Here is a 576,716-nt window from a genome sequence, read left to right on the forward strand (position 1 = left end):
TATTTTTCTTTTTTCTTTTTTTTAATTTTATCCCCTTCATTCTCTTCTCATTCTTTTCGAAGACTGTGGAACTTTAGTCCCTCTCATTTATGTATAGACTTATTCTCTCTAAACCTGTCCTGAGTGTTTCTCGAGTTTCCATAGCTCCTGTATCTCTTTCTAACAAGAACATGAGCTTTATCATATTAAGTCTTAGCCATTATATTTAAGTGCTTCTCATGAGTTCTAATGTTCTAAAAGTGAGTAGATTATGGAATAATTTTTACCAATGCCTTTCATGATTTTATAGACTGTCATGTTCTATTCAAACATAGATTTTCAAATTGAAGTGTTCTATTTTTTGTAGTGTACCTGTATATAATAAGTAAACTTTATTATTTTATTTTCCTCTTTTATATAAAAAATATATTTATTATGGCATTTTAAACCTTTTTTGATGGTACTTAAAAATGTTGGGCATGTATATAGCTGGACATTTGGCTGATGTAGTAACTATATCAGATGTGGTTACTATTTATGAAACACTTAGTAGCAGAAACGGTGTTCAGTGATGTATTATGAATTCATTTAATGTCCTCACCTTCCTTAAATATTAATTTGACTACTTTTTAGATGAGGGGACTAAAGCTTAAAGGGGTCAGGTGATAGGGATAGCTTGAAATCCAGCTGTCTCCCAAGTCCATTTCTTTAGGCAATAGACTGTATTTCCCAAGTAATAACTTGTTTTCATGAATATTTATTTTTATTTTTCTATAATTTTTATTGTATGTCCTTTTATACCGTTCCTACAGAATATTACCAACCTAGTTTCATTTAACATATTATTTAGCATCAAATTCCTTGTCATTTAAGCATAAGATAGACTGTTTTTTAAAAATAAAGATCAACTGAACAGAGATCAACTATTTCTTTAGGCATTTTAAGTTCTAAATGACTTTCTGTAAGAATTTCCTTAACTTTTTTGTGTGTGTGTTTCGTACGTGGTTTCTGTCGCTGATTCAAGATGACTTTAGAGGTGGAAAAATTAACATAGAAAAAACTTATAAATTACTTGAAAAATTAAATATTCGAAGTAATTATACTCACGTGAAACATATTTTTAAGGTGAGATACGATGTGCCCCCTGCCTCTCCATCCTGGAAAGAACTTAACCCAATTGTAGGGAAAGGTCAACAGCTACTTGGATGCTTTTTTTTGCAGAAAATTCCTATGAAAAATTAGTTTCTTAAGAATTAAAGCAATTAATTATGCTAAATATATTTATAAGTAAGATAGAATTTAAGTAGGAAGTAAAACAAGGTGTCAAAAGAATTTGAAGTAATACCAGGTTATCAGTTTAGAACAATCTGTTTACATTAGATTAGGATCAGTCATATGATTAGATTAAAATTAGATACATGATATAATATAATTGAATCCAGTGATTGATAGAAAAGTAGGTATTCTTGAGAGAAATTGTATCTTACCTCAAAATAGGCAATTATGCCAGAAGTTTTTCTTGTGTTACTTTATTTGCAAACTAACCAGATAGTCTGGTATAGTTTCATGGACGCTGGCAGAAGCAGGTTTCCTGTTCAGAGAAAAAAGACAGCTTGTTACTCAGAAAAATAACATTTTCAGAGTATCAGCATTTTGGTGCCATTTTTCAAAGCCCCAATTCCCAAAGTGTGATGTTGTGAGGAGGGTCAGGTCAACTGTGCAATGAATGCAATGGGTTGCATTACAGGGAGTAACCTCAAGCTTAAGGAACCCAGATCTTTTATTTTGGACAGTAAACCTGTCTGACCTTTGTCTAGGAGGGTGTCATTAGCACTATCATTGCAGACAGTAAACAAACTAGTTTATTCTTCTGGAGGGAGATCCCATCTCTTTATTATCCTTGAAAAGCTAGTCATGAACAGAGGATATTGATGTCTTTGCTCAGAAAATATGCAGAAACTAAAGAGCTATGGAGAACTACCTCCCAAAAAGCACTTCTCTCACTAAGATGTAGTCCCAATACTTACAAACCACAAAGAGGAGCTTTGTATAAATGAGAAAAACTGTACTTGTCAGGAGACTGTAGTAAAAGACATAAGTTTCATAGTTGTTTCAATGAATCCATGTAGTTTGTGCTACAATAAGCCATCAGAATTTTAATCAATTCATTGCTAATAACATATCTGAAGAACACACATTTTTGTGAAAGGCCTTTACACATAAAAAATTTCCCCTAGTGATATTGTCCAAAGTAAGAAACAGCTACATATTTTCAGGTTTGATAGAATTCACATTCAACACAATATAGAGGTAGTAATTAAATTTCTATCAAATGTGAAATACTGGAAATCTTATTCAGTGATTATCAGGTTGCTTTGAATTATCTGCAAGATAGATATATTTGTTTGAAATGTCCTAGAGCAGTGGTCAGCAAACTCATTAGTCAACAGAGCCAAAAATCAACAGTACAACGATTAAAATTTCTTTTGAGAGCCAAATTTTTTAAACTTAAACTATATAGGTAGGTACATTCCTTATTGAGGTAGTGCCTGCATGTGGTATGTTGTGGAAGAGCCACACTCAAGGGGCCAAAGAGCTGCATGTGGCTCGTGAGCCGTGGTTTGCCGACCAGGGCTCTAGACTAAAATGCATGTCATATTCAAAAGCATTATGTAGAATGCTCAGCAGGTACAATAAATAAAGAAATAGCTTATTAATTGAAATTTATTATTCTGATATGGCAGAGTTGAAGATCTATTTTGTTTAGCAAAACTATTTTTAGAGTAGCTATGAAAACAATGTTAACTATAAAAATTAGAGGCACAGATTGCCTATAATACTTCAAAAGCCTCTTTAAAGTGACCCCAAATACTTTAGAACAGGGGTCGTCCCCAAACTATGGCCTGTGGGCCGCATGCGGCCCCGAGGCCATTTATCCGGCCTCCGCCGCACTTCCGGAAGGGGCACCTCTTTCATTGGTGGTCAGCGAGAGGAGCACATTGACCATCTCATTAGCCAAAAGCAGGCCCATAGTTCCCATTGAAATACTGGTCAGTTTATTGACTTAAATTTACTTGTTCTTTATTTTAAATATTGTATTTGTTTCCGTTTTGTTTTTTTACTTTAAAATAAGATATGTGCAGTGTGCATAGGGATTTGTCCATAGTTTTTTTTTTTATAGTCCGGCTCTCCAACGGTCTGAGGGACAGTGAACTGGCCCCCTGTGTAAAAAGTTTGGGGACCCCTGCTTTAGAAGCATAAATTACATATGAACAAAGTTGATGATCAGGACAAACCATTCTTACTTATTAAAATAATTGCCCTAGGCCTTCTAATAAATAATACTTGTTTCCTTAAACTAAACTGCCATGTAGTTATTAACATGTTGAAATAGAATGCTTAGGGAAGGTGTATTGGCTAACTGAATATAGATTCAGCTTCTTAAACATCTCATTCTTCTGCTTCAACTATTGTTGATAATCTTTTCTTACATATGGGTATACCTTTTAGCCAGAGTAAACAAAATGAATCATAACAAATCTCATTCTGGTGACCCAAATCTTCCAGTGTCTTGGGGCTACTGTTATTGGCAAACTCAGTGGGCATGGAGATTCCTCACACTGTTAGATTCTAGCTGTGTGGTACTTGGCAAGTCAGCAGACTCTCTGAGCAAATGTCTTAATCTGCAGAATGGGGATACTAATATAATTATCCTGCAGGATTGTTCTGAATATTAAATAAGGTATTATTTGTGAATGTACCTAGTGCCAAGCTTGGCAAAAACTAGGTACTCAGTAAATGAGTTGAAAGTATGTCCATCAAGATTATTCTGAAAAAGAGAAAAATTGGTATTACATTTAGTGATTTCCTAAGAAGCAGACATAAATTCTGACATGAATTTTTTTCCTTACAATGTGGATTTTTATCATATAATTTGACTAAAGAACATACAAAGGTGAGCAAAAATGGGTTCAATTACCAGCTATCATTACCTAAAAGATAAATATAGGTAAGATAATGAAATAATAACAATAATAGTAAGATAAATAATGCAAATAAATAATACAATAATTATCAAATAAATAATAATACAAGAATAAACTGTGTTGGCATACTTACAACTGTAAACCTACTTTTGTCTACCCCTGTATAATATTATGACCCTAGAAAAATATTCTAAACATTTTGTATTTGAGCATGAGAGGGTAAAGAGAAAGAGACAGGGACAGACAGGAAAGGAGAGAGAAATGAGAAGCATCAACTCACAGTTGTGGCACCTTAGTGGTTTATTGATTGCTTTCTTATATGTGCCTTGATGGGAGGGGGGGGGTGTCTCCAGCTGAGCCAATGACTCCTTGCTCAAACCAGCGACCTTGGGCTTCAAGCCAGTGACCTTTGGGCTCAAGCCATCTGCCTTGGGTTTTAAGCCAGCGACCTTTTGGCTCAAGCCAGTGACCATGGGATCAAGTCTATGATTCCACACTCAAGCTGGTGACCTGCTTTCAAGCTAGATGAGCCAGTGCTCAAGCCAACAACCTTGGGGTCTCGAACCAGGGTCCTCAGAGCCTCAGACTGATGTTCTAGCCAATGTGCCATCACCTGGTCAAGCTCTAAACTTCTTTACAAAATTATTTGTTGTGTCATGGCTTGAGCTGCAATTCCCCAAGTTGTTATTTATCTCTTTATTATCCAAAAAATCTTGCTTTTATCATTATCTTTAACTTATAGCATGTAATATATTTTACAGGATATATGATACATATGTTACTTCTATGTACTTAACCAATCTTAGATTATATTTTTAATTGTTGGTTAAGTATAAAATAGTTTCCTCTTAATTTCAAATTCTCTAATGAGTTAACAACCATTATTAAATCTATAGTATGTACATTCCAATCTGTAGAAACTTAGAAACTCTAAACAATGATAAAGTGTTATCTCTTTCATAAGGAGGAAAAAAAATTGCAGAGATTACTATTTTACAAGTAGATTACAATAAATCTCATAGGTAATACTATCAGGGAATTTGAGAAGACAGAGACTCTAACTTGGACTTTTATAAAAGATACCATGGTAAAGGAGGCCTTCTTCTTGGACCTTGAAAAATGAGAAGCAATATGTGTAAAATATAGTGTAAGAAATGCTTGGGGAATTAAAGGTAATCAAATATGAATCGAGTATAGGATGCATGAAGGGGAGTAGCTAATAAGAAATAGCTACAAACGCCAGTTCTGGCCAGATTCTGAATGGTAGACCGTGGAATTTGGATTTATTTTTGTAGGCAGTGGGTGGCCACTGAAATGTTTGAGTAGGGAAATAGTGAGTATTTTAGGATAAATATGGGCTGCACTGTAGGATGGATTGGACGATGGATGGCAGAGAGACGAGTATTCCTTTGCTACCTCTGCCCTGCTAATCCGCAACTTGAGTCATCTCAGTCACTTATATTTTTGTTTGGTTCCACTTCAAGTTTATGATTTGCTATTTTAGTCCAACCAAGCTTATTTTTAATCTTCTCTGAAAAATATGTAGCAACTTATCCTCTTTTAATTGTTACATTCTTTTTAATAGAGAAACTAAAAGAATCCTTTACATTTCTTTCTCCATTTCTTCAATGATCCATTGCAATAAACTTTGCCAACACACTTACTTATTTTGGAAATCTATCTCTAAAATGCTAAATCCAATAGTGAGGCCTCTCTGTGTGTTTTATTTATCTCTCTTAAACTTCTCCTTATTCCGAGGTTTGTGACTTCATTCTCACCTAGTTTTTACTTAAAATGTATCATTATTCCTGTTGCCATCATACCTTCTGCTCTCCTCTTAAAATTGAGTTCTTAATTTTCTTTCATTTTACTTTTCAATTCCTCTTGAACAATTTTACTGATTCTCTCTCCCCCCAGTTTTATTGAGATATAATTGACATAACATTGTGTTAGTTTTAAGTGTACAGCATGATGACTTGATATATGTTTGTATTGTGAAATGATCACTACAATAAGTTTAGTAAACATGCATTACCTCATATAGTTACACATTTTTGTGTATGTGTGAGGAGAACTTTTAAAATTACACTCTTAGCAACTTTTAAGTATATATGATACAATATTGTTGACTTCAGTCACCAGGCTGTACATTACATCAAAGAACTTACTTATCTCATAACTGGAGGTTTATACCTAATGATTACCTTCAACCGCCCTTCTCATCTCTGCTTCTGGCAACCATCAATCTGTTCTCTGTATCTGTGAGTTCATTATTTTTAGATCCACATATGAGAGAGATTATACAGCATTTGTCTTTCTCTTTCTGACTTATTTTACATTACATGATGCCTGCAAGGCATCATTAGTGACATCCAAAATGTCACGAATTACAGAATTTTCTTCCTTTTTATGGCTGATAGATATATATCACATTTTCTTCATCTATTTATCTGTTGGTGAACACTTTGTTTGTTTCTGTGTCTTGGCTATTGTAAATAATGCTGCAATAAACATAGAGATGCAGATACCTTTTCAAGATAGTGATTTTATTTTCTTTGGATAAATACCAAAAAGTGAAAATTTCTGGACATATGATAGCTCTATTTTTAATTTTTTGAGGGAACTCCATTATATTTATGACCATTATTTGAACTCATTTATCTCAGATAAATCACTTATCTCTGTTTCATTAAAGTCTGTTTCTGAGGTCTCCTCTTGTTCTTCGGTTTGGAACATATTTCTTTGTTTCTTCATTTTCTTTTGTGCACTGTGTTGGTGTCTGTGCCTTATTGTAGAGCATCCACCTCTGCCAGTCTTGAAGAAGCTGTCTCATGTAGGAGATAACTATATTGTTCAACCTTATCTTAGCTCTTCTGTTTTCAGCCTTTGTGATTTTCCAAAAAGCCTCCTTTATTTTTGGTGGTTTCTAGTCCTTGAGGGCGTCTCAAGGGAGGATTGTAGCTCCGAGATGCAGGCTTATTGGAAGGTGGAGCCTCAGACAAAGTATGCAAATAGACCTCTTTCAGGGAAAGACCAGAAGATGGCTGGGGACCACCGTTCACTTCCCTTTGTTCTGAGCCCCAGGGAAATAGCCATCAAACAGGACTCCAGAATTGAGACAGTGGCTGCCTACTTGGGAGCATTTCAGGATTTACTCTTTTTCTACCAAAGTTACAGGGGACAACACAGCATATCTGGAAAACAGCAGTTGTGTTAAACCTGTTTTTTTTTTTTAATTGATTTTTCTGAAGCTGGAAACGGGGAGAGACAGTCAGACAGACTCCCACATGCGCCCGACTGGGATCCACCCGGCACGCCCACCAGGGGCGATGCTTTGCCCACCAGGGGGCGATGTTCTGCCCCTCTGGGGCGTCACTCTGCCGCGACCAGAGCCACTCTAGTGCCTGGGGCAGAGGCCAAGGAGCCATCCCCAGCACCCAGGCCATCTTTGCTCCAAGGGAGCCTTGGCTGTGGGAGGGGAAGAGAGAGAGAGGAAGGAGGAGGGGGGATGGAGAAGCAAATGGGCGCTTCTCCTATGTGCCCTGGCCGGGAATCGAACCCGAGTCCCCCGCACGCCAGGCCAACGCTCTACCGCTGAGCCAACCGGCCAGGGCCAACCTGTTGTTGTTAAACCTGGCCTCCTTCAGAGGTAGACTGGGGGCCTCTGACTCTGGCTTTGTGCTGAGCCCTGCGGGAATAGCCTGTCAAGAACTCTTTCTTTGTTTGTTACAGTTCTATGGCAGTGGTCCCCAACCTTTTTTGGGCCACAGAACAGTTTAATGTCAGAAAATATTTTCATGGACCGGCCTTTAGGGTGGGACAGATAAATGTATCACGTGACCGAGACAAGCGTCAAGAGTGCGTCTTAGATGGATGTAACAGAGGGAATCTGGTCATTTTTAAAAAATAAAACATCGTTCAGACTTAACTATAAATAAAACGGAAATAATGTAAGTTATTTATTCTTTGTCTGCAGACCAGTACCAAGTGGCCCACGTACCGGTACCGGTCTGTGGCCCGGGGGTTGGGGACCACTGTTCTATGGGATCTGTAAATGGAAGTCCCACCAGAGCCAGGCAACCAAGGAGCTCATCACCCAAGTACAACTGTAAGAGGTGGGGTGGCAGATGTGTGCACAAGCTTCTTTTAGGGAAACACTGGTGATCAGAGTGAAGCAGAGCAACGGCATGGAGATGGTACCCACTGCCTTCCTGGTCTCTGGGGAAGGTCTCAGTTGGCCCTTTGATGTGTATTAGATTAGAAACATGACTTTCAGGTTACAGCTTTTAAGAGATCCAAATAGGCTTCTTGCAGGGGAAAAACAGGTGCTTTAGTCTTCTGCCTGTGTGCCAAGTCCTGGGGGGACAGCCACGAGTCTTCATGAACCATGGAGAGTTGTTTACTATGGTCTTGTGGGTATTGTGGATGCAAACCCCAGTTGGTTGTTAGAGCTAGGTGTTTTGGGGGCCTGTATCTCAAGTGGAAATCTTAAAAATTGTGCCATTAAATATTGGGTTCAAACTCTTCACTCTTTGAGGGGGGGCAGAAACTGAGAGTTGAAGTTCTCTCCTGATTATATTAATATGTCATTCTGCTGGGGTTAGAGATTATGGAGAGACTGTGACTCACTCTCTGCTACTCTTCTTGATATATATATTTTTTCTCATTTGCCCATGTGTAGGATTTGCTCAACTAGTGTTTGAATTCTTTCTGAGAAATTTGTACCATATGCAGCTGTAGATTTGGTGTGTCTGTGGGAGAAGATGAATTCCAAAGCCTCTATGCACCACATTACTGACTTTCAATGGCGTCCATTACTATTTTAATGGAAACAAAATTTAAGTTTTCTATCATAAATAACAAAGCCACATACATGATAAAATCTGTTCATCTGCCATATTCTAGGTGCCATATTAGGTTTTTGCACACATTATTTTAACAAAAATCCAAGGAAACTATTATTAGCCTCTTGTGATACACAAGGATATTGAGGATAAAAACATTGATATAATCTGTTCATTACTCATAGAACTCTGGAAACTCCTGTCTGGGATGTCTGGCTTAACCCTTGTCATGCTTTCTCCTGTAACATGCAAATCCCTCCTCACCATCCCAACCAAGTGCCTGTTGGCTGTCTCTGCTTGGATGCCCAGAAACTTTAATGTTTAAAATGAAACTTACTTTTCCCTGCAAAGCTTCATATTTGATCCCCCGCTCAGATTCCTTCTTGGATTCCTCCTATCAAACTCTGGTAATCACCATTGAACTTTTCCTCATGAAACAAAGAGATACTTTCCAACAGGTTTGTCCCTTACTATATTCTAGGGGTTCACTGTATAGGCAAAATTTTCAAAAGATGAGATACTAAGGTGGATGAGGTGAGGGAAGCAGTCATAGATAACAATACATTGAAATCCAGAACTCCCATATGTTGTACATCTCCCATCTGCATAGCAACCAGATGATGTAAGCAGTGCTCTCTATCCCCATTTTGCAGATGAAAATATGAAGCTTAGAGTTGAATTCATATGTCCAAAGTCCCATTTCCTTTAGAGCTATAAATAAATCGGCTCCATTTTGTCGACCAATTGTCAACTTTTCACCAAAATACAATAGCCCTTCATCTCCTGCCTTTGTATTCAGATTGTTTACAATATAGCAAGAAAGTTAAAATATAAATGCATAGTCTCTTTTGAAATGAAATATCCAAGGTGCACTTCCTGTGCCTTAGTTTTTTATTTGTGATTCTTAATTCTACTAGTTATTCTAACTCTCTCCTACTCCGGACATTTTGATTTCTCTTCCTTATGTGTCAAAAATTTTAATGTGTTGTGTCCTTTGGACTTTTTCTTTCATAATTTTACCGACATCTTTTCTTTAGTTTCTTCTTACCACTTCTCACCTGGATTGTATCCATTTTTTTTTTTTTAATTTTTTTAATTTTTATATAATTTTATTTTTTTAATGGGGTGACATCAATAAATCAGGATACATATATTCAAAGATAACAAGTCCAGGTTATCTTGTCATTCAATTATGTTGCATACCCACCACCCAAAGTCAGATTGTCCTCTGTCACCTTCTATCTTGTTTTCTTTGTGCCCCTCCCCACCCCCTATCCCTCTCCCATTCCCCCCTTCCCCCCGTAACCACCACACTCTTATAAATGTCTCTTAGTTTCACTATTATGTCCCACCTACGTATGGAATAATACAGTTCCTGTTTTTTTCTGATTTACTTATTTTGCTTCGTATCATGTTATCAAGATCCCACCATTTTGCTGTAAATGTTCCGATGTCATCATTTCTTATGGCTGAGTAGTATTCCATAGTGTATATGTGCCACATCTTCTTTATCCAGTCATCTATTGATGGGCTTTTTGGTTGTTTCCATGTCCTGGCCACTGTGAACAATGCTGCAATAAACATGGGGCTGCATGTGTCTTTACGTATCAATGTTTCTGAGTTTTTGGGATATATACCCAGTAGAGGGATTGCTGGGTCATAAGGTAGTTCTATTTGCAGTTTTTTGAGGAACCACCATACTTTCTTCCATAATGGTTGTACTACTTTACATTCCCACCAACAGTGTATGAGGGTTCCTTTTTCTCCACAGCCTCTCCAACATTTGCTGTTACCTGACTTGCTAATAACAGCTAATCGAACAGGTGTGAGGTGGTATCTCATTGCCGTTTTGATTTGCATTTCTCTAATAGCTAAAGAAGATGAGCATCTTTTCATATATCTGTTGGCCATTTGTATTTCTTCCTGGGAGAAGTGTCTATTCATATCCTCTTCCCATTTTTTTATTGGATTGTTTGTTTGTTTGTTGTTGAGTTTTATGAGTTCTTTGTATATTTTGGATATTAGGCCCTTATCTGAGCTGTCGTTTGAAAATATCATTTCCCATTTAGTTGGCTTTCTGTTTATTTTGTTATCAGTTTCTCTTGCTGAGCAAAAACTTCTTAGTCTGATGTAGTCCCATTCACTAATTTTTGCCTTCACTTCTCTTGCCATTGGAGTCAAATTCATAAAATGCTCTTTAAAACCCAGGTCCATGAGTTGAGTACCTATGTCTTCTTCTATGTACTTAATTGTTTCAGGTCTTATGTTTAGATCTTTGATCCATTTTGAGTTAATTTTTGTACAGGGGGAGAGACTGTAGTCCAGTTTCATTCTTTTGCATGTGGCTTTCCAGTTTTCCCAGCACCATTTATTGAAGAGGCTTTCTTTTCTCCATTGTGTGTTCTTGGCCCCTTTATCAAAAATTATTTGACTATATATATGTGGTTTTATTTCTGGACTTTCTATTCTGTTCCATTGGTCTGAGTGTCTATTTTTCTGCCAATACCATGCTGTTTTGATTGTCGTGGCCCTATAATATAGTTTGAAGTCAGGTATTGAAATGCCCCCCGCTTCATTCTTTTTCTTTAGGATTGCTTTGGCTATTCGGGGTTTTTTATAGTTCCATATAAATCTGATGATTTTTTGCTCTATTTCTTTAAAAAATGTCATTGGAAGTTTGATGGGAATTGCATTAAATTTGTATATTGCTTTGGGTAATATAGCCATCTTGATTATATTTATTCTTCCTAGCCAAGAACAAGGTATATTCTTCCATCTCATTATATCTTTTTCGATTTCCCTTAACAATGGTTTATAGTTTTCATTATATAAGTCCTTTACATTCTTTGTTATGTTTATTCCTAAGTATTTTATTTTTTTTGTTGCAATCGTGAAGGGGATTGTTCTTTTGAGTTCCTTCTCAGTTGTTTCATTGTTGGCATATAGAAAGGCTATTGACTTCTGTATGTTAATTTTGTATCCTGCGACCTTACTGTATTGGCTTATTGTTTCTAGTAGTCTTTTTGTGGATTCTTTGGGGTTTTCGATGTATAGTATCATATCATCTGCAAAAAGTGATACCTTTACTTCTTCTTTTCCGATATGGATGCCTTTTATTTCTTTGTCTTGTCTGATTGCTCTGGCTAGAACCTCTAGTACCACATTAAATAAGAGTGGAGAGAGTGGACAACCCTGTCTTGTTCCTGATTTAAGGGGGAAAGCCTTCAGTTTAGTGCCATTTAATATGATGTTAGCTGAATGTTTATCATATATGGCCTTTATCATGTTGAGATATTTTCCTTCTATACCCATCTTGTTGAGAGTCTTAAACATAAAATTGTGTTGTATTTTATCGAAAGCCTTTTCTGCGTCTATTGATAAGATCATGTGGTTTTTGTTCTTTGTTTTGTTGATATGGTGTATTACATTAACCGTTTTACGTATGTTGAACCATCCTTGAGATTCTGGGATGAATCCCACTTGATCATGATGTATTATTTTTTAAATATGTTGTTGTATTCGATTTGCTAGTATTTTGTTTAGTATTTTAGCATCTGTATTCATTAGAGATATAGGTCTGTAGTTTTCTTTTTTTGTGCCATCCTTGCCTGGTTTTGGTATGAGGGTTATGTTGGCTTCGTAAAATGTGTTTGGAAGTATTGCTTCTTCTTCAATTTTTTGGAAGACTTTGAGTAGAATAGGAACCAAGTCTTCTTTGAATGTTTGATAAAATTCGCTGGTATAGCCGTCAGGGCCTGGACTTTTATTTTTGGGGAGGTTTTTAATGGTTTTTTCTATTTCTTCTCTACTGATAGGTCTGTTTAGGCTTTCTGCTTCTTCTTGACTCAGTCTAGGAAGGTTGTATTGTTCTAGGAATTTATCCATTTCTTCTAGGTTGTTGAATTTAGTGGCATAAAGTTTTTCATAGTATTCTACAATAATTCTTTGTATATCTACGGTGTCCGTGGTGATTTCTCCTCTTTCATTTTGGATTTTGTTTATATGAGTTCTTTCTCTTTTTTCCTTGGTAAGTCTTGCCAAGGGTTTGTCAATTTTGTTGATCTTTTCAAAGAACCAGCTCCTTGTTCTATTAATTTTTCTATAGTTTTTCTGTTCTCTAATTCATTTATTTCTGCTCTGATTTTTATTATCTCCTTTCTTCGGCTGGTTTTGGGTTGTCTTTGTTCTTCTTTTTCTAGTTCCTTAAGGTGTGAAGTTAAGTGGTTCACTTGGGCTCTCTCTTGTTTGTTCATATATGCCTGAAGTGATATGAACTTCCCTCTTATCACTGCTTTTGCTGCATCCCATAGATTCTGATATGTCGTATTGTCATTTTCATTAGTCTGTATATATCTTTTGATCTCTGCACTTATTTCTTCTTTGACCCATTCATTTTTTAAAAGTATGTTGTTTAGTTTCCACATTTTTGTGGGATTTTTTTCCTCTTTTTTGCAGTTGAATTCTAGTTTCAAGGCTTTATGATCAGAAAATATGCTTGGTACAACTTCAATTTTTCTGAATTTGCTGATGTTGTTTTTGTGGCCCAACATATGGTCAATTCTTGAGAATGATCCATGTACACTGGAGAAAAATGTATACTCAGTCACTTTGGGATGAAATGTCCTGTAGATGTCTATCATATCCAGGTGCTCTAGTGTTTTGTTTAAGGCCACTATGTCTTTGTTGATTCTCTGTTTGGATGACCGATCTAGAGCCGTCAGCGGTGTGTTGAGGTCTCCAAGTATGATTGTATTTTTGTCAGTTTTTGTTTTAAGATCAATAAGTAGCTGTCTTATATATTTTGGTGCTCCTTGGTTTGGTGCATATATATTAAGAATTGTTATGTCTTCTTGATTCAGTGTCCCCTTAGCCATTATGAAATGGCCATTTTTGTCTCTGAGTACTTTTCCTGTCTTGTAGTCAGCATTATCCGATATGAGTATTGCTACACCTGCTTTTTTTTGGATGTTATTTGCTTGGAGTATTGTTTTCCAGCCTTTCACTTTGAATTTGTTTTTATCCTTGTTACTTAGATGAGTTTCCTGTAGGCAGCATACAGTTGGATTTTCTTTTTTAATCCATTCTGCTACTCTGTGCCTTTTTATTGGTGAGTTTAATCCGTTTACATTTAGTGTAATTATTGATACTTGTGGGTTCCCTATTGCCATTTTATATCTTGCTTTCTGTTAGTTTTGTGTCTTGTTTGATCCTTCTCTTTTGTTTTTCTATCTTTTGTTTTTATTTGGTTGTATTCCATACATCTTTCCACTATTGCTATCTTTTTTATCTCATGTGCTTCTGTGGTGGTTTTTTCAATGGTGGTTACCTTTGAATAATGAAAAGGGTCCCTACCCTGTTCATTGTAGCGAACTATTTTGTGAGTACTTTTGCACTCCATCGTCCTTTGCTACTGTTAATCTCCATCTTCTCCCCCTCTTTCTTTTTGTTGTTGTCACAGTTTAAATTTGGTTTTATTGTGTTCTTCTTGGAGCTTTTACTTGTGGCTCTGTTTTTTTTTGTTCTTTGTATCTGATTGGAGAACCCCCTTTAGTAATTCCTGGAGTGGGGGTTTTCTGATGATAAATTCCCTCATCTTTTCTGTATCTGTGAATGTTTTTATTTCTCCTTCATATTTGAAGGATAGCTTTGATGGGTATAGTATTCGTGGCTGAAAGTTCCTCTCTTTCAGGACTTTAAATATTGGGGTCCATTCTCTTCTAGCTTGTAGAGTTTCTGCTGAGAAATCTGATGATAATCTAATGGGCCTTCCTTTATATGTTGTATTCTTCTTTTCCCTGGCTGCCTTGAGAATTTTTTCTTTGCTGTTGGTTTGTGTCAATTTCATTATGATATGCCTTGGAGTAGGTTTGTTGGGGTTAAGAAAACTCGGAGTTCTGTTTGCTTCTTGAACTTGAGGCTTTAGTTCTTTCCACAGGCTTGGGAAGTTCTCATCTATTATTTGTTTGAGTATGTTCTCCATTCCATTTTCTCTCTCTTCTCCCTCTGATATACCTATTATTCTTATGTTATTCTTTTTGATGGAGTCAGATAATTCTTGTAGGGCTATCTCATTTTTTTTAATTTTTGAGTCTCTTTCTTCTTCTCTCTGTTGTGCCTCAAGTTGCTTGTCTTCTATTTCACTAATCCTCTCTTCTATCTGACCTGTTCTATTAGCTAAGCTTGTTACTTCGTTTTTCAGCTCGTGAATTGAGTTTTTCATCTCTGTTTGATTTGTTTTTATAGTTTCAATTTCCTTGGACATATATTCTTTGTGTTCATTGAGTTGTTTTCTGAGCTCCCTAAATTGCCTTTCTGTGTTTTCTTGTATATCTCGGAGGATTTTTAGGATTTCTATCTTGAATTCTCTGTCATTTAGCTCTAAGGTTTCCAATATATTAAATTTTTTCTCCATAGATTTTTCCTCATCTAGCTGTGTTACCTCTCTTTCTTTTGTATCCATGATATTCGATTTTCTCTTCCTTAATGGCATCTGAGGGTGGTTTTGTTGATAGTATTAATGAGATTTAATAAAGAATAAAAAGTTTAAAAAAATAATAAAAAAAAAATTGAAAAAAGTTGTTTTTTTTAAAAAAAAATTAATAATGAAATAAAGAAAAATAAAATAAAATAAAAATTAAAAGAAAAAAAAAAAAAAAAAGGAAATTATTCCCCCCCTCCTTTTTTTCCTCTCCTCTCCTCTCCCCTCTTTCTTGATAAAATCTTGTGGTGGACTGTGAATTATAACAAATAATGCCTGTGATGGAGGGCCTGAATTGGGGAAAAGTAATAAAGGGGCAAGCAAAAAAAAAAAAAAAAAAAAAAAAGAAAAAGCGTATGGACCCACAAAAAGCAAATAAGGAAAAAATTTGGGTCAAGAATAAAATGATTTGCTTTTAGGTGTTGGTTCTCTAAGAGTTATGATGAGAGGATTAAGAGGAAAACGGAAAAATGGGGGGACAAATTAAAAAATTACTATTGTATTTAGTGGAACAAGAACTAGATAATATGGAGAGCCAGGGATGGGAGCACTGCTAGTGAGTTAAAAAGGTGAAGTAAAAACCCCCCAGAATGCCACAAACATAAGTTTGAGTCCCAGATAAGATAATTTGTTTGTTATTGAGGTTTGAGTGAGAGGAGATGTAAAGGAGAAAGGAAGAAACTAATATAGAGGGAGAAAAGAAAGAGAGAGAGAGAAAAAAAAGAGGGAACCACTAAAAGAAGAAAAAAGAAAGGAGAGAGAGAAAGAGAGTTAAGGGTTTTGGAGTGCAACCCTCATAGAGAGAAAGGAAGAGAAGAGAAAAGATAATGGGAGATGTAACACTTATGGGTAGTGTAGTTCAAGGAGAGGAGAGAGTAAGACCGGTAGAGAGTTAATCGGCCAAATTGGAGGAGGAAAAAAAAAGTATCAAGAATGAAGATAAGAGAAACAAACAAACAAATATAATAAAATGGGATAGGTTATAAAGTCTGCAGATTATTCTTGATTTTGAGAGGTTATCTTCTTGCTTTTTCTTTTCTCTCCCTCTTCCTGGTCGGTGACTCTGTACCCCGGGTTTTGCCCCTTTGCCACGCTCAGGTGGAGGTTTGCAGTTGATAAGTCTCTATGGCAATGTCATGTATTGTGCTTTAGTCTCGTTGGCAGTCTAGGCTATTAGCATTTATAGGCTCCGACAGTGAGAGAGTCCGTGTTCCTAGAGCCTTTCTCCTAGTCTTTCCTTCCTCAATTAGTAGCCTGATAATCCAGCTATGGGGTTGCTGCTGCCTCTGCCTGGATAGTAAGAGGCTCAAAGAGCTGGCAACTCCCCATTCTATTTCCACTCAGCACAGGGCTCTGGGTAAGGCTCAGTCAGTCAGAGCTGCTAGCATAATCAGGCGGGCTTTCCGGCCATTCAAAGACCTCTGGCTCTGCCACTGTGTCCGGTAACACAAGCGGGTGCCCACTTTCGGGGCGCTTGGAGGAAACTCTCACTCACAGGCTGCGCGCGCAGACCAGGATATCCGGCCAGCAGTCTCACGCTCTGAGTGAAACCCCCAACCACAGGGAAAAGTTGCAGCGTTGGAATTGAGTCTCGCTCCGTCCCCGTGCGCGGCTTTTGCAAGGCGCTGGGGCGGCCCGAGATTCCGCTTTGGCCCACACAAAGGCCCCTGACTCTGCTCCTGTATGCGATAACACGGGCGCGCACTGCGGAGGCACTCGGAGGAATCGCTCACTCCTTATCTGCGCGCGCAAACCAGGATATGAGGCCGGCCGCTTTCCCTCTGAGTGAAACACCCTCCGGCACGGAAAATCTCCACCGTTGGAATTAGTTCTCACTCCCTCCCGTGCGTGGCTTTCCCAGGGCGCTGGGGCTGCCCAGAGACTCTGCCCTCAGCCCACAGAAAGGCCTCTGACCCTGCCTCTCCGTGAGGCAACACTGGCACTGACTCCCGGGGCCTAGGAAGAAATCTCTCGCCCACTAACTGCTCACCAGCCAGGAGACCGGGTAAAATGGCCGCGCTGCTTGTCTTTCTTTGTTTGGGTTTGGCGCGAGTGTTAGCTTGTATTGCCCGGGTTGCCACAGGATCAGATTTTCCTCGGCTTGGATCTCCGTGCCACAGCCTGGTTCGGCCGTTTGTTTCGCGGCCTGGATGTATTCACCCCCTTTGCCCGCCTCAGTTTCTATATTCACAGTTACCAGAGAAAGCCGCCCTGTTTAGGTTAGTGAGGAAGGCGGAGCATTTCTTACTCCCTATTTCCTTCGGGGTTTGGTTATATATTTAGCCAATTTTTCACTCAATCATACCTTTGGGTGTATTGCAAAGCATCTGGAAGCTCCAAGTATAGGTTTTTCTGTTTCTGGTTGAAGATCTTGTTGAGTTTTGGGGGAGATTTATCGGTATCGCTTCCTACCCTGCCATTACTCTGACGTCATCTCCATGAGTGTGATTGTATCCATTTTTTCCCCTTAGACTCATATTCCATCTTCCAATTGTTAATGCACATTTAATAGTACTAAACTTTTTCTTTTGCTAGTCATTTCTTACTGAGAATCTCAAGGTGTTTCTGTTGCTTTTAATAACCGGACCCAACCCAACTTCTTGTTTCTTAGCTCATAAAGTTCAAACATGAAATTTCCAGAACACCCTGGTGGATCCAGTTGAATCTATTTTTTCTTATTGAAACCTACCTTGTTTGTCACTGCCCCCAATCCTTCAGTAATGATGCAGATTCTACTTTCTTAAAGTACTTCCTAACTACTGCTGCTTCTGTAGTTTATGGTGATCTTGCATGCTTTTTTGACTTTTATAGTGCAAGCTGCATATTGGTAGCGTGGGATTACATATCATTTAGCATGGTTTTAAGAAGGCACTAAAATAGAGTGCAACAGAAAAGGGGAAATGTACAATTCAAAGTCAAGCTAGAATACTCATCTTCTCCCAAATCTTACTCTATTCACAATAGATTTTAACTGGTGATGATACACTAATCTTTTTTTTCCAACTTTGGCATCACTTCTTGCAGGGGTATATATTTTATTTGAGATAATACTCCAATGTAAGATTCATCTTCCTTCAAGTATAAGTTGCTATGTATGCTACACAAATACTCTAATTTATTCAGTTTGTGTATTTTTTATATTCAGAATATGAGTACACGAGTCATTTTTTTTTTGTAGGCTAATGACAGGCTGAAGCAAGGAAAAATCACCATAGAAGAATTTAGAGCAATTTATCGAATCATTGTACACAGAGAAGAAATTATTGAGATTTTCAACACGTATTCTGAAGACCGGAAATTTCTATTTGAAAAAGATCTAGCTGACTTTTTGACACAAGAGCAGTGTATGTTTACCATGACTAGAACCATTGCTTTTGAGATCATTCAAAAATATGAGCCTATTGAAGAAGGTATGCTTGCATTTCAAAGTTTTATTAAATATTTACATTCAAGGTATTTTTTATGAATTAAAGTTATTGAATTCAAATTTCTGGATGGATCAGATTCTTCCTAATGTCAAATATTGGAAGTTTTATTTTTGCATTTTATAGAATATATATATACCCTTTAGAAGGCTACATTGTGTAATCATGGCATTCTTTCTTATATCGTTCTCCAGCTTTCTTTTAACTGCTTTTGTATATCTGTCAAGTGTTCCGAGATAAGCTTAGGAGTAAAAAGCAATATGAGGATTCTGTTACATGTACTATAATAGAAAAAAGCATTTAAATGTTCATTAATAAGATAAAAACCCAGTTATAGAGAGTCTTCTATTTTTATAAATTATACTGTTGAAAATATGTATGAATATTAAATTAGCTAAATGAAAATGATCCTAGAAAAGAGATAAAATATTACAACAATCACTAATTTCTCCATGTCATTCACTTAATCTATTATAATATTATCTGGTTTAAATTAAATAACCAATTACGCTAATGACTTGTCATATTATTTTTTGTTTTTGCCTCATTTGTCAATGAATAAAAAAACTTCAAAATTTTTATTTATCTTCTTCTTTAAATAAAATAATGAAGACATAATTTAATAAAATATTTATGTAATTATCTAAGTAGCTATTAAGTTAAAGCATGGTGTTTAATTCTACAAAAACTAATTGGTAGCGCAAAATATTTCTTTAACTAGGGAGGTATGAAAGTCCAAGTTCTGCCTTTGAAAGTTTGTTTATGGCTACCAATGTATAACATATGATATAATAGGGGTTTTAACAAAACCAAACTTATTCTTTCATTTTGTCACGCATTCATAATTTATTCAAATATTTATTTCAGGCAACCAAGTATGTTTTTAGGTGCTGAAAATACAGTGGAAAGTGAGGCAAACCAAATGTTATATTTCTGAAGGGGGTTGAAGGAATTTTGACAATAAAGAATTAGACATATAAAAGGATAATTTCAGAGAATGCTATGTACTGTGAAAAAAACAAAACAGAGAAAGTCAGAAGGAGGAAACAACCCAAGAGTTCTAGTTTAGGTTGGGTGTTTAGGAGAGTCCTTTATGAGAATGTGACATTTGAGCTAAGACCTAAATAATGAGAAATAGCTAATGATGTAACAAAATGGGAGAAGTGTCTGAGTTGAGAGAAGAAAAATGTTGAACTTGAGTTGGAGATTTAAAGAAACGGGAAAAGCGTGTTTGGAATTTGGAGAATGAGGGTGAGATGAGTTTAGAGAGATAGGCAGGGATCAAATCATGTCACTCTCAATAGGCTATAATTAAGACTTTGGCTTTGTAACTCAGTTCTACTTAAAGATTTTGGAAGATTTTAGGCACTGCCTAGCAGAACTAAATGCAGTGCCAGAAAGAGTTTGGTCAGATCACCAACAAAACTTTTGCAGGCTTGCAATAAGATAGAGAGTTTGCACCAGAATGTAAAACAACTAAATTACTAAGCACACCTGATGAACTTAGCCGACTTTTTTTTTTTTAATAGCAAAGACATTCTCTAAGTAAGTAAGGAATTGATTTATGTTCTAGCTCAAACTCTTTATATCACTGATGACTGGAAATAGCCAATTCATTGATAAGCATTTTCAGTATTACTGATTTAGTGAATATTAAAAAAAAATTCTTTGGCACTGTTACCTGCAGGTGGTAAAAGATACAACAGGGTAATGGAATGGTGACAATGACATCTAAGAATTATGTTTGCATTTTAACTATAATATTATTCTGTTCACTCATTTTATCTTTTGAAACTTCCTCTGCTTCACACACTTTCATACACAGACAGCCTTTGCATTTCATTTACATGCTTATTGATCACTTTAGAGATTTACTAAGGCCAATTTTAATTGTGATTTTATAGTCCCAAATGCTGCCAACCTCTTTAATCTCATCTCATTTTGGTATGGGACGTGGATCAAGTGAGGTTTTTAAAAATTCATGAGATTAATTCTAATTTCAATCTAGTATCTTTTAAAACACAAGATGAGTTTGTTTTCTATTTATGACAAAAGAAATTTGCTTAATTATTTGAATGTTCAAAAGGGCTAGAAGACCTGACCAGGTGGTGGTGCAGTGGATAGTGCATGGAACTGAGACTCAGAGGACCCAGGTTCAAAAACCACAAGGTCACCGGCTTGTGTGTGGGCTCACCAGCTTGAGCACAGGATCATAGACATGACTCCATGATTGCTGGCTTGAACAAGGGGTCACTTGCTGTGCTGGAGCCCTCTCCCTCCCGCCCCAGTAAGGGCACATTTGAGAAAGCAGTCAATGGACAACTAAGATGCTGCAACAAAGAATTAATGCTTATCTCTCTCCCTTCCTGTCTGTCCCTATCTGTCCCTCTCTCTATCTTTCATCTCTGTCACACACACACAAAAAAGCTATAAGCCAATCACTGCTAATTGCACTGGGAAAAAGAATCAATTTATGCAAATCATTGCTATTACAATATATGATGCATTTGCTCCGCAAGTTGCCATAAATTTGCATTACTTTGAAATAGAAAGTTTGCACGCCTATAAATATTCTATGTATTTATTCTTCTAGCTTTCATTTTTTAACCAAAATTTTAATAGCATTTCTGAATGCTGGCTTTCTTTTACTGTTATGATATCATAAACAGTTACCTAGGTCATTATATATTTTTCTGATACATTATTTTTAAAGGCTTCTTAGTATTATATCATACTTTGAGCTTTAATTTGTTTCCTTCTCTTATTAAGCTTTTATAAATAATGCCAGTGTGATCATTCTTATACATCAATCTTTGAGTTCCTATCTCTATGTTATAAATTCTTGGAAATAAACTTATTTGCTAAGGATCACACTCTAGTCTAAAGTGAACACTCACACTAGCTCTTATTTTGAGACAAACTGAATCATCAACAACAAAAATATCAGCAACTAACTTAGAGCTAATACATGAGATAAGTACTATTATTACCATCATTCCAAATATAGGAAGAGGTTAACTAACATGCTCATTATATAACAAATAAATGGACTTAATCCAAGCTCTCTGATTGCAGAGCAGTGTTCTGCTTAAATAGATAATTTTGGTATAAATTATACTGTGTATAAAAGTTTATAGAGACAATTTAAAGATATTTAAAAATAAATAGGCATGCACCCAATAGAAATGTGCATATTTGTACCAAGAGCCATTTACTGATTGTTTACAGCAACACTCTTTGTAAATTATCTAAAGGCTCATCAAAAAATAGAATCGATAAATTGTGGTGTACTCACTCAATGTAATACTGTACAGTATGGTAACAAACAATGTCTAACTATATGCAACTGCAAAAATTAATCTTAGAAGCAATGTTGAACAAAATAAACCAGTCACAAAAAGACAGACTGTATGAGATCATCCATATAAAGCACAAAAACAAGAGAAAACTAATGTGTGCTATTAAAAGCCAGACCTTTGAATACCCTTGGATGGGTGGAGGGAGAGACTGAAAATTAACAGAAGACAGGCTTTCGGGGTGCTGTAATGTTCTGATTTGTGACTTGGGTGCTGGTTACCCAGTTGTTTGGCTCATGGAAATTTATTGATCTATGACATTTGTATTTTTCTTGCATATATTTTTAAAACATTAAAAAATCAGTAATAATTAAAAGATACATTCTCTACTTGAATGTTGCTATAGAAGAATTAAGGGTATTGATTAGAAAAAATTGTTTCCAAAGAAAAATTAAAAATAGTATTAATGTTATTCTAAATGAATATTTTAGAAACACACTTTATTACCGAATAAGTTTTAAAGTGAGATATAATTTTTATACTGCTAATGATATTAATAGATCCCTTTTACTTATTTTTTATAGTTAAGCTATTACGCCAGATGTCATTTGAAGGTTTTACAAGATACATGTGTTCATCTGAATGTCTCCTATTTAATAATGAATTTAAAAAAGTTTATCAAGATATGCATCATCCATTACAAGATTATTTTATTTCAAGTTCACATAATACATACTTGGTATCTGATCAATTAGTGGGACCAAGTGACATTTGGGGCTATGAAAGGTATTTATATTGATTTTTAAATTTATTACATTTTAAAATACTTGGAAGTTCTTGCTGGTGCCTACTTCTATGGGTAGTAATTCACAGTTAAAGCAGGTTATGCATGTTTGTCAAACACATAGGAAGAGTAGTTTTGTTTTGTGCATATCTTGGAGATCTGACCTTTGGGTGATGATGTACAGTAACTTATTCAGTGTATTAGTATCATAAAGCCTCCTTCTAATTCTGTCTGCTGATTCCTTTCTACAGTTACTAGCCCTCTTGTTTTCTAAATAATTTTAATACCTCTTTGAGGAAACCATGTTCAGTTAATTATAACATCCTAGATTTAAATATATATAGTTAAAATGAATTCTCAGATATCAGGACACAATACTATGAATAAAGCCAATACATAGGGTAAATGGTATAATTTGGCATTCATAGAGTATAATATAGAGAGATTTATATGGAAAATTATTTACACAGTTTAAGCTACATCTCTAATTTTGCATTCTACAATGTGTTATACTGTTAATACCAGACTTCAGTTTAACCAGTCAGCTGAGAATGTAGTGGTGAGCAAGATATTCAAAGCTGCCAACTTCTTCTGTTCATGGAAATAGGCAGATAATAAACAAATATGGTGATATTTTCAGGGACTGATGAGTCATACAGGGAAGATAACCTAGGGTACTGTGATAGAAAATAACTGGGGTGGAGGGTACAACTTTACTTGAATTTTTAGGAAAAGCTTCTCAAGAGGTGACATAGTTGTGGTCTGAGTGATGATAGAGAGGAAGTCTCAGAAAAGTCTGGTCAAAAGGGTAAGGAGAGAATGGACTCTATTCTAGTTGCACTGGGAAGCCATTGGAGGGGTTTCCTTATGATAATGTCATATTGACTTACTTTTTATTTCTGTGGAGGAAAGACTGATGGTGCAAGAGCGGAGGTGGAAGGTGATGTGAGAAGATGTTGTGGTTATCCAGGTGGTGATAGTTACTTAGATGGTGAGTTCATGAGGCTGCAATTGAGATAAGTGGTTCAGTTTGAGATACTTTAAAGAGGCAGGGTCAACAAGATTTACTGGATAATTTGAAGAGAGGTCTGAGGGAAAGGCAGTATCAAGATTTTTGGCTCAGTGACCCAGAGTATGATGATACAGTTGACAGAGATGATGAGGTCTGAGAGAGGAGGCCACTGTAGAATGTGAGGCAAAAATAAGAGTTCAATGGTTCTGACATTCAGTTGAAGATACCAATGAAATAGCAAAGAGCCATGTCAGATATTTATGTATGAGTCAGGTGGATGAGTCTGGGGTTGAGAAAAAATATCCAGACTGGAAAGAAAGAATTGGAAGTAATCAACATATAGGTGATAGTAAAACCTATGTGATTGGATGATATTAATTTAGGAAAATCATAGAGAAGGTACCTTATAATACCATGATAATATCAAATTTACAAATATTATTTATCTAATTTAAAAATCTAAGTAAACACGTAACTTCACAAACTCAGAAGTGCATCCACTTAGAATTCTTAAGGATAGCCCACTCATAGCTATACTTTCATTATATAAATTTCTAGTCATCCCTTGCCAGATAGCTTGGTGGGTTAAAGCATCATTTCAAAGTGCAGAGGTTGCAGGATCAATTCCGGTCAGGGCACGTACAGGAGCAGCTTGATGTGCCTGTCTCTCCTTCTCTCTCTCTCTCTCTCTCTCTCTCTCTCTCTTCCCCTCCTTCCCTCCCTCCCTCTCTTGCTATATCAATAAATAAAAATTAAAAAAACAAAATTTCTGTTAATACTTTATTATTTTAATTTTTTTTTTTTGTATTTTTCTAAAGTTGGAAATGGGGAGACAGTCAGACTCCCGCATGCGCCTGACCAGGATCCACCTGGCATGCCCACCAGGGGGCGATGCTCTGCCCATCTGGGGCATTGCTCTGCCGCAACCAGGGCCATTCTAGCACCTGAGGCAGAGGCCATAGAGCCATCCTCAGCGCCGGGGCCAACTCTGCTCCAATGGAACCTTGGCTGCGGGAGGGGAAGAGAGAGACAGAGAGGAAGGAGAGGGGGAGGGGTGGAGAAGCAGATGGGCGCTTCTCCTGTGTGCCCTGGCCAAGAATCGAACCCGGGACTTCCACATGCCAGGCCGACGCTCTACCACTGAGCCAACCGGCCAGGGCTTATTAGATATTTTAATTTTTTTAAAAGAGAAAATATACTTTTTAAACAAGTTGATTTAGTACTACAGACAATTACTTTTGAATTCCAAGAAAATGTTCCACCCAACTGAATATTTAAATTTAATTGTATTACATCTGTTTCTCTACCCACTTGTGGAATATACACTATTAGAAGGCAAGTCTTCTAAATTTCTCTACTCATGAGAGTCGGTATAATATAATGTTTATCTATTAATGTTTAAGTTTCTGGTGATGATCTTTTCTTGTTTTTCCTCATTTGTTTAATATGTGACAAATATAACCTGCTTGTGCCTCAATTTCCTCATCTTTAAAAGAGGAAAACTAACATTAACTGTCCTAATACTATTAAATATTTTAATTCATATAAAGTCCCTTAAACTTACCTAAGTGGAAGATATTTTTACTGAAAAAGAAATTGTCATTGTGCATTCCCCAAAGGGGCTTCACTAATAGGAAATGGCTTCACTCCTGGGGGTGACACACCTTTCTCTCACATACCTCTGAATAACTCAGATCATTTTCTACTAGGAACCATATCGTGTTGTCAATAGAAGCAGTTTCTAAGAATAAAATCAAAACTAGCTAGAGAAATAGCAAGAATCAGGATTGTGTGGGTTATCCTTCATGAAAAGTTTTCTTCCACATCTGAGTTTTTAGTAGTTTTCTGTCTTTTGTTTTCCCAGCAAAGAGTTCAAGATTATTCTCTGGTAGCATCCCAGAGAACTGCTATTCTACATTGATAAAAAGGGCAAGACAAATGTACTTTGACAATGAACCTAGAGGAGAGTAAAGCCAACATTCTTGCATGACAATTCAACTTTACAAATAGATACTGATTATTCTCCAGTTTTTACAGCTCTGAATTTTACATTATAGGGCATATTTACATTCCTGAATGAAGCAATGTGCACTTAAAAAGTAGGACAACAGGGTCTTAAAAAAACCCAACCCCCAAGAAACCTCAAAAAAAGAATATTAACCATTTAGCTTTATATTGTTTTAGTGAAGCCTCCAGTATAGATGAAATTCATTAATTGCCTTGCCCTTTAATGCCCTACACCTCAGGTCCCTTCCATCTTTTACCTATATTATTTCTGAGAGAATATAAGACCCTTTTATGTTTTTATTTTTTTAATTCAGCACCTTGACTTCATGTCATAATTGCTTTATCTTTTCTCATTTACACTCCTACTTAAATAATGTTTGAGTCATCACCCTAAAAAGTTATCTAAAATGATCCCTAAAGAAGTTTTAGACCTACAAATTCTATTGTTGCATAAGGTTTATTTGGTACTCTGTATTTCTCTTTGAAAGAATCCCTGATTCTACGGCAAATATTTGGTGCTGGAACCACCCTCTCTTCTCCAAGTTGTTATAGCTCAGGGCAGGGAAAAATGTCTCCATAAATGGCAGGGGCCCTTTTTACCTTCTCCCAGATACATGAGTCTAAATTTTAAAATCCTGGTGTTTCAAGTCAGCCTATTTCATTCATTTCTCTCTCTTCCAAGCTTGTGTTTAGGAGATCACTTCTGTCTGCCTTCCACTTTCTTCCTGCATCCCTATAGCTCTCATTCTTTTTCTAATATGAACACAGTAAATATTTATTTTAGTGAGCTGTATATCAAACATGTTTTCAATGAGAGTTAGAGAACTGAGAGCATAAGGAATCGGTAGAAATTGCAGTATTCAGAGTCCACAGCCCTCCCTGCCCGTTGCACCCTCCTGGCGGTGCTTGAATTGTTCGTGTCAGGCCACGCTCACGGAAAATAAGAAAAGCGTGCTCAGTTTAACACAACCTTATCATAGATTCATTTAAGAATTTATTGCAAAATGACAAAGAGTCTTTAATATTTTGACATTTTTAATGATCCAGGAATGACAACTGATTTTATTTAAATTTTGCTAGTGCCCTCGTGAAAGGATGCCGTTGTCTGGAAATTGATTGCTGGGATGGCTCACAAAATGAACCCGTTGTATACCATGGTTATACTCTCACCAGCAAGCTTCTCTTTAAAACTGTCATCCAAGCGATACACAAATATGCATTCATAGTACGTGCTTATCTTTATTTAATTGTAGTTATTTAAACATAATATAATTTAAATGTTTTGAAATTCTATGATTCTTGGCCCTACTTTAGATTAATGATATTTCAAATTGTGAGTTATGCTCCATTCGTAGGCAGTGAAATTCATGTAGTATGTATATAGTTAATGATAGATTTATCAAGGTTAATCTCAGGTAGTAAGCTACATGTTATTTCATGGACCTTTATGTATAATTATATAATATGTATACTTATTGCATCATAATACAAAATATATTATATATATTATTTTATAATATATATATAAAATAAAAAAATATATATACAGTGTGTCCGTAAAGTCATGGTGCACTTTAACTGGTCACAGGAAAGCAACAAAAGACGATAGAAATGTGAAATCTGCACCAAATAAAAAAAGAACTCTCCCAGTTTCATACCTATTCAGTGCAGTTTAATGTGGGCCCACACACAGATTTTTTAGGGCTCCTTATGTAGCTATCCCGTATAGCCTCTACAGACTTGTCACTGACTGATGGCCTACCAGAACGGGGTTTTTCCACCAAACTGCCGGTTTCCTTCAACTGCTTATCCCACCGAGTAATGTTATTCCTATGTGGTGGCACTTCGTTATAAACATGCCGATATTCTCATTGCACTTTGGTCACTGATTTGAATTTAGCGAGCCACAGAACACACTGAAGTTTCCTCTTTACCGTCCACATCTTGACTGGCATGGCCGTGGGCTGTTCCGCTGTATACACGATGTTACATCATCATCTGCGCATGCGCACATGCTGCCACATCATCCTACAGAAACTGGGAGGGTTTTCCTTTTATTTGGTGCAGATTTCACATTTCTATCCTCTTTTGTTGCTTTCCTGTGACGGGTCAAAAGTGCACCATGACTTTACGGACACACTGTATAGTATGTATATTTTTTGGTATTTTTCTGAAGTTAGAACCGGGGAGGCAGTCGGACAGACTGCTGAATGCGCCCGGCCAAGATCCACCTGGCGAGTGATACTCTGCCCACTGGGGTTGCTCTGTTGCAGCCGGAGCCATTATAGCACCTGAGGCATAGGCCATGGAGCTGTCCTCAGCGCCCGGGCCAACTTTGTTCCAATGGAGCCTTGGCTGCAGGAGGGGAAGAGAGAGATAGAGAGGAAGGAGAGGGGGAGGGTGGAGAAGCAGATAGTTGCTTCTTCTGTGTGCCCTGGCCAGAAATCGAACCCAGGACTTTAACATGCCAGGCCGATGCTCTACCACTGAGCCAACTGGCCAGGGCCATAAAATATATTTCTTAATGTGAGCATGATCAAAAAAGTTTGGGAAATACTGTTCTATATAATAGTAAGTATTTTGTCAATATTAAACTATTTTACTTTCAAGACAAAAATAAAATGTGTCAAAAGTATATTATCTCAATTGCTGGTCTTTTTTTGGTGACAGAGACAAAGAGAGACAGAGAGAGGGACAGATAAGGACAGACAGACAGGAAGGGAGAGATATGAGAAACACCAGATCCCCACTGGGCACCTTAGTTGCTTATTGATTGCTTTCTCATATGTGCCTTGACCAGGGGGCTACTGCAGACCTAGTGACCTCTTGCTCAAGCCAGCAACCTTGGGCTCAGGTTGGTGAGCTTTGTTCAAACCAGATGAGCCTGTGCTCAAGCTGGCGACCTTAGGGTTTCTGACCTGGGTCCTCTGCATCTTAGTCTGATGCTCTAACCACTGTGCAACTGCCTGGTCAGGCTTGTTAGCATTTTTAAATCACTATGAGAGCAGCTATTTATACAGCAAAAATGTCTAGAAGTTAAACTTTGGATTTAAATTACTATTCAATCATTAAAACTACAGACTCAACGATCTATTTCCTTCTAGAGTTTCTAAAGTCAGCTTATAAACCCTAGTATATAAATTAACCAGGTTTTAGCAATCACCTAATTTTGAATAATACTTGATCCCATTTATAAACTTGGCTAATTAAGCATCTTTAGATATTTTAAAGTGCTTTACTTAGTATATTTGATTTTTTAAAAATATTTCAGTAGTAGTAAAATTGAGGAGATTTAACATAATGTTACTGAGTACTTAGGGTTAGGGTATATCTAATAAATTAATGCATATCTAACAAGTTAAACTTCTCTTAAATAGGTTAGTACATTATCTATAAACATAAACAAAACTTAAAATCACAAATTAAAATTAATTTACTATTTATTTGAAAAAGATTATAAAATACTAAATATTCACAAAATATAAATTATGGAAAATTTCTTTTATAATTTAAAGTATTGATGTATGTATGGCATTCATTCTCTTGAACATATATCTAATGATTCTAAATTTCTATTTTTACACAAACTTCTCCCTTGAACTCTACACCAATACAGACAACTACAGACATTCTACTTGCATATTTAACAGGCATATTTAATATAATGTGTTTAGAACTGAGCTCCAGTTACTTTTTTTCTGCCAGTCCTGTTCTTCTTATAGTCTTCCCAATTTCACTGAATGGTAACTTATATGTGTTCAAGCCTAAAATAAATAATTTTTTGTCAACTTTAACCCTCCTCTCCTTCTCTCCAACCTCTCAATAAGTTCTCTACCAAATCCTCTTGGCTTTCCTGTCAAAATATATACAAAATATTAAATATATATTTAATCCCTTCTTCCTATCCTCATTGTCACTGTCCTGATGAAACACCATAACTCCTCACATGGATTGTTATAATGGCTTCTTATCCGATGTTCCTGCTTCTTTTCTTCCTCCCCTGCAGTTTCATCTCAATGTATCAGCCAGAGTGACTTTGGTAAGTCAGATCATGTCATTCTCCTTCTCAAAACTTTCAATCCCACTCAAAATAAAAGCTAAAATCTATACCATGACTCCCCAAACACTACAGTTCCAGTTTTCTGTTACCTCTTTAATTTTTTCTCTTTTCTCCCTTGTCTGTTTGTCCATTCTGGCCTCCTTCCACTTTCTCAGATACATTTCAAAGCCTTTGCACTTGCAATATTAACCCTTAATCTGCAATATGTTTTCCAAATATTTGTATAGCAAACTCTCTCACTTTATTTAGGGTGGGTAACCAAGGAAATGAAAGGAAATAGAGATAATCTAAAAATTCAAAGGACTTGCAAGATTGTAAACCTCTATAGCCTTTAAGATTCTAAAGAGATGGAGACAGAATGAAAAGGAAGCTTTGAGTAACAAAGACTCACTGAGCTTTCTCAATTGAACAAAGTAACAATTTTGCAGTTAAGATTAGATTGAAGGTTCAAATTTCTACCATTAATTTGAAAAGGAAAGATCAATGAATGTAGACTCGGTAAGTATAATTAGGAAAGAACTTTGGGTATAGGTAATGGGACATATAACTTACTAGAAGCAAACCTATAAGGAAGCAAAGTTTTTAAGGTAGTTATATTGCTAAACCCAAAATAAAACACAGATACAACTCTTAGGCAAGACTTAAAACAACCCTATGTCAGAAAGTGAGCTGCAAGGAAATCAAACTCCTCAATACCTACTTTAGATGTAGTCAAAGAGATAAAAGACAAGAGAACCTTTCTAGAGGTTGGAGCCAAAGACCATAACAGAAGCAAAAAGAGATGAAAGAAAGAAAGAAAGAAAGAAAGAAAGAAAGAAAGAAAGAAAGAAAGAAAGAAAGAGAAAAAAATAAAGAAAGAAGAAAGAAAAAGGGAAGGAGGGAGGGAGGAAAAGAAAGAAAGAAAGAAGAAAAGAAAGAAAAAAAGGAAAGAAAAAAAGGAAAGAAAGAAAGATAGATAGAAAGAAAAAAAATAGAAGAGCTCTCCTCAGTGAGAGAAGTCAAAGCCTAATCAAGAACTCCATCCGCTGCTAGACCATCAATTTGCCATCTTAAAATCACTTCTTATTTTGGGGTACATATGAGAATGTATATTGTAATAGGCTGAATAAAGGCCCCTGAACAAATTAGGTTGTCATTTCTGGAAACTGTGAATATCACTCTATTTGGAAGAGGGTCTTTGCTGATGTGATAAAGATAAAAAATTTGAGATGAGAATTTTTTATCCTAGATCACACTGGGGAACAAAATTTTTGTTGCATCCACAAAAACACTTGTTCTTACCTAACTCGAGTGTGCTGATCTCAAATCTGACATTAACTTTTCTCTGTAAGTTACAGTTTTTTTGCAATTCAAAATTTTAGGTTTTCATCTTATGGTAAAATTTTCAACATTTAGTTTAACATAATGAAGTAGAATGTCTTCTTGGGCATCATCTTTGTGAAAATATAATAATTCATATAAATGCAGTAAATATACTAATACACTAAAAGATATGATTGCATCAGAATTTGTCTACAATTTCAAAATAGAACATATTAAAACACTTATTTTAATCATAAAATTTGTGCAAAACTTATTTAAATTCTATTCAGGCAAAAATTTGCATTTGTAGCTCTTGTGTTTGTGTACTTGTTGAGGACAATCTCATTTGATGCTCCAGCAGTAGTCTGCTCATCACTAACAGCTCCAAGATTTTTGGGAAACTTATCAAGGAGACTGTTCAGGAAGTGAATCTTAATGTTCATGCTACATCCACTGTCGCGGAAAGCCAACAGCATCCTTTGAACCAGAAGTTCATAGTTTTCTGCTTTTTTGTTTCCAAGGAAGTTCTTTGTAACTGCCACAAAAGACTGTCATGCTGCTTTCTCCTCCATATTCATTTTCCTGGAAAATTCTTCATCATGTATGAGGGTTTGAATTTGAGGTCTGTCGAATACACTTGCTTTTATCTTCTCGAAAGATAAGGCAGGAAAAGCAGAAATAATAATTTGAAAGCATTCACTTTCTCTGTTCAAAGCCTGAACAAACTGCTTCATTAAGTCAAGTTTGATGTGAAGTGGGGAAAAAATGATCCTGTCTTGATTAACTACAGGTTCATTCACAATATTTTGCTTTCCTACTTCCAGAGCTTCACGTTTCGGCCACTCCTTCTGTGTCCATTGTTTCTCCCAAGCTCAGCTGTCCCACAAACACAGAAAGCAAGGATACTTCGTGAAACCTCTCTGTTGTCCTAGCAGGAAATTTACCATTTTAAGATCCACATAAATGATCCAGTTATGCTCCTCAAACTTCAGAAAGTTGAGGACAATTTTAATGTCATTCTTACTAAGTCATTCAATTCGAGTTGGCTAAACTGCTGAGGGGTTAATGACTGCTTGGCATCAGAAGAAGACCCTTCAGATTCTACAACCATTTCCTCATGCATCTTATCAAATACACTTGATCACCATGTTCACTTTCTTCATCTTTAGAAGAAATAAAACCATTGAAAACTGGAACTAGGAGTGTTCCAGAGTGTGGGATACACTATACTGCTGAAGGAATTTTAGGATATGTGATCATATGCCGTTTTTTTCTTGCCAATGCCCTTTGTATGGATCAGACAGAAATAACAGTCACTGCTGTGGTTCTTAGGTTCATGCCAAACCATGGGAATACCAAAAGGCATTTTTTTGCATTTTCTTTTTGTCCAGTCATGAAGCATTTCCTCACAATTATGACATATAATATGAGGAGCCCAATTCTTGTCTTGATTGCCTAGGGGAACTTGAAAATAGGCAATATATGCACATGTCACGAATGATGAAATATTGTGCCTTTGACATTGAAGTGTGTAACAGCCACATATATAACAAAGGTCAGGACTATTCTTACATTTATGCCTACTCAAAGAAGCCATGATTCAATCTTAAAATAAGAGGGTGTTTTTATCAGATAATAATTTTTTACATTTAAAAGCAACTACAATTATGTCAAAGTGATGTTTGTAAAACATTAATTGCCTTGTAGTTATGTTCAATCCAAGAGTCATTGCCCTTTAACTCCAATTTAAAAACCAATGCATGCCATTAACTGTAACAAAAAAAATTAAAATTTCATAAAAACTAGAGCATGCACCAAAAAATGGATTTCAGATTTGGAATCAGCGATGCAGACATATATAGAAACAGTTCTAAAACCTCATGCAACAGAAATGAAAAAAAAAATTGTTCCCTGGTGTTATCTGTGTGGATCCTAAAGACCATCATATGTATCCTTGTAAGAGGGAAATAGAAGAAGAGTTTGTGCACACAGAAGAAGAGACAATGTGAAGATGAGGGGAGAGATTGGAGTGATATGGCTGCAAGCCAAGGAGTTTGGGCAACTATCAGAAGCTGAAAGAAATAAAGAACAGATCTGCCCCAGAGCCTCTTGATACTATGAAGTAATTTTTTTTGCTAGTGAAACAGATTTAAAATTTTTGGCCTCCAGAATTGAGAGATACATTTCTGTTGTTTCAGCAACCAACTTGTTATTAATTTGTTACAGCACCCACAAGAAACTAAGATACTCACATATTGAAGAAATATAATATCTCCCATTCAAATATCTGGAATAATGCAGTGGACTGTGTAATTCCCTGGCTTGTCTATAAGTTGCTAAATTTGTGTCCTGATGATCATACATGGAAACAAAATAAAATAATTATGAATAAGATCCAAAATGAGTGTTTTATATGGCAAATTTTAAATTGGCAATAGTGAGTATGGGCAGAAAATATCTTTGTAGAGTCACCCTTATTTAATATATATTTTATATTATTAAAAACTGGAAATATCTTTGTTTTTAGTTATAAAGCAATGAGCTTTGATTTTAGAATTTAAAACTGAAAATATAGAAAATGAACATTTTCCTTAATTTGTCAGTTTTAAAGTTTTCCTCACATTGACAACCATCTAAATAAACATACATATATATTTATTTGAAAAGGTTAATATATGATTTGAAAAAATAAAAATGTAGAGTCTCATTTTTTGGCAACATGCTTTTCTTTATATGACTAAGCAATACACAAGTTTCTATAGCAATATACATAACTGCACCTTCTTCTTAACAGACCAATACCATTCTTTTAAATGGATATGCCAGAATAGATTTAAACATGTACCCACTATTGGGTGCTTTAATTGTTTCTGAAACTTCTGATGCAAATAGTAATAATTTTTCTTTTTATATTGATTTAATGTTCCTTCTTTTGTCAAACTTGAAAGTACTTTCAGTTGAAATAATAATTATTTTACAAAGGTACTGAACATTAGAAGTAAGTATTAAAATAGATTAAGTGCTTCTGCTAATTGCATTAAAGTTATTGAGGAGTTCTGAGAAATAACTGTAGTGATGGTTAATTTTTAGACATCTGAATACCCAGTGGTGCTCTCTCTAGAAAATCACTGCTCCCCTTCTCAACAAGAAGTGATGGCCGACGACCTGCAGTCTATTTTGGGAGATGCCTTGCTTTCTGATATGCTTGATGATTTTCCAGACAAACTACCTTCACCAGAGGTAACATTTTGTCTGAGAAGCTCAGGTTAAGAACGATAACAAAAAAAGCGTGTCATTATTATACTGGCCTGTGAAACTGGGCTAGAAATCTATGAAAATGCTTAGATTTGGTTATTTATAGAGGTGTATCTTTGCATTGTATTGCTTGGAAAATGTTTCTGTGAACATTTAGGTGACTATATTTTGAAAAAGATGATATATAGATATATGTACACAAACCTTTTTTTTACTGTGTGTCATAATGCTATGATTCTAAAATTTCAAAGTCAATTAATATTAGCCCACAGGAATTTGGTATGTTTTATAAGCAAATGGCTAAGAAAGAAACAAAGATCTATAAAATAGAGTCCAAGCCTAATCAATACCTTAGAACCTGGGTAGCAGGCCCCCCCTTTTAAATATGCTTTTTTCAATTTAACTGTGTCTATGGACCTCTTTTCAACTTCAGTTAAGCATACTTAATTATTCGGTCTAAAAACACTACCCCTCCCCGACCATCGGGATGTCAGTTTGCTCTCCAGCTGTCTCTTTATTTTATCATTCCTTGTCTCAACCCAGATTTCCATTTCTGCATCTCCTCACGCACGACCTACCTAATCAGCTTTGCTCCTGCTCCAACTCCGTAATAAATATCTCACTGTGGTAATCAAAGACTTTCCTACTGATAAATTCTAATGGACCTATTTCAGTCTTTATCTGACTTGTTCCTTCGACAACAATCAATACTGTGGGGGCGTCGTTCCTCCCTTAAAACTTTCTCTTCTGTCACACCACATTCCTGAGGCTTTCCTGATTCTTCTCTGGTTCTTCTTTCTTAGTTTCCTCTGCTGGATCCAATTTTTATCTGGTGATAGATAAACCTTTTTTTTTTTCATGATAGTATTGTCTAACAACAAATTATTTAGTTTTGACATGTTATCATTTTGGTGCAGAGCAGTATTTGAATATTCCCCTTTATATTTTTTCTTGTTTAATTTAAATGAGTGAAGAATTTACAGGTGGAGGTGTTTTGACAGTAATAAAAGGAAGTATATTGGGCTCCTAATAAAACTGAGATGGACAAAATAAATTGCACATATGGAGAAACTTTCACCTCACAGGAATGATCACAGACTAAATTTGTTCAGTTGTGATAGAAAATAAATATTAAATAACTTGTGTAAAGTGCTAGAGATATCAGGAAAGATTTAATCTAAGAATCAGATTCTCATTCATTAAATTATAATAATTTTTAGTTTTCTAGGGATAGAACCCCTATTCTTATTATTTATATATACATCTGTTTTTAACATTTGAATATATAGTTTTCATTAAAGTTTTTGCTTCCATACTTAATACTTTCTAATGAGTAGATGAGGAATTAGAGATAAAGTCATTTTCTCAAGCTGTACTGTCTTCAGTGTACAAAAGAATGCCTGGATGCTTGTTAAAGAGGCATCATTCCAGTCCCACAACTCAGAGTCTCATTCTGTAATTTTGAAGTAGATCCCAGAAATCCACACAAACTCCCTAGGTGATCCTTTTGATACACACAGTTGCTGAGTACACTTTGGTAAACTGCATTAGAGAGTAATTTAAAGGCCCCGGTGAAAAAGAGAAGGCCCAAGATGATGGAGTAATTTGAGTGGGTACCTGAGGATGACAAAGGGAAGGGACAAAGATCCATGAGGAACTTCGTAGTCTAGATTTTTGCAGCATTGTATACAACATAGCAGACTCTTAATAAGTATATTTGTTATTTAATGAATATTTAAAAAGGGAGGAAATAATGAAGTGACAGATGGGAACCAGAGTGTTTGTATTTAGAATGAGTGGCCCTGATTTTGAATTGTTATGTCCCTAGTTTTGATGGATGGGAAATATTAAGTTGATGATGTTTGTTTGTGATACAATTAAAATGTGAAGAACATTTATACATCTTCAATTTAAATTTAGTTTATAATGGATGCCAGACACTACAGTAGATATATTTATATACCAATCTCTTTAAAATACTTTTTATTGTTAGATAAAAGAATAATGACCTGAAGTATTTACTACCAGAAGTTGCAACATTGCAAATATTTTAACATATTGTACAAAATATATATAACATATATTTTAACATATACACACACATATGCATCATGTATTTCAAGTTTATCAAATACAGCACTTTGTAGAATATAAAAGAACAAAAGCTACAGCAAATCTTAATTATAACAGGCTGATATTTTGGTGAATTTTGGTCAATACCATAATATCACTGGTGTCGATTAGGGTATTTGTAGAGATATGGAAAAAGATGGAGCTCTATGGACCTTACTACTGTGAGCTAGTTGAAAATACGATAAAAGATTTTTTAATGTCTGTTGCAAATACAAACTTACTGGTAAATGTGTAATTGTATTTGTCTTTTCTGTAGGCATTAAAATTCAAAATATTAGTTAAAAACAAGAAAATAGGAACCTTAACAGAAACCCATGCAAGAAGAGGTTCTGATAAGCATGGTCAGGTAGAGGAACTTGAAGAATATGAAGAGATAGATCAAGAAGAGGAAGAGGACAAAGTCAAAGAATCAGTATCAGTGCATGCTTTAAAATACATTCCAGAAAAGGAAACTGAGTCAAGGAGTAGAGTTAAATTACCACGTTTCAAGAAAAAAAAGGTGAATTCATGATTTGATGAAAATTTCCAAGTGATTGAAAAGTTACCTTATTTTCTTATTGGTGGAGAATTAAATTTTTTCTTGGAGCCAAAAATCTTTTTCTTCTTGTAGAACCTTTAGTCTATCATTTAAATTATTTTGAAAACAGTTAGCAGTGGAAAAGAATTTTTAAAAGTTATCCCTTCCTGTTTGTTTTTACATTTTTCTATATAGTGGCAAATATGTTTTGTGTGTGTGTGTGTGTTTGTGTGTGTTTCTGTGACAGAGACAGAAAGAGAGACAGAGGGACAGCTAAGGGACAGACAGACAAGAAAGAAAGAGATGAGAAGCATTAGTTCTTTGTTGTAGCTCCTTAGTCTTCTTAGTTGTTCATTGATTGCTCTTTCATATGTGCCTTGGCTGGGGAGGGGGTAATCACAGAGCAAGTGACCCCTTGCTCAAACCAGTGACCTTTGTGCTTAAGTCAGTGACCATGAGGTCATGTCTGTGATTCCACACTGAAGTCAGAGACCCCAGGCTCAAGCTGGTCAAGTTGGTGAACCCAGGCACAAGCTGGTGACCTTGGGGTTTTGAACCTGTGTCCTTTGCGTCCCAGTCAGATGCTTTATCCACTGTGCTACTACCTGGTCAGGCTGTTATGTGTTCTTATGTACTATGCATTGTGCAGTGCATAAAAGATACGAACAACTTAATGTCTCTGCTCTCAAGGAGTTCATGTTGTCAGAAACACGAAAATTACTTTTTATAATATACAGTATTATAAGTATACAAATGAACATGACATAAAGTATATTAAGTTGCAAGTGACACAAAACTAATTTCTCTGGTTTTAGTAAAGTTAATTAATTTTTGTCCCAATTAATTAATTGGACTACATAAATAAAAGGTTTAGCAAAAGAAATTCTACTCTCAGGAATGACTTGGTATAGGATCTCAAGCAAAGCCCACAGGAGTTTCTTTCTCCAACTTCAGCCTCACTTTCTCTATATTGGTGTAAGTCGTGGCAAAGCTGTGTATGCTCTCAGGTTAAAATCAGTGAAAAACTTACCTCTCAGCTGACCAAGCGAATTCTTCTTGTACAATAGCTATGACCCACTTATATGCACATCCCTGAACTAATTACTGTTGCTGAGGGAAGGCAAAGCTTTGCTTAGTCAGGCCACATTCATATTATTGATATGTAAGCACATAGATTGAGCATGAGCAAGAAATGTTTTCCAAAAACAAAACTTGGGAAGGTGCTAATAGAAGTGTAGAGGATATAGACTCAGGGTTGTAAAAGGGCCAATGTACACCACACAATAGAAATTGCTCCAAAATGTTAGAGCATCTTGGAAATACAACTTACTCATGACAAAAATTCCTAAATTTGTACAATTCATGAGAACAAACTGAGGTCTTTGGGGGAAAAAGGAAATAATGATAAATGCCATCTTCAATACTTGGAATATATTAATTTGTAATTTTCGGTGTGAGTTGTTTCATATTAACATTCAATACTACTGTTACATAAAAAAATATCACACTGACCCCATCCAAATAGTTTTTTAGGAGATAATCTTATGGAAAGGCAAAAATCATTGATATGAGAGCATATTTTCTTTGTTGGAGAAGAAAAATTTCAAACTATTAGTGCAAAAATGTGAAATCACTGCATTTTACTTTTATCCACAAAGGTAAAATTGGCCATGGCCTTATCTGATCTTGTCATTTATACTAAAGCTGAGAAGTTCAGAAACTTTGACCATTCAAAACTGTATCAACAATTTAATGAAACTAATTCTATTGGAGAGACAACAGCTCGAAGACTTTCCAAGCTGAAAGGTAAATTCTTATGATTCAAACAGATGGAAGTGTTTAAATAAGTTATATTCACTGCTAAGGCGCAAAGATGGGTCAATGATACTTATAAAAAGTACATTCTTATAAAATTTCAACATATTTAACATAATTTTAAAAAGGTTATATGCCTCGGGTTATATTAAGTTTTATTTCACAGAGCTCAATCGATAATCACCTTCTTTAAATCACAAAATTTTGATTGAGAATTTCTAGTGTGGACACTTTTGTGGGCAGGGCTGTGATGAGTAGTTTATATGGGAGAACAGAGAGTGACAAGGCTGCAGAAGAAGGAAGAGCCTATTTACAAGTAACCTGAACTTCGTCTTGGAATCAAATACGAGCAGGAGAAGACTGAAATCTCAGGAATTACGTGATCTCAAGTGTGTTTCTGAATGATGCTCCTGACAGCAAGCATAAGGATGAGGATGCCTGTGGGGAAAAGATGAATGTTTATGGCAATGATATTGGAGCCAGGGTGAACTCTGGACTTAGTAGCATATAAGAGCTGCTGAGTTCAGTAAACTTGGAGGCTGTGTGTCTGAGGAGAAGGACAGGGAGAAGATGGCACCCAGGGCAGACTACTGTGTATTTCTGTAGAGAGTGCACTACCACGGTATACCTGCAGAGGACATCTGTCTATACATCTTCTTTTACTTATCTTTGGATTCTAAATTTGAGGTGGATTATTCTGTTTGGTCAAGCCAAGATGCAACAAAGCCCAGGAAAGAATTTGGGAAGCAGACCCTACCCTCTTCTTTGACTTACATGGCACGGAATATCCTCACCTTAAAAAGGAAGGGGTCATTAACTCAATAGTAAGGTTACTCTTCAAATCCTTCCAAATAATTGCAGTCTACCATCTTGTATAAAAACCCCACTGGCATGAAAATCAGCACTTACAATTGACTTGAGAGAAGCTGTCGGCTGTTTAGAAATGTGGATTCTAATTTATCTGTTGGTTAATCTCATTTGGCTGTCCACCAGTACCCAAGGGTTTAGAGGTATACTTTAGCTCATCTCCTTAAATTACCTTTCAGAGAAACCCTAGATATTTTAGAGCCTTTTTATTTTTGTTTTTAAACTTCAGATTGTGACCAAAAATCAGTTCAGCAAGTATGGACCACAGTTAAAATAATGAAATGGGATGGAATAGATTGTTTTGTATGTAGTCAGAATAAAATTTATTTATAAATAAAACAATACTTGAGTTGTGATATAAAGTACATTTTACTGTGAAGTCTTGTCAATAGAATATGAATTTGAATGACTTACTTTATTAGTCTTTGTCCCGTCAAACTATTGAATATGTTCTGTTGTTCATGGCCATGGGAACTTTGGATGCAGCAAAAGTACTAATAATTCTCTCCCTCTCATTATATTAAACACTTGCTTAAATTCTGGCAAGGGACTGTTAATTATGAGTAGAGTTATAAAGTGTAAGATCACCATCTCTTTGGAAAGTGTATAGTGTATTTTTCTTGAATCCAAAGTCAATAGTAAATAATTAATAATGTGGGCAAAGGTGTGCTGCAAAGATATTCATCATATTAAAAACCATAATAAACATTGTTTATAGTAAGAAAAAATAAGAAACAGAAATTTTTATATATACAAATATGTTTTAGTCATTAAAATAATGTTGTAAGAGAATACAGTCATCTCTCGTCACATCGTGGTTCACTTTTCGTGGTCTCACTGTATTGCAGATTTTGAAAGTGTATATATTTAATTTTGTATTGTGGATTTTTTGCTATATTGCAGGATTTTGTGGTTTATGTGTTTTTATATATTTATTATTTTTAATTATTTTTGTGGTAAAATAAGCAAAATAAATGTGCAAAAGGTTAATAAGAATTAATAACAATGTGGGAAAGGTTTATAAGAGTGTGAGGAGGGTTTATAAAGCCTTAAAAATATATAACTAATAAAATAAATATAAGGTTTCTACTTTGTGGATTTTCACCTATCATGGGGGGTTCTGGAACCTAACCCCACGAGGGACTATTGTATTATTGAAGTAAAATGATTTTCATATTATTTTAATAAGTAAAAAAAAGTTTATAAAATGAAATAAACAATATGATTGCATTAAAAATAAATATATACATATAATAAAATAATGGAAAGAGTTATACCAAGAAGTTATCGGTGGTTACTGAGTGAAGAGATTATATGTGGCTTAATTTATTATTTTTTAAATTTCATTTTATCACTTACTTAAAATAAACATTAAATGCATTTGTAATACCATAGGTTGTTTTAATTTCTAAATGTTAATCAGAAGTAACAAAACATCACTTTTATGTTAAAAGTTTTTAGTGATTATTCATGTTTATCACTTTGTAGATGAGGAAAATTAAAACCCAGAAAAGTACATGTTTTACCTAAAGATAAACACCTAATTTAAGACTGGACAAGGGATCACAAGACTAGTATACACATGGTGCATTTATACATGAGTATCTTCAAAATACACTTTGTCTCAAGGAATGCATAACTTCTAAAAATGAGAACTGAGGAAGTTAACAGTAATTAACGTTAACTTCAGTAACTAATGTTTTCCTTGATAATATATACTTTGAAAGAGTAGTACTCAGGACGAGCGTGGCAATGATCTGTTCTAGTTTGACTATCAAATATATGGTGGGTCATAGGTATTAATTATTTATCCCCTGATTGGTCACCATATTAGCAGGAATGGTTGTGAGAACAGAAACTGCCTAGTGAAAGAATAAAAACCTTAGAGAGACAAAATTTGTGTGCAGAAGTTTGAAGGGGTGTTCAATGGTAAAGGGTATAAATTAGTTTTGCATCTCAAGTGATTTAAATAGAATTATAAAGGTGAAGGGATTAAGAAGTACAAATTGGTTGTTATGCGTTAGTCATGAGGATATAAAGTACAACATCAAGAATATAGCCAATAAAATTCTAATACCTATGTATGGTGTCAGATGTGTATGATATTTATTGGTACGATCCCTTCATAAATTATACAAAGTCTAATCACTGGGGTATATATTGTACTTGAAACTAATGTAATATTGGATGTCAAGTAATTGAAAATTATAAAATGATTTAAATAAAAAAATAAAAAAATAAAGTGTCAAAAATAAAAGTAGAAACATAAAGAATATATAAGAATATATAGAAACTATATATATCATATATATATATATCTCAAATAGACTCCATGTGTGTACACTACAAGTATAAACCTTATCTCAGTAAGAAAAACATTGGAAATAGGTAATCAGAAGTATTGGGATGTAGCCAGTTCTCTTTCAATGGAAGGATGCAAACAAAGATTGAATGTGTTTAGGGGGCATATGTAGTTGTTAGGGTTGGCAGCTGAATTGTATAACTTTAATTTCAACCCAGAGAACCCATTAAATATTTGGTTGATTAATTTCTATGGCATCATATAGCTTTATATGACTTATATAATTCTGTCCTAGTGTGGAAACCAAAGAAAAGGCAAAATGTGAAATCATACTACTTTTATTTTTTAAAAATGGATGCATATTATTTTGGAATTTTTTATATATTTATGTCAAAGTGAAATTAATTTAGATGTAAAAAACCCCAAATATATTATCTAATCACTTTTCTTAACTGAATGATTAGTGTGCATAAAATTTTGTAATAAATTATCTTCTCAATAACAGTGAATAACACTGCCAGACACAAAAGCATGAATTTATTTTGATTTATATGAATTGCAAATATTTTTGCCAAGACAGTATACATACAAATTGTTGAAACTACTGTATAATTATATAATATATATAGACAAAGAAGTTTATATAATTTGTTTAAAAATTTTCAGTGTGTTAATAATTTATTTTTAGCCCGTGAGTTTATTCTTCACACCAAGAAGTTTATTACCAGAATATATCCCAAAGCAACAAGAACAGGCTCTTCTAATTTTAATCCTCAAGAATTTTGGAATGTAGGTTGTCAAATGGGTATGTTATATATAAGATATTGAATTTTTGTAAAGATAAGATAAAGTAAATTTTATAAATTAATGAAAGATTCTTGAAAAGAGCTTATTATGAAGATTTTTTTGGCTCTGAGTGTTTTGTAGTCAGCAATAATGATAAGTCATTGGTTTCAAGAGTTGAAGTCATTCCTAAACGTGTTAGAGGGGGTAAATCTAGGTGAAAGTTGGGAGCATGGAGTACATTTATGAAAAGTTAGCGTGGGAAGTGTAAAAAGGGAGAAAGGAACTCAAAATGGATTTAAGACAGGAGGTCAAGTCCTTTGCTTGAAAGATTTGCTGAGGGCCTTTTCAAACTAAGTCACCTCTGCCTTTTGTACTTTACACCAATTTCTGCATTCAGAGTTGAAAAGTGAATGAGATTACATGGCTTTATTTGTCCTTACTAAACTCTCCCTGTGTCAAACTGATCAGCTTATAGCACTGGCACTAACCAGTCAGAAAGTGCCAAGTGTTTACCATCCTGCTACTGGATTGTGCCAAAGCCTGTGGTTTTGCAGAGAGGGGGAGAGCAGGGTCAGGATGGTGGGGGCGTGTTGGAGGGTGGAGAGTGGTATTGCATGTAATAGCTATTTACCAACTTATATGGAAGTATTTCTATATTTTAACAATATTATTGCTCTGCCTTTTTCTCACTTTTTCCTCAAGTGATAACTCTTTGGACCTGATAGTTTATGATATAGTTGGTGTCTTCCCTTCCTGCATTTAATGTACTGATTTTCTTTATTCTCATATCTACTGGATGCTATCTGACATGTACAATGTTATTCTATAATCCACACTGTATGTCATTTTGATTTTTTGACTCAAAACTGTAAAATAATTTATAGATTAAACTTTAAAACTCACCTTCATAATATAGACATGGCAGGAGGAAATATTATTTGACTAATGAGGTTTGCTCTTAAAATGTTTGAAGATATAAAACCTGTGGTTTCATTAAGTCTATTAACATGTTTTTTTAGCTTTTCCCTCCATTTCCTGACAATGTCACAATACTTTTCCTTACAGTGGCCTTAAATTTTCAGACCCCTGGTCTGCCTATGGACATTCAAAATGGGAAATTTTTGGATAATGGTGGTTCTGGATATATTTTGAAGCCACAGTTCCTACGAGGCAATAAATCAGAGTTTCATCCATATGAAGCACTAGAAGGCAGCAATCCACTTACACTTATGATAAGGGTAAGATTAATAACTTTTCATTTTTGGTTATTATATGTTAGAGAGTACACATTAATATTTTGAGTTCCATTGATTTCCTGCAATGCTTTTTAAGTTTCTGTTAATCTTTTTTTAGGCATTATAGGTGGCTGTTATTTTAGCATCCTTCTGTTTTCAAAAAAATATCTTTCAGTTGATGTTTTGCCTGATTATCAACCTGTGACTAGAAATATTGAGGCTAAAACCGTTTCCTCTCTAAAGATTATTTATGTTATTTCATTGTCTATAGACATTTAATATTGTGATAGAGAAGTCTGAGTTAAGCACACTCATTATGTTGGGGATATGCTGCCTTTTTTTCCTCCTCTATAACTTCAAGAAATTTGACCAGGAAGTTCTAAGAACTACTTGCTTTTCATTAGCCTCAGAATTAGACCTTTATCCTTCAAGACTTTCCCCCGTTATGTCTCTGAATATTCCTGATTACTTAGAGACTAAACATATTCATATGCTTTCCTTGAATGTCTTCTCTTCATGTTACTAATTTGTGTCAAATTGATCACTTTCTTGTTCCCTCTGCATTTGATTATCCTCTGAATTTGATTTTATTTTTTACTGCTTCGAATGTAGATGTGAATTTCTCACCTGCATTATTAGTTTTCCCTATATTGTTTTACCTCATATTGCTTGCTTTTTATTTCTACCCTTCTCCTGATTACTATCTTCTTATTCCATCTTTGATCTTTTGTTTTATTGCATCCTGTGTAATTTCATAGAGAGCAAAAATAATTGTCTAAAATGCATAGTTTTCTATAGTCTTTTCAAAAGCTTTTTTATTCTTCCATAAGTGTTGTGTTTGTTTTCTTTTTTTCTTTTAATTTCACCATATCTTGAAAATCCTCACCTTTATTTCTCCTCTTAATTTTGAGCAATTCTATTTTAGATTGTATTTGTACCTGTAGTTTGCAAAAAAAAAAAAAAAAAAAAGGATGAGTGTGGTCTCCTTGGTTCCTCTCTATGTTTAACTAGTTGCTCCTAGAACCGTATGAACCATCTCAGATTCTATTCTGGAATTGTGGTACTTATATTGCTGTCCCTGGTCAAATTTATTGTGTTTCATGTTATGACTGCAGCACCCTGCTGGCAGAGGAGAAAGCTCTCCCACCACTGTTACCTGGATGTCGGGGGTGGAACGGGTTGGGGACTGGGGGGGTGGGGGGTGAGGGGTAAGAGTGCGGAGGAAACCCGAGAACCTCCAGATAGCACTTCTCTGCAACTTTTCCCATCTTAGCTGCTTCCTCTACTGACATAAAGTTACAGGAGTTAGGGGACTGCTTTCATCCAATTTAGGCCCAAGCCATTTTGTCCCAGCTGAGAATGGGAGAGAGTTTAAGAGTTGTTTTCTAGAGATTAATGTGGGAAGACAATAAAGCAAAGATGAATGGAATGAAAATGATTCTGGTCACTGCAGGAAGTAGTGCCAATGAACTATGTAGCTGACTATTCTTCTGGTAGTTAGGGGTTTTGTGACTGTAAAATAGGAGTATCTAATGGATAGGTAGAAATTGCCTACAGCACTGAGTACATCCCCAAATGGATTAAGTGATACTCTTACTAGAATGTGGCAAGGTATTGTCCATTAAACTTTCTTTACAATGTTATTATAAGTTTAGTATTCCTTTTTTAATTTTAATTCAAAAATTATAAAGATTAATGTTGGGCAAATAAGTTTGTAAAATGTGATTTTTATGCTCACTTTGTTAAAAATGGTGCTGCCCACGTGAATAACACTGCCCAGGTGAAACTGCTAATTACCTTCCTGCTTGGGAAGGACCATTGTTATGTTAATGTGTGCTGGAGAAGGCTGTTTTTGTGGTACCAGATAGTTTTTTAGAAGAAGAAGAAGGAGGAGGAGGAAGGAGGAAGTCATGTTTTTGCAGAGTTTGTGCAGAGAGAAGGAGATGGGGAACTAGAGGGAACTGAGGCTGGTGGGGGGCCTTTGATTCTAGGAAAACTTGGAGAAGATTCTTCTGGTTGTGGAACTAGAAAATGTGTGAATGGCTTTTGAAGCCCTGTGTGTTTGTGTTTACTTGCTGGCCCGGTCTGAGGCTAGAATAAAGAATGGCCCACCAGTTTTTGGCTCTGCAGTTTTTTTTACCATCTGACTAAATCTAACGGGAACCTGCATGTGGAATGGCCATGATGGTGGTGGCCACTGGCCTTACAATTAATAACTTTTTCTTTTCCTTGTTTTGGTTATTGTCTAAACTAAGTAGTATATATTACTATTTCGAGTTTCATTGAATTCTTTAAATACATTTTAAATTTCTGTTAATCTTTTTAGGTAGTATAGATGGGTGCTATTTCTGCATCCTTCCATATCTGCGAAGTCTTGCTGTTGCCTTTTTGTGTCTTGCCCTGACTGGATGGCTCTGTGGTAGAGCATCAACCCAGCATGTGGAAGTCCTGAGTTTGATTCCCAGTCAGGGGACACAGGAGAAGTGACCATCTGCTTCTCTACCCATTCCCCTTCTTTCTCTCTCTCTTCTCCTCCCGCAGCCATGGCTTAATTAATTTGAGGACGTTAGCCAAGGGTGCTGAGGATGGCTCCATCATGCCTCCACCTCAGGCACTAAAAATAGCTCAGTTGTGAACATGGCCCCAGATGGGCAAAGCATCAGCCCCAGATAGGAGTTGCCAAATGGATCCTGTTTGGGGTGCATGTGGGAATCTGTCTCTCTATCTCCCCTACTCTCATTTTTTAAAAAGCAATTAGTCTATTGTTCTCTTTATTTTAGTGAAAAGAAAAAATGAATCAGCCACCCTTTAAGATTCCTTACTGCACACAAATCTTGCTGGTTGTCTGGGGCTTTCTGTATTCTTTTTCCCCTACGTCCAAAACAATTCTTTCCCATTTTCATTTGCAGGTTCCTCTTCCTCTATCTACACTAAAATATTTTTATGTTGCCTAAGGCTTTTTCTTAATTCTCATCTCAAACTAAATATTCTACTTGTGTCATGGTTTCAACCACCAATAATGCTCAAGTCTTTAATCTAGTCCCACTTTGGGAATATAAAAGTATAGCCTGACCAGGTGGTGGTGCAGTGAATAGAGCATCAGACTGGTATGCAGAGGACCCAGGTTCGAGACCCCAAGGTTGCCAGCTTGAGCGCGGGCTCATCTGGTTTGAACAAAAGCTCACCAGCTTGGACCCAAGGTCACTGGCTCGAGCAAGGGGTTACTCAGTCTGCTGAAGGCCCACGGTCAAGGCACATATGAGAAAGCAAGCAATGAACAACTAAGGTCTCGCAACGAAAAACTAATGATTGATGCTTCTCATCTCTCTCCGTTCCTGTCTGTCTGTCCCTGTCTATCCCTCTCTCTGACTCTCTCTCTGTCCCTGTAAAAACAAAAAACAAAAAACAGACAAACAAAAAAGTATATTTTTAGTAGCCTACTTAGCATTCCTACTTAATCACTGTTCTGTCAAACTTAAAGTATTAAGGCTTGAACATTCCTTCTAGTCAAATATACTTTTATTTTATTTAAATGTCATGAGTTAACTTGAATTAATTGATTCAGTTATCTCAGGTTAAAAATTGGGAGACATTCTTCTCTTTCACATCTTCTTCACTTTCCATGTCCAATCCATCCCTAAAGTCTATGCAACTTATTCTTAAATGTCTTCCTTATTTATTTTCTTGGTCTGAAATCATTTGCTGCTATCCTATTTTAGGAATTTGTTACCTGTCATCACATCTTTTCTTTTTGCTTCTAAGGAGTGTTCAGGTAACCTGCCTTAGTCCTCCTGCCATCTTTACAAGTTGACCAGACAGATTTTGCTACAATATTAACATTTTTGTGCCTACTTAACATTATATGTGTCTCTTGATTGCTTTCCTAGTCAGGTCTTGGCTTACTTCTCTGGCCCATCTCTCACCACTTCCAGCCTTTCATCTTATTCTGTAATGATAAGGAAGCTTTCTTTGTCCATGATGATACCTCCACGTATTGCTATTTTCTTTCACTGGAGTATTCTTCCATCTTTCACCTGCCTATTGTGTTCTGACTCATTTTTTAAAACTTGAGTCTCTTCTTTTTTTTTTTTTTTTTTTTTTGTATTTTTCTGAAGCTGGAAACGGGGAGGCAGTCAGACAGACTCCCACATGCGCCCGACCGGGATCCACCCAGCACGCCCACCAGGGGGAGATGCTCTGTCCATCCGGGGCATCGCTCTGTTGCAACCAGAGCCATTCTAGCACCTGAGGCAGAGGCCATGGAGCCATCCTCAGTGCCCAGGCCAACTTTGCTCCAATGGAGCCTTGGCTGCGGGAAGGGAAGAGAGAGACAGAGAGGAAGGAGACGGGGAGGGGTGGAGAAGCAGATGGGCGCTTGTCCCGTGTGCCCTGGCCAGGAATCGAACCCAGGATTCCTGTACGCCAGGCTGACGCTCTGCCACTGAGCCAACCAGCCAGGGCCTGAGTCACTTCTTTTATGGAAGTTTATTCCTACACTTACTTGTACTTCATTTTCATTTTTCAGTTTCCTCCTGGTTTTTCATAACACCTTATCCCTGCATATATTAGGTATTTATTACACTATATTATAATTGTTAATTTACCTGTAGTACTTGTCATTCTCCCTCACTTGACTGAGGATCTTTTAAGGATAACGACTGTCTTTTGTTCAATTCTTATCCACAGTGCCTGACAGAAAATGTATGTTCAATACGAGTAGGTTAATTGAATGGGCTGTTTCTTTTTCATGTTGAGAATAATAAAGAGAACATACACACTCTTTTATTGAGAAAGCAGAGATAGAAGATAGCTAGTATACACAGATGTTTACAAATGCCATCTGTTTGTATTATAAGGGGTGTCATGTAAGGGTGTAAGTGACATGGTGTGATACAGACAGAGTTAATAATTTTTCCAGAAAGCTGTTGCCCTAGCCATGTGGGTCTTCCCTTCTGCTTTGATCATCCTAGGGAGCAATGTGACTCATTACATTATGACTTGCACAAATTGTAGAGGACATGACATGGGAATCAAGAGCTTTTTTTTTTTTTTAAGCTTTTTTATGGCCTTGATGATGTCATTCAGCATATTTCATTTATTTTTTGTCATCAGCAAACTAAGAGTTTTGAACTAGGCAAGTTCATTTCAAGCTTATATAAACTATGAAGCCTTTTTTTTTTTTAAAGAAGTTCCAGATCTCATAAATAAGCCCAAAAAATAAAAGCAGAGCTACTCTGATTGACCACTGAAGGTTTTTTGTTTGACATCTCACCTTTGTAGTTGTCCCTTGAAGGGATTTGTGAGTCAGATATATAAATTATTTGAACAATATTCTAAATTCCTTTTCATTTTTCATATTCAGTTATTATTTATTTAGTTAGACAATTCTCTAACTAGATAACATGTGGTATACCAATAGAGAACCTTTTCCGTATTGGCAAGGTCTTATTATCTGCAGAACTTATATTCAACTGGTAGGTTTTGGTATTGGTGTACTAGTTGTTTATAATTACCATAGTGTTTATGCTGATTAATTGATGCCTATTCCATACTGGTTGTTAAATATTTGTGGTCACCCTGGTTTTTAAGCTAATGCCTTAATTTATAGCTGTAGAAAAGAAAAAATTACTTTTCTTCTTTCTTTTCCTTTTCAAGCTTAATTATTTGTTTCTTTATTATTATAATATTCAAAAATTAAAATTATGCCTCATTTTTTACATTAGTACATTTTATAAATTAAATATACTTCAAATATTGATTTTTGTTCAAGCTTTGTTTCCTAAAATAAAATAAATCTTTGCTCCCACAATTAGCTTGACTAATAAGAGGCTAAGTAAAACAATAACTAGTTACTTTGTTAAGCATTTTTTCTGATACCCAGTCCCTACTATACACATGAAATAATGGATTTGTCAGATACAGGTTATCTATGATAATATAGACAACAACAGATAATGTGAACTTTGTGATAAATTATCTAAATATATAAATTATACTATCATAAAATGCTATCTAGGAAATTGAAGTTGTATTTCTATTGCTTCTAATTTTTGCTGTATATATACAATATGAACATAAAAATAGTTCATGTTACTAGAGTAACTCAGCTTGATTACAGTAAAAGATGATCATAACAATGCTTTTAGGCACTGCTTTTTAATAATGATAACAAATACTTTAAAAATAAAAAACAGCCCTGGCCGGTTTGCTCAGTAGTAGAGTGGAAGTCTCAGATTCGATTCCTGGCCAGGACACACAGGAGAAGTGCCATCTGCTTCTTCACCTTTCCCTTTCTCCTTTATTTCTCTATCTCTCTCTTACCCTCCCTCAGCCAAGGCTCCATTGAAGCAAAGTTGGCTCGGGTGCTGAAGATGTCTTCCTGCCTCTGCCTCAGGTGCTAGAATGGCTCCCATTGCAATAGAGCAACACTCAAGATGGGAAGAGCATCACTTCCTAGTGGGCTTGCTGGGTGGATTCTGGTCGGGTGCATGCAGGAATCTGTCTTTCTGCCTCCCTGCTTATCACTTCAGAAAAATACAAAAATAAATAAATAAATAAAAAACACATGTTGAAACATAAACCTTGGGCAATGTGGATCCTATTAAAATCACAAATTAGTAACTTGACCAGGTGGTGGTGCAGTGAATAGAGCATCGACCTGAGATGCTAAGGACCCAGGTTTGAAATTCTGAGATTGCCAGCTAGAGCATGGGATCATAGACATGACCCCATGGTTGCTGGCTTGAGCTCAGAGTTCACTGGTTTGAAGCCCAAGGTTACCAACTTGAGCCCAAGGTCACTGGGTTCAGCAAGGGATCGCTGGCTCAGCTGGAGCCTCCGCCCCCCCAGCCCCCACCCCCCACCCCCACCCCCCACCCCCATCAAGGCACATATAAGAAAGCAATCACTGAACAACTAAGGTGCCACAACAAAGAATTAATGCTTCTTATCTTTCTCCCTTGCTGTCTGTCTGTTCCTGTCTGTCCCCCTTTCTCTCTCTAAAACAAAAAACAAAACAAAACAAAAACCCAATGGAATAATTTAGACATGTTCCAGATATTCATATGAGGATAAAATGTTAACTTTTAAATTTTGCTTTATTTTGTACTTTCACATTATTAAAGGGAAACTGACTTAGAATCTGTCAAGTGTTTACAATTCACTTTTATTTTGAAATTAAATGTTGATGCAGTTTGAGATTCTGTTAAACTCTTGTATTTAAATATTTTTGCACAGCTTATCAGTGGTATGCAGTTGCCTCCCAGTAGTTATTCATCATCTAACAAAGCTAACGCATTAGTGAGTATAGAAATTTTTGGTGTTCCAAATGATGAAGGTAAACGGCAGACTTGTGTAATTCAAAAAAATGGTGAGCTCCTAATATATCTTATTGAATTTCTCTTAGATTCTTTGTTGGAAAGCTTAAAAATTATATATTGATAGAGTTTTGATACATGTTTATTACTCATAAGGCAAAAGTTTTGCATTATGTTCACGATGATGAAAGTGTTATATGAAGCAAAAACAATTTGATAATAATTTAATGTGTTATTTAGATGTATTTTCAGATTACAGATACAAAAGTTTATCTGACCTGAAAAATTACTACTTTTTCCACTTTTATCCCAATATAACTGAAATAAGAGAGACTTTTTAAAAAAAATAAGTGAGACTGGGGGAGACAGAGAGACAGACTCCCTCATGCATCTGACTGGGATTCACTGGCTAGCCCCTTACTGAGCTATGCTCTGTCCATCTGGGGCCCTCCTCTATTTTTGGCAACTGAACTATTTTTAATGCCTTAGGCAGAGGCATCAAGGAGCAATTCTCTGTGCCTGGGGTGTCAACTCCATTGAACCAATTGATTCATGGCTGAGGGAGGAGAAGAGAGAGAAAAAGAGAGAAAGAAAGAGAAGGGGGGTGGGGAGAGGTGGAAAAGCAGATGGTCACTTCTCCTGTTTGCTCTGACCAGGAATCAAACCTGGCTGATGCTTTACCACTGAGCCAACCAGCCAGGGCCATGAGAGACATTTTGATAGCTGAAAAATCTATTTAGCTTCTTTGTAAAATAAATAAAATATGATTATTCTGATACAGCATGTTATGTATTTTTACTTCACTGTTTGAATTATTTTAGATAAAATTCTGTAACTCTGACTTGATCAGGTGGTATTGCATTGCATAGAGTGTCGACCTGGGGCACTGAAGACCCAGGTTCAAAACCCGGAAGTCGCCGGCTTGAGCACTGGGCTCATCTGGCTTGAGCGTGGGATCATAGACATGACCCCATGATCACTGGCTTGAGTCTAAAATTCATTGGGTTGAAGCCCGAGGTGTCTGGCTTGAGCAAGTGGTCACTGGTTCTGCTGGAGCCCCCAGTCAAAGCATGTATGAGAAGCAATCAGTGAACAACTAAAGTGTGCAAATATGAATTGATGCTTCTCATCTCTCTCCCTTTCTGTGTGCCTCTGCCTCTGTCTCTATCTCTCTCTCTCTTGCTAAAAAGAAAAAGAAAAAAGGTTCTGTGGTTCTGATTTAGACTGAGGATGCCATAGAAACCTACTTTAGCATGATCTCTAGTGAAAAAGGCATGGAAAAAAAAGATTTGGGAACTTCTGCTACCTTGTCCTATGTTATCAATGGGAAAAGATATTGATTATAACTTACTGCTTAATTGGTATCCTTTACAGTTGAAGGCACATTACAATGACAGTTTCTGCTAATGGTGACTGCTAATAGTAGGAAGCTTTTAGTTACGTGTCTTTTGTTCCTATTACTTGACTCTTCATTGCAAAATATACTAAACATTTATCTATTCATTGCACCTTACAATACTATGATATTCTTTGGATTTTATGGGGATACTCCTGCAGAAGTTCAATTTGGTTCTTCAGATATTACTGAGGCCATTATGTCAAAAGTCTGGTGCTAATGTCAAGAAACTTAAAACTTTGCTTTATTAAGTGTACTGTTATATATGTCCCAACTAACTCTATTATAAATAGTTTATAGTTTAGTGTGGGAACTGAGATACAAGTAAAGCTATTATGGTAAAGAATTATTAGTGCTTTAAAGAAAATACAAATAATTGTAGTGGAAGGGGCAAATTTGGAGATAATTCTTAGAGAATGGTAAAAATATTTTTACAGAGCTTGAGGATAAGAATATGGAAAGCAAAGGAAATAATAATCAGTATTAAAACATGGAGAAGACAAAGTTCAACATGTTGAGGAAAAGTAATGAAATTCGTGATAAGTGGAATACAGGTTACTTAAGAAAGATTAGTGTGAGATAAAAGAAAATATTTTTATTGGGGATGGTCATGGAAAATCATGCAAGCCATGAAAAGGTGTTAGGAACTTTCTTTTCTAGAGAGAATGAATAAGATTAAAAATTTTAAGAAGAGATATAACACTAACAGAGTTGAGCTTTGGGAAGATTGTTTCTGAAAATTAGATAGGAAGAAGTGTATGAGAAGAAAATGAGAAATACAAAATAGAGTCAAGATATGATCTCACAGTTAGAGGATGTAGAAGTCAGGTCATAAAGAAGGAGGGCGACATCAGAAAATGAATGGAGGATGTATGTGAGGGAGACTAACAGAAGTCAAAGTTTAGATTGCTGGACAAGAGGGATTCTTAGAAAGCTTAGCTACTAAGGCAATGACAATGTAATGAAAGACTTGAGAGTCTGGGAAGAAAAGGATTATGTTTGGTTAAGGTGTGGAAGTAATTATTTTGAGTCATGCTGGGGAAAACTATATTCATAATTATCAAATTTGGTATTCCATTTTACTTTTTTTGACAACTAAAAAGACTTGCTTATATATTATAGTATATATGTTGTGTGAGTATGTGTGAGAGAAAGAGAGAGTGTGTTTATAGTGAAGTGGGGTTGGAAGAAGTAGAATAAATCAGTATAAGAATTTTGTGCATTTTGCAGTGTCTACAAAAAATGAACTCTTAAACCTGCTCCTTTATAGTATTATTTCTCTTCTTAGGACAAGGTAATACATTCATTATCTCAGCATGAGTCAATTTTGTTCAATATTTTTTATGGGCACGAACTGCACCTTGGATTACTGTTTAGTAAATGTGCACTTGTGACTACAGATGCACCATTGAGAACATAAAGTATAATTTTTCAGTGCTTCTGAAGATGTAACTCAAAGAGCAAAAGCTACTGCCATCATTGACATAACATTGCCTTTGTCCATAAAAAACAAAACATGTTATTTTTCTCCAAACCTCTGAATATTTATTAAGTGCATTATATTTGTGAATTTATTGATTTCATTAAATTATGCTTAAATATTGGATGATTTAGGTCACATTGAGACAATTTAGATTTCTTGTTTGACAAGAGATTGGTATTTGGGATGATCTATTTTGTTAGAGACCTAAATTACTCATCAACTTTGGATGTTAAAAATGAGAACTTAGTCAAATGAAAGATCAAGAGATGGCTTAGAGTACTTACTATCTAGCCTTTAGTCCAGGGGTCTCAAACTCAACTCAGCATGTGGGCCGCAGGGCAAGATCACAGCCATTCGGCTGGCCGCACTAGGTCTATAAAAGGCAACTGTTATGCAACACTTTTCTCACTGCAGTTGAAAAAAAAAAATCAGTACAACAAGCACAATCGTACATGCAGTTTACTCAGTGTCACAAAATGACCAGAAACTGTAGTTCGCATCACAACTGCTGTTAACTAAGCTAATATCTAGCTAGGATGCTAGAGAAATGAAAAATACAAGTAAGCCCCAAGGCTTACTTAATTTTATCCAAAATATTTTGAACTTCGTGGATTAGTCTGTGGGCCGCACAAAATTGTTCGGTGGGCCGCATGCGGCCCGCGGGCCGCGAGTTTGAGACCCCTGCTTTAGTCCAACAACTATCCATGGAGCTCTGCCTATAATAGGACCTGGCATAGAAAAATGATGTTACTTCTTTATGTCTCAACCTCTTTGTTAATGCAGTGCTTAACCACAGCAGTTATATTATGTAATGATTAAACAGTTCTGCTCTGAAATCAGACTCCATTTATCTGCATTCTTATTCTTACCTGCCATTCATGGCTACGCATATGAATCCCTTAGGAAGTTATATAACATCTTTCTGCCTCAGGTTTTTTCATCTATGAATGTGGATAGTAATAACCCTGATGCAATTGTTATGAGGATCAAATGAGATTATCTAATCAAAGTTTTTAGAATACTGCCCAGCAATAGTAAATACCCAATAATTATTGTTATTGTTATTGTCTCGGTGGGTGAGTTAAAAATTGAAGTGCTTTGAAACACAAGCTATTGTTATTAAAGTGTTGAAAATAAATATTTTAGAGGACAGAAGTTATGAATTTTTCCCTAGAAACTGTGTCTACGATTCTTTGATTCTGTTTATTTCTTATTGTTTCAGCTTTTAATCCAAGATGGAATGAAACATTCACATTTGTTATTCAGGTGCCTGAACTGGCATTGATACGTTTTGTTGTAGAAAATCAAAATGTAATAGCAGAAAATGAATTTCTTGGGCAATATACTTTACCTGTGTTATGCATGAACAAAGGTAATATTCCTAAAAGTAAGATGATTGTGCTGACAGTAAATTATAACTTGAGTTTACCAAAAGACTGACTTTGATATAACAAATAGCTTATCCATGTCAGCCAGATGTAATATATACATGTGTTTATATACTCACACATGTTTTCTCTTGGTGGAATTACAGAAATATGTTCTCATAAGGAATGTAGAATTGGGGTACAGGATCTCCAGGAAGACTAATTGGACAAATTAAGCATATACGAGCATTTCTTTACATAGATCATAGCTTTTTTGTTTCAGTTAGGAATAGTCATGACTACCATAAAGAAGGAAGGATGGGAATCAAATCGAAGGAAGAAGCAGTGACTCATTTTTCTCATCCGAGGAGAAGAGACTAGGAGCCCAAGATGATCCTTTCTTGACTTTTTCAAGGCTTCCTGTATGTTGCAGTCACCTTGTGGGTTGATTTACATTTCCTCCCAATTACCTCGTCTCAATATGATAACTTTTCTAACAGCATCTGAAATGTACCTAGGAAACAGAGTCTGAAGCAGAAGTGTGATGGCTAATTTTGGGGACACTGTACTTTGAAGGAGGAGAAGTGTGAGCTGTGTCCTTAGTGTTACTCAGTGGGGAGCCAAAATAGTAACTTAAAATGTTTTACTTTTTTGGAGAATTAATATACAAGAAGAATATGAGCCAAAATAGTAACTTAAAATGTTTTACTTTTTTGGAGAATTAATATACAAGAAGAATATAACTATACAGTCAGAGTTTTTCTGGTATGTTTAGTAAAGATATGTTCATTATCAGTAGGGCTATTGGAGCCATTGCCAGGTAATTTCTTTTTATTGCTCTAATTAGATTTGATTCTTTTTGCAGGTTACCGTCACGTTCCTCTGTTTTCCAAAACTGGTGAAAGTCTTGATCCTGCTTCACTATTTATTTATGTTTGGTATGCCAGATAGCAACTTACAGTACGTGACATATTGTTAACTATACATCACAATAAAATGGCCAAAATAAATGTCCATATATTTTATTTCCTTTCTAAACACAGAGCAAAATAGTCATTTACAAAATTTGAAATAGTGAGCACATTCACTTATAAATATGTAACATAGTTTGGCTCAGTGGTAGAGCTTCGGCCTGGCGTGCAGAAGTCCCGGGTTCGATTTCTGGCCAGGGCACACAGGAGAAGCACCCATCTGCTTCTTCACCCCTCCCCCTCTCCTTCCTCTCTGTCTCTCTCTTCCCCTCCCGCAGCCGAGGCTCCATTGGAGCAAAGATGGCCCGAGCGCTGGGGATGGCTCCTTGGCCTCTGCCCCAGGCGCTAGAGTGGCTCTGGTCGCAACAGAGTGACGCCCCCTGGTGGGCAGAGCGTCGCCCCCTGGTAGGCGTGCCGGGTGGATCCCAGTGGGGCGCATGTGGGAGTCTGTCTGACTGTCTCTCCCCATTTCCAGCTTCGGAAAAATACCAAAAACAAACAAACAAACAAACAAACAAAAAAATGCAACATAGAGTAGTGGGAAAAGCAAATTGAGGCTCCTGACTCAGTGTGGCATTCTTGTCAGCCATTTCTCTTGCCTCTGCCTCTGCTGCTCAGGCTGCTCTTGCAACTGGCTTGTAACATTTTTTAATTAGTAGAGTTTACAACTTTTAAAACTACATCTGATTGCATGTTTTGGCATATATTTGGCAGTATAAAAGAAATATGAAAGCTAAGAGTTCCTTAACTTCTAGACGTCCACTACTACATATTGTGCTGGGAAGGAATTAAATTTCCAGGTATTTTGTGTCCTTTTAGAACAATTAGCCCCTACATTTGTAGGCTAGTTTATTCTTGCCCCCATTAAAGTAGTTTATAATAATAAAAGGAAACAACTTGTAACTTTAGTAACAGGAGATTAGTGTAGACATTCATTCAACAGTTCATTTTGCACACATACCATTCTTTTGGGGATACAGCAGTAAATTTTAAAACTTTGTTCTCCTGGAGGAAGGACACATTTCAGTGGGGGAAGGATACTATTTTATTTTATTTATTTTTTAAGTTGAATTTATTGGGATGACATTGGTTTGCAAAACCCTACTGATTTCAAGTGTGTAACTCCATCTAACACAATCTGCACACTGCATTGTGGACCCTCTGCTCCAAACAATGTCTGTTTCAGTCCCCATTCCCCTCCCCCTTTGCCCACCTCCAGCTGCCCCCAGCCCCCTCCCTCTGTCTATTGCCACCCTGTTGTCTATGTCTATGTTTTATGTATACATGTTTTTGGCTAATCTCTTCACCTTCTTTCTAGTTTTTAAATGCTCTGCACTGGATTTGGTACCCTGTAATTATACAGTTTTATCTATATTCAGACCCCATATCAATATAAGAGTTCTAATATGTTTATTTACATGATAGGATCTCTGAGTGAGTTTCCATTAACCAAGAATGTATACTGAAGTTACTTTGAAGACTGGTTCTTGAGCACAGATAAGGCTCCTTCCTGTGTTGTTTCATATGCTGAATTTATCACCGTCAGCAGGACTTCGCATTACCACATGTCGTATGTAGAAGGATATGGATCCTTATTAATTGTTCTTCAAAAGACCAGGCTTATTACCACTTATTTTATCACATTGTTGCATGGTAGTGAGGTGAAAGCACTCAGCACAATTTTTGGCAAATTATGGCACCTTAAAAGGTATTTGCTGATTTTAAATATAAATTTATAACAAATTCAAAATAGACTATTTGAGATGTAATGCCAGAAAAATACAAAAATCAGCCATCCGTCATGTTTCATTATTACTATAGTTTACTTTGGAATTAAATCTTCAAAGTAAAAATGTCATTTAGAATTCAAATATGCAGACCATAAGTAGTAAGAAATGTCCCAGTGTTACTCAGTGCATAATTATCCAGAGCCTCTCTAATGGGCTTTCCATGTCTAAGATCAAGGCACACTCCTCCCATTAGAAAAGCATAGCCAGTTCTCAGAGAAGTGCTTCCATTTTGCCAGATTATGGAAAAACTTTATTTACATTTATTTATGTTATTTGTTAGGACGTTCACCCCATTGACCCAAGGGTTTAATTTTCTCCAACCCCCTAAAGTCTTTTGAACATAAAGAATTATATGAGATGTAAAGATTTTGATCAAATGAGTTTTGTAGGAGAGTTTATTAATTCCGTAACACGATAAACTTTTTATTTATAACAAGATTCGAAATGAGAAAAAAAGGATATATTTTTTTTCTCACTTTTTCTTCAGATATCAATAAAACTCAGTTCACTAACTTTGAAGACCAAATCTTTCATCTTTGAATATTCCACTCTACATAAAATAAAAACACTTTTGAACAGAAACAGATTATTTTATTTCCTGTTTAATAATCTGTGATGTCTGTAAATATCTCTGGTTCTCTTTCCGTATGCATTATTATTATCATTATTTTTAGTCAAATATTTTTAGTAAAGTGTTTTTAGTGAAACAGGGTTTGTTTATTTATTTTGCATTCTTTTGATAAATAACTTTTTAAAAATTTTTATTAATTTTAATTTATTGTGTTTACATGAATTCAAGTGTCCCACTGAATATAACTCCCACACCCCCCCACCCGAGTCCCTTTTTATACCCCTTTTGCCCCCCTACCCATAACTCCCTCCTTCCTTCCCTCTAGGATTTGCTGTCCTGTTATCTATATCTCTGTGTTATGTATATATAATTTCACTAATCCCTTTACTTTCTCTGATCCCATCCCTTCAACCTCTTCCCTCTGACTTCTGTCCCTCTGGTCCCTGTGACTCCGCTTCTGCCTCTATTCTGTTCCTCAGTTCACTTTGTTCATTAGATTCCACATATAAGTGAGATCATATGATATTTTTCTTTCTCTGCCTGGCTTATTTCACTTATAGCATAATAATCTCCAGGTCCATTCATGCTGTCACAAAAAGTGAGATTTCCCCTTTTTTTAATGGCTGCATAGTATTCCATTGTGTATATGTACCACACTTTTTTAAATCTACTCATCTACTGACAGACACTTGGGCTGTTTCCAGATCTTGGCTATTGTAAACAATGCTGCAATAAACATGGACGTATATATCTTCTTTTGAACCAGTGATCTGGTACTCTCAGGATATATTTCTAAAAGTGGAATAGCTGGGTCAAAAGGCAGTTTCATTTTTAATTTTTTGAGGAATCCTCATACAGTTCTCCACATTGGCTGCACAAGTCCACATTCCCACCAGCAGTGCAGGAGAGTTCCCTTTTTTCCACATCCATGCCAGCACTTATTGTGTGTTAATGAACACCATTCTGACTGGTGTGAGGTGATATCTCATTGTGGTTTTAATTTGCATTTCTCTGATGATTAGTGACATTGAACATTTTTTCATATGCCTATAGACAATCTGTATGTCCTCTTTGGAGAAGTGTCTATTCAGCTCTTTAGCCCATTTTTAAATTGGATTGTTTACCTTCCTGGTGTTGAGTTTTAGAAGTTCTTTATAAATTTTGGTTATTAACCCCTTATCAGACATATTGGCGAACATGTTCTCCCATTGTGTGAGTTGTCTTTTTATTTTGTTCACGGTGTCTTTTGCTGTGCAAAAGCTTTTAGTTGGATATAATCCCATTTGTTTATTTTGTCATTTATTTCACTTGCCCATGGAGAGAAATCAGCAAAAATATTGCTACAAGAGATATCGGAGAGTTTACTGCCTATGTTTTCTTCCAAGATGTTTATGGTTTCATTACTTACATTTAATTCTCTTATCCATTTTGAGTTTATTTTTGTGAATGGTGTAAGTTGATGGTCTAGTTTCATTTTTCTGCATGTACCTATTCAGTTTTCCCAACACTATTTGTTAAAGAGGCTGTCCTGACTCCATTGTATGCTCTTACCTCCTTTGTCAAATATCAATGGACCATAAAGGTGTGGGGTTATTTCTGGATTCTTTGTCCTGTTCCATTGATTTGTATGCCTATTCTTATGCCAGTATCAAATTGTTTTGAGTGCAATGGCCTTGTAGTATAATTTCATATTAAGAAGTGTGATACCTCTCACTTCCTGATTTTCCAGATTGCTGAGGCTATTTGGGATCTTTCTTGGTTCCATAAAAATTTTTGGAATATTCTATATCTTTGAAGTATGCCATTGGTATTTTAATAAAAATTGCATTGAATTTATAGATTGCTTTGGGTAATATAGACATTTTAATGATGTTTATTCTTCCTATCTATGAACATGATATATACTTTCACTTGTGTGTATCTTCCTTGGTGTCTTTTATCAATGTTTTTAATTTTGCGAGTACAAGTTTTTTACCTCCTTTGTTAAATTTACTCCTAGGTACTTTTACCATTTTTTTGTTGCAATAGTGAAGGGGATTGTTTCCTTAATTTTTCTTTTCAACAGTTTATTGTTGGTATATAAAAATACCACCAATTTCTAAATATTAAATTTATATCCTGCCACCTTGCTAAATTCATTGATCAGGTCTAGTATTTTTTGACTGAGACTTTAGGGCAGGGGTCAGGAGACTTTTTGCCTGAGAGAGCCATGAACGCCACATATTTTAAAATGTAATTTCATGAAAGCCATACAACCACCCATGTACGTTATGCATCATCCAATAAAAATTTGGTGTTGTCCCAGAGGACAGCTGTGATTGGCTCCAGCCACCCGCAACCATGAACATGAGTGGTAGGAAACGAATGGATTGTAATACATGAGAATGTTTTATATTTTCATCGTTATTATTTTTTTATTAAAGATTTGTCTGCAAGCCAGATGCAGCCATCAAAAGAGTCACATCTGGCTCATGAGCCATAGGTTCCCGACCCCTGCTTTAGGGTTTCTACGTACCATATTATGTTATCAGCAAATAATGATAACTTTATTTCTTCTTTTCCAATTTGGATGCTTTTTATTTTTTCTTATTGTCTGATGGCTGTGGCTAGGACTTCCAGAACTATGTTGAATAAGAGTGGTGAAAGGGGGCACCCCTGCCTTGTTCCTGATCTTAAGGGAATTGCTTTCAATTTTTGTACATTGAGTATGATATTGGCCATATGTTTGTCATAGATAGTCTTTATCATGTTGAGGTATGTTCCCTGTATTCCCACTTTGCTGAGAGTTTTGATCATAAATGGGTACTGGATTTTATCAAATGTTTTTCTGCATCTATTGATATTATCATGTGATTTTTCTCCTTCCTTTTGTTTATGTAATGGATCACATTTATTGATTTGCAAATATTGTACCAGCCTTGCCTCCCCAGAATAAACCCCACTTGATCATGATGTATGAGTTTTTTCATATATTGTTGGATCCAGTTTGCCAATATTCTGTTGAGAATTTTAGCATCTAAGTTCTTCAGGGAGATTGGCCTATAGTTTTCTTTCTTTGTAGTGTTCTTACCTGGTTTTTGGAGTGAGGATTATGCTTGCCTCATAAAAGGAGCTTGAAAATCTTCCCTCCTCTTGAATTTTTGAAATAGCTTGAGAAGGATAGGTGTTAGTTCTTCTTTAAATATTTGGTAGAATTTGCCTGTGAAGCCATCTCGTCCAGGACTTTTGTTTGCTGGGAGTTTTTTGATAACTATTTCAATTTAATTTGTTGTAATCTGTCTGTTTAGGTTTTATGATTCTTCCAGATCGAGTTTTGAAAGATAATGTTTTTAGGACTTTATTCATTTCACCTAGGTTGTCCAAATCTCATAGTATTTTCTTACAATCCTTTGTATTTCGGCTGTGTCATATGTTACATCTCCACTTTCATTTCTAATTTTATTTATTTGAGTCCTCTCTCTTTTTTTTTGATGAGTCTGGTTAAAGGTTTATCAGTCTTGTTAACCTTTACAAAGAACCAGCTCTTGGTTTCATTGATCTTCTGTATTTTTTTTTTAGCCTCTATGTCATTTATTTCTGCTCTGATCTTTATTATTTTCTTCCTTCTACTTTCTCTGAGCTTTGTTGTTCTTTTTCTAGTTTTTTAGATGCAGGGTTAAGTTGTTTATTTGAACTTTTTCTTGCTTCTGAAGGTATGCCTGTAATGCTATGAACTTCCCTCTCAGGACTGCTTTTGCTGTGTCCCATAAATTTTGAGTTATTGTATGTTCATTTTCATTTGTTTCAAGGAAATTTTGATTTCTTTCTTGCTCTCATTTTTAACCCATTCATTATTTAATAACATGCTATTTATCCTCCAATTGTTTTAATGTATTTCACGTTTTATATTGTAGTTGATTTCTAGTTTTATGCCATTGTCATCAGAGAAGATACTTGATATGATTTCAATCTTCTTAAATTTATTGAGACTCATTTTGTGTCCTAACATGTAGTCTATCCTAGAGATGTACCATGAGCACTTGAACAGAATGTATATTCTGCTGCTTTGGGGTGAAGTTCTGAAGACATCTATTAAATCTCATCGATCTAGTGTGTTGTTTAAGGCTGCTGTTTCTTTGTTAATTTTCTGTCTGGAGGATTTGTCCACTGATGTTAGTTGGGTATTAAAATCTCCTACTATTATAGTATTGCTGTTGATCTCACCCTTTATGTTCATCAAAATCTGATTTATATATTTAGGTGCTCCTATATTAAGCACATAGATATTTATAAAAGTTATATCCTCTTGTTGTATTGCTCATGTTATCATTATGTAGTGACCTTCTTTATCCCTTACTATATAGCCTTTGTTCTAAAGGCTATTTTGTCAGATATAAGTATTGTTACCCTAGCTTTTTTTTTTTAATTTCCATTTGTGTTAAATACTTTTTTCCATCTCTTCACTTTCAGTCTATGTGTATCTTTTGTGCTGAGGTGGGTCTCTTATAGACAGCATATGTAATGGTCCTGTATTCTTATCCATGCAGCTACCCTATGTCTTTTGATTGGAGCATTTAATCCATTTACATTTAAGGTTATTATTGATATGTAGTTGTTTATTGCCATTTTATTCTTTAAATCTACAATTCTCTTTTTCTAGATTTTTTTTTTTTTGCTCTTTTTATAGCAGGCTCCTTAATATTTCTTGCAGTACTAGTTTGGTTGTAATGAGTTCTTTGATTTTTTTTTTTTTGTCTGGGAAACTTTTTATTTCTCATTCAATTTTAAATGATAGCCTTTTGGATAAAGAAATTGGATAAGAAAATTATTGTTTTAAAGTCTGCATCTGGTAGTTTGGTTACTTCCATCTCATTCATTTCTTTTTCTAGGGATTTCTGTTATTGATTCAATTGGGTTGCATTTCTGTGTCTTCTCATTTTGTTTGTGTATTAAGTAGTGCTGTCTGATTTTGAAATTTTTGTGAGGTCTTTATGAAGAAGATGGGCTCAGTGGTACTGACTGCCAGGCCACATCTTTTCCTTGTTCTAGGAATGCTTCTTGAAGGTACTATTTTCCCTCTTGTTGTATGTGAGTATTAGATGCAGTTGGTCCTTTCATGGGTATGGTTATTCCTTCAGGCTGGCTGGCTCTAAGGGTCAACCTTGATCATATGTATTACACAGTGTGCAATGTCTCTCTTGTTGAGGAAATTTATTTTCCAGAGTGTCTGGTGCCTGCTAGACTCCACCTTTGGGTGTGCTACTTGTGCAGGTAGGTTAGTCTAGGTTTGGTGCTGTCTTCCCCTCACTACCGGTAGTGTTGGTTCTAGTCCTTTTTGGGTTGGTGTCACCTGTTGTTTGTAACCTGCTCTGGGCTACCAGTCTGCAGCTACTGTACTTTTTGCTGTTTGTGTCTGCTTTTTCTTTGCCTGGATACTGTGGGAGGGGCCAACCTATGTATAATGATCAGTATCTTTTTGCTTAGAGATGACAGCAGCTCCATAAAAATCCCAAGCTCTGTAAGATTTGTCTCCACTTTTCAACTCCTACTCCTCCTCTTGCAGCTTCCTAGTCTTCCCACAGAGTCTTCGTCTTCTGTAATAAGACTGTAGTATGAGCTTAGATTGGCCTTACCCAACCAACCCTTCTATAGGTTGCATGCTTGGTGGTTAGGGCAGCTTAGTTTGTGAATACAACATTTGTGGGACCCCCTACTTCAGGGGTTTCTTGGTCAGGAGCTCAGTATGAGGAATGTGGCCCCTACTACAGAGCTTGATCCCTCAGTCACTGCTGGATCCTCAAATTTTATTTTTCTCCGACAAGGTGAGCAGCAGGTTCAGACCGAGTGTAGCCAACAGTTCCCTCTGCAGAAGTTCTTTCAGCTGGTGAGACATTGGTCTCAGAGAGGAAGACTGAGAGGGTCCTCTTCTGGGGCTTACTGTGCCCCTCTTGAAGGTAGCTAAGCCCCTTGACCAGATCCAACAATAGACTCACAGGGACTCACACTTTCAATGTCTATGCCCCAAGCCTCTTTCCATTCCCCTTGTGGAATCTAGCTTAGCAGGACAGAATATCCAGCGCCCAGGCTAGCTGACTGTGAAGCTCTACCCTATCCAATGTACATGAGCTGCTGTGCTGTTGCTGATCACAGAGAGTGGAACTTGTCTCAGCTGGTCCTGGTGTGAGGAGCTTTTACTTAGGATACCACTCTAGCAAGGGTTGTTAAGTCCTGAATTGATGCTTTCCATAGCTGGCCCCTCGATGTGCCAGCCTTAGGCCTCCCTAACAGGAACTTAGTGCAAACCAGTGGGAGACACTGTGACGGGCCCCCAGCCACCTTCCTGGAGCTACAAGCAGTGTAGAGTTTGTGGCTGCCTCTGCTGGGCCCAGGTATACATGGAAATACCAAGCTGCACTCCTATGTTGGCTGTTACCCTCACTGGGCCTGAGGAAAGATATGCTCAAATGACCACGTTTCCCTGGGTGCTGCCTCCTGCAGCCTCTGTCTGATGGCTGCTTGTTGGGCTCACCCACTGAAAAACCTCTGCTAGAGTCTAGCAACTGCAGCAGTTCAGGGATTAGGGAGGGTGATGAGTGTGGCTCTGCCCCTTGGCCCCAGGTGTCAGTCTGTCCAGACTTTTTTCACAAACCTCACCCTAGGAGTCTGTGGTGTGACCTCTGAGACCCAGAAGTGTGGTCTTCCCTCTCTCCAGACAGTTTTAATTGAGCCTTCCATGAGGGGAAATCACCAGTCATAGACTGGGGAGAGTGTGGGGGGAGCTCTGGTCTCAACACCAGAAAACTGAGTCAATGATGTGCCTCCTGCCTTCTGGCCTCTCAGAATGACCCGTTACCATCCCTGGGGTAGGAGAGACTCCCGTGGGCAGAGCAGCTGCTTTTCCTCAGGCTGATGCCCCTCAGAGGGGATTGCTCCACCCACAAAAGATGGCGACTGCAGTACTAGAGAATGACTCAGCTCAGGGGTTCTGGTGGCCATCCCCCGGTGTCTCTCCCTGGGCCTGCAACTTTCAACCCTCCTCATGCAACTTTAGTCCTTTCAGCTCTCCCTTCACTGGAGCCCTGTGTAAGTGTCTGAGAATGAGATTTTCTGTGTGGGCCCTTCAAGGCAAAGTCTGCGTCCAAGAGCTCTGTCTCTTTCTCACAGACAGAAATCTGGCTTTTTTCCACTGTCTAAAGCTTTGTGGGTGCCTCTTCTAGGCTCTGGGGCTCTAGGATGGGGCTCTGGGCCTGGAGCTGAGCACCCACATCTCTCAGGGTGCTGATCCCGACAGTGAGAGGACCTTTAGCCGCTCGCTTCTGGGAGCAGGGCAGCCTTTTCCATATCTCCGCCCTTCCTACCAGTCTCAGTGTGGCTTCTTGGTGATCCTTGGTTATAGACTCCTCTTAGTTTAGTCCAAAGTTGGTTTTTCAATGTAGTTGTTCTTAAATTAAGTTGTAATCCAATTTGGTCCTGGGAGGTGGCAGTTGGAATGTCTGCCTACTCCATCGCCATCCTCAACATTCTCCTGTATGCATTATTGATCATTGACTTTGCCCTTTAAATTGAATAGGCACCATCATCATCATCATCATCATCACCATCATTGTCATTATTTTCTCACAAGAACTTTTAACAGATACTCTCATAGAAATTCCACAATCATGGAATGTTCTTACATTAGAGGAGATTTGGAATGGTGTAAGAATTTAGCTTTTATTTGTGCTTTCTATGCACAATTCAATTCACTTATAGAAAAAAATAGTATTGGTGAGTGGAGAAAAAACAGAAAAAAGGCAAAATGAACCACTCAGCTATGGCAAGAGAAGACCTTTTTAACTTTTAAACTCTCAGTTTAAATGTCAGTTCCTCAGGGAAGCCATTATGATATCCTGGGTTAGGTTATATTATTTAGTTTGTGTTTTTATATAACTGATAAAAATGACAGGAACTGATTTTGCAGCATCAGGGAAGCCTTGGTGGTGTTGTTAGGAGCTGGCCCCACACTCATAGTTAGGTCATGTTGTTCTCCTGTTCAACACAAACATTAAACCAAAGATCAACACCAGACAAGACTACTCTTTAACCACGATAAATTAAGAAAAAATGCAAAACCACATTGTATTCATGGTTGAATATATGAAGTTGTTCAAGTTGATAAAATACAAACCCTAAAAAATAGTACACTCTCAACTCTCTTTTGAGAATTCAGACCAGTAACTTGCATCAGTGGGACATGAATGAATTTTAGTTGATTTAGATATGACAATATGTGTTTTAACACCAGGATTAGCCAAACTTCTCATCAGTTTTGGTGACAGGAACCTCTGTAAATTGAAAGACACAGATGAGTGGAGTGCGAGGCTTAAAAGTGCTATTCTAGACTATGTGGGCTTCTCAACTTGCTAGATAATTTTATGTAATTGCTCGTACAATATTTGTGGTCAAACCACATATCCTGACCACCATTCATTTAACCCAGGGGTCCCCAAACTACGGCCCGCGGGCCGCATGCAGCCCCCTGAGGCCATTTATCCAGCCCCCCGCCGCACTTCTGGAAGGGGCACCTCTTTCATTGGTGGTCAGTGAGAGGAGCATAGTTCCCATTGAAATACTGGTCAGTTTGTTGATTTAAATTTATTTGTTCTTTATTTTAAATTTTGTATTTGTTCCCATTTTGTTTTTTTATTTTAAAATAAGATATGTGCAGTGTGCATAGGGATTTGTTCATAGTTTTTTTATAGTCCGGCCCTTCAACGGTCTGAGGGACAGTGAACTGGCCCCCTGTGTAAAAAGTTTGGGGACCCCTGATTTAACCAATGAAAACTATTTCTAATATCCCTTATGCTAATTCACTTACTCCCTGGTGTAGATACTGGCACAAATATTTAAGGCCCTGATAATAACCACCACTGGAATATGAGTTCTTGATTAGAGTTAAAAAATGTTAACTAATTTCTCTGGAAGATTGGTTAAAAGTGATTTATGCACCCCACCCACCCACACACATGCTCATGCAAATATATTACATGTTTTATTTTAAAGTCATTAAATTACAGATATTTAACCAAAACAAAGGATAGATTTGTGCTTGAATTTTTTAGATTTATCTATTTAAAATACTCAAATAATAATTATTATTTTTAAATCTAGATCAGTGGTTCTCAAATTTATCTGCACACTGGAGTCATCTAGAACTCTGGTCAACAAACCATGGCTCGCAAGCCACATGCGGCTCTTTGGCCCCTTGAGCATGGCTCTTCCACAAAATACCATGTGCAGACACTATCTTGATAAGGAATGTACCTACCTATATAGTTTAAGTTTAAAAAATTTGGCTTGCAAAAGAAATTTCAATTGTTGTACTGTTGATATTTGGCTCTGTTGACTAATAATTTTGCTGACCACTGATCTAGAACATACAAAAATTTTTTCTTTTTCAGACATTCTGATGAAATTAGTGCGGCATGCTTGGGTACTGTGATTTTAAAAAGTTCTTCAGATTATTCAAATGCAGTGTTCTCTAAGTATGGTCCTCATATCAGTAGAAACAGCATAATCTGGGGACTTTTTAGACATGCAGAGATGGGGAGAAGCCCAGCAGAGGATTGAAGGGAGGGAAGAGAATCCGTGTAAGCTATCTATTCACTGAGTTCCTCCCAATGAAGTCACCTTTGAGTGGTCATGTTCCTCAATTTCACTTGCTTCCTAACTGGATTTTGGTCAATAAGTAAGTCTGAGTCAGAAAAGAAAATATCAAATATTGAAAACAAAAATTCTGATTTTATTGTATAGTCCTTTAATTATAATGAATAGTGGGGATAGAAATTAGCCACCAGCATATGGAATTTTAGAAGTATATTAAGTGGTACAAATTTATTTTTTACGTAGTGACGTGCTCAAGATTTATATTTGTTTTCTCTTTTCAAGTTATTTGACTTTACTTCCAAACTCTATATTGAAATTTACATAATCAAAGATAACACATTAAATGACCTAGTAAGGAATGAGGTAGCTAGCACAATATATGAATATAAGTAAAGAAACAATCAAAAGCCTAACTCAGTAAAATGTTTGGCTGGATGAGCAATGAAGATTGAACCTGGAGAGTAAAGACCAACTTGTTGCAGAAGAGACAGAGTTACGGAGAATTAAGTTGGAGTGAGGAGACAATTGTGTTTTCTCATTAAAAAACATTAGCAAAACAGTTTTCTGAAGCAATATACGTTAATTCTGCAACCTGAGAAGTATCAAAAACTATATAGTTATAAATCATGTTCAGTTATAAAATAAAATAATCTCAGTTCTTTTATTTTTTTGAAAAGAATTTATCCTCTTTCCTTCATCATTTCTTAGCACTGTGTATACCATAGAATTATATGCAATGGTGGAATTATTCTATAACTTCTCTGTGGAATAGGGTAGCCACTAGCTACATGTAATTATTCACCACATGTGATGTGACTAGTGTGTCCTTGGGATGTCACTAAGGAACTGAATTTTAAGTTCCTACACTCTGGGTGGTATAGCTCTGGAGTGCTGGCTTCCCTTACGCTCTTATCTGTTTCAAGCTTTGTCCATTATGCTGACTCATTCACACACCATCTCTTATTGTATACAGATGCCATGATTACATTCTACTTTTCTGACATGCATCCATTTCTTCTCAAGCCTTCCCATTCTTATGGATTTGATCCAATAAAATATATAGTATCTTATTTGTTTAACATTTAGCAGTTTATAAAATATTTTTATGCACATTATTTACTTTCTCATAATAAATATGACTATAAATGTCTGTTTTTCTTAAGTGATTTTTCCCAAAAGAAAGCTTCCTAACTGATGTGATCAAGTTAAGGAGCTCATTTAAAAGACTCTGAAAATATAAACATTGGAGATTCTGGTTATTGCTTAGAAAAATATTCTTAAGTCAGAGTAATAAATGTGAAAAGAACACTTAATTGGGCATCAGGAGACCTCTGTCTGCCACTGATGACAATAATGACAAACATAATAGTAACAAAGTCATGTGTTATTCACAAACCATATTCCAACCATAGTGCTGAGTACTTTGTACACACAAACTAGTTTAACCATCATCAATCCCAGAGAATTTGCAGAGGAAGACACTAAAGCAGGGGTCCCCAAACTTTTTACACAGGGGGCCAGTTCACTGTACCTCAGACTGCTAGAGGGCCGGACTATAAAAAAAAACTATGAACAAATCCCTATGCACACTGCACATATCTTATTTTAAAGTGAAAAAACAAACAAACAAACAAAAAAAAACCCCGGGAACAAATACAGTATTTAAAATAAAGAACAAGTAAATTTAAATCAACAAAATGACCAGTATTTCAATGGGAACTATGGGCCTGCTTTTGGCTAATGAGATGGTCAATGTCCGGTTCCATATTTGTCACTGCTAGCCATAACAAGTGATATGACGTGCTTCAGGAGCCGTGACGCATGCGTCCCACATCACCGGAAGTAGTACTGTATGGGAGTGATGCCGCATTTTGCGGTGCCACCACATACAGTACTCCAGGAGCACAGGGGCGGATGCATCCTGTGCTCCTCTCACTGACCACCAATGAAAGAGGTGGCCCTTCTGGAAGTGCAGCAGGGGCCAGATAAATGGCCTCAGGGGGCTGCATGTGGCCCACGGGCCATAGTTTGGAGACCCCTGCACTAAAAATTAAAGGGCTAAGTAATTTGTTCAAAATCATATATATGGGCCCTTCACTTCTTATTACTCAGTTAATCCTTTTCATAAGTGAGACTTCTGACTTAGATGATATATAAGTTCACTTCCAATTCTCTGTAACACGGACAACTGGGATATCTAAATAATAATCTGATTTTTACCACTGTCCATTCTGATAGTGATGTGTGTGGTTTTTGTGATTGTGGGAAGATGTTGCAATCAGAGATAGAAGAATTTATGAAAATTTTATTTCCTAAAAACTTTGTTTTTATATTAATCTTGTTTCAAAGTAGCATATTTCTATTTTATTTTTTGATATCTGTTATGGACTGCCTGTTTGTGTGCCTCTCAAATTCTTATTTGAAAGCCCTAACCCCTAAGGAGATTGTATTAGGAGATGGGTCTTAGGAGCTAATTCAGTTTAGAGGGGGTCATGAAGATGGAGCTTCCAGGGTGGGCTTAGTACTTTTATAGGGAGAAGAGGAGACACCAGACTGTCTTCTCTTTGCCATGTGAAGGTGCAGTGAGAAGGCGGCCCTCTGCAAGGTCATTTGCATAAGCAAAAAAGATGTCCATAAGTATAACTGAAAGAAAATTTATACCAGTGATTAAGAGAATGGATTCTGGCACTTGATGTCCCAGGCTCATATTCTATGCTACCTACTAGGTGTGAAACCTCGGGCAAAATTCTCATCTTTTTTTTCAGTTTTCACATCAAGGGAATCAAAAGAGTAATCACTGTAACAAGGATTAAATTTTACAGATGTACACAAATGATTTGGAACAGTGCCTGAAATACGAATCTTGTATACGTATTAGCTATTATCACTATTATCATCATCCTTCTTTTTTTTTGCATTTGATTTTTCAATGGGGGAAACTACCCTGAAAACTCACCTGGAGCTTCTCTTATTTTTTTCTCACATGTCAACTGATATTTTTTTATTTCTGCTCACAGATATCATTGGAAGTGTAAATAGCTCAATCAGAATGTGTGGCTGGATGAGTTCCATCTGCGTCAGTGGGCAGACATGCATCAGAGAGCGGGTAGGCCCTGTCGCATGTCTGCAGGCACGTCCCTGGACAATAAGTGTGGCAGGAGGTTTGTGCACTTCTATGCAGAGAGTAATAAATGTTTTCTCGTGGGCTGGTGATGAGTTGGCTGGAGGTGAGCAGCCCCTTGCAGAAGGAAGCGAGTTACACCGAGGTTGGTGAACTCCCCTGGATGGTGGTCCTATCGTCCATGTGTTAGAAGATGATTGTGCAGCAGGCACAGTCTCCTTGGGGAGGGGCGGGGACAGCAGGGCAGCAGTGCTGGTGCTTTGGTTGGAATCGATGGCGGAATGTTAATACTGCTTTCAGTCCCTGTCTCACCTGAGGAATTTTGATGCTGCATGTGTAGGTGGCATTCTATCTGATTTTCAATAGATAAGTAAGGTTTCCTTTCAAAAATATTCTTTGTTCAAACACCTCTGCAGCTAAGAATTTTCTTTTTTTTTGTGGCAGAGACAGAGAGAGAGAGAGAGACAGAGAGAAGGACAGATAAAGACAGACAGGAAGGGAGAGAGATGAGAAGCATCAATTTTTTGTTGCGGCACCTTAGTTGTTCAATGATTGCTTTCTCATATGTGCCTTGACCAGGGGACTACAGCAGACCGAGTGACCCCTTGCTCAAGCCAGCAACCTTGGGCTCAAGTCTGTAACCCTGGGCTTCAAGCCAGTGACCTTTGGGCTCAAGACAGTGACCATGGGGTCATGTCTATGATCCCATACTTAAACCAGTGACCCTGAGCTCAAGCTGGTGAGCCCACACTCAAGCTGACATCCTCAAGCTTTTGAACCTGGGTCCTCTGTGTTCCAGTATGACACTCTATCCACTGTGCCACTGCCTGGTCAGGCTGGAGTTAAGAATTTTAAATTACCACTTCACTAGAGGTTATAGCAGATTTTAAATTCAGCCACTACAATTTTTGACCTAGTGGTTTGAGAAATTTATTAAAGAAAGCAGCCAATGTTCTTTTGTCACCCAATTCTCAAAAAACTTATTTAAGAAAATTAAAAAGTTTTGTTTTTTCCTTAAAGCCTGTTTTGTTTCAAAGACTAAATTGTATGTAACCAGTACTCACAAATGTCTAAGGTTTAATGCACATCCTTTTAATGATAGAAACCAGTTATTTGGTGCAATATAGGCCATTACAAACTACCAAGGTTAATAAATCCACATGGCCATGCTTACTGAAGCCTAAAGTCTATGGCATGTGTCTTGGCTCACTGAAATTTTTGTTTGTTATATTGGCCCTATAACATTCTTTCTGAAAATGAAGCTTTGATTAGGTCTAATCAGTTTATCTAAAATATATTGAATGCATAGAGGATCCTGTGCTAAGAAATAAAATATATCTTAATTTGTGACAGTTGTGTTACAATATGAGGGTTGTTGGGTGATTGCTTTAAGCAGTAGAATTTCTCCGATGTGCTATCAAGTCTTCATTTCTGGCCCAGCCAAGTCATGAGTCCTCAATAATCTATTTCCTTTGGGGATCAAGTCTGGACCTTGAAACATTTGTTGGCAAGTGGACCGTGTATGATATGGGTAGCTATGTTGTATCTGTGATCCTCAGTTTCTTTTAGCTGGTGTTTTTTGAGATGTCTTACTTTTCCGTGGAAGTTTCCCAGGGATTTTGAAGATAAAAATGGATGGTGGGGATATGTGGAGGTGTCCAATTGTTTAATGCTTTAAGCTCTTTATGTTCACTTAAAAATACTTCTCTCTCTCTCTCTCTCTCTATATATATATATATATATTATATATATAATAATATATATATATCAATATATGCTGCTATGAGACATTCAAAAGTTATTACCGTGGAATCTAATGAACAAAGTGAACTGAGAAATGGAATAGAGGCAGAGGCGGGGTCACAGGGAACAGAGGTACAGCTGTCAGAGGGGAGGGGGATGAGGGGATGGGATCAGAGAAGGTGAAGGAATTAGTGAAATTATATATACATAACACAGAGATACAGATAACAGGACAACAAATCACAAAGGGAAGGGGGAAGGGGGAAGGCACTTAGGGGGAGAGGGGCAAAAGGGGTTTAATGGGCAGCAAGATGGTGGGGGGAAGGAGTTATATTGAGTGGACACTTGAATTCATGTTAACACAATAAATTAAAATTAATAAAAATTTAAAAATATATGTTATTACTCTCTAAATACTCAGTAATTCCTCCCTTTATCACTTCAATAGACTTCTTGTAGGGCATAAATAAAATACAGGTTTAAGAGGCTAAAGGAACTTCAAAATATTATATGAATGAGCATTAATATTAGGGACCTTGTTATTCTTGTTCTCTGGTGTGTTATTGAATCATTTGTTTAGGCATTAATTCACAAATACTTATTGAGCATCAACTAATAGATATTCGTGGGATTGGAACAAGAAACAAATGAAGACCCAATGTATTAGTTAGCTAAGGCTGCCAGAACTACGTACCACAAACTGAGTGACTTAAATAATGGAAAGTTTTTGTCTCATGATTTTGGAGACTAGAAGTTCGAGATCAAAAGGTAGCCAAGGGTGTTTCCTCCTGAAGGCTGTGGGGTAACGTTCTGCTCCATGGCTCTCTCCCAGTTTTGGCAATTTGATGCTAATCTTTGGTGTTTCTTGGCCTGTGGATGTGTCACCCCAATCTCTACCTTTATGTTCACATAGTTATTTTATCCCTGCCTGCAGGTCTGCATTCAATTTTCCCCCTTTTAAAAGGACACTAGTTATAATGAAGTGTGTGGGAGGGCTCACCCTACTCCAGTTGACTTCATCTTAACTAATTACATCCATAATGACCTTGTTTACAAATAACTTTATATGCTGAGATTGCTTGGAGTTAAGATTTTAACATACGATTTTTTAGGGCACATGATTTAATCTATAACACCCACATAGTATCTGCTTAATTTTATAAGTTACTAATAAAGCTAACAAGTTGTTAAATACAATATGTTTTATTCTCTAACTGTGACAAATACACCTTCACGAATACCTGGAAGAACAGGTTCTCGTTGAGACTTCTTAGACTTCTCGGAGAAGAATCGTTGGATTCCGGTAGCCTGGGAAGGGCTGGCTCCTGAGCCCTCTGTATGCTCTGCTTTCTTGTCCTGCCCCGGGCTCCCCTGCACTGTGGTGACCTCATGCACATTTGCAGACACTCCAGCTGGCACATTCAAACTGCAGTCACATGGTTTTGGCCACAACAAGGGCCTGGGCATAGCTCATACTGGTGGCAATGTCTGATTTCAGATGAACGAACCCTTCGAAAGAGCCTGCAAAGGTCATTCAGACAGAGAGTTCTGGGGTCCTGGCTACTCAGAATGTGCTCTAAAATGAAGGCCCTGGGTGTGGCTAAGAGTCACAACTGGAGGAGGCTGGATGCTCTTTGGAGAGGGCGCCGAGGCTGGGATCTTCCGCACTAGATATGAGGCTGTACTGTCAGTGAACAAAATCATAATATATGGTCTAGTGAAAAGACACAAAACTTAAATAAATGAGTAAATTTATAGAAGGTTCCAACTTTTTAAGTGCATTAAAAAAAGGGAGAACTGAGTGGGAAGGATCTGGTGTGTATCAGAGCACAGGGCAGGTTACAGTATTATGCAAACTGGTCAGGGTAGGCCTGGCACTGATAGACATAGTTAATCAAAACTGGAAAGAAGCAAAATAGTTTGGCAAGCGGACATATGGGACAAAAGTATATTTTTTAAAAGAAATGGTTGTCTGATAAAGATGCCAAGGATGAAGCATGCCTAGAGCATGCAGGGAACAGAAAAGAGGCCAGTGCTGCTTGAGTATTATAAACACAGGAGGATATAATGGGAGTTAAAATCAGAGAGATAGCAGATGGGAGGCCAGATCACATAGGACATTTTAGGTTATTTTAAAGGTTTGGGATTTTACTTTGAGATTAGAAGCTCCTGCGGAGTTTTGAGCAGAAGAAGGACATGATCATTCCAGTCGCTGTGTTAAGAATAGAACATGAGGGAGGCAGGGTGAACATAGAAACAGGAAACTGTGCTGAAGAAGGCAATAATGGTAATCCCAGACAGAGGTGATACAGACAGTTAATATGGAGAATGATAGGTGGTTGCATTTGGGATATATTTTGAAGGTAGAGCCAACAAAACCTCATGATGGTCTGAATTATACTAAACAGGGTGGAGGGAGTCGAAGGTGACTAAGTTTTTTGCTCCTGAAACAGGAAAAGATTAAGAGTTTGGTTTTGGCCATTCTGAGTTTCAGATATTAGATTCCAGGGAGCTACTGAGTAGACAACAGAACTCATAAATTTAGAAGGAATTCTGGGCCCTGGCCGGTTGGCTCAGTGGTAGAGCGTCGGACTGGCGTGCAGAAGTCCCGGGTTCTATTCCCGGCCAGGGCAAACAGGAGAAGCACCCATCTGCTTCTCCACCCCTCTCCCTCTTCTTCCTCTCTGTCTCTCTCTTCCCCTCCCGCAGCCGAGGCTCCATTGGAGCAAAGATGGCCTGGGCGCTGGGGATGGCTCCTTGGCCTCTGCCTCAGGCGCTAGAGTGGCTCTGGTCCTGACAGAGCGACGCCCCGGAGGGGCAGAGCATCGCCCCCTGGTGAGCGTGCCGGGTGGATTCTGGTCGGGCACATATGGGAGTCTGTCTGACTGTCTCTCCCCGTTTCCAGCTTCGGAAAAATACAAAAGAAAAAAAAAATAGAAGGAATTCTGGATCTCGAAAATTTGGAAGGAGTTTTAAGGTGGAAATCATCAGCATATAGATAGTACTTAAGGCCATGTGAACCCTTGAGATCATTAGGGAGTGACGGTGGAAGGGGAAGAGGATCAAGGCGTGAGCCCTGGGACACTCCAACATTGGAAGCTGTGGAGCAGAGGATGCTTCTGCAGAGACTGAGGAGGGACCAATGTTCTAAAAGGAACACACAGAGGGTGTGCTGTCCTTGAAGCCAGGCGAAGAGCATGTATTGAAGAAGATACAGTTAATGATTGTATCAAATATTGTTGTACAGTAAGGTCAGATTAGGGCTGAAAATTGATCTTTGGATTTAGCTACCTGGATGTCCATAAGGGCCTTGACAAAAGCAATTTCACTGATATGAACAGCCCCAGCAGCTACCAATAAAATCTTTGGTGGATGGGCAGCATGGTTACAAGATTATATGATGGAGAGGGCTGAAGGAGAGGACCCTCAAAACCCGCTGTTCCAGCTTAAATAGGGGGAAAGCTGTGGGAGCCATCTAACAGGGATGGGCAGGGACCTGAGGCCACATGTGGACCTGGGTATTCACTAGTCTCCTTCTAATGTACAATGGGTGTTGGCCTTGGTGGGTACAGGTGCAGAATGTTCTCTTCTTTATGGGAACTCAGAATGCTTTGCTGGGACCCCAGTGGCCACTGACAGGTAAGGGGGCCAAACTGTTTAAGTGAAGCCAATAACTATTCCATTGGGGACAGGAAGATTGTCTCCTAAGTCATATAAGGTATATATATCTCCTATTCCTGAATTTATTTTGGGGATAGATGTCTTACAAGGACTGTGGTTGGAAACTACAGCTGGGGAGTTTCGCCTGTGAGTCTGGGTCGTGAAAACAGTGTTGCAGGGAAATGCAGTACATTCCCCTTGCAATTACTCATTCCCTGGCATGTGACTAGCACAAAGCAGTACCGCCTGCCAGGCAACTATGAAGAAATCACTGTGACAGTCCTCAAACTAGAAAAGGTGGGAATTATTTGGCTGGCACATAGCCCTTACAATTCCCCAGTGTGGCCTGCATGCAAGCCAGATAGAACCTGGAGAATGACAGTAGATTACAGGGAACTTAATAAAGTTGTTCCCCCTTTGCACGCTGCTATTCCCTCAATAGCTAACCTGATGGATCTGCTAAACCAGTGGTCCCCAACCTTTTTTGGGCCACAGACCGGTTTAATGTCAGAAAATATTTTCACGGAACAGCCTTTAGTGTGGGACGGATAAATGTATCATGTGACCGATACAAGCGTCTAGAGTGAGTCTTAGACAGATGTAACAGGGAATCTGGTGATTTTTAAAAAAATAAAACATCAGGCCCTGGCTGGTTGGCTCAGCGGTAGAGCGTCGGCCTGGCGTGCGGGGGACCCGGGTTCGATTCCCGGCCAGGGCACATAGGAGAAGCGCCCATTTGCTTCTCCACCCCCCCTTCCTCTCTGTCTCTCTCTTCCCCTCCCACAGCCAAGGCTCCATTGGAGCAAAGATGGCCCGGGCGCTGGGGATGGCTCCTTGGCCTCTGCCCCAGGCGCTAGAGTGGCTCTGGTCATGGCAGAGTGACACCCCGGAGGGGCAGAGCATCGCCCCATGGTGGGCAGAGCGTCGCCCCTGGTGGGCATGCCGGGTGGATCCCGGTCGGGTGCATGCGGGAGTCTGTCTGACTGTCTCTCCCCGTTTCCAGCTTCAGAAAAAAAAAAAAAAATACAAAAAAAAAAATAAAACATCATTCAGACTTAAATATAAATAAAACAGAAATAATGTAAGTTATTTATTGTCTCTGCAGACCGGTACCAAATGGCCCACAGACCGGTACCCGGTCTGTGGCCCGGGGGTTGGGGAACCACTGTGCTAAACAATGAGTTGGGGACATACCACTTTGTGGCAGATTTGGCTAATGCCTTTTTCTCTATTGATATAGCTGCAGAGAGTCAAGACCAATTTGCCTTCAGTTGGGAAGGGTGGAAATTTACCTTTACAGTGTTACCCCAGGGCTATTTGCATAGCCCCACCTTGTGTCATGGGCTGCTGGCTGCTGACCTGGCTAAATGGAAACAGCCAGAGGCAGTTCGCATGTATCATTATATCAATGACATTATGCTAACTAGTGACTCTTTTCCAGAATTGGAGCAAGCAGTCCCTACCCTGCTATCCCATATGAAAGTGTGTGGCTGGGCAGTCAATGAGGGCAAATTACAGGGACCTGGGTTATCTGCTAAGTTCTTGGGAGTTGTCTGGTCGGGTAAGACAAAAGTTATCCCTGACGCAGTTATAGATAAGATCCAAGCATACCCCGTGCCCACTACGATAAAGCAGTTACAGGAATTCCTAGGTCTGTTGGAGTATTGGTGAGCATTCATACCCTATTTAGCTCAGTTACTGTGTCCTTTATATCACCTTATTTGGAAGGAGGTTCATTGAGATTGGACTGAGCAGGCACAGTGTATTTGCAGCAACTAAGAGAGCTGTCAAGGTAGCACAGGCCTTGAATTTGTTTGATCCTGCCAGGCCCTGTGTGCTTGATGTCCATGTAACACCTGAAGGGTTTGGATGGGGCTTGTGTCAGTGGACAGAGCACCTATAGCAACCTATTGGGTTTTGGTCCCCATTGTGGAAAGGCACTGAAGTCCATTACTCATTAGTAGAGAAACAGTTGGTAGCTGTGTATACTGTTTTCCTAGCCACTGAAAGTGTTATGACCACAACTCCAGTTATGGTCAAGACCATATACCCTATGGCAGGATGGGTGATAGATTGGGCAACAAAACCTTGTAGTGATATGGCCCAAACCACCACCCTGGCCAAGTGTGTTGCCTACCTGCAACAACGTTGTGCTCTTAGCATCAGCCCATTGAGAGCAGAACTGCAGAAAGTGTTGGGTCCAGTCACCTATTCGACCTCAGAGTCAGGTGCAGCTTGGAGCTCAGGAGACAGAACCTGATGTCAGTCCCTACCAGGTGGGGTGAATGCCCATCCCCGAGGATGCCTGGTACACTGATGGTTCTAGCAGGAGCCAACTGACCCAGTGGACAGCCAAGCCTTCCATCCGGCCACTGAGACTATTTGGATGGACACAGGTACAGACCAAAGCAGCCAATGGGCGGGATTAAGCAATGTGTGGATAATTTCTCATAATGAACCTTCACCTCTGGTGATCTGCACTGATAGCTGGGCTGTGGACTATTGTGGACTAACCCTTTGGATTGCTACTTGGCAATTAACCAGTGGATGGTAATACACCATCTGCTATGGGGTCAGGCCATGTGGCAGGACTTATGGGAAATAGGACACCAGAAACAGGTGACAGTATACCATGTCACAGGGCATGCCCAGACTTTTTCAGGCGGGCAGGGTGCCTCACCCAGCCATTTAGGCTAACATCCCAGAGAAGAAAAAATACAAAAGCACTAGGGGGAGGGGCATGCAGGCAGCTTGCAGACCGTCTCTGGAGCAAATCTGCAGATCCAATTGCTGAAATTAGCTTAACCCACAGTCTGCCCACCCCCCAAATGGCTTATGTGGCTCTAGTTGACAAGGTCTCTCTCAGATCAGCAATCTAAGACAAGAGACATGATATTTTTTAGTGCCTCTTGTTCTGCACGTAAGGGTGGGGGCAACTTTCGGTCAGCTGATACAAGGTAAAAACACATTCCTACAGAACAAACCTCAGAGAACACTGCAGAAGTTAGACAGGATAGGCTTTTTAACAAGGAAGAAGCCTGCAGGAAACAGTCCCACGGAACGCTAAGGCAAATTTAACTAGATATACCTGGGGACTGAACAGAAGTCAACACGCCCCCCTACCTGCTTAAGCTGGTGGCTCTAATTGGCAGAGCTTTCATACTCAGAGCTGTACATTACAAAGAGGGTCTTTGCAGCTTTTAAGACCTCCTGTTCTGCAGGCAGCGACTAGGGCATCTTCTTCCCAGCCAAATAAGATTACAAAGTACAAATAGCCTGAGGAGAGTGGTCCCACAGAGTGCTGAGGCATACTGGAAATGCCTAGAGGCTCATAGAAAGGCACCTTGAGAGCAATTGGCTCCCAGCCCTGCCTGATTACACTGGCGGCTCTGACTGACAGAGCCTTACCCAGAGCCCTGCGCTGAGTGGGGATCGAGTGGGGATTTGCCAGCTCTTTGAGCCTCTTACTCTCCAGACAGAGGCAGTGGCAACCTCATAGCTGGATCAACAGGCTGCTAATTCAGGAGGAGAGACTAGGAGAGAGGCTCCAGGAAAATGGACTCTCCCATTGTTGGAGCCTGCAAATGCTAACAAGCCCCAAATACCAACAAGACTGAGGCCTACTATATGACATCGCCATAGAGACACATCAACTGCAAATCTCTACCTAAGCGTGCCACAGGGGCAGAGCCTAGAGTACAGAGTAACCAATCAGGAAGATGGAGAGGAAAGAAAAAGGAAGAAGATAACCTCTCAAAATCAAGAAAAATCCACAGACTTTATAACTTTTTCCACTTTTTTTTGTTTCTTTCATCTTCTCTGCCCATCTTATTCTTTTCATATTCTTTTTTTTCTGAAGTTGGAAACGAGAAGGCAGTCAGACAGACTGCCACATGCACCTGACCAGGATCCACCCAGCATGCCCACCAGGGGGCGATGCTCTGCCCATCTGGGGTGTTACTCTGTTGCAACAAGAGGCATTCTACACCTGAGGCAGAGGCCATAGAGCCATCCTCAGCACCCGGGCCAACTTTGCTCCAATGGAGCCTTGGCTGTAGGAGAGGAAAAGAGAGACAGAGAGGAAGGAGAAGGGGAGGGGTGGAGAAGCAGATGGGTGCTTCTCCTGTGTGCCCTGGCCAGGAATCAAACCCAGGACTCCTACATGCCAGGCCAACACTCCACCACTGAGCAATCCGGCCAGGGCTCTTTTCTTTTCTTGAACTACATTACCCATAAGTGTTACATTTCCCATTTTTTTCTTTTCTTCTTCCTTTTCCTTTATGAGGGTTACACTCCAAAACCCTTAACTCTTTCTCTCTTTTTTTTTCTTTCTTTTTTCCTTTTTCTTCTTTTCTTTTTTCCCTTTTTCTTTTTTTCCCTTCTCTATTAGTTTTCTCTTTTCTCCTTTACTTTTCCTCTCATTTGTTCCTCAATCACAAACAAATTATTTTATTTGGGACTCAAATTTTTTCTTTGTAGCATTTTGGGTGCTTCTTACTTCACTTTTTACCTCATTAGCATTCCCTCCAACCTCGGATCTCCATTCTATCTAGTTTTTGTTGCACTTAATATGATAGTATTTTTTTATTTTTCTTGTTTCTCTCTTATCCCGTTCATTATATCTCTCAGTCGACCATCATTTACAAGCAAATCATTTTATTTTTGATCCAAATTTTTTCCTTTTTTGCATTTTATGAGCCCTACCTCCTTTTTTGCCCCTTTATGACTTCTCCCAATTCAGGATCTCTGTTATAGGTAGTTTTTGTTCCATTTAACACAATACAATTTACAGTTCTTCATGGTATTTTCTCAAGGAGAAAAGGAAAAGAGGGAAAAATAATAATAAATATGTTCTTTCTCCAATTTTTCTTTTTTACTTTTTATTCTTTATTAATTCTCATTAGTGCTATTAACAAAACCACTCTCAGATGCCATTAAAGTAAAGGAAATCGAATATCATGGATACAAAAGACAGAGATGTAGCACAGATAGATGAGAAAAAATATACGGAGAAAAAATTTAATATATTGGAAACCTTGGAGCTAAATGACAGAGAATTTATAATAGAAATCCTAAAAATACTCAGAGATATACAAGAAAACACAGAAAGGCAATTTAGGGAGCTCAAAAAACAACTCAACGAGCATAAAGAATATATTACCAAGGAAATTGAAACTATGAAAACAAATCAAACAGAGATGAAAAACTCAATACATGAACTGAAAGATGAGGTAACAAGCTTAGCTAATAGAACAGGCCAGATAGAAGAGAGGAATTGTGACATAGATGACAGGCAACTTGAGACACAACAGAGAGAAGAAGAGAGAGAATCACAAATTAAAAAAAAACAAACCCTACAGGAATTGTCTGACTCCATCAAAAAGACTAACATAAGAATAATAGTTATGTCAGAAGGAGAAGAGAGAGAAAATGGAATGGAGAACATATTCAAACAAATAATAGACAAGAACTTCCCAAGCCTATGGAAAGAACTAAAGCCACAAATTCAAGAAGCAAACAGAACACCAAGTTTTCTTAACCCCAACAAACCTACTCCAAGGCACATCATAATAAAATTGGCACAAACAAACAATAAAGAAAAAATTCTCAAGGCAGCCAGGGAAAAGAAGAATATAACAAATAAAGGAAGGCCTATTAGATTATCTTCGGATTTCTCAGCAGAAACTCTACAAGCTATAAGAGAGTGGACCCCAATATTTAAACTTCTGAAAAAGAGAAACTTTCAGCCAAGAATACTATACCCATCTAAGCTATCTTTCAAATACGAAGGAGAAATAAAAACATTCATAGATACAAAAAAGATGACGGAATTTATCATCAGGAAACCCCCACTCCAGGAAATACTAAAGGGGGTTTTCCAACCAGATACAAAGAACAAAACAAAACCACAAGTAAAAGCTCCACCAAGAACACAATAAAACCAAATTTAAATTATGACAACAAAAACAAAAAAAGGGGGGGGTGAGAGGGCGGAGATTAACAGTAGCAAAGAACGATGGAGTGTAGAAGCACTCATAAGATAGTGTATTACAATGAACATGGTAGGTACCTTTTTCATTACTTAATGGTAACCACCCCTGAAAAAAACCACCACAGAACCACATGTCTTAAAAAAGGTAGTAACAGAGGAAAGAAGTATGGATTACAACCAAACAAAAACAAATGATAGAAAAACAAAAGAGAAAAATCAAACAAGATACAAAACTAATAGAAAGCAATTTATAAAATGGCAATAGGGAGCCCACAAGTGTCAATAATTACACTAAATGTAAAAAGATTAAACTCACCAATAAAAAGACACAGAATGGATTAAAAAAGAAAATCCAACTGTATGCTACCTACAAGAAACATATCTAAGTTACAAGGATAAAAACAAATTCAAAGTGAAAGGCTGAAAAACAATACTCCAAGCAAATTACAAGCAAAAAAGAGCAGGTGTAGTAATACTCATATCTAATAATGCTGACTACAAGACAGCAAAAGTAATCAGAGACAAAAATGGTCATTTCATAATAATTAAGGGGACACTGAATCCAGAAGACATAACAATTCTTAATATATATGCACCAAACCAAGGAGCACCAAAATATATAAGACAGCTACTGATTGACCTAAAAACAAAAATTGACAAAAATACAATCATACTTGGAGACCTCAATACACTGCTGATGGCTCTAGATTGTATGTCCAAACAGAAAATCAATAAAGATATATTGGCCTTAAAGAAAACACAAGAGCAATTGGATATGATAGACAGCTACAAGACATTTCATCCCAAAGCGACAGAGTATACATTTTTCTCTAGTGTACATGGAACATTCTCAAGAATTGACCATATGTTGGGCCACAAAAATAACATCAGCAAATTCAGAAAAATAGAAATTATACCAAGCATATTTTCAGATCATATAGCCTTGAAACTAGAATTCAACTGCAAAAAAAGGGGAAAAAACCCCCACAAAATATGGAAACTAAGCAACATACATTTAAAAAATGAACGGGTCAAAGAAGAAATAAGCGCAAAGATCAAAAGATATAAACAGACAAATGAAAATGACAATATGACATATCAGAATCTCTAGGATGCAGAAAAAGCAGTAATAAGAGGGAAGTTCATATCACTTTAGGCCTATATGAACAAACAAGAGAGAGCCCAAGTACACTATTTAACTTCACACCTTAAGGAACTAGAAAAAGAAGAACAAAGGCAACCCAAAACCAGCCGAAGAAAGAAAATAATAAAAATCCGAGCAGAAATAAATAAAATAGAGAACAGAAAAACTATAGAGAAAATTAATAAACAAGGAGCTGATTCTTTGAAAAGATCAACAAAATTGACAAACCCTTGGCAAGACTCACCAAGATAAAAAGAGAAAGGACTCATATAAACAAAATCCAAAATTAAAGAGAAATCACCACAGACATCATAGATATACAAAGAATTATTGTAGAATACTACGAAAAACTATATGCCACCAAATTCAACAACCTAGAAGAAATGGATAAATTCCTAGAACAATACAACCTTCCTAGACTGAGTCATGAAGAAGCAGAAAGCTTAAACAGACCAATTAACAGGGAGGAAATAGAAAAAACTATTAAAAACCTCCCCAAAAATAAAAGTCCAGGCCCAGACGGTTATACTAGTGAATTCTATCAAACATTCAAAGAAGATGTGGTTTCTATTTTACTCAAAGTCTTCCAAAAAATTGAAGAAGAAGCAATACTTCCAAACACATTTTATGAGGCCAACATAACCCTCATACCGAAACCTGGCAAGGATGGCACAAAAAAAGAAAACTACAGTCCAATATATCTAATGAATACAGATGCTAAAATACTAAACAAAATAGTAGGAAATCAAATACAACAACATATTACAAAAATAATACATCATGATCAAGTGGGATTCATCCCAGAATCTCAGGGATGGTTCAACATACATAAAATGGTTAACGTAATACACCATATCAACAAAACAAAGAACAAAACCCACATGATCTTATCAATAGATGCAGAAAAGGCATTTGATAAAATACAATACAACTTTATCTTTAAGACACTCAACAAAATGGGTATAGAAGGAAAATATTTCAATATGATAAAGGCCATATATGATAAACCATCAGCTAACATCATATTAAATGGCATAAAACTGAGGATTTTCCCCCTTAAATAAAAAACAAGACAGGCTTGTCCACTCTCTCCACTCTTATTTAATGTGGTGCTAGAAGTTCTAACCCAAGCAATTAGACAAGATAAAGAAATAAAAGACATCCATATCAGAAAAGAAAAAGTAAAGGTTTCACTTTTTGCAGATGATATGATCCTATACATCAAAACCCCCAAAGACTTCACAAAAAGATTACTAGAAACAATAAACCAATACAGTAAGGTTGCAGGATACAAAATTAATATGCAAAAGTCCATAGCCTTTCTATATGCCAACAGCGAAATATTAGAAAATAAACTCAAAAAAATAATCCCTTCACGATTGCAAAAACAACAAAAAAATACCTAGGAATAAACATAATAAAGAATGTAAAGGACCTAATAAAGAACGTAAAGGACATAATAAAGAACGTATAATAAAAACTACTAAGCATTGTTAAGTGAAATCGAGAAAAATACAGTGAAATGGAAGAATATTTTTTGTTCTTGGATAGGAAGAATAAATATAATCAAAATGACCATATTACCCAAAGCAATATACAAATTTAATGCAATTCCCATCAAAATTCCAATGACATTTTTTAAAGTAATGGAACAAAAAATCATCAGATTTATATGGAACTATAAAAAGCCCCAAATTGCCAAAACAATCCTAAGGAAAAAGAATGAGGCTGGGGCATTACAATACCTGATTTCAAATTATATTATAGACTGGCCCTGGCCTGTTGGCTCAGTGGTAGAGTGTTGGCCTGGTGTGCAGGAGTCCAGGGTTTGATTCCCAGCCAGGGCACACAGGAGAAGCACCCATCTGCTTCTCCACCCCTCCCTCTCTCCTTCCTCTTTGTCTCTCTCTTCCCCTCCCACAGCCAAGGCTCCATTGGAAGAAAGTTGGCCCGGGCGCTGGGGATGGCTCTATGCCTCTGCCTCAGGTACTAGAATGGCTCTGGTTGCAACAGAGCAATGCCCCGATGGGCAGAGCATCACCCCCTGATGGGCATGCTGGGTGGATCCTGGTCGGATGCATGCGGGAGTCTGTCTAACTGCCTCCCTGTTTGCAACTTCAGAAAGAAAGCCTCTTCAACAAATGGTGCTGGGAAAACTGGAAAGCCACATGCAAAAGAATAAAATTTGACTACGGTTTGTCCCCTTGTACTAAAATTAATTCAAAATGGATCAAAGACCTAAATATAAGACCTGAAACAATAAAGTACATAGAAGAAAACATAGATACCAAACTCATGGACTTTGGTTTTAAAGAGCCTTTTATGAATTTGACTCCAAAAGCAAGAGAAGTGAAGGCAAAGATAAATGAATAGGACTACATTAGACTAAGAAGTTTTTGCTCAGCAAGAGAAACTGACAACAAAATAAAAAGACAGCCAACTAAATGGGAAATGATATTTTCAAACAACAGCACAAATAAAGGCCTAATCTCCAAAATATACAAAGAACCCATAAAACTCAACAACAAACAAACAAACAATCCAATAAAAAAATGGGAAGAGGACACGAACAGACACTTCTCCCAGGAAGAAATACAAATGGCCAACAGATATATGAAAACATGCTCATCTTTATTAGTTATTAGAGAAATGCAAATCAAAACTGCAATGAGATAGCACCTCACACCTGTTAGATTAGCTATTATCAACAATACAGGTAATAGCAAGTGTTGGAGGGGCTGTGGAGAAAAAGGAACCCTCATTCACTGTTAGTGGGAATGTAACGTAGTACAACCATTATGGAACAAAGTACAGTTGTTCCTCAAAAAACTGAAAATGGAACTACCTTCTGACCCAGCAATCCCTCTACTGGGTATATACCCCCAAAACTTAGAGACATTGATACATAAAGGCACATGCAGCCCCATGTTCATCGCAGCATTGTTCACAGTGGCCAAGACATGGAAACAACCAAAAAGCCCCTTAATAGATGACTGGACAAAGAAGATGTGGCACTTATACAGTATGAAATACCACTCAGCCATAAGAAATGATGACATTGGCCCTGGCCGGTTGGCTCAGTGGTAGAGCGTCGGCCTGGCGTGCAGAAGTCCGGGTTCGATTCCCGGCCAGGGCACACAGGAGAAGTGCCCATCTGCTTCTCCACCCCTCCCCCTCTCCTTCCTCTCTGTCTCTCTCTTCCCCTCCTGCAGCTGGGGCTCCATTGGAGCAAAGATGGCCCGGGCACTGGGGATGGCTCCTTGGCCTCTGCTCCAGGTGCTAGAGTGGCTCTGGTTGCAACAGAGCGACGCCCCAGAGGGGCAGAGCATCGCCCCCTGGTGGGCAGAGCGTCGCCCCTGGTGGGCGTGCCGGGTGGATCCCGGTCGGGCGCATGTGGAGCCTGTCTGACTGTCTCTCCCGTTTCCAGCTTCAGAAAAATACAAAAAAAAAAAAGCAAAAAAAAAAAAAAAAGCAATGATGACATCAGATTATTTACAACAAAATGGATGGATCTTGATAACATCATACTGAGTGAAATAAGTAAATCAGAAAAAATTAAATACTGCATGATTCCATACATAGGTGGGACAAAAAAACGAGACTAAGACACATGGACAAGAGTGTGGTGGTTAAGGTGGGGTTAGGAGAGGGAGGGAGATGGGAAGGGGAGAGGCACAAAGAAAACCAGAGAGAAGGTGACGGAGGGTGATGGGTATGCAACATAATTGAATGACAAGATAACCTGGAGATGTTTTCTTTGGACATATGTACCCTGATTTATTGATGTCACCCATTAAAATTAATAAAAATTTATAATTAAATAAATATTTTTAAAAAAAGAATAGCTAACTATGAAGACTGATTCTGTTTTTTTTTTCTTGTGTCTTTAGTACAATACACTGTCTTTGACTGCAAAAATATCTTGCCATTGATAGACCCAGAAGTGCAAAAAATATAAGCAATTATGGTTATGAATAATACATATGTTCATAGCATTGGTCATATTATACTGTTTCCTAGTGAGTACCAATTTCTTCATTGAGTGAAACACTATAACGTTAGATGTTAATTGCTCCCACAAATGTGGTTTTGCTCTTTACAATTAGCATTAAGACATGTCCTTGGAGCTCTGTGAATTCATCATGTACCACCTGAAAAGGGAGAGGAATAATGAAAATAAAAATTAGATATGCTAACTTCCTCTTTTAAAAATGTTACTTTTAATAAAAATATTTAGCTACTAATCTTTTGTATGTTGTAATGGATAGGTTAATGTTAGAATCTTTCATTTCTAATTCTAATTCTGAAAAGCTAAAGGTTCTGCTAACATAATAAAGTTTAGTGAAAGAATAGCTTTATAAGAAGCTTAGAATATAGTCTGATTTTATTAATAATTGTCCATCACAAATTTAATAAGACTGTAAATTATTCTCCAGGAAAAAAATTAAATACCCTTCACTTTTTAACTCCTTGAATTTACTGTACAGCATGGAAACTTGAACCTTTACTTTCTTTTTTGAAGGCTAATGAGGAAAGCAGACCAATTTCCATGATTTCTGCATTATTTTAATACAGTATAGTGATATTTCTTTCTGCATGTGAAGAAGTCATTCTGTATTTACCTTAATTTCTTTAAAATTGCTTCATTTTTAATTATGAAAATACATGCTCATTAAATATAATATTGATAAAACAAAAAAAAAGGAAGGAAATATTGATATTTCCACCATTGGGACATAATTACAGGTAACATTCTGATGTTCTTTTTTGTTTACCATAAATAATCACTTCTTATGAATCTGGGTTATAATTAAGTTGTATGTACAGTTTTGTTTCTCACTCTTTTTCACTTATATCCAGGACTTAAGTCCAAGTTTTTATCACCGAGTGACTGCAATGGTAAAGAAACGGAAGGTGTGGTACTACTAAGAAATTAGTTAGCCATCAAAAAGGAGGGGGAAGCTGTGTGCAAATCCAACATGGTTTCTAGGGAAAACTCCACAGAATACATTTAGAAAAGCAGTTTTATATACCACTTCAAACAAACTATAAACAAGCTACAGGATAGAAAGAAATATTCTCTATATATGCAAAAAAGAAGCAGGAGAAACAACTTAGGGGGAAGCCCTCTGATTCAATGGGGAGGCCTCCTTGGTATATATGGATGTGGTTTCTGGTCTGTCATACTGGAATTTGGCTACTACTTATGAACTCTTGAAGTTATTGATGAAATTCTATTCAAAATCTCTTAGCTGCTCCAAACAACTGTTTACTTGTCAAGTAATAATTCAATCAAGGATGTGAAATCCAATATATTTATAATATATCAGCCCACTCTACCCTGCTTTATATGATGGTGTCTGGCTACCTCCTCTTCTAGAATCTTACATTTCAGACAGGAGATTGTCTTTTTAGTTTCCTAGGACTGCATATTCAAATAATTTCATCCACTGAGCCATTGAGCTCCCTTGGAAAAATAGAGGATTTGGAGGGCTGCCTTAAAAATCTCAATACCCTACCACTGTAATGCATCTTTTTTTTTCTTTCTCTCTCTCTTTTTAAAAATTTATTTATTGATTTTAGAGAGGGAAGAAGGGAGAGAGAGTCAGAAACACTGATCTGTTCCTGTATGTGCCCTGACCAGAGATCAAACCGACAATCTTGGCATATAGGGATGATGCTCTAACCAAGTGAGCTATCTGGCCAGGCCAGTAATGTATTTTTTTTAACATCAATGGATGCCCAACATGGACTCTCTGAACCACTCTCTCCTCTGTCTTCTTACCTTTCCAGGACTTCAGAGTAAACTCCTTTTCCTTTTTCCTATAGTGGCTATTTTGAACAGCCTAAAATGTTGACCATTTTTCTTCCATAACACTTTCAGCAGAACAACCCACCTCCTGTTTTATAGAGAAGTAGATGAAGAGGCCTTCAAAGTGTGACTGTGTGTAAAGTCAAAAGATGGAATAACTCTTAAGCCTTAGGTCTTTGGAAAAGTTTAGCTTAAGAAGTCTGTGAATGACATAAATTGGTCCTAAAGATATAACTTTAAAAGAAACATATCCATTATTCATATATACATGAATCTCTTGTCATTTATATGTTTTTTTTTTTCATTTTCACAATGGTAATAATAACATTTACTTGTTAACATTGTGGGGAAGACTAAATGAGAGAACAAATACAAGCTTTACCCAAAGCCAGGTACATATTAAAGACTAATAAATTATAGCTTAAAAAGATCCATCAAATACTCTGGAAAAAAAACCACACAGTTGTTTCTTGGAATTTTGCATTAGTTGACAGGAGGAAATATATATTGATACTTCAAGACAGATTTGAGTCTCCCAGGTATTCTGCAAGCTGAAATTCTCAAAAGTGACCTGGGAAATTAATTGCCTTCCTGGATAAAATACAAACATTTGAACTCCCAAGTTTATATTACTTTATGGATTTTCCCCACTGCTTCATTATGCATAGTTTTAAAGAAAAAGACTAAAGTTTTATAAGCATGCAATCATTGCATGACATAGATGATATATATCTGTTAATTTTTTTAACTGCACCCTCAATGTTCTAGAAAAATAAGCATTCTTTTCTTTCTATTGTGCAATGAATAATTAGTGGGTAATACTAGAGAAGTACACAAATGATTATCTTCTTTGAGACATTTTCACCAAATGATTCAATATATATTCTGCCTTCACATAAACAGACCAAATTTGCACAGCTCTTTTAATTTCTCCCTCTGGTTTTTTTTTTTTTTTTTTTTTTTTTGTGCGATAGAGACAGAGAGACAAAGAGAGGGACCAACAGACAGGAAAAGAGAGATATGAGAAGCATCAATTCTTTGTTGCAGCTCTTTAGTTGTTCACTGATTGCTTTCTCAAATGTGCCTTGACTGGGGGGCTATAGCAGAGCGAGTGATCCCTTGCTCAAGCTAGTGACCTTGGGCTTCGAGCCAGTGACCATGAGGTCATGTCTATGTTCCCATGCTCAAGCTGGTGAGCTGCGCTCAAACTGGATGAGCCCATGCTTAAGCCAGAGAATTGGGGGTTCCAAACCTGGGTTCTCTGTGTCCCAGATGCTCTATCCACTGCGCCACTACCTAGTCAGGCATTGATTTCTCTTTATGGTATCTTCTTACCCATAGGCATGTGACAAGTCTTCACCACCTCCTGTTAAATACTGAATTTGTGGGTTTGAAATTGTTACATTAAGTAGAAAAACATTGCTTAAGGTAATTAACATCTAATGACTTATATATGAGCATTCAGTATATCATAATTGACACAAGGGTCTCTCGTAAATCGTTCTAAAGTGTATTTTTAATGATTGCAATGGGAGAACAAAACTGAAGTATGTCTAGTCCTGGTGGGAAGAGGAGTGAGGAGGCAGGAAGATGAAAGGGAGAGTTGAACACCATTGAGAACAGAGCTCTGTAGGTGGAGAGAAGAGGGGATAATAAAGCATAGTATAGTGGGGTCAGTATGGGCTGTGGAATCACACAGTTTGGAACCTGAAATCTAATTATGTAGCTCTTGTCAAAATGTTTGACCTCAGGGTCTCAAAGTCTGTATATACAAGTAGAAATTTCATCATGCTCTGAGTAGCAAATGAGCGAACCTTATAGGTGACATTAGCTATTGCTTACTCAGTGTACCATATACCTAGCATTATGCTGGATATTTATATACATTCTGGAAGATATTTTACGGTATGTATAACACAGAATGTTTCGGTTCTATCCTTTCTAATTTCCCCTTTATGGTTTGTAATAGCATAATATCTAAGAAAGGAACACAATGTGAAAAATACATTGTGAGTTTTTGTATATTTTAGATATTAATCCCTTAACAGAGTTGTATAAATGTTTACCTGAAACCCCTATATTCTTAATTATCAATGTCACCCCATTAAATTTAATTTCCTAAATAAAAAATTTTAAAAATGCATTGACTATAATAAAATAATTTTGTTATAAGACAAAAATCTCTATTTTTATTGAATCATTAAAAAAAGATGGCTTTTAACTAGAGTCCAAAGATAGAGCGGAAAGAACAAAGGCTTTGGAGGCAGAATCCCAGCTCTACTTCATAAAAACTGCAGTGCAATTTCAAGCATTCTTACCACCAGCCCTGCCTGATCTTGAACTCAGTCATGTCTACACTGCGTTTTGTATAAGACAGGGATTTTCAGGGAGACTGCTGGCAAAGCCTGTTAAGACTCACTCTGGGAAGTTTCAAGTAGACAAACGTGCCTTTTTACGAAAGCTTTGGTATCTGAAGGGTGGATACTAAAGGGACTTGTCAATGTCCCAGCCTCTCTTAGGACCGGGTCTTAGGAAGGCAGACATCTATGAATGAAAATGGAAAGAAATATTTTCATGAAGAACTTTGTAAGACATTGGTGAAGCAATATAATAACCTCTTTGTATTTCTCTAAAAGATTTATATGAAAAGGAGAGCGAGGTCATTCTCTCCCACTTCCCAGAACAATGCATGACTTTGGAAGTTTGAGAAATACCAGCTGTGGTTAGTGGCCAATGTAGTAGTAGTCAGGAAGCAAAGCAGTGGAGAAATTAAAAACAAAGTTGATACCATGTGATAATGTACTGGGCTTTCTTGAAAACACATATAAAGTGTTACTGAGGATGCACAGAAATAATTGAGAGATTTAGTACAGAGATGAGGGCTCACATCACAGCTGAGGTCAAGAGAAAGTAAAACCAGAATTAAAACTGGCCTACAGTACTTTTTTTACATTTCTTAATATAAATACTGTTGTTATATTAATAGAGACACAGCCTATTGGGAGAGAAATTAAAGTATTATAGCCTTTGTTTTTCCTCAGGGCTTTCTAAATTCAATCAGCTTCCTTGACAAACTTGTTTATGTGATGAGCATCACTACTAAAATAGTTACTTACCCACACATTAATTCACATTTCTGAAAACTTGGACTTTGGATAAATTGGAGTTTGCTATGTAAGGACTATGATTTTTGAAACAATTTTACATGTGTTTAAAGTACAAATAGTGTGTTTTATGTTGTGAATATTATCTGATGGAGAAATTATTGCAGTGACTTCTAATCAATGGGCCATCAATGTATGAAGGCCCAGAATTATTACAAGCCATCAGAAAATTTATAGACATAATAGCATATAATTTCTATGCATGTACATTTACTACTGTTTTTAATAATATGTAAAGCTTGAAATAATTAAAATACAGGATTTTAAGCTCTCCTGAATTGTTAGTGGCTTTTTGTCATGATGTATCTCCTTAGATTACAAATGCTGAAGTATATCACTGAGTTTGAGAAGTATCTTAATATTGAAGAAGGTCTTGTACTCAAAAAAGTATAGAAACTAGTGATATTATTGGGAGGTATATATCCGTAACTGTTAACATCATGACAAAACAGAAGGTCAAAATATCTTTTGTTATTAGATTAGTCTCAGCCTCTCTCTTTCTATATATGTATATATACTTTATATATGTGTATATGGTAATAGTTTTATGTTTTCTATCCACACACAATGTGTCATTTATAAGACTACCTTAAATAGTTAATTTCACAAATCTTTTTAAAAGAAACTGAGTTTTAAAGTTACTAAGAAATATAAGACATTTTTTTGTTCTCAAGATGTTTATAAGAAAAATTTATATGACTAAGGACTAAGTAAAAGATGATAGATGATAAGTGTAGGATAAGTCCAAGAGAAAAGAGTGGTTCAAAGAGTCTACATTTAAAATAAGTCTTTAAGTCAACAGTGAAGGACAGAGGAAGTGAACACTGCATGAGCTTTGTCACTGAAGTCTTAGGGGCCATTCAATAAATGGCAAGTTGTCTAATGTGAATTGAGAATAAGGCTAAGTATGGGACAATAAAAGAGCACAGCACACAATTATTGGTAAAGGTGCAAAAGATTTGTAATAACAGAAAATTGCCTTCCCAACAAATATCTAATGAACTAGTATCCAGACTATATAAAGAACTCTCAAAACTTAACAGTAAAGTACAAACTATCTAAATTAAAAATGAAAAAAGACTGTTCCCCAAAGGGGATATGCAGATGGTAAATAAGCACATGAAAAGAAGTTCAACATCATTTTCCATTATGTAAATGAAAATTAAAACCACAATGAGATATCACTCTGTACCTAACAACTAAAATAAAAAAATAGGGATAACATCAGATGCTGGCAAAGATGCAGCGTGTGGATCACTCATACACTGCTGATGGGAGTGTAAAGTGGTATAGAAAAAGAGTATGGTAGTTACCTATTAAACTAAACATGCCATTACAATAGACCCCAGTAATTATACTCTTGAGCATTTATCCTAGAGCAATTACAACATATGCTCATGCAAAAACCTATATATTAATATTCACAGCATTGTTTGCAATAATCTCAAGCCTGAAAGAACCCATATGTCCTTTAATGTGTAAACAGTTAAAAAACTGTCCATGACCACTATTCAGAAGTGAAAAGAAATAAATTATTGATATATGTAGCTACTTGGATGCACCTCCAGGGAATTAAAATAAGTAAAAAAAAAAAAAAAAAAAAAAAAAGCCAATCTCGAAATGTTCCAAACTGGAGGATGTCAGAGAAATGGCACCATCAGAGGTGCTCCCAATGTCTCCCCTTGAAATTTCAACAAATTCAACAACTAGAGACAGAGAAAAAAGTCTCAGGAGCATCTGAAATATACACACACCAGAGGTTTAATTGGGCGAAAACGTGGCTGAATATATAATCTACTTTGACAGAAATAAGATAGAGAACGGGGTTTTTCACTTTCCTCACTGATCTGAGGAAGGAATGCTTTCATCTGAAGTGGGTCGGAGGCAGAGGGAGGAAGCTGGGTTAGGGTGGATGATCAAGCAGAAGGAAGAACATGTTAGTTCTGTTTAAGATGGTGGTCGCGGGGCAAGCATGGGCGGCAGACTCTGACAGAGGTTTCTGGTTACAGGGTACCCGCGGGAGCCTGCTCCAGCTCCAGCAGCTTTCTGCATTGCCAGCTCCACAATCCCAGGCAGTGTGTGAGTGGCTCCACCTGGCACCACTGGCGTGGGCGCATGTGCTCTCAGGCAGAAGGGCTTAGCCGGAGATTATCAGTGATAAATATCTATTTGTGCTGTTGCCAGCATCTTAGTGCAGTCCCAGCTCCACTGCCAGCATGGGACAGGTGCAAACGCCAGGATCCCTGGGCCTGAGACTGTCCAGGCAGGGTGCCTCCTCGAGCCTGCATTTCCAGCTCTAACTGAGATCACAGGTCTGTCCACCTAAGTGGATGGGTGCAAGCCTCCATGGGCACTGCTGAAGTTGTGGAGGCAGGGCACAAACATGGCTTGGGCTACCAAGCAGTGTACAAGGTAGAAGCCTGTGGAGATTAGACCCACAGAGCACTGATGCATACTAGATATTCCCAGGGGCCCTTAGAAAGGCTGTTGATCTGCAATCGGCTCCCAGCCTGCGGCTCGCTGAGGCATGCTAGACCTGTCCACCGGCCCTTAGAAAGGCACTAGGTTGGCAATCTGCTCCCAGTCTGCCTGCTCTTGCTGGTGGCTCTTGTTGGCACAGCCTTACCCAGAACTATGCTTTGAGCGGTACTGGAAGAAGGACCTGGTTGCTCTTAAAGCCTCTTACTCTGCAAGCAGTGACTGGGCTGAACGTCACAGCTAAGTCTCAGAATGCTTAATTATATCTTATTAGTGTTTTTAACAATACAACTCTCAAATGCCATTAAGGAAAAATAACTCAAATATCATGAATACAAAAGACAGCAATGTAGCTCAGACAGATGATGAAAAATCTCTAGGAAACAATTCCACTGGCCTGGAAACCTTGTAGTTAAATGACAGAGAATTAAAAATTGAAGTCTTAAAAATACTGAGAGAAATACAAGAAAGCAAGGAAAGGCAATTTAGAGAGCTCAAAAACAATTTAATGAACAAAAAGAATACTTCACCAAGGAAATTGAAACTATAAAAAAGGAACCAAATAGAGATGAAAAACTCAAGTCATGAACTGAAAAATGAGGTAACAAGCTTACCTAATAGAAAAGGCCAGAGAGAGGAGAGAATTAGTGACATAGAAGACAGGCAACTAGAGGTACTACAGAGAGCAGACGAGAGAGACTCATGAATTTAAAAAAATGGGAAAGCCTTACAGTAATTGTCTGACTCCATCAGAAAGAACAACATAAGAATAATGGGTATATCAGAAGGAGAAGAGAGAGAAAATGGAATGGAGAACATATTCAAACAAATAATCGATGAGAACTTCCCAAGCCTGTAGAAAGAATTAGATCCTTAAATCCAAGAAGTAAACTGAACACTGAGTTATATTAATCCAAACAGACCTACCGCATGGCACATCATAATGAAATTATTACAATCCAATTACAAACAAAAATCCTCAAAGCAGCCAGGGAAAAGAAGAATACAACATATAAAGGAAGGCCCATTAGGCTATCATCAGATTTCTCAGCAGAAACTCTAAAAACCAGAAAAGAATGGACCCCAATATTTAAAGTGCTGAAAGAGAGAAACTTCCAACCAAGAATACTATATCCATCAAAGCTATCCTTCAAATACAAAAGTGAAATAAAAACATTCACAGATATAAAAAAAATGAGAGAATTTATCACCAGAAAACCCCCACTTCAGTAAATACTAAAGGGGGTTATCCAACCAGATACAAAGAACAAATCACAACAAAATCACAAGTAAAAGCTCCTACAAGATCACAATAAAACAAGATTAATCTGTGACAACAACACAAAAAAGGAGAGAAAACAAAGATTAACAGAAGCAAAAGAAGATGGAGTACAGAAGCACTCATGAGATAATATACTACAATGAATATGATATATACTTTTTATTACTTAGTAATAATCACCCCTGAAAAAAACCACTACAGAAAGACATGGCTTAACAAAAGAAGAAACAGAGGAAAGAAGTATGGAATACAACCAAACAAAAACAAATGACAGAAAAACAAAAGAGAGGAACCAAACAAGAAACAGAGCTATCAGAAAGCAATATATAAAATGGCAATAGAAAACCCTCAAGTGTCAATAATTACACTAAATGTAAATGGATTGAACTCACCAGTAAAAAGATACAGAGTAGCAAAGTGTATCAAAAAAGAAAATCCAATTGTATGCTGTCTTCAAGAAACACATCTAAGCACAAGGATAAAAACAAATTCAAAGTGAAAGGTTGGAAAACGATTCTCCAAGAAAATAACATTTAAAGAAAAGCAGATTTAGCCATACTCATATCTAACAATGTTGACTACAAGACAGCAAAGGTTATCAGAGACAAAGATGGTTATTTCATAATGATAAGAGGACATTGAGTCAAGAAGACATAATACTTCTTAATATATATGCACCAAACCAAGAAGCACCAAGAGATATAAGACATCTACTAACTGATTTAAAAATAAAACCCGAAAAAATACAAACATATTTGGAGACCTCAATACAACGCTGATGGTACTAGATCGTTCATCCAAACAGAAAATCAATAAAAAAAATATTGGCCTTAAACAAAACAATAGAACAATTTGATATGATAGACATCTACAGGACATTTCACCCCAAAATGCCAGAGTATACATTTTTCTCCAGTGTACATGAAAAATTCTCAAGAATTGACCATATGATGGGCCATAAAACTAACATCAACAAATTCAGAAAGATTGAAATTATACCAAGCATATTCTCTGACCACAAAGCTTTGAAACTAGAATTCAACTGCAAAAAAAGTAAAGAAACCCACAAAAATGTGGAAATTAAACAACATACTTCTAAAAAATAAATGGGTCAAAGAAGAAATAAAAACAGAGATAAAAAAATAATACAGAGAAACTAAAATGACAATACGACATATCAGAATCTCTGGGATGCAGCAAAAGCAGTAATAAGAGGGAAGTTCATATCACTACAGGCCTATATGAACAAACAAAAGAGAGCCCAAGTAAATTGCTTAACTTTACACCTTAAGGAACTAGGAAAAGAAGAACAATGGCAACCCAAAACCAGCAGAAGAAAGAAAATAATAAAAATCAGAGCAGAAATAAATGAAATAGAAAACAGAAAAACAATAGAAAAAATTAGACAACCTAAGTGAAATGGACAAATTCCTTAAAACATAAAATCTTTTAAATATCAATCAGGAAGAATTAGAAAACCTAAACTGACTGATTGCAAAAAATGAAATCTAAACAGTTATCAAAAAACTCCAAACAAACAAAAGCCCTGGGCTGGATTGCTTCATGGCTTCACAAGTGAATTCTATAAAATATTCAAAGAACTAATTCCTATCCTTCTCAAGCTATTTCAAAAAATCCAAGAGGAAGGAAGACTCCTTTTATGAGGCAAGTATAAAAGCTCCTTTTATGAGGCAAATATAATGCTGATTCCAAAACCAGGTAAAGACAACACAATGAAAGAAAACTATAGGCCAATATCCCTGATGAATTTAGATGCTAAAATCCTCAAAAAATATTAGCAAACTGGATCCAGCAATATATGAAGAAAAATCATACACCATGATCAAGTGGGATTTATTCTGGGGAGGCAAGGCTGGTAAAATATTTGCAAATCAATCAATGTGATTCATCATATAAAAAAAAGGAAGGAGAAAAACCACATGATCATTTCAATAGATGCAGAAAAAGCATTTGATAAAATTCAGCACCCATTCATGATCAAAACTCTCAGCAAAGTAGGATACAAGGAAGATATCTCAACATGATAAAGACCATCTATGACAAACCCACAGCCAACATCATACTCAATGGGCAAAAATTAAAAGCAATCTCCTTAAGATCAGGAACATGGCAGGGGTGCCCCCTTTCACCACTCTTATTCAACAAAGTTCTGAAAGTCCTAGTCACAGCAATCAGACAGGAAGAAGAAATAAAAGGCATCCAAATTGGAAAAGAGGAAGTAAAACTATGATTATTTGCAGATGATATGATACCATATATAGAAAACCCTAAAGTCTCAGTCAAAAACTGCTGAACCTGATAAATGAATTCAGCTAGGTGGCAGGATATAAAATTAATACTCAGAAATCAGAGGCATTTTTATACACCAACAATGAACTATCAGAAAGAGAAATTTAAAAAACAATCCCCTTCACTATTGCAAACAAAAAATAATGTACCTAGGAATAAATTTAACCAAGGAGATTAAATACATGAACTGGGAAAATTTTAAAGCATTGATAAAAAAAAGTCGAGGATACAAGTGGAAGCATATATCGTGTTTATGGTTTGAAAGAATAAACATCATTAAAATGTCTATATTACCCAAAACAATTTATAAATTTAATGCAATACTGATTAAAATACCAATGACATACTTCAAAGATATAGAACACATATTCCAAAAATTTATATGGAACCAAAAGAGAACACGAATAGCCTCAGCAATCTTGAAAAGGAAGAATAAAGTGGGAAGTATCTCACTTCCTGATTTCAAGTTAAACTACAAGGCCATTGTACTCAAAACAGCCTGCTACTGGCATAAGAACAGGCATATAGATCAATGGAACAGAACAGAGAACTCAGAAATAAACCCACACCTTTATGGACAACTGGTATTTGACAAAAGAAATAAGAGCATACAATGGAGTAAGACAGCCTCTTCAACAAATGGTGTTGGGAAAATTGGACAGCTACCTGAAAAAAAATAAAACTAGACCACCAACTTACACCATTCACAAAAATAAACTCAAAATGGATAAAAGACTTAAATGTAAGCCATGAAACCATAAGCATCTTAGAAGAAAACATAGGCAGTAAGCTCTCCGACATCTCTCGCAGCAATATATTTGCTGATTTATGTCCAAGGGCAAGTGAAATAAAAGACAGGATAAACAAATGGAACTATATCAAACTAAAAAGCTTTTGCACAAAGACAATAAGAACAGAATAAAAAGACAAACTACACAATGGGAGAATATATTTAACAATATGTCTGATAAGGGGTTAATAACCAAAATTTTTTTTAAAATAAATTTTATTAATTTTAATGGAGTGACATCAATAAATCAGGGTACATATATTCAAAGAAAACATGTCCAGGTTATATTGTCATTCAATTATTTTGCATACCCATCAACCAAAGTCAGATTGTCCTTCATCACCTTCCATCTAGTTTTCTTTGTGCCCCTCCCCCTCCCCATTTCCCTTTCCCTCCTCCCCCTATCCCCCGTAATCACCACACTCTTGTCCATGTCTCTTAGTCTCATTTTTATGTCCCACCAATGTATGGAATCATGCAGTTCTTGTTTTTTTCTGATTTACTTATTTCACTCTGTATAATGTTATCAACATCCCACCATTTTGTTGTAAATGATCTGATGTCATCATTTCTTATGGCTGAGTAGTATTCCATAGTGGATATGTGCCACATCTTCTTTATCCAGTCTTCTATTGAAGGGCTTTTTGGTTGTTTCCATGTCTTGGCCGACTCAACAATGCTGCAATGAACATGGGGCTACATGTGTCTTTTCAAATCAATGTTTCTGAGTTTTGGGGGTATATACCCAGTAGAGCGATTGCTGTGTCATAAGGTAGTACTATTTTCAGTTTTTTGAGGAACCACCATACTTTCTTCCATAATGGTTGTACTATTTTACATTTCATCAACAATGAATGAGGGTTCCTTTTTCTCCACAGCCTCTCCAACATTTGCTATTACCTGTCTTGGTGATAATAGTTAATCTAACAAGTGTGAGGTGGTATCTCATTGTAGTTTTGACTTGCATTTCTCTAATAACTAATAAAGATGAGCATCTTTTATATATCTGTTGGCCATTTGTATTTCTTCCTGGGAGAAGTGTCTGTTCATGTCCTCTTCTCATTTTTTTATTGGATTGTTTGTTTGTTTTTGAGTTTTATGAGTTCTTTGTATATTTTGGATATTAGGCCCTTATCTGAGCTGTTGTTTGAAAATATCATCTCCCATTTAGTTGGTTGTCTGTTTATTTTGTTGTCAGTTTCTCTTGTTGAGCAAAAACTTCTTAGTCTGATGTAGTCCCATTCATTTATCTTTGTCTTCACTTCTCTTGCCTTTGGAGTCAAATTCATAAAATGCTCTTTAAAACCCAGGTCCATGAGTTTAGTACCTATGTCTTCTTCTATGTACTTTATTGTTTCAGGTCTTATATTTAGGTCTTTGATCCATTTTGAGTTAATTTTAGTACAAGGGGACAAGCTGTAGTCGAGTTTCATTCTTTTGCATGTGGCTTTCCAGTTTTCCCAGCACCATTTGTTGAAGAGGCTTTCTTTTCTCCCCAAAATTTATAAAGAACTTGTAAAACTCAACACCAGGAAGATAAAAAACCCAATCAAAAAATGGGAAAAAAAAATGAATAGACATTTCTCCAAAGAGGACTTATAGATGGCCAATAGGCAGATGAAAAAATGCTCAACATCACTAATTATTAGAGAAATGCAAATTAAAACCACAATGAGATATCACCTCACACCAGTTAGAATGTTGCTTATCAACAAAACAAAACAGAATAAGTGCTGGCGAGGATGTGGAGGAAAGGGAACCCTCCTGCACTGCTGGTGGGAGTGCAGACTGGTGCAGCCACTGTAGAAAACAGTTTGGAGATTCCTCAGAAAATTAAAAATGAACTGCCTTTTGACCCAGCTATCCCACTTTTAGGAATATACCCTAAGAACACCATAGCATTGTTTCAAAAGGAGAAATGCACCCTCATGTTTATGGCAGCATTGTTCACAATAGCCAAGATCTGGAAACAGCCCGAGTGTTCATCAGTGGACAAGTGGATTAAAAAGCAATGGTACATATTCACAATGGAATACTATGGGGCCATGAAAAATAAGGAAATCTTACCATTTGCAACAACGTGGATGGACATGGAAACTATTATGTTAAATGAAATAAGACAGGCAGAAAAAAATATATATCATATGACCTCACTCATTTGAGGAACCCAATAAACAATGTGAACTGAGAAACGGAATTGAGACAGAGGAGGGATCAAAGGGACCAGAGGAAAAGAGGACAGAGGGAAAGGAGATGATAGGATGGGATAAACCTGAAGGGAATGTGGAAGGGCGCTATGGAGAGGGCGGCAAGGGAGATGTTGAGGGGAATACAGGGGAGGGGGGATGCATTTGGGCCAACAGTAGAATCTATCTAACCACAATAAATTAAAATCAATAAAAAAAGTTTGCAGTGGTTACCAGGGGGAGGGGAAGGCAGGAGAGAAAGGGGGAACTGAGGAGAGGGGCATAAAGAAAACCAAATAAAAGGGGACAGAGGGCAATTTGACTTTGGGTGATGGGTATACAACATAATCAAATGTCAAAATGATCTGGAGATGTTTTCTCTGTATCTATGTAGCCTAATTGATGATTGTCACCCTGTTAAAATTATTTGTCTAAATAAAATTAAAATTAAAAAGTGAAAGAAAATCAATGACTTTATCTCTATTAACCTCTTTAAAGTCTTCAATAAACCCATAGACTATTTCATAAATTATAAAAAAATGTTCCAAACTGAATGATTTTGTTTATATAATATTATAAATAACAAAATTATAGAGCTGGAGAACAATTTGTAGTTGCCAATGGTTCGCAAGTTTCTGTTGGAAGGATCGAAGTGTTAATAGTATAATAGGGTAGCCTCAGAAATTTAGTGATGGAACTGTTGACTGTGTTGGAGTTCACACAAATCTATACATATAATAAAAATATATAGAACTAAACACACACACATCCTCACATCCACAAGAGCTATGAGAATCTGGTGAAATCTGACTAAGGTCATTGGGTTACATAATGTCAGTTTCCTGGTTGTGACAAGGTGGTATAGTCATGAAAGATGTTACCATTTGGGAGAAAGTGGTTAAAGGGTATTTACTTCTTCTAACTGCACATGTATCTATATAATTGTAAAACCAGTAGCCACGGCCACCATTACAGCTGCCTGGCCTGTGTAGGTTCACATTTGATTAGGACAGACAGTAATGAAACAAAGGAGCCAAGAATTGGTGGGCCATCATCTTTAATCCTAGCTTGCACCCAGCAGGCAAGAAATACACACAGTGGAAAACACTTCCCTTTCCATTCAGGGCTCCCAAAGCCACTGACTTATCCGAGTTTACTAGAATGAAAGGTTTCTAGCTCACCAGACTTATTCACCTCTGTTCCCCATCTCCTTCTCTCTGCACAAACTCTGCACAAACTGGCTTCTCCCTCAGCACTCGCCATCTTGGCTGCTACTCTTCTCCTCCATGTGGCCTTTCTCTGCTCTCCTCCTGCATGGTCTCCTCTGCCCCATTTTATAGTATGGAAATCAAAACCTTTAATCCAATATACAAACAAGGAAGTCTCTGATACAAAGTCGCTTATCTGAGGCATAATGGGATTCCTCATGAGAGTGCACCACCCCACATCATGCAACAGTCAAGGGTGTGGAGAAAAGCCTAGTCTTGAAAAGATCTTAGTATTAAAAGGGTTGGAAAGGCCTAGTCCCAAAACTAAGCCTTAGGCTAAAATGATCCTGCCTGCTTACAGCCTGTCCCCCACACCCAATGCAAACCATAAGCGAACAAACATGGACATCATATTTGCAAACTTATTTGACCCACAATAATTATCCAAAATTTTTTTTTAAAAAAGCTTATAAGGTGATATTGCTCCAAGAGATAACTTAGAAAATTACTGAGTCAGGTTTTAAGGGCTGTAAATATTATATTTAGAATTTTTTACATTACGCAATAGGCAGTGAAGGGATCTTTGAAAAAAATTTTAAACAAATTTATAAATATGACTAATTTTTGAAAGATATTTTAGGTAGAAATATGAAAAAATTTAATTAAGAATCTCCCACAAGAGAGAAGTCAGATTGAAGACTATTATAATAGCCAAAGTCACAAGAACCTCAAACAAGGAAAGGTAATGGGACAGAGAGGAAGTGATGGATTTAAGAGGCAGGAAGCTGCACAAGTAGATCTGAAAAAACTTGGTGATTAGTTGGACATGTGAGCAAGAGACAGAAAGATGTCATTAGAAGTTATCATTTGAGGTGGCGAACAGGAGGAAAGCCAGGTTAAGAGGAACTAGGAGACACTGAAATGGAGCTCTTCAGTGATCAGGCAGAAGTGCAGATCAGAAGGTTATGACGGAAGCCAGGGCTTGAAGAATAGGTTTAGATACAAGCTAAGTACGGGTGATAAATGAAAATTTCTGGAAAGAGAATAAATATCAAGAAGGGATAAAGGTAGACAAATGATGGAATTCTAACAAACACCACCATTTTAAAAGGAAGAATGTCAATGAAGAAAAATAAGGAAATGGTGAGAGAAGAAAGAAGGAAATTCAGAAAAGGTTGAACTTAAGAAGCGAAAGGGATGTGCCAAGAAAGAGGGCATAGACAGCAGTGCTGCTGTGTAACTGCAAGAGGGGAGAGCCTGAGGTCTCGCTGGAATCAGCAATTTGTCCCTAGATACCACTTGAATAAAGCTGTATCAATTAAGGTCAGAAGCCACAGTGTAAAGGAGTAAAGGGTGGAAAGGAAGTTATGAAGTGAGTGCAGGAAATGTGAGTTAATTCTGTAAAAATTTGGAGATGACAGGGAGGAAACAAAAAATTGAATGCTTTGGAAACGTTGAGTGTGGTGTGTGTGTGTTTTATGATTTCTGAGTCAAGGATTTAGTGGATGAGATAGCCTTAAAAAGGAGCAAATAATCAACTGAACAAGGTACAGAGAGATGCAAAAATGGTAGAATCAAGAGAAAAGTGTAGAATTTGCCTTAGAAAAAAAGTAAGCGTTTGGATGGTCAAATCGTATAATACAGATGAAATGGCTATATCTAGCATAAATTAACTATATATAATTTAATTTGTATTTTGTACTTTTTAAAAGATTTTTCAAATGCGATTTTATGAAATGTGTTGTTAGACTATGATAAAATTATTAGGTAAGGAAAACCAGGGAAAGAAAAGTAAAATTAGAGAAAATTAAATGACATCAAGGGTAATAGTATGTGAAATAAATGCTATATTGTTTTAAGCTCTTACTGGAGATTAGCTACAGTATGAAAATTGTTTCTTAACACTTTGAAAGCAGTATCTGTATTTTCCAGTTCCCATTGCATCTAGAACAGTGATCCATACACAGTGGCTATTTTGGGGAAATGTCTGCCATTTATGGAATAATGCTGCCAATTACTGCAAATTTTCCATATTTGGTTGTTAGGCTGGAAAATGGTAAGAAAAATACAAAACAACTGAACAAGAGATAAATCATACTTACAATTTCATTGTAAGTGGGTTGGTACATTTGGAACAGATTCTGTTTTCCTCCTACGGACTTCACTGGGATATGGTAAGAGATAAAATTCAGCATGTGCACTGGGCGCGGAGCCATCTGGGAGCTGCTGCAAAGGAAAATGGTCATAAATATTAATACATGCTGCTATCAAAGAAAACAAATACACAGTTACTAAATATCTAGACCAAAAGCAGGATCAAGATTTATTACTGTCACTGTTTATCAGAAAATAAGAAAACAATCAGAAAGAAATACATCAGTCTTCAGAAAGAATTCCAAAGTGTAATTTAAAAGAGAAAAATTGTCCATCTTAAATTAACTGTTGTATCTGAGAACTATATTAAAAAACCCATTAAATATAATTTATTTTTTTACAGTAAAAACTAAATTTGCATTTTTGACAGAAATGTTTAAAAGATGAAGATTAGGCACAAGCAGAAGCAATAATTAAGTGCCTCCGGATACTGGATACCACTTCAAAATAAAAAATTTAAGTTGAACACATAAAATAGATGTAGCGTTTAATGACATGTATATGTACATTATATAATACTACATTTTAAAGCAGAATTTAATTAAAGCATCTATTAGACTTACAACTGTAATGTACTTACCAGATTGTTATAAAATTTTTATTGTCTAAATTTACCTAAAATATACTGGATATTCCTTTTTAAATTTTGCTCTATGGATCCCTAAGTTGTCTAAGTTCAGCCTGAACAATTATGCCAGATGGGTGGATTTCTTTTCTCATGGGATCCTCCTTACTTACTATTCTTAACCCTTGCTTCCCCCCTTATACTGCTTTAGAACTTCTCTCCTTTTCCATCTTTTCTTATTGTGGGCATTTTTATTTCTTAATATATCATTTAAAGAATGAGTCCACTGTTTCAAAAATTTTGAAACTACCATATGTCAAAGAAATAGCTTCTACCTTTGTGACCTTAACCAAACAGAGAGTCAATGGTATGAAAGTTCTGAATGGCTGGTTTAATAAAATATTTGTATAATTTAAAGAGGATGATTTAAACATCAACCTTGAGGAATTAAATGCTTATTTTGACTATATTCTATAAAATTGGTAATTTTCACTAATACATTTTAATGAAAAGAATCACAGATATTCACATGTGAACATCCAGTACCATCCCCAAACTCATTAACTTTAATTCTCCATCTTTCTTTGGTACTCAAAAAAGCATATGAGAAAGTAAGAAAATATGATACATGTTATGACAGGGATAGCTTTTATTCCATTCTAATTTACATGGTCAAATTATATCATTGGGAAAGTTGAGCTCTTTGTATTATTCACAAATTATATAAAATACATCTGGACACACTCATATGTCAAAATGCTAAAATTGTCAAACTGGTGCTTTAGATGGGGCCCAACGTATTTCTCCCACTTGAAACCTTCCCCTTGGAGGAGGAACTCTGAAATGTATCAATGACATAATGAGATCTTCAGCGACACAGAAGAGGGTGCTATTAATATTTGAGAGAGTGGGTTGTTTTCGTGTGTGAGAAGAAGGGAGTAAAGTGTTTTACTCTATGCATTTCTTTTATCAGCTATGGGGCTTGATTTTTACCATATCTATGATCACTGTAAGCTCCACCTTAATAACTAGAATCATGGTTCTGGAAATGGACTTACTGATTGCAATCCAGGACCCCCAATTTGCCAGCTATAAGGTTTTTATTGAGTATCTTAACTATTCGGTGGGTCAATTTTCTAACCTGTTTAATGAGGGTAAAGGTTGATAACTATCTCACAGTGTTTAAACTTTAAATTAAATAAATAGTGTAATGTGAGGACAGTGCCTGAAATAGAATGACTCAATAAATGTTTGGTACTATTTTTATTTTCTATAAATTAAACATGAATGTGCAGTATGAACTGATTAAACAAGATATGCTTAATGTACTATGGCATTTATAAGCAGGTTATTCAACCTTGATACTACTGACATTTGGGACTAGATAATTTTTAATTCTTTGTTGTAAGGTGCTTTCCTGCTACTGGCATGTAGTAGATAGTGTTTCAGGATGTTTTAACAGAATCCAGTAGCACCATCCTCCTAGTTGTGACAACCAAAAATGTCTCTAGACATTGCTGACTGTCATCTGAGGGGCAAAACTGACACCAATTGAGAACCGCCGAAGTAAACGACTCCTTCAAAAAATCTCTCGTTCATTCTTAGGATCCTAGCATAGTGAACTGTGAATGTTTCCACCTGGATGTGTTCTTGGTACCCTTATATAAACTCTAACCAAAATCGATTTTCTATCCTTCCTCATTATTCCAAGGCATATTTTTCCAACTTGTTAAAATGATGCAATTTCTCTCCCCTAGGGCCTCCCTTGTCCTTGATTTTTAATTCCAAGTATGTACCAAGATCAGTATCTTCCCTTTTTGCTCCAGTTCACCTGCCACCAAAGACCTTCATTTCCTAACTTATTATAGGTAGATTTTATTCCCCAGTCTTTTGATGCCCTAGTCTGCCCACCTTTTTCCTTCATTCATTTGGCTCATTACTTTTGTATTTATCCTCTTACAAAGTTGGTTTGATTGTGTCACTTTACTTCTCAAAACAGTCAAGGATTCCCTACTGCCTGAAGAATAAACTCCGAATTACAGAAAGGGAAAAACCTTTTGTGTACTAACCTTTCTCAAGCATTTAGCAACGCAGGATTTGTGCTTCTATTTCCAAGTTAGTGTCCTTGACAAGTTTGAATTTCCTGGAGTTTTTAGAATAATAAAACAGCACAGGATTCAATTTAAAAGGCAGAGGTAGCCTGACCTGTGGTGGTGCCATGGATCAAGCATTGACCTGGAACACAGTCACCATTTCGAAACCCAGGCTTGCCTGGTCAAGGCACATATGGGAGTTGATGCTTCCTGCTCCTCCCCACCCTCCTTCTCTCTCTCTCTCTCTCCTCTAAAATGAATAATTAAAAAAGCAGAGGTGCATTAGATCTGAGCAGTGGGCTTAGTCATTCTTCAGCAGATTTAAATGCAGGCATTAATTTCTCAAGTTTTTAAAAGGGTCTTTTCCCAAAGCAGTTGTCATATTAACACTATTATTTTTTTCTTCTTACTGGCACCATATTCTGCTCCTTAAAGATTTCAGCCAACTTATTAAAAAAATTACTAACTCTTCATCAATACTTCTTATCTCACCCTTTGTTGTTATATTTATGAGAATTAAATTTTACTTTAAAGAAGTGGTTCCCAACCCCCGGGCCGCGGACCGGTACTGGTCTGTGGGCCATTTGGTACTGGTCCACAGAGAAAGAATAAATATTGATAACTTACATTATTTTAGTTTTATTTATATTTAAGTCTGAATGATGTTTTATTTTTATTAATTATTATTATTATTATTATTATTATTTTTGGATTTTTCCAAAGACAGAAACGGGGAGGCAGTCAGACAGACTCCCACATGTGCCCAACCGGGATCCACTCAGCACGCCCACCAGGAGGCAATGCTCTGCTCATCTGGGGCGTCCCTCTGTTGCGACCAGAGCCACTCTAGCACCTGAGGCAGAGGCCACAGAGCCATCCTCAGCGCCTGGGCAAACTTTGCTACAATGGAGCCTTAGCTGAGGGAGGGGAAGAGAGAGACAGAAAGGAAGGAGAGGGGGAGGGGTGGAGAAGCAAATGGGCTCTTCTCCTGTGTGCCCTGGCCGGGAATTGAACCTGGGACTCCTGCACGCCAGGCTGACGCTTTACCACTGTGATGTTTTATTTTTAAAAAATCACCAGATTCCCTCTGTTACAGCCGTCTAAGACTCACTCTTGACACTTGTCTTGGTCACATGATACATTTATCCATTCCACCCTAAAGGCCGCTCCATGGAAACGTTTTCTGACATTAAACCGGTCCGTGGCCCAAAAAAGGTTGGGGACCACTGCTTTAAAGTGATAAAATAGCCCTGGCTGGGTAGCTTAGTTGGTTAGAATGTTGTTCTAATACTCCAAGGTTGCAGTTTCAACCCCTGGTCAGGGCACATATGAGAATCAACCAATGAATGCATAAATAAGTGAAACTGATCTCTCGCTCTTGCTCTGTTTCTCTCAAATCAATAAGCAAAAAAAAAAAAAAAAAAAAAAAAGAAAAAAAAAAAAGACATTTTGAATGATAAATAACTCCTACTTGTTTAAATGTCTCATCTTAGGACATTTTACTCTTATTGCTTTTAGACTTTCACAAAGACTTAATACTTTGACCTCAAGAGTCATAAGGCTTAGAGATACAGACTTCTTAGTTTGACCCTCGGTATAAGCAATGAGAAATTTCCTGTGTCATTCAGAGAACTTTCTTATTCATGGTGGACTGAAGTCAAGTAACACACTACTTCCTTCCAGAACTCTGGCTAATATTTTTACTGTTCTCAGAAGATAGTGTGAAGTCCTGTAAACTTAATTTTGTTGCTCATACTAACTTTACATCTATATTTTCTAGATTTTTCTGTTAAAATATTTATCATGTTCTGTGTTTTAAAAATAATTCTGTATGTGTTATCTTCTTAATGAGATTAGAAATTCTTCTTTCCCCATGCCTGCCTCCTGAACATTTCCTTTGAGCTTTGCTCCATTGGTTACTCTCTACCCTACTATCCTAACCCCACCCTTGGTTCCTTCTTCCTCAGTGTTTAATATGTTTCTAGATCTCCAATTAAAAATTTAAAATCTTGCCTGGCCTGTGGTGGCACAGCGGACAGAGTGTCAACCTGGAGTGCTGAGTTTGCTGGTTCGAAACCCTGGGCTTACCCGGCAAGGCACATATGAAAAGCAATCAATCAATAAACAACTAAAGTAAAGCAACCAGGAGTTGATACTTCTTGTTCCCTGACCCTCTCTCCCCTCTCTTTGTAAAATCAGTAAATGAAATCTAAAAAAAAATTAAAATCTTCACTTAAACTTGAGCTACCCTTTACCTGATTCCTTTCCTTTCATAGCCATACCTTCATTTTATGACATTCCTTTTTTCCCCATAGAAATCCTGTCCCTAACATAGTATTTGACATATAGTGGACACAAATAAATAGTTATCAAGTGACTGAATGACTGAAGTATGTGTTCACAGTATCTATTTCTTTGAAAGTACTCCATAGCTTTTTGTTGAAGCACTATAAAGCAATATAAAAACTAGAAGTTTGCCTAACATCCTAAGATTTCATTTAAAGTGTTCTTATCATTGCAACATTTGTTTTTATAATTCTAAGCAGTAAAAAGCCCACTGCAGAGTAAAGTGGATGCATCTTGGTTTCTGTTTTTAAGTGTTTAACTTAAACAATGAGTAGTTTGAAGGCATTTCTCTCCTAGAGCTGATCTTCTCATGCACATGGTCGGGTTTCGTGCCTTATCAGAAATATTTGTTGTAAGGACTGCTTATTATGTCCAATACTCAATGCTCTGCTTCTAAAACTTTGACTTCATTTTGTCTCTCAGACACAGTAAACAATTAGATGCTTGCTCTCCTTCTTTACCCCTTTCTGGCCTTCAGCTGAAGTTAGACTGAGTCTGCAACACATTATCCACACTCATTCTCAGAATAAAACCCTTGACAACATCCTCTTTTTCACCTGGGGATGTGATCTCTAATTGCTGTCCTCCTTTCCTGAGGCCCCCTCTCCTGTGGTCGACTTGCCCCTTCTCTGGATTTCTCCCACTTAACTCCTTAACAATCTTAATAATAAGTACAACAGGATATTAAAATCTCCTTCGAGAAGCCAATGATGACCAGATAATTTCTTGGGAGCCTAATAAATTGTGGAATGTGCTCTAAATTCATATTTTTTGTGATAAATTCTCATATATTCTCTCAATCTTATGTAAGTTTCTCCCTCCACACCCCCTCTTCTTTTTGAGCACATGGAAGAAACAGTACATTGAAATTAACTGGAGAAATGCTTTATGGGGATCTCTGGGTGAAGGCAAGGAGCCGGACCCATATTAGCACTAACCTTTTCTTAAAGACGAAATAAATATATCTCATACAGATGTGGGAATGATTGCTTTTTAGATTTTAAAAGAAGTGACTCTTTAAAAAGATTGGAAATGAAGGCCTGAGGACATTCTTAGCATTCACTGGTACAGAGACTTCTTTCTCTATTGAAGAGTGAAACATAAAGGATTCTTAGCTTGGTTATTATTTTAGTTTATAAAGCTTAAAATTTATGTACGTATATTAGTGCATCTCTGTTCACAATGTTGACTTGTAAATTTTATTTCTTTAGGTGTATGAATAATTAAAATTTTCTATCTTCATTTTTTTTTGGCCTCAGTTTGCACACAACATTTCTAATGGTTTTCCGTGCTACTTTTGTTGTTCTTATGGTCAGTGAATGAAAGTATGTTGGAAACATGGTTAATTGATCAAAATAGAAAAAAATAAAAGTAAGCAGTAGCATGTTGGTATAAAAACAAAGCCCAATATAAACTGTTTTGAAAGCAAATAAAACTATCTCACATTGTAGAGTTTGCCAGCAACCCTTCAGTATTTTTATATGAATGTGAGGAAGATATTTTTTATTCATAGTAATAATAATAATAGCTACTGCATGGTGAATATATATTTAATTTAAAGCACTCTCTTTAAAAAATCTTCAAGCCAGTATTATTCTTTATTTTATTGAAATATTTTCCCTATAAGACCTCTATGCTCTTAACCACTGCATTATATTGACTACAAAGAATGCTAAAGGAAACTGTCAGATTTAGATTAAGAGCCCTTCTAGATCTAGTTTTATTAGAAGTGTGATAAAGATACTGGTTTAAAAATATCAGACTCTTAGGAAAGTTCTACAGATTAATTCAAAACTTAATTGTATTTAGTAGATTACTATCTTTTTGATGAATAATTTATGAGAATTTTCCATCAAGTTCTTTTTTTTTTAACTTAAATGTTACCAATCATAGGATAATACAAGCTTTGGTAGAAATCAACTGATGATGATTAAAATATGATAGGACTATAACAGCCTGAGGTCTATGCCAGAAACAAAACAACAGAATAGAAAAGCATTTTCCTCTTCTGTATGCCTGCCAAATTGCAATTTTGAAACTCGACTAGCCATCATAAAGTGTTTTTTTAAAAAATAAAATGTCAGTGTACAATAAAAGTACAGATGTGCAGTACAAGTGCTTGTGATATATGGTTTGTCAAGGGCTTTAATTAAAGAAACCCAGTCTTTCTATATGTGCTGGTTAATATAGAGTAGGATGATTTCAGGTCCTCATGAATTAAATTAGGATGGTCTTCTGCTTCATTTCACAGTAATTTAAGTCTTTAATAGACCTCCTGTCCTCAGTAGGTGATTTCTAATAATTTTTTAAAAGTTAATTTAAAAACCAAACTACCATGTGACTAGTACTTTCGATGGTTTGTGAGAGGACAAGAAAAAGTATTTGAAATAGTTGCTGCCTTCAAAAAACTAACAAACTCATTTTCATGATCATCTTGACATATATATAAAGTCAACTTGATGTAATTAGAAGTCAGTGTAGTAGATAGAATTTCTTTTCTGACTCAATCTATACAAATTGAATTGCTGTTAAAAGTTCAGAATTCTAATTAGAGCTACAGATTTTGTTACTGAGTATCTTGTGAAGTTTGGCAAGTTTTTCTATTTCTCAGTCTTAATAGTAGGTACAAAGTAAGGCTTTAAACCTCATTTATTTTTTACAATCTATTCAATAGGCAATCTGAAGAGTTGCTTATGAGTTAGCTGGTAATTAAACTTTTTCTTTTTCACAGTTGCACTGAATTGCTTTAAATGATTTCACATCTACCAACTCATCTTCTATCCCCAAGTGCTGAGAAAATTGTACAAATAAGAAAGACAGATGATATTTTGTTAGTCATTACTGAGGAATTGCAAAAAAAACCCCAGATGATATTCTTACTGAAAGATTAGATCTATGATGTTATCTTTGATATTTAGGGGAAGAAGATGGGTTGCAAGTAGCAGAAACTACTAATTCAGAGGTAAAATATGAGTTTGTATATCTCAAATAGTTGCCTTGACCTTTTACTTCTAACCAGTGTTATCATGATTTAAATAAAGATATAGATGGATGATATACAGGTGTCAATAACCTGAGAGTGATGGTTAATATGCTGGGCCAGATAATCGGCTCCTTATGAGGAGCTGACACGAACTGTATCTAACAAGGTTAAAAACAATAGACAGGCCTGAAACAATAAAACACCTAGAAGAAAACCTTAGGAAAAAAACCCAATACACAATGACAAGTCTTTTGAGTCTGGAAAACTGACTCTGCAAATCTAGAATATTAAAAATTTGGCTTAACTATAGCACTTGGAAAAGCTTTTAAAAAGTTATATAGAGTGACGTCACGGAAATGGCGCCGTGAGCAGCGCGTCCGACAGATCTCCCCAAAATCACAACAAATTTATCAACTAGAAACAGAAAAATTTATCCTCGGAACATTCCGGAGTTCCACACAAACTGAAAGCGAAAGGACTGTTATAAAAACATTCACAAATACAGACAAAGAACAAAAGAAAACAGTACCACAAGTAACAGCTCCACCAAGAACACAATAAAACCAAACTTAAACTGTGACAACAAAGGAAAAAAAGGAGGGAGAGGATGGAGATTAACAGTAGCAAAGGATGATGAAGTGTAGAAATACTCATAAGATAGGGTACTACAATGAATATGGTAGGTACCCTTTTCATTACTTAATGGTAACCACCCTTGAAAAAACCACCACAAAAACACTTGACTTAAAAAAGGTAGCAACAGAGGAAAGAAGTATGGAACACAAACAAAAAAAAACAAATGATAGAAAAACAAATGAGAAGAATCAAACAAGATACAAAACTAACAGAAAGCAATTTATAAAATGGCAGTAGGGAACCCACAAGTGTCAATAATTACACTAAATGTAAATGGATTAAACTTACCAATAAAAAGACACAGAGTAGCAGAATGGATTAAAAAAGAAAATCCAACTATATGCTGCCTACAAGAAACACATCTAAGCAACAAGGATAAAAACAAATTCAAAGTGAAAGGCTGGAAAACAATACTCCAAGCAAACAACACCCCAAAAAAAGCAGGTGTAGCAATACTCATATCTAATAATGCTGACTACAAGACAGAAAAAGTACTCAGAGACAAAAATGGTCATTTCATAATGATTAAGGGGAAGTTGAATCAAGAAGACATAACAATCCTTAATATATATGCACCAAACCAAGGAGCACCAAAATATATAAGACAGCTACTTATTGACCTTAAAACAAAAACTAACAAAAATACAATCATACTTGGAGACCTCAATACATCGCTGACGGCTCTAGATCGGTCATCCAAACAGAGAATCAACAAAGACATAGTGGCCTTAAACGAAATACTAGAACACCTGGATATGATAGACATCTACAGGACACTTCATCCCAAAGCGACAGAGTATACATTTTTCTCTAGTGTACATGGAACATTCTCAAGAATTGACCATATGTTGGGCCACAAAGACAATATCAGCAAATTTAAAAAAATTGAAATTGTGCCAAGCATATTCTCTGATCATAAAGCCTTGAAACTAGAATTCAACTGCAAAAAAGAGGGGGAAAAACCCACAAAAATGTGGAAACTAAACAACATACTTCTAAAAAATGAATGGGTCAAAGAAGAAATAAGCGCAGAGATCAAAAGATATATACAGACAAATGAAAATGAAAATACGACATATCAGAATCTCTGGGATGCAGCAAAAGCAGTAATAAGAGGAAAGTTCATATCACTTCAGGCCTATATGAACAAACAAAAGAGAGCCCAAGTAAACCACTTAACTTCACACCTTAAGGAACTAGAAAAAGAAGAACAAAGACAACCCAAAACCAGCCGAAGAAAGGAGATAATAAAAATCAGAGCAAAAATAAATGAAATAGAGAACAGAAAAACTATAGAAAAAATCAATAAAACAAGGAGCTGGTTCTTTGAAAAGACCAACAAAATTGACAAACCCTTGGCAAGACTCACCAAGGAAAAAAGGCACAGGACTCAAATAAATAAAATCCAAAATGAAAGAGGAGAGATCACCACAGACATCATAGATATACAAAGAATTATTGTAGAATACTATGAAAAATTATATGCCACCAAATACAACAATCTAGAAGAAATGGATAAATTCCTAGAAAAATACAACCTTCCTAGACTGAGTCATGAAGAAGCAGAAAGCCTAAACAGACCAATCAGCAGGGAGGAAATAGAAAAAACTATTAAAAACCTCCCCAAAAATAAAAGTCCAGGCCCAGACAGTTATACTAGTGAATTCTATCAAACATTCAAAGAAGATGTGGTTTCTATTTTACTCAAAGTCTTCCAAAAAATTGAAGAAGAAGCAATACTTCCAAACACATTTTATGAGGCCAACATAACCCTCATACCAAAACCTGGCAAGGATGGCACAAAGAAAGAAAACTACAGACCAATAGCTCTAATGAATACAGATGCTAAAATACTAAACAAAATACTGGCAAACCGAATACAACAACATATTAAAAAAATAATACATCATGATCAAGTGGGATTCATCCCAGAATCTCAAGGATGGTTCAACATACGCAAAACGGTTAACGTAATACACCATATCAACAAAACAAAGAACAAAAACCACATGATCTTAACAATAGACGCAGAAAAGGCTTTCGATAAAATACAACACAATTTTATGTTTAAGACTCTCAACAAAATGGGTATAGAAGGAAAATATCTCAACATGATAAAGGCCATATATGATAAACCATCAGCCAACATCATCTTAAACGGAATAAAACTGAGGACTTTCTACCTTAAATCAGGAACAAGACAGGGTTGTCCACTCTCTCCACTCTTATTTAACGTGGTGCTAGAAGTTCTGGCCAGAGCAATCAGACAAGACAAAGAAATAAAAGGCATCCATATCGGAAAAGAAGAAGTAAAGGTATCACTTTTTGCTGATGATATGATCCTATACATCGAAAACCCGAAGGACTCCACAAAAAGATTATTAGAAACAATAAACCAATACAGTAAGGTCTCAGGATACAAAATTAACATACAAAAGTCCATAGCCTTTCTATATGCCAACAATGAAATATTAGAAAACGAACTCAAAAAAATAATCCCCTTCACGATTGCAACAAAAAAAAATAAAATACCTAGGAATAAACATAACAAAGAATGTAAAGGACCTATATAACGAAAACTACAAGGCATTATTAAGAGAAATAGAAAAAGACACAATCAGATGGAAAAATATTCCTTGTTCTTGGATAGGAAGAATAAATATAATTAAAATGGCCATATTACCCAAAGCAATATATAAATTTAATGCAATTCCCATCAAAATTCCTATGAGATTTTTTAAAGAAATGGAACAAAAAATCATCAGATTTATATGGAACTATAAAAACCCCGAATAGCCAAAACAATCCTAAGGAAAAAGAATGAAGCTGGGGGCATTACAATACCTGACTTTAAACTATATTATAGGGCCACGATAATCAAAACAGCATGGTATTGGCAGAAAAATAGACACTCAGACCAATGGAACAGAATAGAAAGCCCAGAAATAAAACCACATCTATATGGTCAAATAATCTTTGATAAAGGGGCCAACAACACACAATGGAGAAAAGAAAGCCTCTTCAACAAATGGTGTTGGGAAAACTGGAAAGCCACATGCAAAAGAATGAAACTCGACTACAGCCTGTCCCCGTGTACTAAAATTAATTCAAAATGGATCAAAGACCTAAATATAAGACCTGAAACAATAAAGTACATAGAAGAAGACATAGGTACTAAACTCATGGACCTGGGTTTTAAAGAACATTTTATGAACTTGACTCCAATGGCAAGAGAAGTGAAGGCAAAGATAAATGAATGGGACTACATCAGAATAAAAAGTTTTTGCTCAGCAAGAGAAACTGATATCAAAATAAACAGAGAGCCAACTAAATGGGAAATGATATTTTCAAACAACAGCTCAGATAAGGGCCTAATATCCAAAATTTACAAAGAACTCATAAAACTCAACAACAAACAAACAAACAAACAATCCAATAAAAAAATGGGAAGAGGACATGAACAGACACTTCTCCCAGAAAGAAATACAAATGGCCAACAGATATATGAAAAGATGCTCAGCTTCATTAGTTATTAGAGAAATGCAAATCAAAACTACAATGAGATACCACCTCACCCCTGTTAGATTAGCTATTATCAACAAGACGGGTAATAGCAAATGTTGGAGAGGCTGTGGAGAAAAGGGAACTCTCATCCACTGTTGGTGGGACTGTAAAGTAGTACAACCATTATGGAGGAAAGTATGGTGGTTCCTCAAAAAACTGCAAATAGAACTACCTTATGACCCAGCAATCCCTCTACTGGGTATATACCCCAAAACCTCAGAAACATTGATACGTAAAGACACATGTAGCCCCATGTTCATTGCAGCACTGTTCACAGTGGCCAAGACATGGAAACAACCAAAAAGCCCTTCAATAGAAGACTGGATAAAGAAGATGTGGCATATATACTATGGAATACTACTCAGCCATAAGAAATGATGACATCAGATCATTTACAGCAAAATGGTGGGATCTTGATAACATTATACGGAGTGAAATAAGTAAATCAGAAAAAACCAAGAACTACATGATTCCATACATTGGTGGAACATAAAAATGAGACTAAGAGACATGGACAAGAGTGTGGTGGTTACCAGGGGTGGGGGGAGGGAGGACATGGGAGGGAGGGAGGGAGAGAGTTAGGGGGAGGGGGAGGGGCACAGAGAACTAGATAGAGGGAGGCGGAGGACAATCTTACTTTGGGCGAGGGGTATGCAACATAATTTAATGACAAAATAACCTAGACATGTTTTCTTTGAATATATGTACCCTGATTTATTAATGTCATCCCATTATCATTAATAAAAATTTATTAAAAAAAAAGTTATATATGCTTATAAGTTCAGTATATTCATGTGCCAGATATTGCTCTCTACAAGTTACAATATGGTTATGTATCTATCATCTATCTATCATCTATCTAATTATCTGTCATCTATAGTATGTATCATCTATTTATCTATTGTCTATCTAGTTTATATATACAAGAAATTTACTTAAGTTTAAAGAGAAAAAAAGGTTAAAAGTAAAAGAATGAAAGAGGTATAAAATGCTATCCTTCATCAAAGAAAAACTAGATTATTTATAAAAATATCTGATAAAGTATATTTAAGAGAAAAGATACTACCATGAATAAAGAAGTACATTTTATAATGATAAAAGGGTTAAATAATCAAAAGAACATAATATTCTTAAATATTCAAGCAAATTCACAATTATAGTTGTAGATCTTAATCCCCCTCTTTTAATAATCCATAGAACTAGCATACAGTAAATCAGTAAGGGTATAAAAGATATGAACAACATAATTAACCAATGTGACCTAATTAAAATTCATAGAATACTCCACCTGATAAAAATTAAAACTAAAGGATGAACCAAGATGATAAAAATTTCAGAAGTTAAAATAAGGCAATGAATATGAAATTGATATACATTATGTGTAATAACAGGGGCCAAAGTGGGGAAGGATCACTAGGAGGAAGTGACCCAGGAGCTTCTGAAAAGATGAGAGGTTTTAGCTGGACCTAAAAGTTGAGTTGGATGTGGAAGATAAAAAGATGGTAGATGAAGGAATGACACCGTTAGCTAGAATGACATGTACTTGGTCAACAATGAGTGAACCATCTAGAATACAATAGAAGTCTTATGTTGGGGAAGAGAATATAAAAGGCAGGTTATAGCTAGATTGTATATAGTACCTTAAATATTAAGCTAAGGAATTTGAAATTTATACTCAAAATTTATTATTGCTATGATGAAATGAAGGTTTAGGATGCCTTGTGCAGGATGAAATAAGAGAAGTAGAAAATAAAAAAGGAATATCATAGCAGCCAATCAAAATAATTTATAGATCAGTTAACAGAATATAGGATAAAATTTTGACAGTAGTAAAAGTAACAGGAGAATAAAAGGAGTAATGATGAAATGAGTCAAAATATAGAAAATAATAGCCTTTTGGCTAAGATCTAATATAGAAAATAATTTTAGAAAAAGTTTAGAGCAGGGGTTGTTGAGGATGGTGCAACAAGTTCTTGATATCAGTAATTCAGAGTGAGAGCTGGCTTTAGTGGAGAATAGAGGACTATAATTTGAAATTGTTGAGTTTGAAAGAATAGCAAGATATCAGAATATAAACGCTCATCAGGGAGTTGGAAATATGTTAATTATGAAAAGTAGAGATATATATTTGGGATTAATTCATATCACCTTTGAAGTTTCAAAACTAAATAAAATTTATAGAAAATTAGTTTAAAGAATTAATGCCCTAAATACTGGAAAAGTCTTCATATTTAAGGGCTAAAAGTGAAGCCAACATTCATTAAGTCACTATGTACATTATATATTTTAAATCTGTAAGAGCTAAAAAAAAAAAGCCTCAAAAATAGTGGTATTAAAGAGGTTTAGGGAATGTAGAAATGGTGAAGTGTCATTGAGATCCTGAGAATAGAAACGTTTAAGAAGGAAGGCTTGTGGAAAAAGATCAGTTAGCATGATCATATCAATAGACATAGGTTTATAAGAGTTTACGGTTTGTTACATTAAAAATAATTGGTGGCCCTGGCCGGTTGGCTCCATGGTAGAGCGTCGGCCTGGTGTGCAGATGTCCCGGGTTCGATTCCCGGCCAGGGCACACAGGAGAAGCACCCATCTGCTTCTCCACCCCTCCCCCTCTCCTTCCTCTCTGTCTCTCTCTTCCCCTCCTGCAGCGAGGCTCCATTGGAGCAAGGATGGCCTGGGCGCTGGGGATGGCTCCTTGGCCTCTGCCCCAGGTGCTGGAGTGGCTCTGGTCGCAACAGAGCGTCGCCCCCTGGTGGGCGTGCTGGGTGGATCCCGACGGGCGCATGCGAGTCTGTCGGACTGTCTCTCCCCCTTTCCAGCTTCATAAAAAAATAAAATAAAAATAAAATAAAAAATGGTAATCTTTGAGAGAGGCAATGTTTCCTTGGTAAAAAAAAAAAAAAAAAAAAAAAACATAAAACACGATAAAATATCCATATCTAGGCTGGGGATATACTTCATTACTACTTTGCACCTTATTCTTTGAAATGAAAGATCAATGTCATAATGGGCCAACTCTGGAGGAATAATTTTTTTTTTATTTATGAAATATATGCCAAACACAATTGATGGGATAATTATTGCCCTTGAAAATAGCCTTTCATCAATAAATACATTTATTTAGATCAAAGTGCATCTAGGATGGAACAATGACAATTCTTTTTTATAAAGCTAGATTTAAAAAAAAAAAAACCAAGTTGTAAAGAATTGGGATAGTCAGAGAATTTAGCTAAGTTAGTTTTAAAAGGCAACACAACATTATTATTTTAATATGTCAAAATTTATATATTGTCATCATTTATGCTTTATTTTCACCCCTTTAATCTTCAGAAATCTAAATTTTATCTCTGTTCTACTCCAACAGGCACCACAATTCAGTTGATGCCAAGTATAGAACTCACATTGCCTGGTGAGTGCCATTTATGGGGTAAATAGTCATTCACTAAATGTTTCTTAAATTATAGTCCCTGGGTCACTTGCATCAGAGAGCTTTCTGTAATGCTCATATTTGGGATAAGGAGAGAGGGAAACAATCTAGAAATAAAAGAGTAGAGGAGTTTCTGAGACCAGAAGATGCCTGCAAAATGCATATGCAGCTATCCCAACCCACACTTACAGATCAAAATCACTGGAAATTGTTTTAAAAACAAGAACCTATATTTTAAAAACAAAAACTAACTCCTAAACTACACACACACATTAAAATTTTAAGAAATGTTTTGAGTAAAAAATAAGATGTAATAAAATTTTAACATGCATATGTGTCAAGCTTGGGGTTCTTGTTCTTGTATTTGACTTTACTTCTCTCCTGTTAATTTCATGAGTCACTATTTTCTCCCATATTGTGTCTTAGGAAAGGATTAAACAGCACCCAATTTGAGGTGTTTCTTTTGTCCTCTAACATTAAAAGTGTGAGCATTTTTAATATTAGAAGAGAGTTTGCTATTCTTATTGGTTACTTTTAGAACCTTCTGGAATGTTCATAGTCTGGAACAGGTAAAAGAAAACAGTCTAAAAATCACACAGACTGGAGGAGTCCATAAAAGCTGGGGAGACATTGTCGACATTGTAGTGCCCAGAGACGTGCATAGAGAGACAGTGTGTGTGTGAGTCAATGGAAGAGAGCATTTTAAAGTGAGCTACACAGGAAAACACTAGAGATTTTTAAAAAAATATATCAAATCAAAGTGACTTTTATATTTTTGTTATATAAACTGAAATAAAAAATCTTGACCAAGCTTCTAAATAATTGCATTACTTTGTCAGTCTCTGTACACTAGAATAAATCATATTTTGCTGCTTTGAAAGGAAAAATATTTTGGTGATTTTATTTTAGCTTGTGATCTCACAGGAGGAAAGTAATTTTTAGAGCAAAGCTTCAAAGATTTAATATAAGATAATTCTTTTCATCAAATAATATTAAATGTAACAGAACTGCAGGCACAATAATTCAATTTAATATTAAAATCAAATCAAACAAAACTCCCTCGTCTGATTACTTTGGCATGTGAAAATACTAAAGGCTCAAAAAATAAATAATTAGCTAAAACTTGAAATGAGAAAAGAAACTGTTGAGAATTTATAGATAGATTTTTTTCTGTCATTTCTACATATAATATTATTGCTGTTTTTAGATAAGGAATAAGCTGTGAAAAATGCAAGGCATGAGAACTTTGTTGTGATAATTTTTGGAGCTGAGAACAATTTTGGTTCTTATTGTTCAAATAAGAAGTAACTAATGTTCTTTCTCTTTTTTTATTGATTTTAATTTATTGTGTTTAAATAGATTCTAGTGTTGCCCCAAATGCATCCTCTCTCCCCAGTATTCCCCTCAACATCTCCCTTGCCGCCCTCCCCATAGCGCCCTCCCCCCTTCCCTTCAGGTTTATCCCATCCTATCATCCCCTTTCCCTCTGTCCTCTTTTCCTCTGGTCCCTTTGATCTCTCCTCTGTCTCAATTCTGTTTCTCAGTTCTCATTGTTCATTGGATTCTTCAAATGAGTGAGGTCATATGATAATTTTATTTTTCTGCCTGGCTTATTTCACTTAACATAATATGATATTTTTCAGGTCCACCCATGTTGTTGCAAAAGGTAAGATTTTCTTCTTTTTCATGGCTCCATAGTACTCCACGTTCTTTCTTTTAACCAAGCACTGAGCATGTATTCCTCTCGTGGCCCTGTTCTAGCCCCTGAGGTTACAGCAGTGATACAGGGCAGTGAAGGAAATAAAGTAAGAAGGGAGGATGGGACGTGCCAACAAAGAGGAGTGGTTTTGCAGTTTTGCCTGTGGGAATGAGTGAGGACCTCACTGAAGAGGTGACAGTAAAGCATGGTCATTTAGGGCATATGAGATGAAACTATGGAGAATTTGAGTCATGAGCTTGAGGAAGAGCATTCTAGATGAATTAAGTAAAAGGTACAATGGTCCTGGGGAAGAAACGTGCTTGCAGCAGGGAAGTCACTGATGTTGAAGTGGAATGATTGATGCAGTCTGTAGTAATTGGTGAGGTTATAGAGGTCAAGGAGCCAGATTGGTAGTGCCTTACAGATCATTATTAATAAGTACATTGGCTTTCACTGTACATGACATGAGACTCCTTCCTCAAAAAATATGAGGAGAAAAATGACAGGATCTGACTTATTTTAAAGGAATATTCTGGCCACTAGGTTAGGAAAAAATTATAAAGAAATAAGGGCAGACACAGGGAGACCTGTTAAGAGATGGCTATAGCAGTAATTGGGTTGAAAGATGATGGTGAAGTTAACCAATGGTGGTAGCAATGGACATGAAAAGTGGTGGGATTCTGGATTTGTTTTGAATGCAGAACAAACATGATTTGCTGATAAACTGAATATAGTTTGTGAAAGAAATAAAAATGACTCTGAGGATTTTAACCTGATCAACTAGTTCGATGAAGGTGATATTTACTGAGATAAGAAAGATAAGCAAAAAGAAGCAGGTTTTCGAGGGCAGCAATCATAAGTTTTATGTGGTATATGTTGAGTTTGTGATACCTATTGAATTTCTATATGTTAAGTTGTTGAGTTGGATATTAGGGAGAGATTCAAGCTGGAGTTATAAATTCAGAAGAAAAAGACATGTAAGTGGTATTAAAAGCCACAGGGCTGAAGACAGAAAAAAGAAGAGGTTTAGAATGAATATCAGTTCAATGTTAGGAGACTGGGGAGAAGAGGGGAGCCAGCTGGCAGACAGAATTTATTGTTTATTTCCTTCAGTGGGCATTGGCAATATATAGGCTCTAGTGGCCCCAAGTAGTTTCTTTGCTTCTTATGGGAATCATCCGATCACTTGCTGTTTACTTACAACTTGAACTAAATCTGAAGCTCTTGCTCCATACTTCCCTCCCTACATGCTGCACCACATTTATTCTGAATATCCTTATTGGTAGTTCAGCTTCATCTGAGTGTAAAATGAATTTTTGAAAACTGTCAAAAGTAATTTGGGGATTCATCTGGTGCATAAAATGGATGACCAAGTTGGTTAATACTGTTTTTGATCAAATATTAGTCATGACTATTCAGTGACATCACCAAGTGTGCTGTGGCTTACATGCCAGACCTAACAGCAAAGTCAAAAGGCATGTTCTAAAATGTTTTGAGCAATGACAACTTTAATGGAATAAAAATTTAGTTTCCAGGAGGACTATTTTTAATTAATAATCAGATACATATAAATATATGAGTTCTTTTAACTTGATCAACACTATTTCCTAATATTCTATTATTTTATCATATATTAATATATTTATGTAGATACTTAAGTGAATCTTCATTTCCCAGCCTAAGAATTTCTTAAACCAAAGCTCTTCTCATTTAAGATGATTGTTTTATCAAAGTAATTAAAAGTACTTATTTTAATGAGTAAAAGTTATACAAAAAACACATTTAATATTTGCCCAGCTATTACAAAAATTGCTGATTGCAAACACCACAGATGTACAAACATGCATCCTTGGATATCTGGCTAATAGTAAGTTTGTAAAAAATGTATCCCCTGCAAATTATACCAACTGTTTATTCACTGAACAAATATTTATTAAGTTCTAGTATGTTCCAGATGCATGTCATGTTGAGAAGAGTTTGCTCCTTTAAATCCTTCCAAGTGCATCCTGAGAGATTTATGTTCATAAAGCAGAAAGCCAAAATACTGCTACTGACTTTCTTTACATGAGTGGAGTCCCCTGGAGAGTTTCACCACGTGGAGAACCCACTTTGACTAAACTAGTGGAAGACCAGAGAAGCTGATGAGGCTTAGAGTTACGCTTTTCTGTTTCTGTACTCAGACTCAGATCATTAATAACTTACCTCATGTCCCAGAAAGCTCCTTTTCTTACTTAATGACATGGTCCAATGGCTGCCCTTACCTCTGACTTGACCCAGACTTAGGGAGAATGGTGTATAAAAGAAAAGACAGCCTTTTTCTCTTCAGAGGTTACCTATAGTTCTTGTTCTGGATTCTGGGGAAGCAAAGATGGAGAGACCTGTCCTCAAACAATTTATTACCTTTGGAGAAAAAATAAATATCTGTGAGCAAATACATCAGAACATGATAAATGTCATAGTGGTAAAACTCAAGGGACCAGGGTAGTTTGGAGGGAAACCTGAACATCTTGGCTTTACTGACTGGGTATTGGCACTACTCAAGGAGATGAGTCAGTTCGTGGGCTCAGCATGATGAAGTAGATGTAAATTCTGGGGACTGAGCTGTTTTTCTTTTAGCTCTTAGTACTCTAGCTAGTTCTGCTTTCTCGAAGCGTTTCTACTAGCTTTTTCTTGACATTTTTCTTTGAATAAAATATGATTTTTATTCTAGGATTTTCCTGTGAAATATTTTGTAGTCTCCAAGGGTCACAGTCATACTGATGAAGACCATTGTAATTGATTCAGTGTTCCTCACCTAAACTTGGTGGCGGGTCCCGTTGCTCTCTTCTACGTTAATGTTAGTTGCTTAACGGAGGCAAGTGATTTTTAAATGTAGGTTTACATGATTCTCATTAGATATGACAAACTTACAATATTCTTCATGTGTTTCGCTAGTATGGTCAGCTTTGCATTTTCATATGATATGACTAACTGCACCTTAGGCACCTGGTCCGGAAACTTCTCACCTGGCAGAACAATAGAATTTTAGTGGGTAAAATTGGGTGTGGCTCATCACAAGATAAATTAAACATTTAAAGACTAAAACAGGACCAATGGATAGGATGCAAAAGAGACATTCTTCAGGTTATGTGGAAAGAAAGCATAATACTTTGCAGGAAACTGGGCTGGTTAAAGATGAAATTTGAAAATAAAAGCCAAAATTTATATCTAATCTTCTTGAACTGACTCTTTCTCCTTATATTTCATGTTCTGTTTTGATTTAAATCATTATTTTTCTAATTATTTAATCTTGAAACATCACTGTTATTTTTGGCTACAATTTTCTCTTCAATGTTCAGTACAATGATCTTAAAAGATTAGAGAGCATAGACATGGAAAGGGTTGCTATTAGAGGTCAGTGAGCCCAGGTTTCAGGTGCCAGCACTATACCTAGACTGTCAGTCTGTGTAGATTAATTAACTTCTATAAAGTGAAGAGAATAGTTACCTACCTCAGGATAGTTGAGATGATTAACTGATAAAATTCAAAAGTTTTCCCAATATAATCTCTCAATAAATGTTTGTGATTACTAATATTCTTTCTTCATATACTTGTTCTCATCTCTTCCATAGCACCTAGGTCAGACGCATATGAATCTTATGCCGAACTACTAGAACATTATCTTCTCCTCCTCCAGAACCCAGATCTATTTGTACACAATTTATTAGTATGATCTTTCTAAACTTTCATAAAAATACTCTTGATCACAGTACTGTTCATAGCTTTCCATTGCTTATGAAAAAAAAAGTCTAAATTTCTCAGCCTTGTATTATAGCTTCTTCTGGAATCTGTTTTACTCCCCACTGTTATTATTCCATACTATAACCTGGTGTGTTCACTTCTACAAAATTATTCTGCTATTTTCTCCTAGTCATTGCTAATATTATTCCTGTTTTGTTCGAAATGATGTCTTCCACCATGTTTGGCTATTGTACTTGCACCTTTCTACAATACAAGGCCTATTTAAATGCAAAATGATGTCTGTGATCATTTACTTACTGAAGTCCCTTCGGACAACCTATCACTTAGTATTTATACCATAATTATCTTATATATCTCAATTTGCTTTGTGGATTATACTCTCCCTCAAGGATTATTTTTTTTTCTTTCTTACATCTCCAAGAGATACATAAATCAGTACTTGCTCTATAATGTCACAATACACATTTATTTAATAACCAAAGTAACCTCAATTTTTTTTCAATTCATATCTTTCCATTATTAATATGAGGACTTTAGTTTTTTAATTTAAAATGTCCAGTTTATAGCCCAAGGATTAAGTATAATTTATAATTTTTCTAATACTCCCCTTGGTAATTTCGGGTTGTGTGTTCTCTGGGGGAATTTAGAGAGAAGAAAATTATTAATAACAAGAAATTTAGCAATGTTTCTATTATGGGCTCATTGTAGGCTTATTGTGGTCCACAATGAGTTTTCTAATAATCAGTCTTAGTTTTCTAATCTTCTGTAACATTTGAATATTAAACCTGAGCTGTATGTTTCCTTTCCCAAAGCCTTTTACATGTTTATTAGAACAGTCTACACATAATGAGGTAATATTAATTAATTTTATTAATGGGAATTGTTGATATTGAAGAAGATCAAATTGACATTGTTTCTTACAGCTGAATGGTAATTACATAAATAAAAAACTATCTTTCTTAAAATATCTATATTATAATGAATGAGAGACATTGTGATTTAGACTATGAGATAAATCTGAGTGTAGTAGTGAATTTGAATTTTTAGGTAAATTGAATTTTGTAACAAAAATAAAAAGTGTTGAACTTCTGGTGTGAGCATGCTAAATGTGCTGATAACTTTTTATGTACAATCAAAATTATTTTTGAGTTAAATAGTGGAAATATTATTAAATAGAAAATCAATGTATTTAAGCAAAGGAGTATTAATTTAAAGGTAGGAAATTAGCATAAATATATGATTGTTTAAATGATAATCAATTTAACTAAACTCTTACTAAAGAGATATTACATCCTAAATCACTTATGCAAAATTTGCAGTCAGAGTATCCATCAAAACATGCCAGAGTTCAGAACCCAGTAAAAATTCAGTCCACTAAGAGTCTTAGTAAACAATGTAGTAATAGTAGAGGTACTTGGTATTTCAAGAACTCTTACTGTGTGCTAAACATCAAGCTAAGAGCTTTATGTACATGAACTCACTAAATCCTCACGGAAAATATATAAAGTTTGTGTTATTTCCATTTTATACATGATGAAATTGAGGAAAAAGGTCCAAGGTCATGCAGATAATATATGGTGCAGGGTTAAATCATCTCTAAAGCCTATGTTTTTAAATATCATGCTATAAAGGGGAAAACAAAGAGCAATAACCTATGGGAAAGAGTTTAAATGAAAAATCCAGAGAGGGAGAATTTGAGAATAACTTCATATGGACAAGAAGATGCTAGATTATTTTGATTTTTTGCTTCCAGTTAGTCTGGAGGATCCAATGATGCTTGAACCAACCATTTGTACCAACCAAAGAATTGTTAAAATAGTACTAATTCTAAGGAAAATTGTGTTGAAATGCTTGAATACATGACTCTACTGAGGCTAATACAATGCTTACTATGTATAATGTCTGCATTAATGCATAAACAGTATTTCCAAGTTTATCTTTTTTTAGATGATACTATATTCATATGATAAGAAGTGAAAGTTTATTTTAAAAATAGACAGTAAATAGTCTTCTTCCCATTCCTAACACCTATCCACCCAGTTCCCACACCATTACTTTTATTACTTTCTCATATATCCCTCCACAAGGATACATATCCTTCCACAGTTTTTCCATGTAAGCAAATATGAGTAAGTGGTTTTATTTTTCTCCCTTTTTTCCCCCACAAAAGGAATATTTACTATTCTACACCAAGATCTTGGAACTGTTTTCATATCAATAATACAAATCTTTATTTAAAAACTATAATTTTGTATTATTTTATTATGTGGAATTACATAATTTATTTAACCAGTTCCCCCACTGATGGGCAGCTGGGTTGTTTCCAGCTGTTAGAAACTATGTGTGTCATTTTGTACCTGTGTACAAGTGTCATAGGATGATTTTCCAACAGGAGAATTGCTGGTCAAGTGTATTAGCATTTGTAATTTTGATAAATGTTGCAAATTGTCTTCCACAGATGGTATACCAATTTGTATTACCACCAGCAGTGTATGAGAGGGCCTGCTGATTTGTATCTAAATTTATTAATTTTTTTGAATTTTTGCCAATCTAAAGAATTAAAAATAGCATCAGAGTAATCATAACTTGCATTTTCTTATGAGTGGGGTTGAAGGTCTTTCACTTGATTATGAGTCACTTGAATTTTCTTTTTTGTGTGTGTATTATCATTTTATAATATTTTGTTCAGTTGTTTGGTCTTTTTCTTATCAATTTCTAGGAGATGATTATATATTAGATAACCAACCCTTTGTCTGTAATAAATTGCTAATAGTTTGCCAATTTTGTATTTTTCTTTTTGGATTTTGCTATGGTGTTTTATATACTGTGTAATTTTTATGGCTTCTGGATTTGTAGTCATAGCTATAACATCTGATCTCAAGATTACAAAGGATTCTTCCCATGTTTTCTTTGTCACATATATGGTTTAATTATTTGCACTAAAAATTTGTCATCCTGTTGACATTTATCATGGCATATATGGGAATTATGCTATACAAAAAATGTTTATTGAATTTTTTTTCACTATTTTTGCCAAATATTAAATTCATGAATATATTTGTTTCTATTTATATACATTCTATTATATTCTATTTATTCATGTATTTATGTACTGATACCACAGTGTTTTAATTATAGAGGCTTTGTAATGTGTTTTTAATATTTGGTAGGGTTAGTCTCACCTCTTTGCTCTTATTAAATTTTCCTGGCTTTTCTTTGTTTATGAACTGCAGAATTAGCTTATCTAGTTAAAAATAAAACTTAATTTTTAAAAACTGTATTTAATAATTAAGGAAAATATCTGACATCTTTATAATGTTGAACTTCTGATCCAAGAGCATGCTATGTCTTCTCATTTGGTCAAGGCATCTTTCAAATCGCTCAGTGGTGTTTTAAAAATTATTTTCATTTAGTATTGTAGATTTCCTGTTAAATTTATTTCTAGTTTTGCTTTTTTTGCTATTGTAATTTGGATCTTTATATTCTGAATATATATATGTATATATATATATATATATATATATTTTGTGATAGATATTTAGTTGATTCTTATTTTTCTAGGCATGCAATTATGTTACTGGCAGTGTTAATTTTGTCTTCTCCTGTTCATAGTTTGTTTTAATTTTCTTTTTAATTTTACATTGATTTGAGATAGAGAGAGAAAGTGAGAGAGAGAGAGAAGGAGAAAAGCATCAACTCATTGTTTCACTTAGTAGTTCCATTTAGTTGTGCAATCATTGATTTCTTCTACCTGCCTTGGCCAGGGATTGAACCCACAACCTCAGTACACTGAGACAATGCTTTATCCACTGAGTGACTGGGCCAGGGCCAGTTTATGCTTTATTTTTTTATTCCATTAGTCATTTCACAAATATTTATTGACTCTTAATGAAAAATGCACTGTTCTCGGTCCTTGGAACAGATTAGACAAAGTTTCTTTTGATATTTCTACAGTATCGGGGAGAAAGACAAGTACTATATGATTTCACTTATATACGAAATCTAATGAACAAAATAAACTAACAAACAGAATGGAAACAGATCACAGAAACAGAAAACAGACTGACAGCTGTTGGAGAGGAAGAGGACTCAGTGCTGAGTGAAAAAGGTGAAGGGATAAAGCTAAGAAAAATAACCCTCAGACACAGAGAACACTACAAGGGGAAAAGAGGGGAGGTAGAAGAGAGTAAAGAGGGGATAAATGGTGAAGGAAGGAGAGTTGATTTGTACTCCTGAAGCCTATATAATATTTTTTATCAATGTCACACCAATAAATTTAATTAAATAAAAAGCAATAAACAATAATTAAAATTTATAGTATGTTGAATGTAATAAATAATAATAAATGAAATACAGAACAGGATAAAAGCATTGAATGTTACCAAATAAGGCAGGTGCAATTTTGGATGGGATGATCAGGGTACTTCTCATTGAAAAGGCAAATTTGAAAAAAGACCTGAAAGAAGTAAAGGGGTGAGCCCCTTGTTGGCTAGTGCTTTCAACACAATCAAGTGTAACCATGAAGATTATGGGCATATGCTTTATTTTATACTTTATTGGAAATGCTTTTATACTATTTTTCTGTCATATCTGATGTAGGATTTGGATAGCCAGGATAGCTACATTTTTCTCATGTTAAGGAATTATGCATTTATTTTTATTATAGTGTTTTTGTCTAAGAACTTTATTGAAATTTATCAAATGTCTTTTTATGGTCTATGTATGAGGATGACCATGGAATTTTCTTCTTAATCTATTAACACGATAACATGAATTATATACTATGTATAATAACTTATATTCAACCATTTTTGCATTTTTGGTCAAAACAAATTATATTCCTTTGTTGTGCTGATGAATTATTTTAGTTAATATTTCATTTAGAATTTACCCTTTATTCAGTGAATTCAGTCTGAGGTTTCTTTTAAAATATATATATATATGCTACTGGCATATATGTACTTTATTTTGATCAAATGGTGTGGGAAGAGTAGCATGATTTTGGATTTTAGTTTTTTCTCTTGTGTCCTTTTAATAAAAACAATAACCTACTCTGGTAGAGAATATCCATGTGTCTTCTGTTGTTGTTCTTTCTATCATCAATCATTTATTCAGTAATTATTTATGGTGCATCTAGAGTAGGCCAGACAGTATGCTAAGCCTTAGGGGCACAACAGTGAGCCATACAAATGTAGATTATGCTTTTGTGGATATCCATTGTACAAAATAGGAGTATAAGACAAAGACAATTGAAGTGAGATCTGAAAGAGGAAAAAAATAAAAGAAAATGGAGTAGGAGTAACATGGTTCAGCCAGAGACTATTTCATCTGTGAGGTACTGAGGAACTAAAAAAAAAAAGACAAGAATCAAAATGGGAAAGGGACTGATATTAGACTGGAGAGGGAAATTGGTGGGTGCCTGATTCTGGTTGGATGCCATCATAAGTATTTTGGTTTTTATTCTAAGGGCAGGACCAGCTACCTAATTTGTGAGGCTCAGTGAAATAAAAATGCCAAATAAAAATATGGGGTCTTTAAAATAATTATTAAGAATTTTAAGACAGTGCCAGCAATGTTAAACCAAGTACAGGGCAGTTCTACACATTGTGCCCTATGTCACAGGCCAATGATGTTGGCACTGACTAAGAACAATGGGAAGCCAAAGAAAAGTGTTAAGTAGAACAGAGAGATGAGTGGATGGGCACTTGAGAAAAATAAATTCCTTTTTGTTTTACTAAGGCATATTCAGTTAGTGAGTAAGGACAAAGAAATATTAATACCTCCTAGACTCAGGATTACAAATAGTTACTAATATGATATTTATAAGTCATGTACCTAGATACTTGGGTAGCCAGAATTCATTCTCTTCATTTGTTAGTCAGGGTAGTAAAATGTTAAAGTCTGAGAATTTTGCTGAAGGTCATCTGATGTAAACTAATATTATAATACACTTGAATAATTTTATCCTTTAATCATTTAACAACATAAGCTCAGAGTTTCAACTAACTGACAAGAATGGTGCTTAAAATATATTGTGCTTCTTGTTTAGAAGCAGCTGATATCCCATGATAAATGTATTAAGAATTCAGAAATATGAAATGAAATAATTTTGAAAACATAAAGAACAACTTTCTGCTAAATCTTGTTGGGTATAATAATTTGCATATTTTCTTAGATAGTCCTGCTGTTTTAAGATAATAGGCTGTATTTTATATGCAGCCTGCATCTAAAAATATTGAGATTCAAATATCGTGTTGATCATAACTGCCAAAGCAAATCATGAGTATTGTGTAATGTAGATAAAAATAAGCAAACTAGAAAAAAGGAATTACCAAAAAGCCATTTAGTTTTTACAATAATAATCCTAATTTTTTGTGTGTGCATATATATTTTACAACATATTACAGAAAGGTAATATTATCAGCAACATTACAAATTTGATAGTGACCCACAATTTAACTTTTTGAAACAGAGTAACAATTTTCTTTAAAGACTTTAATGACAGAATAGAGGTCAGCCTAGCACCTTTTTAAAGTCTGACATCACTAGCCTGACCAGAGGTGGCACAGTGGATAGAGCACTGGACTGATAAGCGGAGGACTCGTGTTCGAAACCCTGAGGTTGCCGGCTTGAGAGTGGGCTTATCCAGCTTGAGTGCAGGGTTGCTGGCTTGAGCCCAAAGGTCACTGAATTGAGCAAGGGGTCACTTGATCTGTTGTAGCCCCCTGGTCAAGGCACATATGAGAAAGCAGTCAATGAACAAGTAAAGTGTCTCAACAAAGAAGAATTGTTGCTTCTCATTTCTCTCCTTTCCTGTCTGTCTGTCCCTATCTGTCTCTCTTTGTCTCTGTCAAAAAAATACATATATATGACATCTCTAGAAATTTTCAGTCTTATGGTTTTTAATTTTTTTAAAGTTTATAAATATTGGTTGTAAAAAAACCTCCCAGCCACAGTATTAAAAATACTGTTTTTAAAAGTAGATATCTGTGTTTAAAAGAAGATATCTGTTTAGCTATTTGTGAATTATGATAATAAAAATAAGAAATATTATATATTGTAGACATCATACTTTTTTAGATATGTGCTAGAAAATGTAAGAAATTTCTTTACTTAATATGTATCATGGTTTGGCTATATAAGAGAAGTATCTTAGTGATGTCAAATGAGTAAAATGTGGGAGAAATGAGAGAAGCACAATTCTCATATGTTAATTTAAGATTTTTGAGCACCAGAGTAATGGTTAGTGGGGAAGTAGGGACCTTCAAGCGAGACAGACATTACTATAAATATACCATTTAATATACAGTTATACTATACAACCTGATCTGGTTATACAGAACTATACACCTAAGGGGTAAGTAACTAAGATGTCAGATACAAGCAGAGGTGATAAGCAGAGGCCTGATCTTAAAGATAGAGAATTAGAAGATGGACTGAATAAAATGAAGATAGAAGATTTCAAATTATGGGTTTGCAAATCTTCTGTGACATAAAAACCAGGATTAGTATTGGATAGCCACTGGCAATGGAATTATATTATACATGCTTACAATTGATAGGACATTCAAAAAGAGTCTGCAATCTAAAAGAAATGATAAAAAAGCTAATTAGAATTTATACACACTTGGCAGTATTAGGTGAATAATTGTGTTGGGCTAGTTTGGGATCCTGGTAATAAAAGAAAACTTCATGAGGGAAGTAGAGTAATTATTGGGCTTTAAAAGATAAGGGTGAAACCACTAGATGATTTATGATCATTATCATTGCCTATTTTTTGTTGCTTCCTAAGATGTTGAGTAAATTACAAGAATTATCTACACAGGAAAACAGGAACTCTGTCTCTGACATGCAATTTCATCTCAATGCACAATTAATTGAAATGAGTTAACAGTATAATATCATGTAGTTATTATAATTGAACAAACACATCTGGGTTTAATATAAATTAAAGAACATATTGTAAATGGTTAAAAAGCCTTAGGAATGGTTTGAAAAGGCTCTTAAAGCCTTACTCTTAAACAGAAATTTTAATTTTCAAATTGAAAAAAATTACAGTTGTGACATTTCTACATAATTATATTGAAACTCAAAAATTGTGCACAGTCATAATGATAAAATTACTTGCCTAGGACCAAAGGTGATGATTCTTCAAGTGTTTGTTGCACAGGGTCAGAGCTGAAAAATTTCAGAACACAATCACTCTGAGAAAACAAGACATAATATTTCTTAATATCTTATATCTATTTATTGCTCCTTTATACTGGTATATGACAACATTGACCCAAAATATCCAATTATTTGTTCATAGAAACCTGTTATAGAATACACAAAGAGAAAAATATTTTAGTAAGTTTATTAAGTCAATGCTATAATTTTACCCTAAATTAAACTAATCTTTTGTAAGTTTGGATGTCTGATTATTTACATTTCTTTTAAAAGCTCAGATGTGCTCTGTTTTTGGAGCTTATTATAATGGTTATATTCTTGAATTTTACAATTATGCATGAACCTCACACCTTACTTTTCTAGAAAATGTGTACCTTTGGACAGGCCTTCAGAGAAAAATTTTAATTTCAGTTCAACACAGATGTTCACTTAGTGAATAACCATCACCCCTCAAAGTTCAATTCCGGGAATGCTCACTGATTACTGACCGCACCACCCAGGCATCAATGACATCAAGGGAAGTTAGGGGATATATCACAACAGAAAGGTGCATAAGGTGATCCCGCTCTTCAGAACACAATCTAATGGAGAAAACAGATTATATGAAATGCTTTAATAGAATTTCTAGTCATGTGTGTTTCTCCATTAAACTGAAATGATCACTAACAGAGACTTAATCTGGGCTCCAAATGAATGGGCTAAACGAGGGAACCTGACAATAGCTTCTTTTTGGTTACACTGGCACACATTTTGTTTAAGCCATTATATAAACAAAGCAGACCTCCCCAAGGGAGCCTACATTATTATCTGAAGGATGCCACCAAATACTTATTTCCACTGATTATTGTAGGCTCATGTCAAAGCTGCCTGACGTTCACCCTGGCCAGCCTTTTATCTCATTCTGTGCGATAGCCCTTTCAAACCTCCCCCAGGAAACACAAACTTCCAAATCTGACTCCTACTCTGCTGACAATTTTATTTCTACTTTAGAGAATATACAAGGCAGACGGCAACTTCTAAATTTCCTGCCTCTGAATCTGTAGACTCACAAAGCCATTTTTTCTCATTCTGTCCTCTTATAATGAAAGAAGTGCTTCACTTTCTACCTGTTATAAATTGAACTCTGCTCCCTCAAAATTTATATATTGAAGTCCTAGTCCACAGTACCTCAGAATGAGACCATTCTTGGGAATAAAGTAACAGCAGTTGTAATTAAGTTAGAATCAATTCATACTGGTGGAGGTTGGGCCCTTAATCCAATATGACCAACCTCTACCTAAAAATGGGAAATTTGAACACAGCCGCTCATAGAGGGAAGATGATATAAAGAGATGGAAGAGAAGCAGGGAGAAGATGGTCATCTACAAGCCCAGGATGGAGGACTGGAGCAGATTCTTCCCTCGCAGCCCTCAGAAGGAACCAACATTGGAGACTCCTTGATTTCGGACTTCAGCTTCCGAAACTGTGAGATCATACATTTTTGTTGTTTAAAGCACCCAATTTGTGCTACTTTGTTATGACAGCCTTAGCAAACTAAGATATTATCCAGTGCTGAGCCCTTCGTTTATGACCTGGATTCTACTACTTCCCCTTAACAACCTTGTAAGAATATCTCAATCTATAGTTAATGTTCGTTCACCTTCTCCCTTGCTTTCTCATCTGAACAAGTAGGCAAGCTCTCCACTTTAACAACCAACAAACAGGTGACTCAAATAAAACAAAATATGCTCACACATAAATTATATCTTGTCAGTAATGCAGTTTTTAAATCTTGTATTATTTTTCTGCTTCACACAAACAAACTTATGGGAAGAGTTGTCAGCACTCATGGTTCCATTTTTCAACTATTACTCACTTTATGAACTACCACATTCAAGTTTCTGCCACTAACTGTCCTCTGAAAATGCTTTTACCATCATTTCTAACAAACTTTCTCTTTTTCTAAATACAGGGGGGATTTTTTTGGCTTATATAGATACTCCATTTTTAGTGAAATGCTTTCTTTCATTCACTCATGATACCAAGCCGTCCCAGCTTTTCTTCCGTTTGTTCTACCATCTCTTCTTAGACTTCCTTTCATAATATATATATATATATATACACGTATATATATATATATATACATATATATATATATATATTTTTTGCCTATGATTTAAATTCTGGTCTCCCTCACTTCTAGGTTTATTTCTGTCATTACCACATTCTTTCTGAGTGATGGTTTGCTTTTCAGTGGCTTCTATAATGATGTACAAATTTAAACCTTTATCCCAGACCTATCTGTTGAGCCTCAGCCTTCTATATCAAAACACCTGTTGATTGGCTCCCTTCACTGTTTTTAGGACAATCAAAACCCCAAAAGTGCACTACTAAATGCATTTCTTCCCCCTCAATTTGCTACTTCTTCTGTGTCCAGGCTCAAAATAGTGTGCATCTTTTTTTGTCCTTGTTTTTTTTCTCACCTCACACGTGAAATTAATTGCAAAGTCCTATGGATTTCACCTTATAATCATGTTACCTACTCATTTCTTCCAGGTATTCTGCCATCTTCCTAGTTCTAGCATCACCGCATCTCACCCAAGTTATAGCAGGGGTTCCCAACTCTTATCTCACTGTCCTTTAATCCAATTTATTCTCTCCTCTTCTGCAAAACTAATCGTTTAAAATAAAATTCTAACAGTTAACAGCTTAAAACCTAGCAGTGGCTGTACATCTAAAAAGATCAACTGCTTCACAAAGTTTAAGACTTTTCTTGATTGGGACCTTATTCATTTTCTTATCTTCTCGTACTTTCTGCTGAATTATATTTATATCCTGAAATATGTCATGCTTTCTTACCTGTCTGTCTTTCTACATATTCCTTTCTCTATCCTTCACACTCTTATCTACTCACACACTCAAGGTTTATCACATTGCTCTCTACTCTTGTTAGCCTCTCAGTGTGATATCAAGAAGAGAGATTATTATTCACTCATGCCTAATACAGTATTTCTGCTTAAATCTGTTAACAGAAAGAGATCGGTTATCAGATATAGAACATATTGGTTTTCTAATGCAAGTATTTTGATCTATCTAGCAGTTTTATGCATTATTGTAAATTAGTTAATTACCAATTTTGATTTCTACGTAAAGATATCTTCTGACCTCGTTTAATAAGAATTTATCATCCCTGGCCAGGCAGCTTGGTGGATAAAGAGTTATCCTAGTGCACCAAGGCTGAAGTTTTGATCCCCAGTCAAGGCACATATGAGAAGAGACCAATGATTGAAAAGCTAAATGGAACAACTAGGTGGAGTGACAAGTTGATGCTGTTTCTCTCTCTCTCCCCGTTCCTCTCTCTGTCTCTCTCCTTTCCTCTCTTTCTCAAATCAATGGAAAATTTTAAAAAAAATATGTCTTCAAGAAATGTATCTATTCAATATAATCATAATCAGGGAGTTGACCAAATCAAGGTTTTTTTGTTTGATTTTTAAATTAAAGTGAAACAATTCTGTGCAGAATTTGGTGAAGGAAATTTACCCGTCCTTGGCCTATGACAACTAGACAGTTATTCTTCTCTGGCAACATTTTGACCTCACCACCAATGGTTATTAAACTTCAACAGCAGGCAAAATATCTTTCCAATTAGTGGCTGAAATGTCACCCCTAGCTAATTATTCCTTTGTGTTTATACTATCATATTCTTGAAATCCTCATTTGTAATTCTGAATGTGGGTAACATACCATCCTCTTAATATAATAGTATTGTTTTCATTCTTGAGGAGAAACATAATCCAGTGTCAATGAAAAGAGAAATCAATAAAAAAAAATGAAGAGGGTAGAACAAGTAATATTGCTGGATCTCAAAATAATCAATTTAAAAGTTTTCTCAGATTGGGCTTATGTGCATGCATCCTGCAGCTTTTTAGCACATTGCACCACTGGATAGTTTGGAGAATTATAGAAATGGTAGTGTTACAATTGCTCTGAATAATAACCTGGACCAGTGTTCTCAATTGGGTTTGTATTGACCTCCAAGCAGTACGACTACATTTAATTGTATAGGTTGTACATTGAGCAACTCTAGGGGTGCTATTTTTACACTAACTGACTATAAGTATAATTCTACTCAGCAGGGCTCCCCATTTGTAGGGCTGCCAGTTTTAACAAAGAAAAACAGAAGATGACCTTGCAATATTTGCAACATACTTATCCAAAATATTATTTGGTTATCTCAAATTCAAATTTAACTGGGTAGCCTGCATTTTACCTGGCTATCTTGCAGTATGAGGTGTTTAGAAAACATATGAGCACATTATTGGTTGTCTCAATGACTTAAGAGTACAATTGCCAATTAATGGGCAGGACCACTTATCCTAAATGCCCTTAAATACCAGAGATGCTTACATTATGAAAAATGTTGCTTTTCTGCTTAATTCTTCAAATGGTCATAGGTTGCCAGGAAAAAAAAATCTCTGAATTTAACTACTTCATTTTAGAAATGAGAGAAATGCATATCAAATGTTGTAAGTGGTTGGTTGATTAAAATAAGTAGACACACACACAAATACTAATAGAGTTGGCCAGTAAGCCCAAGCCAACTGTGTTATTACTGCCAGTGGCCTGTAGATGTGAAGAGGGAATATGGGGAACAGGTAGGAGATGTGGTGGACAGAGCTTCACAGGAGTCCTAGGTCATGCTAGTCTTCTGCATAAGCTTAAAGCTACTGTGACCTATTGATGGATTTTAAGCAGAAAAGCATCATGACCAAATATATATTTTTTAAAAATATGACAGAGCATTGTGGTGGAGAAAAGAAAGAACAGCAGCCATTCTTGGAGAATGTCATCAGCAAAACTCCTCATATGCTCAATATATTGTATTCTCTGAGCATTCCATTCTGCTTTCTCTTTAGATCTCTACAATGGTAGTTTCTCCCTGTTCCTGATGGTGGGGTAGATATTTTCTTTGCATCTCCTACTGTTCTAACCTTCACTATTTCTTTATAAATATGTCCTGCTTTGAATATCCTGTCTACTAACTATACGGCCCTCTTCCCCTTGTTGTTGCACTTGACTACTGATTTTTAGGTCCTTGGCATTCATTCCTTAAACATTTTTAACTCTGGAACATTGTCATTTTCTCTAATAGTACTCATCATAATTCACACAAATCATCCTTCCTTATGGTAGATTCTTTGTTTTCAGACTCCTCTTGTCCAATGACATTTTGTTCGGCATGTTATTCAGCCACTCACTCTTGTTCCCTTGATTTTGTCTTGACCCCACTGTCTGAAGCCTTTTCATTATTTTGATTTCTAACTTTTGTGTCTACAACTATCATCTCCCTCCATTCCATCTCATTCCCTCTAATTACAAAACTCAATCTGTTGACTCTAAGACTTTTACACTGGCCCTAATTCTTTTCTTCTTGGGTTCAAGCCAGAGACCTTGAGCTTCAAGCCAGTGACCTTTGGGTTCAAGCCAGCAACCATGGGGTCATGTCTATGATTCCATGCTAAAGCCTGTGACCCCATGTTCAAACCAGTGACCCCTCACTCAAGCTGGTGAGCCTGTGCTCAAGCCAGATAAGCCTGTGCTCAAGTCGGCTACCTCAGGGTTTAGAATCTGGGTCCTCTGCATCCCAGTCCAACACTCTATCCACTGCACCACCACCTGGTCAGGCCAGCTAGATTTTTATGCTGTTCTGAATGATTATTGTTCTGTAGTTTAGCTGTAATTTTGATGTCCATTTTTAATTTAAAATGATTGACTTTTTTGAGAGTTGATTAATTCAAAGTTGTTGAAAACCTGTGTTTTCACTATTTCATATGTACACATTCCTGTTCTCAAAGACTACAGAGAGTTAAAGTACTTGGAAAGATCAGAAGTAATGCAATAAAACACTGAGATCAACTATTTTCTTTCTTTAAAATAATATATTAAGAATTTCCATTTATTAACTGGCCAGCTAACATCTAGAATTGGCTGCAAGATTTAGTTTTAGTGAGTTAAAACAATAAGCTAAATCTATCTCTCGAACACCATAAAATATATAAAAATGTGAATTTAAAAATGAATTCTCATAAGAGTTTTAAATCAAAGTTGAAGAGTAATTGTATTTTATTGCATTTTTCATAAAGTAGCTTGTCAGAGTGTCCAGCCTTTAATGTAGTTCAACCCATTATATTCATATTTGAGTTACATGGAAGAGCAACACTGAAGAATAGAGAACTTCTAAAGAATATTTTCCAATTCCAGTTCTAAAATGTCATCAGCATTTTACTAGACTCAGAGAAATCCTCTTGGTTTTACTGATGGTACACATATCACATTTATCCTGCCTGCAATATAATCTCAACCAGCTCCAAAGAGGAAAAGAGCAGTGTAGTGACAAATGTAGTAATTAACATCTGGGTATAGCAAGCAGGGAACAAGAAACATATGTGCACTATTAATATACAATTTATCCATTTGCATTTATTTTGACATTTGATTTCTGCCTTATAAGCATAACATTGCTTAAACCCTAAGTGATATCATTCTTATTTCAGGGGACTTCTAAAAATTTGCAACTATAGGAGAAGAGCTAAAAATCACAATGAATATGGCTTAAAATTTTTTAAAAAACAACTGATGGTTGTATATCTCAGCTAAGCTCAATACACATATTTGTTTATGTACTGCAATCATTTACTATGGCTTCTATTATATGTTTATATTGCTCTCTATACAAATCTTATTCAGTTCACAGCACAGTTCCACCAAAACAGAACAGAATTTAAAGAAGCAAAAGAAATTCTTTTTATTATAACTATAATTTGTTTGTAGAAAGGAAAGAAAAAGAAGTGGATATCAGTTTGAGAAAATAAAATAAGGCTAAACAAACAATCCGAGTAAGTACGGGACTAGGATGTTTACGTCTAAACTGATGCTTGCAATCTCATTAGAAGAGCTATTGGGCCCTGGCCGGTTGGCTCAGTGGTAGAGCATCGGCCTGGTGTGCAGGAGTCCCAGATTTGATTCCTGGCCAGGGCACACAGGAGAAGCACCCATCTGCTTCTCCACCCTTCCCCCTTTCCTTCCTCTCTGTCTCTCCCTTCCTCTTCCGCAGCCCAGGCTCCATTGGAGCAAAGATGGCCTGGGCGCTGAGGATGGCTCTGTGGTCTCTGCCTCAGGTGCTAGAATGGCTCTGGATGCAACAGAGCGACGCCCCAGAGGGGCAGAGCATCAACCCCTGGTGTACATGCCGGGTGGATCCAGGTCGGGTGCATGCGAGAGTCTGTCTGACTGCCTCCCCGTTTCCAGCTTCGGAAAAATTAAAAAAAAAAAAAAAAAAAAAAAAAAAAAGAAGAGCTACTGGGATAATGTGTAATTGAGATCTTCATTTATATCTATTTTATTTTATTGATAGATTGTGTGTGTGTGTGTATGTGTGTGTGAGTGAGAGACAGAGAGAGAGAGAGAGACAGAGAGAGAGAGATGGTCTCAGAGATTTACAGGCTGCTCTCATGTCTTTAGAACATTTCTTGAATATAACAAATTGAATCAGGGATGAGTCCACCAACATGTAGAAACAGAAAGCTTTTACTGTGATAAATCCATTTGAAGATTGTTGAAAACTGACCATGTTATATATCACAGAGAACATGGGTTATTATTCAGGTCTCTCTGCTTATTGATATTAATCAGCATCTAATGACATCCCAGTCAAATTATTATTGTTCTATCCCCATATAATTGTGCAGTGAGAATTGTAACCAGACTAGTTCCTCAGGAATAAGGAAAAGAAAACCCACTATGGGAAGTCATTAAAGTCTTCATGAAGCAACTGACACATATCAACACAGATAGAATAGTGACAAAGACCTTTATCTAATAAAGGCAGCATACATGCCTGATGCAGCTTTCTACTTGCTAGAGTAGAATTTTCTAAACTTGGCTGGGTATCTGAATCACTTGAGTTCTTAAAAGCAACACAGATACCTAGCTATCACTCTCTCCCTATAGACGAGCATCTCTCAGGATGAGGCCTCGGAGCATACTTTTAAAAATCTCCACAAGTTATTCTGAAACAATTGTTCACTAGGTATTATCTTGGTATCCCCGGTCGGAAAATATGCAATGTGATCAATCAGTAAACATTTGCTGAATGACTGAGACAGCAGTTTTTTAAAGCAGAAGCAAATATGCACACATTTAATTTTCATTGATTTGAATTTTGTTAATACAGCACTACTTTATTTTATAGTATAGAAAGAACAGCTGATAATTGAGATGCAGGTTTTAAATCTCAGACAGTTTTTCTTTTTTGTACTCTAAATACTCATTGTGCAAATTTCAATTAAATTAATTAGTGGGGTATTGTATAATATCAGCTTTCTTCCTTAGGAAACATTTTATGGGGCCAATGGGACTCCCTCCCTGTATGTCCAGCACCAGAAGATGACTAAGACACTCCCACGTGGAGCATTTCTAGGACCTGTAATTTCCTAGTACTATCTCATGTCTGATGATATAAATTGCCTTTTCTTATTTCTTTTCCTCTATTTTTGTCCACTCAAATCCTAGACCTTAATTCATCCAAGATAACGACAATGTCATGCCTACAATTTCTTTAGCCTTCCTTTTCCTAACTGTTAAGCCAACTTCAGAGGGACCCAAAACATGAAAGACAGGAACAGGTCCGTTGTTTACATATCAAAGCTTTATTGTCTAGCTTGGCCAAGCAGCAGCAGCTCCGACAGAAATCTGAGGGAGAGCATGCTGGCCCTTTGTTCTACCTAGTTTTTATAGTTTTGTAAGTGGGAAGTACAGAAGCAAAAATTGCAGTTAGGAGCCCTTTACCACTATTGGTTATAGTCATATGTCCTTTAACATGATAGGACCATGTCAATTTGCAAGCCATACATCATTTTGGAGAAAGCAAAATTTACAAATCAACACAATGGTAGAAAGGTGTCTCTTTACATATTAAAAGGCCTTCCTGTATTTTTCTAGTGTTCATCCACCATCTCTCTGTCCAGAGTCAGACGTATTAACCACATGCATTTTCATAGGAGAGGTAGTTTCCGTGGGGACAAATGCCTGCAAATGGCTCATTGCTATAAGAAAAGGTTTATTTTGGCTTTTCTCTTCCTGCACCTGGCTAGCCATTCACCCCTTTCCCCACAGGTGCGGTGGAATGTCTGGGAATCCATGTTTTCCTCCCCTTGCATTTACAATACAATGCCAAGGGCCATCCTGGTTATGCCAATCACACAGTACAGAGACTATTCTCACAATTTCTCTACACACCTTAACCCAAATTAATAAAATGTTCTCCAAGCCTCCTAAAATATTAATATTAATTCTGTAGCCTTTGGTACTTGACAACACCTGCGGGTGAAATGGCTCAGTGGCTTCTCACTAATTACTGACCAATAGAGTTAAAACAACATAAAACAAAATAATCTCTTCTTGGGGCCTGTTGGCAGATGTGAAATGTGATGAAAATTAAACAACATATTTGGTGGTTTTGTTCACCTGTCCTGTGCAGCAATGACTGTAAGGGGCAACAGTATTCATGAAGCCTCATTGTGCTAAATTGCCCCATTTGCAAGTCTTCCCTACCTGTATATGCCTGACTCCTTTGCTTTCCCTCTCATAAGAGGAATCTGCTAACACTTCTCTATGCATCCATCTGTGGGCAGACACATGGAGGAGTTCCCCCTGACGGCCTGCTGCCATTCCCAGGTAGGTCTCGATATTCATCCATTGACACTAGGACCAGAAGTCAGAAGCCTCTCACACTTTGCACTTACTTGCTTTTGCCTCAATAGGCCAAAGCCTGACACTCTAATGTTTACTAGATATTTTGTTAATTTTCCTGATAGAGTATAGTTTTGAAAATAGCCTTAGTCTGATCAGTCTGGCAATCCTGTAGCGTGCATCAGTGGCAGTCCCATAAACCGTCCCCTCAGCTCTTCCTTCCTGACAACTGCCAGGCTCACGTGGCCCCTTACTATAGAATAAGTGAATGGACACGACCTTCAGAGAACTTCAGAATTAGTAAATAATGTTAAGGTATCAACATTTTGTATTCTTGAATATGCAAAAAGGACTTGAAACTCAATAAAATAAATTAGGTTGCCCTGATCATCCTTTATGAGCATAGCTAGCGAATGCTCTCAGGTAACCAGTCGAGTCCAGCCTTGGACTAGCGTCCAGCAGGATTCTCAAGACTGATTTTATCCAGTTGGAAGTCTCTGTCATGGGGTTTATGTAGGAGACTAGAAACTGAAATGAGGAAAAGTACCAAAATTATATTAGTATTTATTTTGTAACATTATCTAAGTTTTTTTCAAATTTTCTGGGGTTTTTTTTTTTTGCAAATTTTAAAACATCACTTATTAGTGTAGTAGTTCATGCATAAAACATAAATAAAATGTGTGTTTTAAAAGCATGAGCTTATTTCTTTAAAAGAAAAAGTGGTAAGATATAAGACTCAATGAGACCATTACTAAATACTTTTCATATGCAAACTTCCAATCCCTTAGACTTAAAAAATATATAAATCCCATAAGTTAATATAAGATAGTGGCCTGACCTGTGGTGAGGCAGTGGGTAAAGCGTCGACCTGGAAATGCTGAGGTCGCCGGTTCAAAACCCTGGGCTTGCCTGGTCAAGGCACATATGGGAGTTGATGCTTCCAGCTCCTCCCCCCTTCTCTCTCTCTCTCTCTCTCTCTCTCTGTCTTTCCCTCTCCTCTCTAAAATGAATAAATAAAAAAAAAATAAAAAAAATATATAAGATAGTGATTTTGTTATTTTTATTTAAAATATTTACTTAGTATTGATGAGTTTGTAACTGTGCTGTACATGGGTAAAAATTGAATGAACACAAGCTGCGGAACAAGAGGAACACATGTAACCACAATGGATGCTTGTCCTTACAGTTCCCTTTGTCTAATACAACTTCCCTCAGTTTCTACTTACTAACTTCTATTTGCCCTTTAATAACAACTTACATGCCATACTGTCTGGGATGCCTTATCTTCCTCACACAGAATAGAGTTAAATATACTTCTTTAAGTGCTCAGGTACTTGTCCTTTGATACAAAACAGCATCTCCAGCTGATAACCTACCAATCAAGAAATAACACTGGAGCACAATGTTCTTGAGTCCATACTTACTAAAAATCAATGCTATAATAAGATATTGTATGTCTACTATATTGGAGACCAAGTTAAGTAATGATTTGAGGATGTTATGAATAGAAGAGCAAACTATAACCAAAGGAAGCAGGAGAAAGAAAATAATAAAGATAAAAAATGAAATAGAAAAATAATATAATTGAGAGGGTCAATAACTCCCACATTTCATTCTTTGCAAAGTTTAGTACAATTCATAATCTTCTGATAAGACTGAGCAGGAAATGTCATATGTGAAAAATGAAAGAGTGAGCAGTTCTTCAGATCCTACAAATGTTAAAAAGATTATGAGAGGTCCTGGCTGGTTGGCTCAGCAGTAGTGTCGGCCCAGTGTGTGGATGTTCCGGGCTTGATTCCCAGTCAGGGTACACAGGAGAAGCACCCATCTGCTTCTCCTCCCATCCCCTTCTCTCTCTCTCTCTCTTTCTTTCTCTCTCTCTTTCACCTCCTATCTTCCTGCAGCCATAGCTGGACTGGAGTGAATTGGCCCCAGGAGCTGAGGATGGCTCCATGGCCTCTACCTCAGGTGCTAAAAAACAGCTCTTGTTGCAAGGGAGCAATGGCCCCAGATAGGCAGAGCATCGCCCCCTGGTGGGCTTGCCAGGTAGATCCCAGTCGAGATGCATGCAGGTGTCTGTCTTTGTTTCTCCTTCTCTTACTAAAAAAAAAAAAAAAAAAAAAAAGTATGAGAGAATACTGTGAATGACTTTATGCTAATAAAGTAGCAAAAATTCCTAGAGAACTATAAACATCCCCTCCAAAATAAATAAAATATATACCAAAATAAATAAAATATATATTGTCCTATAACTCTTAAATAAATAAATCGCCAGACCTACATGGCTTTACAAATTAAAGATAGAAAACCAATTATACAAACTTTTCCTCAGAGTAGGGGAAGAAAGTAAGACTTCTTTGCAACTAACAGTATTATGAGGCCAGCATATTTTTGACTCTAATTCCTGGTAAGGACATTATAATGCAGAAAAACTTCAAGCCATCTCTGTCATACCAAAGTTGAAATCAAGTGCTAAATTTGGAAGTGTTAAATCATGCACAGTAATACATAAAAGGATAATACGTTACAACCATGTGGAATTTATTCTTAGTAATAAAATTTTATTTAAAATTAGTTTATCTATCAATGTAATTTATCACATTAACAGAATAAAGGAAGAAACCTACTGGTTATTGGATGATCACTGATCAGCCCAATAGATTCAGAAAAAAACATTTGATAAACTCAAATTTCTTTGTTGTAAAAACTGTTGTCAACCTAGGCATAGAAGGAAATTTTCTTAAAATAACAAAGGGTACCTACAAAACCTTACATGCTTAATGTCAAAATAACTGGTACTTCTAAATATTATATGGCGGAATAACACAAGCGTGTCTACCGCCACCTCTTCAATTTAATGTATATTGGACACCCAAAGAGCAAGAAAAAGAAATAGAATATATAAATATGGGAAGGAAAAAACAAGACTTGTTATTTGTAGACAATATGATTGTAAATAAAAAATGAAAAAAATGCAGATAAATTATTAGAATTAAAAGGAAAGTTAGTAAGGTTGTTGGGTAAAATGTCAATATACAAAATCAGTGGTATCTAAATACTGTTGAAAAAATAGAAAAACTATTAAATAGGTACTGTAAGACATCTTGTATAAAAAATATTTTTAAGATGTACACAGAGCAATAAACATATTGAGAAAAAATTTTAAAGCTTTAAATTGGTACATTATAATGGGTTGGAAGATATTGAGATGAAACTTCAACTAAAATTCCAGTTGATGTTTGCATAAAGTTTGCAAGATAATTTTAAAATTTATATGGAAATATGAAAGTTTAAGAAGAGTCAAATGTTAACTATTGTACATAAGAATAAGGATAAAATAAGAAGAATTACTCTGCTAGTTATCAAGACTTATTATAAAGCTACAGTAATTAAGATTGTTGGCACAAAGGTAGACAAAAAGATCACTGGTGTAGAATATACAGCTCTGAAGTAGACACATACTTCAGTAAATGTTAATTATTACAAATATGGCACTGCAGAACGATAGGAAAGAGAAAGTCTTTAATAGTTTTAAAACAGTTCAAAATCTACATGGAAAAAAATGAGGTGATTTTTACTTCACACCATGCAATGAAGTCTATTTCAGATAGATTGTAGATTAATATGTGAAAGAAAAAGTCTTCTAGAAAAAAAATACAGGAGCTGCACTTATGAAACAGAGGTAGGATATGTTTCTTCTAATGACATGTGAAAAACTAATTCACTTTACTATATTAAAATAATGAGTTTCTGTTCACCCGAAGACATAATAAAGAGAATGAAGGCATGAGTACAGAGTAGGATAAGATTGTTACAACATATTTAACTAGCAAAAGACTTCTATCTGGAATAAATGAAGAAATACTATAAATAAAAGAATATCAAATAATTTAAAAGACAAAGGGCAAGAGACATGAACTGGCACTTCAACAAATAACCAAACAGCACATAAAAAGGCGTTTAATTTTATTAGCTGTTAGGAAATTACAAAGTAAAAACAAAATGAGAGGCACACTCACCAGCATGGCCTAAATTAATTTTTTTTTTTTTTTTTTGTATTTTTCTGAAGCTGGAAACGGGGAGAGACAGTCAGACAGACTTCCGCATGCGCCCCACCGGGATCCACCCGGCATGCCTACCAGGGGCGATGCTCTGCCCCTCTGGGGTGTGGCTCTGCCGTGACCAGAGCCACTCTAGCGCCTGGGGCAGAGGCCAACGAGCCATCCCCAGCGCCCGGGCCATCCTTGCTCCAATGGAGCCCCGGCTTCGGGAGGGGAAGAGAGAGACAGAGAGGAAGGGGGGGGGGGGTGGAGAAGCAAATGGGTGCCTCTCCTATGTGCCCTGGCCAGGAATTGAACCCGGGTCCCCCGCACGCCAGGCTGACGCTGTACCGCTGAGCCAACCGGCCAGGGCCGCATGGCCTAAATTAAAAATACTGACAATACCACATGTAGACAAGGTTGTGAAAAAATTGGAACACTTATTCATTGCAAGTGGGAGACTAAATTGGTCATAACCTCTAAATGTTGAAAATAAGCCTATTCTAGAATCAAGAAATTCTAGTCCTAGGTATATGATTAATGTGTGCATTAGGAGATGAGCATGTAAAAGAATGTTCATAGCAGCATTATTTGTAGTAACTCCAATTTGCAAACATTCCAAATGTGTATGTGACAGAAATGTACAAATAAATTGCCATTATTCATATAATAGATTACTATACAACAATGAAAATACAGGCAGCTATCACTGCATTATTGGTTTAAGCAACATTTTATCACTGCTTCTCAGTTCTCGGGTTTGACTAGGCTCACTGAGGTTGTTTCTGTTTGGTGTTTCCAATGTGGTAGTCACTTGGCTGTTGGGGCTGGAGTTATTCACTCAAAAGCCTTTGATACTGATGCTTGCTGCAGGCTGCGACCTCAGCTGGGCCCCAGAACAGCTGTGTTTCTTGGACACCTTCCTATTTGATCTCTCTTGTTTCTCTATGTGGCAGACACGGGGTAGCTCAGTTTCCCATATGGCCACTGAAGGCTCCCTTAGTGAATATCGCAAGAGAAATTGACAGAGCTGTATAACCTTTGTAAAACTTACTCAGGAGCTATGCAGCATCATTCCACCAAAATCTATTTAATGAGGAAATCACAGAGGCCCTTCTGGGTTCAAAATGAGGGTGATATGCTACTCTCATTGATGGGAAAGTGGTGAAGCATTTTCACAGCTATTCTGAAACTACTACACTGTCACATGGGTGTTCCCAGTTATAGTTCTTGAACTCGCCAACTTTCTTTCGTAGATGTTTCCAGATACATGTTGTATTTTACAATTGAAAATGCTAAGAAATTAAAAGAACATGATCTAAGTCCAATAATGAGGTCCAGAATTACCCCTGGTTATTTTTCTTACTGTTAGTTATTCACTACTCTCTAAGACTTAGCTTGTCCTCCTTGTTGGTTTTAACATTCTTTTCAAGATTCCTCATGAGAATGCTGAGATCCAGCTGAATGTATCTCTGCACTTTTCCCTATATCCCTGTGATAGACTAATGGCCCCAAAGATGTCCACATCCTAATCCGCAGAACCTGTGAATATGCTACCTTACATGGCAAAAAGCATTTTGAAGTTAAAATTAAACTAACAATCTTGAAAGAGTGAGGTTATCCTGAATTATGACAAAGAGGGTCAGAGTTAGAGTTAAAGCAGATGTGATGACAGAAGCAGAGGTCAGAACGTGCCATCGCTGGAAAGAGCACAGTCAAGGAATGAGGCAGTCTCTAGAAGCTGAAACACCAAGGAAATGAATGTTTTTTTAGGGTCTGCGGAAAGAACCAGTCTTTTTACACTTTACTTTTGTCTCATAAATCATTTTGGACCTTCAATTCTTTAAGAATTAAAAGATAATAATTATGTGTTGATTTACGCTACCAAGTTTGTGGTCATTTGTCATAGCAACAATAGACTCTAATATAATTACTTTTTGTTCCTCACTCATGACCTTTCCTATGTTGTCTGATTCCACTCAAAACACTTCTCTAGGCCAGCTCTTTTAGTACTACTTGCTGTTAAAGACACAGCTCAGATGTTCTCTCCCTGAAACTTTATCATCCTGTCAGAAGTAATTCTTATTTTCAAACATGTTAGGGCACCAAGCAGCACAATAGTCCACTTATCACATGTGACTTCAAGTTAATTGAGGACAAGCTGCCATAATTTTTCTGCTGTTACACAGTTTCTGGTCCAGATATTTTCCATATATTAGACATGCATGTTTGTTGAATGACTGTAGGATAACGATATGCTCATAAAGTATAATAAAATAGTTCCAGTAATAGTTGGCATTTTATGCAGAAGTATAAAAGTGCATTATAACATACATTTGCAACCTCATAAGATCTAGTTAATATCTGGTCCATGTAATGATTTAGGTCTCTGAATCTCTTGTAATCTGAATTAGTAAAAGGTAAGTGCCACCAATGAGGAAACCTGTTTTAAAAGAAAAAAGGTGTACATTAATTAGTTTGAAAGTTGGTCTCTTCATTTTAAGATTGCCTGTGAAGTAATAGCTGCCTCAGCTGAAAAAGCCAATGAAAACATTTAAAAAAAACAACCATAAGAACACATGATTAATCCTGAAAGTTTCATTAACATGGTGTCCTATTTTAACTATGACTAATATTAATACTAATTTAGTTTAATTTAATTTAGCACACTAAATTAATATGTATGTTCCTTTGTACTGTAATTATGGCAGACCACACGTCTTGCCCCTTAAATAAATGCTGGGGCTTAATAAATGTTTTCTGAAGTTAATGATTCATAATTTTTCAAAAAGGTCAGATTGCACTGTTTCTTCTGAGTTCACTAGAGACATTACTAAACTAACTAAATTAAACTATTTTCCAAGTGACATATGCTTCCATCTGGTCTGGGTCTTTTGAAACAAAATGTCACTTGTCCCTGGAGTATGACTTGCAGAATTTCCTCCCTACTACCTGAGGCTGCATCTCCATAGGTAAGATAGGGTTACGACCATTTATTGAATGGAATGGCCTGCTAATAGTAAACATTTGCCAACACCTTTTTTGGATTAAATATATCGTTTTGGAAACTATCTAGCAGCTTCCTCTGATTGCAGTCTTCCCTGCCTCCTTTCTAATTCTGCTGCTTCGATAAAGACCTTTCTTGGGGCGAGGAGAATAGAGGATAGTAAAACTTTGGTGAACACACGGAAGTACGTGACAACTGTCAACCAGCCCACCCACTGCTTCTTGTTGGAATGTGAGGGAAGTCCAAAACAGCATGTTTGTGTATTTAAATAATTATTTAATTTGTTAAAGGTCAGTTGCAGTCTTAAACCTTAAGATATTAAAAATGTCCTAATTCAGTTATAAACACTAGTACCATAAACAAAAAATCAAAACATAGAAATGCATTTGATAAATACATGGGTTGGGCTGATTTTAAATAACTTGTGTAAGTGTGGAAAAATTTTCCTTATTACTGGAACAAAATGAAGTTCAACATCAATTCTATTCCTTTGTTGATGTTTTTATAGATGAATATACTAAAAAAAATCTTGTGTATAAAGAAGTACATGAGAACTGATCAATTCAGCTATAGTAATACCATTCTATTATTTGAACTGCTTTAGAGTTATATGCTGATTATAACAATGAAATCAAGATCTCCAAGAGATTTTAGCCTTTTTACGTTTATTGTAGTACTTTTCATAATAGCTAAATTGTGGAAACAACTTAAATGTCTATTGACAGATTAATGGATAAAGAAAATGTGTATATGCATTGCATGTATATACATGCAATAAAATATTATTCAATCTTTAAAAAGTAGAAAATTCTGCAATATGTGACAACATCAATGAACTCTGAGGATATTATGCTAAGTGAAATAAGTGAGCCACAGGAAAGAAAATACTGCATAATTCCACTTATATAAATGCATAGATAATCACAAATTCATAAAATCAAAAATGAAATGACAGTTTCGAGGGGCTTGGCACAGGGGAAAATGAGGAGCTACTTAATCAGTAGGCATAAAATGTCAGTTAAGCAAGATAAGTAAACTAGAAATCTATTGTATACAACATTGCTCCCATGGTCAAAATTTCTTAAGAGTGTAGATCTCATTTTAAGTGTTCTTATCACAGTGAAATATTTTTAAAAGTAAAATAAAAATATTTTTTATACTCCTTTATCTGATGGTGACATAATTTCTTCCCTTAATTTTGTTCAGACCACATGAGGCTTGCAAACAGATTTGATATCTGGTTATTAAAGTAATGCATTTTCTCACCACCAACACCAGTGTTTTGATATGCCCTTTATTTGATCTTCAGAAAAAAAAAATTTTAACTCCCCTGAACAATGTACTAAAATAAGATTTTGGATGATTGGTGAAAGTAGAAGAGGGAAAGAAAATCAGCCCTTCTCAAGCAGGTTAATTTTAAAGAAGACCATTACTTTGGAGGGAGATTTCCAAACCTGTTTACTCTTGCAAGGTCCCCAGCAGTACAAATAGCCCAATGTGAAAACCACTGTTATTTTCTGTAAGTGATTTGAACTTTATTCTTCATGATTTAACTTTCCTATCATACTTTCCAGATCAGGTTTACTTAACTTTCTAGGACTTCTCAATAAATTTAGTTGTCAGAAGAAATCTTGTCTAAGCCTTAGTTCCTTTGGGACGGTTAGCATGCAAATATTGTTAAGGGCACATAGGAGTAAATGTTCCTCCCCTCCACACATTGCTTGAATATTTCTTTTTTAGAATTGAACATCTATTTATTGTGCTTATTTCATGTCAAATGTAATTGACTGTGGTTTGTCATTCTCATCCACATTTGACAGGTGCAGACACAACCTATGAGATAAAATAGTAAGGCGCAAATATTTTGAATGGATTTTACTTTATCAAATTGCTTGACCTCATTAAGTTTTGAGTTTTCTTTCAAAGCCAGGTCTTCTGTTAGTTAAAAGTTCTTGAATTGGAAATAGTTAACTATGTTTGTTGTTTTTTTTTTAAATCAGTTTAGGTATCATTACCAAACAGTAGTTGTTGAGCAGAGCAAAATTCCAACTAAAGCTGAAAATGAAGAAGAAGCATATAGAGACAGATTATTAGCACTTTTAAGGTTTTGCAAATTATACTAACACGTATTAGAGATAGACAGAGAAGTTTTTAAAACCAAAAAGGACAAGTCTTTAACACAAAATAACTTGTACTTTTAAATAATTTCTTAGTAGGGTTATAATGGCAACACTAATATTGAATTCAATATGTGCAATCAATTTCACTTTTTTTTTCCTTGCCAAAATCTCTTCTTTTTCAGTTATTCTATCTGATATTTTTGGGAGAAAGGGGTAATTTTTAAAGCTGATGTTACTTTTTTATTCATTTTAGTGAAGAGAGAATGAGAGAGAGAGAGAGAGAGAGAGAGAGAAGAGGGGAGGAGCAGGAAGCATCAACTCCCATATGTGCCTTGACCAGGCACGCCCAGGGTTTCGAACAGGCGACTTCAGCATTCCAGGTTGAAGGCTTTATCCACTGCACCACCACAGGCCAGGCAAGCTGATATTCCTTTTAAAAGTTCCCACAATGATATTCTTTTCTTCCCAGTGCCTTGAATGTGCTCCTACTCTAATTTTGTTGACTTTCTGACATTTAAAGCATCTATATTTCAAATTTTCTGTGTCATCTGCAGGTATAGTTTTTCAAGAATGTGAACGACTCAGTCACCATTGAGCACATCTCCCTTATCGATCGATATCTTTGCTTAGCTTTATATTTTGGAAACAGATTAAACCCAGAAAGCCTAGTAAAAATTCATATGTACAAAGTATGACAAGTCAGGAGTGAACATTCACATTGTTAGAGGACCATTTATTTACTTAAAAATCCCAGGGTAAGTGAAATGACATTTGATTTACCTAAGTGCCAATATCACAATTTCTGGGAGTTCACCTTTTTAAACTCAAGATACACCTTTGATATACACTGAAATCTATGACTTAAGTATGGCTAGTTCTAACTGATAAATTTTTATAAAGTTTGTTTGAACAGAAGTTATTTTCATTATATTTTTAGTTTGTTTACATTTAATATTTTTCCAATAAATGAAATGAAATGAATGAAAGCAATGGTTTTTAAGATTGCATCAAAATGAGCATAACAACAAATTAAATTTAGAGAGTGCAAATCAAAATCAATAATGACACAAAGTGAATTGATTTTAATAAATTTTACTATATTAAAATATCATTATAATAAATTTACTGCATAAAATTCTACCATATTAAAATTTTTATTTTTTCAAGAACAGCAAATAAATATATCAAAACTTTATATTGCAGTTACTTATTATAGTTCTATCTATTCCATTTAGTTCTGAATTTTCCATTTTAATTTCTTTTATAGAAAAATCAAGAAAGATTAACTTTAAAAAGAGGCAAATTAAACAATTTTCCTAATAACTGATGAAAGAAGTAATTGGGTCCCAATTTTTCTGTCTACAAAATCAATAGCTGGAAGCAAACAGAAAATTGAAAACCTTGTTCTATTTTGTTAGACATAAGGTTTTTCACTCAGAGTAATACAAACTCTCCGCTAGGATAGGCTGAATGGCAGTGGTGTCAGAATGCTGGGTTACTCACTAATGAGTAACCACAATTTTCCCTTACATCCAAAGACAAGTACTAGAGGCAAACAGTAATGGAGGACAGTGCCTTACTCCGGGAGAGTCAGTGATGCAAACTGCTTCTGAAGTTGGTTGTGAAGTTTTGAAAACTGTTCAAATGATTTTTCTGTCAGGCTTGTTTTGCTGTTACTATATGTCACCTGGATTAGATATAGCTGCAGAAAAGAGACAGACAAAAATCAGAAGACAGCAATATCAACTGGTAATACTTTCTAAAATCTAATTTCATGTAACTCAACAAAGCAAGAACCTTTGTGCAAAAAAATGACAAAAGTTGAGATGCAATGTGTAATGGCAAAATTACATATAAATACAGTATATAATGATATCGTAATCTTATGTGCTGGGAACAGACTGTCTAATTTCTGCTTTTCCTGTGGACACTTTAATTAGCTCTTGATTTATAGTCTACCACAGGCAGGATGTGTTCTCTTTGATGGTTCTCTTCTCATTCTTCTAATAGCTCTGGTAGTTAAGATTTCTCCTTAGAACATCCTCTTTAGTGGCATTTCTGCTCAAACAGTAACTGATTTTTCATTTGCGTAGCAAAAACAAAAATCACGGTTTAAGAAAGGATGTGCAGCATTGTGAAGGGGAGCCTGAGATGAAGTCGAGTGATTTTTAAGTCAAGATGACAGACATAAAACTTACAGTACTAGCTTTCTTGCTGAACCTTAAAATTATCCTCTTTGAGTTGACCTGGTTGCACTCAGCAAACAGGGTTGCTGGGAGGAATTCTGTGAAGTGAGTTTGGCAGGGCTTATGGCTGTCATTAGTACAAGTGTGTGGATCAAGTTATTCAATTTAACAGGGAAACACTCCAGACTTTCCTTTATTTTCCTAGAGAATTGAAAAAGAAAATAAGTCACATTCCTTGAATTGACTTAATTCACTTAAGATTTTTCCTTTGTGTTAGATATGGAGAAAAAAGTCAAGAACCAAAGATGTTTATTTGGAGCCAAGCTATTAAAATTTATTTTTATAAACTTCCAAGTTCACATCTTGAGTTGTTAGCAAGTAAAAAATAAACTCTTGGGGTAAAATATAAAACTGTATTTATAATATTGTGGTTTACTTATTTGAGATTTATTTTCTATTTTTAGGAATGATATTTTAAAATTTAATTTCAGTTTATAATAATTTAAAACATTTACATAACTCCAAAAGTTAAATCTACAAAAAAAGGTGTATTTCAAGAAACTCAGCAGCTAGCCCTGTACTCTTTCTGTTACTCCTTCCCTCTCCTTATATTTAAATGTTTTTAAAATTACAGTTTAGCTTTTATTAATTTATTTTTTAATTTTTATTTTTGTATGTATTTGTGTCCCACTTTCAACTATCTTACAAAAAAGTTGCATACTATATCTAAAATACAAGCATTTTATATGAAATTTTTTCACTTTTTTTGTTAGTTTGTTTTGATGTGTGTCTGCTTCTTAAAAGTTTATTATTATTATTATTATTATTATTATTTTGTATTTAAGAAGATTTGCAACTGCATTCTGATGGTAAAACAATTATATCTATATAACACGCTTTGTTCCCTCTATACTTCTTCTCCAGTATGTAATTTGCAGTGCTGTCCTTTGTATCCCAGTTAATACTATAAAACAAACAATGTGATTATTCTACTTTTCTTTTTTATTCTACTTTTTATATGTGCTTCCCATTCCACTTTTATTTTTTATAGAGCTAGTGTCTCTACATCGTATAGTAGTATTTATGCTACAGATACTACTAGGCAGTCTCTCTTCTATCATTACATCTTAGACCACTAGCAGTCCTGATGTTCACATCTCTTGGTCATTTTCACTATCTAAAGCTAATTGTCATCAATTCCTCAGGAATGCTCAAGGAAATAAGTTTCTGAGTTTTAAGGTGTTGATAAATATACTGCTCACAAAAATTAGGGGATATTTTATACTTTCATTTTTATTTTGAAATATCCCTTAATTTTTGTGAACAGTATAGTTTGTGTTGTTTACATTTGAAAGTCAATTTGGCTAACTACAACATTTTTGGCTCATATTTTCATTTTTGAGCACCATAAAAATATTATTTTATTTCTTTACGGAGTAAAGCATGACTATCCAATACTCTGATGACATACTGAACTTTGTTCCTTTAAAAAGGGCTTCCTCTTTTTGCCTAAATTTTGAAAGAAAGTTTATTTTTCTTTGAAGTCTAATAGTTTTTCAAGAATATGTTTCCATTTGGTTATTCTAGGTAATATGTCTTTCAATACATAAGTTTGTCTCTTGATTTTCCAGAAAATTTCTTCAATTTAAAAAGTTTATTTGAATTAGTATCTGATAATAAATGAGTAAATTTTTAACTCATTAATAGTTAAAAATAGTTAGTATATATTTGTATATTCTTTTGAAATTTGTATGGACACAGTCATGTAATCTGCAAATAATGTTAGAAGGTTTTTTTTTTCACCCTCAGTACTGCTAAATATCCACTCAATCTTAAATAGAAGTGGTGACAATAAAGTTTGTTCCTAATTACAAAAGAAACACTTTCAATGTTTTGCTATTAAGTATAATGATTTCTGTAGGTTTTTAAGCTACAGATTAAGGATATTCCTTTCTATTTCTAGAGAGGTTTTCCAAAATGAGTGAATCTAAATTTTATTAACTGCATTTTCTGCATCTATTAGGGTGATCATATAATGTTTCCCCTTCAATTTTTTTTCACTACTGAGTCTTAAATATTTACTTCATAACCATTTACTTTACTGAACTCTTGTTATTCCAAATTTTTTTTTTGTTAAATTCTCTGGGGTTATTGTACTCATCTTAATCAAATGAAAAATAACAGTGTAACAAATCTTAAATATAGCTTTAGTATTAATATAGTAGACATTTTTTCCCTAAATTTAATGGGAATGCTTATAATTTTTCACTTTTAAAAGTATGATATCTATCTAAGTTTCTTTCTATTCTTCAATTACTAAAATTTTCTAAGAGAAATTGATGTTAACTGTAATTAAGTACTACTTTTCTAGGTAGGCTTCTATCAAAGTTGCAATGCTTCCTTTATAATTAATCTGCCATGTTCTCAATGTTAACAATTTATTCAATGTTTAGTAATTGTCCCCTCAATTTTATAAAACTTCAAGCCCATTTATCTTGTCTGTTTACACTTTTTTGAATAAATTTCAATTTTTCCCATTATTATACACCAATCTAGGTCAGAATTTGCTAAGAAAATTAAAATGACTCTGATTATTCATTTCCTCAGTGTTCATTATTTCTAAAGGTGCTCTTTGTATTCATGGATATATAGTACAGTATACAACATTTCTTTCTTATAGGTGAAAATATAAAGACAATAATAATAAAAGTACACTATTATTCATGAATTATAGCAACCCTACCATTCATTCATTCATTCATTCAACAAATAGTTACTGAACATATTTTATGTGTTAAGGTGGAAAGTTCTTGTGTGACAACATGTACTCGCTTATTATGAAGACAGGCTTACGCAAGTTCTGATATACTCACCCTCGCAAAATCTCAACTATGTTCATGCTTTATTCATACACTGCCGAACAGCTAAAGAGTAAGTAGACTGGCAATGGAGGATAGACATTTATGATAATCCCATATAGTTTTAGGACAGATTTCCATCTAAATCCATCTCCCATCTCTCCAGTGGCAGAATAATAGGTCAAATCAAACAGTGCTATCACATATGACTTAACTTGGTACCAGTGGCCTAAGAGCAGTAGGTTTTAGGCTTCTGTGAGGATCTGTTTTATCCAAGTGGCAACTCTGGTTTATTTTGTATAATTGCGGCATCAGCAGGATTATGCTTTGGAATATCCTATATTACAAATCCATAGCAGTAGTTGGAAAGATCCAGTTCTTAAATTTCCTTGGGGAAACCTCCAGGCAGCCTTGATAAATGTTTCTAACTCCCTGCTAGGCACTGTTCTCTGTGCTGGGACATAGATGTGAAGGAGAGAAATTAGATTTCTGCCCGGAGGGAGTATATATTCTTTGGCAGGCACTGCACACAATGCCTTCTATTAATCTTTTCATCCTTAGAGGAAAATAGTGCAATTATTTTAACAATAGATAAGAAAGACCAAGAGATGAAATATACACCAAAGGTGACATCATCCAGAAAGTAGCAACCAAAATTCCAACTTATGTTTATCTGATTTATAAAATATGCACCTTCTTATATGATATAAGTATCTTAACTTGCTTATCATTAGAAACAACTGCTACTAACAGGTTTTCTTCGCTATGTGTGTGATACTTGAGTTTATCAGTCTCCGAAAATTGAGTTGAATCCTGGAGCTCTGATCTTCCACATCAAGTTTAGCATCTAGGGCAGATTTCTATTTTCTCAGATAAAATATTATAATTTTTTAAACTCACATTTTTATTAATATGTGACTAAAAAAAGGCAAAAGTTTTTTTACTGCTTTGTGAACCAGTCAGAATAACCACTGGGGAGAAGAAATGCTATAGAATGGCCACTGAATGCAACTTCTGATGAAAATACCAAGAATATATTTCTATTGCTGAAGTTCTTTGGAACATTTTGTAGTTTGATGAGCTACCTCTTTTACTGGTCAGTCTCTTTACTAGTATCAGGGAAATATTGCTCAAAAGACTTTCCTGTGAAAAAATTTACTTGAGAATGTTCTTATTTTACTAGTGAGAGTACAATTTTATCATATATAAGCCAAAGTGATTCATTCCTATGAACAAATTTCTTTGACTCTCAAACTTAATTTTCATTTCAGTGATTTTGTCATGTGTAATAAACACGTTACTTTTTTCTTTTTGTATTGGAGTTACTCATTCAGAGGGAACAATGAAATAATATAATTTTGTCACAGTTTCATTTATTTAATGAAGAAAAATAGTAGTTTAATGTTCAGTTTTTAATCTCTAAAAAACAGACCATCACTTTCTCACTCTTGAACCTAAAAGTTTGCTACACAGATAATTCCTATTTTGTCACAAAGTATTTTAGGGGTTCGGAAAGAGCCTCTTGAAGATGTGCCCCAGTGGTATGCAGATTATTGTGAGCTGAGGCAACTGAGACTCTGTGGCTCAAGAGAAACTTCTGCCTCCATCCTTAACTAGAATCATTTAAATTTAGAGTCTGGCCCATGAAAAGGGTTAAAACCAGAAATAACTTTTTAACCTATTTATATGGTAAGCACACTAACAAATACTGAATATGTGCTCTTCTTACAATTACCTTCAAAAGCCACAAAGTGCATTATCTTATCCTTGTTAGAATCCATCCGAGTCCGAAAAGACCAGAGTACCAGGCTTTATTGAAAGGAAGAAAGGAATCCTGCCAGGCTGACTCGCATGGGAGAGTCACGCCAGGCACAGCCTGGGACCAAAAATCCTTAAATTTTTAAAGATTTTGGAGAGGGGGGTAGAAAGGGTTGTGAGGCATTAGCCCACTGGCTGCTGGACCAAGAATTGTCTTTTATGGAAGTTTGCCAGGACTTTTCGGCTTGTGATATCAGACATTCCTTTGCGGTTGGTCATCTGCTGCAAGCCCTGAAAGGAGACTTACTGGCAGGGTTAAAGAAATGAAACCTAAGATTCCTGACTATTTGATATATTTAAAAAAGGAAAGAAAGTGGTTCCTAGAGAGGCCTCAAGGGAAAAGGGAGGAAGGTCATTATTTTCTGTAACTTCTTCCTGATGAGTAGGGGTGCTGAGGGGTTATGGCCTCTTTAAGGATTACTCTCAGTGAGGGGTAGAGAGCTGCAGTGATGGCTTCTTGTCGGGCAGGGGTGTATTTATAAGGTTCCAGATTTTTCTGTTTCGTGAGGGCAGGTTTCAGGGTTGGTGTGTAGGGTTAGGTAGATTTTTTCAATTTTCTGATTGGCAAATGTCTGCATGCAGTTCTGTAAGAAACTAGTGAACAAAAGTAAGAGGTAGGGTCCAAGAGTTAGAAAAATAAATAAGAGAGTGAGTGAACCAATGAAAAGCAATAGTCAAGACATCCAGTTTGTGAAAAAACACTAATTCCATGACTTGGTTTTTTACAAATTTGCTGGGCTTCAGAAAGAGAGAGAGTGAGAATAAGACAGGGTAGTGGCCAATCCCCCTGACCCTAGACCTATTTTTATAGAAATTATTAAAGCAACAACAAGAGGAATTACCTGTATAGCTTGTTTGGTTCTTAGATTGACGGGTAGTGTACTAGGAACTGGTAGAGGCTCATGGGGTGAGATTAGGTTGATATTTGGGGTAAGATAGATTAGGGTACAGGTTTCTGTCCAATTTGTAAGAAAATATATATAGGTGTTGGTCCCACATGAGTAGAAAGCCTTTGATTGGGTGATACAGGCTGAGAGGTGAATAGAGAATAGAAGAACAAGGGGTCTGTTTTGTTTCTATTTCTGTTTCTGAGTTCCAGATGGTCAGGGTGGAGAAAAGAGCTGCCCCAATAAGTGGGGAGAGTAGAGGATTGTTTGCTAGGGTGACTAATTGAACATTCTTCAAAAACCAGTTTTCTGACTGTTCAAATTTTTTTCTCTGTATAAACCTCCTACAACCTGCACAAACCTTCTATAACTTACATAAACCCTCAGATTTCATAAACTTTCTTATCCAGAAATAACTGGTTTTCATAAAATTTACTTTTTTCTTTTTCTTTCAAAAGTATTTCTATACCTTATACCTTCTATTATCAAAACCATACAATTCCTTTCTAGTCAGAACTCTTGATTTAAAATTTTTTACCCTTTAGTGACAATTAAGTTGACTTTCGTTTTACCCTAGTTTCCCTTTTTCCAAAGTCTGAATAAGCAGTTCTTAGTTTCTTCATATTTTTGCTATACATTGACCAACCAGCTTCCGGTTTGTGGTTGTAGTAAGGCATGCTATTTTTCTACTTTAGCACCAGTGGGAGTTGTCAGGATTATGGTGTGTGTGGACCTGTCCACGTGAAAATCAGTCCTTGGGTGATGTACTGCTGGAAGTGCCTCTTGGACAGTCTTTGAACAGTTTGTTGAGAAACCTGTAAATCCTGCAAGTACTTAGAGAAAGGGTGGTTACATTTCTACACTTTGCAGCTAGAATTTAAGTCCTAGTGACCACTGCTTCTAGCTGGAATTAGCAGCAGGTCTCAGCCTAAAATAGGCATGGGGCATTGAGACAAGAAGAATAAAGGAGAAAGCAACAAAATCAGACTGTCAATACCCACAGGAGAGATCTTCGAGGGATAAATAAAACTCAAATATTCAGGCAAGGCATAATAGATGGCCCTTGTGTTTACAAGAAATGAGATCAGTTTATCTGCTACTTGGAAGACATATTTTAGACTCACGAACAATGTCCTTGGATCTTCAGTGGCAATTCCCAACATGCTGGGCAAGGTCAGATCACAGGTAGCTGGAGCAGGACTAGAAGAGACTGAACCCTCACTCCATGGAGCAAGGGGGCAGCTTACCTTCTCATGTCCCTCTTTCCACAGCAAAGATGTGTCCCCTTGGTGGGGTCGAGAAGCCTTGCAGGCTTCATTCAGTTCAATGACCTTTTTTTCCACTCTTGAAGCAAGGCCCTGATGGAATTCTATGAAGCCCTTTAGGGCACTGGAGCCTTTAAGAGCGTATGCCAAAAGCTGGTATTTCCTGACCTCTTTTGGGCCTTATTTGCCTTTTCTGTTATTCCCTTGGCCATTATAGACCTTAGAAGCCATGCTCAGAAGACCTCACTGAGGGGCTTCACTAAGAGAGCAAAATTGGGAATCTAGTGTCCAAAGAAGCCTATTAGACTGAGGAAATAAAGGATTTGATCTGTAGTGGTAGGTGGTTGGAGACTGCAGAGGGTCTGAGTTCAATCTAGAGTAAGACCTCAGGTGGTGGTGGTTAAGGCAATATCCAGATAGACTACGCATTAAGCGTGAAGTTGAGCCTTAGCAGAGAAGACATGATATCCCTTCGTGGTGAGGAAGTTAAGAAGGGTGGTGGATTGTCTCCTTGAAAAAGGTGGGGAGGGGCTGCAGATGAGTAGGTTATTTACATATTGTAAGAGAGTACTAGTTTTGAGATTGCATGCTGCTAAATTCTGAGCTAGTGCCTGCCCAAAGACATGTGGGCTGTCTCTGAATCCCTGGAGTAAGACAATCCACGTAAGTTGCTGGGGTGCATTAGTGTCTGGGTAAGTCCAAGTAAAGGAAAACAGAAAGTAAGAGTCAGGATGTAGAGGAATGGTAAAGAAGGCATTCTTGAGGTCTAGGATCATGAAGTGAGTGGTGTTTGAGGGAATGTGTGAAAGTATCCTGTAAAGATTAGGGACTACTGGATGGAGGGAAACTATCACCTCATTGATTAGGCATAAGTCTTGTATGAGGCAATAAACTCCTGAAGGTTTTTAAATAGGAAAAATGGGGGGTATTGCAGGGAGAGTCCATGGGGATGAGTAAGCTTTGAATTAAGAGGTGGCTTAATTTTTGGTTTAAGGCCTTAGAAACAGGCACAGACAAAAAGACAAAACAGATTACTTAGTCACACAGCTTAAGAGACAACTCTGCCCTTTTAAGTTTTTTGAGATGGTAAGAAGTTGTCAGCATAGAGGGGAGAAAGAAAGTGGATGGACAGCGTGAACAGCTGGCTGGAAAGAAGGAGGGTCAGAATCTGCAAGAGGAGAAGGAGGAGGTTGAAGTGCTTGTGGTGGCGCCATGTGGTTAGAGGAGTTAAAAAGATTAGAGCCTGTGAAGAGAATGGAGGGGACAAGGGAGAGTGGAAGACACAGTCACAGTCTCTGAAGAGGGGGAAGGATAGGTCAAAGAAGAAAAAGGGACAGCTAAACCAGTAGGGAGGGGGGATGGGTCAAGAATGATACAGTCAAAGCCAGTGAGGTGGGAGAATGGATCAAAGAAGAAAAAGGTGGAGCTGCAGTCTGTAAGGAGGGGGGGGGAGGGGGTCGAAGAGGAGAGAGGCAGAGCCTGTGAGGAGGGGATTGGGGTGAGGAGAAGAAAGGCAGAGTGGCAACCTGTGGGGAGAATCTGATAGGTAGAGCAAAAAACACAGAGTGAAAGGCAAGAGAGCAAGGGTAGAAGAAAGCCTGCACGTAAGAAATTTCTGAGACCTTCCCAGTCTGGTGGCAGAAATTATTGAGTTTTTTTTAAAGAGACATCCTAAAGGAGTAGTCTCTGAGGATTGATATTGGAAAGAGCTCATGTTAGGCTGAGAATAAAGAAAGAAAAGAGCATTTTCAAACTCTCAATTATTCTGAGTAGAGTAGAGTGTGTGAGACGTGAGGAAACCGATCGTCACTGGAGACCTCAGTTTCAGAGTAATAGAAAGCAACCTGGCTAGTCACCTAGACTTTTGACCAAATCAGTAGAAGGAGGCTGCTTGGAGTAGAAATCTCCCAAAATGTAAACCTCAGAGAACAGAGTGAGGGTGAGGGAAGGAGTGGAGTCTACCGGAGATTGGGAAAAAGCAGAAATTCCTCACCTTCTGGTCCGGCAGGGGGGTTCAAGACACGTTTGGGTAGCTGGCCAATCAACCTACATTCACACAGCCAAACAGAATCAAGGAGTAAGCCTGGGATGAGCTGCCACTGCCCACTGTTTCCCTGGTAGTAAGTTTGGCTGGTGAAGGGGATCGTCCAGGCATCCGGTACCCTGTCCAAGGTTTCTGAACCAAATGTTAGAATTAATCGGAGTTCAAAAAGACCAATGTAACAAGCTTTATTGAAAAGAAGAAAGGAACCCTGCTGGGCTGACTCATAAGGGAGAGTTGCACGCCAGGCACAGCCTAGGACATGCTTTTTAAGTGTTTGGGGAAAGGGGTAAGAAGGGTCGTGGGGCATTTAGCCCATTGGCCAGTAAATATTCAAACCCGTATTTTTCAACCAAAAAATTACCATTCCAAAATGAATTCAATGAATGATATTTTTGACGTGTTCTGGGTACACAATTTAAAAAAAGTTCTTCTCTATGCAATTTTATTTTTAAAAATTCAAGATTGACATGGAAAAGAGAGCAATGGGTGTGTAATGTATGTAATGTGCATGTACACACATGTGAACACAATTTAATTTCATATTATAACAAAAGGTTAATGAGGTTAAAAGAAAATAGATACTAAAAATGATATATCATGTTAATCCTTACATTTTGATGGCATGAACTCTATTTAAGAAACATAACTATAAACATTTAGACATTTTCTGTGTTTCAACTAGTTTGAAGCTGCTAAGGTTAAAAATCATCTATATTTATCTGAGATCATAAGAACATTAGGAGTTAAATATGCAGGATATTTTTCTTGTCTGAGTTAGCTAGAGTCCAGGGAAGAGCACCCATTATGCAAGAAATCAGTGTTGTTCTGCTTGAATTAACTTATTAGTACTGCCTGTGATATTAAGAAATTCATTAAGCCTTCAAGAGACTCCATTGTTTCATTTACAAAACTAAATTGATGACTAAACCATGCAAACCCCTGGGACTGTTGATAGGATCAAATAAAATAACATAAAAAGCATGGAAAATAGAATAATACTATGCAAAAATTATTTCAGAAATATTACTACCAGTTAAGTAAAGAAATAATATTTAAGAGCCACAAAGTTACCAAACTACATATAGAACAATATAAGGGAAAATAAATGTACAAATTGTGAGTCTGTGAAAACTGAAATGTGTTAAACTCTCTTGAAAACCTACAGAAGATATATTAGATAAGGAGTAAGATAAGGCAACTTTAGAGTTTCTCTTCTTTCTTTTCTCCTGCTTCATAGTTAGAACTTGGCTTAAAAACAAACAAACAAACAAACAAACATAATAAACTTAACTGTTTCACCAGTTGAAGTTTCAAGTCTTTAGAACTTATCTACAGATCATCAAGTCTTATATAAATGTCATTACAGGTACTTTTTAAAAAAATTAATTTTAATGGGGTGACATTGATAAATCAGGGTACATATGTTCAGAGAAAACATCTCTAGGTTATTTTGACATTTGTTTATGCTGCATTCCCTTCACTCAAAGGTCAATTGTCTTCTGTCACCTTCTAACTGGTTTTCTTTGTTCCCTTCCCCTCCCCAACACACTCCCTCTCCTTCCCCCCACCCCATAACCCCCACAATCTTATCCATGTCTCTGAGTCCCATTTTTATGTCCCACCTATGTATGGAATCATATAGTTCTTAATTTTTTTTTTTTACTTATTTTGCTCAATATAATGTTATCAAGGACCATCCATGTTGTTGTAATTGATCCGATGTCATCATTTCTTATGGCTCAGTAGTATTCCATAGTATATATGTACCAAAGCTTTTTAATCCACTCATCTCCTGACAGACAGTTGGACAGTTTCCATATCTTCGCGATTGTAAACAATGCTGCCATAAACATGAGGGTGCATTTCTTCTTTTCAAACAGTGCTATGGTGTTCTTGGGGTATATTCCTAAAAGTGGGATAGCTGGGTCAAAAGACAGTTCGATTTTTAATTTCTTGAGGAATCTTCATACTGTTTTCCACAGTGGCTGCACCAGTCTGCATTCCCACCAACAATGCAGGAGGGTTCCCTTTTCTTCACATCCTCACCAGCAATTAGTCTATGTTGTTTTGTTGATGAGGGCCATTCTGACTGTTGTGAGGTGATATCTCATTGTGGTCTTAATTTGCATTTCTCTAATGATTAGTGATGTTGAGCATTTTTTCATATGCCTGTTGGCCATCTGTATGTCCTCTTTGAAGAAGTGTCTATTCATTTCTTTCACCCATTTTTGATTGGATTGTTGGTCTTCCTGGTATTGAGTTTTACAAGTTCTTTATAAATTTTGGTTATTAACCCCTTATCAGATGTATTGTCAAATATATTCTCCCATTGTGTAGTTTGTCTTTTTATTCTGTTTTTATTGTCTTTAGCTGTGCAGAAGTTTTTTGGTTTGATATAGTCTCATTTGTTTATCCTGTCTTTTATTTCACTTGCCTGTGGAGATAAATCAGCAAATATTATATATTGCTGCGCAAGATGTCAGAGAGTGTACTGCTTATGTTTTCATCTAAGATTCTTATGATTTTATGGCTTACATTTAAGTCTTTTATCCATTTTGAGTTTATTTGTGTGAATAGTGTAAGCTGGTGGTCTAGTTTCATTTTTTTTCAGGTAGCTGTCCAATTTTCCCAACACCATTTGTTGAAGAGGCTGTCTTTACTCCAATGTATGCTCTTACCTCCTTTGTCAAATATCAGTTGTCCATAGAGCTGTGGGTTTACTTCTGGGTTCTCAGTTCTGTTTCATTGATCTAAATGCCTGTTCTTATGCCAGTACCAGGCTGTTTTGAGTACAATAGCCTTGTAGTATAACTTGATATCGGGAAGTGTGATACCTCCTGCTTTATTCTTCCTTTTCAAGATTGCTGAGGCTATTCGTGTTCTCTTTTGGTTCCAGATAAATTTTTGGAATATGTGTTCTATATCTTTGAAGTAAGTCATTGGTATTTTATTTTATTTTATTATTTTTTTGAAAGCTATCGACAATTTCTTTTTTTTATTTTTTTAAATTTATTTATTCATTTTAGAGAGGAAGGGGGGAGATAGAGAGAGAGAAATAGAGAGAGAGAGAGAGAGAGAGAGAGAGAGAAGGGGGAGGAGCAGGAAGCATCAACTCCTATATGTGCCTTGACCAGGCAAGCCAGGGATTTGAACTGGCAACCTCAGTGTTTCCAGGTTGACGCTTTATCCACTGAACCACCACAGGTCAGGCAGTCATTGGTATTTTAATCAATATTGCATTGAATTTATAAATTACTTTGGGTAATATAGACATTTGTATGATGTTTATTCTTCCTAACCATGAACACAGTATATGCTTCCACTTGTTTGTATCTTCCCTTATTTATTTTATCAATGTTTTATAATTTTCCGAGTACAAGTCTTTAATCTCCCTGGTTAAATTTATTCTTAGAAACTTTATTTTTTTGGTTGCAATGGTGAAGGGGATTGCTTCCTTAATTTCTCTTTTTGACAGTTCATTGTTAGTGTATAAAAATGCCTCTGATTTCTGAGCATTAATTTTATATCCTGCCACCTTGCTGAATTCATTTATCAGGTTCAGTAGTTTTTTGACTGAGACTTTAGGGTTTTCTATATACAATATCATATCATCTGCAAATGATGATAGTTTTCCTTCTTCTCTTCCAATTTGGATGCCTTTTATTTCTTTTTCTTGTTTGATTGCTGTGGCTAGGACTTCCAGAACTATGTTGAATAAGAGTGGTGAATGGGAGCACCCCTGCCTTGTTCCTGATCTTAAGGGGATTGCTTTTAATTTTTGCCCATTGAGTATGATGTTGGCTGTGGGTTTGTCATAGATGGCCTTTATCATGTTGAGGTATGTTCCATTGTATTCCCACTTTGCTGAGAATTTTGATCATGAATGGGTGCTGGATTTTATCAAATGCTTTTTCTGCATCTATTGAAATTATCATGTGGTTTTTCTCCTTCCTTTTGTTTATGTGATGAATCACATTGATTGATTTGCGAATATTGTACCAGCCTTGCCTCCCAAGAATAAATCCCACTTGATTATGGTGTATGATTTTTTTCATATATTGCTGGATCTGGTTTGCTAATATTTTGTTGAGGATTTTTGCATCTAAATTCATCAGGGATATTGGCCTACAATTTTCTTTCTTTGTGTTGTCTTTGCCTGGTTTTGGAATCAGAATTATACTTGCCTCATAAAAGGAGCTTGGAAGTCTTCCTTCCTCTTGAATTTTTTGAAATAGCTTGAGAAGAATAGGAGTTAGTTTTTCTTTGAATATTTGGTAGAATTCACTTGTGAAGCCATCAGGCCCAGGACTTTTCTTTTTTGGGAGTTTTTGATAACTGTTTCAATCTCATTTGTTGTAATCTGTCTGTTTAGGTTTTCTGATTCTTCCAGATTAATTTTTGGAAGGTTATATGTTTCAAGGAATTTGTCCATTTCATCTAGGTTGTCTAGTTTGTTGGCGTACAGTTCTTCATAGTATTTTCTTACAATATTTTATATTTCTGTTGTGTCAGTTGTTATTTCTCCACTCTTGTTTCTAATTTTATTTGAGTCCTTTCTCTTTTATTCTTGGTGAGTCTCGTTAAAGGTTCATCAATCTTGTTTATCTTTTCAAAAAACCAGCTTCTGGTTTCATTGATCCTCTGCATTGTTTCTTTAGCCTCTATGTAATTTATTTCTGCTATGATCTTTATTATTTCCTTCCTTCTACTAGCTCTGGGCTTTACCTGCTGTTCTTTTTCTAGTTCTTTTAGATGCAGGATCAAGTTGTTTATTTGAGCTTTCTTTAGCTTCTTGAGGTATGATTGTAATGCTATGAACTTCTTTCTCAGGACTGCTTTTGCTGTGTCCCATAAATTTTGAGTTGATGTATACTTGTTATTGTTCATTTCTAGAAATTTTTAAATTTCTTCTTTGATCTCATTTTTAACCCACTCGTTATTTAATAACATGCTATTAGTTTCCAAGTGTTTGAGTATTTATCAGTTTTTCTGTTGTGGTTGATTTCTAGTTTAATGCCATTGTGATCAGAGAAAATAGTTGATATGATTTCAATCTTCTTAAATTTGTTGAGACCACTTTTGTGCCCCAACATGTAGTCTATCTGAGAATGTACCATGAGCAATTAAAAAGAATGTATATTCTGCTGCCTTAGGGTGAAAGGTTCTGAAGATATCTATTAAATCGGCTTGCTCTAGTATGTCCTTTAAGTCTGCTGCTTCTTTGTTAATTTTTTTTTTTTTGAGGATCTATCTAATGATGTTAATGGGGTATTGAAATCCCCTACTATTATAGTATTGCTGTTGATCTCACCCTTTAAATCCATCAAAGTCTGTTTTATATATTTAGGTGCTCCTATATTAAGTGCACAGATATTTATAACGGTTATATCTTCCTGTTGGATTGCTCCCATTATCATTATGTAGTGACCTTCTTATCTCTTACTATAGTCTTTGTTTTAAAGTCATTTTGTCTGATATAAGTATTGCTATCTCAGCTTTTTTTTCATTCCATTTGCATGAAATATTTTTTTCCAATCTTTTATCTTCAGTCTGTGTGCATATTTTGTTTTAAGGTGTGTCTCTTGTAGACAGCATATATATGGGTCCTGTTTTCTTATCCATGCAGCTACCCTATGTCTTTTGATTGGGTCATTTAATCCATTTACATTTAAGGTTATTATTGATATGTAATTGTTTATTGCCATTTTATTCTTGAAAATTGTATTCCTCTTTTGCTATATTCTTTTTCTCCTTTGATCTGTTTACAACTGGCCCCTTAGCATTTCTTGCAACCTGGGTTTGGTTGTAGTGAATTCTTTGAGTGTTTTTTTTTCCAGAAAGCTTTTTATTTCTCCTTTAATTTTAAATGATAGCCTTGCTGGATAAAGTAGTCTTGGTTGTAGGCTCTTGTTCTGCATTACTTTGAATATTTCTTGCCATTCCCTTCTGTCTTCAAGTGTTTCTGTTGAGAAGTCAGAAGTCATCTTTATGGGGGTTCCTTGGTAGGTGATAGTCTTTTTTTTCTCTAGCAGCTTTTAATATTTTCTCTTAATCACTTAGCTTTGGTATTTTAATTATGATGTGCCTTGGGGTAGATTTCTTTGGGTTTCTCTTTAATGGAGTTCTCTGTGCTTCTTGAACTTGTGGGATATTTTTCCTGCCTTAATTGAGGGAAGTTTTCAGCTATGATATGCTGGAACAAAGTCTCTATCCCTTGTTCTTTTTTTTCTTCTTCAGGAACCCCTATGATGTGGATGTTATTTCTCTTCATGTTGTCACAGAGCTCTCTTAGAGTTTTCTCAGTCTTTTTGTGTCTCTTTTCTTTTTTCTGCTCTGCTTCTGTGCCTTCATTTATCATGTCCTCTAACTCGCTGATTCGAATCTCAGCTTCATCCATCCTGCTTTTAATTCCTTCCATTGTGCTCTTCATTTCTGATATTGTATTTGTCATTTTTGACTGATTCTTTTTTATTATTTCAATGTCCTTTTTTATATTTGCTATCTCTTTATTTAGGTGTTCGTAATGACCATCTATTGTTTTTATAATACCTTTGAGCATCCTAAGAATTATTATTTAAAACTCTGCATCTGGTAATTTGGTTGTATCTGACTCATTTGGGTCCTTTTCTGGGGATTTCTCTGATTCATTTGTGTTGCATTTCTCAGACTTCTCATTTTGTCAGTGTAAAAGAAGATTTTGGCCACTAGAGTCCAGTGGGTGTGGCCTCTGCGTTTCCTCAGTGTGGTCTGTCTGCTGGCCCACCATTCCCTCTACTGTTCCTGCCTAGGGCATTCTAGTATGGGCATTGCTGGTGCCTGCTCACTGGGGCTGTTGCTGTGGTTTCCGCCTCTCCTTCACAGGAGTGGTTGTTTTCACGAGCTCGGGTGTACAAGCTCAGTGGCCTTGGCCTTCGCCCTGCCCTTGCGGGTGTCGTTATGCTCGGCCCTGAGGGCAGGGGTGAGCACCTTTGCTCAGCTGCGGGTCTCCGCCTTATTTTGGGCTTTAGCCCCGCCCTTGCAGGAAGAGCCTGCTTGTGGGATGGCTGCAAGCTTTGGCTCCACAGGTCAGGTAGGACTGTGTGCCCAGGATCAGTAGTGGGACTCCATCTGTTCTGGGCTTTTGGCTCCACCCCTGGGGGAGGAGCTGCCTCACAAGTCAGGCCACAGCCTCGGTTCCGCTGGCAGGGCAAGGCTGTGCTCCTGCGCCCTTGCTCAAGGGCTGGTCTCCACCCCTTCCGGGGCTTCTGCCCTTCTCCCGCAGGCTGGATTGCAGGTAGCTCACAGGTGGGCTTGACTACTTTTACACATCCTTTCTTCCCCAGCCAGGCAAGACTGATCTCACACCTGGGCCTCAGTGGTGGCCAGCCGGCTTCTGCCCTTGCCGACAGAACTGCCGCCCCCCGCCCTTGGGCAAGCCCTTAGCCGTGTGGGTGGGGGCACTGCAGCTCAGACCCTAACACTCACAACTGTAGTCCTGAAATCTCCCTCCTTCTAAGCGACTCTGCTCTGAGAGCTGCAGGAGAGTTTGTTTGACTGGTGTCCTGCTTCCCTTTGCTGATATTGCTGTTTCCAGGGGAAATATTCACTTCAGATTTGGGGAGTGACTCATCCTAGGGGTTAGGGTGGCTGTCTCTCAAAATGTTTCTCCCTGTGCCTCCTAGATTACACTCTCTTCCTGCTACTCTGGTCCTCTCCTCTCTCCCTGCCCCCCAGAGCCCCGAGTGAGTGGATGTGAGAGAGGTTTTCTGCATGGTCCCTTTAAGAAGAATCCTGGGTCTGAGAAATCAGTCTCTTTCTCACAAACAGTATCCTGTCTTGTTTCCAGCTAAAAACTGTCCATATGCCTCTTCTAGGCTCTGGGGCTGCAGGCTGGAGCTTTGTTCCTGGGACTCAGGACCCTCCCCTCTCTGCTAAACTCATTTCCCACCACCTGAGTCTCTCCCAGCTGCTGTTCGCTCCAGGGAGCTGGGCAGCCCTCTCCGCATTTCCGCTTTTCCTACCAGTGTCAGTGTGCCTTCTTCAGTGTTCCTTGGTTGAAGAGTTCTTTTAGTTTAGTCCAAGGTTGGTTTTTCCAGATGATGGTTCTTAAAATTAGTTTGTAATCCACTTTGGTTCTGGGAGGTGGAAGTTGGTACATCTGCCTACTCCATCGCCATCTTGTCTTTCTCTCATTACAGGTACTTAACTGTGCATACAAACAAGAGTTCCAGTCTCCATGGCCTTGACTAGGAATGAGTAATTCTTAATTTCTAATGAAGACTCCTTTCAAAAATTGGCCAAAGCAAAGCAAATGAAATAAAGGAACTAAGGAAAGGTTGATAGACTGGATTTACTATATATAAATAATGTGTCAATGACATGATATTCCAGATTACTCTCCTCCTCTCCCAAAGTGAGCTTATTTTATTGATGATATTAAAATAAAATTGTATGCAAAGCAAAAAAAAAATCTCAACATGCAATAATATAGAAAAATCAATAATGATAAGTGGTGCTATAAGTAAGCCAATTAAAATCTTTAAAATATGAAAAATGTTTTTAAAATAGTAAATTATGCCTTGCTACTTGTTAAATTCCTGGAATATAGCAGTTTTATGCAATTAGCAGGGTCAGGCAGACTAGTGAGGATTGACTGATGCACAAAGCTGTTGGGAGATAACAGCTGTCGTGAAACAGAGCCATCTGGACTATTCATCTTTTAAACTAATGATTTCTGGTACTCTTGGTGAGTACATTAAACTTTTCAAATGTCTTTAACCTTTAGATTGATACTCTCCCAAAGAGTTCAAAATCTCTCTCTCTCTCTTTTTTTTTCCCATCTAACGTGTATCCTGACTTGATATTTAGGCAAATTGGGCCATTGTAATTTATGTAATTTAAAAATAGAGATTCTCCTATTGCAGAAATTTAGAACAGCAACTAAACTTTCAAACATTGTAGTGAGTGTGACTAGGCCATGCAGTTTTGGAAGGGCAGTATTGTGCAACCTGTTATACCTGCAGTTAAAAGAATACTTTATTTAGTCAATTTAGTTTAGACTAGTTCTTATAATTAAATTTTAAAAATGGGAGACTTTCACAGTGAAAAAAAATTTCACTTTGCATTTTTCTTTGAATCTGCTTTCCTAATTTAGGGAAAGTTGGACACTACAATTGTTAATTTCTTGAGATTCTGCTTTTTATTTCTTGGGATCACTTATTTCTATAGGTATCAATGGTTAAGCTAAGGCAAAAGAAAACTTTGACCTTTATTTGTGGAAATAGATAATACATGGGATATTAATTTACAAAGTACTAAAAAAGCATCCAGAAAATGTAATGTTAAAAGAACCTAGAAATTTGTATTCCTGTCCCATTATCTCTCAATGTTTAAGAGAAACCAGATAGAAAAGCATTGAACTATGTTTTGAAACATTTGAGCCTAAAGAGTCTCATCTTATTCTGTAACCATGAGAAATAAGTAAGGAGGAATGAGGGAATATCTGGAATTTCTGGCATTTTGTCTTCACACCCTAAGGTGGTTCAGGGGCTCTGGTCCCTTTGCCTGTGATGTGGAGACCTGGGATACTATCTCTGGGTTATCAACATATCAAATGGCTTCACAGTTCTATCTGCTGGGACAGTCACTATGCCTGCTCTGTCCATCATATTTATGACTATTCTTTCTAAACCTCAAAGTTCAGAGAAGAAACTGTAGGTTGTTCTTTGTGAAGGCATGGCCCATGATAGGAGCATAAGTAAGGAAGAGAATAGATGATAGTTTTTCATGAAGAACCCTGTTCAATAGGAACAAAGGTAACTAGTTAAGCCAATGATATTGATTCTCTTGGGAATTCATACTAGAGAATACTAGACAATGGACAAAAAAAGAGGAGAATATGATAAGCACAGAAAAGCAGAATAGAATATCTTGTTTTCCATTAGAAACTAGCCGGACTCCATTGGTTTCTGGGATTTGTTAGGTTGCAGTTGAGTCCATGTATATCCTTTTACCCAAGGATACCAGATAGAATCTCTGGTTCTTGCTACCAAAACACCTCACTAATGCAAGCTACTTTTTTTTTTTTTTTTTTTTTTTTTTGAGATTTGGAGTTTTGTTTTGCTTCCAATTACTTTCAATTTCAATGGAAGGACAAGAGTTCTTATATTTACTAAATCAGAAAATCTGTGCAGCAGACCCAGTGGAATAATGGAAAAACATGCAAAATTTGCTTTCACATTTTTGGAGGAGGAAATGGATGAAGTGAAAAGCATAATCTGTATGTAGGAGGGTATTAGGTAGAGAAGCTTATACTTTATGATCCCAGACTGGGCTGTAAAATAAGTTATCTGTTTCTAAGGACAGCTAACCCGAGGTTTGAGAGTGATTGAAAATTCTGAAACAACCTGTTTGGACAGCATTTTAATGGATGGTTGTTTTTGTTTTGTAGCAGTGGACCCATCAGAGATATTATATGAGAATATCAATTTACAGGGACTGAGTCATGATACTTTCTTGGTTCTATTCAACAGCACTCAGCTGAAAGAGGAGTAGAAAAAAGTAAGGGAAGCAGAAGGAAGAGTTGGCAACAATGTGAAAAACGTTTGTGGCCAGCAAACCAATTTTAATATACATATATTTTCTAAATGCCATTAATTGTGATAGAGTTCTTAATGTCACCCAAAATACAGTATTCTCCAAAACTCTTATAATTACTCTTAATCCAGAATGTGAATACCCAGGAGTGAAGTAGAATCTTGTATTGCTCCTGTGTAAAGTGCTCCCTTAGAGAGGCAAGAAAATCTGTTTCTTTCAAGTCTCAAACAAGGTTAAGAATGCAGCCTCTTCCTGCTAATACTGTAGTCAGGACTAAGGCACTTCAGGTAACCACACATGCTGTTTCTCAGATGGCCCAGTCCTCATTCAAAGCCCAAATCTGTGAGCTCAGTAATGGGGGAGGGAAGGTGAATTTTCTTGTCTTATTTTTATCTGTAGCTTAGTAGTGACATCCAAATAAATAGTGACAAAAAATTTTTTCACTGCCCTGGTTGGATACCTCAGTTGGTTAGAGCACTGTCCTGATATGCCAAGGTTGTGAGCTTGACCCCTGGTCAGGGACATACAGAAACAGATTGATGTTTTTGTCTTTCTCTAAAATAAATAAATAAATCTTTAAAAATACATTAAATAAAACACTTTTAGCCTATTAGAACAAAGAAGACAAGGAATTTAACTGTACAACAGCTCTCATAATTATTTAGAGTGAATGACATTCCTTGAAGCACCAAGACCAATGCTGTAGCCATTTGAGAACATTTTTTTTGGAGGGGGGGTAAATTATGTGCACTAATGTCTACACTTTAGGGTTTTCCTTCAGTTTAGAAATCCATGTGATGTCAGAGAATGCATTTTAAGATAATATTATTTACCTAGAAAAGTGAATGAGTGCATACTTTTTAACATTTATTTGAATCTTGTCATTTAAAGCTCCATTAATTTGAATTAACCAAGTAACTTTTATAAATTAATTCCATTCATTGTTTAAGTATTTTTACCGAAGTATTAACAAAAGAAATATTATATATATTTTTTAAAGATTTAAAATATCTAAATAATGAAGAGATCTTAATAACTTTTTTTAAATGGTGAAGAATCATGGTTACAATCAGTTGAGCTTTCTTGAACCTCAACAGCAAATTCTTCACAGTACTTGCTATTGGTGTGATGGAAAAAATTCTCAACACTTGATCCACATGTGATGCCCAGGGAACTAAGAGAAAAGTTGAAAAGACACGCTCAGAACAAATGAAATCTTATCTAAAAATAAAGGTACGCAACTGAGACTTTAAGATAAAATATACTACTAAAACAGGCTTTTGGAAACTAAAGGAAGAGTGTATCTCATTAGAAAGTTTGCTGAGGAAGAAAGGGGAAAAAATATAGAGCTTCAGGCATCTGGTAATGGGCCAAAGCAGAAAAAGAAAGAAGGTGACTGCCTTGGTGTCACTGGTCAAATTATCCCATTGGGGTTCCTTGGGCAGCAATTATACAGATACCAAGTCAAACACTCCAGGGACACCTGGTGGTGGCACAGAGATAGGGACTTCTGTCTTCCACTACTACTTGGGATGTTCAGGAAATCAGGATTAGTGCCTGATAAAAGGTGTGGGATCCACTTTGGTTAAACTGCAGCCAACGTAGGCTCTAAAGAACCTTTCGAAAATTACAGTCTGAATTATGAAGCAGCACATCTCCTAGAGCTTGTGTATGGGAGAGGGTTTGAGCACAGGGTAGAGTTTAAGACCCACACTCTGAAGTATGACCCCTTGGATTCAAACCGTGACTCTCCCTTATGGGCTGTACCTTTGGCAAATTCTTTAACTTCTTTCATGTCTTAATATTCTAATCTAAAAATATAGGTAAAAATGATATTACCTCACAGACTTGTTATGATGCTTAAATAAGTTAATATATGGAGAGCACTTAGAACAGGGCCAGATGCACAAGAAGCTCTGAATTAAATTTTAACCATTTTATATGCTTTTATATACTGAATGATGTTTAAATTGTTTTCTGTTAAATTAAACTTTTAAAAATATTTTAAAGAGAACAGTGTTTGTTTCACATTCAGTTATTTTTGCAAGTAGGGAAGTGAGAATATGTCTCCAGCTTTACTTGAGAAAAATTGATGTAACTGACAAGTATATTAATTAAGGTGATAAACTATATAGTATGTAATTCAATAATAAATTAAGCATAGCATAAAAAAACATGTTTTGTAGAATTCTAGAAGGAAAGACTAGTCAGTACTAGAATAATCTAAGGAGTTTTGTGGATGAGGTAGTAGTTGTCCAAAGTCTCAAGGGATGAGTAGGATGGAAAGTTAGATCTGACTCCCCCTATATTCCATTAATTTTTGATTCTTTGGAAGCATTTCTGATGAGTCTGTAAACATAAGTTAAATATACAAAGCAGGAGTGAATGTATATTGAAAAAGTGATCTTATCCAAAAGATTATTTCATTTGGTAATAATAGAGTTGAGGTGAATAAACCTTCATAAAGAAAATTAAATTATAAGGTCCTCAAAATTAAGAGGTAGGAAATGGCAAATCAAAGATAATAATAGAACAGAGAAATGTGCCCTAATTTAGATGATGAGATGCCTTTTAAGTTTGCAGTGGAGGACACATTCTTTACCATAAATTTCCTGAAAGAAGTTTAATTAACAGAACATACTATGTAACATCTGAAACTGAGAAAATTAGCTTGGCAGAAGATATGCAGGAGGTGATATACTCGCTCACTACCAGGAGGTTATTGGCTGCAGATCTACTTCTCATTTTAGTTCAAATCCTATTGAATGGAAAGGGGAGATGAGTTCACTTAGACAAGCTCACCCATATCTAAGATTCTGCTCTTTATAGATCTTGGTAGGGCAGGTGAAATGGGGAGAAGTGGAGGGATGGGACTCTGGCTGACAAATAAAGCATGTTTACAGTTTTGCTTTGGCCAGGACCCAGAAGTACTTTTTTTGTCCAATATACAGTTTTTTTCTCTTTTAAATTTTCAATGAAAAGACCAATCATTTTGTAAATTATAGCACTATAATTGTTCTGTCCAAGCAATGACACATCATTGTATTGTCTTAGAGATGAAAGTAGTGAATCCATATTTCATCATAAATCTCTTTTTCCAAAATGTTTTTCTGGACATAGTTTAAATAGAACAACCAAATTATTTATGTCAGCTCTTGCTATTTTCAGGGACTACTTACTGAGCAATATGTTAGATAAAGAATCCAGTTAGCACACAATACCTTGCTGCAGAAACTCTAACAAAGTCTTGTGTGAGATAATCACGTTGATCTTTTCTACCCCTTCGGAAAGGAGAAAGCAGCTGGTTCTAGATATGATAGCTTCATTCTAATAACTGTTCACTCCCAAATCATCTCAAATGTAAAATATGTGTGCACAAATGCATAAGTGCACACTCATCCCTTCATAGCTAACCTTACTTGGTAAAATGACTTGTTGCTTCCAGGTCCGTGTGTTGTGCATGAAGATTATTGTACACATATTTCAGGTCTCAGATTCCACTTAGCTCTGGCAATCCTGCATGTAGCATCTTAGCAAAACAAACACAGAAACAAAAACCTCAGAATAAACATAAATAAAATCTTATTTGGTTAAATTGGTTAAATTTACTTGGTTAATTCCACAAATACACATAAACAAATTAATGTAGCAATGCCTTTCAATTTCTACACATGAATAAATGCAAATTCTTGATTTTAACCTCCCTTATTTAGTAATAGAAGCAACAATAATAATAATAAAAACAAAAACCAATAAAATTGTAGTAGTGCTAGCAGATTAATAATTTAGCTTTATCAGGGTAGTGACATCAGAGAAATGGAGCTGTGAGGAGTGCACCTGATACCTCTCCCTGAAACTTCAACAAATTCAACAACTAGAGACAGAAAAACTATCCCAGAAGCATCTGAAATACACATACATCAAACAAAGGTATGATTGGGTGAAAAGGTGGCTGAATATATAATCCACTCTGAAGGAAGTAAGCCAAAGAACAGAGTATTCTGCCTTCCTCACTGACCTGAGAAAGGCGTGCTTTCACTTGGAACTGAGTGAAAGGGAGGGCTGGGGGCATGGGAAAAGCTGGGCTATGGCAGGGGTGTTCAAGCCGAGGAGAGAGTGAGCCCACGGCTCAGCCCACGTGGAGCTAATGCCAGCACCAGAACTCGGCAGAAGTGGGAGAGCGGTTCCCTTGTTTACTCCCAGTATCCCCGTCGGCGAGTGCGGGCAGTGTGCGACTGGATCCACGTGATGCTTTGAGCATGGGTGCCTGCATTACTGGAAGGAGGGGCTGGGTCAGAGACTGTCAATAGTGACCCTCTGTGTGGGCTGTGACTAGAGTCTCTGAATAATCCTGGCTTCCCAAACAACAGCATGTGGGAAGTACACCAGAGACGGCTTATCTACGCCAGGACTTGTCTGGGCACGGCAACTCTGCCAGCCATAGAGGCTAATGAAGCACATCCCTGAGAACTGTGGAAATGGTGGGGGGAACGGTGTACAGGCAGCTTGCAGACAGCCCCTGGAGAGCACATCTGTGGAGTGCTGAGGCATACTAGACATGTTCGGAGGCTCACAGAAAGACTCCTGAAAGGCAATTGGCTCCCAGCCCTGCCTGATTATGCTGGCGGCTCTGGCGGGCAAAGCCTTACCCAGAACCCTGCATTGACTGGAGATAGAATGGGGATTTGGCAGCTCTTAGAGTCTCTTGCTCTCTAGGCAGTGGCTGGGGCAACTTTACAGCTTGGTCCAGGCTGCTGGTTCAGGAAGGAGAGATTTGGGGAAAGGATCCAGGAAAACGGACTCTCCCATTGTCGGGCATGGAAATGCTAACAAGCCCCACCTACCAACTGGACTGAGGCCAAGTTTATGTCATCACCATAGCGACACAACAGCAAATCTCTGCCTAAAAGTGCCACAGGGGCAGAACCTGGGGTACAGCGCCACCAGCCAAAAAGAGAGAGAAGAAAGAAAAAGGAAGAAGATAACTTCTCAAAACAAAGAAAATCCACAGACTTTATAACTTTTTCCATTATTTTTCTTTTATTTTTTATCTTTTATTTTTTTCTTCCACCTTGGTCATTTTATCCTCTTTTGTTTTATTATTTTCTTTTCATTTTGAACATTATTACTCATAGCTGTTACATTTTCCATTCTTTTTTTTCTATGAGTGTTACATTCCAAAACTTTAACTCATTTTTTTCTCTTTTTGTTTCTTTTTTTCTCCTTCACTTTATCTCTCATTTGAATCTCACCCACAAATTATTTTATTATGGATTCAAATTTTTTCTTTGTGGCATTTTGTATGCTTTTTATTTCTCTCTTTATCTCTTTAGTATTTCCCCCAACTCCAGCTCTACATTCTATAGTTTTTGTGCCACTTAATACAATAGAATCTTCATTTTTCACTGTATTTTTATTTCTTTTTACTCTTTTTATTTTTTTTCTTTTCTCTTACACTATTTCTCTCATTTTGATCATCATTTACAAACAAATTATTTTATTCTTGAACCAAATTTTTTCTTTGTGGCATTTTGTGGGTTCTTGCCTCGACTTTGCCTCTTTGTCACCCCCCCCCCAACCCAGGCCCTCCATTCTACATATTTTTGTTCCACTTAGCACAATAGAATTTTTAGTTTTTTACAGCATTTTCTCAAAAAAAAATTTCTTATCAACTCTTATTAGTATTATTAACAATACCACTCTCAAATGACATTAAAGAAAAAGAAATAGAATATCACAGATACAAAAGACAGTGATTTAGCTCATATAGATGAGAAAAAATCTATCAAAAAATTTCAATAGCTTAGAAACCTTGGAGTTAAATGACAGAAAATTTAAAATTGAAGTCCTAAAATACTCAAGGATATACAAGAAAGCACAGAAAGGCAATTTAGGGAGCTCAAAAAACAATTCAATAAACAGAATATATCACCAAGGAAATTGAAACTATGAAAATGAATCAAACAGAGATAAAAAAAAACTCAATCCATGAAATGAAAAACGAGGTAACAAGCTTAGCCAATAGAACAGGCCAGATAGAGGAGAGAATTAGTGACATAGAAGACAGGCAACTAGAGGTACTACAGAGAGAATAGGAGAGAGACTCATGTATTAAAACAAAAATGAGATAGCCATACAGGGATTGTCTGACTTCATCAAAAAGAGCAACATAAGAATAATGGGTATATCAGAAGGAGAAGAGAAAGAAAATGGATTGAAGAATTATTCAAACAAATAATAGACAAGAACTTCCCAAGTCTGTGGAAAGAACTAAAGCCTCAAATTCAAGAAGCAAACAGAACACTGAGTTATCTTAACCCTAACAAACCTACTCCAAGACAAATCATAATAAAATTGGCACAAACCAATGACAAAGAAAAAATTCTCAAGGCAACCAGGGAAAAGAAGAATACAACATATAAAGGAAGGCCCATTAGATTATCATCAGATTTCTCAGCAGAAACTCTACAAGCTAGAAGAGAGTAAACCTCAATATTTAAAGATTTGAAAGAGAGAAACTTCTGGCCAAGAATACTATACCCACCAAAGCTATCCTTCAAATATGAAGGAGAAATAAAAACATTCACAGATACAGAAAAGATGAGGGAATTTATCACCAGAAAATCCCCACTTCAGGAAATATTAAAGGGGATTTTCTGACCAGATACAAAGAACAAAACAAAACAAAACTACAAGTAAAAGCTCCATCAAGATTACAATAAAAAAAAAGATTAATCTGTGACAAAGAAACAAAAAAAGGGAAAGGAGAAAGATTAACAGTAGCAAAGGAGGATGGAGTGCAGAAACACTCATGAGATAATGTACTACAATGAACATGATATGTATGCTTTCCATTACTTAATGGCAACCACCCGTGAAAAAACCACCACAGAAGTACATGGCTTGAAAAAAGAAGTAACAGAGTAAAGAAGTATGGATTATGACCAAACAAAAACAAATAATAAAAAAATAAAAGAGAAGAACCAAACAGGATACAAAACTATCATAAAGCAATATATAAAATGGCAATAGGAAACCCTCAGGTGTCAATAGACTAAATGTAAATGGATTGAACTCACCAATAAAAAGGCACAGTGTAGCAGAATGGATTAAAAAAGAAAATCCAACTGTATGCTGCCTACAAGAAACACATCTAAGCTATAAGGATAAAAACAAATTCAAAGTGAAAGGCTGGAAAACAATACTCCAAGCAAATAACACTAAAAAAAAGCAGATGTAGCAATACTCATATCTAACAATCCTGACTGAAAGACAGAAAATGTATTCAGAGACAAAAATGGTCATTTCATAATGATAAAGGGGACACTGAATCAAGAAGATATAACACTTCTTAATATATATGCACCAAACCAAGCAGCACCAAAATATATAAGACAGCTACTGACTGACCTAAAAACAAAAACCGACAAAAATACAATCATACTTGGAGACTCAATACACCACTGACGGCTCTAGATAGTTCATCCAAACAGAAAATCAGTAAAAAAATAATGACTTTAAACAAAACACTAGAACAATTGGATACGATAGACATCTACAGGACATTTCATCCCAAAGTGCCAGAGTGTACATTTTTATCTAGTGTACATGAAACATTCTCAAGAATTGACCATATGTAGGGCTACAAAAATAACATTAACAAATTCAGAAAGATTGAGATTATACCAAGCATATTCTCTAATTATAAAGCATTGAAAATAGAATTCAACTGCAAAAAAGAGGTAAACAAACCCACAAAAATGTAGAAACTAAACAACATACTTTTAAAAAATGAGTGGGTCAAAGAAGAAATAAAAGCAGAGATCAAAAGTTACATACAGGCCCTGGCCAGTTGGCTCAGTGGTAGAGCGTCGGCCTGGCGTGCGGGAGTCCCTGGTTCGATTCCTGGCCAGGGCACAAAGGAGAAGTGACCATCTGCTTCTCCACCCCTCTCCCTCTCCTTCCTTTCTGTCTCTCTCTTCCCCTCCCACAACCAAGGCTCCATTGGAGCAGCATTTGCCCAGGTGCTGAGGATGGCTCTGTGGCCTCTGCCTCAGGCACTAGAATGGCTCTGATTGCGTGAGAGCAATGCCACAAGATGGGCAGAGCATTGCCCCCTGGTGGGCATGCTGGGTGGATCCTGGTTGGGTGCATGCGAGAGTCTATCTGACTGCCTCCCCATTTCCAACTCAGAGAAATACAAAAAAGAAAAAAAAAAGAAAAAAGTTACATACAGACAACAAAAATAACAATATGATATAGCAGAATCTCTGGGATGCAGCAAAAGCAGTAATAAGAGGGAAGTTAATATCACTACAGGCCTACATGAACAAACAAATGAGAGCCCAAGTAAACCACTTAACTTCACATCTTAAGGAACTAGAAAAAGAAGAACAAAGACAATCCAAAACCAGTAGAAGAAAGGACATAATAAAAATCAGAGCAGAAGTAAACAAAATAGAGAACAGAAAAACTATAGAAAAAATTAATAAAACAAAGAGCTGGTTCCTTGAAAAGATCAACAAAATTGACAAACCCTTGGCAAGACTCACCAAGGAAAAAAGAGAAAGGACTCATATAAACAAAATCCAAAATGAAAGAGGAGAAATCACCATAGATATCATAGATATACAAAGAATTATTGTAGAATACTATGAAAAACTATATGCCACCAAATTTAACCATCTAGAAGAAATGGATAAAATTCCTAGAACAATACGATCTTCCTAGACTAAGTCATGAAAAAGCAGAAAGCCTAAACAGACCCATAAACAGGGAGGAAATAGAAACAACTATCAAAAACCTCCCCAAAAATAAAAGTTCATGGCCAGATGGCTATATTAGTGAATTCTATCAAACATTCAAAGAAGACTTGGTTCCTATTCTACTCAGTCTTCCAAAAAATTGAAGAAGAAGCAATACTGACAAACATATTTTATGAGGCCAACATAACCTTCATACCAAAACCTGGCAAGGACAACACAAAAAAAGAAAACTACAGACCAATATATCTAATGAATACAGATGCTAAAATACTAAACAAAATACTAGCAAATCTAATACAACAACACATTAAAAAAATGATTCATTATGATCAAGTGGGATTCATCCCAGAATCACAAGGATGATTCAACATATGTAAAACAGTTAACATAATACATCATATCAACAAAACAAAAACAAAAACCACATGATCTTATCAATAGATGCAGAAAAGCCAATTTGATAAAATACATCATTTTATGTTTAAAACATTTAACAAAATGAGTATAGGAGAAAAATATCAACATAATAAAGACCATCTATGATAAACATTCAGCTAACAACATATTAAATGGCATAAAACTGAGGACTTTCTCCATTAAATCAGGAACAAGACAGGGTTGTCCACTCTCTCCACTCTTATTCAATGTAGTGCTGGAAGTTCTAGCCAGAGCAATCAGACAAGAGAAAGAAATAAAAGGCATTCGTATTGGGAAAGAAGAAGTAAAGGTTTCACTTTTTGCAGATGGTATAATCCTGTACATCGAAAACCCCAAAAACTACAGAAAAAGACTACTAGAAACAATAAACCAATACAGTAAGGCCGCAGGATACAAAATTAATATACAAAAGTCCATTGCCTTTCTATATGCTAGCAATGAAACCATCAGAAAACAAGCTCAAAAAAACAATCCCCTTCATAGTTGCAACAACAACAAAAAAATAAAATAAAACACCTAGGAATAAACATAACAAAGAATGTACAGGACCTATAAAATAAAAACTACAAAACACTGTTAAGGGAAATCAAAAAAGATATTAATGAAATAGAAAAATATTCCTTGTTTTTGAATAGGAAGAATAAATATAATCAAAATGACTATGTTACCCAAAGCGATATACAAATTTAATGTAATTCCCATCAAAATTCCAATGTCATTTTTTAAAGAAATGGAACAAAAAATTATCAGGTTTATATGGAACTATAAAAAACCCTGAATAGCCAGAGCAATCCTAAGGAAAAAGAACGAATCTGAGGGCATTACAATACCTGACTTGAAATTATATTATAGAGCTATGATAATCAAAACAGCATGGTATTGGCAGAAAAATAGACACCCAGACCAAAGGAATAGAATAGAAAGTTTAGAAATAAAACCACATATGTATGGTCAAATAATTTTTGATAAAGGGGCCAACAACACACAATGGAGAAAAGAAAGCCTCTTCAACAAATGCTGCTGGAAAAACTGGAAAACCACATGCAAAAGAATGAAACTAGACTACAGTTTGTCCCCTTGTACTAAAATTAATTCAAAATTGATCAAAGTCCTAAGTATAAGACCTGAAACAATAGATTACATAGAAGATAACATAGGTACTAAACTCATGGACCTTGGTTATAAAGAGCACTTTATGAATTTGACTCCAAAGGCAAGAGAAGTGAAGGCAAAGATAAATGAATGGGACTACATCAGACTAAGAATCTTTTGCACAGCAAAAGAAACTGACAACAAAACAAACAGACAGCCAACTAAAGGGGAGATGATATTTTCAAACAACAGCACAAATAAGGGCTTAATATCCAAAATATTTAAAGAACTCATAAAACTCAAGAACAAACATGCAAACAATCTAATAAAAAAATGGGAAGAGGTTATGAACAGACACTTCTCCCAGGAAAAAATAGAAATGGCCAATAGATATAAGAAAAGATGCTCATCTTCATTAGCTATTAGAGAAATGCAGATCAAAACTACAATGAGATACCACCTCACACCTGTTAGATGAGCTATTATCAACAAGACAGGTAATAAGTTTTGGAGAGGCTGTGAAGAAAAAGGAACCTTCATCCACTGTTTCTGGGAATGTAAAGTAGTACAACCACTATGGAAGAAAGTATGGTGGTTCCTCAAAAAATTAAAAATACAACTACCATATGACCCAGCAATCCTTCTACAAAGAAAGAAAACTATAGGCCAATATCCTTGATGAATTTAGATGCTAAAATCCTCAACAAAATATTAGCAAACCAGATCCAGCAATATATGAAAAAATCATACACCATGATCAAGTGGGATTTATTTTGGGGGGCAAGGCTGGTACAATATTTGCAAATCAATCAATGTGATTCATCACAGAAACAAAAGGAAGGAGAAAAACTACATTATAATTTCAATAGATGCAGAAAAAGCATTTGATAAAATCCAGCACCCATTTATGATCAAAACTTTCAGCATAGTGGGAATACAGGGAACATACCTCAACATGATAAAGTCCATCTATGATAAACCCACAGCCAACATCATACTCAATGGACAAAAATTAAAAGCAATACCCTTAAGATCAGGAACAAGGCAGGGCTGCCCCTTTCATCACTCTTATTCAACATAGTTCTGGAATTCCTAGCCACAGCAATCAAACAAGAAAAAGAAATAAAAGGCATCCAAATTGGAAAAGAAGAAGAAAAACTATCATTATTTGCAGATGATATGATATTGTATATGGAAAACCCTAAAGTCTCAGTCAAAAAACGATTGAACCTGATAAACGAATTCAGCAAGGTGGCAGGATATAAAATTAATGCTCAGAAATCAGAGGCATTTTTATACACTAACAATGAACTGTCAGAAAAAGAAAGTAAGGAAGCAATCCCCTTCACCGTTACAACCAAAAAAATAAAGTACCTAGGAATAAATTTAACCAAGGAAATTAAAGACTCGTACTCTGAAAATTATAAAACATTGATAAAATAAATCAGGGATATACAAACAAGTGGAAGCATTTACTGTGCTCATGGTCAGGAAGAATAAACATCATTAAAATGTCTATATTACCCAAAGCAATTTATAAATTCAATGCAATATTGATTAAAATACCAATGACTGCCTGGCCTGTGGTGGTGCAGTGGATAAAGCGTCGACCTGGAATGCTGAGGTCTCCGGTTCAAAACCCTGGGCTTGCCTGGTCAAGGCACATATGGGAGTTGATGCTTCCAGCTCCTCCCCCCTTCTCTCTCTCTGTCTCTCCTCTCTCTCTCCCTCTCTGCCTCTCCCTCTCCTCTTTAAAATGAATAAATAAAAATAAAATAAAATACCAATGACTTACTTCAAAGATACAGAACACATATTCCCATATTCCAAAAATTTATATGGAACCAAAAGAGAACACAAATAGCCTCAGCAACTTGAAAAGGAAGAATAAAGTGGGAGGTATCACACTTCCTGATATCAAGTTATACTACAAGGCCATTGTACTCAAAACAGCCTGGTACTGGCATAAGAACAGGTATATAGATCAATGGAACAGAACTGAGAACCCAGAAATAAACCCACACCTTTATGGACAACTGATATTTGACAAAGGAGGTAAGAACATACAATGGAGTAAAGACAATCTCTTCAACAAATGGTGTTGGGAAAATTGGACAGCTACCTGCAAAAAAATGAAACTAGACCACCAACTTACACCATTTACAAAAATAAACTCAAAATGGATAAAAGACTTAAATGTAAGTCGTAAAACCATAACCATCTTAGAAGAAAACAGGCAGTAAGCTCTCCAACATCTCTCGCAGCAATATATTTACCAATTTATCTCCACAGGCAAGTGAAATAAAAGACAGTATAAACAAATGGGACTTTATCAAACTAAAAAGTTATTGCGCAGCTAAAGTCAATAAAAACAGAATAAAAAGACAAACTAGACATTGGGAGAATATATTTGACAATATGTCTGATAAGGGGTTAATAACCAAAATTTGTAAAGAACTTGTAAAACTCAATACCAGGAAGACCAACAATCCAATCAAAAATGGGCAAAAGAAATGAATAGACACTTCTCCAAAGAGGACATACAGATGGCCCATAGGCATATGAAAAAATGCTCAACATCACTAATCATTAGAGAAATGCAAATAAAACCACAATGAGATATCACCTCATACCAATCAGAATGGTGCTCATCAACAAAGCAACAGAATAAGTGCTGGCGAGGATGTGGAAAAAAGGGAACCCTCCTGCACTGCTGGTGAGAATGCAGACTGGTGCAGCCTCTGTGGAAAACAGTATGGAGATTCCTCAAAAAATTAAAAATCGAACTATCTTTTGACCCAGCTATCTCACTTTTAGGAATATACCCCAAGAACACTATAGCACTGTTTTAAAAGAAGAAATGCACCCCCATGTTTATGGCAGCATTGTTCACAATAGCAAAGATCTGGAAACAGCCCAAGTGTCTGTCAGTGGACAAGTGGATTAAAAAGCTTTGGTATATATATACTATGAAATACTACTCAGCCATAAGACATAATGACATCAAATCATTTACAACAACATGGATGAACTTGATAACATTATACTGAGTGAAATAAGTAAATCAGAAAAAACTAAGAACTATATGATTCCATACATAGGTGGGACATAAAAATGAGGCTCAGAGACATGGACAAGAGTGTAGGGGTTATCGGATGGGGGGAAGAAGGAGGGGGTTGGAGGAGAGAAGGGGCACAAAGAAAACCAGTTAGAAGGTGATGGAAGACAATCTGACTTTGGGTGATGGATATGCAACATAATCAAATGTCAAAATAACCTGGAAATGTTTTCTTTGAACCTATGTACCCTGATTGATTAATGTCACCCCATTAAAATTAATAAAAAAGAAAAAATCAACTGGGGAAAAGATAATTTAGCTTTATCATAAACTACCGAAGTAAGCACGATAGTATTATTTATCCCTACCTTGTCTTTTTGTAAAAGAGCATATTCAGCTAGAGAAAGTAGAAATAATAACATGTCTAATGTCAGAATTTCTGGATCCATTCTTTAAAATCTGAATGATCTTGAAAAACATTTTTTTTAACCTCATTGAACCTTCATTTTTACATTTTTTAAAGTAGATATGAATATACCCTACATATTCTGGGAGAACCAAAAAACTAATGAATAAAAAAGAGCTTTCTACCTTGTACATTGTTAAAAAAAAAAATAACCACAATGCCCATTTTAAAGAAAAAAACTTACTTCCTCAAAACTGTAATTGAAATGTTCAGGTCAAATGGTTTGTAAGCCCCTGGAGTGTAGAACTCATCCTTCTGGTCTTATTTTATGTTCTTCCATGACTCTATGACTCATTCTATCAGAACACAATTTTCTCTAGTTAAGTGGTGATTGTATTTATTAAAGACTATTAAAGCAGTGAAATAATTAAAGGTATAATTATACAAAGGTTCAGGTGTTTTTCTGCCAACCTTTAGAAAAGTACTCTGTTTATATTATAGTGAAGATTGAAGGGACAATATTCTCTATAGTTACAGCAAAACTGTTTGAGAAAGAAAAATAGACCTTTTTGAAATAAATGTAAATTTTGCAAAAAAGAAAAGAAACAGAAAAGAAGAGGAATGATGTCACTAGTACCTCTATGACTAAAATGATAAATTATTTCTTGTTCTGGAATAGAGGCACTTTTATAGTTGTGGGAAATTAAGAACAATGCTGTTAATCCTAATATAAATAAAGGATATTCTAAAACAAAGGATAAACTGAAAATATGGTTATGGCAGATGGGTGAAGTTGTGATTGACTGATGAACTTCAAATGAGAAAAAAATGAATTGGAAACTATATTCCTTTCCTCCTGTCCTTATGCAGCTGAAAGAACAGCATATACAAGGGAGAACAGGATATATTTCCTTTGTTCACAGAAAGAAATTCAAGAAAACTTCTTGAACATAGAGTATCCTGTGGTTGAGCAACAAGAGATCAGGTTGAAAAGGCAAGTAGGGGAGCTCTTTAATTGTTTTTAAATGGGTAATACAATAATTGAATTGTATTTTAGAGGGATCTTTGCTGTTATTTTTGAAAAATAGATTTCAGTGAGGCCACATAAAAGGCTGGATTAGAAGACTCTTTAGGAATGAAAAAAAGTTATTGGATTTTAAATATAAGTAGAATTGAGGAAACTGGGTGATTGATGGGATATATCTGGAGAGCTGGATGAGGCCTAAACCTTATAGCTGTAAATATAGATTTGGGAGTCAGTAGTATGTAGACAGTTACTGAAACCATGAAAATGGATCAGATAGTCCTGAAAAATTATCAACTGCCTCCCCTCATGAATGATCTAGTCTACCAAATTCATGATATCTAAATTTGAGCAAATTTTCTCCTGTAAGTTCTTCCTCCTCTTTGTTGTTTTATATCTCCATTTTTTGTTTCCATCACTGTCCAATTAACAAGAAATTCATATTTTCCTTGATTCTTTCTAGTTCTCAATTCCCCATGTCAATCACTGAATTCTATAAAAAACCACATCAACAGTTTCTTGTGTTCATTGCCCTTTCCATTACAATTATTTTATCTGGTCCATCTCTTCATCTTCATTTGTTTAGATAGCTTGAATAGCCTTTTCCTAGTTCTCCATCTCCTCTCTCTGATTGCATTACTTCTAAATTATCTAAAATCTAAACTAGATGATAGTACTCCCTTCATCAAAAACAAAGAAACTTCCAGGGTCTCAAGAAAGAACAAAATACTGATTCTGGTCAGAAATGTCTTTCATAATCTCATGGTGATCTCTCACTTTAACCTTATTGTCTACATAGGTCTGCAGTCTGTACCAGAGACCACATATATAGAAACAGATCAATTTTTTTTTTTCTCTCCCTCTCTCTCTCTTAAATCAATCAATGTTGAAAAAAATAATAAAGTTGTGTTTTTTTTAAAAAAAGACCTGACCTCCTCCATTCCAAGACATTTAATGACCATGTTCTTTAAGTCTTCACATGCACAATACTTATATATTTCTCTCAGCCAGAATTCCTTTCCTTTTCCTCCTAGTCTATTCAAGTTCTTATTGAACACTCAGCTCAAATGTTTCTTCCTCTTTGAAGCACTATACGTCCTCTTGATAAGATTTAATTATTGCTTTCTTTGTACAACAATCTTATCTTGGTGCTATTGCTCCCTGGATTTTACTATATTTTGTTCATGTAAACTTTTGTCAGATTAGATTTTAAATCTTTAGAATGTAGGAACTGAGTTTTTATTTAATGTTGAATTATCTACATTGCCTAGCATGTTGCTTTATATATAGTTAAAACTTAGTATCTGTGAAATAATGAATGTATAAATAAATAAATAAATAAATAAATAAATAAATAAATAACTACTTGCTCTTGTTAGGCATTGAAAACCTATAAGTAGCAAACTCAACCTTTGACTACTAAACTTAAAGTTAATCATAGGGAGCTATACTCTCAAAAGCAGCAAAAGTATAGATTAGGCTATACCTTATTAGTTCTGTATGCAGAGGTCTAGAGACATCTGTGTATGTATTGAGAGAATTTTCCCTTTTATACATTGAGTGAGATTGTTCATTTGCTAAGAAAAAGCTTCATCTCTAGATCTGAATTGCTTTCTATGGCTACCCTGAATACACAACTGCTTGCTAAAAACTCTGTCAAACATTTCCTTCAGAAGTAGACTCCTTCCTCTGACACACACACACACACACACACACACACACACACACACACACACACTACACAGAATTACAAAGTGAACCCAGCTTCAAATCAGAACTCAGCTCTCTTCTTGTCATGTGGCTGATTAAAGGTAGCAAGTGCTGACTTTGCCCCTGCTGATATGCTCCATTCTGTAGAAAGGAGGCTTTGAGTGCTGTGAATCTGCATGTCAGAGTAAGGACTACCTCAGACCTGGGTCCATTTAGCCATGTCTGTTCTCTCACACACAGATGTAGAAGTTCAAGTGCCTTCTAGCTTAGATTACAAGGGTTATAACTTTATTTTTTTTAATTTTATTTATTTATTTATTCATTTTAGAGAGGAGAGGGAGAGACAGAGAGAGAGAAGGGGGGGAGGAGTTGGAAGCATCAACTCCTATATGTGCCTTGACCAGGCAAGCCCAGGGTTTCGAACCGGCGACCTCAGCATTTCCAGGTCGAGGCTTTATCCACTGCGCCACCACAGTTCACAAGGGTTATAACTTTAATTGCAACTATAGAGAAAGGAAAGGGTGGCTAGCCCTGGTAATGAACAAATAAGTGCCTCTTTAAAGGCTAGGAACATTTTAAAATGTCCTACTTCTGTCTCCTACTAAATCCACATCTATTGTGATAGTTGTGCTTCAGGAAGCAGTCTTCATCACCACACAGAGAAGTTAGAAAGGTTTCTGCTGGGAAATATCTGATATAATGAGAGTGAAACACATATTAAACTGGGTGAATGGTCCCTATGTTCTTTGGGAACCTTCCATAATAGCTGATATTGATTTTTTAATGAGAGAAAAGCTGATGAAATAGAGGCTTTTATGTTAGTGAATCCAGCCAGCAACACTCTTGAGTCTTTTGCAGATGTTGTGCTTTTAAGCAAGATGGGAATTTCACAGATTGTTTTTTCCCTGCCTGTCCCAGGAGTAAATAAAAAGGACTGTGGATATCTGGAAACAAGCTGCTCTCCATTGAGGGTGAGCCATTAACTCTCTCGTAGACTTGCTAAATGTTTGTGACTCATAATCCTGGCTGCTGACCATTCATGAAGATAGAATTTATGACTCATATCAAGTATTTCTCAAGTTATAACTGGGTCATGATGCAGTAGATTAAGTTTTTTTTTAATGAAGCCTACACAGCAAGGATCAGTTCAAAAAGGAATTGAGGGAAACATAGATTACCCACATAGGTAGAAAATAATCTTTCATAAATTAAATTTGATTTTTACTATAAGAAGCTATAGTACAGAAAGTATGGCCCTGAAATCTTTACTGATGCATTTTTTTTAATTTAGTGAGAAGAGGGGAGGCAGAGAGACTCCCACATGTGCTCCAACTGGGATCCATCCAGAAAGCCCACTAGGGGGCGATGCTCTTCCCACCTGGGGCCTTTGCTCAGTTGCAACAGGAGCCCTTTTTTAGCGCCTGAGGTGGAAGCCATAGAGCCATCCTCAGGGTCCGAGGTCAACTTGGTCTAATTGAGCCATGGCTGCAAGAGGGAAGGAGGAGGAGGAAGAGAGAGAGAGAAGTGAGGGGTTAGGTGTGGGGAGCAGATGGGTGCTTCTCCTGTGTGCCCTGACTGGGAGATCTAATGCAGGACTTCCACACATCGGGCCAACGCACTTTCACTGAGCCAATTGGCTACGACCTTTACTGATGTTTTACTTATCTACAGACTGCCATGTGAAACCTGAAAAGAAGAAAATCAAGAGGTAAATGACCAGAAACAGAGGGAATAACACACTGCTCTTTACATATATATTGGGTTTAATTGGTCCACATTACCTTTGACCTTTGTTTCTATTTCTGTGACAGTCTAAATCTAAGATTGTATGCTTAATCTTAATTAGTGTTCTTCATTGCCAAATTTTCCTCCTTAGCCTAAAAGTCAGGACTTGAATAGTTAAAACATAGGGAGATTTTGGGAGGATATAGTATCTACCGGAAATCTTCAACACCTGAATTTAATATTATATTATGAGAATTTTTAAAACACTTCATAAAAATGCCATATATCTATATTTTTAAGTGAAATAAGATTACATTAACTATAATTTAATGATTATTTAATATATTATGACGTGTCAGCAGGTTTCTTTTTAGGTAGATAGAAAAGTTTATTTACTAAATAAGAGAAAAAAGCTTACCAACAGTTTTCTGAATCTATTTTTGCCAAAAGCCATTTGTGCATATTAACATGCTCACTTATTATTATTCAGCATAAATTTAGTGTCTCCTGAGAAACAGCATAAACTATATTTGTACTTTTCTGCTCTGGATTTATTTTTCAAATGTCTATGACAGGTTTAAATAGTGGTTAATATGGTACTTACTCTTGAATGTTATTATTTACAGCATTATAGACATTTGGAAATTCTGAATACCTCAATTACTTGTATACATGAAATTTATCTTCCTTATTAAATTGAAAAATTTAGGACTGACTAGGTCTATTATGATAATGTATCCTCCACTATTTCTGGCATATAATAAATACTCAGGAGCTCATGGATTCATGACTTAGAGCCTGCAAGAGCCCAAGTAGATATTAGAGTTGACACTCTCTGAATATTTATTATGTAAATGGAGTCAAGGTCACAGACTCTGTCCTTGTAGAGTTTACTCTATGGTACAAACACAGATTATGAACCATAAGGCATCTCATAATCACAATATGGCCTAACAGAATTGAGAGATAAAATACAAATCTACCAATATGAGTCACTGTTTATTATTGGAAAGCCAACTTGAAAATTCTGGAGATGGACAGAACCTTATATATCCAGCTTACACGTGAAAAAACAAATGTCTTTATCTGTGAGGGGCTACATGTTTATAATATTTTTAGAAATTTCCATTTTTAAGACAAAGAAAATAAAAGGAAGGTACATATGTTGTTTTAAAGTTAAAACAAGGGTTAGCCTGACCAGGTGGTGACACAGGAAATAGAGCGTTAGCCTGGGATGCTGAGGACCCAGGTTCAAAACCCCAAGGTCACGGGCTTGAGCACGGGCTCATTGGCTTGAGTGCAAGCTCACCAGCTTGAGCACTGGGTCGCCATTTTGAGCATTGGATCATAGACATGACATCATGGTCACTAGCTTGAACACGGGGTCACTCGTTTTGCTGGAGTCCCTGTGTCAAGTTACATATGAGAAAACAATCAATAAATGACTAAGGTGATGCAACGAAGAATTTATGCTTCTCATCTCTCTTTTCCAGCCTGTCTGTCCCACCCCCCACCCCTGCTAAAAAAAAAAATTAAAACAATGATCCAAATCAAATCTTCATTGCAACAAGGTTAACATTTTCAATAATACCTAATAGCACTTTTCTGTAACAATAGGAATGTTTTATAACTGTGCTCTCCTGTGTGGTATCACTAGCCACATGTGTCCATTGAGGTGCTATTGAGTACTTGAAATGTGGCTAGTGAGCCTAAGGAACTGAATTTAAAATTTTATTCAATACTAATTAATTTAAATTTAAATAACCACAAGTGACTAGGGGATACTGTATTGGACAGTACTGTTACAGATTAATAAGGATCTAGTATAATAAATTAGCTGAACCCTACTATGTATATGGCAGGTACTGTTTTAAGTACTTTGTATTAATTGTCTACTAGGGTTACTATGAAATGTAAATCAATTAATACACATAAAAGTCTTAGCATAGTGCTCATGCAAAGTATTCACTATTAGGTTATGCATTCATTAATCCTATATCTACCAAGTATATGCTATTAGCTTCATTTAATAGATGAGAGAACAGTTTTACTGGAGTTCAGTAGCATAACCTGAGGAATGTAGCCAGTAAATGCAAAAACTAAGATTCAAACCCTGGAAGTTCTGGCTACCAAGTTTGTGCCCTTAATAGCATCTGGTAAAGTTATTGTCAACTGAACCCTTTAAACCAGTTATTTTTGATAATCATATTGACTCCAAACACCATACTGATCTACCAAGTTGTATCTCTCCACTACAGTTTGTTGCAATTATAGTGTGTATGTATGTGACCAAATTAAACATTACATTCTTTTCCCAGAATACTGTATATTTCTAACAGTTCCTTTTCTTCTCACCCTGTGTAGCTAGCTGACCATCATCTCTTTGTATTGGACAGTAGAATGAAACATTAAATTTAGAGAGCATATAGTACCATGACCCAGCAGACCCAATGTATACCACTAGAAATAGCTTCCTCTGGTTGAGTTGCTAGCAAGTCATCTCACAATTTTTGACTCTTAGTTTCTAATCTGTATAATAAGCAAATGATTAAAGGCAGTGATTGGGAGGGAAGACAGGAACAATCCTTGCCTGGTCTGTATCATTGGGTTGATACAATGTGTAAATGTGATAGTTTTTTAAAAGCACTTTTGAAAAAAAAATTAAAGCACAATACAACTGATACAATATTTTAAATTACTGTGCTTGATCTGAATCAAAAATACTGAGATAGTCCCTGATTATATCAGTATTATCTTGAATAGAAATATTTACAATAATTACTATGAGCTAATGTAATGAATTTTTAAGAAATGTGTTTATAAACTATACATTGGTATTTTTAGTTTGTCCATTTCTTTCTGTTTTGAATAGCTCTTTGGGAAACTCCAAGCCATTAGCAAAAATAGTCTACCAAGAGACAGACATAAATGAAGCTTATTATTTTTGTTATTTCCCCATGGGACTTACCATTTCTAGCAAGTTCAAGAACAGTTGGCTGTTCCACCTGACAATATTATAAGCTCGACAGCAAAGTTCCATAAAATCTTGGAAAAGCTGTGGGTTTTCCCACCCTCTGTAATAAAGTATTCTATTTCTGAAGTAAAAATAAAAGAGGCTCGGTTCCTATAAACCAAAAAGAGTAGCAACCTTAAACAGGAAGAGAAATGGTTTGTAAGGTTAAATTAGTCAGCTACAACTTATTTCCATTAAAATTTTTGTTATTCCCTCTCTATTCTAATGGATGGACCTCCTTCATCATAGGACAGCTGGAGAAACTTGCTAATTGTAGCTTTTGAATAATGTGGCTGGGCTGTAACAAAGAAGGAAGGACAAATTATTTTTCATTGTCAACCTATACTGTCTCAAATATTTAATTCCAGGTTATATGTGATGGGAATACTATCCATTAAAAATTAGTATAAGGACAATTTAATAATAATGATGATTTTATAGACAACATATTTACTGCTAAATTTTGAAATTATCAAACAGATCATGTATTTGATCTCCTGGTATTTTTGTTTCTTTGAGGATATATTGACCCTTTAGGCAAAAAGTTTCAGGTAAAAACTGAGATGTGTAATGACAAATCCTTTCAGAGGGCAAGCTGTAAAATAAAGCAGATGTTACCAATTCACTATAATATGCTCAGTGAAGGGAAAAAAAGATATAGCTATATTTTATTTCACACTAGGCCTAATAAAAATATTTATTAGAAAGGGTAAATATAAGCTGACCATGTTATTATGGAAGTAACATTGCCCCATATAGTCTCAAGGTTGAAAAAACAGGAAAATAAAGGATCAGAGAGTTGACCCCTTTTCCCTTATTTTTTGTCATGGTTTTTATTCATGTTATTTGAGACGCAGAGAGACCTAAGATGAAGCATTAACTCTTCTAATAGAGTCTAGCAAAGGAGAGATTGGAAACACTTCTCTGTGATTAAGTTTTACTCATTGAATAGAACAATGACACAACAGAGTTTTGATGCTGATTTGGTCTAAGGTCCTCTCGAAGTATTTGAGATGAGAATAAAGTTTTAGATTAAACTTTGTTTAAAAATTAGAGTTTTGAATTAATTGAAATAGAAAATTTTTAAAATTGAGCCTGGCAACCTAGATATAACTAAGGTTGGTCCAAGCAGTAATTGAAAAAAGTCATGGATTATTGTGGAAGTCTCTCTTTTTTTCTTTAAATAGTAAAGACTAATTGTGTTACTTAATTTTTTTTTTTTTTTTTGTATTTTTCTGAAGCTGGAAACGGGGAGAGACAGTCAGACAGACTCCCTCATGCGCCCAACCGGGATCCACCCGGCACGCCCACCAGGGGCGATGCTCTGCCCACCAGGGGGCGATGCTCTGCCCCTCCGGGGGGTCGCTCTGCCGCGACCAGAGCCACTCTAGCGCCTGGGGCAGAAGCCAAGGAGCCATCCCCAGCGCCCAGGCCATCTTTGCTCCAATGGAGCCTTGGCTGCGGGAGGGGAAGAGAGAGACAGAGAGGAAGGAGGGGGGTGGGGCGGGGGTGGAGAAGCAAATGGGCACTTCTCCTATGTGCCCTGGCCGGGAATCGAACCCGGGTCCCCCGCACGCCAGGCCGATGCTCTACTGCTGAGCCAACCGGCCAGGGCCTATTATTAATACTATGCTTAGCTATTTTAGTAAAAGTGTGATAGAGTGAGAAATCTTGCTAATCTGATTTAGTTAGCCAGATCTTTCAGGAGTATGGATATTCAAATCAGAAAGTCACAGTCCAGGCATTTTGTGGCTGATCTGAGACAGTCAGACAGACATTTTGTGGCTGACTGGACTTGGCAAGTGAAGTCTTTTAAAGACAATGAATGATTCACCTCTGTTTGGTTGTGGTTATTTTATTTTACCTTATTTTATTTTGTGATTCATGCTACCATTGAATGTTAGGAGGAAAGACTGGTTTAACAATCCCCTCACTTAAGTTTATATTCATTCATTCAACAAAATTTATTGAGCACATAGACACTGGTAAATGTATCTTAAGAATGAAGTCCAAATTTTAAAAATTTTGCTCAAAATCCTTCTATATTTGTCTTTCATTAACTCATCCAAACTATATGCTATGAGTCTATTTTATAGCCCTTTGCTTTAGCCAAGGGAGGAGCAGAGGTGTTCAAAACATGAGCTACAGCATAGGTTCTAATCCCAGATCTGTTGTATCAGTTTTAAGTCTGAAAACATATTACATTAAGTAATATGTAGCTCTTAGAATTACTGTGAAGATTAACACATTTCCTCCTTCCATCCCAATCACCATTACAAATCAGATGAAGAAACACCATAGCAGAATGTCAAATACACAGAAGAAACACCTAAATTACAGAAAATATAAACTAATAATAATGATATTGGAGAACATAACTTTTGCTGTGTTGAAATATCAGTCTAAATTTTCAGTGCGTTCAGCAATATAAAATCTTGCATCTTTTCTATTGGACTTACATGGTTAACTTCTGAGCTATTTTTAAAATAACTTAAAATTTTACAAGAATTTTTTTTTTTCTATAAATGAAGACTCGCATAGGAAATAGAATGCTACCCCATTTCTACAGGCTGTTGGAGTCATGGCGGGTATTTGGTATATCGGTCCACTGAAATGCGAGCCTAATCCAAGGTTGCAGAACTCATGTCTCAAGTTTAAGCAATACTTATAAATCTGAGAAATAAATTGGCTGTGGCAAAAGGGAAGATTGGGAACTATTTGATATCTTATAGTCTATACTGTTACTGCATTCTGAATCATATTTTGAAACTCTCTCATTTATAGTTGTACAAGTAAATCAAAACATTTTTGTTGTGGCTATCCTAAATTTGTACAGATCAGTAATTTTACCCTTTCTTACCCAAGTTCTAACTGTTCCTGCTTCTGTACCTTTTACTTTTACCTGCATTGTTTCCCATTTCCAGCCATGTTTCTCTCTCTCTCACCTGATGACTTAATGTCCTAATAAGGCATTTTAAGAGAAAGAGATTAAATCTCTTTTCTTATAAGTCTTCTGTAAATAATCTATCCCTTGCTTTCTCTCTTACTTTGCCTTACCTTTTTACTTAGTCCTACAGTATTTTATTCTTCATAGTTTCTAGTAGTCTTTAATTTTTTTCCTCACAGAAGATCTATGTGGTTTTCAGGGGTAGAGGGACTATTTTATTATCATTTCTTTTGTATTCTTAATGTCTCAAACAATATTTTGGTGATATTCTATTATATGCAATGAATGAAACAGTAAATAAACAGAGCTCACACTGTGAAGAGCTTGTGATAATTTATCAATTATGTGAGAAGGCCATATGAACAAACTTAGCTTTATGTCATTTTGTTGTCAAAGTTAATCTTTTTATTAACATAATCAGTTTTTCATTAAAATTGTTATTCTATAAAATTGCTGAAGCTCTGGCTGGTTGGCCAGTAATAGAGTGTCAGACCAGCATATGGAACTCCTGGGTTCTATTCCTGGTCAGGACACACAGGAGTGTAGCACATCTGCTTCTCCACCCCTCCCCTTTCTATTTCTTTCTATTCCCTCCTGCAGCCATGGCTCATTTGAGCAAGTTGGCCCAGGGGTGCTGAGGATGGCACCATGGCCTCACCTCAGGTACTAAAATGGCTCAGTTGACAAGCAAAGGAGCAACGGTGCCAGACAGGCAGAACATCACCTCATAGGGGGTTTGCCGGGTGGATCCCAGCAAGTGCTGGAGTCTGTCTCCTTGCCTCTCACTTTAATAATAATAGTAATGTAAATTTCTGAGAGTATTTTATGTATTTCTAATTTAGTGAGAAAGAAGTAGTAGTTTAAAAATGTATATATACTTGGGAAATTTAAGAATATTTTTATTGCAAACACTAATTATTAAGGAGGCAAATAAATTCATTTGATATGACAAATATCAAGACAATAATTTGTTGTTTTTTATTATTTATGTGTAAAGTTTCCTTTAACCATACTGTAGATATTATCTCTTTATTTAAAGTCACTAGAATACCAAGATAATTATCAGTAAGCATTTACAGATTGCCAACTCCACAATACAAAAGACATGAAGAAACATTTTACAGAGGAGGATATGCAGATGGTAAATAAGAAAATCTTGTTCAACATCATTAGTCCTTAGGAAAATTCAAATTAAAACCATGATAAGATATCACTGTACACCTACACAGAATGGCTAAAATAAATAATTAATGACAATACCAAATGCTTGCAAGAATATGGACAAACTGGATCAGTCATATATGAATGGTGCAAATGTAAAATGGCACGGTCACAATGAAACCCTCCTGGCAATTACTTAAACAGTAACAACATGCAGCTATCATAAAATTCAGCAACTCAACTTTTGGGCATTTATCTCGGAGAAATAAAAACATATAGTCACAGAGAAGCAACTTTATTTGTAATAGCTGGAATCTGGAAATAACCCAGATGTCCTTCAATGGGTGAACAATAAACAAGCTGTGGTATATTTATATCATAGAATATTATTTGTCAATAAAAATAACAAACTATTGATATACACAACATCTTGGATGACTGTCCAGACAATTAGCTATGTAAAAAAAAAAAGCCATTCTCAAAATATTATATACTGTATGCTTCCGTTTATATAATATCTTTGAAATGACATAATTATAGAAATGGAGAACAAATGGATGGAAGGGCAGGGGTGAGAAGAAGTGGGTGTGCCTATAAAAGGGCAACATGAGGAATCCTGGGATTGATGAGAGCATTCTCTATCTGGGCTGTATCGATATCAATATCCTGGTTATGATATTGCACTATAATTTTCTAAGATGTTATTATTGGAGGAAACTGGTAAAAGGTACACAAGGTTTTTCTTTTTCTTTTTTTTTTTACAGAGAAAGAGAAAGAGTCAGAGAGAGGGATAGATAGGGACAGACAGACAGGAACAGAGAGAGAAGCATCAATCATTAGTTTTTCATTGCAACACCTTAGTGTTCATTGATTGCTTTCTCATATGTGCCTTGACCGTGGGCCTTCAGCAGACCGAGTAACCCCTTGCTCGAGCCAGTGACCTTGGGTCTAAGCTGGTGAACTTTTGCTCAAACCAGATGAGCCCGCATCCAAGCTGGCGACCTCAGGGTCTAGAACCTGGGTCCTTTGCATCCCAGTTCGACACTCTATCCACTGCTCCACCGCCTGGTCAGACAAGGTCTTTCTTTTTTTAAAAAATATTTGTTTAATACTCTGGTTTCTCTTCAGATCGCATAAATCTTTCACCTTTTAAAAATATTTGTTTATTTATTTTACAGGGAGAGGAAAAAGAAAGAGGGATGGGGAGTGGGAAGTATCAACTCACAGTTGCTTCACTTTAGTTACTCATTGCTTGTTGTATGTGCCTTGACTGAGCAAGCCTATGGTTTCGAATCAGAGACTTAAGTGTTCCAGGTCGATGCTTTATCCACTGCGCCACCACAAGCTAGACCATAAGATTTCTTTGTATTATTGTATTATTTTTACAACTGCATATGAATCTACAATTACCCCAAAATCAAATGTTTAACTAAAATTCTTATGAGTCACCTGGATTAAGATTTTTTTTGAGAGAGAGAGATGAGAAGCATCAACTCATAGTTGCAGTACCTTAGTTGTTTACTGATTGCTTTCTCATATTTGCCTTGACCCAGGGGCTCCAGCCAGTCAGCTACCCCTTGCTCAAGCCAGTGACCTTGAACTCAAGCCAGCAACCTTGGGCTTTAAGCTGGAAACCCTGAGTTCATGCCAGTGACAATGGGGTCATTTTTATGATCCCACACTCAAGCCAGCAACTTTGGGCTCAAGGCAGTGACCTTGAGCTTCAAGTCAGTGACCTTTGGGCTCAAGCCAGTGGCCATGGGATTATGTCTATGATCCCACACTCAAGATGGAAACCCCACATTCAAGCTGGTGAGCCCATGCTCAAACTGGTGCCTTGGGATTTTGAACCTGGGACCTCAGCATCCCAGGTGGATGTTATATTTACTGGGCCACCACTGGTCAGGCTGGATTAAGATATTGATAGAAGCCTTGGATGTAGCTGATGCTCTTTGGTACAGACTATAGATTAGGAAAAGACAAAGGCGAAGATGATCTTGGGGAATCTTAGCATTTAGTGGATTGGTAGACGGGGACCATTCTGCATTGGATATTGAGAAGGGGAAAGAACTTGAGAGTGATGATGCATCCCAAAAGGCAAGTGAAGAGGGTATTTGGAAGAAGACATAGCCAACATTGTTGACATTTGCTAACAATTCAAGTAAAATGAGGAATGAACACTGTTCAGTTTAACACTATAAAGGTCATTGTTGAGCTTGTCACATAATAACAAACAAGGCCAGATTAAAGTGGTTATAGAATGGGAGGTAAGGAGAAGGAGGTCAACAGTTCAGACAACTTCAGGAAGTTTGTGAAAATGAGTGAAATAGCACACAAACTAGGGGTTCGAGGCAGTTATTTAAAATTTGGAAAGAAAAGCATATTTAAAAGGATTATTTAGGAAGGAGGTGCTAAATATGCAAGGACAAATTAATTATTGATCATATAATGTATGTGAGAAGGTAGGAGGGAAATAGCTTCAAAGCACAGATGGAGGGATTGGCTTTAAAGAAAAAAACAAATTATTAACACAAGAAAGAAGGCATTTTTGCGCAGATGTAAGTTAGTGAGTTTTGCATTGAGTAGAAAAGCAGGCTCTGTTCTGTTTCTATTTTCTCAGCAAAGTAGAAAGTGTGGTCATCTGTCTAAAGTCAGGAAAGGGAATAATAGGTTGGAGAGATCTGACGTTTATTCTGTGCAATAATGTACAAATCATTGTGGTGAGGGAAATCATGATATGACCACAGCAGTACTGTGGGATTTCTGGCCCAGGAGGATGGCCAGTTTGAAACTGGAGACAATGTCTGCCCTGTTGCGTCTTGTGTTTGGCTGCTGTAGTGCAGCTTAGAGAAAGCAGATGTGGGTTGTGGCACATGCTTATTTTCTGCCTCCACAATTTTACTCCCTGGACTCTCTACATAGGGATATATTTTCTCCTTATTTCCCCCTTATTTAAGTCTCACCCTTTCTTCAATGTCCTGATCATCTTCTACTTCCTCTGGAAAACTTCTCAATACCTCTAGTCCTCACAGTGGGGACTGCCCTGTTCTAAAGTGGATTATAGAGGAAAAGGACTAAGCATGTTAATTATAATGAATGCACTCTGAAATAGGTGAAATGCTGTACCCTTAAAATGGAACAGTCCTTTATTTATTGAACTGTTCTTTAAACAAATATGTATGTACTTTAAAACTGAGCCTGACCTGTGGTGGTGCAGTGGATCAAGCGTCGATCTGTAATGCTGAGGTCGCTGATTCAAAACCCTAGACTTGCCTGGTCAAGGCACATATGGGAATTGATGCTTTCTGCCCTCCCCCTCTTGCTCTCTCTCTTTCTCTCTCTCTCTCCTATAAAATGAATAAATAAAATCTTTAAAAAAAAGAATGCCGTTCAATTTGAAAGTATTGAGTGCATAAGCTATTTGAGAACACAATAATCCACAAACACAACTTCCTCAAATTTGAATTATACAGTCTAGATAATACCACTTGGCTTCATCCCAACATTTCAGGGTGGTCTTTGGCCATACTAAGTTCAGCAGAATAGTACTGATGGTCTAGAAAAACTAGAGTCACATGCCATGAGCATTTAACTTCTATTAGCTTACTTATTCTAATTAGATAATTTTAAAAATATATATATATAAGAAAAAAGTTAAAAGAGAGTCACCTATTTTGCCTGTCTTTTCATACTTAAAAGAGCATATTGCCCATGGATGGGAAATGGCCTTGCTACTTCACACTTGATCTTAGATTTTTAATGCTTCTCACAGGACAATCATCTCACAACATATTTTAATGTAGTTGTTAAAGATTTCAACTTAATATATATATATATATTTAATATATATAATTATATATTAGCCATAAATTCAGGATCACTTTGTCATGTGGAACTAACTAAATAGGCATTTGTGCCAATGCTGAAGAGAAAACAAGGTGTGTTGGAATTACTGAGAAATGGGAACATTCATCTCCTATACGGCACCTTCCCAAAGATCCTATGACCTATTATCTATGACTCTGGACAAGTTATAAGAACTAAGATTTCTCTCTGACTTAGATCTTGATTTGTGAATCAGAGAAAATAAAAGTAGCTGCTTTAAAGAATTCCTGTAAGAATTAATTAAACTAATGCACACTGAGTATTTATGAGTCTTTCAATGGTAATTTTAACTGTTTCCTTTAGAATCTGATTCCCCATATTGGACGCTGCAGCACCCACCACACAAGGAACACTTGTCACCTCCCACAATAATCCATGGCAGAGTGACATGTTTCAATATTGGTGATTGAGGCAGGGGATGTGGAGAGCGGCATGGACAGGCCAACAACTCTATCAAGGATTTGTGACAGTGGGATCAGTCTGCTGGGCTCTGTGGACATACGTGGTTCTTCCTTTTGTAGTACTGTTCATCTAGCATTCACTTGAGTAGCTGATAAAGTCAGTAGATGGATGTATTAACTCTTTAGTCCCAGGTTTGAAAGAGTTGAGTGCTTTAATATGTATTTGTACCCTGAACCAAAATAGGACTCAATCATGAGACACACTTCATTATTGAAATTACTATTAATTTCATAAATTTCAAATGTTATCGTCCCCAGGAGATATCAGAGTAACATTAAAATATATTGTTTTAAAATTTCTGAAAGTTTCAGACTCTCATTATAGCAAATGGTGATATTAATATACAAATATACACAGTCCCTTGAGAAACGTTTAAGTCTACACTTTCCTTGGTATCACAATGCCCTACATTCAGAGAGTATAGTTTGCTGTCCAACAGAAAGGACACAAGTCTCCTGTCTAATATCCATGAGCTAATTGTGAAGGCAAGTTTGGAATCTCCTTTGGATAGGATAAAACCTTGTGTAATTAAACAACAGAGGAGACCTCACATGTGCAATATAATAACATAAGGGTTCATGTACCATTACAAAAAACTTTTGAGGCCCTGTGAGATCTCCAAGCTCTTGGAAATTAATAACTAATGAGACCCTCACAAATAATTTCTTTTTTTTTCTTTCTTTCTTTCCTTCTTTTTTTTTTTTTTTTTTTTTCATTTTTCTGAAGCTGGAAACAGGGAGAGACAGTCAGACAGACTCCCGCATGCGCCCGACCGGGATCCACCCGGCATGCCCACCAGGGGCGACGCTCTGCCCACCAGGGGGCGATGCTCTGCCCATCCTGGGCGTCGCCATGTTGCGACCAGAGCCACTCTAGCGCCTGAGGCAGAGGCCACAGAGCCATCCCCAGCGCCCGGGCCATCTTTGCTCCAATGGAGCCTTGGCTGCGGGAGGGGAAGAGAGAGACAGAGAGGAAAGCGCGGCGGAGGGGTGGAGAAGCAAATGGGCACTTCTCCTGTGTGCTCTGGCCGGGAATCGAACCCGGGTCCTCCGCACGCTAGGCCGACACTCTACCACTGAGCCAACCGGCCAGGGCTCCTTCTTTCTTTTGACAGAGACAGAGAGAGAGAGTGAGAGAGGGGACAGATAGGCACAGACAGACAGGAAGGGAGAGAGATGAGAAGCATCAATTCTCAATTCTTCACTGCAGTACCTTAGTTGTTCATTGATTACTTTCTCATATGTGCCTTGACCGGGGTGCTACAGCAGAGCAAGTGACCCCTTGCTCAAACCAGTGACCTTGGGCTCAAACCAGTGATCTTTAGCTTCAAGCCAGTGATCTTTGGGCTCAAGCCAGCGATCAACAACCATGGGGTCAAGTCTATGATCCCACCCTCAAGGCAGCGACCCCTCGCTCAAGCTGGTGAGCCTGCACTCAAGCCAGTGACCTTGTGGTTTCAAACCTGGGTCCTCCATGTCCCAGTTTGATGCTCTATCCACTGTGCCACCTCCTGGCCAGGTAAGACCTTCACAAATAATTTCTTAAGTCTACAACATGTTTTTACCCCCCCTCCCCCCCCGTCTCTTTTATAAATGCATTGTGAATCCTAGGTTAGACACCAGGAGGTTGCTCATCTTTAACTGCTCAATAACTTTAGATAATAACTCGAGTTTCTTGCAGGCTCAGAAACACCATATTATTTGAAAAGGGTAGTTAAAACAGCTACCTTTTCAAAATTATCAGTCCTACTTTTCAGAAAAACAACAACTTCTTCAAAATGATCAGTTCTACTTTTCTGAAAAACTGTAACCTTTTCAAAATTATCATTACTACTTTTCTAAATCTGATATTTTGGGTTGAGTTTAAAATTGATCAGGCTTTTCTGAGGACAGGGGGAGACTGGACAGCTCTCCAAATTCTCATGTTTTTGCCCCTTGAGCTTGAGTTCAAGGGAAAGTGTATAGTTATACTTTGCATAGAATTTCAGTATTTGACTGGAATAGAAGTTAGTTTAGAAATAAAGAAAGATTATCAAAGCTATAACACTTAGGTAAAATTGGATCAGGGTGTATCAGTGGTTTTCAACCTTTTTACACTTGGAGACAGTAAAACTAGGAGAATTAGTACAGGAACCTTTAAGGCAGAAATCATCCACAAACACAACTTCCTCAAATTTGAATTATACTGTCTACATAATACCACTTGGCTTCATCCCAACAGTTCAGGGTGGTCTTTGGCCATACTAAGTTCAGCACAATAGTACTGATGGGCTGGAAAAGCTAGAATCACATGCCATGAGCATTTAACTTCTATTAGCTTACTTATTCTAATTAGATAATTTTAAAAATATATATATATATGAAAAAAGTTAAAAGAGAGTCACCTATTTTGCATGTCTTTTCATACTTAAAAGAGCATATTGCCCATGGATGGGAAATGGCCTTGCTACTTCACACCTGATCTTAGATTTTTAATGCTTCTCACAGTACAATCATCTCACAACATATTTTAATGTAGTTGTTAAAGATTTCAACTTTATATATATATATAATTATATATTAGCCATAAATTCAGGATCACTGTGTCATGTGGAACTAACTAAATAGGCATTTGTGTTCATTGATTACTTTCTCATATGTGCCTAGACCAGGTGGCTCCAACTGAGCCAATGACCTCTTGCTCAAGCCAGTGACTTAGGGCTTCAAGCGAGTGACCTTTGGGCTCAAGCCAGTGACCATGGGGTCATATCTATGATCCCATACTCAAGGCAGTGACCCTAGAGTGCAAGGCAGTGCACTCTAGCTGGTGAGCCTTCACACAAGCCAGTGACCTCGAGGTTTTGAACTTGGGTCCTCTGCGTCCCAGGACAATGCTCTCTCCACTGTGTCACTGCCTGTTCAGGATCTGTTTCTATGATTTTGACTATTGTAAGTACCTTATATAAGTGGAAGCATGCAGCATTTGCCCTTTTGTGACTGATTTATTTTGTTTAGCATAATGTCCTCATGGTTTATTCATGTTGTAGCATGTGCCAGAATTTTCTTCTTTTAAGGCTGAATAATATCCTATTGTATATATATACCACATTCCACTTACCCATTCTCTGCTGATGGACACTGGGTTGCTTTTACATTTTAGTTATTGTGAATAATGATGCTAAGAACATGGGTATACAATTATCTGTTTGAGTCCCTGCTTTCAATTCTTTGGGGTATATACCCAGAAGTGAAATAGCTCGAAAATATAGAATCATTTTTATATTTTTGAGGAACAGCTACTAACATTGTACAGGGGTTCCAATTTATTCACATCCTTGCTGACACTTGTTTCCTGTTTGTTTGTTTTTTAATAGTAGCCATTCTTGTGGGTATGAGGTGCTATGTCTCAAATTTAGAGTCTTATCCCCCAGACTCCTACATGTTGAGTGACTGACCACTATATACAAATCCATTGGTAAAATTCCAGTTATAAAACAGACTATGTCAAGTTCTTAATACTTTTTATCTTCAGAGAAATTATACTTCCTTAGATTAGGAGAAGTAAAGTGCATGGCATTTTTGTATTAATCAACCAACATTGAGCCCCTGCTAAATGTCAGATACTAGCCGGGTGCTTAAGATACAAAGATACCCCTAAGGCACTCACAGATGAAGAGGGATTGAAAAGTGTGTTTTATTTCTAGAAAATTTAGATGAGGCTTTCTTTGAGTAAAAGGAACCACAGTATTTCTTAATGAATAATCATGTGAATAATAAACCTATTAATTTTAATTTCAAAGAACACTAAGATAGTAATTAAAGAATGGAGAAGATCATTAAATTCCATACAGCATTTAGATCATTATGAATATTGCCCTAAACCTGGATGATTGGAATAAAACAAAAACTAATCTTTTAATCTGCTAAGGGACTTTTGTTTTCCAAAGATGGTTTTAAATTGAGAATATTTAGATTATAATATAGCAATCAAACTAGAAATTAAACATTACATATCTTTAAATCAGTTGTAATGAACTATTAAAAATACCAAAATGGGCCCTGGCCGGTTGGCTCAGCGGTAGAGCATCGGCCTGGCGTGCAGGGGACCTGGGTTCAATTCCCGGCCAGGGCATATAGGAGAAGCGCCCATTTGCTTCTCCACCCACCCCTCCTTCCTCTCTGTCTCTCTCTTCCCCTCCCGCAGCCCAGGCTCCATTGGAGCAAAGATGGCCAGGGCGCTGGGGATGGCTCCTTGGTCTCTGCCCCAGGCGCTAGAGTGGCTCTGGTCGCGGCAGAGCGAAGCCCGGGAGGGGCAGAGCATCGCCCCCTGGTGGGCAGAGCGTCGCCCCTGGTGGGCGTGCCGGGTGGATCCCGGTCGGGCGCATGCGGGAGTCTGTCTGACTGTCTCTCCCTGTTTCCAGCTTCAGAAAAATACAAAACAAACAAACAAAAAAAACCCAAAATGATCATAGATACAAGGAATTTTTATGACTAATATTAGGATAAAACTTCTGAGATTAATTGCATAGGGTGATTGGTGACTTATTGATATAAAATTGGAAAAGATATAAACCATGTTGTAGGAAAACAGGTATATACCGTATTTTTTGCTCCATAAGATGCACCTGACCATAAGACACACCTAGGATTTTAAGAAGAAAAATAAGAAAAAAAAAATTCTGAACCAAATGGTGTGTTAAAATATTTAATAAAATACCATATTTTTTGCTCCAGAAGATGCCCGGGCATTTACCCTTCACTTTTGGGGGGAAAAGTGTGTATTAAGGAGAAAAAAATACGGTAATATTTTGATCATGCTGGTATAAATATTTTAATAGGAAAATAATAGAGTTTAATTGTATCTTATTGAGTTCTAGAATAATTTTTCATCTGTTTTAAGTGGATTTATGTCCTATTGTATGATGGTAAATATTTAATAACTATCTCACTTAAAAAAAAGCTATGATTTGTGATATTTGCCAATTTCCATTATGTATATATTTCCACTATGGCTGAGTTCAGGCTACCAATGTGGTGTCATTGAATGTGGAGTTGAGAAGTAATACACACAATAGGCATTTAAAGCTAGTCTAACACATCTCTGCTTATGTCTAAAATTATAACTTAAGTCAAGGATGACTTGGTGAAATATGTTACAATAGAAATGGACCTGACAGGCAATCTGTTTGTCAGTCAACAAGCCTAAAAGTCAGAGAATTTAAGGGACTAATAATTCAATTTTTGACTTTCAAAGCACATACTTTAAAAAGCACTAAAAATCAGATATTTAGATCATTGTAAACAAAGAAAAAATTGTCACCTAGAGGTGTATTTTCTTTTCTTGCCAATTCATTTGGAATACTTACATTATAATTAATTACAGTAAACATTTATAGTCCTCAGTGCTAGGTACTCTTCTAAGCAATTCACAAATATCAATTAATTTAATTTTCAAAACAAATCTGTTTTATAAATGATTAAGCTGAGGCACATAGAACTTATTTGTTCAAGGTAGTCACATCATTAGCCCATGTTAGTATAAAATTTATAAAAAAGCCCATTGCCAAGGTATCTAACCATAACCGCTGCTCATACAGCCTCTAAAAATATCTAGAAAGAAAGCTGCAAGAAGCCTTCTTGGAAGTCTAGTATTACCACAGCAAAGGATCATATAGACTGTAGAAGTAGAATCTGAAGAATGAAAAGTATGAAACAATGAGATCGGAGAGCAATAAACATCACCAATAAAGACCTTGCTTATTTTTTCCTCAGTAAGAGAGTCATTATCAAAAAACTGAGTTGAAATTTAGAGTTTACTACAGGACTTTTTTTTTTCTTTTCTTTTTATTCTTTATTTTATCGAGACAGAGAGTCAGAGAGAGGGATAGATAGGGACGGACAGACAGACAGACAGAAACGAAAACAGATGAGAAGCATCGATCATCAATTTTTCGTTACGATACCTTAGTTGTTCATTGATTGCTTTCTCATATGTGCCTTGACCGTGGGCCTTCAGCAGACCGAGTAATCTCTTGTTCAAGTCAGCAACCTTGGGTTCGAGATGGTGAGCTTTGCTCAAACCAGATGAGCCCACGCTCAAGCTGGCAATCTCAGGGTATCGAACCTGGATCATCTGCATCCCAGTCTGACGCTCTAGCCACTGCGCCACTGCCTGGTCAGGTCAGGACTATCTTTTAAGTAATGAAAAATTACAGAAAACTTTGAAAAATTGTGTATGCATAATTTAACTACCTTACTGTAAATTTTTGTGAGAGGAAATAAATAAAGATAATTTAGCAATACTTTAGAAGAAAAACAAATATGTTTCTGAAAGTTGGTGAAATTAGTATTTTCATTGCAGGGGTTAGCCAAATGTTCCCAGAATCATTAACATATGTGTTAATGAATCTTCCAGTGATTGAATCTGCTGGTATAAATCCTCTTTATCTAATTTTGTAATTTAAAACCAATAAGGAAGGGTTGTTTGCTTATGTACAGGATGTGGAATCTTTTACATTCATTACAGAAATGTGATTTTTCTTTTTCTTTTTTCAAAGTTAGAAAGTCTGCAGGGACCACAGATTTGGTCTAAGCATGGAGATGGGCTTCCTGGATTTCTGGAAAATGGAACTCAGAGAAATGGATCAGGGACACCGGTGCAGGACTCCAAATGAGAGTGTTGCTGGGCTGACTCGTGAGAAGAGCCCTATGTTTGCAGATATTTCCTAAACAGAATCAGAGATGCTTAGTGTGAGATGTTCTAGAATGGTGATGTAAGTGATATAAAAGGGCAACAGCCTAGCAAAAAATCAGTTTTTTCCCCAAAGATACATATTATACAGTTTATTTTGGCATTTTAATACCAGATTATGGCCATCTGGAGGAAGTTTATCACTTTATATTGCAGGAGACATTATTATTTCTCCTATTGAGAGGCTGTTCTTAGCTAAAATGACTAATTAGTCTCTGGAATGATCTGACCCCATTTCTACTTTTATATGATGTGTCTTTTTAAAACAAGGGACCTTTAGTCTTACAATTCTGGTTTCCTTGCCTCCAACTTTATAAAAAGGTAAATAAAACTAAAACCTATTCATCCAATAGTCTTTTCCTTTCAGTAAATGATATAATTATTTGGTAAGATCAGAACTCCAGGATTCATGCTAGAACATTTTTTTTTCTTCTTCTAACCCACTGGGTCTCCTCCCCTAGCTCACAAATCACTGACAATGCCCAATCAATCAGCATGTTCTGTAGTTCACTCCAGAATATATTCTGAATCTGTCAGTTTTCACCACTTTTTTACCCTTAAAGTCTTGCCATATTGCCGCAGCCTCCTAATAGGTCTTATTCCTTCACTGGACAGCAGGAGATTGCTGTGAATTCCATTGAAGTTCTTTGATGGTTTGCACCTGGACTCAAAATAAAAGCCAACCTCCATACCATATCCTTAGTGCCCTACTTGTTCTGACTTCCACTAAACTCTTCACCTTTACTCCTGTTACCTGCTCCTCTCTATCCCACCTCCAGACCCCAGGCTGTCTTGTTGTCAGTGAAACAAGCCATGCTTATTTCCATGATAATGGTTGTTAGTTTTGCTCTCTTTTCTTTTCATGGATCTGCACAGTTTCCACCCCCTACAGAGCTGTCTCTCACCTCTTCTAAGAGGCCTCTTTAAGAGAGCAACCCTGCCTCAGTCACTTTCTATCCCATTTCTCAGCTCCAGTTTCTTAATAAGAAATTAAACTCCTTATTTTCTATAGTTATTTATTTGCATGTTAGCTTGTTTAATGCTTGTCATCTCTAGTAGAAAGAAATCAGGGTTTGGGAGGGACGCACATGGAGGGGTGAGGGAGGAAGGGGACACCCGCCTAGCCAGCCAGATCAGCCGAATCAACCCTGGCGGTCAATGGGGTGACAGATGTCATAGACAGATCGCCCTCACATCCGAAATCAGGGTTTGTACATGCCTTGTTTAATGTTGTGGACCCAGATTCTCCATTGGTAGGTGCTCACTAAATAAACGTAGAATGATTCATGAATGATTCAGATGGGCAAGTATGCTAGTTGTATAAGTAGACCAGGGGTGGTGATTGCTATGAGCAACATACCACATGTATTGAGACCATAAACTTATGCCTCATTATCTATTCAAGGTTAATAAGAAAAACAAAAATATTCTATTTCAGATAATTTGGACTAGAACAGGATTAGTATCTTATGGGCAAGGGACAATTTAGTCCACTATTTTAACAAACCTAATTTTTTTCATTAACAATCTATTGGAAAATAAAAACTTTCCTTTAGTTTATTAGATACATATTTATCTAATAAATATGGGGAGCAAGTCATCTGCTAAGTTTCTATGACGTTATATATTACTCTAGGATATTATTTAATACTGTGATAAAAATTATTTGTGCACTGACCTTTTTAATCCCACCAAATTTTTGTTCATGACCTAAAAATTTTCCAAAGTCAATATGAAACATGTGGCCTGCTTTTGTCAGCATGCTATTGTCATTGTGACGGTCACAGACTCCCAGGATAAATGTTATGACACACCAACCAGCACAGAAATAAAAAAAGTTCCTCAAGGCCTAAAAACAATAATGAAAACATAACACACATATAAAAATGAGCAAATACATTTACCATACAATACTGATTGGTAAAAATTATGATGAAAGCAAAGTTACATAGTCAAGAACCACTTCTAGCCTGGTCTGTGGTGGCGCAGTGGATAAAGTGAGGATCTGGAGGCCTGAGATCACAGCTTTAAAACCCTGAGCTTTCCTGGTCAAGGCACATATGACAAGCAACCAATAAACAACTAAAGTGAAGCAACTATGAGTTAATACATCTCACTCCCCCTCCCATCCTCTCTCTGTAAAATCTGTAAAAAAAAAAAAAAAAGTAGTACCACTTCTACATTTCAATTGAGAGAATGGCATGATTAAATAGCTGGTTCTTGATGCATTATATAAGAACATGAAGTAATCTGTTCCTTAGGCTAATCAATAAACATTTTCATTGAAATTGGGGAAATATCTCTCATTCTTTTGGAGCTAATTTTCAGAGTTTCTAGAGATAATTTCTGGTGTGGCTTTTTTTGCTGTCTCACATATACAATACTGAATGATTTTTTTTGTGTGTGTGTATTTTTCTGAAGCTGGAAACAGGGAGAGACAGACAGACTCCCGCATGCGCCCGACCGGGATCCACCCGGCACGCCCACCAGGGGGCGATGCTCTGCCCACCAGGGGGCGATGCTCTGCCCCTCCGGGGCGTTGCTCTGTCGCGACCAGAGCCACTCTAGCGCCTGGGGCAGAGGCCAAGGAGCCATCCCCAGCGCCCGGGCCATCTCTGCTCCAATGGAGCCTCGGCTGCAGGAGGGGAAGAGAGAGAGAGAGAGAGAGGAAGGAGAGGGGGAGGGGTGGAGAAGCAGATGGGCACTTCTCCTGTGTGCCCTGGCCGGGAATCAAACCCGGGACCCCTGCACACCAGGTGGACGCTCTACCACTGAGCAAACCAGCCAGGGCTACTCAATGATTTTTTTCAAGGTAAAAGAAGGAACAATATAGCCTAATATTGCTTATCCCCAGAGAATTTAAAATACCAACTTTTTATTTTTTTTATTATTAAGTGAGAAGTTGGGAGGTAGAAAGACAGACTCCTGCATATGTCCCAACCAGGATCCACCCAACAAGCTTCTACCAAGCGATGCTCTGCCAATATGAAGAAACTGCTCCATTGTTCAACAATCGAGCTATTTTAGTGCCTGAGGTGAGGCGATGGAGCCATCCTCAGCACCCAGGGCCAACTTGCTCGACCATTCAAACCATGCTGCAGGAAGAGAAGAGAAGAGAAGAGAGAGAGAGAGAGAGAGAGAGAGAGAAAGAGACAGAGGAGGGGGAACAGTAAGGGGTAGAGAAGCAGATGGTTGCTTCTCCTGTGTACCATGACTGGGAATCAAACCTAGGACTTCAACACGCCTAGCTGACACTCTACCGCTGAGCCAACCAGCCAGGGCCCTAAAATATGAACTTTTTAAATACTTGAATTGTAACACAGAAAAAGCTATGTTGAGATATCTGTAATATTTTATGTTTATCCTTGCAAATAGGTCATCCAGTTGATGTCTAAAAGTGTTTTGGTACAGTATATATTAATGAATGCTGTGTGGGTGGAAACAGATTGCTGCTGAGTCAACTGGGGCTTGTGTTTCTTTAATGAACAGAGATGTCTTACCAAAATTACTCTTTGTTTTCAAAATGGTCTCCTGTGTATGCATCACTTTCATCAGTGATGCAACCACGAGTACCCTTGGTATAACAATGAGTGATTGGTTGAGCCATGGTTATCAGTCTCCTCAAATAGTGTGGCTGACTTGTTGGACTGGGAATCTATGTTAGTGAACTACATGCCGGGACACCTTAGTTTCAGGTATCCTAGGTGTCTGGGCAAGTCATTTAATTTGTCTGTCTAGATTTTCTTCACTTACAAAGTGAAGATAAAGTATGTTTTTTTTTCACACTGTGGCTGTGAAGAGCAAACGTTGTGTGGAAATACCTAAAACAATATAACCAGAGATTTGTGCAAAACTCATTACAATTAGGGGAATGGCTAAATATCAAGATAACATCTAATTATTCGTTTCTTGGCCTCCCAAAGCCTATATTTTGTTCCAGTCCAATCGCACAGAAGTCTGGAATAGGTGAACTCTTGGATCTCTCTATCATGGCTCATGCTAATAGATTGACCAATCATCCCAGTTCGCCCAGGACTGAGGGGTTTCTTAGAATGAGTGCATTGCAGTGCTCAGGATAGTTCTGAGTAAGTCAAATGCTGGCCCACATTGCATATTTGTGTGATTTATTATAAAGGTGCTTTTGCCTGTGGGGAAACCCAGATGTACCAGTTCATGTCTTGATAAGTGGAACAAGGCCCGGCTCTTACCAACTCCTTCTTTTAGTCCAGAGTCCTGGTACAGAACTTGCACCACTGTACACTGCAAGTTGGATGCCAGGATGAAGTAAAGTGGGAAGAAATGTTTGCAGTCAAATAAACAGTATGTTTTGTAAAGTACTGAGATATAAATTAATTAAAACTTTATTAGGCATTTTCCAAACATTGAAAGAATAAGGCATGAAACAGTAGAGCTCAGCAGAAGAAATGTATTGCAAAGGAAAGAGTGATTTATAGAAATTAGAGGTTGTGTACAAGTAGGCACAAGTGACTTGAAGGAAGTAGGTCAAGAAGCATCAATTTAGGTAAGACAAGGGGGCCAGCTGAGCAAAGAGAACCTTTATTGACAGCCCAGAATTTCACCCACACAGATATTTTTATCTAGATAATATATTATTTAAACTTAGTCTTTATTACTAGCTTACTGACTGAATTAGAACTTGAGGATTTACTTTGTCATAAACCAGATTACTGAACGAACCAGAGCATATTCTTATTTAGGTACATTATGTAAAATTAGCTCCAGCAGGACACACTTTTTCATAATCTGCCTTTAAGTGGTTGTGCTGACTGAACCACTTTTTGATCGTATTTTCCCTTAGCGGTCCTATCAGTCCAGAGTGACGATGGATCTTTGTTAGGGTCACAGCGTGGGGCACCATCTGCACCAATCCTGGTTGTTAAAAAAGAGATCATGGAAGTCATTCTTTCTTTACAGGATGAAGGATACTTAGGAAACACATCTCTATGACAAGGGTTGCCAGCACTACTTGGATTACCCTTTTCTTTTCCAAATCTTTTCTGAGGGAGCCTTATCTAGATGGCCTCCTCTCTAATTTTTCCAAAATCCTGGGGAGTAGTGCAGCTACTTGTCGTGTTAGGATCTGATGTGTCAGAAACAGCTTTCATATATATTTTTTTCTAGAAGTATAGTAGAGAGCCAATGTAGAGGTCTCAAATAGACCCCACGGAGTCAATAGAGTAGTAAGTTAATTAATATATGGTTGTGCATTCATTTACAGCTTAAGAATTACAGACTTGTAAAAAAATGTTTGGTAAGCAAACCAAAAACAATCTTCATAACAAATATTTAAAATATATTATAAAAATCAGTGTTCGGGTTAATAAAAGCATCACTGTTAAATGTTCATTTTCTAGGAGTAAAGCCAATAACTCCGCAGTGAACATGCAGAGAGTCACCTGCCCCTTCCTTCCCAGTCAGCATTAAAGAGAAACTATGCCAGTGTTTTCTTAAAGGGAGCATATATTGATTGAATTTCAACAGAACCTTTGCCCCACTGGCCATGATCCATCAAAGGTTTCTCTTTCGCTGTGTTCACAAGGTTATTGAAGTGTAAATATTTTCAAACCCACTGATTTTTATTCTGTTCAGAACAGCAGTTTAAACACAGTATTAAAACTCTCTCAGGACTAATGTTCACAAAACAACCTCTTGTGTACAGTTCTGTAAATAAAATCATTGAAAGAAATTAAAGTGTAGAATTTATGTGTTCTACCATTTTGACAATTGCAGGAGTTGCAAACTCAAATTCCCGTAGGAACAAGGGACACAAATTATACAAAGAGAGAGATGGTTGAGTTTTTAAAATGACTGTTTCGTGATCTACCTTAAAACATTAAAATTAAACAACAACAAACAAATAGGTGACAGTGATGATAAATGAAACATTTCTCTGTGCTGGATTTGGCCAGTAGCAGCTGACTGCCATCTTAATCTCTCTATATCCAATAGCCCAGTTATATGCATTAGGCAGCCATATGGCTGGATCAGAATGGAACTTAAGATTGGGTGGGGAAATTGAATGCTGTAAATACAGCCTATAAAACTTGCATATTAAAAGAGAGAGAGAAAGAGAGAGAGACAGAGAGACAGAGAGAAAGAGAGAAACAACACCCTAGTGATAATTGCTAGGTCTTGGGCACATCCTTAATATCATGAGAGCTCTCCCTCCTCCTTCAACAGTATTAGGCTCTTGTGTAGGTTTTTCACATTTATTAATAAGATAGCAAATGTAAAGCCTTACATTTAATAATAACAGATTTATTCCAGAAAGAAACGATTCTTTTTTTAATCCTGAAAATGTCCCTCTTTATTTTTCTAATTCTTTCATGCAACTTGTGAAAAAAAAATCTTCTCTATCTGATTCTCCATTGTGTCACTGCAATCTCACATCTGACCAGGTGCAAAATCAGGACTTAGATTATTGTGCCCCTTGTATATTATGCTATAGCAAGATCAGTTACTTTTCAGACCACATTTGTCTTCAGGGAGTTAATCTTTGTTAAATCCCAAGTCATTTATCATAACCTTCACATTACTGACTACTCAGAAAACCTTGTACCAAATTGATAACAATCATGATGGCTAAATTCTGTCTATTAATTAAAACCATAAATTACATTAAGCTAGAACACATCATACACCTTTTAAATACTTTGAACATGATTCTGTGCAAATTGAGTAATATGTGTGGTTCCATTCTTATAATCCTCTAATGTAGCATTTCTCAGATTTTAGTATATGTGCTGCTGAAGCGAGCACAGCATTTCTCAGATTTTAATGTACATATATATCACTTGCGAATCTTGTGAAAATATAGGTTCTGATTCAGTAAGCAGAGGTGGGGCTTGAAATTCTGTATATCTAGTAAGTCCCCAGGTGGTGTTACCGTCACTGCTCCATGGGGGTCATACTTCAAGCAGCAAGGTTCCTAGAAACAGAACTTTCTTTTTTTTTTTTTTTTTTTTTGTATTTTTCTGAAGCTGGAAACGGGGAGAGACAGACAGACTCCCGCATACGCCCGACCGGGATCCACCTGGCACGCCCACCAGGGGCGACGCTCTGCCCACCAGGGGGCGATGCTCTGCCCCTCCCGGGCGTCGCTCTGCCGCGACCAGAGCCACTCTAGCGCCTGGGGCAGAGGCCAAGGAGCCATCCCCAGCGCCCGGGCCATCCCCACTCCAATGGAGCCCTGGCTGTGGGAGGGGAAGAGAGAGACAGAGAGAAAGGAAGGGGGGGGTGGAGAAGCAAATGGGCACCTCCCCCACTTCCCTGGCAGGGAATCGATCCCGGGTACCCCGCACGCCAGGCCGATGCTCTACCGCTGAGCCAACCGGCCAGGGCCTTTTTTTTTTTTTTAATTAATTGTTATTAATATTAATGGGATGACATTAATATATCAGGGTACATATATTCAAAGAAAACATGTCTAGGTTATCTTGTCAGTAAATTATGTTGCATACCCCTCGCCCAGAGTCAGATTGTCCTCCGTCACCCTCTATTTAGTTTTCTTTGTGCCCCTCCCCCTCCCCCTAACCCTCTCTCTCCTTCCCTCCCACGCTCCCCCCTCCCCCCCACCCCTGGTAACCACCACACTCTTGTCCATGTCTCTTAGTCTCGTTTTTATGTTCCACCAATGTATGGAATCATGTAGTTCTTGTTTTTTTTTCTGATTTACTTATTTCACTCCGTATAATGTTATCAAGATCCCACCATTTTGCTGTAAATGATCTGATGTCATTATTTCTTATGGCTGAGTAGTATTCCATAGTGTATATGTGACACATCTTCTTTATCCAGTCTTCTATTGAAGGGCTTTTTGGTTGAGAAACAGAACTTTCAAGGTGGCATCATAAAAGGCGGTGGCTCTCAGGTCCATAAGAAAAATGAGAGCAGCTTTTTCAATCATCAAAACTTGTGCACCCCCATCCCTACCCCCAGTTCAGGGCTGGCTGGACTTAGTACCCAAGTGGGTACTTGTTATATCTGCTACTCCAATTCCCTTAAGTAATTCTTATGCTAATGAAATTAGGAGAGCTGGAAGTAAAATAAATTATAGGGAATTTTTATTTGCCCTAATAGTCTCTTCCAAAGCTCCTAGGCCATTATATACAAATTAGTAATGAGAATTATAATCTACAATAATATTGATAAAGTCATATAAACTTCTGGCCTAGTGTACACTTTCCTTAAGGACCACAGCTCTGTCTAGCTCATTTTACTATTCCCTACCTTACCTTGTGACATTTCTCAAGAAGAGTAAGATAGCCATTAAGCCTCAGAATCTCATTAAAAATGACATTTGCTTTAATAATCTCTACTTTCTTTTATTTTTTTATTTTATTTTTATTCTAGTGAGAAGGGAAGCAGAGCAGCAGACTCCCACATGCACCTGGACTGGGACCCACCCGGCAAGTGCACTAGGGGGTGATGCCCTGCCCATCTGGGGCTGCTGCTCCGTTGCTCAGCAAACAAACCATTTTTTTTAGTGCCTGAGGCTTAGGCCACAGAGCCATCCTCAGTGCCTGAGGCCAACTCACTCCAACCAATTGAGCCATGGCTGTGGGAGGGAAAGAGAGAGGGAGAGAGAAAGAGGAAGAGAGAAGAAGGAAGGAGAAGGGTGGAGAAGCAGATGGGTGCTTCTCTTGTTGGCCCTAACCAGAAGTCAAACCTGGGACATTCACATGTCAGGCCGACACTCTACAACTGAGCAAAATGACCAGAACCTCTACTTTTCTTGAAGAAATAATTTGCTAATATAATGCCATCTGAAAATTTACAACTATAGAAGATTGTTGGTAGATGGGAGAAGGATAACTTGTTTGACTTATGACACCTGCAACTTTGGGCAAGTCTACAGTCACTTTTTGCTATATCATTTTATTAGCTTCAAAAGATTAACCCTCTGTTACATTCTATGATTATAAACTGAGAAATGTGTAGATGGAACTGAAAAATTCCACTGAGGTTACTGATGTATTCAATTCTAAAGAAAAGGTGATCCATGTGACATCATAAGGCTCAGCTTGGTTCTAGTTTTATTCTCACACTTTCAACATATTAGGCTATGAAATAATTAGTTCATGTGAGAAAAGAGAGAGTCAAACTCAAGGAATAATGATCCCAGAGTATCAATTATGAAAGACTCTTTTAGGAACTAGAGCTTTGAAAGGGATTCAGGAGTAGAACACCTGGCATGGAAGCAAGAGCTCTATTATAAGAATCAAAATAATTGGGTAGTATGACAACAGAGTCACAGTGAAGTTATAGTGGCAAGTTAAGTAACTAGGAGGTGCTTCCATGCTTAATTTATAATCTCAAATCCCAGTTAGCTGGGATACTGAGCCTAGTGGTGGGATGTCAGGAAATGGAGGAGCAGGCAGTGATAGGCTTTCTTTTGTGGTGATGGATTAAAATTGTAGCTTGGCTTTGAATGAAAAAAAAATGACTACGTAGCTCTGGGACTTTTCTAGTTCTATGACTTTTTTTATCCTTTTATTTATGCAGAGGTATCTGCTATAATTCATACCAATTACTTTAATGAAATTCTAAGTGGCACTGGCCACATTTAAAAAAGATTTTAAGATGGCTTAATTATTATTTCTTTAGCTTAGCATGATTGTAATTAAATACAACTTTTACCTCTGATGTTTTGGTAATAATTTGGGTGGACTACTGACATTATTTTCATTGGTAATTTGTATAAGTATAGCTATATTTCCATAATAATGTATTAAATTTTATAAAGAAAAAGAAATGCTGAGGTATGTTCAAAATTTGCATATATGGTCCCAGTTGACTATTAATATTATTTATACTGTACTCAGAAGTCTTTTAGAAATTAAGTACAGGTTTATAATGTATATAGAGTATTTATAATATTTTCAACTTTGTAAATTTTGTGTCAATAAGCAACAATTGTATTTTTTTGAAAGAGTAGGCTTTTCCATTATTATCTTGGGGAAAAAAATAGTAGTTAGCTATTAATTAAATAATTCTAAAAGATACACAAAATAATATCACAGTTTACATTTGGATTGTCAAGGTTCTAATTAAAACTAAAAAGACATTATGCTTTATGTAAATTGTTTTCGCTTATTGTTTTTGAAAATAATTCTTTTTTAAAAAAAAGAATGTGTATCATTCTTTGAATTTTAAAATCTATAGTCTACAGTGAGATCTGTGGGAAGCTTGGTGGCATTTTACCAGTGAGGGTATGAGTTAAATAATGTAAGTCAATCCACTATCTAATCTACACTGACCTTGGCCTTTTCCTGTGGATAGACATCTATAAATGATCATTTGCATATCCAGGCCCTCCTGAAGCCAAATATTGTCCATCAATTGAATGATCTGCAGAACAAGCATATCCTGACGAAGATTATCTTCAGCCTGTTAAAAACAAAATTATAGACTCTGTGTTTCTCTTTGAATTCCATTAAAAGCTTTCAAATATGGCATATGTCATTTCTTTCCTTGAATAAATTTTCACCCTGACTTAAGGTGATTTCAATTGTTTTATTAGCATTCAGAGTACCTTGTGTTTCAGATAGAAGATCAACGAAAATGAGAACTTTTCTTTAAGTGATTATAGAAGCTTCAGCCATCAAATTAGAATCCACTTGAAATGTTGTTTCCTAATAATAATCTTTTAATTTATTACCCATGTACAATGCCGTAAACTCAAAGTTGAGTGAAGAGAGTTCACTGAATGTTTATCCAAATTTCCAACTCAACCAAGTTAGAGCTAAGTGAAACAGTATTTGGTATGCCATAAATTTATGCACTGATATACAGTTAGACTACCAAGAGCTTCCTGACTCGGAGGATAAATAGAACACTTTTTAGATTTTGAATCACTAACTTTTCTTATTATGAAAGCAATTGAAAAGTATTCAGAGTAAGTGAACTTTGATAAAAATAAAAAATGATAAAGAGGAGATTTTCTAGCAGTGGTAAAAGACACGGAATGTGTCCAAAGAGAAAGAATAGTTTTATGCTTTTAAACTAGTAAGAATTTTTATTTCGAGAATGTTTTCTAAATTACACACAAAAAATTATGCCAAGATGAGATCCCAGTTTAAAAAAAATTATTTTAGCAAATATGTACTGTCTTTGGACCATTATTGTTTGAGGTTACATAGTTTAAAGGAAAAGTATGAGTGTTCTAATCATTATCTACAAGAATAGTCAGACTTTACCAAAAATATCACTCTAAGACTTTGTTGTCTGGTTTGGCTGAATAATTGATTAAACTAGCTGGATGATTGGCAAATCCTTACCTTTTTTTTAATAGTTTCTTTTTATCCTCTTTTTCCTACCTGTCTATATCCTTTTACTCTGTTTTCTCAAAGGATTCATGATAAAGCCTAATTTGGCCCATGTTTAGGTTTTATTTAATAAGAAGAAAAGAACCCAAACTGCTAAAATAAACAAGTGCTTGCAGATAATAATTTTAATTTAATTTAATTTATATCATTTGAGATGCAGCTAATTTAGATTCTAGTATTTAGGCCAAAAGAAAGCTCTCTCCCATCAGGGCTGACCACACATTTCATTATCTATGCTACTCAAAAGCCATTGCATAATTTTGGTTTTTGAAACATATTTTCTTAAGTTTTATGCTGAAGGTTCACTGGCTTTAAGCCAGTAATGTTTGATTTATTGCCAGTCATAGTTTGGCATGTACTATAATTCTGTAAAAATGTAAAATAAAAAACAACTGGAATCTTCTCTGCTGTTGCCAAAGGAAAATAGCTACAGTATTTTCCTCTGTATTTTTACCACTGTAATCAATAAGTCAGTATTGTTACCACTGTAATCAATTTGATGATTTAGGAGTTACTGTACCTTAAAAATGATGCCGATATTTTTGCCCATTGTATTAGCATTGATGAAAGTAATGTTTAGTGGCAAAGCATTAGATGTGAAATATGAACATGCTTATAAGAAGAGAAGAGAAAAATGGTGAGCAAAATAAAGCAAAAAGAACACTTTCCTGGAAATCATGGCCCCTTGCAGAATTTGTTATTTGAGAAAATATAACACATATGAGTAATTTTTACACTTTGAAAAAAAGACACTTATTTATATATATAAAAGACAGAAACAACTTTGGTCTTACCAAACCAAAGCTTTTACTTGGAAACTAAAAAACCAGATTCTTTGTCAGATCATAAATCTTCAACTACAATACATTTTTTTCTCATTGAACAGTGGTGATATGTTGGGGATTTAAATAAACTAAGTAGTATGTAGGTATTGTGCTTATGCTAGTTAGTTAATATCTAAAAAATAAAATTGTTGTATTAAAAATTTATTTCTTTTTAGTTATTTCTGCTCTGTATCATACAGCAGAATCATGCATATAGAGTTAAGAGAGCCCTGAATGAGTTCAAATTTGGACCCTGTACCTTATTAGCTGTCAGACATTAGACAAGTTACTAAAATGTTTGTATTTCACTGTTAAGTGAGGATAACAACCCTTACCTCACACACTTTTGCAACAGATACATGAGCTAATGGGTGTAAAATAACTTTTAAAGTGTCTGGGACTAAGTAGATAGGTCAAAAAATTAATGCATTCTTCTCCCCTTTTTATTAATGACTGTTTTTCTTAACTTTACAAATAATAGGACAACACATATTTTCTCTCTTTATGTCTTTCAATTACACTTTGCATTTCTATTTTCAGCTTTTAATATTAACTACTTTCCATTATACTTTTCTTATTGCTTATTTTCCTTTTATGTTCTTACAACTGTATGAGTGGTAAAAGGCTGTGTATCTTTAGGCTCTTAGAGAGTTCATGTTGACAGTGAAGAGTACAATCAATACTAAAGAAAGTACAAGAACTCGGTGCTCTCAATTTGTCAATTCAGTTAAAATATGACATCAATATATGATGAAGGCTCAGTTTCAATATTATTATTTATGAGAAGTTTGAAATCAGTAGAAGCTGCAAGGAAAGGATCTATCTCTTAACTTATCAATACAAATTTCACCTAATCCTGTAGCAAACAGAAACCCTTGCTTAACTGAATCAATTTGAGTTTCATAGTAAACGGCTGAAGCTGTTTGGTAAGTAATGAGTTCTTGCTGCAAGAATTAGTCAATCAGAGGGCATATGACCTTCTGTCAAGGTATTGAATTTGAAAATCCTGTATTAGGCCAAAATGATTCTAGATCAGTGGATTTCAAATATTACTCATTTAATTCTTGGAGGAGGGGTCTCTTTGAGGCATACCAAATCCAGAGAAGAGACAAAGGACAAAAAAACCCTGAGTGCAATGCTTTTTTCCTTTTCCTAGTTCTATTACTCAGAGCTATTTTGCTTTCATTGTTCCATATTTCAGTTTTCATGTGCAGTATATTTTTAAGAGTCATGCAAAAATATTATATATTCAACAAGTAGTATGCATAAACCATTATATGCTAACAGAGACACCATATTCATTCTCAAAGAGCCTACAAAAAATTTGTACGAATGTATACTCATATATTAAGTTGAAAATAATTTACAAGGCAATTTATCACAGTTGAACTAACAAGGGGTACACAACCTGGTATGCATTTACGTTATGTTATATTGAGATGTACACTTGAAACCTGTATGGCAGGGGTCCCCAAACTTTTTACACAGGGAGCCAGTTCACTGTCCCTCAGACCGTTGGAGGGCCGGACTATAAAAAAAACTATGAATAAATCCCTATGCACACTGCACATATCTTATTTTAAAGTAAAAAAAAAACAAAAACAAAAACAAAACGGGAGCAAATACAATATTTAAAATAAAGACCAAGAAAATTTAAATCAACAAACTGACCAGTATTTCAATAGGAACTATGCTCCTCTCACTGACCACCAATGAAAGAGGTGCCCCTTCTGGAAGTGCGGCAGGGGCCGGATAGATGGCCTCAGGGGGCCGCATGTGGCCCACGGGCCATAGTTTGGGGACCCCTGCTGTATGGTTTTACAAACAATGTCTTCCCAATAAATTAAAAAAATGTTTACTTAAAAAAAGAAGCATTTGAAGAAGAAAGTTCTTTAGTGATAAGCAGAATTTGAAGATTGTGAGAGACGTAGGTTAGCAAGTAGGTAAAGTAGGTAGAAGGAAAGGTATTCTAGGTAGAAAAAAGCAAACAGGAGAAGTTGGATTAGAGTAGAAGTTAAAAGTGGATTGGGAGGGCCATAAACAAAAGAAAAGAAACAATGAATCAGAATCTTGGAGGATGATTTTATGTAAAGAGTGAGTTGGAAGAACTTAAATAAAGAAGAAAGGTATGACCTCTGTTCTTGAGAAGTACACACTCATGAAATATATTTTAAAAATTTTTTTGAAGAAACATATTAGTAAATGAAATGCATGGTCCTTACTTTCCCAGGATTAGTGATAGATTGCACTAAGCTATTCTTATTCTCTCCCCTGGTCCATCCCTTAGTGTCCTTAAGGGAAAGAAAATTGTCCATTGTAATTAGTGGTTAGACAAGGACAGACAAAGGTGAGAAGTCTTCTTACAAAAAAAAGCTTAACTCTAACTTATGATCTTTGCCTTCCATTTTGGAGAGCCATGCTTGAAAAAATGGACTGAGCCAGGCCTGCATGCTTCTCCCCAGTGTAGTTCACTGATGAGGATTCTAGTAAAAATGCTGACTGTTAGCTTTCCCACACTCACTGCACTCAGAGCTTCTCTCCAGTGTGAACTATTTGACATATGATAAGCTGTGAACTGTCACTAATGATTTTCCCATGGTCAATGACTTTTTAAGTTTTCTTCCCCGATGGGTTCTCTGATGTACCTAAGATTGGTTTTATGACCAAAGATCTTTCCGTACTCATTACATTAATAGGATCTCACCAGTGTGAATTTTCTGAAACATAATAGGATGTGAGTCTTGAGGGCATATCTTCCACATTTATAGGGCTTTTTGTTTGTGTGAGGTCTGTGATATAAAGTAAGATATTTACTCAAATGGAATGCCTTTCCAGACTGCATTCAAAAGATGTTCCCTGCTATGAATTTGCTCATAGTTGACAAGATGAGAGTTCTGATTGAAGGCCTTCCCACACTGCCTATGTTTTATGTACTTGTTTCTCTGTGGAGGTTCTGATGCCAAATAGACATTTATCCTTACTGAAGGCCTCATCATGTTCATTAAACCCATAAGTTTCTTCCCTGAATGGATTCTCTGATGGTTAATAAAGCTTCCATTGGAACAGAAAGCTTTCCCACCCTCGTTACAAATGTCAGGTTTCTCACGTGTGATGTGCTTGATGTTGGAAAAGGGTCTTACTCTGAGTGAAGGCATTGCATTCAGAGGGATTTTCCCCAGTATGGGCTATCTGATAGTCAGTGAGGACGGGACTTGGAGTGAAGGCTTTTACACATTCATCATGTTTAGGAGGTGTAGCTCAATATGTGGTATTTACTGAGATGGGAGCAGGGGTGCCACTCTCTGCACTCATGGTGGATTTTCAGAGGAACCCTTGGCTGACAGGACTGTCTGAAGGTTTTACAATACTCATAGAGGCTCCTTCCAGTATGGGTCCTCTGACAGCCAACCAGATGCGAGCTCTTATTGTTAAACTTACTACATTTACTGTACCTGCATGTGTGATATATGTCCTTTCTGACGTCCTTGTTATTTAGCAGGACCAGAGGACAGACTAAAATGTTCTGTAGGTGAGAGCATCACCCGTGACATCTGTCCTGTTCATTGTTGAATGCACAGCTGAAGCAGCCTTGTACCAGATACAGCCGGTTAAAGCAAGTGGGCAAAGAAGTGGTTCCACTTGGAGCACTTCCCAGTCGCAGGGAGAGTGTCAGTGGCTGTAGGTTGCCTCAAGGAGGGCAGTGCCAATAATATCACTAGGGATGGTGACTTTTGGAGTGGTGATCCCGGGTCTGATCAGCTCATCTGGATACTCACAGCAGCTACCTGTTAGAGCTAGCACCCCACTTTCCCAAATGCACAAGCTAAAACTTATATGTAATTTTTATTGAAAAAATTGTCTACCCCTTAAACAACAACAATAAACCAAGAAAGCATAAACAAAAACCAACATCTGCACTCAGTGATCCATATTGCTTTCTCTACTTTAAGATACTATGTCTTTGAAATGCATATATCTTCAATCAGATTCACTGCTAATGATTAAAAAGTTACACAATTTTAAAAAGTTAGTGATTTCCATTTTTGTACAAATAAACATACAGATTCCAGATTATAGGATTGATGCCTTATTTTGTTATTTTTCAAATTATGTTTATGCTGCATATTAGCAAAGTTTGTAGGGTATCTTTGTAACAGCAAAGATATAAAAGTGATAGTATTAAGTTTTTAGCAAAACTTCTATATTCATACTAATAATGATCTGATGTTTCTCCTAATTATTGGATTTGTTTTTTTGTCTTATAATGTTAATTAAGTAATATTCATTGTGCATGCATGATAGTTTAATTTCTTCATTTCTAAAGCTCACTTTCAATCTTTCTCTCTATTAGATCCTTCTGTGTTTGGACTTTTTCGAAGGAGAATAATAAAGCTCATGGAGAATAGAGGAGAAAGGATGACTAAGTCAGAGAAGGGTGGCTGACCAAGGCTTAAGAAGAGAAGAGTGTAAGTGTGGCAATACCAGAAAAGACTTTCAAAGATTAGTAAAACCACAAAATATATTATATGGCACACTGACACATGAGCATCAATGAATTTTAAATTGAATTAAAATGGAGATGTTGAAGCTAACAATGTATTAGTTTACTAGACATGGGTATGCACCTAATTTAAATAAGCATGAAATGAAACTCAGCCTGCATGGAGCCACCAAAGCAATCATTTTAAATAAATCAAGAAATCAATTCAGTGCAAAGTATCTTTATTATTTTTTTTCACTGAACTGATGTATAGTGTGTTTCTAAATCAACAAATCATCTGATGAGGCTAATGTGATCTCAATTAGTCACAGCGCATCAAATGGAGCACACAGTTTGAATTACTTTTTTCTTAAAATAATTGCAATATGATTCTATAAATTGTTTTTGCCATTTTGAAAACATATATTGCACTAAATAATACAGAACAAAAATGCTCAACTTATCTACTGAGCAAGTTGACTTACATCGCAGTCAATCCCCTTTATACAGAGGGCAGGATTCAGAGGAAGGCAACAGGTATTTATACACTGAAAAAATTCATCTGGTCTGCCAATTTGTCTTTAGTACCTCCTGTAAAAAAAATCATAAGAAGAAATGAATTTTAGAAACTGTAAAGGACTTGAATTCTTCAAGTTATAATTTTCTTGTATTGATTAAATAACCTTTAATTCAGAAATTATACAGTTGGATGTTTTATGATCAGGTAGGTGATGTAGCCACATTTAAGAAGGCAGCAGGCCAACAATAATAATAGGGAGTACTGGATAAAATGGAAAATTAATGAGTGCATATTCTTTCTAAAGGACTTTAAATTCAATTAAAACCAAAACCAAAACAAAACACAATGGGTTGCAAAAACAAACAATAACAAAAAACACACCACAAAAAAACTGAATGACAAAACATGATGAGACTTGCTCTGTGGCCCATCAATTTCCAGTCTTGGCTTTAACTAATTGTTAACATGATCCATTTCTGATAATTTTCTAAAAAATCGAAAGTTTGCAACTGTCAAGATTTATACTTAATAGTAATAATGCATTTCAAAAAATGTTCTCACATATTATGAGCAATAATACCAAAAAATTATAATTGCAGACATAGTGTCTGTGGAAGGTCTGAGACCACAAAAAACACTTTTACAATTGTGTATCCCCTGACAAAAAAGAGGGGGGAAACAATAATTCAAAACAAAACAGTACTAACAATTCAAAATTAAGTAAGCTCTTTTAGCCCACTTTTGAAAACTTTTTAAGCCCAATTCTAAATATGAAGAGATCACATTAATAGCTTTCAGTAAATTCTCAAGAGTTTCTTAGCTCTTCCTCCTGACTCACTAGCAAATATTAGAATCTATTGCTCCCAGAATCCAGAAGACCAAGGTGGAGAAATGAGGTAATGCCACTATAGCACCCTCTCTGTCCTCCTTTGACCTACCTATGTCTGGGTTTGCCTGAAGAATATCATAGAGGATAATATCTGCTCTCTTCATTTAATTAAAATTTCTTTATTTCATATAATTAAGTTTAATGAGATTTTTGTAAAAAAAATAAATAAATAAGTAACAAACAGTAACTTAAATTGTGAAAAATTATCAATGCTTTGCCCATCTCTTTTTTTCTTTCTATTTTCATATGAAGAGATATTATCACAAAGTCAGCCAGTCAAGGTGAAATAAATACCTTTATTTGAGAGAATAATGTCAAAACCATTCTGGAACTGATGCAAATAGTCCAAAAGCACCAGAATTACTTAACTAGAGTATGCACCTTAAATATGTGAGGGATGTTAAATAATAGATACTGTTTAACCTATACATAAATTTTGTAAATTTTAAACAAATTTATTTTACTTGTTTCAACCTTTGTTTATCTCTAGAAAATAATGAGTCTGCAGTAATACAGTATTACTGATGAATCTTTTTTTTCATTTCCTGCCTTATTATATGCCTTAGAGTTTTCTATGTAATCAGAGTTTATATGTATGCCCATTTATAAATAAATCCCATGCCAATGCTTTTTATTTTCCATTTTATCCAAGACAGATAAAGTTGTATAGCTTCTGTTAGTTCTAACAAATTAAGTGATTTCCAGCAAGCAGAATTTTAAGCTGGGAAAGAATTCTGGGACATGTTACTCATTACCATTTTCATATAATTTTGTTGAAAACTCTTGTTGATTTTAAACAGTGGGTAGAGAGAAACTATTAGCTTCCTTGAGGACAAGATTAACTTCTTAGTCATCTTTCTATCTTTAACTCTAATCTGTATAAGTACTAAGTTGTTATTGAATGATGTTCTTACTACAATGAATGAATGTCTACTATCCCTCTGCATCTAGAATGTTGAGTTAGAAGAACAACTTAGTGGTCTCTGTCACTGAAGGGAACTAGTAATACAGATAACTAAAAAGAACAAGTATTCTTCCATTGGATCAAGAAAAATAATAGACAAGTCCATTATTATAATCAGCGATGAAAAAGGCACAATATTTTGACTATCATGGATTTTACTGTAAAAGTATTGCATTCCATACTACTATTGATTTCTTATTTAACTCATTATATTTGTTTTGGCAAAAGTCTTTAAAACTGTGACCTTGATTAGTGCAATGTTAGAAAAATCTAGACTTAGATTTTGTACCTTAGACAAGGGTACCCTAAAAAGTTCCCTCACATAAACCCTAAAAAGTTCCTTCTACAAGTTTGAGTTGTGCTGCCATTTTGAGGAAATTACTACATTTTTTGTTTGAAGTCAAACTAGCTTTAAGTTTGACTCTTCTTGTTAGGTACTCTCTATGTGCTACATGGCTACATAGATCATTAAGTCATGTTCTGGGGTAAACATTATCATAAACTTTAGAGTAGTAAAATAAAAGCTTGGTTAAGTAATTTATTTGTGTCTTACATTTAAATAAAATCAAGTCATTTGCTCTAAGCTATGAAATTAAACTTAATCCAAAGATTTAAAAACTAAAATACTTTACTATATGAACATTGATTTTTTCAACAAACCTGTCTGTGAGGGTCACTAGCAGACTTGACTTTTTCCCCAATGTCTCCTAGAATTTTGATAAGTTTCATCTCTTTGGAAAACTCATCATTCAAGGCTTTTCCTGCACAGAACTGGAGAGCAGCCAACAGCTTCTGATACCAGCTTTTAAAATAAGCTTCATTCTGTGCATCCTTTAGCAGCCTGAGGAAAGAGAGAAAAAAGATCTTGTTATATCTAAAGCTGATTTTTTTGACCACCTCCAGTAGGAAAAATAAATGCATTTCAGATTAATCTGTATTTGGTAGGTCTGAGCAGTTTAACAGCCTAGAATGGGAGAAATGCTGTTTATTTGTGGTAGTCATCAAGTTCCATCTGACAGTTAATGAGATTCCAAGAGTGAATCAATAAGAGACCTGCATTTTTTCACTTCAATGTAAAATGCACTATTTTTCTTTCAGGCTTCTTAATTCTATAACAAATATTTATCTTAAGAACATGTTTTTAACTTATTAAAATACAAAGAATTTTAGAAATAGTATTTATAAGTGACTGTACTGTATTGCAAATCAACCATCAACCCCCGCCCCCCTTTTCTGCTTTTCTTCAAAAGATAGTGTTCCCTTCCATCACTTTAATCCCCTTTTCCTCTCTTCTACCTACCCTCTTTCCCCAGGAGCTCTGGTAATCAGCATGCTGTATTTTATGTCTAGAAAGTTTTTTTTTCCCTTTGGTTAATCCCTTCACTTTTTTCACCCAGCTTCCCACCCTCTTCTCCTCTGACAGCTGTCTGTCTGTTCTTTGTATTTATGAGTCTGTTTCCATTTTGTTTGTTAGTTTATTTTGACTTGGGGTGCTGAACACACCATGCAATATGCAGATGCTACATTATAGAATTGTACACCTGAAACCTATATAATTTTATTAACCAGTGTCACCCCAATAAATTCAATAGAAATTAAAAAATAGAATGGAACTAAATTAAAACTAATTTAAAAAGAAAAATAATAATGTCCCCATGCTGTCATCTATCTCTATAGTGCTCTTATTGTCAGGATCTCCCTTTGATCACCTGGAGGAACAGAATGGATTTTGTTTTCTGGCATTTCTGGATTCAAGTCCCAGTTCTATAACTTAAAAGGAAATTAGGCTAGTTACTTTACAAGGCTGAGATTTTCTCTTTATCTGTAAAATAGAGCAATAACTCAGAATTGACAGAGCCATATAGAACATAGATTGAGCTAATGCATTTGAACAGGTTTAGCACAACGTATAAGTATTCCATCAAAAAGCATTAATTCATCTGTGTCTTGCAGCCTTCCCTAGCCAGCTTCTGTCGCTGCCTGGTATTCTGCTCACAGCATGGACGTGGGAGGCACAGAACTTAGAAAAGTCAGGAATACTTTGCTAGATAATGGGGCAATGACACGTATTTGAATACTCTGTCTGCCATGGGACAATTTCTATTGCTTTGAAACTAATTCCAATATGCTTAAATTTTATTTACTAGCATGCTCTAAAACACTAAAATTGAATAAAATAGACTAATTACTTTAAATATTGAGCTCTCTCTGATTGATTCTTTTTATCTTAGCTGGTCTCTAGTCTTCTCCTTTCCTGAAAAATAATTAGTATTCAAGGAACTGGAAGAAAATTATGATGAGAATGGAATATTGAATATAAAAAGGATTAAATGCATAACAGTGAAAAAATACATAGATGAGTTTTATTCTGCATTTCTAATTTTGCAACTCTGTTCAACATATGTTAGAGAGAGTCTAAAAAATACATTACTTTTATTTGTCTTGTATTTTTGTTCCTATACATTTTGGTTGAAAAAATTAATTGAATGAATTTACATTTATTTTTTTCAGTAAATCTTGCTTCCTTGTCATTGTTATAAAATTAACATATCTTCTAGAACCTCTTTTACTTTCCCAAAGGAAGTAGAAACTTTGAGTGGAATAATAGCTCTTATTTACTTCTGGATAACATTAAGGAATAAACTTAAGGGGCTAAAGACGTTTTTTCAGTGTAAAAATAATAGTAGTCAATAGAACATTTACCTGCCCACCCCTTTGTTGAAATTTTGAAATGTCAAGACACATCATATAGTAAGTGAATCATGTCATTATTTAGAAGATCTAAGAAAATGAGTGTTGTTTGTGAATAAAAAGCTGCAAAAGTAATCATTCACAAGTAAGACTTCAAACTCTTTTATGTAGAATTGTATAACTCTCAGATTCTTGTACTATTTTGAGGACTTTGGTAGTATACTATTTTACAGTCTACTTGAATTTCAGTGAGACAGGGAGTTGACTTGTAGAGTATTTCTATATCCCATCTCAATTTTTTGCCAGAATTTTTACATACTTTAAATACTGAGTTACTTGTTTTTTAAAATATTAACCTGTTCTAGTACATAAATATAATGTTATCAGCACCCCGTTGTTATCAATAGGCTAAAAATAAAAGTTATTCTGCACAGAAATAAACTTTTTTGCTAAAATAATTAAAGAAAAGATATATATTTAGGGTTAGGGTCATAGGAACTGCCATAATTATATAATTTGTATTGGTAATACTCTTTAATCTTATTGTGTTAGAAATGTATTTGTTCTCTCATGAGCAGCAGCTAATTCAAGAAAAAAAAACTCAGTTTAATTCCTTGCTCAAAATAAAACAGAGAAGGGAGATTTGCAGAGAGAATATGTGACTGTGTTCTAAAAAATAAAAAAGTGAAGAAGACACAGGATGTTTCATTTTGATTATTTTCTTAGTGGAATATAGCTCATTCACAACCTGCATCCCTGCAAGATGACATGCTCTCCTGGTGAGATCTGATTCAAGCTCTGTGGCTTTTTCCCCAACTTTGTGAAGAGTCTGGGTTTATACATTCCAGAATTGGAATCAGAGGTTTGAAGATAATGTGAGAGGCACAGTCACATTTACTGGCAAGAGAAATGAACATATCGTTTAATTTTAAATAACTGCAGAAAAAGTTGACTACACAGTTTTGGGCGGAGGGTCACTCAGTTTCATGTCAATGACCTTCACGGTAAGAAGTGCTAAACCTCTCATGTCATAGTTTTTACCTATTGCCTCTGTTTAGAAGACTGTAGAAAACAGCTGGACACTCTCCCTTGAGCATTACAAAAACCTTTTTCTTTTTTGTTTTAATTTTTATTTATTGATTTTAGTGAGAGAGGAAGGTGGAGAGAGCGAGAGAGAGAGAGAGAGAGACAGAGAGAGAGAGGAACATCAAGCTGATCAAGCTGTTCCTGCATGTGCCCTGACTGGGATCAAACCAGCCACCTCCATGTTTTGGGACAATGCTCCAACTCACTGAGCATCAGGTCAAGGCCAAAAATCTTTTTCATAATATAATGTCATGTGGAAGATGCAGTATGCCAAGTAAAAATAATTTTTTAAAAGTTATACTCAAGGGACTGACAAGTATCAAGTAAGATTTGATGTTGAAATATTGGGCTTTTCAGATGCACACGATGTGGCTGTTTACAAACTGTAGGTAAATCCCCAAAAGCCAGAGACCTCTTTATCTTACTGCAAGATCCAGGGATAATTCAAGTTGATATCATTTTGTATATGTCACGTAATGACAACATTAAAGTGAGAGTAAATGCGTAAAAACTAGATAATTAAAGGTTTTGACAGTGTTAAGTATGAGAGGTAGCAAGTGAGAATAGATGGAAGTTTAAATCAGGTGACTGAGCATTTTTGTAACAGGATGTCATGAAGGTATTTGCCTAAATGAAGGGGACTGTGGTGGACTCAAAGAGACCTAAGATAGTCACAAACTTCAGTTAGCATGAAATGGAGATTTTTCTCAGAAATTAGAGCCTCTCTCCATTTCTTCATGTGCAGAGTGGGTCTGGTCCTGTGGCAAATGGCTAGAACCACAGGAAAAGGAGATAGTTCCCATTTCATCTGTCTGCCAGCAGGATGGAAGAGAGTAATCACACAATCCCAGCCCTCCTTGCCTCCTAACTCCCTTTGGTGTAGGTCTTAATTTTAGTTCTCAGAAGCACAATATCCCACATCTTAGAAGCTGCCTTACATTTCTACCTCCTTGATTATTTCCTGTGAGTGGAGAGGGTAACAACAACCAGGAGCAGCAGAAAACTGAGCTATGCAGAAAGACGAGTGATTTCAGGTCACTGCAGGAACTCCCCTCCTCGGCTCCTGCATTTGTTACCACTTTATGTAGGACAAAGTGTGTGGCTTAGTAGACTGATTTTTAAACACAGGTAGAGTCTAGTATGTGACTTCTTTGAGTGTATTTATTTACCCTGTGACACATAAAGGCTGAAATTCAATACTTGATACAGAATTATTAATTGTAAGATGCAAATAGTGTGTAAAGAAGTAAAAAGCATGTATTTTTTTAGTCCTTACAACTCTATTTTATTTCTCAGTGGTTGCCATTGATTTAAATATTTCCCCAAACTTGATAGATTTTATAGTTTTTGCCAAGATTGCTGTTCCTATGACCAGTTCATTCTTAGAATAGTGATTTGGTCTTTCAGATATATAGCACTAAACTTCTGTTAAATTTTGTACCTAAGAAGCATTATACAAACCAAACCTGCAGAAATGCAATATACTATCAATAGTTATTTTGCAATATATAGTTGTCAATAAACCATTCTCTAACAACTTTAAATATAAAACTATTAAAACGTAATAAATTTGGAAAATAATGAAATTCATATTCTAGAGATTGTATGCATTTTTACAACACACTTATATGAGAGAGGCCCATAAGATATGTAGCTGACTTAATTTTATCCCTATACTATAATGTATACATCTTATAGAGGCCCTGAATAGGAAGACAGAACAGGACGGAGTTGAGTGCCCTGTGGCAAAAGCCACAGTGGCATCAATGACAGAAAGTACTGAATGTAGTACCAGTACCGTGCTGAACACAGCACAATAGGGATGGAATTAGCAATTCTGGTTAATCAATAGACAGGGTAGATCTCTCAAAAGTGAGCTGCTTCCCTTATTCTTTTGTCTGCTGTAAAGAAGTTTCCCTTTCTGATGTATTCTCATCTCTGCTTCCTGACTTTCTCACTCTCATCTCTGCTTCTGTTTGTGTGTATCATAAATATCTTTAGGAACTGGGGGTTGGGGTTGTCTCATGAAACCTATATAGGGGACTGTGAGGTGGTCTTCCCGAGGTCCCTCAGTGCATGCCATCTTGTCTCCGAGTAGTTACTGTCTCTGTGACACATCTAATATTTATTATAATGCATTTATTACCACCTTGAAAGTATTCCTTTAGAACGTTACATTATGTTTATACTTATTTCGGATAAAAAAAGAACTATAAAAGCAATAAAAATGGCTTTCTTTTCTAGATCATAAAAAGCCCCAGAGGGTATTTCAGAAATGATTTGATCCCACTTATTTTGGAATGATATATTCTGTTATATTGATGAAATTTTGTTATTTTATTACTGTTGGGTAGATGAAATATATTATGCTCACTTTGTTAAAGATGGTGCTGCCCACATGGAAGCCCATTGCCCAGGTGATATTAATGTGTGTTGGGGGGCAGGCTGTGGGCAGGCAGGATCCTTGTAGCCTGGGGCTTGGTTTTAGTGACAGACTATAGAAATAATCCCTGAAAGTATAGTCTTGGGGCTTGGTTTTAGGACTAAGCCTTTCCCACCCCTTTTGATGTGGGATGGTGCAATCCCATCATGCCTCAGATAAGTGACTTTGTATTAGAGACTTCCCTATTTTGTATATTGGATTAAATATTTTGATTTCTGTACTATAAAGTGGGGAAGACAGGGAGCTTGCTCTCTCAGTTCCTGAGATTAGCATTAGAGAGGAGAGCATTAGAAAGGCCACGTGGAGGAGGCCAGGAGAAGCAGCCAAGATGGTGAAGTGCTGAGTGAGAAGATAGTTTGTGCAGAGTTTGTGCAGGGAGAAGGAAGGAGATGGGGAACAGAGGTGAATAAGTCTGGTGAGCTAGAAACCTTTGATTCTAGGAAACTCAGATAAGTCAGTAGGTTTGTGAGCACTGAATGAGTAGGTTTTGGAGCCCAGTGTGTGTTTTTACTTGCCCACCAGGTGTAAGCTAGGATTAAAGATGATGGCCCACCAGTTTTTGGCTCTGTTGTTTCTTTACCGACTGTCCGAATCCAATGCAGACCTGCATGGGCAGGGCGGCTATGATACTGGCCCTGGCTACTGGCCATACACATACTTTTTGACTCACTTAAAAATGTGAATAGGCCTATGTACCATCTGTTGCTTTGTCCAGCCAAGTGTTTGAGAATCTAATATTCTGAGTAAATTGTTGTATTAATGAGTGTGATGGGGCAATGGCAAGGTATTTTTTAGTGCTTACATTAACAAAGGGCCTGATGGCTGAGGGCAGTGAGGGAGGCAGCACATGGAGCTTCTCTGAGAAACCAAGAGCTCTGCTCTAATGGTAACAGCTAGAACACTGAAGTGAATGAACAGGAGGGAACCAACGTTTTTAAGTGAGGAAGCATCTACATGTGCATAATGAGTGGACCTTTGATGCTTTGTAGTTGGCTACCAAAACTCAAGGCAAAAGTAAAGAGACCATAGCTATCCTATATTTTAAGAAACTGGAGGTCAGACAACTCTTCAAGGCCTGTTGAGAGATGGCCTGACTGGCAATGACACAGCACACATTATCTCCCTTCCTGGACCTTTGTGTGTATTTGCAAGTGGGTTTGAAGGAAAAGGGTGTTTGGAAGTCATGGGACATCAGTCTAGTGAGGAATAGAGTGGGTCCACACCCACCCACCTCTTCTTGCAAAGTTCAGTGAAAAGGGAAACTCAAAGAGAGCCAGTTATTTCAGTACCAGAGTGAGAGACTGTTGCCTTGTTCCCAGGTTAGATTTCTGCTCTGAAACAGGGTATGCTGACGTCTCTTGGGCTTACATGAGCAGGAAAAAGATGCAAGAGCAAGATGGAGAGAAGAGACAGCAAGGGAGCAGCCTGCATTCCTGCCTCCCCCCAACTATTTGGCAAAGCAAGGATGTGAGAGTTTCTCAATGTTCAGATAAACACATTGAAGGCAATTATGTGAGACCCACTCCTTGTATAGAAAAGAACTAGGCCAAAGTGAGATCTCCAGGTGGGAAGGCCCTGCAAGGCTATCCGGAGAAGTTACCCACATGATGCCACCAGCCTTGACAGTGAAGCCACAGTGGTCCTCAATGGAAAATCAGAGACCCTGGGCAGAAAATTGCAAGTACTTACTACATCCAGCATGAGGGTCATCTCTCTCTCTCTCCTTCCTACTGCAAAATCAGAAGTTAGAACTAGAAGAGAGAAAGAAAAGAAGAATGAAACAGCAGAACAGATCCTCTACCCACTGCTACTCTCCCAGGCAAGATCGTGGCTGGTGCTGGAGAATGGGGAGGAGGTACGTGTCAACACAGGAGAAGAAAATGAGGTTTTAAATTGGCCCAAACTGGTGAGATTTGTTTGATACCTAAAGGTGACCAGGAAACTGAAGTCTGCTTTGGTTTTAATTAGGGATTGTGAATAGTAAAGGTCATATATTTTTTAAAAGATTTTTTGGAGACTTACCAAGCTCAGTCAGTTTAAAGAATACTGGCTGAGACAGTTAAAACTCTAAAATTCGGTGCACAAACGCATACAGCTTCAGGAAATGCACTGATTGCACTGCACAAGAGAGAAGCCTCAAAATTCAGAGTAAGGACTGGAGAGTCTCGCACTGAAATCCTTCAGAGAGTTGGCTAAGAGTTTCCTCTTTGCCTTTCTCTGTCCCCTGGCTGCCTTCCTGGCTCTTCCAGAGCTCTATTTTGGCTTCATTGATGGACAGTCATTGTTCATCATAGAATTGTGTTCGAGAAATGGACTTGTTTCTTTAGCAATAGGTTATTACCAATGTGTATACATGGATATATAGGTATGGGTTTTCTAGTGTAATTAATAGTTTCTCATAATATTTAAATAAAATCATTAACAGATATGGGCAGTCACATATTTAATTGTAAGCTTAAATGGTATTTTTCCAAAAACACATTAGCTGTAGATGGTACCCAGTTTGTGTAAACACTTGCAATCAGGATTACTGGTATACAGCAATGATGTTCTCTTAGGATCAGCTGAGCTGAAGGAAAATAAAAATATAGGAAGAAAGAAAGAAATTTATGTGCAGCAGGTAAGTTCCCCAGAGTAGATTCCTGAATCTATAATAATGAATCAGAGCCCTTTCCTCTCATCTTGTTGAAGCACAGTCATCCTGGGAGTCACAGGAGAGTAAATACAACTCTTCTAGTCCACTCACATATTTTCATATGTTCACGTTTTAAATGTACTGAGTAATGTGATTTAAGAGCAAAAACTCTGTCTTCTTCTTCCCATTCCCAAACATATTCACTGCTTTAGTATGTTACTTTATTCAAATTATTTTTCTTAATTAAACACCAAGCTGTGAATAGCTGTTGGTGTCGCCTCTCAAACCTGCTATTATATCTCATATGTGCTTATTGTGCCTGAAGCAAAACAAAACAGGGTGTAATTTGGAAGAGATGGCTCTCCGTGAGGCCCTCCTGAATTGTACCTCCCTTTTCTTAAATTCTAGTTTTCTCCTTTCCCTGGTCCCCAAAGAGTTCCTTTGCTCTTGCATTTCTTTCTTTGCTAAAAAACTCCACTTAGCTCTGCTCTGTCCTGGTGTGTTCTGGGCCCCTGTTCCTCCTTGCCCTTCTTCCTCCAATCACAGATGTATCTCACTGTAAATTACACTCATGTTCTCAGAGAATAATATTACATAAGAATTGAGCTGAGCCCTGGCTGGTTGGCTCAGTGGTAGAGCAATCGGCCTGGCGTGCAGAAGTCCCAGGTTCGATTCCCGGCCAGGGCACACAGGAGAAGCGTCCATCTGCTTCTCCACCCCTCCCCCTCTCCTTCCTGTCTCTCTCTTCCCCTCCCGCAGCAGGCTCCATTGGAGCAAAGATGGCCCTGGCGCTGGGGATGGCTCCTTGGCCTCTGCCCCAGGCGCTAAAGTGGCTCTGGTCATGGCAGAGCGACGTCCCGGAGGGGCAGAGCATCGCCCCCTGGTGGGCGTGTCGGGTGGATCCCAGTCGGGTACATGCGGGAGTCTGTCTGACTGTCTCTCCCCGTTTCTAGCTTCAGAAAAATACAAAAAAATAAATTAAAAAAAAAAAAAAAAAGAATGGAGCTGAATGGCACTTGATAATCTTTCCCACATTTATTAGGTGACAAAACTGAAAGATTAAGGGACTTACCTACAGTCCTATGACTAGGATCCAGAGCTCTTAACCATCATTCCTGTCTCTTCTCACAGCATCATATGTCTGTCGTGGGCTGAATGCTTGTGTCCCCACAAAATATAGATGTTAAGCCCTCACCTCAGTCTGATATTTGGAGGCGGGACCTTTGGGATATGATTAAATTTAGATAAGGTCATGAAGGTGGGCCCATGATGGGATTAATGCCTTTACAAGAAAAAAAAAGAAAAGAAAAAGAGAGTGGATATCTCTGCTCTCCTGGCCACGTGATGACACAGCCAGAAGGTGTCCAATGAAGGCCTACAAGCCAGGCAGAGGCCCTCAGGAGGCAATGGAATTGGTGGTTCCTCGATTTTGGACTTTCCAGCCCCAGAACTGAGAGAAATAAATTCCTGTTTAAGGTCTCTGTTATTTTTTATTGCAGCCCAAGCTTATTAACAGTCTCCTAAAAACCATTAAAACCTGATTTAGACAATAATTTTCTACTTGTATCACCTATGGCAATGCTTTAGCTCTTCACTTTCCTAGTCTGTAAAATGTTGGAGTCAATGAGGTTTGGTAAGCTACCTTCCAGTTCTAGGATTCTGTAATTTTAACCTTTAATGAATTTATCAAGCATTTACTCTATGCCATGCATTTTAAGAGTATTTTACATAGCTATATTAGGTAATTCTCACATTTGCCCAGAGGTGAGTTAAGGTCAGTTGAGGCCTCAGGCACAGAAAAAAATATTGGGCCCCTTACATTAGAAAAAAAGTGTAAAGTTGGGGTTTTACCGGGCCCTTCAGAAGTCGGGGTCCAAGATGTGTGATCGGTGTACCCACTGTTAAATCTGCCTCTGCATTTGCTCCAGGTGATATGATTCTTTTCATTTTATAGACAAGGATGTTATGGTTCATAGAGGTTGAGTAACCTGCTCAAAGTCACCTGATCAGTAGACCAGGGATTCAAATTTAAGTTTTCTGACTACAAAGCCTTTGCTCTTCACTATCATGCTGTTACAATCTCCTGATATCCTAACACAGGTATCAACTGATGACTCAGCCTGAGACTAATACCCAATCTAGGAATCCTTTTATTACCACCATCTTATTGTTTTCTTTAAGTTCTTTTCTTTTTTTTCTTTTTCTTTCTTTCTTTCTTTCTTTCTTTCTTTCTTTCTTTCTTTCTTTCTTTCTTTCTTTCTTTCCTCTCTCTTTCTCTCTCTCTCTCTCTCTCTCTCTCTTTCTCTCTTTCTGTCTTTCTTTATTTCTTTTCTTTCTAGTGAGAGGCAGGGAGGCAGAGAGACAGACTCCCACAATGCCCCAACTGCAATCTACCCAGCAAGCCCCCTACTTGCGGATGCTCTGCCCATCTGGAGCCGCTGTTCTGTTGCTTAGCAACTGAGCTATTTTTAGCACCTGAGGTGAGGCCATGGAGCCATCTTTAACACCCAGGGCCAACTTCGCTAGAACCATTCAAGCCATGGCTGCAGGAAGGGAAAAGAGAGATAGAAAGAGAAGGAGTAGGGGAAGGGTGGAGAAGCAGATGATCACTTTTCTGTGTTCCCTTACTGGGAACTGAACCGAGGACTTCCACATGCTGAGCTTACACTCTACCTCTGAGCCAACTAGTCAGGGCCTGCTTCCTGTTTCTTAACCCTTAGAAATCTCATGTTCTTCAGAATGGCTTCTTTCTTTATAAACTTCCTCATTCTATTTTGTCCTGTTATCTACAAACTCCCTGTCAAAACCCCACCAGAAAGTGCCAATAGTATTTCCTTTCTCATTTTAATGTTTTTTAAACTTTTAAAGGAGAGCTTGTTAACTTAAGTATATTTTTGTGTGGAATATTTATAAGCAGGAATACTTGTCTCTCCTTTACCTCACTTACAAAAAGAATAAATTATGTGAACTCTTCTTTGGGAATGCAAATTATATACCTGAGACCTTTTCTCCATCTTTCCTCACTTTAGAAAAGTGAGACCACCACTGTTTTGAAGGGTTTGGCCTTCTATGGTTGATTTAAACAAGTGGTGGTGCTGGACGGGACTCAGGAAAGAGGAGGGGAACACCTTGAATTGAAAGGCATATCCCAATTGCATTTGGGAGCCTAAGAATCTTGCTGAACTATGTGCACACACAACAGATGTACCTTGAGTACTTGTCTTAATTGAGCCTGTGGCTCCAAATAATTCTAGGTTGTGGCAAAAGAGAAATGGAGAGCCATTAAAATCAACATTTGAGCGATAATGCAATAAGTTCTACCTGACATATAATTAATGCTCAAATCCATGCTGGTGGAATTTTAAATTGGTCCAACAGAGGTCTAAATTTTCCCTTGCTTTGAAAATACAGTTCTGAACTGAGTTTTCTAACTCAGTTTTTTATTTTCTTCCTTTTTTTTCCTGAATACATGTACAGTTACTTTAAAGGTAGTGTAAGATTCTTTTTCATAGAGTTTCCTTAACAAAATTTCTTTTAACACAAGGCAATTTTTTTCTGCTATATGAATGTTTCATAAAAATAGGAACTTAATAATAAAAATCCTCTTTACCCCTCGCCTTTTGTTCTTGTACAGCCCCCTGGTGAAAGCTGGATAACCACTAGTATTGTGCAGTGAACAATCCATGTGTTTGAACACAGCCAGAGAGGAAGGCTTAGAGGTGTAAGGCAAAGCTGGCTTTGAAATACCTGTTTTCCCTTGAACCTTGGTTTCAAATCACAGCTGTGGTGGTTGCTTTGCCCTTCGATCTCCAGTCATAAATGGCATGGTTTATTCTGTGATGATATTACAGGTACCGTGGGATATTATTCATATTATTTGGACCTATGTTTGATGTCCTGAGAAAATTTCTGGGATATTCTTGTTCACTGTCATGAAATAGCATGTCCCCTGAAGTCAGCCAGCACTGTTAAATCCCATTTCTTTTGGCGATTCCATATAGACTTGGTGATGTTCTACGAGGCCTCTGCCACGGGTCTGGATACATTTCTGTTGAATGATGAGTTGTTGTTGTTGTTGTTCAGATTGTACTTGTCCTGTCTACTATATCATATGAATGTAGACAGAGTACTGGGAATATTTTTTTTCCAGTGCTTTCTGTGTGACAGTATAAGTAATTTAGCAGTTCCAGGCTTAGTCTTTTATCTGTAAAGAGATGAAAATAATGCCTGTTCTACTACCAAATCTATGTTTCTGTTTAGGACTAAATTGTGCCCCCCACCCAAGTTATATGTTGAAGCCCTAACCCACAATCATACCCCTTAAGGAGGTAAGACTAAATGAGGTCATAAGGGTGGGAACCTAATCCAATAGGATTGGTATCCATATAAGAAGAGGAAACCGGGAGAGCATGTGCACAGACAAAAAGCACTGTGAGGAGCCACTGAGAAGGCAGGCTGTCTGTACTCCAGGAAGAAAAGCCTTACCAGAACCAACCCTTGCAGCACCCTAATCTTGAATTTCCAACCTTCGGAACTGGGAGAAAATAGAATTTTATAGTTTCAGCCACCCACTCTGTTATGGCAGCCCTAGTAGACTAACAGAATTCTCAACCTAGATCTCTTTTTTTGTGATCCAGACCTTCATGTTCTTCTGTCTACAAGATATTCCTCTTTAATTTTCCTAAGGCACTTTAACCTTAAACTGACTAATTTCATCATAATTCCCCCAAGACCTGTTTCTTTACCTGCAGTGCTTATCTCCAAGAAAGAGATAAATTTGTTACCCTGTCCTGTTGTACTTATCATCCAAACAGCTCTCGAATCTAATTTCTCTTCTCTGCCCCCACTGACAGAATTTAATTTAGGCCGTAATTTCTTAAAGGTATTAGTGGAGTCAGCGGGCATTGATTTTGCCACCACCTGCACTTTTTTTCTATCTCAAATTAGTCCTCTTTACTTAGTCTAATGAAGTTCTGTTCTAGTGATTAAAATTCATATAGCCTTCAGTATAAAATATAAAATCCTTAGTGTACTATAGAAGGCACTTCATAATTTAGCTCCTCCACATGCTAAAGTCCTGCCTCTTACTTCCGTTCATGTTCTTCCATTCTAAACATGAAGAATGTAAATGTACTTCTATTCCATAACATATTATACTTACAATAACTTAAATCTTCTCTCCATTCTCAGGCTACAATGCTTTTGAATTGCATCATCCCATGTGTCTAAAATGATATTTCAATATGCCAACACCTGTTTTTCCTTTAATGTTCAACTTAATTAACACATTTTCTAAAGTCTTTCTTAGACTTTTCCAAACCTGAGCAGATGCTCAGCATCCCTCAGTAAGGGTTAAGTAATTCCCTGTATTCATTATTCTTATAACATTATTTATTGTGTTTTTAAATTTTGTTTTAATTTTTTACTAGACTTCAAATTCTTTCTGATAGCTCAGTTGGTTGGAGCATCATTCCAGAGCCCAGAGATTGCTGGTTCCCTTCCTCCATACAGGACCCTTGGCAGTCAGAACCACTGGACTCCATCCATCTTCAGCTCACCAAAAGGCTGGACCCTACAAATCCCCCTATTCCTCTTTTTCTTTTAAATCTTTACAGGACCACATCCACAAAATTTTTCCAGTCACGGCAAACAGATGTTCCTCCTGACACCCCTCAAAACCACCACTAGCCAATCTCCCCTCCCCACAATGCCCCTAATCAGGAGGAAGTACCCAGATGGATAAACAGTACCCCTATTCTATTTAACACAAAAAGTCAGAATATAAGGTTGGTGGATAATGGGGGAACTCAAGCCCAGGAACTTTGGTGGGGACCACCCACAACCATGCACACCAAAAGAAACTTCCCAGGAAACCTTTGGAAAAGAGTGATACCTCCATCAGCCAGTGAGATTTCACCACATCATATTAGCTTGACCACCTTAGGGACCCTTTAAATATCTCTTACTTGGGTCACCCCTTGCGACTTCCCTGGTCTTAATCTTTCCTCAGAGCCAGGAAACCTCATCGGGCGGGAAGCGCTCTGTACTCAATAAAACCTTTTATTATTCCACACTTTGTGGCTCTGGCCCCTTCCTTCTTTCTCGGCGGGGAAAAATACCTTATAATGCCAACTTCATGTGTCTGCAAATCTCCCAACAAAGTTTGTAACACTAAGTCTCATAAAGCCTAAATGGGTGAAAAAAAGAGTAAGAGATAGCTGCCCTTTGTTATCCCTCACTTAAAAATATTTAAGAATATAGCTAGGAGGTAAGAAGTGCTGATACCTAATGCTACAATAATCATTTTGTCTAATAAATTTTAAAAAACCACCTAAGGTGAATTAAGCATGCATGCATTTTTTAAAGAGAAAAATAAAATGAAATATCAGAATATACTATAAGAAGTTAAATGTGGAGCAGAGGGAGGGATGGAAGTGAGAGAAAAAGAGAATGAGAACGAAAATGAGACTAATTTAGAGAGTGGAAAAATCTGAGAAGATGGATTATTAGAAAAATATTTAAAGAAGCTAAAATGTTAAATAAGAGATAAGAATCCATATGATAAAAGACTAGAGTAATATATTTAATAGCTAGTTTAAAGAAATCTCAACTATAATCTTAAATGTAATTAAAACTACAGTGTAATTTGAGCATATCAACATGTCTTTGAAAATGTCATAGTTAAAATAAACAATTTATTGCCATTTTATCAAGTTTATTAAAGTATGTCTAAGAAAACATTCCCATTTCCATTTTATGGATAGTCAAAAGCTTAATTGCACTGACATCAAGAGAGCTATAAACTACTTTGCAAGTAAGAGCCTTTTTTTTTTAAATCAGAAATGGGTCTCTCAGCTCCAAATTAGAAGAAATAGTTTAAGTACTAAGAGGAACCCATTTAACTCTGATTTGGAAAAAAATGTTTGAAAATATAATACAAAGGCTTCATATAATAGCTGATTGAAAAAATTCAGCTATATGATCAAAGAGCAAATTCAACAGTTTCTAGAGATCATTTTGCTGCAAAAATAGATACAAGGATTATGATGTAATTTCAGAGAAATAACACCATGTTCTTTTTTTCTTTTCCCTAAGATACATTTCAATAATTGGTTTCTTTTGTGCATTGTTCACTTTTAACCAATAAAATTAAGTCGCTCAGTTTCACATTAATACATTGACTTGCTTTCTGGTGTTTTCTGGTCATTAAGCACATGCCTATTATGTTCACAGCAACAAAGGTGAGGTTAAAATTATTTTTTTAATGTAATATATGGCAGCACTTACATTCATTGTTTTTTTTATGAAACTCAATCCTTGAGAAACCAATTTCAAATTATAAATGGTTGGAAATTGTTTTTAATCACTGAATATTGTTGCTCAAAGGTCATGAAGTACAACAATTAATCACAATTTATTATTTATTATCAACAAGAAAGAAGATGTCTCAATAACTATTTGTTCCCTATAGCCTCACAAATCATGACCTCAAACTGAATTTAAGGAAACAGTGTCAATCAAATCAACTGAATAATCAAACAGAAGGACATTGAATAATTTTCTTTAAGCATTTAAAGAATAGGCCCATCATGAATTCAAAGGAGATTTTTTTTGAAAGGAAGAAGGAAACTGATTGGCAGTTGAGAGGTAGTGAGCAGAGCTTTACAGAGAGATTTACAAGAAAAAGGGCAGTGGCCCTTATGAGAGGGTGATGTCCAAACATTTGATCATTAAAAATGAGAAATCTATCTGCACAGAGTTCATATTTATCAAAGGGAAATGTTCATTAAGATTCTTGACAGGCAAATCTTGTCTTACACTGGTTCCTGATTCAGGTCTATATTATTTGGTATTGTTAAAAATCTCTGAAAAATTATCTGTAAACAAAATTTAGAAAAACAAGCAATATTTTAAGGACTCTGGCTGAGAATAACATTAAAGAATCAGAAAGAAAGCCAATTAAGAATAAAATTTGGAAATATGCAATGTTTCCCTTGCTCTCTTGCTTCATGGCTTTGGAAGTCAGCATTTTGTGTGTTTGATTTCCACCAGGTAATCCAACTATACCTAGAATAATTCTAAAAATAGATGTAGTAGAATCAATTCTCTGCAGTGGTGTCTGAATATTTAAAATCTGCTTGCCAGCTTTGAGCAAACTGACATGGTTGTAACTTGTTTGACTGAATTGATAAATTTGTAATCAATGACTAACTGGAGAGAGTTCAGTTACCAATAACATTTGCACATGACTTTCTATCTTTTAGCATTTCAAAAATAGGACACTATGAATGATAAAAGGTCATGTAAGCTTCAAACTTTAGTTCAGTAAAAATAAAAATAAAAGGTGAAAATGAAGACTCTTATTGAATCTTTTTTTAAAGAACAGTACTTTTGCATTACTATATTAGTTTTATTAAATTAGGAACACACAAAATGAAAAAAGAGCTTATTAATTCTATTTGTGTCAAATGTTAATACTTTATATATGTGTGATTGAATTAAAAGTTTGAAACAGATGAAGGTGAAGGAAGGGTAATGGCGATTATGTAACCTTGGAGTCATCTTAACAGAGCTTTCTCCTTTGTATGCTAAAGTAAAGTGGTTTGTTATTGAATTTTCCCCATGTGCTAATTCTTGAAACTTTCAAGCTTCTCTAAATAAATTTCTTCATCCATCTGGTTTTCATGCCATCCAATAAATGTTTATACATCCTGAAGGCAAAAACTTTCAAATATTCTTTAAACTAGCTTTATTATTTAACTGATTACATTTATTATAAATGTTACCAGCATGGATTTTTTAGAAAAGCATTTACATAATTAAAATGCAACTATCTATTTTATATATTGTAGTGTGGTGGAAGATTTCATTTTTAAAAAAGGTTCTATGAATAAAAAGGTTTGAAGCCAATACTTTTGCACCAAGCTTGAAGATGTTTGTGTTGCAAGCAAGAATCTTAGTATTTCAGGATGGAATGGGATAATGCCTAAGGATATTATTCTAATTTCTATTGACATTTTTGCTTTTCTTTTTTTTAACATGGCTGCTTGAGCTCACCATTTCTTTCTCTCTACTACTGTTTAAGGGAATTTTATATTGTTTCAAAGTCACATGAGGAATCCATATCAATAACTGTATTGTTTTTACCTTTAATGTATATCTTGAATCTGATTGCTTTATACCAGTTTCATCACTATTACCTTACTCCAAATTTGGGCTATTGAACCATTCTGCCTATTTTCATCCTCACATCCTCGCACATACACATAGACATGTATAAAACCTATTCACTTCAATTTTCAACTGCAATATTCTAGCAATTTTCAACTGAGGTGCCACAAGAATCTTTGGAACATGCAATACATGACTATTTAGTCAGGGACACTGACTTCTTTTCTCTTAGATTATCAACTGCAAAAAAAACTGACAAGAAATAACACAACACAAGCCATCTGGTGTAAATAAAGCAAAATTGTAGCTATATTTTTTGTCAGATTGAAAAAAAATTTTTTTGGTGTGCCACAGAATTTTAATAATTAGTTTATGTGTGACAGGAGATGATAAAGGTAGAAAATTACTGCACTACACAATAGCGAGGAGGCTCTTAAACTGTGAATCATTTCATATTCTTCCCTGTTCAAAATCCATCAATGGATTTCTATTTCATTTGCAATAAAATCTAAAATTTTTACCATGGCCTATAATTATTTGATCCCTATGTGGTCTCATTCTTGGCTCACTTCCAACCCTCTGGCTCACTCCCTTGTACCTGGCCTACTCTAATATCCTATATATCATATAAGTTCCAGTCCTGAGTCCTGAAAGGTCTTTGTCAGGCATTCAAATAGATCCATCCTTCACTTTACTCACGTATTTGAAGAATGTCTTATTCTACCTACCGACAGTTTCCTGAGCACTGCTTTCTTTTCTTTTCTTTTCTTTTTTTTCAGAGACAGAGAGAGTCAGAGAGAGGGATAGACAGGGACAGACAGACAGGAATGGAGAGAGATGAGAAATATCAATTCTTCATTACAACACCTTAGTGTACATTGATTGCTTTCTCATATGTGCCTTGACCATGGGCCTTCAGCAGACCAAGTAACCCCTTACTCAAGCTAGCAACCTCAGGGTCTCAAACCTGGGTCCTCCACATCCCAATCTGATGCTCTATCCACTGCGCCACCACCTGGTCAGGCTGCTTTATTTTTCTTAATGACACCTGTCACTACTTGATACTATACATTTATTTATGTATTATTTTCTTTTTCTTCTAAAATGTAAACTCCTAAAAGCACATCTTTGTTTACAACTGGGAATACCCAGTAAAAATTATATGAATGGAAAGATAACTAAATGAATGTGCATGCTTTTTCTTTTAGCCTGCTGATGTGGGTCAATATCAAAGTAAGTCATAGAAAGACTATGTACTATTTTACATTTTTGAATCATGGGATATCTGCACAATTCTGACATGATGTTTTTTTGTGTGTGGGTTTTTTTTTTTTTGTGTGTGTGTGTGTGTGTGTGTGTGTGTGTGTGTTTTTAACCCAAAGTTAAAGCAATTAGAACTCCAAATTTTAGAAAACTTGATCCATTTAAGGTAATTTTCAGTGTAATTCTATGATAAGCTGTTTTAAAACTGTAAAGTTCTTAAAAGACCCATGCCACCATAGTAGTTATCACAACTTATCCTGAATCCTTATTTATTTGTGTATGTGTACCAGAGATGCATAGTAGTTAGGAGTGTCTGGAATCACACTATTCAAATCCAGATTCAGCATTTATTGGCTGAATAACTTCGGGCAAGTTATTTAATCTCGCAGTCTCATTTTCCATGTCAGGAGTATGAGGATATTAGTATAGTCTTTTCTAAAATAGCATGTTTTGTAATGTGAATTAGCTTATTTAAGATTAGTGTGTGAGAAGATGATAACATATGCAGAAGTTACATTGATTCTTGAGCAATTTTTTTTTCCAGCATGGTAATGTTTTGTGCCCCTAAGCAGCAGCAGCTGAATGCAAAGTTTAGCAAGAGTTGAATATATATAACAAATCATGAAGAAAGAACAGTAAGTAGTGTTCTAGTCGTTTTCCAGTAGTATCCAGTAGGTTCTCAGTTCAAAGTTGCCACAACATCTCTCAAAAAAGATCTGTACACTTCCTTCTATCAAGGTACCTTTACCTTATATTTTTAAGCTTAAAATCTTATACTAAACTTTATTATTGGTTTATTCACTTGGAATTTAACATCTTTTAAAATTGTTCTGGCATTTATTATTAAGATTTTTTACTGTTTTATTTTTTTTTATTTTTATTTTTATTTTTTTAGTTTTGTATATAATTTTATTTTTTTAATGGGGTGACATCAATAAATCAGGATACATATATTCAAAGATAACAAGTCCAGGTTATCTTGTTGTTCAATTATGTTGCATACCCACCACCCAAAGTCAGATTGTCCTCTGTCACCTTCTATCTTGTTTTCTTTGTGCCCCTTCCCACCCCCTATCCCTCTCCCATTCCCCCCTCCCCCCCCGTAACCACCACACTCTTATAAATGTCTCTTAGTTTCACTATTATGTCCCACCTACATATGGAATAATACAGTTCCTGTTTTTTTCTGATTTACTTATTTCGCTTCGTATCATGTTATCAAGATCCCACCATTTTGCTGTAAATGTTCCGATGTCATCATTTCTTATGGCTGAGTAGTATTCCATAGTGTATATGTGCCACATCTTCTTTATCCAGTCATCTATTGATGGGCTTTTTGGTTGTTTCCATGTCCTGGCCACTGTGAACAATGCTGCAATAAACATGGGGCTGCATGTGTCTTTACGTATCAATGTTTCTGAGTTTTTGGGATATATAACCAGTAGAGGGATTGCTGGGTCATAAGGTAGTTCTATTTGCAGTTTTTTGAGGAACCACCATACTTTCTTCCATAATGGTTGTACTACTTTACATTCACACCAACAGTGTATGAGGGTTCCTTTTTCTCCACAGCCTCTCCAACATTTGCTGTTACCTGACTTGCTAATAACAGCTAATCGAACAGGTGTGAGGTGGTATCTCATTGCCGTTTTGATTTGCATTTCTCTAATAGCTAAAGAAGATGAGCATCTTTTCATATATCTGTTGGCCATTTGTATTTCTTCCTGGGAGAAGTGTCTATTCATATCCTCTTCCCATTTTTTTATTGGATTGTTTGTTTGTTTGTTGTTGAGTTTTATGAGTTCTTTGTATATTTTGGATATTAGGCCCTTATCTGAGCTGTCGTTTGAAAAAATCATTTCCCATTTAGTTGGCTTTCTGTTTATTTTGTTATCAGTTTCCCTTGCTGAGCAAAAACTTCTTAGTCTGATGTAGTCCCATTCATTAATTTTTGCCTTCACTTCTCTTGCCATTGGAGTCAAATTCATAAAATGCTCTTTAAAACCCAGGTCCCTGAGTTGAGTACCTATGTCTTCTTCTATGTACTTAATTGTTTCAGGTCTTATGTTTAGATCTTTGATCCATTTTGAGTTAATTTTTGTACAGGGGGAGAGACTGTAGTCCAGTTTCATTCTTTTGCATGTGGCTTTCCAGTTTTCCCAGCACCATTTATTGAAGAGGCTTTCTTTTCTCCATTGTGTGTTGTTGGCCCCTTTATCAAAAATTATTTTACTATATATATGTGGTTTTATTTCTGGACTTTCTATTCTGTTCCATTGGTCTGAGTGTCTATTTTTCTGCCAATACAATACTGTTTTGATTGTTGTGGCCCTATAATAGAGTTTGAAGTCAGGTATTGAAATGCCCCCAGCTTCATTCTTTTTCTTTAGGATTGCTTTGGCTATTCGGGGTTTTTTATAGTTCCATATAAATCTGATGATTTTTTGCTCTATTTCTTTAAAAAATGTCATTGGAAGTTTGATGGGAATTGCATTAAATTTGTATATTGCTTTGGGTAATATAGCCATCTTGATTATATTTATTCTTCCTAGCCAAGAACAAGGTATATTCTTCCATCTCATTATATCTTTTTCGATTTCCCTTAACAATGGTTTATAGTTTTCATTATATAAGTCCTTTACATTCTTTGTTATGTTTATTCGTAAGTATTTTATTTTTTTTGTTGCAATCGTGAAGGGGATTGTTCTTTTGAGTTCCTTCTCAGTTGTTTCATTGTTGGCATATAGAAAGGCTATTGACTTCTGAATGTTAATTTTGTATCCTGCGACCTTACTGTATTGGCTTATTGTTTCTAGTAGTCTTTTTGTGGATTCTTTGGGGTTTTCGATGTATAGTATCATATCATCTGCAAAAAGTGATACCTTTACTTCTTCTTTTCCGATATGGATGCCTTTTATTTCTTTGTCTTGTCTGATTGCTCTGGCTAAAACCTCTAGTACCACATTAAATAAGAGTGGAGAGAGTGGACAACCCTGTCTTGTTCCTGATTTAAGGGGGAAAGCCTTCAGTTTAGTGCCATTTAATATGATGTTAGCTGATGGTTTATCATATATGGCCTTTATCATGTTGAGATATTTTCCTTCTATACCCATTTTGTTGAGAGTCTTAAACATAAAATTGTGTTGTATTTTATCGAAAGCCTTTTCTGCGTCTATTGATAAGATCATGTGGTTTTTGTTCTTTGTTTTGTTGATATGGTGTATTACATTAACCGTTTTACGTATGTTGAACCATCCTTGAGATTCTGGGATGAATCCCACTTGATCATGATGTATTATTTTTTTAATATGTTGTTGTATTCGATTTGCTAGTATTTTGTTTAGTATTTTAGCATCTGTATTCATTAGAGATATTGGTCTGTAGTTTTCTTTTTTTGTGCCATCCTTGCCTGGTTTTGATATGAAGGTTATGTTGGCTTCGTAAAATGTGTTTGGAAGTATTGCTTCTTCTTCAATTTTTTGGAAGACTTTGAGTAGAATAGGAACCAAGTCTTCTTTGAATGTTTGATAAAATTCGCTGGTATAGCCGTCAGGGCCTGGACTTTTATTTTTGGGGAGGTTTTTAATGGTTTTTTCTATTTCTTCTCTACTGATAGGTCTGTTTAGGCTTTCTGCTTCTTCTTGACTCAGTCTAGGAAGGTTGTATTTTTCTAGGAATTTATCCATTTCTTCTAGGTTGTTGAATTTAGTGGCATAAAGTTTTTCATAGTATTCTACAATAATTCTTTGTATATCTACGGTGTCCGTGGTGATTTCTCCTCTTTCATTTTGGATTTTGTTTATATGAGTTCTTTCTCTTTTTTCCTTGGTAAGTCTTGCCAAGGGTTTGTCAATTTTGTTGATCTTTTCAAAGAACCAGCTCCTTGTTCTATTAATTTTTTCTATAGTTTTTCTGTTCTCTAATTCATTTATTTCTGCTCTGATTTTTATTATCTCCTTTCTTCGGCTGGTTTTGGGTTGTCTTTGTTCTTCTTTTTCTAGTTCCTTAAGGTGGGAAGTTAAGTGGTTCACTTGGGCTCTCTCTTGTTTGTTCATATATGCCTGAAGTGATATGAACTTCCCTCTTATCACTGCTTTTGCTGCATCCCATAGATTCTGATATGTCGTATTGTCATTTTCATTAATCTGTATATATCTTTTGATCTCTGCACTTATTTCTTCTTTGACCCATTCATTTTTTAAAAGTATGTTGTTTAGTTTCCACATTTTTGTGGGATTTTTTTCCTCTTTTTTGCAGTTGAATTCTAGTTTCAAGGCTTTATGATCAGAAAATATGCTTGGTACAACTTCAATTTTTCTGAATTTGCTGATGTTGTTTTTGTGGCCCAACATATGGTCAATTCTTGAGAATGATCCATGTACACTGGAGAAAAATGTATACTCAGTCACTTTGGGATGAAATGTCCTGTAGATGTCTATCATATCCAGGTGCTCTAGTGTTTTGTTTAAGGCCACTATGTCTTTGTTGATTCTCTGTTTGGATGACCGATCTAGAGCCGTCAGCGGTGTATTGAGGTCTCCAAGTATGATTGTGTTTTTGTCAGTTTTTGTTTTAAGATCAATAAGTAGCTGTCTTATATATTTTGGTGCTCCTTGGTTTGGTGCATATATATTAAGAATTGTTATGTCTTCTTGATTCAGTGTCCCCTTAGCCATTAGGAAATGGCCATTTTTGTCTCTGAGTACTTTTCCTGTCTTGTAGTCAGCATTATCCGATATGAGTATTGCTACACCTGCTTTTTTTTGGATGTTATTTGCTTGGAGTATTGTTTTCCAGCCTTTCACTTTGAATTTGTTTTTATCCTTGTTACTTAGATGAGTTTCCTGTAGGCAGCATACAGTTGGATTTTCTTTTTTAATCCATTCTGCTACTCTGTGCCTTTTTATTGGTGAGTTTAATCCGTTTACATTTAGTGTAATTATTGATACTTGTGGGTTCCCTATTGCCATTTTATATCTTGCTTTCTGTTAGTTTTGTGTCTTGTTTGATCCTTCTCTTTTGTTTTTCTATCTTTTGTTTTTATTTGGTTGTATTCCATACATCTTTCCACTGTTGCTATCTTTTTTATCTCATGTGCTTCTGTGGTGGTTTTTTCAATGGTGGTTACCTTTGAATAATGAAAAGGGTCCCTACCCTGTTCATTGTAGCGAACTATTTTGTGAGTACTTTTGCACTCCATCGTCCTTTGCAACTGTTAATCTCCATCTTCTCCCCCTCTTTCTTTTTGTTGTTGTCACAGTTTAAATTTGGTTTTATTGTGTTCTTCTTGGAGCTTTTACTTGTGGCTCTGTTTTTTTTTGTTCTTTGTATCTGATTGGAGAACCCCCTTTAGTAATTCCTGGAGTGGGGGTTTTCTGATGATAAATTCCCTCATCTTTTCTGTATCTGTGAATGTTTTTATTTCTCCTTCATATTTGAAGGATAGCTTTGATGGGTATAGTATTCGTGGCTGAAAGTTCCTCTCTTTCAGGACTTTAAATATTGGGGTCCATTCTCTTCTAGCTTGTAGAGTTTCTGCTGAGAAATCTGATGATAATCTAATGGGCCTTCCTTTATATGTTGTATTCTTCTTTTCCCTGGCTGCCTTGAGAATTTTTTCTTTGCTGTTGGTTTGTGTCAATTTCATTATGATATGCCTTGGAGTAGGTTTGTTGGGGTTAAGAAAACTTGGAGTTCTGTTTGCTTCTTGAACTTGAGGCTTTAGTTCTTTCCACAGGCTTGGGAAGTTCTCATCTATTATTTGTTTGAGTATGTTCTCCATTCCGTTTTCTCTCTCTTCTCCCTCTGATATACCTATTATTCTTATGTTATTCTTTTTGATGGAGTCAGATAATTCTTGTAGGGCTATCTCATTTTTTTTAATTTTTGAGTCTCTTTCTTCTTCTCTCTGTTGTGCCTCAAGTTGCTTGTCTTCTATTTCACTAATCCTCTCTTCTATCTGACCTGTTCTATTAGCTAAGCTTGTTACTTCATTTTTCAGCTCGTGAATTGAGTTTTTCATCTCTGTTTGATTTGTTTTTATAGTTTCAATTTCCTTGGACATATATTCTTTGTGTTCATTGAGTTGTTTTCTGAGCTCCCTAAATTGCCTTTCTGTGTTTTCTTGTATATCTCGGAGGATTTTTAGGATTTCTATCTTGAATTCTCTGTCATTTAGCTCCAAGGTTTCCAATATATTAAATTTTTTCTCCATAGATTTTTCCTCATCTAGCTGTGTTACCTCTCTTTCTTTTGTATCCATGATATTCGATTTTCTCTTCCTTAATGGCATCTGAGGGTGGTTTTGTTGATAGTATTAATGAGATTTAATAAAGAATAAAAAGTTTAAAAAAATAATAAAAAAAAATCGAAAAAAGTTGTTTTTTTTAAAAAAAATTAATAATGAAATAAAAATAAAATAAAATAAAAATTAAAAAAAAAAAAAAAAAGGAAATTATTCCCCCCCTCCTTTTTTCCTCTCCTCTCCTCTCCCCTCTTTCTTGATAAAATATTGTGGTGGACTGTGAATTATAACAAACAATGCCTGTGATGGAGGGCCTGAATTGGGGAAAAGTAATAAAGGGCCAAACAAACAAACAAACAAAAAAAAAAAAAAAAAAAAAAAAAAAGAAAAAAGAAGAAAAAAAAAAAGAGCGTATGGACCCACAAAAAGCAAATAAGGAAAAAATTTGGGTCAAGAATAAAATGATTTGCTTTTAGGTATTGGTTGTCTAAGAGTTATGATGAGAGGATTAAGAGGAAAACAGAAAAATGGGGGGACAAATTAAAAAATTACTATTGTATTTAGTGGAACAAGAACTAGATAATATGGAGAGCCAGGGATGGGAGCACTGCTAGTGAGTTAAAAAGGTGAAGTAAAAACCCCCCAGAATGCCACAAACATAAGTTTGAGTCCCAGATAAGATAATTTGTTTGTTATTGAGGTTTGAGTGAGAGGAGATGTAAAGGAGAAAGGAAGAAACTAATATAGAGGGAGAAAAGAAAGAGAGAGAGAGAAAAAAAAAGAGGGAACCACTAAAAGAAGAAAAAAGAAAGGAGAGAGAGAGAGAGAGAGTTAAGGGTTTTGGAGTGCAACCCTCATAGAGAGAAAGGAAGAGAAGAGAAAAGATAATGGGAGATGTAACACTTATGGGTAGTGTAGTTCAAGGAGAGGAGAGAGTAAGACCGGTAGAGAGTTAATCGGCCAAATTGGAGGAGGAAAAAAAAAGTATCAAGAATGAAGATAAGAGAAACAAACGAACAAATATAATAAAATGGGATAGGTTATAAAGTCTGCAGATTATTCTTGATTTTGAGAGGTTATCTTCTTGCTTTTTCTTTTCTCTCCCTCTTCCTGGTCGGTGACTCTGTACCCCGGGTTTTGCCCCTTTGCCACGCTCAGGTGGAGGTTTGCAGTTGATAAGTCTCTATGGCAATGTCATGTATTGTGCTTTAGTCTCATTGGCAGTCTAGGCTATTAGCATTTATAGGCTCCGACAGTGAGAGAGTCCGTGTTCCTAGAGCCTTTCTCCTAGTCTTTCCTTCCTCAATTAGTAGCCTGATAATCCAGCTATGGGGTTGCTGCTGCCTCTGCCTGGATAGTAAGAGGCTCAAAGAGCTGGCAACTCCCCACTCTATTTCCACTCAGCACAGGGCTCTGGGTAAGGCTCAGTCAGTCAGAGCTGCTAGCATAATCAGGCGGGCTTTCTGGCCATTCAAAGACCTCTGGCTCTGCCACTCTGTCCGGTAACACAAGCGGGCGCCCACTTCCGGGGCGCTTGGAGGAAACTCTCACTCACTGGCTGCGCGCGCAGACCAGGATATCCGGCCAGCAGTCTCACGCTCTGAGTGAAACCCCCAACCGCAGGGAAAAGTTGCAGCGTTGGAATTGAGTCTCGCTCCGTCCCCGTGCGCGGCTTTTGCAAGGCGCTGGGGTGACCCGAGATTCCGCTTTGGCCCACACAAAGGCCCCTGACTCTGCCCCTCTGTGCGATAACACGGGCGCGCACTGCCGAGGCACTCGGAGGAATCGCTCACTCCTTATCTGCGCGCGCAAACCAGAATATGAGGCCAGCCGCGTTTCCCTCTGAGTGAAACACCCTCCGGCAAGGAAAATCTCCACCGTTGGAATTAGTTCTCACTCCCTCCCGTGCGTGGCTTTCCCAGGGCGCTGGGGCTGCCCAGAGACTCTGCCCTCAGCCCACAGAAAGGCCTCTGACCCTGCCTCTCCATGGGGCAACACGGGCACCCACTTCCGGGGCTTAGGAAGAAATCTCTCGCCCACTAACTGCGCACCAACCAGGAGACCGGGTAAAATGTCCACGCCGCTTGTCTTTCTTTGTTTGGGTTTGGCGCGAGTGTTAGCTTGTATTGCCCGGGTTGCCACAGGATCAGATTTTCCTTGGCTTGGATCTCCGTGCCACAGCCTGGTTCGGCCGTTTGTTTTGCGGCCTGGATGTATTCACCCCCTTTGCCCGCCTCAGTTTCTATATTCACAGTTACCAGAGAAAGCCGCCCTGTTTAGGTTAGTGAGGAAGGCGGAGCATTTCTTACTCCCTATTTCCTTCGGGGTTTGGTTATATATTTAGCCAATTTTTCACTCAATCATACCTTTGGGTGTATTGCGAAGCATCTGGAAGCTCCAAGTATAGGTTTTTCTGTTTCTGGTTGAAGATCTTGTTGAGTTTTGGGGGAGATTTATCGGTATCGCTTCCTACCCCGCCATTACTCTGACGTCATCTCCTCTACTGTTTTAAATAGCACTCTAAAAACAATGTTCATAGAAATTTTGGATTGTTAACCTCAACACTTTTCCTGCCATGATCCTTATTTCTTTTAGTAACTGATTGTGTAGAATGTGAGTTTCTTTAGGAATGTATACAGCTGTGGTAAAGATTACATGAAATAATCCATGTGAAATTTACTGGAGTCACTGACACCTAGTAAATATCCAAAAAAGAATGCCTGTCCCATGCTCTTTGTGTGTGGGATGTGTGTGTACATATATAATTTTTAAAAAGTGACTACAAAGATCTAAGCATGATCTTAAACACTGAATATCACTTCTTATAACAGTTTTGAAACTTTAACATATTTTAAAATTGATCATTGATTTCTGTTTCTAGTTGTACAATAATATAAATATTTTTACCAAGTTTTTACTAATAAACCTCCAAATACTAGGTTATAATTTAAAATATTTACTTTTAAGTACATTAAATTGGTTGATAAGCCAGCAGGAAGATAAAGATCCTCATATGCCAAAAAATTAAAAGAAGGTAGAAATGTGGAGAGGTAAACAGGACTCTGAAGGTAGAATTTTCTCATTATTTCTTGAACTCAAGCAACCTAGAATTTTGTTTTTCACATGGAGATAACAAAGATTGTGCCCAAAGAATGGGAATTTAGATAGAGATTTATACAAAAATCTTGAAGCCCACAGAAGTAGACTTTTGGTATAAGAATGAACTAAAATTAACTGAATATTTTTCAGGGCACAGGATAATTAACTTTCTGAATTCTTGGTCCTAGGAGGAGAATTCTTCTGGCTCTTACCTTTTTTTATCTCATACATATATTTTGTAAATGGTCAGAAAATCCCTAAGCTAATGACTCAGTTATTAATATGGTATGGATTGAGAGAGCCCTTGGCCACCTGGAAGAAGCAAATGCAAATTTCCTTTTTTTTTTAAAAGATTTTATTTATTTATTCATTATTGAGAGGGAAGAGAGAGAGAGAGAGAGAGAGAAGAGGGGGAGGAGCAGGAAGCATCAACTCCCATATATGCCTTGACCAGGCAAGCCCAGGGTTTTGAACCAGCAACCTCAGCGTTTCCAGGTTGACACTTTATCCACTGTGCCACCACAGGTCAGGCGAAAATTTCCTTTGATGGAGCCTGCCTTCTATCCAGGAAAACCTCATGCCAACAGAAAAGAATGCCCACAGGGGCCTGGCCTGTGGGCTCAGTGGTAGAGCATCAACCCGGCATGTGGAATTCCCAGGTTCAATTCTTGGTCAGGGCACACAGGAAAGGCAACCACCTGCTTCCCTTTCTCTTCTTTTCTTTCTCTTCGTCTCTCCTCCCACAGCCATGCTCGATTGATTCAAATGCATTGGCCCTGGGCACTGAGGATGGCTGCTACAAGCCTCTGCCTCAGGTGCTAAAAATAGCTCAGTTGCAAGCATCAACCCCACTTGGACAGAGCATTGGCCCCAGATGGGGGTTGCTGAGTGGATCCCGGTCAGAACACATGCAGGAGTCTCTCTCTATTTCCCCTTCTCTCACTTAAAAAAAAAAAAAGAATGCCCATAGATAAGTTCTCCAAAATATGAGCTCTTAATCAAATACCCAAACATTTATTTAAGGAAACAAGAAACCATAAATCTGAATCAACAGCAATAAATGACATAAGAATCAGACCCATAAAGATGTCAGTGGTTAGAATTATCAGATTTACTATAGAAAAGATTTATGTTGCATGTGTTTGTTTTTTTTAAAGATGTACAAGAGGGATATGCTACAATAGGGTAAATTATAAAATAAAAACTTTCATAAAAATGTAATTAAAATAAGTTCAGGGAGATAAAGAAATAAAAAATGTATAAGAGCAATAAAAATACAAATAGAATATAATGAGAGGGTGTAATATATTTCTAATTATATTTCAAGGAGACAGTAGAGAAAAAGTGGGGGTAAGACATTATGTGAAGCAATTAAAGTTGAACTGATTAAAATAATTCTTAAAGCCAACAGGCCCAAATTCCAAGCAGGATAAATAAAAACAAGTCTACATCTAGACACATCATAGTAAATCTAAAGACAAAGGAAGTGTCTTATAAATGGCCGGAAAAAGAAAAAAACTACAAGGAAAACTAGAATGATTTCTCAATAGCAGCAGTTAAAGTTAGAAATCAGTAAAATATTTTTAAATTGCTAAAGGAAAACAATTGTCAACTGAGAGTTGTATTTTCAGGAGTTATATCTTTTAAAAATGAGGCTAACTAAAGATTAAAAAAAAATAAAAATGGCCAGAGTTTGCTTTAGAACATGTCCACAGATAATGTCCTTTAAATAATAATAATAAATTCTAGGTGAAAGTTTAGGATGCAAAAAGGAATGATGAACAAATCAAGTGGAAATTATATACAAATATTCACTGAATAATATATATATATACATTATAAAGTTAAATATAGAACTATAATGCATAACAGCAATAGCATATAAAGTAGGAGGTAAATTGACTGAAGACAAAGTATGCTAAAGCCACTAAAGTGTAACTTTTTACAGAATCAGAATGTCGTTCTAATAAGGCAAGATTTTGTTACATTGAGGTAGTCTAAGACTTGTATACATTTTTAAATAAATAATAAAAATGAAGTTTTAAAATCTTAGATTCTGATAAGTTAAGCATGGATGTCATAAATTCCAACACAGTATTATAAAAATTAGAGTTCAAAATGTCAAACTAGTAAAGGAGAAATAATGAAATAAAAAAGAAGGCAATAAAGAAGATAAATGGAAGATGAAGGTTCTTAAAAAACACAAAATAAGATAGAAATAAATCCAAATGTATCAGTCTTTACTACAAATATTTATGGCATCCAAAATAGAATAGATAAATAGTTGTGATATTTTTATAGTAAAGAATGGCTAAGAATTAAATGGAATAAACTAAATTTACAAACATTGCATGAATTTCAAGATCATAATATTTCATTGAAAAAACAATTTGCAGAAAATATATAATATATTCTTATAAAGGTATAAAGTTAAGTGATAAAGTCACAGAAAAGAGTAATTGAATTTGAATAATTAACTTAGAAGTTATTTCTTTTTCTAGTAAAACAGATTAAATGAATGAGATTGGGTAGATAACTCAGAGGTGTCATGATTTGTATTGTAATATGTCTTAAACTTGCTGGTGAGTGCATGGGTGTTTGTGGTATTATCATTTATAGTTTAGACCTATCTTATAATATCTCTTTGTATCTTGTTCATAAAAACAATTAAAATTCAAATCTGTAAAAAAATGTTTGTGGGACATCTAAACAGACCTGATGTACTCTAGGTTTCTGAGACCAACTTTTTTTTTTTTAAGTAATATTACTTAAGGACATATGGGACCAACTTTACACTTAAGGGACAGCCAATTTTCAAATTTCACCATATCAGCCATTCACTAATATAATTCTTCATTTTACAATTTCACAGTTTACAATTTGTTAATGCAAATAATTCTGGGAAAGGTAATAATGGAAATTAGTAAACAGCAAGCATAAAGGTCTGAGAGCTTTGACTGACTTAGGTATGAAGAAGAGAGGAAAGAATTGAATATCTGCCAATGGTGGGGAGGAAGTCAGACAAAGTACAGAACAGAGTGGAAAGGCTGGAGAAGCAAAAAGCCTCTATGATCTTTGTAGATTGGCCTATTTCTAGCTCTGATGCCATTAATAAAATCATTCAGGCCTAACACAAGGAGATATCTGGTAGGGAAACATGAAGTCTCTTTGGGTTTCAGTTTCCTCATTTGTAAAATTAGAAAATAGGTTATGAAGACATATAAGGTTTTTTCCATTTCTCATATTCTATACTTCTGTGATTCCTAGAAACCTGAAAACTATCTTAATTGCCTTGGTTTCCACCAGAGAATAAAAACTGCTAAACTACCTGTGCTCATTAAGTTCCATTCAAATTATGAGCATCTGCATCAGAAAACGCGACCAACACATAATCACAGGCGCAGTCCCCTGGTGATTAATTAGAGAACATTCTTCCCCTCATGTAAACATTTAATAGGATTCCTCCATGTTGCCTGTGCCAAGTTTTGTTTGTGAAAGGAGAAACCTGATTTGAAGTGCCAAAGGGTCAAGATTTCTTTAGGGAGGAGTGGTGCTTAACAATTTTATTTTGCGGCATTTTATTCAACTGTGGAGCTATCATTGCCAAAGGGAAATGGGCTTTGGTTTCTTGCTACCTTAAATTTAATTTCCCTTAGATATATTTTAAAATCGGTATGCTCTACTATTAAGTATGCTTGAAAACTACATGGTGAAAGAAACTATTCTGTATGTTATAAAATTTTGCTATGAGGTATACCATGACAATGAATAGATAAAGCAAGTCAGATGACTCAAAAAACAATAAAAATCAGATCACAGAAATCAATGCTGCTGATGGTGACTATTAAAAATTAAGTAAATTCGACCTGGAAATGCTGAGGTCGCCAGTTCAAAACCCTGGGCTTGCCTGGTCAAGGCACATATGGGAGTTGATGCTTCCAGCTCCTCCTCCCCCCTTCTCTCTCTCTGTCTCTCCTCTCTCTCTCTCTCTCTCTCTCTCTCTGTCTCTCCCTCTCCTCTCTAAAATGAATAAATAAAAAAAAATTTTTTTTAAAATTAAGTAAATTGAGTCAGAATCAGATATGTCTTTATCAATTATTGAACTGAAATTTTTCTATGCTTTATAGAAAAGTTGTATTTTTATTGATAGAGGATGTGGTATTCTTGCACAAGTTATGATATCATTCCAAAAATACATTTATAAATTATGGCACTTATTTTTAAAAACTCTTTCCAAACCACTGAAAATAATGAATGCTGGGTAACTTAATTTTATTAGTAATAAAGAAAATAAATTATATTGTTGATAAACAACTTGGTCTTTAAAAAGCAGCCAATATTATGTGTTGAAATGAGACAAATTTAGTCAATGAGAAGAAATTCTTAAGCCAGAAATTCAACTTGCATAAAAACTGACATTCACTGGAATAAAACCAGAGGGTTTACATTTAAAACTTCCTTTCTTGTAAACTTGGTGCTAAGTTTGTAGATTTTTCTCACAGGTTAAAAAAATGCAATTATCTCATTCAGCTTTCCCATGGGCACTGGTCCAGATTTCAGAATCATCAATGCCTTTTGGCTGATCCTCTGTCAGTGATCTACAAAAATAGGCCCAGACAAGATAGTCAAGATAATGCAAAAAGAAGAGAATGATAGGAAAAATGATTGCCTATTTAATTTTACTCTAATCTTAATATCAGCTCCAATATATATGCTATATCCTTAAAGGAAAACCACATTTTTTTCCTGTGGTGTTTCAAAGTGTATTTATCTGTCTTTTCAAAAAATGTTGTGTTTTCATTTGAGTAGTATTGTTACAGTAGACAGTTAGTTAGATATTAATAAAAGAGAAGAGAGCCAGATATCTGATTAACCTGGGTTAACTAGGAAAGGGGAACTTTCACAGTCACTCCAGGCATCCAAGTAGGCAGGAAAGATGCTTTTCAGTCACCCCAGGCACTGTTCCACTGTATTAATGAGGAGGAGGGAGACACAAAGAGAAATTCCTTTCACTGAGTGTATGCACAGTAGAAGCCAAGATGGTGACCATAAATGGGGAGAGGGTTAACCTGAGAAAGTCTAGGCAAGGCATGAAGTTGGAGAAGGGCACCAACTCCCAAAAATCCAAGAAAAAGTTAGGTAGGGGGATGGCACAAACACAGGCTTGAACAGGAAATATATTGGGTAGTTTGAAAGAAAGCCTGGTTTTTCCCAAAACCCAAGAGAAAAATATAGAAGCTGAACAAGGGGCCGACTTGATGGCATCCTTGGGGACCAGAGCACAGTACTGATCTTGGCTCAGTTGCCATAGAGTTGTGGTGGCAGCTGAGTGCTGGGGAATCACCTTGTTGGGTGCAGCAGTCTCCTCAAAGGCATCTATGCCCTGCCTGAGAGTATACCCATGCCATTCTCTTGGGCACATACTTTTTGCCTAATTTTCTCCTGAACTCTAAATGTCCCCATGAGACATGCAACTAAGGAAATAGTGAGCAGTGGACTTTCCTTTTGCCTCTGTTAATGCAACCACTAATATATCTCTTTCTACTCTAATAAATCTTTCCATTATTGCTTAAAATCCTCTTACATGTGTCCCTGAAATTCCTTTCCTGCGACACCACAGAAGAACCTCCGGTAATAATATCTCTGAGTGGTAATGTTCAAAATCCAGTTCAACCCCAGCTCTGCAGACCAGTACTACTAGCCAAAACTTTCATGCTAGTCCATAAAAGAGTTAACCACCCTGATATAAACACTGCTATAGATGATCTATAAAGTTGAATATTAGAATTAAATATTTTTAGACTTTTCTAAGAATTAGCTAATATACCATGGATTAAATGAACTATAGACTACACAGGAAAGAAATGAAAGCAACTTATTGTGGTAAGTCAAAAGCACCCTTTTTCCCATATTGTGTCTGTATTCTAATTCTCAGAACCTGTGAAAAGGGGCCTGTAGATAAAATTAAGGATTTTTTGAGATGGAGAGATTATCTCAAATTACCTGGTTAGGCCCAAGTAACCACAGGGTCCTTATAAGAAGGAGCTTGGAGGGTCAAAGTGAACAGAAGGAGATATGAGGATGGAAGCAGAGGTATAGTGATACCTTTGCTGGAAGAGGGCCAAGAGTCCAGGGATGTGAGCAGCCTTAAGAAGCTAAAATATTCAAGTAAGTAGATTCTCCCCTAAAGACACCAGGAGGAATGCAGCCCTATTAATACCTTGATTTTAGACCCACAGGAAACATTTTTTGATTTTTGATATCCAGAACTAACTTGGTGGTAATTTAGGAGTAAAAATAAATTAACACACTTATTGGTGGGCCTTCCTGAGAAATGGAATTCTTCATAATATAAGTTGTACTAAAACCCTCATAAAATAAATACACCATTCAAAAATTAAGAAACACTAAGTATAAATTAACCCCAAACCACACCTAATCTCATTTGTAATTCAATTAACCCAACAAGTAGACATTATTATCAAACCCAGTTAGATTGCAAGTATGGGTGGGGGAAGTAGAAAAAGCCACTGGTTTGCACTGTTCTGAGAGTATATACATGCTTAGCACCATAACAAAGGGCAATTTGTCAATGTAGATCAAAAGAAGTATAAACATTGCAGAAAAATGCATTAAAGGAAGAGAAACTCCCCCTTTCTGTCCTTAGATTCAAAGAGCTTGAATATAGCATTTGATGTAGTGTAATAACAGTCATTCTCTGCTCACCATAAACTTGGTTTTATTGAGCATACTTCATTAAAGAGTTCAATTCAGGCACAAGTTAAGCACTCAATAGACCAGATGTAAATCTTAATACAATTAATGCATTTCTGATGTAAAATCCAAATAGTAGAGATTTGAATGTAGCTAAGTAATAATAAAGAAGTAAAGTTGTATACACTTTCATAGGGATCAATATCTAAATGGTAGAAATAGATTTTTTTACCCTTTCCCATAAACATATCCTTGAGGATTCTGTTGTAGTGAAAGTAAGTTTTCAACCAAAATAATTACTTTCTAATGTAGGCTATTCTATTAATTGATTCTTCATAAAGGCTTTTTCCTTTCCTTTTTCTAAACACTGTAGAATTAGGTAAGTGGCTAAAGCAACTCATATTGAACTGACTTGTGCCAAACACCTGCCCTTTTATTCAATTATTTATGGGGATCTGTATTATAATTTGGGATTGGCAGAGGAGCATATACATATTACAAAAAACAGCTGAGGGTTTCCAGGTAATAAACTTCTTAAAATACTCCTCCAAGGAATCTTTTCTTAGATTTAATGAGAATGAGAACTGTTAGACTACAATGGCAAATTATTCTAAATTCTGTAGGTCAGCAGTCCAAGCATATCTTACCTGGATAGTTAGCTCAGGGTATCATAAGGCTGAAATCAAGGTATTTTTCTGGGAGAAAATCTACAATCATTCAGACTGTTGGCAGAATTCAGTTCTTCATAGTTCTTTTATTTCTATCAGCTGGGGGCCACTCTGAGCAACTAGAGGTTATTACCACTTCTTGCCAAATAGACCCCTCCACCTTCAAAGTCAGCCACAGAACATCTGACTGTTGTTTCTTCTCACACTTTAAATTGTTGTAGTGACTTCCTCTTCTGCCAACTGGAGGCAACTCTCTGCTTATAAGGCAACTTTCTCCTGTATAAAACTCTGAGAAGTAAGGCACACTCAGGATGAGCTCTGCTGCCACATAATGTAATATAATCTCAGGAATGATATCTCATTATGTTCATAAATTCTTTCCACAACAAAGGGCAGGGGATCTCACAAGGAAAAAGGGTCATTGACAGTCACCTTAAAATTCTGCCTGTTATATTTACTGAACACTTATGTCACTGAGCCACTTGAAAAATTGAAAAATTCATTGTATATATGGCATGTACAAAGTACCAGACACAGTGCTAAACATTTGCTGTAACAAGACTAACCACACAACATTCTTATTCTTCTTGGTTTTCTCTACAGTTCATCATATAGGCAAGTTCTTTGGGTTTGGACATATTTTTTTTTATCTAAGTCTAATTAACACAGTATGACTAGAGAGCTCTTGATTTATGTAAACATTTCTTTCATTCCTTAAAATAAGTAATATTTTAAAATGTTCGATTCAACTCTTGAGAATTAAAGGTAATTGGGAGATCTAGCTAGCCTATTCCTAAAATTTCCCCATCTTTCTGTGTCTGTAAAACTAACAAGTCATGGTGGATAAGACAAAATAATTAATAAAAGAATAGGAGGGGTTAGCCCATTAAATTTGAGATGTCTAAATCTTATCTTTTAAACATTAATGTAAGATAAATTGTCAACATAAAAAGGAAAGAAGATTGTAAAAGAAGTGAATGGTACAGATTTTTAAAAAATCTTGACTCCCCTTCCAAAAACATATTGCATACTTAGATTCTAGTTAAATGATGCAAAGTTTCTGATTCAGTTTTACTTACTATAAAATGATTAACACAACTTTAGCTACATGTGAAGAATCTACGTTAGTATTGTTCATGTTGATTTTGTATAGAAAGTCCGAAAATTAGCAGCCAACTCTGCTGTATCACTAAATTCATTCTAATTGAAAGAATCTAGAATAAAAGATATTTATTTTAAATAAAAGCTTTTTATTTAAAAAAGAATGCACCTCATTTTTATTTTATGGAGAATAAAAAGTTTTAGAATTAACACAAATGATTACATTACAAAGAAGGAGAGTTTGTAAATGTTTGTATACTTACTGAAGAACTGCAACATAAAGCCCAAGGGTAGTTTTTTGAACAGTATGAATATGCATACATCTTTCAGAGACAATGACATGGTCTGGACTGGTAGAACCAAGTTTGCACAGAACAGAGGCCAATACCAATAACTCTGAAGAATGGGCTATATTTTTGGTAGTCTACATAAAAGTATAATTTCCTGATGGCTAAAACCATCAACCATATAATTTCCCAATGGCCATTAAAGAAGGATTGTTAAATTATTGTTCTATACCAAGAAGATAACATAAGAATGCACTGTATGTATATTCATTTTGCCATTCATAAATAAAAGTAAATTCAGAAAGAGAGACATAGTATATAACTTTCCAGATTTAAACTAAAGCATAGAAACATTTTCTGGTGCTATCAATCTTATATCACATTTGTTCATAATTTTCTACTCATAATCCACAAAGTACAATACATAACCCTCATCCTATTTGTGCAAGCTGCTCACTCAGCATTGGTCAAAAGTAAATCATAGAAGCCACAAAAAGTACAATTATAAGTTATTAAACATAAGAAGTATTTGATTGAACTATTCAAGTCTGGGTTGTGTTTCAATAAAAGCAATACAGATAAAATTTTTTGATAATACAATAAAGTAACTATTTTTTTCTTTGTAACTGTAATAATTGTACACTAATTAAATAGAAAGCTGAGTTACAAAGATACAAAGAAAGTAACAAAAATTTCCATTCAACCTTTTCAAAGAGTGATCTTTTGATGATCAGAGAGAAAGTAAAATAGGGTCTGAAAATGAAGGACTAGTCACTGATAGAAAACAAAAAGAACTATGAATCTTATAGTCCAGAAAACAAAACAAAACAAAACAAAACTGAAAAACATAGGAGGAGCAGCTGAAATCAGAAACTGTTTAGTAATTCCTCAATGCTCATGGACAGTTTCAATACAGAAAATTATATTTCAAGTGATAGTTCAGTGGCTGCTTGGCAAGATCTCCCCATAAAATACTTCTTACAATATCACTAGATATAGGCTCTCATTTTCAATCAGGGTTTTAGAAAAGAGCATAATTAGGTCAATATAAAGCACCTCACATTGTGGACTCAATCAGTGTTAACACCTGATACTTCCTCAAAAAGTTTTATTTCAGAGTATTGTATTTTTCTGTAAGTCACTTAACTCAATTACTCCAGAGAGCTAGGGAGTCTATCTTTTAAGAAGACTAAAAATGATGAGCAGAATATCAATGGCCAACTCTACATTTAGTATAATATGGCTTGTTCTGGTTGCCTGCTGTTTTAAGTACAGTAATCAAGGCAAGTCCTATTGGCAGTACAAATGTATGTGATATGATTCTTTTTTAAATTCATTCCATAGATTATATGTTCTATGTATAATGCTTTGTGTTAAGGATCGATGGTTAAGATAGGACTTCACAGTCTAGAAAGAGAACATAGAATTTTATGTATACTAAATCTATTCTTCCCCATACACATGAACAAGTAATCTTATTTTGTTTAGATATCAAACAATTTATGAAATATGACCAGTTAGAGATAAATTCTGAATACTGTATTCTAAACCAATTGAGTACGTCAATTCATCTGATTGCCATTTGATCAGGTAATTGGTTCAGGATGACATGTGATCCAACCTGGCAAATGATAAATGTGGAGTAGACTTCAAGAAGAGGCTTATTAAAAATATTTTCTTACTGGGGAAGAATCAGCCCCTTTCTTTTGTCATATGGTGTCATGTGGATGTGACTCTAACTGTGGCAGTCTTCTTGTAATGTGATGTGAACCAGACTATGGACAAGTCAACTCACAGAGGATGACAGAGTAAAAGATACAAAGGAAACGGATTGAAGACAAAGTCAATGAGCTTTCCAATAATAAGTTCTGGAACCACTTTAGTAACAAACTTCTTGTTATATGAGATAGTTAACTTTTCATATCATTTGAATTGGGATTCTCTGTCACTTGCAGCCCAAAGTATCTTAGAGAAAAGGGAAATGGTGAAGTAAACAAAGTATGCAACATGCTTAGAAAATGTATTGGCCGTGTGTGCAGAGCTGAGGTCAGAGATATCTTCAAAGAAGATAACATTTGAGCTGAGTCCTAAAGAATTCTGTGTAAACAATAGGACAACTGCATTTCAACCAGAGGAAAAATGCCTTGGACACGGTATCAGGGCATGGACATCTGAAAATCTGAGTTAACTATGTATTTAAGAATAAAAATGACTGTTTGAAGAAAGCCATAAAAGATGGGGTGGGAGGTAGACAGAGTTGAGATTATAAAAATCTATTGCAAGGTCAAACTGAGGGAGGGAGAATAGATTTTTATCTCATAAATTAATAATTCTAAACCCAGGCAGTGGGAAAGCACTGACTAGATTTATGGAATTATGCTAACCAGCTGTGGGTATCCCAGGAACTAGAGCCTATTTTATGAGTTAGGGATCAAGTTGTATACATCAAGATTAGTCAGAGCAGTGTGGAGGATGTATGGGCTGGAGACAGGTAAGAATGAAAGTGAAGGAAAACAATTAGGAGGCTGTTGCAATAATCTGAATAGGTGATATTGAAGGCCTGAGCTAAGGTGCTAGCTGTGGAAACAAGAAAAGGTAATGAATTCAAGACATAAATGAGAACCATAGGTCTTCAGGACTGACTGAATGAAGAAGGTACTGTTTCAGAATGATGCCTCCCAGATAGTGTGTTGAGTGTCTTAGTAGTTATTGTAAACCGGGCCACTGCATGTAAAAAAATGAAGTTTGGGAATGGTAGGGGAAAAGATTGAAAGAGTTGAGGGTAGGAATATTTAATTCAACTTTACACTCTTGAGCTGAGATACCAGTACCCTACCATACAGTGACAGGGATATGTAAATATATCAGTCCTCTAAGTAAAATGGTTACAAAATATACCCATAGCTTAAAACTCTTGGAAATACTTACAGAATTGTTGGACAAAACACATTTTTAAAGGGTGTCTGTTAAAATGATGATTCTCAATTAAATGGTTAAACAACAGTCCTTTTTGCATGTTGAGGCCAATTTTAGTTTTTGAAAAGAAAGTCCATTAATATATCCTTCTTCCTCTTCCACTTGATGGCCAAATTTCTTGAGTCATCAGTGTGTTGTTTCTGTATTTAGGTATACACCTGGTCCATTTTCATATACTCCCTTACAGTTAGATGGGGCCTGGTTACTGACTTTTGACCTATGAAATATTGGAAAAGGTCATGTGTGCTCTCCTATGCATTAAAATAGCTATCATCAAAAAGACAAGAGATGCTAAGTGCTGGCATGGATGTGGAGAAAAGGGAACCTTTGTGCACTGTTGGCAGATTTGTAAATTAGTACAGCTACCGTGGAACAGTATGGAAGATTCTCCAAAATTAAAAATAAAACTACCATTTGATCCAGCAATTCCACTTCTGAAAGTATGTTCAAAAGAAAAAAAAAGGTATCTGCACCTAGTTTTTTATAATAGCATTATTTTCAGTAGCCAAGACATGGTAATGACTTGAGTGTCCATTGATGGGTGAATGACAGCTGTCAGAGGAAAGGGGTCTTGGGAGGCTGGGTGGAAAAAGGGAAGGAAATAATTAAGGAAATGACAGTATAGTGATTGCCAGAGGAAAAGAGGGGTGTGGGGAAGTAGAAGAGGTTAAAGGAAGGGTAAATGGTGGCAGAAACTGACTAGACTTTAGGTGATGAGCACAGGACACGGATGATGTGTTAGAGTTGTACACTTGAAACCTGTATAGTTTTATTAACCAATGTCACCCTAATAAATTCAATTGAAAAAGAAAAATACACACTAGGAATATAATTCACAGCATAATGACTATAGTTAACACTACTGTGTGATATATAAGAAGAATTATTTTTCTTTGTTCTTTTCTTTTTTGGGGATTTATACAAGGTGATTGAAGTTTGCTGAACCTATTGTAGCAATCATTTCTCAATGTATGTATATCAAACCTCATGATCTATTCATTAAGTTTATATTGTGATGCAGTGTATGCCAATTATTTCTAAGTAAAACTAAGGGAAAAATAACAAGGTAAACAAAGTGGCGTGTACTAATTCCAGATCCGGCACCTAAAAATACCTTTGATATGATGCTCAGCTTATCTCTCCCTCTAAACTGGATTAGGGAATCCAGGTGAAAACTCCAAATTCTGGAGGTAACAGCCATACAATGGAAGCCTGGCAAATACCACCATTGAGCTGGTATGTTTCGATTCTGACTCCAGTCCAGCTCTTTTTCTTTGTCTTTCAGGCTTCTGTATACAGTGGCTTACTAGATATTTTTACTTAGAAGAAAACTAAAAATTAATTTTGCTTGCATTTTATTATTGTCAAGTTCTGGTCTGGACTATAGGAATTCATTTTCTAAGCCATTTAAGTCGATGAAATGGGTAGACTTGAATTTCATTAGCATATTGAGAAAGTCTTGGTTTTATATAATATGTATTAAAAGTAAGTACAAACTGAATCCACTAAGTAAATTACTCCATAATTGCTTTCTTACCACTAATGATTTAATAGTAAAATAAAGAGCAAATTAGTATTTGCAGTATGAGTCAGGAACTACAAAAGGAAGATTCAGGGAAAAACTTACTGTTTCCTTCAATATCCTTTTACTATACACTTTTTTTCTTAGCTTATTGAACATAGCTATTAATATTATAATTGACATATTTGTGGGTCACACTAACGTCTAATGGCAAAAATTTTGAGCTATTAGATATAAAGATCTCAATTGGGGTTACTGTTTTTTCCTTTAGTTTGCTTTTAAATTGAATGCATTCTTAATTATTCATAGCAAAAACAAACATTTGATGAATTCAAGTTGTATTTTTTTTAGAAGTGGATGTTGACAGACCTGTGGTGTTGCAGAGCTAGAGCAGCGACCTAGAACACTGAGGTCACCGGTTAAAAACCCTGGGCTTGCCGAGTCAAGGTTTATATAAGCAACCAATGAATAGCTAGAGTGAAACAATTACTTCTCATCCACCACCTCTGCTCCAGCACTGTAATATCAATAAATAAAATCTTAAATTAAAAAAAAAAAGTAGAAGTTGAATTGGAAAGAGATCTGAATTGGGCATGAGATGTCATGTAAAAAGATTTTAATCTCAAGTCTTTATCCAGCTAGAATGATTGTCATTGGAGAAATCATTTAACTTGTTGAAATCCCTTTCTGGGGGAATACTATTATTACAGATGACTTCTAAGGTTCCATTTGACTCCCCAATCCTGTAACTCTTTCTATATATGTTATTCTGTATATTTTGGAAGCCAAATTAAAATATTAATAGAAGACAAAGAAAATTTCTTAATTAAGATGTCTTTTTTTGGACCATGTTTTATTATTGGACTATATTTTATTGTTGGCTACAGCAAAGCTGTAGTCTGAGAAACAATAAAAACTAAGCATTATAATGCTGTTTTACAAGACCTTATCTCAAATATCTAGCATAAGCTATAACAGAGGAGACTGAAATTCACACAGGGAAACCAGATTACTAACTAAGGAAGCAGTAATGTAATTGCATGTAGACTCCCTGATAAGAGAACTTCAGGCACCAGGGGAGATTTGTTTAACAGAAGGCATGAGAGGGACACATGTGACTTCAAATCGCATGATGCAGAATTTCCACATACAATGAAAATTTGCTAGAGAGTGAATTAAAAAGTTCAGTTTTCAAAGGCCAGATCTGGTCCAAGTTTCTCTACTTTTCTTTTTTTTTCTTAGATTCTTTTTTTTAATTTTTATTTATTGTGTTTACATGGATTCAAGTGTCTCACTGAATATAACTCCCTAACCCCCTACCCCTGTGTCCCTTTTTATACCCTTTTCCCCCCTACCCTACCCCCCCTTCCCTCTAGGATTTGCTGTCCTGTTATCTATACCTCTGTGCTATGTATATATTTATATAATTTCACTAATCCCTTTACCTTTTCTGATTCCATCTCTTCATCCCCCTTCCCTCTGACAGCTGTCCCTCTGCTCCCTGTAACCCTGCCTCTATATCTATTCCGTTCCTCAGTTCGCCTTGTTCATTAGATTCCATGTATCAGTGAGGTCATATGATATTTGTCTTTCTCTGCCTGGCTTATTTCACTTAGCATAATAACCTCCAAGTCCATCCATGCTGCCACAAAAGGCAAGATTACCTACTTTTCCATAGCCGTGTAGTATTATTCCATTGTGTATATGTACCCCTACTTTTAATCCACTTGTCTAATGATGGACACTTGGGCTGTTTCCAGATCTTAGCTACTGTAAACAATGCTGCAATAAAATGGGGGTGCATGTCTTCTTTTGAATCAGTGATTTGGTATTTTTAGGATATATTCCTAAAAGTGGGGTAGCTGGGTCAAAAGGCAGTTCCATTTTTAATTTTTTTGAGGAAACCTCATATAGTTCTCCATAGTGGCTGCACAAGTCTGCATTCCCACCAGCAGTGCAGGAGGGTTCCCCTTTCTCCACATCCTCGCCAGCACCTATCATGTGTTGTTTTGTTAATGAGCAACATTCTGACAGGATTGAGGTGGTATCTCATTGTGGTTTTAATTTGCATTTCTATGATGATTAGTGACATTGAACATTTTTTCATATGCCTCTTGGTCATCTGTATGTCCTCTTTGAAGAAGTGTCTATTCATTTCTTTTGCCCATTTTTTGATTGGATTGTTTACCTTCCTGGTGTTGAGTTTTAGAAGTTCTTTATAAATTTTGGTTATTAACCCCTTATCAGACGTATTGGTGAATATGTTCTCCCATTGTGTGGTTTGTCTTTTTATTTTGTTCATATTGTCTTTAGCTGTGCAAAAGCTTTTTAGTTTAATATAGTCCCATTTGTTCATCCTGTCTTTTATTTCACTTATCCATGGAGGTAAATCAGCAAAAATATTGCTACGAGAGATATCAGAGAGTTAACTGCCTATGTTTTCTCCCAAGATGTTTATGGTTTCACTACTTACATTTAAGTCTTTTATCCATTTTGAGTTTATTTTTGTGAATGATGTAAGTTGGTGGTCTAGTTTCATTTTTTGCATATACCTGTCTAATTTTCCTAACACCATTTATTAAAGAGACTGTTTTTACTCCATTGTATGCTCTTACCTCCTTTGTCAAATATCTCTACTTTTTTTTTCCATCAGTCCCCTCATCTCCCCTGCCCTTTCTTCTTCTCCTCTCCTCTTCTTTCTTTCTTTCATCTCCCCCTCCAAGTTTCAACATTAGAAGTCAGTACATATGTATAAAATGTTCTTTTATAACTTCACTTTTTTGGCAAAATTGAAGAATTTGAAGGGACAGTAATTTATACTAGGAATAAATTTAAGGTGGAGATCTATTCTTGGTTTTTGCATTAATTTGTGGTAAAACATTGCAGCAGATTTTATTTTTATATGTATTTAATGAGAGTAATAAGATAAATGATATTTAAAAATTAATTTAATAATTGTATTCCATTAAAAAATCTTTTTATACAGTGAAGTTTAAAAACCATATAAATTAAAACTACAGCAGAGAGAAACAACTGTCCCTACATCATGCCATAAGTAGAAAACTGTTCTACTGGATTTTACAAATTATTTTGTAAATGATAGATACATGAATTGACCAGGAATTACAACTGCCCTTTTTCTGTTTCGCTTGGCTGCCTGACCCCACCCTTAATTACCGGACAATCACCCTGGGATAGAGGGGTTCCAGGAAGCTGGTCGATTGCCCCAAGGAAGAGTATTCCAGAAAGCCAAAAATACCAGCACACCCTTGCTCGAGGCTATCCTCAACCCTATAAAGTTTTATCTCAGTCTGTTTTTGGGGCCCCTTCTTTCGGAGAAGCGCCCTGGCAGGTCTTTCTCCTCTAATAAAGCCTGCACATCTGATGTTCTAGTGCTGTCTCATTCTTACATCTGGTGCTGAAACCCAGGACAGGGGACTAACTGCCTAGATGATCCCTCTTTGCTGTTCAGGGTTGATTGGATGGCAGTCTAACCCTGTTCTGAACCCCTGCTATATCAGAAAGGTAAAGAGTTTCTCCCTTTCCCTTCCCTGGTCAGCTTCTCTTTTCCACAAAAATTTCTCTGGACAGACAGTTTTCTCTGAAACGCCTCAAGTTTTGAGGGGTTTGACTTTCAGTCTCAGTAGACTGCACGGAAGACTAGGCGCCTAGCCAAACCTCTCCACTCTCTCAGACTTCTCATCCTCAGAGCTCCCTGACAGGTGGTGACGACCTCTATCAGGGACGACTCCACCACATGAAGATTTTCTCCTCTTGGGACAGTGACAAAAGGTGGGGACACCCCCTCTTGCTCACCTGTCTCCACTATGGTCTTCTCAGAGTCTAAGCCTTCTGACCAGACCCCTCTAGGATGTCTCATAAAAAACCTCACTAAGTTGAACCTCTCTGATCTTGAGCCAAAAAACCTCATTTTCTTCTGTAACACAGTGTGGCCCCAATACAAATTAGACAATGACTCTCATTGGCCTGAAAACAGGACATTCGATTACAATATTCTGAGGGACCTAGATAATTTTTGCCACTGGACTGGGAAGGTCTCAGAGATTCTTTACGTGCAGGCTTTCTTCTCCCTTCTCTCCTGTCCTTAATTTCTGTGCCGCTTGTTCAACACACAGGCCATTTTTGGCCAGAAAAACCTCCGCTCCTAATCTTTCCTTCTCTGCAGACTCCCAACTCTCTCTCCCTCCTGCCTGACCCCCAGGGGCACCCCTTTCTTGGAACCCCTCTCTAGTCCCTCTGCAAATCTCTTCACTCCAGTCTCTTCCCTCCAGAAAACTCCCTCCCCTCTCTTTGTTGAATCCTCTTTCTTATTCACTTGCAAATACCAGTCTCTCTTTCTCCTCCCTTAATGGACAGGGGCCCCTCCCTTCTCCACTTTGTTCTTAAACCCCTCCTCCCTCCTTAAAAGCTGTGAGTCTGGCTGTGGTGCCTGTCTCTCTTCTTTGACCCCTCCCCACTGGCTTTGGCTGTATTTTTACCCATTTCCCTCTCCCCACCAGCTTCTACTACAGCTATGCCCTTCTCCCCCTCATCCTTTCCCCTCTATTCAGAGCTCTAGCACTTTAACCTCCTCCTTCTCCTGCAGATTCTGACCCTCCTTCTTTCCATTCAGCTGTTCACACTGTCCATCCATCTGCTTTCTCCCTTCCTCCCCTCTATGCTGACAACTCCCTGACATCTCAAAAAGCTTAAAAAGCAGAGTTGTCTATTGAGCTATGTGGGTGAATAATTTGTTTTGTCTCTTTGTTTGTTAGAAAATACCTCTAGTATAATTTTAATTGAAACAAGTAAAGCACACTCACTTAAATTTCTTAATTTATAATTTATATGTAAAAATCTTTGTTTAATGTGTAACCGTGTCTGTTTCTGAGGCCTTAAAACAATATTGATCCATCTCTTAAATCAAGGCTTACTCATTGTTAGGCAGATAAAATATATTATGCTCACTTTGTTAAAGATGGCGCTGCCCACGTGAGGCCGTCGCCCAGATGATATTAATGTGTATTGAGAATCCTTGTAGCCTGGGGCTTGGTTTTGGGATTAAGCCTTTCCCACCCTTTTTGATGTGGGGTGGTACAATCCAATCATGCCTCAGAAAAGTGACTTTGTATTAGAGACTTCTCTATTGTGTATATTGGATTAAAAGGTTTTGAATCTACACTATAAAATAGGGGCAGAACAGGAGCTTGCTCTCTTGGTTCCTGGGATTAGCATTAAAGAGCAGAGCAAAGAGAGGCCACATGGAGGAGGCCAGGGGAAGCAGCCAAGATGGTGGAGTGTTGATTGAGAGGCCAGTTTGTGCAGTTTGACACTGGAGAAGGAAGGAGATGGGGAACAGAGGTGAATAAAGTCTGGTGAGCTAGAAACCTTTGATTCGAGGAAACTCGGATAAGTCAGTAGCTTTGTGAGCACTGAATGTGAGTGGGTTTTGGAGCCCAGTGTGTGTTTTTACTTGCCTGCCGGGTGCAAGCTAGGATTAAAGATGATGGCCCACCAGTTTTTGGCTCTGTTGTTTCTTTACTGACTGTCCGAATCCAATGCAAATCTGCATGGGCCAGGCTGCTGTGATGGTGGCCCTGGCTCCAGGCCTTACACTCATTCCCATGGATCTCCCTGCAATACCCCCATCCTTCCTGTTTGAAAACCTTCAGGGACTTATTGCGTCATACACGCCTTACATCTAATCAATGAGGCAATAATTCCCCTTCATCCAGTAGTCCCTACAGGTTACTGTCACATATTCCCTTAAACGCCACTCACTTCACGGTCCTAGACCTCAAGAATGCCTTCTTTACCATTCCACTACACCCTGACTCTTTCTGTTTATCTTTATTTAAACTGACCTGGACACTAATGCAGCCCAGCAACTTATATGGACTGTCTTACCCCAGGGGATCAAAATCAGCCCAATCACCTGGGCTGATTTTGATCAATCACCTGTTTGAGCAGGAACTAGCTCAGGATTTAGCAGCATGTAATCTCAAAACTAGTATTCTCTTTTAATATGTAAATAACCTACTCCTCTGCAGCCCCTCCCTGCCTGCCTCAAGGAGACACACCGCCATCCTTAATTTCCTCACTATGAAGTGATATCCTGTCTTCTCTGGTAAGGCTCAACTTCACTCTCAGTCTGTAGTCTACCTAAGCATCACCTTAATCACCACCACCTGAGGTCTCACCCTAAATCGAACTCAGACCCTCTGCAGTCTCCAACCACTTTCCACTGAAAATTAAATCTTTTCTTTCCTCAGTCTAATAGGCTTCTTTAAACACTGAATTCCCAATTTTGCTCACTTAGTCAAGCCCCTCAGTGAGATCTTCTGAGCATGGCTTTTAAGGTCTATAATGGCCAAAGAAGTAACAGAAAAGACAAATAAGGCCCAAAAGAAGTCAGGAAATACTAGCTTTTGGCTCCAGCACTCTAAAGGGCTTCATAGGATTCCATCAGGGTCCTGCTCCAGAGTGGAAAGGAAGGTCATTGAACTGAAGCTTGTCAGGCTTCCCAGCCCCACTGGTTGACATGTCTGTGCTGTGCAAAGAGGGACATGAGAAGGTAAGCTACCCCCTTGCTCCATGGAGGGAGGGTTCAGTCTCTTCTAGCCCTGCTCCAGCTATCTGTGACTTGACCTTGCCCAGCATGCTGGGAATTGCCACTGAAGGCCCAAGGACATCGTTCATGAGCCTAAGGTATTTCTTTCAAGTAGTAAATAAGCTAATCTCATTTCTTGTAAAGACAAGGGCCATCTACTATGCCTCGCTTGAATATTTAAGTTTTATTTATCCTTCAAAGATCTCTACTGTGGGTATTAACAATCTGAGTTTGTTTCTTTATTTAACATATAGTGTCTCCTTTATTCCTCTTGTCTCAATGCCCCATGCCTATTGTAGGCTGGGAACTGCTGCTAATTCCAGCTAGAAGCAGTGGTCACTAGGACTTAAACTCTAACTGCAAAATGTAGAAATGTAACCACTCTTTCCCTAAGCACTTGCAGGATTTACAGGTTACTCAGCAAACTGTTCAAAGACTGTCCAAGAGGCACTTCCAGCATCACATCACCCAAGGACTAACTTTCACATGGACAGGTCCACATACACCATAATCCTGACAACTCCCACTGCTGCTAAAATAGGAAAATGGCATGCCTTACTCCAAGCACAAACTTGAAGCTGGTTGGTCTATGTATGGTGAATATATCAAAAACTAAGGACTCTTTTAATCAGACTTTGGGAAAAGGGAAACTAGGGTAAAAAGAAAGTCAACTTAACTGTCACTAAAGGTTAAAGATTTTTAAATCAAGAGTTCTGACTAGAAAGGAATTGTATGGTTTTGATAATAGAGAGTATAAGGTATGGAAATACTTTTTGAAAGAAAAGGAAAAGCAAGTTGTTATGAAAGCCAGTTATTTCTGGACAAAAAAGTTTATGAAAGTTGAAGGTTTATAAAGTTTGTTCAGGTTGTAGGAGATTCATACCAAGAAAAAAGAATTTGAACAATCAGAAAATGGGTTTTTCAAAGAATGTTTAATTAGTCACTCTAAAAACCAACCCCTTGTCCTTCTATTCTCTATTTACCTCTCAGCCTGCCTCACTGAATCAGGGGCTTTCTACTCATGTGGAACCAACACCTATATGTGTCCCCCTACTCTTTGGACAGAAACCTGTACCCTAATCTATCTCACCCCAAGTATCAACCTAATCCCACCCCATGAGCCTCTTTTAATTCCTAGTACACTACCCGTCAATCTAAGAACCAAATGAGCTGTACAGGTAATCCCTCTTCTTGTTGTTTTAGGAATCTCTACAGAAGTAGGTCTAGGGACAGGGGGACTGTCCACTGCCCTATCTTATTCTCTCTCTCTCTGAAGCCCAGCGAATTTGTAAACATGGAATCAGTGGTTTCACACAAACTAGGTTTCTTGACTATTGCCTTTCATTGGTCCACTCACTCTATTTATTTTTCTAAATTTTGGACCCTACCTCTTAAGTTTGTTCATTAATTTCTTACAGAACCGCATGCAGACCTTCACCAATCAGAAAACTGGAAAAATCTACCTAACCCTACACACCAACCCTAAAACCTGCCCTCGTGAAACAGAAAAAAATCTGAAACCCTATAAATACACCCCTACTCCCGACCTTTCTCATGGCTAGGACTCATCAAGCAGGGCATCCAAGTTCTCAACCTCACTTCTATATATAACACTTCTCACTGCTTTCTCTATGCCTTTTTAAACAAGCCTCCCATCACTGCAGTTCCTTTACCCTACCCACTCAACATCACCAAAAATCTAGACCCTTTTTCTCTTCTCTTCCAAGAAGACCCCACCTCAACCTTCTCAATTTGCTACACCAATTTGCCTACCCCATTATGTAATAAGACTATCCCAATCAAAACTTCTCTAACAAGCCCTAACAGAACTCATTTCTGTTGCAATGGAACCATTCTAAAAACCTTAAACACCTCTTCCCCCTTGTGTCCTGGTAATAGTTGCACCACAATTAACATATTTTGGAGAGGAAAAAATTTCAAACCAGCTGAGAACAAGCAGAAATAAATGGGCTGTCTTCCTCCCGGTCCTCCTTGGTCTTAACCTTGCCACCTCTATAGCGGCTATAGGCGTAGGTGGGGTTGGCTTAGGCCATAGTATATGGACTACCAACCAACTAAAGGCAGACATAGAACAGGCCCTTGATAATTCAACCACCTCTCTAGCCTCCCTCCAGAGACAACTGACCTCTCTAGCTCAGGTCGCCCTACAAAACCGGAGGGCTTTAGATCTACTAACAGCAGAGAAGGGCAGTACTTGCCTCTTTTTACAGAAACAGTGTTGCTACTACATTAACGAGTCTGGCCTGGTCAAAGAGAGTATCAACTCTCTCCGAAAACTTCAAGAACAAATCCGCAGTGGCCAGGCCTGTAGTGACCCCTACTCCGAACAACGGTGGAAAAACCCCTTGTTCTGCATGCTAGTACCAATTATAGGACCAATCCTAATTCTGTGCCTAATTTTAATGTTTGCCCCCTTCTTTATCAAGGTCCTACAGGCCCAGATGAGAAAAATCTCTAGGATTACCTACTATCAAATACTCCTACACTCCTATTCCCCAATACCCCAAGGAGAATTTCACGAGGGAAATATCAAATAGGTAAGGATGACAGCAGGAAGAAGCCGCCCCTCAGCCCGAGATGCTTCCTCCTGAATGTTCTCCAAATCCTCTTCCTTTTAACCACATATACTCAGTCCTTCCAAAACTTACATCAACAGGTTCCCTGTCTCTAAAAATGCCCACATGTCCTCCCATTCGCGAGGAACCAGACAGCACATCCCATGAGGCTCATCCAGGAGACTATGTATCACCATGTCACCCTGTTCAATTGGCATTCACAACAAGCAACTAACAATTATTACCTCGCAAGATTTTTTTACTTCCTCACTCAGGTTTTTGAAGACATAGCCTGGTTCAGACATTACAACACAGAAATTGATGACCTCCTTAACTGGATGGGGGATTTGGCTTGGCAAGGTTCTTTTCTTGAGTTCTCTCCAGAGGAAGCAATAATTTTCCAATTTTTTCTCCTCTTTATCCTCGTCACCCCTCACCCCTCACCATATATTATATATAAAATTAATAACTGCCTTTCTTTTATATGTAACCACAGAGTTGAGAAATGATAGATACATGAATTGACCAGGAATTACAACTGCCCTTTTTCTGTTCCACTTGGCTGCCTGACCCCACCCTTAATTACCAGACAATTGACCCTGGGACAGAGGGGTTCCAGGAAGCTGGTCTATCGCCCCAAGGAAGAGTATTCCAGAAAGCCGAACATACCAGCACACCCTTGCTCGAGGCTATTCCCAACCCTATAAAATTTTGCCTCAGTCTGTTTTTGGGCCCCTTCTTTCAGAGAAGCGCGCCAGCAGGTCTTTCTCCTCTAATAAAGACTGCACACCTGGAGTTCGAGTGCCATCTCATTCTACAGTAAAATGCACACTTTCTTACAAATATTCATCACTTTTCTCAGGGTGGTTGGGATAGAGAACAACTATTGCTTGTTTAGTGAATGCTCAATGTAGGGATTTTATCTGGTGTATACTATTCTTAGGACAACAAGGTAAAAGATGATTATAACAGATCAATATTAAATGACAGCAAGACATATCTTTCCGTTACAAAAAAGTGAAGCAGTAATTTATTGTTTACTACACCATAAAGGTAAAAAGGTGAATTTGTAGCAATATAATGATCAGAAGGAAAAGGATTGAGACTTTAAACCCTCCTATTGATTCTATATCATGCGCGCCCTGTTGCACCAGGCATAATAACTCCCTGAAGTGCAGCTCTTCATTCTTTCTTTGAGGTGTGTGTCCGACCTCAGAGTAGAGAGAGCATTTTCCTCTTCTGTGCATTCATTTGTATGCCGTTATCAGTATTTAGCTCTGACAGAATGGGAGCACACATTTAGGATTTTTTTTTCTTTACTTGATGGCCAACCTTGCCTCTCTGCCGAGAAGCTGCATTTGCAACAAGTCATAGGCACAACTATAAAGTGGGCAGAATTTATTGTCAATTCCCTCCATCTACTTTGTCCTTGCCAGGTAGCAAGTGGGTTCTTTCCTGCTGCCTGGATGCTAGTGTATGATTAACCTGTGAGCTAATTTAGGCAAGGACCATCCTGTTTTATCCCAATTAATTCAACAGTGTCTAGCATCTCAATGTTAGTCACAAAAATGAACAAATGATAAACTAATTAATTATAAGTATCATGGTCTCAATATATATTTTTTCATATTAGAAGAGAAGTTCCATGAGGGAACAAGAAGTGACTCACTAATGAGAGAATTTCAGGCACCAGGGGAGATATATCATATTTAAGAGAGGGCATGAGAAGAATATGCGTGACTTCAAATCACATGATGCAAAATTTTCTCATTATTTTGTTTTATTTTGAATAGTACCTGATTTGAAAAACTGACCTAAAGTTCTAGAAAAAATAAAATTTAGGATAAGCTGTTTAGAAAAAGAATAGAAAGATTTTGTATCACCTCAGTGTATGGTTAGCATACAAAAGGTTAGAGAATATGGTCCTGGATATGACATGCCACTTGGGGAAGGCCTCCTGGTACCAGAGACACCATTAGATTAATTTTCTTTGTGAGTCTCTCAGCTAGTCCATTTAGAAGACACTGCTGGGTCGTTTCTCAGACCCTTTACTTCTGACTCACATGAGTCTCTGACTTCTGCTCACATTCTCCCTCCACTCCAGTTTTTACTTCACTAGTGATATTCATCGCTTAGTACCTTATTGGGCCAATCTCCATTTATTGGGCCAACTCCAGAATTTGCTCTAGCCTTGCCAACTCTGGTTTCACATTAAGCCAGACTGCTTAAGCAGCCCTCTTTTGCCCCCTTCTGTCATAAGTCTGCATGTACATGGCTTGAGTCAGGTAACTATGAAATCCTATTCATTCAACAGCAATTTATTGACTTATTTGTCAAATACAAGTACTGAAGTAGGTGCTTGTCATATATCAGTTAAAAAAAATTTCTGTACTTAGAGTTTGAAAATGAGATCCTCATCTCTAGCTGTCCCACATTTTGAAGGAAACACCTGTGCAGATTTTTGCATCACAGGCCTTAAGCAACAATTTATAAAGGATCTGTGCTATAAAATGACTCTCTGCTCTACAGATTTTGATTTAAATTAAGTCTCATGGTGCTTGTTCAACTGGACTTTGTATTTGGAGTATGACAGACTGCAATATTGCCATTCCATTTATAATATATCTCATATCATACTGATGCTTCAGTTTTAAAAACACACATATTTAAATTCTTTATCTCTAATAAAGAAATGCATAGTTCTTTCTCTAGGTTCCCTAGAATAGACTATGAGAGAGAAATGTGGGTGTATGTGATTTACTGAAGGAACCCTGTTCAGGAATTATGCTGTGAAGAAGTAGAGTAAGCATTGTAGGGGAGGGGATGAAGTTAACAAGAACAAGGTCAAGTCTAGTCTTCATCTGATTCATGAGGAGGCTCTGAAATCTAAATGTTCCTGGGAGATTTTCCACCTCCCAGATCAGGTGAATTTGTTAGCAGAAAACAGTTCTCCAAAGAAGAGGCAGTTGTCAAGGAGCAATCAATACTCACAGAAGCTTTCAGATGGGGCAATGGGTGCACCAGCCAGGTAAAGGGGATCTGACTGAGGCACCAACAGTGCCTTTGAGAAAGTATTCCTGGCATGTAAAAATATTGATAACCTTAAAGGAATTTTTATAGGATCATGACTTTGAAAATATATATATATTTTTTTGTATCTCCTGAATTCCAGACACTGGTATGATTAGTATGCTAAAGAGTATGGCATGATCGCTATCATTAGCTAATATATGGACTAAGAGTGTAAGTAGACAAAGAAATAGCAGTGTTAAGGTAGTGTGACATGTTGTCTGATATAGATGACATAGAGTATATTCTAAGATGCACCATGGGAGCAATGATCAACCTGGATAGTGGCTGGGTCAGGGAAAGCTTGCTACATGAAATGACATCACAGCCAGTCTAATCAGGGACCTTTATCAAATCCTTTTCTTGCTATATTATTTCCTATGATTGCCATAATAAATAACCACAAAAGTGGCTTAAACAACAGAAATGTTTTCTCACAGTTCTGGAGACCAGAAGTCTGAAATCAAGATAGAACTGCATTCCCTCCCCAGGCTCCAGGGAAGACTCCCTCTTTGCCTCTCTACTCCTGGTGGCTCCGGACACTCCTTGGCTTCTGAAGCATCACTCCAATCATTGCCTCTACCTGCACATGGCCCTTTCTGTGTGTGTGTGTGTGTGTGTGTGTGTGTGTGTGTGTGTCTTCTGTTCATTACAAGGGCACTTTTCAGTAGATTTAGGACCCACCTCAGTAATCTAGGTTAATCTAATCTCAAGATCTTTAATTTAATTATATCTTCAAAAACCTTTTTTCCTTAAGGTCATATTCACAGTTTTTTGGAGTTAGGATGCAGATGTCATTTTTGCAGCCCCCATTAAACCCAATATCTCACTGTCAGTTAAATTGCTCTTCATCTCAAATGAAAAAGGGCATTGAGTTTAAGTTTCTATAATTAATTGTTATATGATTAATTGTTACATAACAGGATAGGGGCCTCCTACGCATGAACCCAAAATGTTATGATTTCCAAATATAGCCACCTTTTAGAATGACAACTGGGACTGGGGATGTTTATATCTTCCAAATCCAAAACTTGTTATTAAATCGCTTTACATGAAAAATAGAGGTTCCTCATCCTACATTCACCCTTTCAGTGGGAGAGACCTGTGGTAACACCAAGTCAATTTTCCTTTTCAGGAAGATTACACACAGTGAGGCTGAACAGTTCAGATGGTTTGCTGTCCACACCTATTTATTCATAATTCCATATGCAGTGAGGCATCCTTCTGACCAGTGGCAGTGGTAGTAGTGGATATGGGAAGAGTTATTTAGAAGATACAGAGTTACGGGCCTTGGTAAGTAATTGGGCGTGTTAGTGAGAAACAGGGCAGATCCAGAGAGAAATCCTGACCCAAGGAAGCAGTAGCTCATCCAAGTGAAAAAGAAAAATCATTAAACTAGTGGCTGATATATCTCCATATCATTAAATTATTGTTCTACAGCAGGGGTCGGAAAACTTTTTGGCTGAGAGATCCATGAATGCCACATATTTTAAAATGTAATTCCATGAGAGCCATACAACCACCCATGTACGTTACACATTATCCAATAAAAATTTGGTGTTGTCCCAGTGGACAGCTGTGATTGGCTCCAGCCATTCACAACCATGAACATGAGCAGTAGGAAATGAATGGATTGTAATACGTGAGAATGTTTTATATTTTTAACGTTATTCTTTTTTTTTATTAAAGATTTGTCTGCGAGCCAGATGCAGCCATCAAAAGAGCCACATCTGGCTCGCGAGCCATAGGTTCCCAACCCCTGTTCTAGAGCACTGCTTTTCTTTAATTAAAGAAAGATACATTGAGAATTTGTAAGTGTATCAGGCAGGGACTGAGCTGCATCTTTAAAATTTTAGCTGTACTTTCTACATTTCTACACACAAATACTCCCTAAATGTGGTACTAATTTTAATTTCGTATATTTACCTGACTCTTAAATTTTTATTTAAGTTTTAAAAGATATAGTGACTTTAAAATCTCCTTCTATTTTCCATTTCCATATTCTTACAAATTAAGCATTCAGAAACAAGCAGCTCATTTATAATTTATATTCTTTTCTATTCCTTCCATCTTACTCTCTTCTGAAATCAGTGAGAGTAGAAATAGGATTTGTCATTAGTCTTCCTCTTTTTCACAAGGGTGAAAATTATACTTAGGAAGACTTTCTCCCCAGCTTCTTTGGAAACAGTGACATAATTGTGAACTTGCAACTATGACATTGATTTACAACTTTGCACTTGTTGCCTTTCAAGTGACTCAACTTTTCACACAATTTTAGCAGGTAAAGAACCTAGCAAGGTGGCAGTAATATTATATAAAATTAATGTGTTTGTATAAGTCCTTAATATTTTAATCTGTTTTTAAGATGTGTTTTTAAAAATTATACCTTTATATATTTTTATATAACATTTTCATGCAAATATTTAAATCATGATTGTTATCTGGTCATGTTACTTTGTGTAATGTGCTTTTATTTTAATGAACACTGGTTAAAAAAATGAAGAGTAAACTTAGGAGAAGTAAACATTGTGTTTAAAGGAGCTCAACTTGAATATTATAGCAGAACATCACTAAATACATTCACATAATTTCCTTTAGCATCATCGTAGCTTACAGAAAAACTGAAGAGAATAAGACTACATTCAGAGCTTGATAAGAGAGTCTATTCAGTGAAGGACTCACTGCTAGTAAATGTATCTGGTGCTTCATTATATACTGACACACTAGAGAAAAATGTTCTGTGTTTCATATTAAGCATTTCAAATAAAAATGAACCAAACATGCTGCCTGACAATTCCTTATTAACCCTACTTTGCTTAGAAATACCTGAGTCATTTTCATGGAAAGAGTGATGCCAATTGAGTAATGTTTTTTTGAAGCAGGAAAACATGATACTCAAAAGTGATATCAAGTTCCCTTTAATTAGTTAAAGTTCTTCACTTGAAGCCAGCAATTGATGCCTCTCACACATATTGTGAGGTCAAAAGATAGATCTAATTTTATCCTTAGGTCACTAAAATTTGTAAATATTAAATTTTTTTTGCTATGAAATTGCATCTACAAAGTTACTAATAAAAGAAAGGTAGGAACAACAGCATCCAATGAACATCATATTCAATAAAACAAAGAGTAGATGACACTGGGAGAAATTTTGATATCTCTAAAGTAAGTCTATTTCTCCAATAATAATATTCTAAATTTATGCTTGGGGAAAAGTTTAGTGACCTAGAAATTTTCATATAAAGCATATGTTCAGTTTCAGATCCACTGTTTATAACTACTGTTGTATAGAAATTACTTTTAAAACACACATTATTCTACAACATCCAATCTTATGGCTATATTTCATCTTGAAATCTTCAATTAACAGATATGATCACATTGAGCCTTTGTGATTTAAAGCTATCTAAAAGATATCATTCAGATTTGAAATTCATATTGGATGTAAATAGTAGCAAGAGTACAAAAGGAAGATTTTGAAGATGACAGTTAAATTATACCCATAAATAAAAATAACCTTGACAGAGACTCAAATTTGGCTGAATTTTAAGTGCTTTATATCAATTACAAGGTAAAGGAAACTTCTACTTCTTAAAAAGGCATGCTATCCACTCTTGGATGATATTACCAGTGAAGATGGTGGGCAATCTGGATGCTCCGCAGTGAGCTGTGTAACAGGAGTTGCACCGAAGGACTTTCAAGGTGCCATTCAAACTTGATGGCCTGAAGTAAGAGATAGAATTACCTTACTCTTTTTTTTCCTCAGTAATAAAATTGTAGCAGAATACAGAAGGAATTAAGCAGCTTGAGCAAAGATCAAGGAAAATGTCATAAGCATTTTAACAAAATGTTAATAATATATTTTGATAGCTTTAACTGCTGGTGTTTAACTAATAACAGAGCACACACAGATCACAGTGTTGGTTTGTGCAGTCTTGTTTCCTTTCCATCATAACCCACACATTCCTCGATTTTTTCCCTCATCTCTCCTAAGATGTGAAAGACTGTCTTAAGGTTTTCTAGAATACCCAACCTGGTGGAAAACAGACAGCTGTGGCAAACTCTGCTACTCATAAAGCACTAACTCAGACCTCCACCTGCACTGTTCAGGGGCTTCCCCATCACCAGTTGGTACTTGGGCCTCCATTATCACCCCAATAATCTGAATATGTTATAAAAATGAAAACTAGATTCTGTTTATAAAAGTGCTCATTCCTGTTTGAGAGACAAAGCTTCTATCTTTGGTTGCTCAATGAGCCATTTAAGGCACACACACACACACACACACACTTTCAGAGTTTAAGAAAGTTTTTTGTATCGCAGTACAGAAAAGAGAAAAACATTGGAACATCATTCATTTACACACACACCTGAAGAAACACCTCAATATGCTAACCAACCTCAAAGATGAGAACTTTCATGAATTTCTAAGCTATGAGGGTGCTAAAGATGATTTCAACATATTTGCATAAACTCTTGCAGCTGTCTGAATGCATAACAGCTATAACACTGGAGAACAGATTTATTTTCATTTTCAGTTGCATGAGGTTTTAGAACTGTTTCTCTATATTTCTGCATCGTTGATTCCAAATCTGACATCAGCTTTTTGGTGCATGCTCTAGTTTTTATGCAATTTTAATTTTTTTGGTTATACTTAATGGCATTGGTTTTTCAATTAGAGTTAAAGGGCAATGACTCTTAGATTGAACATAACCACAAGGCAATTAATGTTTTACAAACATCACATTTACATAATTGTAGTTGTTTTTAAATGTAAAAAATTATCTGATAAAAACACCCTCTTATTTTAAGATTGAATCATGGCTTCTTTGAGTAGGCATAAATGTAAAAATAGTCCTGACACCTTCTGTTATATATGTGGCTATTACACACTTCAACGTCAAAGGCGCAATATTTCATCATTTGTAATACGTGCATATATTGCCTATTTTTAAGTTCCCCTTGGCGATCAAGACAAGAATTGGGCTTCTCATATTGTGTGTCATGATTATGAGGAAATGATTTGTGACTGGGCAAAAGAAAAACGCAAAGGAATGCCTTTTGGTATTCCCATGGTTTGGTGTGAACCTAAGGACCACAGCAGTGACTGTTATTTCTGTCTGATCCATGCAAAGGGCATTGGCAAGAAAAAAAGCATATGATCGCATATCCTAATATTCTTTCAGAAATACGACCTATTCCACACTCTGAGACACTCCCAGTTCCAGTTTTCAATAGTTTTATTTCTTCTAAGGACAAAGAAAGTGAACATGGTGATCAAGTGTATTTTGATAAGATGCATGAGGAAATGGTTGTAGAATCTGAAGGGTCTTCTTCTGATGCCAAGCAGTCATTAACCCCTCAGCAGTTTAGCCAACCCGAATTGAATGACGTAGTAAGAGATTTAGGCCTATCAAAGAAAGCAGCTGGGTTATTAGCCTCCAGGCTTCAAGAAAAGAATGTAGTTCACTGGTCAGCTAAGTGTCTCATTTCAGGAAGCGTGAACAAATTTTTGTGGACATTTTTTCCGAAGACAAACACTTTGTTTACTGTCATGATATCAGTAGTCTTCTCAGCCAGCTAGGTGTTACCACATACAGTCCAACTGAATGGTGGCTGTTTCTTGACAGCTCTAAATGGAGTCTGAAATGTGCTCTCCTACACAATGGTAATGTTTATGCAGTGGTTCCAATTGGTTATTCAACTCATCTGTGAGAAGATTATAATGACATAAAAATTGTTCTCATCTTTCTGAAGTATGAGAAGCATAACTGGATCATTTGTGTGGTTCTTAAAATGATAAATTTTATGCTAGGACAACAGAGAGGTTTCATGAAGTATCCTTGCTTTCTGTGTTTGTGGGACAGCGAGCTCGGGAGAAACACTGGAAACAGAAGGAGTGGCCGAAATGTGAAGCTCTGGAAGTAGGGATGCAAAATATTGTGAATGAACCTGTAGTTAATCGAGACAGGATCATTTTTCCCTCACTTCACATCAAACTTGGCTTAATGAAGCAGTTTGTTCAGGCTTTGAATAGAGAAAGTGAATGCTTTCAACATTCTATTTCTGCTTTTCCTGCCTTGTCTTTCGAGAAGATAAAAGCAGGTGTATTTGATGGACCTCAAATTCGAACCTCATATGGGATGAAGAATTTGCCAGGAAGATGAATAAGGAGGAGAAAGCAGAATGGAGTCTTTTGTGGCAGTTACAAAGAACTTCCTTGGCAACAAAAAAGCAGAAAACTATGAACTTCTGGTTCAAAGGATACTGTTGGCTTTCTGCGACATTGGATATAACATGAGAGTTAAGATTCACCTCCTGAACAGTCACCTTGATAATTTTCCCCCAAATCTTGGAGCTGTTAGTGATGAGCAGACTACTGCTGGAGCATCAAACGAGATTGTCCTCAACAAGTACACAAACGCAAGAGCTACAAATGCAAATTTTTGCCTGAATAGAATTTAAATAAGTTTTGTGCAAATTTTATGATTAAAATAAGTGTTTTAATATGTTCTATTTCAAAATTCTAGACAAATTCTGATGCACTCATATCTTTTAGTGTTTAGTGTATTTACTGCATTATATGAATTATTATATTTTCACAAAGATGATGCCCAAGAAGACATTCTACTTCATTACGTTAAACTAAATGTTGAAAATTTTATAGTAAGATGAAAACATAAAATCTTGAATTGCAAAAAAACTGTAGCTTAGAGAAAAACTAATGTCAGATTTGAGATCAGCATGCTTGAATTAGGTAAGAACAAGTGTTTTTGTGGATGCAACTAAAATTTTATTCCCCAGTGTAATGTTTGTTGTCTTAAATGGCAGCTATGACCTTTTACTTACTTGTTAATACTGGGCTAAACTATGGGTTGTGTTAATGCCCTAATAGTGAGCACATCCTATCAGCATATGAGCAGAAGAGATGTCTCAGAATGTATTTTCATGCTTCTGTTTTTAGCTTTCTCTTTAGGCTTCCCCATTGTTTCTTCTTGAACTCAATAGTTACTTGTTGATCTTGAATTACCTTCTTTGCTTCCAAACACCCTGGATGACTCTCTCTACTGATACAATTTCCCCTTAAATCCTGCCTCATCTTCTAGGATATAGGTGACTTTTCTGATGCATATCATATTATTATGAACCTATCTTCATGGTTATGGCTATGATTTGTGCTTTGTAGTAACCACTGAGTCTAACTTATTTGACTCCTAGCTTTGAACCATAACTTCTATTTTCATTATGATAGTAGAATCTTTTATTATTGCTTCAACATAGCTTGTATACTTCTAATAAGATAATACATGAAATAACATGCTTTCAGAAAATAATCAACAGATATAATTTTTTTGTGTCTTGGAAAGTTTTAAAGTTAAGTTAGAGCACAGAAGTTTAAGGACAAACTCCACAACAAATGTTTTTAAAATTCTTCCCAGTTTTGATTTACAATATAGTCACATTATATACATCTTTTCCATCTCAAAACATTTAAAAATATTCATTTTTAATTAGGAAATACTTGCATCTGTGCCTAATTTTATTTTTGTGTATTTCCTATGCAGGATTCTGTGTGTACTCATCTTAATAATTTGGATTTGCAAATATATGGCTCTCAGTGATAATCCTGGTACCAAGGGTGTTAACTCCAAATGGGGTTTACAAATGTATTTAATCTAAATGTTTTTAAAAAACATACTTTTTTGAATTGGTTAGATATAACATGTTGCCCACATTCAGGGACCATAAGATGAATAGTATTTCTGCAAAGTGAATTAGTCTTTATTTTCATTACACTGTCCCGGCAAGTCTAAGAAAGTAATGACTATAAAAATTGATATAAGTGACTATATAATATAGCTATTTTAAAACCAGCTCTCTATGTGGTCTTCAGAGGAGTTTATATTCTGTTTACAAAGTAATAAGGCTTTTTAGTCTAATACTCTAGGCTTCCTCATCAGGTTCAGTTTCCTATATAAATGTTTTAAAACTGAGACATGTGGCATTTAAAACAGCTTGTAACTACAACCTGGCTTTTAAAATAAGAAAACACCCGAGTTTAAAAAAGAGGCAAAATACATAAAGATCACTATTTTAGACCATTTCAGCACTTAGTATTTGGTCAACTTGGAAACAAATGTCATTTGTAGTTTGGCTCTTTGGTCATTTACATGGTAATTTGTAAAACATATAATTGTTTATATTTCAAAACATTCAAATCAAATCAGTCTTAGCTCATATTTCTAGGTAAATTTATATTATTTTCAAAAATACTCCAACATTTTGATATTTGATTCTGTCACTAAAATATACTGATACTAGAATTTAGAAACTATCTCATAATACTATTTTAATAAAATTTACAATCAATTTAGAATACTGTAAGGGAAAGGGAAAAAATGCATAAATTATGAAGACCTGGCAAGCAAAAGGTTATTTTTTATATAATACATATTAGGTTAATTTTTTTGTTTTGTTTTATGTAGTTAGGTAAAAAGATTTTATTACAAGCATTACTAATTCTTCCCAGTTCTAATTAATAAGTGAAGTTGCTTTTTAAAAAATTTTTCTATTTGGCTCTTATACACCTTTTTGTAGCAGTACCAATTTTGGCTAGAGAACTAGCCATAATTCAACCTTACCCACGTTGACATATAAGCTATAATTTGGCCATTGGCTGGCCAAATTGCAATATCATTTTAAGCAGTCAATACTGTTGATTCATTGGAAACTTCTACAGAGAATTATTTGTTAAAATCCTGGAATCCCTTGGCAACCCTGCAGTTCCTTACCTGAACTAGCTGTGGGAGATAATCCAGTAGTTCATCATTTGAGAGGTTATCTAATTGTTGAACTGCCACTTGATAAATTTCTTCATCTGGAAAACTAATACAAAGCAAATATAACTACTAAGCAGTTGATGGTAGAAAATAATACATGAGCAATGTCGGGGAAACAGAGAATAAATTCCATCCTCAGCGCATAAAATAAAATAATAAACACACAGTCAATTAAGATGATCATTAGTACCAAATAATAATTATTTTTCTATATTCTGTACTCTCATGTGAATTGCAGTAAAAAGTTCTTCTGACTAGATTTTGAAAAGTTGGCTTTAGTCAGATCTTTGCTAGCTTTCTTGTCAATATAATGGATGATAGGTGTCTAAAATATTTTTAAAAACAGTATAATAACCTTTGCTTATATTTAATCATGTATTTATTAAATAAATTATTACCAGCTGGATACCAGCTGTTTTATATGATTAGAAATGAAATCTATGTCTTGGTTGTGTAGCATAGTTTCATCCTCTGGACACAGCAATATTGAGGATTTGATTTCCGTCAGGGCACACACAAGAAAAAAACCAATGCATGCATTAATAACTGGAACAACAAATTCATGTCTCTCCCTCTCTCTCTCTAAAATCAATCAATAAATTTTTAAAACTGGAATATATTTTTGAATGAGTTTGGCCAGATCAAATTAAAATTAAAAATTTAAAGTATTTTATACAAATAAAAATAATTTAATAAGTCTAAATCTTACTAGACTAAGTTCTGAGGGAAACTGTGCTCTACTTATTTTGATACTGCACATGCCTGTTCTAAGATTTAGCACTCATTAGAAACTTAATAAACTTGTGTTACTAAAGTGAGTTTATGACAGTATTTAACATTTGATACCTTATTCCAAAGACAATTTATCCACAAATGGGATACTCAGGTTGCCATTATCTTGTTCCATCAGAAGACTTAGATTCAATGACCTCCGAGCCCTCTAAGTGCAGACAGAGAGCTTTTGGCCTCCACACTGTTTTGACATGATTTTGTCACACTGCTTCAACATGATTAAATAGAAATCGAGCTTTTGTTAGAACAACTAATTTTAAATAAAAAAAGTTTTCAGAAAAAATAGTTATAATTTAATACTTGAGGCTGGAAGACAAGATGGCGCTGGAGTAGGCGGACATACCAACATCCACCTCCCAGAACCAAAGAGGATTACAGAATAATTTTAAAAACTATCCTCTGGAAAAAGCAACTTTGGACTAAACTAAGAGGACTCTTCAACTAAGGAACACTGAAGAAACCACACCAAGACTGGTAGGAAAAGCAGAAATGCAGGGAGGGCTGCCCAGCTCCCCGAAGCGAATGGCAGCTGGGAGAGACTCACATGTTGGGAAGTGAGTTTAGCAGAGAAGGGAGGGTCTTGAGCCCTGGAACAAAGCCCCAGCCTGCAGCCCCAGAGCCCAGAAGAGGTGTAAGGACAGTATTTAGCTGGAAACAAGTCAGGATAATGTTTGTGAGAAAGAGACTGATTTCTCAGACCCAGGATTCTTCTTAAAGGGACCGCACAGAAAACCTCTCTCACAACCACTCACCTGGGGCTCTTGGGAATGGGGAGAGAGAAGAATACCAGAGTAGCAGGAAGAGACTGTAATCTAGGAGGCACAGGGAGAAAGATTTTGGGAGACAGACACCCTAACCCCTGGGATGAGTCACTCCCCAAATCTGAAGTGAATATTTCCCCCGGAAACAGCAATACCAGCAAAGGGAAGCAGGAGAACAGCCAAACAAGCTCCCGCATGGCACTCAGAGCAGAGTCGCTTTGAAGGAGGGAGCTTTCAGGTCTACAGTATTGAGTGTTAGGGTCTAAACTGCAGCGCCCACACCCCACATGGCTGAGGGCTCGCCTGAGGGCGGGCAGCAATGGGACGTGGAGGAGTGGTTCTGTTGCAGGGGCAGAAGCCTGCTGGATGCCAGTGGGCTCACGTGTGAGCTCAGTCTTACCCAGCTCAGGAGGAGGGGGCATGCAAAAGTGGTATAATCCAGCCTGCGGGAGAAGGGCGGGAACCCTGGAATGGGTGGAGACTTGCCTTTGAGCAAGGGCGCAGGAACACAGCTTTGCCCTGCCCGTGGAAGGTGTGTGGCCTGACTTGGGAGCCGGCTTCTCCCACAGGAGTGGAGCCAAAAGCCCAGAACAGGTGGAGTCCTGCTACTGAGCGTGGGCACGCAGTTTGCCTGGCCTGTGGAGCCAGGGCTTGCAGCCATCCCATGAGTTGGCTCCTCCTGCAAGGGTGGGTCAAAAGCCCAGGAAACAGGCAGAGAACCACAGTTGAGCAAAGGTGCTGCCACTGACCTCAGGGCCAAGCATAACGCCACACACGAGGGTGGGGCAAAAGCCAAGGCCACCAAGGTTTGAGCACCTGAGCACATGATCACAGCTCTCCTGTGAAGGAGAGGTGGAAATTACAGCAATAGCCCCAGTGGGCAGGCACTGGTAAAGCCAAACCCAAAAGCCCTAGGCAGCAACAGAAGAGGGGGTGGCGGGCCTGCAGACAAACCATACCTAGGGAACAGAGGCCATACCCAGTGGACTCCAGTCTCCAAAACCTTCCTTTACACAGAGAAAATGCAAAGGCAAAGAAATGAAACACAAATGAACCAAGAGCAATCCCCAGAAAAAAACCTAAATGAATCAGATATAACCAAATTACCAGATGCAGAGTTTAAAATAACGATTGTTAGGATGCTCAAAGACATTAGAACAACAATACTTGGTCATTACAAACACCTGAATAAAGAGATAGATTTATTTAGCATATAAAAAAGGACATTGAAATAATAAAAAGGAATCAGTCAGAAATGACAAATACAATATCTGAAATAAAGAACACAATGGAAGAAATTAAAAGCAGGATGGATGAAGTGGAGAATCGAATCAGCAAGTTAGAGGACACGATAAATAAAGGCACAGAACCAGAGCAGAAAAAGAAAAGAGACTCAAAAAGTCTGAGGAAACTCTAAGAGAGCTCTGTGACAACATGAAGAGAAATAACATCCGCATCATAGGGGTTCCTGAAGAAGAAGAGAAAGAACGAGGGATAGAGGCTTTGTTCAAGCATATCATAGCTAAAAACTTCCCTCAATTAAGGCAGGAAAACATCTCACATGTTTAGGAATCACAGAGAACTCCATTAAGGAGAAACCCAAAGAAATCAACACCAAGACACATCATAATTAAAATACCAAAGCTAAGTGATAAAGAGAAAATATTAAAAGCTGCTAGACAAAAAAAGACTATCACCTACAAAGGAACACCCATAAGGATGACTTCTGACTTCTCAACAGAAACACTTGAGGCCAGAAGAGAATGGCAAGAAATATTCAAAGTAATGCAGAACAAGAACCTACAACGAAGACTACTTTATCCAGCAAGGCTATCATTTAAAATTGAAGGAGAAATAAAAAGCTTTCCAGACAAAAAAAAAACTTAAGGAATTCACTACAACCAAACAAAGGCTGCAAGAAATGCTAAGCGACCTGTTGTGAACAGATCAAAGGAGAAAAGAGAATATAGAAAAAGAGGAATACAGTTTTCAAGAATAAAATGGCCACAAACAATTACATATCAATAATAACCTTAAATGTAAATGGATTAACTGATCCGATCAAAAGACATAGGATAGCTGTGTGGATAAGAAAACAGGACCTATACATATGCTGTCTACAAGAGACACACCTTAAATCAAAAGATGCACACAGACTGAAGATAAAAGGATGGAAAAAATATTTCACGCAAATGGAAATGAATAAAAAGCTAGGGTAGCAATATTTATATCAGAAAAAATGGACTTTAAAACAAAGACTATAGTTAGAGATAGAGAAGGTCACTACATAATGATAAAGGGAGCAATCCAAAAGGAAGATATAACTGTTATAAATATCTATGCACCTAATATAGGAGCACCTAAATATATAAAGCAGACTTTGATGGATTTAAAGGACGAGATCAACAGCAATAATATAATAGTAGGGGATTTCAATACCCCATTAACATCATTAGATAGATCCTCAAAAAAGAAAATTAATAAAGAAACAGCAGACTGAAAGGACATATTATATCAAATCGATTTAATAGATATCTTTAGAAGCTTTCACCCTAAAACAGCAGAATATACATTCTTTTCAAGTGCTCATGGTACATTCTCTAGAATAGATCACATGTTATGGCACAAAAGCGGACTCAACAAATTAAAGAAGATTGAAATCATATCGAACACTTTCTCTGATCACAACGGCATGAAACTAGAAATCAACCATAACAGAAGCACTGAAAAAATACTCAAACACTTGGAAACTAAATAGCTTGTTATTAAATAACGAATGGGTAAACAATGAGATCAAAGAAGAAATTAAAAAATTCCTAGAAACAAATGATAATGAGCATACATCAACTCAGAATTTATGGGACACAGCAAAAGCAGTCCTGAGAGGGAAGTATATAGCATTACAGGCATACCTCAAGAAGCTAAAAAAGCTCAAATAAACAACTTGGCCCTACTTCTAAAAGAACTAGAAAAATAACAGCAAGTAAAGTCCAGAGCTAGTAGAAGGAAGAAAATAATAAAGATCAGAGCAGAAATAAATGACATAGAGGCTAAAGAAACAATACAGAGGATCAGTGAAACCAGGAGCTGGTTCTTTGAAAAGATAAACAAGATTGATGAACCCTTAACCAGACTCACTGAGAATAAAAGAGAGAGGATTCAAATAAATAAAAATTAGAAACGAGAGTGGAGAAATAAAAACTGACACAACAGAAATACAAAATATTGTAAGAAAATACTATGAAGAACTGTACGCCAAAAAACTAGACAACCTAGATGAAATGGACAAATTCCTTGAAACATATAATCTTCCAAAAATTAATCTAGAAGAATCAGAAAACCTAAACACACTGATTACAACAAATGAGATTGAAACAGTTATCAAAAAACTCCCAAAAAAGAAAAGTCCAGGGCCTGATGGCTTCACAAGTGAATTCTCTCAAATATTCAAAGAACTAACTCCTATCCTTCTCAAGCTATTTCAAAAAATTCAAGAGGAAGGAAGACTTCCAAACTCCTTTTATGAGGCGAGCATAATTCTGATTCCAAAACCAGGCAAAGACAACACAAAGAAAGAAAATTATAGGCCAATATCCCTGATGAATTTAGATGCAAAAATCCTCAACAAAATATTAGCAAACCGGATCCAGCAATATATGAAAAAAATCATACACCATGATCAAGTGGGATTTATTCTTGGGAGGCAAGGCTGGTACAATATTTGCAAATCAATCAATGTGATTCATCACATAAACAAAAGGAAGGAAAAAAACCACATGATAATTTCAATAGATGCAGAAAAAGCATTTGATAAAATCCAGCACCCATTCATGATTAAAACTCTCAGCAAAGTGGGAATACAGGGAACATACCTCAACATGATAAAGGCCATCTATGACAATCCCACAGCCAATATCATGCTCAATGGGCAAAAATTAAAAGCAATCCCCTTAAGATCAGGAACAAGGCAGGGGTGCCCTCTTTCACCACTCTTATTCAACATAGTTCTGGAAGTCCTAGCCACAGCAATCAGACAAGAAAAAGAAATAAAAGGCATCCAAATTGGAAAAGAAGAAGGAAAACTATCATTATTTGCAGATGATATGATATTGTATATAGAAAACCCTAAAGTCTCAGTCAAAAAACTGCTAGACCTGATAAATGAATTCAGCAAGGTGGCAGGATATAAAATCAATACTCAGAAATCAGAGGCATTTTTATACACTAACAATGAACTGTCAGAAAGAGAAATTAAGAAATCAATCCCCTTTACCATTGCAACCAAAAAATAAAATACCTAGGAATAAATTTAACTAAGGAGATTAAAGACTTGTACTTGGGAAATTATAAAACATTGATAAAAGAAATCAGGTAAGATACAAACAAGTGGAGGCATATACCATGCTCATGATTAGGAAGAATAAACATCATTAAATTGTCTATATTACCCAAAGCAATTTATAAATTCAATGCAATACTGATTAAAATACCAATGACTTACTTCAAAGATATAGAACACATATTCCAAAAATTTATATGGAACCAAAAGAGAATACAAATAGCCTCAGCAATCTTGAAAAGGAAGAATAAAGCAGGAGGCATCACACTTCCGGATATCAAGTTATATTATAAGGCCACTGTACTCAAAACAGCCTGGTACTGGCATAAGAACAGGCATATAGATCAATGGAACAGAACGGAGAACCCAGAAATAAACCCACACTTTTATGAACAACTGATATTTGACAAAGGAGGTAAGAGCATACATTGGAGTAAAGACAGCCTCTTCAACTAATGGTGTTGGGAAAATTGGACAGCTACCTGCAAAAAAATGAAACTAGACCACCAACTTACACCATTCACAAAAATAAACTCAAAATGGATAAAAGACTTAAATGTAAGCCATAAAACCATAAGCATCTTAGAAGAAAACATAGGCAGTAAGCTCTCTGACATCTCTCGCAGCAATATATTTGCTGATTTGTCTTCACAGGCAAGTGAAATAAAAGACAGGATAAACAAATGGGACTTTATCAAACTAAAAAGCTTCTGCACAGCTAAAGACAATAAGAACAGAATAAAAAGACAAACTACACAATGGGAGAATATATTTGACAATGCATCTGATAAGGGGTTAATAACCAAAATTTATAAAGAACTTGTAAAACTTAATACCAGGAAGACAAACAATCCAATCCAAAAATGGGCAAAAGAAATGAATAGACACTTCTCCAAAGAGGACATACAGATAGCCAACAGGCATATGAAAAAATGTTCAACATCACTAATTATTAGAGAAATGCAAATTAAAACCACAATGAGATATCACCTCACACCAGTCAGAATGGCGCTTATCAATAAAACAACACAGAATAAGTGCTGGCGAGGATGTGGAGAAAAGGGAACCCTCCTGCACTGCTGGTGGGAATGCAGACTGGTGCAGCCTCTGTGGAAAACAGTATGGAGATTCCTCAAGAAATTAAATATCAAACTGCCTTTTGACCCAGCTATACCACTGTTAGGAATATACCCCAAGAACACCATAGCACTGTTTGAAAAGAAAAAATGCACCCCCATGTTTATGGCAGCATTGTTCACAATAGCAAAGATCTGGAAACAGCCCAAGTGTCCGTCAGTGGACAAGTGGATTAAAAAGCTTTGGTACATATATACTATGGAATACTACTCAGCCATAAGAAATGATGACATCGGATCTTTTACAACAACATGGATGGACCTTGATACCATTATACTGAGAGAAATAAGTAAATCAGAAAAAAACTAAGAACTATATGATTCCATACAGAGGTGGTACATAAAAATGAGACTCAGAGACATGGACAAGAGTGTGGGGGTTACAGGGTTGGGGGAAGGAGAGGGAGGGGGTTGGGGAGGGGAGGGGCACAAAGAAAACCAGTTAGAAGGTTATGGAAGACAATTTTATCAATGTCACCCCATCAAAATTAATCAAAAAAAAAAAAAAAAAAAGGAATGTGTCTCATGGCTAATTCAGGCAGTTAGAAGAATAGTATGAGGATGCTAATTCTGCTTCTCAGGCCACATTCTGCAAAAGGGGCCCCAAGCAAATTGATGATTTGGCTCCTCTGATTTTGCCAATTGGATTAAAAAAAAAAAAATAGGTCAGGAACGCCCTGAAATGGAACTAACAATACATGAGCATAAATTTAAAGGACTTTTAGATACTGGAGCTGATGTATCTGTTATTGCTAAGCTACATTGGCCTCCTTCCTGGCCCACTCATGCAGCAGCCACAGAATTACAAGGTATAAGGCAGAGTAAATCTCCTCAACAAAGTTCTAGTTTTCTACATTGGGAAGATTAAGAAGGTCATTCTGGATTTTTTTAAAGCCTTATGTGCTCTCTGGATGGCCAATTAATTTGTGAGGTAGAGAGATGTTTTGAAAAATATGGGAATGTTGCTTGTCAGTCCTAGTGGTTTAGTCAGTACTCAGATGCTTGATTGGGGATTTTTGCCCTACAAGGGACTAGAGAAAGAACAGCGAGGAATTCTCACCCCCACAGAAGTGGCACCCAATACCAGAAGGTGTGGATTAGGATATCAAAATTTAGCATAGGGGCCTTGGTAGCCCCTGCTACCTCAATAATACATAGTGCAGACCCAATTAGTTGGAAATCAGATAATCCTGTATTGGTAGACCAATGGCCCTTTTCTCAGGAGAAACTTAGGGCAGCTGCTCAATGGGTCCAAGAGCAGCTACAGCTTGGGCACATTGAATCATCTAATAGCCCATGGAATACACTTCCATATTTTGATCTTGTTGCCTCCTGGATTATCAAGGGGCATAGGCGACCTTTACAGTTTATAGGTTTTGAGCCTCAAAATTATTGTTGTTCCTTTTTTCAAAGGATCAATAACAATGGCTCTGGGGAACTTCCACTAAATGGCAAATTGCTCTTGCAAATCAATGGACAACTTTATACTGAAACTGTCAACTTAAAATCAGCTCAAAGTCTAGAGTAATATGCCATTATCATGGCTTTTCAGCATTTAATCTATATACAGACAGCAAATATTTACTTATGGTTGTTTCCACTATAAAGACTGCTGTCTTGCATGGTATTGGCAGAAAAATAGACACTCAGACCAATGGAACAGAATAGAAAGTCCAGAAATAAAACCACATATATATAGTCAAATAATTTTTGATAAAGGGGCCAACAACACACAATGGAGAAAAGAAAGCCTCTTCAATAAATGGTGCTGGGAAAACTGGAAAGCCACATGCAAAAGAATGAAACTGGACTACAGTTTGTCCCCCTGTACAAAAATTAACTCAAAATGGATCAAAGATCTAAACATAAGACCTGAAACAATTAAGTACATAGAAGAAGATATAGGTACTCAACTCATGGACCTGGGTTTTAAAGAGCATTTTATGAATTTGACTCCACAGGCAAGAGAAGTGAAGGCAAAAATTAATGAATGGGACTACATCAGACTAAGAAGTTTTTGCTCAGCAAGAGAAACTGATAACAAAATAAACAGAAAGCCAACTAAATGGGAAATGATATTTTCAAACAACAGCTCAGATAAGGGCCTAATATCCAAAATATACAAAGAACTCATAAAACTCAACAACAAACAAACAAACAATCCAATAAAAATATGGGAAGAGGATATGAACAGACACTTCTCCCAGGAAGAAATACAAATGGCCAACAGATATATGAAAAGATGCTCATCTTCTTTAGCTATTAGAGAAATGCAAATCAAAACGGCAATGAGATACCACCTCACACCTGTTCGATTAGCTATTATTAGCAAGACAGGTAATAGCAAATGTTGGAGAGGCTGTGGATAAAAAGGAACCCTCATACACTGTTGGTGGGAATGTAAAGTAGTACAACCATTATGGAAGAAAGTATGGTGGTTCCTCAAAAAACTGAAAATAGAACTACCTTATGACCCAGCAATCCCTCTACTGGGTATATACCCCCAAAACTCAGAAACATTGATATGTAAAAACACATGCAGCCCCATGTTTATTGCAGCATTGTTCACAGTGGCCAGGACATGGAAACAACCAAAAAGCCCATCAATAGATGACTGGATAAAGAAGATGTGGCACATATACACTATGGAATACTACTCAGCCATAAGAAATGATGACATCGGAACATTTACAGCAAAATGGTGGGATCTTGATAACATGATACGAAGCGAAATAAGTAAATCAGAAAAAACCAGGAACTGCATTATTCCATACATAGGTGGGACATAAAAGTGAAACTAAGAGACATCGATAAAAGTGTGGTGGTTACAGGGGGGAGGGGGGAATGGGAGAGGGAAAGGGGGAGGGGGAGGGGCACAAAGAAAACAAGATAGAAGGTGACAGAGGATAATCTGACTTTGGGTGATGGGTATGCAACATAATTGAACGACAAGATAACCTGGACTTGTTATCTTTGAATATATGTATCCTGATTTATTGATGTCACCCCATTAAAAAAATAAAATTATTAAAAAAAAAAAAAAGACTGCTGTCTTAGGGACAAATGCTAATGAACTATTTCAGCAGTTCCTTCTTCTTCAAAGACTTGTATGTCAACATAGAGCTCCATGTTTTATAGGACATACTCGAGCTCACTCCATGCTCCCTGGAGCTTTAGCACAATGTAATGCCCGTTTTTTCTTTAATTTTTTTAAATTTTTCCTTTTTTAAATTTTTCTGAAGTTGGAAATGGGGAGGCAGTCAAACAGACTCCCTCATGCTCCTGACTGGGATCCACCTGGCACGCCTACCAGGGGGGATGCTCTGCCCATCTGGGGTGTTGCTCTGTTGCAACCAGAGCCATTCTAGCACCTGAGGCAGAGGCCACAGAGCCATCCTCAGCATCCAGGCCAACGTTGCTCCAAAGGAGCCTTGGCTGCAGTAGGGGAAGAGAGAGAGAGAGAGAGGAAGGAGAGGGGGAGGGGTGGAGAAGCAGATGGGTGCTTCTCCTGTGTGCCCTGGCCGGGAATCAAACCCAGGACCCTAGCATGCCAGGCCAATGCTCTACCATTGAGCCAACTGGCCAGGGCCTAGGAATGCCCTTGTTGATCAAGCTACCCAAAAGAAAATTATTTGGAGCAACCATGACAGATCGAGCAATTCAGTCTCATACTATTCATCACCAGGACGCTGAAGCCCTGTGTAAACAGTTTCAACTTTCTCAGGAAGCAGCACAGCAGATTGGGAAATCCTGTCCAAGGGGTCCTATACTATAATCTGCCCCTTCATTTGGAGTTCACCCTCAAGGACCCCTACCAGGACAACTTTGGCAAATGGATGTTACTCACATACCTTCATTTGGCAAACAGTCCTATGTCCACATTACAGTGGATACATATTCTGGATTTATAGTAACCTCTATCAGAGGAGAGGCTGCTAAGCATGTTGTAGCTTATTGTCTGTATGCATTTTTCTATTATTGAATTTCCTAAACTGGTTAAACTGACAATGCTCCTGCATATGGAGCAAAAGCATTTACTGTATTTTGTCAAACCTTTCGAATTATGTGCATTTCTTACAATCTTTAAAGTCAAGGTATTATTAAAGTGTACCCAGAAAATATTTTAAGGTCAATTTTAAAAAATTTAAAAGCAAGGAGTCATATCCTGGAACTCCTATGGGTCTACCATATCATGCTTTTTACTTAAAAAAATTTTTAAATTTTTTTTTAATGCTGATGAAAAAATCTTTTTCTCCTACAATCTACTACCTTCTTTATTTGATCCAGCTAATAACACTGTTTTGTCTTTTTCCAAATAGCTCCAGATATATGGAAAAGACTTATATAGGCAGATGGGGATCCTCAAACCCCTCAGCGAGATCTTCTGAGCATGGCTTTTAAGATACCAAGAGGCAGAAAATGCCCAATAGAGATCAGGGGAACTACCAGCTTTTAGGATACGCCTTAAAGGCTCCAACACCCCAAAGGGGTCTTATAGGATGCCATCTGGGTCCTGCTTCAATAATGGAAAGGAAGGTCATTGAGCTAAAGCCTGCCAGACTTACATGCCTCTGCTGTGAGGAAACAGGGACACTAGAAGGTAGGCTTCCCCCTCACTCCTCTAAGGGAGGGTTCAGTCTCTTCCAGCCCTGCTCCAGCCACCTATGACCTAACCTTGCCCAGAATGCTGGGGTTTGCCACTGAAGGCTGAAGGGGCCCAGGGCCGTTGGCCCCATCTATGACACTGTGGACGAGCCTAGGGTATTTCTCCCAAGAAGCAGGTAAACTGATCTCATTTGCACAAGGGCCACTTAACTATGTTTTGCCTGAATAGTCAGGTTTTTTATTCTTCCTTCAAAGATCTCTGTTGTGGGTGTTGATAGTCCTATTTTCTGCTGCTCTGTTTAATATATAGTGTTTCCTTTATTCCTCCTACCTCAATGCCCCACTCATATTTCAGGCTGGGACCTACTTCTAATTTAGAGCTCTCTTTCCCCCTTTTGCCAACTTCTATTATGAATATACCTTTGCCACCCAGCTTAGTGTATCCCGAGGTTCTCTTTACCAAGCCACAGTTGCAGAGCTCCAGGGAAAAGCAACCTGGTCTCATCTCTCCAGGCAGAGAACAGAAGCTCCATATCCATACATACTGCAGATGGCTTTTCCAGTCTACCTGAATCACTACCAGCTAGAAGCAGCGGTCATTGGGGCTTGGATGTGAGCTGCAAAGTATAGAATTGTGACAACAATTCCAGTGCCATGCGGACTTTTCCTGGAGGTGGACTTGTCCTGGACTCCTGCTCCTAGTGACAGCTCCTAACAGACTGAACTGGGGTTGGGTTGCATTTATCAGAGATTTGGCATGGTGTTGGGGCCAACTTGGACTTGGTGAACATGTTAAGGACACTACTCTTTTATGGATTCTTGCTGTATTGGCCAAGAGTTTGCTTAAAGGCTTTAATCACTTAAAAAAAATAGAAGACTGGATAAAGAAACCATGGTATACTATTCAGCCATAAGAAATTATGACATCAGATCACTTAAAATAAAATGGTGGGATCTTGATAACATTATACGTAGTGAAATAAGTAAATCAGAAAAAAAACAAGAACTGCAGGATTCCATACATTGGTGGGACATAAAGACAAGACTAAGAGACAGGGACAAGAGAGTGGCGGTTACGGGGGGTGGGGGGAGGGAAGGAGGGAAAGGGGGAGGGAGAAGGGGAGGGGCACAAGGAAAACTAGATAGAAGGTGACAAAGGACAATCTGACTTTGGGTGATGGGTATGCAACAGAATTGAATGACAAGATAACCTGGACATGTTTTCTTTGAATATATGTACCCTGATTTATTTATGTCACCCTATTAAAATTAATAAAAATTTATCTATAAAAAAAACTTGAAAAACTGTTTTTAGTAACTCATTGAAAAACAAAGAAATGAACAGATAAATAAACAAAACTCCAAATCATGTTGTATGGGAACTAACTGTGATTTTTTTCAGCCAGTCTGGCCAGAACTCTGAAGATTGGCTCCTAGTTCTGTGGATGTCAGAGAGCTTTAAAGTCTTTAAAATTCAGTTTCTTTTTAGCATATCAGACTACTGAAGGGTGAAATGACTATTATGCAGCTACAGTGAAAAGGAAAAAATGATATTTCTCTCATTCTCCTTGACAACAGATTGAAATGTAATGTGCAAACAGGTTACATATTTTTTCTTCATTTAGATTGAACATTTTAATTGCAACAAGAACTGCATGTCCAAGGTTAGTCACTTAAAATCCTTATTTCTGACCTGAAAATACAGTTCCAGTAATTTTCTCTCTTTGGACATTCTAGCAATGAGACCTTGTGAGAACCACAGTCCAGACACATCTCATGAAATACCACAAAGTTAAGGAGATCTCAGCAGAACATCAGAAACAGATGGAGAGCAGAAAGGGTGTAATAAAAATGCAAAGCTAGAAGGTCAGCTTGTTTTTGCACATTAAAACTTTATTTTATTCTACCTAAATGTGATTAATTTCAATTTATTGCTCTCAATTACAAAACCATTTGTCTGAAGCTTGCAGACATTAAGGTCAGTTTGAGGACAGTTTGAAGTCTTAGAAAGAAGAGTGACTTGGTACATTTTGTTGCTTAAGTGATGACCTGAGTAAGATATTAGTCATTTATGCTTTATTTGTGTTCCTGTTTTCTTTTATTAATATGAATGACAACAAAAGAAGAAAAATAGAAAACAAACCATGACAAAACAAAACTTATTGAAGAGCACCATATCTCTAATTATGTATTCACTTCCAAATACTAGCATGTAAACTACATAAAAGCAGAGTGTTTTTTGCCTGTTTTGTTCACTGATATGGCTCCAATGCCACCAAATTTGTGGGCATGCTCTGCATATTTGTTTGAAGAATATCCAAATCGAATTAATTATCTTTATACCTAAAACATCTCTACTACCAGACTTTTTGCTTTTAATCTGTCATTATCTTTTTTTCATGTAGGTCTAAAAATTTAAAAGATATATCACCTCTCCTTTGACATTGTCATTAAATTTTTTCCTTTTTCCCATCTTGCAAAATTCTGTTCAACATTGAAGTCAAAGCTCAAGCATCAACTTTAGAAGTGTTCTAGCTACTTTGTACCCCTGTAGAGTTCTACATACCCTTTTCTACTGGAAAGTTTAGTCATTTATGAATTCTAGAGCATGCACAGTTGAATATAAGTTTGTGGAATTCCTAATAGCTATTTATCTTGATCTCTAATGAGTTGCCATGATCTGTTGACTTTTCTGTTCTAATGACTCTAGCATCATGCTTGTTTTTAGTTTCCTCTGCAACTGTCTAGTCTAGGCCATAATTATCTAATTCAGATACTAACATTATTCATAATAATACCTTATGAAATTTTCTAAATTATTTGTAAGTTTGTTCCTTATAAAACATTAAATGGTTTTCTATTTTTTAATGGGCTAGGCCCATCTAGTAGTCAAGGCTAGCTGAACACTTCAGATTTTTCTACTACTGTAGTACTGCATCAACCGCTGTGGCTCACCAGTATTATTTTTACTCTGAAAATGCCATGTGAATTCTGACCTTTGTCAGCACTGTAACTTTCACTCGGAACACTCTCTTTTCTCTTCTTAAAATTCTAGTCCTCATTCAAAATGAAGACCAAATACTCTTAAAGTAACAATCCCAATCTTTAATAATTACTTTTCTAAACCCTAAAAGCATTGACTAGATTACTCATGGTCAATTAGAATATACCAGTGTGCATTAGGATTTATCTTTTATGTATGTATTATCTTTCCTCAACTCTGAATAAATCAACTGAAGATTAGGATTATTTCATCTTTTTTTTTTATTCCTAAGGTTTAGTACCATGCCTCATATATGTTGGGTGATTAATAAAAATGCATTAATCATGATGATAACAAAATCATATTATGAAACCCTTTATATTTTTTGATGTGCTCTGAGATAATTGGGTGTTTTTGTTTTTTGTTTTGTTTTGTTTTCAGTAAGAGGAGGGGAGATAGAGAGACTCCTGCATTCACCCTGACTTGGATCCACCTGGCAACTGCTGTCCGGGGCTAATGCTTGAATCAACTGAGCTATCCTCAATGCCTGTGCCTTGACCTGGATCAAACCCAGGACATCTGCATGCTGGGCCAATGTTCTACCCACTGAGCAAACCAGCCAGGGCCACAACATATTTAATTTGACAAATACCACTCATATAAATTTCAGATTTGTTGTTCTTTGGTAAGAGAAAAACAAGTCTGAAGGCAATGAAAATAAATGTATTTTTTCAGACTCTTTCAAGAACAAGAAAACCAAAAACATAATGTCTGCATAGCATAATCCAAAATAGAAATTATATATTTTTATTTATTTATTTATTTATTTATTTATTTTACAGAGATAGAGAGAGAGTCAGAAAGAGGGATAGATAGGGACAGACAGATAGGAACAGAGAGAGATGAGAAGCAGTTTTTTGTTGTGGCACTTTAGTTGTTCATTAATTGCTTTCTCATATGTGCCTTGACTGCAGGCCTTCAGCAGACTGAGTAACCCCTTGCTAAAAGCCAGTGACCTTGGATCCAAGCTGGTGAGCTTTTTGCTCAAGCCAGATGAGCCCATGCTCAAGCTGATGACCTCGAGGTCTCGAACCTGGGCCCTCGGCATCCCAGTCCGATGCTCTATCCACTGTGCCACCACCTGATCAGGCAGTATATATATTTTTATTAATATGTACAAATGCTAGAAAGAATGTTTTTGTACCTTAATGAAAAGGGATGCCTTTTTTATTCACTAGTGTTGCTTGAAGTTCAGGAAGAACTTGGGAAATTGCTAAGAAACTAACCATATTACATCCTGAGATGTGACTAAGGCCTAACAACATTAAAGCATATCCAAATATAACTTGGATTTGGCTATTTTAGAAAGAGTTGGCCACATTAAAGGAGACGTTGGCAGTATTGGTGAAGTTCCTGGTAAATGGACTATTTCATACTTGGTTGGCAGTATATAGCAACATGAATTTTTAAAAGATCTTTAAAATATGCTTATTCCTTTTCTATCAATTTTACTTCGAGAAATTTATCCTAGGAAAATAATCAGAGATGTGTGTGAGAATATATGGATGTAAGCAAAACTGGCAAATATAGAAATGTCTAAAAATTAAAAGTTCAATAAGCAAGGACATATGCAGTCATTAAACACTATTAAATAAATATTTAATAATATGAAAGATAGAAAATTTAGGAAGCACAATACCATTAAAATATGTATATATTTATCTATATGCTTTATATTAAGATGTGAAGGATCAAAATATTAATACCAAATATCTAAATGGAAGTTTTTTAAATGACTATAGTTTCCTTCTTTAAGTATAGTTTTAAACATTTTTCAAACTTTTTAAATTAAAATTCATTAGTTACTAAAAATATTTTTTAAAATAAGGCCATTCACCTGATTATGAAAATATATGAATAATGGCAAATTCATTACCACTAGAAAAAAGCCTCAAATCATATATGTACTTTTAAGAGTACACATTGTTGTGTGAAAGAATAAGAATCATATTTTTAAGTTGACTTAGAACATTATTTTAGCATAATCAGCCCAATAGGGATCTCTGTTTCTGCAGAACTTATGCTTAATACCTTTTCAGGGTTCTGAACTTAGCCATAGATCAATAGATGAATATATTTCATAAATCTTGGCATTCTACCCACCCCATTTTCAAAAATATGTAAACATTCCTTTTTGGGATTTAGTTGTTGGCAATTCATGCTTAGTAATTCATTCCTAAATGAAATGAGGGCGACCCATATTAGTTCTTTGACTAGGGTGTGATATTTACAAACTGAAATGTCACATATAACAGAAGCACTGTAACCTATTTTCAATTTTCCACAAGACAGGTATTTGTATTTTCCAATGACCCAATTTGCTTGAAAAATACATATAATTCCTGCCAATAAACCAGGAGTCATTCCTTAGTGATTCTGATCACCCCCTTACTATAATTACTCTAGGCATAGAGAGTATACCTTGAGTCTGGGAAAGAAATAAAAGTATTGTTAAAATTCAGCAGTCTGATATCAACTAGGTCTTTCTTTATTTACAATTATAAACACTTTTCTTATAATCAAGCAGAAAATAGATAATTTACAATGGAATAAATAGAGATCTCTCTGATTTGGTGTATTGAAAAGATACAAGATCAGTAAAATTCTAATATTTGTTGGGAAGGAGATTATCAAGGTGAAAGAAATTTTTACTTATAATACAAAAAAGTTTTAATTAGGCTTAATAAAAGTCTAAGTGAAATAATCACTCTTTTAGGTTATTAATCATTTTCAAATGTTCATTTAAGCAACATTATGTTACCTAATTTAGTTTCTCAACCATGTCTAAATTATGGTCAAAAGCAAAAACATTAGATTGGCTTACTATTCAGTTTTATATGAGTTTTTGAGCAGTCATTTTACATATTCAGGGTTTAACTGCCTGTGAATTGAGCTAACAACTGAGTTTTGGGCATCTGTAAAAGAATATTATACCATAGCTAAGATAAATATAACTCTATATAATGATAGTTAAGGAATTACCTAAAATTTGAAAATAGTCCATTGTCCAATTAAGGCATTCAGACACAAAGAAAAAGTACTCCTTGAAGATTAGGATTGTAAAAGCTAATAAAGAAATCTAAATTATGTGTCTAAAAAACTGAAAAGATAAAAAAAACTAAATAAAATTAAAGCAACTTCAAAATAAACATTTTTTTAAAGAAACTTCAATAAAATATTAACATAATTTTGCCAACAATGTAGAGTAAACACATAGTTTAGGACCAAGAGGAGAATTAAATTGGAATGGTAATCCTTACAGAGGCAGAAAAGAAAGATTACTAGTTTTTTAGTAACTTGTTGGTTCAGGTTGTAGGTAGAAACTGACCAGAAGTTAAAGTTAGCTGTGTTGGTATCAGGACCTTTACATACACTAAAAATTATAGAAGAGTACAAACAATTTTTATGTATGTGGGTTATAACTGTTAATAATTACCATATTAGTTTTGAAACCAGAACAGTTAAGAAATATTTATCAATTCATTTAAAATCACATAAACAAACCCATTATATGTTAACATATACAAGTTTCTATGAAAAATAGCTATATTTTTAATAACAAAGAAAATACTAAGTGAAAAGAGCAATATTATTTCACATTTTTTCAACTCTCTTGAATATCTGGCTTAATAGGAGACAGCTGGATTCTCCTATCTGTTTCTGCATTAAATCTGCTGCAATGCAGCTTCTGGAAAACTCCACTCTACACTCAGGAGTGAATGAGTACGACAAAGGCAAGTGACATCTTAGAATTATTATGGAAACAATTTTGATCTTGAGATGCCACTGTAAGCATATTGGGGACTTCTGATCTCACTTTGAGACCCTCTGGTGTACAGCATAGTTTGGGCATGTATCATTGTTGTGCACAATCAATGAAGGAACCATCACCTGTGGCCTGTTACTAAGATAGCAGTGCATCAAATCTCTACCTTTCTCAAGCAACAAATTGACTTGAAGTCATTTGACAAGCATTGAGATTTGGGAATTGTCATTCCTCCTCTCTTCCCTTAAGCATTTAGAATTTCTCTCACCTCAGAAGGCTGTAAGAATATCACAAAAGACTCAGAAACAAGCTTCAACAGGGCCAGTGGAGTTGTGAAGTGAAATTTCAACAGAAAAATACATCTTTCACCTTCTTCTATTTGACTTATTTTGTAATTTCTATTCCTTTCTTATTTTTTTCCCCACATCATAGTTTTTCTTTTTTTTCCTTCTTTTTCTAGTTTGAAATTTGATACAGGGTCAATATCTTACCCAGAAAACTTTTGAAGTGATAGGTGAAAGCCAAATGCAATGTAACAAGTGTTGACCTTTAAAAAAAGCAACTTTGAATAAACTGAAAAGCAAGGCAATCTGAGATCAAGTATAAAAGCCCAACAGAAATGTCAAACTTCAGAATACATAGGAAGAATTCCCATAGAAGGCCATGAAGCTATTCACAGGTAAGAGCTCCAACATCAGGTTAGAATTATAAAACTATCAGAAGTTCAAAACTGTTTCTCCAAAGCTGAGTCTGATAATACACTGCATCAGCTTGGAAGAAAAATGTTAAAATAAATATCTTTGCTATTTTTCTAGTTTTAAAAATGATCTGTGACACAAGAAATTTTTTCTAGAAAATGTGGAGTAAAGAGTCTTTAGGGTGACTGTAAACCTCTACCTATTGAATAATTCATGTCCTTTCAAGAATTTTCACATGATTAAAGAATTTAGAACCCAAGGAAATTTGAAGACTGGTTCAGTTTTCTGATTACACAATGAAGAAATGGAAACTCGGTGAGTTTAAACTATTTGCCCAAGGCCAGTTGGTGGCACTGAAACTAGAGTCCAGATACCCAGACTAGTCGGCCAATAGGCTTTCTGCAGTACTTTTAGCAAGGTCTTTTTATCTTTTGACTAAACATTTTCATATATGCTTATATAAAATCTCTAAGTCCAGCTGGGGTGTATTATTTCTTTTACTTCATTCTAAATGGTTCTATAGTGATAGTGATCAATATAATTTTTCAAATTGGACTAAAGCATTGACCTAGTCATGAACCAAAAAGAATAAGAATGAATCTTAGACTAAGGAGGCATACAAACTGTACACTGATATTTCTTTGTAGTCTATGGCCTTGCATATAGAAATTTGGAATTAGCTATACAATCATAGTATGATTTAACAATAGTATTGATTTTGATCCTCTCATATGATGATACTTTGACTTTGCTTATAAAGCAATAGATAAAGCAAGTGGTATATTGAAATTCTATGTAGAGATTTTGTGTTTGGATACATTAAACATATATGAAAAAGCAGTATAATATACTGAAAAAGAATAAGGGATTTTTGTGTCTAAATACAAAAGCTCTTCTTATCTTATACTCTCTTTCTAAGCAAACTAATCTCTACCCTGGACATAATTCTCATCCTTCCCTGGATGATTTCCAAATTGAGGTTTCCAGCTTAGATTTCTCCTTTGAACAACCATCAACTGTGTAAATTCAGCCATCTCAAGTACACCTCAAAACCAACATACCCCGACCTGAGCAACAGCGTTCTTCTATAATCTGTTTGTCAGTCACCAGGTGTGTTCCATCTTAATGAATACTTTTGTTATGCACTTTCTTACATAAGATATAAACATAGAAGTAATTCTTGATGCTCTTCTTTTGCACTGCCCCTCACAATTCAAATCTGTCAATTTTTACTACTAACTGCTCTGATTCTGTTTGTTTTACATGTCACCACTACCAACTTGTCAGGCTGACTACCATTCTCTGACACCTGGATGAATTTCATAGTGTCCTAGCAGATCTTCTTTCATTTACTTTTGCTTCCTCCACCAAATTCATGCTTTACTCAGAAACCAGTTATTTTGGTACTGGCTTGGTTGGCTCAGTGGTAGAGTAGAGCTTCCACCTGGCATGTGGATGTCCTGGTTTGATTCTCAGTCAGAGCACATAAGAGAAGTGACCATTTGCTTCTCCACCCCTCCCCCTCCCCATTCTCCCTTTTATCTCTCTTATCCTCCTGCAGCCACAGCTTGATTGGCTCCAGTGCATTGGCCCCGGGTGCTAAAGATGGCTCCCTGAAGCCCCTGCCTCAGGTGCTAAAAATAGCTCTGTTGTGGGCCTTGGCCACAGACAGAGTGCATGTGAGAGTTTGTCTCTCTATCTTCCCTCCTTTCACTTGGAAAAAGGAAACAAGGAAAAAATAGAAAGAAATTAGAGTGATTTTTAAAATATGCAAATATGTTCTCCCATTTAGAATAATTTCTGCCTTCCCATTGCTACTGAAATAAAGACTAAGTTGCTTGATATGGTCTTGTATAGAAGTCCTTAACGTGATCTTCTGGTTCCATTTTAGCACGTCAGTCATCTTACCTCAGACATGCTTTTCCTGGATTTCAGGCATTGTGGTTTCCTGCCAGTTTCTTAAATGCAGGTTCTATTCCAGGATCTTTTCATGGATTCTCACTTCCTAGAAAACTCTTCTCTTATTCTTCCCTTTTATCAGTTCATCCCCTCTCATCTTTGGATCTGAGCCCAAACAAGATGTCCTCAGAGAAGACTTTTTCCCACGTGGAAGAAAATGTTTGGTTCCATTGTTATATGTTATCATAGAACCATGAACCTTTTTTTCAGAGCTTTTGTAAGACCTGTTGTTTTACATTTATAATGTGGTAATGGCCCCACCTCTAGAACACAGTAACTCCATGGAGGCAGGATAATGTCTCTTTTTGCTTAATATGCTAGCTTCAGTTCCTAATGAAGTGACTAATATGAGTAAGCCATCCATAAATTTCTGCTGAGTGGGTGAATAGAGAAATTTTCTTTTCATTTTTTCCTCTCTGTAAAATAGAGATCAGTAAAATGGGGGAAGATTTAGGTGTTGGTAATAACATTAAAGAGAATGCTTGCAGGTTAAGTCATATACAGTAAAAGTGCCTGTAACCTATGGCATTATTCAATTGTGATTTGTTATTAAAATGCTAACTCTTTTATTATATCAATTTTTGACAAGTGAATTTAAGTTATTTAAGCTTAACAGAAATAAAATCATTCCCATAAATTTATTGTGTTTACACTTTGGCTTTGAGAGACAATGAAAACTCTAAACTCTCTTAAAAATATAAGATGATGAAGTTGATATAATCAAGGTCATTGGTAACATTTATTGAATGTTCTTATAAATACTTATCATGTAAAGTATATAATGCTATTGCACCATTTTATAAGGAAACTTACCCAAGGTCAATTAAGTAATAAATGACAGAACATATAAGTTCTATTTCAAAACTTATGTTAATTGTAAAATTTGGAAGCAACTTCATAAACTTTCCAAAAGTGCACAAAGGCGAGGTGACTATCTTTGAGTTTATGCAGTTCCATGTTCCTAGTATATCACTTTGACACTCCCTTCATGGAGAATATTGAAACTTCCATATGTTTCTCTTTATATGACCATACTTATGTATCATTGTATTCATCTTTTTTCTTCACTCCCACCAGAGAGGAAGAGGTTTCTTTACCTCTTTGGATAAAATTCCCATTTGCACTCTTGTTCCAGGCTGTTGGCTGTCGATATCATCATGTTTTGCCATTTCACCCATTCCTCTATTTTCTGATCTTCTCTTCATATATCCTCTTACTCAGTTTGTAAACATGTTTGAAATTCTTTTATTTAAACAAGCATACAAACCCCAAACCTTAAAAAATATTCCTGACCTCCTTCAACTTTAGCATAATTGCCTTTACCATAAATACAATTATCTTTTAATATGACATTAAATTACTCACTCTTCTTTGAACCTCCATAACTGTGCTCATGCTAGTCTTTTTTCTTTTTTTAAATTAATTTTAATGGGGTGACATTAATCAATCAGGGTACATAGGTTCAAAGAAAACATCTGCAGATTATTTTGATATTTGATTATGTTGCATACCCATCATCCAAAGTCATATAGTCTTCAATCACCTTCTATCTGGTTTTCTTTGTGCCCCTCCTCTCCTCTACCCCCTCCCTTCCCCTATGCACCCCTAGTAACCCTACACTGTTGTCCATGTCCCTGAGTCTCTTTTTTATGTCCCACTTATGTATGGAATCATACAGTTCTTAGTTTTTTCTGATTTACTTATTTCACTCAGTATAAGGTTATCAAGTTCCATCCATGTTATTGTAAATGATCCGATGTCATCATTTCTTATGGCTGAGTAGTATTCCATAGTATATATGTACCACATCTTCTTTATCCAATCATCTAGTGAAGGGTTTTTTGGTTGTTTCCACGTCTTGGCCACTGTGAACAATGCTGCAATGAACATGGGGCTGCATATGTTTTATGTACCAGTGTTTTTGAGTTATGGGGGTATATTCCCAGTAGAGGGATTGCTGGGTCATATGGTAGTTCTATTTTTAATTTTTTCAGGAATTACCATACTTTCTTTCATAATGGTTGTACTACTTTACATTCCCACCAACAGTGGATGAGAGTTCCTTTTTCTCCACAGCCTCTCCAACACTTATTACCTGTCTTGTTTATAACAGCTAATCTAACAGGTGTGAGGTGGTATCTCATTGTAATTTTCATTTGCATTTCTCTAATAACCAATGAAGATGAGCATCTTTTCATATATCTGTTCACCATTTGTATTTCTTCCTGGGAGAAGTGTCTGTTCATGTACTCTTCCCATATTTTTATTGGATTGTTTGCTTGTTTGTTGTTGAGTTTTATGAGTTCTTTGTATATTTTGAATATTAGGCACTTATCTGTGCTGTTGTTTAAAAATATCATCTCCCATTTAGTTGGCTATCTGTTTGTTTTGTTGTCAGTTTCTTTTGCTGTGCAAAAGCTTCTTAGTCTGATGTAGTTCCATTCATTTATCTTTGCCTTCACTTCCCTTGCCTTTGGAGTCAAATTCATAAAGTGCTCTTTCTGACCAAGGTCCATGAGTTTAATACTTATGTAATTTATTGTTTCAGGTCTTATATTTAGGTCTTTGATCCATTTTGAATTAATTTTAGTACAAGGGGACAAACTGTAGTCAAGTTTTATTCTTTTGCATGTGGTTTTCGAGTTTTCCCAGCAGCATTTGTTGAAGAGGCTTTCTTTTCTCCATTGTGTGTTGTTGGCCCCTTTATCAAAAATTATTTGACCATAGACATGTGGTTTTATTTCTGGACTTTCTATTCTGTTCCATTGGTCTGAGTGTCTATCTTTCTGCCAATACTATGCTGTTTTGATTATCGTGGCTCTATAATATAATTTGAAGTCAGGTAGTGTAATGCCCCGAGCTTTGTTTTTTTTCCTTAGGATTGCTCTGGCTATTCGGGGTTTTTTATAGTTCCATATAAACCTGATGTTTTTTTGTTCCATTTCTTTAAAAAATAACATTGAAATTTTGATGAGAATTGCATTAAATTTGTATATTGCTTTGGGTAATATAGTCATTTTGACTATATTTATTCTTTCTACCCAAGAACAAGGAATATTTTCCATTTCATTATATCTTTTTTGATTTTTCTTAACGATGCTTTGTAGTTTTCATTATAGAGGTCCTTTACATTTTTTGTTATATTTATTCTTAGGTATTTTATTTTTTTGTTGGAAATGGGGAGGCAGTCAGACAGACTCTCGCATGCGCCTGACCGGGATCCACCTGGCACGCCCACCAGGGGGTGATGCTCTGCCCATCCGGGACATCACTCTGCTGCGACCAGAGCCACTCTAGAGCCTAGGGCAGAGGCCAAGGAGCCATCCCCAGCACCCGGGACATCTTTTGCTCCAATGGAGCCTTGGCTGCGGGAGGGGAAGAGAGAGACAGAGAGGAATGAGAAGGGGAGGGGTGGAGAAGCAGATGAGTGCTTCTCCTATGTGCCCTGGCAGGAATCAAACCTGGGACTTCCGCACGCCAGGCCGACACTCCACCACCGAGCCAACCGGCCAGGGCCATTGAGCTTGTTTTCTGATGTTTCCTTGTTGGCATATAGAAAGGCAATGGACTTTTGCATATTAATTTTGTATCCTGTGACTTTACTGTATTGGTTTAATGTTTCTAGTAGTCTTTTTGTGAAGTCTTTGGGGTTTTCAATGTACAGGATCATATCATCTGCAAAAAGTGAAACCTTTACTTCTTCTTTCCCAATATGAATGCCTTTTATTTCTTTCTCTTGCCTGATTGATCTGGCTAGAACTTCCAGCACTATGTTGAATAAGAATGGAGAGAGTGGACAACCTTGTCTTGTTCCTGATTTTAGAAAAAAAGTCCTCAGTTTTATACCATTTAATATGATGTTAGCTGATTGTTTATCATAGATGGCCTTTATTATGTTGATATTTTCCTTCTATACCCATTTTGTTAAGTGTTCTAAACATAAAAATGATGTATTTTAACGAATGCTTTTTCTGCATCTATTGATAAGATCATATGGTTTTTGTTCTTTGTTTTGTTGATATGGTATATTACATTAACTGTTTTTTGTATGTTGAACCATCCTTGTGATTCTGGGATGAATCCCACTTGATCATGATGAATTATTTTTTTAATGTGTTGTTGTATTCGATTTGCTAGTATTTTGTTTTGTATTTTAGCATCTGTATTTATTAGAGATATTCGTCTGTAGTTTTCTTTTTTTGTGTTGTCCTTTCCTGGTTTCAGTATGAGGGTTATGTTGGGCTCATAAAATGTGTTTGGCAGTATTGTTTCTTCTTCAATTTTTTGGAAGACTTTGAGTAGAATAGGAACCAAGTTTTCTCTGAATGTTTGATAGAATTCACTAGTATAGCCATCACTAGTATAGCCATCTCTTATTTTGGGGGAGGTTTTTAATAGTTGTTTCTATTTTCTCCCTGCTTATGGGTCTGTTTAGGCTTTCTGCTTCTTCATGACTCAGTCTAGGAAGATTGTATTGTTCTAGGAATTTATCTTTTTCTTCAATATTGTTAAATTTGGTGACATATAGTTTTTCATAGTATTCTACAATATTTCTTTGTATATCTATGATATCTGTGGTGATTTCTCCTCTTTCATTTTGTATTTTGTTTATATGAGTCCATTTTTTTTTCCTAGGTGAGTCTTGCCAAGAGTTTGTCAATTTTGTTGATCTTTTTAAAGAACCAGCTCCTTGTTTTATTAATTTTTTCTATAGTTTTTCTGTTTTCTATTTTGTTTATTTCTGCTCTAATTTTTATTATTTCCTTTCTTCTGCTGGTTTTGGGTTGTCTTTGTTCTTCTTTTTCTAGTTCCTTAAGATGTGAAGTTAAATGGTTTATTTGGGCTCTCTCTTGTTTGTTCATATAGGCCTGTAGTGATACAAACTTTCCTCTTATTACTGCTTTTGCTGCACCGCAGAGATTCTGATATGTTGTATTATTATTTTCATTTGTTTGTATGTAACTTTTGATCTCTGTTTTTATTTCTTCTTTGACCCACTCATTTTTTTAAAAGTATGTTGTTTAGTTTTTACATTTTTGTGGGTTTGTTTATCTCTTTTTAGCAGTTGAATTCTAGTTTCAAGGCTTTATGATAAGAGAATATGCTTGGTATAATCTCAATTTTCTGAATTTATTGATATTATTTTTGTTGCCCAACATATGGTCAATTTGAGAATGTTCCATGTACACTGGAGAAAAATGTATACTTTGGCACTTTGGGATGTAATGTCCTGTAGATGTCTATCACATCCTATTGTTCTAGTGTTTCGTTTAAGGCTGATATTTCTTTATTGATTTTCTGTTTGGATGAACTATCTAGAGCTGTCAGTGGTGTATTGAGGTCTCTATGTATGATTGTATTTTTTGTTGGTTTTTGTTCTTAGGTCAGTCAGTAGCTGTCTGATATATTTTGGTGCTCCTTGGTTTGGTGCATATATATTAAGAAATGCTATTTCTTCTTGATTCAATGTCCCCTTTATCATTATGATATGACCATTTTTGTCTCTGGTTACCTTTGCTATCTTGTACTCAGGATTGTTAGATATGACTATTGCTATGCCAGCTTTTTTTAGGATGTTATTTGCTTGGAGTATTGTTTTTTAATCTCTAGTTACCTGTCTTCTATGTCACTAATTATCTCCTCTTTCTGGCCTGTTCTATTGGCTAAGCTTGTTACCTCATTTATCAGTTCATGAATTGAGTTTTTTATCTTTTTTTGATTCATTTTCATAGTTTCAATTTCCTTGGTGAAGTATTCTTTCTGTTTATTGAATTGTTTTTGGAGCTCCCTAAATTGCCTTTCTGTGCTTGTTTGTATATTCTTGAGTATTTTTAGGACTTCAATTTTAAATTCCCTGTCATTTAACTCCAAGGTTTCTAAGCTATTGAAATTTTTTCTATAGATTTTTCCTCATCTCTCTGAGCTACATCACTGTTTTTGTATACATGATATTTAATTTCTTTTTCTTTAATGGCATTTGAGAGTAATATTATTAAGAACACTAATAAAAGTTGCTAAAAATTTTTTTTGAGAAAATAAAGTGAAAAACTGAAAATTCTATTGTGGTATGTGGAACAAAAATACATAGAATGGAAGGCCTGGGTTGGGGGGGAGTGACAAAGAAGCAAAATTGAGGCAAGATCCCACAAAATGGCACAAGGAAAAAATTTGGATCAAGAATAAAATAATTTGTTTGTAAATGATGGTCGAATGAGAGAAATAGTGTAAGAGAAAAGAAAAAAAGAGAAAAAGAAAAAAGGAAATAAAAATATAGTGAAAAATGAAAATTCTATTGTATTAAGTGCACAAAAACTATATGATAAAGAACTAGAGTTGGGGGAAATGCTAAAGTGATAAAAAGTGAAATAAAAAGCACACAAAATGCCACAAAGAAAATATTTGTATCCAGAATAAAATAATTTGTTTCTGGATGAGATTTGAATGAGAGAAAAGGTGAAAGAGAAAAGAAGAAACAAAAAAGGAGAGAGAAAAAAAATTGAGTTAAGTTTTTTGGAATGTAATACTCATAGAAAAAAACCGGAAATATAATACCTATGAGTAATAATGTTCAAAATGAAAAGAATAAAATAGAAAAAGGATAAAATGACCAAGCTGGAAGGAAAAAAAAGATAAAAATTACATAAAAAGAAGAAAAATGTTGTAAAGACTGTGGATTTTTTCAGGTTTTGAGAAGTTATCTTCTTCCTTTTTCTTTCTTCTGTCTCTTTTTGGCCAGTGGTGCTGTACCCCAGGTTCTGCCCCTATGGCACTCTTAGGCAGAGATTTGCTGTTGTGTCGTTATGGTGATGACATAAACTTGGCCTCAGTCCCATTGGTAGCCGGGGCTTGTTAGTGTTTGCAGGCTCCAACAATGGGAGAGTCCATTTTCCTGGAGCCTTTCCCCAAATCTCTCCTTTGTGAACCAGCAGCCTGGGACCAAGCTGTGAAGTTGCCCAAGTCACTGCCTGATGAGCAAGAGACTTTAAGAGCTGTCAAATCCCCCCTCTATCCCCAGTCAATGCAGGGTTCTGGGTAAGGCTTTGCCTGCCAGAGCCGCCAGCATAATCAGGCAGGGCTGGGACCCTATTGCCTTTCAGGTGTCTTTCTATGAGCCTCCAGACATGTCTAGTATGCCTCAATACTCCGCAGGTCTGCTCTCCAGGGGCTGTCTGCCAGCTGCCTGTGTGCCCTTCCCTCCACCACTTCCGCAGTTCTCTTCCCCAGGAGGGTGCTTTGTTAGTCTGTATGGCTGGCAGAGGTGCCACGCCCAGACAGGTCTGGGTGTAAGGAAGCTGGCTTTCGTGCACTTCCATGCACTGTTGTTTGGGAAGCCAGGATTATTCAGAAACTCTGGTCACAGCCTACACAGAGAGTCACTACTGACAGTCTCTGACTCAGCCCCTCCATCCGGGAATGCAGGCACCCACGGCCAAAATGCCAGGTGTATCCACTCGCACGCTGCCCGCACTCACTGACTGGGATATCGGGGGGAGTAAGCAAGGCAACTGCTTGCTCACCTCTACTGGGGTCTGCCACTGGCATTAGCTCTGCATGGGCTGAGCCACAAGCACATGCTCTCCTCAGTTTGAACATCTCTGCCCTAGCCCAGCTTTTCCCGCACTCCCAACCCTTGCTTCTTCTCAGTTCCAAGTGAAAGCAAGCCTTGCTCAGGTCAGCGAGGAAAGCAGAATACTTTGTTCTCCGTCTTATTTCCTTCAGAGTGGATTATATATTCAGCCACCTTTTCTCCAAATCATACCTTTGTTTGATGTATGTGTATTTCAGATGCTCTGAGATTGTTTTTCTGTCTCTAGTTGTTGAATTTGTTGAAGTTTCAGGGAGAGGGATTGGGAACACTCCTCACGGCACTATTTCTCTCAGTCTTTTTTCTTGGAAATCCATTTTCTCTCTTCTCTACTCAGAAAATCTCTATGACTATTTCAAATCAGTATTCAGTTGTTTTTGTGAAGTTTTCTTTATGTTCTTTAAAAGAATTTGCCTTTTCTTTGGGCACATGTAGCATTTCATACTTTGATTATAGTATAAGATATTAATATAGTAATATCTAGCTTTAGTCTTCCCTCTAAATTTTATGTTTTTTGAGACAGTTATTATGACTTATCCTTCTCTTTGCTTCATTGCATACCAATTTCTATGTACACATATTTTTTCTCAATAAATGGAAGCAATTCATGATGACTAATCAATTAATTTAGTCAAATATGGAAGTTATAACTGTTTTCCTTTTCCATTCCCCATTCTGCCTATTTATAATGTTAGTAAAAAATGACACTGTATAAACTACTCTTCACAATAAAGAATATGGTGGTTTGGAAAAACATTTTTGTGAAACATATCTTTAAGGAAATTGATTTTGAAGCTAAGTACTGCCTATTAAGAATTACTCTTCTTCCTGCAAAACAATAATTTTGCATCCTGTGGGATTTAACATCAAGTTCTGGTACCTTGTCAAATTTTTATTTAAGCTTCTGATGTAATCCTTTGATGCCAATTTAGAGTTACTATTTTTAAAGGAATACTTTCCTTGAACTGCCTTTTAATTCCTTGGGTAATTTCTGCTTGTTATTAGCAGCTGAACAGTTGTACCTGTGCATCAGGGTTCAAGAAAATAGCAGCTATCTGCCAAGAACCAAAGACCTTAGTCCTGAGTCTCTGATATTTTGACAGCACTGCCATCTCTAATGGAGGTATCACTACTGGGTGAATGTATTGCTGGCATTCAGTAGTGGAAGTATTACCACCCTATAGCTCCTATTAGGTAGATTAAATCTCAACATGTGTCTTGCCAAAAATAAACTAAAAGGACGTGCTATATCTTCAGAGAGGATTAAGTAATCAGCAATATTAAAACTTTTCCAAGCTAAAAATGGAGCACATAAGTTCTCAAGAGGTTAAACCACTGAAAAAAATCAGACTATTCAAAGGAGAAAAAATATAGATCTCTGAAGAACTCACTATGACATCTCACTTAACAAGCACATACTGTTTGTTCTCAGGAAAGTTAGCTTTTGGTTTTAGAAAATTTTAAAGGTTCATTTCTGGAAACAGCTTGTTCTCAAGTTTTTCATAGTTCAGTTAAACTGAGAGTGGGAGTCACAAGATGAATAAAATGGAAATACTCCAATCTTTAGAATAAACTACTTTGTTGCATAATAGGAAACTGTTCAATGTGCAAATAAATCAGGTTTCTACTAAGTTGATTGAATGACAATAAATGGCACTCTACTTTGAAACCAGTTCTTATAACCTCTAAAATTTAATTATCCAGAAAAAAAGAATTATACTATGAAGTAGAAAGATCTAAGTATGATAAGATAGTTAAGTACTGTTATTTACTACAATAAAAGTGTTTTAAGATTGTGTTATTTATATTTTTAATATGTAAATAGCATGGAGTATTTAAGTAGGAAGGCTGTAAGCATAGAGGGTATGATGTAAGAACTGGCCCTGGCCAGAAAGCTCAGTTGGTTAGAGATTTGTCCCAAAGCACAGAAGTTGCCAATCTGATCCCCATTCAAGGCACATACCTGTCTCTCTTCCTCTCTCTTCTCTCTCTCTCGCTAAATTCAATACAATAAACATTTAAAAAAGATTGCAAGATATGATTCTCTGGATTTAATTTTAACTCCTAGACTTACTAGTGTCACATTGGACAACTTAACTCCTGTAAAGCCTCACTTTCAAAAAAATTAAATTGGAGGCCCTGGCCAGTTTGCTCAGTGGTAGAGCGTCGGCCTGGCATGCGGGAGTCCCGGGTTCAATTCCCGGCCAGGGCACACAGGAAAAGCACCCATCTGCTTCTCCACCCCTACCCCTCTCCTTCCTCTCTGTCTCTCTTCCCCTCCTGCAGCCAAGGCTCCATTGGAGCAAAGATGGCCCGGGCACTGAGGATGGCTCTGTGGCCTCTGCCTCAGGAGCTAGAATGGCTCTGATTGCGGCAGAGCGACGTCCCAAGATGGGCAGAGCATCGCCCCCTGGTGGGCATGCCGAGTGGATCCCGGTCAGGCGCATGCAGGAGTCTGTCTGACTGCCTCCCTGTTTCCAGCTTCAGAAAAGTACAAAAAAAAAAAATTAAATTGGAATAACAGTATTTTTTCCATGGGGTTACTGTGGATATTAAAATGAAGTAGTACTAAGGGGCATTAAGTAAAAATTCCATTTTTACATTTAAAACAGTAAGTGAATCAAATCGAATTTGAAAATCAGTTTAGATAAAGAAGGCTCACTATAAGCAGAATTATGCTTTGCTATTAGGAACCAGAGATTATTGAAGTCTACCCAGAGATTCTTTTTATTTTATAAGCAAGAAAACTGAAAGATCAGGAACAAGACAGAGATGTTTACTTTTACCATTCTTATTCAAAATAGTACTGGAAGTCCTAGCCATACCAATTAAACAAGAAAAAAATAGGCATCCAAATTAGAAATTAAAAAGTAAAATTTTAATTGTTTGCAGATAACATGATACTGTGTACAGAGAACCTTAAAGTTCTAAAAGTCATTAACCCTCATAAATGAACTCAGTAAAGTATCAGGATTCAAAATAAATATTCAGAAATTAGTTGCATTTTTATATACAAATAATGAACTATTAAAAAACAGTCTTGATGCTGGATAGGTAGTTCAGTGGTTAGACAATCGTCCTGATATGCCAGGGTTGCAGGTTTGCTCCCTGGTAAGAAATATACAAGATTTAATTAATAAATGCATAAATAAGTGGAACAACAAATCAATGTTTTTCTAACTATCTCAGATTAATAAAAAATAAAAAAAGAAAACAATCCCATTTACAATTTCTTGAAGGAAAAATAGTTAGAATATATATTTTTAAATTATTTGAGAGCAGTGCAGGCAAAGAGACAGACTCCTGCAGGCACCTTAACCAGGATTTACCTGTCAAGCCACCTATGGGGTGATACTCTGCCCATGTGGGGCATTGTTCTATTACTTGGCAACTGAGCTATTTTTAGCACCTGAGGCAGAGGTCACTGGAGGCATTCTCAGCCTGCAGGCCAACTTGCTTGAGCCAATCAAGCCATGGCTGTGGGTGCGAGGGGTGGAGAAGCAGACAGTCACTTCTCTTGTGTGCCCTATTTGGAATCAAATCTGGGGCATCCAAATGCCAGGCTGACTCTCTATCACTGAGCCAACTGGAATAAATTTAACCACGAATGTAAAGGATCTGTGCTTGGAAATTTTTAAGACATCAAAGAAAGAAACTGAAGAAACAAATAAGTGAAAACATATATCATGTTCATGGATTTAATAATTTAGCATCATTAAAATGTCCATATTACCAAAGCAACCTATTGTTTCAACACAATTCTTATCTAGGTATCAATGCATATTTTACAGAATTAGAACAAGTATTCCAAAAATATATATGGCACCACAAAACATCCTAAATAGTCATAGCAATGTTGAGAAAGAAGAACAAAGTTGGAACAATTACACTACCTGATATCAAACTATACTATAAGGCCATAGTTATCAAAATAATGTGGTAACGGCAAAAAACAGATCAATGGAAAAGAATAGAATGCTCAGAAATAAACCCATGCCTTTAGAGTCAGTTAATATTTGACAAAAGAAACAAGGGCATACAATTGGGTAAAGATGGTCTATTCAAATAAATGGTATTGGAAAAACTGGACAGATACATGCAAACAAATACTAGAGCACTTCCTTACACCATATACAACAATAAATCAAAATGAATTAAAGACTTAACTGTTAGGCTCAAAATCATAAAAGTCCTAGAAGAAAACATAAGTAGTGAAATATTGGGCATTTTTCATAGCAATATTTTCTGATATATCTCCTTGGGCAAGGGAAAGAAAAGAAAAAGTAAACAAATAGGACTACATCAAGCTAAGTAGTTTTTGCATGGCAAGGAAACCATAAACAAAATGAAAAGCCAACCCACTGAATTTGAGAACATATTCAGCAATAATATACATCTGATTAAGGGTTAATTCCCAAAATTTACAAAGAACAACCAACTCAACACCAAAAAACCAAGCAATTAAATTAAAAAATAAGCAAAAGACATAAATAGACACTTCTCCAAAGAGGGCATACAGATGACTAACAGACATATGAAAAGATGGTCAATGTCACTAATCATCAGAGAAATGCAAATTAAAACCATAATGAGATATCAGCTCACACCTGTCAGAATGGCGCTCATCAATAAATCCAAGAAACAACAAGTGTTTGTGAGGATGCACTGTTGGTGGAAATGCAGATTCATGCAGCTACTGTGGAAAGCATATGGAGTACCTTACAGAATTAAAAATGGAATATACTTATGACCCAGTGATTCTATTTCTGGGAATTTATTTGAAGAAACACAAAACATTAATTCAAAAGAATTTGTGCACCCCTATGTTCATTGCAGCATTATTTACAATAGACAAGATTTGGAAGCAGCTCGTGTCCATCAGTAGATGAGTGAATAAAAAGGCTGTTGTACACTTACACAATGGCATGTATTTGGGCATAAAAAAGAAGTAAGTCTTACCCTTTGTGACAACATAGATGGACCTGCAGAACATTATGCTAGTGAAATAAGCCAGTCTGAGAAAGAAAAGTACCATATAATTTCACTCATATGTGGAAACTAATGAAGAAAATGAAGTAACAAGCAAAATAGAGACAGATTCATAGATAGAGAGCAGGCTGACAGCTGTCAAGGGGTATTTTGGAAAGCTTAGTGGGAGAGTGGAAAGATTGAAGTAAAAAGGATAGGAAGAAAAAAGAAACTTGGACACAAACAGTGTGTTGGTTGTCAGGGGAATGGGAGAGGGTGGTGAATAGTGGAGGAGTGTGAAGGGGGATAAAGGGTGATGGAAAGAGGCTTGACTTGGGGTGGTGAACACACCATACTGAGAATGTGTTGTGGAGTTATACATCTAACACCTATTTCATTTAGTCAACAAGTGTCACCCCAATAAATTCAATAAAAAGAAAATAAAGAAAACTGAGCATTATTACAGTCTTTATTCTGATAGAGACTTTTTAAAAAGAAATATTCATGAACTTTAATAAATATTAGTTGACACATTTAAGTCTTTAAAATATACCAAGGTACATCTTAATAAAATAATATTAAGTGGCAAAAAATAACCTGCTGATGCTTCATTTACTTTAAAAAGTTGTCCCATAAGAGAATTGTGCTTTATGGATATAACGATTCATTGTTTTCATCTTTATAATTACCATTTTAAAATTTTTAATAGCTTTAATAGGTTATGCAGAAAAAAGAAACACCCATTCACTGCTGGTGGGAATATAAATTGGTACAATCACATGAAAGACATGTATGGTGGTTCCTCAAAATATTATAAATAGAACTTCCATATGATCCAGCAATCCCTTTACTGGGTATCTGCCCTAAAAACTCAAAATCATTGGTACACAAAGACACAAGCACTCTCATGTTTATTGCAGCATTATTCACTGTGGCCAAGACATGGAAACAACCAAAGTGTCCTTGATAGAAGACTGGATAAAGAAAATTACAATGGAATACTACTTAGCCATAAGAAACAATAATATATTGCCATTCATGACATAGATGGACCTTGAGAATATTATGCTAAGTGAAATAAGTAAATCAGAAAAAGCTAAGAACTATATGATTTCACAAATAAGTGAGATATAAAAATGATAGGCACACAATGAAATCAACAGATCAAATGCTATAGAGATGTTTACCTGAAACCTATGCATTCTTATTGACCAATGTCACCCCATTAAATTTAATTTCTAAATAAATAATAAAAAATAAAACTGATACATTTAAAAAATATATATATATATGATTTGCAAATAAAAACAAAAATTTTAATAGTCTTTTTTAAGGTATAATTTAAATACCACAAAGTGTACAATTCAAAGGCTGTTAGCATTTCTTCAGGATTGTGCAACCATAACCACAAAAAGAAACCTTATATCCATCAACAACCATTCCTCATTTCTCCCCAAGCTCCCTTAACCCTAAGTGACCACTAATTTTTCTATTTCTATAAATTTATCTGTTCAGGACATCTCTTACAAATGGAATCATACAACATGTGGTCTTTTGTAACTTGCTTCTTTCACTTAGTGTGATGTTTTCAAAGTTTATTTGTGCTGAAACATATATTAATATCCATTCCTTCTATCATCAAATAATATTTCATTGTGTGAAATACCACATTTCATTTATCCATTCATTAACTGATGGCCATTTGAGTTGTTTCTACTTCTTGGCTATTATGAGTAATGCTGCTCTGTACATTCATGTACAAGCTTTTGAATGAAAATATTTTTCATTTATCTTGGGTATATACCTAACTGTGGAATTGTTGGGTCATTATGACAATGAAATGTTTAATATTTAAGGAACTGACAAATTGCTTTCATTTTACATTTCCACCAGCAATATATGAGATTTTCCATTTCTCCACATTGTCACTAACATTTATGTCTTTTTGACTATAGCCATTTTATTGAGTGTGATGTAATTATCTCACTGCAGTTTTCATTTGCATTTCCTTAGTGATTAATGATGTTGAATGTCTTTTAATGGATTTATTGGACATTTGTACATTTTCTTTAGAGAAATATATATTCATATCCTTTGACCATTTAAAAATTAAGCCTGATCAGGCGGTGGCACAGTAAATAGAATGTTAACCTGGGATGCTGAGGACCCAGGTTCGAAACCCTGAAGTCACTGACTTGAGCACAGGCTCATCCAGCTTGAGCACAGGCTCACCAGTTTGAGCATAAGCTCTTAGACATGACCCCAGAGTTTACTGGCTTGAACCAAAGGTCATTGGCTTGAGCCCAAGGGTACTGGCTTGAACAAGGCTTTATTGGCTCTGCTGGAGCCCCCTGGTCAAGGCACGTATGAGAAAGCAATCAATGACAACTAAGATGCTGCAACTATGACTTGATGCTTCTCATTTCTCTCCCTTCCTGTCTGCCTATCCCTGTCTCTCTCCCTCTCTCTTGCAGGAAAAAACAAAATAAAAATTGAGTTGTCATTTTGTAGTTGAATTGTAAGAGTATTTATATATTATGAATATAATTTCATTATCAGATATATAATTTGCTTATGGTACGTTTTCTCTTATTCTATGAATTGTTACCTTCACATTTTGAACCAACTTTCTATTAGCTAATCAGTTCAGGAATAATGAAATAATAATTGTGCTAATATTCTAAGTCTTACTTGAATAAAACACTAGAATTTAGTAAAATATTTTGCTGATTTTGACTAGTCTTACATATCTAAATCAAGAAAAGAGTTTAGGAGTAAAGTAGAGAACCTGTCTTTTCCAGAGAGCCTTACAGTATAAACATGAACTGTGAATAACCCCGATGACATCAATCAATTGTTCATTTATTTTCTTAACCATATTATTCTCTTATTAACTCATTCAACTGTACAAGGTAATGTGAGTCATAGAGATAACAAATGATTTCTTCAAATAATAATATTTGAATATTAAAATAAGGCACAAATAATCATAAGGTATTTTAGAAAGTGATTGATTCAACAGTGAGTAATTACTATGTCCCAGGTATTATTTAAGCCCTTGGGAAACAGAAACATAAAGATGATCTATTTTGCCTTTGGTAGTTCTCAGTTTAATGGGAGTAAAATTACATTTCACATGTTGCATGTAAACACAATGCAATAAAATGTAATTTATAAAGTAATAGAGCACTGTACTATGCAGAAGTGGTCAATTCTAGGATCCACAGAGAAGTCTTCTAATAAAGGTAAAAGCTCCAAGCTTAACTAACAAAAAAGTTCTTTCTCCCTCCCTCACCCTATGTATGTATGTATATATGCATGTATGTATGTATGTATGTATGTATGTATGTATGTATGTATATCTACTTACATGTCTATCAATCATCCATTTGTCATTTATCAAGGAAGAGTGGGCTTCTGGGCACACATTCATTAATGGAAGAAACCATAAAATTAAAAAAATCTTCAATGTGAGAGGTGCTAAAAAATGTAGGATTCTAAAAAAATTTGTAAATTTTGAGCTTTGAAGATGAAGAGGAATCTAGTAACTCATAAGTAATAGGGAAAAAACCTTTTGCACCCCAGAAGTTTTATAAATGACACTAATTTTAAAATAAATCAGTTTTAGTCTTTTGTGTCACTCTCTCCCACCTCTGTCCTTCCTTCAGAGACAATTCAGAATAGAACTGGATTCCACAAGTCTTCTCTGAGACTGCAGACTTTCTTCATGGCATTAGTGAGCTGATGTTATTAAGACAGATTTAAAAATATCTCTTCTTGGCTTTGAATATAAAATAGAAACCAAGAAAGAGCTGCTTCTCTAAACCAGAGCCTGATATCCCACATGATTTTCCTTAGCTAGAAAAAGACACCATACCCTACCTTCATGACTTTTTCCTTATTTTCCTGAGGATGCATCTGGAGAGTGTATAAGAGATAGATTTTTTTTTCATTCTTTTAATTATAATTGGCATATTAATTGTATTTTGCCACACTATTAAAATAGTAAAAAACATATGATTCCAATTTTTAAGAACTCTTTTTTTAAAAGAAAGGAGTCAAGAATTTTATCTTTCCATATTTTTTTTATTTCTGAAAGAACAATAAGCCACTTTTTATTTAAAAAAACTATAGTTATTAATTGTACTTCAAGTTTAGTACAAAAGACACAATTATAGCTTAAGTTTGTTTAAAATGTATAGTCATAGTTTACAGTTACCAAAATTTATCTGTAGATATTAAAATTGGGAACAAATAAAATATCTACTGAATTTATCTTATTGTCCCATAGTTTTTCTCTTCAAACCTGTTATTCTCATCACTAATACTATGTTTGTTATATAATTCTTACCTGGAAGTAAAAAATGCAAGTACCTCTAAAGGGTGAGAAAATTTCCATCTTCTCAAAGTGGCATGCATTTCTGAAACAGTTATTTCATCCCATCCAGGGGCATAACCAGGACCAAAGGAAGGGAGCAGTTTTCATTATTGCAGTAGAACCGATAGGACCACAAGTATCTTTTCTTTCCTTCAGACAGTCTGCAAAACCAGATTGGAAACTATAATTTACTGGAGGTTTCTATACTAACCAATGTTGCTGTAAACACACAGTATAAAATCTTACTCTAGTTTTTAAATTTTATTTTAGTTTATTTTAGAAAACAAGTCCTTTATCTTCTTGGGACAGTTTGATAGGTTATTTCATCAGCTTATTTGCCACTAACTTTATTCTTTTCTAGAAAAAATAAATAAAAATAGAAGCTTACTTGAGATAATTCACATTTATTTTTTCCTCCTCATTATCCTTGCCACTTTTTAAATGATGTGATTTTGGTGGGCAAATCTGTCTCTGTAGGGCAGACAGATTTATTTGAATCCTGCAACATGTGCTACTTGGGAGAGAGGTAGGCAACCATTTACTTTCTTTTACAAATTAACTTAAACCCAAGTGGGCCTGTGAAGAAAAGATGCATTTTAAAGATGATTTCCTCAAAGCAAATTTCATCAGAGTTCAGAAAACTCTTTGGTCTAAATTGCAAAAACAATTATCTCAATCATCCCTGATTTCTGGTTTTAAATTCTCAGAGTTCACTGGGATTTTGGAGTTAAAATGCCAGAGAATAGAACTTGCTTAAATGTCCAAGTGTTTCCCCCTGAAGAGTGGTCCCAAACAGAAATCTAAATCTAAGACCGTGGCAATTGACTCACTGACAGTTCATTATGTTTTCTCACACTGTTCTAGATGCATTCAGTACCAGAATTCAGCTGAAGAACAGCATCTCTCCTATAACAAGGACAGCTTTTGAACACCGTTTCCTCCAAACTGACACTCTGTTGATCAACTCCCATTAGGTAAAATTCCCAAGAATGGTAATAAGAAATATTCAATATTTTAAAAGTCAAAATTTCTCTACAACTTCTTTTAAAGCCATCTTCATCTGAAAAAATGAAAGAATTGGATTATAGGTCATTTTAAAAGTATATTTGGGCTCCTTTTCTGTGTTGTCACTGCCTTCTTCACCAGAAAGGCCTCAGAAGAAAAACATTTACAACAAAATTTTACTAAATTACTAAAACTATTTATTTTGTTTTGATCAAATTCCCTTTCCCCCAGTAGTGAATAATGCTTTTTTACTCCCTTTAACTCTTTTTATTGAAGCATAATTTAACACAGAAGGAAACATCCTGATTCTGTTCAATACGTTTTGAGAGGTGCATAGATCAGGTAAAAACCACAGGCTATGAAACAGTTTTTTCATGCCCCCAGAAGCAAATACTGGTATGATTTCTTGTACTCTATATTACTATTCCCTACTTTAGAACTTCAAATAAATGGTATTATAGAGTAAATGCTCTCTTGTTTATGGCTCCCCCCCCCCTTAGTTTAATGTTTGGGAAATTATTTAAGGTTGAGTATATTAGTATATCCTTGATATTACATTTAAGCAAAGACATACATACATGATAAGATAATTCAGTCATATGAAGAACTGAGGAAGGAGTATTTCCAGTAGAGAAAAAAGCAAATAAAAAGCTTTAGATATGGGAAAGGAACTAGCACACTTGAAATATGTCAGGGAGACTAATGGCTTGAAGTGAATGAGGAAAAGAGAAGTAGAAGTTGAAATGAAAGAGCAGGGCAGTAACAAGATTACCCAAAACAGAACACTTGATCATACTCAATACTCTGTTTTGAATAGCCCAAACTTATTCTTTCTCCTGAAAAAGACGAACATCTGCCTCACTGATCAGTTCAAAAACTTGGATTCTCCATTGGCTTGATTCCTTAGTTTCTCAATTGACTTACCCCTTAATTACTATTAATCAGCAATTTATGTCTTCTCAACTTCTAAAACATGCCTCTCAAACCTAGCCATTTCTTCCAATGTCCATTGCCATCACGTAGTTATAACCCCCATAACCTCTGACCTAAAATATCACATTAACCGTTTGCTGTACTGCTTACTTTCACTCTTACTTTCGTCTCAATCTGTTCTTCAACTTGAGCTCAAATGAATTTACTCAGAAAGATTATTCAGATCACATAACTCCCCTGTTCAGAACCTTTAAATTATTTCTCATTCTTGGAATTAAATGCCTTATTATGTTATATATCTTATCACAGTATATATGTAAAGAGCTACTTTCTTAAATTTATGTTTTTGCCATTTTATGAATGAGCACAATCAGTTGCAGTTTAAATATTACCAGTTGTAAATATATATATATATATATATATATATATATATATATATATATATATATATATATATAAAGTCCATGATTCCTTTGAAGTTCTTCCCAGGGTTTTGATTTTATTCAGATAATTACTGTGTGACAAAATCAAAGCACTCTTTAGTCACTAATTTAGTACTATTAAAATATGATTTATTTTTGTACTTTTAAAATCTGTTAAGATATTTAATTCAATTTTGCTTTTTCCTGTTTATTAAAACAACTTTATACCCACTTGAAAGATAGTTACACAATGGTTTATTCCTGTTAAATGTGATGCATATATCAAATCACTCTGCTTTTTTGTTTTAACTGAATGATTTTCAATCTTTTTATTTTTCTTTTGACCCAGGTTAAAGCTGTTTAATACCATGGAAAAAAAATCTTTAAAAAAAAACATACAAAATTACTAATTTAGCTCCTAGACATTAATTGATTAACCCACAGGTGCGACTTCAGTAAATGAAAGAAATTATGTGGGAAGAAAGGTTCGTTCTTTAAAGTTATGAACACCAGTGTGACTAACGGTGTCATGAAGAGCAGGCAACGTTGACTCACAAGACCTGGGTCACTTATAGTAAGGCAGACTGTTTCTGTGAAAGTCTGGCAATATGTTTTAAACACTCTATCGGTGGTTCTTCGAGATTATGTCTATCATCTTCAAAATCAAGTTTCATATATTCCCACTTAGTAGCTGAAAAGTCAATTTGAAATAAAAGAAAAGTGTTCCACATACTGAGAACCTCAAAAATACATTCTAATTTAATAATTTTCATCTTATATTTGTAAACACTAAAGAAAATTTTCTATATTGTCTATGCTACTTAGACTTAAAAATAACTTTAAAAAATCATTAGATTTGGACGTGGTATTTAAATATACATGGTAATTAGCAAACCCTCAATGATTTATATAATTGGCATAAGTTAGTAATCTGTAATGTTTTCTGAGAAAAAAATGAAAAAAAATAACAATATATAAACTTTTCATAAAATAACTGTTTTATTTTAATATTGAAATGATAGCTTTTCTACATGTCAGACTTAAAATGTCTTTGTATTATTAAATGATAAAAATTATAGAGGAAAATTATACTTGTTTCATGAAATCACTTGGAAAAATAAAAAGAGTTATTCTATGTTAGTTTCTACTTCATGAAAGTCTGTGAACCATTTTGATGGGAGAGTGAAATCTTCTCTGCTAAACACCAGCTGTGAAAGTACATAAGCAGTGGAATATTTTTGTGTTGGCTCTGTAGTTTAAATTGCTAGACAGGGGCCAGAATGCAGGTCTACTTGTTTCGTAGCTCAACGTGCTCTTCATGAAGCCATGCTTCAGTGATAATTTGGTTTTAGCAAATAATATAGCACTTAACAAAAAATAGATTTTCAAACTATATAAATGAGGTATTTAAGATTATAATATAATATTTTTTTATTTTCTTACTAGAAGAGCTACAGAATTTATTTTCTCTGCTGGATTATGTTAGATTGGGAACTCAGAGCAAAGTGAGGAACGTTATGAGGTAGACTTGTGTGAGTTGCTGTTTGAAAAAGTTTAATTTACTTGAGTTCTTAGTTATTTAAAAAATTTTAGCAAGTTCATGTGTAAGCTCCAAAATTTGTTGTCACTTTTTTGGTATAATTTTTATCAGTAATAAACTATTGCTTCCCCCAATACCAATGACAATAGAAGATAGCATATTATAAAATGTTAGGTAAAGTAAAATATTTTGGGTAATTAAGTAGGTAAGAAGTGTGATTTAAGGAGAAAGCCCACTTACATAAAAGGAAGAACTGAACATTTGTGGTATCTGGATTCAGATAAGAGGCCCAAAGTGCTAAATTTAGAGATATGTGTGGATTGGGTTAGTGCAGTGTTTAGCAATATGGACACATGTCATTAATTTAACAAATATTACATACCATGTATTGTGTGAGATATTGGGATAAAAATTCTGTCAATGTCATCAGAAGTCTCTCAGTCAGTGGAAAAGAGATGTAATATAAATATATTGATAAAAATCATATTGGTCATTATATGAACACCCTTGCTTTTCAAGTAATTCTTTTAGGTACAATATATGTACTAAGAATAGCAATAAGTAGCCTGACCTGTGGTGGCACAATGGATAAAGCATTGACCTAGAATGCTGAGGTCACTGGTTTGAAACCCTGGGCTTGCCTGGTCAAGATGAGAATCATCTACTATGAGTTGATGCTCACTCTCTTCCCCCCACTCTCTCTCCTCTATCTAAAATCAATAAAATCTCTTTTAAAAAAAGGCAATGAGCAGCAGATGGAACCTTGAAAACTGTCAACAGTGAAGACTAGCAAAAGAAGGGGAGCCAGCAGAGGAGACAGAGAAAGGATAGCCAAAGACATATAAAGAGAACTGTAAGAGGGCAGTAACACCAAAGCCAAAGGAGAAGAGTGTTCAGTGATGGGGAAGAGATAGGGATAAAAATTATAGAGAGGGAAAGTATGAAGAGGACTGAAAACCACCACTGGCGACAGTTAATTAAGTGTGGTGAAGACATATTAGTCAGAATATAGTGAATGAGACAAGGATGGGGAGGTGAGGAAGTAGAGATATATAAACTAGAATAAGAGCAACATTGATAGAAAAAGAGCAACATTAACTAAAAAACTTTGCTTTCAGTTCTTAAATTGTGATACAGCCACTCCACTAGATTGTATAAGGGGAGAGGCAGGAAGTTGAGGGAGACTTTCCACTTCTGAACTCAGATCTACTTTATTCTATCCACTGCTTCCAGTCAGCACATCAACTAAAGAACTCTCCAAAATGGAGTGACCAGAAAGATTCAGGTTCTATGACATATCATATCTCTTATCATATCGGGTTGGATATAGTGTGGCAATAACTGCCCACCAGATAGGGACAATCAAAAAAATATAGACCTGAAAGAACTCAGGTAGGTTAGTATAATCCTTTCATTATACAGAGGAGAAAATAGAAGGTTACTTAACTGGTTCACAGCCATCAAGTTTTCTGTTAAAGAGCTAAATCTAAAATCCAGATTTCTTAACTCCCAGTCTGATGTCTTTTTCTGAGACTCATACTGACTCCCTAATGCAACGCTGATTGCAGAACTTGCTTCCAATTTTCTTACTATCTCGTAATATCTGGGTTGAAAAATTCTGCTCTAAATTTAGCTGTATGTGATTAGAGTGATACTGGTTATTAAGGGTTTTAACTTAACACCTTAATAACTTATTGTATTTTATATATTTCATCACCAATTAAGAATGTTTTGAGAAGTTTCCCTTTATGTCTATACCATTTGAAATTAAAATTATTTTGTAAAAATCAAATTATATAACTTTTTTGACTACTATTGAATATTTATATCATACATCTCCCCCCACCCCCACTTAAGAAGATAAATATGGTATGTCTAGTTGGGAATCTAAACTGCTATTAAATGCTTGAAACTTTTCTTCAAATTCTACTTACCATGACCTGTGTTTCTAAAGCAGCTTTCCTCTGCATCTAAGAAGAACCAAAGAGAATCTCATCTGATAGTCTCCCTTACTTTTCTCCCATCACTGACACTAAGGAGCCCTATAATCATGAATTTATGTCCAAAAACTTCTGGAAATGATCGAACTTGGAAGATTTTTGTTAAGTGGAGGTGTTGTGTACCTGGCAAGAAATAACAATCAATAAAAAAATACATTCATCCTCTTAAAGTAAAGCAGTTGTCCTATTACAAAGAAACATCTGCTAATCAATAATGCCATCATATTTTGAGTATCTGTGATTGTGCCAAGATCCAAATGAACAAATATTCTTTTTTTTTTTTTTTAGTCATTGTGTTCACAGGTTAGAAATGGATCTTTGGCTATTGTGTGGTGGGGACTTTTTTCCTCCTTCAGAAGGAAAGCCACATTTCTATTAGTATTACTTTTGTCTTCTATTTTCAGCATCTTCTTCATCTTGCTACACTCTGTCCCTCACATTCTTTACCCCAAACCTGGAAACTTAAGAGCCTAAAGACTCCACTAGCTTCCTCTAGAAGCAGTGATCTTCACCTGAAGGCAAATTTATCCCTCCAGGGCTTTTGACAGTACCTGAAGGTTTGATTGTGAGAACTGGGGTAGTATTACTGCCATCTAGTGGGTAGATAGCAAAGATGCTGCTAAATATTCTATAATGAACAGAACAAAGAATTATCTGATCCAAAATGCCAATAGCACAGAAGTTGAACAATCAGTTTCTAAACAGTGCTGCCCAGAAAACAGTTTTCAGCCTTTCCTACAGAGATGGAATATCTATAATCCCTGCATTTCCATGTATGGCAGTGGCCATTCTTCAGACATCTGACCAATATAATCACTTATAATCATGAACAAATAAGGAGTTCTCAGCCTTAATAAACAAAGCTTGAAATCATTAACTGTCTTTCATTCATGATCACAAAAAAGAAGAGAACCTTTAAGAAAAAATAAATTATAGTACATAGACTTTGTTGCAGGTTGCAGTTTCTCCCCCACCACTAAGCTAATTGCTAGTCATTTAGGAAATGTACAGTAGAAGGTATTCTAAGAAACATGACACAATGCAGAGGCAGGTGTGAGTAAGGTATAAAGTTAATAATAAATACCAGTGACTACTTTTAGCAATGGGAAGAATGAATTCACAGAATGAGCACACTAATGGCAACATTCCATCCCTCTCCTTCATGATTGTCTTAGATGGAGAATGGCTTGAAATTGCTATTACCTAAGCTAGAAGAAAAGGACTTTGAGAGTACTGAAAACAAAATAAAAGCTATAGTGATTTTACAAATCCCAGTGGCTAGAGAAAGAGAAGGCTATTAAAATGTGTGGTCCTAGAAGAAAATTGTTTCTATAATTGGCAACAAGCTACTTATCAAGCATTTCTTGCCTTGTGCACTTTCATCTCATAGCCTAGCACTTACCTGCAGGGTAACTGGAGATGGCTGACTTGTATCCCACACTCCTGGAGCTACCATTTCTATGGGAGGCTCACTCTGTAATGTCAAGCTGAAAAGCATAGACCCAAGAATGGATTTGCTGCAAAAAGAAAACACATAAAGATAGGAGTCACTTCATCAGGGAAATGATTATTATCTATAAGTATTTTCTTTTGGAATATAAAATTCATCAACTATTTTAATAACTTCATTCAGTAGCAATAAAATAAATGTAATATTCCACAAGCCTAGATATTAATAGCTCATTTCTAATACCCCACAGGCATGGCTATATTCTCATATAGTTACATTTATTTTCCACATGACTAAGTTGTTTTAACAATTATTAACCATTCAGAACATTTTTTTTTTTTTGCCCCACAGACTGACTAAATTTTCTGGGCACATACAAAGATATAAGCTCTATATTTATACACAGAAAACATTTAAATTAACATATGATCTGCAGAATCAAAATAGTTGTGGGACTTCACAGAAGAAATGCTTCGTTTTGCATAAATAAAAAGGATATTCTGAATCTTTGAAAATACATTGTAAATTACCATAGTAAATGAGAGTGCACACAAGAAAGACTTTAAACAGGAAGAATTCATGGATGTTTTTAACAATTTTAGTAACATCCAAATTCACAAAACCTTAGAGAGATTAAAAAGAAAGCTATACTCGGCTACAGATATGAATTCAATTATTGGTAAACTGTTCCAGTGATCACTAAGAACAGCTTTTGATTTTAAAATCTTAAATTAAAAATGTAAAACTGAAAGGCAATAAAATTAAAGTTTATAAAGAACTTAAAGGCATCAGATAAGTCTTTCTTTAAAAAACCATAAAATTCCATTTTGTCATTTAACAGAGACTATATAAAATATGATAAATAACCCAACAAGCAAATCTTTCTTTAGACCATTACTTTTTCTGAGTCCTGTTTTCTTTATTTTCCATATGTAAAAGTATCGTCAAAAAGTATCTGCTTAAGGAAGTATAATTTGTAAGCATTATTGGCTAGATATTTTTATATAACTCACAAATGTCCTTTCTCACACAATCAATTTTGAATCTTTTTTCTTTTTTAAAGTGAGAGGAGGGGAGATAGAGAGACAGACTCCAGATGCACCCTGACCAGAATCAGCAACCTTCGTCTGGGGCCAATGCTCTGCCCATCTGGGGCCGTGCTCGCAACTGAGCATTTTTTTTTTTTTTTTAGCACCTGAGGAGAAGGCTCCACTGAGCGTCCTCAGTGCCTGAGGCCGATTTGCTTGAACCAATCGAGTCATTGCTGCCAGAGAAGAAGAAAGAGAGACAGAGAGAGAAGGGGGAGGAGGGTGATGGAGAAGCAGATGGTCACTTCTCTGTGTGCCCTGAGTAGGAATTGAACCTGGGACATCCTCGTGGTGGGCTGATGCTGTACCGTTGAGCCAACTGTCCAGGGCCATCTTTCTTTTATCTTGAAAAAGTTTTAGCAAGCTAAAAATTAGCTGGAAGGGGTAAAAATTAGAAAATTATTGTTATTATTTCCCTTTGCCTTTTGGAGTTTATAACTGTCTCCAAAATGGTCTGAAATACCCACTTGTTTGGGAAAAGATTTGGACTTGTTTTAGTCAGAATGCAGAAAGGAGAAAGAGAAGGTGTGACACCAAACTTGGAGGGCTCAGATATTATTATTCTCCATAGCATTTATGAAAAAATATTCCTATCCACAGTAAAGGGTTAACAGGAGTGAGGAAGGAGAATGTAATATAGTATATGGACAAAGTGACAAAGAAAAGGCCATCACCTTCTGGCAATTTAGGATGGAGGGAAACAGAAGACAAAGTAAGAACAGAGTGAGCATGGCAGATATAGATGTTCCGAATCTCCTTCTTCTAGAAGGCTGATGGGGAGGAGTGTTAGATAAGTAAGTACATGATAATGTTGAAGGGAGAAGGGGATCTTTTTTGCACACTATATTTCAGATCCTGGAAGGAAATCACCTCTTAAGCTGTTCCTGTACCAACTTGTGGCATTACCTTAAACTTGGGACCATATTACAAATAGGCAAAAGATATTCCTGAGCTTAACTTTATTGGGTCTTCTTTGGTTTCTGCAAAGAAAAGATGGGATCTACAATAAGCTAAAGATACCAAATGAGGAAGTTTCTATAAGGGGGTTGTATGGCTAGGGGCTGCTGCCGTCGTGGCCATTCACATGCAGGTTCTTTTTGGATTCGGGCAGATGGTAAAGAAACAGTGGAGCCAAAAATTGGTGGGCCTTTCCTTTATTAAAGTCTCGCACCAGCCAACAAGCAAACAGGCAGGGAAGACCTCTTCTCTCTCATTCAGTGGCTCCCAAAGCCCTGACACATTCTCTAGTTTCACAACCAGGAGAATCTTCTCCGGTTCCTCCTAGAATCAAAGGCCTCACCAGTCTCAGTGGAGCTCGTAAAGCCCCTCAGCTCTGGTTCCCTATCTGCACACCTTCTCTCTCTGTACAAACTGGCTTCTTCAGCACCCTGTATTCTTTCTGCTCTCACTCTGTAAACATGGCTTCTTTCTGCCTCTTCTCCTTCTTCTCTCCAAAACAGGCTGCGGGCAATCAAAATTCCTCCCCCAGAAAACATTAGCAAAACAATGGCCCCTCCCAAGCAGAAATGTAATTTGTAATTTCACAACCCTCATATACCTGGCACTGCCCAGTGCTATTTTCTAACAATAAAAGTGAGAAAACTAAAAAAATAGAAATTTTACAAACTCATTTGCCCAAAAAGGGTCACATGGTAGGAATAAGAGATCTTGGTGACAGAGTGGGGGTAAGATGAGGTCAATAGGTGTTGCAGGTAAACCTCAGATGGGTCTATAGTGTCTGCAATAGCACACATTGAAGAAGGAGGGGCAGGCCCCCTCTTCTCTGAGAAGAAAGAAACAAAAAAGAATGCAAGGGAAAGGAGCCTGCAGGGGCAACTGAGTTAACCAGTTATAGATCAACTACTTCCTATAACTTTCAGAAAAGTTGCCTGGAGCCAGTTGTGACGCCAAGCAAGGAAGACAGGACTTGTATTGAATACATAGCGGAAACTAGTGGTCTGGAAACCCCATTCCCCTTGCTGACCCCACCAAAACTCACCTTCCCTTTCTGGAGTCATGAGAGTGACATATACCTCTAGACAAAGGGATCATGAGCCCTTTGCATGGACACATGTATTCTGTAAAAGATATATAACCTGTAAGAAAATCAATCTCGGGGAGCATGTGTCTTTGGAGCTACTAACCACATGTGCTCCGCTGGCTTTTAATAAATTCTTTTCCCTCTGATCAAGTTATCTGAGTGTCTTATCCTGTGTCAGGTCCCTTTCTGCTACAACATCATCCAGGGAGTGTCAGTGAGCCTTGGTCAAGCTGGGAGAGCACCAATCACAGGTTAAAGTAAGCACCAGCCACAGCTTCTTTGAGCCTTTGATTTGGATGTCAGAAGTCAAGTCCTAGGAGAAGAATCCGTTTCTTTTCTGATCCAGTGGATCGGAAATCCAGATATCCTCTTAGGAAGAGAATCAGCATGTCTGAAGAATATCTGAATTTACTCAAAAAAGACAGCATACTTCTAAAAGAATTATTTAAATTACTAAACTATTTTTTGTCATTAATAGGAAGTTTTCCCCTCCTCATCAGTTATAGGATAGGAGGTCATGAGGAAAAGTATGATATACTAATGGCATTTTTCTTTGCATCTAGGTTGTATAATGAGTTATGTTCATAGCCTTACTATATTTATATGTCTTGACCATGTTTCACTCCAGAAAACTGAGTGAGCTAAGCTGATTTCTACAGCGGGTGAGGTGACTTGACAATAAATATTTGTCATTTCTCTCTTTAGATGGAGTCTGGATCAACAGTCACCATGGCCTTTACCCTGAGACATATGGGGCAGAATGAAGTGAGAACACTTGATTTAAGCATGTGTATGAGGGGAATGAGAGGACATAGCATGCAAAAAAGGCACAAGGAGGATGATCTTCTAGCTTTCCCTTATAATATACCCTTTGAGGCAATTCAAGGAGGAAATTATGTTTGGCACCATTCTTTGGTCTCTCTGTGTGTTTGGTATTAGTTAACTTACTTTCTGATAATGAATTGCACCCAAGCATCTCTGAGATATTGCAAACAGTGGAGAGAATAAATTTTTAAAGACTTCTATAAATAGAAAACACAATGGAAGATGATTAGTAGAATTAAGGTGAGAAGAGTGTTGATGGTGCCTCCAGGAGGTTGTTCATTCAGGGCTGAGAATCTCTTCCTTGAAGGAATTTACCACCACTTGGAAATGCTAAACACTATATACTATTGTTTTGAATTTAAGTAAGAAAGGAGCTCATAAAAATTGTTGAGGTGAGAATAACACTTTCTTACAGCATGAGGAAACATGTGAATGTCGTATAGGCTCAATAGAGGTTCTGCCTGCAAAAGAGAGAAGTATAAAACTTCTGTGGGCAAAATTTTCCTTTTGTACTTGTATATTTTTTTATAGGCCTGAAGGTGAGTTAGTGTGTTTGGAAATGTCAAAGTTTATGATTATTTGTAGACGTTCTTGATGCACTTACAACTGATATATCTAAGTTTAATCACCATTGGTTCTTCTGAAACACACTTTTGGAAAGCAGAAAGAGATGGTAAGCCTTCCATTCTGCATATTTTCAGGTTGTATTATGTTGAAAGAAATAAAGATGTGAGTGATCATTAAAATTCCACATGGTTAGGTATGGGCAATTGAAAATGTAATAAATGACAAATTTAATACCAAATGTTTATGGGCAAGGGTTATTTTGTGAAGAAAAATAAAGTTAAGTGGCCTATTTGCTTGTAAGGCCAGGGGCCGAAAAACAGTGCAGCCAAAAAATGGTGGACCATTCCTTTATTAAAGTCTTGCATTGGCTGATGAGCAAACACACAGGGAAAACAGTTTTCTTTCATTCAGTGGCTCCCAAAGCCCTGATGCATTCTCCGGTTCCACAACCAAGAGAATCTTCTCCAGTTCTCCCTAGAATCAAAGGCCCCATCAGTCTTAATGGAGCTTACGAAGCCCCTCAGCTCTGGTTCCCCATCTGCACACCTTCTCTATCCCTGCCAACATGGCTTCTTCCTCCTTCTCCTTCTTCTCTCCTCTGCTAAACTGGCTTCTTCTTCAGCACTCTGCATTCTCTCTGTTCTCACTCTGCAAACATGGCTTCTTTCTGCCTCTTTTCCTTCTACTCTTTCTTTTCAAAACTGTCTGGTGCAAAAACCTCTCCTCCAGCAAACATTAGCAAAACAATGCCCCTTTCCCAAGAAGGAAGGTAATTTGCAATTTCACAGACCACATATACCTGGTGCTGCCCAGTGCCATTTTCTAACAATAAAAGTGAGCAAACTAAAGAAATACAAATTTCACAAACTCATTTGCCCATCATTGCTCTAACCTGGAAATATCTGCATCAAATAAACTGGGTTAAAATCTCTGTAACTTGGAATGATCAGCACAGAGAGAGTCATGGAGTCTCCCTATTTGCCCCAATGGTAGATTCTTGATGCCTTAAAAATAATTGAATTTCTTTAAATTGTTTAGCCTAGGAGAGAGACAGATTTTCTGATTTTCATGAGAAATAGTCTTTTGGAAATATAGTTACACATGTTAATTGAAGAACTCTTGGGGTAAGTGTGCTCTCTTATGTGATGTCTCATCATCCATAATTTTGACACTTTTCCTTAAGCAAACACCACCTAATATCAGTCTCAAATGGCATGACATAGATGACCACCATCTATGATCACTTACATATAAAATGTGTACCAATGGTAAGTGACATATGACAAAACAATATGGATGCAGTACTTTTACTGTTATAACTATCTAGAAAAAGGTCTTGAAAATTAGTTTGAAGGACAATCACACCTTCAACTTTCTTATATATTTAATACTTATTGATTGCCTGTTATTGCAAAATAGTGTTAGATGATTGAAAGAAATAAAATGGACTGAACTTTTTTCAGTGAATAACTAGAAATACAAACACACCAGTTCTTACAAATACTGCAGTTGAAACTTTAAAGAAACTCACTCATGAAAAGGAAGGGCACCTGCCTAGCTGCTCCTAGTGAGAAAGTAATGAAAGTTCTAACCCACAAATCAGATTTTTGAAATATCTCCTAACAGCAGTTAGGTATTACTTTGAGGACAAAACTGTTTCTTACAGACTTTTGAAATTTTATTTCCATTTTAAACCTCCCATAGGAATTGATTTTTTTTTTACCAATTCAATTTAGTAAACAAACCTCTCAAGATTGCTTGTTTATAAGAGGTACTATGTCAGATAATAGATATTACAAAGATAAATCCAGTTCCTGTCAAAGAACATACACGTGGAAAGGGACTATAACATCAAAACAGAAAATAAAGTGCGTGCACGCGCGCGCGCGCACACACACACACACACACACGCACATGCACACACACACACACACACACACACACACACACAGAAACACACTAGGTCAGAACTAATCCAAAAAATGACAATTTTAAAGATTTCTGATGGTTGTTTTGATGATAACCTATTTTTATTGACTAAATATGGGAAATAAAAGCTGATGAAGTATTTTCTTAACATATTTATATTAGCAGATTCTCTTTAAAAAAACGGGTAGGAACGTTTTTTATAACTATTATAATAACAGTATAATTTCTATTTCTTCAAAGGACCTGTATTTTACAATTTGATTCAAAAGCAAGTTTTGCCATGTGAAAACTAACTAATTTAACTAATTTGAAACATTTTTCCTTGATAGCATAGAAAGTCACATAATTAATCATCAAATATCTTAAATATTAATAGTTCCAAATACAGTTAAATCATCAATTAATTTAGTGATAGTCACTAGATCTAATAAAATATCTTAACTCATAGTTGGCTTACTTTTCTGAAAAATATCTCTTAAAATTACAAATATTTCTTCTTGGCAGTAGGTCAATAAACTAGTGAGTTACATTGTATAATTTTACTTCAGCCAGAATTCCATGATTTACATTGTTTTTAGATGACAGAATTGAGCTAAATAATTTTGAAGTATCAGATGCAGAAAAATTGGCTACTTAGCGAAGAAAAAGCAATTGTAATGGGTCACGCCAGTACCTTTCAATTGTAAATGAGCCAGTTGACAATGGATCCAGTTAATCCATTTCTACATTTTGTTTTTCAGCCTGCTTTCAATAGTCACGATTTATATTGAGCTACCTCAATTTCAGGATGAAGTGCCATCTTGCATTTCTCATTATGCTATGTACTGTGAAATATTTAGTTTCAAGGAGATTTTTTACTGCGATGGGAGCTGTCCTAACTACAAATTATATACTTACTCTTTTGGAAACAATGGAAGAGAAGTCCAGCCCAATAAATCTGCATTGTTGTTTACACAATTAATCCCAAACAGTTTTATAGTGAGCATGGATTCCTTTGGAAGTGATTTTGTTTCAAGAGGAAAATTGATCCTTAAAATAAAAGAAAGTAGATTATCAATTACAATAATATTTTCATAAAGATTTGAGGCATCCTCTTGAATTTCTGTATTTAATCTTGTAAAAGTAGAAATACAGCAGAAGTGTGTTGAATAATGCAATTGGTTGTGCAATCAATAAGGATTGTTAAAATTACAATTTTTACCAGTAAGCTTATTTTTAAAAATTATGATAACTTGAGTATTTACCCTTTGTAAGTACAGAGAAACGGATAGTTAACATTATCTTAGAGCAGGGGTCCCCAAACTACGGCCCGCGGGCCGCATGCAGCCCCCTGAGGCCATTTATCCAGCCCCCGCCGCACTTCTGGAAGGGGCACCTCTTTCATTCGTGGTCAGTGAGAGGAGCATAGTTCCCATTGAAATACTGGTCAGTTTGTTGATTTAAATTTACTTGTTCTTTATTTTAAATATTGTATTTGTTCCCATTTTATTTTTTTTACTTTAAAATAAGATATGTGCAGTGTGCATAAGGATTTGTTCATAGTTTTTTTTTATAGTTGGGCCCTCCAACGGTCTGAGGGACAGTGAACTGGCTCCCTGTGTAAAAAGTTTGGGGACCCCTGTCTTAGAGAATGGTGGAAGGCAGGAAATAACTCAACGTGGGTAAATTTACCATAATCAGATGAAGATTTAGAAAAGACTATTTTAAGAAGAGAAAAGAAAATGTACAAGGATATATATGCATGAAAAGATAAAGTGTAACTCACAAATAGTGACTGGATCACTGTGGTTAGAACAAGAGATGTGGTCAAACTGTGGAGAAGTTATGGAGAATACAATTAGAAAAGTAGGTGGTTGCCAGAGTGCTTAATGTTAGGCAAAGAAACCCAAGCTTTTTCTTAATGACAAAGGGAAGTATTTCAACTGAGAGTTAAGAGTATAACAAGTTGAGCCTGGCCAGATGTTGGCGCAGTGGATAGAGCATCGGACTGGGACGCAGAGGACCTGGGTTTGAAACCCTGGGGTCGCCATTTTGAGCATGGGTTCATCTAGTTTGAGCAAGGCTCACCAGCTTGAGCCCAAGATCACTGGCTTGAGCAGGAGGTCACTCGGTCTGCCACATGTGGGAGAGCAGTCAGTGAGCAACTAGGGTGCTGCAGTGAAGAGTTGATGCTTCTCATCTCTCTCCCTTCCTGTCTGTCTGTCCCTGTCTGTCCCTCTCTCTGTCTCTTTCTGTCACTGTCACACACACAAAAAAATATAGCAAGTTGATAACAATTTTAAATGTGAACTATTCTGATTATTATGAGATCCTAAGAATTGGGGAGATGATTGCTGAAATGGAATAGACATACAGTTTCTGGGTATGTCAAGGTGAAAGAACTCCAAACTCAGATGCTGAATGAATTGTAGATACAGGCCAAAAAGTGGCTAAGGATAAACATTGGATTGATGATGGTGAGAAAAACTTGAATTTGGGTATTAAAGCAATCAGGAGAATGTCTTATATAGAGAATGTCTAGAAAGTTATAAATAATACTGTAAAACTGGGAATAGTAAATCTGGGCAATATAAGTGTTTAGGAAAGGCATTTGCAGAAAGTTGAGAATGTTACTAAGGTCTCTAATGATGGACGGGGAAAGGGTATCTTTCTTTCCTTTCTGGAGTCACCTTGATTATAGAGAAATGACCAGATTCTGTTACAAGAGCCTCAAAATAAATATGGTGTTTAGAAGATACCTATTTGTGAGGCAAAGAGATGGAAGATATATTTCTTAAACGACCGAGATGGAGAATATGTTTATTAGAAGATGAGAACGCTAGATAGAAATAGAAAAATTGGAACAGAGTTAGGCAGATAGGGGAAGATTTATCCATTAAGGGATGGAAAGTAGAGAGAGAAAAGTGATGGAAGAGCAAATGGGTGATCTGATGGTGTTAGGTTTGAGGAATATGAACAAAATCCACTGGTATTGTATTTCCCAGTTGAACTTTGGTGTCAGCTTGTTTGAGCAATGGGTAATTATTAGAGGACTGATGACCAAAGCCTATTATCCAACTGGAAGGTGCTGACTGTGGCTGGCCCACCTGAGGCATCAGGTATTATTAAGCATCTTCTTACACTAAGAATTGCCTGTCTAATCTGTATACTCAGGAGCAGTTCTTACTTATGGGGATAAATAAAACATTGACGACCCTTTCTGAGAGTGGCTGAGTAGCTTCCAGCCCTAGGAATAAGAATTTAATTTAGCTCAGTGGCCATGACCGATTTTGAGGAAGTACATGTCCTCTTCTTTAAGATACTGTTCCCAGAGATGAAGAGGTCCAGATTCAGGGTAGTAATAAAGCAGCAAATAAGAGGAAAAACAAAAGAATTATTTTAGAGGTTATAAAATAGATACTTAATATTTGGCTGACAGCGTATTAGTGGAATAGGACAATGAAGAATTAAAGATAAGTTTTTAGCTTCTAGGTTATATTATAGTAGGTACCTCAGAGATGTCAATATGTAAACTATGTGTGGAGAGGATGCGTCAGGTTTGGATCTGCATATAATAACTGTGTTCAAATATTGGCTCTATGACCATTAAGATGTTCTCCCTTGAGCAATAAATTTAACTTTATTAAACATTGTTTTTTCTTATCCATGAAATGAGATAAATATTGCAAAATGTAATATATAAAAATCATAGGTGTATAGCAGCACTATACTAATTATTTAATCAATAGAGTAAGAAAATTCTATTTTTCAAGATTAGAAAATTTTAGATTGGCAAAAATTTTAATTGTTACATGTTTAGATAGCTGAAACTCAGTCTTTTCTTTCATATTCTTCAATATTTATAATATTCATTTAAGATAATATATGCATATTTCTCAGTTTAAAAGAAGTTCTGAAAATCAACATGTTAATGATCCTGTGAAATGGACAATAATTTCTTGAATGTTCTTTCTTTTACCTGTAATTACTTTTCTATTCAGTTTTCATATATTTGTGTTGGAATGGAAGCTATAAATTCACTTTATTCCTCAAATTACCTAGAATGTTCTTTATTTTCCCCATTGAGCCTGGCTTCCTCATGTATAACTTCACTTATTAGTGAGCTTTTCATATTAAAAATGATAGAAATTGGATACTTTACAGTAAATAGTTACTGCCAATTTCCATTTTGTCATTTTTTATTAATAAAAATAAATTCTTCTGTGGTAAGAATACCTGCTTTTTAAATAGTTATTTATTCATTTCTTGAATACATATGGAGTTTTAAAGCTAGAGTAATCTTATTTTCACTGGGAAATCTTTTTTTTTTTTTTTTTTTGCAACTTCTATCTGTCTACTGAAAAATCAAAGAAATAAACTTTTAGACAAAAAAAGAAAAAAATACTTTAAGAAGCAATTCAATAAGTGAAGGTAGATTGCTTCTTTCATTCAAACAGCTGCACAGATCTCAAGTTTAACCATATGTTTTCTTTACTCTACTGTTGGAAAATCAGTGAACATTCAATTTATCTTAAACTTTTTTTCTTCTATATATCACAGTTTTCCTAAAATCAGAGTAAGTTTTTGATAGTGAAACGGGAAATTAAAAAGTTCATATTTTTTAGAACTTTCCTTTAATACTGATGTATAACAATAGATCATTGTAAGGACTTTGACTTTGGTCTGAGTGAAATAGAAAGCCATTTCAGGATTTTTAAAACAGAATAATGACATGGCCTGACTTTCATTAAAAAAAAAGGTCACTTTAGCTGCTGTGTGAAATGGATTATAAAGGAACAAGGGAAGGAGGGAGACCATTATAAGGCTACAGTGGTAATACAAAGGAGAAATGATGGTGGTCTAAACCAATGAAAGTCAGGAGAAGTAATATTTTAGAAACATTTTAAGGAGAGGGTCAGTAGGAGTTCCTAGACATGGTGTCTGAGAGAAGGAAATTTAGGTTAAGAATTTGACATGAACAACTAAACTGGAAATGATCATCTATGGGTGGAAGAAGTTTGGAATATGTAAGATCAAAAGTTCAGTCTTAGGCATGTTGCATGTGTTAATGTGGAGTTTGTGGCTGATCCCTGGGTCAGTGATATGAATTTGGAAGTTGTTAGTATATAGATGGCATTTAAAGCTATGTGACTATAAGAGAAACCTAAAGAAGTGAGGATAGATACAACAGAGAAGAGGCTTAAGGATTAAGCCCATTAGGAGTCTGGGAGAAGAAAAGATGGAGAAGATATGTCTAATGAGGGAAGAGGAAAGCTAAGAGAATGCGGGAGCCAAGTACAGAGCATATTTCAAGATGGATGGTGAGATCAACAGTGACAAATATTTCTAATAGATTGTGTAAGATGAATATTGAGAAATAACATTAGATTTATCTATGCAGGCCACTGGTGACTTTAAAGGGCAACTTCAGAGAAACAGAGCTGATGAAAACCTGATTGGAATGTTTTAGAGCAGAGAAAGAAATTGAATATAGACAACTCTTTGGAAAGGTTTTTCTGCAAAGCAGAAACCAAAAAAGGAGGCGGGTGACTGTCGGTGAAAGAATCGAGTACAGTGTTGTTTTATTTTTTAACTTGAGATGTGAGAACAATTTTTAGAATATAAATACTCTGCTTAAGATTTTATATGTTGGAAGAAACAGTATGGAAATCACAGTAAAACATTATAGTCAGAATGGGCCTGAGTACCAGTTTTACCATTTGTGGAGCATGGGGCAAGTTAATTTATCTTTGTAAACATCAATATTCTGATCTGTAAAATGGAGATGACCACATCTGTTATGTATTTTCTATTGTTAAGTTGAGATGAGATAATACACTTTGGTGCTCTACTATGATGATTGAAATAAAATAAGTGGTCAAAATCTATGCTACATATTATTAAACAGCACAGTTTCTGTCCTTAAGTTTATTATATAGTAATAAAATGTATAATCAATTATACTGGAACAGCACACATTAATAAAATATATAAAAACATTACAGGTAAATAAAGATTTTAAAATGGTAAATAAGTTTTATTTTATTTTATTTTATCTTATTTTTTGACAGAGACATAGAGTCAGAGAGAAGGACAGATGAACAGGAAGGGAGAGAGATGAGAAGCATCAATTCTTTGTTGTGGCTCCTTAGTTGTTCATTGATTGCTTTCTCATATGTGCCTTGACAGCAGGGGGAGGGGGTACAGCAGAGCAAATGACCCCTTGCTCAAGCCAGCAACCTTGTGCTCAAGCCAGTGACCTTGGGCTTTAAGCCAGTGACCATGGGGTCATGTCTCTGATCCCACGCTCAAACCAGCAACCCCATGCTCAAGCTGGTGAGCCCACACTCAAGCCTGTGACCTTGGGATTTTGAACTTGGGTCCTCCAAATCCAAACTCTATCCACTGTGCCACCACCTGGTCAAGCATAAATAAATATTTTAATAAAAATAAGATAAAATAAAAATAATTCTGGTGAAGTAACTATTAGGGAAATCAAAGAAACTCTCCCAGGAAATATAACACTTGTGAAGTCTTGAAGGAAGAGATGAAAGATATATTGATGTAGTTATTCCAACAACACTAATGCATTTTAACTTATTTTGAGATAGTTTTCTTTGAAATTGACTTAGAATTAGATTTTTCTCTTGAATTGTTTAAATGATGAAACATAGCTGTCATCTGAAAATGAATCTCGTTTTTTGAAACAACTAGAAACAAGTTTTAATTAATTAAGAATAATTGAGTTGGCTAATGACATTTTTAAGGAGTCACTTATTACACAAAATTTATTAATTTGTCTAGCAAATGGCCTCTTATTCTGTTTGGTGCTCTGTGAGCTTGGAAAGATAGAATAAAAAATTTTTTTAATAAAATAATTTTTTTTCTTATTATTTAACAGAATCTAACAGAATTATAAATAAAGACATTTAGTAAAGGACTGTCAGGGGAGGTCTGAGGTTCAGACCAATTGACAAATAAAGAGGTGATTATTTTCTTAAAAATATATAAGAAAGGGTTTATAGAGAAGGTGGAAAAGTATCCTGAAATATAATTACATGTTCCCAGGGCGGGCAGTGATGGCACTGTACTCTTGATAGAGGGGTTACTTTTGCAGAGATATAATTTCATAGTTCAGATTTCAGGTCAAGTAGATCAAATGCAGAAGAGTGGCCGGGTGCAGGGACAGGAGTAGGGCTAATGTCAGAGATGAAGGTTCAGAGACAGGCATGGGCAAAACCAACCACAGAGGGCTTTGTGTGCTATGCTAAATGATTTATACTTTACCTTAAAGAATTGGGAAAACACTGAAGAATTTTATAAGCAGAACTAATTCTGTGCAATGAAATAGAATTTTTTAATTGAAGGTCACATAATTAAGAATCTTAATTAAGAATCTAAATCAAAGCAGGAGAGACAAAAGTTGTCACAGCCCTCCAATAAGCAGAATTTGCTTTGAGATGGAGACAATCATGGAGTATGTAGAATTGAAATCTCAGGACATGTCTCCATTGATTGAAATAACACTAAGAGTGAGATAAATGGTATTATCTAACAACATCCTAAAACTTCTAGAAATGTTAGCAATTTATCAGTAGGAAAGTGCATTACTGGGAGTCAAATTATCTACCAAGAAAGTCAGACCTTTTGAAAGGTCTGATGGAGAGTGGACTGAAGAATTTTCCTCTATTTGAGACAGGAAGAAAATTGGCTGTCAGTGGGCAGTGGAGACCTAGAGAAATGAGTGAAAGACAGTGGATTAGTGTCATAGGAACAGCAAGGAAAAGAATCAGCAATCATCAAAGATCTATAGAGGGAACCTATGAGTCCCCTGAGATTCTGAGTAAAGTGAGGGCTTGAGTGAGGTGAGGGAAACATAGGAGAAGAAGCAGGCATGAATAATGCCAAGAAGGTGATTCTCCTTATTTATATAATAAATCTCAATAAAACAAGGAAGTAAGAGCCAGTCAGCCAGTAAATTAAACAGCAGTTTACAAATGTGTAGATAATTGTTGTCAAGAAGCTTGATTGTTTAAACAAATATGTAATTGGCTTTTGTAGGAAAATGGAGAATACATATGTTACTTGGTACTTTCTCTCTTCTTTGTTATATCTGAACTCTATCTCCCTCCAAATCCAAATAGAAGGTATTCCTTTTATCCAAGTCTGTGAATGATTAATAATTCTTTTTCTAATTTTCCTCTTTGATCAATTGGATAATGTGGATTGGACACTTGTCTAGGTTTTTAAATCGACATCTAATCTGTTGAATTGAACAGTTAGTTATCTATTAGATCTAGCATATTTATCACATCACTGAAATCAAATCAACTGGCAACATTTTTTTAAAATCACATGCTTCACTTAAAACAAAAAAAGGAACTTTGATCTTTATTAAATAAATGATTCTGCCAGAATAAAGCTTAAACTTATGTTTCATTCCACTTGACCAAGAAAAAAAACCCAATTTTTTGACTGGAATATTTCTGTAGTTTCTCACTTGGCACAGCTTCTTTCCAGAATAAGTAAGCCAACAGGAAAAAGAAAATGCTTTGTAGCTAAAAAGAAACATTGATTCAATGTGGGTCAATTATTTTATAGTTAAAAGTCAAATGATAAAGTGTCTTTCGCTTATATAAAGCATGATATAGAAACTACTCTAAGAATTTATGTTGAGTGGTATCAACAACATGGCAGAATAGGAAACCTTTGATCCCCCTTCCCTCATAGAAACACCAATTCAACAGTAATATGTGGATCTATTCCCTTTGTGAATAATTCAGAAACAAGATAAGTTCCTATAAGAACAAGACAAATTATACTCAAATTAGAAGCTATGTAATTAACACTTTTGTGAAAAAGTCACCACCACTCACGTGTGCACCCAAGCCTCTGGAATATTGTGTGCTGCATACACTGTGAAGCTGAGGTGGGAATAAGTCCCAGGGTTTACACAGGAAACACTAGCAGGCACATTTAGAGTCTGGAAGTCGACATAAAAGCTGCTACAATAGACATCAATTAGTTGGGAAATGGATGTAGATAGCTCAGTTGTCACGTTTTCTATTAAGCCTAGGGGGAAAAAAGATAGAAATCAGGTCATCGACAAAGAGCCATATTTATCATTAGCTATCTATTATAGCTTTGAAATATTTTATAATAAAATTTAAGTACAGTTTAATTAAAATGAACCTCCACCAACTAAAGCCAGTTAGCCATCTGCGCCTCTATATGCAGCCTTCGTTAGCTGCTAGGAGTATACATATTCAACAAGCTTTCATGTCTTTTGTTGCAGAAATTTGAAGCACAGTCTTTAATCACAAAGCAGAATTTTGGCTTATTAATTTATCATTCTGATCAACTGTAATTTGCAATGATTTTCGTTTTAGATTATTATTATTTAGAATTAATTTACAGACAAAGAACGTGTTTGCTACATGGCTTGTAAGGTCTTCAAACAAATTCCATCTAAAAGTTAATCATCATAAATTTGGTTATGCTATGGGGTTTACCATTAACTAAACACTAATCATATAAATATACCTTGTGGTCCTATAAAAAGAGAATGGTAATAGCAAATGGTTGGAATCTGCAATAAGCTTGAAATGAGATATTTATGATGTTTATTAAGTCTATTAAAAATCAGAACAAAGTATTACTGGAGTTTCATCACTGGTTATTTAAAGGAAGTCCATTGATTTTTCTTAAAAGTGTCTTGAAGTGTCATGAAAGAAGAATTAAAAACAATAAAAGACTAAGCACAGGGGCTAACAGTCTTCAATTGTGTGCTAAATGAAGACATGGGACTTATTGTAGGCCACATGAAAAGGATACCTAATTAAGGAATATAAGGTAAGCTTTCCTGAGAATGACTTTTTTTCTCCTGATAAAAGTCTCTTTGCTGTAAAAATTCCTACCAGAGAGGCAGGAAGTAGAGTAGAAGAGACTGATAAAATGTACCAGGTAGAACTGGTGACCTTTGATCCAAATCAGGAAAGATAGCGCCATTACTCTGGAGAAGCTTATGAAGTTGGGGGCATCATCCTAGTGTTCATTGTCAGACCTCTTAATGGGGCACTCAATGTTGGCATTTCATATACAGTAGTGAATGAGTGCAAGATTATAATACGCTCACTATTTGCATTTATTTTTTGTTTTAATATTGAACTATAGTAGAGTTTTAAAAATTAAATGAAGAATAAACTCAAATATGAAAGCCCTAAAATTATCTTTTACCCAGATGAAAAAAAATCTTTGATTGACAAGTATTTAGGTGACAAAAGGTTTTAAGAAATGAGAAGAATGTATGAAGTGAACTGTTATGAATGAAATAGTATCTGGTTTCCTCTTCCTCCTTGTTCCTGTGCCTGGCTGGCTCTGCTGGCAGAATCTAGAAGGAGGCAGAGAGGTCTGTGGCGAGCTGTGATCAGGACCAAAGACCCTCTCAGTGCCAGTCTGCTGGTGACAGCACCTGTCAGGCCACCTCCCGTCCTCTAGTAGGCCTCCTTTGACACCCCTCCCCCCCCAAATCCTGGTCCATAAGAGAATGGCCGAAAACCATGCAAAATAAACCTGATTTGATCTGAATGTTTTCCTTTTCTATCCTGGGTTAGAGAGAAGTAGCAAAACGCCCTATATTAGCTGTTTCTACTTGTCTGCCACCTCATCCTGGAGAAATGAGATGTAGTTACAGCGCAGCCTGTAGAAGGAAGGCGAAGGGCAGGAACGGTTTTAGTGGCTCCCACACGGAGGAGCTGGGCACAGGGCAAAGAAGGAAGAGCGCACCAGATTGTCCGGCACCTGAACCACGTGGCTCTGCGAATACTGATCGCTCCTGAATCACGAAGTAGGCGATGCTGCCAAAGTCGAGAGAGGGCAGGAGCCAACCTTCTTGAGGGAACCGGTTTACTGAGGAAACGATGTAGTTAGTGGATGACACTGACGTGGCAGATGAAGATCTCTAACCATCTACAGCTGCTCACTGTCCCCTGGGGAGTTGTTCTTAAAGTCAGTCTGGATCTGGGCCCCTGTTGGTCACACTGTACACAGCCTCCAGCCTCCGGGGAGACAGAGTACGGTGGCCTCTACAGGACTGCTTTCCCTCCGCAGGTCTGTGCTGACTTTGCAGCCGCCTGCCGGGTCTTTGCTGATGTTATTGGTGGTTTCTGTGGCTCTATTCATGGAGGAATGGACAATTTTATTAAACTTCAATCCCAGGTTTACAAGTTGGAGACACGGGGTCAGAATGCAGTCAGGGAGTCCTTTTTCAGGGAAGTGTCCAAGTGGCACTGGAAGTGCCAGATAAAGAAAATGGTACGCATGGCCTTGGCTTTGTGGTGGTCCAGCCTGGACACCAGTTCTCCAGATTCCAGGTTCTTCTTGCGGCTTGATCGGAGACAGTGATTCTCGCCTGTTCCAGTTGGGGTCCCAGACACCGGGTCTGAGACCTATGGCCAGTGGCTCAGCCACGGGAGGCTCTGTGTCCCAACTGCTTACAGGGGAATAGTTCCCCATCCCACAGCCCACTATCACTACCACAGCTACTGCAGAGGAGAGTGCACCACCCATGCAGAGCCCCCCACAGCAGAGGAGACATTGAAAGAACACTAAGCACATAATGATAAACTATGCCCTTAAAATCTACTGTGATTCCAGCTTTTGCGGAGTGAATCCCACTTTACTACTGTTCATTCAAATACATGCACTTTCTGCATGTTGTTTCTGAATATGACTTGCTTTTTGGTTTCTAGTTTTTTTTTTTTGTTTGTTTTGTTTTTTAATTTTTTTTTTTTTTTTTCATTTTTCTGAAGCTGGAAACAGGGAGAGACAGTCAGACAGACTCCCGCATGCGCCCGACCGGGATCCACCCGGCACGCCCACCAGGGGCGGTGCTCTGCCCCCCAGGGGGCGGTGCTCTGCCCATCCTGGGCGTCGCCATATTGCGACCAGAGCCACTTTAGCGCCTGAGGCAGAGGCCACAGAGCCATGCCCAGCGCCCGGGCCATCTTTTGCTCCAATGGAGCCTTGGCTGCGGGAGGGGAAGAGAGAGACAGAGAGGAAAGCGCGGCGGAGGGGTGGAGAAGCAAATGGGCGCTTCTCCTATGTGCCCTGGCCGGGAATCGAACCCGGGTCCTCCGCACGCTAGGCCGACGCTCTACCGCTGAGCCAACCGGCCAGGGCTGGTTTCTAGTTTTGAAAAGAGAACTAACAAAGAGCTGGCTTTTCCCTCCAGTAGTCTGCAGTGGTCTAATGCTGGGGCCTTTGGGTATTCAAGAGAGAGGTTAGCTTCAGTACGGACTTTGTCCTGCATCCTGTACATCAGCAGCTCTGCCTGTAACTAACCCTCTTTGTTGTTGTTCAACACATGCTGTTACTCACTTAGTTATTCATAATTTTGAATGCAATTTATTAGATGGCTAATTTTTACTTATTTGCTATATTTCTAAAATTGTGCCCTTTGTTGAAACAGCCCAAGGCGACAAGTTCAGTGAAAGAGCTCTAATTAAAATTCTCTGAGAAATCAGTAGTAGCAATTAATGAGATAGAAAAGTTGAGCAGCGTTAAGTCCTAAAGCAAGCCTCATCACACTCTGGAGGCCAACCAACAGGGATTCTCTTAAACAACAAACAGTAGAGACCTATAAGTTGACAGAAACATCTTGTTTCCTGGTTTCCAAATTGTGCTGTTGATATTCTGATGCAGAAGGACAAACTTATTAATAATTCCCAAACTTGTGCAAATGAATACACACACAAAATAAATCATAAAGTTAGGTCAGAGATCTTGTTAATTCAAGCCCCAGCATATACTATATTTTGGGGACTCTTAATTATTTCAATAATTGCTCGCACTCCACTCTTTATATTTTGGACAAATACACAGTATTGGTTATAATTTGCTTCTAACAGATATTTCTAGAGGTCTGTGTCGACACATCATGCTTTTTTCCTAGCTTTTTAGAGGAAGGATACATTTCAAACATCATCAAAAATATATGAAGGACTCGAGATATTGGGCTTGGTCATGAAATATGGAGAAATAATGTTTAACCCACCTGATTTTACTTTCAGGAAAAATGTTATAGTTTCATAAAATAAAGAAACAATGAGATATTTATGTAATTAAAATACATTAAATTAGAATCGATGATGATTTAGCATAGACTATAAGTCTCTGGGAACATTCCCACGCAGTTTTATGGGATCTCATAGCCTCAGTCCCTGAGGAACATAAGTGAGGGGATTTTATTACAACATTCCTAATAGAAAGAAAGAAAAAAAATCTGTTCCATATAGGCATACCTCCTACTTGTTTACTCCACATCCTATTACTTTGTGTGTCAGTAATACTGTTGGGGAGGGTCCACTCGCTTCCCTTCCTCTGTGAAGTTATGAAGTTTTATAAATGTCTGGAACAGGGATTTTTCTACCAGCACAGGTATTTTCTCCAGATTCTCTGTCATCTCAGTTTTCTCTGTGATGTGAAGTGAGAGCTCTTCACATAAAATTGAATGTCTTCATTTGAGTGGTGGGATTTAGCATGAAAGGACATCCCTCTGTACATATTACTATCTATTAAATATGATTAAGGGCATGGAGGACAAGTTGGGGTCATTATTTGCATTTCACTGTCACCACTGAATCCAAGGGTGTTAGTTGAGCATATGTGAGTCAGACAGCTTCTTTGAAGATACTCAAAGTGTTCATAAGCTAAACACCATCCGTCTATTCAAACAAGAACAGCTCTCACCACACTCTGCACATTAAATGCTAACATATCTATAGTGCATATTAGGAAAACTAAGGATCAGAGTTTAATTCTCTAAGGTCGTAAAGACAAAAAGTGGCAGAGTTGAAATTCAGAACCAGTTCTGCCTGACTCCAAAGGCCAAACTCATTCCTTTATATCACATTTTCACACATCCACTCTCTTCTATAAAGGCAAAATTCTCCTGTGGCTTGCAGTTCTATAGGCTCATAGCCACTGTGAACACCATATCACAGAACCTAATTTTTGTATTTGTTATTATAGATTGGCCTTTCAAATAGAACTTGACTTTAAATTTGAAATTAGTGACTTTGAAGAAAGACATCTGTTACTTTCCTGACATTCTTATATCAAAATATAATTAGCTAAAGAAAATTTTACAGTTTCTTAAAATGGTCATAAGGATATTTTCCATATTTGTTTCATATTTATAGATCTCTTGAATTTTCCTGTTTTTTAAAAAATGCCAGGCTAAAAATTTAGAGAGTGTGGATAGTTACTCACTCTCAGAATAATCACTTCCATCAGTAAAAAGAGTCTTAGCAATACATTTTTCTCTCAAAAAACATTTCGTGTGCATTTGTTTTACCATTATATTTTTATGAAAAATTGAAAAAATTAAATTATATTGGGTTCTATAATTTTGGGTACATATATGTTTTACCTTTGACCAGGGGGCTATAGCAGACTGAGTGACCCCTTGCTCAAGCCAGTGACCTTAAGCTCAAGTTGGTGAGCCTTGCTTAAACCAGATGAGCCTGTGCTCAAGCCAGTGACCTTAGGGTTTCAAACTTGGGTTCTCCATGTCCCAATCCGACACCCTATCCACAGCACCACCACCTCATCAGGCTTGGTGTCATATATAAATACTGCTTCTTAAACAGAGGAAATCTAAGCTGTAAGACCAAAAAAAAGCCTGACTGTTATAATGAGCCATCTATGTTTTTGTTTTTTTATAGAGAAAGTTCTAGAATAAGTCCATCCTTTTTAGTATTAGAACAGTTTTCCAGAGATTATCTAAACTCAATCCCCTTTCATAATAGTGACTAATCTTTTCATATAAGTACAATTCTGGACTGGGTAAGCCCACTAAGGGGGGATGCTCTGCCCATCTGGGTCATTGGTTCATTGCTCAGCAACTGTGTTCTTAGCACCATGGAGCCATCCTCAGTGCCCAGAGCCAACTTGCTCCAATAGAGCCATGGCTGTGGGAGTAGAAGAGAGAAAGAGAGAGAAAAACAAGAGGGGGAGGGGTGGAACAACATATGGGTGCGTTTCCTGTGTGTCTTGATTGGGAATTGAGCCCAGGACATCCACACGTCGGGCCGATGCTCTACCACTAAGTCAAGCGGCCAGGGCCACCATTTCTAATTCTTATATTTAGTGTATTCAATTCTCATTTTAGCAGTCATTTGGATGCATGCTTGGGGTTGCACCAAAAAGAAGGTAATATATTCATAAAACTTTTATTATTGCAATGTACTATCAAGTACTTATTTTTATTATCATAATCATTATAATATAAATCATAATATCTGTCTGCTTAATCCCTTCTTAAATTATAAGACTGAATGAATTCATTGGAATGGTTTTTCTATTTTTTTCCTAGAGTAATAACACCTACATCAAATATCTGAGCTTAAAAAAGAAATCATATAATACTCATTTTTTTTAATTGAAAAAGAAAAAAAAAATAAATCATTGTAGGATGGGGGATCACTGAAGCAGTGTGCATTACAAATTTAGCAAAAAATTTCACAAAAACTAATCTCTTTTCTACATATGTGCTTGACCACACAATCATGGACACTTATGCTTGTATATACTGATGCACATGAGAGCCATTAGTAGTCTATACAAACATGAGCCTGTGAATATTATTATATACTCATATTCATCTAAGTAAATTGTAAGATTGATTTTAGTCTCACTTGAAAGCTGTATTGTTGTTACAAACTTCAAAGGTGTAAGAAATTTTCTTTTAATTTAATTTTATTATTCAAAAGTGATTGAAATATACATGCACAGACACATATAGAGCAGTTAGTCAAGTCTTCACTCACCTTAATTAATTGTTGAACTCAGGTTTAAAATAATTGCTCAGGTGTAATAAATAAATATATTTACCTTTGATTTTCTCTGAAGAATTAGATTTAGTTCATTTACAGCATCTGTAATATTCTTGGTCTCCACACACCCCAGAACACTGCATATATTTTTAACTTCTTCAATAATATTTTCCACATTTTGCTGTAGATGATAAGAGTCATACCTACAGTTCATTGAAATTGAAGGGACACTAGTTCATATACACTACTTCTCTTTTCATGAATAGGAAATGGAATAAAATGTGGTTGTTTGTTCCTATGTACAGAAAAGATTTTAAGGCTGGTTATCCTATGGTGTGATCTACAATCTGCACTGAGTGAATGCTCAAAAGTAGGGCTATTAAGATTATGTCAACTCTATCTCTAGTTTAACATAACCTGAAATAAAATGGAAAAAGAGAAAATGGGGAAGACCAGATGTAGAAAGGGAGGGACAAGGAGAAAGAGAGGGAGAGAGAGAGATGGTGTCTGGTTTCTGCAAAATGCATTGAAAACAAGGCAGCTGACAGCAGACCCATAAACAGGGTGAGAATGCATCTGTTTTGTAAACAGTGTACAGGAGGACACAATTATTAAAACTCAGATTCCCTGCATTCAGAACAAACTTGGGACAATGAAGTTTGGTGTTGGATGTTGTACATGGTAACCATTTGATTGTACTATCCTTGAAGCAACTGATGCTTCAAAAAAAAAATGCTGATGACAAATAGAGTCTATAGTAGTGACCAACTCTTCTTGAAATCACTTAATATATACTGCTCACAAAAATCAGGGGATATTTAAAAATGAATATGAAGCAATAAAAAAAGCATTTGAATTTTTTATTAAACAAGAACATCAGAAAAGCAAACAAGTCAAAGAAAGTTGTTCGATTATGCAAATGAGATCAAAACCAACTTTTATTTTATTGGTGAAAATGCACTATACAAAACGCTGGAAGTGGGTGATGAGATTAATTTATCTGTGATGTGGACCAAAGTAACATGCATTTAAATAACCATGTAACGGCCCTGGCCGGTTGGCTCAGTGGTAGAGCGTCGGCCTGGCGTGCAGAAGTCCCAGGTTCGATTCCCGGCCAGGGCACACAGGAGAAGTGCGCATCTGCTTCTCCACCCCTCCCCCTCTCCTTCCTCTCTGTCTCTCTCTTCCTCTCCCGCAGCGAGGCTCCATTGGAGCAAGGATGGCCCGGGCGCTGGGGATGGCTCCTTGGCCTCTGCCCCAGGCACTAGAGTGGCTCTGGTCACAACAAAGCGATGCCCCAGAGGGGCAGAGCATCGCCCCCTGGTGGGCAGAGCGTCATCCCCTGGTGGGCGTGCCGGGTGGATCCCAGTCGGGCACATGCAGGAGTCTGTCTGACTGTCTCTCCCCGTTTCCAGCTTCAGAAAAATACAAATAATAATAATAATAATAATAACCATGTAACGACTCACCATTTTTCAGATTTTATATAAACCTTAATGAATTTTCTATTTTTATTTGTATACTAAAAATACTCACAGTGAGAAACCCAAAACGGCTGTGATCAACAAACAAGATCTGGCAAGGGTGTGGAGAAAAGGGAACCCTCCTGCACTGCTGGTGGGAATACAAATTCATGCAGCCACTGTGGAAAACAATGTGGAGCTTCCCCAAATATCATATGATCTCAGTAATATGTGGACTAATTAACAAAATAAACATACAAATACAATAAAAACAGAGCACAGATACATGGAACAGACTGACAGGTGTCAGGGGTGCAGGGTTGGGGGTTGGATAAGAGAAGATGAAAATATTAAGCCAAAGAATATATATATATATAATCAATCACAGACACAAGGAAAGGGGGTGGGATTAAGTGGAAGTGGGCAAAGCGGGGATAAATAAGGATGAAAAGGATGGGGGTTTGGACGGTGGACACCCAATACAATGTGCAGAGATGTTTGTTGAGTTGTACACTTAAAACCTGTATGGTTTAGTAAACCAATGTCACCCCAATAATTTTAATAAAAATAAAGAAATTGAATTCATAATTAAAACCCTTTCCACAAAATAACTCTGAAGAGATTATTTCATTAATGAATATTAATGAACAAACCTTTATCAAACATTTAAGGAAAAAAACCCCAGATCTAATCAAATTCTTTAAAAAAATACAGAGTGAGTGGAATGCTTCTCAACTTATTTGAAAAGGCCAGCATTACTCCAATGCTAAAGTCAAACCATAACATTATAAGGAATTAAAAATATTGACTTATGTTCCTCATAAATATAGATGCAAATATCCTTTACAAAATGTTAGCTAACTAAAGCCAGAAATAAATGGAAAAGTTCTAAATCCTCACAAAGTTTGAATTATTTCAGCAGGAAGAAATTTTTAAAATATGAAAAGAATAAATGAGAAAAACCACATGCTCATTTGTATAGATATAGAAAAAGCATTTGACAAAATTCATCACCCATTCATAGTATATACCCTTAGTAAATAAGAAATATAAAAAAACTTCTCTAAACTAGTTAAAAACAACTAACTTCATACCATATCTATATAACCTCAAAATAATGGTGCAAAACTATAACTTCCTAAGATTAGAAACAAATCAAAGATTCTATTCTTATCACTAGTAGTAAAATTCTATTGGAGATCAAGACAAAAGATATTCATGCTGATGGTTACATGATGTCTGGGATGGGGGGACTTACTGCAAAGAACTTGGATGCTCTTTGGTGTAATGAAAATATTTTATATCTTAATTTTTATGGTGCTTCCAAAGATACATATATTTCCAAAATTGAATGAATTCTTCAGTTAACTGAGTATACATTATACAAATTAAAGTTTGAGAAAGTTGATGTTATAATAAGACATCATACTGAAAGTGAAGAAGCAGCTAACAACTAGCAGAACTACAATACACGTAAGCAAAGAAAGAATAAAAGTATAAATAACACTCATACATCTATTTGAAAAAGATAAAGAAATATAGGACATTTTGAATATGTAAATTATAAAAATGACAGTTTGATGTTACCTTTAAAAAGAGTAAAGAGCCTGACCAGGTGGTGGCGCAGTTGATAGCACATTAACCTAGGATGCTGAGGATGCAGATTCAAAACCCCAAGATTGCTGACTTGAGCGCGGGCTAATAAGACTTCAGCATGGGCTCATCTGGCTTGAGCATGGGCTCACCAGCTTGAGCGCAGGGTCACCAGCTTGGGTGTGGGATCATAGATGTGATCTCATGATCGCTGGCTTGAGCCCAAAGTCACTGGCTTGAAACCCAAGGTCACTGGCTTGAGTCCAAGGTCGCTGGCTTGAGCAAGGAGTCAGTGGCGGCTCAGATGGAGTCCCCCCCTCATCAAGGCATATATGTGAAAGCAATCAATGAACAACTAAAGTGCTGCAATTACAAGTTGATGCTTCTCACCTCTCTCTCTCCCTTCCTGTCTGTCTGTCCCTGATGTCCCTGTCTGTCCCTCTCTCTCTCTCTCTTGCACATGTGTGCAAAAAGAAAAAAAAAGAATTTATTAGTATTTAAACTGAAATAAGATATTACATATACCTCATGTAGATAAATATAAAAAGTTATACTATATCACACGTTAGTGAGAAAATGGAGCAATAAGAACTCTCATAGTATTGTGAAATGTGTGTGATCCTATTAGAAAAGTAATACCTTTGTTATTACAAGGTATCACAAATACCTTGTAAGTCTATGACCCTAGATATACACCCTAAACAACCCTTGATATTAGTTCAAATGTACATAACCAATAGAATATATAAATAACTTGAAGTTCACAGCAATGAAAATAAACAAATCAAAACTATATGGGACAAAGTGAATAAATCTCAAAAACAATATTGACTGAAAAGATACATAGCTCAGAATGTATGTACAGTTTGATACCATTTAGGTAGACATTCAAGAAAAACTAAACCTTATATTGCTAATGGACATATTTTGGTGGTGAAATGGTAAACAAAAGCTGCAAAATACTTTTCACCAAAGGACAGCTCTTATGCAGAAGAAAGAGATACGCAGTGGCACACAGGCAAATCCTTTGATATCGGCAATATTTTGTTCCTAAACTTAATGTTTAATATGAGTGCCTGTTCTCTTGTACTTCTTCAATTTTTATAGATCATATTGTATGCTCTCCAAATAATTCACAGCACAATTCCAAATCAAATGTCAGATCATGTCATTCCTTTGACAAAATCTTTCAATTCTAAGAATACAAAGTACATTCGTTGATGATTACCTCCCTAATGGAAGATTTACTTTCACTTTTTTCTTTTTATTTTTCAAGTCTGAGAGTATTCAAGAAAAAATAGACTTTACTTTTAGTAGTCTTTGCCCTTTATTTCAGCTAAAGTAGGTTCCAGTTCTACAAATGTGTTTTATTTTTCTCCTGACCCTACTTTCTTTTTCTCTCCTTGACTTTTCCTTTTGTGACCTTTCAATTGACTCTTATTACCTATTTATTTTATCTTATTTAAAAATAACTTTTGCCCTTTTTCCACCTTTTCTTACATTTTATTGTGAATGAAAATCGGTTTTGTGACATTCTTCTTCTGGATCTGATACAGCGCTCTATGAAGTGTTAAAAATAGTCACTCTAATAACAATAAAGTAACACTTGTCCTTACCTTTCTTTGAATACTTTTGATCTTCCAGACACTATACTGTATTAAGCACATTACATGTACCATTCCATTAATTTTAAAAATATCATTAGATTTTATTACATTAAATTTAGTGATGAATAATATGAGCTCTAGGAAGATTTAATAAAAAGTTCTGTAGTTGGCAGCCGGTTGGCATACACATCTCTCTGACTTTGGAATCTCTGCTCCCAAATTCTGTTCTTACTGTCACTCTGTTCAAATTCTGTCTCAAACTGGAATTTGTGACTATCCTTCAATAGATCTGCTTGTTCCTAAAAGAGCTTTAGTTCTTAAAAAGCTAAATATATGAGATTCCTATTTCCTCCCCTTGTTTCTACACATTTATGCAATTTTCAACCTCTGTTTAGGCTGAAAACCATTGGATTTGGGTCTTGGAGAAGGAAAGTGTGAGTTAAGTAATATTCTGCCTTTCTTACTGAGTCACTGGAACTTGAATAATAGAAATGACATATTCTTCTGATTCTCTAGTTGGTCCAATCTCTGAATCATGGACTAGATGGTAAAGTATTTGGAGGTTTTTAGCTCCTTCCAGACCATGGAGATGTTTCATGAAGCCAAATCACATTTTGAAACATGAACAGATTTTTCTCAATTTAAATTCCTCTAGTATATAATTAGTTCACCAGTTACTAGATTCTAGTGTAAGCTTTTCATCAGTGATAGGAATTGTTAACTTTCTCTAAGAATCTTACCTGATATTTTAATAAAAATTTTGGAGACAATACATTAGAGACTATCAGAAAGAAACAACTTTGCATCAGAAGTAAATTCTTTCACCTAGATTGAAATCAGGTTTTACATTGCTTTGCTCTGAATAAATACCACTCTATGTATGTTACTTATGTGAATATGTCATTTCTTCAACTAGAACCTCAGCAATCAGAGTATGGTTCTGACTTCCATTTCTTTTCATTCTATTTGATTAAATAGTTCAGTAATTTACATTAAGTAATATGTTAGGAAAATATCCTTTCAAGCTGCCCAATCTGCTATAAGTCAAGTTTAAAGTATATTAAATAACCATTGCTGAAGAAATATTTGAAATTCAAATTATATACATTGATATTCAGTAATATTTATGCCATATTTATTCAGCCTGTATATTTTTTATTTTTTCAAATCATCTGTAATAATCCAAGTTTGGGAAATATAAAAACATGCTCTCTTTTAACTTGATATTGTTTTTGACAAGCTGAAATGCTACTTAATAAATGCACTTGTCAAATAAATAGAAAGTTCAAAATCATGAACTGATGATATCGTAGTCTATCTTTACTTCTCAGATATTTATTATTGCTTCTGCTTCATAAGAACTGATTATAAAAAGATCCTTGTTTTGCATGGAGTTCATCTGGAAAATTGCACACACTGTGACCTAGTTATAAATAATTCAGATGCGGGTGATAATTATTTGCCAGTGATAATATAAAGACACTATTCCTCTGATGTTTTGCCAACTTTTAAGTCATAGTTTAAAATTTTACAATAGTCAATGGTTCCTTTCAAAGTAAAAATATTAGATTCTTCATATACGAGTCATAGGATTAAAATTCTGTATTTGGAAAATAAGAACTGTTAACAGATTCTCAACAATCGGTGTGTGAGTATAGGTTTGTGTGTGTGTGTGTGTGTAAAAAGGAGTTTATGATGCATAAATAGTACTGAGACATTTGACATTTAGATAATTAAAAGTCCTCTAGCCTGACTGGGTGGTGGCACTGTGGATAGAACGTTGGACTGGCATGTGGAGGACCCAGGTTCGAGACCCCGAGGTCACCAGCTTGAGCACGGGCTCATCTGGTTTGAGCAAGGCTCACCAGCTTGGACCCAAGGTTGCTGGCTCAAGCAAGGGGTTACTCAGTCTGCTGAATGCCCGCGGTCAAGGCACATATGAGAAAGCAATCAATGAACAATTAAGGTGTTGCAACAAAAAACTAATGATGGATGCTTCTCATCTCTCTCTGTTCCTGTCTGTCTATCCCTATCTATCCCTCTCTCTGACACTTTAAAAATAAAAAAGTCCTCAATAACTAGTTAACCATAACTTCAAAAATATATCTACAATAGTCAAGATACATAAAGTATCTAGGAATGAAATCTTAATCTGTCCTGGTTACCTAGTAAATTTCAATTCTTCACTGGAAACAATGATTATCACAAAGGTGAAGAATCAAGCTGAAAAAATTATGATACTTTTATGTGACTTAAAAAAATTGAATTTTAAATTATTTCACATTCCACATTTTAATGGAATTAGAAAAGAAAATGGAATTAGAGTGGAGGATTGTACTCAATACTTCGGGAAGAAATATGAGTCATGTAATTGTTATCACCATGTCTTTAATTTTTTATGTGGAATTTCACACATGAATTTGGTATCTATATCAATAAATATAATTTATTAATTTCATAATTATTTACTGTTCATTAATACATATTAGAAATAGTTACTTCAGATCAATGTGCTTTTATATATCTCAGGAGTCAAATTATTTAATGGAAAAAGGAGTCCTCACTTGTTTTAAAAACATTCTCTTATATATAATACTTTTCTGTAGTCATATGACATTTTATTTGTGGAAGACCAACCCTGCCCTGGAAGAATAAGTTATAGGGAATAATCTGATTGAAGGTGATCACAACTTGGATGCCCAGTTGGTGACCAAATCTCAGTAGACTTGGACTGCATCCAACATTCCCCTGAGCCAAGTTAACTTATCTCCTCACTTGTTCTGTGAATTGATGTCTTCATTCAGTACGTCAACAACCAGGGATCTGGAGGTGTTTTAGACAACCTGTTCTTTGTAAATTAACACATTTTCACCTATTATGAATCAGTCCCCTCTTATCCATCCTTATAGTAGAGCTTTTGTCAATGTCCTTATCATTGGCTAATGAAATGCCCCTTTAATCACCCATCTGTCATTTTACTGCTCTACATATGGGTTCCAGGTCATCACCTGATAAATTAAAAATCATTAAATTGTGAATAATATGTTCTTAAAATCATGCATAAATTGGTCCCCATTTGCCCCTTTCATCTGGTCTCCTTCCAGGCTCTCTCCTTGAATCCTAATTGCAACCATTTCAAATTTCATTGTTTCCTCACACCAGGCTGTTTTCTAACTGCTTTTCCTATCCCTGCTTCCTACTTTTCTTCATATGCCCTTTCTCTGACAGAAATACTAATTTTTCAACATTTAGATTAAATAAGTAAAATTGATAAACACTTTTTATGTGTCCAATATGCACATAGGTCTTTCACTAGACTCAACAATATTTCATCACACATCTATTTACTTGTCTGTTGTCACGATAGAACGAAGGCTACTCAAGTGTAGACTTTGAGTCTACACTCTATTCATCTTCATATCTTAAAAAACTTGCAAAGTTTTAGAAAAAGAGTAGATGCTTAATAAATGTTTATTGAATTTACAGACAAAGTAACAAAGGTTAATACCTGAGTTTTCAATAGGCATTTCAGGTGGGAGTTATATTTTTTTATTATTGTTGAGAGGCATTGTCTAGAAAGAACAAAAACAACTTTGCTTAAAATTTGTTTGGAAAACATATAAACTTTAGTAAATTTATCACGTTTTTCTTTCCTGATTCTATAGCAAACTAACTTTTAAAATGATTACTTCAAATTACTCTGTAGTTCATACCAAGTGGCCCCAGGATGCAGGCAGTGGCTGACCTAAGCCTGCATCAGAGCTCTTCCCAAGAGGCCTCAAAACCAACACATCTGGTGGCCAGCTTCAGACCACACCCGAGCACAGCCAACTACCTCCAGAAATGACATACCCAAAAGGTAAATTTGGCAGGTACCAGAATCCTGCTCAAATGAAGCCTGCTTTGCAGGACCAGCCCCTGCACAACAGCTCCTAACAGCCATTCCTCACAGTAAATTAACCTAAGGGTACAACAGTAAACAAGGCTTAACTCCAAAATGAGGGTACACAAAATCCCCACAAGGGCCACACCTGGAGCACTCAGCTCAGGTGACCAGGAAGACTGTGCCATGGACCTCACAGGACACCTACTATATACAGCCACTCTACCAACACTGGGAGACACAGAAGCTCTGCTTATAGCATAGAAACAAACACAGGGAAGCAGCCAAATGAGGAGACAAAGCATCATGTCCCAAATGAAAGAACAGAACAAACTCCAGAAAAAGAACAAGCAATCGATTAGATGCAGAGTTCAAAACACTGATTTTAAGAATGCTCAATGGCCTTACCAGGCAGTGGCACAGTGGCTAGAGCATTGGCCTAGGAGGCTGAGGACCCAGTTTTGTAACCCTGAGGTGGCCAGCCTGAGCAAGGCTCAACCAGCTTGAATGCAGGGTTGCTGGCTTAGCATAGGATCATAGAAATACCCTCATAATGGCTGGCTTGAGTCCAAGGGTCATTGGCTTGAAGCCCAAGGTTACTGGCTTGAGCGTGGGGTCACTAGCTCAGCTGTAGCCCCTCAGTTAAGGTACATGTGAGAAATTGAGAAATCAATCAATGAGCAATTAAGGTGCCGCAACCATGAGCTGATGCTTCTCATCTCTCTCCTTTCCTGTCTGTCTGTTGTTGTTTCACTTTCACTTAAAAAAAAAAAAAAAAAAAAAAAGAATTCTCAGTGATCTCAATAAGAACATCAACAAAGAAATAGGAAACAAAAATGAAGATAGAAAACATTAAAAAAAAAACCAGTCAGATATAAAGAATACAACAATTGAAATGAAGAAAATCAATAGTAGATTAGATGAAGCAGATGATCAACTCTGCATTTTGGAGGATAAAGTAGCAGAAAATTCCCAATCAAAATGACAAAAATTTAAATAAAAAATATTAGGTAAGTTTGAGGGGTCTCTGGGACAACGTCAAGCATACTAACATTTGTATTATAGGGCTGCCAGAAGAAGAAGAAAGAGAGCAAGGAATTGAAATCTTATTTGATGAAATAATAATGGAAAACTTCCTTAACCCGGTGAAGGAAATAGACATACAAACCCAGGAAGCAAAGAGAGTCAAAAACAAGATGAAGCCAAAGAAGCCACACCAAGTCACATCATAATAAAAACAGCAAAGGTTAAATACAAAGAGAGAATCATAGAAGCAGCAAGAGAAAAGGTGTTGAACACCTAAAACTAATATAATATTGTATGTCAACTATAATTGAAAAAATAAATTTATTTTTTATAAAAAGAAAGGGTAAAGAAAGTCAAATATATAGTGATGAAAGGAAATTTTACTTGAGTGGTAAACACACAATGCAAAATACAGATGATTTATTTTAGAACTGCACACTTGAAACTTACCTAATTTTATTAACCAACTTTACCTCAATGAATTTAATAAAATTTAAAAAACAGATACATAGGCCAGTGGAGCAGAATTGAAAACCCAGAAATAAACTCACAGATATAGGTTTAAGTAATATTTAACAAAGGAGCCAAATACTTATTTGGGGGAGGGTAGTCTCTTCAATAAATTGTGTTGGGATAACTGAATATTCTAATGTAAAAAATAAAAAAGTAATTGGACTCCTATTTTAAACCATTCACAAAAATAACAGAATGTGCATTAAGGACTTATGCATAAGACCTGAAACTGTAAAAATTGTAGGAGAAAACATAACAAAAAAGCTTTTTCACATCAGGTTTTGTGATGAGTATTTTGATATTACACCCACAGCACAAGCAACAACAAAAGCAAAAATCAATTAGTGGGGTTACATTATATTAATAAAGCTTCTGCACAACAAAGAAAACAATGAACAAAATAAGAAAGCAATTTAGGGTTTAAGAGAAAATATTTGCAAACCATAGAGCTGATAAAGGTATTAATATCAAAATGTATAAGAAATGCATACTACTGGTATCTTCTCCCAAGTTAGCTTCTTAGTTAGGTCTATTTTTTCAAATATTGTATTCATACATTTAGATATCAGAATCAATTAGAATATGTTCATTTGCTATCACTTAAGTTTTCCTATTTGAATCCATATATCTGTTTATGCTATACTGATATTTTCAGAGATTTCCAGAAAGGAATTTAAAGCAGGAGATAGAGACTTTCAAAGTTTGGAAATGCAGTTATACAGAGAGCTTAGTGACACATACAAACTCAAATTCACAAAATAAATGAGAAAAAATTATTGAAAATGAATAACTGGTAGGGGAGACATTTTAAAATGTCTGTTAGATTGTTCTGGATGGTGTTAGCAGCTCTTCAAATGTATCTGAATAGCTGAGAGGAATAGATAATTATTAACGGAGTTTGCCAAAAGGAAGTATCTATTAAAAGTACAATAGCTTCCATGGTAGTAGCGAAAGGATGGCTTTTATAATGAACTGAAAAATATTGTGATTTGACAGTTGAGAATGTAGTCAGAAAATAGTCTTGGAATAGAATTAAAATGTCTTACCTGGATATTTTCCAAATATACATAAATTCTAGAAGTTGGTTTAGAAAAAACTGACTATGGTCATCTTCATGCTGTAGACAGCAGAATGTGTTAATATTTATAGAGTGAATAGGAATGAGCACCGGATAAAAATAAGTCTGTAACTTCCTGCTGTCATTTAATTCACCTCTTTGATAACCCTCATTCATCATCTTAATATATTTTTTTAAAGACCTAACAAGGCTCTCCTTAGCTGTATAAGCATTCTTTTCAAAAGTAAAACATAGAGGTGAACTTTAGTTGAAGATAAAACTCAAGGAGAGCTGAAAGACAACCTGACATCACCAAGGTGAAACGTTAATTTCTTCTGGTTGGAAGGTGGTTTTTCAGACACCTTGCGCACACGTACACATTTTCTTTCCAATGGGGCCACAGATGCCTACGGCACTGTAAGATTTGACAGCTTGCCAGACTGGCCACAGAGACAGGAGGAACGCCTCCATTTTCATCTTGACTACATCTTGCTACCAAACGTTAGTTAAGAGAACTTTCCGTTTCATGAACATTAAATTGTGCTAATAATTTACAACTATTAATAGGTATAAATCGCAGGAGTATCAGATGGTATTGTGGTCATTCTCCCAAAATAATCAGGATCAACTCATCGTAAAATATTAGTCCTGTGATCCATGTGCATGCATACTCGTTCACACCATTACTCCTTGATTGCTTCTTCTGCAAATGTGCTCCTGAAACCTTATGAAAGTCTACGGAGAGGCCTTGGACGGTTGGCTCAGTGGTAGAGCGTCGGCCTGGCGTGCAGGAGTCCTGGGTTCGATTCCCGGCCAGGGCACACAGGAGAAGCGCCTATCTGCTTCTCCACCCCTCACCCTCTCCTTCCTCTCTGTCTCTCTCTTCCCCTCCCGCAGCAGAGGCTCCATTGGAGCAAAGATGGCCCGGGTGTTGAGGATGGCTCCATGGCCTTTGCCTCAGGCGCTAGAATGGCTCTGGTCCCACCAGAGCAACGCCCCAGATGGGCAGAGTATCGCCCCCTGGTGGACGTGCCGGGTGGATCCCCGGTCGGGCGCATGCTGGAGTCTGTCTAACTGTCTCCCAGTTTCCAACTTCAGAAAAAAAAAAAAAAAAAAAGAAATGAAAGTCTGCAGAGAAAGCAGCACACGACATCGCAATTGCACTATTTCACCACACGATGGCGCTAAATTTAGAAGCTGTGTGAAGACAATGTTGGGGTGCATGTAATTTGCATATCAATACACAATGTATTCTTAAAACTGCCTATTATAGTTTATGACAGAAAACATCAGGAGGAAAACCTTTAGATGGCTTAATGTCAAGAGGTAAATTAATTTTCATATTGGGAGGAAGAAGGAAACTATATGGACAGAATCAGGTCATCACTATAATACAATAATATGTTGAGTGCATGATAGTGAAAAGAAACACTTTGTAGAAATGCTAAAAATCTTGAAAACATGAGGTTTACTCTAGCAATTTACACTTATAATCATTAGGATGACTAATAACTTTAAGCATGGAAAGGACAGTAAGAAGGGATGAAAAATAAAAAGTGAAAACTGGAGCTAAGAAAGAGACAGAAAGATTTGATTGATTTGTAATATTTGGCACTTGCATTCTTTCAGAAGTTAAAACCAAAACAAACATATAAATAATATGACTTATTTGCTTCTTTCTGTATAACATAATAATATTCATTTTATAAACACTTTATTTGGCTTCCAAAGATGCTTTGGTGGGGAGGGCATCGATTGACATTTGTAATAATGTAACTTACAAGAGAAAACTTTTATTTAAAGCATCTCAAAAAGCTGGAGGAAAATTTGAGCAGTTGTCTACAAAATATATCACGTACTTTACTTTTCTCCAAAGCTGAATGCTACACCTTCATCATAAGAAAAACGTTAAAGCGTTCTTTTTTTTCCACACAAAAATCTTTTGCTGTGAATGTTTCCATGAGCTAGAAAGAAATCTTGAATTCATGATTAATATCTACAACACTGGCAATACTTTTGATAAAATTTAAGAGAGACAGACAGAGAACAAAAATATTTTGACTCTGTCATTTATATCATCACATCCTATCATGATGGGGATTTTGAAATTTGAAAATCTGGAGTGATTACTAAAGACTGTCAATCTGTTTTATAAACAATCTTGTGAAATAAGAATTATATTCCCATATTTTATTATAATATAAACAAGTTTAAAGTAAGAAAGACATCTGAGATGAATTGAGCTTTACAATGCCTTTTAGAATTTAAATTATCTACTGACAAGCAATGCTGTCCATACATTTAAGAGAATAATAGTCATTATATTCTTAGCATTATATAAAAAATAAATTATAGAGCCAAGTTTGTGTTGTTTTACTAGAAAGAAAACATAATTTTTTAAAACAATTTTTTATACCAAAATGATGAAAATTTTGAAAGTACTTTAAAAGAGGAATCATGAAAGGAAGCATTCACTATCTCCTATCATATAGAGTTTAATAAGAAAAGACTAAAATATCAACACCCTAATTTTATGACATCACTAACTAATATTTACAAAGTCCTGTTCAATTATTATTAAATGAGTAACAGTTTCGGTATATATGTATTCTAAGACATAATGAACTTTAAATAGGTTCACTAAATTGTTCCTTCATTACTTAAGATCTTTAAATACAAATACTATATATATGGCCTATAAGAAGCATTCAATAACTATTTGTTGAATTAATCAATTGTTAGAGGCCCTGGCCAGTTGGCTCAGCAGTGGAGCATCGGCCTGGCGTGCGGGGGACCCGGGTTTGATTCCCGGCCAGGGCACATAGGAGAAGCACCCATTTGCTTCTCCACCCCTCCCCCCCTTCCTCTCTGTCTCTCTCTTCCCCTCCCGCAGCCAAGGCTCCATTGGAGCAAAGATGGCCCGGGCGCCGGGGATGGCTCCTTGGCCTCTGCCCCAGGCGCTAGAGTGGCTCTGGTCGCTGCAGAGTGACCCCCCAGAGGGGCAGAGCACCGCCCCCTGGTGGGCAGAGCATCGCCCCTGGTGGGCGTGCCGGGTGGATCCTGGTCGGGCGCATGCGGGAGTCTGTCTGACTGTCTCTCCCTGTTTCCAGCTTCAGAATGAGAATAAAAAAAAAAAATCAATTGTTAGATTTTGTATATATAGTGTACTTAGGATAGTACTGTACCTGGAAGTAGATCCTCATAGATTTTAATAAAATGTAATGGCTTCTCTTTTGGAATGTGATGCTAAAAATATCCCAGAAGAGCCAGGATTTGGAAAATTGGAGACCATGGATTGCCTTTTTTATAGTGATTGTGGAGGCCACCACTGCCTTTATTTGGGAGTTAAAGGCAATTGAATTCCCTGACACTAAGCCCTTTGAGGGCTGAGATCTTATTGATTTTGTTCACTCTTCTCCTCATTAGTACACAGCAATTACACAGTAAATGAGTGAGTGATGAATATACAAATACCTATAACATTGGCATGTTATCAGCTTTTAAATAATAGTGTCAGTATTAGGAAAAGTTGTGGATGAGAAAAGGCATTTATACTCTTTTCCTATAAGATGTTGAATTAGCTAAGAGTTGATGATAGTCATTGTAGGAAGTAGATTCATGAGTTGACTCTTGAAGGGTAAAAAGAAGAATCATATAACTTAATACCTGTGATGATAAAAATGACAGCTTGAAAAGCAGGCATTGCTTGACAAGTCTACACTACAAACCCCGAGATGACTATCTGCACGTTTCTGGATACGATAACAATGGTGATGACAGCAACTCAAAGATATCATACTGGCTGTCGTTATGATATAGTGAGTTCTACAACCAGACTAGCTTTGCTCAAGTCCCATATCCTTATTTACTAGCTGTAAGACATTGGGCTAGTCAAATAATATTTTAAAATGTTTTTCTTTGTATAAAAAATAATGGTAATAATTGCCTTTTCTTTTTCTCTTGGCTATTGTGATTATATGTAAAACACTGATAACAGTGCCTGGCACTTTATATAATTAATTATCATTGAACACCTATTTTTTCCCCAGACATTGGGGTATTTGTATGTAGCTGTGGAAAACAAAACAAAACAAAGAAAAATTCATATAAAGCTAGAATTTTGACTAATTGCTCTGCAACTCACATCTAAAACTTTTGAGTAAGCTGGTCGTGTAAAGACTAGGCTGAGAGGACTCCCTGGCTGGGCTCAGCTCCATGCACCTCTGCACACCAGTTCCATCAATATGATCTGGGGAAAGTTGCGGAGCTCTCTGTGATTCATTTTCTTACTGTTAATAGCATTTACCACATAGAATTATTGTGAACACTCAATGCAATAGAAATGTTCAAGTCTTAGTCATATATATATATGGAGTTATATGGATTTAAGAATAAACCTCAATTTACATGTAACTAAAATGTTAGTGATCTTTGAATTTCTATCAATGAAGTAAAATGTTTTAAGCAACATGCAACTTCTAATGAAGAGTAGAAATTAGAATCATATGCTTTTTCACTTCCTCCATGTTGAAATGAAACTGATGATTTCAGCTTTTTATCAACATTGAGGACACTGTGAAAATGTTTAGGTTTTTTAATATTGAGAATTTTAGTTGTATTTTATAATGTTTTGTTGTGAAGATTTTAGATGTTTAGCCCTGGAACTGTCAACACTAGATGAGTTGAGTAACCAATTTTGAAAGCTATTTCTAAACAAGTCTCTTTTGGCTTCATTATATTATATTCCACACAGATATATTGCAACCTAATGTACCATCTGACACTTTTTATGATGAAACACCTCAGACAAGAAAAAGAAAAGTCATGCACTAGAAATCTGTTATCTGATGTAAATGACAGGGTGCTGGGATTCTTTGTTTAAAGCAGGTAATTGCAAGATCCTACAGATAAAAAATGCCAAAACATCAAAGTACACCACATACTGTGCAATTTGGGTTTGAAATAACTCAAGACATCACACAGGAATACAGTTCATATCTAATAGCATTCAACTATGTCATTAAAACACAGTCATTTCTTTCTGGGTAGTTTTATTATACGTTATAAGTATTTTATGTCCTGATTTAAACTTTGTTGATATAGACATAACCGGTCTTAAAATTGAACAAGAGTTGTGTTACTTCTCTTCAATGGTTTCCCTTTCACATTTTCTATTACATTTACTTCTAGTGGATTCATTGATGGTATAAATATAATAACCTTAACAAGTTTCTTATAAATTATTTTTTAAAGAGAGCTATTGATTTGTTATTATACATAGGTTTCAGTAAAGTGTTCATGCTGTTGCTTTAGTCCAAATTGTTAATAGGCAAATAGATACATATTTCATTGTTTTAATAAATATACCCAAGTGAACATATATATTCATTAAGCTATGTAATTAGTAATTGGTAACAATTCATAAAGATGGGAATATTGTTCTAAAAATAATCAGTTTGCAAATTAAAACTAATATTAAGAAAGCCTTACCTTTCAAGATAACATTCCTGAAGTTTTTCTATTTTTCTGCAGATGAAGTTGAATAATAGATTTATCTTTCTGAAATATTTTGTGACTTTCCAAAGAATGACAACTAAAGGAAAAAAAAAAAAAAAGAATGATCATTTCCTCCCATTACACCCCCAAGTGCTTGTTTTTTTTTGTCTCTGACTTGATTTCTTTGTATTTTTGGACCTTAGCCTGGTAAAAGTGTTATACATATCTTTATTTTTATATGTGTTTCATATTATTTTTAAATGACAAGATATTACAATTATCCTTAAATGCATTAAGTTATAAAATGATTATAGAGTGAACATAATAAATTATAATAAAAAACATTTTACACAATCAAGTTGGTTTTGCCTAGCTATCTCAAAGCTGAGGACAGCATGCTTCCACACTAATAATGCACACATGCATGTGGTGACCACTGTATCAGAGAAGCAGAGTGGTGAAGTGGAAATGTGATGGGCTTAAGAGGCAGATTTACTAGCTCCATAATCTTATGCAGGTCAATTAAACAATCCGAAGCTCAATATTTTTCTTTCAAGAGTTGAACTATTAATGTCAATCATTAGACATTGACAAGCATATCAAACAGAAAAAAATATCCCTTCATATTTCAGAAATTTCTAGTGGCATAATATAATTTCTTCTTCTTTCTTCTTTTCCTTCCTCTTCCCCTCCCTCTTTCCTTTCTTCTTTCCTTCCTTCCTTCCTCCCTCCCTCCCTTCCTCCCTTCCTTTTTCTTTCTTATTTTTACTCTTTTTTTCTGTCAATGCTTACTTGCTTTTCTCTCTGTAAATTTTGCTGGCAGATTAAATGATGAGAGCAATGAATTACTGATTTAAAATGTAAATCTGACCTATTCTTTTTTGTGTGTGTGGCAGAGACAGAGAGAGTCAGAGAGAGGGACATATAGAAACAGACAGACAAGAAGAGAGATAGAGATGAGAAACATCAATTCTTCACTGCAGCTTGATCATTGATTGATTTCTCATATATGCCTTGACCATGGGGCTACAGTAGACTGAATAACCCCTTGCTCAAGATGGCGATCTCGGGCTCTCGAACCTGGGTCCTTTGCGTCCCAGACCAACGCTCTATCCGCTGTGCCACCGCCTGGTCAGGTTGATTCCTATTCTTTTAAATGAAGGGCTTTTCTATATGATTGCTTCTACAGCTTTGAATTTTGATATCTCTAGTGACTCTGAATTATTAAAAAGGACAAACTGTGTTAATGTACTTTGTTTAAGGATCTTGGTTAAATACATGAAGAATATCAGGAGAAAAAAAACCTTACATTAAAATTTGGGGTTTTTAAGGTGATATATACTGCTCATAAAAATTAGGGGATATTTTAAAATAAATATGAAGCTATAAAATATTCCCTAATTTTTGTAAGCAGTATATTTATTTATTTGGAGACTTCACTAAATATTTGGGACCACCTATTCCCAACAATGTCAGAAAAATAAAACATTACTACATGGATAGTTATTAAATTCTTTGTAAAGGTTTTTATTTTGACAATTACTTTATATTTTAAAGCAAACCCAATATGGATTCATTCGCACAAATGGTTAAAGTAAATATACACAACAGTTTCCATGCCTCATTCTCATTCCTCCTATTTGTCGAAACTAGATTTCTGTCCCAGTGCTATCCATCATACTCTTATGCTGTGCCTTGAGTTATTTCTACTGCTAGTCCAGACATAAGGCAAAGGCCATGTATTCCCTGAGTTCCTGGAATCATGGACTTTTGCCTTCCTTCTCACTGAAGTTCTCCTTCAATGTTTATTTCCATACTCTATCACATATACTCAACCTCCTCTCCTTTTAGCTCTCACAACCATTACTCTGCTTTCCTTCCACAAAATTTATTCTTTTTGTTGTTGTTGTTATTTCTATTCTGGGAACCAATTAATAGTAGTGACCCACCTTACTCTCAAAGCTTTTTTCCTCAGTTTGTTAAAGTTTGGGCCCTGGACCCAAACCCAGTGAATTCAACTTCAGATATGGCTACTGTTTTCTTTTTTCTGAAGCTGGAAACGGGGAGAGTCAGACAGACTCCCGCATGCGCTCGACCCGGGATCCACCCGGCACGCCCACCAGGGGCGACGCTCTGTCCACCAGGGGGCGATGCTCCGCCCCTCTGGGGCGTCGCTCTGCCGCAACCAGAGCCACTCTAGCGCCTGGGGCAGAGGCCAAGGAGCCATCCCCAGTGCCCGGGCCATCTTTTGCTCCAATGGAGCCTTGGCTGTGGGAGGGGAAGAGAGAGACAGAGAGGAAGGAGGGGGTGGGGGTGGAGAAGCAAATGGGCGCTTCTCCTATGTGCCCTGGCCGGGAATCGAACCCGGGTCCCCCACACGCCAGGCCGACGCTCTACCGCTGAGCCAACCGGCCAGGGCGGCTACTGTTTTCTTAAACTGACTTTATTTCACTAACAGATAAAACAGATGTATAATAAATATGAATTTCAGATAACAATAAATACAATTTTTAGTATAATAATGTCTCATAATAGTTGATATGCACTTATATTAAAAATTTTTTTTTTGAAATTAAAATTAACTGAACATTCTGTATTTTTATTTCCTAAATCTTCTAATTCTATCCTTTCCTAAGGGGAAAGTAAATCTTTCCTTATCTTTGCCTGTGTGTATGTGCGTGTGCGTGTGTGTGTGTGTGTGTGTGTGTAGAAATTGGGTAATTATCAGATATTGGGTAATTATTAGATTTTAGAAAGATTTTTTTCTCCTCCTATAATTTTTCTCTTTTTAAAACAGTTACATGATAGGAGCATATTCTCATGAAAAACATTTGCATTGTACTAAAATGGACAAAAAAAAAACATAATAAAAATAGTTTCTCTTTTTCATGAATAACAATTAACAAGAGTTTATGGCACTTTTTTTTGTAGGCTGAAATAAATGGTCAAACACACACATCTATTTATGTTAAAAATGAGATCATTTTATTTTGATTGTGTATATTTCTGCATGCACTCTGGTTCTCTATTATGCCTTTGAGTAAAGGGTTAGTGTTCTCCCAAAATATTTCATAGATTTTGTTCTATTATTAAACAAAGATCTTCTCATGATATTCGTTCGGTTTTCATGTTGATTTTGCTTGCGGAATTCCGTTGTAGTCCCTAAAGGTTTGGTGCAATTTGCTTAAAACTACATTTTTTCATTTCCCACTGCCCATTGTTTTATTTTACTTTTATACTTCTCCTTGAGCTAATTTTGAAAATTTATCATTCCTAGAAAATCATCTTTTTAAAATAAAGTTGTCAATAGTGTCCCAAGCCCCATCTATTGTAATCTTTTGATATTTATCTGGGAACTCTACTATTCCCTTGCTATCACTTTGTCCTTCTCATGCTATGGCTCTTTTTTTTTAATTGAGAAAATTTTCACTAATATTTTTTCTTGTCATTTCATGAGAATTTTGGTGGGCTAGTGGGTAGATTCACATTTTTATTCTAACATATTAATCCAGTTCTAAAGATAGATAATTATCATTTTAATTAGGGAAACATCATGTATAATTTTGCATGAAGAGTGATCTCAAAAACTGAAAAGAAAGCACTGTTCTTGTCCACCTTTCCCATTTGTAAATAAGGACTCTAGGTTCAACAAAGCAAGACTAGAGATTAGAACATAAATTGTGGAGTAAATACAGCACACTTAAAATTTTATTTATAGATTCAAACATCCATGCTATAATGTGATACATGTTTCTTTTTAGACAAGGAGGGGTGAGGTGTTCTGCAAATTGTGGGCTAAAAATAAAAGATCTCATGGAGAATAGAGTTGGGGAGACCATCAAAATCATTACAGGTCTCTATACACACACTCACATGCACACACAGAGATATTAATAAAAGTCCTATCATGGTTTTAAAAAGACACATCTAATTTCAAAAATGTAAAGAAATATAATAAATATAAAAGGTTTTTTTTTTAACTGTCTTTAGCTCGATAGAAGAGGACATAAGAAAGTTTTGATGCTGCAAAATGTAGAGATGACAGAAAAATACACAAGTATTATGGATAATTCTTCAGTAAGCTTTTTCAAGATGGAATTTGAGACCAAGTTAAGAATAAAATAGGTGACTAGTCACAGGTCACTTTGTGCTATACTGTTATACTGTCACCCTCAGCAGCTTATTGTGTCTTGCATTTAGCCACTGTTACTTGGTGGAACAAAATATTAATATTCCAGAAAAATTTACATATATTAAGGTGACTTTTATGAATCAGTTAATTCATGTTATAGAAACATGGTATATTGCAGAAGGAACTGTATTTGCTACATCATTTCTCTAGGAATTATGTTTAAAATTCTAAGTAGTTGTTATCATGTGTGTTAGCAATAACAAAAACTATTACTGTTCTAGAATTATCACTAATTTAAGTATCTGATGTTATTCAAAGGACTACAGAGCCTCCAATAACATCACACTTTCTAAGAGCTATAAACTACTATTTGCCACTTTGTCATCACTCTATTTAATATGACCACCATTTTGATCAATTTGTTTTTGATTAACTATGGTTACCCTCTCCAATATAGTAACCACTAGACATATGTAGCTACTGAGAACTTAAAATGTGGCTAGCTTAGTGGATAGAGCTTTGGCCTCACATACAGATGTCACAGGTTCGATACCTGGTTAGGACACACATGAGAAGTGATGATCTGCTTCGCCCCCCTCACTTTCCTCCTTCTCTCTCTTCCCCTCCCACAGCCAGTGGCTCGACTGGTACAAATATCAGCCTTGGACGCTAAAGATAGTTCAGTTGATTTGAGCATCAGCCCCAGACGGGGACTGCTGAGTCCATCCCAGTTGGGGTGCATGCGGGAATCTGCTTCACTATCTCCCCTCCTCTCATTTAACACCCCCCCTCCAAAAGAAAAAGAAATTTGGCTAGTTTGAATTAAATTGTGTTGTAATCATAAAATACACACTGAATTTTGAAGACTGAGAACATAAAAGCAATAAAACCAGCTCAATATTTGTGTTTGAGGACTCTTGGTATCAGAAAATACATGAAGTTAGGCTACTACACAAAGAGAAAGGGTAATAAAAACTATTGCTTCTAGGATGAATAATGTAGAGAATAAGGTTTGAGCACTGAAACAACAGGTCATGATATGTATCATGCTTATAATGTTAACATTGGAATTATCTATTTCAGATTTTACACATCAGGTATTTTTTCAATCTGATTACATTTCAAATATGAGTGCTTAGTAGTTTTAAGTATAAATATAATAATATATTTATATTTTAAGTATAAATAATAATCATGTAATAAATTTTAACTGTTAAAGAACTGAATATGATGCAGTCAAAAAGTTGTTTTTTTCCTCATTAAAATAGTAAATCAAAGTTCTGCACATCCATTTATTTATTCTCTCAACAAATAAATGTGCTAGTTACTATTTTAGTAACTGTTATGAGTATATCTGTCATTTAAGATGAATACCAAAAGGCTGAATCTTTGCACATAATCACTCCTATTTCCTATTCATAAATAACTCATGTTATTTTAAAGTATTGCATAGCAGCATGTTTACGTAAAGAGAGAGTAATGATCTTAATACCAAAAAACAAAACAAAACAAAAAAACATGATATGCAAATACTTCAAATTTGTCCTGTTGGCAAAAAAAAAAAAAAAAAAAAAAAAAAAAAAAAAAGAGGACGTTCTAAATAATGTCCAACCTAAATATATTGATCCCCATCAGCTTAAGAATCCTTGTAAACACACATTTATGAGCATAACTCTTTCACTAGAATAAATATGTATCTCTATTTTGTAGGATAACTAGGTTTAAATGCTCTTTATTCTTATGTGTAATAAGTAGTCACACAGATGTATTGTGAAGTATTAGTCATACATAGAAAAAATTATTTCAATTTGATTTTATAAATGTTGAGAGTCAAGATTACTGACAGCTCATAAAGAGATTTTAAAAAGAAAACTCAGTAATTAAGCCACTTTTAATACTTAGATTGACTAAGAAATTAAAATGAATATGCCAAACGTTAAAATATTAATAAAATGGGCCCTGGCCGGTTGGCTCAGCGGTGGAGCGTCGGCCTGGCGTGCGGGGGACCCAGGTTCGATTCCCGGCCAGGGCACATAGGAGAAGCGCCCATTTGCTTCTCCACCCCCCCCCCTCCTTCCTCTCTGTCTCTCTCTTCCCCTCCCGCAGCCAAGGCTCCATTGGAGCGGAGATGGCCTGGGCGCTGGGGATGGCTCCTTGGCCTCTGCCCCAGGCGCTAGAGTGGCTCTGGTCGTGGCAGAGCGATGCCCCAGAGGGGTAGAGCATTGCCCCCTGGTGGGCAGAGCGTGGCCCCTGGTGGGCGAGCCGGGTGGGTACCAGTCGGGTGCATGCAGGAGTCTGTCTGGCTGTCTCTCCCCGTTTCCAGCTTCAGAAAAATACAAAAAAAAAAAAACATTTAAAAAAAATATTAATAAAATGATAGTACTCCACAGAGCATTTTCAAAATACTAACATGTCCATGCATGTGTGCAAACATACATATATTCCTTTGCCGTTTGCCACTTAAAAATTTCTATAATTCGTCTACCATATTTTTAATTCTAATAAGCTGTGTAGCTAATAAAAAGACTATGAATTTATGTGCAGAGTTATTTGTTGCTTACTCAGTAAAGATTAAGTGCTCTTCAAGTTTATTGTTTTTTTTTCTCTCAGGAGAACTATAAATAGGGAAAGTTAAACTTCATTACTTGGATAGACAAGCATAGGTTAAATTCAGAAAATAGAAGTTTTACAGCCATAGGGCTTAATAGAGTCATGGTTGTGAAGAGAGGCCCTCCACGGGGCATAAATGAATACCAGCAGTCACTACTCAAGAGAGAATTGGACGTAAATCTAAGCATTTTCATTCAAATGACCAATTTTTCTTCAGAATTCCCTTCAGCCTGTAGAAAGACAACTATTTCTCATGTACCTTCACTTAAATATGGTTGCCTTCCTTACATATATAATACACATCCTTCCTTTGATTCAAAAATAAAATGAAATTGAACACACGGCAAGAGAAGTTGTATTTAAATTTAGGATAATTATTTTATGTCAATTTTCAAGTTTATGATGCCCTCTCTATTAAGCTGTGCATTCACAAAAAACAATGAAGTTATAGCACAACAATCTATATATATGAGAACTAAGACAAAGTGTAAATATGAAAAAAGTGGAACAGTGAAGCTGGAACTTTGTATCTTTCACAAAAATATATATGTACTAAGCTCCAAGGATTTTGGGGGGAGGGCATGATATATAAAATTTGTAATACAGTCACCAATCCCAGAGATAAAAAATAAGTAATATTTTATTTCAAGTTTTTATTACTTTTCCAAAAACCTCCAGAGAAACATTCTGTAGAATTTACTAATAAAAAACATTCAGGAACTAAGATTAAAATGACACATTTAAGCATTAATAAGGTGATACTGGCTGATTTGAAATACTATATAATTCAAATATTGTCTACCAAATTCCTTGATTTAAGATATATGGAATATTAGGTTATTTAAACATCAATAAATCTAAAATTAAAGAAGTTGGTGGCAGTGATTTAGTAATTCTTAGCTTTTAGAAGTAAATGGCACTTTTGAGTAACAAAAATACCTTGAAAACTGCACATTAGCTACTATAGTTTTAGGTATAATAAAACTATATTATATACCTGCATTTAGTACCAATTTGCCTTGTCTTCTTGAAAAAATTATGCAACAACTTTATGATTCTTTTTATCAAGTTTGTGGTTAATGATGTTTGCACAATCATAAAGCCTCTTTGAAAACTTGGGGCTAAAATGTGCCATAACTCTCACATGTAATCTTTATTTAGCACAAGCCTTTCTTTGAGGGAATTGCTGTCAAAAGAAGGTATATGCAGAATATTCACATATTAGAACACTTACTCTAGTAGAGCTATCTGTTAAAATTAAATGCAAGTGTGTTTGAATGATTATTAATTATTTACTAATTAATGATAGGAACCAAACTTAATTTTAAAATGTTTGGAAAAGTACTTTGAAGATCTGAAAACTAAACTGAAGTAACTCAAGCTACTCTTAATGAATGATTTATTAACAAAACACATTTTCATTATCACGAATGAGATCTCTTAAAGTTAGAGCATGTTCTTTTCAATGCTGTGACATGGTTCTTTTGGTGAACCATGGTGACTTTACACTTCACTTGATGATATCATAATTGGGAGAGCAAAGTTATATAAAAAGAAGCACACTTTAATATATTTCTTTGCTCAAAGTAAGTCTAAACAGTTATGACAAAGTAGATTATAATATTGAAATATTGGAACTGTTCTGAAATTGCTGAAAATAATTTTAAGTTTGTTAAATTAAATACTTGACTTTATTGAGAATAAAAAGATTAATTTTTCCTCCAAGAATATATATTACCTAGGTTTTACTCCAATGAATATAAATTATTACTTTAAAATTTATGTACTATAACATAACCATTTCCTTATTGGTAATGAATAGTCTTATATTTACTTTGAATAAAAGGCAATTCCAATTTATAATCGAATGTTTAAAGAATAAATTAATATGAATTAAAACAGGGTTAGCTAAAACATTTTTAATGTAAGTTTTCTTAAGATGATTATTTAAAAATTCTAATTAGATTAATTCTTGAAGAGGATTTTTAATCTAATCAAATCTATTCAACATTATCTCTATTATGAGAGTTTGGAAGATGGAAAAGAGACCCACAAGTAGGCAGCCAGATCATGTAAATCAATGCTGGTAATGAATAAAGAGGTAGATACTCCCTTCTTAATTTAGATTTAAGAACATATACTACAATTTCAAATGAAGATTATTAATTACCATTATTTGTTTTTTTTACAATTTTTTAACACTAGATTCTAACATTCTTTAACAAAAGTCAGTTAAAAAATAAAGAAAAATTATGTTTGATTTTTTTTTTTAAATCAAGGATATAAGTTCTGGCCTTAACTGTAAGCCAAGTCGAATTTTCAAGAAAGATTATTCAGTTCCTCTAATTCTGCACTTGTGGTTTACCACTAACAATGCAGTCATGACTTATTCAGCCAAAGTTTTGAATGGTACTAAATTTTACTGTTTCACACTGCGGCTGATAAAAAAATTATTTTTAGGTTGAATTACAAAGTAAGATCCACAGCAAGATTTTTGATAGAAGAAATTACTTAAATCACATAAGAGTAAGAAATGCAAAAACCTGCATTCCTAGTAAATATTGAGCTAGATAAAATTATGTAGTAACATTAACTTCATCTCTTATAAATATATTTATAAATAATAATACTCACAAAATGTTGTTACTCCTTGTATGGAAGGTGGGATGTAGAGCCACCTTAGCAAACAGACTTTTTGTCTTCTAGTTCTTAATGTCTGTGTTACATTTAATAAGAATGAAAAAAAGATTCCCTGTTTTCAGAAACCTTTCACTGTATAATCCCAAGGGAGTCTGTCTACTAAATAAAATCATAAGATATAGGGAAATGGCATTAAAAAGGACACTCCTACCATGGCAATTAATGTGGAGGTTTAAAGACGAGGAAAATGAAGGAAGCTGTTAATATTTTTGAGTGAACAAGATGATTTCTGTTATTTCTCTATTTCATTTATTCTGGATTAATTTGGTTTTGTATTCCATTCTTCATATTGCTGATAATTTGTATTAAGCTACCATCAGCCTATGAGAAAATTAATAAGGTTTTGTTCTAATTCTTTACTTTACACTTTGTCATAATACATTATTGAAAACTGTTTATAAAACAGTTTGTAAAGCCAGTAGGCACGGCCACCATTACAGCCGCCTGGCCCATGCAAGTTCGCTTTAGATTCAAACAGATGGTAATAAAACAATGCAGCTGAGAACTAGTGGGCCATTACCTTTAATCCTAGCTTGCACCCGGCAGGCAAGTAAAAACACACATTCAGTGGCTCCAAAACCCACTCATTCAGTGCTTACAAAGCTACTAACGTATCTGAGTTTCCTAGAATCTAAGGTTTCTAGCTCACCAGCCTTATTCACCTCTGTCTCCCATCTTCTCTCTGCATAAACTCTGCACAAACTGGCTTTTCCTTCAGCACTGCCATCTTGGCTGCTTTTCCTCTCCTCCACGTGGCCTTTCCCTGCTCTCCTCTCTAATGCTAATCTCAGGAATCGAGAGAGTACGCTCCCGGTCTGCCCCACTTTATAGTGCAGAAATCAAAACCTTTAATCCAATATACAAAATAGGGAAGTCTCTACTACAAAGTCACTTATCTGAGGCATGATGGGATTGCACCACCCCACATCAAAAAGGGTGGAAAAGGCTTAGTCCTAAAACCAAGCCCCAGGCTACAGGGATCCTGCCTGCCCACAGCCCGCCCCCAACACACATTAATATCACCTGGACGATTGGCTTCCACGTGGGCAGTGCCATCTTTAACAAAGTGAGCATAATATATTTTATCTGCCCAACACAGTTTTTGAGGGGAATATCAATAGGTAATGAGACTGCATTTGACATAATTGAAGTACCTGATAAGTACATTGTATCTTGTTTTCGAGAATAGTTATGCAAAAAATATATTAAAGTTTTTAGTGTGTGTTGGGCAGATAAAATATATTATGCTCACTTTGTTAAAGATGGCACTGCCCACGTGAAGGCCGTTGCCCAGGTGATATTAATGTGTGTCTCTGTGGGCTGTGGGTAGGCAGAATCCTTGTAGCCTGGGGCTTGGTTTTGGGATTAAGCCTTTCCCACTCTTTTTGATGGGTGGTGGTACAATCCCATCATGCCCCAGATAAGTGATTTTGTATTAGAGACTTCCCTATTTTGTATATTGGATTAAAGGTTTGGATTTCTACACTATAAAATAGAGGCAGAACGGGAGTTTGCCCTCTCGGTTCCTGGGATTATTAGCATTAGAGAGGAGAGCAGAGAGCAGAAAGAGGCCACGTGGAGGAGGCCAGGGGAAGCAGCCAAGATGGCGGAATGTTGAATGAAAGGCCAGTTTGTGCAGTTTGACGCTGGAGAAGGAAGGAGATGGGGAACAGAGGTGAATAAGTCTGGTGAGCTAGAAACCTTTGATTCTTGGAAACTCAGATAAGTCAGTAGCTTTGTGAGCACTGAATGTGAGTGGGTTTTGGAGCCCAGTGTGTGTTTTTACTTGCCCGCCAGGTGCAAGCTAGGATTAAAGATTATGGCCCAGGCCCTGGCCGGTTGGCTCAGCGGTAGAGTGTCGGCCTGGCGTGCGGGGGACCCGGGTTCGATTCCCGGCCAGGGCACATAGGAGAAGCACCCGTTTGCTTCTCCATCCCCCCCTTCTTCCTCTCTGTCTCTCTCTTCCCCTCCCGCAGCCAAGGCTCCATTGGAGCAAAGATGGCCCGGGCGCTGGGGATGGCTCCTTGGCCGCTGCCCCAGGCACTAGAGTGGCTCTGGTCGCGGCAGAGCGACGCCCCGGAGGGGCAGAGCATCGCCCCCTGGTGGGCAGAGCATCGCCCCGGGTGGGCGTGCCGGGTGGATCCCAGTCGGGTGCATGCGGGAGTCTGTCTGACTGTCTCTCCCCATTTCCAGCTTCAGAAAAATACAAAAAAAAAAAAAAAAAAAAGATTATGGCCCATCAGTTTTTGGCTCCGTTGTTTCTTTACCGACTGTCCGAATCCAATGCGAACCTGCATGGGCTAGGCTGCTGTGATGCTGGCTGTGGCCACTGGCTTTACAGTGTGCATGTAGAAATATTTAAAAAGGAGAGAGAGAGCTAGAGCAGGAGTCAGAGAGAAAATGTAATACCTTAACTGACAGAAAAATTTTGTGACACTAAATTAAGATGAATGTTAAATAAGTTGCCATAACAATATAGTTGACTTATGAAAAAATGTTTTGGCTTGCTAGGAGTTTTATCTTTCTTAGTTTTGCAATATGTCATAAAGTATAACATCCTAATTTCCTTGTTGATTAAATTTAATTTTTGTCTAATAGAATTTTGGAAAAGTATGTACATTTTTTTCATAGTCTAAACTCTTAGTTTGTTAATATCTTGTAATATCTTTCTACTTGAAATATGAATTGTATACCATGAGCAATTGCATTAGACAGAAGCTTGTTAGAAATGCAGTCTGGGTCTCCACCACCGACCAACTAAATGAGAATGTTTAACAAGAGTCTCAGGTGACTAGTGTACACTTTTTAACAAATCAGTACAAGTGTAAATAAATGTGTAATTTGTGCCTTTTAATCTCTACCTACCTATCATTTTATTGATTTACATTAGCTTCCTTTTCAAGATTTTTTTGTATTACTTTACTAACCTTAGTAAAGACAGGTGAGTTAGAAAAAATAGAAAAATACGATGTAAGAAAGAAGTTAAAAGTAAAGCACCACAAATATACTATTGTCAACATTCTGATAAAGTGTCCTGATCATTGACATTTTAATTGTGTCGCCAAAAGATTTAATGACTTGATTGGTTCAGCAAGTAGTTATTTATTGTGACTATTTTAAAAAAACAAATATACCGTCTGACAAATACAAATGAGTTTAAATTTTAATGATTTGCCCTCATTTAATCCAACATAGATGAGAAACTGCAAAAAAAGTAACAACTAAATACAATTTATCTCTTTCTTTCTAAAACAGAACAGATTAAGAAGCATTGTCCTGATAACATAAGGAAAATTTAAAAGGAAAAATTCTTCTACATCATGCTGTAAAAATAATATTTGTGTGTGTGTGAATGATACTTTTCTATTTAGTTCATTATATTTTAATAACCATATATTTCTAATTTATTAAAACTCACACTTTGCAGGAAGATAAAGCAATCCATACACAGTGAAAAGACTAGTAGTGGCTTAATACAATTTTTAAATTTGGGTTTAAAGTTTACTAAAATGGAATCCTAAAGCTCATTTGTAAAGTAGAAAAATATATTAAAATTTTAATTTTTAGAAGGTAAATAAGTTGAACTTAACAGAAGTTAACTCATTTGCTCAAAGCAACAGTGATAGGAAGTAGCATTACCAATAGTAGGTAAGATTTGTTTTGATATTTTTTATTTGCTTAAACAGTCTCAAAATTTCCCCAAAATAATTTTTTTTTAATCAGAAATCTTGAAATGACATTTTAAGTTCACTTTTAATGCTTATAATGTACTTCTAGTTTAGTCAAATCATTTCTAAACATTTCCTGATGAAAGATTTTTAAAAAAATTTAAATATGTCAGAAAATGAGTATTCTGTAGGTTATGTTGTCTTTTTCTTGTGTTTGACCTGAATGCCGTATGTTGAATTGTAAATCCATGTTTAATGAACATATATATGATCGTTATCTCAAATGAAACAGTATCCTTTTAATGTTTGTTTTCAAGTTACCTTCCTCATGATGGAGCTATTGCTATAGACTGGAAAGACTGTGGGCTTCAGAGCCAGATAAGCCTTTTTTATCCAGACTGTTACTTCCAAATTTTATGAATTTTAGGAAGTCACTTAATTCTCTTAGCCTCAATTTTTCCATCTGTAAAATAGGAATAATTATACTTTTCTTATATGAGAATAAATAGTACTACATGTGAAAATTCTAGCCCATTAGGAATTTTTAACAGTGATGTCAGTTTTGTTTTTGTTTTTATTGTTATTATTACTATTATTATTATCTCCATCCATGGCATTTCCTTAAGCATCTCTTCTTTTATCCAAAAGTGTAGATATCTATAACTATAAATCTATAATTATAAATACATAAAATTTATAAATAGCTATCTATAAATGTAAAAAATTAAAATTTCTAATTCATATTTGTTTGAACTCCTGTGGTCTTTCTCATTGGGAAGGAAAATTTTTCCATCAGAACACAACTAACCTCCTCATCTGACTTCTTGATACCATCCTCTGTCATATCTTCATGAAATTTGTTCTAATTCTTTGTTTTGTGACTTCAATTCTTCACTCTTTTTTTTTCCGAAGCTGGAAACGGAGGCAGTCAGACAGACTCCGCATACACCGGACCGGGATCCACCTGGCATGCCCACCAGGGAGTAATGCTCTGACCATCTTGGGGTGTCGCTCTGCCGCAATCAGAGCCATTCTAGCGCCTGAGGCAGAGGGCACAGAGCGATCCTCAGCGCCTTTGCTCCAGTGGAGCCTTGGCTGTGGGAGGGGAAGAGAGAGACAGAGAGGGAGAGGGGGAGGGGTAGAGAAGCAGATTGGCGCTTCTCCTGTGTGCCCTGGCCAGGAATCGAACCCAGGACTCCTGCATGCCAGGCTGACGCTGTACCACTGAGCCAACCGGCCAGGGCAATTCTTCACTCTTCATTGGCCTTTTCCCTTAGCTTATGAAACTTGTTAGATATCTCTTATTCACACATCCCAAATCTCCAAACCAATTCCCCTCAGCACACAAAACCTCAGCTTTCTCTTGGCTTTGCCTACTACACATTACTTCTGAAAGAGTAGTCTGCCCATGGGTTTTTATTTATCGTCTTTTGTTGTTCTTAGCTCATGGCAATCTTGTTTTTTTCTCCTTCATTTTACTAAAATTACTCTTACTTGGGTTGCCAACTGACTTCCCAATTGCTAAATTTAATTATTTTTCAATCTGCACTAATATTCATTTTAAACATTGGTACATTTACTTGATATTTAAAGTTTTTTCTTGTGAAACATTTTCCAAGTTGCCTTATAATTTAAATTGTTTTTTTTTCTCAATTTCCTTTTTGGGTTCCTCTACCTCTGTCCATCTTTCAAATATTGATGTTTTCAGGATACTTGTTTGTAACTCTCTGTATGGGGTACCTGTTTTGAAGACTTTATTCCTTCTTATAGCCAACAATTCACTAATGTAGACCAGTTTTTCTAAAATCTGATTTCCTTTCTTAAAATCAGATGCCCCTTAGCACTCACATACTAAAGATATCTAAAACTTGATTAATTATTTTGCATTCTGTAAAGCCAGCAGCCAGGGCCAGGGCTGCCATCACAGCCGCCATCGTGGCCATTCACATGCAGGTTCGTATTGGATTCGGATAGTCGGTAAAGAAACAGCGGAGCCGAAAGCAGATGGGCCATAGTCTTTAATTCTAGCTTGCACCCGGCGGGCAAGTAAAAATACACACTGGGCTCCAAAACCCACTCATATTCAGTGCTCACAAAGCCACTGACTTATCCGAGTTTCCTAGAATCAAAGGTTTCTAGCTCACCAGCCTTATTCTCCTCAGTTCCCCATCTCCTTCCTTATCCCAGATACAAACTCTACACAAACTGGCATCTCACTCAGCACTCCGCCATCTTGGCTGCTTCTCCTGGCCTCCTCCACATGGCCTCCTTCCGCTGCTGGCTCTACTCTCTCTGTTCTCTCATGCTAACCTCAGGAACCAAGAACCAAGCTCTCGTTTTGCCCCCATTTTATAGTGTAGAAATCCAAACCCTTAATCCAATATACATAATAGGGAGGTCTCTAATACAAAGACACTTCTGAGGCATGATTGGATTGTACCACCCCACATCAAAAAGGGTGGGAAAGGCTTAATCCCAAAACCAAGCCCCAGGCTACAAGGATTCTCAACACACATTAATATCACCTGGGCAACGGCCTCTTTAACAAAGTGAGCATAATACATTTTATCTGCCCAACACATTCCCAATACTTCTGTTCCTCTGATATCTATGTCAATGGTATTCAACTTAAAATTGAACCTGGTCATAATCATCTGCTCTTCCCTTCTATACAATCCCACATATTCAGTAAAAATGCCACTAATCTCACCATTTTAGTGTTTTAATAATTCATGTTTAGCCCCACAATTTAGACTTTAGCTCAAGCTGTGTCTGTCTTTCATAAGTTCACTAATGGTTTCTTAACTTTACATTCTAAAATGAAAAGGCTAATAAAGTTTATGTTCTTTTCAAACATACATCATTATTAATACTGTCATTTAAATGCTTTTTCCCTAAGAAATAAATTATTTTGTATTGTCCTGATAGCAAAAGAAGCAGGTTTATAGTAGAGGTACTGCAAATTAAAAAAAGAAATGAATAAAACTTTTAAAACTCCTAGGGCTTGGGTCATAGCACAGCACAATTAAACCACAATACCTTCCGATGCAGCCAGGCATCAGTACTATTTTTAAAAAATATCCTCAGTCACACTCCCTCAACAGGATTAAAATAAAACATGCTTCTGTTTTTATAAAAATAAAGGAATAAATAAATAAATAAACAATATTCACAGGAAAGCATTTGCTATCTTGTTCTCAACATATGTGGCCAGTTTAGCTCAAATAAATTTCAAAAAAAAAAAAAAAGAAATGAATAAATATCTGTATTATAGGTACTTTTTAAGGGTAACTAGTTTCACATTTTAGTGTATAAGATTTCACTTTCTATTTCAAATAGAAATATACTTATTTTAACAAAAATTAATATTTAAAATGTGATTTGAAAATATATCTTCACTCTTAAAAACGATAGTTTTATATTAAGACATGGTACTATATTTTAATAATTTATAAATTCTATACCGTGTTGTAACTCAATTATGTTCATGACCTACTTCACCACTGTTTGAGAGTACTATTGAAATTCCTTTTTCTGCAGTTTTGTTCTTTTTGTTGTTGTTACAAGAAATCATGCTGTGGTAAGGATACTTTATGTGTCAGTATTTTTGTGCAGGTATGATTGTTTCCTTAGAAATATTTGTAGAAGAATTACCAGGAGATCTGTTTTTTTGACACATTTTTATAGACTTTTGACATATTTTTGACAAAATTCCATTCAGCAAGTATTATATCAATGCATGTTCCTAGCAGTTGTTTGGGTACTGTCCAATTCCCCACTAAAATTTATCAAAAATATTTTAACAATTTGATAGGCAAAAATGACATTTCATTGCTTTAATTGCATGTTTGTTATTTGTTAGATTAAACTCTTTAAATAATTACTCTCTATTGAATTATTAAAAAATGTTTGATAAACATACTAATATTCCAGATTTTAAAATTACTTATTAAAAATGTATTTTTAAAATTGTGATCAGTACTAGTAAGCTTTAATACAGAAGGTGACTTTGTTTGGCCAGGATTTTCTTGATGTCAAAATTGAAAGTCTCATGTCCTGGGAACCCCTTAAGTCTTGAGAAAATTGGGATGGCTGTCACCCTAGTCATAGGTCAATTAAAATCCATGTTGCCATAAACACAAAATACAATATGAAATCAAGAATAAGGCTGTCAATATGACTTATAAAATTTTAAATTTGCCCTAAAAGGAGCAAAATTGACTTAAATTGTTTGAGTAGGAGAAAATAGTGCTTGTACTAAGTGTGATTAAAGAGAAAAAAGTAAGTGCTGCTTAACATAGATTATAACAGTGATCAAAATTTACCACAATAAGATACTTACTTCTGCAAAAATTCTTCATAGCCACATATACTTAGAAGATAATCTTTGTGGAATAACTGGTCATTTTTAAAAAAATGTAAAATTTCCACTGTTAGGTCTTTGACAAGATAATTAGCTAAAAATAAAAACAAATAACGAAATGGTTAATAAAAGCTTATCATATATTGGCTAAAAAAAGATTTGAGCACAAAAAATGATATACACATTATGAGCTATTGTAACTGTCTAGTTCCATCAAGAGGAATTAAAGCAAGATGCAACTCATTTATTTGTTTAAATTTGGAGATATTTTTGAAAAATATTGCTTGTGTTTCCTTTGATTAGTCTGTTTTCCTATTACATAATAGAACTAGCTAAGTATTGTATTCTGAATGTTAAAATCTTTGGTACATTGTAACTGTGCATAAAAAGTATTCTACTGTGGTTACCCTTAGGGACCTAGGAGATGCCAGAGATTATATAGTGACTAATAAGTGGGAACCGAGGAGTCTAAACTAAATCTGTCAATTCCAAAGGCTGTGTTCTTAATGATTCTCACTCTTCAAAGCTGATTGCTCTTCCTTTCTCAAGTAGGAATCACCCAAGGTTCTGCCTTGGGCAACATTATAATAACCTTAATGAACATGTGCTTTCTTTTTCTACCCTCTCTGGGACTCAAAGTGTAAGCATATTATAATATAAAAGCCTTTATCTTCTCATGCATATGCCATTTAATAGGGGCCACAACCATGCTGACTTGTCTATAAGGGTCTACAAAATAATTTCCGAGTTATAAATAATAAATAGTATGGGGTTAATATCTTATCGAAAATGATAATAGTTGAAAATTATATATATATTGCTATATATAATATCATGTCCATGTTTTGAATGTTACCTTATGGTCCGAATCAATGCAAACAAGTGCAAGAGACTATACTAATGACCCTTAGCCAGTGAGAGTTTGAACAGTGTACTGCAAATACTCAATTGCTTTTCTCTGAGTAGTATTTTGTTTGCAATTATGTGTTTACATTTTTTGGCTTCTTTTATTGCCACAAACTTAAGTTTGTAAGAAAAGGTTTTTGATATAAATTGGCTAACATAAAGTAATGCAAATGATATTGCTGGATCTGCCACAATGAATAAAAGAAAGACTAAAATGATAGGTTGTAAAATGCAGTTGTTTTTTTTTAATTTATTGATGTGTAGAAGAGAGGAAGGGAGGGGAGCTAGAGAGAGAGAGAGAAAGAGAGAGAAACATCTATTTGTTGTTGCACTCATTTATGCATTTATTGGTCAGTTCTTGGATGTACCCTGACTGAGGATCAAACATGCAACCTTGGTGTATCAGGATGATGCCTTAACCAACTGAGCTATGGTGCATCAAAACATTATCAAAGATATAGTTTGATAAACAAATGGTAAAGATCATCAGTGAATTAGGGATTGCAGAAATACTTTGACACGGAAGAAAGTATCTTCAACATACTGCTGCTTGGGAAATATTGACTGAAATAGTATAAAATGAAGTTAGAAAAAAATACAGCCACAGGCAAATTTATGACTATAAGCTTCGACAAAGATCAAGCTTTACTTTGAGTGATTCTGTCTATTTTCTTTTTGCATCTAAAATAATATACCTTTGAAATGTCAGAGTAATCTCCTTTTTCCAGACCCCTCAGGGCACGCCCACCACATCACAGTAGAAGACTGAGACCACAGAACCCCCATTGTTATCTTGTTCTCCAAATGCCATCTCTGTGTGCTGTAAATATTGCTAACGAGCCTGTACCCATCAATGTAAATGTGTCTCTCCACTTTACTGTTTATTCAATCCCTGAGATTTCCCTGCTTGCTTTCTCCTGCCCTCTGAATCTACCATCAGTAGAGTTCATGTAACCCTTCAATTTCTTCCTTTGATTATAACTTATAAAAAAACTGCAAGGTTGCCATTCTCGAGAGCATTTTCTCAATCCATTGAGATTTTTGCTTCCCTGTAATTGTCATTAGTTTGGCTCAAATAAACTCATAAAAATTCTCTACATTTTTGGATGTTTCTTATATTAACAGTACACTGTTCAGACTTTTGTTCTTTACAGAACATCTGTATTACTAGTAAAACACTAATATAGGGTTGTGATGAGGTTACAGTTTAAGGGTTTATTAGAGGCCTTCCGAAGATATGCCTCTTTGGCATATGAATTATTTTGAGTTGAAGACAGTAACAACCCTGTGAGTTCACAAGCAATTTTTACCTCTTAAAGAATTGAAATTTGGACCTTGTCCAAAATGAGAGTTAAATTTGATGATTTATGTGTAGAACAGGGCAAACATATATTTACTGGCCATCTGCAGTTTTATTGTCCTGTGCATGATCTTTCTGTCCTTGAAGCCCGAGGTACCTCACCTCATCCTTAGCTAAGAACACCACATAGACCCCATTTTAACTTTTTTTTTCTAAACCCATCATATATGTAGGGTCTCTGACTCTCTCATGTATTTGGGGTTTCTATATGTACATATCTCACTAAATTCAGTCATTTTCTCTTGTTAATCTTTTTCACATCAATTTGATTATTAGATTAGACAAAAGAACTTAGAAAGATAGAGGAAAATTTCTTTCTCTCCCATGTGGTTTTGCCAACAAGATTATTTTAAAGTGTGTTGGGCAGATAAAATATATTATGCTCATTTTGTTAAAGATGGCGCTGCCCATGTGGAGGCCTGTCACCCAGGTGATATTAATGTGTGTTGGGGGTGGGCTGTGGGCAGGTAGGATCCTTGTAGCTTGGGGCCTTTCCCACCCTTTTTGATGTGGGGTGGTGCAATCCCATCCTGCCTCAGATAAGTAACTTTGTATTAGAGAATTCCCTATTTTGTATATTGGATTAAAGGTTTTGATTTCTATGCTATAAAATGGGGGCAGACTGGGAGTTTGGTCTCTCTTGGTTCCTGAGATTAGCTTTAGAGGAGAGAGCAGAGAGGAGAGCAGAAAGAGGCCACATAGAGGAGGCCAGGAGAAGCAGCCAAGATGGTGGAGTGCTGAGTGAGAAGCCAGTTTGTGCAGAGTTTGTGCAGGGAGGAGGAAGGAGATGCGGAACAGAGGTGAATAAGTCTGGTGAGCTAAAAACCTTTTTTTTTTAGAAACCTTTGATTCTAGGAAACTCAGCTCAAGTTAGTAGTTTTGTGAGCACTGAATTTGAGTGGGTTCTGGAGCCCAGAGTATGTTTTTACTTGCCTGCTGGGTGCAAGCTAGGATTAAAGATGATGGCCCACCAGTTTTTGGCTCTGTTTTTCTTTACTGACTGTCTGAATCCATTGCAAACCTGCATGGGCCAGGAGGCTGTGATGGTGGCTGTGAATACTGGCTTTACAAAGTGAAAGTGTTGTAAGGTATCAAAGGTTACAGGATTAATATTGATATTTTAGGAAGCTTAAAGAACATTTTATTAATTTGAGCTAGGCATGAAGAAAGATTTTGTAAGTGTGATTTCTATGCTTGTGTAATTAGCATCAAAAGCAGGATGCCGATGGCATTGAAATGTAAGTGCAGAGGGGAAGGAGAGTTGGATTCTTCGACCTCCCCCCACACCTGTAAGGAAGTGAGTGAATAGCTAGCCAGGTGCATGAAGAGAAAAGATTAAATTAAACTTTTTCTTATATTGATGGGCCATTTACAGTTCTTTGTCCCCATAGAAACTACCCCTCCCCTCCTGAAAGCGTGTAGTTAATGTATATATCTCTGAAAAAAGGAATGGCAGGTGAACACTGGGAAATATAGGAATATCTTTTAATATGTAGAGTGACATTTTTACTATTGTGTTACCTTGTAAGTTTTAATGTATAGAAACATTTTTTTTGTGGATCCTATAGACAGATGTTATGAACTTGCTAATGAATTGTGTCCCATTACCCTTCTTCATCCTTTTCCCAAACCTGTGTAGGTAAAGACAAAGGTTGTGATGTCATGCTTTTTCTCCTCCCATGTATAATTAAGGATATAAAACCAACCCCTAGAATATTAATGAGTCACATGGTTTGGGACTGCTGCCTCATGTAAAATATATGCGGCCAGCATATTTAATAAATTTCTTCATTTAATTAAACTTTTCAAATTTTATCTGGACTTGGTGTCTCTACAAAAACCCGTGAAACTGTGGATTGGGTACTTTATAACATTTGGCGCCCAACGTGGGGCCTACAGTGTGTTGTGTCATTGGATAGAGGCACCCCGAATCGGCTGGTCTCTCCAGGAGGCTGCCCAGTCTCACTTGAATCTCGAGAAGAGGCGCACCACCTGAAATGTTTTCAGGGCTCCTGGTCTTCCTGTGGGTCTGGACAGTTCCCTGCTAGACACTCCCAGTTTTCAAATTTGACAATTTGGACTATTCAGCAGAGAACTTGAGGAGGTAAGTAAAGCTAGCTTTGTTTTACTGAATGCTAGCTTTCCTCTGTATATCTGTATGCTTGCTTTTCTGTTCTGTAGTGGGTACGGCAAAATAGATCAGACATGTGGGCATGTTCACAGTACACTCTCTAAGACTGAGATGTTGGTGGAGTTCCTTGGTCTTGCCTGGGTTTTGCTAGGAGAGGGACTTCTGGGTGTACTCTGGAAGGATGACTGGTGGGATTGGGTCCTGCTTGAGGCTCTCGGGGATACTTATTTTCTATGAGAGGTACTAGTGGAGACTTCACCCTGCCCAAGGCTTCTAGAGGTATCTAGATGAGGCTCTTGGTAAAATGCCATATAAGAGGGACAATTGTTTCTGGTCTGGCAGGAATGGGGATTGAATCGGTCCAGAATTAGGCCTTTAGAGATGTCAGTTTCTCTACAAGAGGTACTAGTGGGATTAGGTCCTGCTGAGGCTCTTGGGGATATCTGCTCATACTTTAAAAGGACACCAGTAGAGTCTAAGCTAGCCTGGATTGATTAATCTCATCTCAGACTGCCAGAAACTTCTCTGTGTTTGTCGAGATCTCAGTCTTTGCTTTAATGTTTAAAATCCCTGGTTAAGAAATCTCTGGTGCCACAGCCTGCGTACACCTGAGAGGCCACAAGAGGAAGCCCTTCCCTTGTCTATGAAAGTGCGCTTGTGTGTGTGTGTGTGTGTGTGTGTGTGTGTGTGTGTGTGTATAAGACCTTTGTTTAATGCCTAAATGTGTCTGTTTTAAAGCCAAGCTTCGATCTTTTGTATTAAAATTGAAAGCTTCTGACTAAAAACAATCTCAATATACTGCAGATTTTCTTTGTTTCTTTGAGAGATCTCTCGTGACATTTCATGGTTTGGACCCCTCTCCCCTGCTCCACTACATATCTTCTCTTGGATTCAGAATCTCTGGCTTCAAGGGGCCTATTAGATTTCTCCTCTGAAGAAAATTATTCTCCTCTGTTGGCTTCTTCACCTTGTCTTGTGTGATAATTAATACCTCTATAGTCAAACACATTTTATTCTGGGTGCTAATTATCTGTCTTATCTTTTTGTTTTTATCGGTACACTAATTTCTGGATTTTTCTGAAGTAGTTTTAATTTTATAATGAGTAACCTTGGCTATTAAATATGGGAGGAGGGTCTAGGTCACAGAAGACCCCACTAGGTTGTCTTTTAAAGCACTTTCAAGAAGCTTATGAAGACAACCATGGGTATGGAATTAAATGATCCAAGAGAAGGCTATGCACTCTCTGTGAATCAGAATGGGCAATTTTCAGAGTTAAGTGGCTGAAAGCTGGAACCTTTAATCCCCAGATAGTAAGGGCAGTCTGGAATATAGTAACTGGGAATCCAGACTGTCTTGATCAGTTTTCATACATTGATCAATGGCAAAATTTAACATTAAATCCGCCACTATGGCTAAAAACGTGCTCGATACAGAGAGAGTGCCATGTCTTCCTAGTCAGGCCAGATTTGGGTCTAAAGCAAGAAGGGAATATAAAGAGTGCCCCAGAGTCTCCTGTTCTCACAGAGTCTTCTGAGGAAAATGAGTGGCCACCCCACTATAGGTCAAAAGCTAGAGCCCTGAGCCTACACAGCAGCTACAGGAAGAGGCTAAAACTTCCTCCGTTACATCCCCTTCCCACACACGGAGTGGATTAGAGTACAGGCAGGGAAGGGATCCTATTTTACCACTCAGGGAAGCCCCTCCTTTGGGAACTGACCCTGACCATGATGTAAGGCCCTTCCTTGTGTAAGTCCCATTCTCCACCAATGATCTATATAATTGGAAAAGCCAAAATCCTCCATTCTTGGAGAATCCTCAAGCTCTGATAGGGCTTGTACAATAGAATCTATCTTACAAACTCATAGACCTATCTGGGAAGACTGCCAGCAGCTTTTAAATACCCTCTTCACTCCAGAAGAGAGGGATAGAATCAGACAGGAAGGTAAAAAGGCAGTCCTAGGGCCTGGACAGGGATCAAAAGAGGAAAATAGGGATGGCATCGAGGCGGCTTTCCTTTCCACTAGACCTAAATGGGGTCACAACTCCCAGAAGGGAAAAGCCTCATTGGATGCTTTTCACTGGTATCTCTTAGTGGGACTAAAGCAGTGGTTCTCAACCTTTCTAATGCCGTGACCCCACAATACAGTTCCTCATGTTGCGGTGACTCCAAACCAAAAAATAATTTTGGTGGCTACTTCATAACTGTAATTTTGCTACAGTTATGATTCGGAATGTAAATACCTGATATGCATTATGTATTTTCCGATGGCTTTAGGTGACCCCGCTGGGGTCACGACCCACAGGTTGAGAACTGCTGGACTAAAGACTGCGGCCCAAAAGCCCACCAACCTCTTGAAGGTTGCTGGAATTATCCAGGATCCTTAGGAATTCCCTGCTGCATTTTTTGAATGTACTTTTGAAGCATAACGGGTGTATACTCCCATAGATCCGGATGCTACCGAAAACAGAGTGGCTATTTGGCTTTCGTAACTCAGTCAGCCCAGATATTAAAAAGAAACTTCAAAAGCTAGAAGGGTTTTAGAGCATGAGTAAGTCCCAGTTAATTTCAATAGCTCAGAAAGTTTTCATAATACGGAGATAATTGAGGTAAAACAGGGTAAAAGAATAGCTAAACCAGTAGTAGCCGTGCTCCAAAAAACTAACTCTTTTAAGGACAAGGGGCCCCCAAGAGAGAGAAATGAAAATAAAGGAAAAAGAAGAAATTCAAGGGAGAAGAGAACTATGCTAGGGAAAAAATCAATGTGATTTTTGTAAGAAAGAAGGACATTGGAAAAATAAATGTTCCACATTACAAGCAGCTAAGGCAAGTTCTAAGGTCCTAAATCTTGAGGACTGAAGGGGCCAAGGTTTTTTTGTTGAACCCTTGGGAGCCTATAGTAACAGCAGAACTAAGGGAGACCCACTGCATTAGCCATAAAAAAATTTGTAAAAAGAATTTCTAGGAAATTGCGGGAAAAATTGGAAACCTCATATAGGCTAAAGCAGCCCACTGTTGGGAAGGTAAGTTTATAAAATTGTATTTTTATTTGCTGCTTTTATTATAAGAAATAAAGCTGAACAACTGCTAGGGGAGGGAATAAAAGTTGGCTTGGTTTTTGGAAATGCTGGGTCCAAATGCCCGCCTGTCCATGCCACATCTCCCATGGCAACCATGTCCCTCATCCAGCAGTGAAGGAAAAGGGAGCGAGAGTGCTGGAAAAGTTGGGTGCCACTTTGAGACTAAGCTTGGAGCCTTGCTGCTGCTGCCATCCTGCACTTGGCCGGGCTAGGGTTCAGTCAGCCCTCAGGTTGTTCAAAGAGGGACAGGCATGTAGGATGCCTCTTCCTCATCTCCCTTTTCCTAAGAACTCTGGTTGGCAAACTGCCATTCAAAAACAACTCACAGGCCACAAAAGGCTTTTTTGCCTTCTTAGGTATAGCTCTCTAACAAAGTGCCAAGTGTGGGCACTGCCTCAATAAGGAAGGTGCCTACATATATAGTTTAAATTTAAAAATTTGGCTCTTAAGAGAAAATTTAGTTATTGTAATGTTAGTAATTGGCTCTAGTAACTAATAGGTTTTCTGACTCCTGGGTTAGGAGTGGTAACTTATTGTTCCTCCACTATTGTGTAAAAGAAAGTATTTTCCATTTAAAAATGTATATGTTATTTCAAAGGCCTTTTGTTAATTCTTTATTTGCTGTTTTATAGCCTTGTGATATTGAACTCTTAGTTTAAATATTAGAAATTATTAATGTCTTTTTATGCAATGTTTAGTTTATTATCATTTTGCAACAATATTGTTAAATGCTAGGTAATCTAAGAAAAAAGGAGTCATATCCTGTAACTCCTGCAAATCTGTTTTATCATGCTTTTGTTAAAATTTCTTTTGAATACTAATATACTAAATTATTCAGCAGCAAGGAGACTCTGGAGTTCTAAAGGAGCACCAAACCTGTTTTTCTTGATTTAATCCAGCTAATAACGCTGTCTTTTGTCTTTTTCCAAGAGTTTATATAAACAAAAAAGGGCTCTCAAGTCCCTCAGCAAGATCTTCTGAGCATGGCTTTTAAGGTCTATAATGACCAAGAAAGGAGACAGAAAAGGCAAGTGGAGCCCAAAAGAGAACAGAAAAATACCAGCTTTTGGCATATACCCTTAAGGGCTCCAACACCCCGAAAGGGCTTCATAGGATTCCATCAGGGCCCTGCTTCAAGAGTGGAAAGAAAGGTCATTGAGCTGAGGCCTGCCAGGCTTTTTGGCCCCACCAGGGGACATGCCTTTGCTGTGAAAAAAGGAACACGAGTAGGTAAGCTGCCCCCTTGCTCCCCAGAAGGAGGGTTCAGTATCTTCAAGCTATAATCCAGTTACCTGTGACCTGACCTGTGCAGCCTGCTGGGACCTGCCACTGAAGGATCAAAGGTGCCTAAGGCCATTGGCCCCCATCTCATGACACTGTTTAAGAGCCTAGGGAATTTCTTCCAAGTAGCAGGTAAACTGATCTGATTTCTTATAAACACGAGGGCCATTTACTATGCATTGCCTGAAATATTTAAGTTTATTTATATCTAAAAAATCTCTACTGTGGGTATTAACAGTCTAATTTCTGTCACTTTGTTTAATGTATAATGTCTCCTTTATTCCTCTTGTCTCAATGCCCCATGCCTATTGTAGGCTGGAACCTGATTCTAATTTTAATTAAAAGCAATGATCATTAGGACTTAAACTCTAGCTGCAAAGTGTAGAAATGTGACCACAGTTCCAGTGCCTTGTAGACTTTTTCTGAATATGTATGACTCATGCTCTTTAGGACATTTCTCAGACTGAAATAGAAATTAGGTTACATTTGTAAATAATATAAAGCAACAATAGTGTCAACATAGATTTAATGAAATTATGTTAACATGTTAAGAAGGTTTGTGACTGTAAGAATTTTATTTTGGATCCTGTTATATTAGTTAGAACTTTGCTTCCTTTAATAATCTAATAGGCTTTAGTCATTTTATTGTATTAAGACACTTGTTATAGTATTTGTTAACATTAGCTATTTGAATTTTATTGTCTATTTTATATTTTTCCAATCTACCTCAAAATTGGAACATAGTAAGTCAAATGAATAGATGTCACCCAAAAACACTGGAGTCTTAGGAACCTTATTGCCAAAGGTTTATTCAAAACCAATTAGAAAAGATTTAAAAACAGGAAAGAAAGAAATTTTCTAAGGTAAACATTTAGGAATATCTAAAATAGACTTTAATAAAACAATTGACAAATAAATAAAAGCTTTTCCTTCTAAAATAGGCTAAAATAACAATTGTTAGGAAATTACTATGTAGGATTCTTTCCAGGTTTAGCTTGCCCATTCTAGTGTTGGGCCTGCATTTGTGTCCATAGTCTCAAAGCTAGTAGAAAAGAAACCCAATATTAATTTGAAGTTACATTGTACCCACAGGCACCTAAATTTTCAGGGCAAGTAAAATTGCATGAATCAAATAGTAAAGAAAATGTGACCACCTCTTTTCTAAGTACTTGCAGAATTTACAAGTTCAAAAGACTGTCCAAGAGGCGCTTCCAGTGTTATTAGGAGATCCAGTGTATCACCCAGGGACTAGCTCCCACGTGGACGGGTCCACACACCATGATCCTGACAACTCCCACTGCTGCCAAAATAGAAAACGTGCAGTTCTCCAACCACAAACTGGAAGCTGATTGGTCTACGTGCAGTGAATGCATGAAGAAACTTACTAAGGACTCCATTTTTAATCAGACTTTGGGGAAAAGGGAAACTAGGGTAAAAAGAAAACCAGCTTAATTGTCACTAAAGGTTAAAAGTTTTAAAATTAAGAGTTCTGACTAAAAGTAAATTATTACAAAAGCCAGTTAATTTTATGTAAGTTACAAAAGCTTTGTGAAGTTTATAGAAAATCAATCAGTAATATTTGTTTCTTTAGTGAGCTGTATTGCTATTAATGCTGTCTGTTAAAATCTATAACACATTATAAGTTAATATTTTGTACACAACAACTTCATGCTCTTCAGTAAATTAAGTCAAGAATTTGACTTAGGAAATAAAAACAGTGAGGATTGTAAGGTATCAAAAGTTTCAGAGTTAATATTAATATTTTAGGAAGCTTAAAAAACATTTTATTAATTTGAGCTAGGTGTGCAGAAAGATTTTATAAGTGTGATTTCTATGCTTGTATGATTAACATCAAAACCAGGATGGCCGATGGCATTGTATTGTAAGTGCAGAGGGGAAGGAGAGTTGGATTCTCTGACCTCCCCCTACACCTGTAAGGAAGTGAGTGAATAGCTAGCCAGGTGCATGAAGAGAAAAGATTAAATTAAACTTTTTCTTATATTGATGGGCCATTTACAGGCATTTGTCCCCATGGAAACTACCCCTCCCCTCCTGAAGGCTTGTAGTTAATGTATATATCTCTGAACAAAGGAATGGCAGGTGAACACTGGAAAATATAGGAATATCTTTTAATATGTAGAGTGACATTTTTACTATTGTGTTACCTTGTAAGTTTTAATGTGTAGAAACTTTTTTTTGTGGATTCTATAGACAGATGTTATGAACTTACTAATGAATTGTGTCCCATTACCCCTTCATCCTTTTCCCAAACCTGTGTAGGTAAAGACAAAGGTTGTGATGTCATGCTTTTTCCCCACTCATGTATAATTAAGGATATAAAACCAACCCCTAGAATATTAATGAGACACATGATTTGGGACTGCTGCCTCATGTAAAATATATGCGGCCGCATATTTAGTAAATTTCTTCCTTTAATTACACCTTTCAAATTTTATCTGGACTTGGTGTCTCAATGAAAACCCATGGAATTGTGGATTGGGTACTTTATAACAAAAGTATTTGAAATATTGTTTGGCCTTCTCTTATTTGACTAAAACAGAGACTCTCTAAAATACAGCTACTACTCTTTGTTCTGAGATACTTTCCTGCAAATTCCAGGAAAGTGACAGACTGCTTACTTATTAACATAAAAAGAAACACAATATAATCCTTCATACTTTTCTATTAAAGCTCTGAAACCCCCCACCCTCACCCAACATGCAGACTTTTACATTAAGTTGGTATAAAAACCTCTACCTCTGGGTATTAAGAAGGTAATTATTACTGAATAACTCTAATGCATGTATAAATAAGACTTATTTTTTTCTCTGTTAATTTTTCTATCATCAGTTAAGTCACAGCACCTGTCCCACTTCAAATGTAAATAGAAAGAGGAAACATTTTGCTTCCAACATTGACGTATGCTACTCTGTATGTTTTAATGAATGTCTTTTCTTCTCCTCTAATTCTTCCTCCTTCCTCTCTACTTTTACTCTTCCTCCTTTTTCTTATAAATACTTTTAATATCTTTGAGGACACAGACATCCTCTTTACCACTATACATCTCTAGCACTAAACACTACTGAAACTTCTCATAAAAATAAAAAATGGACTCTGTCTGCAAAATTTAACAAAGGAATATCTGGAGTGTGGGGAAGAGACATTGGAAATGAAATATTGTACCTTCAAAAGACAGCAGTGGTCTCCCTGGTTTATATTTACTCCCTCTTCTGCAGTAATAAGCCAACAGGATCCAAGCCATTAAGATTGGATCAAGTGGTAGAACCATTGATTTTGGCTGTGCAATCAAAATCCTGCTTTTAGAAATTTGGGATTGGATCTAATAAAAAGATTGAAATGTTTTTAGGTAGCTGGCCAAAGAGCATTTAAACTTGAGAGCTTGGCTTTTATGTTCTGGAAAGACAAGGGAAATGAGTCAGCAGAAAGGAGAAACCTGAGAAATAATTATACAAGAGATGAGGTGAGAGGCATACAAAAATTGTGGACTGTTTGTTTATTTGTAACTTTAGCATATTCATAACTGTTTGCTGAATTTCTGCTGTTAAATTCTGTAAAAAATCCTTATAGTCATTAAAAATGTTTATTTTTGTCTGCTTAAGCCAGTAGGAGTAGGTTTCTATTAGTTTCCAACCAAATGATCCTATTAATATTCTAACATATTGTTTATTTGTAGTAACCTGTCCTCAGAGCTTTGATTAGAGTGAGGAAAAAAAGCATAATAATAATAGTAATAAAATAACCAATGAAAAATATTGGGCGATTATTTGTCAAGAAACAATAGTTGATATGCAGAAACTTATTTAAAAGCAACTATTTTTTATTTGTCATTAATATTGTAGTTGACTACCACAATGAAATAAAATATTAAACAACTTTATAGACATTCTAAAATGTTAGAGAAATAAGGATTACCGTGTGAATTTAATAAAATACATATCCCTGCAATCTATTTCCAGAGACTTTCAGTCAGTTTGATTGAATGACTAGCCTGGGCTGTATGTGGCTACCAGTACCAGGGCCTATCCTACTTCACAATTTATTTATATTTCAATGAAATAGTTGTTTTTAAGGCATTTTCATTTATATATATATATATATAAATCTCTAGAATCTCTTTAAAATTTGCTTTTTGTTTCTATTATGCTAAAAAACTTGCTATACTTGCTAGTATTTTATAGCAGGAAAATAAGGTGTCCTCAGTGAGGTATGCGAAGAGAGTTCTTCAAAACAGTAGCTAAGCACACATTAACAAAATTGTTTCCAGCTGTTTTCCTCATACATCTGGGCAAAATATTAGTGAATAAAGCGGCTTTTAATGATTTTTATCAGTGAGTTCTCCAGGCTATGCAGCCTAGATCAGCTTTATGTAGATTGTTAGGTTTATTTGCAAGGTTGCTTACCAGGTGGCATAAAATGAAGTAGTGGTGTTATCAGTGAAAATACTTATACTAAACTTAGTATTAGAGAAGAGTTGAGATGGAAACGCTGTAGCAGTGGTCCAGACCTTCCCTGAATTGGAATTCATGTCAGCTGCATTGTATATTTCTCTGATTCTGAAAAATACATGTGAAAAGAATACTCAGGACAAGATTATAAAAAACTTCAGGCAGGATTTGCTATAGAAGATTTAAAATATGAAAACAATCAGATTATTTGTGCCAAGGTGCTATTAGTTAGGCCAGGTTGGTAAAGATCACAATTATACCAAAAACAACCACTAAGGACTGATCTTTAAGCTTTTCTGGGAGCATCTCATTTGAAGTAATTATGAATACATTGTCATTAATAAAACATGAAATTCACTCTGGCCTGGGCCAGGTACTCAGAGGATGAAGCATCGACCTGGTGCACCAGAGGTCGCAGGTTCGACTCCCAGTCATGGCATGTAGGAGAAGCAATCAATGAGCACACAACTAAGTGGAACAAATAAGTGAAGAATAAAGTTAATGCCCCCATCTCTCTCAAATCAATGAAAAAATTTAAAGAAAATCACTCTGTATAATGATTACTTCCTTAATTGGCTTTGCTTTTAAAGCCTGATCTCTTCCCCTTGGTATTTTGTTCATGCTTAACTTTTGAAGTGGAAATCACTCCTTTTAATATAAGGGTTTTGGTAAGTAAATTCTCTTGTTTGTTAAATTGCTAAATACTATTTTTGGTTACTTATTTTCCTTAAATTTTTGAATTTTGCACATCTTTGGATTTTGCATAAATGAGCTCAAAAGTCATTTGTACATTTTAAACAATTCTTTTTGCTCTAGTGAGCCAGAGAATTGCAAAATAGTTTTGTTGTTTTTTTTTTTTTCTTGGAGCCAGAAGCCTTGAGTTTGATCCTGGCTCTTCCACGTAGTTTCCTAATCAGAGGCATAGTCGTTACCAGTTTCTTACACACGGAGGATATTTCTATCTATAGTAGTCCCCACTTAACCACAGGTTTGCTTTCTGTTGTTTTAATTACTCTATCAAACACAATCTAAAAATATTAAGTGGAAATTTCAGAAATAAATAATTTATAAGTTCTGAATTGAGTAGTGTAATGAAATCCTGCACCACCCTGCTCCATGCTGCCTAAGATAAAAATTGTCATTTTGTCTAGGGTATCCAACTGTTAGGTACTTAGGAGCCTTCTTGGTTATCAGATCAACTGCTGGGTATCTCAGTGTTTATGTTCAAGTAATTCTTATTTTACTGAATAATATTTCCAAAGTGCAAGTGATGTTGGCAAATTGAGTTTGACAAAGCTGTAAAGTGCTTCCTTTAAGTGAAAAGTTAAATTTGTATAGGAAAGGACATTATAAATATCTGTATTTATCTATATCTCTAGTTATAGATATAGATACATAAAGGGTTCTGTTATATGAGTTTTAGGCATCCACTGGGGGTTTTGGAACATATATCTGTTGGTAAGGGGGCCTACTATAGCACATTTTAGATTTAAGGTGACAAGTTCTTGGTAATAGTTGTCAGTTTGTGACAGTGAGTAGCTTATTCCTGAAGAATCAATATTAACATCTTTAAAGACCCTAATTTAGAAATACAAATTGTCTTTTTAAATTTTATTCTGTGAATCAGAGGAAGAAATTGAAGATTAAATATTTTTATGAGTTCGTATGCTTTGTTTTGTATTTTTGTATGTGTTCCTTTCAGTTCTTACAGTATGGTCATGAGGTTTTTAGGACGGGGCTCTTCCTTTTTTGTTCTATGTTTGATTATTTCATGCATGGACTAGTTAATAGGCATTCAAATAGTCTTTAAATTAGTAATTAAATAAATGATTCTAATCTTTAATTTCAAATGATGATTTAGTAGGATGGTGCTAATAAATAAACTAAAGTTTATTTATATGTATATTCATGATATTTAAAACATCTATAAATGATAAAAGTCAAGAGAACTATTCTCAAAATTTTCAGGAACCTTAGCAACAGAAGATACAAAATTATATAAATTGTAATTGCTAATAAGAAGTTGGTCTTTAGAAAAAGGCACACAACACAATCAATAGTTCAAATGCTATAGAAATATTTACCTGGAACTCTTATTGATCAATGTCACCCCATTAAATTTAATTTTCTAAATTAAAAAAGGTACCTACCTTTCTATTAGAAGTTTATTTTTATTTATTTTATTTTATTATTTTATTTTTTGACTGAGACGGACAGACAGACAGGAAGGGAGAGAGATGAGAAGCATCAATTCTTCATTGCAGCACCTTAGTTGCTCATTGACTGCTTTCTCACATGTGCCTTGATGAGGGTTGGGGCTACAGCAGAGCAAGTGACCTCTTGATCATGCCAGTGATCTTGGGCTCAAAGCCAGTGACCATGGGGTCATGTCTATGATCCCATGCGCAAGCCAGTGACCCTGCACTCAAGCTGGCAAACTTGGGGCTGTGAACCTAGGTCCTCTGGGTCCCAGTCTGATGCTCTATCCACTGCAGCACTGCCTGGTCAGGCTAAAAGTTCATTTTTAGATTAGCCAAAAGGGGATCAGTGATATTTTGTAGTATCTCTAGTGAAAAAAAATTATTTTTCTATAGACAGACACTCAGGCACTTGTTCAAATTCTGGCATCACATTCAAGATAGGATTGATTTATTCAGAGAAAGGCTCTCTCATCATTCTAAATAGTATATCCCAGTTAGGAAGGATAAATCTATGTTAATTTGGGATGGGCCCATATAAGTCAAGTCACTTTAAAGAAAGTGACTTTAAAGAAAGGTCATTAAAGAAATTAATTCTCTGCAAATTAAACTACCAACAAATAGCAAGTTGAGGCCTGAAATTATAAAACATTCACTTTAATCAAATTTTCAAGAGAAAAAAAGTTATTTGACTAAAAACAACAAAAACTATACCAGAAGTTGATTAATGAACTAATTTGTCATAAACTTATACTTATCACTGTGTTAAAGATTACAGAATGTTTGATATGCAATGTAAGCACTTCAGTAATTTATGCAGGTATAGACATTTCAAAATTTAATGAAATTGCAACACTTACTTTTTTACTTTGTCACAGAAGGAAGCCAGACTCATATTACTGCCTTGAGGTACTTCAATTAGCTGAATGGAACAACCTATCAGCTTAAAATACAAATTGTGAAATTAATATAGTTTGGTGTACAAAAAGGATTATTTCAGCTCTACAATTTTTATTTTGTTTTAAAGATTTATTCTGCTTCTATTTTTTAGATTTTTTAAATGAAGTAACACATAAAAAGATTGCATGAATCTTAAATATATAATTTAAGTTTTGAGAGATGTATACAACTGTTGTATCAATATCCCAATCAAAGTATAGAACAATTTCATCACTTTAGAAAGTTCCCCCACATCTGCTTCTGTCAGTCTGTCCATCTGTTTTGCTAACTGCAGTTATTCAGATTCTATCACCCTTGATTCGGTGTCTGTGCTCTTTGTATTCTGGCTTCTTTCAATTGAGTGATAAATATTTTCTAATTTCTCTATGTCTCACACATATCACTAGTTCATTTTTTATTTTTGATTAGCAGTATACTAGTGCAAAACTGAACTACAGATTGTTTATTTTCCTATTAATGGACATTTAGGTTGCTTTGGGGTATTGTAAAAAATTATTAATTTTTATCTGTGAATATTTATGTGGACTTATTATAAATGGCTTAGTCAGAGGGTGGTTGTATGATTAACTTTAAAAAAATAACTTTTGCTTTATGTGTTTTGAATCTGTTATTGCATCTAAGATTTATTATGTCTTTCTGATTGACCCTCTTATTATTATGAAATGACACTTTTCTTTCTCTAATAATAATCTGCATTGAACTGTACTTTTTCTGATATTAATAACCACATCAAACTTCTTTTGTTGGTTGAATGCTAAATTTTTTCTTTTACTTTTAACCTATCTGAGCCTTTGTTTCTTAAGTTTGTCTTTTGTAGACAGTAGTAAAGTCTTTTTTATTCAGTTTGTCAATTTTTCCCTTTTATTTACAATGCTTAGTTTATTCATATTTAGTATATTTATGGATGTTTTGAGATTTAAGACTGCTATGCTGATATTTGTTTCCATCTGTTTCTTCTGTTTTATTTATTTTTTCTATTTCTTCCTCCTTGCTTTTTTGATTATTTAACGCTTTCCCTTCTTTTAAGGATTGATATCCTAGACTGCCTGTTATTCAATGCCTGAAATCAGTTATTATATATAGTTTGTCTAAATTCATAGCTGTTTTTAGTGTTAAGGAAAAGCTCAGTACTTGTTCCATTGTCATGATCAATAGTAGATGTTCTTAAAAGGTACTGATTTTCACTTCAGATTAGTCTTGGCACTACCTCCTCTGCAAGTGCCTTGGACAGAATTAGTTGTTTTTTCTCTGATGAACTCATTTTACCTGTTATTTTGCTGTTACCTGTATTGGTTTGCAAGTTAACTTAAGTTTTATGCTATTTCTGAAATTAGGTACCCTTTATTCTTTGTATTTCTTATTTTTAATTTTTTGTGTATATTTTAAGAATATGATAAATAGTTGTTGAATACAAGAAACCTTTCTACCTTACCCTGTAACTTACAGCTGCAATAATATTTTGTTTTGTAGTTTACTTTGTTTTACATATGTCTAGATTCAGCATAAGCAGAGAAATGTATAGAAAATTCTATAATTACTAAAATGATTGAAAAACTGCCGATGAAACTTATAGGATGAATTGTACAATGATTACTTTATTTCCTGCACCTGGAATGGTCCCAATAGGACTTGCTGCCAACAGTACAATTTAGGAGCCTCTAAGTAAAGGGACATTTCTCAACTAATAATAATCTAAAGTTTTAATTTATAATGGTGTGACTGAGAATATAAATGTAATGAAAGTTATGTGTTTCTGCATGTGTGCCATAGCCCGACAAGACAGAAAATACTATCATTGAAACCTCCAACCATGATATTTTTATTTAATAAAATGTAAATAGTATAACATTTTATTTAGTTAATAAAACTAAAACTTTAAAAATTATATTATACAATTTTTTTCCTTTGAAAAAATCATTAATTCAAGAACAAAGAATTAGTGAATAAATATTTTCCAAATGTAATATTAATATATTTTTCTATTTAAGGAATTTACCCTCACTACTAAATTAATCAAACATATTACTAAATGATTCATATTATATTTTAAGTCAACATATATTGCACAAACTGTCCCGCATCCTGGGTAGGAAGGAACCTTTAAAGAGCACTAAAGAAGGTTCCACAGTGTTTGAACTTCTATTCCTTTTATTCTCTTCTTTTGGCAGGAAGTCAATTGAGAAAGATGGATATATAGATGGAATGCTACTTTCAAATCCTATATGGTAGTTATAATTTTTATTTTCAAATTCTTTTTGTAAATTAATTTTATCCAAACTAGTGGATGATGGAGCTAACATATTGATTCAGGAAAAATCAGTACCGTGAGGTTTTCCTATGAGGTTTTCCTGAAAGCTTTCTTTATTCATGTTTGTTTGTATTTTTCTGAAGCTGGAAACGGGGAGAGACAGTCAGACAGACTCCCGCCTCCCGCATGCGTCCCACCGGGATCCACCCGGCACGCCCACCAGGGGGCGATGCTCTGCCCACCAGGGGGCGATGCTCTGCCCCTCCAGGGCATCGCTCTGTTGCGACCAGAGCCACTCTAGCGCCTGGGGCAGAGGCCAAGGAGCCATCCCCAGCGCCCGGGCCATCTTTGCTCCAATGGAGCCTTGGCTGCGGGAGGGGAAGAGAGAGACAGAGAGGAAGGAGGGGGGTGGTGGAGAAGCAGATGGGCACTTCTCCTGTGTGCCCTGGCCGGGAATCGAACCCGGAACTTCTGCACGCCAGGCCGACGCTCTACCACTGAGCCAACCTGCCAGGGCCTCTTTATTCATGTTTTGAGGAATTGGTAGTACAGAAGGCCTAAAACCAATTACTGGTGCTTTCCTAACTTGGTGACAAGAGAGTTCTGAGCTTTTAGAATTAAATTCAGTCAGGGATATTTGCTGTGTATCATAATGAATGGTTTTTTGAGTCCCAGTTTGGTGAAATGGGCACTAAAACAGTGTTTTCTTCAATTTCACTCTGAATGAGTGGAATTTTATTATTGATTTCTTCTACTAGCTGATCAAAACCCAGACTGAGTTGTCTAGGAAAAAAAGGTTGATCTACAGATTACACTGGTGCTCATGCTGCTTTTCATGTAATTTACAGGGATTTAGATCTGTTTTCCTACAATATGCCATTTTTAATTTTATATAACTGAGAGGGTTGATTCTGCTCCAAATAGTTCCTCAATGATATTATAAAAGAAGATAGGAATTTTCCTGGAAAAAAAAAGCATAAAAGGAAACAAAAATTTCTTTGATTAATTAATAAGTAAAAGCTTGCAAGAAATAAATATGAATTGATACAAGCAATTGTTTTAAAGTTTCTTTTTAGCAAATTAAATAATACCTTGATTAATATAAAACTTTATTAAAGCTCAAAAATTTAAAATCAGAGAGGGACTACTGATTTGTAAAACTCCTGTAATAGAAAAATAAGTTCACCACAATTATGACAGGAAGTTCATGGATCAATCCAAAGTCAATATCCCCCTTTGGATTCCTTTTGTTACTGAAGACCTACTTGTTTATAGCATCATTATTTTCCTCTGTATTTAATTACCTATATGCATGCTAGCATGCTAAAGTCTGTTTGTTATTAGCTAAACAATATCCTCTTTATCAGTAATTATTTCATCTGTAGAAGTGGTCTTAATAACCAATCATCTTGTAGGTCAAAGTTAGACCCTTTCTTCTTCTTCCCAAAACTTTTTTGGAAGGGTATATTGTGAAAGATTTATTATTTTAAGTTTTTATTCTTTTTATTGAATTTATTAGGGTGATAATGATTTAAAAAGTTATACAGGTTTCAGGTGCTCAACTCTACAACGCATCATCTGTACACTATATCGTATGTTCTCCACCCCAATCCTTCCCAAAACTTCTTAAGTAATTACAAACTTATTGGCATCACTTCTCCAAAACAACTTTCATTAAGTTCATCAGTAAGCTTCGTGTCAGTAAATTAAAATGACATTTATCAGTCTCTATTTAATTTATCTCTGCAACATTTGATTCCATTTGCCATACTTTTTATTTTAAAGTTTTTTTATTTTTTTTATCATGGCTCTTCTTACGCTATTTGCTGAGTTCTTTTTTGTGTGCATTTTCTCAAAAAATTCTTTGACTGTTACTCATTTTCCACTTGACTCTTATAAGAGATTCTCAAATATTCTCTCCTTATAAGTTATCTTATACTTCAAGTAGTTTAAATGACCATTTATATATCATTGGTTCCAAACTAATGCATTTTTATTACCTATTCAATATCTCCTCTTAAATTTTTTATTTAAAAATTAAATTTAATGCAGTGACATTGATCAATAAGAGTTTATAAGTTTCAGGTGAACATCTCTATAGCATTTGAACTGTGTATTGTGTTGTGTATCTTAAAATTTTTACATCTCCAACAGAAGGTCCAAGAAGAATTTATAATTTGTCCAAGAACCTGCTTCTAATGTACTCTGTGGCAGAAAATGCCCCAAACATCCACTCAGTTGCTTGCACTGGAAACCAGGTTTTCACCCTTGAATTTTCCCTAACCTTTCTTTTTCTACACTGAATAAACCAGTTCTTGTAGGGAATCTTTCTTTTTTTTTTTTGTTAACATGTATTTTTTATTTTATTGGGTTGACATGGTTCACCCAACCATACAGGTCCTCTCTCTGTCCACTGCTGCCACAATACTAGTCTTAAAGCTTTCATCTCACTTGAAATGTTGCATTGTCTCTGAAATGCTTCCACACATTCCATAGTCTATTCTTGTGCCTTACAATCATTTTAAATATTGTAATGATGTGTTTATGAAATTAACCCAGCATATCTTCAGGAAATAGTTTTTTAGTGGTTTTCTACTATTTCAATATACATTTACAGTGTGCATATGTAAAACTTCTCTTTCCCATGAGCTCATTAAACCATGTTAGTCTTTCTCACTTATAACTCAGTATCTAGTACTTTTCTTTACTCAGAGTTATTGCTCATTTATATTTGTTGAACGATGATCTAGTAAATTTTGAAAATTGTAATTTTTAAATTTTATAAATTATAATTATAACTGACTAAAAAAATTAAATTGAAAAGTGTTTGTGTCACTTTTATGGACTTATTAATTTCTTCAATAATCATATAGATGCATGTTAAAGACCAAATGTTGTAAAGGATAATTATGGTCATTGTTAACTATCAAATATGATTCTCTATCAATCAGTTTTGCAAAGACAATTGGTATTTATTATATTGTAACTAAAGATTTACTTAGAATTTATAACTTTAAGGAATAAGCAGATTTATTAAACTCCAGTCAAGAAATTAAACTGATAGATTTGGGAAAAATTTGCAGTTCAATTAAGTCAATAAATTCAACTAATTGATATGTGGAAGGTTTTTTGAGAAGTGCAAGTACGAAGTATATAGAATAGAATGTTAACTAGAAAATTGATCTATAAAATATGATTCTAAACTATTCTAATTCATGGGTCACATTATATAGCCTTCAGGACTTCCTATTTTTTTTTAAAAAATTATTTATTCATTTTAGAGAGAAGAGAGAGAGAGAGAGAGAGAGAAAGAGAGAAGAGGGGAGAGGAGCAGGAAGAATCAACTCCCATATGCGCCTTGACCAGGCAAGCCCAGGGTTTCCAACTGGTGACCTCAGTGTTTCAGGTCAATACTTTTTATCCACTTCATCACCACAGGTCAGGGAAGCATTGCTATTTTTTTTAATCTCCACATTATTAGTGAAAGTTATGTTTTATTAAAGCAAACTAAACTCCTTCATTTGTCTCTAATATGGAACTCAGAATTTGTCAGCAGATGTGACTTTAACAACTAGAGTTAATGTCCTGTTCCAGTCTTCCTTAGCCTAGTTTACTCAGTCTTAGCATAAATACCATAAATGTGGCCATACAAAAGTGACTTTTACAATTTTTTGGTGATTTCAAAAGAACTGATAGAGTTTTTAAAATTATTTTTTTCATTTTGTAGAGCCATTATAGAAGCTCTTTATGAAGTATCAGTGGTCTGATGCTGAAATTAGTGATTCTTTCAGGCTGGGTCACCTTGTTGTTAATAAAAGTAATAATAATCATAATAGCAATATGTAAGGTTTTTGAGCACCTGCTCAGCGCTACTGTTCTACATACATATACATTCTTACATGTGTTAACATATTTTATTTCTCATCTCCACATGTGATACTATTACCACTTAACACATGAAGAAAATAAAGCACAGAAAGGTGAAGCACCTTACCTAAGGTCTCGGAACTTGTTTCATCGGTTTTTTTTAAACAGGGATTAAGAAAAGGTGTATGGGTATTAAGATGACACATAGAGCACACCTGGGTGTAGGCACTGAAATACAGCGTTCACTTAACTCAAAGTATCGCTAGTGAAAACAGTTGAAAACTTGGAAAATTTTTATTAGTAACAATATTTTTTAAGCATTTCTGAAAGCACTAAAACTTGAAATGGATTAGAAGTCTGTTTTTAAAAAAAATCTCATTTTCATGAGATAAAGGAGAATGAGAAATACTTATGCATATTGAAAATGTAATAAAAACAAGACCTCTTCCAGATCCACTGTTTTGTTATTAAATTTAGTGATTCTTAAAAAATTTCTCATAATTTAAAATCTCTTTACCATTATAATTTCAAAACTAGAGTATTTCTTAGTTTTTAAACAAACAAAAATGTTAATTAGGGTCAACTGGCAAATATCTACATTCTGCATTATGAGATAATATGTAATATAATTAAGTCATATAATTTGACTTTGAGGCAGAACTGTATATATAAATTAGAGCAATTATGACATAATTGAGGTGGCATGGCTATCAGATCTTCATTTAACTAAGACTATAGAACTATATACAAGATGTGCAGTAAGAAGAATAATGACCCCTCCCACACACATATTCCCATGTCTTAATCCCTGGTACCTGTGATCATATGTAGTAGGTTACATAGCAAAAGGGGATTAAAGGTTACAGATGGAATGAAATTTTCTGATCAGTGGATCTTAAAATAGAAAGATTATCTGAGTGGGCTCAATATAATCACAAAGATCCTAGAAAAGAAGAAGAAGCAGAAGAGAAGGTCAGGATGATGTGATTTAAAAAGGACTCCCCTTTGCTGTTTTAAAGACAGGAAAAGGGGGGCATGAGGGAAGGCATGCATGCAACTTTTAGAAACTGGAAAGGGCAAATAAACAGCTTTTTTCCCCTAGAAGCCTCCAGAGACACAGCACTTACAACACTATGATTTTAGCATGAGAATCTGTCTTTCTGCCCTAATGAATTGTACAATAATAAATTTGTTAAGTCACTAAATTTGTCATCTTTTGTTATAGTAACAATATGAAATTAATAGGCAAGCTGAAAACTGCTTCCCAAATTGATTGGAAAATCAACGCCCAAAAGAGTTATGGAAGGCCACAATTTTGGTTGGAAGTTCATTAAAATACAAACAATATTTAAAGGTATTAGTAATGACAGCTTAGTACACTACAATTGCTTATAACCTTCTATTCAGTTCAACTTTCAATAGATCAGTTTTTATTGAAGATTGATTACTCATCTGGCCTCCAGAAGAAAGTACAGACAAAATTTAGGCACCTATCAGAGAAAGGACAGCCCCTGCCATCTGCTTCTAATTTCTAAATATACAAAGGTGCAAATAGCATCCAAATATCTCCAATATTCAGCATGGGGACAGAAATGTTTATCTTACAAAAGAACAAAAAATAAAAATAATCTTTCTAAAAATGTCTATTCTTGATTCAAAATGTCTTGGTTGGATTACTGTGTAAGTTTATCTTAACAGGAGAGAGAGATGAAAAGAGGGTAAAAGAAATAAATTATGAGGTTGAAGAAAACTGGCATTTATTTTAGATAAAATAATTATAGTTGCCCTGGGTTCAATTCCCAGCCAGGGCACATAAGAGAAGTGCCCATCTGCTTCTCCCCCCTCCCCCCTCTCCTTTCTCTCTCTATCTCTCTTCCTTTCCTGCAGCCAAGGCTCCATTGGAGCAAAGTTGGCCCTGGTGCTGAGGATGGCTCCTTGGCCCTCGCCTCAGGTGCTAGAGTGGCTCCTATTATAGTGGAGCAACACCTCAGAAGGACCAAGCATCACCCCCTGGTGGGAATGCCAGGTGGATCCCAGTCTGGCACATACGGGAATCTCTGTCTGCCTTTCCCCTCTTCTCACTTCGTAAAAATAATATATATATATATATATCTGGCATTGAAAATTTACCAGTTTTTAAAATGTTTATAAACCTAATGAATGATAATGATTATGCCGAAATAGGACATGTCAAAGTTTAATCAAGCTACACCATCTACATTTTCAGTAAGGTGGAGGGAAAGTCGAGACATCTTTGGAAACTAAGCTGTTTCCTGAGAAAACATTGAGCTGAAAGGATGATCTGAAGTTCCCATCTCTCTTTATCTGCGGAGCCAGTTGAACATATCACGCACATACATAAACAGACACTCACATTTTAACTAGACATAAGTCTGATCTTTCTCAGCTCTATTTGTTGTATGAATATAGAAGAGAACACACCCAATTATATATGTATATATACATAAATAAACATTTATATACAGTGTATATGTATATATACACACACACTTTTTACCAATTACCTCATTTTTTTCATTTCTAATTTGGAATTGAGTGATAAGGGAATCATAATTTTTATGACTCATACTGTTTTCACCTAGGTAAAGACAAGAAGTGCTTGGGGGAAGGAAACATTAGTTTCTAAACAGTCTGTATCTGGTGCCTTTATACCTGAACAAGTGACATTTTCTTAGTTATATATAATTTTATAGGAACTTCACATCTTATTAGACTGCCTAAAGCTTCTTAAATATGGAAATTTTGAAACTATTACCTATTTTTATTTTTGAGAGATATTGACTTGAATAAATCAATGTATTTATTCATACATCTATCTACTCATTTGCACATTTTTTTATTCTATAACTTTAAAATACACTGTGTGAAGCAGTGGGAATGCTAAAATGATAAAACAGTTCTTGCCCTCAAGCAGCTCATAGAAACAAATTTATCAGTACAATATGAGAATTACTTTAAACATGCAGGCTCTATTTTGCTTGGGGGAATTTTATATGTAATATTGTTAAGCTTAGAAAAAACAGAAGTAACATTTATATGTACTTCTGTTTACAGAAGTAAATAATGTACCTAAGGTTTACATTTAAGTATGTTTTTGTTTAGAATAACAACACAGTGTGTCCATAAAGTCATGGTGCACTTTTGACCGGTCACAGGAAAGCAACAAAAGACGTCGATATTCACATTGCACTTTGGTCACAGATTCAAATTTAGTGGGCCACAGAACACACTGAACTTTCCTCTGTACCATCCACATCTTGACTGGCATGGCCATGGGCTGCTCTGCTGTATACACGGTGTTACGTCATCATCTGTGCATGCGCACATGCTGCCACATCATCCTACAGAAACTGGGAGGGTTTTCCTTTTATTTGGTGCAGATTTCACATTTCTATCGTCTTTTGTTGCTTTCCTGTGACCGGTCAAAAGTGCACCATGACTTTACAGACACACTGTATATTACAGATAATTTTGTGCAAGTCATTGAGATCTAGTTGCAAGGATGCTTTGATTCCTTAGTATAATTAACATTTCAGCCCTACACACAGTAGAGCAATTAAAGCAGTAATTTATTCAATTCCTCTGAGTAAATCTTAAGAGTAAATAAAACAATGAAAAGTCAGTCTCCAGCTCTGACATAACTTTGGGTTAAATATTCTAGTGGGAATAGTACCTACTTCAGGGCAGGAAAGTAACAGCCAAGGAGTATGACACCAACTCTGATGGTAAATGTGTTTTACACCAACCATTCAGTTTGCCATATATTTGTGAAACAGATGAAACATATTAAATGCTCAGAAATTTTTGTATACTCTTCTATTGGAAAATATTGACAATATTTTAATCAAAATAAGAACTTAAGAATAAGAAACTTAGATAAACAATTTAAGAATTAGACAACATTAATTTAGTCTAAATAATTATTGCAAACAATTTTAAATATAATTTCAAAAATTATTCAGTATTAATAAGCCAGGTGAAAAATCAGAAACTAGTTCAACTAAAACTGAAAAGCATGTTAAATTGTTTTTCTTACAAGGGAAAAGAAAAATCAAATATATTATAACCTTTTTACCTATGATTAAGAAAAAAAATAAGTTAGAAAGAGAAATAACAACTGATACCACAGAAATACAAAGAATTATAATAAGAAAATATTACAAACAACTATATGTCAACAAATTGGAAAATGTGGACCAAATGGATAAATTTCTAAAAACATACAGTCTTCCAAAACTGAATCAAGAAGAAATACAACATCTGAACGGACTGATTACAATCAACAAAATTGAAGCAGTAATCATAAAACTCCCAACAAACAAAAAAATGGCTTCACAGGTAAATTCATCAAACATTCAAAGAACTAACAACTACCCTTCTCAAAATATTTCAAAAAATTCAGAAGAAGGAAAACTCCCAAGCTCATTTACTAGGTCAGCATTATCCTAATTCTAAAACCAGATAAGGCACTACAAAGAAAGAAAATTATAGCTCAATATTTCTCATGAATATCCATGATGCAAAAATCCTCAACAAAATATTAGCAAACTGAATTCAACAATACATTAAAAAGTTCATACACCATGAACAAGTGGGATTTATTCCTGGGAGTTAAGAGTGGTACAATATCTTCAAATAAATTAATGTGATACACTACAAAAACAAAACAAAAAAATCATATCATTATATCAATAGATACAGAAATAGCATTTGACAAAATCCAGCAATAATTTATAACAAAAATTCTCAGCAAAGTGAGAATAGAAGAAACATGCATCAGTATAATAAAGGCCCTAAGATAAACCCACAGCTAGCATAATGGGGAAAAACTAAAAGCATTTCCCTTAAGGTCAGATATAAGACAAGGACATCTATTTTCACCACTCTTATTTAGTATAATACTGGAAGTCTTAGTCACAGCAAACAGACAAGAAGTAGAAATAAAAGGTACTTAAATTGGAAAGGAAAATTAAAACCATTATTATTTGCACATGACATGATACTGCATACAGAAAACCTTAAAGATGCCAAAAACTGTTAAAACTGATAAATGAATTCAATATAAAATCAGAATACCAAACAAATATTCCTATATTTTTATACATCAATAAAGAACTATCAGAAAAGAAAATTAAAAAAAAAAAATCTCGGCCTGACCTGTGGTGGCACAGTGGATAAAGCATAGACCTGGAATGCTGAGATTGCCGGTTCGAAACCCTGGGCTTGCCTGGTCAAGGCACATATGGGAGTTGATGCTTCCTGCTCCTCCCCCCCTTTTTCTCTCTCTCTCTCTCTCTCTCTCTCTCCTCTCTAAAATGAATAAATAAATTTAAAAAATGCTTTAAAAAAATCTCATTTATAAATGTTTCAAAAAATATATAAATACCTAAAAATAAATTTAACCAAGGAGGTAAAAGACCTGTACTAAAAAATTATGAGATACTGAATAGGATACAAATAAATGAAAGCATATACCATGCTCATGAATAGGAAATCTTAACATCATTAAAATGTCCACACTACCCATAACAATCTATAGATTCAACACAATTCTTATCAAGATACCAATGGCTTATTTCACAAAATTAGAACAAATAATCTAAAAATCTACATTGAACTAAAAAGACCTCGGATAACCACAGCAATCTTGAGAAGGAAGAACAAAGAGAAATCACACTACCTAATATCAAACTATACTAGAAGGCTGTAGTAATCAAGTCCATAGACATAAAGACAGAACTATAGATCAATAAAACAGAATAGAGAGCCCCCAAATAAACCCAAAATTATATGGTTAATTAATATTTGAAAGAGAAGACAATAACTTACAATGGGGTATAAACAGTGTATTCAATAAATTGTGTTGGAAGATTTGTACAGATATTTGAAAAAAATAAAACTACAACACCTTACACTGGTGGTTCTGAAAGTGTGCGCAAGGATGCTCTGGTGCACCCTAGAAGATTTCCAGGTGCGCCCTATGATATTCCAGAGAAATATGTGCCTGTTGGGGACCAAAACACCAATAGGGTTTTTGGAATTTAGATTTTTAGGGAATTGAGCTGTGGGGAGTTGGCTGTAAGTTGACAGTCTGCCCACCCCCACCCCCAACCTCCCCTGCCTGATTAGGTTGCAAAAGGCTGTTAGGCTGTGGTGCTGGATTGTTTACACCAGTGGTCCCTAACCTTTTTTGGGCCATGGACTGGTTTAATGTCAGAAAACATTTTCACGGACCGGCCTTTAGAGTGAGAAAGATAAATGCACAAAATAAAATTATGCGACCCGTGTAAAAACTGGTATTTTTAAATATAATTGTTGAATTTACAAGACAAATGTTCAGAGTAGTCTTAGACAGATATAACAGAGGGAATCTGGTCATTTTAAAAAAATAAAACATTGTTCAGACTTAAATATAAATAAAATGGAAATAATGTAAGTTATTTATTTTTTCTCTGCAGACCGGTACCAAATGGCCCACAGACCGGTACTGGTCCATGGCCCAGGGGTTGGGGACCACTGGTACACTACCTCACATATTCTCCGGAAAGACTGGAGGCAAGTTTCTTCTATCCTTTGTTAAGATGATATGTATGGTGCACTCAACAAAATTAAGAGTAAAAAAAAAGGAATTCTTCAATGTACTGATGAGGAAATGAGAGTTTGCCTTTCAAATATATGCTCAAACATTGAAGAAATTGCTTGGACACATCAGGCAATTCTTATAAAAACATGAATGAAAAAACTTAACACATTCATGCCAGGACCTGCTGAATTTACTAAATCTTACTAAGAATGTATCTATATATATAAAAAGGTAATTTTTTGTCATTTTTAAAATTTTTTAACCCTTCTTTTTTACGTATTCTAAAAAGCATAACAAAAAATGTAACATAAAAATGTTTTTTAATGTCAGAATAAATTTAATTTTGTCGTATTTATTTCATTTAATTACCATAAAAGCATGCCTGGACTTTATATTTTTTCTTTAATATCTGACTTAATTATTATAACATATTTTTCAGAAATTTGTATATAGTGCACCTACAATTATTTGTAGAATTTTAAATGCACCCTGACTTTAAAAAGTTTGAGAACCACTGCCTTACACCATATATAAGAATAAACTCTAAATAGATTGAAGACTTGAATGTTAGACTCAAAAACATAAAAATACTAGAAGAAAACATTGGAAATAAAATCTAAGATGTTTCTAGTACCAATATTTTTTCTGACATATCTCCTCAGGCAAGGGACACAAAAGAAAAAAATAAACAAATGGGACTACATCAAACTATAAAGTTATCACACAGCAAAGGAAACCATCAAAAAACCCAAAGACGATTTAGTGGCTCAGAGAAGACATTTGCCAATGACACATCTGGTGAGGGATTGATATCAAAACTTTATAAAGAACTCATACAACACAACACCAAAAAAACCAAGCAATCCAATTTAAAAAAGGACAGAGGACCTGAATAGATACTGCTCCAAAGAAAACATATAGATGGCCAATAGATATATGAAAAGAACTCAACGTCATTGATCTCCAGAGAAATGCAAATTAAAACCAGAATGGGTGTCATCAATAAATCAACAAACAAATGTTGGCAAGGATACGAGGAAGGAGAACCACTGTGTATTGTTGATGGGAATGCAGATTGGTGCTTCCACTGGAAAACAGCACAGAGATTCCTCAAAGCAATAAAAAATGAAACTGCCTTATGACCCAGCGATTCCACTTCTGTGTATATATCTAAAGAAACCCAAACACTAATTTGAAAGAATATATATGCACTCCTATGTTCATTGCAGCCTTATTTACAATAGCCAAGATATGAAAGCAACCCAGGTGCCCATCAATAAATGAGTGGGTAAAAAGTGGTGATACATATATATATAATGGAATACTACTTGGTCATAAAAAAGAATAAAATCTTACCATTTACAACAGTATGGATGGACTGAGAGAGTATTATACTAAATGAAATAAGTCAGTCAGGGAAAGACAATATCATATGGCTTCATTTATATGTAGACTCCAAAGAACAAAATGAACAAACAAAACAGAGAGAGCTCATTATACAGAGGGCAGACAGAATGTTGCCAGAAGGGTGGGGCGAGAGAGATGTTGAGGGATTGGGTGAAAGAGGTGAAGGGATTAAGAAGTACATATTGTTAGTTCTAGAACAAACATGAGGATCTAAAGTATAGGGTGGGGTACATAGTCAATAACAGGGGTCCCCAAACTACGGCCCGCGGGCCACATGCGGCCCCCTGAGGCCATTTATCCGGCCCCCGCCACACTTCCGGAAGGGGCACCTCTTTCATTGGTGGTCAGTGAGAAGAGCATAGTTCCCATTGAAATACTGGTCAGTTGGTTGATTTAAATTTACTTGTTCTTCATAAAAACGAGACTAAGAGACATGGACAAGAGTGTGGTGGTTACCAGGGGTGGGGGGAGGGAGGACACAGGAGGGAGGGAGGGAGAGATTTAGGGGGAGGGGGAGGGGCACAGAGAAAACTAGATAGAGGGTGACGGAGGACAATCTGACTCTGGGCGAGGGGTATGCAACATAATTTAATGACAAGATAACCTAGACATGTTTTCTTTGAATATATGTACCCTGAATTATTAATGTCATCCCATTAACATTAATAAAAATTTATAAAAAAAAAAAAAAGAAACACAGAAAAAAGGAAAAAAAAAAAAGATAAATTTACTTGTTCTTTATTTTAAATATTGTATTTGTTCCCGTTTTGTTTTGTTTTTTACTTTAAAATAAGATCTGTGCAGTGTGCATAGGGATTTGTTCATAGTTTTTTTATAGTTTGGCCCTCCAATGGTCTGAGGGACAGTGAACTGGCCCCCTGTGTAAAAAGTTTAGGGACCCCTGGTCAATAATATTGTAATAACTATGCATGGAGTCAGATGGGTACTAGATTTACTGGGGTGATTACTTCATAAATTATGTAAATGTGTAATCACTACGTTGTACACCTAAAACTAATATAATATTTTATGTCAACATAATTGAAAAAAAATTTTAAATTATTAAAAAAATAAAAATGTCATCACAAAACATTAGCACACTAAAAGAGAAACTGACACATTCACTTTCATAATGGAAGGATTTAATAGAAATCTCACATGATTTATAGATCAGTTAGACAAAAATATCACTAAGCATGTAAATTTTTTAAAAATTAACAAGCTTAATTTAATGAACAGATATACAATATTGCATTCAAGTGGAAATTACACATTTTTTAAAGAACATGTATTTCTTATGGAAACTGACCATGTATTTATTCTGTGTCTTTTAAGGTAAAGTTAATATCATACACACTATTCTTTCTGACTTCAATGTAGTTAAATATCAACAGAAAGAAGATAATTTAGAAAAGAACTCATATGCTTTCAACTTAAACTTTTTTAAAATGACTCTAGAATAAAAATCATAATAAAATGAGAAAATATTTAGACATTCAGAAAAAGTTGTTAAGAAAAGAAAAACATTTATGTGTAAGTTAGAAATTCAAAGATACACATCACCCTTATTCTGTAGCTGAAAATAATTCTTGGAAATACTCTATTCAACAGAAAAATCAATCAAAATTAACTTAAAAATGGGCAAATTGTGTTATAAAAGAGTTATTGTTAAGAGCTAAAAATTATAAAAATTGATTTGTGCATAAATATAATGATTCATTTTTTGCTATGATTACCTGTGTGTCATTTCATCAGATCATAAATTTGAAAAAAGAGTAATAATTTAGTTAAAAATACAATGTGATACCTCCCTAGATAGGAAATGACTAATGTGTCACTTTTTCTATGTAAGCTCCAGGAGAATTATACTTTGTTTTTTGCTTATTTGAAGCAGGCTTTCTCTGATGATTACAAGCCTGAGAGAAAATTTTCAAAATTATCTCCTGGAGGCTCATACTGGCAACAAACAAGCTTGTTCATGCAATGAATCAGCTAACTCGTGTAGTAATATGATCCATTTTTATAGGAGCTGGATGAAGTTGTTTATTTTTTGTTTTTGTTTTGCCAGCCCAATCACAGTAGTATTTTCTTATATTCAATTTACAAACTTGCTCTCTACATGCCCCTGATGGTAGGTAAACATGTATGGGGCAGGAGCAGCATGCCAGAGAGAAAGCCCCTGAGTTGGAATAAGAAAGCCTTGACTCAAATCCTAGCTCTGAATGACGTTATTAATGTGTAGGTGACATTACTCATAATGTAGGTGACATGAGTTCCTTACGCTCTCTAAGTCTGTTACCTGATAAACAATATTACATTAGATAATACATTTTTAAAGTCTAACTTACTACACAAGTTACACATTAACATTATTTTAAAAATATGCTATATCATTTCTTTCTTCAATTCTAATTATCAGATATCTAATTGTTTGCCAGGTAAGAAAGTAAGGGGGCAATTAGGACACATACTGGTTCATATTTGGTGAGCTGCCAATACCAAGGTGGACAGACAGGACAGGGCAAGAGGAGCCCAGCATGCAGTGACAGGACAGAAAGAAAACAGCTGCTTTTTCCAGGAGGAACTCTAATTAGTTTGAAGTCCATATGTTAAGAATATCCACTCTTCATTTAGGAAGAATTTCCTTTCAGAGTCCTCACTGGCATGCGGTCTATAGACCACCTGTATTAGCTTCAAGACACTGAGGAAACTTGCACAAAGGAAAACATCCACCAGTGAATATGACAGAAATTGTCTCAAGACTGAATGAACATTAAAGTGAGCAGGAAGATGATATAAAGTGTATGATATCAATGCAATCTATGAAGTCTGCCTAAGAGAGAGGGGGAGGGAGAAGAGAAGGGATAGAGGAAGAGAGGGAGAAAGAGAAAAGCAGGAAAGAGAGAGCAGGGAAAATCAAGGCATAATCCATACTTCAGGAGAAGATCTATCTTCTGGAGAACATATACATATTAACTCAAATTTTAAACTCATCTAACATTTGCTTCACAACATGTTTCACAAATGTGTTGCTGCAAGAACATGTTTGAAGTAAAATATTCTCCTATGTATTTGGTTGAGTATAGGAAGTTTGTTTCATTCTCTTACCTGAAGCATATATCTTCCAGAAACGAAATGTAATCACATTTCTTTTCAAGAGTGAAATATGCTCCTACAAGCTAAAACACTTCAATTCCAAGGTAACATTATGCTTCCACTGGAAGTCTTTATTCCTGTTTGGCAGGTTTGGCATGTTCAGGAATCTACTTTTCATCAAACACTGGAGAGTTGTGTGGAAAAAAGAGTTTTTCTAATAGATAAAGGATTCAAGCCAGAAACTTAACATTGAAGTAGATTCTCTCTGCGAAACAAAATTTGTGTCAAAAGATACTGAACAGGAATATGCAATGTGTGTGTGTGTGTGTATATATATATATATATATATATATATATATATATATATATATATGTGTGTGTGTGTGTGTGTGTGTGTGTGTGTGTGTGTATGTATATATGCAATGTGTGTGTATATATATAATATATATATATATTTGTAAAAGTAGGTAAGGTGAGCATATTTCTCCTCAAAGGTGTTTTGCTTGTATTTCATGCATTTGAATGTGGGAGTGAATCAGGATGGTGGAAACTGTGGTTTTAATTCACAGAAGTGGCAAACCCGTAGAAATAAATGCTCTCTCGTCAGTTTGTGATTTTGACTATCAAGTTATTATTGTCTTTATTTAATTAGGATTTAATATATTCATATTTTTAATAAACATGTCAATTTTCTTTGCTCAACCTCAGGACCTTAATAAATTTCAATTTAAAAATAATTTGATGAAAATAGAAATAAAAAGAAATAGTTTACAAGGCTAGCTAAGAAAATAAGTGTGGGTAGTTTGTTGTCTTGCCTCAAGTTTTGGAAAGATTCAACAGTGACCTTACTAGTACTTCATAGTTATTTTAAAAATTTAATACAGAGTTATGATCTAGAATCTTGAGATTGGCTACATGCCATTTATAAATGCTCATCATTTTCCTAACCTTCATTCTTTTCCCAATATAATTTGTATAGACTCTTTGAAAGCAGGACCTTGCTAATGAAGTCAAGAGTTCTTACAGAGTACATACTGGGTGCTTAGCAGCTGCTTGGTGCTGGGTACAGTGTGATGAACAAGACTGGCCAGGTCCAGCTGTCATGGAGGATATCGTGCAGCTTCCCACCCCTAATCCTGTTGCCTAGTATAGTGATCTGAGCCAGTTAGTGTCTCGTGGAAAAACAAATGAAGGCAGTTGCAATAAGATAGTTGTTTGTATGTCTAATTTAAAATATTAGGAAATTAACAAAGAAAGGGAAATATCTTGAGTTTCTTTGAAATTAAGTTCTATTTGCATTGGTGCTTATATTAAAAATAAATTGCTTGCTCTTTAATTCACTTCACTTTGAGAGGAGGGAAGAATGAATCAATGGAGTATGAAGTCAGTATAAAGATAGAACATTCAACCCTTCAAAATGGTACTTGTTTAAAGTCTAGTATAAAGGAGCAATCATTTGATATCAATATTTCTCAACCTTATACAAATTGAGTTCCTTGAAATTTATTTTGAAAATTAATTCAATCACTTTACTTAAAGTGATTATTTAATTACTAAAGGTTAAAATCAAATGAAAAGTTTATTCAGTTGGAATAAAATAGTGCTTTAACAATACCTGCTCTGCTAGGGTGCCCACTACTCATTACCAGCACTGGTGAGTGCTATGAATTGGTTCTTTAAACTATTTCAGACTTCTTCTTGATGCATATGTCTGACTGTAGAGTCTGAAAAGCTTAAAATGACACTTCACAAAAGTCAGGATGAGAATTAGTTTCTACCATTAAAATGTATTTGCACAAATTTTAGAAGGTAGGAGCAAAGAATACTTGTGTTAGACTTTTTTTTTTCTATTGGCAAGCAAGATCTCTGTTTCTATAGCAATATTCTAGTGTTCGTTCTTCACTTTTCTTGGTGTTGAAAGACAGCCATGTCAAAAGTATTGGTGACAGCTAATTCCCAGCTTTCTGATTCGGGGAGAGCTTTCGAAGCGGAACGTTTGTACCCAGTGGTTCCAGTGGGGGCTTTGGTCCCTGAATGTGTCAGTTCAGTTTTGTAATGTTTCCATATAAAGTCCACCACTTTGGCCCTTTCTTTCATGACTTTGAATGTAGTTTTTTCTGTATATTAAATATTTCTTTCTCTGTATTATATCTAATATTTAGACTTGTTTCCTAACAAATGTTTCATAGTAGTATATTAGACAGTGTATTTCCCAATATCTGTTCTTAACCTCTTTCCAAACAGAGTTTCATATCCATCGATCTATCACATATCTATTTAATTAAAAACTGCCTTTCTCAACTCCCTTATTGAGAGGTTAATCATGTGTCTAAGATCTAGATAATAGAATTTTAAAAAGCTTTTGTCTTTGGTACTTCTAGTTTATCCTTACAAGGACAGAGCGTACAATATTCAGGCACCTTGCCCTCTTTCTGGATCACCATAGGATGGCAAAGGTTGAACAACTTTTCTGTATCCAGACACAGACTCACATGTTGACAGTTATAGAGTGCTCTGCCCATAGTGAACCACCAACCCTTGAATTATTTAATGAGACATACATTTCTATCCTGTTTTAAAATGCTGGATTTTAGATTACCTTTTTTTAAAAAATAACATCTTAATCTTAAGGAAAACATAATTTGTTTACTAGATGTGGACCTTTACCATACTAAAATAAAATGAGACATTGGTCTAATACTTGGGTAAGAGGCAGAAGCCTAGTTATTGTAGGCTGGAAAGCCAGTGATCCTCATTACTCCATGATAAACATTTGGTAAAACTGTCACTGGCAATCCTCAGAAAGGCAGACTTCTTGCTAAAAAAAAATTAACCTCTGAACTGTTTGGAAAAATCTAGGACATTGAAAATACTCATACTGTTTATGTACATGTTTATTATTTCTTATTGTACAAAATTCTACAACAAGATATATGTTGGCTGATTATAACAGGTGATTTTAAAGAAGCAACTTTAGCAGTAAATGGGCCTCTGGTGTCCTCAAGTGCCCGCATTAAAACCTCTGTTACTGGGATACATTCCAGTTTCAAAGGTTAGATGAAGGGTGATGCTTTCCTACTTAAACTAATATTTTTAGATAGTTCAAAGTAGACACCACTAAATTTAACAAAATAAAAAAAATGTGCTGCCCAAGAGCCCAATAAATATAAAAGGATAGTCTGGAAGCACAGAAATCCTGTCTAGATTAGATCTTTGGTTACAGTTATTTGTCCATGGATCTGACTGTCAGTGACTAGACAAAAAGCATACAAAGCTTTTTAAAAAAGAGTATATTGATCTTTAAAAACCAGTGTGTGTTTGACCTTTAAAGCAACCCCAGAAGCCTCTCAACTGGCCTAGAAAATTATAGCCCACAAAATATGTGTAGTCTCCAAGGAGTAAAAATAGTGTTCAATTATTTTCTAAGGAGGTAGTTATATGATAATCAAATACCTTTGAGAGTGAAAAGTAACATATTTTTTTATAAGTCAAAAATAATCAAATTAAATGCCAACATATATAATGGAAGTCCAGATACATGAGAAAATCACAGACCACCACATGCACAAGAGGTTCAGAGTTAGAAAGGAAACACGAGCATTTAAGACATCTGAGCTAAGGATGAGGTAGGTGCCTTGGGGGCTTTAAAAGGTCATTGCAGGATGGAAGAACAGACCTTTAGTAAACAGAAAAACTCCCAACCTTATAGACAGGTAAAAGAAGTTATCTCTGGTAATCTCTTATAGATAAGGCATCTAATTCAAATTTTTCTAGGTAGTTAAGGAGTAGCAGGAGATATTTCTCTCGAACTTGAAGCTAAAGTTGCCTTTGGCTCCAAACAATCTGCATATCACAGAGACACACCTTGGAGTGACTGTCTGGACCCTCACAAATCCTCCTTTTAAAGTTCCCTGAAAGTTTCATACTCCAGAAATTGGGTTAGTAGATTGTTCTAAAGCTCATTAAACCAGTCTCAGCCCTGAGAAAAGTTCAGTTCAGTTAAACAGTCATGTCTCATTTCAGGAGGCAATGATACACTCAGGTATTTAGTAAGAGACATTTCTATGGACACAAAGGAAAATAAAAGTTTATCATTAGAACAGACTATAAATGCAGATTCTGATTTCTGAAAGCAAGCAGTCATGAAGATTTCTAGATGTCTGTCTTGAATCATCTCCAGAGGGAGTAAAGACAGATGGTTATAGACTCATTGATTCTCCTGGTCCACTGTTGGATGTCCCTGGCATGAAGATGGTCCATATATGAGCTGCTATTGTGATTTCTCTGAAGTCTACATCAAGATGTCCTACTCTAGCTTGTATGGTCTTGGAAAGGACAGTTTTAGTTCTCAATGGTGCCAAATCAATGGATGGGAGAATGAAATATTAACTTGGGGGGTTGCAGTGATGTATTTAAGAAAACTATTAAAAATTAAAAATAAAATAAAGTAAAAAAAAAACTAAAATATTTAGGATCCGGTTCAGTTTATACGTAGGAAAAAAATAACTCAAAAGGTAACAAATGGCATGAGAACTGAGTATTCATAAAGGCATATTATAGTTTCTATTGAAACAATTTTTCTTTCTATAATTAACCTCATCTCTACCAAATATAATAAAATTAAGACTAATTTATTTGCAAAACAACTCTAGTTTCAATCAATCTGGCCTGATTATTTGGATGTCTAATAAAAATAGTACTTGACCTTCTAAGTTCTTTTAAATCTACTTTGCTGGGATTTTTCATAAGGATTCTTCAGTTTGAACTTTAAAAGGCCTCTCAAGGCCAAAAAAAGAGAAGCCACAGACTTTACCTGTAATACTTATAGATTTGGGATTAATTCCTCCCTTTTTGAGGTCCCCAACATACCCAGAAGTTCTTTCTTTGCATCTCTCAGCAAGCAACCTTTGTTCCTTACCTAGAAAAACTAGCGTGAACCATGTAAGCAAGGTACCAGTCTGTGTTTTCCAAGGGGGTTTTATTGACTTCTAAAAACAATCTTATTTTATTAAAGCTTTCTGGTCATATCTGAGCCTATAAATGTCTTCCTCAAACATGACATTCTAGTAAAAAAGTTTGTAATATATAGCTAGTTCCTAATTGTATCCTGTAATAGAGAACAGATTTTTGTTCAATTTATTCAAACAAACATATTGCCATGAAAATAAAAATACTTATTGAGAATTTTCAAAGTCTTAAGGGATAAATTAGAGAAGAAAAATAAATAAATGTTTCTATGCTGGTTACAAAGGTATAATTTACCAAATTGTTCTAAGTCACAGGTAATTTAAGAGAAGGAATTCTTTATATCTAGAAAACAAAAATTTTTTAAAAGTCAGTGATATTTTAAATAAAAAGTCATAAAATTGTAACAATTCTATCAGTTCATTCAGTCCTGTGTAATTAAATTTGTTCAGCTTGAATTCAGTTTTCCCATTAGTTCTAACCTTGCTTAATAATTGAGGGTGCTTGTTCAGTGATAATTCTAAGAAATATGCAAGGCTATCTGTCAAGATTTGTATGGTTTGTTGAGTGAAGTAGATGCCCCAATTATTAGAGACTGTGGAAGGCAATACCTCAAGTGGGAAGCATATATTATTATAACAGTTTGTTTGCCACTAAAAGGTCATCAGTCATGTGGCAGGAGAAAATTTTTAACTTAAAAAAACAAAGCATATATATAACGAGAACACATTGATAACACATGTAAGTGGTAGTGGAATGAAGTCTGGTTTAAATGCACTATGAGCGATGAAGGGAGGCAAAAAGGGGAAAAAATGACAAGGAGCTGGAAAGAAACAAGTGGCTGTTTTGGATTTCCCATAGCCCCAACTAGTCATTTAATTTATAGTCATTGTTTGTCCTTCTTAATTTCCCTGATTCAGAAACAGAATTTTGCCACATTACAAGAATACAAGGATGGCAAAAGTCTGATGACGAGGAGTTATTTTTGCTACTCAGCCATAAGAAATGATGACATCAGATCATTTACAGCAAAATGGTGGGATCTTGATAACATTATACGGAGTGAAATAAGTAAATCAGAAAAAAACAAGAACTACATGATTCCATACATTGGTGGAACATAAAAACGAGACTAAGAGACATGGACAAGAGAGTGGTGGTTACCAGGGGTGGGGGGAGGGAGGACGCAGGAGGGAGGGAGGGAGAGAGTTAGGGGGAGGGGGAGGGGCACAGAGAAAACTAGACAGAGGGTGACAGAGGACAATCTGACTCTGGGTAAGGGGTATGCAACATAATTTAATGACCAGATAACCTAGACATGTTTTCTTTGAATATATGTACCCTGAATTATTAATGTCATCCATTAACATTAATAAAAATTTATTAAAAAAAAAAAAAAAAAAGAAAAACAGAATGGACTTTATCCAGATGTGCCACAGTCTGATACTCAGAATGTCATTCAATTTTGGTGGTAGACATCTTATGTCAGGACATCTCAGAATTCCAATAACTTTATATATATTTTTGGAACTTTTATAACATATACAAATACAACAAGAAGGCTCAATGTTATTTTTTATTTGACAATGCTTCTTATCTAACTTCAGCACATTAAAAATACACCTAATTAGTTTAATATTTTGACAAAACTACCTTTTGAGGTGTTCCAGGGGTCTATATAGAACACCCAAAAGTTATTCTCATGTCAAGACTTTATTTATAATTTAAATTTTGGAAAGTTAATTATAATATATCAAGAAGTTTGGACACTGGACTAATAAGGATCATCAGTCATTATAAAGGAATACTTAATTTCTCATTTAACCAAAGTGGCAATAGAAAATTTCAAAAATACAGAAATTTCTATGATTGTTAGCAAAACTTAGTTCTCACTATTGAAGAGATACAGTTTTCTTAAGTAATCAAGGACCTGATTAAGACAACATAAAACACAGAAAATCATTTTGATAAAATACAGAATCTTTTCTTTCTAGGCAGAAAACTTTTTATAGTATCAGTAGCAGACCAATATTCCTTTTAGTTGAGAAAGAAAACCAAATTCAATTTTTGCATCAGTTTACTTTTCATCTTTAAATTCACTTGCTTGATTAGATTTATTTTAGTCTTATTCAGCTTAACCACACATAAAAATTCCTTTCTCATGTAAATTGCTAAAACTTTCTTTTTTAACATCAAGATTTTTGTCTTGTTTTTCCTCTTTTCCATTCTGGAACAGCTCACTTTTCTTTAAGACAAAATTAATTTTGTTTCCCTCAAAATATACTTCATATCTTATGCTTTTTTTTTTTTCAGTGGCAAATGGCAAATCTATCCTATTTTTCTTATACACTTAGTTCTTTTCCTTAATATTATTAATTTCTGTAGCTTTAATTACATGTATTAGAATTTTTAACCTTGAAAAGTGTAAATGAAGTGAACAATTGTGAAATGTCCATTACACCAATATCCTTTAAATTGATACATTTATGGGCATATTTAATAATTTGTGGAAATATATTTCCTCATGGTATAAATTTAATGTGTCACAGAACAGTTTTAATAATAGACTCAAATATATTTAGTTTCTCTAAGATAAGCAAAAAGTAAATAAACCTATGTTCAATAATTAATGTTTCATTATTTTATCTTATTTGGAAATATTCTTGATCTTCAGTGAATATCCATCTGTACGGCCAGTAGCCACGGCTGTCGTGGCCATACAGGTGCAGGTTCCCATTGAATTCAGGCAGACAGTAAAGAAACAATGGAGCCAAAAAATGGTGGGCCATTCCTTTATTAAAGTCTCACATCAGCAGATGAGCAAACACACAGGGAAAACACTTCCCTCTTCATTTATTCAGAGCTAACAAAGCCCTGACACATTCTCTGGTTCCACAACCAGGAGAATCTTCTCTGGTTTTTCCTAAAATCAAAGGCTTCACCAGTGTTGGTCAAATAAGTTTGTAAATATGATATATAGGTTTGCTCACTTACAGTTTGCATCGGGTGTGGGGGACAGGCTGTAAGCAGGCAGGGTTGTTATACTCTAAGGCTTAGTTTTAAGACTAAGGCTTTCCCATCCTAAGTGACTTTGTATCAGAGACTTCCTTTTTTGTATATTGGATTAAAAGTTTTGATTTTTACACATAAAATGGGAGCTTGCTCTCTCTCGGTTCCTGAGATTAGCATTAGGGAGGAGAGCAGAGAAAGGCCATGTGGAGGAGAGGAGAGGCAGCCAAGATGGTGCAGTGCTGAAGGAGAAACCAGTTTGTGCAGAGTTTGTGCAGAGAGAAGGAGATGAGGAACAGAGGTGAATAAGACTGGTGAGCTAGAAACCTTTGATTCTAGGAAACTCAGATAAGTCAGTGGCTTTGGGAGCCCTGGATGGAAAGGGAAATGCTTTCCCACTGTGTGTATTTCTTGCCCACCGGGTGCAAGCTAGGATTAAAGGTAATGGCTCACCAGTTTTTGGCTCCCTTGTTTCATTACCATCTGTCTGAATCTAATGTGAACCTGCACTGGCCAGGTGGCTGTGATGGTGGCCATGGCTACTGGCTTTACAACAAGTCTCAGTAGGTCTTACAAAAGCCCCTCACCTCTGATTCCCTATCTGAATATCTTCTACTTTCTCTCTGCACAAACTCTATAAAAACATGGCTTCCTCTCTTCTCTTTTCAATACTTTCTGGCACAAAAACCTCTCCTCCAGCAAACATTAGCAAGACAATAACCCTTCCCAAGCAGGAAGGTAATTTGCAATTTCACAGATCACATACCTGGTGCTGCCCAGCACCATTTTTTAACACTAAAAGTGAATAAACTCAAAAAATACAAATTTTACAAACATCTTTGCCCAACACCATCATTTAATTCATCTAGCAAAACTTTAGTTTTAACTTACCAAAGAGATTTAGGAAATCATTTTTGGCAATATAATTATCACTAAAGGTTTGCCTAAAAAGAAACCCTTTACACTGCATGTATTTATTTAATTTGCATGTTACTAACAACTAAGGTTACATTACTTATGAAAATTTTATTATACCAAGTAGCTTTTCTTGCCAACATATTTTGCAACAAAGATAACATGAACTTATTTGACTAATAAACCCAAATAGAATAAAATAATTTTTTAATGCTGATTATTCTAAAGATATGACTAATCAAACCAAACTCAAAAACCAGTGTTAATATTTGTGGGACAGCTGTGTTAGGCTTGCTCACTGGTTTACTGGCTACAGGCCCTTGGCCTGATTAGTACGTGAGCACGTGGCAGCACCATGTGTGTATGGCCTATGTAAGGCTACGGCTGCTGCACTCACGGGGATTGCAGGTGTGCTGATTGCCTGCCCACCACTGTGAGGGGCCAATTTTGTTGTTTGTTTACCTGAGAGGTGGTTTCCCTACCCTGTGTACTTGTCCTCTGTTGTGAGACTTTATTAAACGGAATGGCCCAATCCTTCCCTGATCCACAGTTTCTCTACTATCTAGCCCGAATCCAATGTGGACCTGCCTGACCTCGGCCACCAGCATTACAATATCAAATATTGCCTGATGTAAGGCCGGCGGCTGCAGCCATGACCTTGCAGGTTCTCCTTGGATTCGGGCAGATGGTAAAAGAACTGTGGAGCTAGAAAATGGTGGGCCATTTTGTTTCTTAAAGTCTCGTAATGTTGTAAGGTATCAAAAGTTACAGAATTAATATTAATATTTTAGGAAGCTTAAAGAACATTTTATTGATTTGGGCTAGGCATGCAGAAAGATTTTGTAAGTGTGATTTCTATGCTTGTGTGATTAGCATAAAACCAACATGGCCGATGGCATTGTATTGTAAATGCAGAGGGGAAGGAGAGTTGGATTCTCTGACCTCTCCCCACACACACACCTGTAAGGAAGTGAGTGAATAGCTAGCCAGGTGCAGGAAGAGAAAAGATTAAATTAAACCTTTTCTTATATTAATGGGCCATTTATAGGCATTTGTCCCCATGGAAACTATCCCTCCACTCTTGAAAGCATGTAGTTAATGTATGTATCTCTGGACAAAGGAATAGCAAATGAACACTAGAAAATATAAGAATGTCTTTTAATATGTAGAGTGACATTTTTACTATTGTGTTACCTTGTAAGTTTTAATGTTTTTTATGAATCCTATAGACAAATGTTATGAACTTGCTAATGAATTGTGTCCCATCCCCTCCCTTCATCCTTTTGCCAAACCTGTGTAGGTAAAGACAAAGGTTATAAGCTTATGCCATGATGTCAGGCTTTTTCCCCACCCATGTATAATTAAGGGTATATAACCAGCCCCTAGAATATTAATGACACACGATTTGGGACTGCTGCCCTGTGTATGCTATATGTGGCTGGCATATTTAATAAATTTCCTCCTTTAATAACACTCTTCAAAAGTCATCTGGACTTGGTGTCTCTATGAAAACCCGCGGAATTGAGGATTGGGTACTTTATAACAGTAAGGGTGGATGAGCAAACTGGCAGAAAAAACTGCTTCCCTCTCCTCAGGGCTTCCGAAACCCCAACTCAGTCTCTGGTTCCACAACCTGGACTAGTTCTCAAGACTCACCCTCCGGACTCCTAGGCTCCCAACAGCCTAAGCACTTGCCAGGCAAACAGGCCGGTGGAAATACCCCTTTTCCAGCAACAAAAGCAAACAATCGCCTGCCCCAAGGTGGCAGGTAGTTCGCAATTTGCAATCTGCTGCCCCGAGGGCAACCACCCGCAGCCTTTCATAGATTATTCACACATGGCGCTGCCCTAATACAAGAGAGCAAACCTAAAAACACTTGTTACAAACTTATTTGCCCAACACCTGACCTGTGGTAGTGCAGTGGATAGAGCATCTACATGGAATGCTGAAGTCTCTGGTTTGAAACCCCGGGCTTGTGCAGTCAAGGTGTAACAGTGGATTCCGTCTGATCTTTTTTGTCTGATTTTTGCTTAACTCATCTTGGCTTGTAAAACAATAACTGGCCCACCCGGCCCCTAGATGTTTGCCCAGGCTCCTTGAAGAAGCCGCAGGCATCCGGTGTTTGATTAAGGGCTTATCGGAAAGGCAAGGCCACAAGCATCTGAGGCAATCAATTGTTGCATTCGCCGGGTAAAATAGACACTGGAGACGTTTAGAGAGTTTAAACAAAGTTTTATAGAAAAGTGAGCTCAGGTGACGGTCACCAGTCACACCGAGCACCTACAATTTAGGGGTTTTTATAGCGTAGCAAGCAAGCGGTTCATACAGAAGTGAATTTTGCGTTTAGTACTTGGCTCCCCCAAATTAAATTTTAGTCAGATGTGCCTTAGTAACCAGTCATACAGTTAAAAGCCCCCAGCTGGAAAAGTCCCTATCTATCCTCCAGGATTGGGTTGCACTAATTATCCTGGGAGTTTTTCGACTTTTCTATCTCAAGGACTCATCTATTCCTAGCCATCCTGGGAGTCTAACACCTTCCTTACCTCAAGGACCGGGAATAGATTATATCACATCAATCACCCTGAGAACTGTTACAACTCCCCTCCTTGAAATTAAGCAAATGTTTGCCCATCAATTACCCTGAGAACTGTTACAACTCCTCTCCCTGAAAATAGGTATAAAACTTGCCTGCTGAAGTGGCTCGGGGCTCTTGGCCATTTCCTTGCCTTGGGCCCGCTCGCGAGTGTAATAAACTTTTCTTTGTTTTACTCTGAGTCTAGAATTCTGTTGGTGCGTCCTCAGTCAACAAAGGCATATTCGAGAAAAAACTATGAGTTGATGCTTCCCTCTCCTTCCCACCTTTCTCTCTCTCTCTCTCTCTGAAAATCAGTAAATAAAAAATATTTTTAAAAAATCAAATATTTTTCCAGATCACATATTCTAAAAAGCATTTTGATTAATATCTGTTATATCTTTGAGAATTCTTATATAAATGCTTATTTATTTAAGCCAATTTAACAGAGCTCCTTTTTTAAAAATAAATCAACAATATTATCTGAAAGTAGAAAATACCACACAGCCCACATTAACAGGAAAACAGACACAAACAGAAACCTCTTAGCCTTCATTTTAAAAGTTCTGCCATACAATGGACAAAGAACAGTTTGATGTAAACTGCTTCTGGCAGAATAAACTAAGATTACCTGTGTAGATGGCTAAAGCTTCTTCTTACTAATGTCTGTGTTAAAAGCACTTAAGATATGTATTTGTCTTTGGCAGGTAGGCTCAGATACAAAAGCAGGTGGTGCTTTAATAAACACCCTAGTGTCCCATTTTATTTCCTTCAGTCTTAGAAATTGGGTTGGATGATAAAGACAGGTGGGACTGAACTGCTTTAGAACTGCATTTCTGTGTTCACAAAAACTTGTAAGGTAACAATTGCTCTCAATTTGGGGGTTAAAACTTAAGTGATATTATAGGTTGACCTACCTGTCTAACTACATAATCTCTAATTTGCTTCCTTTCCTCTAGTATATTGTTTTATTTCAGTTTAGGGAAGGGGCTCAAAATCTTTAAAAAATCCTATTAGGTCCTAACATTAGTTACCAATTTGGCTAAATTTCTGATTAAAAAAAAATTATTAAATTATTTTCTTTCAAATATTTTTGTCAGGTTTCAGCAGGGAAAAACAGTACATATTTCTGGCATTATTAAATAATTTGATGGAGTCAAGAGGAGACAAGGGTTAGTACCTTCTAGAGCAGGGGTCCCCAAACTACGGCCCACGGGCCGCATGTGGCCCCCTGAGGCCATTTATCCGGCCCCTGCTGCACTTCCAGAAGGGCCACCTCTTTCAGAGGTGGTCAGCATCCGCATCCTGTGCTCCTGGAGTACTGTATGTGGCAGCGGCGCAAAGCGCGACATCACGTACAGTACTACTTCCCATAACGTGGGACACACGCGTCACAGCTCTGGAAGCACATCATATCACTTGTTACGGCTAGCAGTGACAAATATGGAACTGGACATTGACCATCTCATTAGCCAAAAGCAGGTCCATAGTTCCCATTGAAATACTGATCAGTTTGTTGATTTAAATTTACTTGTTCTTTATTTTAAATATTGTATTTGTTCCCATTTTGTTTTTTACTTTAAAATAAGATATGTGCAGTGTGCATAGGAATTTGTTCATAGTTTGTTTGTTTTTTATAGTCCGGCCCTCCAAGTCTGAGGGACAGTGAACTGGCCCCCTGTGTAAAAAGTTTGGGGACCCCTGTTCTAGAGTCTTTCCCTTTAATAGCTAAAAGAAAGAACTGAAGCATGTCCCAGCTCCCTAATGAGACACAATATCTCTTTTCACAATACAATCAGGTAAAAAAAGATGCAGTCAATTAAAGTTGATGTAACTTTCTTTAGAAACATAAATCACACTTAAACATTCCAATTTTTATAATCTGACCAATCCTTATATTTCTATATTCTTTTTATCTAATTATAGCCTGAGTCAGGGCTTCACCAATGGGTTTTGATACCAATTACTAAATTACCATATTAAAGAGTCCTGGAATTCACTCTTTTCTATCTCCCAACCATTTTATCTGCTCTTGAGTAAAAAGGCTTTCAGTCTTCAGTGAGAGGTCAAGCCAAGGGACCCTGGCACTGGTATCAATATTTTTTTTAATTTATTTTTTAATTTATTGTGTTGACATGGCTTCAAGTGTCCCACTCAATATTATACCCTCTGCACACCGCATAGTGCCCCTCCATGTCCCATGCAAAGTCTCTTTCCACCCTCATTTTCCCTCTTTGCTCCCTGCCCCCACCTCCACCCTCCCTTTCCCTCTGTCTACTGCTATTCTGCTGCTTGGTATCCATTTTTAACTTGATTTATCTAGCCTGATTATTGCCTTAAGCAGTTGTCAGTCAGGTTTCTCATTGTAATCTTTTATTCCCAGTCTTTACGTTTCTCTACACTGGGGTAAATAGAGCAGACTTGTTTGGGGGTCCTTTAATCTGTGGGATCAACAAGGTGTCAGTTTGACCCAAAGCACCTTTGCTAGTGCTGTACTAAATCTTTCTTTTAACCCAGTAAATGTTCATTTTATTTAGCCTTTTTTTTAAATTGCAAATTCTTCATAATAAGCATTGTAATTTTAGATTATACTTTCCTTGAGGATAGCAGTATTTTTTGTAAAACCTTAGTCATAAACAGAGTTCAGTCCACATTTCTGTCTGGCCAAACTTTGAAACTTCCAGCCTGACAGTTACCAAGCTGAGTTCTTAGGACATACAAATTTTAAGCTATCCTCTAGTAAGAGCTCACCATTCTTTTTCTTTCATTTTTCTTCTAAAGTGCAAGACAATTGTCTTTCCATGTCCTGATTTTTTACACTATCAGCTAATGTTTGAAGGCAAACAAGAAAGGGTCTGAGTGGTCTTTGATTTTTGTTCTAATTCTTGTCCTTTCATCTTACTAAGAGAATCTTAATGACTAGCAATTATAACAATATGAGAGTTCTCTAAGATATTTTTTTTTTCTTTATTTTCAATTGAAAAGTGTTTTCTAATTAAAAGAAATCACTGTCTGGCCTTGATGGTAGAAACTTATAGCAACTCAAATAAACAACACTATGGACGCAAGGGGCATCTGGAAGAAAAATGCAGACAGACGCAAACCTTACAAGCTAGTTTACTCTCAGAGTTAGACTAAGAAAGATGGGGAGCCCTGTCTTTAAAGAGCTGTTCCAAAACACAGGGAATCATCTGCTTTCCCCCATTGAGACCATCTCTGGGAGGAAGAGGACAGACACAGAAAACTCTCTTCAGAGCCTATCCTAGCTGGACAGAGAGCAAGGTGTACCCTGGCAAGTGCACCCTCTGTATGGTAGAGGCCAGAGAAAAGATATTCTCACTAGTTATAAGGCCAGGGTCTCAGTACATATAAAAAAGATGAAAGGAGAGAGACCAGACAGAGACAAGAAATAACAAAACCCATGAATACTCATACCAAGTAACCCAGGGTCCCTAACCCAAGTAACTAGATTCACAAATATTTTCTTCTGCCAGTCTAAATTAAAAAAAAAAAAAAAGAAGATTCTCACTGCTTTCGCTTCTGTCAGGCCCTGAAGAGATTGGAGGGTGTGTGTACATGAGGAGAACCCTTACCTTCTAGCCTGAGTCAGACACCCCAGAACCTCATCTGTTGCAGCCTCAGGGGAAATGCAAGGTTCCAGCTGGTGAGTTTCTCCAGCTCACAGAGCCAACTGTGGGGGCAGAACGAACTTTCCTTTATCCTCCAGGTTCTTCTGGCCACTCAAATAATCAGTGGACATAAGACAGATTAGCAAGAGAAAATAATCAAATTTAATGCATACATATGTATGGGAATCTTGCACTCAGAAGAGAGTCAGAGACCCTACAAGCACGAGACATTTTTAGGACAGAGAAGTCACAAGCATAAATCAGATGGTCACAAGCAAACCCATCCTATGATAGTAAAAGTAACAGGCAAAGAAAAATATCTCAAAGTAAAGAAAACCAGAATCATAAATGACAAGGGACAAATGAGTTACTCCTAGAAAATACAATAAGGATTTAGTCAAGAAAATTACTTCACTGCCAGGGCTGTGAATGTTTGAAATTCCTATCCAGTAGGATTTGATCATTGATTGCTCTGAAAAATGACAGTTCTGCTATTGCTATTTTTTCAGGGGTTTTTTTTTTTTTTTTTTTTGGAAGCCAGCTATACTTACTACTCTAACTCAAACACACTGTATGCTTCCATTGTGTTTTGTTTTTTGTTTTTTTTTTTTAATAAATTTTTATTGATGTTAATGGGATGACATTAATAATTCAGGGTACATATATTCAAAGAAAACATGTCTAGGTTATTTTGTCATTAAATTATGTTGCATACCCCTCACCCAGAGTCAGATTGTCCTCCGTCATCCTCTGTCTAGTTTTCTCTGTGCCCCTCCCCCTCCCCCTAACTCTCCCTCCCCCCCCTCCTGCGTCCTCCCTCCCCCCACCCCTGGTAACCACCACTCTCTTGTCCATGTCTCTTAGTCTCGTTTTTATGTTCCACCAATGTATGGAATCATGTAGTTCTTGTTTTTTTCTGATTTACTTATTTCACTCCGTATAATGTTATCAAGATCCCACCATTTTGCTGTAAATGATCTGATGTCATCATTTCTTATGGCTGAGTAGTATTCCATAGTGTATATGTGCCACATCTTCTTTATCCAGTCTTCTATTGAAGGGCTTTTTGGTTGTTTCCATGTCTTGGCCACTGTGAACAGTGCTGCAATGAACATGGGGCTACATGTGTCTTTACGTATCAATGATTCTGAGGTTTTGGGGTATATACCCAGTAGAGGGATTGCTGGGTCATAAGGTAGTTCTATTTGCAGTTTTTTTGAGGAACCACCATACTTTCCTCCATAATGGTTGTACTACTTTACAGTCCCACCAACAGTGTATGAGGGTTCCTTTTTCTCCACAGCCTCTCCAACATTTGCTATTGTCCGTCTTGTTGATAATAGCTAATCTAACAGGGGTGAGGTGGTATCTCATTGTAGTTTTGATTTGCATTTCTCTAATAACTAATGAAGCTGAGCATCTTTTCATATATCTGTTGGCCATTTGTATTTCTTCCTGGGAGAAGTGTCTGTTCATGTCTTCTTCCCATTTTTTTATTGGATTGTTTGTTTGTTTGTTGTTGAGTTTTATGAGTTCTTTGTAAATTTTGGATATTAGGCCCTTATCTGAGCTATTGTTTGAAAATATCAGTTCCCATTTAGTTGGCTTTCTGTTTATTTTGATATCAGTTTCTCTTGCTGAGCAAAAACTTTTTATTCTGATGTAGTCCCATTCATTTATCTTTGCCTTCACTTCTCTTGCCATTGGAGTCAAGTTCATAAAATGTTCTTTAAAACCCAGGTCCATGAGTTGAGTACCTATGTCTTCTTCTATGTACTTTATTGTTTCAGATCTTATATTTAGGTCTTTGATCCATTTTGAATTAATTTTAGTACACGGGGACAGGCTGTAGTCGAGTTTCATTCTTTTGCATGTGGCTTTCCAGTTTTCCCAACACCATTTGTTGAAGAGGCTTTCTTTTCTCCATTTTGTGTTGTTGGCCCCCTTATCAAAGATTATTTGACCATATATATGTGGTTTTATTTCTGGGCTTTCTATTCTGTTCCATTGGTCTGAGTGTCTATTTTTCTGCCAATACCATACAGTTTTGATTATTGTGGCTCTATAATATAGTTTAAAGTCAGGTATTGTAATGCCCCCAGCTTCATTCTTTTTCCTTAGGATTGCTTTAGCTATTCGGGGTTTTTTATAGTTCCATATAAATCTTATGATTTTTTGTTCCATTTCTTTAAAAAATGTCATAGGAATTTTGATGGGAATTGCATTAAATTTATATATTACTTTGGGTAATATGGCCATTTTAATTATATTTATTCTTCCTATCCAAGAACAAGGAATATTTTTCCATCTCATTGTGTCTTTTTCTATTTCTCTTAGCAATGCCTTGTAGTTTTCATTATATAGGTCCTTTACATTCTTTGTTATGTTTATTCCTAGGTATTTTATTTTTTTTGTTGCAATCGTGAAGGGGATTATTTTTTTGAGTTCGTTTTCTAATATTTCATTGTTGGCATATAGAAAGGCTATGGACTTTTGTATGTTGATTTTGTATCCTGCGACCTTACTGTATTGGTTTATTGTTTCGAGTAATCTTTTTGTGGAGTCCTTTGGGTTTTCGATGTATAGGATCATATCATCAGCAAAAAGTGATACCTTTACTTCTTCTTTTCCGATGTGGATGCCTTTTATTTCTTTGTCTTGTCTGATTGCTCTGGCCAGAACTTCTAGCACCACGTTAAATAAGAGTGGAGAGAGTGGACAACCCTGTCTTGTTCCTGATTTAAGGTGGAAAGTCCTCAGTTTTATGCCATTTAATATGATGTTGGCTGATGGTTTATCATATATGGCCTTTATCATGTTGAGATATTTTCCTTCTATACCCATTTTGTTGAGAGTCTTAAACATAAAATTGTGTTGTATTTTATCGAAAGCCTTTTCTGCGTCTATTGATAAGATCATGTGGTTTTTGTTCTTTGTTTTGTTGATATGGTGTATTACGTTAACCGTTTTACGTATGTTGAACCATCCTTGAGATTCTGGGATGAATCCCACTTGATCATGATGTATTATTTTTTTTATATGTTGTTGTATTCGATTTGCCAGTATTTTGTTTAGTATTTTAGCATCTGTATTCATTAGAGATATTGGTCTGTAGTTTTCTTTCTTTGTGCCATCCTTGCCTGGTTTTGGTATGAGGGTTATGTTGGCCTCATAAAATGTGTTTGGAAGTATTGCTTCTTCTTCAATTTTTTGGAAGACTTTGAGTAGAATAGGAACCAAGTCTTCTTTGAATGTTTGATAGAATTCACTAGTATAACCGTCTGGACCTGGACTTTTATTTTTGGGGAGGTTTTTAATAGTTTTTTCTATTTCCTCCCTGCTGATTGGTCTGTTTAGGCTTTCTGCTTCTTCATGACTCAGTTTAGGAAGGTTGTATTGTTCTAGGAATTTATCCATTTCTTCTAGATTGTTGTATTTGGTGGCATATAGTTTTTCATAGTATTCTACAATAATTCTTTGTATATCTATGATGTCTGTGGTGATTTCTCCTCTTTCATTTTGGATTTTATTTATTTGAGTCCTGCGTCTTTTTTCCTTAGTGAGTCTTGCCAAGGGTTTGTCAATTTTGTTGATCTTTTCAAAGAACCAGCTCCTTGTTTTATTGATTTTTTCTATAGTTTTTCTGTTCTCTATTTCATTTATTTCTGCTCTGATTTTTATTATCTCCTTTCTTCGGCTGGTTTTGGGTTGTCTTTGTTCTTCTTTTTCTAGTTCCTTAAGGTGTGAAGTTAAGTGGCTTACTTCGGCTCTCTCTTGTTTGTTCATATAGGCCTGAAGTGATATGAACTTTCCTCTTATTACTGCTTTTGCTGCATCCCAGAGATTCTGATATGTCGTATTTTCATTTTCATTTGTCTGTATATATCTTTTGATCTCTGCACTTATTTCTTCTTTGACCCATTCATTTTTTAGAAGTATGTTGTTTAGTTTCCATAATTTTGTGGGTTTTTCCCCCTCTTTTTTACAGTTGAATTCTAGTTTCAAGGCTTTATGATCAGAGAATATGCTTGGTACAATTTCAATTTTTCTAAATTTGCTGATATTGTCTTTATGGCCCAACATATGGTCAATTCTTGAGAATGTTCCATGTACACTAGAGAAAAATGTATACTCTGTCGCTTTGGGATGAAGTGTCCTGTAGATGTCTATCATATCCAGGTGTTGTAATATTTCGTTTAAGGCCACTATATCTTTATTGATTCTCTGTTTGGATGACCGATCTAGAGCCGTCAGCGGTGTATTGAGGTCTCCAAGTATGATTGTATTTTTGTCAGTTTTTGTTTTAAGGTCAATAAGTAGCTGTCTTATATATTTTGGTGCTCCTTGGTTTGGTGCATATATATTAAGGATTGTTATGTCTTCTTGATTCAGTGTCCCCTTAATCATTATGAAATGACCATTTTTGTCTCTGAGTACTTTTTCTGTCTTGTAGTCAGCATTATCAGATATGAGTATTGCTACACCTGCTTTTTTTTGGGTGTTGTTTGCTTGGAGTATTGTTTTCCAGCCTTTCACTTTGAATTTGTTTTTATCCTTGTTGCTTAGATGAGTTTCTTGTAGGCAGCATACAGTTGGATTTTCTTTTTTAATCCATTCTGCTACTCTGTGTCTTTTTATTGGTAAGTTTAATCCATTTACATTTAGTGTAATTATTGACACTTGTGGGTTCCCTATTGCCATTTTATAAATTGCTTTCTGTTAGTTTTGTATCTTGTTTGATTCTTCTCTTTTGTTTTTCTATCATTTGTTTTTGTTTGTTTGTATTCCATACTTCTTTCCTCTGTTGCTACCTTTTTTAAGTCAAGTGTTTTTGTGGTGGTTTTTTCAAGGGTGGTTACCATTAAGTAATGAAAAGGGTACCTACCATATTCATTGTAGTACCCTTTCTTATGAGTATTTCTGCGCTTCATCGTCCTTTGCTACTGTTAATCTTCATCCTTTCTCCCCTTTTTTTTCTTTTGTTGTCACAGTTTAAGTTTGGTTTTATTGTTTTCTTGGTGGAGCTGTTACTTGGGGTTCTGTTTTCTTTTGTTCTTTGAATCTGGTTGGAAAACCCCCTTTAGTATTTCCTGGAGTGGGGGCTTTCTGCTGATAAATTCTCTCATCTTTTCTGTATTTGTGAATGTTTTTATATCTCCTTCGTACTTGAAGGATAGCTTTGATGGGTATAGTATTCTTGGCTGAAAGTTCCTCTCTTTCAGGGCTTTGAATATTGGGGTCCACTCTCTTCTAGCTTGTAGAGTTTCTGCTGAGAAGTCTGATGATAATCTAATAGGTCTTCCTTTATATGTTGTATTCTTCTTTTCCCTGGCTGCCTTGAGAATTTTTTCTTTGTCATTGGTTTGTGTCATCTTCATTATGATGTGCCTTGGAGTGGGTTTGTTGGGGTTAAGAAAACTCGGTGTTCTGTTTGCTTCTTGAATTTGAGGCTTTAGTTCTTTCCACAGGCTTGGGAAGTTCTCATCTATTATTTGTTTAAGTATATTCTCCATTCCATTTTCTCTCTCTTCTCCCTCTGATATACCTATTATTCTTATGTTATTCTTTCTGATGGAGTCAGACAATTCCTGTAGGGTTTTCTCGTTTTTTATTATTTTTGAGTCTCTTTCTTCTTCTCTCTGTTGTGCCTCAAGTTGCTTGTCTTCTATTTCACTAATCCTATCTTCTATCTGGGCTGTTCTATTAGCTAAGCTTGTTATCTCGTTTTTCAGTTCGTGAATTGAGTTTTTCATTTCTGTTTGATTTGTTTTTATAGTTTCAATTTCCTTGGTAATATATTCTTTGTGATCGCTGAGTTGTTTTCTGATTTCCCTAAATTGCCTTTCTGTGTTTTCTTGTATATCTCTGAGTATTTTTAAGATTTCTATTTTAAATTCTCTGTCATTTGGCTCCAAGGCTTCCAGTAAGCTAAATCTTTTCTCCATAGATTTTTCCACATCTATTTGTGTTACCTCTCTATCTTTTGTATCCATAATATTCGATTTCCTTTTTCTTATTGGCATCTGAAGGTGGTCTTGTTGATATTCTTAATTAAAATTAATAAAGAATAAAAAGGGAAAAAAAAGAAAAAAAAATAATAAAAAAATAAAAAACAAAAAAACAAAAAACACTCCACACACACAAAAAGTAATGATGTATTATTTCCCCCTTTTTTCTTTCTTCTCCTTCCCTCCTCTCACCTCTTTAGGTAAATATCGTGATGACCTGTGAATTATATTATGCTAAATGGAACAAAAATTGCCTATAATGGAGGGCCTGATTTGGGGTGAAGAGTTCAAGGTGCAAAAAAGGGAGTAGGGACCTACTAAATGCAAAAAAAAAAAAAAAAAAAAAAAAAAAAAAAAAAAAAGGAGGATATCTTAGACAAGCATCAAATGATTTGCTTGTAAGTGATGGTCGACTAAAAGATATAATGAGAGGGATAAGAGGGAAACAGAAAAAAGGAGAGAAAAAATAATATTTAAAGAAGAAAAAAAATAAAAATAAGTAAAAATTTGTTGTATTAAGTGGAGTGAAGACTAAATACAATGGAGACTTTGGGTTGGGAGGAATGCTAGTGAGTTAAAAAGCAATGTAAAAAGTACCCAAAATGCCACAAAAACAAACAAATAAAGGAAAACCAAGAACAAAAGCAGAAAAAAAAAAAAAAAAAAAAAAAAAAAAAAAAAAAAAAAACAAACAACAAAAACAAAAAAAACTTTAGTCCCAAATTAAATAATTTGTTCGTAATTGAGGATTAAATGAGAGGAAAAGTAAAAGGAGAAAAGAAGGAACGAATAGAAAGGAAAAAATAAGAAAAAGAGAGAAACAAAGGAAGAAAAAAAGGAAAGGGAGAAAAAACAAAAAGAAAACAAAAGGGGAGAGAGTGAGAGTTAAGGGTTTTGGAGTGTAACCCTAAGGGAGAGTAAGGATGAAGAAAAGAAATAAAATGTAACACTTATGGGTAGTGTAGTTCAAGAAAAGGGTAGCATAAGATGGGCAGAGAATAAATGGACCGAGGTGGAGGAAATACAAATAAAGACAATAAGAAAGAAGAGAGAAACACAACAACAAAGAATTAGTGGAACAAGTTATAAAGTCTGTGGATTTTTCTTGATTTTGAGAGGTTAACTTCTTCCTTTTTCTTTTCTCTCCCTCTTCCTGGTCGGTTACTCTGTACCCCAGGTTCTGCCCCTGTGTCACGCTTAGGTAGGGATTTGCAGTTGATGGGATTCTATGGCAATGTCATATAATTGGCTTTAGTCTCACTGGTAGTCAAGGCTTGTTGGCGTTTGTAGAAGAAGATGCACTATTCGCTGCTTGCTATATAGATCTTAATATCTGCCAAGTCCCTCTTGTTAGGTATATCCCTGAATATAGAGGCTCTGTCAATCAGAAGTTGCCCCCGCCCCTTTAGCGAAAGGCAGTGAAAAATATTATGCCTCTTGTCTTGGATCGCTGAACTGGGAGAGATCTTATCAATTAGAGCCCTGTGGGTGCGTAGATTTTGTGGGTTTAGCTAATTTCAGTGATTGGATCCGCAGCTGTGCTCCAGAGAGTATTTCAGGCTGCCTGCGCGCCCCTATCCCAACGCTTGATTGTTAGCTCGAATGGCTGGGTGAGGTGCCCCGTCCACGGAGAGAATCTCCTGACTAGGAAAGACAGGTTTGGCGCCCCTCCTGGACTGCGTCACGGGGCGCGCGCGTGCACGGCTTCTCAGAACACGCCAGTGGTGGCCGGCACTCCCGGGGACGCGGGGCTCGCGCACGCGGCTTCTCAGAGCACGCCGGTGGTGGCCGCTACTCCCCGGGACGGGACGGGGCTCGGGGAGCGGGCGCGCGGCTTCCCAGAGCACGCCGGTGGTGGCCTGCACTCCCCGGGATGCGGCTTGGGGCGCGAGCACGCGGCTTCTCCGAGCACGCCGGTGGTTGCTGGCACTCCCCGGGGCGCGCGGGCGCGCGGCTTCCCAGAGCACGCCGGTGGTGGCCGGCACTCCCCGGGATGCGGCTCGGGGCGCGAGCACGCGGCTTCTCCGAGCACGCCGGTGGTTGCTGGCACTCCCCGGGGCGCGCGGGCGCGCGGCTTCTCAGAGCACGCCGTTGGTTGCTGGCACTCCCTGGGACGTGGGTCGGGGCGCGCACGCGGTTTCTCAGAGCACGCCGGTGGTTGCGGGCACTCCCCGGGACGCGGGGCGCGGGCGCGCGGCTTCTCAGAGCACAGAGCACGCCGGTGGTTGCCGGCACTCCCTGGGACGTGGATGGGGCGCGCCTGTGGCTCCTCAGAGCACAGAGCACGCTGGTGGTTGCCGGCACTCCCTGGGACGTGGCTCGGGGCGCTGGGACGCGGCTCGGGGCGCTGGGACGCGGCTCGGGGCGCTGGGACGCGGCTCGGGGCGCGCGCGCGCGCCGGGCTTTTCAGAGCACGCCGGTGGTTGCCGGCACTCCCCGGGACGCGGCGGGGGCAGCTGCACGTGTGGGTTTACTCACCCCAGGCGTATTCCCTCCTGGGCAACAGTCCCTCTGCTTTCAGTGTGGATGCTCCGAGGATAAATTTTTCTGCTTCTAGTTGACAAATTTGTTGAGATTTTGGGGAGGTCTGTCGGACGTGCTGCTCACGGCGCCATTTCCGTGACGTCACCTCCATTGTGTTTTGAATGTGATTTTATGATATTGGTGTACAAGTGTGCAGAGTGAAGAGGTAAGGGCGAAGAAATGGGCTCCTGGATATTTGGGATGGACTGCAAGTTGTGTTCCAGTGTCCTTCCTTTTCCTTTTCAAGTCCTGCAGTAAATGGCCCTCCAGACAAAGATCATATTCCCAGCTTCCTTTTCGACTAGATGTGGGCACGTTATTAGTTCTACTCAGTGAAATGTGAAAAGAAGTGATATGTGATTCTTTCAGCTGTGCCCTTGAACCTGCTGCCTGTGCACCTTCCTGTCTGCTCCCCCTCCAAACACACACCCATGTGTACAGCAGAGGGTGATGAAGAGAGTACGGAGGATGGCAAAACTGAATTGCTCATTCTTATTACAGTAGATCTAAGGAAGAGAGGAAAAAGACAAGAGAGATAGTTCTGTCTTGTTTACACTGCTATATTATGGGTATATTTGTTACATAGTTTAGATTAAAACTGCATTAGCACAGTATACATAGATTCAAAGGATTATTTTTCTTCTTTTTTAAAAAAAATTATTGATTGATTTCAGTGGAGAGAAAGGAAGGGAGAGAGAAAGACATGAACATCGAGTTTTCCTGTATGTGCCCTCATTGGGGATCAAACTGGCAACTTCTGTGCTTCAAGATGATGCTCTCACCAACCGAGCTATCTGGCCAAGCCTCAAATTATTACTTTTCTTAAAATCTTATGTTACATACAAAAAGTGGATCAGAGATTCAAACTATTTTTAAAGTTTGTTGAAAATAACAATAGTACAAGTATTGTTATTCCATAAATTTAGAATAAAAGGTTAATGTTCTCAAATAATTGTTTCTAAAGAATATTTACAAGAATTTATCTATTGACTATTAATGCCAGTAATAATTAGTTTAATTCTAATAAACTTCTATTATAGGTTGACATTAGGTATTACAATTTTTCAAATGGTTTGGTATAAAGCTGAGAAATAATAGTCATATAATGGTCATACATAGACAAACTTGACATGTGATTTTATAAGTCTAGATTTCCATTCTGAAATAACAACAACACACTACATCAATAACAACTAAAAACTACCCTGAATATATGTAAATTTATTGTTTAGAGTACATAGTGGACAAAAAGAAATAAAGGATTGATTTTAAAAGGATTTTAGACTTTTTCTCAGCATAAGATGACAGTTTGAAAAAATCAAAACATGTATTCCTCCTCTATCCTTAAATTGATTAAGGTGAATAGCTTGTGTTTCTCAAATCCAAGCTTAATGTGCATTTCTTTTCTCTTTGCAGCAGCATGAGAAAATCCTCACTGCCTCTGGCTCAGAGGGTTGCCAGGATGAAAGCAAAGCTGAGATACAAAGCCCAAGGAAGAGAGACCAGAAGACAAAATTTGGCTAACAATTCTCTTGAAAGTTAAAGAGAATTAATTAGTTGAAGTTACCTGATTGGTTTTTGACTAATTTTATTTACTAACGGTTATGTTTGACTGTACTATACATAATTAGAGTTTGAATATAAAAACAGTGGTAATCAAATTGGAATTATACTGTATTGTGAACCTTTGGGATATACATGAATACTTTCAGGCCTTTGAGCATCATTGAGCTACAACCACAGAGGACAGAGGACAGAGACATCTGATGGCTAGTTTCCTTGTAAGTCTATTTTTACCTTATTTTGATTTAAGTTATCCAGATGAAACCTTTCTTAATATCTTCTCTTGTTTTTATGAAATTGCACTGCTTTTTATCTGAACAACTTTTGAGGCATGTGCAAGGTGGGCAAAAGTAGAATTACAATTGTTTGTATGAAAAATAACACAATAATGAATAAATAATAAAACAAGAATAAACTCTGTGATTTGTATACTCAACTGTAAAGCTGTTTTTGCCACACCCTGTATTACTTTCTGCCTTGTATTACAATACATATATATGTATTTTTACTTTCCTGCTATACTATAGTGTCTGTGTTTTATTCATATCTTCTTGCTTTTATGTGTGTGTGTGTGTGTGTGTGTGTGTGTTTGTATTTTTTCTGAAGGGAGAAGTGGGGAGACAGACAGACTCCTGCATGCACCTGACCAGGATCCACCTGGCAAGCCCACCAGGGGGTGATGCTCTGCCCATCTGAGGCACTGTTCCATTGCAACTGGAGTCATTCTAGCACCTGAGATGGAGGCCATGGAGCCGTCCTCAGTGCCTGGACCAACTTTGCTCCAATGGAGCCTTGGCTGTGGGAGGGGAAGAGAGAGATAGAGAGAAAGGAGAAGGGGAATGGTGGGGAAGCAGATGGGTGCTTCTCCTGTGTGCCCTGGCCAGGAATCAAACCCAGGACTTCCACGCACCAGGCTGACACTCTACCACTGAGCCAACTGGCCAGGGCCTTTCTTTTGCTTTTTGAACATAATAAACATCAATATGTTTATTTTAAGATTTCATTGTCGATAAATCTTGATCTTACTTTTGGGTCTTATTGTATTTGAATATAATTATTGCATTATTTCTATTAACTGTATACATTCATAAAATAGGTTTTTAAAATTATTGACATTTATTTCTTTATTCCTTTTTTGTTGTTCTCTGGAGCTAAAATTAATACAGCAAGGAAGAAAATTTGTTTTACATACCATAAAAATTTGTAGCACAGTTTTTTAAAATGCTCCTATTTTTCTATTACTTGTTTGAATACAATCTTTTTTGAAACAATTTACATACAGAAATGTATAAATCTTAAGTATATAATCTGATGAGTTTTGAAAAATTCTTAGACCTGTTTAACCCAGAGCCCTGTCTAGATACAGGACATTTTCATTTTCCCAGAGAAAGTTGCATCATACTCCTTCCAAAGAATTTGAACCTCTCCTCTTAGACACAATCACCATCTTAAATTCTATCACCATAGATTATTTCTGGATTATGCCAGGAGATTGTTTTGGGTTTTTTTTCTCTGGCATAAAGTCACTTTAATAGTGTCTCAACTTGATCATTTTGGGCTTGACTACAGAAGGAGGATAGAGCAGCCTGCACCTAAGTCTGGGAAATTCTGGAGTGTTTAACAAGATTTTTCCTCTGTGGCTGGTGAAGTCTATAATGCATTCAAACACTGCCATACCCAGAGCCTTTGTTGGGTTTATAGCTCTAAAGTTTCATTGTGTCAGGATTCTGCAGTGTCTCTCTATGCATGTAGACCTTAAAATTTGAACATAGACACAAGAAGACCCTCAGATTGTTTGAGTTCTCTGTCCAGCTACTTTCTCTCTGGTACTCTTCCCTACAAATAACAGCTACCTTGGTAGCCCAGAACTCCTATCTTCATTTCTTCTACTTAGGAAAATTGTTGTTCTGTGTTTGAGCTCCGCTTCTTAAATTAGACTGTGATCCTTGAAAAAAAAGGCAAAATGAATGTAGACTTCATTTTGAATATTTTCTTTCTGTCAATGATCATAATCTCGAGTTCTTTATTTTCCAATATTGTCTAGTTTTGCAATTATTTTCTGCATAAACGTAAACCTGATGAACATTTCTCTATCATGGCCAGATCTGAAAGTCTCATATCAATTAGTTTTTACTTACTATATATATTTTTGAAATCATTCTGCATATTTATCCTCTCTTTAAAGATAGAATAAAAATAACACATTCCATATCAATTTTTAAGTATTATTTTAGGATTAAATAAAATAATCTAAGATAAACATCGCTTTCTTCACAAATGAAATAATTTTAGGACAACTATAATATTAACTCTTCAATATAATAAATATCTTAAGTTTTATAACTTAAACATTGTAAGTAATGTTGATTTAAATAAAGATGAAAATACAATTCTAAAAGGTAATATAATTTTGGTGATATTAGACACTCAAAAGTTTTCTTAAACTTTTCCAATAAAGTACTTTATTGTCAGAAAAGTCTGTACTAGTCCATAAAAAATATAAAATTTATTTAAGATGTTACATTTTATTTTATAATTGAATGTACACAGTAAATAATTATGTTGAGTTTGTTTAAAATATAATTATCTGTCTTCACCTCCATCTTTGAGCAAAATTGAGAATCAAGAATGTGCAGTATATTAGTTCAATAGCTTCAATTATAGCTTGCACATAAGTATCTGTATTCTGCTTAGAAAACTGTGATAATGTATGTCTACATTTGTTTGAGGACTGAAAACATTGATTTGAATTTGAATATTGTTCTACTTAATTCCAGATGTTAATATTTGAAAGAGTTGTGTTTTATAGCTTTTCAAATGTATGTCCCTTATATCAATTTTCTGGAAACAACTCTACTTGATAATAAATTTAAAGAAAAAAGTGTAATTTACATATTTTAAAGCAGTGATTTTCAACCTTTTTTTTTCATGGCACAAACACACACTAATCTGTGTGTGGTCAGTGCCCCTGACTAAATACAACCATTTTCATCTCATGGCACAAATAAATTAGTTACTAAGGAAGAAGAGGTCAGGGCCCCTTTTTCTTTAGTAATTAGTTTATGAGTATGTGAGAAACAAAGGTTGAAAATCACTGTTTTAAAGTATTGATATTTAAAGAGTTTATTACATTTAGAATTAGATTGTTAGTAGAGTTACTAATATTGTCAAAGGGTCACAAATAATCTTGGTACTCTTTAAGTTACTGGTTTAATTTACAAACATCCCTCCAAATCCTTATAAATGGGTGTGGTGTATATATTTCTATAATGCATTATAAATTGAGACTGCAGAGAAGTTGAAATTTAACCAAGACCAGAAATAATAATTTTGAATAATCCAAACATTTTGTTACATATTTCAAGAAAGACAAATTTAATATAGAGCTTGAATAGTCAAATGTTTGAGTGGGGAAATCTATTCTTGATCTTATTATCAATTATTTTCAACTATGGAGTACCTTAGTAAAGTAAGAGTGAGACGCATGGATGCATTCGTGATACTAAGTGTTAAGCAAAATGCATTTTACATTATGAATTTCAAATATGCTTTCAATTCAACCTGTAATATTGTCACATACTGTTATTTTAGAGATACATTGGTAGTTTATGTATAACAACTGGTAAACAACAATACTCAAATAGATAAGTAGCTCTCAGGATGTAAATATTTATGTCTAAAAATTTCAATTCTTTCACAAAATTATTAATTAATTGTTTAAGTGAACTTTAGCATTTTAAATATGGTTTTCTTTTGGCCACTGAATCTCTTTTCTTTTATTTATTTATTTATTTATATTTTTCTGAAGCTGGAAACAGGGAGAGACAGTCAGACAGACTCCCGCATGTGCCCGACCAGGATCCACCCGGCACGCCCACCAGGGGCGACTCTCTACCCACCGGGGCCTTGGCTGCGGGAGGGGAAGAGAGAGACAGAGAGGAAGGGGGGGGGTGGAGAAGCAAATGGGTGCTTCTCCTATGTGCCCTGGCCAGGAATCGAACCCGGGTCCCCCGCGCGCCAGGCCGACGCTCTACCGCTGAGCCAACCGGCCAGGGCATAAGTTCTCTTTTCTAATAGAAATTTTAAAAATGTTCTAGAAATATTCACAATCCCAGGCAAAATCACACATGTTCCTAATCTGTTGCTATATAAAAAATGGATCAATTAACTGTGGTCAAATATTTTTATTTCTACAATTCTATATACATTTTTACTAGGCAAAAATTTATAAGAACTGTATTTAGAAAATCAAAAAATAACGAGATTCTTCTTTCTTCACTACAGATTGTTTTTGCGTCTCTTCTAATTTTTTATTCTTTTTCAACTTCTCTATATGCATTTTACAGGCCAAGGTTTTGTTTTTTGGTTTTGGTTTTGTTGTTTTTAACTAAGTGAGAGGCAGAGAGACAGACTCCCACATGCACCCTGACCAGGATCTACCCAGCAAGCCCCTTACAGGGCCATGCTTGGCTCATCTGGGGCCACTGCTCCATTGCTCAGCTACCGAGCTATGTCAGTGCCTGAGGCAAGGCCATGGAGCCATCCTCAGTGCCCAGCGCCAACTTGCTTAAACCATTTGAGCCATGGCTGCAGGAGAGGAAGAGAGAGATAGAAAGAGAGAGAAGAGGGAGGAGAAGGGGTGGAGAAGCTGATGGGCGCTTCTCCTGTGTGCCTTGACCAGGAATTAAACCCAGGAATTCCACACATTGGGCTGATGCTCTACTGCTGAGCCAACCAGCCAGGGCCTAGGCCAAGGTTTTTTATAATTTCAGAAATATTTTTAAAAATCACTAGGAGGTCATAAAAATCCAAAGTTAATTATATGATTTTTTATATAAAATAGTTGTCTGGATTAAGATGTTATTTAAGTACATTTATAAATTAACTTTATTAAAAGTCAAAACAGAAGCTATGTACTCTTATGTGGAACTGCTCTACTTTTTTACCATGTCCTGTAATGTGTTTGTCTATTTCGTTTTTATTCTGCAATACATAAGCTGTACTGCTAATTTTCCCAGACAGTAATTTAGGTCACAGACATAAAAAAATATTTAGACTTTTAAATGCTATCAAAGAAAGGGAAGCAGGGCATTTATTTGGTTTAAATATGATTCTGTGTTTCAAAATTCAGCTAACTTGAATGATAATGAATGAAGGTCTGTTTTGTCTCAGATGGAAGTGAACCTGTTTCTAACTATTCTAGAGCACCACCTTCTGGAAATGAAATGCTTTTCTAAGTGTCAAAAAGCAACTCATTGTGATTTGATAATGAGAAGAATAATGCCTAATGAGACATATGTCTCCCCTAAAGAAATACTGTTTTCTCCACCCTCCCTCAAGGGATTCAAGTTAAAGAAGACATTGATGTGTAGCAAATGCCAAATAAATAAGATTTTTTTTTTTACTTCTATATAAGGAATAAAATTCTATCAATTTAACTTATTTTTTGCTTGTTAGAACTAAATAACAAAGTTGTTCTGTTTCCATGATATGTGGCATTTTTAGTAATACTGCCTAGAAATATGTAATACTATTGTTAAAACTATTAAGGACAAGCTAAGCCTTAGCAGTTCCAGTTAATATGTTCTAAGACTAATTAATGAATATACATGTAATTTGCAACAAGACAAGAGACAATCAAACTCTTTTTATTAATTCTTACTATATCAAGGTAATTAAACTTATAATTAACTAGAGTTCAGATTTAAGTCCAGCAGGGCATTTCACATTTCCACTTCCAGGAAAATATTTTCACTGTGATACCATTAAAAGGTTTTTAAAGGAATCTTTGATATTTTTCTGTTGGAAACCTACTGAGGTGAAGATAAGTATGTAAAAACGTGTTGTTGTTTTTTTCTTTAAATAACAGCTCTGATTTGGGAATTTCAACTTTGAGAAATGTAAGGTGTCTGATGTTTTATTTTTTAAACAAGAGCTTTAGCTAAAATTTTTTAAAAAATTATGTTTTAGCTTCTAATGATATTCATTTACAGATAGTTTAGAGATATACCGGTCAAATAATCTTAATGATATTATACAACATTTGTCTAAATTTAGAGGAGCAAATTTATTGTACATGAAAAACTACTTATCTCAATGGTAGATGTAACTGATCTTGGCTCCATTTCTCACTAATCTAGACAACAGTATATATAATACTTTGCTCCAAACAGTTATACTCAATAGCATAGAGTTTATTTATGAAATGAAGCTGATATATTATTATTGAAGTTCTAGAAGAACCACAGCAAAGATTGAAAGAAAAATGCTTATAGTAGAAGTGGGAGAAAAAAACATGGAAGAGTAATACTAATTTTAAAGGAAAGATGGAAAGATAGTTGCTTTATTGATATCATTTAAATTGACAAATAGGGGCTGGCAGTCTCAAACTATCTTTGATTAAGTTATGCCATTAGATATCTATTCTTTGAAAGTAATTCTTGCCTGACCAGGTGGTGACACAGTAGATAGAGTGTCGATCTGGGATGCTGAAGACCCTGGTTCAAAACCCCAAGGTCACTGGTTTGAGCTCGGGCTCACCAGCTTGAGTGTGGGGTCACCAACTAGAGTGTAAGGTCACCAGCTCAAGTGTGGGATCACAGACATGACTCATGGTCGCTGACTTGAACCTAAAGGTCACTAGCTTGAATCCTAAAGTTGCTGGCTTGAGCCCAGGGTCACTGGTTTGAGCAAGGGGTCACTTGACTCCACTGGAGCCCCCTATTTAAGACATGTATGAGAAGCAGTCAATAAACAACTAAAATACCTCAACTACAAGTTGATGCTTCTCATCTCTCTCTTTCTGTCTCTCTGTCACTGTCTGTCTGTCTCTCTGTCTAAAAAGAAAATAATTCTTATTCGACAAGAAATACCATCAGAAGGTTAAAAACATGATAGTATACTACCAGTTATTAACAATTTAAAAAACTTTTAAACCATCATAGGAACATCTTTTCTTAGAGAGAAGGGGAGAGAAATTGGCAGGTCAAATTTTTGAACACATGTGCAGTCCAAAGAGAGCAGTTCCCATGGCAAGAGAAAATGCAGATTTGTTACTTTGTCTAGGAAGAAATCCAACAGCCTTCAAGCCTATTAGGTGCCAGACACCATTTTGTGTGTTTAGTTTATGGAGGATATGTTCTACATTCCTAATAACAAAAAGCACCCCATTGGATCAGAGATATTAACATAAAAATGGTTGGAACCGTTTTATTAGATTCATTAGTATGCTTCAAATACAGGAGTACAGAGGGAAAATATTGAGAACTTGCAGATAAAACAAAACTCTCTTGAGAAATAAACTTAAAACCAATATATAATGAGTCAGAAAAGAGATAAAATCAAATGTCTCAATGAGGTATATGACAAGAACAAAACATGCCCCAAAGTACATGTCGTATAAAATATGACTGACATATATAAAGAATATGATTATCTTAATGGTGATTGATAGATACAAAATATCAGCCATTGGATAAAAGCTGATGAACCTTGTCTAAATATTTCCCATGTAAATTAGTAAAGCTTATTTTGATTGTAAGTTGGTTTAGGATGTGGAAGGGGAAAGAGAGAAAATTTATAGGCTTTTATAATTTAGAAATTAAGAGATATAGTTGACTTCAGACACTGATTGATCTAAGATTTCAGTATTATTGTTAGAACTGGTTGTTCTTTCTTTCTGTTTCAGGTTTGCTTTCCTCTATGTCTGCTCCATTCTTATGTCCTTGGTAGCTCCCAGGCACCACTGCCATAGTTCCCAATCCAGGACATTAAGTTTTGCTTTTTATCAATTCTCACTAATTTGAATCTCACTGATTCATTATTCTGGCTCCTCTCTCTTTAGATGTGGGGCATGTCACAAAAGAGATGGTTACTGATCTTTGCAGAAGAAACTGGAGACTTTGAGTATCATACTCCATAGTCTAAAACTGGGCTTTCTGGATCTAGTACTAGGAGATATCAGACATCTGTGCCTCCTACCCCCAAATACACTTGGGAAACAGAGTTTATGAGATTTCCCTCTGAGACATTAAAAAAAAGAGAGAGAGAAAAGAAAGAAAGAGAGAAAGAAAGAAAGAGAGAGAGAGAAAGAAAAAGAAAGAAAGAAAGAGAGAGAGAGAGAGAGAGAGAGAAAGAAAGAAAGAAAGAAAGAGAGAGAGAGAGAGAAAGAGAGAGAGAAAGAAAGAAAGAAAGAAAGAAAGAAAGAAAGAAAGAAAGAAAGAAAGAAAGAAAGAAAGAAAGAAAGAAAGAAAGAAAGACACTGGCACGTTAAAAGCAGTAAGAAATCCTGCAGTGACCAAACAAATTCTACATTTATTGGTTATACTTTATGTTTTACAGAGCATATAATTTTTATCAGCCCATTGTTATATAATTTAGAAAATTCTCAAATAGACAATCTCCAACTTAAAAGTGAATGATTCTCATTATCTTAGTTTACTGCCATTAAATATTCAAATTATAATATTTCTCGTTTTCTGCTTCAGAGTCACCCAAGCAAACAATTGATTTTTTTTATTTTAAAGATTTTATTTATATTTTACAAAGAGAGGAGAGAGGAGAAGGGGAGAGCAAGAAGTATCAACTCATAGTTGCTTCACTTTAGTTTTTCATTAATTGCTTGTCATATGTGACTTAATCAGGCAACCTTAGCATTCCACGTTGATGCTTTATCCACTGTGCCATCACAGGCCAGGCACAATTTATTATAATTTGAATTTCTATACAAGCCAGCCCCTGTGGATAATGTTCTAGTTTTGACTGGCAGAAAATTCCAATCAGCATGACAGTCATATTGTTAGTGGTAATTTACTAAATTGGACTCTGCTTTATATGTCTATGATATATAACAGTTAGTTATTCTGAAAAAAACTAACAATTTCATGATATAATACTGAAATGTAAGTGTTTTACTATGAAGTAAGCTTCTTTTCATTGTTGAATTATATTACACCAACATCAAAAGTATAAATAACACAGATGTTACCTTTGAATTAAAATAAGAATTTATTGGAAGAGGTAATAAAATAAAAAAAAGTAAGGTCCTGTGATTGTTGACTAAGAAATACCCTCAAACTTAAATTATAAGTTACAGAGTATGCCTTTTTATCTTCCAGTAGAGTTTTCTTAATTTTTTATTTCTCATAATACCTACCAAATAAAGTATCTGAAAATACAGATGCTCATTTAATATTTTATAGTACTGTTCAGTTCATGTTTTATCATTTGAGCCTCACATACATTCCCTGGAAAAGGCTGGGAAAAGGAAAATATATTTCCTTTATAGTTGAAAAATTGAGAGCCAGAGGGAATATAAGACTTGCCTGAGGACACATGGGAAAAACAGTAATCTGGGAATCTCACCCATATCTTTGACTTTAAATGGATTTTTAAATCATAATCTGCCTTGTTAAAGTAAAAAAAAAAAAGGTTTTGCTTTCTTTCTTCACAGACACCATCAATATTATGTATTATCTGAGCTGCATAGCTTGCATCTAACTTTATATCATCCAACATTTCTGCAGTGTTTCTTAAATTAATGTTTGTCATTAAAAATGTATTGTATTATTTATGTCTTTTCTTGAATCATTCTCCATAATTAATTCTATTGCATTATAGTAGTGCTAGAACTGTGACTCATCAAATAACAATTGGAAATTTTAGTACTTCCCTGACTTTCTTAGCACTTTAATTTACTTTCAAATCCACTTTTAGGAAGATAAACTCTCAGATAAAATAATCCAATTTATGGGACTCCTGGATTAAGGTAATTCTCAGAGACCCAGACATTAGATACAATGTGACCTCAGAATTCCACCAAAAGTAATATAAATTTTGTGCCTAATAAATTTTCTATTTTATTATAACCCTTTGAGCAATCCACCAAGAACTTTCAGAATTCCAATTCATTAAATGTCTGCTTCTACAAACAGTTTGACCGGAGCTGTTATATAGGAATTATCTTAGGTTTCTTTTATTTTCTTTTTAGGTCTTGTTATTACTTATCTTTTTTTTTTTTTTTTTTTTTTTTTTTTTTTTTTTTTTACAGAGGCAGAGAGTCAGAGAGAGGGATAGACAGGGACAGACAGACAGGAACAGAGAGATGAGAAGCATCAATCATTAGTTTTTCATTGCGTGTTACACTATAGCTGTTCATTGATTGCTTTCTCATATGTGCCTTGACTGCAGGCCTTCAGTACACCCAGTAACCCTTTGCTCGAGCCAGTGACCTTGGGCTCAAGCCAGTGAGCTTTTGCTCCAACCAGATGAGCCTGTGCTCAAGCTGGCAACCTCTGGGTCTCGAACCTGGGTCTTCCACATCCCAGTCCGACGCTCTATCCACTGCACCACCGCCTGGTCAGGCTACTTATATTATATTATCTTATCTCTATTGTCTTGCAGTTAGGTTTTTACTTTTTTTATATCATCAAATTTGGAAAAAAATGTATTATTTTTCTTTTTTGTCAGATGCAGTTATTTTGCTCAATTTTATGTCATTAATTTACCAAGATCACTTTGACAGCTAATATTCTTTTCTACCACTATTTTTATATTAAACTTTTGTAAAAAACTCTAAGTCTCATAGTTATTATCACACTGCACCTTGAACTATATTTGTCATTTTGCTCTTTCTTACTGAAAATAAACTATTGAAAGTAGGGATTTAGTAATAATTTTTTTGTGTGTGTGTGACACCGAGAGACAGAGAGAGGGACAGATAGGGACAGACAGGAAGGGAGAGAGATGAGAAACATCAACTTGTAGTTGCAGCACATTTGTTGTTCATTGATTGCTTTCTCATATGTGCTTTGACAGGGGAGGGGGGTGTCAAAGCAGGTCAAGTGACCCCTTGCTCAAGCCAGCAACCTAGGGCTCAAGCTGATGAGCCTTGCTCAAACTACTGCACTCTATCCACTGCACCACTGCCTGGTCAGGCTAGTCATAATTTTCTTGATATTTCCTATATTTATAGTAAAATCTAGCACATAAATATACACAGAATGTTTATTATATCAGTGAGCTTACAAGTGTTCTTTTTTTCTTTTCTTTTTTCTTTTTTCTTTTTTTTTTATATTTTTCTGAATTTGGAAATTGCTCCCTCATGCACCCGACCGGGATCCTCCTGGCATGCCCACCAGGGGGCAATGCTCTACCCATCTGAGGCGTTGCTCTGTTGCAACCAGAGCCATTCTAGTGCCTGAGGCAGAGGCCATGGAGCCATCCTCAGTGCCCGGGTCAACTTTGCTCCAATGGAGCCTTGGCTGCAGGAGGGGAAGAGAGAGACAGAGAGGAAGGAGAGGGGGAGGGCTAGAGAAGCAGATGGGTGCTCTTTTGTGTGCCCTGGCTGGGAATCAAACCCGGGACTCCTGCACACCAGGCTGACACTCTACCACTGAGCCAACTGGCCAGGGCCACAAGTGTTCTTTATTATTAAAATGACAGATTCAGTGTGGAGTGTCCTATTTAGAATTCCTGAATTTAAAATTCTATCTGAAAATGCTAGAACCATAGGAAATGAGTATATGCAATTAAAACGAAGGCTAGTTTCATAAACTAGAAGATAAAAAAATTAGAAGTGATGGATCCATAATAAGGACTTTATTAATCTCACCACTTGTTTCTCAAGTATTCAGCACTCATTCTCACTAATTACTATTCTTCAACAACATACTCTACTTGGAAATAAAATATCTGTGCTTATCTACCTGTGTTTCTAAAGTTTCTATTTTATCCTCTTTTTTCTTCAAATTAAAATTCTTTCATGTTGAAGCAGAATACTGACCTTTACAATATAATTTAACCTTTTTGGATTTTATAGTTCCATGTTTAAAAGAAGTTTCAAACCAAGATCTTCAACAATGAAATGATGATACAAAGAATTCTTGCTATACCCTGTTCTCTCAATAATTTTTACCCAGAAACAACTATTCCTGCAAATTTTTAAGAAGGTACATTGAAGAAACTTTCCTTATGGAAATTCTACTCATTTATGAATTAATAACTTTTACAACTATTCAGGCATTTATATGATTTTATAAATACAGAAAATAGTTCACAACACACTCCACATTAATCTCACTTACCTTATAATTTCTTCTTTATTTAAAACTTTATTTCTCTCATCATTCAAATGCAAACAGGGTGAGCTCAGCTTATTCCATGTTTAATGATTGGCTCCAACACTGTGAAAGGAGTTTTGTTCACTCTTATTTTATCTTATCAGTTGCTATACAAATAAAATTACGTCTCCATGCTTTGTTTCAGCAATTGGCATGACAACAGTCTAAATCATTTTTTTCAATCTCTTCCACTTTTAATATATACAACTAAATGGTTACCAGTAATAATCTAGCTGTTTAATCCTCCCTCTTGATCAGTGATCACGGCTATAAAAATACTTTAATAAACTTCTCTTAGAAACTATTATTCTTTAAGATCCTCACTCTCTTCCTAATAGCCATATAAAACTTAAAAGTTTCATCAATGATTTAGTGGAGATAGAACTAAAGGTTTATATTGCAGCTTTGTAATGTACTTGTTTATGAGGATATGACTAGATTCAATTGTCTTTATAAGAATTCACTTCAGTCTAATTTTGATCTAAAGAATCTTTTATCTTCTTAAAGATAAAGACTACTGAATAGCTTTTTTTATATAGTTTATATTATATTAAGATTTATCTTAATAGAAATTAAAATTGAGAAACATTTTAAAACATCTATTAATTTTTATCTGAATTTATTTTTCCATATTTATTGAAATATAATTGTCCTATAACATTGTGCAAGTTTAAGATGTAAAATGTGTTAATTTATATAAACACAATATATACACTTATATATTTCAAAATTATCATCTTCTAGAATTAGTGAACTTCTATATCATGTCACTTAATTACTATTTCTTTTTTTTGTAGTGAGAACATTTAGATATAGTCTCTTAACAACTTTCAAGTATTTTAATATAGCATTATTAATTATAATAACTATCTATACATTTGTTCTCTAGGGCATATTCATCATATAACTGGAAGTTTGATACCCTGTGATCAACATCTCCCCATTTTTCTTACTTTCAGACTCTAGTAACCACCACTTACTCTGTTTCTATGAGTTTAGTTTCTTTAAATTTCACATACAAGTAGCATCATATATTTGTCTGACTTACTTCACTTAGTGTAATGCCCTCAAGTCCCATCTATGTTTTCACAAATGGCATAATGTCCTTATTTTCATGGTTCTATAATATTTCTTTATATACAGATATCACATTTTCTTTATCCATTCATCCATTCATGGAGACTTAGGTTGTTTCCACCTTTTGGCTATTGTGAATAATAAACATAGAAAAGTATATATATATCGTCTTGATCTTGTTTTAGTTTTCTTTGTGTATATACGCAGAAAAGTAATTGCTGGATCATATGCTGGTTCTGTTTTTAACATTTTGAGGCATCTTCATACTATTTTTCATAGTGGATACACCAATTTCTTCTCTTACCAATGGTGCAAAAGTATTCCCTTTTCTTCACGTCCTTGCCAACACTTGTTAGCTCTTGCCTTTAGGATGACAGGCATTCTAAGATGACAGGCATTTTCTAGAGACATGTATGTTCTCTAGAAAAACATCTGTTCAGTTCCTCTGCCACGTTTTTAATTATATTTTTTTTGCTATTGAGTTGTATGTGTTCTTTATGTATTTTAAATATTAAACCCATATCAGATATATGAGCTGCAAAATTTTTCCACTTAGTGAGTTGATTTTCCATTTTGTTGATGGTTTTCTTCATTGTGCAGAAGCTTTTCAGTTTGGTGTGGTGCAACTTGTTTATTTTAGATAGTGTTGTTTTTACTTTTGATGCCGAATTTAAAAAATCATAGCCAAGACTGATGTCAAGGAGCTTACTCCTTAGTTTCCTTCAAGGAACTTTATGATTTTAGGCCTTATAGTGAAGTCTTTAATACATTTTTAGATGATTGTGTATGGTGTAAGATAAAGATTCAGTTTCATTCTTTCGTGTGTGGCTGTCCAGTTTTCCCAGCATCAATTATTAAAGAGACTATCCTTTCCCCATTGTATATTCTTTCTTAAAAAATAAAAATATTTATTTACTTCTTGAGAGAGAGAAGGAGAGAAAGAGAGAGAAAGAGAGTAAGAAAATAAATATTGCTGTTCCACTTATTTATGCATTCATTGGTTGATTCTCATATGTGCCCTGACTAGAGATAGCACCTTCAACTTTGGCATAATGATTCTCTAACTAACTAAGCTACTTGCCCTGGGCTTCCCAGAGTATATTTTTGACTCAGCATTTAAATTTACTTCCAATAATTAATGATGATTGCTTATAAAATTGCCTTATTTTAGTGAAATACAAGAATATTGCTGTATTTATACTAAATTTTAAAGATTGTTGAAGGAAATACCATGATGGAAAAGTAACAGTGGGAAGACAAATTTGAATTCCTCAGCCCTAGTCCTTTACTGTTTATTTGAATTAAATTTACTTTTTAAAAAAATTTATTTGTTTATTTAGGAGAGGGAGAGAGATTGAGAGAGAGAGAGAGAGAGAGAGAGAGAGAGAAAGAAAGAAGGAGGGAGGAGCAGGAATCATTAACTCCTATATGTGCTTTGACCAGGCAAGCCTGGAGTTTTGAACTGGTGACCTCTGCATTCCAGGCCAATGCTTTAGCCACTGAACCACCACGGGTCAGGCTGAACTAAATTTACTTTAAAACAACATGTAACATATGTTAAATTGAACTTAGAATGTAATACAGAAGTAAAGATTACCATATAACCTAAAATATTAAAAGTGTATGCTTGCTGGTAGCTGCAGTGAGGAATGGAGTGCTGCCTTTCAGCACTGAATTTAAATTAAAGTGTCCATTAACTATCCAGGTCAGATTAGTACGTTAATTTACTTTATAAGTATGCATGTAAATGATCATTTTCACAGCTTTTCCTTTCCTTATGTCTTTTAAATTCCTGCAAAATTCCTCTGGAGGGCACTATTGCCATAATATAATTAGCTCCAGCCGGCTGTGGTGGTGAAAAGCACTGCCTCCTCTTTCCTGCTGCTTACCCATTTCAAATCCTAATGTGCAGCATCACTTGCACTTCTCTATTTCCTGAAGAAAAAAACCCAAAACTCTTCTGCCTATTCCTTTTGAAGATTATAGAGGTTATGCCCAGTCACATTATACCCTATTTAAAAACAAACACCATATCTGCCCTCCTTATTACTTAACTGATAAAACACCTTGGGAAACTAATGAGGGACAAGAGTGAAATGTGACTTCTGCATGAGTATTTATTTTTTTCCAATTGCTTTAATAAAAAATAAATAGGAGTTTGAGTGGTAGTACAGAAATCAGCTAAACATAAAATCATATCCAGAATTAATTTTCTTCAACATAATCTTTTGCTCACTAAATGAGATTTCAAGGAACACACACAGGAAAAAAAGACCTCAGAGATCAGAGGTTAAAGTTATTTTTGTTTTGTATGTCTCTAGAAAATACATGCCATTTTAGGAAAGCAGGGCTGCTGAGGAAGCTGTATGTGATGAATGTAACCTTGATAATTTTTTTTTCTTTTTTGGTATTTTTCCGAAGCTGGAAACGGGGAGAGACAGTCGGACAGACTCCTGCATGCGCCCGCCCGGGATCCACCCGGCATGCCCACCAGGGGGCGACGCTCTGCCCACCAGGGGGCAATGCTCTGCCCCTCCAGGGCGTCTCTCTGTTGTGACCAGAGCCACTCTAGTGCCTGGGGCAGAGGCCAAGGAGCCATCCCCAGCGCCCGGGCCATCTTTGCTCCAATGGAGCCTCGGCTGCAGGAGGGGAAGAGAGAAACAGAGAGGAAGGAGAGGGGGAGGGGTGGAGAAGCAGATGAGCGCTTCTCCTATGTGCCCTGGCCGGGAATCGAACCCAGGACTTCTGCATGCCAGGCCAACGCTCTACCACTGAGCCAACGGGCCAGGGCCATAACCTTGATAATTATATAATTCATTAAATAATTTGTGAACCTACTCACCATTCTAATTGAAAAGTAATGCATTTCACTGAAAGTCAGCTGATATAATTAGTTACATAAATAACACATGGGTCACTGTCCTCTTTATTTCTTATAGTTTCTTTTTCATATCTTTGAAATCTACTGTAGTCCCCATATATAAGACGCACCTTAATTTTGGGGTCTGAAATTTGAAAAAAAAGTATTACATAAAGTTATTGAACTCGTTTTATTCATCCTAAAATGCACACAACTCCTCTTCACTGTCAAAACTCCCATCCATTAGCTTGTCCTCATCTGTGTCTGATGACGATTCACTGTCTTCATATATTGCCTCATCCTCAGTTCCATCTATGGCTTTCGAAATGCCGCACTTCTACAACCACTGTATAGACTCACCCAATTTTTAGACCCCAATTTTTTTTAAGTGCATCTTATACCTGGTGAAATACGGTATATATTTTTGAATCTTTTTCATTTATTGATTAAATAAAAATCAAAAACTATCTGGAGATTTCATAAGTTTCTGAATTACAACCAGAAATTAAATATTACCTTGTAGATAATAGAAGTTTTCAAAAATATTGTCTTTCTTTCATTTTAATATGTATTAATAGATAATGCAGCAACTATAAATATATATTTTAAGAGAAGCAGAGAGAGAGAGAGAGAGAGAGATAGAAATATCAAGCTACTGTTGTATGTGCCCTGCCCAGTGAATCCAACTGGCCATCTCCACGCTCTGGACGATCCTCCAACCAACTGAGTTATTCAGCCAAGGCTTAATTTTTATTGATTTCTTTTTTAAAGAGAGAAAGAGAGAGAAAGAGAGAGAGAGGGGAGGGGAAAGGGAAGCATTCATTTGTTGTTCCACTCAGTCACGCATTCGTTCTTTTCTTTTGTGTGTGCCTTGACTGGGGATTAAATCTGCAACCTTGTCATTTCAGGACAATACTTTTAACCAACTGAGCTAACTGGCCAGGGTCAGGCAACTCTAATTTTTAATACTGAAAAAGAAAGAGAAGAAAATAATGCATGTATATAGAAAGTGATTTAAAAAGAAAGAAGGTATCCTTCTTATTTTTCCAAAAATGTACATTTTACTTAAGTATATTCTACAACTATTTATATTCATTTCTGAACTACTAGCTAATATGTCAACGATTACTTTAACACTGACTACTCATTTAGAAGTTTAACATTGCCCATTGATGACATTTATAATGGGTAGGGGTTTTTTTTCCTTCATGAAATGGCCATTTTATCCTCAGCAGATTATATAATTCTGTTGATCAGTTGTTAATCTCAGTTCACTGTAAGAAGCAGTGATAGGAAAAGGAACTCTGGGAGCGAGTGTGTTTTACTCTCTACCATTTCCTAGCAGAGAACTGACAGCAAAGGGATCTTACATACTAGCATGAAGTTTCTCAAGAGTCTCCTGTTGTCTTAAGAATTCATGTAATTTTGCATTTTACTAAAAATATTTCCACGTTTATTTTAAAAGGAAAAAAAAAAAAAGATCCAAAAACTGTGGTATGTTTATTCCTGACTTCAGTACTTCTGAGATCTCACTGCCAAAGCTACACATATTGAGAAGAAAGAGGAAGGCTATGGCCTTATAATTAAATATAGGTTCAGCTCTTAAATTAATTACTTGCTGATATTGGATTTTGTACAATTTATTTAATTTCACTAAACCTTGGTTACTCCCTGTAAAATGCAGTTAATAGTATACTGAACCACATGAAATTGTTATTTTTTACTCATAATTGTGGTTCCTTAGTTGTTCATTGCTTGCTTTCTCATAAGTGTCTTAACCAAAGGGCTCCAGCCAAGCCAGTGACCCCTGGCTCAAGCCAGTGACCTTGGCCTCAAGCCAGTAGCCTTGGGCTCAAGCCAGCGGCCATGGGATCATGTCCATGATCCATGCTCAAATCAGTGACCTCAGGGTTTTGAACCTGGGTTCTCAGCATCCCAGGCTGATGCTCTGTCCACTGCACCCCTGCCTGGTCAAGCATGAAATTGTTTTTTATGCAAGTTGAAAATAGTGGAGTACCAAAAATTTCTTATGGATAAGTTGATAATAGACATACCTTTACATGCAAATAAACTAAGATATATGAAGCTGTCAATTAAGTGCTTGGCTCATAGTACTTTTAACTATAGTAGGAAAATTGTTCAAAACTCTATGCTAACAATATAAATAAAAGTGCTCTTTATATTACAAATAAAAATCCCCGTCATTGTGATAAGTGAGAAGTATATATAACTATAAATCACTTATATTTTTATCACTCATTAGTTATGAGAGTGATATTTCTTCAACACTGTTATTTCTCAAATAACTAGTTCACGTGGTTTGTTAAAATGATCAGATGAGATAAAATATATGAACACATCTGTCTTGTATTTATTCATTAAAGGAAGGGTGAAATAATACAAATAATTACTGTGTAGAATCTGTAACAATACACATGCCAGGTGCTGTTCTAGATGTTGGAAATACAGCAGCTAGAAAGACAAAATACATTCTCTCTGAAAGCATACACACTATAACAGGACTCTGATAATAAGCAAGTAGATGCATTCAAATGCATAATAATTACATACAGAGGTATAAAAGAATAAATAAAAATCTAAGCATGTAAGTAGGTACTTATCATAGACATTTAAAATTCAACTTCTCTTTCATCATTTTCTCTTCATACCATTAGATTGTGGCCTACCATGCATTTACCTTCGTAGTTTAATTTATGTGGGTATGTGATAAGAGGGTCTACATAGAGTATTTGGATAATTTTTGAATTCTGAATCATTAGCTTCTCTGGATAACAAAGATCCTGTAGAAAAGCCTCTCTCCCCTTTTCCTTCTTTAATGCATTAACTGTAATACTTGGTTCTGGTTAAAAGGTGGTATCACCATAAAATTTTAAGGCTAAATTCAATCTAGGTTAAGAAATATGCTACTTGTTATCTAGCTATCTGAATTATATTTCCCTAAATAACCAGTCTTACTAAGTGAAACATTTTTATTTCACCTTTTCTTTTTATAGCTGCATCCCTTTGGAATCTTTCATCATTTTATTGCATTAGGAGCACTTTTTTGAGGGAGGGAAAAAGAACTATTTGAACTTTACAAACAGATATAAATGGAAAGAAAGAAGCGTAAGGTCAAATTTTGGGTCTGTTAACCTTGGCAGTGTCCTTTGAAAGCAGTCCTCAGGTAGCTTTAACGTCTGCCAGCACACCTGAGCCTGAGATCACCCCTGGGCCAAGCCAGCTTGGCACACTGACAGAGGTCAAATTTTCACACAAATGAACAATTTCCCTGATAAAGTGAAACTGCTACTTAAGCACACACTCTAATCAGCAGTCCCCTATCTTTAGCTCCTATTTTAAAGTATCCCCAAGGTTTCCAGTACAATTTCATTTGACCTTTAGCTAAAGACTGTATTTTACTATATCACCTCTTAGTTTTCCGTGATTCCTGCAGTGTTTGTCTACGTCAGCACATATGAGAAACCCACACTGCACACAATGAGGGTGTTCATTATCTCTCTTTAAAAACAAACTGTCCCTACTCCAGTCTCCTCCACCGGATCTTCTATCTTTCCTTTGAGGAGATAAAAATTTTAGACTGTTTCTTTAAATTCTCCAAACAGCATGCTTAGTTTAGATTGATGTATTTTAGTCTAGGAACAAAACATGATTATTGGCTTTCTAAACTGCTATTATTTTTTGAACCAGTTGAAAGATGGGTGGACTTTCATACGGTTACAGTAAGCACAGAGTGTATCTTGGGAACCTCAAATTATTTATGTAAACTTCCTCTTTCCTTATTTTGTTTCAAAAATAAGATTGTATAACAATTAGTGTAAGGTTAGAAACTGTCTTTAATCATGGAACACTGTCATTACTAAAAAAGTTCTTTTTGAAGAAACTGATGTACAAATAATATCATTGAGTTTATTAGGAACAAACACTTATTCTCACTAATTATATCTGCTTAAGTGGAGAGAAGTTCTATTCCATTTCCAAGAGGGAAGATCTTAGATGAGACACCTTCATCTTTACTAGACTTTCTCATTACTTCTTATCAAGGGAATAGCAATGAATTATTAACTCAGTGCCCTGTGGGTACTAAGAAGACAATGCGATCTGCTTTTTGTGTCAGGTGATGAGCATACTGGGATGAGTTTTGCCCCTGCGAGGGTGGGGCCCCTTTAATTTGCTAGAGTATGTACATTCTATGATGTAATACTAAACAGCGCATTGTAGCTGCACACAAAAGCTGTGTGCACCAATTCAGTGTTCATTGAGAAAGATGTATGTTTATCTTTATCTATGTCATCCATGTGTATATCTTTCAATCCTTTGCAAATTGTGTCAGAGAAAGTAAAGGTGGTGTTTGCTAGAGCCCTAATACCACAAGATAAATGCACTTTAAACAATACATGTTATCATAATCATCATTGTTATTTTTATTCATCCTAACTTAATTTGTTTTTGGATGAAACAAGTTCAAAAACAAAAACAAAACTAAATTTGAATGCCTTTAGACATCCTTTTACTGTCTAGCATTTTCAGTTTCCACTCATCTCAAGTATCTAATTCATTCTAATGAATAAAATTTGAAATAACTAACAGTTCAGTCAGAATTTAAATTTTTTTATTTATTTTAGATCTGACAATATCTGTGTAATACCTTTAATGATTTAGATTTCTGAAACATAGTGTACATTTTGTGAGCTTGTATTTAGTTACACCTATCTAGCCATTGGAAATACAAACTCAAATCAAGTGATAACGATAACTACAGGGACTTATCAAGGATACACTACATGTTTTTTATGATAGTAAATGCTTAATTAGTGATATCTTATTTAATTCACAGAAATCCAGATAGTGATATGTTATTCCTATTTCACAGCTGAGTAAACTGACCTATAGAGAGGATAAATTTTCAAAGATTACATAGTTTGCAAGTCTTCAATTCACATTCAGATCAGGATTATCTCCAGAATCCACTGTTCTCCCCACTCTCAGAAAAGGGTATGGAAAATTTGCTCTACCCTCAAAGTACATTTGACAGAAAAAAAAAGATTGTTGTACCTCACTCCCAGCTTCAAATAATTGTATTTTCTTAATATTACAAAGGTTGGCAGTTTGAGTGTTATAGATTAGCCTTTTATCATTTTTTCTAAAAAACATATGTGATATTTGTGAGTTATAAATATATAATTTTTTTTCTCCACATAATCTTTTCACCTACCACACTGGTCCTAAGTCCGTGCTGGTTTACTCATCTACATCAACAGTAGGAACATACACCCAAGTAATTTTCTGTTTTTTTCATTCTATCAACAAATTATTTGCCCAAATCAGCCCACCATTAAAAGTAAATATTGATTCAACAAATATGTATTTTACTAAGTCAACATCCCATAGTTTGGCATTTGATTTCTTCTATGCAGTTTACTTAGTTATATATTTGCTAAAATTAGGGTGCTGCTTTGGGAATTAAGGGCACTATAAAATCCATTAGTAATTGGTACTTGGTGAAACAGACAAATGTTATGCAACATAACATATAAAAAGAAACATGAATGCTGTGCAAGTTGAGCCCGGAAATAAAAATGATTCATTCTTTTTAGGTATATTGGTATGGTAAACAGCTGAGACAGAGAGATTTTTCTGGACACAGGACTTTCAGTGCTAAAATCAGGATAGTCTCAGGAGCCTGGGACCTGCTCAACCTAAATTGGAAAATTTTTCATTAAGAAAATACATTTGAGGACAAATATTTAATAATAGTAGTAATAATAGCTATATTATTATTATTTCCAACAATCATTAAACTTATAGTGTGCTCTATGATAATATAATGTGGCCATCCTCTGTTATAAAGACTATTATATCCTCTTTACTATAAGAAAACAGGCATATAGAAGTTTGTTGGGTAAGCCTGACCAGAGGGTGGCACAGTGGATGGAGCGTTGACTTGGGATGTTGAGAACCCTGGTTTGAAACCCCGAGGTCAGTGGCTTGAGCCCAAGGTCGCTGGCTTGAGCCCAAGGTTTCTGGCTTAAAGCAAGGGGTCACTGGCTCAGCTGGAGCCACTGGGTTGAGGCACATGTGAGAAGCAATCAATGAACAACTAAGGTGCGGCAACTATGAGTTGACGCTTCTCTTCTCTCTGTGTTCCTGTCTGTCTGTCCCTCTCTTCTCTCTCTTTCTCACACACACACACAACAAAATTGTCAGGTAATATATAAAACTGTGAATCAGGATTGAATAACATACTGTATTTGGGAATAATTGGGATTGAGGGCACTGGAGTGAAAAAGCCCTCAAATTTTTAAAAATTTATTTTATTTTTTCTTAGTGTGTAGAGAGAGAGAACAGGGAGGAGCAGGAAGCATCATCTCCCATAAGTGCCTTGACAGGGCAAGCCTGAGATTCGAACTGGCAACCTCAGCATTCTAGGTAGACGCTTCATCCACTGCGCCACCACAGGTCAGGCCCAAATTTAGTTTTGGTTTTGAACTTTTTCCATCCAAACAAGTAACATCTGTATGTTTTACATAACATCTGTTGTATTTACTCAACAGCTACTATGAAACTTCTGAGGAATAGAAAATCTTCCACAATGAACTTGGGAAAGAAAGAGAAAGAGCAGTTGATATGTTATAGTTGTTGTCTCCTAATACCGTAATGACCTGAACAAAATCAGTGACAGTGGAGTTGAAAAGAATAGAGTCATAGCCATATAGGAGGTAAAATCGAGTACTCTTAGTACATGACTGCATATACTAGTCAAGGAGCAGCAGAAAATTAGAAGCCGCTTGCTTGAATGAGTAAATAAAGTGATTCATTATGAGTCATTTGAAAATGCAGAAAGGAGAACAGGTTTGAGCTCGGGAGAATCAGGGAATATAATCATATTTAGTTTAAATATGCATGTGATTTTATGCTCTCCAATAAAATGATGAGTTAGAAGGCTGTTTTTATCATTTTAATATTATATCATAAGTCCTAAGGTGAGCATTGTGGTAGAAATGCTATAAACTTGGTAGAATGAGTGTAGCTTTACAACAAATCCAGGTATAGAAGCTGGCAAATATTGAAGCAGAACTCTGCCAAATAGGTTAATGGTCCTGACAACCATGTTACTCAAGATGAAAAAAAAATGTGGAGGATTAATGAACTAGCAGCTTTTATTTTTAACTTTAGAACATGGCATATTTTATAGTCTTATGGAATGCTATTTAAGAAATATTTCATCAGGCTAATTCATCAACATTAATTATTATTTACCCTATGTTTACATTGCAGGACATTTTATTAAATCATTTGCTAGATAAGGCTTTGGCTGGATGGCTCAGTTGGTTAGAGCATCATCCCAGAGCTGAGAAGTTGCTGATTCGATCCCTAGTTGGGGCATATGAACAAGCGAATCAATGTTCTTGTCTCCTGCTCTCTCAATAAATAAAAATTTAAATAAAGAATTTGCTCGATAAGAAGACACACAATTCTTTCCTATTACATTATACTGTAGAAGAGAAATGCCAAAACCCATTCCCAATTATGTGAGACTTTTTAAAAATGATAACTTATTGATTTTGTGTGTGTGTGTGTGTGTGACAGAGACAAAGAGAGACAGAGAGAGGGACAGATAGAGACAGACAGAGAGGAAGGGAAAGAGATGAGAAGCATCAACTCTTTGTTGCAGAAATGTGCCTTGATCGGGCAACTACAGCAGATCGAGTGACTCCTTGCTCAAGCCAGTGACCTTGGGCTCAAGCTAGTGAGCATTGCTTAAACCAGATGAGCCCGTGCTCAAACTGGTGACCTTGGGGTTTTGAACATGGGTCCTCCGCATCCCAGTCCGATGCTCTATCCACTGTGCCACTGCCTGGTCAGATGATAATTTATTGATTTTAGCCTAGTGAAGTTATAGCCCTCCACTGCTTCAGACACACATGCACACAGCACACACAAATACACACCATATCCATCCCCACCTCCCATATCAAACATAATGAATCTTCATATCAGAATAATCAGAAAAGGGTATAATGGAAAAAGTAAATTCTCAATTAAAAAAACCTTTATTTGATATTTATTTTATGCAAAGCTTTCTTCTAGGTACTACTTAGTGAAAAATAAAGGTTAATAACATGCTTTTGCCTTTAAAAGAATATACTAATTTTTCAAGATTGAAGTTTTCATTTCATTTTTATACATATTATCTCATTTGATTTTCACAATATCTTATGGAATTCATTGTGAGGTATATTCCCACGTTTTCTACATGATGCAATTGTCTTGTAGATAAGGTAATATCATGGCTTTCCATTTTGTGATAAAGTTGTTTCCACTTAAACAATTGAGTCAGTGTCATAAATGAGGGCTAAAAACAGGGAAAAGTTAAACTGAGAAGTATTTGTGGTCTGGAGTGAAATGTTTCTATTAATATCTGCAAACACACAGCATTTGCACCAGACCCCCCCTTGCCCACTGTAAATATCACTGATGAACTCCAGAACCCTTTTCAGCTAAGCTAGAATTGGCTGTAAAACCCCTCTCTGCACAGTCCTTCAAACAACCATTACAATCTATTGCAAATAGCATCTATCATAAAATCTATTTGTCACCAGATTTAGAAAAGAAGACCAAAAGACACTTGAAAAATTGAAAGACGTCAATGATGAAATACAATGTTTGAGAGGATTCAAGGCATATTTTTCTGAAATTGTTTTGAGAAGAAGCATGTGGTACAGGCAGAAAGAAGAAAACACAAGCAACAGAATTTTATTTATGGGATAGTAGAAAGCTTATAGAGAATTAGAACTCTAAAGAGAAGATTAGAGTAAAACTAATCACTAATCATCAGATTTGGACCAGGAGGTCTTTGTCTTATGCAGGAGTCATTCTATCTCTTGTTTTCTTCCTCTTTCTCCCCAATTCACAGAGACACAAATTACTTTTTTTTGAAGAAATTGAATGATAAATACTTATGGACTGCAACAGGATTCTGAGCTGGTGAAAGTTAGCAAGAAATGATTAATTTCTTTACTCCTTGTTCACATTTCTGCTCCCAGAGAAGAGGCAGCTGGATGCATGATGACACTCCTCCTATTTCTGCTCCCCAGGCAGCTAATGGAAGAACCCTCCTCTCAAGGAACTAACACCAAAAAAAAAAAAATTCTCCACAATCTGCCTTGGAGAGATGGCCTCATGAAAATCGTCTCTTCTGCTAATTTTAAATTAAGTCAATGAAGGGACATGTCATGTCTTTTTTTATGCACTCCTTCAACATTTTAGTCCCTCATTCTTTTTTATAAAGACTATTTTTAGAGCAGCTTAGGTTCACAAAAGGAAATACTAATGCGTGCTCTTTAGGCAAGAAAACAATATTGCAGATGGAAAGTCAAAGACATAGGATTTAATGAAGAGCAACAGAAGGCATGCGTATCTACTAAGTGTAAGTGCATACTGATGGTATAAAACAATAATACTTATAATATTTTAATTTCACAAAAGGAAATACTAAAGTGTGCTCTTTAGGCAAGAGAACAATATTGCAGATGAAAAGTCAAACACAGAGAATTTAATGAAGAACAACAGAAGGCATAGGTATGTATTAAGTCTAAGTGCATACTGATTATATAAAACAATAATACTTATAATATTTTAATTTTATATTAAATTTTAGTGTCTGGATACAGAGAAAATAAAGGCACTATCAATTACTGAGATTCTATTTATCTAACACTATATTGTATGTCTACATAATTTTACTTTATTTTTTTTTTTTTTGAGAAAAGCATTGATACACAATTTTCTGACAATTGAAGTTATGTTCTAAGATTACTGGTAAGTGGTAAATCTGGGAATCCAAAATTGGCTCAGTGGTAGAGCATCGGCCTGGTGTGCAGGAGCCCTGGGTTTGATTCCCGGCCAGGGCACACAGGAGAAGCACCCATCTGCTTCTCCACCCCTCCCTCTCCTTTCTCTCTGTCTCTCTCTTCCCCTCCCGCAGCTAAGGCTCCATTGGAGCAAAGTTGGCCCAGGCGCTGAGGATGGCTCTGTAGCTTCTGCCTCAGGTGCTAGAATGGCTCTGGTTGCAACACAGTGATGCCCCAGATGGGCAGAGCATCACCCCCTGGTCGGCATGCCGGGTGGATCCCGGTCGGGCGCATGCGGGAGTCTGTCTGACTGCCTCCCCGTTTCCAACTTCGAAAAAATAAAAAATAATTGGTTCTCTATACAACAAAACCATCCACAGTGCTGAGTCTTATTTATTAACTAATTTTTAAGTTTATTTTTTTCAAGATCAGATGTAAGATGATTTAGCATTTTATTGGTTATTTCTAATTAAAAGTAAAACAAACAAATAATATAGAAAATATAGTATGCTTATCCCCCTATCAAAGCAAATCAGGATTATTTTTTCTTAATTCTCTAGTTTACTACTTAAGCCTTCTACAATCACTAATCTTCTTCCAGAAACTAATGGAACTGAGAAAGTTATCTGATTTACTTTATTTTGATTATTATTTTTAATTTTGTCATTAAAAACATCTAAATATAGCTTCATAATATTTTGTAATAGTTATATCCATGGTGATAATGGAACTGTAGGTACTTCCATAAGTTTTGAACTTACATATATGTCTGTAACAGTAATATTGATGATAATGGTAGTAATGTTATTGACGGTAGTTTGCATGAGCTGGTGACACTAGTGACACTTAGAGTTGGAGAGACAAGTAGGATCCAGGTAACAATGGTTTGAGTATAGACTTTCTAGGTACTTTAATCTCTGTAGTGAAACCAGTAGAGAAACAAAATGATTAGAACATGTGAGAAAATTGCAAAGATTTTCATTCTAGAAAGAGGATTCTCATCTTGTGGAGAATGGATTGCTGAGATATGACTGGAGGCAGGGAGAAAAACTAATACATGGTCATAGTCATCCAAAGTCAAATTATGAGACCTGAATTATAACAATAACAGAAGGTTGGAAAGTCAGAAGGTAGAATTATTCAGAGATAATAAGAAGATTGATATATAGGACCAAGGATGATTGAAAGTGGGGGAATTAATAGCCAAAGATGGGTTCCAACTTTGCAGCTTAAGTGAGTACGTGGGAGGTGATGGCACTTAGAGAAAAAATCTATTTCTCCACTTGAAAAAGGACAGGGAGCTGATATGTGATACTGGCTCCAATAATTTTTTTTTTTAAGCAATGAACTTTGTTCTATAGCCGATGACACAAACAACCAGCAGTGTGGTTGATCAGTTTCTCTCTCTCTGTCTTTCTGTCTCTTTCTTTGTTTTTGCAGATGTAGTACTATTATGACTAGTAGCAATGGTAACAGCACTGGTGGTATTAATAGTAACAATAGTAGTAGTAGTAGTAGTAGTAGTCATAGTAGGGTAAAACCGTCAGGTCAATTGCCCAGTACAAAACTATTGCCTGGTGTTGAGTGCTCAGTTACAATGGCAGAGGAATCCTTCAACCATTCTACACAACTACTTTAGTAACTTTACCTAGCTGGATGTCAATCATAAGTCTTCCATCCTTTCAAAAATTTTACTGGATATTTTATTTTATTTTTATTCATTTAAATTTATTGTGTTAACATGGATTCAAGTGTCCCTCTGAATATAACAACCCCACCGCCGATCCCTGTGTCCCTATTTATATCCCTTTTGCCCCCCTCCCCTTAATTCCCTCCCCCTTTCCTCTGGAATTTGCTGTCCTGTTATCTGTATCTCTGTGTTATATATAGTTTCACTAATCCCTTCACCTTCTCTGATCCCAGCCCCTCATCCCCCTTCCCTCTGACTGCTGTCCTCTGGGACTATATCAAACTAAAAAGCTTTTGCACAGCAAAAGACACCATTAACAAATTAAAAAGACAACCCACACAATGGGAGAATATATTTGTCAAAATGTCTGATAAAGGGTTAATAACCAAAATTTATAAAAAACTTCTAAAACTCAACACCAGGAAGGTAAACAATCCAATTTAAAAATGGGCAATAGAACTGAACAGACACTTCTTTAAAGAGGACATACAGATGGTCAGTAGGCATATGAATAATTTTCAATGTCACAAATCATCACGGAAATGCAAATTAAAAACCACAATGAGATATGACCTCACACTAGTCAGAATGGCTCTCATTGACAAATCAACATACAATAAGTGCTGGTGAGCTTGTGGAGAAAAGGAAATCCTTCTGCACTGCTGGTGGGAATGCAGACTTGTGCAGCCACTATGGAAAAAAGTATGGCGTTTCCTCAAAAAATTAAAAATGTGCCTGACCAGGTGGTTGCGCAGTGGATAGAACATCGGACTAGGATGCCACGGACCCAGGTTCGAAACCCCGAGGTCACCAGCTTGAGCGAGGCTCATCTGGTTTGAGCAAAAGCTCACCAGCTTGGACCCAAGTTCGTTGGCTCAAGCAAGGAGTTACTCAGTCTACTGAATGCCTGCGGTCAAGGCACATATGAGAAAGCAATCAATAAACAACTATGGTGTCTCAATGAGCAACGGAAAACTAATGATTGATGCTTCTCATCTCTCCGTTCCTGTCTGTCTGTCCCTGTCTATCCTTTTCTCTGTCTCTGTAAAAAAAATAATAATAATAATTAAAAATGTAATTGCCTTTTGACCCAGCTATTCCACTATTAGGAATATATCCTAAGAATTCCAAATCGTTGATTCAAAAGAAGATATGCACCCTCATGTTTATTGCAGCATTGTTTACTGTATATTTAAATGATCTTAAAGTCAGCTTCTGTTTCTTGCAACTGATACTTCTTGATAAAATTGTTCATTTGAATTTAGATAACTGTATGATAGGCAATTAGAGCTGTCAAATGGAATTCACGGACTCATGGATTTTGGTTCTTGAAATAATCTGTAGCTAGAGAGTAGATTTGAAAATAATTAGTATTGGTTAGAAGAGTTAAACTACTAGAATTAAGGTCCCTGAGTTAGCATGTGGTCATGGAATTCCAAACAAGTGTGAATATTATTGTTGGGCAAATGAATTGTGAAATCTATATTTTCTGGTTTTGTTCACTCTTTTTGTTAAAGATGTCACTGCCTGTTGCCCAGGTGATAATATTAATGCCCTTCTTACTTGAGAAGGGGCTTGGTGATGCTAATGTGTAAGAGAGGAGGGTCTTTGTGCCAAAAGAATTTAAAAGGAGGAGCTAGGAGGCCATTTTGGAGCAGAGTGGCCACATTCTTGTAGAGAGGAGGAGCCCATGCAATAGGAGGAGAGAGAGAGGCCACATGGAGGGGAAAAGGCAGCCAAAATGGTAATGGGGGAAGGAGAAGCCAGTTCATGAAGGAGAAGGAGATGGGGAACAGACGTGAATAAGACTGGTGAGGTGAAAGCCTTTGATTCTGGGAAAACTCGGATAAGTCAGTGGCTTTGGGAGCCCTGAATGGAAAGGGAAGTGTTTCCCTCTGTGTGTATTTTCTTGCCCACTGGGTGTGAGCTAGGATTAAAGAAAAATGGACCGCCAGTTCTTGGCTCTGTTGATTCCTTACTGTCTGTCGGAATCAAATGCAAACCTGCGTTGGCCAGGCAGCTGTGATGGTGGCTGTGACTACTGCCTATACAATTATCTTCTGATGAGTTATGAATATCTCATTCTCTAAGCAAGAAAACAAAATTCTAGAAGCAATGGTAGAAGTTGAGCACCGTCATTCCCGCAGAATCATTAAGAAGTATAATTGATTTTCTCTCCTGAAATGTTTAAAGTTTTTAATGACTAAAAGCTCTCTTCTACAACCCAGGATTTTGGCCCCAAAATTTCCTTATTATCCAAGCTTTAAAATATATTCTTTTGAGTATCTAGTTCATGTTAAGGTTACCGTCACATTATTTTTATCTAATAAATGTAGATCTTTATAATGAGAATACTTTATGTTTTCTCAGGTCTTAAAGAGCTTTTATGATAGGAGAATCTGCTTTCTAGTATAAAAACTGACTCACTAGTATAGTAATATTGACACAATTAAATAAAATAGAAAAAGTATCTCATTTTCAAGTAAATGCAAGACTGAAAAGATTTCAGAAGTTTCAAACACAATATTTAACATAAATTTTTAATAAAAGACTTTGCAAAAATAGAAAAAATTAACAGGTTAATTGAGATAAGGGTAGTATACCAAGTGATAGAGTCCAATAATCATTTTTTAGATTCTTATTTTCTCAACTATTTTCAATGTCTACTACTTATCTTTAGTAGTAACCATTTAGTTATTTTTATTAATTAAGAGCTATATATTTTAAGGTCTATCTGATCTTGCCTTAATAATCATTTCTTTTCTTATACAAAAGAATAAACCAACCATTTGGAATGAGGACAAACATTATCACTTATTATTTTGTTCTTACAACTTTTTGCAAATAAGTCCTTTATCACTATTATAAAATAATGTTTTTTTATTATGTTTTCATGTATTTTCCCATAGATTTAAAATTCCCTAAGGGGAACAAAACAAGCCTTAGCAATTTTTGTAAATTCAGAAGCTAAAATAGGATCTAAAATGTAGTAGGATTTTGATATATATTTATTGAAGGAGAAATTGAAGGAATTGTGAACCAATCAAGAGAAATTTTTCTCATAAGGAGATTAAAAGAAAGAGGTACAGTCTATTAATAAAAGTATTCTATGTACATACCTTATTTTTAATAATGCATCTTTATTAAGCACTTGATAAAGTGATAGACATTATGAATTCAAAAAAAGTGATGCACTCATTTTTGTAGGCTGCAATTAGGAAAAGAAATATTTGAGAGACTGTCAGAAAAATTTAACCTTTACCATCATAATACACTTAAAAAACTGCACACATTTTTTTGTATCACAAAGCCTTTTTTTTTTTTTTTTTGTATTTTTCCTTAGCTGGAAATGGGGAGGCAGTCAGACAGACTCCCGCATGCACTTGACTGGGATCCACCCAGCATGCCCACCAGGGGGTGATGCTCTGCCCATCTTGGGGCGTTGCTCTGCCACAATCATAGCCATTCTAGTGCCTGAGGCAGAGGCCACAGAGCCAACCTCAGAACCCGGGCCACCTTTGCTCCAATGGAGCCTAGGCTGCGGTAGAGGAAGAGAGAGACAGAGAGGAAGGAGAGGGGGAGGGGTGGAGAAGCAGATGGGCCCTAACGCAGGACTCCTGCATACCAGGCCTACGCTCTACCACAAAGGCTTTTTATTTAATGCTTATGAGAATGGAAATTGAAGAGATAAAAGAAATACATTCTGACAATATTTCATTAAATGAGTGCTATTTTAACAATTTGAAATCACTTATCCTTTGGAAGTGGTCCCAGTCATAAGAGCCAAGGCAAATAACATCTGTTTTGCATAGTATTTACTTTCTTTGTGAAAATGGATTCGAAGTAAACAAGACATTATTCTCCTCATTTTTTTTGCAGAAGTAAGAATTATTTTTTTCAGAACTTTGACTGATTACAAATGTTGTTACAAGGCTCAGTATGAATTTAGGGTTCATATAAGGATGGTTTGAAAAGTAACGTCTGTGTATAAGGTCTCTTTGAAATTAGCAGATGACACTAGAATGATTAGATGAAAATACTAATTTTATGATGCCTGTATCCTGCTGTTAAATGGTTGATTCTGACAATATTGTAATTATTCTTTTACATCTATTTTGTTAGAGCTTCTAAATCCAAGGGCAAAATTTATACCATTACATGAAACCTTGATGTTTTCAATAAAAAAATACTTGAAATAATATGGATTAGATACCTGGTAAAAAGGGAAGTTGCTCATAATATAGCCACTTCACTATTAATAGTTACTATTACAGCTCTGAATTTCAATTAATGGTACCCTTTAAAAGGCTCATGCTTTGATAACTAGTTTGGACCTGTGTCAAATTCATTTAAATGAGAAATCAGTTTTCAAAGATAAAAACATGCTTCTATTTAGAGGTCTGTTTCTAACTTTTAAATTTCTTTCTTTATTTTGAAATATTTCAAATGCTCAGAAAAGTAGAATGAACATATTAAAATGAACACTTGTATATCCATCACTAACACTGACCAATTCACTGGGGAACATTTTTTTTTTTCATTTTCTGTTGCATGAGGTTTTAGAACTGTTTCTATATAATTCTGCATCTCTGATTCCAAATCTGAAATCTGTTTTTTGGTGCATGATCTAGTTTTTATGCAATTTTAATTTCTTTTTGTTACAGTTAATGGCATGCATTGGTTTTTAAATTGCAGTGAAAGGGCAACAACTCTTGAACTGAACATAACCACAAGGCAATTAATGTTTTACAAACATCACTTTTACATAATTGTAGTTGCTTTTAAATGTAAAAAATTATTATCTGATAAAACACCCTATTATTTTAAGATTGAATCATGGCTTCTTCGAGTAAGCGTAAATGTAAGAATAGTTCTGACACCTTCTGTTATATATGTAGCTGTTATACACTTCAATGTCAAAGGTGCAATATTTCATCATTTGTGACATGTGCATATATTGCCTATTTTCATGTTCCCCATGGAGATCAAGACAAGAATTGGGCTCCTCATATTGTATGTCATAATTTTGAGGAAATGTTTTGTGACTGGACAAAAGAAAATGCAAAAGAATGCCTTTTGGTATTCCCATGGTTTGGCATGAACCTAAGGACCACAGCCATGATTGTTATTTCTGTCTGACCCATACAAATGGCATCGGCAAGAAAAAATGACATAAGATCGCATATCCTAATATTCCTAATATTCCTTCAGCAATACGACATATCGCACACTCTGAGACACTCCCAGTTCCAGTTTTTAATGGTTTTATTTCTTCTAAGGATGAAGGAAGTGAACATGATGATCAAGTGTATTTTGATAAGATGCATGAGAAAATGGTTGTAGAATCTGAAGGGTCTTCTTCTGATGCCAAGCAGTCATTAACCCCTCAGCAGTTTACCCAACCTGAATTGAATGACTTACTAAGAATTACATAAAAATTGTCCTTGACTTTCTGAAGTATGAGGAGCAAAATTGGATCATATCTATGGATCTTAAAATGGTAAATTTCCTGCTAGGACAACAGAGAGGTTTCATGAAGTATCCTTGCTTTCTGTGATTGTGGGACAGCCGAGCTCAGGAGAAACATTGGACACAGAAAGTGGCCACAACATGAAGCTCTAAAAGTAGGGATGCAAAATATTGTGAATGAACCTGTAGTTAATCGAGACAGGATCATTTTCCCCCCACTTCACATCAAACTTGGCTTAATGAAGCAGTTTGTTCAGGCTTTGAATAGAGAAAGTGAATGCTTACAACGTATTATTTCTGCTTTTCCTGCCTTGTCTTTCGAGAAGATAAAAGCAGGTGTATTCAATGGACCTCAAATTCGAACCCTCAGACATGATGAAGAATTTGCCAGGAAGATGAATAAGGAGGAAAAAAAGGCATAGAAGTCTTTTGGGGCAGTTACAAAGAACTTCCTTGGCAACAAAAAAGCAGAAAACTATGAACTTCTGGTTCAAAGGATGCTGTTGGCTTTCTGCAACATTGGATATAACATGAGCATTAAGATTCACTTTCTGAACAGTCACCTTGATAAGTTTCCCAAAAATCTTAGAGCTGTTAGCATTGAGCAGACTACTGCTGGAGCATCAAACAAGATTGTCCTCAACAAGTACACAAATGCAAGAGCTACAAATGCACATTTTTGCCTGAATAGAATTTAAATAAGTTTTGCACAAATTTTATGATTAAAATAAGTGTTTTAATATTTTCTATTTCAAAATTGTAGACAAATTCTGATGTATTCATATCTTTTAGTGTATTAGTATATTTACTGCATTGTATAAATTATTATATTTTTACAAAGATGATGTCCAAGAAGACATTCTACTTCCTTATGTTAAACTAAATATTGAAAATTTTACAATAAAATGAAAACATAAAATCTTGAATTGCAAAAAAACCCTGTAGCTTACAGAGAAAAACTAATGTCAGATTTGAGATCAGCACACTTGATTTAGTTAAAAACAAGTGTTTTTGTGGATACAACAAAAATTTTGTTGCCCAGTGTATAACAACGTATCCACCTGCTTCATTTCCTCTTAGTTTTCTTTCCAAATGAATGTTTTAAACATCAACATATTTCAATCCTTACTACTTCAGCATGTATCATCCAAGACAAGGACAGTTTCTCCCAAACAATAATATATTACACTTAATAAAATTACGTTAACTCAAAAATATGATGCAACAAGCAAAATTTCATCAGTTGTAGCAAAAATGTCTGTTATAGCTATTTTTAGCCCCATTGAGGATTTAGCTAAAATTGATGAATTATAATTGGTCCCCTCCATTTGTACAAGTCCTAGAGTCTTCTGCTGGTCTTCAGTATTTGATTTTAAAAGAATCCAGGCCTTTTGTCTTGCAGAACAACCTACATTTTGTATTAATAAGTATGTTTATTACTTGATTTAGGTCAAATATTTTTGACAAGACCACCACATGAGTGAAGGTGAGTACCTCCTATGATGGACTCTCTTGATGTTGGGTCTTTCTACTCTCAGACTCTCAGCAGTACCAAGAGTAATTCCATGATCTCTCCATTGTGAAGACACTTCTTCTCCTTTGTAGTTTATAAATAATCTATGGAGTGATACTCTGGGATCTTATAAATATACTTTTATCTAACATTTCATTAATACTTTTATGTTTCATTTGCTGTCCTTTTCTGAATTATTAAAATTATTTTAGAAGATACAAAATCATATTTAAAGTGTTTCTTATAGTTTGGCTTTTAAATTGATTCTAACATTCTGTTTTTTAATTGGTGTATTTTGGCCATTCAAAGGTAAAGTAATTACTTATACAGTTAGATTAAAATCCACAATTTTTGTAACTATTTTTTGTACCTTTCATTTTCTGCCTTCTCTAATTTTAAGTAAGCAATTTATATTATCTTATTTTATTTCCTCTCTTAGCATATCAATTATATTCAAAAATATTAATGGTGCCTTTAGAATTTACAATATACATTTTAAATAAATCTAAGTTCACCTTCAAATAACATTATACTATCTCACATGTAATGCAAGTATCTCATCCACAGTATTAGCAATTTTACCATACTATCTAATTTTGCCATACTATCTTTTCTTGAGATATTGCTTTCATGAACTTTATTTTTCTATATGCTTAATGACACAATACATTGTTTTGTTCTTATTTTGAACAAGTAGTTATATTTTAAATTAAAAATAAAAATAACATAATTTATCTTTAATTATTTAATTATTCCTTTTCTGATGCTTTTATGTTTTTCATGCAAATCCTATATCATTTTTTTCTTAAATAATATCTTTTAGCATTTCATGCAAGACATAACTGCAGGAAATAAGTCAGTTTTGTCTAAGAAATTCTTTAGCTGACATTGCCTTTTAAAGAGTAATTTTACCAAATATAAAATTCTAGGTTAAAGTTTTGCTTTTTTTTCCAATACATTTAATATATTATGTTACCCTCTTATTTTCTGCATGGCTTTAGATAGAAGTCCAGTGAAATTCTTCTTCTTCTGTAGGTAAGATGCTTTTCCCTGCCTCACTGATTTCTTTCAATAACTTTTTTTTCTCTTTGGTTTTATGCAGTATAAATACGATACAATTTTTTTCTCTTTTTTCTTTATTTTTTTCTCTTTCTTTCTTCTTTTGGTATTTATCCTGTTACCTGTTTTCTCTGTCATTAATTTTTGAAAATTTCCAACAATTATTACTTGAAGTCTTTTCTCTGATCCATTTTCTATTTCTCTCTTTTCTTCTGAAATTCTAATTATATATACATTATAACTTTTAAAATTGCCTCAAATTTCTTATGTAATCTTTTTTTTGTTTTGTTTATTCTTTTCCTTTTTTGCCTTCTACACAACTCACAGAAATTAGGGGATCAGGGAACATGCAGATACTCTAGTACTTTCAGCCTTTTTTATAGTGCATTTTCACCAATGAAATAAAAGTTGTTTTTGCATCTCATTTGCATAATCAAACAACTTTCTTTGACTTGTTGCTTGCCTTTCTGATGTTCTTGCTAAATAAAAAAAATCAAATGCTTTTTTTTTATTGTTTCATACTCATTTTAAAATACCTCCTAATTTTTGTGAGCAGTATGTAATCTTCATATTTAATTTTAGTGTTTTAATGAGTTTGTGTATTTGGGCCATGAAGTTCTAAATATTCCTCCAGTGTCATTCTATTCATTTCCCTTGTTTCTACTTCATTACAAGTATTTTCAATATACCTCTTGAAGTCCTGATTTCTGTTGAATTTTTTTTCTCTATACGTTAGACAGCAAAGCTAAAGGTTGATAAGCTTAGAAGAATGTCCTTTCTCATTTTGTAATGAAGCTCTTATTAATGTCTTTTTCTTGGAAGTGGGTCTTTGTTGTGAACATTCTAAACACCTTTCTCAATGGTTTTTCTTCCTTTCCCTCTGCCAGAATCATTAGGAAATCTTTCTGAAATCTACTCAGTGAGAAACTGAAGTTTGTTGTCTCCCTTTAGATCAGGGGTCCGGAACCGATGGCTCATGAGCCACATGTGGTTCTTCTGATGGCTGCATCTGGATCGCAGACAAATCTTTAATTAAAAAAATAATAACATTAAAAATATAAAACATTCTCATGTATTACAATCCATTCATTCCCTACTCCTCATGTTCATGGTTGCGGGTGGCTGGAGCCAATCACAGCTGTCCTCTGGGACAACACCAAATTTTTATTGGATAATGTGTAACGTACATGGGTTGCTGTGAGGTCAGGAAGTAAACTTCTCTTCTTTTAACCAAGTAGTCAGCTAGCTAATTGCAGAAACCCTTTTGATGAAAAAGAAGGCTAAAAAAGAAAGATGAGGAGTATCGTACTTTTCAGCAGGATTGGACAGAGGAATTCGCCTTTGTGGAGAGAGGAGGTTCTGCAGTGTGTCTAATATACAATGATAAAATTGCATCGATGAAATTGTCAAATATAAAGTGGCACTTCAACACACGACATACTACATTTGCATCAAAATATCCAGTGAGGGTTAGCAGAAAGAAAGCATGTCAAGAGCTACTGTGCAGAGTGCAAGCTAGTCAGCAGCAACTCCATGTTTGGACCCAACAAGGTGACTAGAATTCAGCTAGCTTTTCTGGTGCTTTAGCGATTGTGAGAAACAGAAAGCCATTCACAGATGGGGAGTATGCCAAAACATTCATGCCTGATGTTGCCAATGAACTTTTTGACAACAATTCAGATAAAGACAAGATAATCAAACGAATAAAAGACATGCCTCTGTCGGCAAGAACTGTTCACGATCATACCATCATGATGGCAAATCAAATTGAGGTAACACAAGCGAAGGACATAAATGCAGCACCATTCTTTTCTCTCACTTTGGATGAGTCAACAGATGTAAGCCATTTATCCCAGTTCAGCGTGATTGTAAGGTATGCTGTTGGTGACACACTAAGTGAGTAAAGTCTTGCTGTTTTGCCTTTGAAAGAGACAACAAGAGGGGGAAATTTATTTAAGTCTTTCATGGAGTTCGCTAAAGAAAAAAATCAACCGATGGATAAACTTTTTTCGGTGTGTACTGAGGGTGCTCCGTGCATGGTGGGGAAAAACAGGATTCGTAGCGCTTTTCATGAACATGAAAAGAGACCCATCCTAAGTTTTTACTGCATCCTACATCAGGAGGCGCTTTGTGCTCAGATGTGTGGCGAGTAGCTTGGTGAGGTGATGTCTTTGGTCTTTCAGGTGGTCAACTTTATTGTTGCTTGAGCTTTAAATGATCACCAGTTTAAAACACTGCTGGGGCCCTGGCCATTTGGCTCAGTGGTAGAGCATTGGCCTAGCATGCAGGATTCCTGGGTTTGATTCCCAGCCAGGGCACACAGGAGAAGTGCCCATCTGCTTCTTCACCCCTCCCCCTCTCCTTCTTCTCTGTCTCTCTCTTTCCCTTCAGCAGCCAAGGCTCCATTGGAGCAAAGTTGGCCAGGGCGCTGAGGATGGCTCTGTGGCCTCTGCCTCAGGCACTAGAATGGCTCTGGTTGCAACAGAGCGACACCCCAGATGGGCAGGGCATCGCCCCCTGATGGGCGTGCCAGGTGAATCCCAGTCGGGCACATGTGGGAGTCTGTCTGACTGTCTCTCTATTTCCAACTTCAGAAAAAAATACAAAAACAAAAACAAAAAACACTGCTGGATGAAGTTGGGAATAATTATCTTGGTCTGCTTCTGCACAGCAATGTGCATTGGTTGTCAAGAGGGAAGGTGCTCAGCCGTTTTGTGGCTTCTCTGAGCAAAATCAGACTTTTCTTGAAATCAAAAAAGTCGAGCATCCTGAGCTAGCTTACCCTGAGTGGCTCTTGAAGTTCTACTATCCTGTGGACATGACTGAACATCCAAACCAGCTCAATGTGAAAATGCAAGGCATTGGAAATACAGTCTATCCCTTCAACAAGCAGTGTTTGCATTTGAAAACAAGCTGAAACTCTTCATCGCTGACATTGAAATAGGTCGTTTACTACACTTTGAAAAACTGGGAGAGTTTAAAGATGCATGCACAGTAAGTGACCCTGCTCAACATTTTGAGCTCCAGCAGGTAGCGGCCTCACATCTAATCTCCTGCAGTCATTCAAAGTGTGCTTTGGAGAATTTTGTGAGCACACTCGTCTTTTTAAGTTCATCATCCATCCACACGAGTGTGCAGTGCACAGCACCAACCTGAGTTACATCCCTGGTGTCTCCGTCAGAGATTTTGAGCTACAAGCTGCTGACCTAAAGGCCTCAGACATGTGGGTGAATAAGTTCAAGTCACTAAATGAAGATTTTGGAAGACTTGCATGACAGCAAGCAGAGCTGGTGAGCAAACACAAGTGGTGAGAAATGAAAAAACTTCAACCTGTGGACCATCTGATTGTCAAAACTTGGTATGCACTTCCCATCACATGCCACACACTGCAACATGTGAGTATTGCTGTACTGACAATGTTTGGCTCTACGTATGCATGTGAGCAGTGTTTCTCACATCTAAAGAACGTTAAGACCAACCTATGATCACGTTTAACGGATGGAAGTCTCAACGCCTGCATGAAGCTTAACCTCACCACGTATCAACCAGACTACAAAGCCATATTCAAAACCATGCAGCACCAGAAGTCACATTAATGGTAAGAAGTACTTTATTCGTCATTGGTTAGCAACAGTATAACAACATTATTAAAAAGAATTCAAAGATTTACTGTACTTTAAAAGTGTTGGTCTTACATAAAATGCACACATGTACTTGTATTTGGTGTTAAACATATTGTATGGCTCTCACAGAATTACATTTTAAAATATGTGGCGTTCATGGCTCTCTCAGCCAAAAAGGTTCCTGACCCCTGCTTTAGATTGTGGCTCCCAGGAGTTTCTCAATATCAAGTTAGTTTTCACTCAGTCTACAGCAACTTAACCATAAAAGTGTTTTTTACCAGTTTGTTATTTGAGTAGTGTATGCTCATGAATATCTTGACTGCGATTTTCTTGATTCACCTCTTATTCCAGATTTCAGTCTGTTAACTCACTGTTTTAATATATCTAGGAGAAGTAATTAATTTTCAGTTTATCAGGATTTTTATTTTTGTAGAGTTGACAGTGACAAATAAAATCCAAGTTTAATGTTACACAAATACACACAAACATACACATTTCCAGATGACTTTCTGAATCTCAGAAATTCCTGGAAAAAAAACAAAACATTAATTCAGGGTATTGCATCAAAGTATACAGTTATTGAATTGGCAGTACCATGCCTAAAAATCTGAGTCTTTTTAAGTGGATCAAAGCACTCAGTTTTGTGCACTGCAGTATACAGAATTCTTAGGGTTAAATTAACTATTTTATTTTATTTTAGGGAGAGAGAGAGAGAAAGAGAGACAGAGATGAGAAGCATCAATTCTTTGTTGGATGCTTGCTCCTACAACATAATTCATTGCTTTTCATTCCTGTTTTTCTTTACTACAAACTGGATCATCTGGTGTAAAATTAACAGCTTCCAGTCATTGTTCTTCCTCAGTATGTGGAAACTATGTGTTGTGATCTTAATTTTCAATCCACAAAAATTAATATAGTCAAAGTTGCCCTATGATAATTTAAAAGTTTCTTATAAATAGCTTTTAATTTTTTTTATTACTCCACCTAAGTCATTAAGGTGAATCACTTGAATATTCACAGACACTCAGAATAAATTATTTCTTCAAGTGACTCTGCTATGAAGCTCAACTTTCTCAGTAGGTGATTATTATTACTAACAGAAGTGGATCAAAGCACTCAGAAGGAAAGAAATTTCAGTTTTATTCCAATATGTACTCTCTTCTCTAAAGAGAGTAAAGTTTATGAATACATTCTAATCATTCTAATTCTGAGCAAAAGAACAGAAACAAAGTAGATGATTTAATATTGCATCAACTAATATAGAGATAAAATTATCTGTGTTGCTGTCTGTGCTTTTAAATGTGAAGATACTGAAGAGTCTCAACAGGATTTCTATAACAATAAACCATATTTTTCCTGTTCCCCAGTCATGAAAACTTCAGTTATGTGCACTGCAGTATACAGAATTCTTAGGGTTAAATTGACTATTTTATTTTATTTTAGGGAGAGAGAGAGAGAAAGAGAGACAGAGATGAGAAGCATCAATTCTTTGTTGTAGCACCTTAGTTGTTCATTGACTGCTTTCTCATATGTGCCTTGACCAGAGGGCTTCAGCCAAACCAGTGACCCAATGCTCAAGCCAACAATCATGGGTTCAAACCAGTGACTTTAGGCTCAAGCCCGTGATCGTGGGGTCATGTCTATGATCTCATGCTCAAGCTGGTTATCCTGCACTCAAACAGGTGAGCCCACACTCAAACCAAATGAGCCCACATTTAAGCTGGTGACCTCAGGGTTTGGAACCTGGGTCCTCAATATCCCAGGCTGATACTCTTTCTACTGAACCACTGCCTGATCAGGCAGAGTTGAATTGACTATTAATGCAAAATATAGTGTGAACAAAAAGGAAGCTAACTAGCGGGCCTATTCTGATCATAAAAATTCCTAACTGAGCAGGTCATAATAGAAAGTCATGTCCTAAGCTTATATGACAGAATAATTTTAACTTGAGCAAGTTCTGTTCATTGTTTTTGGTATCTACAATGTTGTTTATTTATTTATTTATTTATTTATTTATTTATTTATTTATTTTGTGACATAGACAGAGAGAGGGACAGATAGGAAAAGACAGACAGAAAAGGAGACAGATGATGAGCATCAATTCTTCGTTGCAGCACCTTAATTGCTCATTGATTGCTTTCTCATATATGCCTTTACTGGGGGACTACAGCAGAGTGACAGAGCCTTTGTGCTACCTATGGGAGACAGGCTGTAAGCTGACAAAGTCCTTATAGCTCAAGGCTTAATTTAAGACTAAATTCTTCCCCATACCTTTTTAAGACTAAGATCTTCCCTGAACCATTTTAAGACTAAGATCGTCTCAATACCCTTTTTAAGACTAAGCTTTTCCCCACACCCTTGACTGTTGCATGGTGGGGGTGGTGCACCTTTATGAGAATTCCCATTTATGTCTCAGTTGTGTGACTTTGTATCAGAGAGTTTCTTATTTGCATATGGCTCTACACTATATAATAAAACAGACTGGAGTCTTTGCTTTTGCCCTTGCAAGCAGAGACCTCCCAATCCCATCCTTTTTCTCTTTGAGTTTATTTCTTCATTCCACACCGTTCTCTCTCAGGACACAGACAATTACTAGCCATGCTGGTTCGCGACAAGTCAGGCTAGGATAACAGATGTTAAATGTCAGAATGATATCTTCTTCCAGTACCAAGGCAAGGTAATCTCGACATCACTCATTTTTTATTTGCATACTTCTGTAAACCACCTATGTTAAATGTTACCAAACATTTACACCTACCAATGTAAAAATTCTTCTTATGTTTTTTTTTAATCTGATTTTATATAGTTCCATGCTTTATGTTCTCTCACATTCACAATCTGCTACCCATGGATTTCATGTAACATTCTTTACATTTCTTCCCCTGATTCTAATGTATGAAATCAACTACAGAACTTCTCATTCTTTGAAAATCTTCTCAATCTTTTAAAATTTTGTTTCTTTGTGTGTCTTCAGCCTTGGTTAAAATAAATTCATCAAATCTTTTTTTAAGTTTGATATTTCATCAACATAGTCATGGCAATTATTAAGGTGATCAACCTTTTTACAATAAAAAGAAAAAAAATTGAAGAAAACAATATCGTAAATAAAAGGGACATCGTATTCATTGCAACAATAATACACTATAATATGATAAATGCATAATAAAACATTTGTAATATTTTATATTATAATTATGCTTACATGACTATTATTTTTCAATATAATTATAAGAAAAAAATACTCATTTATATACTGTATAGCCAGCCGCCACCATTGTGCTCATTCTCATGCAGGTTTGCACTTGATTCGGACAGACAGTAATGAAACAACAGAGCCAAGAACTGGTGGGCCATTAGCTTTAATCCTAGCTTGCACCTGGCAGGCAAGTAAAAACACACACTGGGCTCCAAAACCCAATCATTCAGTGCTCACAAAGCTACTAACTTATCCAAGTTTTCCTAAGATCAAAGATTTGTACCTCACCAGTCTTATTTACCTCTATTCCCCATCTCCTTCTCTCTGCACAAACTGGCTTCTCCTTCAGCACTCCGCCATCTTGGCTGTTTCTCCTCTCCTCCAGGTGGCCTTTCTCTGCTCTCCTCCAGCATGGGCTCCTCTGTAGTGTAGAAATAAAAAAAACTTTAAGCCAATATACAAATAAAAAAGTCTCTGATACAAAGCCACTTATCTGAGGCATAAATGGGATTCCTCATAAGAGTGCACCACCCCACATCATCCAATAATCAAGGGTGTAGGGAAAAGCTGAATGTTGAGAAGGTCTTAGTATTAAAATGGGGGGAAAGTCTTAAAACTAAGCCTTAGGGTATCACAACCCTGCCTGAATACAGTCTGTCCCCCACACCCAATGCAAACTATAAGTGAGCAAACATATATATCATATTTACAAACGTATTTGACCAACATTTCACCCCTTTTGCTTGCTTCATAATCTAAAGCACAGGTATTCCTGCACAAAGAAATTAGGCACATTACACAAAGTACGAAACCATGACAAATCATACAATTTCAACAATTACAAAGATGCATTTCACCAGTCTCTGAGCATTTTGCCAAAAGCACAAAATGTCCTTGGACTTCTTTCTAGCCATGAGAAAAACTTCCCGAAACAGGGAAAGCTACCCCCCACTCCCATCAGGGTATTTTATGTTGTCCAAAATCCATAAGTCCATCCAACAAAGGAGCCAGTGCCACTCTGATCGTAGTTCAGGAATCAGTCCACACACATGGGGCCTCAGCCTCCCCCCTCATCCCTGCCATCCTGGCAGGTCTTACACTGTCCCAAAGAGGAGCACATGGCAATCAGCATTTCCATCTCTGCTCCAGAGATCATGATGGTATCCACCCCCATGTCTCAAAATCACAGACATAACAGGGGTATAGTAGGTACTCCTTGCTGCTGGGCTTTCATCTTCTGGAGACTGTGGATTGCAAATCCAGCCCGATTCTCCTCATCCCCTTAAGGAGAAACTGAAAACACCAGCTGCCAATGCCAAGCTCGAGCCCCGGGCTGCCACTGTCTTCTGCTTCGCAGACCTTGCATTCCCAGCCCCAGCCTTAGTCCTGACCTCCTGCTGCTGCTGGCTCTCCACAATGTCCAGGGAAAGCTGCAACTCATGAACCTGTGATTCCTTCTCCAGCAGCTGCTCCATTTCCAGGCGAGTGTCACAAACCTGGTCAGCCTCCTTCTCCGGTGCTTGCTCCAGCTCCAGGGTCAGCATCTGTTTCTCCCATGTTTGCTCCAGCTCCTTCTACTACTCAGTTTGCAGGTCCTGGGCAACCTCTTTCACAGAGCACTCGGTTTCCTCACACATGGCTGTAAAAGTCAGCCAGGCTACAGTCCCCAAAAAGACAGCCATGGGGAACCATAATAGCAGCCAGTCCTCTACTCCACCACTCAAAGGTGGTGGTGACTCCATAATGAACTGTATTGAATCCTGCCACAGACTATACCAAATGTAAGGCCAGTAGCCACTGCCACCATCACAGCTACCTGGCCAGTGCAGGTTTGCATTTGATTCAAACAGATGGTAATGAAACAATAGAGCCAAGAACTGGTGGGCCACTAGTTTTAATCCTAGCTTGCACCTGGCGGGCAAGAAAACACTTCCCTTTCCATCCAGGGCTCCCAAAGCCACTAACTGATCTGAGTTTCCTAGAATCAAAGGTTTGTACCTCACCAGCCTTATTCACCTCTGTTCCCCATCTCTCTCTCTCTGCACAAACTCTGCACAAACTGGTTTCTCCTTCAGCACTCCACCATCTTGGCTGCCTCTCCTCTCCTCCTCCTTGTCTTTCTCTGCTCTCTCCTTAATGCTAATCTTAGGAACCGAGAGAGAACAAGCTCCTGGTCTACCCCATTTTATACTGTAGAAATCAAAACCTTTAATCCAATATACAAACAAGGAAGTCTCTGATACAAAGTCACTTAGAGTGGGAAAGGCTTAGTCTTAAAACTAAGCCTTAGGGTATAACAACCCTGCCTGCTTACAGCCTGTCCCTCACACCTTATGCAAACTAAAAACGAGCAGACCTATCTATCATATTTACAAACTTATTTGACCAACACTCACCCTCTGGAAACTGTTCAGAATCAACTTTATTTTTTCCATTCCCCTTTATTGTGACCACTTTATTCAAGTCCCTACCCTTCCTTAAAAACTATTACTAACAGTTTCTAAATAAAGTCTTTTTTCTGCTTTTCCATTTTCAAATGTAATTTGTTGTTCACAGTGCCCCCTGACTTTTCCATTTTCCAAACACATCAAGCTTATTTCCACCTTAGAGCTGTGTACTCACTGTTTTTTGAGTGCCTAGAATAATCTTTCCAGTGATCTTTTCTGCTATTCAACTCAGCTTAAATGTCATTTCTTTAGACAAACCGCTTCTCATTGCCCAGTTGAAGAGTCATATTTATTCTCTTTTGAATCTACAAATTACATTTATTATTATCTACTTACCTCAGAATTTCACATGACTGACTCCTCATTATTTAGATCTTAGCTCAAAAAAGCAGAGTCTCAGAGTGGAACACCAGCAACAACACCTTCTCTAGTATTTTCCACTGGCCCTGCCTGTTTCATTCATTATTATTAAAATGTCCAACATTTTTTTCAATGAAAAGGAGGATAAAAATAAATTGAAGAAAACAATATTGTAAATAAAAGAAACATTTTATTTATTGCAACAGTACACTATAATATGATAAATGCATAATAAAAACATTTATAATATTTTATATTGCAATTATGCTTACATGCTTATTAATTTTTAATAATTGTAAGGATAATATTATCTAAATGAGTACTTTTCCATTGAATAAATATTTTTGTCAATGTATTATCTTTTAATAATATATTAAAATATCTGAACAAGAAATATCCTTCATATTGAATTTTACAGCAAGTACTGCAGCTAGAGTATCAACATTCATCTCGATTTCTCACTTGTTTAAAAATCATCAGCAATTGAAAAAACTCTTTCAACTGTTGCATTAGTTCCAGAGCAGCACAATGTAAATTGAACAAGAATAAATAAATTTTCACATGGAATATGTTTATTTTTGAAATGGTTAAGTAATTCCACCCATATTTTATTAATTTTGATGTGTTCATTTTCCCACTGTATTAATTTTTCAGAATTTAAATATACATTCAGTCTTCTAATTTCTTCAAAGAGACAATTGTCTATTTTGATGTCTGGTATTTCTTTAGATAAAAACTCAAGACAAGATTCAATAACTGGCCTGACCTGTGGTGGCACAGTGGATAAAGCGTCAACCTGGAAATGCTGAAGTTGCCGGTTCAAAACCCTGGGCTTGCCTGGTCAAGGCACATATGGAAGTTGATGCTTCCTGCTCCTCCCCCCTTCTCTCTCTCTCTCTCTCTCTCCTTTCTATAATGAATAAATAAAATCTTTAAAAAAAAAAAAAGAAATTAAATCTTTAAAAAAAAAAAAAAAAGATTCAATAACTGTCCAATATACTTGCGATGAAGTAAAACAACAACAAAAAAACACCATTGAAAACTGCTATTTCCCATGATGTTTGTTTCAGACCATTCCATGAGATAGTAAAAACATGTCTGGTAAAAATTCTGCACTTCTTTGATAAACTTTTATGTTATGCCCTGATTTAATTTCTCTAAATCTGACAATATTTTTTTATAACTAAAGGAACAAATTTTTTTTTCAAAACGAGATTTATATGGAAGGATAAAGTTATTCAAAATAAAACTAACTTCCAGAGCTGAAATGTGTTCACCTTTAATCTTTTGAATTTTTTTGTGAAAAATAGATGCTTGATTATGTACCAAATACATTAATATCTCATATATTTTATTATTGAAAAACGATTCTAGGATTATAGAACATTTGTCTATAAACTTAAGAAGTATGAACAGAGAGGCTCAAATAATTGTAGAACAAACACACTCTATAGCAGGTGTTAGAGCAAGCCATCTAACTTTTGAATATCCTAAAAGCTTTTTGTATTCAACATTTGCTTCTTCACAAAATTGTTTTAAAGTAGCAACACAAATGGTAAAACAACTAATGCAAATAAATTGTAGTTATGATTACTTCTACATCATTTGGCATGGCACATGATGCTGTGTTGATGCATTTGACAAAATATGTGCATTACAACCTACTCCTAGTATTTTCTCTTGGAGAAACTCTTAAAATTTTACATACACATTATTCACCCCTTTGTGTTTTCACCCACCAAAATTTGTATTTGTAGGATCAGCCGTTATTGCAACAACTTTGGATTTCAAATTTTTTTCATTTTTTACTCTGTATAGATGGTTTGACAAAATTTCAGAAGTTTTGTCCTCAATGTATTCTAAATTTAAAATTTTTACTTGAATGCCTTTGGTAACATTAAAATATCATACTATTATTGGATACAATTTAATTTCATTATGATTTGATGCATCAGATAAAATTGTTACAAATGGTGCAGTTTCCAAGTCTTCTGTAAGTATCTTGTCACAGTAACTTTTAAATACTGATTTAAAAATAGCCTCACATTTTGTCCTGGCACATGAAAATTTTGCATTGTGAAACTTTTTTAATAATTTAGTTGTACAATCCATACTATGAAAACTTTGATTGTGAATTATAGACTGAAATGCAAATGTTCCTTCCATTGCAGCCAACTGTTTTTCATCTTCAGAAAAAATTGAAATTTTAAAAACACTTGTTACTTTACAACAGGAAGCTGATGCATCTAATGACTGCTTATGTTTGTTGGTGGTCAAGTGTTTCGTTATCGCTGCTCTGCCCCCAACTGCAATACAAAATTCTCCACTGAAAATATTGCAGAAAACAATGGTATTTTTCCTTGATATAAAAAATGGAAATTCCTTTTTCAATTTATCATTGAAATGGTATATTTTCTTTTATGATTTTTCCATCCCTTAAATGAACTTTAAAATTAAATATAAAATATAAAGTTACACAAACGACGCAAGCTCATTAGGAACTAAAAATGTTACATCATGGTAGGTGAATTTTCTGGAAGCTAAATTAACAAAACTAAATATCAAACAAAACCACTAATTTGGAGTGATATTTGGGTGTATTTATCATTTTCTAATTAAAAAACATCTGTTTTATGGCAACTATTTAATCAAAATGTGTTATTAATAGATATGGTTTGAGGTTAGATTTCCACTTTAAAACTCAAATTTCAGGAAAATACTTGTAAATAAATTATATGTATTTTAAAATTATTAAATAGATAATGAATTAATAAAACATGAATTTTGCTTACCTGTCTATGATTGAATATTCACTGAGAAAGAAATGTGTGAGTCTACAGTGTCATATGCGCTCTGTTGTGTTTCAGTAAAAAGTACACAAAGCCATTTGCGTGCTTGGTATAGGTTTATTGCACGCTCTCTCAAGGTCTCCCATGCGGAGCGCATGAATCTCATAATTTCATCTCTTCACACTGTACTGATCCTTGACGAATCATCATGTCAGATACAAATACGTCACATCACATGCAATGGATCGACTCTGCACCAATTGAATACGGACATTTCCAGATTAGTCTTCCAATATCAAAAAGGAGGACATGTGAGAGGACACTTTTTGAGGGAGGACGGAGCTTACAAAACAAGGAATGTCCTCCCTAAAGAAGGATGATTGGTCACCTTATTATTATGTTATCCTATTTAATTGTTTACATGTATTTGATACTATCTAAAAAAAATTTTCCCCCTCATTTAGTGTCAAACTTTCTGTAGCAAAATTTATTTTAGAGAATGGAATCCTGTCTGCTGTTTTGAGTAGAACCAAGGGTTTATGTTGGAGAATAAAAGATAATGCTAAAAAGTAATTTAGAGATAGAATGAAATAGCTTTAAATACTAACTTAAACATTATGAATTTCATCTTATGGATAATGAGAAGTCTTTGAAAAATTTTGGAGTAAGTAATATAATAAGTGTCTTGTAGAGATTAGTTTGGACTCATAGTTAGTATGGAGTTGAAAAGATATAGTAGTACTCAAAGTAGAAGGGTATTTTAATACTCTAATTATATGTGTATAGTAAATATGGGAGTAAAAGAAGAAAAAAACATAACTGACAGATAGTGGTAAATAAACCTTCCTGAATGGTTGAAATGGGAAGAAGCTGAGAGCATCTTCAATAATTTTTTAGCCATAACATTTTAGAATTTGTTATCAAAGTATGCTTGCACCCCATGTACTACATCCCACTATAGAAAAATGCAAACAACTGATCTTTTGAAATTTTGTATTTGTTTGAAGCTGAATTAGTTTTAGCTATACAAATAAGAACAAATAGCTTTTCACTGAGAATCAGTTAAGATGTACTATTATTAATTATTGCTATTTTAATGACATGAGTCAATAATTTTTTGTTTGTTTGTTTGTTTTGTTTTTTGAGAAAAGCAGGGCAAGAGACACAAAAACATAGAGCTGATCCTGTATGTGCCCTGACTGGGGAATTGAACCAGCAACCTCCTCGCTCTGGGATGATGCTCCAACCGAGCTATCTGGCCAGGCATTAATTTCTTTATTCTTTAAAATTTTTTTCAGAGATACAGAAAGAGGAAACAAAAAAGAGAAAGACTGGGGATCAAAATCATTATCTTGTTGTTTCAGGGTGACATTCTTAACCAACTGAGTGAACCAGCCATGGTCAATTGCTGTTTTATTTGTGATAAAATCTCACTGAATGGACAGAAGTCACCTATTAAGCAGGAGCAAAAGTAAGAGATTGTAAAACCTAAATCATATATTCTCATAGCTATCTTGAATTTTCATAAGCAATTTACTTTTTTATCATCAAAAAAACTCATTAAAACTCTTTATACGATATGTGTAAGAAAAAAAATTTGATACATTATTTTTATATAAGAAATATATTATTGACTACCTTTTAAGTTCTAAGTTTTAGTTTTGTATAAATGTAATAATTCTAGTCTTCTAATTTTTTGTGCAATAATATACTGTATTTCCCCATGTATAAGACTCACATTTTTGGAAACATTTGGAGGCTAAAACCTGGGTGAGTCTTATACAATGTTTGTAGAAGTGTGGCATTTTAAATGCCATAGATCAGGGGTCCCCAAACTACGGCCCGCGGGCCACATGCGGCCCCCTGAGGCCATTTATCCGGCCCCTGCCACACTTCCGGAAAGGGCACCTCTTTCATTGGTGGTCAGTGAGAGGAGCATAGTTCCCATTGAAATACTGGTCAGTTTGTTGATTTAAATTTACTTGTTCTTTATTTTAAATATAGTATTCATTCCCAATTTGTTTTTTTACTTTAAAATAAGATATGTGCAGTGTGCATAGTGATTTGTTCATAGTTTTTTTTTTTAGTCTGGCCCTCCAATGGTCTGAGGGACAGTGAACTGGCCCCCTGTGTAAAAAGTTTGGGGACCCCTGCCATAGATGGAACTGAGGATGAGGCAATTATATGAAGACAGTGATTCGTCATCAGACATAGATGAGGATAAGCTAATGGATGGGAATTTGGCAGTGATGAGGAGTTGTATGAATTTTATGATAAATAAAACTTGAGTTCAATAATTTTATGTAATACATTTTTTTTTCAAATTTTGGGTCCCAAAATTGTGTGTTATACATGAGAGCATCTTATACATGGAGAAATACAGCACTTTAAGTCAGTGGGTCTATGAAACAAATATTTTCTTCCCTATGATATACGTTAGCTTAAATATTTATTTGGAAAGTGACAAATATTTATTATGTTTCCAGAAAATTTAACAAAACATTTGTTGAAACTCTTCTGATTCTCAATCGTGATGAATTTGAGTGATATTAACTGAGTGTAATGCTTCACTATATCAACTGTCACAATCAATGATGAGAACTGATGACTTTTTTTTAGCAAGAGAGAGAGAGACAGAGAGAGGGACAAATAAGAACAGACAGGAAGAAAAATGAGAAGCATCAATTCTTCATTGTAGCACCTTAGTTGTTCATTGATTGCTTTCTCATATGTGCCTTGACTGGAGGTCTCCAACTGAGCCAGTGACTTCTTACTCAATCCAGCAACCTTGGACTTAAGCCAGTGAATTTAGGCTTTGAGCCAGTGACCTTTGGACTCAAGCCAGAGAACATGGGGTCATATCTATAATCTCACACTCAAGCCAGTAACTCTACATTTAAGCTGGTGAACTCGTGTTCGAGCTGGAGAGCCATGCTCAAACCTGTGATCTTGGGGTTTTGAACCTGAATCTCTGCGTCCAGGTCAACAGTCTATCTACTTTGCCACTATCTGGTCAGGCAAGAATTGATGACTTCTTTATGAAGTATAGCTTGCTCAAGATTTAAATAGATTTTTAATATAAATTTGTAAAAACTGTGTAAGAAGTATTAAATTTATTAAGAAAACATAAACAACAGTTAAAATTCTAAATTGAATGTTATGTATGTATAAAATGTCAAATTATCACTAAATGTACAGCACGTTAAGTAGTTCCTAACACAATAGATACCTTTTTGTATTGATATTTATCTCTTTCAATGAAATATATACTTTAAGCTTATAATATATAACTGGCAAAGAAATATAGTTTTGTTTTTGTCCTTACAATTGTTTATACCTCAAGGCCATTGCTCTAACATAATCACAGTGTTGATTATTACCACAATAATGATAAAATGTGGTGTCAGGGTACATTCTATCATGCTATTGTATGTATGCACATAATGCATACATGACCAACACACATACTAGTTAGAATCTAATTTCAGTTGCTGTAACATACAGACCTTAAATCAGGGGTCCCCAAACTACGGCCCGCAGGCCACATGCGGCCCCCTGAGGCCATTTATCCGGCCCCCGCTGCACTTCCGGAAGGGACACCTCTTTCATTGGTGGTCAGTGACAGGAGCATAGTTCCCATTGAAATACTGGTCAGCTTGTTGATTTAAATTTACTTGTTCTTTATTTTAAATATTGTATTTGTTCCCATTTTGTTTTCTTACTTTAAAATAAGATATGTGCAGTGTGCATAAGGATTTGTTCATAGTTTTTTTTATAGTCTGGCCCTCCAATGGTCTGAGGGACAGTGAACTGGCCCCCTGTGTAAAAAGTTTGGGGACCCCTGCCTTAAATACTCATGGATTAAACAGTATAAAAGTTTATTTCTTGATTAGTTGTGCTCTGAGAAAACACCCGTCTTGTTGCACTGTCTTTCTTACAATCTTGTCATCATCTCTGTGATGCAGAATGTTCACTACGACATACTCATTTCAGAAATGGAAGAGGAGGAAAGGTTACATTTGACCTATTGCAAGTATATAGAAGATTAGTAATAAAAATTTAGGTTGCTGTGTCTTAAACATCCCCAGTGCTTTCCATATTCCCACAATGAACCAAACTATTAAACAACTCATTCAATTCAGATAGAAAAAACTAGCCCTGCTTGTTATTGGGCAGGGTTCATAGAATAAGCAGTGGCTCTAACAGTTATATCTTCCAGACCCCAATGACTTCTTATAAACACAGCTCACAGAATCTTGTACTATTCTAGTTCTAAGAGAGCAAAAAGAATTGTGATAGAGAAAAAAAAATTGTTTTAATTAGATAATTTCATTAAAAAGGAATACTTGTTCTTGAAGCTGCCCTGAATTATAGTGCTTGATGGTAGTTCATGAGTCCATCCACTAACATATTCTAGGTCAGGGGCATATTTCAACAGCTGCTACATATTTTATTCTGCTTGTTGATAAAAATAAGAAAATGCAAAACAAACTGTTTGAAAGGTTTCAGTCTCTTGCAAAAGTGAACCTAACATTCCTTTGAAGGAGATATGCCTTAAGAGGGCTTTGAAGATAAGGAATAGCTCAGAACCCTGGTCTGGTCTGATTTACAACTTAATAACTTCAGCTTCTGGAAATAAAGTGGAGTCTTATTTCAAGGCAGAAATGCTACCGCTTTCTCTGAATATAAATAATCATTTAAATTCATGATTTCTGTATTATTCATGCAATCCAATTTAATATGAACAGTGTTTCTCAAGTTTAGTGTTTATGATCAATGTGTCTAAAGAGTATAATGAACTTTATAACAAACAGATGCTAAAAGTAACTACCTAGTATGCTACCTTTGAGAATAAGAGTCTGAACTATATTACATGTTTTTGGCAACCTCAGTATAAAAGAAAAATAAAATTTTTTTTTTGAGATTAAAAATAAACTTACTTTAGGAAGATGCTGTTGGGCAGATAAAATATATTATGCTCACTTTGTTAAAGATGGCGCTGCCCACATAGAAGCCGTTGCCCAGGTGATATTAATGTGTGTTGGGGGTGGGCTGTGGGCAGCCAGGATCCTTGTAGCCTGGGGCTTGATTTTAGGACTAAGCCTTTTCCACCCTTTTTGATGTGGTGTGGTACAACTCCATCATGCCTCAGAAAGTGACTTTGTATTAGAGACTTTCCTATTTTGTATATTGGATTAAAGGTTTTGAATCTACACTATAAAATGGGGTCAGAACGGGAGCTTGCTCTTGGTTCCTGAGATTATCATCAGAAGAGAGAGCAGAGCAGAGAGCAGAAAGAGGCCACGTGGAGGAGGCCAGGAGAAGCAGCCAAGATGGCGGAGTGTTGAGGGAGAAGCCAGTTTGTGCAGCGTTTGTGCAGGGAGAAGGAAGGAGATGGGGAACAGAGGTGAATAAGTCTGGTGAGCTAGAAACCTTTGATTCTAGGAAACTCGGACAAGTCAGTAGCTTTGTGAGCACTGAATGTGAGTGGGTTTTGGAGCCCATTATGTGTTTTTTACTTGCCCACCGGGCGCAAGCTAGGATTAAAGATGATAGCCCACCAGTTTTTGGCTCCGTTGTTTCTTTACTGACTGTCCGAATCCAATGCGAACCTGCATGGGCCAGGCTGCTGTGATAGTGGCCTTGGCTACTGGCATTACAGATGCATACTTCAAAAAATTATATAAAAAAGTTATCGTTTACAAAGGGAGATTTCTCTTTGTACTGCGAGTTAGATTTTGGAAGTTGATGTATGTAGAGTGACAGTGATTTCTCTCGTTTAGGCACTGACATGTTTGTTTACCACAGAGAAATAATGTTTTAGAAAATATTACTAACTGAAGATTAACTAGAAACAAATAAAGCTTTTATAGATATGTCATATAATTTAGCAGGAATATATGACTTGTTGGGAATGCAACATAAATGTTAACTATTATTTGAGATATAATACTAATACAGCTATATAAACAGAGGGCATGACTAGAGATACTAAAAACTTTTATTGTATTGATATAAAACAGAAAACTTCACTATAAGGTTTTCTTAAAAATTTTTAAATTCTTTTTCTTTTTTTTTTTCTTTTTTTTTATTTTGAGAAAGAGGCAGGGAGAAAGAGAGAGACAGAAACATTGAGCTGCTCCTATATTCTCCCTTACTGGGGAATCCAACCAGCAATCTCAGTGCTCCAGGAGGACACTCCTACTAACAGAGCCCCGGGCTTACCTTTCAATGATTTTTAGAGAAACAGATAGAAGGTGAGAGAGAGGTGAGAAGAGGAAGTGAAGCATTCTTTTGTTGATCCACCCAGTCACGCGTTCTTTGGGTTGATGTCTGCCTGTGCCCTGACCAGGGATTGACCTACAACCTTGTCATTTTGGAATGATGCTCTTAACAGACTGAACTAACTGGCCAAGACATGAAGTTATATTTTACAATACTAAGAACATTAAATATTTCAGAGTATTTAATAATATGATAGTGATTTATATATAAATGACTTTGGTATTTATGTGGGCCTCTGGGTGAATAAAATGTCACTGTAATGAGTATCTCATTAAAATGATACAATTTTTACTTTTGTCATACTGTTCCCTCTTTTGATTATTAAGAAGTTAATGAGATATCATTGAAGAATCATGATCTTAAAATTGTTAGGCATAATTTATTTGGAATATGCTAATACTTATTTTCAGGAAAAAACACTAGTTTTAAACTAAGTACAAAGTTTAAAACTTCAAATATTATTTTGAAAACTTTCATTTGATATTCTCAAATGCATCAGTTCAAGAGTTGATGCTGATAAGTTTATGTTCTGATGAATATAAAGCTGGTTAAAGAGTAATTATATCAAAGATTTCTTATACTTTTCCAAAGGTTTATATTTTTATATATTCCATATTTTTCAGGTTGGAAAAAATATACGTAGACTTTGTTGGCCAGAAATCTGGGCTCAAATCCTAATTCTTTTTAATTGTAACTGAAAGACTTTAATCAAGTTAATACATTTTTTGATCCTATATTATGATTTCCAAAATGGAGGTAATTATTAGCAACAAATGAACATTTTTCAAGTAGAGTAAATAAGATAGTCTGCATGTGAGTTGGATCATAATAAGAATTCAGAAAATAATGTGTAACTTCTGCCTGCAATGTTCTTTCATTTAAACTTTTTTTCAGTTTAAGAGGTGTGTTTTGGTCCCAGCAAAAATGCTGGGTTACAGTGGCAGCAGGAAAGTGATCTCTGGAATATTCTGAACATAAAGAAAAAGAAGAAAAAAAAGATGATGTTGATTGTGGAAGAGAGTCAAAATCTGGAAAAGTGGAGAAGTGACCCAAATGAGGATCACTGATTAAGGAAATTGAATTGAAAGGACTTAAAAAGTCATATGAATGTAACTCGTATTATCCTGTCTAAGTTCATTCACTTGGTTTGACTTAAACTGTTTCATTCAATGTTTGAAGGAAGTTGGTAAGCACTGGAAGTTCAAAAAATCTCCTTTGATTTCTTTAGGTCAGAGTGAAGAAGTCTTCTCTATAATTCCTTAGAATTTATGAAAGATACAGTTATTAAGTGTGTGTCCCTCCAACTCAGTTCCTTAGTGAGTTGTTTTATAAAAAGATAGCAAGCGCTTCTAAATATTTTTTTTTTTGTATTTTTCTGAAGCTGGAAACGGGGAGAGACAGTCAGACAGACTCCCACATGTGCCTGACCGGGATCCACCCGGCACGCCCACCAGGGGCGACGCTCTGCCCACCACGGGGCGATGCTCTGCCCCTCTGGGGCGTTGCTCTGCCGCGACCAGAGCCACTCTAGCGCCTGGGGCATAGGCCAAGGAGCCATCCCCAGCGCCCGGGCCATCTTTGCTTCAATGGAGCCTTGGCTGCAGGAGGGGAAGAGAGAGACAGAGAGGAAGGAGGGGGGGTGGTGGAGAAGCAAATGGGCGCTTCTCCTATGTGCCCTGGCCGGGAATCGAACCCGGGTCCCCTGAACGCCAGACCGACGCTCTACCGCTGAGCCAACCGGCCAGGGCCTACGCTTCTAAATATTAATTAAAATTTCTGAACACAATTATTTTTATATTAATTTTGATATACATCTTTCCAAAATATATAATATACACCTCACACTTCTCAACTGACTCAACATAATATCACTAAACATCAGCCTCAAAAATTCAGGTCTATAGTAAAAGACGCAAAAACAAAATATCTACATACATTTTCTGGGAGGCTCAGACATACTATTAAAAATGTTTTTGTAATTATAACTTTAGGTACAGAGAGATAAATGGGTATACAAGAGACCCTGTAGCTTAGTTTATTGAAAAGATCCTGACATAATTTATTTCCTGGTAATAAATCATATTCCTCCAAAAGGCAGAATGGCTCGTTTCTGCCACCTCTTCATCTTCCTTGTCTCTACTCGCCATCACTCCACGTTGCCAGTATCAGTTATCTTCTGTTATTGATTTGTCTTTAACTTAGAACACTGATTCTCTCAGAGCAAGTTTGCTCTGTTTCTGTATGCAGATGTCTCTCATGTTGGGTTACTTGTAGCTGGATGTCTTTTTCCTTACCCTTATTTCTGAAAGCCTCAACTGCTTCTGAATCACACTCACTTTAATGACCCTCTCTGCTGCCAGCAGGTTTAATTTATGGAACCACTTCTATTGTCTGATCTCTATTTCTTTTCACTTATCTCCTTCTTTGTCTGTTTTTGCAGTGAAACTTTATGTTTCTAACAGTTTGCAACCATTAAACATTACAGTAATAATGACTTACAAGTATTCGTGTTTATTTACTTTTGAGGTTTAAGAGTATGGCTTTTGGATTTATTTTTATTTTTTTATTATTATTATTATTTATTTTATTTATTCATTTTAGAGGGGGGAGAGAGAGAGAGAGAGAGAGAAGGTGGGGAGGAGCAGGAAGCTTCAACTCCCATATGTGCCTTGACCGGGCAAGCCCAGGGTTTGAACTGGCGACCTCAGCATTTCCAGGTCAATGCTTTATCCACTGTGCCACTACAGGTCAGGCCGGCTTTTGGATTTAGACACGCTTAGGTCTTTCCAAACATTTATTCATTTATTTAACAAATACTTGCTGAACCCCTACTGTGCACAAAGGGAGAAATGATACAGATATAGAAATCATGTCTAAAGGAATCATGGTAGTGATGCTAACTATTATTAACTTAGTTTTATTTGGAATTAAATGTGATGTAGTAGAAGTAGAGAGTGTTATCCCAGATTATTTCAATAGGGAGATATGCAAGGAGAAAGAAAATGTGTGAGGAGTAAAAATTTAAGAGGAAAGGGGATTAGCTAGGTGAAGAAAATCAGCATTTCAGGAAAGGAAAACAATTGGTAAAATAACCTGAAGTTTAAGAGCTTGACACATACTTAAGAAACAAATAGAGCAGTAAGGCTGATGTGTGGAGAATGAGGAGAAGGTGGTTGGGCGTGCTGGGAAAACAGGAAGAACAGGTCATGCAGGGTTTTGCAAATTGGATTATCGGTTTGGTTTGGATTTTTTCCTAATAGGAATGAAATTTCAAAGAATTACACATTCAAATAGGGCTTCCCCTTTAATGCCATAACATTATAGAGATTGCCTAATTTTTCTAAGTTTCAGTTTTTAACTCTATAATAGGGATGATAATATGTATCAGAGGATTATGCTTGAAATTAAATGTGATTATATATATAAAAACTTTATTTTACTTTTTAATATATTAAGCACTTGATGAATTATGATTATTATAATTTATTATTTTACTACATTTTTACATACATATTTAAACTTCATTACTATTCTAACTGTAAGGATTGCAATCTTTTCTGTACAGCGAAGGGGGCTAAAGCTTAGATAAATTGTTATCTTACTCAGGATAGTGGTCAAAATGTTTATACAGAGTTCTGAACAGTTGTGACCCAGCAAGTGGAACACCTCTCTGTTCCGTGCAAAGACACAAGCTCTTCCCTCTGTCTTCAGAACCCACCCAGATAGATGTTATTTCATCCAGAAATGTTTTCTGACCTTTAGGTCAAAAAGAAAACTGTTCCATAGTAATTTTATGTATATATTTCAATTGTGCTATGCTTCTAAAACTTTAGGTTTTGTTAGTTTACTTGCCTATTTTGTTTATTTAGCTGGAGGAGCTTTTTGCCACCCTCAGCTACTGCTTATCTATATGTCCCCAGTAACCTTCAGAATGCCTGGCTGGTAATAGATTCTTAGTAAATGTCGAATCGAATTGAAAATAACCAGAACATTTATATCTGTAACACTTTATGTACTGATTAAGAGATATTATGCATCTTTGTCTTCATGTTAAACAGCAATTCCCTCTCCATGTTTTGATAGCTATCCTTTTTTCTCTATATTACATATGTAAGGATATCTTGGTTTATTCACAAGTATCTGTATCTGATAACTTGAAATCCTGACATTTCTTCTTTCCAATATCCTTTCACTCCATCTCTCTGCCTGGTTGAAATTAATAAATCAATTTTGTTATCAGTCTTGCTAAGGGCTGATAAGTAAAGCAAGAACCTTGTAATTTCATTTTATCGTGTCTGAAATTATCAAGTCTATCCATCAAAATAATGTAAACTTCATGTTTTAAAGTTACTTCATAGCATATCATAGGAATGGCACAAAACTTATTTACTGAGGAAATGCTAATTTTTAAGTTAATTATATATAGATTGTTTGAAGAATATCACAGAGCAAAACTTCATATAGTTCTAGCATTTCCATAGAATAGCTTATTTTCTCATATGTCATTAAGAAAATATTTATGATATATTTAACTATCTTGAGGTTAGGGTCAGTTTAGCTTCTAAAAAATGCAGGTTCCAAATTTTAGGCTTTACTTTTCCTACCAATCCTTTACAAACAAGTCAATATGAAAATAATAAAATTTTGACAAGAGGGATTTTCTGTTATCTCTCATCAGTCTTCAATATAATTATGGTACATCTTAGATAAAAGAAATAGCTTTTCACTTCTTTTACACATCTATTCTGCATTTGCCCTGATGTTAATTACTGTAAGATGTGGGTGTGGTGGTATAAAAATAATTTGAATAAAAATTCTTTCAATAACAGCACTAAAGCTCATGTTGTGTTACAAAATTAAAACATATAGAGAATACATCACATATAAGTATATAAATACAAAATAGTTTTACAAACTCATGTATATGGGTGTTGGGCAAATAAGTTTGTAAAATCTGTATTTTCTGGTTTTGTCACTTTTATTGTTAAAAATGGCACTGCCCATGTGAATGGCCGTCACCCAGGTGATATGGCTAATTACCTTCATGCTTGGGAAGAGTCTTGGTTATGCTAATATGTGCTGGAGGAGACGTTGTCCGGCCAAAAAGTTTTAAAAGGAAGAGCTCCTCCTCATTTTGGGAGGAGATCAAATTGTTGCAGGGAGGAGACCACATTATTACAGGGAAAGTGACCACGTTGTTGCAGAGGAGGCAGGCAGCCAAGATGGAGGTGTGCTGAAGGGGAACAGAGGTGAGGGTCTTTGTAAGCTCTGCTGAACTCGTGAGGGCCTTTGATTCTAGCAAAACATGGATGGGTCGGTGGCTTTGGGAGCCCTGAATGGAATGGGAAATGTTTTCCCGCTGTGCGTATTTACTCGCTTGGCCAGTGAGAGCTAGAATTAAAGGTAATTGCCTACCAGTTCTTGGCTCTATTGTTTCTCTATGATCAATCCAAATCTAATGTGAACCTACATGGGCCAGGCGGCTCTGATGGCCACAACTACTGGTCATACAATGGGCATATACATACTTATTCATGTTAAACAAGCAGGGATATACCAGTTTCAATAATAATTAGCCTGCATACTTTAAGATACACTTCACACAGAGAAACTGATATAATTTTCCTTTATCACTGTATCTGAATGTAAAGTAATTTAACTTTCAATACCAAATCCAATAGATAGTTCTTAAACTATCTTCTTGACAGTTTCAGCATGTTCAGCATTCCTGTATAACATAACACTTTATTTATTTATTTTTTTTGTATTTTTCTAAAGTGAGAAGCCCGGAGGCAGAGAGACAGACTCCCATATGCGCCCGACCAGGATCCACCCGGCATGCCCACCAGGGGGTGATGCTCGGCCCATTTGGGGCATTGCTCCATTGCAACCAGAGCCATTCTAGTACCTGAGCCAGAGGCCATGGAGCCGTTCTCAGTGCTCAGGCCAACTTTGCTCCAATGGAGCCTCTGTTGTGGGAGGGAAAGAGAGAGATAGAAAGGAGACGGGGAAAGGTGGAGAAGCAGATGGGTGCTTCTCCTGGGTGCCCTGGCCGTGAATCAAACTCAGGACTTCCACAAGCCAGGCTGACGCTCTCCCGCTGAACCGACTGGCCAGGGTCTAATTCATCACTCTTTATCTTGGATGACTCTTACTCTTATTTTCTCTGATTTTTTTCTCTCCAGAAATACATAGCTAATATATATATACATATTTGAAAAGAAAAAAATGCTTTAACCTAATCTCATATGCGAGTATCACATAGTTAGAAAATACTATTTATTAAAGATAATCTTGCAGTGCTGAATGATAAAACTCCTTTTAATATCCAAACAGCTAAAGATACATTTAAAAATGTTCTGAGTAACAAGGACTAGTTAAAATACAATCTACATGCAAAATTCAATTTGAATTGTGTTCATAAAGCCCTTTACAGTACAAACTCTAAAGTCAGGAAATCATATGCCACTCTATATATCCCAAGAGAGACTGGTTTCAATAGAGATTAGAGGTTTACACATTTCATTGAAATGGACTGAAGAATAAAGTACAGAAAAAAAAATGTTGCTAGAGGCTACAAAAATTACACTACAGTCAATAATCTCAACCTCCAAATAGATAATTTACAGAAGCTCATTTAGATATTATCAACTTGAACAACACAGGGGTTCCTTGGGTTATGACAGTTTTGACATACAACATTTCGAGTTTATGATGCTCACTCTCATAAAATCTTCTAAAAATTGAGACATGAGTGTTTCAAGTTACGCAGTCACCAGTAGCGTATTTATGGACTATGTGGGTGAACTAGTTTGGTTGCAAATGGCAAAAGAATATGCAGAAATATGGCATATGTGTGAGGGAGTTGGGGTCCTCCAGTAAGCTTACTTATACCATTTTTGGCTTAGTTGTGTTTTTATGTTCTGTGTTAGAATAGGTAAGTGACTTAGGCTAGAGAGTGTTTCAATTTACACCAAAATTTGGGTTATGTCACTGTTGTAAGAACAGAACTGTAATGTAACCCGAGGACCCCCTGTACCAGGAAAACCTGCTGATCCCAAGTGCCGATAGCACTGCAATAGGTCATTTACAGAAATTCATTTTGGAAATCACTGCAAATCTCACATCTGCTGCTTGCACATAACCCTGCTTGAAACCACCATTACAAATACAAGGGCTTCTCTATTTCTTCCAACTTTCAAATCTCAAGCAAGAGCCCCTCATTGTCAAATCTTAACTGAGGACCACTGGAAAGGAATTCTTACCTGATTCTGAGAAGAATGTAATTAGTTGACAACAGACTATCTGATAAATAGGCAAAAAATAAAATCTGATGTATAGAAAAGATATATATGAACACTTTAGAACATTTTGCTAGTTCCAAAATTTTTTTAAGTGAGATGAGAGGAAATAGATAGGCTTCCACATGCGCCCCAACAGGAATCCACCTGGCAACCCCTGTCTAAGGCCAATGCTCAAATCAACTGAGCTCTCCTCAGAACCTGAGGTTGACGCTCAGACCAACTGAGCTATCCTCAGTGCCCAGGGCTAATGCTTGAACTAATTGAGCCACTGGCTGCAAGAGGGGAAGAGAAACAGATTGCCACTTCTCATGTGTGACCTAACCAGGACTCAAACCTGAGATGTCCGTACATTGGGCCAACACTCTATCCACTGAGCCAACTGCCCAGGACACTGCTAGTTTCAAAGTCTTAGCTGTTAAAACTTATGTCAGCCCTGAAACAAGTCATTGTCTATTTACTATAATTAAAAACCACCAATGAAATCTCTCTTGATATAAAAATGTTTTAAAGTTATTTTGACATAACCATTCTGTGATTTATAATCAAGGACAGCCAAGAGATGTCTAAGTGGTGAAACACCATGAGAAAAAAAATATTGTGTTTAAACATAACAGTTATGCCTAATCAGATGGTGGCACAGTGGATAGAGCCTTGGCCTGAGATGCTGAGGACCCAGGTTTGAAACCCCGAAGTTGCCTGCTTTAGAATGGTCTCACCAACTTGAACACAGGGTCTCATCATAGACATGACCCCATAGTCACTGGCTTGAGTCCAAGGTCGCTGGCTTGAACAAGGGGTCACTGGCTCAGCTGGAGTCCTCTGTTCAAGGCACATATGAAATCAATAAACAACAACTAAGGTGCTACAACTATGAATTGATGCTTCTCGTATCTCTCCTTTCCTGTCTATCTCTGTGTTTCTCTCTCATTAAAACAAAACAAAACAAGACAAGCAAAACAAACAAAACAAAACAAAACAAAAACAGTTATGACACAATAATATTAACTTTAGAATTTTAAGAGTGGAACTTCAATATTTGCCAAAGCTCTGGTTGATTCATTTATTTATAGTGTTATATAAAATACCTCATAGACTTTTAAAATGTTAATTTGCAAAATTATACTTTTTTATTATTATTTTTATTTATTTATTCATTTTAGAGAAGAGAGAGAGAGAGAGAGAGAGAGAGAGAGAAGGGTGGAGGAGAAGGAAGTGTCAACTCCCACACGTGCCTTGACCGGGCAAGCCCAAGGTTTTGAACCAGCAACCTCAGTGTTCCAGGTTGACACTTGATCCACTGCACCACCACAGGTCAGGCTGCAAAATTATTCTTAATCTCTGAGCTTCAGTACAATGCTCAACCAACCAAACTATCCAGCCAGGGCCACTCTTAATGAAATTTTAAGTTATATATTCTTTTTTTTTTTTTTTTTTGGTATTGATTGGGATCTCCCGGGAAAGTCCACTAGGGGATGATACTCTGCTCATCTGGGGCCTTGCTCTGTTGCAACCAGAGTCATTCTAGCACCTGAGGCAGAGGCCATGGAGCCATCCTTAAGGGCCTGGGGCCAGCTTTGTTCCAATGGAGCCTTAGCTGCGATAGGGGAAAGAGATACAAAGAGAAAGGAGAGGGTGAGGGGTGCAGAAGCAGATGGGCACTTCTTTTGTGTGCCTGGCTGGGAATCAAACCTGGGACATCCACATGCCCGGCCTATGCTCTACCACTGAGCCAACTGGCCAGGGCAATAGATATATATTTTTAAATTCCCATATTTGCTCTCAAAAATCCAAAAACTTTGAATTTTTGCTTTGGAAAAGTGAAGAATATTTATACTATTTGAACCAAAGATTTGATTTTGTAGAGTAATGTCACCATCTTGTGGTGTTTTAAGATATTGCCACTAAAGGTATTTAAGGGTATTTTTATATCTATTGATAATATAAAAATACTACTAGTTTTGTTGTACTTTTCTCTCAGTCAGTATGAAATGTAAATATTTAGCCAATAAATGAGCACTTTTGTTTCCATTTTTATATAGGTAATTGTTCAAAACACATTTAAAAATGATTTTGTGTTAGAAAGTGCTTAAATACATATAAGTTTTATGCTATCTAAAATCTATTTTTTGGTGATTACTGTCTACTTTTCCCTTATAAACGTAAGTTATGTAAGAATAAAGACACCATTTTTTTCTCACTTTAATCTCCAGAGCCTTATGGCAATGCTGGGCATAGAATCAGTCCATCAAGTGCCTAATGAATCAATTAATGTAGATGTTAATTAATGGATGCTTTCCATATTTTGTAAATATATTTAAAACAAATCAGTTCCAGAATATCCCTGTTTTGGTAACAGATGAGGCAAATCAGAACTTGTTTTTGTTTGTTTCTAACAACCAAATTGGTAGGTTCTGAGAGCTTTTAGTGTTTTGTTTTCTTTTTTATCAAGGATTTTGTAAGGTCACCTAGTTTGGATAATATGCTGATAAATTGATGTTGTTTTAATTAACTACATTTAGAAAATATGTTGGTTTGGAACTGAATTAACTTGGCTCATTATAGGTGATGCACTGTGGGTATGGATAGAGTGTATCTAACCTGTGGAGTCAATCAGAAAATTTCTACTGATTTCTTGCTTTGCTAGTAAGGTAAATTTGGGAGAAACTAGTTAAGCTTTCTGAGCCTCAGGTTTTCTCTTCTGATATTGGAGGTAGTAATAACCTCTTTCATAGCACATAGGTGAACTAGAGTTGTGAGCTTTTATTAATTAAAATATTTGATTATTCAAAGCCAACAGGTTACCCCCACCCCCAAGTGAAGCAATAATCAAACATTTAAGGGAGATATATTTTGTCAGATATCATGGTAGTCTTAATCAGGAAAGTACAATCATGTTTGACATAGTCTCTCTTCTCAGATACTTGTACTTGGTTGAATCAAAATAATAAAGAACAGAAAACTAATATTATTTATTCTGATTTGAAACTACAGTTAACTCTAAGTCATGACACTTACTAAAATAACTTTTAGGTAATAATTTTTGGAACCTTATAACCTAAGTAGTTAACATTTTAGTATCATATTTTAGAAACATAGACTATTATTTTTAATAAACTGCCATATATTTGCAATCCTACAAAATACTTTTCCTTCAAAAAATTATGTAGTGATCAAGCTGAATAAGTAGAACTTATGACATAATAACATCCTTTTTTTGTTTGTTTTTGTGTTTTGCCTGCCACATCTTTTTAAAATGCATATATTTTGTTGGGGTATAAATTTCTTGACTCTGTAGGAAAACTTTGGTGGGAATTATACTTCCAGCTTCTTTCTAAATCCAGTTTTGTGAGACACTCATTCTTGGGAAATATTTATGCAACTTATGTCTGAACAACAGAGTGAAAACCTATCTCATGACACCAGTATTCCCTGGAGTCTTAATTCTTAGATCCAAAAGAGCAATTTTTTTGGTCTCTATATTTCCCATGTAAGAGTCATACCTCAGTTCAAAGGTGTTTTTGCTTTCTCGGACATGAGTCAGGCCCCAATCTGCAAATCTCAGACATTTTTTAACAGATACATACTATAGAGGCCTTCCTCCAGGCTTGAAATAAAAAAGGACCCCATGCTTCCTCTTTATAAGGAAGAAGGCTCACCATGACACAAAAGTTCTCACAACGTGTATTTTAGTGTACAATTGTATTTTAACACTCAGTTGTACATCTTCTGATTTGAAGTATCAAACTATGCTGTGAAACTTGAGCTAATACGCTAGCAAGCAAATAGCTGTTTTGATGTTACATCTCTAAGATCTGGGCAACATTAAATTCAAGGGGCATACTTAATTTTAACATTATCCTTTATTAATACTTATTTCTCAATGTTCATGTATGTGCAATTGAAGTTTGATTTTAAGATAAAACATTTCACACACCATATTATAGATATCTGACATGCAAAACATCACTTCTGTCATTTTTAAGAGGTCTATTAATAGATTATCAAAGGCCAAACAGAAAAAAAAAACATACTTGCTGTTTGTAAGAGTCTATGAACTGCAAAAAATAGACATTTCATGATGTGTGAATCAGGCAACAGAAATGAGAAAATTCTCTGTGAATTATAATGATATAAATTAAATTACAGGATAAAAATAAGAGAGCTTAATTAGGACCATTTATAAGTACAATGAGTCATTAAACTGCCATGTGTCTGAACAAACCAAAATGTAGAGACATCTTCTGCCCTTTTACAGAATTCTCTCAGGGCAGAGTTTATGGAGGAGAGTTTAGAAGGAAAAAAAATCAATAGACTTTTAAAATTCTGAGGTGATTATCTGGCTGGATTAATTTGGTTGTCTTTTTTAAAGAATTTAAGGCAAAAGATAAGGCAACTTAATTAAATGATCACAAGTTTTCACAATAAAAAATATTAACACATACTGAAACCATCTTTACTGTCATCATTGAGCCATCTCTCTCTTTTTTTTTCCTTGTGATTATTTTCCATATTGATCCAAATGTAATTTAAAGCAGCTAGATGATAAGACCAAAATTGCAGTATGTTTTTTTTTTCTGATAAATAGACCCAAAAATTAGGTTAAAAGAGGGTTGGGTAATAGGAAATTTTGGACTGGAGTAAGTCATGTTAGACAAAGTTTACTTATTTAAACAAAACTTAATTAATTATCTTATATTCTTTGTTAGTGAAAGACCCTAAAGTTTCTATACATTGTTTGTGTAATTTTACTAGGAAAATTGAAGTGCAAAATCAAAGAAAACAGTCAATATACTTAGTAGTAGCACAAATGAATTTTGATTAGTCAGAAGGCTACTCTCGCTGAAACCTTGCAAATGAAAGCATTTTAAAGTTGAATAGTCATATTTATAAATGGGTCAGCCAGATCACCATTTTTACTTGAAAGAAAGGTTGATATTTGTTAGCAGAGAAAAATCCTGAAGCTGTTTCAAGAGAAAAACATTTGAATTGTTCTCTCAGAACTATTCTTAAGGGAAAACCATCTTTTCAAGAAACAAAATTACAATGTACTAATGATAGTGAAGACTTCGGGTAATAAAAGTTCTGATTGTTAAATAGTAAACTTTGAAACTGCATGCTGGATGATTATAACAGAAGCATGTCCTGTTACTTGTTGCAGGATAGCTAGGCAGCCTACACCCTGACTGTAAAAAGTAGGAGAGGAAGTAGAGTATGTTTTCCGCATTCTAAATGGCTTAATTAAAGTAAAGGAAGTTGGGTGGTCTGAATGAGATCCTGTTCCACCTACATGAGCTCCGACTACAATACACTTTCCTGGTAGGAAGATAATATAGAAACTCCTCATGACATGTAGATGAGGTCACTGGCCATAGTCCTCAGTTTATTTTGTAATCCATAAATTTAAAAATCTGCACCTGATAAATTTAAAATGTGTGATAATGATTTCTTCGATACACACTCTATACTCTTTATCCTAGAAACTCAGCACACTTTTATAGCTGTCTCACTTTCGGTTTTCTGCTTTTTCTTCTCTGTTTTAATAAAGATAATTTTTGAATAGGTACCTATGGCTATTATATATCATTTCCAAAATTCCATGTACCACTCTCATCACTTGACATCTACTGGTGGTACCCTTCTTCAGACTGAGGACATTTCCCCTGGTAGAAAACCCTTTAATATGACCTCTTGACAATCTTCCAGAAGGTCCAAATAAGGTCTGCAGAAAATGTAAACCTCTGACAAACTGCTGGTGGGCAGCAAGGCTGACTTCAATTGCAGCTGCAGCTAATCACTTTGTGGCATCCGGCAAAGCCTTCCTTGTTCTATTTTCAGGCATAGGTGAAATGCAAGTACTTAGTATTGTCCCCAAATATCAAACTTTCAGTCCTTTGCCTCAGTACTTTAATCTCCAATGTCTAAGTCTCTGGGCAACTGTGCTTTTCAACCTGTTGTCTTCTTAGACAGGAAGACCACTTTCTGTTTGCGCTCTCTACTATACCATGCAGCAAACTGGGAAGTGGCCTCAGGGACAAATCGAATAAATGTGGAGCCCACTTTGTAGATTTCCCTTGTATTGAGGGTCACTGTCCCTCAATTTTCTGACTGTGTTGTTGCTTTCTGTGCCCTCAAATAGTTTCCAGCCCCACCTCTGCTTTTCTAAGTGTTGTTAAATTGAGGGTTAGGCTAGTTAGATTCAAGTTACTCCATCATACCCGGAAGTGGAAGTCTAAATCTTTTTATACTATCCTGGATGTCTGGGTATTGCTGGGCAGTAACTCAGGGCCTCAAGTATTTGACAACTACATTCAGAGCTTAAGCTGGTACAAGTACTAACTTATCTCTGGGATATCTTCCTGTTTATTTTCTAAAATTATTGCTTTTATTCAGTTGGCAATATGCTTAAATAAATATTTTTAGTATATTTTACTTAGTGTTGTAGTTGCGTCAATGAAGAAAGTTGTTTGGTAATTCCGATTTCCAGATAATTGAAAACAGAAGTGTTTACTCTATTTTCCACATTCATGCTACAATTGTGGATCTAAAAAATAAATATAGTATATGTAAAGCCAGTAGGCACAGCCACCATCACAACCGCCTTGCCCATGCAGGTTCGCATTTGATTCAGACAGACAGTAATGAAACAACAGAGCCAAGAACTGGTGGGCCATTAGCTTTCATCTTAGCTTGCACCCAGTGGGCAAGAAATACACACAGTGGGAAAACACTTCCCTTTCCATTCAGGGCTCCCAAAGCCCCTGACTTATCCAAGTTTTCCTAGTATCAAAGGTTTGTATCTCACCAGCCTTATTCACCTCTGTTCCCCATCTCCTTCTCTCTGCACAAACTCTGCACAAATTAGCTTCTCCTTCAACACTCCACCATCTTAGCTACCTCTCCTCTCCTCCATGTGACCTTTTTCTGCTCTCTCTTTAAGCATGGTCTCCTCTGCCCCATTTTATAGTGTAGAAATCAAAGCCTTTAATCCAATATACAAACAAGGAAGTCTGATACAAAGTCATTTATCTGAGGCATAATGGGATTCCTCATGAGAGTGCACCATCCCACATCATGCAACAGTCAAGGGTGGGAAAGGCTTAGTCTTAAAACTAATACTTAGGCTATTACGACCCTGCCTGCTTACAGCCTGTCCCCACACTCAATGCAAACTATAAGTGAGCAAACATATATGTCATATTTACAAACTTATTTGACAATATTCCACCCCTTTTGCTCACTTCACAATCTAAAGCACAGGTATACCTGCACAAGGAAATTAGGCACATTACACAAATTACAACAACATGACAAATCATACAATTTCAATAATTACAAAGATACACCTCACCAGTCTCTGAGCACTTTGCCAAAAGTGAAAAATGTCCTCGGACTTCTTTCTAGCCATGGGAAAAACATCCCTGGGCAGGTAGAGGACCTCTTGCAAAGCTGCCCCCCACCCTCATCAGAGTATTTCACATTGGCCAAAATCCATAAGTCCATCCAACAAAGGAGCCAGTGCCCACTCTGATCATAGTCCAGGAATCAGTCTGCACACATGGGGCCTCAGCCACACCCCTCATCCTTGCCATCCTGGCAGGTCTTACACTGCCCCAAAGAGGAGCACGTGGTAATGGCAGTCAGCATTTTTATATCTGCTCTGGAGAGCATGATGGCGTCACCCCTATGTCCCAAAATCATAGACCTATCAGGGGCATAGTAAGTAATCCTTGCTGCTGGGCTCTCATCTTCTGGAGACTGCGGATTGCTACTCCCACCTGATTCTCCTCATCCTCCAAAAAAGAACTGAAAACACCAGCTACCACCACCTGGCTCGAGCACCAGGCCACTGCCATCTTCTTCCCCATGGGTCTTCAGCCCCAGCTCCCACCTCAGCCCTGGCCTCCCACTGCTGCTGGTTCTCTACAATGTCCAGGGCAATCTGCAACTCATGAACCTGTGTTTCCTTCTCCAGCGGCTGTTCCATTGCCAAGCGAATCTCACAAACCTAGTCGGCCTCCTTCTCCGGTGCTTGCTCCAGCTCCAGGGTCAGCATTTCTTTCTTCCATGATTGCTCCAGCTCCTTCCACTGCTCAGTTTGCAGGTCCCGGGCAGCCTCTTCCAAAGAGCTCTCGGTTTCCTCATACATGGCTGTAAAAGTCAGCCAGCCTATGACCCCCAAAAGAACAGCCATGGGGAACCATAACAGCAGCCAGTCCTCTACTCCACCGCTCAAAGGTGGTGGTGGCTCCATACTGATCTGTATCAAATCCTGCCACAGACTACACCAAATGTAAAGCCAGTAGCCATGGCCACCATCATAGCTGCCTGGCCAATGCAGGTTTGCATTTGATTTGAACAGATGGTAATGAAACAATGGAACCAAGAACTGGTGGGCCATTAGCTTTAATCCTAGCTTGCAACGCATGGGTAAGAAATATACACACAGTGGGAAAACACTTCCTTTTCCATTCAGGGCTCTGAAAGCCACTGACTTATCCAAGTTTTCCTAGGATTAAAGGTTTGTACCTCACCAGCCTTATTCACCTCTGTTTCCCATCTCCTCTCTGCACAAACTGGCTTCTCCTTTAGCACTCCGCCATCTTGGCTGCTTCTCCTCTCCTCCACATGGCCTTTCTCTGCTTTCTCTTCCAGCATGAGCTTCTCTGCCCCATTTTATAGTGTAGAAATCAAAACCTTTAATCCAATATACAAACAAAAAAGTCTCTGATTCAAAGTAAATTATCTATGCATAATGGGATTCCTCATGAGAGTGCACCACCCCACATCATGCAACAGTCAAGGGTGGGAAAGGCTTAGTCTTTAAAACTAAGCCTTAGGCTATAACAACCCTGCCTGCTTACAGCCTGTCCCCCGCACCCAATGCAAACTATAAGCAAGCAAACATATATATATCATATTTATAAACTTGTTTGACCAACAGTATATTACTTCCAAGTTTAAAATTGCTCAGTACCTCTCCAAGTCACTCTAAACTCCAAGCTCCTAAATGGCCTAACCTGCACAATTAGATGAGCTAGAGATTGTCAGCTTTTCCAGTCCTATTTTTAATAACTTCTTTTCTTTCTTTTCAACAGTTCAAAATAGCTTGTGCTTAGACATACCATACTGCTTCAAAGCCCAATGTCTTTACTTTCCTCTTCATTTTCTGGGAGAACTTTGCAATTTTCACATTCTCTTTCAGGTAAATAAAGCTACTCATTTTAAGTACCAATCCTAGAAAACTTTCTAACACACACACACACACACACACACACACACACACAGTTGCGTACATCTCTGTCACTGTACTCACTATGATTTTCTATCCTGTGCCATAGAGTTGCAGTCCTTTATGGTGTGCATACATATTTTTTTCTCCAACTACATCTTATATGTCTTAAGATTTTAGGATGATCCTTGTACATCTAGTCCACTACATAGTACAGCTGCATTATACATAAACCAAAATATTATTTGGCTTTAATGACCACCACTGTAAATATATTGCCTGATAGCAATTTAATCATTAGTACTTATGTTTTTCTATTTTGACTTTCTTGCTCATGTTGTAATAATAAACCTTTGTCTTCTAAACTGTTAAAATTATTTTTAATTGAATAGAACTTTTTTAAATGGCATACTTACAATCACCATCAATTCTTTATAATAGCAATGCTGGACTACTCCCAAAGACTATTAAACACTCAGCTACCAGATGTAAAATATTTTATTTTATGACAGAGATAGAGAGAGACAGAGAGAGGGACAGACAGAAAGGGAAAGAGATTAGAAGCATCAATTCTTTGTTGTGGCACCTTAATTGGTCATTGATTGATTTCTCATATGTGTCTTGACCGAGGAGCTTCAACAGACTGAGTGACCCCTTGCTCAAGCCAGCAACCTTGGGCGCTAGCTAATGAGCCTTACTCAAACAAGATGTGCCCATGCTCAAGCAGGGGACCTCGGGGTTTTGAACCTGGGTCCTCTGTATCCCAGTCCAAAGCTCTACCCACTGTACCAACATCTGGTCAGGCAGATTTAAGGTTGATTTTTTAAATTTTATTTATTCATTTTTAGAGAGGAGAGAGAGAGAGAGGGATAGAAAGAGACAGAGAGGGAGAGAGAGGAGAGAGAGACAGAGAAAAGAAGGGGGGAGGAGCTGGAAGCATCAACTCCCATATGTGCCTTGACCAGGCAAGCCCAGGGTTTCGAACCGGCGACCTCAGCATTTCCAGGTCGACGCTTTATCCATTGTGCCACCAAAGGTCAGGCCTGGTCAGGCAGATTTAAAACATTTTACAAAATACTCATCAAGTGTTAATAGTACTTTAAAATGCTATCTATACAAGTTAGTATAAATGATAAAACTCAATTCCTTTCTTGATTGAAAATAGACTTAAGAAGAAATGAAATTATCCACACATTAACAGTTTGTTTTTTGATCATGCTTAGCATATTTTAACGTTGGTTAGCCTATGTTTTCTGTTTTTATAATTGCAACTAGATACATGCTAGAAATTTATGTCAAGATGGCAGATTTTAAACAAACTACGTTGGTAATCTGACATTTTATTTGACACAGAAAATGGTTTCAGGACATAGCTTAATCTTGATACCTATTGATATGAATTGTTTTCTAAATTGTTTTTCTTATGTATGCCCTTTGTACTTTTTGCTTTTCATGTATCTTTCATAAGCAATTCTTAAAATAGAGCAACTGTTTTAGAATGTGGGTTGACTGAATTCTTTCAATCATGACCACATTTTGTATATATATTCAATGTTTCTAAACTTTGCCCTAGTATCTTTAAATTTAGAGTGCATGAATGTAACACATTATATTCTAAGCTTTTTCTCAGTGATTACACCCTATCAAACTTTTTTTCATCTGGTACTTATACTTTTTTTTTTTTTTTTTTTCTTTTTTTTCTTTTTTTTTTTTTTTATATAATTTTATTTTTTTAATGGGGTGACATCAATAAATCAGGATACATATATTCAAAGATAACAAGTCCAGGTTATCTTGTCGTTCAATTATGTTGCATACCCACCACCCAAAGTCAGATTGTCCTCTGTCGCCTTCTATCTTGTTTTCTTTGTGCCCCTCCCCACCCCCTATCCCTCTCCCATTCCCCCCTCCCCCCCCGTAACCACCACACTCTTATAAATGTCTCTTAGTTTCACTATTATGTCCCACCTACGTATGGAATAATACAGTTCCTGTTTTTTTCTGATTTACTTATTTCGCTTCGTATCATGTTATCAAGATCCCACCATTTTGCTGTAAATGTTCCGATGTCATCATTTCTTATGGCTGAGTAGTATTCCATAGTGTATATGTGCCACATCTTCTTTATCCAGTCATCTATTGATGGGCTTTTTGGTTGTTTCCATGTCCTGGCCACTGTGAACAATGCTGCAATAAACATGGGGCTGCATGTGTCTTTACGTATCAATGTTTCTGAGTTTTTGGGATATATACCCAGTAGAGGGATTGCTGGGTCATAAGGTAGTTCTATTTTCAGTTTTTTGAGGAACCACCATACTTTCTTCCATAATGGTTGTACTACTTTACATTCCCACCAACAGTGTATGAGGGTTCCTTTTTCTCCACAGCCTCTCCAACATTTGCTGTTACCTGACTTGCTAATAACAGCTAATCGAACAGGTGTGAGGTGGTATCTCATTGCCGTTTTGATTTGCATTTCTCTAATAGCTAAAGAAGATGAGCATCTTTTCATATATCTGTTGGCCATTTGTATTTCTTCCTGGGAGAAGTGTCTATTCATATCCTCTTCCCATTTTTTTATTGGATTGTTTGTTTGTTTGTTGTTGAGTTTTATGAGTTCTTTGTATATTTTGGGTATTAGGCCCTTATCTGAGCTGTCGTTTGAAAAAATCATTTCCCATTTAGTTGGCTTTCTGTTTATTTTGTTATCAGTTTCTCTTGCTGAGCAAAAACTTCTTAGTCTGATGTAGTCCCATTCATTAATTTTTGCCTTCACTTCTCTTGCCTGTGGAGTCAAATTCATAAAATGCTCTTTAAAACCCAGGTCCCTGAGTTGAGTACCTATGTCTTCTTCTATGTACTTAATTGTTTCAGGTCTTATGTTTAGATCTTTGATCCATTTTGAGTTAATTTTTGTACAGGGGGAGAGACTGTAGTCCAGTTTTATTCTTTTGCATGTGGCTTTCCAGTTTTCCCAGCACCATTTATTGAAGAGGCTTTCTTTTCTCCATTGTGTGTTGTTGGTCCCTTTATCAAAAATTATTTGACTATATATATGTGGTTTTATTTCTGGACTTTCTATTCTGTTCCATTGGTCTGAGTGTCTATTTTTCTGCCAATACCATGCTGTTTTGATTGTCGTGGCCCTATAATAGAGTTTGAAGTCAGGTATTGAAATGCCCCCAGCTTCATTCTTTTTCTTTAGGATTGCTTTGGCTATTCGGGGTTTTTTATAGTTCCATATAAATCTGATGATTTTTTGCTCTATTTCTTTAAAAAATGTCATTGGAAGTTTGATGGGAATTGCATTAAATTTGTATATTGCTTTGGGTAATATAGCCATCTTGATTATATTTATTCTTCCTAGCCAAGAACAAGGTATATTCTTCCATCTAATTATATCTTTTTCGATTTCCCTTAACAATGGTTTATAGTTTTCATTATATAAGTCCTTTACATTCTTTGTTATGTTTATTCCTAAGTATTTTATTTTTTTTGTTGCAATCGTGAAGGGGATTGTTCTTTTGAGTTCCTTCTCAGTTGTTTCATTGTTGGCATATAGAAAGGCTATTGACTTCTGTATGTTAATTTTGTATCCTGCGACCTTACTGTATTGGCTTATTGTTTCTAGTAGTCTTTTTGTGGATTCTTTGGGGTTTTCGATGTATAGTATCATATCATCTGCAAAAAGTGATACCTTTACTTCTTCTTTTCCGATATGGATGCCTTTTATTTCTTTGTCTTGTCTGATTGCTCTGGCTAGAACCTCTAGTACCACATTAAATAAGAGTGGAGAGAGTGGACAACCCTGTCTTGTTCCTGATTTAAGGGGGAAAGCCTTCAGTTTAGTGCCATTTAATATGATGTTAGCTGATGGTTTATCATATATGGCCTTTATCATGTTGAGATATTTTCCTTCTATACCCATTTTGTTGAGAGTCTTAAACATAAAATTGTGTTGTATTTTATCGAAAGCCTTTTCTGCGTCTATTGATAAGATCATGTGGTTTTTGTTCTTTGTTTTGTTGATATGGTGTATTACATTAACCGTTTTACGTATGTTGAACCATCCTTGAGATTCTGGGATGAATCCCACTTGATCATGATGTATTATTTTTTTAATATGTTGTTGTATTCGATTTGCTAGTATTTTGTTTAGTATTTTAGCATCTGTATTCATTAGAGATATTGGTCTGTAGTTTTCTTTTTTTGTGCCATCCTTGCCTGGTTTTGGTATGAGGGTTATGTTGGCTTCGTAAAATGTGTTTGGAAGTATTGCTTCTTCTTCAATTTTTTGGAAGACTTTGAGTAGAATAGGAACCAAGTCTTCTTTGAATGTTTGATAAAATTCGCTGGTATAGCCATCAGGGCCTGGACTTTTATTTTTGGGGAGGTTTTTAATGGTTTTTTCTATTTCTTCTCTACTGATAGGTCTGTTTAGGCTTTCTGCTTCTTCTTGACTCAGTCTAGGAAGGTTGTATTTTTCTAGGAATTTATCCATTTCTTCTAGGTTGTTGAATTTAGTGGCATAAAGTTTTTCATAGTATTCTACAATAATTCTTTGTATATCTATGGTGTCCGTGGTGATTTCTCCTCTTTCATTTTGGATTTTGTTTATATGAGTTCTTTCTCTTTTTTCCTTGGTAAGTCTTGCCAAGGGTTTGTCAATTTTGTTGATCTTTTCAAAGAACCAGCTCCTTGTTCTATTAATTTTTTCTATAGTTTTTCTGTTCTCTAATTCATTTATTTCTGCTCTGATTTTTATTATCTCCTTTCTTCGGCTGGTTTTGGGTTGTCTTTGTTCTTCTTTTTCTAGTTCTTTAAGGTGGGAAGTTAAGTGGTTCACTTGGGCTCTCTCTTGTTTGTTCATATGTGCCTGAAGTGATATGAACTTCCCTCTTATCACTGCTTTTGCTGCATCCCATAGATTCTGATATGTCGTATTGTCATTTTCATTAGTCTGTATATATCTTTTGATCTCTGCACTTATTTCTTCTTTGACCCATTCATTTTTTAAAAGTATGTTGTTTAGTTTCCACATTTTTGTGGGATTTTTTTCCTCTTTTTTGCAGTTGAATTCTAGTTTCAAGGCTTTATGATCAGAAAATATGCTTGGTACAACTTCAATTTTTCTGAATTTGCTGATGTTGTTTTTGTGGCCCAACATATGGTCAATTCTTGAGAATGATCCATGTACACTGGAGAAAAATGTATACTCAGTTACTTTGGGATGAAATGTCCTGTAGATGTCTATCATATCCAGGTGCTCTAGTGTTTTGTTTAAGGCCACTATGTCTTTGTTGATTCTCTGTTTGGATGACCGATCTAGAGCCGTCAGCGGTGTATTGAGGTCTCCAAGTATGATTGTGTTTTTGTCAGTTTTTGTTTTAAGATCAATAAGTATCTGTCTTGTATATTTTGGTGCTCCTTGGTTTGGTGCATATATATTAAGAATTGTTATGTCTTCTTGATTCAGTGTCCCCTTAGCCATTATGAAATGGCCATTTTTGTCTCTGAGTACTTTTCCTGTCTTGTAGTCAGCATTATCCGATATGAGTATTGCTACACCTGCTTTTTTTGGATGTTATTTGCTTGGAGTATTGTTTTCCAGCCTTTCACTTTGAATTTGTTTTTATCCTTGTTACTTAGATGAGTTTCCTGTAGGCAGCATACAGTTGGATTTTCTTTTTTAATCCATTCTGCTACTCTGTGCCTTTTTATTGGTGAGTTTAATCCGTTTACATTTAGTGTAATTATTGATACTTGTGGGTTCCCTATTGCCATTTTATATCTTGCTTTCTGTTAGTTTTGTGTCTTGTTTGATCCTTCTCTTTTGTTTTTCTATCTTTTGTTTTTATTTGGTTGTATTCCATACATCTTTCCACTGTTGCTATCTTTTTTATCTCATGTGCTTCTGTGGTGGTTTTTTCAATGGTGGTTACCTTTGAATAATGAAAAGGGTCCCTACCCTGTTCATTGTAGCGAACTATTTTGTGAGTACTTTTGCACTCCATCGTCCTTTGCTACTGTTAATCTCCATCTTCTCCCCCTCTTTCTTTTTGTTGTTGTCACAGTTTAAATTTGGTTTTATTGTGTTCTTCTTGGAGCTTTTACTTGTGGCTCTGTTTTTTTTTGTTCTTTGTATCTGATTGGAGAACCCCCTTTAGTAATTCCTGGAGTGGGGGTTTTCTGATGATAAATTCCCTCATCTTTTCTGTATCTGTGAATGTTTTTATTTCTCCTTCATATTTGAAGGATAGCTTTGATGGGTATAGTATTCGTGGCTGAAAGTTCCTCTCTTTCAGGACTTTAAATATTGGGGTCCATTCTCTTCTAGCTTGTAGAGTTTCTGCTGAGAAATCTGATGATAATCTAATGGGCCTTCCTTTATATGTTGTATTCTTCTTTTCCCTGGCTGCCTTGAGAATTTTTTCTTTGCTGTTGGTTTGTGTCAATTTCATTATGATATGCCTTGGAGTAGGTTTGTTGGGGTTAAGAAAACTTGGAGTTCTGTTTGCTTCTTGAACTTGAGGCTTTAGTTCTTTCCACAGGCTTGGGAAGTTCTCATCTATTATTTGTTTGAGTATGTTCTCCATTCCATTTTCTCTCTCTTCTCCCTCTGATATACCTATTATTCTTATGTTATTCTTTTTGATGGAGTCAGATAATTCTTGTAGGGCTATCTCATTTTTTTAAATTTTTGAGTCTCTTTCTTCTTCTCTCTGTTGTGCCTCAAGTTGCTTGTCTTCTATTTCACTAATCCTCTCTTCTATCTGACCTGTTCTATTAGCTAAGCTTGTTACTTCGTTTTTCAGCTCGTGAATTGAGTTTTTCATCTCTGTTTGATTTGTTTTTATAGTTTCAATTTCCTTGGACATATATTCTTTGTGTTCATTGAGTTGTTTTCTGAGCTCCCTAAATTGCCTTTCTGTGTTTTCTTGTATATCTCGGAGGATTTTTAGGATTTCTATCTTGAATTCTCTGTCATTTAGCTCCAAGGTTTCCAATATATTAAATTTTTTCTCCATAGATTTTTCCTCATCTAGCTGTGTTACCTCTCTTTCTTTTGTATCCATGATATTCGATTTTCTCTTCCTTAATGGCATCTGAGGGTGGTTTTGTTGATAGTATTAATGAGATTTAATAAAGAATAAAAAGTTTAAAAAAATAATAAAAAAAATCGAAAAAAGTTTTTAAAAAAAAAATAATAATGAAATAAAGAAAAATAAAATAAAATAAAAATTAAAAAAAAAAAAAAAAAAAAAGGAAATTATTCCCCCCCTCCTTTTTTCCTCTCCTCTCCTCTCCCCTCTTTCTTGATAAAATCTTGTGGTGGACTGTGAATTATAACAAACAATGCCTGTGATGGAGGGCCTGAATTGGGGAAAAGTAATAAAGGGGCAAAAAAAAAAAAAAAAAAAAGAAGAGAAAAAAAAAAAAAAAAGAGCGTATGGACCCACAAAAAGCAAATAAGGAAAAAATTTGGGTCAAGAATAAAATGATTTGCTTTTAGTTGTTGATTGTCTAAGAGTTATGATGAGAGGATTAAGAGGAAAACGGAAAAATGGGGGGACAAATTAAAAAATTACTATTGTATTTAGTGGAACAAGAACTAGATAATATGGAGAGCCAGGGATGGGAGCACTGCTAGTGAGTTAAAAAGGTGAAGTAAAAACCCCCCAGAATGCCAGAAACATAAGTTTGAGTCCCAGATAAGATAATTTGTTTGTTATTGAGGTTTGAGTGAGAGGAGATGTAAAGGAGAAAGGAAGAAACTAATATAGAGGGAGAAAAGAAAGAGAGAGAGAGAGAAAAAAAAAAGAGGGAACCACTAAAAGAAGAAAAAAGAAAGGAGAGAGAGAGAGAGAGTTAAGGGTTTTGGAGTGCAACCCTCATAGAGAGAAAGGAAGAGAAGAGAAAAGATAATGGGAGATGTAACACTTATGGGTAGTGTAGTTCAAGGAGAGGAGAGAGTAAGATCGGCAGAGAGTTAATCGGCCAAATTGGAGGAGGAAAAAAAAGTATCAAGAATGAAGATAAGAGAAACAAACGAACAAATATAATAAAATGGGATAGGTTATAAAGTCTGCAGATTATTCTTGATTTTGAGAGGTTATCTTCTTGCTTTTTCTTTTCTCTCCCTCTTCCTGGTCGGTGACTCTGTACCCCGGGTTTTGCCCCTTTGCCACGCTCAGGTGGAGGTTTGCAGTTGATAAGTCTCTATGGCAATGTCATGTATTGTGCTTTAGTCTCGTTGGCAGTCTAGGCTATTAGCATTTATAGGCTCCGACAGTGAGAGAGTCCGTGTTCCTAGAGCCTTTCTCCTAGTCTTTCCTTCCTCAATTAGTAGCCTGATAATCCAGCTATGGGGTTGCTGCTGCCTCTGCCTGGATAGTAAGAGGCTCAAAGAGCTGGCAACTCCCCACTCTATTTCCACTCAGCACAGGGCTCTGGGTAAGGCTCAGTCAGTCAGAGCTGCTAGCATAATCAGGCGGGCTTTCCGGCCATTCAAAGACCTCTGGCTCTGCCACTCTGTCCGGTAACACAAGCGGGTGCCCACTTCCGGGGCGCTTGGAGGAAACTCTCACTCACTGGCTGCGCGCGCAGACCAGGATATCCGGCCAGCAGTCTCACGCTCTGAGTGAAACCCCCAACCGCAGGGAAAAGTTGCAGCGTTGGAATTGAGTCTCGCTCCGTCCCCGTGCGCAGCTTTTGCAAGGCGCTGGGGCGGCCCGAGATTCCGCTTTGGCCCACACAAAGGCCCCTGACTCTGCCCCTCTGTGCGATGACACGGGCGCGCACTGCCGAGGCACTCGGAGGAATCGCTCACTCCTTATCTGCGCGCGCAAACCAGGATATGAGGCCGGCCGCTTTCCCTCTGAGTGAAACACTCTCAAGTACGGAAAATCTCCACCGTTGGAATTAGTTCTCACTCCCTCCCGTGCGTGGCTTTCCCAGGGCGCTGGGGCTGCCCAGAGACTCTGCCCTCGGCCCACAGAAAGGCCTCTGACCCTGCCTCTCCGTGAGGCAACACGGGCACTGACTCCCGGGGCCTAGGAAGAAATCTCTCGCCCACCTACTGCGCACCAGCCAGGAGACCGGGTAAAATGGCCGCGCCGCTTGTCTTTCTTTGTTTGGGTTTGGCGCGAGTGTTAGCTTGTATTGCCCGGGTTGCCACAGGATCAGATTTTCCTTGGCTTGGATCTCCGTGCCACAGCCTGGTTCGGCCGTTTGTTTTGCGGCCTGGATGTATTCACCCCCTTTGCCCGCCTCAGTTTCTATATTCACAGTTACCAGAGAAAGCCGCCCTGTTTAGGTTAGTGAGGAAGGCGGAGCATTTCTTACTCCCTATTTCCTTCGGGGTTTAGTTATATATTTAGCCAATTTTTCACTCAATCATACCTTTGGGTGTATTCCGAAGCATCTGGAAGCTCCAAGTATAGGTTTTTCTGTTTCTGGTTGAAGATCTTGTTGAGTTTTGGGGGAGATTTATCGGTATCGCTTCCTACCCCGCCATTACTCTGACGTCATCTCGTACTTATACTTGATTAGTCCTATGACAGTTTGTTTTTCTTATCTAATGTTTAATTGTGCTTTTCTCTCATCAATATTCTTGATTCATCTTTGTCATTATAGCTCCATTTTAGTATCTTAGACTATTTGATTGCTTCCAGTACTCATTAGTATCTAATTTATTCCATTGTTACACATAGTTCATGCATTTTTTACATATATTAAAACTTATATTAACTGATTTTAAGCTGAAAATACAAAGGTATGAAAATACATTTCTTATAAGTAGTTACAACCCTTTAGTAAGTGATAAGCAAATATTATGCTTGCATTGATAGGTTTGAGTAATCACATAAAATTCATGCTTATTTATGCTTGGATTAAATATATTAGTATTTATATACAAGAATTTTTTCTCTGGGATCTCCAAATATTTTTCTTAGCAATGTCAGGTTCTTAATTCTTAAGTAATTAAGACTAAGTATTTTTCAATGGTTTCACTTTTTTTAATTGCAAAATATCTTTCTTTTTTTCAGTTCCCAAACAACTGTGTTTTTGTATAGTATTTTATTACACTAAAATAATACTAAGTAATGAATATAATAAACATAGTTCTTTTCACCAAAACTAAATTTCTAAAATGAAAGGTTATTGTAAACAGGTTAAACTTTTAGTAGAGCCAATACTTGATTTTACTGCTATGTGTTAAACCACAAACACCTCATAAGATGAAACCAAAAATTGTTTTACTTATATATAAAACTATGCAAACTGGACAGATGCATGCAAAATAAAAATGAAACGAGGACTTTCTTATAACATATGCACAAAGAACTCAAAATGTATTAAAGACTTAAGTATAAGACCTGAAACCATAAAACTCCTTGAAGAAAACATAGGAGTAAACTCTGTCAGTGGTCTTAGTAATATTTTTGGAATATGTCTCCTTGGGCAAAGGCAATTACAGCAAGAGTAAACAAATTGGCTTATCTCAAACTAAAAAGCTTTTGCACATTGAAGAAAACCATAAGCAAAACAAAAAAGCAACCTACTGACTGAAAGAAGATATTTGCAAATGATATATCTGATAAGGGGTTAATATTCAGAATGTGTAAGGGACTCATACAACCCAACATAAAAAAAAATCTGATCAAAACATGAGCAGAGGATCTCAAAACAAATTTGCCAAAGAAGACATACAGATGGGCCACCAGAATGATGCTCACAGCCATTAGAATCACTATTATCTAAAAAACAACAAAGAACAAATGCTGGGGAAAAGGAAACTTTTATGTACTATAAGTGGAATTGTAAGCTTGTTCAGTCATCAAAGAAAACAGTTTGGAGATTCCTCAAAAAATTAAAAATAGAGTTACCATAAAATACAGAGATCCTCTTCTGGATATTTATCTGAAGAAAACAAAAATTCTCATCTGAAAACACATGAACTTCTATGTTCATTACAGTATTATTTACAATAGTTAAGATATTGAAACAACTTAGATGTCTAACAATAGATAAAAAAAATAAGGAGGAACACACACACACACACACACACACACACACACACACACACACACTGGAATATTAGCCATAAAAGTTGAATCTTGCCAGGTGTAACAACGTGGATGAACCTAGAAGATATTTTGAAGAGTGAAATAAGTCAGATAGAAAAGGCAAATACCATATTATTTGACTTATATGTGAAACCTAAAAAACAAAACAAAACAAAATTGTATTCATAGATACAAAGAACAAACTAATGGTTGCCGGAGGTATGGGAGTGGAGAGATAGGCAAAAAAGGTGAAGGGGATTAAGAAGTGCAAACTTTCAGTTACAAAATAAGCATAGAGATATAGTAAATAATATTGTATTAACTTTGAATGATGACATATGGTTGTTAGACTTACAGTGCTCATCAATTTGTAAGATATATAAATTTTGAATCACCATGTTGTACACCTGAAACTAATATAATGTATATTGCCTATAATTTTAAAAATAAACATAAAAATGAGGAAAATATACATAAACATTTAATAAACATATGACAGTAAATTTGAAAATTAATTGAAAACAATATAAACATGATCTAAATGAAGATGATAAAGTCTGATTTCTTGAAAATGGTGCAGGGATGTGAAATTAAAAGGAACCAACTAAATTTCAGAAATGAAGTTTTCTGGTCTCTGAGTGATGTGGTATATATTAAAAACAATAAAAAAGTCATGCAAACCATACAAAAAAATAGAGCTTAGTTAACTTTATTTTACTATAAATTTTGATTAGTACATGGAAATTTAAAATAAAAAGTAACCACTAAAATAAAGACATACAATTTGTTGTGGTGAACATTTAAAACATCAGCATTTGTAAACAAAATTATGGTTCACACATATATAAAAAGAAAAATAAATCTAGGATATAAGATACACAATTTAAAGAATCTACTGATTCTGGGCACATTATAAACAAAATTTGATGTTAGACACCTCAATAAGTGAGCTGAATCTTTTTCCAGATACATGTTATAAAACAAGTTAATCTAGAAGTAATTTAATTTACTTACATAAAAAATCCCAGTAGTGCTCTGTGAGGTATTAGATGTCTGAGACATATCACAAAAGCAATTAGACATATAGGAAACCAACAGCACATCAAGTAGATTACTTTTATCTAAAAACCTTGTAGAGTGTGAATAATACTGGGTATAAAATGTAACTTTTTTTGTCATTCTTTTGTTTTTAATTGATTGGTTAATAAAATTATATAGGTTTCAGGTTTACAATTCTATAATACATGATCTGTACACTGTATTGTGTGTTCACCACCCCAAGACAAGTCTTCTTCCACCACCATTTATCCCTTCTTTACCCTCTTCTATCTCTCTCTACCCCTTTTCCCTCTGGTAATCACCATACTGTTGGCTGTATCTATTAGGTTTTTTGCTTGTTTTGTTTTAATGAGCAACATAAAAGATTACTATAATGAACAAGAGAAATGGCACATTTGCATGGTACATGTAACAATGGAGGAAGAAAAAAGAAAGTGAGAAGAATTTTCACTGGGTTGTAATTAACTGTTCACCCGCTCAGACTTTTAATCAGAGAATTTCTACATCATTTAATTTACCAAATATTAGATTCCAATTTATAGTTACACTCTGGCCAAATATAGTTTATAGATTATATCCTGAAAAAATGGTTTAGAGCAAAAGAGGAGAGAAAGAAATAAGGAAGAAATGAAGATGGTGGCATAGACAAAAGGTAAAAGAAAATTAGGTTATATTGATGGACACTCATAATTAAGAAATGGAAGCTTACACACAGTCTCATATCATTCAGACAGAATACTGTTGTATTGGGATCATGCAATAAATGTTGAATGAATGAATGGATAAATAATATTATCAGAATTGGATAAATAAGTTCAAAACCAATAAAAAAAAAGAATAACCAATAATACCAAAAAGTTTTCTCACTATTGTTAAGGGCAACATAATTTGTTTTATTAACTTTCTGACTTAAAATTTTTAAATTTATTTATTGATTTTAAAGAGAGAAAAAGAAAAGGCAGAGAGTGAGAGAGAAACAGAAACATCTATTCCTTTATGTGTCTTGATGAAGAATCAAACCGTCAACCTTGTTGTATGAGATGATGCTCTCATTAACTGATTGATCTGGACAGGGCTCTAATTGACTTTTAACATCTCTTAAGTCTTTGTTATATTAACAACATAGGGTTCATTTGAAATAATTCCAAACTTTGTTAGATTAACAATACAACTGCAACTTGTAGCTGATTATAAACAATCATATATCCAGAGACAATGAAATATTATTTATTTTAAATTATTTATCATTCTTACCTTCATTGAGCATTTATTATATACCGATCTGCCAAGAAGATTATGTTTATTAAGTAATTTTATTAATGCTAGTGACTCTGTTAAGATTTAAATAGAATTTTAATGGCAACATTTAAAACATTGCATTTTAATATTGCTATGTGATCCTTTGAAACTTATTGTTTTCAAAGTTTTTTCAAAAAATATATATATAAATGTGAGAATATATTAAGGAGAATTATTAAATAAATGTGTAGAATGCTAAGGATATTAAACAGAACAGATGGCAACAATTATTATTCTCCTTGTAATAAAATATGTGTTAATTTAGCCTTATCTGTAGTTGAAATGTAATTCATATGAAAATAGTGTAGTTATCAATATGGTATTTCTTTTTTTTTCTTTTCTTTTTTTCAGAGACAGAGAGAGAGTTAGACAGACAGGAAGGGAGAGAGATGAGAAGCATCAGTTCTTAATTGCTGTACATTCATTTTTCATTGATTGCTTTCTCATATGTGCCTTTACCCTGGAGGGGGGCGGGGAAGGCCTACAGCAAAGTGACCCCTTCCTTAAGCCAGAAACTTTGGGCTCAAGCCAGCAACCTTGGACTTCAAGGCGGCAAGTTTTGGGCTCAAGCCAGAGACCGTGAGGTCATATCTGTGATCCCACACTCAAGCCAGCCACCCCGCGCTCAGGCTGGTGAGTCCACGTTCTAACAGAATGAGCCCGTGCTCAAGCCTGTGACCTTGAGGTTTTGAACCTGAGTCCTTTGCGTCCCAATGCCCTGTCCACTGTGCCACCACCTGGTGAGGCCCAATATGTTATTTCTTATAAGAAGCCAAAGTTTCATATAATAAGCTCAGAATAACTTGTAGATAAAGAAGAAAGGAAGAATACAGAAAAGAAATATATATAATAGTGTTGTTTTTAAAAATATAATTGCTCTTAGAAATCACAACCATGAAGCATTTATTTATTTTTTAGTCAGTGAAGAAGAAGTAAAATAATATGTCAAAAATTTTAAATGTCTGAAAATATTTTAGTTACTGGAGTGAAACTGTAATGGGAAACTTATGGATAGAAACAATGTTGTCACTGGCCAGGTAGCTTGGTTGGTTAGAGCATCATCTGGAAGAGCAGCAGTTACTGGTTTGATCCCGGGTCAGGGCACATACAAGAACAGATTTATGTTCTGTCTCTCTCCCTGCAAATCCTTCCTATCTCTCTAAAAATCAATAAAATAAACTTTAAAAAAGAAAGAAAGAAAAAATGTGGATATGTCTATGATTGAAACTTTGAGGCAGAAAAAAGATTAATGACAATAAATGTCTAGATTCTTGTTTTTCCTACTTTTTTTTCAATAATTTAGGGTAATAGTTACATTTTTTTTATTTCTCATTTTAATTTTTATGACATTATGTTTTTCCTACTTCTGATGATGTGATTTTCTTATGAAAAAAAATAATGAAGTCCAGATACTCTTAAAAAAATTGACTTGAATAAAGACATAGAATTTTCTTACTTCTAGTTCTCCATTCTAATGTCCAAAAGAATGCACAAAGAAAATCTTGAATCAGTGTCATAAATTGGGGAAATATATCAACTTCAGGTTGAAACATTCCTGATAGGTGTGGGAAAGGATCTATGAAATAGAGGATGACAGAGCATTATATGTGGCACCAATGAGAGTATTTTAAAATGCTTTTCTTATTTATCTCTTCCATCCTACTTTTTATTTCAAATACATTTTGTCATTACCTTGTTTGGTGTTTTATTTTCTAAATACTGATGTCAGAAAATTTAACTTATTCTTTTAACTTTAGTATTACAGGACTCAGAATAATGTCTTTGCCATAAGTTTCAGTAAATATTTGTTAAATAAAAATGGGAAGAAATTTTCATTCTTTAGTCTTTCAGCCATCAGGAAAAATATCCTAACATTTCATATGGGATTTACTCTATTACTTGACATTCTTTTCTCCCCTTCTTTTTATTATTCTCTTTAGGAATTCTCTCTCTCTCTCTCTCTCCCTCTCTCTCTTTCTCTCTTTTCCTTTTTTTAGCTTATTTCTTTAGAGTAGCAATTTTCAACCTTTTTCATTACATAGCACACATAAACTACTAAAATTCTGTGGCACACACAAAAATATATATTTTGGCTGATCTAAAAAAATAGGTATAATTTTGATTGCTTTCAAAAAATAAATAGTAATAATTATCTACCATTTTTGTTCTGGAGTGACTTTTAAAAAAATCAGGTGTCTATATTTGCATATAAGGATTTTTAATACCAAGAATTAACCAATCAGATGCGACCTTACTGTGCAGCATGACCAATAAGATGCAACTTTATTATATGGCTTATATATTTATGGTTTAAGATAAGGCATTCACACTAACCAGCTATTGTTGGGTTGGCTGCTGGCATTTTTCATTTGACAATCTAAGGGAAAAGAGATCAGTGCCTCTGACTAAATAGTCAGATATTGTATGTCTTTTTAAATTTTATTATTTTATTTTAATTTATTGTGTTTAGATAGATTCAAGTGTCCCATCGAATATATCTTTCTCTCACCTCACCCCCATGTTCCCCTTGATATCCCCTTTGTCCCCTCCTCCCAATGCCCTCCCTTCCCTCCAGGATTTGCTCTCCTGCTCTCTTTGTCTCTGTGTTATGTATACATAATTTCACTAATCCCTTTCCCCTCTCTGATCTCATCCTCTCTTCCCCTTTCCCTCTAGTCACTTTGACCCCACCTCTATTCCATTCCTTAGTTCACATAGTTCATCAGATTCCTCATATGAGTAGAGTCATATGATATTTTTCTTTCTCTGCCTGGCTTATATTACTTAGCATAATAGTCTCCAGGTCCATCCATGTTGTTGCAAAAGGTAAGATTTCCTTTTTTCACAGCCGCGTAGTATTCCATTGCGCATATGTACCACAGCTTTTTAATCCACTCATCCACTGATGGGCACTTGGGCTGTTCCCATATCTTGGCTATTGTAAACAATGCTGCAATAAACATGGGTGTGCATGTCTTCCTTTGAATCAGTGATTTGGTATTCTTAGGATATATTCCTAAAAGTGGGATAGCTGGGTCAAATGCAGATCCATTTTTAATTTTTTGATGAAACTCCATACCAGGGGTCCCCAAACTTTTTACACAGGGGGCCAGCTCATTGTCCCTCAGACCGCTGGAGGGCCAAACTATTAAAAAAAACTATGAAGAAATCCCTATGCACACATCTTATTTTAAAGTAAAAAAACAAAATGGGAACAAATACAATATTTAAAATAAAGAACAAGTAAATTTAAATCAACAAACTGACCTGTATTTCAATAGGAACTATGCTTCTCTCACTGACCACCAATGAAAAAGGTGCCCCTTCTGGAAGTGCAGCGGGGGCCGGATAAATGACCTCAGGGGGCTGCATGCGGCCCACGGGCCGTAGTTTGGGGGCCCCTGCTCCATACTGTTTTCCACAGTGTCTGTACAAGTCTGTATTTCCACCAGCATTATAGGAGTGTTACTTTTTCCCCCATACCCTCGCCAGCACTTATTGTGTGTTGATTGTTAATGAGCACCATTCTGACAGCTGTGAGGTGGTATCTCATTGTGGTTTTAACTTGCATTTCTATGATGATTAGTAATGTTGAACAATTTTCATATGCCTATAGGCTAGGTATGTCCTCTTTGGAGAAGTGTCTATTTAGTTCTTTTGCCCATTTTTTGATTGGATTATTTACCTTTCTGATGTTGAGTTTTAGAAGTTCTTTATAAATTTGGGGTATTAACCCTTATCAGATGTATTGTTGAATATGTTCTCCTATTGTGTGGTTTGTCTTTTTATTTTGTTCATAGTGTCTTTAGCAGTGCAAAAGCTTTTTAGTTTGATATAGTCTCAGTTGTTCATCCTGTCCTTTATTTCACTTGCTTTTGGAGATAACTCAGCAAATATATCACTGCGAGAGATGTTAGAGAGCCTACTTCCTATGTTTTCTTCCAAGATGTTTATGGTTTCATGACTTACATTTAAGTCTTTTCTCCATTTTGAGTTTATTTTTGTAAATGGTGTGAGTTGGTGGTCTAGTTTTATTTTCTTTGCATGTACCTGTTCAATTTTCCCAACACCATTTGTTAAAGAGACTGTCTTTACTCCATTGTATGCTCTTACCTCCTTTGTCAAATATCAATTGACCATAGAGGCATGGGTTTCTTTGTGGGTTCTCTGTTCTGTTCTATTGATCTATATGCCTGTTATTATGCCAGTACCAAGCTGTTTGAGTATAATGACCTTGTAGTATAACTTGATATCAGGGAGTGTGATACCACCCACTTTATTCTTCTTTTACAAGGTTGTGAGGCTATTTGTGTTCTTTTTTGGTTCCACATAAATTTTTGTAATATTTGTTTTATATCTTTAAAAAATGCCATTGGTGTTTTAATAGGAATTGCACTGAATTTATAGATTGCTTTGGGTAATATAGACATTTTAATAACGTATATTCTTTCTATCCATGAACATGGTATATGCTTCCACTTGTTAGTATCTTTTTTGATTTTTTTATCATTATTTTATAATTTTCTGAGTACAAGTCTTTAACCTCCTTGGTTAAATTTACTTGTAGGTACTTTATATATTTGTTGCTATAGTGAAGGGGATTGTTTTCTTAATTTCTCTTTCACACAGTTCATGTTGGTGTATAAAAATGCCACTGATTTCTTAATATTGAATTTATATCCTGCCACCTTTCTGAATTCATTTATTAGTCCCAGTAGTATTTTGACTTAGACTTTAGGGTTATCTATGTACAGTATCATGTCATCAACATATAGTGATAGTTTTACTTTTTTTTCCCAATTTTGATTCTTTTTATTTTTTCTTCTTGTCTGATTGCTGTGGCTAGGACTTTCAGAACTATGTTGAATAAGAGTGGTGAAAGGAGGTACCACTGCCTTGTTCCTGATATTAAAGGAATTGCTTTTAATTTTTGCCCATTGAGTATGATGTTAGCTGTGGGTTTGTCATAGATGGATTTTATCATGTTGAGGTATGATCCCTGTATTCCCACTTTGCTGAGAGTTTTAATCATAAATGGGTACTGGATTTTATAAAATGCATTTTCTGTATATATTGACATTATCATGTGATTTTTCTCATTTGTTTTGTTTATGTGATGAATCACATTTATTGATTTGAGAATATTGTTGCATCCTTGCCTCCTCAGAATAAAACCCAGTTGATCATGCTGTATGATTTTTTTCATGTATTGCTGGATTTGGTTTGTTAATAATTTGTTGAAAATTTTAGCATCTAAGTTCATCAGGGATATTGGCCTATAGTTATCATTCTTGGTAGTATTTATGCTTGGTTTTGGTATGAGGATTATGTTCACCTCATAAAAAAAGTTTGGAAATTTTTCTCTTCCTTTTGAATTTTTGGAAATAGCTTGTGAAGGATAGGAGTTAGTTCTTCTTTAAATAGTTGGTAAAATTTGCTGGTGAAGCCATCTGGCCCAGGACTTTTGTTTGTTTGGACTTTTTTGATAAATGTTTCAATCTCGTTTGTTGTAATCAGTCTGTTTAGGTTTTCTGATTCTTCCACATTGACTTTTGCAAGATTATATTTTTCAAGAAACTTGTCCATTTCATCTAGGTTGTTTAATATTTTGCTGTATAGTTCTTTATAGTATTTTCTTACAATCTTTTGTATTTTTGCCATGTCATTTGTTACTTCTCCCCTCTCATTTTTAGTTTCACTTATTTGAGTCCTTCCTGTTTTTCTTGGTGAGTCTGGTTAAAGCGTCATTGATCTGATTTACCTTTTTAAAAAACCAGCTCCTGATTTCTTGATCTTCTGTAGTGTTTTTAAACCTCTATGTCATTTATTTCCATTCTTATTATTATTATTTCCTTCCTTCTACTTTCTCTAGAGTTTATTTGCTGTTCTTTTTCTAGTTCTTTTAGATGCAGAATTAAGTTGTTTATTTGAGCTTCTTGCTTTTTAAGCTATGCTTGTATTGCTATAAAGTTATATCTTAGGACTGCTTTTGCTGCGTTCCATAAATTTTGAGTTGTTCTATATTCGTTTTCATTTGTTTCAAGGAAATTTTTTATTTCTTTGTTGATCTCATTGTTAACCCATTTTTTATTTAATAACATGCTATTTTGTCTCCAAGTGTTTGCATATTTTTCAGTGCTTCTATTGTAGTTAATGTCTAATTTAATATCATTGTGATAAGAGAAGATGCTTGGTATGATTTCAATATTTTAAATTTATTGAGATTGCCTGACCAGGCAGTAGTGCAGTGGATAAAGTGTTGAACTAGGATGTGGAGCAGCCAGGTTTGAGACCCTGAGGTTGCCAGCTTGAGTGTGGGCTTAACTGGTTTGAGCAAGGCTCACCAGCTTGAACCCTAGGTCACTGGCTCGAGCAAAAAGTCTCTCAGTCTGCTGTAAACCCTGGTCAAGCCACATATGAGAAATCAATTAATGAACAACTAAGGAAAAGCAACAAAGAATTGATGTTTCTCATCTCTCTCCCTTTGTGTCTGTCTGTCCCTATCTGTCCTTCTCTTTGACTCTGTCTTTGCCACAAAAAAAAAAATATTATTGTGTCTTAACATGTGTTCTATCATAGAGAATGTACCATGAGCACTTGAAAAGAATGTATGTGGAGTGACATCAGAGAAATGGGGCCATGAGGAGTGCTACTGATACCTCTCTCTGAAACTTCAACAAATTCAACAACTAGAGACAGAAAAACAATCTCAGGAGGATCTGAAATACACATACATCAAACAAAGGTGTAATTGGGCAAAAAGGTGGCTGAAAATATAATCCACTTTGAAGGAAATAAGACAGAGAATGGAGTATTTCACTTTCCTTGCTGATCTGAGCAAGGGCTGCTTTTACTTGGAACTGAGAGAAAGTGAGGGTGGGGGCTTGGAAAAAGCTGGCCTAGGGCAGAGACATTCAAGCCAAGAAGAGAGTGTGCCCACGGCTCAGCCCACGCGAAACTAACACCAGTGGCAAACCCCAGCAGAGGTTGGTGAGCAGTTGCCTTGTTTACTCCCAGTATCCCAGTTGGTGAGCATAGGCAGTGTATGAGTGGGTCTACCTGGCGCTTTGGGCATGGGTGCCTACATTCCTGGACAAAGGGGCTGTGTTGGAGACTGTAGTGACCTTCTGTGTAGGCTGTGACCAGAGTTTCTGAATAATCCCAGCTTCCCAAACAACAGCATGGGAAGTGCCCAAAAGCCAGCTTCCCTATATGTGAACCTGTCTGGGTGTGGCACCTCTGCTAGCCATACTGGCTAACAAAGCATACTCCTGGGGAAGAGAACTGTGGAAGTGGTGGGGGAACAGGCACACAGGCAGCTTGCAGACAGCCTCTGGATAGCAGACCAGTGGAGTGCTGAGGCATACTAGACATACCTGGAGGCTCATAGAAAGAAACCTGGAAGGCAATCAACTCCCAGCCCTGCCTGATTACGCTGGTGGCTCTGGCTGGTAAAGCCTTACCCAGAACCTTGCGTTGAGTGGGGGTAGAGGGGAGATTTGGCAGCTCTTAGAGCCTCTTGCTCTCCAGGCAGTGGCTAGGGCAACTTTACAACTGGGTCCCCAGGCTGCTAGTTCAGAAAGAAGAATTTGGGGAGAGGCTCTGGAAGAACGAACTCTCCCATAGTCAAAGCCTGGAAAAGCTAACAATCCCCACCTACTAATGGGACTAAGGCCTGGTTTATGTAATCACCATAGCAACACAACAGCAAATCTCTGCTAAGAGTGCCACAGGGTAGAATCTGGGTATAGAGCCACCCACCAAAAAGAGAGAGAAGAAAAAAAAAAAAGAAGATAACTTCTCAAAACTAGGAAAATCAACAGTCTTTAGAACTTTTTTCATTTTTTTCTTCTATTTTTTATCTTTTCTTTTTCCTTCCACCTTGGTCATTTTATCCTCTTTCAATTTTATTCTTTCTTTTTCATTTTGAATGTTATTACCCATAGGTGTTACATTTTCCAATCTTTTTTTTCTATATGTGTTATATTCAAAAACTTAACTAAATTTTTTCTCTCTCTCTCTTTTTCTGTTTCTTCTTTTCTCTTTCACTTTTTCTCTCATTCACATCTCACCCACAAACAAATTATTTTATTCTGGATTCAATTTTTTTTGTGGCATTTTTTTGTGCTTTTTATTTTGTTTTTTATCTTTTTAGAATTTCCCCCAACTCAAGCTCTCCATTCTATAGTTTTTGTGCCACTTAATACAATAGAATTTTCATTTTTCACTGTATTTTTTCTTTTTCTTTTTTCTTTCTCTTACACTATTTTTCTCTTTTGATTATCATTTACAAACAAATAATTTTATTCTTGATCCAAATTTTTTTCTTGTGGCATTTTGTAGGTTCTTGCCTCATTTTTTGCCCCATCACCCCCCAACCCAGGTACTCCATTCTACATATTTTTGTTCTATTTAGCACAATAGACTTCAGTTTTTCACTGCATTTTCTCAAAAAGTTTTTTTTATCAATTCTTATTAGTGTTATTAACAATACTACTCTCAAATGCCATTAAAGAAAAAGAAATTGAATATCATGGATACAAAAGACAGTGATGTAGCTCTGATAGATGTGGAAAAATCTATAGAAAAATATTTCAATAGCTTAGAAACCTTGGAGTTAAATTACAGGGAATTTAAAATTGAAGTCCTAAAAATACTCAGGGATAAACAAGAAAGCACAGAAAGGAAATTTAGAGAGCTCAAAAAACAATTCAATGAACAGAAAGAATACTTCACCAAGGAAATTGAAACTCTGAAAATTAATAAACAGAGATGAAAAACTTAATTCATGAACTTAAAAATGAGGTAACAAGCCTAGCCAATAGAACAGGCCAGGTAATAAAAGAGAATTAGTGACATAGAAGACAAGCAACTAGAGGTATTATAGAGAGAAGAGGAGAAAGACTCATGAATTAAAAAAAATGAGATAACCCTACAGGAATTGTCTGAATCCATCAGAAAGAGCAACATAAGAATAATGGGTATATCAGAAGGAGAAGAGAAATAAAATAGGATGGAGAACATTTTCAAACAAATAATAGAAGAGAATTTCCCAAGCCTTTGGAAAGGACTAAAGCTTAAAATTCAAAAAGAAAACACAACATTGAGTTATCTTAACCCTAACAAACCTACTCCAGGGCACATCATAATAAAATTGGCACAAACCAATGACAAAGAAAAAATTCTCAAGGCAGCCAGGGAAAAGAAGAATACAACATATAAAGGAAGGCCCATTAGATTATCAACAGAATTCTCAGCAGAAACTCTACAAGATAAAAGAGAGTAGACCCCAGTATTTAAAATTCTGAAAAAAAGGAACTTCCAGCCAAGAATACTATACCCATCATAGCTATCCTTCAAATACAAAGGAGAACTAAAAACATTCACAGATACAGGAAAGAGAAGAGATGTTATCATTAGAAAACCACCACTTCAAGAAATACTAAAGGGGGTTTTCCAACCAGACTCAAAGAAAAAAACAAAAGAAAAATACAAGTAAAAGCTTCATCAAGATCACAATAAAAACAAGATTAATCTGTGACAACAAAAACCAAAAAGGGGATGGCCCTGGCCGGTTGGCTTAGTGGTAGAGCGTCGGCCTGGCATGCAGGGGACCCAGGTTCGATTCCCGGCCAGGGCACACAGGAGAAGCACCCATTTGCTTCTCCACCCCCCCTCCTTCCTCTCTGTCTCTCTCTTCCCCTCCCGCAGCCAAGGCTCCATTGGAGCAAAGATGGCCCGGGTGCTGGGGATGGCTCCTTGGCCTCTGCCCCAGGCATAGAGTGACTCTGGTCATGGCAGAGCGATGCCCCAGAGGGGCAGAGCATCGCCCCCTGGTGGGCAGAGCGTCGCCCCTGGTGGGCATGCCAGGTGGATCCCGTCGGGCGCATGCGGGAGTCTGTCTGACTTTCTCTCCCTGTTTCCGGCTTCAGAAAAATACAAAAAAAACCCCACAAAACAAACAAACAAAAAAAAAACAAAAAGGGGAGAGGACAAAGATTAACAGTAGCAAAGGAGGATGGAGTACAGAAGAACTCATGAGATAATGTATTACAATGAAATTGATATGTATGCTTTCCATTACTTAATGGTAACCACTCTTGAAAAAACCACCACAGAAGTACATGGTTTGAAAAAAGAAGTAACAGAGAAAAGAAGTATAAATTACAGCCAAACAAAAACAAATGATAGAAAAATAAAAGAGAAGAACCAAACAAGATACACAACTATTAGAAAGCAATATATAAAATGGCAATACAAAACCCTCAATTGTCAATAATTACACTAAACATAAATGGATTGAACTCACCAATAAAAAGACACAGAGTAGCAGAATGGATTAAAAAAGAAAATCTAACTGTATGTTGCCTACAAGAAACACATCTAAGCTACAAGAATAAAAACAAATTCAAAATAAAAGGTTGGAAAACAATACTCCAAGCAAATAACATGTAAAAAAAAAAAAACAGGTGTAGCAATACTCATATCTAACAATGCTGACTACAGGACAGCAAAAGTAATCAGTGACTGAAAAGGTCATTTTATAATGATAAAGGGGACATTGAATCAAAAAGACATAACACTTCTTAATATAGATGCACCAAACCAAGGAGCACCAAGTATATAAGACAGCTACTGACTGACCTAAAAAGAAAAACTGACAAAAATACAATTATACTTGGAAACCTCAATACACTGCTGATGGTTCTAGATCATTTATTCAAACAAAAAACAATAAAGAAATATTGACCTTAAATGAAACACTAGAATAATTAGATATGATAGACATCTACAGGACATTTAATCCCAAAGTGCCAGCGTATACATTTTTCTCTAACGTACATGGACACTTTCAAGAATTGGCCATATGGTGGGCTATAAATATAACATTAACAAATTCATAAAGACTGAAATTATAGCAAGCATATTTTCTGATCATAAAGCCTTGAAACTAGAATTCAATTGCAAAAAAAAGGTAAACAAACCCACAAAAATGTGGAAAATAAACAGCATACTTTAAAAAAATGAGTGAGTCAAAGAAGATATAAGAGCAGAAATCAAAAGATACATACAATACAGGCAAACAAAAATAACAATACGACACATCAGAATCTCTGGAATGCAGCAAAAGCAGTAATAAGAGGGAAGTTTATATCACTACAGGCCTAAATGAACAAACAAGAGAGAGTTTAAGTAAACCACTTAACTTCACATCTTGAGGAACTAGAAAAAAAACATAAAGACCCAAAACCAACAGAAGAAAGAAAAAAAAATCAGAGCAGAAATAAACAAAATAGACTCACCAAAGAAAAAAGAGAGAGGACTCACATAAACCATATCCAAAATGAAAGAGAAGAAATCACCACAGATATCATAGATATACAAAGAATTATTGAAGTATACTATGAAAAACTATATGCCACCAAATTTAACAATTTAGAAGAAATAAATAAATTCCTAGAACAATACTATCTTCCTAGACTAAGTCCTGAAAAAGTAGAAAGCCTAAGAGACCCATAAGCAGGGAGGAAATAGAAACAACTATAAACCCCCTCCCCCCCCAAAATAAAAATCCATGGCCAGACTGCTATACTAGTGAATTCTATCATTCAAAGAAAACTTGGTTCTTATTCTTCTCAAAGTCTTCTAAAAAATTAAAGAAGAAGCAATACTTCCAAACACATTTTATGAGGCCAACATAACCCTCATACCAAAACCTGGCAAAGACAACACACACACAAAAAAAACTACAGACCAATTCTCTAATGAATACAGATGCTAAATACAAACAAAATACTAGCAAATCAAATACAACAAAACATTAAAAGAATAATTCATTATGATCAAATGAGATTCATCCCAGAATCACAAGGATGGTTCAACATATGTAAACGATTAATGTAATACACCATATCAACAAAACAAAAAACAAAATCCATATGATCTTATCAATAGATGTAGAAAAAGCATTCAATAAAATACAACATCATTTGATGTTTAAAACACTTAACAAAATGGGTATAGAAAGAAACTCTCTCAACATAATAAAGGCCATCTATGATAAACCATCTGCTAACATCATATTAAATAGCATAAAACTGAGGACTTTTCCCCTAAAATCAGGAATAACACAAGGTTGTTCACTCTCTCCACTTTTATTCAATGTAGTGCTGGAAAGTTTTAGCCAGAGCAATCAAACAAGAGAAAGAAATAAAAGGCATTCATATTGGGAAAGAAGGAAAGATTTCACTTTTTGCAGATGATATGATCCTGTACATGGAAAACCCCAAAGACTCCACAAAAAAACTACTAGAAACAATAAACCAATACAATAAGGTTGCAGGATACAAAATTAATATACAAAAGTCTATCGCCTTCCTATATGCCAACAATGACACATTAGAAAAGGAACTAAAAAAAAATCCCCTTTAATGGTTGCAACAAAAAATAAATAAATAAAATACCTAGGAATAAACATAGCAAAGAACGTAAAGGACCTATATAATAAAAACTACAAAACATTGTTAAGGGAAATCAAAGAAATATATAATGAAATGAAAAAATAATCATTATTCTTGGATAGGAAGAATAAATATCGTCAAAATGACTATATTACCCAAAGCAATATAGAAATTTAATGCAATTCCAATGAATAGCAAGAGCAATCCTAAGAAAAAAGAATGAAGCTAGGGGCATTATAATACCCGACTTTAAATTATATTATAGAGCCATGATAATTAAAACAGCATGGTACTGGCAGAAAAATAGACACTCAGACCAATGTAACAAAATAGAAAACTCAGGAATAAAACCACATGTATTTGGTCAAATAATTTTTGATAAAAGGGCCAACAACACACTTGGAGAAAAGAAAACCTCTTCAACAACTGGTGCAGGGAAAACTGAAAAACCACATGCAAAAGAATGAAACTCGACTATAGTTTGTCCCCTTGTACTAAAATTAATTCAAAATGGATCAAAGACCTAAATATAAGACCTGAAACAATAAATTACATAGAAGAAAACATAGGTACTAAACTCATGGATCTTGGTTACAAAAAGCACTTTATGAATTTTATTCCAAAGTCAAGGGAAGTGAAGGCAAAGATAAATGAATGGGACTACATCAGACTAAGAAGCTTTTGCATAACAAAAGAAACCTGCAACAAAACAAACAGCCAACTAAATGGGAGATGATATTTTTAAACAACAGCTCAGATAAGGGACTAATATTCAAAATATACAAAGAACTCATAAAACTTTACAACAAACAAGCAAACAATTCAATAAAAAAAAATGGGAAGAGGACATGAACAGACATTTCTCTCAGGAAGAAATACAAATGGCGAACAGATTTATGAAAAGATGCTCATCTTCATTAGCTATTAAAGAAATACAAATCAAAACTACAACGAGATACCATGTCACACCTGTTAGATTAGCTATTATCAACAAGACAGGTAATAACAAATGTTGGAGAGGCTGTAGAGAAAAAGGAACCCTCACACACTGTTGGTGGGAATATAAAGTAGTACAACCTTTATGGAAAAAAGTATGGTGGTTCCTCAAAAAATTAAAAATAGAACTACCTTATGACCCAGCAATCCCTCTACTGGGAATATACCTCCATAACTCAAAAACACTGGTATGTAAAGACACATGCAGCCCCATGTTCATTGCAGCATTGTTCACAGTGGCCAAGACATGGACACAACCAAAAAGCCCTTCAGTAGATAACTGGATAAAGATGTGGTACATATATTCTATGGAATACTACTCAGCCATAAGAAATGATGACATTGGATCATTTACAACAACATGGATGGACCTTGATAACATTATACTGAGTGAAATAAGTAAATCAGAAAAAACTAAGAACTATATGATTTCATACATAGGTGGGACATAAAAATAAGACTCAGGGACATGGACAAGAGTATGGTGTTACCAGGGGTGGGGAGAGGAAATGAGGAGGTGCCGGGAGAGGAGGGGCACAATGAAAACCAGATAGAAGGTGACGGAAGACTATATGACTTTGGGTGATGGATATGCAACATAAGCAAATGTCAAAATAACCTGGAGATGTTTTCTCTGAACCTATGTAGCCTGATTGATTAAGTCACCCCATTAAAATAAAATAAAAAAAAAGAATGTATGTTCTACTGCTTTAGGGTGAAAGGTTCTGAAGACATCTATTAAAACCAATTGAGCCCTGGCCGGTTTGCTCAGTGGTAGAGCATCGGCCTGGCGTACAGAGGTCCCGGGTTCGATTCCCGGCCAGGGCACACAGGAGAAGCGCCCATTTGCTTCTCCACCCCTCCCCCTCTCCTTCCTCTCTGTCTCTCTCTTCCCCTCCCGCAGTGAGGCTCCATTGGAGCAAAGATGGCCCGGGCGCTGGGGATGGCTCCTTGGCCTCTGCCCCAGGCGCTAGAGTGGCTCTGGTCGCAGCAAAGCGATGCCCCGGAGGGGCAGAGCATCGCCCCCTGGTGGGCAGAGCGTCGCCCCCTGGTGGGCGTGTCAGGTGGATCCCGGTTGGGTGCATGCGGGAGTCTGTCTGACTGTCTCTCCCCATTTCCAGCTACAGAAAAATACAAACAAACAAACAAACAAAAAAACCAGTTGATATAATGTGTTATTTAATGCTGCTGTTTTTTATTTTTTGTCTTGAGGATCTATTCACTGATGTTAGTGGGGTCCTAAAATCCCCTGTTTTTACAGTATTGCTGTTGATCTTGCCCTTTATGTTCATCAAAATCTGCTTTATATATTTAGGTGCTCCTACATTAGTGCATAGATATTTATAATGGTTATATCTTCTTGTTGGATTGCTCCCTTTATCATTTTGTAGTGACTTTCTTTATCCCTTACTTATAACCTTTGTTTTAAAGTCTATTTTGTCAGATATAAGTATTTTTACTACAACTTTTTTTTTCCTTTCTGTTTGTGTGAAACACATTGTTTCCATTCCTTCACTCTCAGTCTATTTGTATCTTTTTTTCTGAGGTGATTCTCTTGTAGGCAGTATATGAATGGGTCCTGTTATCTTATCCATTCAGCTAACCTATGTTTTTTGAATGGAGCATTTAATTCATTTACATCAAAGGTTATTATTGATATGTAGTTGTTTATTGTCATTTTATTCTTTAAATTTACAGTCTTTTCTTTCTACATTTGTTTTTCTTTCCTTTGCTCTGTTACAGCAGGCCATTAACATTTCTTGCAGCATTGGCTTAGTTGTAATTAATTCCTTTGTTTTGTTTTGTTTTCCTCTGGGAAGCTTTTTATTTCTCCTTTCATTTTAAACAATAACCATGCTGGATAAAGAAGTCTTAGTTGTAGGCACTTGTTTTGCATTACTTTGAATATTTCTTGCCATTCCCTTCTGGCTTCTAATGTTTCTGTTGAAAAGTTGGATGTCATTCTTGTGGCTCCTCTGAGGTAATTGACTGCTTTTCTCTTGCAGCTCTTAGTGTTCTTTCTTTGTCTCTTTACTTTGGCATTTTAATTTTGATGTGTCTTGTTGTAGGCCTCCTTCTGTTCCTCCTTAATGAAACCCTTTGTGCTTCTTGAACTTGTGTGACTTTTTCCTTCATCAATTTAGGAAAATTTTCAGCTATGGTTTCTTCATACAGGTTCTCAATTCCTTGTTTGTTTTCTTCTCCTTCAGGAATTCCTATGATGCGGGTGTTGTTTCTCTTCATGTTGTCACAGAGCTCTCAGAGTTTCCTTAGACTTTTTGAGTCTCTCTCTCTCTTTTTTTTTTTTTTTTGTATTTTTCTGAAGCTGGAAATGGGGAGAGACAGTCAGACAGACTCCCACATGCGCCCGACCAGGGGGCGATGCTCTGCCCACCAGGGGGCGATGCTCTGCCCCTCTGGGGCGTCGCTCTGTTGTGACCAGAGCCACTCTAGCGCCTGGGGCATAGGCCAAGGAGCCATCCCCAGCGCCCGGGCCATCTTTGCTCCAATGGAGCCTTGCTGCGGGAGGGGAAGAGAGAGAGACAGAGAGGAAGGAGAGGGTGTAGAAGCAGATGGGCGCTTCTCCTGTGTGCCCTGGCCGGGAATCGAACCCGGGACTCCTGCACGCTAAGCTGACGCTCTACCACTGAGCCAACCGGCCAGGGCCGAGTCTCTTTTTTATTGGTTCTCTGCTTCTGTGTTTTCATTTATATTTTCCTCTAAATTGCTGATTTGATCCTCTGCTTCATCCAGCCTGCTTTTAATTCGTTCTAGTGTAGTCTTTATTTCAGATATTGTATTTGTCATTTCTAACTGATTCTTCTTTATGATTTCAGAGTCCTTTTTGATGCTTGGCATCTCTTTATTTATGTGCTTATTATGTCCATCCATTGTTGCTCTAAATCTTTGAGCATCCTAACAATCATTATTTTAAACTCTGTATCCAGTAATTTGCTGACTTTCATCTCATTTAGTTCTTTATCTACGATTTCTCTTGTTGATTCATTTGGGTTGCATTTCTCTGTCTTCCCATTTCTTCTGTGTATAGACTTCTCCTTTGGGTGTACTGTTTGAATAACTAGCTGTGTTTAGGGTGTAAGTTTTCTGTTTCCAGCTATCAGTTGTGTTGGTTCTAGATCTTCTTGGGTTGGCATAATTTTTCATTTGTATTCTGCTGTGGGCTACTTGTTATCAGCTATTGCTCTTTTTGCTGTTTATGTAGGTGGTTTCTGTGCCTGGGTAGTGTGGAAAAGGCCAACTTGTCTTAAGAATCAGCTTCCTCCTGCTTAGAGCTGTTAGCAGCTCCATAGAAACTGTAAGTTTTGAAAGATTTGCCTCCACTTTTTAGCTGTTTCAGCTCCTCTTGAAGCTGCCTCATTTTTCCAGAGTCCTCTGTTGAAAGACTGTATTGGGGGGCCAACTAGCCTAACCTAACTTATCCCTGTACTGATTGAAATCTTGTTGGTTTAGGTCAGCTGATGTTGGGACTACAACATTAGTGGGACCCTTTACTTCAAGGGTCTCGGGCTGTAGCTCAGTACAGGGAATGTGGCCCTTACTCCAGGGCTTAATCCCTCAGCTTCTTGATACCCAAATTTTATTTCTCCCCAACAAGTTGAGCCACAGAAAAGTCTAAGTTACTCTGATTTTCTCTTTCTGCTCTCTGTAATTGGTAGATACTAGCTGGGCCCAGCAGGAGACTCCAGGGATTAATGCAGGGGGGCAGTGGGTGTGGCTTGCTCTTTTGTCCCAGTTATCACTCTATCCAGATTTTTTTTACACATATCTCAGTAGGGTGTTGCCACAGTAGGGTGTTGCCACAGGAGTAGTGGGTGTGACCTTTGAGTTACAGTGTTTTGGCCTGCCCACTGACTCTTTAGGGGAGGGGCATGTTCTCAGCAGTGAGGGGGGGAGGTGTAGCTCAGGTCTCAATGGAAACCTGAGTCCCTGATCCGCCCCCTGCTTCTTCGCTTTTCCAAATGAACCTTTCTCCTGGCTGGTTATGGAGAGATTTCCAGAGATGGGGCAGCTGCCTTTCCCCAGACTGGTGTGGGACAAAGGGATTTCTCCTCCCCTGTATATATCCACTTTAGCCCTGGAGAATGACCCAGCACAGGTGTTCCAGTCACCATCACCATGTTTCTCCCTGTGCCTTCAAATTTGCACTTTCCTCATGCAACTCCAGTCCTCTCAGTTCTCCCAACCCCAGAACCCCAGGCAAGTGGCCATGAGAGAGATCTGTGTGGGCCCTTTAAATCTGGATTTGCCACTTCTAAAGCTGTCTCCCCCCTGCAGACAAAAACCCTGCTCTTCTTACCACTCAATGCTGTCTGGTTGCCTCTTCAGTCACTGGGGCTCCAAGCTGAAGCTCTGAGCCTGGGGCTGAGGCCTCCCACCTCTCAGGCTCCCTCTCCTCACAGTGAAAGCCCTCTGGGCACTCTGTTGCTCCTTGCTCCTGGGAGTGGGGCAACCCCCACTACTTCTCTACACTTCCTACCAGACTCAGTGTGGCTTCCTCTGTGATCCTTGGTTACAGTAGTGACCTCTCTTCTTCATTTCATCCAAAGTTGGTTTTTCATGATGGTTGTTAAACTAAGTTGTAATCCAATTTGGTCCTGGGAGGTGGCTGCTGTAACATCTGCCTACACTGTGGCCATCTTGGAATCTCTAGATATTGTATGTCTTAAAAATTCTTGCAGCTCACCAGTGTGCAGTTGAAAATAACTGCTTTAAAGCATAGACATTCTGCCTTATGCTTTTACTGAATAATCTTCTACCCTAAACCATTGTCAAAATGTTTCTCCTTAAAGAGAACTTCATACTGAAAGAAATTCTGTCACCAGCACTTGAAATAATATTAGTTTGCTGCATACAAAATATGTTTATAAAGTTATATTTCAAACTATTTGAGAAATTTTTCATTATATATAATAATTAAAATAAATTTAAAATAATTCAGTAACAGTTGCTAGGATTAATAACTAATTATTAAAGCTGAAACTTACATAAATACCTTCAACTCTGTATCAAATTCCAAATGAATTAAAAAGTCAAAAGTAAAATAACTCACAAATAATTAGAAAGCTCTATAAGTAATTAAATATAAAGTCTTTTGGTGGCAAAATATTTTATCACCACTAAAATACTTAAAAAATGGAATTTAAATGATTGACAATAAATTACCAATTTGGGTGCAAACTGAGGTTGTAATGAGTAAAATCAAAATAATTATATGGAGTGCTTGTGATTGAGGATTAACTTCTATCAGTATTTCAGTTAGCGAAATTGACTGAAACCTGTGTATTTACATAGATTGTTTCTTGGTGGTCATGTGCCTATCAAGTTGACATGTTAAAATTTCCAAAGTATTATCATTCTTATAAAAAGAATACTAAGCAGTACATTAGTGGAAACTTCTAGTTTTCAAATATATTTTCCTTATTCTCATGGAGTAACATTGTTCAATATTCCCTAAAGACTTGAAATCATGTATATTAATATAATGATCTCTTTCTTTGCCAACCTGAATCTGCATAGGGAGCACAAAATGCCTGGGGGCTTCCCGTTTAATAGAACCGTTGCTATACCCTAGTAGAAACATTTCTCTCTTAAGAACTAAAACCTCCCTGCCAACTGACCAAATTTATTGATATAGGAAAGTGGTTTATTTGCTGTCAGTAAGAGGAGCCATTTTATTTGTTTGTTTAGTTCTTTGTTACTGGGGTAGATGACTCTAGAGTAGATGGCCTCTGCTTTGAGAAATTTACCACATTTTGTAGGATAGCATCTCAAATGTATAGTTTGTGTCTCTCAGATGATGTTATAAGTGAACCTCCCGTAGGTCATTCTGCCATTCTTTTGCCATGAAATTAATTCCTTGATGATGTATAGCATATCAAATTGATAAATAAAGCTGGAAATGTTTCAGACAGGAAAAGCAAATCTCTATATGAATCAGTTTCTCTGAGAAGAAATCATTATTGCTTCTAAATGCAATGGGATAGTGGGTACAACCTGCGAACATCAGTGATACTGCCAGGAAATTATGCCAGATCAAAAACTTAAACTTTGTTTTATTGTTGTCAATTGGATCCTTAACAGTGACAGCTGGAAAATCAGCTTTGGCAAGGGATACTTTATATTTAGAGGCTTTACATGTCTTATTCTTTGTTGCCATGGACCCTTATAAATATGTAGGCTAACCCAAGACAGAATTTTACAGGATAGATCATCTTACTTAATTACTGAGTCTCCTCCTTGTGGGTGTATTCTGATCAACATATTATGTGGCACAAATATCGTCAAACATTTTGCTCAGTCCCACAGATCTATTTATGTACCTTCCCAAGATTATTTTCTCATCTATTTTTACATCTTTCCAGTTTGTAATTTAATATATATATATATTTGAGTCATATTAATCCAAGACTAAATTTATGAACTAAAAGCTTCAATAGAATGAAAGAACTCAAAGCAGTAATCAAAGGCAGAAGGTGACAAAATTCTATAATTCAGGAGAAACACTGAAATCTTTTTTTGAAGTATAATTGACATATGACATTATATTAGTGTCAGTTGTACAGCATAATAATTTGATATTTGTATGTACTGAGCAATGATCACTACAGTAAGTCTAGTTAACATTTGTCCTCATACATATTTATAAATATTTTTTCCTGTGATGGGTACTTTTAAGATCTACTCTCTTAATGATTTTCAAAAGTGCTATACAGTATTATTAATTAAAGTTTCCATGCTGCACATTACATTCCCATGACTTATTTTATAATTGGAACTTTGTACCTTTGAACCCCTTAGCTTACTTTATCCAATCCCTACAACACACCTCTGGCAACCACCAATCTGTTTTTTGTATCCATGAGCTTGTTTTTGTTGTTTAAATCTTCAGTTGAAAAAAGATTAAATGTCTGGATGGACCAGGATAAATATCAAAGACAAAACATATTTTAGGATAGGCTTAATGAATACTAAAATTTCAACATATTAAAACATTAATTCTATGTATAGAGGCCATACATGCCTATTACTTTGAAAAATTTACCACATTTCCTAGGATAACATTCCTATTGTATAGTTTGTGTATCTCAGATGATGTTAAAAGTGAGCCTCCAATAAGTCCACCATTTCTTTTATTTTCTTTTTTTTTTAATTTATTCATTTTTAGAGAGGAGAGAGAGAGGGAGAGAGAGATAAGGGGGGAGGAGCTGGAAGCATCAACTCCCATATGTGCCATGACCAGGCAAACCCAGGGTTTTGAACCGGTGACCTCAGCATTTCCAGGTCGATGCTTTATCCACTGCACCACTACAGGTCAGGCCTTGTCCACCATTTCTTTACCATGAAATGAATTCTGTGATGATATAATAATAAATACTAAAATTTCAACAACAGAAATATTCTTGTTTTTTTTTCTAAAAAAGAGGAAATGCATATTCCAGCCTCATATTGTTCTTTCAACATACACCAGTTTATAGATATAAATCACTGTTCTTTTACATTCATTTTTTAGTTTTAACAACATTAAGAAAAGAGGACTCACATACATAAAATGAATATATATACTAGAAATAATTATTTCTAATGAGTCAGGATTGGATTAACCAATCTTATATTCCTACAATAGATATTTTGTGTTATTTTTAGAAAAAAAAATTCTTTAGAGTTTTTACCAGCAAATTGTCAAAATAACATTCATTTTCATCATAGCCATTCATCATGGCTATAAAATAAGAAATATATGGACATTAATCACATCAATCTCAAAGGTGAAAGTTCCTATTTTTTAAAAGTCCCCCAAAGTCATGTGAATGTTTCCTTCAAAACCTGAGCCTGAGAAAGGTCAGTTCTGTTCTAAAAGTAGAAATAATAAAGTCATGAGTAGGTTCAGAACTTTCAACTTCTGTTTTCTCATTATAGTGGAAATGCTGAGGTTTTAGGGTAAGCTTCTGCTAATAGTGTAAGAGTTTCTTTACACTTAAACCATATTAATCAATCAATAAAAAATATTATGTATTATTAATGTTAAAATTGCACATATAAAAATAAAGTTGGTGTCATTAGAAAAAAGTATAAAGTTGGGGTTTTGTGGGGCCCTTCAAAAGTCGGGGCTCAAGGCGCATGCCCGGTTCACCCATTGTTAAGTCTGCCTCTGTATATAATTAAAGTTATATAAGTTAATAAGATCATACAATAAACTGACAAAATTTTACAAAGAAACTCCTTTAAAATGCCTGTCAGTTAAATGGAAAATTTAGCTTAAATAGAAAAAAAAATTTTAATAGAGACAAACTATGAGAAAGAGGTGAAAATTTGGTCAGAAATTATGTATACCAGAGAAAAGTCCAGAGAAAAAATGCTTTAAAAAAGTAAGCAGGATGTTAGGAAGGGTAAGAGGCCTAAATAAAATTGACAAAGAAAGGATAGGTATGAATAAGAATAAGATTATTTGTAATGTGTCTTTGAAACAATAGATTCTGGAATTTACTTATGTACTTTGGCTTTCCCACCAAATAGGATGAAGAATTTAAAATATAGCTTCCTATTAAAAACTATAGACTTTTATGTAGTTTACTATTTCTGCAGAAATAAAGTCAATAAACTAAAGACAATGTAAATTAAACTTTAAAAATTATAAGAACACACAAAGGGCGTACATCTAATGCTGAACTCATAATGTTCTTTTAATATCCAGAAGGATTTTTCAAATTAAACTGAATTATTCTGAAGGCCACTTTGCTATATGAATATATGAAAAAAATTACTACAGTTGTGAATTACAAAAATTTGAATCACAACATATAAAGACATTGTGCTTTAATTTTCTAAGAGCACAATCAACTGAATCTAATTGACATAATTATCTTTTCACAGAGAGATTAAAACTGTTTATTTGAATCAGAGTTTAAAATGATCAGAGGAAGAAGAAAAGAGCAATTAATTTCATGACTCCAGATTTCAGGCTTTATGGAGCTGCACTGAAACTATTTAAGAATTACGCTTCTAAACTGATGTATTGCCACAAACTGGACTATACTCCAGAGAATAAAATTAATTATCCTGAATTTTTATCTGACATTATTTTAGATTATCTTACATAAACAGTTTTGAAATACTTTCCTTTAGCTTTAAATTCAGTCACACAATGGTTTTGATAGCAATGTTTTTGATGAATCAAAGCATGATGATAATGGCTACTGAAGGGATAAGTAAAAATAAAGATGAAACATGTGAATAGTAGATTTTTATTCTTTTGGAAAAGTTTGCCACATCAATTCCAAAATCGAATGCTTAATGAATAAATCTAATACCTACTTTATTTCCATGATCATAACAATGTCTTGTTGTACTAGATGTTTTCTCTTTTCTCCTCCAGCTTCTCCTACTTTACTCTGTGCCCTGAGATGTTGACTAGGATGAACTATATTGGTTTGCTTCCTTGCTCTTTGGTTTCTGAATGGGTTACTCCAATGGGACTCTTTGCAGAAAATTGGAAGATAGGAGGAGACTTAAGTATTGTTCTTTATTATGCCCTTTTTCTGGGTCACTTTTTGTTGGCTATACCTCTCCAAAAAGATCAGAAATCTTTTAGGTGTTGCTGTCCAAGTGGCTGTCTCTTCAGCTTGTTAATACTGTTCCCTCCTCTATTGACTTCAGGCTTAGATAGAATAATTGTTTCCAGCTGCATTCCCTAAGATACTGCATTATTCTTTGTTGTTTTCCCTAAACCCTATAGGTAATATCTTTATTAACATCTCATAAGTATTCAATTTTAATATTGTGTTTCAATTGACTTGTTAAATAGCAGCTAAAAAGAAAATTCATGAACTGGAATATAATCTGAAGGAACTATACAAATGCTGCATGTTATGAAAAGATGAAGAGAGCAACTATATGAAACACAGGTTAAATGCCATAGTACACCTAAAAAGTGTTAACATATAACCAGTTGAACTCCAGAAGAATTAAATAAAATGTTGAGTGATTGTAATTGAATAGATATTAGCTGAGGACTTGGTATAATTGAAGACAAACACACAATTACTAAATAAAATGAATCAAAATCCACATACAAACACATTATTATGAAACTGAAGAGTAGCAAATACAAAGATAAAGATCCTAGAGGGAAAAAAGCTAGAGAGAAAATTAACATTACCTAAAGAGTTGACTTCTGAGTAGCAATAACAACAATGGAAGGAAAAATAAAATGCTGTAACCACTTCAGAGGGCAATGATTAAATACATACCACCCAATATATATCCAAAGAAATGATCTCTCCATGTAGGAAATAAATAAAAACAATTTAAGGCAAAATATGCATAGAGTTTACTTTCAACATATTGTCACTGAAGAAGAAACTTACAAAGAATGTACTTTCAAGAGAAAGAAATTATTTTATAAGGATGTTTTTAAATGCATGAGGCAAGGGTGAATATTTGTATTATGAGGGAAAATCTTAAAAAAGTCTCTTGTACTGTAAAAATTATTATAACATATAGTTTTGAGAATTTGGAAAAAGAACTATATTATTGATACCATTATTGTAAACTTTAAATGTAGAGTTTGCAAAAGTTTATATTTTGTTATTACTTCACAAAATGTTTAGAAAGTGCTACAACTTGGTAATCAGACATCTTTTTCCCCAGTATATTTATTTTGTTCCCATATGTTTTATTTTTAGTTTGTCTTATAATTTATTTTCAACTTTATTTTTGGTAATATATTTGTTTTATTTTTGTTTTTTTCTGTGAGATATTTTAATCCTGGATTTGAACCAGAATAGTTTGAAGACATAAATCTTGATTTCTTATGTTTGGATGCATTCAAAATAAAGAATGCTGTTAAATTATGTCCTGCATCATTTTAAAAGTAAAAAAAAAATCTCCCGAAATCAATAATTTAATCATCTACAAGAAGGCTTTAAAAGTTGATTTGGGTCAAAAGTCCAGCTGAAGAACTTTAGATTGTCTTTTGTTTTTCACATGAACACTTTTACGTACAGTGAGAATTCACTCTTCAACCTACCATCAAGTGCAAAACACTCTTGTTTTATTACTGTCCATTTAATACCATTTCACAAGTTTATGTTATACTCCATTATCTGAATATATTTAAATTCTTGATTAATGACATAAAATAACCACTATCTAAAATATGTGTATTCTAGTTTATAAAAAGCTGGTAATTCCATAAATGTACTTTCTTTTACTTTTCTAAGAAAGTCTAAAGTGTAATGTTAATTCTATGGCTTGTTTAATGTACAGATTTGCCAGTGTTGTATAATTATGGGATAAATATTTAATCTCTGAGTCTGTTTTCTAACTATAAAATAATTATAATAATAATTTATCTTTTTACTTCAATGAACTTGATGTATATATCTGTTACCAATGTTTTCCCCTTCTTAGAAATGAAACATGGAGGTTTGGTATATAGGGAGCTTTTAAATTGCCACTCATTCCCAAACAAGCTGGACAGACTGAAAAATCAACAACTCCTCTCAGATCATTCAGAAAAATGAAGTTACAGGACAAACCACTACACGAACATTAGAAAAATGGACAGGAATATGCAGAGAATCACAATTTAGCAAAGCGAAAACCTCTGTGGAAACCAATGCTGGGATAGGACAACCTGAGGTGTAATTTGGAGGTTTTGTTCAGACAACTATAAGAGTTAAAATCTCCAGGGAGACTCAGAGGGAAGAAACCCCTCACTTTGGTAAATTTTACTTCCAGGAGCTCTACCAGACACTTACAGGGAATATCAGATAACAATCTTGTGTTTCAGGCAAAGGGTGGGGAATAGAAACCATTTTGAAACATTCCAGAGCAGCGGTGCTTACTAAAACCTGCCCTCAAGAGAAAACTGTTTTACCAGAACCTCACCTACAGAGAAATAACAAGAGATCATAACTAGGGGTTGCATGGGCACTGGAAGTGAAATAGTTATATTAGAAAGTTTAAAAATAAATATAACTTCAAAAAATGAAGCATAATTTATCTCTCCATCGAGACTAGCTTGTATTCTTATCCAGACACTTTTGTTTTTTCTTTTCTAAACCTGGTCAATATACCTGAGATTCTAGGTAACATGTTTTTTAAATAGGTTGAATAGCTATTTAATAATTAACTTTCTCTCAAATATAATGTATCTTAAAACCCAAATTATCTTCCCTTCTCTACTTCACTCTATTAATAAGTCAGTGAGTATCTCACATTTATATACCTAAAAACATTTCATTATCCTAAAACGATTGTAAAGCCAGTATTTTGGGTCATCCTCACAGCTGCCTGGCCAACGCAGGATCAGGTTTGATTCTGATCAATCGTAAAGAAACAATTGAGCCAAAAGCTGGTGGTCCATTTTCCTTTAATCCTAGCTCACACCCAGCAAGCGAGTAAATACACACAGCGGGAAACACTTCCCTTTCCATTCAGGGCTCCCAAAGCCACTGACTCATCCGAGTTTTCCTAGAATCAAAGGCTTTCACCTCACCATTCTTATTCACCTCTGTTCCCCATCTCCTTCTCCACGAACTGGCTTTTCCTTCCCCATTCTGCCATTTTGATTGGCTTTTCCACATGGTTTCCCTGCCCTACTACACCATGGACTCTTCCTCTCTACAAGAACATAATCACTCTCCCCCAAATGGCCTCCTAGACCCTCCTTTTAAAACCATTTGGCATAAGCCCTCCCCCAACACACATTAGTATAACCAAGCCCCTTCTCAAGCAAGAAGAGCATTAATATTAACACCTGGGCGATGGGCAGTTCTATCTTTAACAAAAAGAGTGAACAAATAAACAAAACAAGAAAATACAGATTTTACAACTCATTTGCCCAACATCCATTCTGACTGTACGAAGTTTCACAAATATTTTTCAGAATTGTTTATTTATTTTTATTACCTATGATTATTTTCAGAGTTATTACCATCTATGGTTTCCCTGAACATCTTTGAACACCTTTTATTTCTATATATTAATGCAGTTCAGATTCAGCAAAACTTGATTGTAGTATTAAAGCTTACTTGGTATCTCTGATTGCTAGGCAATAGAGCATGCCAGACTGAAGGATATGCTTGATTGATCTGGAGGTGGGTATGTGGATCCCAGACTCCGAGATGGGTCTTTTGAGAAGAGTCTTCCTTGTCCAGGCTTAAACTCCAATAGAGATATTCTGCTCAACTCTATTTCCCAAATGGTTACCAATTTTAAATCTGGTGGACAGGGAATATTGAGAATGAGTTCAGCCTCTTAGGAAACAGGGGAGTGGTGAAACCTGTTTTTAAAAATATGTCATATAGGGCAGAAAATCAACCAAGGCATTGGTAATGTGGAAAAAGCATTTTTTTTCTTGGAGAAAAGAATTGTCAACATTTTTATTTGATCAAATATACTTTTTGTGAATGTATTTGCAGAAATTTCTACAACAAAATATTGTTCCCTTGCAACTGGTAAGGAAGAGCATAGTTAAATACTGTCATCACTGAATAGAAAAAAACAAGTCTAAGAATAAGAAACACAAGGTTATACAGATCTGAGAAAGGAAATTCTGCTTCAGATTCTCATGGGAAGGTTTCTGTTCTCAGCTGGAGTTTCTTTGGGAATAATTTAATTATTATAATTATTACAGTGACAGAGCACAAGTCTTTATTTTGTTAAGTAAATAAGTCTATCAGAGACAAAGGATTTCTCTGTAATAGAAGTTATAATATTAACTTGACTATATATATCTCAGCATCTATTAAAATAAAAATTCAGCAGATAACCTTGGTTTGTACACACTCAAAATTATCAGCCAACAATTAGTAAATGACAATTAAAATATCTATACTATATGTTAAGTGCTAAATCCTATATTTTGTAGGGTTATCATTTGTTTTAGATATTGATTTCTTTAACATTTTCAGTTATGTTAGATAGCACTGCAAACTGATAAAAAACAAACTGTAGTTGATTAACTTCAAAGAATGCTAAGAAAAGGAATCATTTGGCTTAGGCAAAGCCAAGGGACAGCACAGTAGAGTAGAAAGAACATTAGGGTTATGTAACAAAAAACTGTAGGTTAAATTCCAGCTTCTACTCACTGAGAGTATTTCTCTGAACAGCATATTTAAAATCACCCTTGAAACACAGTATGTGTGCTTACAAACTAGGAGAAGTATAATCTGTAATGACTATTTATGGGGTTGTTAAAATAAGCAGTAATATTTTAAGTTTTGTAGAATTTCCAAAATATCTAAGGCATTTTGGCTTAAGAAACTATCTAAAAAAAATGTGGAAAAATTTACGTAAATACACTTCTCTCTTCCCCAGACATCGAAGTAGATTATTTTTCAAAAACATTTTTCTTGTATCTTTGATACCTGTCAAAAACTTACCTTTGCATTGAAACTTTACTGATAAGATGAACTATATGTTCCATCAGCTATGAATTTTTCTCTCTCTAGTGTTAGACTCTTACAGCCAACTGGACAGATTCTATTAGTGACCCCAATGGTATTTGAAACTTAAGTTGTTTCCAAATGGATATATCTTCTCCAAACTGGTTCTCATAGTGAAATTAAACATCAAAAACTCAGTTAACTATACCACTAAAAACCTAATCATGTAAGAATATGGTGCAGTACTCACCTAAGGTATAATCTCTCTCTAGCTATCATACCACCTCCCCAGGCAAACATCACCAACTCTTGCTGATTTTCTGACTTTTACTAGTTAAATATTTCTCAAAACATCTTTTCCTTGCTCTCATTGCCACTCTACTTCACACCCCTAAGGAGTATAAGAGAGCTTTCTAATAGGTATTCCAGTTTCCACTTCTTCATCTTCTTTGATCTCCACTATTGCTCTACATCCAAACCATGTTTTATATTGCACTGGTTTCCTCTTATCTTTTGGGGATAGCTCCAAGACCTCAGTGGATACTTAAAATCGCGAAGTACCAAACTCAAATAGATTATAGTTTTTTTCTATACATATATACCTATGATAAAGTTTAACAGCTTCTCTCTTAGGCTGCCAACTGAATAATGGGTAGGGAACATCTACAGTGTGAACACGATAAACAAATCGATGATTCACATACTGAATGAGAAAAAGTGGGACTGCAGGAATTTTCATCACACTAGTCAGAATGGTGTACAGTATAAAATTTATAAATTGTCTATTTCTTAAATTTCTCATTTAATATTTTCAGACTGTGATTGACTGTAAGTAACTGAATCTGTTGAAAGCAAAACCATAGACAGTGGATGATTGTTCTGCTTTCTGTAATGGAGCATTTAGTAATAAATTGTTACTTTCTTACTAAAAATTCTTGATAATTTCTTATGTTATACAAGATAATTAATATTCATAGAAGATCACTATGACCCTCATTTTATAAATGAACCCAAATTCCCACAATTTCCCCATCGATGTTCACAAGTAATGCAGAGGTGTTTCAGTGCTAGTATCCATCATCTGCTTCCTACTTTCATGACTGTGCTTAAGCAATTCTCTCTGTCTGTAAAACTGTTTCCTTAAAGGCACTAAAAGAGAATTTGTTCTTTGCTTCTACTAGCTGTCAGTCTTCCTTGGCTCACGGCCACATCACTCTGACTTCTGCCTCTGTGATCACACTGTTTTCTCCTCTTCTTCAGTGTCAAATCTCCCTCTGTTTTCTTCTTATAAGAACATTTGTGATTATATTTAGGACCCACCCCAACCTCCCCATCTGAAGATTCTTAACTTAATCCTAATTGCAAATACCTTTTTCCCCCATATTATTTAACACTTATAGGTTCCAAAAATTAATTCAGACCTAATATCTTTGCAGGCCATTATTTAGCCTATAGTACCTTTCTTTTAGAATTCATCTAGGTTTATCTAATTTGTGCACCCCTTACAAGCTAAGCTTCCCTTAACTTAATACTTGTTATATAAATATTAAATCTTTACTAGAATGAAAACTCTTCAAGGGGAAAGAATAAATGATTTTCTCCTTTTCTTAGCATAGTGTTTAGTACATAGTAGACACTTAGTGCATAATTATTAAAGTTTTGAAATGAAGTCAGATATTCTCTTTCGTTTTCAAAATAGATGATTTACCCAGTGGAAAAGAGCAAGAGAGATAGCACATGCTTTTTTTATTATCTGGAGCACCTCACAGGCAGTGTGGCTTGCTTCCTAACCCTATCAAATATAGTAATGCAAATAAAAATACTTTGCTTTTCAAATGCTGACTTACTAATTCATTTTATCGGATAAACATTTCAAGACATAACTGAAGCTAGCTATATGGAGTACTTTGGCTCAGATACTACATTAAACAATAATTGTGTTCACACATCCTTATCTATTAATGTGAAAGATGACTTATTACTACCATTAATACTTGCATTTGTGAATAATACAAAATTAAGATATAATTTGTTCAGAAAAAGCATCAAGCCTGACCAATTAGCGGCATAGTGGGTTGAGCATTGGACTGGGATGCAGAGGACTCAGGTTCAAGACCTTGAGGTCACCAGCTTGAGTGCAGGCTCAACAGGTTTGATCAAGGCTCACCAGCTTGAGCCCAAGGTCGCTGGTTTGAGTAAGGGGTTACTCAGTCTGCTGTAGCCCCCCAGTTAAGGTACATATGAGAAAGCAATCAATGAACAGTGAAGGTGCCACAATGAAGAATTGATGTTTCTCATCTCTCTCCCTTCCTGTCTGTCTGTCCCTATCTGTCCCTCTCTCTGACTCTCTGTCTCTGTTACATGCACACACACACAAAAAGTATTGGCTTATGTGATTATATAGGCTAGAAAGTCCTAAGATCTTCAATCAGCAAGCTGGAGATCCAGGAGAGGCCACTGTGTAATTTCCAGTTCAAAAGCGAGTGCATTTGAACTGCAAGAAGAGTGAAAGAGCTGAGATTTCAGCGTATGATTCAGGCTTCTGTGAACAGAAAGTGGAGTTTACCTCTTCCAGGCAAGCCCATCAATTTTTTCCACATGATTTGTTTTGTTCTTTTCTGTTCCACTGTCCCTGGTGCAGGACATTTGGAAGCAAGGCATTAAAGATGTTGCAGGGGAGTAGTTCAACTGATAAGGAACACTTATTTAGTGTTGAATGTGAGCAAGAAATATACTTTTCTTCTGTTTGAACCACTGCATATTTTGAGGTTTATTTGTAACAAGCTTTCAAAGGAATTATATTTTTGTTCACTCAATTTCATGTAATTGTAAGATTCAGCTTTAATTTGAAAATGTAAATTTGGGATATTTATTTCTGAAAGGTAATGAAAGAAGTTAAGAGGGTATGAATAGCATATCCTCCTCAGATCTGCATTGCTCAGCCTTTTAAACTCTATTTCTGAAGCATGTTCTTTCATTGAAGTAAATCACGAGTTGCTCATTCAAGCTTTCTGTTAACGAGCAGCTGTATTCCAAAAAAATGACTGTTTTTGAGGACCATAGTCACTTTGGTTCTACTGACCAACCTCAGGTGATTAAGAAAGCGTTAACAAAAATTTTGGCCTACTTAATAACTTTTGAGAAAAACTAAAGTGGCAAAAAAAAAATGACCAGTGTCTACAAGAAGACTTTTTAGATTTGTTTCTTGCTTAGGAAGACTTTCTCCTCTCCATGTTTATTTGGAAGATTTTCATTTATCTGTCAACTTGACCATTTTCAAGTTTAATTTTCATGCTAAGATTTTTAATATTCATAATTTATTTTCCTGAATGTTATGTGGTGCTGACATTACTTGCTATTCTATGACTTTTTCTAATCAACACAATTTAAATATAGCATATCCAAAAATTTTATAATAAAATACATTTTTATGGACTTAATTCCTATACTCAAAAATCTATTCTATTAATGAGCATGTCAACCTAGTTCTAATAAAAAAGTATTTAGCTATTTTTTCATATGATTTGGTTCATGAAGTATTTTCTCACTATTTTACTTAAACATTTCTCAATTGTACTTATATATTTTTTTCACCTAAAGGGGCAATCTGTATTCAATTAACTATCTTTGAGATTTTAATTGTCATTAATGTTACTTTTTTATTAATTTGGTAATAATTACAACATTGAGTCTTCTATTTATGTTTTTCCATATATTCCAAGCTTATTTTACAATCTTCAGTGAAGAGTTAGAAAATACATCATATAAATATTATACATTTCTTTTAGTTTTTTTCTTCTTCACATTCCTTTTTCTCTTTTATTTTTAGTGAAAATGACTGTATTTCTATTATATTAAAAGTTAATAATGGCACTTGTCTCATGGAGTTTCTCAGAAGATTATTATGTACCTAGAAAACATTTTTACAAATTACCTGTTATATACTGTGCTAATCATGTGTATGCTACTATTTTTATCATTTAAAATTATTACTTTTGTTATATTTATCTTTTATCTGACTGCCATACTGAATGGTGTTATGTATGCTACTGTACATAATATGGCTATGGAAAAAAATATCATTCATAGACAGTAATCATTTTTGTCTTTTTTTTTCCATTTATGCTGGGTTGAGTAATACTACCAATTCTATGTTAAAAAGTAACAAATAACATACTCTGTTTAGAGGAAAATTAAGAGTATTTGGTTTTAGAAAAATATAACCTTAGTCAAGTTAAAAAACCCTTGTTTTTAGATTACAAAGTGGTTTTATTTTTTTAGTTAAATTTCAAAAAAATGCTTCTGGGAGCTTGTTCATATAGTTTTTCTCCTTTATCTTGCTAATATATTGAAATATTCTACCAAGTTTCCTGTTGTTCAACCTACTCGACATCCTTATGATAACTTCCGCTAGCTTATTATACTTGCTTCTTTAAATATATTTCTGGATTTGATATGCTAATATACTTAAGACATGGGGGAGGGCTATACTTATAAATGACAATGGTTTATGCATTTTTGTTCTCTGCCTGTCTATGTACACCATTTATATCTGGTTTTGATTATGATAGACACAGAAACTGAGTTGGGAAATATTTAGTATTTACCATTTCAAGGTTCTAGAAGAGTATTATGGAACAAAGATATTCTTTCTCCTTGGACATTTATTTGAATTACTTCACCTTTCTAAATGAAAAGCTTTTGGTATAAAAATTATGCATCTGCACTAATAGAAACTATAGAGCGATAAGATTAGCTGAGAAGGGCTGGTTAACCTGACCTCAGAGAAATAGAACTAAGCAGATAAAATTTTTTTTTTTTAATGTTTTTTTATTTTTATTTTTTTATTTTATTTTATTTTTTTAAATAAATTTTTATTTTAATGGGGTGACATCAATAAATCAGGGTACATACATTCAAAGAAAACATTTCCAGGTTATCTTGTCATTTAGTTCTGTTGCATACCCATCACCCGAAGCGAGATCATCCTCCGCCACCCTCCATCCAGTTCTCTCTGTACCCCTCCCCCTCCCCCTCTCCCTCCTTCCCTCCCCCCACCTCCCCATAGCCACCACACTCCTGTCCATGCCTCTTAGTCTCGCTTTTATGTCCCACCAACGTATGGAATCCTGCAGTTCCTGTTTTTTCTGATTCGCTTATTTCACCCCGCACAATGCTACCAAGACTCCACCATTCCTCTATAAGTGATCCAATGTCACCATTTCTCCTAGCTGAATAGTATACCATGGTGTATATGTGCCCCATCTTCTTCATCCTGTCCTCTATTTTTTTTTACAGTGATTAAAAGCCTTTAAGCAAACTCTTGGCCAATACAGCAAGAATCCCTAAAAGAGTAGTGTCCTTAACATGTTCCCCAAGTCCAAGTTGGCCCCATCACCATGGCAAATCCCTGAAAAATGCAACCCAACCACAGTTCAGTCTGTTAGGAGCTGTCACAGGGAGCAGGAGTCCAGGAAAGTTCCCCACAGGAAAAGTCCGCATGGCACTGGAATTGTTGTCACCATTCTATATTTTGCAGCTCATGTCCAAGTCCCAATGACCGCTGCTTCTAGCTGGTAATGATTCAGGTAGACTGGAAAAAGCCATTTGCAGCATGCGTGGATATGAAGCTTCTGTTCTCCTCTGCCTGGAGAGTTGAGACCAGGTAGCTTTTTCCTGGAGCTCTGTGACTGTGGCCTGGTAAAGAGAACCTTGGGATACACTAAGCTGGGTGGCAAAGGTAAATTCATAATACAAGTTGGCTAAAGGAGGAAAGAGAGCTCTAAATTAGGAGTAGGTCCCAGCCTGAAATATGAGTGGGGCATTGAGGTAGGAGGGATAAAGGAAACACTATATATTAAGCAAAGCAGCAGAAAATAGGACTATCAACACCCACAACAGAGATCTTTGAGGGAAGAATAAAAAACCTGACTATTCAGGCAAAACATAGTTAAGTGGCCCTTGTGTGAATGAGATCAGTTTACCTGCTTCTTGGAAGAAATACCCTAGGCTCGTCCACAGTGTTGTAGATGGGGCCGACGGCCCTGGGCACCTTCAGCCTTCAGTGGCAAACCCCAGCTTTCTGGGCAAGGTTAGGTCATAGGTGGCTGGAGCAGGACTGGAAGAGACTGAACCCTCCCTTAGAGGAGCGAGGGGGAAGCCCACCTTCCAGTGTCCCTGTTTCCTCGCAGCAGAGGTGTGTAAGACTGGCAGGCTTTAGCTCAATGACCTTCCTTTCCACTATTGAAGCAGGACCCAGATGGCATCCTATGAGACCCCTTTGGGGCGTTGGAGCCTTTAAGGGTGTATCCTAAAAGCTGGTAGTTCCCCTGATCTCTATTGGGCTTTTTCTGCCTCTAGGTATCTTGAAAGCCATTCTCAGAAGATCTCGCTGAGGGGTTTGAGGATCCCCATCCGCCTATATAAATCTTTTCCATATATCTGGAGCTGTTTGGAAAAAAGACAGAACAGTGTTATTAGCTAGATCTAATAAAGAGGGTAGTAGTTTGCAGGCGAAAAAGATTTGGTGTCTCCTGCTCATCAGCATTCAAAAGAAATGTAAATTTTTTTTTTTAAGTAAAAAGCATGATATAGTAGACCTGTCGGAGTCATTGGCCTGGTGTGCAGGATTCCTGGGTTCGATTCCTGGCCAGAGCACACAGGAGAAGTGCCCATCTACCTCTCCACTCCTCCCTCTCTCCTTCCTCTTCGTTTCTCTCCTCCCGCCCGCAGCCAAGGGGCAAATCCACCCTGGGCACTAAGGATGGCCCCACGGCCTCCGCCCCAGTTGCTAGAATGGCTCAGGTTGTAACAGAGCAACACCCCAGATGGGCAGAGCATTCCCCCCGGTAGGCATGCCAGATGGATCCCAGTCAGGCGCATGCAGGAGCCTGTTCGACTGCCTCCCCATCCCCATCCTCAGAAATATACAAAAAATAAATAAATAAAAGAAAAAATACTAAAAAAAAAAAAAAAAAAAAGGGAGGGGGCATTCCCTTGTGCTAAAGCTCCAGGGAGCATGGAGTGAGCTTGAGTATGTCCTATGAAACATGGAGCTCTATGTTTACATATAAGACTTTGAAGAAGGAGGAACTGCTGAAGTAGTTTATCAGCATTTGTCCCTAAGACAGCAGTCTTTGTAGTGGGAACACCATACGTAAATATTTTCTGTCTGTCTATAGATTAAGGGGGGAATATGGCAAATGCTGAAAAGTCATGATCTTTGTGACCCTCCCCTCCCCCAACCCCCTCCCTCTCCTCCCCCCACCCTGTAACCCCAACACTGTTGTTCATGTCTCTGAGTCTCATCTTTATGTCCCACCTATGTATGAAAACATATAGTTCTTAGTTTTTTCTGATTTACTTCTTTCACTCAGTATAATGTTATCAAGGCCCATCCATGTTGTTGTAAAAGATCCTATGTCATCATTTCTTATGGCTGAGTAGTATTCCATAGTATATATATACCAAAGCTTTTTAATCCACTCATCCTCTGATGGACACTTGGGCTGTTTCCAAATCTTTGCTATTGTGAACAATGCTGCCATAAACATGGGGGTGCATTTCTTCTTTTCAAACAGTGCTATAGTGTTCTTGGGGTATATTCCTAACAGTGGTATAGCTGGGTCAAGAGGCAGTTCGATATTTAATTTCTTGAGGAATCTCCATACTGTTTTCCATAGTGGCTGCACCAGTCTGCATTCCCACCAGCAGTGCAGGAGGGTTCCCTTTTCTCCACATCCTCGCCAGCACTTATTCTGTGTTGTTTTATTGATGAGCGCCATTCTGACTGGTGTGAGGTGATATCTCATTGTGGTTTTAATTTGCATTTCTCTAATGATTAGTGATGTTGAACATTTTTTTCATATGCCTATTGGCCATCTGTGTGTCCTCTTTGGAGAAGTGTCTATTCATTTCTTTTGCCCATTTTTGGATTGGATTGTTTGTCTTCCTGGTATTAAGGTTTACAAGTTCTTTATAAATTTTGGTTATTAACCCCTTGTGCGACACTATGTCAAATATGTTCTCCCATTGTGTAGTTTGTCTTTTTATTCTGTTCTTATTGTCTTTAGCTGTGCAGAAGCTTTTTAGTTTGATAAAGTCCCATTTGTTTATCCTGTCTTTTATTTCACTTGCCTGTGGAGACAAATCAGCAAATATATTGCTGAGAGAGATGTCAGAGAGCTTACTGCCTATGTTTTCTTCTAAGATGCTTATGGTTTCACGGCTTACATTCAAGTCTTTTATCCATTTTGAGTTTATTTTTGTGAGTGGTGTAAGTTGGTGGTCTAGTTTCATTTTTTTGCAGGTAGCTGTCCAGTTTTCCCAACACCATTTGTTGAAGAGGCTGTCTTTACTCCATTGTATTGTCTTACCTCCTTTGTCAAATATCAGTTGTCCATAGAGCTGTGGGTTTATTTCTGGGTTCTCTGTTCTGTTCCATTGATCTATGTGCCTGTTCTTATGCCAGTACCATGCTGTTTTGAGTACAATGGCCTTATAATATAACTTGATATCTGGAAGTGTGATACCTCCCGCTTTTTTCTTCCTTTTCAGGATTGCTGAGGCTATTTGTGTTCTTTTTTGGTTCCATATAAATTTTTGGAATATGTGTTCAATGTCTTTGAAGTAAGTCATTGGTATTTTCATTGGTATTGCATTGAATTTATAAATTGCTTTGGGTAATATAGACATTTTAATGATGTTTATTCTTCCTAACCATGAGCACGGTATATGCCTCCACTTATTCGTATCTTCCCTGATTTCTTTTATCAATGTTTTATAATTTTCCGAGTACAAGTCTTTAATCTCCTTAGTTAGATTTATTCCTAGGTACTTTATTTTTTTGGTTGCAATGGTAAAGGGGATTGATTCCCTGATTTCTCTTTCTGACAGTTCATTATTAGTGTATAAAAATGCCTCTGATTTCTGAGTGTTGATTTTATATCCTGCCACCTTGCCAAATTCTTTGATCAGGTCTAGTAGTTTTTTGACTGAGACTTTAGGGTTTTCTATATACAATATCATGTCATCTGCAAATAATGATAGTTTTACTTCTTCTTTTCCAATTTGGATGCCTTTTATTTCTTTTTCTTGTCTGATTGCTGTGGCTAGGACTTCCAGAACTATGTTGAATAAGAGTGGTGAAAGGGGGCACCCCTTGTTCCTGATCTTAAGGCGATTGCTTTTAATTTTTGCCCATTGAGTATGATGTTGGCTGTGGGTTTCTCATAGATGGCCTTTATCATGTTGAGGTATGTTCCCTGTATTCCCACTTTGCTGAGAGTTTTGATCATGAATGGGTGCTGGACTTTATCAAATGCCTTTTCTGCATCTATTGAAATTATCATGTGGTTTTTCTCCTTTCTTTTGTTTATGTGATGAATCACATTGATTGATTTGCGAATATTGTACCAGCCTTGCCTCCCAAGAATAAATCCTACTTGATCATTGTGTATGATTTTTTCCATATATTGCTGGATCCGGTTTGCTAATATTTTGTTGAGGATTTTTGCATCTAAGTTCATCAGGGATATTGGCGTATAATTTTCTTTTTTTGTGTTGTCTTTGCCTGGTTTTGGAATCAGAATTATGCTCGCCTCATAAAAGGAGTTTGGGAGTCTTCCTTCCTCTTGAATTTTTTGAAATAGCTTGAGAAGGATAGGAGTTAGTTCTTTTTTGAATATTTGGTAGAATTCACTTGTGAAGCCATCAGGCCCAGGACTTTTCTTTTTTGGGAGTTTTTTGATAGCTGTTTCAATCTCATTTGTTTTAATTGGTCTGTTTAGGTTTTCTGATTCTTCCAGATTGATTTTTGGAAGATTATATGATTCAAGGAATTTGTCCATTTCATCTAGGTTGTCTAGTTTTTTGGCGTACAGTTCTTCATAGTATTTTCTTACAATATTTTGTATTTCTGTTGTGTCAGTTGTTATTTCTCCACTCTCGTTTCTAATTTTATTTATTTGAGTTCTCTCTCTTTTTTTCTTGGTGAGTCTTGTTAAAGGTTCATCGATCTTGTTTACCTTTACAAAGAACCAGCTCCTGGTTTCATTGATCCTCTGTATGTTTCTTTAGCCTCTATGTCATTTATTTCTGCTCTGATCTTTATTATTTCCTTCCTTCTACTAGCTCTGGGCTTTACTTGCTGTTCT

The 576,716-nt window shown here is 36.1% G+C and overlaps 2 protein-coding genes across 2 annotated transcripts; one reads left to right on the forward strand and one right to left on the reverse strand.

Annotated features, from left to right (window-relative positions):
• Window positions 1–975: 975 nt before the first annotated feature.
• Window positions 976–56,596, forward strand: PLCZ1 (phospholipase C zeta 1). Its single transcript, XM_066361126.1, has 12 exons — window positions 976–1,104; window positions 18,466–18,697; window positions 22,593–22,794; window positions 26,892–27,036; window positions 34,264–34,413; window positions 36,818–37,060; window positions 38,737–38,884; window positions 42,751–42,867; window positions 43,914–44,086; window positions 51,320–51,452; window positions 55,501–55,650; window positions 56,511–56,596. Exons 2-12 carry the CDS (start codon window positions 18,634–18,636, stop codon window positions 56,594–56,596), a joined length of 1,611 nt encoding a protein of 536 aa, XP_066217223.1. The 5' UTR covers window positions 976–1,104; window positions 18,466–18,633.
• A 31,664-nt stretch (window positions 56,597–88,260) lies between these two features.
• On the reverse strand, window positions 88,261–415,097 carry PIK3C2G (phosphatidylinositol-4-phosphate 3-kinase catalytic subunit type 2 gamma). Its single transcript, XM_066360246.1, is given in 45 exon segments — window positions 88,261–88,292; window positions 88,295–88,412; window positions 105,594–105,615; window positions 105,617–105,717; window positions 125,869–125,963; window positions 134,828–134,903; window positions 150,972–151,080; window positions 155,345–155,466; window positions 155,963–155,994; window positions 155,997–156,151; window positions 178,817–178,926; window positions 196,584–196,681; window positions 196,684–196,737; window positions 213,490–213,661; window positions 216,566–216,702; window positions 222,093–222,222; window positions 223,681–223,772; window positions 228,946–229,043; window positions 229,045–229,055; window positions 231,498–231,678; window positions 288,621–288,715; window positions 293,785–293,878; window positions 331,836–331,944; window positions 331,947–332,023; window positions 334,778–334,931; window positions 339,170–339,279; window positions 346,560–346,691; window positions 354,518–354,713; window positions 355,057–355,109; window positions 356,333–356,579; window positions 356,687–357,184; window positions 358,943–359,021; window positions 361,536–361,658; window positions 369,649–369,712; window positions 372,609–372,679; window positions 378,110–378,212; window positions 395,568–395,682; window positions 408,767–408,786; window positions 408,788–408,919; window positions 411,870–411,952; window positions 413,177–413,253; window positions 414,041–414,304; window positions 414,713–414,867; window positions 414,869–415,031; window positions 415,034–415,097. Coding segments are annotated over 45 exon segments (5,223 nt in total).
• Between the last annotated feature and the right edge of the window lie 161,619 nt (window positions 415,098–576,716).

The sequence above is a fragment of the Saccopteryx leptura genome, chromosome 1 (genome assembly GCF_036850995.1).
Source record: "Saccopteryx leptura isolate mSacLep1 chromosome 1, mSacLep1_pri_phased_curated, whole genome shotgun sequence".
NCBI classification, from domain to species: Eukaryota; Metazoa; Chordata; class Mammalia; order Chiroptera; family Emballonuridae; genus Saccopteryx; species Saccopteryx leptura.

Coding starts and splice junctions, on each gene's coding strand:
- PLCZ1 (XM_066361126.1), top strand. CDS start 18,634: ATGTTTACCATGACTAGAACCATTGCTTTTGAGATCATTCAAAAATAT. Junction 22,795..26,891: donor GACATTTGGGGCTATGAAAG/GTATTTATATTG, acceptor AAATTTTGCTAG/TGCCCTCGTGAAAGGATGCC. Junction 44,087..51,319: donor CACTTACACTTATGATAAGG/GTAAGATTAATA, acceptor ATTTTTGCACAG/CTTATCAGTGGTATGCAGTT.